The sequence below is a fragment of the Lemur catta genome, chromosome 9 (assembly GCF_020740605.2).
Source record: "Lemur catta isolate mLemCat1 chromosome 9, mLemCat1.pri, whole genome shotgun sequence".
Classification (NCBI taxonomy): Eukaryota; Metazoa; Chordata; class Mammalia; order Primates; family Lemuridae; genus Lemur; species Lemur catta.
This window is the reverse complement of record NC_059136.1, coordinates 95,117,074-95,693,789: the sequence shown is the minus strand read 5'-3', so window position 1 is coordinate 95,693,789 and position 576,716 is coordinate 95,117,074. Positions and strand designations below refer to the sequence as shown.

Below are 576,716 nucleotides of genomic sequence, written 5' to 3'. Positions count from 1 at the left end.
TATTGTATATATGATTATATTTATATTAGTATTTAGTAGGTCATTACAAATTACTTCTACCTCAGGAGGCACACTGGCTATTTTGCTATCTCAGATATCTCTCCAGTCTTTTTACTGAAATGGGTATACATGTGGATTATAGGTCATTTATTTTTCTGATTCTTTGTGTGTCCCATAATTTTCCATTGTGTGCTAGGCATTAAGCATGAGGGGTGTTGAGGGGTGTTTGCATTACATTGTGTTCTTTTAAAGAATGTCGAGTTTTGTCCTTGTAAGCAAATTACTGGTGGGTTTTCTTGATCCTATCAGGTGGCTGCTTCTGTTTTGTCCTTAGTCCTAGGGTGTGGTCCTTATTCTAGGGGATGTTCTTTACCCAAAAGGCATGGTTTTCCTTGGGTCTGAGTTGAACATCTGCTGTTCTCAGCAGCCTGTCCACTCTGACTGGGCAGGAATCCACCATTTCCAGCCCTGATTGGCCCTGGGCCCTGGGCCCTCTGTGGAGCTCTAAGCCTGCAACAGTTTGTCTCTGCTGGGCCTCCCAGAACTTGCTTTTTACTTGTACAGTCCAGTCCTTCATCCATGGGGCTGCCCACATGGACTCCTGCCGCCTTCTCCTCCTTGATACCTTTCCCCACAGATTCCAGCTGCCTCAGCTGCCCCAAACTCCACTCTTGGCTTCCTCAAGTCAAAAAGATCAGAGCTCTCAGCTTGGGCTCACCTCCCTGTATCCCCAGGCAGGAAGTCAAGGTGAATTGGGCCCTTTCTGAGTATTTCCCTCTCTCCCAGGACTACCATCCTTCGCTTTCTGTTGCCCAAAGCCTGACAATAGTTGCTTTAGACATTGAGTACAGTTTTATAGTTGTTTACAGTGGGAGGCTGAGGCAGGTAAAAGTTACTGCGTCAGGGTTGGAAGCTGAAGTTTGAATATTTCTAAATCATAGCAATTGACCTTTGGGAGAAGTAGCGAAGATTTCAGAGTGGGGCCATTCAAGTTTAATTCAATTGCTCTGTCAGTCGAGACCCAGCCATGGAAACAGAAGCCGTGTCAGGTATGTCAGCTAGAGGGATACAATTCAGGAAGTTACAGGGGTGTTGGAAGGTTGAAAGAACAAACTGGCGATACTGAGGTGAACCAGACATTAGAAGCCGTAACAATAAGCCCTAGAACTCAGGGAAACAGAAGGGAATAGGTGTTGTTGCCAGAACTTTGGAACTCAGAGAAAGGATCCTTTATGGCTGGCCTTGTACCTTTGAGGCAGGCACTGTAGGGTGCTAGTGCTCGGCCGCTGGGGGCTGACTCTGGGGACATGCAGAAGCTGCTGCTGGGAGTGCCTGGAGAATCAGAGTTAGAGTTTTCCCTGCTACTAGGCATCCAGTGAGAGCTAGAAACAGAAAGTCTCTTCAGCATTCTTCTTATGTTCTGTTTTCTTGTCTTCAACTTCTATTGGTAGAAAGTAATGAAATCCAGCTGATGAGGGAGTTCGGGGTATATGGTTTGCAGAGTCCCAGCCAGCCTGAGAGTCACAGAGCATTGTGGTAGTTTCTCAGAAACTGAAACGTAGAACCACCATACGCTATAGACTGAAAGTGTGTGTCCCCCGCACCCCCAATTCATGTGTTGAAGCCTAAATCCCCAATGTGATGGCATTTGGAGATGGGGCCTCTGGGAGGTAATGAGAGTGGAGCCCACCTGAATGGGGTTAGTGCCCCTACAAGAAGAGGCACAAAAAGACACAAGATTAATGATATCTCTGTCTCTTCACCCCGCATGGGAGAATACAACAAAAAGGCAACAGTCTGAAAAACAGGAAGTGTCCTCACCAGACACTGGATCTGCTGGCACCAGATTTCTGTCCTTTAAGCCACCCAGTCTATGGTATTGTGTTATGGCAGCCCAAATGGGCTAATGCACTATACGATCCAGCAATTCCACTTCTGAGTATATACCCCAAAGAATTGAAAGCAAGGACTCAACAGATATTTGTATACCCATGTTTATAGCAGCATTTTCACAATAGTCAAAAGGTGGAAACAACCCAGTGTCCACTGAAGGATAAATGAATAAACAAAATATGGCATATATATACAATGGAATCTTATTCAGCCTTAAAAAGGAAGGAAATTCTGACACAAGCTTCACCATGGATGAACCCTAAGGACATTATGGTAAGTGAAATAATCCAGTCATAAAAGGACAGATGTTGAATGATTTCACTTATATGAGGTACCTAGAGTAGTCAAATTCATAGAGACAGAAAGGATAATGGTGGTTACCAGGGGCTGGTGGTGAAGGAAAGTGGGGAATAGTTTAATGGGTATGGAGTTTCAGTTTGGGGTCATGAATGTTCTGGGAATGGACAGTGGTAATGGTTGTACAACATTGTGAATGTGCCTCATACTATTGAACTGTACACTTACAAATGGTTAGAAAGACAAATTTTACATGATATGTCTTGACCACAATTAAAATAAAAAAATTAGAGCTTAGACTTGGAAGTGGAGGAACTTAGAGCTGAGAGAAATTGGTCAATGACAAACACAGTTGCTAATAACTATAACTCTTAATTAAGCCCACTGTAGTGTAGGATGTAATCACATCCTGCAACTGTAGTTATGTTGATTTGCTGTAGTTTCCTTGTTCTAAGGCCTTTGCATTTGAGACACTGTATTACACTACAGGGTATAGAGCAGGGGTCCCCAACCTTTTTGGCACCAAGGATCAGTTTCATGAAAGACAATTGTTCTACCGAGGGGTGTAGGGAGGGGAGGGGCATGGTTTGGGGATGATTCAAGCTCGTTACATTTATTGTGCAGTCAAATCTCTCTGCTAATGATAATCTGTATTTGCAGCCGCTCCCCAGCACTAGCATCACCGCCTCAGCTCCACCTCAGATCATCAGGCATTAGATTCTCATAAGGAGCCTGCTACCTAGATCCCTGGCATGCGCAGGTTATAGCAGGGTTCTCGCTCCTATGAGACTCTAACACCAGCGCTGATCTGACAGGAGGCAGAGCTCAGGCCGTGATGGCAGCGATGGGGAGCGGCTTTAAGTACAGATGAAGCCTCTCTCACTGGCCTGCTTCTCACCTCTGCTGTGCAGCCTGGTCACTAATAGGTCATGGCCAGGGAGTTGGGGACCTCAGGTATAGAGAGTCTGGACACGTTTGCATGTACCAGGTAGTGTGCCCAAGCCATAAAGGATAAAGCACCCAGTCCTTCACATGTCACTGTATATAAAAACATACAGGCCCTAGGCACAGTCTACAGAAATGGCCCCGTCTAGTAGATTTATAACAGCAAACTGCATTTAAACATACAGGGTTAGGATTATGCAAACATATTCATCCTTTTGCTCAAAAAATATTTATGGAATGCTTGCCATGTACCAGAAGCCCTTCCAGGGAAGCAGTGAACTAGAGAGCAGCCCAGTAAACAATCTCTCTGCCTCCTGATCACTCCGCTTCGTGCGCGCGCGCATGGCGGCAGTCGAACAAACTAGCAGGGCAGATACCAAGTATCTCACTCCGGACGAAGTAGGGACATAGAGCTGGAAAGGGGCGCAGAGTGCGTGCGAGGGGAGATGGGATTTTAGAGCAGGCAGGTGGGGAGACCTCACGGGGCCACCTTCCAGCAGAGCCCCAGGGAAGCGAGGGTGCATCTGGTGAAGAGCTTGGGGGCCGAGGGCTGAGAGGGGGCAAAGTCCCTGGAGGAGCTGCGGGAGGACCGTGAGGCTAGAGCCTGGGCGTGGGGTTGGAAGGGAGGACCCAGGGTGGGTGTGGGGCAGCTTCCAGAGCCACCCCTGCTGTCACCGAGATGGGCGCGGGCGGAGGCAGCGGGAGGCTGTGCGCTGAGAACAGACCAGGGCGCGAGCGGCCAGGACGCGCCGGCAGAGCAGGGCAGGGGTGAAGTGGTTGGACTCCGGATACATCGTGAAGGTGGATCCAACAATATTTTTTCCCTTGGATCGGAGGCGGGGAGTGAGGTAAAGAGGACTGAAGGTCCCCGGCCTGGTCACTAGAAGAATGGCGCTGCTGTTCCGAGAGCGGACGCCTTTTGGGAGGGTTTGGTTTGTCCAAGCGACTTAGCGGGCACACCAGACACCTCGGTGGAGGGGGCTGGGCGGAGAAGATAGCAGTTTGAGTTGGGAGCTTAGCACGTAGGTGGGCTGAAGGCTGGGACAGGGTGGCATCCTGGAGGGAGGAGGACAGCTAGAGGAAAGATGAGGTCGAAGGTCGAGCCCTCCTTGTTGGCTCCAAGGGCTACAGCCAGAGGAGCGCAGGGGCCCCTGGGCAGCGGGGCTTCAGGATCTGGGCCCAGGCGGAGCCCCTCTGAAGCTCTGCGAGCACAGCAGCACCCGCCCCACCTCCAGGGCTGTTATTAGGATTCACGAGGTGGTTAATGGCCCGAAGCTGCTGAGTTTAGGGCCCAATCCTGTCTGTCCTTTCCTAGCATGGGGGAGGCAGTAGGGCCCACAGAACTATTTCAAAACCATCTGATTGCAAACGACCTCTGTAGGAAGCCTGGGGAAATTACAGGGGAGATGTTTTTGATCAGTGCGTGTTACCACTCTCCAGAGGCCCGTCCTCTGTATCATCTTTCAGGGACCCTTCTCTTCTCTGGTTTTCTACAACCCGCACTCCCTCTTTTTCAAAACTTAGCTGGGTTTCTGTTCCAGTTTTGCAAACACCATTCTCACCCAGATGCCAAGATAAACTGACCAGAGGGCTCTGTTAATGGTGTAGTGGGTATTTATTTAGCCTTCCCAGTGGACCCAGTCAGCAGCCACGGGTCCCCCACCCCCCACCTCCCCAAAGTAGCTGCTGCCTAAAAACCTGCTGTTTTCCACCAGGGGGTGGGAGGCAGGGCGGAGTGGGGGTGGGGGTGAGAAACCTGGAAGCAGAGATTTCTGAGAGGATCTAGAAAAAGAGATCAGCTATGCGCCGTGAAGTGGTTTTCACATATAACTGATAAAACCATACTGTTCTTGAAATTAAGATATTGGCATTGAACAAGAACAAATGTAGACTAATTATGTGACTGACTCATCCTGATTAACAGCCTAATGGACCTCACAATGGGTCCCACATAAGAGAAGCACTGATAGCCCAGAATATGGTAAGAAAAAGTTAACTAGTACAAGAAAAATAACTTGAAGGTGAAGTGCTTTCTAACAGTACTTCCAAAATACACAGATTTAATGAAAAGAGGAAAAATTTCGTGAAGATAACACCATCATTGAAAAGGAAAGCCCTTTTCTAGGGAAGCAGCGATATTTTTCTTTTTAATAGAAGCAGAATGTAACAGTGAACTTTGAGAATTCCAATCCTTGAACTCAATTTAAGAGTTAGGAGTTGAGTAAATTCCATTATTTTTGTAGATTTAACAAATTAATTTGGAAGTCTGTTCTTGGCAAAGTTTATGCCTTCTGAAATAATAGATTTCTGCAACTCAAAATCTTGAACTTCCTAAATTATTTTTCTATAAAAGCCTTTGGTTCTTTTATGATTATTAAAGCAAAGGAGAAAGCTCCTCCTCCCCCCCCCCTGCAATTTTAGAAAACACAGATAAAAACAAAACCAAGAAAAGACTGATAACCGCACCCCATTACTAAGCAGATTTTCTGGCTGGGCGGTGGGTCCCAAGGGAGTTTCCAAGCCAGCCTTCCGCAGTGTCTGTCTTCTAAGCCTAGAGCTGTGCTGCTGGGCTGGTTTGTCAATATTAGTGAGATCGACTGAGCTCTGCCATGATGAAGCTTATCATTTGGAGAGGAATAAAGGAGCAGGACACTGAAACACACCAAGCAATGAACAGGTGTATGATAGACGCGTAGCTTTTGAAGGTGAGACTTGAAAGATAAGTCAGATTTAGTCAGACCGAGAGCCGAGGCGGGATGTTCCGGGCAGAGAGGAAGCTCTGGGAGGGACACAGCTCTGGGGGTGAGGGACCGAGTGGCATGGGTGTGGGCATGGCCAGTGATGGAGTGGGCGGCCGGCGATCACGAGGGCTGTCGAGGCCAGATGAGCAATCAGGGCTGTAAAATATGTTCGAGGTTCAGACTTTATCCCAAGTGCGTTGAGAAGCTACCAAAGGTTTTTGAGCAGAGGAGCAACATCAGATTTGGAGTTTGGAACGATTACTCTGATTGGAATGTGGAGAGGAGCTTGGGGGGTGCCAGAGTGGGACAGTGACACCAGGCAGGAGGCCTCTGCAGGGTTTTGGAAAGTGGGAAGAGAGCAGGAGAGTGATTGATGCAAGATACGTTTAGGAGGTAGGAAGGAAAAGAGCTCACGTTTGCTGTGGCGTGGAGATATGTGCACACATGTCCCCTCTGAGGAAGGCCCCATTTCCCTGCTGAGGGCTGTCAGCCACTTCAGACCACCTCCCGAGGCCCTGGGACTGGCTAAGGGGGAGCCCAAAAGACCAACTCAAGCGGACGACATTCACAGAGCAGGCAGCTCCCGCTCCCTGTGGGCTTGGTGAGGCTGTCACCGGGCCTGTGTTGCAGCTTGACCTAGCTCTGCCCAGTTCTGCCTCGACCTCCCCCCCACGCCCCCCCCTCCCGGAGCCTACCCGAAGGCACAACCGAGTAAAGCTCCTGCGCGCTAACCTCCATCTTGAAGGCTGCTTCCGGGGAGCTCACCTGTGCAGGGGCTGTGACAGGTAGGAGAAGGAGCCTGCGAGCCCACACGAGGTGTTAGTCATTGTGATCGAGACCCTCTACCAGAGGACCCAGTCTGCAGCGAGGGGTGCAGATGGCGGGCTTAGCGTGGGGCCTGTAGCCTTGGCGGTTTGTAGCCTATTCCGGTGGAGACACCCAGGAGAGTCCATTAGGTGCTTCGTGCTGAGGTTGAGTCTGATTTGAAGCTGCCGGGTAGCAGCAGCTGTCGTCCTTGCTTTGCACGCGCCATTATCTCTTCCTGGAACAGTCTTCTCTCCTTACTTGCTTCTCCTGCTTGATTTCTGCTCATCCTAAACAAGTGACTTCCTCCAGGAAGGCGTCCTGGGTGCGCCCAGTCTAGTTTAGGGCCTGACAGCCATCCTCCCAGCGCACCCTGTCGCTCTCACACCGCGGCACTCCACATGTGATGTTTTAATTGCCTATTTTCTCGGCCTTCTCCACAAAGTTTATAAACGTTATGAGAAAAGGGACTCTGCCTGAGTTGTTGAAAGCTTTATCCTCAGCTCCGGTGTAGTTCCTGACACAGAGGGGGTGTCAGTAAATACTCGTTGAGTGACCCGCCGGGAATCACAAGAAACGCTCGGGAAGAGGCAGAGGAATGCCCAGATTCACGTCAAGTCAGGGGAAGAAGAGTAAACAGAGACACCGGGGAGGAGTGACAGGGAGGTGAGGGTAATTTATTTACTAAATTTAACTAGAATTTATGATCCTAACGTTGTTGGACATTAGGTCCTCCCAGCATTTTCTTCACAATTTGCTACAACAAGCAATGTTATCAAATGCACTCTCCTATGTACAGATTTTGTGCACATTTTGACATAATGTCCATGGGAAAAATTGATAGAAGCGGAATTTCTGTGTCAAAGGATTTCATGTTCTTAGATTTTTGATATCTATTAGTGCCAGTTTATTCTCCAGAAACATACCATTTTGTGCTTATTTCCCAGCACTGACTTTTGAAAACATTTTTAATATGAAGTTCTTGTTTATTTATTAATTTTTTATTGTGGTGAAATATGCATAACATAAAATTTACTACTTTAACTATTTTTAAGTGTGCAAGTCAGAGGCCTTGAGTACATTGCCAATGTCGTACAGGCATCACCACTGTTCATTTCCAAACTTTTTTTCATCATCCCAAACAGAATCTCTGTACCCATTATACAGTAACTCCCATGCCCTCCTCTCCTTTATTTTTAAGAATTTGTTGCATTATTTTAGGAAGAAAGTTTGGGTTTATTGTATTTTCATCCAATAAGGGGAATATTAAGTGATTCTTATAAACTTCTGATTCTGCCGTAGGCCAGCTGCCTTGAACAGGGGCAAGTTTTGTGTTTCTGCCAAGGAATGGGGCTGTGGGAAAATAATATGCAGATCCACAGTGCCGTAGAATAAATAGCCTGCACAGCTGTGTAGACCCAGAAGAGCATCCTTTTGTCATACTCAAGAGCTCTTCTGTTGATCCAAGGGATTTTTTGTCTGATTATTTCTAAAAAGCAAAGATCAACATGTTTGGGATTTTGGAAGCCTATCTTAAACTAAAAATAAGATGCCGAGGGCTTCTCTCTCTGCAGGTGAAATGCTGAATCCTAACTTGCAGTGAGGTGTAGCTTACCTCAGTGGTAAGCACTGAGTGCTTAAATTTTTTTCAGAAGATTGTAAAGAAAAATGTAGTTTTTGCTTCAAAATGATTTCCCAGAGAAGAGAGATTTATGTTGAAGATTGCGTTTAACTTTTACATTTCCTTCTGCAACACCTTCCAGGGCTGTTCTCACGGAAAGTCAGAGGAGATGAGACTCTGTTAGGGACTTGAGAGGGATCCTGAGGTTATGTTGTCTGGAGACCCCTTCAAACCATAGCAGTTTGCAGCTCTGCTAATCACTGGCTCTTGCCTATCTCGTACTGTTAGAATTGACAAGCAAAAAGGTATTGTATTGAAACTCTGGCTGTAACAAGAGGGAGAATTTATGGGGGATTAACTTTCTTTCATCTTTTTAACTTTTAAACAGGGGAACAGTCTAACAAACTGAATTAAAGAGAGGTGCTTTCTTAAAGGCTTTGAAGTTTTTCTTTGCAAACAGAGTTGAGTTCTTTTGAACCCTTTCCCCTCAAGGTAAAATCCCTGAAAGCAAATGATTTCCTCTATGCATTTCTTGCCCTTTCTGAATTCACAGAAGTAATACCGTAAGAGAGGATCTGACAGGTAGTCGGGGCAAGCCAACTTGTCTAGAATATAAATAAATGCGTATGGGCTCATATAAATGACAGAACAATTTTTGTAAGGATTAAAAGGTTTTCCTCTGTCCCCTGGAAACATTAAACCCTAAGAAGGGAATAAGGTTAACAGAGAAAAATCCAAATAATTATGTGTCCCTAAGATGTTTGCATCTTGGTGCTATTTATTTTTAAAATAAATTTTATTGTGTATATTTGGTGCTATTTAAATTCAGCCAAATACTGTCTGATGGAGGGCCTATGTTTCAGTCTCTGAAAAAATAAGCAACAAAATCACGTGAAAAATGTTTCAAGATAACCAGAATTGATGTCTTATGTATGTCACCAGTTTTCACCACCACTCTGCCTTCAGAATAATTTCCGATTAAGAGTGTACCCTGTGGCAGCTTAGAGCAGCCTCGGTTCTACCGCCAGCCCCGCCCCTTCGCAGCTTTCCAACCGCACCACGTCTCTGGGACTCAGTTTCTTCATTTGAGCAATGGGGGTAATTCAGGAAGCTACCTCTGGCGGTGGTGGCATGGGATTCTAGATGTTCACTTTATGAAATGCTTTGCAGCAATTCTATTTTACTAAGAAGAAAAAAAGACTACTCGGGTGAGATGAAGCCACGCGTGTAAGCAGTCTGGCTCGCTTTCGTAGGTGACCTTGGAAGTGCTCTGGCTGGGTCTGCTCGCATGACTCCCTGCGAGTGCGGAGCCCCGCCTGGGCACACCTTCCCCGACGATAAATGAGGGGTGTTGGGGCCCGGACATCTCTACGGACTCCGGTATTGGAATCTTGAAAAGCAGGCAGCTGCTTCCCTTGGAGTTAGGCTCTGGAGAGCAGGAAAGGAGTGAGAATGTTTTTTGCTGGCTGAGGTCAGAAAAGGGAATCCGTGTCACCCCAGGCAGTGAGCATTCCCCTCCCCTCTCCCCACCCCGGGAGACTGCCGGCAGCCACGGTCTCCCTGTGCGCTCCGGGCCGGGCGCCCCGCGCACACGGTCTCTCCGGGGCCGGGCGCCCCGCGCACACGGTCTCTCCGGGGTCGGGCGCCCCGCGCACACGGTCTCGCGCAGGCTGGGGGAGCCAAGTGCGGGCGCACCTGCTGCTCCGCCCTTCAGCAGGTGGCACCTTCATTCTCCAGATTTTCTCCCTTTCTTCCCCTTCCCCATCTGTGTGTGTGTGTGTGTGTGTGTGTGTGTGTGTATATATATGTATATGTGTGTGTGTATATATACTTGTAAAATTTTAGTGCTCTTAACTTTTTCCCCAGTGTCTAACTTTTTAAAAAATAAATTTTTATATTTTAGAATAATTTTAGATTTACAGATGAGTTGCAAAGATAGTACAAAAATGTCCCCTGTACACCTCAACCCGTTTTCCCCATTGTTGAGCTCTCTCTATACACATTATGTCTATATACAGATTATGTGTATATTTTCCTTTCAACTTAGTTTTTTAAGTATTCCAACCCTAGACTCTTAACTATGTGAATCTCAGCTCTAGATGTTCAGACAAACCCAGTGATCCCTGGATCTAACATCCCCGAGGAAGTCCTGCTCTAGTCTCAGCTGTCTGCCTTTCTTGCCTAAGGATTCCCCTCCCTCCGCTTCTGTGCTGGATTTCCTGTTCCTATAACTCATATCTCTGTCTTCCTATAACCCATATCTCTGTCTTCCTTGGTTTACTCATACATAAGCTTTTAAAATAGCTTTCTGAGAAAAAATACATGGGAAATAAAATTGTGAATGTCTAAAAATATCTTTACTGTAGCTTCACACTTGGCTGATAAGTGGGTCGCACATGGGCTTTTCCTTCCAATTCCAACGCTGCTGTTGGGACATCCGAGGCCATTCTGATCGTGAGCTTGTGTCAGGGATCTGTTTGTTTTGTTTATTTTTCCTTTTTGGAAGCACACTGCATCTTTTCTTTGTCCCCAGTCTTTTTTATTTCCCCCTGTATATTCATTTGTTTATACTACCTTCATGTTTCATGGTTGTAGTATCTTCTCTTAGTTAATATTAGATTTGGGGGAAAAATTTCTTCCCCTGCAAAGTCTCTTGTTTATTCCAAGTTACTTTTTTCCATTTGTTTTTGCTCTCTCTCTCTCTCTCTCATTCTTTAACGATAGATCATTTCCTCATATGTTGGTAATCCTGGTTATATGCTTACACAGGGGAGACTAAAAAGTGAATTGGAAAAAAACCCCAGTGGATTAGAAGCTCTGATGCATGAAGTTGTTGCTGCTAGATGAGGGATCGGATTTATGAGTTGAGTAACCTCTAATATAAATTGTTTTAGGTGTTTCCTCCTGAGAAGATCATATGCTCTAGAAAAGACTGTTCTTATCTCCTGCCTGAAGAGGAAGTCTGCCAGTGTTTTGGAAGCTGGGTGGAGGGAGAGGAACTGGCCCCTCGGTAACCAGTTCCCTTGCTTCACTGTTGCAAACCCACCTTTATGCCTGGGATGGCCCAGCCCAGAGACTTGGTGTTAGCTCTCTTCAAGGAATACACCTCTGGTTTTTTGCTTTGGTGGAGAAGGGCAATTGGGGATCTGATGGCTGTTTATGTGGACTTTCAATCAGTTGTTTATATTTAGTTTACACATTTACCTCTACTTTCAGGGGTAGTTACTGTGGCATTTCCAGAGGCTTTGATGGATTCATATTAATCCGTTTGATTCTGAACTCTGTCTATGGGATTATGTTGACTTGGATCTACTGATTCATTTGAGACTCTCTGTCTACTTTCCAGCATCCAGAATTATTGCTGTGAGCTCCTCTGTTCTCCTGTTTTGTGGATTTCTGCCTTAGCATAACTGTTTCTGTCATCTTAGTGGGATTTCAACAGAAACCAAAGTAGATGCATGTATTCTACCTGCTATCTTTGTTATTAGTGTTCTCTGTTATTATTGCTGTTGTAATTATTATTATTTTCTCTTCTTGATATCTTCACCTTTCATCCTATTATTTGTCTATTCCATGATTAAGCACTTATGAGAGAGTTTCCAAATAATTTTAGGTAAACTGTCTGTGAATTACAGATTTCAAAGCATCCATTTGACAAATATTTTTCTGATTTCTTCATTTTAATGACACAGAGACCAAGGAAAAGAAGGATTAATTGATTTAGAGCAGAGCTGAGAAGGTGGCAAGTCAAATGTCTTAATTATGCTATTCAATGAATTTCCAGTCCAACAGCAAATTTCCGGCCATATTTATGCTCTAAAGGAATAGTGCTTGCTGTCAATAGGGTCAAAAGTTCTTATCAGAAAACAGTTCCACAGCAGAAATGTTTTTAGTCAATTGTTTGCCTGGTGAAATAGTATGGGATAAAGTCTATAAAGGCAAAAGTCTGCTAGAATTCGTTAACTTGTATTTTCAACAATACCCTAACTCTGAAAGTAGTGGTGAAGTGCTAATAAAAACAGTATTTAAAGCACATTCTAAAAGATGAGATCACTTCATAGTCTTAAGTATCACACTATGATTTTAATCTTATTAATGCTTCTCTAGAAAGCAAATTTAAATCTATAAACATTTTTGTATTCTTTGACACTCAAAACTATTTTTTGTCCTTAAAAAAACCACTCAATATGTAAATTTTATGATTTTCTTTTATTTCATCGTGAAGCTTAAAAACTGAGGAAAACTAAAAAAAAAATAGCATCACAAATACAGGGTGGTGTATCTTGAGTGATGTTATATCAGCATTCTATATTGAAACTGAAGTTCTTGCCTCTGCATTTATTCATAGCTGGATAATTTAAGCTGCTAAAATGCAAGCAAATAAGAAACATAGGGAAGAACAAGAAACAGGAAATAAAGAAAAGTATTTAACATTTATTGAGTGCCTGTTGTAGGGTAGGCATTTTCATGTTACCTCAGTGTAGGCTCTGGAGTTACCATTTTGAAGTCTTTGCCTGTAATTTTCTTTGTCAAACAGAAACCTTACAGGGCTTATAACTGAGAATTTTGTATGGGCAATGCGCTCTGCTGGGAGTTTGCTGTGAAGAATGCAATTAATATATTAGGTAGCAACTATCTTTATAATATCTTTAAAATAAATCTTTAATTTCTATTTATCATGGCAATATACTGTTAGGAGCTTGCTGTGAAGAAATACATATAGTTGACCCTCATTATTCACAGATTCTGTGTTTTCAAACTCATATACTTGCTAAAATTTATTTGTAACCCCAAGACCAAGAGTCATTGCCCCTGAAAACCTTCCAGTGGGACCAGATGTGGAGGTGGATGACAGTGATATCAATAATCCTGACCTGTGTAGACCTAGGCTAATGTGTGTGTGTGTGTCTGTGTCTCAGTTTTTAGCAAAAAAGTTTAAAAAGTAAAAAATAAAAATTTTTAAAAATAGAAAAATGCTTATAAGATAAAGATGTAAAGAAAGAAAATATTTTTGTACAGCTGTACAATGTGTGTTTCAAGCTGTTACTACAAAAGAGTCAAAAAGTTTAAAATAAATAAAAAGTTTATAAAGTAAAAACTACAGTAAGCTAAGGTAAACTTATTATTGGAGAAGGAACACTTTTTAAATAAATGTAGTGTAGCCTAAGTGCCCAGTGTTTATGAAGTCTACAGTAGTGCACAGTGACGTCCCAGGCCTTCACATTCACTCACCACTCGCTCACTGACTCACCCAGAGCACCTTGCAATCCTGCAAGCTCCATTCATGGTTAAATGCCTATACACATGTACCATTTTTTATGTTTTATACTGTATTTTTACCTTTTCTGTGTTTAGATATAGTTAGATACATAAATACTTACACCATTGTTTTACAATCACCTGCAGCGTTGGTACAGTAACATGCAGTGCAGGTTTGTAACCCAGGAGCAACAGGCTCTACTGTACAGCCTAGGTGTGCAGTAGGCCGCCCCATCTAGGTTTATGGAAGTACACTCTATGACGTTCGCATAAGGATGAAATCACCTAACAATGCATTTCTCAGAATGTATGACTGCATATTAAATGAGAACTCTTTAAATTGAAACACCCATAACACAAGGTAATGTATTGATCAATTGACAAAAATGTTGTGACCAGAGGATCACAGGAACCTAATCCTATATTTTCCCCTTGGAGCAATGCTTCAGTATTTCCTAATTCAGTGTTTCAAACAACTTTGTGTGTGTGTGTGTGTGTGTGTGTTTACAACACACTCTTCAAGCAAAAAAAATCTAAATGGGAAGATACAAATATAGAAATAGATAAAGGCAATACAAATGGAAGTGTTTGAGTGACAAGCTAAAGAGGCCATCAGATTGGCAGCTGAATGGAGAATGAGTTAATCTATTGAATTAATTCTTGGTATTGAAGTAAAACAACTTTCCTGCCATAAAGTGGAGCAGTGACACCCACTGCTTGGCTGCTTTCTGCTTATTTTTTACTACAAATAAAGCTGTATTCAAAATATGAATAAAGATATTCATGCTAGTTTTATACAAGACTCTTCTTCTTAGAATAATTTCCATCATTTTCCTCACGTAGCAAAGAGAATGTTCCTTTGATCTCTTCCTGCCATCTAGGCAATGCAATTAAAACTGCTGCTTAATGTGCTTTGTGCTGGTTTATGTTCCCTGAAAGTGACAGATTGTTCTGTTTGTAATCTACATCTAATCTGTATTTCTGCCAAGTTTCAACTCTTGTTTTTCCTATTTAGCAGTGGACCAAAGTTTCAAGTGAAACGTTTAACAGTTTGCAATTCACAGATTTTAAAAAAAGTTAAACTGTCTGTTCTTGGAGGAAAGAGGCTTGAATTAATGTGACTTTTTCTATCATTTAACATGTTGTCAAATGCTTGAAGGAACTTCAAAAATTCTGGCAGAATTTCAGCCAAGAACTAGTTTTCATGTGGTGTCTCTCTCCTCTTTCCTCCTCCTCTGCTCACCGTGGCGACCCATAGAAGAGAGAGTTCATAGCACAGATATAATGATACCTTGAGTCCATTAATTCACAGTTTCTAGAACTTAATCAGTGCCCCATGGGCTTTGTGCCTGGGGGAAATGAAATTGTTTTTGTCTCTCCTTTCTTCTTTCCTCTCTGGGGCTCTTACGCTGTCCCTGCAGAAGCGCAGCTCAGCTGCCTTTGGCTGGCTCTCTCCTCTCCAGTGCACTCATTCATCCAGGACCTTCACACCGGAACAATTAATCCCGGGTGTTCTTCAGGTTTCACTGTGCCTCAAATTTCTCTGCTCAGGCCCCTCACTTTTTCCAGTCAATTTCCAAAGCCATTTTTCCAGATGAGAGCCTGTCTCCCATCTAGGGTCACCTGCGCTTAGCTTTTGTACAGACCATTTTTCCTACCAGACCCACGGGCAATTTAAAGAGAATTTAGAGCAGCTTATCTAAGTTTGGCTATTGTTAAACACCCTTGGCGTCAGCAGGCACGCCCAAGGAGCAGAAGCCCATGGCTGGAGGACAATGGGCAGGTGGCCTTGGGCATGAGCGACCTGCACAATGTGTATGTTCTTTGAGGTTGGCTGCCATTGTGGTTTCAATGTTATAACAGTAGACACCCAGTTACTTTAAAAAGCACCAAAATATGTTAAAAAATAGTTTACGGAAGTAAAAAAGAAGGATCCCTAAAGGTATAGGACTGAAAGCACAGAGTCCAACTATCACATTTTTTAAATTAGTTATTTACAACCAGTTTTACTAGCACTAGGGCTGTAATTCAGGCCTACAGACTTCTAGCTCAGCCCTTTTCTATTTTTAAGTAATTAACCAATGATTGGCGGCAAATGTATACTTGGGTTTATTTCATTATTAAATCTAATCCTTTTCCTTCATTAATCAGTATTGTGATTAGTATACTCATTACTTTTTATGATTATTTTCAGTTTCCTTGCAAATAGATGCTTTTAACAACTTTATGGAGGTGTAATTGACTTTCAGCCAAATGTGTATATTTAAAGTATACAACTTGGTAAATGTTGACAAATGTATACATTCCTGAAACCATCACTGTGAAGTAGGAAGAATGTATCCACCATCACGTGTTCTTTGAGTCCTTTTGTAATCCCTCCGCACCTCTGTTCCCTCTATCTCCCATACTTGGCAACTACTGATTTATCTTCTGTCACCGTGTATTAGTCTGTATTCCCTAGAATCTTATCTTACAGTGTGTACTTACTTTTGTCTTTCTTTTTTCACTCAGTGTAGTGATTTTGAGATTCATCCATTCTGTTGCCTGAATCAGTAGTTTGTTTCACTTCATTGCTGAGTAGTACTCCATTGTATGGATATACCACAATTATCTTCATCCACTTGCCATTGATGGACATTTGCATTGCTCCTTTTTGGGGATATACACATAGTTTTCCAACCTTGGCAGGATTAACATTTTGGGCTGCATGATTTTTTTCCTGTGAGAGGCAGGGGAGCTGTTCTGTGCACTGTAGGATGTTTAGCAGAATTCCTGGTCTCTACCCACTATATGCCAATTGCACCACCCACTTGTGACAACCAAAAATGTCTCCTGACATTGCCAAATATCCTCTGAGAAGCAAAAGCAACTCAAGTTGAGAACCACTGGGCAACAAATGGTGCTGCTATGAATATTCAGGTAAAAGACTTTGTCTTGAATGTATGCTTTCATTTCTCTTGGGTGAATACAGGCATGGAATGGCTAGGTCATACAGGGACATGTTTAACTTTTTTTGAAAAAATGCCACATAATTTTCAAAAGTGATTGAAAGTTCCCACCAGCAGTGTAGGAGAGAGGTCAAGTTCCTCAACATCCTTGCCAATACTTGGTATGGTCGGTCTTTTCAATTTTAGCCATTCTAATAGGAGTGAAGTTGTATCTCATTGTGGGTTTAGTTTACATTTACCTGATGCCTAACAATGTTAATCATATTCATGTGCTTAACTTCTTTGATGGAGGCTCTCAGGGACCATTGTTCTTCATTGCTTGATGACCAATGTCTGGAAAACCATTGTTTCAAATATTTTGTCCAGTTTTTTAGTTGTTTCAGGTTGGAGGGTAGATCTGATCCTTGTGATCTTGGCTGGAAGCAGGACTCTCAACACATGCCCATACACATTTTTCTAGCAGTTACTCACAATCATGTAGCTCCTTGCTATTAAGTTCTCTCTTTCTTCAATTTCCAATCCTTAGACTTTTGCTTTTCTTGCTTTTGGCTTTTAACATTAGTTTTCTTGGTGAAGAGTTTATATCATGTGTTTACTTTTCTTATCCTGGTTTGCTGACTTCTGCTACTGCATCTTTTAAACTTGTCATAGTACCTAAACGATGTTCACAAATTTTAGTTTAGGAATCAGGATACCCAAAAGGATTAAGAGGATAAATGTAAGGGATAGATAGAGATTGAGAATATAACTTCATCCAGGTAGAGATTTACTTCTGGTGTCCTTAGAAGTGAACTGGTATAAAAGAAAACAAGTGATAAAGTGGATCTTATCAAAATGTAAAACTTTAAGATAAAAGTTAAGAAAATAACAAATCAAGCCACAGATTAGAAGAAAATATTTGCAACACATTTAACTTTATACAGCTTAAAGATAACAATGGTCAAAAGATGTTAACACACACTCTACAAAAGTGTTACCATTCTCCAAGTAGAAGGGCTTTCAGGTTCTTACTGGTCGTGGGGAAAATAATTTCAGGACGTACCATGTAAGCCAAAGCAAGCAGCTTTTCATTGAAAGTGAAAGTATGCTCTCCCATGAGAGAGAGAGAGAGAGAGAAAGAGAGAGAGAGAGAGAGAGAGAGCAGTCTCAAAAAGAGTAGGTGCACTGGGAGGATGCGGTTTTTGGTCATCTGAAGTCTTACTAATTGAGGGGAGGAATACTCAAGGCTAAGGTTTGGCTTTTACTAAGAATTTGGGTAGTAACTCCTAGAATTGAGTTCCTTCCCGTTTTCATACTTTATATGGTTGCTTCAGAACTGTCATGGCAATTTCAAGGGTGGAGAAATTTTTAAACAGCAATGTAAATTATATTAGCCAGAGTTCACGTTAGGTGACAGAGATAGCTGATAAGCTGGGTGAAGCTTATTCTTGCCTGCAGTCATCAGCCCCTCTAGTTAGCCTCTGCTTTGGGTTGTTTACTTTAACACCTGCACCCAATCTCAAGCCTCTGCGTCAGTCCCGGACTTGTCTTCTAGTCTCCTACTCCAACAGAAGGAGTTACATGGATGGCCAACAATAAGCGCATACAAGGATGGCCATCATTTCTAGTCATCACGGAAATGAGATTTAAAACTACAGTGATACCACTACCCATCTACTAGGATGACTGTTACTAAAAGGACTGATAGTGCCAAATGTTGGATAAGATACAGAGGAACTAGAACTCTCATACCTTGCTGATGGGAATGCAATATTGTAAAGCCACTTTGGAAAGCAGTATGACGATATTTTATAATGTTAAATATTCACTCATCCTATAACCCACCAGTTTTAGATAGTTTCTCTTTGGAAATGAAAACATATGAGGTCTGTCAGGAAAGTATCCATCCATTGTGAACATAACAAGAACGATTTGTGCAACATTGATGTAACCTGGCAGCCAAGGAGAGTGGACTGGGATGCACATACGGGAACAACGATGACTTGGGCACTAGATGCCATTGAGTGAGTATGTGTACTGTGTGGTCATTGCATTCAAAATGACTGAGTAGAGCAACGAATCTGCATCAAATTTTGCATTAAACTTGAACATTACTCCACAGAAACTATTCGGATAATTCAGAAGGCTCTCGGGGATGATGCAACTAGTGCAGCACAAATAAAAGTGTGACACAAATGCTTCCAAGATGGTCAAGAATCTGTTGAAAGTGATCCATGTTCTGGAAGGCCTGCAACAAGCAGAACACCTGAGAGTGTTGAGCACATATGGGTTAGGTTAAGAGATGCTGGGAGGGCCGGCCGCAGTGGCTCACGCCTGTAATCCTAGCACTCTGGGAGGCCAAGGCAGGTGAATTGTTTGAGCTCAGGAGTTCGAGACCAGCCTGAGCAAGAGCGAGACCCTGTCTCTACTAAAAATAGAAAGAAATTATCTGGACAGCTAAAAATATATATAGAAAAAATTAGCCGGGCATGGTGGCACATGCCTGTAGTCCCAGCTACTCGGGAGGCTGAGGCAGAAGGATTGCTTGAGTCCAGGAGTTTGAGGTTGCTGTGAGCTAGGCTGATGCCACGGCACTCACTCTAGCCCGGGCAACAGAGTGAGACTCTGTCTCAAAAAAAAAAAAAAAAAAAAAAGAGATGCTAGGAGAACTGTGTGAGGTCCCAAGGTGCCTACTTTGAAGAGAACTGAGGTATCACTGTCCTATGTACAATGTTTCTTGTATCTTCTTCAATAAATGTCCAGCTGGATACTTTCCAGACAGACTTCGTATTATTCACACAAAAACTTCTATGTAAATGTTTGTAGAAGAAATATTCATAATAGCTCAGAACTGGAAAACCCAAATGTCCGTCAATAAGTGAATGGATAAATTGTGGTATGACCTTACTATGGAATACTACTCAGCAATAAAAAAGAACTAAATGTTGATACATGCAACAACCTGGAAGAATGTAAAAAATATCATGCTAAGTGAGAAGAAAAAGACTACATGTATGTGGTTTAATTTACATGAAATCATAGAAATGGCAAAAACTATAGTGACGTGAGGCACAGCAGTCAATATTGGGGTCAAGGGAGAGAACTGATTGCAAAAGGACAGAAAGGAAACTTTTAGGGTGATAGAAATGTTCTATATCACTTTGGTAATTACACAACTGCACACAATTCTCAAATTTCATCAAACTGTACACAATAAATCTTGAAGGAGGGGTAAACCGGTGATATTCACATTGCAAAGACAAATGGGGAATAACTATTTTCTATAGTATTAATAAATGGTCCTAGCAGTGTGGTTTCTAACCTGCCATCTAACACAATTTTTAGGCTTTTCTGCAACTTGTTGATATACTTTCATCAGGGATGTTTTGAAGAAGATAATATGAAACTTTGAAGTGTCTTTAATTTTTAATAAAAACCTTAATATAAATATTACATAAATCACTAGGAACCTGCTATAAAACCAAACTTGCAAACATGTGGCTAACAATTTGGGCTAGGAAGTGAAGACAGATTACTGACTCCATATATTTTACTATCTTTGCTTTAAAAATGAGTGCTGTTGGACTGTGATTAAGGGTGTTGGGTAAACTATTAATGACAGAAAGAAACATAGAGAAAGAAAGAACACTACTAAAAATGTGTATTTTCCTCATGGAGAAATATTAAAGTCAAAGCCTAATTTGACAGCTTAAATGTAGGTTCAATAATAAATAGTGACGTGTTCAATACTGACCCTTTTATCCCTTGAGTCTTTGGAACCTGAGATCCACTGTGATTTTCTGAGCCAAAATATCCATGAATGGAAATGTTACCAGCATTATGCTTTAAAAACACAGCCAGTAAGACTTTGGGAATGTATAGAGGAAGAGGGCCCTCAAGCTGTCAATCCTAGTGGGCAGAGGGTTTTTCAAAATGCAATTTCTGGACAATCTCTTGTATTTCTAATCTACAGCGTGGTGCATTAATAGGGCTTGGAGATATGATATCCAGTGGCGACATCTGTGGAAACAGAAGGGCATGTGCTGCTGTTGAGCACCAAACCGTCTCCGCCTTTTCTCTTGCTTTCTCCTTTGATGCTTCACTGGGCTTCAGGGTCTCCTGTCTCCTGATCTGAATTTAGAACACATTTCTCTCTCTCTCTCTCTTTCTCTCTCTCTCTCTCTCTCTTGTTAGGAGATATTTCAACTTCCTCCCAAACCAGATATTTTATTATTTATGTATTCCCATAAGTGATAACACAAATTTTTGTAAAAACTAGTTTTTTGACAAACATAAGTCATACTAGTGCCCTGAAACATTCGTGTGTTATAGATAAAAGGGGCCCATGGAAAATGGGTTGTTGAGAACACTGGGCTTGGAAGTCAGATGCAGTTTGGATATTGGCTCTGCTATTGCTTCTGTTCTTGCTAGTTGCATGACTTTGAGTCAGAGTCTTAACCTTTCTAGGCCTTAGTTTCCTCGTCCATAACATGAGATTAATACCTTGCAAGATTGTTGAGAGAATTAGAGGAGATATTGTATTAATATCTCAAGTCCAAATATCCCTTGAGTTTGCCACTAAGTCCATGCCATCCCATCTGCCAAGTAGAAAGGCCACCTCCCTGTCTTCTCTAGGCTCCCTGGGAGCACTGTTTCAAATATAAGCTGAGGAGCAGATTGCATTTCTGCAGTCAGCTTGGCCCAGCTGTCCTTGGCCATGCTGCTTGCGCAGGTTGAGGCTGAGCTGGGCTAGATGCCCATGAAGTGGTGTCTCAGCCTGCAGTGGTCTCTGCCTGGTGCCAGGAGCTTCCACTCCATGTGCCTCTACTTCTCTACTGCTCTTCTTCATCTCTGGAAGAGGGAGGTATCATCTTCTGTCTGTGCCTCCTCCACCCTGCAATCCAGGGACCCTTGTTGCCTGATACTGAATCTGCAGGCCTGGAGTGCTCATCCTCCCTCCTCTGCAGCAGTTAGACTGCCAGGACTCTGCAGTTCCCATCTCTAGCTCCCCTGGTTCATGAGACAGACCTGTACGTGCACCGACCCAAAGTGCGGACAGTGTCTGTGCATGTACTTTCCTCAGAGGCTCCTGGGTCCTGTAAAATCAGGTGATGAATTAGGCATGTTCATTCATTCATTGATCAACATATGCTGATCACTACCCCAAGAAAGGGAGAATCAATTGTGGCCAAAATGGATTTGACAAACATCCTTATAGAACCTACAGTCTAGCAACAATGAATGCAGTTGGCAGGCAACAATCGGGCAATTAAGACAATGGGCAGTCTAAATGTGGTGGGCATATGGTGTGTGAGGCGAGTTCCTGCAGGAAGAGATGTCAGCCCTGAGATTGGAACAATCGGTGGGTGCTGCCCTGACGAGGTGGGGTTGGAGAAATCCAGGCAGAGGGAACAGCACTCGTGGAGGCTGAGGAATGAGAGAAATTGGTGCGTTTGACGAACTGGGAGAGTCCTGGAGCAGGGGCGAGGGAGGCAGGGCCATCTTCCCAGACTCTGCAAAAGAGAGTATCCGCTAAAAGGGAGAGTAGGGTGTCAGAAAAAGGGTGAAGGTTGGGTGCCAGAGAGCCCTGGAAAGTGGGTGATGGAGCAAGTGACAGTCCAATCCCCAGCAGAGTGGTGGCCAGAGTTGGGGTCCCAGATGGCTCCTGATGGCTCAGCCTGTTCCTGGGCAGCTGCTTCCTGCCAGAGCAGAGGCTGCCCCCAAAGGCAGCCGCCCAACCAGAATGGCACAAGCCTCGGCCATTAGAGGGACCCACATGAAACGTAACTCAGACTTCCTGTCACTTGTTTGGCAAAGCTAGCATTTCTATCCAAACCCAAGGAGCCTGGTGTTCTCTTCAAAATATTCCGGTTAGGTTCACCAAAACAACCACAGAGCCCACACGACTGATCAAGTGAAGATTTCAGTGATTGCTGGAACTCCGCAGTCTTTCCTTTCCCTCTCTGAAAACGTGGTAGGCAGAGATGTTTTTCTACCTTGAACGGCTCTTCTGCTACACTTTCTCTCTCCTTCAATGTCTTTGCTGTGAAGTTATAAGAGAAGCATATGCAAAAGAGAAATCATTCTGACAACATTTTGCATCTCCTGTGGCAGACCAACAGGATGATTTTGGATGGGGAAACTCTGACTTCAAAATATAGAAAGAAAATAAGCTGCTCTAAATGAAGAGATGGCAGAGGCTGACCACCCAGGCCCTCATTTCTGCAAGGACAGAGGACACAGACATGTCTGGAAAGATTCCCAGTGACATCCTTTTTTTGTTTGTTTTTGACTTTAGGGCAATTACTTTTCATTTTGAATCCTATATTTTTAAAAAACCTACTGAAGTTCTATTTTTTAAAACATTTCAATTATAAAATAGAACATAAATATTAGAAGCACATAAAACATGTATGTGCTGCTTAACACATCACCCGTAGAAATACCAGCCAGGCCAAGATACAGACTATTGTTGGCTCTGCAGAACCCGCATGCATTTCCTCTTCCTGCTGGAGGCAAAGGCTGGATTCTACAATCATTATGTCCTTGGTTTTTGCTTGTTTGTTTATAATTTTTACCACTTACTGATATACCCCTATTACAGTTTAGTTTAGCCTTTTTAAAATTTAAATGATACAATGATTTGGTATGTACTCACTTATGTCTTTGCTCTTTTGCTTACTCTGTGTTAGCAATGCGCAGTGACAGACAGAAATCACGTCAGTGTATTCATCCATGCTGTAAGCACCCAAGGGGTTTGTTTTCATTGCTCTTATATATGGTTCTGTGCACATGTGTGCAAGAGTTTCTCCAAGCTATGTCTGTAGGAGTGTCATAGAAGGGTCATCCTGTATGCATGTCTCCTACCTCACGGGAATGCCAAACTTTATTCCAAAGAGGTTTTACCAACTTACACTCCCACCAAGTAAATCAATATTCATTGATCACCTACTGTGTGATTTAGGTCTTAGGAGAAAAAGCAATGAACACAACAGACATAATCATTATGTTTCCATTCAGGTGGATGGTGATGAATAATAAATAATGGTCTAATATACAAATGGTAAATGTAATGGAATAATAACGTATAGTAGGGGGCAAAGAGTAGAGTGGGGTGCTCTTTTATACAAAAGTAATTGGAGTGAACTTTGTGCCTCTCCAAGGAGCTCAAGGTCAGACTTACAGAATTATGCCCTTGGACTTCTTGTTTCCAGTTCTGTAATGTAAGGAGTTTGGAAGTTGCCACTCTGTCCTAACAAGTAAAAAGCTGCACGGACTGAATCAGTGACAATTCTTCTTGGATCTGTAAGGGAAGGGAGCACACAGAGCAAACTCCTGACCCCGATATTGGAGAAACAAACCGGAGAACACAAGGAGTCGGGATTTACTGGAGCAGAGACACATGTGCAGAAACCTCCCTGGGAGTTAGTACCAGGGTAGGAAAACCTGAGCTGTAATTGACAAATTGCTGGAGCCTCAGTGGGGACCAGCCTGGGAGTTAAAGCTCCAGGGGGAGCCAACTTTAAGAGGGACTCCACGATATTGTGAGATTTACCTCTGGCGCTCATGCAAGTTCCCACACTAAATATAGGAGGGAAATCCCTTCAGTCTTCTGACACGGGGAGGGGAAAGTGAACCATTTGGAATATGCCAGAGTATTCTGTCCTTTTTTTAAATAAGACCTGCCCTCAAGAGAAGCTGGTTAACCAGAACCTAAACTCCTGGGATATTATCAGAGCCTCACCGACCCAGGGAAGGGAAATGCCAACTCCAGTCAGCTTTAGCTTGCCACGTGAGAGAAGGGAAATAAGTACCCAACTGCAGCCTACTCTAGCCTTTCTGTCCCACCGAAAGGGGTGAAAAAAACTGAGAAATACTTGTGACATTCACAATCCAGAGTCATAGGCTCACCAAAAGACTGAGATCTAATCACAGGGATGCAGAAGTCTTTCTCTCCCTGCACACCTCACCGCCGCGTTACTAATGGTGTATTTACACAATTCCTTTTATGTGGTACCTCATGTTTAGCTGTCAGTAAAAAATGACAAGGCATGGCAAAAGGCAAAAACACAATTTGAAGACACAGAGCAGGTATTAGAACCAGACTCAGATATGGCAGCAGTGTTGGAATTATCAGACCAGGAATTTACAATAGTTATGCTAAATATGCTAAGGACTCTGATGGGTAAACTAGACAGCATAAAGGAACAGACAAGCAATGTAAGTAGAGAGATAGAAATCCCAAGAAAGAACCAAAAAGAAATGCTAGAGATAAAAAAAAAAAACTGTAACAGAAATGAAGAATGTTTTTAATGGGCTTATTAGTAGACTGGACATTGCCAAAGAAAGAATCTCTGAGCTTGAGGATATATGAACAGAAACTTCAAAAAGTGAAAAGCAAAGAAACAAAGACTGAAAAAAACCCAACAAAACTCCAGGACATCCAAGGACCATGAGATAAGTATGAAAGGAGTAACGTACATGCAATGGGAATACCACAGGAGAAGAAAGAGAAAAAGGAAGCGAAGAAATATTTGAAATAATAATGACTGAGAATTTCCCCCAGATTAATGTCAGACACAAAACCACAGATCCAGGAAGCTCAGATAATACCAAACAGGATAAATGCCAACAAAACTATGCCTCAGCATATCATCTTCAAACTACAGAAAATCAAAGATAAAGAAAAAAGTTCTGAAAGAAGCTAGAGGGGAACAACACCTTACCCATAGAGGACCAAAAATAAGAAATATATTTGACTTCTCTTCAGAAACCATGCAAGAAAAGGAGAGTGGAGTGAAATATTTAAAGTGTTGAGAGAAAAATACCACCAACCTAGAATTCCATACCCTGAGAAATTATCCTTCAAAAGTGAAAGAGAAATATTTTCTCATACCAACAAAAATTGAGGGAATTTGTTGCCAGTAAATCTGTCTTGCAAGAAATGTTAAAGGAAGTTCTTTAGAGAGAAGAAAAGTTATATACGTCAGAAACTCAGATCTACATTATAAAAGGAAGATTATCAAAGAAGGATTAAGTGAAAGTAAAATAAAAACTTTTATTTTTCCTATTAGTTGATATAACAGATGACAGTTTATTCAAAATAACAATAATAACAACAATGTATTTGACTATGTGTGCTTATGTATGCTAATATATAAGTGAAATGAATGACAGCAATGACACAAGAGACAGGAAGGAGGAATTAGGATTATTTTGTTGTTATAAACTCACACTACTGTGAAATGATATAGTGTTATTGAAAGTGGACTTAAATTAGTTGTAAGTGTATATTGCAAACTCTAGGGTAACCACTAAAAAAAGTAAAAGAAAGAAGTATAATTGACATGTTAAGGAAGGAGAGAAAATGAAATATAAAATGCATGCTCAATTAAAACCACGAAAGGCAGAAAAAGTGTGGAACACAAAAATAGGAACAAAGAAAAAGGCTGACAAATAGAAAACAGTAACAAATGTGGTAGATATTAATCCAACTATATCGATAATCACTTTGAATGTTCATGCTCTAAATCTACCAATTTAAAGACAGAAACTGTCAGAGGGAATCAAGACATAAGACCTAACTATATGTTGTCCATGGGAAACCCACTTTAAATATAAACACACATATAGATTAAAAGTAAAGGGATGGAGAAAAATATACCATGCTAACACTAATAAAAAGAAAGTGGGAATAGCTGTATTAATTTCAGACAAAGCAGACTTTAAAGCAAGGAGAGTTATCAAGGATAAAGAGGGGCATTACATAATGACAAAGGGGTCAGCCCTCCCTGAAGACATAACAATCCTTAATGCTTATGCACCTAATAACAAAGCCTCAAACTATGTGAGGCAAAAACTGATAGAACTGCAAGGAGAAACAGATAAATCCATTATCATAGTTGGAGACTTCAACACACTCTATCAGAAATGGACAGATACAGAGGCAGAAAATCAATAAAGATTTAGTTGAAGTCAACAGTACCATTAATCAACTGGATAGACGCAACATCTATAAACTACTTTATCTAACACTAGCAGAATACACATTCTTCTCAAGCTCACATGGAATATTCCAAGAAAGACCACATTCTTGGCTATAAAACATACCTTAACATATTTAAAAGAATAGAAATTATACAATATCTGCTCTTAGGCCATAATGGAATTAAACCAGAAATCAATAAGAAAAAGATAACTGGAAAATCCCAAAGTACATAGAGATTAAACAACATAGTTCTAAATAACACATGTGTCAAACAAGAAATCTCCAGAGAAATTTTAAAATATTTTGAACTAAAAGAAAATGAAAACACAACTGATCAAAATTTATGGGATGCAGAGAAGGCAGTGCTTAGAGGGAAATTTATAGCATTGAATACATATATTAGAAAAGAAGAAAAATCTAAAATCAATAATTTAAGTTTCCATCTTAGAAAGCTAGAAAAAGATGAACAAATTAAATGCAAAGTAAGCAGAAGAAAAAATAGTAAGAATTAGAGCAGAAATCAATGAAATTGGAAACAGGAAGTCAACAGAAAAATCAAAAGCAGTTCTTTGAAAAGTTCGATAAAATTGATAAGCTTCTAGATAGGGTAACTAAAAAAGGAAAAGGAGAAACAAAGAAAGAAGAGAGAACGGGGTGGGGGGAGAGAGAGAGGGAGGGAGAGGGAACACACATTATGAATAGCAGAAACAAAAGAGGGGCATGTCAATATAGATCCTATGAACATTAAAAGGATAATCAAGGAATACTGTGAACAACTCTATGCCCATATTTGATAAAATGGGCCAATTCCTTGAAAGATATAATTTGCCAAAACTCACACAAGAAGAAATAAACAATGTGAATAGGCCTATATTTATTAAAGAAATGAAATCAATAATTAATTACCTTCCAAAACAGAAAGCACCAAGCCCAGATATGTTCACTGGTGAATTCTACCAAACACTTCAGGATATTCTACCAATTCTCTACATTCTCTTTCACAGCATGGAAGCAGAGTACATACTTCCTAATTCATTCTATGAGGCCAAAATTACCCTAATACCAAAACCGGACAAAGACATTACAAGAAGAGAAAACTACAAACCAATATCGCTCATGAATATAGATGCAAAAGTTCTTAAAAAAATATTAGTAAATTGAATCCAACATTAATATAAAAGAATTATACACCATAACCAGGTGGGATTTATTCCAGGTATGCAAGGCTAGTTGAACACGCTAAAATCAATTAATGTAATCCATCACATCATCAGTCCAAACAATCACATAGTCATATCAATAGATGCAGAAAAAAGCATATGACAAAATCTAACACCCATTCATGATAAAAATGCCCAGTAAACTAGGAATAAAGGGGGAACTTTCTTAACTTGAGGAAGACTATCTACAAAAAGCCTACAGCTAACACAATAATTAATGGTGAGAAACTTGAAGCTTTCTTGCTAAGGTCAGGAACAAGGCAAGGATGTCCCCTCTCATCACTTCTTTGCAGCATCACACTGGAAGTTCCAGCTAATGCAATAAGACAAGATTGGGAAGAAACAAATAAAATTATCTTTGTTCACAGATGACATGATTATCTGTGTAGAAAATCCAAAAGCGTCAATAAAAGACTCCTGGAACTAATAAGTGATTATTGCAGGGTTGCAGGATACAAGGTTATACACAAAAGTCAATAGCTTCTTATACACTAGCAATAAACCAATGGAATTTAAATTAAAAACACAATACCATTTACATTAGCACCAAAAAAATGAAATATTTAGGTATAGATCTAAGAAAATATGTACAGGAGCTGCATGAAGAAAACTATAAAATTCTGATGAACAAAAGCTTCTATACAGCAAAAGAAATAATCAACAGAGTAAACAGACAATCTACAGAATGGGAAAAAGTATTGGCAAACTATACATCTGACAAAAGACTAATATCCAGAATCTAAATGAAACTCAAACAAATCAGCAAGAAAAAAACAAATAATCCCATTAAAAAGTGGGCAAACAACATGAACAGACATTTTTATTTTTTGTTTAATTATTTAATTAATTAATATTTTAAGAGATAGGGTCTCACTCTGTCACCCAGGCTGGAGTGCAGTGGCACGATCATAGCTCACTGCAGCCTCAAACTACTGGGCTCAAGTGATCCTCCTGCCTCAGCCTCCTGAGTAGCTGAGACTACAGGTGCATGCCACTGCACCTGGCTAATTTTTAAAAATATTTTTTGTAGAGACAATGGTTTTGCTATGTTGTCCAGGCTAGTCTTGAACTCCTGGCCTCAAGGGATCTTCCTACCTCTGCCTGTCAAAGTGCCAGAATTACAGGTGTGAGCCACCGTGCTCAGCCAAACAGACATTTTTCAAAAGATACACAAATGGCCAAGAAACATTAAAAAATACTCAACTTCAGGCCGGGCGCGGTGGCTCATGCCTGTAATCCTAGCAGTCTGGGAGGCCGAGGCGGGTGGATTGCTCGAGGTCAGGAGTTCAAGACCAGCCTCAGCAAGAGCGAGACCCTGTCTCTACTAAAAATAGAAAGAAATTATCTGGCCAACTAAAATATATATATAGAAAAAAATTAGCCGGGCATGGTGGCTCATGCCTGTAGTCCCAGCTACTCGGGAGGCTGAGGCAGGAGGATCGCTTAAGCCCACGAGTTTGAGGTTGCTGTGAGCTAGGCTGACGCCACGGCACTCACTCTAGCCCGGGCAACACAGCAAGACTCTGTCTCAAAAAAAAACAAAAAAAAAAACTCAACTTCACTAATCATTAGGGAAATGCAAATTAAAACCACAATGAAATACCACATTACCCCAGACAGAATGGCCATTATTAAAAAGTCAAAAAACTATAGATGTTGGCACAGACGCAGTGAAAAGGGACTGTTCATACACCATTGGTGGGAATGTAAATTAGTACAACCTCTATAGAAAACAGTATGGAGATTTCTCAAAGAACTAATAGTAGACCTACCATTTGACCCAGCAATCCTACCACTGGGTATTTACCAAAAGGAAAAAAAATCTTTATATCAAAAAGACACCTGCACTCTTACGTTTATCACAGCACAATTCACAATCACAAAGATATGGAATCAACCTAAGTGCCAGTCAACGAAGAATCATACCAAGAAAATGTGGCACTCATACACCATCAGCCATAAGAAAGGAAGAAATGATATCTTTTGTAGTAACTTGCTTGGAACTCGAGGCCGTTATCCTAAGTGAATGCAGGTAATGCAGGAATGGAAAAACCTATGTCGGGCCTCGTGGTGGATGTTCCGATTCCATCCAGTAGATGGTACCGCCTCAAGATGTCAGATGAGCTCCAGGGGTGGGTCTGGGTCCCCAAGCCTATGCTCTTGTTTCTTCCCCATTTTCCCACCCCCAGGGGGCTGTTCACCCTTCACAGCAGTGGGAAAATGCCTGATGGCCCACTGTTACTTTTTGAGGCTTTGTGTGATCAGGCAGTGGCTGTGTGTCTCTGGCCTCTGTACCTTGGAGGATGCTGCTGGTCTGGCTGGGAGCACACTTCTCCTGCTTTGCTTTTCTTTCCACCTCTTTCAGGCAATGCCCACTCACCCTCAAGTCCCTCTTGGTCCCCACTCTCACCCTGAGCTTGGATTAGGACCTCCTTGTCCATCTTCCTGTTGTGTCCATTCCAAACCATTATTACTGCCCTGACTGCATGCATGCCAAGTATTTATTCATATATGAGAAAAAGGGTAAACATCTTAACCCTCGAGGCTGTGTGCTCCATGAGGGCCAGGGCAGCCAACGGGTCTCCCTGAGCCCAGGGCCCGGCACAGTGCTTAGCATATGACGGGCACCCAGTAACTGCTCGTTAGTCTGGACATGAACTCTGAGAAGCATCATCAAAGTCTTCAGCCTAATGAGTTCTGTTGGCTGACTGCATCTCAGATGTCATTGGCTCATTAATAAGGTAAGAACTTTCTCTTCTTACCAATAACTCATATTAGGATTTTTTCCCCAGCAAGTGGTGACGGTTGTGGGTTGAGGGAGGATGAGGGAAATGGGGCATTTGGAAATCTGCTCGGACAACAAGAGGTCCTTAAAGCCAGCTGTGGATACCAGATGAGAGGCTGTAGCCAAATCATCCTGAGCGATCTCTGCCCCATGCATGTTTTGGGGAGACTCGTGAAGCCTGGCAAAAACTAAGAGTGAGCTCCTGTGTGGTGTAGAGGAATTTGAAGCTGCCCCAGTGCCGATCTGTGCTATTCATGCTGTTTATCTTTTAAAAATAGGGCAGTGGTTACACAGCTGAATCCCTGAGCCTGCCCAGCTCCCTGGGCGACCCTGCCTGCTCCAGGCTTGATAGCGCTTCCTTCCTGGCCTCGCGTGGCTTCCTGCTCTGGCCTTATCACCGCACAGAACCGACACTGTACTGGAATGCGCTTGCAGTCCATAAATGGAAATCTCTCGCTTTCTACATTTACAAACAACTGTCATCTATAAAATGCTTTCTTGATTTCAGGACTTACGCTTTCTTTACTGAAGTAGGGTAGGATTAATATGAGAGCACTTTCCCTCTTTATCCCTTGTTTTCACCTGAAGTTTTAATTTTTTGTTTTGTGAGCCAAGAAGATAAATAATAAACATGCCATCTGTGCACGTATTAGTCAGAGATAGGGGCCCGAGCTGCAGTGCTTCCAGCAGCTGTGGGGACAGCTTTGCACACTTAGTCAACGATACTTTATGCCATTTCCTTCGTGTTATCATGTGCCTGCTTTAAAGAAGCAAAGTCGGGAGGAGTGTAAATAACCTGATGTGAAGAAATACACTGTTAGTGCTGACACCTTTGGCTTCCCTTGCAAATTTTAAGTGTTTTAGTATTAAGAAGGCTTTTTTCTCATCATCTGAGATCTGCTATCTTACTTTCTCTCATAAAATTTCAAGGTGGACATTAGATAATACTCACACTGAAAATTGAAATTTGGAATGCCAAACCCATTGACGATAAGCTGGTGATCACAAAATTTTTAAAGCTTACTTCTCTGAGCTCTTTAACATTCTCGAAGATGGGGTGACAGGAAGAGTTTCAGGGAAACGGAGCATGAGGTGCTCTCTGCTTTGCGATGCAGTAAATAAAAGCTATTTGGAAAATAATTTAAATTTGGTATGGTAGTGATCTGGAAAATTCAAGGGGTTGAGGAAAGGGAAAAGTAGCTTTTAAAGAGGTTTCTGGGAGTGTCTTGGCTTTCTGAATTCAATTGCCTTTCATGAGCTCATCAACCTTCTTAAGACATGATGATCTTTTACCCAGGCCGGGGAATTTCCTCCGATATGATTAAAGAGTGGGCGGGCCGTGTCCTCAGAAGTCAGAGAGTTAATATTGGAAACATGAACTCTCTTGGAGCCATTCCCAATTTTATTTCAGAGGAATTCCCCCTTGCAGAACAACTCCCACGATGGAAGGCAGGGGGTGGAGGAAGCCTTTTGAAATGTATTTGTTTTTTAATCTGAAAGTTGAGAAGTCTTTTTTTTTTTCCCCTGTGAAAACTACTGAAGTAAGAGTCCCGGTAAACAGTTTGAAGTCTCCTTTTTAGGATGAGTTAAAATTAAACAAGTTAAGAGTTCTCAGACATTCTCGTTAAAGGTACACGACCAATCTGAGGTATTATGTCCAAGTGAACGTTTCTTGGGTCATGTGAGGAAGCCCCTGGGCCCCAGGGTGACGAGAGATGACGGCTTTCACTCATTCTTAACGACTGGGGCAGCTTTAAGTGAGCCACAAAGTGTGACTAGGAACTCTCCGTGCTGTCTTATGAAGGAGGAGAAAGTGACAGGAAAGAACGTGGAGCCGTGAGGGAAGGCTTCTCGGAGGAGATGTCACTTCTGAGGCTGGTGGGGAGGCGCCCACCCGGGTGGAGCGAGGGCGCGGCCGAGGCCGGCAGGAAAGAGCCGGAGGGTTGTGCGCCAGGGTGCGAGTTAATGAGAGGGGAGTCGGGAGGCAGGCAAGGGCTGGATCGTGCATGACCTGGGGCGTGGTAAGAGTTTTGGGTATTATTTTTGTTGTGCTGAATATACATAAAATATAATTTGCCATTTTAACCATTTTTAAGTGTCTAGTTCAGTGGAATTAAGCACATTCCCATTGTGTGCAACCATTACTACCGTCCATCTCCAGAATTCTTCCATCTTCTCAAACTGACTCTCTGTACCCATTAAACACTAACTCCCACTTCCCCTCCTCCCAGCCCTTGGCAACCATCACTCTACTGTCAGTCTCTTTGAATCTGAGTCCTCTAACTACCTCATCTAGGTGGAATGACACAGTGTCTTTTTGTGACCGGCCTGTTTCACTCAGCACTATGTCCTCAGTATTCACCCATGTTGTAGAATGTGTCGGAATCTCATTCCTTTTTACGGTTGAATAATTTTCCATTACATGTATATGCCAGGTTTGGTTTATCCATTCATCTGCAGATGAACTTCCGAGTTACCCCCCCCTTTTGGCTGTTGTGAATAATGCTGTTATGAACATAATATATAAATATCTGATGGAGTTGCTGCTTTCAATTCTTTTGGGTATAAACTCAGAAATGCAATTGCTGGATCACATGGTAATTTTATGTTTAATTTTTCAAGGAACTGCCATACTGTTTTCCACAGTGGCTGCACCTTTTACACTCCCACCAACAATCCACGAGGGTTCCAATTGCTCCACATCCTTGTCAGCACTTGTGATATTTCTGATTGCTTTTTTTTATATAATAACCATCCTAGTAAACAAGAAGAAGAGTTTAAAATTATTAAGTTAGGCACCATTGCATAATTTTAACAAGGCAGTGACATAATTCCTTTTCCTTTTGAAATGATCACTCTGGCTGCTTGATGGAGAATGGATCGAGGAAGAAAGCAACTGGGCAGATTAATTACCAGAATGTTTTGGCCTCTGGGAAAAGGGTGATGGTGGCATGGGCTGGAGTGATAGTTTTGAAAAAGAGAGACACATGGATTCAAGACATATTTTATAGGTAAAATGTGTTGGTCTTGGAGATGGATTGGACATGGGGTGGCTAGGAGACAGGAAAATCAATAATGGTTTGAAGTTTCCAGCATAAACAACTGGGTGGGTGGTGGGACTGTTTTCAGAGATGAAGACTTGAGGTGGTGCAGGTACCAAGTTTGTAAATCAAATGCCCATAAAATATTCAAGAGAAACATCATTTGACAGAAAACTGGATTGGTAACATATAGACTGGGGAAACCAACTCAGAAAGCTTAAGTAATTAACTTAAGGTCACATAGCACAAAATGCAAGTGGTGGAGTCAAGATGCAAATGTAGGATTGTCTTATTGTAAAGCCTGGTCTTACCCATTTTGTGCCACTGCCTTCCAGTCACAGTAGATCAGTCTCTAGGAATTTGGATCGATGACTATATGTACCTGCTTTGAAAAATCTCTAGTAATAAAAGGGAGACACTGAGTAGTAAGTATGAAGTTTAGGATGCAAACCTTGAAGAGCTTTTGAGAATAAATAAAGCAACATACCTGGAATGTGATTGACAACCATGGAACAGAGAGTCTCTCTTAGAAATCATGGCTAGGCAGCAGTGAACATATTTCATCTCCAAAAGCCTCTGGAGTCAAGGATGGTGTTGAGACCAGGCTGTGCAAAAGCACTAGTCTCTCGTACTGTATCAGGTACTTGATACAGAGATGTTGGTGCAAGAGAGGGATGCTATCATGACAGTAAGGATGAACTGCAAGGGAAGAGTGATTGAAGCATAAAAGTTAAGAACAGAGATTATGAAATTAGACAGAAATGAGTCTCAACCCATTGACTAGTTGTGTGTCCTTGGCCAGTTATTATCTTCTCCAACATTGAGTTTCATCCTCTGTAAAAAGAAAAACAGGTTGCCTGTATCTGAGGGGGCGTTGTGAGGGGTAGATTACATTTATTAATACAGCTGTTTTAAACATTTTTATTGCAGTGACTGTTGAGTGTATCTTTACCTCTGAGCACCCAGGAGAAAGGACAGTTTGGTAAGGTAGCATGGGGAGCCAGGGAGTGCAGGGGGATGGCTAAACCACCACAGCGGAACTTAGGGAATGCAATGATGTCTTCTTCCTAAATGTCCAGTTTTCTTGACATTTTAGCAACTTTTTATCCATTGCTGTTTTAAAGGATTAAATATGTAACATGATTCAAACAAATTAGAAACACACTCTAAGTCATTTTCTACATATATTACCCACATAATTAATGACTTCAAAAACATCAGCTAATGACTTTATGGTTTTAAAGGCCTAGAATTCTTTGTAAGGACAGATGACATGTTTTCTAGAATCCTCCTTCTGTGGATAGTAGAGGAGAAAGAAAGTAGAGGGCAAAAAGTACTGGATTTAGCCCTGGGTAGACATTGGTTTGAATCCTAGCTCTGCTTCTTAGTTATCTGTGTGACCCTAGAAAAATTACCTAACCTCTCTGAACTACTTTTCATTTGTAAAATGGGCCGATATCTCTCTTATGGGATTTTGTGAGGCACGTGAAGTGCTTACTTACAGCTGGGTTCATCTTAGGACATCAGTAAATGATAGCTTTTAGGAATTGTAGCTATCTTGAATTTTTTCCTTTTCTCTTTTCCTTTCCTACGATACAATGCGCTTTTCTCGGGTGAAAGGATACAGGAAAAAAAAATTGAACACAGGCCATCAAGGTCCCATGGAATCTTTGAGAAATCAGGGATGTCCCTACTATCGAGACCACTTCCTAAAACAACTCTTTGACCAGCTAGCCGCCTTGACAGAAGTTTCAGATGGAAGCGACTGTTCAGCTTGTGAACTACCACCACTCGTTAGGGTTCCACTTTGTCACTGGTTCGCTTTTGGACTAGCACAACCATGCGGCTTCTTTCCCCCTGTTCCTCAGAGCTCACTCCACATTTTCACGAGACTTTCCAGATTAAAAGCACAGACAGATGTTCTTTTGCTCAGCCGGCAGCAGCGCGCCCTGTCCTGACACTCTTCCCTGCGCCCCAGCAGAGCCGCTGCCGGCCGGAGGGGCAGGAGGTGTAAACGGCGGGTTTGAGGATCAGGGGCTTAGAACTACAGACTGGGGCCTATGGAAGGTTCTGGAATTGGAATACACGGCGGGGTTGCGGGCACTTGCACAGAGGTGGGACGCAGGGCAGGGACGGGCAGGTCACCCACCGGGCGACCGCGGATTGGGGAACGCTGTGCAGGAAGAACGTGAGACTGCCCGCGCTGCGGAGTCGTGGAGAGCTCCGGCGACACTAGCAGAAGGAGCTCTTAGGATGCAGACGACCAGCAGGAAAAGTGCCCAGGGCTGCGACCTCCAGGACAGGCCCCAGCTCCGGCCAGGGAGTCAGCGCTGGCGAGTACCGGGAGCTTGGGGACCCAGCAAAGGGTGGCGCGGGGTAGCGGTGGGATTTCCGGTGACTCTTCAAGTACCAGTTTCAGAGAGGGGTGGGGAAATGTCACCCTCCAATGAAAGGGAGATGGGACGTTAACCTGGGGTACTGGCGGCATGGAGGAAGTCTTTAGTCTTCAGTTTTAGTTTTTAGAATAGAGAAGGATCCGCAGCATGTTAGATTTATCAAATAATTATCTTTCTGACAAGTGCCTCGCATTTAGGTACTCTCTTCAGTAGATTGTGTAAATACAGAGTTTTAGATATACCGAATATACTGCATACACCAAAAAGGCTGCAAAACTACTAAAATGTTAAAAAGACAACATTAAAATTTCTCGTTTTAACTTGTGACAACAGGCCCTAACTAAAATGCAACAGTTTACAATCAGCTTTTTGTTTTGTTTCCACTGTTTTAAAACACATTTTAGCATTCCTATTCACTGTTTTAAAGTTTATCTTAGCATTTATTTTAAAACAAAATTTAAAATGTATTTACTGGAGTTTGTAATGCCTCTTAACTTTGGTGCATCGGATGAGCATTAGCTTTCCCGAGTACTAATTAACAACTGACCTTTCTCACAGCTGGGTACAGAGCTCATGGAGACACCCCATGGAACCACCTGGAAAACATGGAGTCAAATTCTGTTAGGATCAGTTTATTCTTTGATAGAAATCTCACCTTTTGGGGGAGCATATTAATACTTAAAAATATACATATTTTATAAGTTAAAGGTTAAAAGTTAATATAATGGCAATTATGAGAAATTTAATATGATATAAACATTATTTTATTATTAACCTTTGTTTTCTGGTTCCTTGGCTCTCAAATCCTCTTTTCTGTCACTAAAGAACCCACTGGTTCTTAGATTTTTAGATTTCATGAACTAGTTGAATTTAGAAAAGTAACATGCCGAGAAGTCAAGTGGGTTTGGGGAGGGAGATGTATTGTGGGCATGCAGAAACAGGGTGGCTAACTTTTAATTTTTGTCAAGTAAGAATTTTTTTTCTCAAAAGACTTATTATTATAAGCAACACTCAATCAAAGCAATGGCATGATAATATATTAATAGAACCATGTGAATACATTTAGCTTTATGGATGAGGTAGCCCTATGTTTACTAATAAAGATCCCTAGGGTAAATTAAGTTAAAAAAAAAAAAAAAGCAAGGTGCAGAACAGTATGTAGAATACATAGGAAAAAGAAACCTGCTCATAAGTCACACATGAATGGATTGAGAAACCAGGAGTAACCTCTGCGTGCCCAGTGGATTGGGAGAGAGGGAAACTTACTTTTCACTGAATACCCTTCACACTTTTCAAAGTTTGTATCACGTACATTCAAAAATAAATAAATACAATTTTTTAAAATTAGCTTTGTGAAAAATTCATTCCACTGTCCTCTTTTTCATTTTGTCTTGGATCAGTACAAACTTTGTCCTGAGACTGGAAGTCAGCTGTAAATTGGCTTTTGAGAAACTCCCTCCTAACCCCCTTCCCCGTCATCTTTAAATGAGTAAGCTCCCAGGCAGGGGGGAGAATCTAGCTGTACCTTAGTCCCCTCCCCCAGAGAAAATGACACATTACAGCTGTGGTCCCCAGCTACCTGGGCCGTGGAACTGTACCCTCCATGGCCTGTTAGGAACTGGGTGCACAAGCAGGAGGTGAGCGGGAGGCGAGCAACTAAAGCTTCATCTGTATTTGCAGCTGCTCCTCATTGATCATTGCAGGAGCTCTGCCACCTGTCAGATCATTGGCAGCATTAGATTCTCATAGGAGCTCAAACCCTGCTGTAAACTGCGCATGTGAGGGATCTAGGTTGCATACTCTTCATGAGAATCTAATGCCTGATGATCTGAGGTGGAGCTGAGGCGGTGATGCTAGTGCTGGGGAGCGGCTGCAAATACAGATTATCATTAGCAGAGAGGTTTGACTGCACAGAGACCATAATAAATTGATTGCTTGCAGACTCATATCAAAACCCTGTCAGTGAGTGGAAAGTGACAATGTAATAATAGAAATAAAGTGTACAATATATGTAATGTGTTTGAATCATCCCGAACCCCCCCACGCTGTCTGTGGAAAAGTCATCTTCCGTGAAACGGGTCTCTGGTGCCAAAAAGGTTGGGAACTGCTGTCTCACGGAAAGTATTAGTTCTTAAGAGGGGAGTTGCTATTTCCAAGATTGAAGAGGAGATACACTATTTCCAAAGATTCACCTCTCTCCCTCTTCCCTACTCTTGTTTACATAGATGGAAAGGTTCATATAAGGAAAGCTAGCCTCATAGCACTTTCCTTTCGAGGGTGTTTGTAATGTTATTGTGTGCCAGAATGCCTGCGTTTATTAATATGCACTACACATTGTGTTTATTTCTGTTTCATCAAGGTTTTGCCAGATTATGGCCTGTCTGTGCCTGATAGTGGCTGTGTTTGTGTACGAGCACAGGGTCATCTGATAACGAATTGTCGCATCATGCGATTAAGCGATGTTTGAAATGGGTGTAAGCCAGAAAGTGGTCTGACTCCCAGACTGCTTTTAGAAGGTCTGATCAACAAAAGAAAGTTCAAGGTATCTTGGAAGAGGTCATTGATTACAACCGTCTTGATCACTCTGGACTTGTTCCTTCCTGCAGAGACACAATTAAAATAATGTTATACAGTAGAAATTTTTCATTGTTAGAGGAAGGACACTTTTTTCAGAGGTAAATCAATGTAAAATCTATCTCCTCTTCAGCTAGATAGAAACTAATATTTTTAGAAGCTCACTCAATGAATTGTATGAGAGTTGAGCTCTATTACACACATCAGTTCCCTGTTGCTGTTGATCACGACTTTCACTGCCGTATATGCAGGGCCACGTGGGCAGACTGTGAGCATCCCGGGGCAGGGACACTGTGTCATTCACTGTCCCATGCCTGGTACAGTCTTGTGGCACACTGTAGATGCCTAGTAAAATTCTGTTGACTGACTGCATGCTTTAAATAAACAGTTACAAGACAAAAATCTTAACAAAAACTTAAACTTTGGCTTGTAATACTTGTACTATATTTTTTGTATTGCTATCTAATCTCTCTGACTTATCGGTGCTATAATCAACTATAAAACTGAATTAGTCTGGAAGATATTGGAAGAAAGTTTTGTCTGATAGCTGAAGCTCAGGAAAAATATTCCTTATCACTATTGGTTTTGTGCTCAAGGGAAAATTCCTCAAATTAAAGGTTGTTATTACTATTATCATTATTTGGCTCAATATTAGGGACATATAAATCACCTTATTTTAACTCCTTTGAAACTTAAGAAAATATGCAGAAGCAATGAATTTTCTGCTCTCTTCCGTGAAGTCTGGTAATTTTAGTAATCCACTGCCCTGTGAGATACAAGGCAACTCTGCTTCCTCTGTAGTCTGTTTTTTCTTCCTTTCTTTCAAAATAACTTGCCATCTTTCTAAAATAAACATGAAGGGGAAATACATGAGTGGGTATGTAATCACCCAGATATTTGGAGCAGCATGCCTCTAAAAAAATAGTAAAAATAAAGTAGTCATCAGAAATTTCTTCTGGTTTTACAGAACTTTTTAGTGTTCTTTTCTTGTCTCTATAAGATTTTTAAAAAGAAACATTTACATTCATGTAAAAAGTTTGCCCAAGTGAAAATTAAATAGTTATGTAACCAAAACTTGTTTTCTCATATAAGGATAATCTTAAATTTCTAAGATTATAATTTTGAGCAAACTTTGTGAAAATAATTATTTTACAGATTTTTAGCATTCTAGAATTACAATATCATATTCTATTGCTATCCAATATTTATGAAGTCTCATTCTGATGATCTTATCTAATAACTGTGTTAAGTGTATAATTATGTCTTAATCATAATATGTGTATTTCACATTTATTTTTAGATACCTTGAATGTAACGATATTTTTAGGATTTCTTATAATCCTGAAGGGTCTATGCTATTTAAGAAACATTTAGAAAACTGGTTTGCTTAAGAGACTTCCTCTGATCCAATGAGTCTGGTGAATAATCTTATGACTTTTAGCTTATGGTTCAGAAAATACGATAATCACTTTCTTCTCTCTCCTCCTTTCCCCTGACCTCATTCTCTTCTTCATCTGCATCCACTTCATCTTCAGCAAATATTTATTTAGCATCTACTCTATATGCAACAAGAGTTAAGGGTGTTCAACTACTGCCCTTAGATCTCAGGGCGAGAGGCTGACCTAAAAGTCAAATCCTGCACTCATTCTAGATCATTACCATAGCCAGAAACAGACTGTTTGAAGTATAGTAAAGATCCTACCCTTTTGGAGTCTGTGATAATTTGTTAGGGGCTAAGCAAAACTTTATCTGTGTACAACCTACCAATCTAAGTAGAGACAGTTTGCCAAACAATTTAACAGCATTCATAACATAACAATATTTTCTCTTCTTAAGCAAGTCAACTGCTTTTGCCCAGATACATGTTTTTTTTCCACCTGTGATCTAATTTTATTTTTTTCTAATCAAATGTATATATTTTAAATACATTAAACCATGTATATGATGCAACCTCACACTAGTCCTTTGAACAGCCAACATATTCCCCTTTATGTAGAAATAGTTTGTCTTACAAATCACTTGTATTACTATAACCTGTAACATGTATTTTATTTTATTTATTTTATTTTTATTTATATATTTTTTTATTTCAAAATATTACAGGGTACAAATGTTTAGGTTACATATATTGCCTTTGCCCCATCCGAGTCAGAGCTACAAGTGTGTCCATCCCCCAGACGGTGTGCACCACACCCATTAGGTGTGAATATACCCACCCCTCCCTCCCTGCTCCCACCCACCCAATACTTGATGAAAGTTACTACCATATGTGCACATAAGTGTTAATCAGTTAATATCAATTTGATGGTGAGTACATGTGGTGCTTGTTTTTCCATTCTTGTGATACTTCATTTAGTAGAATGGGCTCCGGCTCTGTCCAGGATAATACAAGAGGTGCTAGCTCACCATTGTTTTTTGTGGCTGAGTAGTACTCCGTGGTATACATATACCACATTTTATTAATCCACTCATGTATTGATGGGCACTTGGGTTGTTTCCACATCTTTGCAACTGTGAATTGTGCTGCTATAAACATTTGAATGCAAATTTTTTTTATAGAATGTCTTTTTTTCTTTTGGGTAGATGCCCAGTAATGGGATTGCTGGATCAAATGGTGTATAAGGCCTGAAGATGCTAATTACAAATCATTCTTACCTTGTCTCTAAAGTCACAAGGAGCTGACTTGCAGGCAGATCTTTGTAACTTCAGGAAGACATAGTTTTGAAGGTCTACAGGTAAAGCTAAAACAACAAATCACAAAAAATTCTTCAGTTTAGACTGCTTGTGCTCCAAATTTCAAATTACCCTGACAGTAACACATGGTGTGTATGGACCTTGTCTTCCCTTTGAGTGCTGATTTGTTACAGTCCTGCCTGCTTAAAAGAGCCCATCGTTTGCTGTCCTGTAAGTGAGCCCTCCAGCACCGGTTCTGGAGGGAGAGCCCATGAGATCACAGCCAAGCCCCTGCTGAGTGAGCAGGGCCAGTTCTGAGGCTGGGGACCTTGACCTTGTGGGGGCGTTAGATTCCTAGTGGCGCTCTATTTGGGATAGAGGGCCCTTCTCACCGTGGGTCTGGGGCTTGGCTGGGTCTGGAAAAGGCCAGGACCCAGGAATTTCTCCTCATGGTCCTTTCTCTGAAGAGTTTCCGGGGCTCGTCTGGCTCAGCCAGTGGAGGAGGCACAGAGGCTGCCCACGTTATGAACAAGAAGAGAGAAGGCAGAAGTATGACAACCTCGCAACTGCACGGTGTGCTTCTGTACATGTGCCACTCCCGGCTAGGGCTGGGTGGTCTCCTGGGGATGTATGACGGACTGGCCTCCCACTCGCCGTGCAGGGCTTCCTCGCCTGCTCCTTGGGCCACCACCAGACTCCATCCCCAGGAAACAAGCTCGTCCTGTCATCAGAACTGTAGCCCATAGATTATGACTAAAGCTCTTGCAGATAAGAAGGAAAAGTTAAAACGTGGAGCCACACTTCCTCTGGGCAGAGGTGGGGAGTGTTTCTGACTGTACCTTGGAACAGGCTAAGCCAAACTGCCTAACTTTAATTAGAGAGAGAGAGAGAGAGAGAGAGAGAGAGAGAGAGAGAGAGAGAGAGAGAGAGAGAGAGAGAGAGGCTGGCATCAATGAGCTCATTCTTTCTCCCCAAATGGCCACATAAGGAAAGTTCAGTGTTGGAACTGAAATCCCAGGCTAAGGAGCAGCCTGCCTGAATTCACACCAGTAATTCTGGGCAGGTTAACTAAATGTATCACCTTGGTTTTGACATACTTACGAAAATGGGAATAAGAAGAGTGATACTGCAAAAGGTTCTTAGAAGCTTCCTTGGCAGGATTAGCGAGTTATTATCTGCAAAGTACTTACAACAGAGGATCCCAGAGTCAGCAATAAACATAGGTCTATTTCTGTAATATAAACACAGGCAGTTATCACTGGTTCATGTTTGAAGGCAAGAACCAAGAGACTAAAATAATGGAGAGAGGAAAGAAGAGAAAAGGAAACTTGGTGAAGAATGAAGATAACTTCATATATTTTGCCTCACATAGTGTTTCCTTTAATTCTCACAGTAACTTTGTAAAATAAGTAACCATAGGATGGATGAGTCTAAGGATGCAATGTACAGCATGGGGACTACAGTTAATATATTATACAGTCGTCCCTCCATATTTCTGGGGGATTGGTTTAGGACCCCTGAAGATGCCCAAATTTGAGGATGCTCAAGTCCCTTTTGTGAATGATGTAGCCGTTGCGTATAAGCTACACACATCCTCCTGTATACTTTAAATCATCTCTCTAGATTGCTTATCATACCTAACACAATGTAAATGTTATGTAAATAGTTGTTATACTGTATTGTTTATTTGTACTATTTTTTATTGTTGTATTGTTCTTTTTTATTGTTTTTTTTTTTTTTTTGGGAGGGAGGGGTTTGAGACTGTCTCACTCTCTTGCCCAGGCTAGAATGCAGTGGCATCATCATAGCTCACTGCAACCTCAAAATCCTGGGCTCAAGCCATTCTCCTGCCTCAGTTTCCTGAGTAGCTGGGACTACAGGCATGTGCCACTACTCCCAGCTAATTTTTCTATTTTCTAGAGATGATGTCTTACTCTCGCTCAGGCTTGTCTCAAACTCCTGGCCTAAAGCAATCCTCCAGCCTCAGACTCCCAAAGTGCTAGGATTACTGGTGTGAGCCACTGAGCCTAGCCTTATTGTTTTTTTAAAAAAATATTTTTGATCTGAAATTGGTTGAAGCCACAGATGTGAAACCTGAGAATACAGAGGGCCAATTGTATATGGAAAATTTGCTGAAAGGGTAAATTTTAGATATTCTTACCACACAAAATAAAGGTGATGGATATGTTAACTTGTTTGATTGTAGTAATTATTTCACTATGTATATGTATATCAAAACATCATGTTGTATATCTTAAATAAATAGCATAAAAAATAAAAAGTTGGAAAATAAGAAACAGCTGTTATATGAGAGGTGAGAAGAGAACTAACATTGAGAGTGAACTGACATTTGCCCAGCACTGTGCTAAACCCAATGCAAATATAGCTAATTAAATCCTTGTAACTCTTAAAAACTCATTTTTTTCTATTTATTATTTCAGTAAAAAAGTATTTGAGTGGCTTACTTAAATTCATAATATAAAATAATACAAAAATAATTAAAAATAAAGCCAAGGGGAAAAATCTCAGAGTAGTAAGATAAACATAGCAAGGGCGCTGTTCGGCGTCTCCGTAGGAGAGGAGCCGAGCAGTTCGGCGTATTCTCCAGGGTGTCCTGCAGGGAGGAGGAGCTGGGATGGAATCCTGTGTCCGAGTTCTGGTGCAGTTTAGAGTGGCTTCACTAGTTTAAATGGGGTGGAGAAAAGGGGCGAAAGAAAGCACAGACAAAGTGGAAGTAAGGCAGGCAGAAAAGGCGGAAAGAACAGGGAAAGCAAGCGGTGGAAGAGATGGGAGACAGCAGGTGAAGCTCAGCCTTCTTGGCTGTCGGCGTGTCACAGCGGGGGTGTCTACGGTGAGGGTGAGAGGGTGGCCGCTCACGGGCCTTGGGCAGACACGGGCAGGGTCCTGAAGTTACCCCCGGGCACGCACAGAATAACAGGCAACTCCCTGCAACGGCGCAGGATGCGGCAGTTGAGATCCTGGGCCTCATTGAAAATAGCATTTTGAAATACAGGGGTGACAAGATTGTACTATTCAGTTCCAAAAGCACAGACATATCCCATAGGCAGCCGTTTATTCTGCTCCTGGAGAAGCTGGCTTCTGGGTTTCCGATATTCCTGCTGATGTTAAGTCGACAAGTTTACCCTTTGCTTTCTCCGCGCCTAGTGATGTCGGCCCTTTCCCTCGGTTCCGCATCCGCGGGTTCAACCCATCGCGGATCAGAAATATTTTTAAAAATCAATAAAAAACAACACAACAATAAAACATAACACAAATAAAAAAAAAGCAGTACAGTATAGCAACTATTTCCATAGCACTGACATTGTATTAGCTACTGTAAGTAAGCTAGAGATGATTTAAAGCAGCGGTCCCCAACCTTTTCCGCACCACGGACCGTTTTCAGGAAGACAAGTTTTCCATGGATGGGGTTGGCAGTTGGGGGGGAGAGGGTTTCGGGAAGATTCAAGCGCATTACATTTATGGTGCACTTTATTTCTATTACTATTACATCGTAATATATAATGAAATAATTCTATAACTCACCATAGGTTGAGGAGCCCTGATTTAAAGTAGAGGGGAGGATTTGTGTAGGTTATATGTAAATACTACGTCATTTTATATCAGGGACTTGAGCTCGCGGGGATTTTGGCATGAGGCTCCTGGAACCAATCCCCCGTGCATACTGAGGAGCTACCCTACAGACAGTTGGAATGTGGGAGTAAAAGGTTAATAAGGCAAAATTTGGTGGAGAAACGCACAATTTGGTGGGGAAGATGAAACTTACAATTAAAGTACAATGTAGTGAATGCTCTTTTGGGGACGTGCTTCTTCTGTCCCTGCACTTCTGGTCTGGAACGGTTCATCCCACCCTGCTGGGGGCATGAGGCGAGGCTTCAGTAGAGGAAAGCCCGTCCTTAGCTGGTTTGAAGGACAAGACCAGCAGGCACTGAAGGGAGGGGCAGGGGTGCTGGCAGAGAGCCATGTGGGCAAACATAGCCCCAAATGGGATGGGAGAAAGATCAGTTTGCCAGGTCCTGGGTCAGCAGATGGGGAGGAGGAGACAAGTGAGGAGGAAGAAAGGTGGGAACTGAGGCTAGAAGGTGGGTTCCAGCCAAATTGTTAAGGATCTTCTATGTTAATTTCTTAAACTCTGCTTGCTCCAACCATGACCTTGGCCTGCTCACAGAGTATGTTGATCTCCTGCAAGTTGAGGGTTGAGAGCAGCCTGGCCTGACCACTGGCCCGCAGCCCCTTCGGTGGTCATGTGGAGGACGGCTGCAGGGTCGGGGAGGCCCTGGGAGGGCCTGGGCGACCATCCCCAGAGAGGAGGGGAAGGAGGGTGAGGCGATGGAGAGATGCATGGGTTTGATTGTCAGGATTTGGAGCTGGGCCGACACCCCAGTGTGACAACTTGGGAGACCAACAGATAGTGACTACACACATTTCTGTTAGATTGAGGGGGAATTTAAGCTTAGTGTAGGATGAAAACCATTTCCCAAGGACTCTGATTCTGTTTTTAAATGATCTAACTTGGCTCATTTTCTACAGTATTGTACTGCACCAACACACTAACACCACGAGCTGCTGTCACGCACTGGCTGTGTCGTCTTGGGCAAATCATCCACTTCCTGAACCTCTAGTTCCTTGTCTATAAAATGTGGGCGATATCTAGTCCCATGGAGTTGGGAATTCAATTTATAATTTATGTGAGTGACCCAGTCGTGGTCCAAGGTTGGGGGGCTCATGACATGTTAGTGCCCCCGAGGGTGGTGGGGGGAGAGACTGTCCAGGGGTGGCCCAGGTGCCTTTCCCTCCTCCCCCACCCTCTCCTCCTCCTTCCTCTCCTCCCCCTTCCTCTCCTCCCCCTTTCTCCCTTTCCTCCCCATTCCTCCTCCTCCTCCTCTTCTTCCTCTCCCTCTCCCCCTTCATCTTCCTCTACTTTTACTTTTCCGTAGCTAGATTCTGCAATTCAGGGAAACTGGAAATTTATTTTCTTGTAAATAAGAAGACAAGTAAGCCATTTCTGGACTTTGGTCTGTGGATCCAGAATTTAGCTAACTGAACAAATAGATATTTAAGTTTTAAGATTTAGAATCACTTTTAAACTGTCCTTTTGTCTCACTTGGTCTAAGTGTTTCGAGTTGCCATCTCCTCCTTAATTTCAGGTCATCAAGATTGGCTATTTGGGAAGTGAAGATGGCCCACGTGGCAGAGAGGGCTCCCCAGTGAGCACACGTGGAGGGACACTCCGCTGCCCTCTCAGCCGAGCTACCGGCTGAGGCAGGGCTCTGCCCATCCCCCCACCTTTCCGGCCCCCCTGGCCCCAGCACCCCAGGCTTGCGTCCTACAGGAGCTGGCACCCAGGCTCTCGTAAGCCTCGCTCCACACGCTGAGCTTGGAGCGGGCGCGCCGGCTCTCCCTGGGCTCTTTGGGCCTCTGTGCGCGTCTGGATCACAGCACCCAAAACCTCCTCATCATTTCAGTATCTCTTTGCTTGTGTCTCTTCTCGACTAGGTCTCAAAGGCAGGGCCCCCGTTCTAGCCATGGCTTTATCCTCTCCCTAACACAAGACCTGGCACAGAGCAACCATTGAGCAATGGAAGGAAAAGTGTGCATGTGTGTGTGTGTGTGTGTGTGTGTAGTTGAGACTACTGCTAACGCTGTCTTCCAGAAGATACTTTGGACCACGTGGAACCAGGGTCACTTAGCAGACATGTATATAGACAGGACTGAGCCTTGCGGGGAGTTTGTCACACTATCAGGCACAGGAGGGGGAGGATAAGCTATAGGGTCTCTGGTCTTTCCAGGCTCCTCTCCCAAGTTCATCCTAGTAGAACGTCTGTGAGCTATTCCATCACGGGAACGGAGCTCTTTTAAGGCCAGAGGGCAGTGAGCTCCGCGGCGGTCTGCCGCTGCCAGCCTGCACCAGCAGCATCGTGCCTTTGCGTGCTTGGTGGAGTCTAAGCTGTTGGCCCCGAGACTGCCGGGACTGTAACAGGTGCACACTGAAGACATGCGTGGGGTTGGCTGGGGTGGGGACATGGACCCGTGCCTGACTTTCTGTGGTATCCATCCAGGGGGCCACAGTGTGACCACCCCCTGCCCTGCGACCTGGGCTGAATGCGCCTTCCCCCTTTTGTTGGCTTCTCTCAGAAACAGGCGAAAGGGGCGCATCACATGGCCAGCTGGTGCCGATGTCACTCCTCCTGGGAACAGCTTTATCTCTGTCACTTCTAGCACGTAGGCTTTGTAAATAAACCGAGGTCTCAACTTCCCTGCTTTGTTAGTGTGCGCTATCGTCGCGGCCTGGAGCCACTTGGCCTTTCTGTCAAAGACACTTGTTTATGTGTCGTCTAGAAGCGCCCAGCCGCCTGGGAGGGAGGTCAGCCTGCCTTGGACGGTGCTGCAAGGTAGTCCACAGTTTATCTTGTCTCCCTTTTTCATTTTTTGTCCTGATGGGATTTCAATGTTTTAAAACTAAGTTAATATTACAAGCCACATTCCCACAAACAGAGATGCTAAATTGCTCCCAGTCTTCCGGTAAATTACTGTTTCCCATTCCTCTTGGAAGGATCTTCTAAACTAAGTTCTAAAAATAGAATTGAAATGAGGTGTTTTCCACCTCAGACTAGATACCACTACCAGACAAAAACAGGGACTGCCAGGCCGATCAGAGTGCTCAGCAAGCAGAAAAGAATAAAATACCCCCTCTGTTTTTTTTATTGCGGTGAAATGCACGTAACACAGAAATTCATCATTTCAAAGCATGCTACTCAGTGGTGCTTAGTAAATTCACAGTGCTGGGCAACCATCCCCACTGTCTGGTTCCAGAACATTTTCCTCACTCCACATACTCTCTCCTTTTTAAAAGCTAAGATTCTGTCTGTCTAGTAAGGATACCAGACAATTTCAATCAACCAGTGATAGCGGCAATCAGTTCATAAAACGTTTACATTACATCTTGATCATACACAAGGAACTATAATTTGATTGAATTCTTTGCTATGGACCATGAAGAAGAGATTTTGGGAAATACACATCTATACAAGCTACAGATATGAACAGATAGATAAATTTTTAAGAAAGTTATTAGAGAGATGCTTATGTGGATAAAATATATTTGAAATAATATTAGTGCAAAGATGGGCAGATTTTAATGACTGTATTAAAGTATCAAAAATATTCCTTAATGGGGGGAGAAAGTAAAAAGTTTGATATGTATAACATTTGAAGAAATACAATTTTATGGCTTTTATATTCATAGAGTAACTCCACCAATAGAAAAAATGAAGGTCAGAACACGTTTTATTATTTTACTTAATAAACATAAAGGTATAGATAGGTAGACATAAAGTAATATTCTGTATCATTATTACCTGATAACAAGAAGATAAAAATCACTAATGATTATGGTGGTTTCACAGCAATATTTATATGTGATGATTTTCTAGGAGCTCGTCGCCATGGTTATTGATGCCACTTTTAAGCAGGGTACACTTTTCTTGGATTACTTTTTAAAATTTCACTAGCAAATACTCTCACAGGAAATGCAGAGTTAAATTTCCTCAATCATGACAAATTCCAAGTTATTAGCACCCTTAAGTGTCTCTATATCAACACGCACTCTTCAGCCACTCTCTTCAGCCAGAAGCTTTGCTGCAAGATCATCTCACTCAATAGAGGTTGCAGTTCTTTCTTTCTTTATAGGCTAGTCACAGAGTTCTAACTGTAATGTGTGCAATGTTTCTAACAAAGTGACATGTTAAAGGGAGGTGTGTAAAGTAAAATCTGTTTTCTACAGAGTACTAAAAATCTAGTATTGGGTATGCCTTTGCAAAGTAACCTTGCCTCCCTTAGATATCATCTTTTCATAATTCATGGATCACCGCTTCATCTTTTCCTTCCATATTCTTTATTTTTAAGTGGTAAGTTTTTTCTTCAAATTCCCATTATCTTATTTTTGGAACTCTAAATTCACTTTTTCTGTTTGTCTGTTCCAGGTGTGATGCAATTGTACTGCAGCATTGTATTTTGTCAGTGGGGATTGTCTAGAACATTCTAAATTAGGTATATATGTATCTGAAGCAAATGAAAGAATTGGCCAAAATGGGTAATGGATGCAAGAATTTTTCTTATGTTATTCTTTGTATATTTCTATTTGTTTATTTCATTATTTCACAAATATGGAAAAATGTAACTAATCTAATTCCATGAGTCAGAGGCTTTAGATTTTTAGAAAAAGTTAGAATTAGGACTCAACTTTCATTATTCCTGAAGTTGAAATTATATCTTCTTTCATGTTCCTGGTTCATGGCAGTGTTCTAAAAGATGATCTTCCAAGTGTTCATAAATAGGTGTGGTTTTTGCTTTAAATACAGCAGGTTAAACATACACATTTTTTTGTTTCCTCTAATTTGGAAATTATACCCACCCTTCAAACTTCATCCCTCTGTAGAAAGACATTACCCACAACCTGAACCTCACCTGACCTTTTCTTCTCAGTTCTCTTTCAGTCTCAACAATTACTCTTTCTGTGAATTTAGGCCACTTCCTTAAACTTCCTTGAACTCCTGACCTCAAGCAATCCTCCCACCTCGACCTCCCAGAGTGCTAGGATTACAGGCATGAGCCACTGTGCCCAGCGGACTTTCTTAAACTTCCTAAGATGTACCTTGAGTGTGAAATGGAGGTAATAATAGAAGCTATTAATAGCTCCTAAAATTATGATGAAGATTAAAGGAACTGAGGTATGTAAAGTGCTTAGCACAGTTCTGCCCTGTGGCCGGCTCTCCACAAAGTTAGCTCTTATCACCTGTTACCTGCCTAGCATGAGGCCATTTGTGAACTCATAGCTATTTAACTCCCACTCAAGGGTGGGAGCATTACATACTTTATCAATAAGCTTTGAAAGGGAGATTAGTTAATTTAACTGGTACAGAAGTTCACAAGGCAGATCTTGATAAAAAGGAGAGTTAGGGTGATTAGAAGATAAAATCTATGATTATCAACTCTTCATAGTGAAATAGCCCAGAAAGGACAAAAGTGAGACTTCAGTGAGAGGTGACAAGTTGCTGGGATTTGAGCATGTCTTCTTTTTTTAAAATTATGATAAAACAAAATTTACCATTTTTACTCTTTTTAAGTTTGCAGTTCAGTAGCATTGAGTACATTCATGTCACATGCAGCCCTCACCACCATCCATCTCCACAGATGTTTCAGCTGATCACACTGAAACTCTGTACCCACTAAACAACAGGGACCCATTAAACACAAGTCCCCGTTCATCTTCCACCCAGCCCCTGGCAGCCACCATTCTATTTTTTATCTCTATGAATCTGACTATTCTAGGTACCTCATACAAGTGGAATGGTACAGTATTTGTCATTTTGTGACCGATATATTTCATTTAGCATAATATCTCCAAGGTTCATGCATGTTGTAGCATGTTTTAGAATTTCCTTCCTTTTCAAGGCTGAATAATATTCCATTGCTTGTGCATTCCACATTTTGCTTATTCATTTATCTGTCAATGGACACTTGGGTCACTTGCACCTTTTGGCTACTGTGAATAATGCTTCTATGAACATGGGTGTACAAATACATGTTTGAGCTCCTATTTTCAATTCTTTGGGGTATATACCCAGAAGTGGAATTATTAGATCACATTTTTAAGAGAGTTTTCTCTTCTTAATAAGATGATTATTTAAGAATGCCATCTTTTGTTAGTTTAGTTAGTACATGTTTGAAATGTTCCTTCATTCTACAAACGTATGCATACACAGAAACTTCAGACATTTAATTTTGATCTGATCTGGAAGATGAGAATCTGATGTAAGATTACAGTGGTTCCTGGACACAAGGAGTTAAGATGGTCTAAAGACAGGAAAGGTGACACTTTAGGGAAGTTAGACAGATGGGATATTGCTCGACAATAATGGCTCGGAAGCCCACAAGAGAACCTATGATGCTCCTGGGGAAGGATCTGGAATTAGATGGAGAAAGAGTTCATGCAGCCAAGACAGGAGGCAACGTGATCCAAGGAGAAACACTCAATGCTAGACTCCAATGGAAAGGAAACTCAAAATTCTTCAACAGCAAGAGCAGAACATTAATTCTCCCTTTCTTAGGACCATTCTTAGTTTTCTGTATATTAGAATTAAGTAGAGAACAGACTTCTCCAGATTGAAAAATAGAGATAATAATTACCTGAGTTATATTTATAAGTAGTAAACTACAGACCTGACAAAAGAAATAAAATTTTCAACTTCCAGTGTAAATTTGGTTTCATTGTTCCTATTTTCCTTTGGTTTGTGACAAGCATGTGATGTTTTCCTTTAATGTAGGACTTGATTATATATTTTCTATAATGCATATGAATTTTGCACATAAGTAAAACAAGATTCTATTTTCTAAATTAGGTCATATTGTGGAACATGGCTATGGTACACTAATAGGAATTTTCTCAAAAACCTCTTCAAGTTAAGCACGTTATTTACACACTCAAACACATCTGTGCAGTGGTGCACCTACCTGTGCATGCATATACACAACTGCTCTTTCCATAGCCTTTAGGAAAGAAGCACATATAGCAACAAAAATAACAGAATCTCTAGGATGTCTATTTTTCATTTTGAATTTTGGAAGTATGTGGTTTTTTTTTTTAATTTTTTTTTTTTCTTTTAGAGAGCGGTCTAGCTATGTTGCCCAGGTAGAGGGCAGTGGCTATTCACAGGCTCAGTCCCACCACTGATCAGCACAGGAGTTTTGACCTGCTCCATTTACAACCTGGGCCAGTTCACCCCTCCGTAGGCAACCTGGTAGTCCCCTGCTCCAGGGAGGTGAGCATACTGATGCCAAGCTTAGTACGGACACCCAGTCGCCATACTGCACACAGCCCAGCACTCCCGGGCTCAAGCAGTCCTCCTGCCTTGGCCTCCCATGTAGCTGGCATACAGGTGTGTGCCACCACACCTGGCGGAAATATGTTTAAACAAAACTCTTGTTTTCTCTATTTGATACAATGAAAGTACAAATATTTTTTAAAACATCTTTTAAAAAAGCTGGCAGGGGATGTTGTTCTGAAAAGTATAGAAGTAGAGATTGAAATTGGTTTACTAGACCCACAGGAATTTGTTTGTTTGTTTTTGTCTTCAAAGGAGGGTTTCTAGCTCTAAAAGTTACCTGGACTTTGTTGATACAGAATCTTCACGAACGTAAGCAAACTCAGCGCCCAACTTTTGAAGACATGAAGCACACCTGCTGATAAGTTAAGGTCTCATTGACCCAATGGAAAACTACAGATTGATACTTCTTTTGTTGAACAGCCTGTGATTTCATTAATTTCATTGACAGTAATTCTGAGTAAAATTTATGAAGGCCACAAAGTAGAGTCAGTGAACCGCATGAAATGTCAGCATGCCCACTTCGGACTCTGCCATCTCTGTTTCTCTCCTTCCACTCCCACCCATACTGTTTGCTTTGGCAAGTGACTTTCTTTCTAATCTAATTTGTAATGCATCAACATTAAACCATGACCTTGCTTGAGCTGCATTTCTGAGAGTCCTAGAAGGACTCTCTAATTCCACTGACCACCAGGGTGTTTTACTGCGAACATTTTGTTTCCCATGTAGGCACCACACCAAAAACACACACACACAAAAAGATCTCAGAGGCAGCACACACAAAACCACTTTACCAAGTTTGATGTCAGATGGACTTGGATGGCTTGTGACCATACTGGGCAATTGCTATTTCTGCCCATTGTCTATTTCCTTTTCTCTCTTCTAATAAACCAGCCTCTGGTCTGAGCCTGCGCATGGCAGGGTGTGTCTTTCTGGCCCCAGCCCTTTATTGGGGCAGGTTCATCAAAACTCAGGAGACCCAGCCCAGGGCTTCTACTGGAGTGGTTGAAAGGCACACTCACTCTTTCACCTGGGTTTGGAGTTGTGAGTCCTGATCTTGGAGTTGCTGGAAGTGGTCCTGCCACCCGAGGAAGCACCTGTTTGAGAATGGAACAGACACAGAGGAGAGCAGGCTGTGCCCCGGAGTCTAGACCCCAGGGACCTGGGTGACCTGTTAGGTCCCCCACCCCACACTTCCCACTGGATAAGCATGAAGCTTTGTCTTCCCTCGAGTCAGTTTCAGTTGGACTTTATGTCATTTGTGATCTGAAAAGTCCTAGTAAATGATTTTTAGAGAAAATTAGTTTGTTGCCTTTCTAAGATACTTTGAGTACACAGTGTTCCTACAGGGCTGACATCTGAATTTGTGTGTTTACTAAATACCTTTTCTACCAGTAAAATTGCATCTATGAGGCAAGTGGCATAAACTGAAGAATTACAACTGAAACTGTATTATGATGCTCTGGTATTAATAATAAATAAGTATTTTTGTTTTGATGAATTGAATTTCAAGGTTAGGTGTTTTAGATATTATGTCCAGAGACAAAGGTCAGCATATAACCATTAATTTAAAATATTGAAGTAAATATTTAATTAGAAAGATGATTTATCAAAGACAAAAAGAGGCAAATGCTATCTAAATTGTAAACTAACAAATCAGATCGTTTAACATAACAATAAGATAGCCAAAATGTGGGAAAAAATAAAAAATTTAATAATGTATTAGATCTCTGAGAATTTCAAAAAAGTGTAATAATAATAATAATAAAGCACTGGTAAGTATTTCAATCAATACCTAATTTTATTGCATGTGTGCTTTCAGTGTGTCAGTGCTCTGTGGGGATTGTTACGTACAAATGTTTATTTTGAATGAGAAAGAAGTCACTACAAATTGCAAATTTAAAAAAGTTAACAATTCATCACAAAAAGATCACCAAATCCAAAAAAATTACATACTTTATTAACTAATTGTTTGACATATCTCTGTAACATTTTTTCCTGCATATGCTGGTGGCAGGAATGCCACTCTATATAATACTAATTTTGTAATAGAGTTTTCAATAGAGAAGATGAACCAGTCTTTCTTTTAGCATGGTTGTGTTTTTTTTAAGTTTTGATAATATATTAATAGAAAAGCTTCTTTCAGTTTACAGCTTTTTGTTAATAATATTGTGCAAAACTTTACAATTATCATCAAATGTGGGAAAACCTCTATCTAAGTTTCCTTCATATGTAAGTGTAGGATTTTAGAGCATTTCAAGTTTGCTTATAAAGTAACTAGTTTTAAATGCTTTCAGAATTGACAGCATGTAGTCAATCAGTCATGGATGCCGTCCATGTAGTGGTGTTTTAGGAATTATATAGTAGATCGTCTTCACTGATGTCAGCATTTTGTGTAACTCCCCTGTAGCCAGGTATAAAATGCCTGTGACAGTCCAACACTATCTGAAGGAGTGTGATGGAGGAGAGGTAGGTAGGAGGAGACAGAGGACTTAACGGATGGTTCTAAAACATCTTTTTTAAAAAAATTTTCTAAAAACTTAAGAGCAATTGAGCACAACACTAAGACCCTTCCCAGCACCTGTGAAGGGGCCTATGCAAGTGGGCATCCTAAGCCTCATTAACTTGAGATATAATCACCTCTGGACAACACTGAAAGTTAGAATGAGTTGGGCTAAATCTCAGTCTAGTCTGTTAGTTAGAAAATGAAACATACTTCTTAGCTAAGGCATCATTCTAGAATCCCTAGGGGAAATATCAGTGTCTAGTTTGCATAAATACAGTAAGAAATTGCTGGCCATTTGACATAAAATTTGGCCACTACTTGAGGCTGAAACTGTACTGATACCATGTTGGTGCCATTGGTTCCATGAGTTGAAACTGGCAGATTAGCTTTCTCTTCCGCTGTTGTGAAAGCTGAACCCAATACCTCAAATATTCCTGGGAGTGTGTGGCTTTGTAAAGCCTTCTTGAATAGTCTAGGGATGGATCAGATTCTGTCTCTTTACTCTTCACCTGTCAATCTTTTGGAAGCCACCAATATTTTGAAAGTATAGCTAAGCGATTTGGAGTATACCAGACTGACCTCTACGTAGTCTTGTAATTTCTGTCATTTATTTGATTTGGAATGGTAAAGTGTCTCCCTTTTGGGTCTCTTGCTTAGGGGGAGGCCAGACTCCATGTCGTAAGGATACTCAAGCAACCTGCAGAGAGAGGCCCACGTGGGAAGGAACTGAGGCCATCCGGCCAACAACCAGAACCTACCAGTCATGTGCTGGACAGCATCATTAGTGAGCCCCCAGCCCCAGTCAAGTCCTCAGCTGCCCTGGCTGACTCCTGGACTATGACCTCAGGGAGCTGCCCAGCCGGAAAACCAGCCTTTCTTGAATTCTGATCCACAGAAATTGTGAAAGTAAATAATGTTTTTAATTATGGATTTAAAAACGTTTTCAACAGCTTTATTGAGATATAATTCACATCATACAATTGACCTATTTAAAGTGCATGAGTCAATGGTTTTTAGTATATCCTCAGAGTTAATTTAAACGGCAGAGCATTAAAAATTGTGGTAAAAAGCACATAATATAAAATCTATCATCTTAACCATTTTTAAGTGTACAGTTCAATAATATTAAGTACATTCACATTGTTGCACAATTGATCTCCAGAACTCTTTATCTTGGAAAAAGTGATACTCTGTATCCATTAAACACTAACTCCCCATCCTCCCTCCCCTAGAACTTGGCAACCACCATTCTACTCTCTGTCTCTGTAAATTTGACTACTCTAGGTACTTCACATCAGTGGAACCATATATTATTTGTCCTTTTGTGACTGGCTTATTTAACTTAGCATAATGTCCTCAAGGTCCATCCATGTTGTCACATATGGCATGATGTCCTTCTTTTTTAAGGCTGGATACCATTTCCTTGTATGTATATACCACATTTTATCTGTCTACTCATTCATCAATGGACACTTGTATTGCTTTCATCTTTTATCGACTGTGAATAATACTTCTATTAACATGGGTGTACAAGTATCAGTTCAAATCTTTGCTTTCAATTCTGGTGAGTATATACCCAGAAGTGGAATTGCTGGATCATACAGTAATTCTGCGTTTAGTTTTTTCAGGACTTACTACATTGTTTTCCGTAGAAGCTGCACCATTTTACATTCTGACCATAATTATAAATTGTTAAACAGTAGTTGGTCTTAGGTAAAGCATACATGAATGTAACATAAGTGAACTTGTAAGCAGTTTCATGTTGTGCCATCAGCTTCTACTGTGGGCAATTACAGGACAAATCCTATGAAAAGTTCTGATGAAATCCATCATAAAAGAGTTATCAATAGCTGACTGCCGAGGCTACTGCTGATATGGCTCAGTTTATCAGAATCCATACGTCTTACTACTTGCCAAACCTTCTGGAAACAGCTCTTGACCATCCTTCTCTTTATGATGACTGTGTACTGAGGAGCTGTCGGCCAGCATGGAACTCTCAGTCTGCAATCCAGATCTTCAGGGAGAGAATACCGAATTCAGAAAAACATGAAACAAAACTATTTTATTTCAGTATATATGAACGAGACTTGAGACTGAGGTTTACGTTCTTTTTATTATTAAACCATTAAAAACAAATGCAAGAAAATTGAGGCTGTTTTAAAACAGGCTCCAGGCACCCAAAATGATGTGTTACGAGGGGCTCATTTGTCAGAGGGGAAGTGCAGCTCCGAAGCAGCCTTAGTTCCCTAGAGCTGGATAATCCCGCTGAGAACAGAAGGAAATGTTCTGCCTTAGCTGGTCTTTGCCAGATCGTCCCACACAAGACAGCAGTTTATACACGAGCTGGTAGAGGGAGTGCCTTGTGCGTTGATGCCATGTTGAGATTCAAGAACTGTTCTTCAAGTTATCTGGATGAATCGAACCTGCCGCTGCTGGCCTTGCCAAAATGGTGACATGGCCTTTCCAGAGGGAACCCCGTGTCTGTGGCCCCGTGGCCTGTCCACACTTGATGTGACGTGTGAGTGAGGTTCTTGCAAAGAATTGAGGAGGAGTTGTTGGGCCCCGTGGAAATGATGAGCTGGAGGGGAATCCTGGATTAGAGAGCCGTCGGAGACAGGCAGGGCAAAGTGAGGGCCAGAGCATGTTGGAAGATTTTTGTTTTCTTTTGTCTCTAATTCCAGACACTTGCTCATGAGCGTCTGCCTTAAAAGATGGATTTGTTCAAGATGAGGTCCGTGTTTCCTGTTAGGAAAAGCACAGTCTACACTTAAATGAAGAATAGTTTCTTATTAGAACCCCCTTTGCCAGATACGAAGAATATGTGAGGTGGCTTTAGGATATTTTTCCAGAAAATAGCCTGGGTTCTGCCTGCATCAGTGGGCAGCAAGCAGAGTGGTCTCCACAAAGCTCTCTGCACTGCTGCTGAGTGGTGACCTTTCGTCTGTGGACTTCAGGTCTCTGGAAGGTCCTTCCGTGCTCCTCTGTGGCTAAGCGCATTCTGAGCTGAAGAGTGTGCAGTATGTGCAGAAAGAAGTCCCTCAGGTGTCTGCAGAGCCTGAATGTCAGCTCTGGGAGGGACTACCTCAGGATTTATCTGTAAAATAAGAGGATCCAGTTAGACAAACTCTACTGTTTTATCAGCTGTCTGACTTTCTCACTTGGTTGATCTAGGCCAGGGCCAGCTTCATGCCAAGGGCCAGGTCTGGCATAAGCGCTGAACCCAAACCTGCTCTTGGGGGATTTTCCCTTCTCTTACCTATCTGCTGCATCCACTAGCCTATGGGCTTTTGAGACCACAGGTCATGCCTCTTCATCTTTGAAGCCCCCAAAACTTACACAGTATGTGGCATAAAACACACATTCAGTGAGTGTTCTTTGTACTTCAGTTTTTTAAAAAGATCATGAACCATGATTGGTTTTATCCTCTGATTACACCCCCGCCCCACGGAGCCAGTTGAATCTACCTGTAACGCCCCCAGGAATCCCTGTGTTGTAGACCAGAGACCAAACCCACCACCATCTCCCTCCAACCTAGCCTCTTTTCTGACTTCCCTTCAGGTGCCCCAAGCAGAACTGTGGGGATCCTCTCAGACCCTCTGTCTCTTTCATCCTTCATTATCCCATTTTCCCTCCATCCCACGTCCTACTGACTCAGTCCCCAAGTCTGTCTTGTTCAGTGGATTCCCAGTGCCCAAGTGGTACAGTGCCCAGCACAGTAGGTGCTCAATGACTACTAGTCAAATAAAAGAATGACACTATTTAGGGTGTTTGCAGAATCTCATATGCTGAGCATCCTCAGTAGTGCAGTCAATTGTTACTTGTTTGAAATGGCCTAAGTCTACAGTCAGAAATGGGAAGAATGCGCTATGTGATTCTGCACATTTCTTTCCTGGGCTCTGACTTGACTTTCTAGAATAGTCTTCACATTGGGGTACATGCTCCCCCCACGGTATATGAGGCCCGTCTAGGAGGTGGTTGGCTTGGATGGTTCCCTGGTGTCAGTTTCCTACCCCGCATTGCACACATGCTCGCCTGGCTTTGTCAGCAGCCACCTAAAGGTGCTCAGCATCATTTTCCACCTCTACTTTCTCACCACCCCCGACCCCAGTTGACAAGAGAAGGGCGTTCCACGGCCATGCGTTGCCTCCAGGTGTAGAGGTGTAAAACTCCCTTAGGCACCAAAAAAAGAAGGCATTCGAAATATTGCCTTCTGAACCAAATTAACATCTCTACCTTTACATTTCATACTCCCCACAAAATTTTACCTTCATATTTAATAATCATTTATCAAAATTGGGAAATATGTTGTTTTGCTCAATACTATACTAGCAAAAATTGTATTGATTATTCCATCCAGAATAAATTTTTTAACATTTAGAGCCATTTGGTCACAAGAATTATTTTAAATAAGTTTGGATTTATGTATATTTTTTCCAGGAATACACAACGGGTGATCATAAAATAAACACCCCAAAATCTAAATATATTACATTAGAATAAAATTCTGAAAAGGGGCATAGAGTAGAATATAGCTCTTGAGGAGAAAATGGATTGATATAAAATTTCTGACCATTACTGAAAATCTGGTTATAGTATTTTAAATAGATAATGGCCAGTAACAAATCACTGAGGTGCTTATTCTATTGAATATATTTGAAAGTGAGATAAACAGTTTTATTTACAAATTTAAATATTTAAACATTTCTAATACATTGGAGATCACATTCTTTGCAGCAGTTTAAATTTAAGATGAAAATTTTTAGATGACAATGCATTCATGTGCAAGGTAGGAAGGTAGTTTTTCAAAATTCTTGAAGGGGACATGTGTTTTAGTCACTCTGCAGATGAAGCCATAAAATTAAGCAAAGAAAATATCCCTTGTCATCCAGTTTAACATAAAACAGTAGAAGCTTAGCACCGAATAACTGAAAACGGAAGCGATGCTGCACGTCTTGTCGTCGTAGCATAGGTGCTATTTAGAGCCAGGAAAAGTGGAGCTCAGTGGCCACACAAACGTCCTCCCCAATTGTGTGTTGCCTATTTCCTCGCATTGTGGGCCTCCGGGATCTGCTGCGAGTGTGGGCGAGTCATGCCTGAGCTGCTGATTCCAGGGCCGAGATAAGGCATCTGGAAATCTCTGTGAGCCCTAAGTGGTGAGGTGGCCACCCGTTTTGCCAAGGTTGTTTAGGATGGTGCCAAGGGCATGGTCCTGCCGGCGCCCTGTGGCACTTAAGTGAGGGGGAGGTGACTGCACAATCTGGAGGCCCAGCCCGTGCACTTTAGGCTGAAAGAACTCAGCTGTCACCAAGTCTGTCCACAGAGGAAAAATTCTTCCAGGGCAGTGCCTGTAACTGTTCTTCTGTGTGTGAGTTCCATCAAAGTAGCCTTAAAGGTACATCCCCAAAGGTTATAGCCCAGACAACCTTTCAATAGCCTATTACTTCCCCTAGACTCAGCATTAGTAAATAAACGCACTAAGTCCATCCACCGTGCAGCTGAGTACATTACCCAATCCCCGAAGCCTGACCTCTCTGAGCAGTCCTCCCTCTCAGGTATGTTCCCCACCTGAGGGCCAGGTCAGCCTGCGGGTGATTCACTTGGAATGTTCACAGGCACCTCCAAATCCCCGTGTCCCCAGAGACTCCTTAATGCCCTGTCCTGATTCCTGGTCCCCGTGTCAGCCACCCTCCCAACTTCTCTACTGGGCCTTCCTCCACCGATTCAAATCTAAAATGCAGAACCACCTCCCATCTCTTACTTTTCTCTGTCCCATGTCTAATAGTGTATTTATTTATGTATCTATTACTTCTTACTGGAGTAAAATATACATAACATAAAATTTACCATTTTAACCATTTTTAAGTGTATGGTTCAATGTCATTAAGTACATTCACACTGTTATGCTACCATCACCACCATCCATCTCCAGAACTTTTTCATCTTGCAAAACTGAAACTCTGTACCCATTAAGCAATTCCCCATGCCCTTCTCCCTGAAGTAGCTGGAAACCACTGTCCTGCTTTCTGTCTCTGTGGGTTTGACTGCTCCAGGAACCTGCTACAAATGGAATCATGCAGTATTTGTCCTTTAGTGTCTGGCTTATTTCATTCAGCGTAATATCCTCAAAGCTCATCACTGATGTAGCATGTATCAGAATGTCCTTCCTTTTCAAGGCTAATAGTTCATTGTTTGTATACCCCACGTTTTGTTTATCCATTCACCCATTGATGGACATGTCTAATAGTTTATCAATATCATTGATTACTATTTTATAATTATTTCATTACTCTAGTTGGCATAGCAATCCCTTCATTTTATAGTCTGACCCTTTGTCTTAAGATTTATCTCTTTCAAATCCATCTTGCATACCACTTGAATCATTTATCTAAATTTTCTAATAATTGCTCTGTCCTACTATGCTTCCCAAATCCTTGCCTCTCAATAGCCTGGCCCAGCCAACCCTCCAACTAGTGAAAGTGCCGACAGCACTTACCATTCAGCACTTCCACCAGTCCCCATATCTACCCACTCCTCAGGTCAATGCATGAGTGCTGTGTTTCTGGCACACAGAAAACAGAAAGGTCAGGAAAGGCTGCATTGGACACGTCCACCCTAGAGAGCTGGGACTTGGTGTGAGAGTCCCCCCTGCCTTTCCTGAACCCTCCCCGTGGCTGCACTGCCCACCACTTGCTCTGCACACTCACTCTCACGCCCCACTTCTTCTATGAGCCCAGTGCATGTGGCATGCCCACCGGGTTGTGATGGTGATGACGTGGATATGAGCTTAGATTCTGGAGCTAGGAGGCCTCTCTTCAGATCCCAGCTCTGCCACTCACTAGCTTGTGACCTGGGACAGAAGATTCCTACGTGGATTGTGTTTTCCCTCCACACCGTAGAGTGGGAGTAACAGTACAGCACTCCACATGGGCTTGCCATGACAATTAGTACTGCACTGTATTTGCAAAGAACTATCACAGGACCCTGCTGAAGGGTGATGATTGCACTATTACGTTTTTTGTGACTATCCTTAACTGGATCATAAACTTTAGCTCATTTATTAAGTTACTGCTCTCAAATATTTTTGAATGAATGATTATGCGCTAGACACAAGAAGTACTAGTAACAAAAAGACTGTGCTCTTGAGAAGCTTGGAGTATGTATTGTTGGCTCTCTCTAGAGCTCCGTGGAACAGGCATAGTGCATTGTTCTTTCTTCCTCCTTCCCTCCTCCCCTCATTTCTCCTTCCCTCCCTCCCTTCACTCTCACCTGCCTTCCCTCCTTTCTTACTTCTCCCTCCCTTCCTCCCCTCCAGGCTTCCTTCCAATGAACACCAGCTACCTGCGCTGACACTGCCCCAGGCACTCAGGGCTCTGCAGTGGACAGGACGGCCGCTCTCCCGTGGAGGGCACTAGTTAACGGGGAACACAACCATAAATGCACAAGTGCATAAATAATGTGATTCAAGAGACTGCTAAATATTCTGAAAAGATCAAGAAGCGTGGCAGAGGTGGTGTGTGCTGCCCTCTTAGAAGGCAACACCTGAGCGACGTCGGGGGCCCTCATGGCAGCAAGAGCCATCCAGGCGCAGGGAACAGCCGCCCAGGAGCAGGCCCAGGCTCCGTGTGTGCGGGTGAGCGAGCGGCCGGGAGGTGGAAGGGGCGCAGTAGGAGGTGAAGTCAGGCAGCGGGGTGGAGCAGATCGCAGATCTCGTGGTGCCCGCAAGAAGCCTGGGTTTTATCCCAAGTACAACGGGAAGCCCCTTAGGGACGAAGGGACATGGTCAAGTGGGCAAGGGACATGATCCGATGTGCACGTAAAAAAGCCACCTCTGCCCATGAAGCACACGAGGAAGGGCAGGAGGCGAAGCTGCGGAGGAGCACACCTGGCCGCCGCTCGGGAGTCCCTGCGGCCGGCGCCGAGGCGATGGGCTCCCCGGCCTCTGCTTGCTTCCCAACCGTTAAAAAACGTAACCTGGAGGCTGAGGCAGGAGTGTCCCTGGAGCCCAGGAGTTCAAGACTGCAGTGAGCTAAGACCCCGCCACTGCACTCCAGCCTGGGTGACAGAGTGACATCCTGTCTCTGCAAACAACAACAACAACAACAAACCCCACAAATAAGAGCTAAGTAGACATTGTGTTGTTTGATGTTTGAATCAGACAACAAATAAATTATTTTTTTTTAATTTACCAGAAACAAATCTTAATTTAATCTTGTACAAATTAGAAGACTGAATTTATTACATTTTGAAGTTCAATAACGAGATAGGTTTAAAAGTTTTTAAAACCTATTTTTAAAACTTCTATTTAAATACAAGAAATAATATTTTATATGCCAGAGATGGAAGAGACAAATTCAGCTGTTACATATCTCTCTTATACAACATATGTGCTAATGTAATTTTAAATATTTCGTGGAGTAAGTTTTTATTGTTTCTTAAAGGCAACTCTAATATTTCAAACATCTTTTCATTAAGAAGTTAAATTGTAATTGCTTTTTATTTTAAACTAACAAAGAGCCTGTGAGTGTATATTCAATATGAGAAGCAATGAAGAGTGGACCGAAGGACAAAGGCCAAGAAGCAAGTGCTTTTTGAATTAATTTCTTAGATCTATTCAACTCTGTTGGCCAATTTGCAAGGAATTCCTCTCTTTCCTGTAAAATTATTTATTTCAAGCATTTGTATGTTACTCATCTTAATCCTTTACTCATCTCCTGTCCCCTAATCCATGTCAAAAAGGACAAAAGAATCATTGATAAGCCCAGCTAAACATCAAAGGAGCGATCTTCTCCATAAATCAATCCCGCCAGTCTCTGAATTGCTTTGTTGATTTCTCCCAAACTTACTCATTTATCTATTGAACTGCTTGTTCCTAAAGCCTCGGGTTTGCTGTCAGAAATTCTTCCCTTTTGTGTTTTTCTACTACAAGTTATTGTCCAACTAGTGATGCTTGGAAGTAAATCAGGGAATGCTGCCCTGGGGAACAGCACGGAGGATGTCAAAACTTGGAAATGCAGCAGCTCATCGTGGGCATGAAGTTGACCAAATCCACTCTCAGCCTTCGCTTCCTTAGAAAGCACATTCATTTCTCTAGGAACACAAAGGTAATCAGTTTACCTTTGTTGTTGTCTCCCTTTTGAGAAATGAAATTAATGTAATGATAACCTCTTTCTCACCAGACCTGAGTATCGATTTTGGCTTCATTTTCTGGCCCCTCTTCTAAGTTCTGAAGACATTACCAAAGGGGCTATTGATCAGCAGGCGGCCTGTCACTTCCTTGGGCACAAAGGACAGCAGCCCTGTCACCTCCCTGCCCCAGAATAGACCTAAAGGTAAAGGGTCAGAGATGAAAGGCTTCTGATTAGTTCTTCTTTGTAATCAGCCTCCCAGGAAGTGCTGAGCTTCTGTTTACACCTGTCCTTGGAGTTTAAGATGGAAAACTTTTACTCCCAGCTCCATGCATGGGTGTAGGTGAAGCAGAACTCTTATCTTTCCCAGCTTCGCACTGGGAGAGATGGAGTGTTTGTTGTCAAGCCGGGTTGGCTTTTTAGGTAAAAAGCTCGTGCTTCCTGGGCCTTTCGTTTGTTGCCCACACTGCAGGGGCTTCATCTGTTACAGGAGCCTCAGTGCTTTTAGGCATTGACTAAAGAGCACCCAAATCAATTTCCTCTGAGAAAAGAAACATGGAGAGCCCATGGGACTCCTTTTTATTCCCCTTAAGTTGTAATGATGCCATTGATTTCATTGTTGAACTAGAGCAGAGAGGGTCAAGGGAGTTTCATGAAACTAAGAAAAAGAATGCCAGAAAAAAGCCATTGCTTATCCATGGACACGGAATGGCCTAAAGAAATTCAGAAGGTCAAGCGGCCCTGGCTTAGCCCATCCCCCTTATGGCTAACTCAGTAACTAACCTCTGAAAACAAGGTCATGTCATGAAATTCTGACAACGCTTTGCTAATATTTCATGTATATTCTCTCCTTTCCAGTACCAGGTGATTGCCTCAAAACCGGCGTGGATTTCTCACCTAATTTATGACACTATTCTCCTCCTCAACTCTCCTTGTGCCTTGTGCATAGTAATACCCCTACACAAATTCTTTCACTAGCCCCTGGTGACTTATAGGGATACCCCAAAATCCACGCTAGCTTAGATAGACACCAGCCTTCACTTTCGGCCCCAGGCAAATAGCAGCTGCTTCTCTATAGCAAATTCCTGGTCTCTGTCCTCCCCCAGTTAGGGACAGATTTGTTGTGAAGCTCCTGCAACTTAAGTTTTAAGGCCCTAAAGTCTAGCACATAAGAGAAGATTCAACGTTTTGGATCCTTTTAAAAAAGAGGGCCTCCCAAGTTTCACAAGCTTCAGGCCGTACCACACCGGAAGCTGCACTGCCCCAAGCCTGACTCATTTGTACTGACCTTGTGGCTTCTTGGACGCGGCACTCACACTGTTGAAATCTTGCTTGTGCCTGTTCCTTGTCCATTCCCCACCCTAAGGTCCCTGAGAACAGAGATGGCTTCTATGGTTTCTGTATCCTCAGTGCATGTATGAGGTACAGGCTGGATGTCTGCAGAATGAATAAATGAATAAAAACTAGAATGTTGTCATCTAATTACATCATCTAATTTATCTACCAATAATAGTGGCTAACAAACCGAATGGATGTTATATACAAGGTACTGTTATGGATAATATTTCATTTAATCATCTCAAAAATCCTAAGAAGCCCAGTTTGTAGACAAGGAAACTGAGGCACAAAGAAATCAAATTACTTGCACAAGTCACTCAGCTAGTGTGTGGTAGTGCCAGAATTTAGATTGGGTAGACTGACTCTTGCACACTGAATTATACTGCTTCAAAGAAGAAGGGTAGTTCACTCAAACTCTGAGTTCTCATTTTTCCAGGCATTCGACGGGAACTGATACCTGAGTAAAGAATCCTTAGTGCAAATGGTAATCCCAGGCAAAGACAGAAAGAAACCATCTGTTGGGATGAATTAGGATAATTGACAATATAGCTCAGATTCCTGGGTGCCCACAGATAAAGAGGAAAGGGCTTTATATTCTCACTGATCAAATAAGGGAGGTATTTTCATGCATATCTCCTATGTTCTCTCTAGTTTTTAGAGCTGTGAACATATGACTAGGCAACATACCCAATAAGCTGCAGAAAAGACAAAATTGTGCAGAGTTTAGTTTCGTGATAGAAGTGAGTCTTCATGCCTTGTGTAATCGCAGTGGTGCTGCGTGGTAAGTGGGTATAATGTGCTTGCGATCTGGGCCAAGCCCCTTCCCTCCAGGTGCTCCCCTTCCGTGCTCTCTGCTCTCACCTGTCCCTTTTCCTGTGAGGGAGGAGAAAGCCAAGCACCCAGGTTAGTAAGGGAACGTTCATGCCCTGCTTCCTCCCTAGTTAAAACCCCTGCATGCAGGAAATATAATCTGAAATTGTCTCCATGAACAGCTGAGTATAACTAAATCAAATGCAAGGCACCCCTGTGGTTAAGGCTCAGACGTCACTACCTCAATGGACTAAGGTGGCCATCACGTGACCCTGGTAGGAAATGAGAATCACATAGATTTGCTGAGAAGCAAATGCACATTTGCTCGATTTCCCTTAAAACATTTTTCATTTGTACATCTGACTGTCCTGCATATTTCAATCATTCATGCAGTATAACCCATTTTAGGCGAAAAGTTGATATAAAAAGAATGACCTGGAAGCTCTGTCTGTCCACATTTTAGATTGTGACAAACTAACCTACCCTAACATAGGAGCAATGAAAGTTCCCTTTTCTTTACTCCCCCAGTGTCAACTTAACTGTGTCATGAAAGAAACAGGGTGGTTTTCAGGGGTCTATCTGCAAATGCTAATCTTTATTGTGATAAGCGAGAAATCTAAGTGCTATTTATTTTAGAGTATTTTTCCACCAACATCAAGCCCGGTTGGTAACTCAACTTGTGTTGTAAAACAATTCGCATAGATACAAGGATTAGTAGACCTTTGAAGACAGTGTCAGTCAAGAAATGGTCACTTTGTGCCCTACTGATCTCAAATCCTGCTGAAGGTTGGCTCCTCCTAATTGTCCGGCAATTCTAGATCACTAATTAACAACGCTTGGCCATGTGAGTCCTGTCTGCCTGAAGAGCGTGTGATGAAATTTAAACTCACTCCTTTAGACCACGTCACCAGCCGGTAGAAGGTGCTCTTTAGAATTAACCTGATGTGGGTAGGTTAAGTCAATACGGTGTTTATCACTTGCTTGTTTAATTCTTGTTTGATCTTCACTACAGATGGGATTTGGGCGGTTCCTTGCTGTTGTGTGTCCAAGAACTGGAAGCCGGCCAAGGAAGATGTCCTTGAAGAACCGACTCAAGAAATAAGGAGGGAAATAGGTTCTGGAACATACTGAAGGAAGATCACGTCCCACCCCCCAAAATAATTTAGAGCTAGTTCTACTTCTCTCATTAACTACTTATGGGACATGGACCAGTAACCTAGACACACTGGGCGTGTTTGCACTCTCACTTAATGATGAGATCAAACTAGATATTTTCTTTGGGTCTTTTCCATTAATTAATCAGTACGTTAATTAATCAATTGGCCTTCTGGTTGTTCTTCCAGTCCTCAGGCTGGTCCTGTGCAGCAACACTGCACTTGCCACCCCTTGTCACCCCCCAGGCTGGGGGCTCACCCCGACCTTCCCTGTGCTAGTTCTTCTCCTCAGCAGGACCGCTCAGATGGCAGCACTTCCCCAGGCCGTCCCGAAGCCTGGGCCCGGCAGAGCGCCCCGGGCCTTCTCTCTGCTTCGTTTTGGACAGCACACACGCCATCTGTGCTCTGTGCCTCACGTTTGGGACCTTGCCGACTTGTGCTTGTCTTTCCTGCTAGCTGTCAGGCTGGGGCTTGGGGGGACAGGGCCTGTATCCTTCTTCACGGCCATGTCCCCATTAGTCCCTGGTTTCCAGTGGGACTCAGCTGTTATCAGTACAGTGAATGTTTCAAGAATAAAAGTTTCACTTCTGTGTCACATGATTATCTGTGCTCTGATTACCTAGCAATTAAGTCATTTCAGTGGCACTCTCTGAGAATAATTTGACTTGGTTTCTTTTGAGAATCTGTGGGTGTGTTTTTTGGAAGTAAAATTTTGTTTTTTAAACTTTTTCTATTGCAAAATGATGTCGAACTTACAGAAAATTTTTAAGTATAGTACAAAGAACTCTTACATGCCCTTTACTCAAACTTACCACTGTTTAACATTTTGACACATTTACTTTATCATTTTCTTTCTCTCTGTGTGTGTGTGTGTGTGTGTGTGTGTGTGTGTGTGTATAAAAGGGCTATACGAAAAGTATGCAGCCATGTAACTGTTCTCATTATATTAACAATATATTTTTGAAGCATTTGAGTGTAGGTTGTCTATATCATGTTCATTTGTGTGTGTTTCCTAAAAGTAGGAATATTATCTTACATATCCACCTCTTACATATCCACAGCCTAGTTATCAAATTAAGGACATTTAAAATTGATACAATACTCCTATATAATATGTATTCCATATTCCGATTTTCAATTACCCCAATGATGTCATTTGTAGCAATTCTGTTTCTGGTATAGAATCCAGTCCACGATCATTTGTTACATTTAGTTGTTGTATCATAACTCTTCTAAAATTTGGAACAGTTCCTCAGTCTTTGTCTTTTACCATCAGTATTTATGAAGAATATAGGCCAGTTATTTTACAGTGTGTTTTTCAATATTGGTTTCTCTGATATTTTTTAATGATTAGTTTCCAGTTGTGTATTTTTGGCTGGAAGCCCAAATAATACCACGTTTCTCAGGACATCGACATCCCATCTGGGGCAGATGTTGTCCATTCATTTGCCCCTTAGTGGTTGATTTTGATCACTTAAGGTGTTTTTTTTCCCACTGTGTAGTTAACTATAATATTTTTCTTTCTTAATTACTAATCCTTTATTGAAGATACTTTGAGACTGTTTTGTTCTTCACTAAACTCCTGACTTCAGATTTAGATTTATTAATGATTCTTGCCTGAATCAGTGTTTACTACAATAGTTGCAAAATGATGTTTTTTTAAATCCTTCTTTTCTTCTATATTTAGGTTTTCAGGGGTCTATCTGCAAATGCTAATCTTTATTGTGATAAGCAAGAAATATAAGTGCTATTTATCTATATTTGTTAACTTTCTACCAAAGGAAGAGCTTTCTCTTCTCCCTTTTCTACCTTCTTTTTTCCTTCCATCTTTCCTCCTTCCCTGCCTGCCCTCCTGACTATGACCCATATGGACTCATAGATTCTCATCCTACTGAATGGGTTATAATCTATTACTTTCTTCCTTTATTTTGACACTAAAATTGTTGACTATTTGGCCAGTAGGAGTCTTAAAATGTGTTTGTGTATCAAATAGTACAGTAGATTTTCAATCAAAAACCCATTTGCTTTTCCTGAGACAGATTTTTCAAGGAGAATAAATTTATATAGTTTAAATAAAGCCTAAAACACATTCTTTTAATTTCTACAGCTTGCTTGGAAAATGGTTACTATTCCTGATATGATTTTTATTACAATTATATTCCTCCTACTATAACCTTCTGAGGTAGTCCACACCATTTTTGTACAGTCATTATTTAATACATTTATTCAAAATTTTACTGAGTGCCTATAATGATAAAATAGACATAACAGAAAGGCAAACGATGGCACAAGGCTACAAGGATTGTCTCTGAAGTCTAAGCAAACCACAGACTCTCAGCTGTGGTTTTATATGCCTATAAAATTTTATTTATTTTGAGGCTTGCGATTTAATTGTTTGCTCCTATACACACTTATATATTGTAAATTTTTCTCTTAGAATCAAGATATTGTTAAAATCACTTTAGGGAAAAGAATAAAGAATTTGACATCTAAGACATTTGGGTCACATTATGACTATGTCTTGCTTGTTCATTTCTACTGTGGGGAACTTATCATTCTGACATGTTTAAGTTCCTCTAAACCATGCCTAGCTGAAGCTCTTCTTAGGAAAAGGGTGTATTATACTTTTATTAATCTAGACTGTATCCTATTGTCTTCTTATGCCAGGGTCAGGCCACTTCTGAAGTCCTGAAATGTACAAAATTTAAGCTCTGGAGAGTTTTAAGAAGGAACAGATCAATGACAAAGGTTTTAGATTGAGTGCCTAGAAAGTGAGGGGATGGGAACTTTGTTATAGCAAGAACTGGTGATGGTTAGGACAGAGCAGGGAAGATAGGAGGAACAAGGGAGGGGCCTATTTGTACCATCATGTGTCTCCTAACGATAGGGATACATTCAGAGAAGTGTGCTGTTAGGAGATTTTGTTATCGCGCAAACATCATAGAATGTATTTACACAAACGGGTGGTATAGCGCTACACACCTAGGCTGTATAGTACAGCCTATTGTTCCCAGGCTACAAACCTGCACAGCGCATTACTGTACTGAATACTGCAGGCAGGGGCAACACAATGGTAAGTACATGTGTATCTAAACATAGAAAAGATACAGCAAAAATATGGTATTATCACCTGATGGGACCACAGTTGTATACGCTGTCTGCCATTGATCTAAACCTTATGCTTCACATGACTTTTTGAAGGGCTAGCTTATACGAAAGAGAGTAATGGAATCAAGTTTTTTCTTTATTGCTTCAAAAGAAAAAGGGGGAAAATTAGCTCTCATGGATATAATTATAGAAAATCAGATTTTGACTCCAGAGAGAATGAACTTTCTAACAATTCCAGTGGCTAGCCCCAGGCCAGCCATCACTCAAGACTGCACATTCTTCAGCCTTGGATTTTGTCTTCCCCTTGGAGACCCGTGCACCAGCTTCTGGGAGTCCAACACTGCTGACTTCTCTAAGCGTCTGTGCTTCGCACACGCTCTTTTTCCTCCTCCGCCTCCAGACCCTCCCCCTCACTGGGTTCCTGCACATCACCCCACCTGCTCATCCACCAACGCATCACCTAGGAATGTGTCCCAACTCACCTCCCAACCAAGCTGGGCCACCGGCCACTGCCTGCCTCATGACCTGCCCACTGTGCCCTTGAAAAAGGTGACAGCTGCAAAATTTTTATCCCATTTGTTGACCTGTGTAAATCTGTCTCCTGTGGCAGACAGTGGATGAGGGCTGTCTGAGAAGGAGACTGGCTCGGGCTAGGATCAAAACTGCTCTGGGGTGTTTGCCCACAAGCGGCCAGCTCTGTCCTTTACCAGATGCTCTGTCTTGGCAGATTCCTTAACTTCTCGAGGCCCTGGTTTCTTTGGCTGCAAAAAGAGAATAGTAACTTCTTAGGGTAGCTTTAAAGATTCAACAAATTAATATAGGCAGTGTTCATTATCTTATCAGCTATTTTTATGTTTAAAAATATTATTCTAAACAAAATGTGATGTGACATACAATGGAATATTATTCAGCCTTAAAAAGGAAGGAAATTTTGTCACATGCTACAACATGGATGAAACTTGAGGACATTATCCTAAGTGAAATAAGTCAGTTACAAAAGCAAATACTGTGTGATTCTACTTATATGAGGTGTCTAGAGTAGTTGTATTCATAGAGACAGAAAGTAGAATGGTGGCTTCCAAGGGCTGTGGGGGAGGGAGCATGGGGAGTGTTTAATAGGTACAGAGTTTCAGTTTGGGAAGACGAAAAAGTTCTCTGACAATCATTTATTATACATTTCAAAATAGCTAAAAGAGAATTATACTGTTCCCAACACAAAGAAAAGATATATGTTCGGGGTGATGGATATCCCAATTACCCAGATTTGATCAATACACATTGTATGCTTGTATCAAGGTATCACATGTATCCCATGGATACGTACTATTATATATTTATAAAAGCTTTTTTAAGTTTTTAAAATAGTTCTGGAGATGGATGGTGGTGATGGTTGCACAACAATGTGAACGTGCTAAATGCTACTGAACTGTATACTTAAAAATAGTTAAGGTAGGCAATTTTATGGTATGTATATTTTACCACAATAAAAAAATTAAACAAATAAATGAAAACAGACTGTGACTCCTGTGTGGAGAATGGGGCCTGGGGCTGGGTGGATGCAGATCGAGCAGTTAGGGTCTCTCCGTTGTCCAGGCGGGAGAAGGTGGCAGTTGGTGGCGAAGGTGCAGAATGTTTTTGGGGTGTTTGGAAGCAGATAGAACTTAAAGATGGGAACTTGCTGGTGGACTGCATAGGGGACCAAGGAAAAGAGAGGGAACAAGGAGAGCTGTCTTGTTTCTGGCTGTAAATGTGGGTGATTTGGAGCCACTGTTATCTGGAGCAGAGACGATCTGGATAGGAGAGGTTTTGGGGGTTTGCAAGGCTGCTGGTCCTTCTAATGGAGATGCCATTACTAAAGTGCGAAAATCCCTACTGAGTATGATACTGAAAGCTCTTCAAATGAATTAACTTTGTTTGGTATTATGAAGTTTTAGTTTCCCTTTGCTTCTTCCAGAGTTTTACTTCCTGAATGTTAACATCCTCCCACCACAACCCCCATCTGATGTGTTTGCTCAACACAACAGGCTTTCAGAAGGGAGGGCAGGAACCTCATTTAGATTGTGGTATTAATGAATAGTGGCCTCTCTCTTTGGTTTTGAAATTGGGACTTAGCCCTTTATTTTTGCAGGTGAAAATCAAACAACTGTTAATATTTATTGGGTATGTACTCCAAGCCAATTGTTTTACACTCTATGTTTTTAGATTCACTATCTCATTTAATTCTCACCACTAATTTATGAAGTAAACATTCTTATTTGCACCTTACGGTTGATGAATTGAACCAGGTAAAGCTGAAGCAACTTTCTCAAGGGCTCAGCACTCATACGCAGCAAACCCAAGGTACTGTCAAGGGGAAAAGGAGTTTTGAGGTGACTTTTCTGTTTCAGATTTTATCTAATGAGCCAAACTTTTATGTATATATCTATAATTTATCTATCTATTCATTGCTGTAATATGCGTAACGTGAAATTTAGCATTTTTACCATTTTTCAGTGTACAATTCAGTGGCATTTAGTAATTCACATTGTTGTGCAGCTGCCACTACTAGTCATCTCCAAAACTCTTTTTATCATCCCAAACTGAATTCTATACCTTTTAAAAAATAACTCCCCATTCCCCCCTCCTCCCAGGTGCTGGCAACCACCATTCTCCTTCTGTCTCTGTGAATTTGACTACTCTAGAGACCTCATGTAAGCGGAACTGTACAGTATTTGTCTTATAGTGACCATCGTAGTTCACCTAGCATAAGTCTTTGGAGTTTATCCACGTTTATCCAGTAAAGAATTCCATTACTTTCTAGGGCTAAATAATATTCCATTCTACGTACAAATCTTATTTTGTTTATCCTTTCATCTGTCAATGTCCAGCCACTTGGGTCTATCTTTCGGTTATTTTGAATAATGCTGCTATAAATGTGAGTGTACAAATATCTCTTGGAGTTTCTGCTTTTATTTCTTTTGGGTATATACCCACATCATATGGTAATTCTATGTTTAGTTTTTTGAAGAACCACCATACTGTTTTCATTTGTTTGTTTCTTTTTACTTATCTCTCAACTTCTTTGTAACCCTGTACCTTGGACATTGCCTTGCATGTGTTAAGTGCTCAATAATTATTATTAATAATGTTTATAAGTGTAGCTGACATGCATACAGAATTATAGATAAGTTGTCACTTAAATAACTTCTGTAGTAATATGATATTATTATTCAGCTTTACTCTCCTTATGTAACAAGCACTATGCTCAATGACTGCTTTGAATTATTGCCCTTCATTCTCATAGCTACTCTAATAAAGAGATGCTGTTACTCCATCTTGCATATAGAGAAACCAAGGCCCAGAGAGGTTAAGTAACTTGCCCGGAGTCACACAGATAGTAAGTGGCAGGGTGGCAGAGCAGTATTCTAACCCAGGCAGTCAGACCCTACAGCCCACAGGCCTCTTCTCTACTTCCTCCACACTGAACTATCTTCCAAAAAGACCTGCTAAGTCGAGGACAAGTAATGCAAAAATGCTAGTGATACTGCCGTGTAAATAATAATTAAAATCAACCGACCTGAGCTTACGATGAGCTCTTTATTAGAGTAGACCCAATATTTGGCATTTGAAAGCTATTTTGTTTACCCCTTTCCTTACCCGCTTCCTCAAGCTAAAATTTCAAAAGGAGATCACCTTCACATATGATTAGTTATGAAACAAACGTATCTCTATAATATTGTACCATTTTGATTCGGACAAAACATTATTATTGATTTTATATTTGAATCGTTAGAATGTATGTTTACTAGCAATGCCTAGTAGTACTGACTTATGGGCTTTTTCCATCGGAAGTCATTTTATGGTAAACTAACTTTGTGGTATTCTGGGAAACTTCATATGCCTGAAAGAGGTGAGTGATTTGCTCAGATGTGCTGAGAATTCCACCTGTCAGCTCCGCTTACATTTTGTGACTCTATTTACCCAAACTGAAAGGGATAGTGGGACAAAAGTCTGGAGAGCTAATCAAGGAAACCATAGTTTATGAGAAACTATGGTTTATCAGAAACCACACTGATTTTCCTTTCCTTCAGCAGCAAAGTCGTCCCTCCATCTCAGACCTACAATCAGGGCAGTTTCCTACGCCCTGCGTTGCACGCGTCTGGCCTTCAGCAGCCCAGGCCTGCTGCGACTCAGGCACGTCTGCTTCTCTGTCTGTTCATCTGACCACGCCTTCTCCCCGTGGCCTTTCTTCTCTTTTAGCAGAGAGTTCCCAGTTGGAGTACAGGTTGGAGGTAATAAGCAGACTGAATAATGAGAAAGCATTCTTCTTTTTTCTTAAGAGCAAATATTTAATAGTTATTTAAACTGATATCATGTTCTAGCATATAAAACAAACACATCTGTAAATTACGATCCTCCCTCAGTTGAGAAAGCTTCATTCTTAAACCCTTTGGGGAAAATCGGCCTCTGCAGCTCGAGGGGGTAGAGGGCAGTAGAATCAAGTACAGAGCTGACACGCAGGGCAGACGGTGACCCGTGCTCTGAGAGGTGCAGAGATGGAGTCTGGCGGTCACGGCCATCCACAGCCCCCTTGTCCGAACCTGGCAGATAGCCTGCCATCATCGCTCACTGCTGCTGTTTGTTCATGCTGTTGACACAGAGAGATGCGCGGTGTCATCACCCGGCCTGCGCAGAAACCTCCAGTTCCTCCTCCCAGCTCAGGCAAATATTTACCAGCTCTGTGGACATCCAGGTGTCGTGGTCAAGGAGGCAAGCGATGACGTGCTGCCAAGTCGGCGGGTCAGACGCCAAGGGGCGAACAGGAGCGGAGAGAGAGAGAGGGCTTACCTCTTTGAGACTTCAATTTTATTCAAATAGGCATTGCAATGCTGTCAGTTCGTCCCCCAGATAACTCAGTCTTGACAATTTGGACTCAGGTGTAAATTTATAGCCTCTGTGAGTTTCCTGATTGTCAACGTGAGGCCCCAGGAATGAGAAAAGAGGAAAGACCAAAAAACGAAGAAAAGTGATGAAGAATGTAGAAAGAAAGGGACGAGGGCTCCTTCCTCCCATGGCCATTCGCAGGCCCCAGGACGGGCAGGGCTGACCCAGACCACAGTCTGGGAGTGGCAGGGATCCATGGGAGAATCAACAACCTGACAAATCAAATTATTAGGTCACTTTTGGAAGCATGAATGTACCTCTCAATAAAAATCTAGGACCCAGGGAAAGCCCAGAGCTGAAGAAGAAAGATGTGGGATCTAAAGTTGGGAATAAATGCACTGCAGCAGTCTTGGATTTTGAATTCTCATAGTCATGAAAGGGTGGTATTTTGATCCTCATTTGATAAGAGAGGATAATTAAGTCAGAAAGGGTCAGCGACTTGCCCAAGTCCACAGGATAAGTGAATGACGGAGCCGGGCATCCTTTATCATGCTGCCTCCGAATCCCACCCGCATTTCCCTGCAGACTCTGGACTGTCCCAAACCAGAAAACCACAGACGTGGCTCTGGAAACAGATCGGAACGCAAATAGCACCAGGTGAGCGAGCCTGGGGCAGAAGCAGCCCCGGTGGCAGGAGCGCAGGGAGAGGGGCCGCGGCTCCCGCCAGCGCAGCCCTGGGAGCAGGTGGGGCCACACGCTTCCTACCCCCTCGCATGCATTGTTCTGCTGGGGTCCACACTCTCACCGTCCATCACAGACGGAAATGAAATTGGTCCGGAATGGTTTCCTCTTCCCACAGTCTTCTTGGCTGTGTTTGATAGATGACTTTTAAATGTAATATCCTTACAGATATGAAAACTCAGCTGCTCTATTCATTTAATGTCCAGAACTGTCATTTTTTTCCTATTTTAACATGAGAGACAATGTATTCGCCTTTTTCTGTCCTCTAAGACTTCCTTATCATACTATAGTCTAAAAAAAAAGCGACTTAGCTTCCCTGGGTCATCTGATCGTGTTAGTTGGAGTCATGTGGTGTCAATACTCTCCATGCTGTTGAAGCTCAACTTCCCTTCATCCCGGTCTCCGGCCTCGGGCTGAGTGGTCCCAGCTCACCGTCTCTTACAGCTGGTGAAGAGGAAGGAGATCCAGCCTCGTCCCGGGCGCTTGCTGCCCTCTTCCCCGGCCTGCTGGTCTCCCTGGTCTCCTATCACTTACAGCTCTCTCCTGCCACTGCCTGCAACTCCTACAAGATCCATCTGTTTTTGTGGTTTGGTTTTTTGATTATGACTTGGAAACCTTCACATGCCATTGCTTTTTGTTTTCATTATTTATCGAAAGCCCAATGGGTTTTTTGGGCCTGAATAGAGCAGGCTGATTTTTTTTTCTTTGCTTTTGTCACTTTCTCTGTCAGTGTAGTTTCTGTGGCCTTAGGTATGTCTATTAAAAGTACATTCCATTTTCCTTGTCAAACGTGAGCCCTAAGCTTTTCTTTTCATCGGGTCCTTTCTGTTCATATCTAAAGCGTGTTGAAATATGTGTTTCTGAGGCTCATGCTGACTATGCTTATTTTCCTTAACACCATGGATGCTACTATCTAGATGACTGTTTTCACTGTTCACAGAGGAATTTTCAGAAGCACTTTATGATAACACGCATCATCTCTTTTCATCTCCAATCGCATAAGAGGGAGACACTAACATCATCCCCCGTGTCAGAGATGGGGAAACGGGGTCTTAGACATGTCTGATTATTTGCGGCCATCGAACATCTGGCAGCTCATCCCCACCCAGCACTGTGTCACCACATTTTCATTCGTTTCCACCTATAAATAGAATTCTTTTCCATTTGTAAAAATTAAATTAAGAAGCCAGCCTACCTGAAATAATTATTTCACCTCTCTATGAAGAAATCACTTAGAAAAATTATCAGCTGAAAAATTAGATTTCCTTTTTAAAAGATTATTCTTTCTCGCCCTGAAGCACCTTCTCACTGGGAGAAACTGGCACCCCGTGTGGCACTGGGGATAGTTGAATAGAAACAGAATTTTTACACTGTTTATCATCTGGTGAGGGTTTCAAGGGGAAAGTGTCAACATAAATTTGGAATTTCCTGACTTCTGCAGATTTGAGTTATAATCTTGACATGACTAGAAAGGAAATCTTAAAAAAATATTTTAGAGTGTTTTATTGTGGAAATGTCCCCAAACATTTTCATCCCGTTTTTCCCAGAGAAACCTGACAGCCTGGGGAGGGGGGGAGGGTGGTACAGAGAAGAACAAAACCCAACGCCACATCCTTGAACTCTTTTGTGTGTTTAGAACAATGTCCAGTTAAAATCAAACAATATTGCTGCTAAATACGTCCCAAATAGTCCTTGGTAAGTGCCTGGCTGGTGGAAGGGCTCCTGAGCCGCAGCCGCAGGGCGATGAGAGCGCTGCTCCGCGGGCAGGCCCAGCGCTGGGCCCGCAGCCGGCACGGAGAGATACCGTATCTTTCCAATAACCCTGTCATCAACTCCTTCGCTGCCTGGGACTTTAAATCCCAATCTGAGCGCCGCGGGAATACCACCACTGCACCCAAGTGGAAAACAAAAGCCGGGCAAGGGCCGGGGGTGGGGAAAACTCATAAAGGAGAAGTCATGAAGTCTGGCTCTCCGGCCAGATTTCCTCTGGAAGGTGAGGTGTGGCCGGCGCTGTGTGTGTGCACCGCCTGGGAGGGGACGCACACCCTGCCTTCAGACGGCAGGACCTCAGCCTGGCGCGCGGCCAAGGAGCCAGACGCCAGGCCCGGCTCTCAGCGGTGGGAGCGGTCGCTGGGCTGGGTATACAATGGTATTATCTCAAGCCAACCACGGCTGCAGAAACGCGCAATGCTTCCTGTCCTTGCATTGCAGCACAAACTGTCCGATTTCCAACTGCTCTCGGACACACTCACCCACACTCGGCCGCCAGGCTTGGTGTATAAATGTCTAAAGCCACCTCTTCCTTGGGAATTGCAGACGCTGCAATGCCGTAATCCATTGTATTTTTATCCATCCCCTCTGGAAGGACCTGCGCGGATCATGGGCCACATGGGGAAAGGGATTAACTCTTAAATCAGTTTATGTACTGTAGGCAAATGCCTGGAGCTTCTTACACAGTAGGGGAAAGCAGAAAGGTCTTTTAATGTCATAGTGACATCATACACAATTTATTCCTGTTGGTCTATAGCCTTACTCTCTTTTCCACTTTTCAATCCCTGGGAAAACAAGGAGACTTGACTTTTCTTTTCTTTTCTCTTTTCTTTCCTTTTCTTCTTTCTTTCTTTCTTTCTCTTTCTTTTGTGCAAGGAAAGCAAGGAGAGTACAATAGAAGAGGGAAATCCGGGTGAATGTGATGGAGAAAGCTTGCTTTTAATTCCCAGTGACTACTTTCAATATATTTTGACTGAATTTGGTTTAAACTGCTATGGCACTCTCAAACGCAGCCATTGGAGTAAATTACAAAACTTTTTAAAAAGCCGTTAAACCCTGGTACTACCAATGTGTAGAGAAGGACAGGAAAGACTGAGAAGGTGGTTATTTTTTTTTTTTTAAATTTGTTTGATATTCTTGGCTTTGAAATTTCAATTAGGTTATTAAACATCTGACTGAGTCTTTCAAACTACATGTCCATGCCAAAAAATTTAAAACTTTTAGCAACCTGCTCCCAGAAGTCAGGGGTTTAATCCAACAGTTACCAGAAATGCTCTTAAACCTTCTGCTTCCAGGTCAGGAAGTTTTTGGCAGGCCACTGTTTGGCGGGAACTTGGCCTTCGCTTCGGTACATGCGACTTCAGGAGAGTTCGAAGAGGCTGGCTTCGGGGAGGAAGCCAGGGCTCGCTAGGCCAAAATCCTCTGCTTTGTACTTGGGAATTCCTGCTGTCACAGTGCAAACCCAATTTTCAGTGGAATCGGATGACAACTGCTCCAAATAACGTGGCTCTTGGTTTACCTTGAATGTGCCCAAGTAGATTTACTCCCTTCTAATTAAGCATGAACCCCTGGGAAATGGATGAATTGTATGGTGTGTAAATTGGACCTCATCAGACTTTTCAGAAAAGGTATGCACATTATGATTTATACTCTGGTCCTTGCTTTTATGGAAATGGGCCGGCGTTTCTGGCCTGGACTCAGTAGCGTGCTGGCAAATGTTTTTAATGACCAGCTCTCTGCAATAAAGAGCCCTGATCAAAGGCACTTGCTATGGCCTTTAAGAGACTGGGACCCACAAATGTAGACTATTTTTAAACTATGAAATTATCTCAAGCATACAGAAAAATAGAAAGGATAATACAAGAAATGTTCATGTACTCACCAACCAACTTTTATTAAATCTGAACACTTTATGATATTTACTTGTCTTTTAAAGAAATAGTTGAAGCCCGCTGGAGCCCCTCTCTGGCCTCCTCCCCTCCCTGCAGAGAGGTGATCACTGTGTGAATGTTGTCTTCCCCCTGCCTGTAGGGCAGATGGTTTTCAAGCTCTCAGTGCTGTGCAAAGGCCAGTGTCAGTACAAGGTCTTCAATATTTCAAATACCACCCTTGCCTGCATGTTTCCAAATGTATTTTTATATGCAATATGTAATATTGTTTTGCATGTTTAAAAATTTGCATATTAATCATAATGTACGTACCTCTTTGATAAGTTTAATGAGGTATAGTTTACACACCACACAATTCATCTATTTAAAGTGTATAATTCAATGATTTTTAATATATTCACAGTGTTGCACAACCATCACCACAATCAATTTTAGAACATTTTCATCACTACCGTGACCTTCCCCCTAAGCCAAAAATACCCTACCTGTACCAATGAACAGTCTCTACCCTTTCCCACTCCTCCACCCCACTCCCAGACCTAGACAACCACTAATCTGCTTTCTTAGAGAATTGCCTAGTCTGGTCATTTCATATAAATGGAAACATACAATATGTGAGCTTTTGTGTCTGGCTTCTTTCACTTAACATAGTATGTTTTATAGTTGATTCATGTTGTAGCATGTATTGATATTCATTCATTTTATTGCCAAATAATATTCTATAATATGGAGCTATCACATTTTATTTATTTATTCATCCATTGATGGCTATTTTGGTTGTTTCTACTTTTTGGCTATCATGAATAATGCTGCTATTAATATTTCTGTACAGGTTTTTTGTGTGAACTTGTTTCATTTCTTTTGGGTATGAACCTAGGAGAGGAATTGCTGGATCACATTGGAACTCTATGTTTAATGTTTTGAGAAGCTGCTAGACTGTTTTCCAAAGCAGCTCTATCACTTTATATTTTCACTAGCAGTGTATGAGAATTCTGATTTGTCCATGCCCTTGCTGACGCTTGTTACCATCTTTTGTTTTTTATTACAACCATCCTATTAGGTATGAAGAGTTATCTCATGATGACTTTGATTTGTATTTCTATAATGACTAATGATAACTGAGCATCTTTTCTTGTTGGCTATTTGTTTATCTTTTTGGAGAAATGTCTATTCAGATCCTTTGTCTATTTTTTAAATAGAATTACTTATCTTTTTATTATTGAGGCATAAGAATTTTTTATATGTTCTAGCTATATCTCCCTTATCAGATATATGATTTGCAAATATTTTCTCCCATGCTGTAGACTATTTTTTCACTTTTTTGATGGTGTTCTTTGCTGTACATAACCTTCTGAGATATTTCTTAAATTAATAAGCTTTTATAATTATCCAAGTAGAAATATGGAACATGAGTACATTAATTTTAACCAATTTCAACCTCTATAGAGCACTCAAACTATGACTATTGTCAATTAATTTAGTGATCCATTCTCTTGTCAGTAGAAATTTGGTCTGTTGCCAGTATTTGGCTACAACAAACAATGCCACCATTAACATTCTAATCCATGTCTTTAGGGGCACATTTTCAAGTGTTTTTTGGTTAAACACAAGGCATATCTTGGAGACATTCATTTCCAGACCACCGCAACAAAGCCAAGAGCACAACATAGTGAGTCACACAATTTTTTTTTGTTTCCCAGTGCTTATAAAAGTTATGTTTACACTCTTTGTGTAGTCTATTAAATGTGCAATAGCATTATATCTAAAAAACAATGTATTAAAATATACCTTAATTAAAAAATACTTTATTGCTAAAAAATGCTGACGATTATCTGAGCCTTCAGCAAGTTCATAATCTTTTTGTTGTTGGACGGTCTTGCCGCCATATTGATGGCTACTGACTCATCTGCGTGATGATTGCTGAGGGATGGAGTGGCTGTGGCAACTTCTTAAAAAAAAGACAATAATGTAGTTTGCCACATGAATTGACTCTTCCTTTCATGAAAAGTTTCTCTATAGCTTGCAAATGCTGTCTGGTAGCATTTTACCCACAGTAGAACTTTCAAAATTGGAATCAATCCTCTAAAACCCTGCCACTGCTCTATCAATAAACTTTATGTAATCTAAATGCTTTGTTGACTTTTCGACAATGTTCACATGATCTTCACCAGGAGTAGTTTCCATGTTGATAAATTACTTTCTTTGCTCTCCATGAGAGGCAACTCCTCATCCATTCCAGTGTGATCATGAGATTGTACCGTCTTAGTCACATCCTCAGGCTCCACTTCTAATTCTGTAGTAGTTCTCTTGCTATTTCCACCACATCTGCAGTGACTTCCTCCACTGAAATCTTGAACCCCTCAAAGTCATCCATGAGGGTTGGAATCAGCTTCTTCCAAACTCCTATTCATGTAGATATTTTGATCTTCTCCCATGAATCATGAATGTTCTTAATGGAATCTAGGATGGTGAATTTTTTCCAGAAGATTTTCAATTTACTTTGCCCAGGTACAGCAGAGTAATTACTACCTATGGCAGTTATAGCCTTATGAAATGTATTTCTTAAATAATAAGGCTTGAAAGCCAAAATGACTCCTTGATCCATGGGCCGCAGAATGGATATTGTGCTAGCAGGCATGAAAACAACATTCATCTCCTTGTACATCTCTATCAGAGGTCTTGGGTGACCAGGTGCATTGTCAATGAGTAGTAAATCTTTTTAAAGAAATCTTTTTTTCTGAGCAGTAGGTCTCAATAGTGGGTTTAAAATATTCAGTAAACCATGCTGTAAATATTAATAGATGTGCTGCCCCCCAGGCTTTGTTGTTCTATTTATAGAGCTCAGCAGAGGAGATTTAGCATAATTCTTAAGGCCTCTAAGATTTTTTGAAAGATAAATCAGCATTGGCTTCAACTTAAAGTCACCAGCTGCCTTAAACCCTAATAAGAGTCAGCCTGTTCTTTGAAAGTTTGAGGCCAGGCATTGACTTCCCCTCCCTAGCTATGAAAGTCCTAGTTGGCAACTTCTTCCCAAATAAGGCTGTTTAGTCTACGTGGAAAATCTGTTGTTCAGTATAGATAGCCACCTTCATTAATTTTCTTAACTATTCTCCATATAATTGGCTGCAGCTTCTCCAACAGCACTTGCTACTTCACCTTGCACTTTTATATTATGGGATGGCTTCTTTCCTTAAACCTCATGAGCATTTCTTTTGCAGCTTCCTCACCTTGATCAGTCTTCATAGAATTGAAGAGAGTTGGGGCCTTGCTCTGGATTAGGCTTTGTCTTAAGGGAATGTTGCAGCTGGTTTGATCTTCTATTCAGACCACTAAAACTTTCTCCGTGTCAGCAGTAAGGCTGTTTCACTTTCTTATCATTCATGTAGTCATTAAAGTAGCATGTTTAATTTCCTTCAAGAAATTTTCCTTTGTATCTACAACTTGGCTAACTGTCTGGAGCAACTCATAGCTTTCAGCCTATCTCAGCTTTCAACATGCCTTCCTCACTGAGCTTACACATTTCGAGCTTTTGACTTGAAGTGAGAGACATGCAACCATTTCTTTGGCTTGAATACTTAAGAGGCCATTGTAGGGTTATTAATTGGCCTAATTCCAATATTGTTGTGTCTCAGGGAATAGGGAGACCTGAGGAGAGGGCAAGAGATAGAGGAAAGGTCAGTGGAACAGTCAGAACATACGCAACATGAATATCAATTAAGATCACCGTCTTATATGTGGTTTGTGGTGCTCCGAAACAATTACAATAGTAACAGCAGAGATTTCTGATCACAGATCACCATAATAGATATTATAATAATGAAAAAGCTTGAGATATTGTGAGAATTATAAAAATGTGACACATATATGAAATGAGCACATGCTGTCAAAAAAAATGGTGCCAATAGACTTGCTCGACGCAGGGTTGCCACAAACCTTCAATTTATAAAAAGATGCAGTATCTGCAAAGTGCAATAATGTGAAGCACAATAAAACCCACCAGCTTGTACCTAGGAGTGGAATACCTGGACCTTAGAGAATGCATATCTTAAAGTTTATTATATATGGTCAAATTATTTTTCTTTTTCACCAGCAGTGTATTAGAGATCTCAGTGTGGGACATCTTTGCCAAATACTTGTTATCATTTGACAGTTAAATCATAGCTACTCAGATGGGCATGAAATCAGAACTCACTGCTGTTTTTAAGATGTGGCCTTTTTTTTTAAATTTCAGCTTATTATGGGGTTACAAAAGCTCAGGTTATATACATTGCCCATGGACCCCCGTCCCCCCAAGCTACAGCAGCCTGAGGAGGACAGGTAAGCTGCTGGGGCCGTCTCGTTATCTGTGACTCAGAGTCAAGAATTGTGGCAATGATATGCTCTTCTGTATCAAGAGTTCTGGGGACCCTCATACAAATAGGACAATCTGAAGAACTTTGTGGAATATTTGTATGGTTCCTCTGTACAGTCTTTTGGCTGTGTTACATCATTGATGATTTGGACTATATTTGGTATGGAGCATATTTTAAATATGCAATATGAACTTTTTGCTATTGATTACCATAAATTCCCAGAATTTATTAGTATAAGCCGTTTGCAAATTCTTTAGCCCCTGAAAGTCCTGCAGAAGCAGGTAGTTCCCATTTCCAGTTTTGGTCCCCAGCCTTTACTTTGTCATGTTGCTGATAATGCCAATTCTCTCAGCATTTTCGCATATGGTTCCATTCAACTTTTTAATCTTTCAAAAGTTAATGCTTTTGTCCTATATAAATAATACATGCATAACTTTGCAAAGCTTTCAAAATTAACTTTGCTTTCAAGGCAAGGATTAAAAAACTGAGACCACCATGATGTTTCTGTTTGACATTTTTAGCAGAGTAAAATTTACCAGAAAATCTGTATTCTAGATATCTCATCAAAGTTATACTTAAACCAATACATCATATTATATTAATAGTATTTAGGTGAGAAAGAAACTTTTATGCCAAATAAAGGGTTTCTTTTCTTTTCCCCAGATTAGAGTTTTATTCAAAAGGAGACTAAGGAGAAGCTTCAATTTTAATGTGAGATCTTTAAAATTTGAATAGACCATGATTTTTAAAGCTGAATTTCTCATATAACTGTTGATCTGTTATTTTAACATGTGTAGGTAGAACCTGCAAGGTAAAACAAGCAAACAAAAATCAAATAATAAAGTGAGGAGCTTTCTAGTGGGGAAAACTTTATAAATGTTGTATTCCATAATTTACATGAGATGCTTTTTTAGGTGCGTTTTAACAGACAGCTTGTCTTATAGACTGTGTACTGTAGCGCTGCGCTCAGCTTCTCACATATTCATTATTTCGCTGGCCGAAACCTGGGAGGCAGACACTGCCTCGCTCATCCTGGCTTCAGCTATTTTCCTGACTTCCACAGAGGTAGGTAGTGATATCAGCTTAGGCTCTGAAAATAAAAAAATGTTAGAGTTTTTGAATATTTCCCTCCAGTAAGTTTTCAAAAGCCAAGAAAGTTCAAGAGTTGAATTAAAGAGAGTTGGTCCTTTTAGCTGTCCCACGGAGCGTTCCCCTTCAGACTAAAAGGTGAAGTCAGGAAATCCTGAGATGTTCTGTCTCAATTCTATTCCATTGAAGTGGTGAAAGATTAAAGTTCAGCCTCGAAGTTATTTTTTATCGAAAATTGGGCAGGCTCCAGTCTGCACCAGACTTTTCTTGGCCCGACTCTCATCTCTCTGGGCAGAGCTCGGGGCTGTCTGTGCAGCTGGTGGCATCCTGGCCAAGGAAGCGCCCCACAGGGAGAGACACCGGGCGTGGCGAGGAGAGGCTCTGACCCCGTTCCCAAGCCTGCGATTGTCCGGTGGTTTCACAGGCTTCGTATCAACACGACTGCGGATGTGGTGTTGGTCCAGTGTGGAACCGGCTCACCAGGCAGGCAGATTCAGAGCTAAGCAGGAATCAAAGTGTCCTACTTTGCGGGCACTGCAGGTGTTGGACTTCTGCCTCTTACGTGGTCATGAAATTAAGGGTTAGGACTGCTTAGCATTTTAGCTCTGCCACATATTTGCACTGTGCTTCAGTTCCTCATCTGCAAATCAGGGATGATAACAGTACCAGCCCACAGGGCTACCGGGAGAATTAAACGACAGTAAACATGTAAAGTGCCAGAACAGTGCCTGGAAAATAGAAGATGCCCACTCAATGTTAGCTAGGACTATTGTTGTATTAGTAGTAATACATCCAATAAAAGCAGGGGAAAATAAAGTAATCCTTCATGTAGCCAAAAAGTTTGAGTAAACTTTATACATTTTTAGAGATCATTTAGGTGCATTCAGTTAGATGCAGAATCAGTGTACTTCTTCTCAGTTCGTCAAATTGAAATTTAAAATGAGGGAGAAGAGTGAGTCTACATGCAATGTAAAAATGTAGCTTTCTTTAGTAGACGGTCTTATAAGTCTAAATAGTTTTCTGTCTAAACAGTCTGTGGGCTCATTTTAATATCAAAAATTAGAAAGCACACATGCTACTATTTCAACACTGCAAATATTTAAAAAATGTCATAAAAATTAAGTTTAAAATACAAATCCATAAAAATATTATTTTACCCAATACAGGGAGTTCATCTTTAAATAGTCTCAATTTTTAACTTATTGGCTATTTTTCAATATACACAGTTAAGAAACAGCCAAGTCCATATTTAAGTAAATAGAATTTTAGATAACTTATTTTTTTATTGTACATCATCAAAGAGTATTAGGAGTACACACACAATCCCCCAAAATTGAAATGTTTGGATAGTGCCATTTCAGATTATAATTGTACCAAATCTAAGTTTTATCTAAACAAATAATTCTCTATAATTACTGTACTTGTTGCATAATATGAACATTCACCAAAACTCACATTGTTCAAGAGCAAGTGACTTTTCTTTTCAAATAGAAGTGGCTCATTAATGTTTTCTTAAATAAATTAGGATGATAAATCAGCAGTAATATCTTAAATAAATATCTTCTAACATTTTCCCTTGATTTTCGTGCCCAAAGTGAATAATTTATTTCAGGAAGGCTATTTCTGTTGCCAAAGAAGTTTAAAAAACTCATTCAGCCAAAGAAGGTTTCCTGATAATCATGGACTCTGTGAAAGCTTGGCCTGGACATCATGGGTCACGGTGTGACTCCGGGGATCCCGCACAGACAGGGGAGGAAGTGGGGTGAGCCCCGAGTCACCTCCTCCTGGAGGGAATGGGGCCTGCACAGGCCGTGTGGGAAGGGGCAGGCCACAGAGAAGCACAACTAGCCACAGACCAATTTCAGGAAATAGCAGTAAGGGGAGTCACCAAAGTTGTCGAACTTCAGTTAGTTGGATTTTGGAGGCGAGATGAAAAAGCAGGGACTGTCCTTTTGTCCTTCACGGCATAGACGGGTGGAAAAACACCAGCTTCAAAAGTTTCCAGAGAGTGATCATTAAAACTAGGATTTGGTTAGGTTTTTTTTTTTCCCCCTTAACTTTTACATACAGAAAAATATACAAATCATAAATATGCAGCTTGATTAATTTTTTTGACAAATTGGGGTAAACTATACATAACATAAAATTTGCTATTTTAACCATTTTTGGGTGCACAGTTCAGTGGCATTAAGCACATTCACACTGCTGTGCAGCCATCACAGGATGTCAGCTCTTTTTTATCTTCCCAAACAGATGCTCCATTCCCATCAAACACGAACTCCCACCCTCTTGCCTCCAGCCCTTGGCAACCACCATTCTACCTTCTGTCTCTATGAATTTGACTACTTACTCTGGGTGCCTCATGTAAGTGGAATCATACAGATTTTGTCCTTTTGTTGCTCACTTATTTCGCTTAGCATAATGTCTTCAAGATGCAGCTGGATGAATTTGATGGAATGAACACACCTGCGTAACCAGAGCCCCAACCAAGAAACACGGCACTGCCAGCACCACGCGGAAGCCCCCGTGTGCCCACTTCCCATCAGTACCCACTGCCCTAGTAGCACCACAAGGATAACCTTGCCCTTGGTGAAGGATGGGAGAGAGGCAGCAGAGGGAAGACCAAGGTTTCTGCCTCTCTCCTCCCTAACAGGAGAAGCTGCACATTTTATCTGTTTTATACGTGACACTTGGGTCTCTCTGCCAAAGGAAAGTTTGGAAACTTTGACTTAGGAAATGTTCGTATGTCACTGCCAGATTATCTGGATAAATGCCTTATTCTAGTGTGCCTTTAGTCATCTAACTCCCATTTTTTGCAATTCTGTTTAGGCAGCCTCTCCTGCAGGAAGCCTTCCCTAAGTGCTCTTGGTGCTTTTGTACCTGTGCATTCCATATTCTGGAGATGTTATTGGCTGACTGTGACTCACCACCAGACAACTGTCCTCCCCCCCAGGACAGTCTCTTGACATCTGTATAATCTCAAAGCCCAGCACAGTATCGGGCACCTGATGGCTTCTATAAATGTTTGTTGAACTGAGCAGAGCTGAATTCATGGTCTCAGGGTACTGACTGGAATGGAAACCTGTTTTAAAAGTTAAGCTTTCTAATTCTGGAGCTGGTTGCCATTGGAGAAATCACTTAACTTCTATGTCTGGGACTCTGGCAAAAAGAGGGAAGTGCCACAATATTAACCTGCCAGAAAGGGTTTCTATACACAAGTGCCTTGGCAACTCTTTTTTGAACAGAAGTGTCACACTGTCATCATAAGAGTTAGTGTGCACACTTCACTCTCTTATTTACCTGAGACAAATTATTTAAAAAATCTTTCCCTTTAATCAAGTCACATTTCCTGATGTAGATACAAAAGATCTCACAGTTTAATTAGAAAAAATATACAATATTGCACGAAGATATACAAAGAAACAAACCAAGATTTTTTTTAAAGCACGACTAGGTAATAATAGGTAAAAGTATATTTTTCTTATTCCTAATACATGCGAGTTTTACTTGGATGCCATACTCTGATTTTTGAAGATTTAGGACACATTCCTTTGGTACTGGTTGTAAGGAAACTTTGGAACCCAGGTGCCAGCAGTGTATGGAGCCAGAAGACCCTCTGTGCTAATTTCTAAAATATCTGTCAGTAAGCTATGATCTAATAGTGTCCTCACATCTAACGAGGAGAGTATCCCACAACTGCCTATGTAAGGAGCTAGCCACCCAACCAACGAAAGTATTTCAAGACCCCAAATCTATCTGTTCTTTAACTTTAGATTGAGAATCAACAGAAAAGATATAAACTCAGATAAACAGGCAAAAGTAATGAACAAATTATTCATAACTATACTGATAGCCACAATAAAAATTAAAGAAATTCAAATTTGAATAAAATAATTAGATATCTATTTGAGTCTGTGAATCACAAAATATTTTAAACATTTCATTAGAATTATGGGTGATTTTTGTTTTCTCATTTGTATTTGTCAGATTTTTAAAAATACTTAATATGTGCTCTTTTTCTAACCATCCAACACTATTTGTGAGTATGCTATAACACAGATGAGCCCGATTCACTTTACTCATGTTCAGGAAGCTAAGTTAGCCGGCGGGAACAGCACAGAGGGCTGGCTGTGCACGGTTTTATGTGCACCTGCCACTGGCCTCGCAGCTACCAGGGGGTTGGCAAGCAGAGCTCTTAGGTTATCACATGCAGGAGAAATGGGAAATGACACAGGATTCCCACAAACGTGGAAGGGGGGCATTCACTATTGAGCTGTGACTGTGTCCTATATGTTGTGCTCAGGACTTCACACCTATTATCTCGTGCCGTCCTGACAGTAGTCCGGAGTGGAACTTCCCCATCGGAAAGAATGCCGGAGGCTGATGGCTGATGAATAGAAATCAACATGCAACAGAACTTGGCATTACAACTATTTTCAGAGGCTATCCTAAGATTGCTTTTTTTTGTCTCAGATTGTTAGTAGGGCCTCGAAGTTTAATAGCTGAGACCCGGCTGGCTAATGTGTCCCCATCAGTCCTGTGACTGACTCACTGGATGGTCTTAGTGAAGTCATGTTCCGTCTGTGAGTGTGTTTCCTTGCTGTGAAGATGAAACTAAAAATACACGCTGTCTTCACAGGTTATGGTAAGGACTAGCTGAGTAATCTTTACCCAGAAATTGCAACTTTTTCAAGTAAAAAGGAGAGAAAAATGCCTATTTCATCATCATATAGGAAATCTGTTTGGGAGCTGTCTGACTTTTAAGTGATATAAAGTAACATGGAACACTTCTCTTCAACCTCCTTTGTTAGGCCACAAGAAAAAAAACTGGCTTCATTCCGGTGTTCTTTGGTGCTGGCTAAGGACAGGGAAGTTGCCAAGGAGCAGCTCAGTCACCCAGGGCGGCCCCCTGCGGCAGGGCGTGCTCGGGAGAGAGCAGCCGCCATCCGTCCTTGCTGCGCTTCCCGCTGAGTCACCCGGGCAGGAGGCCTCTCCTCTCCCTACACTTGGTGCTGAATCCACCATCAACTTTTCTTTGACAAATCTAGTTTCATAAGTGGTGGGTTTTCTGATTTTAAACAGAAAATTTCTGGCTCACTTGCCTCATTTTAAAAAATAATTTTATTCCTCTCTTTGATGTGAGGACCAGTTCCCATAGCTCAGAACAGGGGTTGAATCTTGGTTTTTCCACCAGTGAACTTATGGCCTTGGATACTTTGAGCTTCAGTTTCTTTGTACACTGGGGAGGCTAATGACAACTTTGTAGGGTTGTTGTAAGGATTAGAGATCCTTCCTTCCTACCTTCCCTCCCTCCCTCCCCCCTTCCCTTCCTCCCTTCCTTCTTTCTTTTGAGACAGGGTCTTGCTATGTTGCCCAGCCTGGCTTCAAGCTCCTGGGCTCAAGTGATCCTTCCACCACAGCCTCCAGAGCCTCTGGGACTACAGGTGTGTGCCATCACACCTGGCAAGATCTTTTATTTATTTATTCATTTCAGGAAACAAACTTATATTGAGTACCACGTTCCTTACCTAGTAATACGGCTGCAAATGAGGCACAACCCCGCCCTGAGGGAGCTTGTGCCCCAGTGGGGAGCTATGTCCCTCGTGTAGGGTCTGGAAGTTGGGTTATGACAGGTCAACAATCCACAGGTACAGTGGGCACCTCTATATTGGGTGCTGATGAGCTCTCAGTTTATCCTCCAAATACAGGACAAAGAACACTTTGAGGAGTCATTTGCTCTCACAATACCCCCAGTTTTCACTTCTTATTCAAGCAACAGTCACTGAACACCTGGTTCCCACTGGCAGGGAGTTTGTGGGGCTCTAGGAACACTGAGCTCAATAGGATGTTGCCTGGTCCCCGAGGGGCTGACAGTCGCAGAGGAGACAGACACCTCATGGGGTTACACTCAGTGCACCGGGCGCTGAGGGGGTCACAGGGACTGCTCCGGGCTGGGGCTGGGAAATGGGCCCTGAGGACAGAGAGACATCTGTAACACAAGGCAGGGGGTGGTGCGGTGGGGCAAACGAGACAGGTGGTCACAGGGAGGGCAGAGGCAAAGGCTGGGAGGGGACAGAGTGCTGGCTGCCTTCGTGCTGTTATAAAATAACTGGTTCACTATGAAGGCAGGAGCTTGGAGGGCGGGGAGGAGGCAGGTGGAAGGTGGGAACGAAAGCCGGGTAAGTGTGGAGGGGTTGGCCTCGTGTCCACTGACAAGGGAGGACAGTTGGAGACTGGGACTGAGAGGGGCTGGGAGCCAGGAGCAGTCGGGGGCAACGTCCCAGGGAGGGAGGACAAGACTGCGGAGAGTGGCCTTTGACAGCAAACCCCACTTCCAGCTTTGCCTGCCCGGTGGCCCTGGGAAAATTACTTAACTCTGAGTCTCCGATTCTTCCTCAAAAAGTAAGGATAATAACATAATAACAGAAGCTCACAGAGGGTCACTTCATTGTGTGGATTAAGTAAAATAACACACCAGAGACACCGGAACAGTGACTGGCACACCAAGTCCTCCATAAGCGCCCGCTGTTACCCTCGGGGGACACAGGAGTCTCATAGGAGAGAGGCTTGGTGTGGTCTGATACCACCTCAGTGACAAAAAGCTGCCTCTAGCCTCTAAGAACACGTCAAAAGAAGGCGAATGCACTAAAGGAGCGTGGCCTTGGGGGTCCTCCAGCTGCAGAAACCCAGGGCGACTTTCTGAGCAGATTTCCTACAAGACCTGGGACGGCTGGGGCTGGGGCAAGAGAAGTGTGATGAGAAAGGCGACCCTTGGCCTCCCCAGTGGCTGGGCCTGCGGTGCTGGAGACCCCGCTGGCTCGCGGCGGGCCTGTGCAGTGGGTTCAGTTCGTTTTGGCCTAACTGCTTACCAATTTCTCTGATGTTTTTCTACAGATTTGTTCCTCCTAAATCTTTTTTTTTTAAAAGACGATTTTTCCAGAGCAACTTTAGGTTCACAGCAAAATGGAGCAGAAAGTCCAGAGATGTCCCACGTCCCCCCTGCCCCGTGTCCCCCCGTGCACAGCCCTCCCCACCCCCTTCGTCCACAGCTCCCACCACGTGGTCCACGGACACAGCGGATGAGCCTCCACGGGCTCATCCCTGTCGCCCAGATTCCACGGTTATGTTAGGATTCGCTACCTCTTCAGGGTAGCAATGAATAAAAAATTTTTAAAGTCTGTGCACCCCAATTGGGAGACTGACAAGCAAGGCACTTCAGGGCCGGCCGCTCCATCTCGGGTCACTCGCCCAACAGTACCGCTCTGGGAGTGGAGCTCCGCCAGCCGCCGAGCGCCCGCACGCTCGCCGCGTCTGTGAGACCCTGGAGCCTGTCTTCCCTTCGTCCTCAGTTCGCTTTCCTTCTGGACGCATCCCGCTCGGCGACCTCGTAGCTCTTTGACCCAACGCCTCGCTCTCCGCTCCGCCACGGCTTCCCGGCCTCGTGGGGCAGAGTGTGAAGTCTGAACCACGCTCTCTCTTGAAACTGCTCCACCTTCAAAATCACGGACCCAAACATACTCCCCGCTGACCACAAAGCCAGCCTGTCCTGCAGCTTCTGCCCTCCACGGCCATCGCTCTCCCTGTGGGGGACTTCCACTCCCCCCACTCTCTCCCTGTCCAGGCCCGCTCCTCTAGTAACTTTCCCCATGTTCAGGTTGGACTCTGTGGCCCATGATGTCGATCACTGTCTTGCAAACACCGTAAGCTCCCGTGTCCTCTTTCTCTTGTAGGAGCCTGGAAAACCTGAAATTGGATGGACCCACCTGTACTATCTGGTCTTGTTCAGGCAGCTGGGGACTGCGGCAGAGCAGCCCAGCCAAGCAGGTTGGGGTCACTGTAAATGCTTGGTCTCCAGCCACACACGGTGCTCTATCTGCCATCTCACTGAGCCTCTGTGACTCGCTTACTCTCCTGCCCTCCGAAAACACTTTTCAGACATTGTCTGTCTCCTTCAGCCTCAGGTGTCTCAGCTCGCTCTCGCTGACTTTGCTTCACATGTCACAAAAAAATAGGAATACCAGCCAAGACCTCCCTCACTTTGGGCCACCTTCAGACAAACCTTCGTCTGTCCTAGTTTTCCTCTCTTCTCCGCTTGTCACCATGGAGTGGCCATTCCTCTGCTAAGAAAAAGACTTATCTCTCATCCAGCTCTGGACTTAAGATACTGAGAAGTGGTTTTGTGGTTCCAGCAATAAGGAAGTCATTGGTGACTTCAGTAAGCCAAGTTCAAGTGAGATGAGAAGAGCTAGAAGGTGAAGAAACTGGACAGTTACAGACAACCCATGTAGGAAATCTGATTATGAAGGGCACGATTGCTCACTACTATCTCTAAAACCCTAAGCTATCAGTCATTCCCTGCATCTTTCTCATCTTCCTCTCTACCCATTCCCTTCCGCCCCAAATACGCAAAGGTCTCTGTCATCCTGACAGCAGCAGCCAGATAAACCATAAACAAAAAGCCGTCCTTCAACCCAGTGTCTGTCAGCTATTGGCCTATTTGTTGCTGTCCTTCATGATCAAATTTCTGAAGCGAGTTGTCTTGTCACTTGTTCACCTTCTAGTCCCTTCACATCTCATTTCAACATGGTTTTCTTAAGGTTACCAGTGACTTCCAGATTGCTAGAGCCAAAAGAAAAAACAGAACAGAACAAAACACAATACCACTTTTCAGCCCCCTCGGGTGTTCTCCCTGAGGTAGTCCTTGATGGCAGAGTCTCGCAGGTCTGGGGAAGTGACTTCCAGTTCAAGAAGGCCGTGGTGTATTTGCGGACTGCACACTCTGTGCCAGGCTCTGGGTTGAGCGATGGGAACTCACAGCAGGGCAAGACACAGCCCTGTCCCCAGGGCCTGGGGGCCGGCCTGTGGAAGGCAATGAGGATGACTGCGCCACTCAGTGACTGCGGGAGACGGGCCCGGGGAGCTCAGGGAAGGAAGAAGAGTCACTTTCTCCCGGGTGGTGGGGAAAGGCCCAGGCTGGAGTCTGAGAGGTGAACTGGTGTCAGAGCTTAGAGCTGGCAGAGCACGTTCCAGACAATGAAATCAACAGGTGTGACATGCAGGGAGTCTCATGCCACACGGTGCTGGGAAAGCCTGGGGTGGAAGTGGGGTGTGGGCGGTTGGGGGGTGTGGACGGTGGAGTCTGGTCAGGAATGCCTGGGAGTGTGAAGCCTGGCCTCGGGCCACACTCCCAGGCCAAGGACACCCAAATCACTGTAATTAACCTATATACGGTCCTAGGTGTTAGCAGGTGCTGAGTAAATGAAGAAAGGTGGAATGACTGTTTTAGTTCATGAAACACTACCACATTATTTGTGATGTTTAAATCGACGTTGCTAATGCATTTGAAGTGCTTGGAACGCAGGCACAGAGTATAAGCGGCCGTGAAGCAACTGGTTAGGGCATCAGTGGACAGGGCTGCAGGCACAGGGCTTGTACCCCAGCTTCACTACTTGCTATGACTTTGGACAAGTTACTTAAGCTCTTTGTGTCATCTGTACTTTGGGAATTTTGACAGTACCTAACTCACAAAATTATCTTGAGGGTTAAATGGGTTTATATATGCAAAGCACTTAACCCAGTCCTTTGTAACAACTCATAATAATTGTTCATAATGACCATTAACAATAAGTGATGAAAAATTATGACTAATATTTAAATTATGATTAAATAGTTATTGAACATTATGATTAAATCCCCCAAGGACTCTGATTCTTAAAGGCGTCTCTCCCACCCCAGGTGCATTCCTGTCCTGGTGTGTCTTTTGCTCATCTGGATTCAGAGCACTCACCAGCTGTGTCTGTTAGCTGATGGAACCAAATTCACAGGACAGACACCAGCGTGGAAGACGGGAAGCAGCCATCCATCGACCTAAGCATCATGGTACTCCAAAGTCTAGATTGCCCTTCTTCTTCACGTAAAGTGCAGCTAGCTTATTCATGTATAAACCAGTATATCTGTCTGGAATTATGTTCGAGAAGACTAAAGAAACAATTATCTGACCTAGGTGTGCACTCTGGAGGGTACCCATGACATTTTCTCTGTATTTTTTGTTTATTGGCATGTCAGCACTCAGAGGTACTGCTCAGCTAGTCCAAAGGGCATGTCTTTTATGTTCTGAAAAGCTGTATCAACCAACTGTGTGAAACAACAGAAACCAGTTAGGAAGCTTTCACTTTTAAAGAGTTTCCAAGCACCCTGCCCTTTTCCTAAAGGACTCTTTTCCCTTTTATGGATGAGCACCAGGCTCCAAGACAGTGTAAATAGAGCTTCCTGTTCCAGGGACTTGCTGGCTCCTGCAGGAGCCCAGGGGTCCTTTGGGAAAAGTTGATAGGAACTCTGAGCTGTGTGTGCCCCGAGGCTAAGGAGCCAGCAGGGCCAGAAGGGAGGGAAACACATTTAACAGCCCCTTTGTGCAGACTTTGGTCCCAGGAGCACTTCTGGGAAAGTAAGTCCAGTGCCATACACACAGTCCTGGCAAAGAATGGCAGGGAAGCTGGCCGGGCTGGAGTGAGCCCTTCCCAGATTAGACACCTCAATCTTGGACCCGGCCTCTTTGAGGAACCTAGAGATGCCTGGAATTCCCACAGTTCAGGGATCCTGTGCTTCAGATGAGTGGAGTTTTAACAAACAGAAGAAAACCAAATTGATGCCGCATGACTTATCCCCAGTCCAACAACAAATACTTTTCAGTATTTTACACACTAAGAACATGAAAATTAAAATCTATTCTTTTCTCTTGGACCTTAATATTTTAAATGATAATAATAAAAAGCATTATTTTGTGGTTGAGTTGATGTGCCAATCACTCTGATAATTTTGATGATGACATCAAGACAGTAATGATTTTGGTGATAGCTAACATTTACTGAGCACTTGCTATGTGGTCAGCGGTGAGTTAAGCCAGTCTCCATCAATAAAAAAACTGAGCATGAACTGACAAATTGTGTTTGCTAATTTAGTATAAAGTATGTAAGTATGCACCATAATATTATATTATATTATAAAGCATACACAAAACTAAAAACTAAAGGAATGAAATAAACATAAATAGAAGTTCTTATATTTTTTTCTTGCATGAGAGTGGATTGTCTGGTACTGAAGTATGGGCACTCCAGTGTGAAGACCACTCTGTAAACACTGTGCAAACTGTTATTATTTACATGCAAACTGAGGCACGCAGAGATGAAGCCCTTGCCAAAGGCCAGTGTGTTACCTTTGTGGGGCAGGCTGTTGGCTGCTGTGCTCACCCTGTGATTTTTGTAGCTCCTCCATCGGCTCACCCTGTGATTTTTGTAGCTCCTCCATCAGCACTTCCAGGAAGGCGCGATAGTTCTTTTTTATGGCACCAAATGCACAGGCAACCAATAAATAAATAAACTGGATTTCATCAAAATTAAAATATTTAGTATTTCAAAGGACACTATCAAGAGAGTAAAAAGGCAAATCACAGAATGGAAGAAAATTTTTGCAAATCAAATATCTGATAAGGGATTTGTATAGAATGTATAAAAAACTATTACAATTAAATAATAAAAAGACAACTCAAAAACAAAAGCCTCAAACAACCTAATTAAAAAATGGGAAAAGGACTAGAATTAGTGTATTCCTATTTCTGCTCCTTCTTAATTTAAATATTAGATGCATGTACTTAAACAGTGTGTCCAGATGTGTCCTAGACTTATCTGAGATCTCTAAAACAGTTTGAATCAAATTTACAGATTTATCCTCTCATCAGACATAAGAATCTTAGAATGAATTGAGATTTCTTCATCTGAAGCTTTCTTTCTTAATCTAGAAGTGAAGCCCAGATATCAGACTTGCTGTAGTTAACAGTAAACATAGAACCACAAATGAAATTAAGAAAATACTGTCATTTAGAATATCATTTAAAAAAGAATAAAATTCTTAGGAATAATGAAAGAAGTGCAAAACATGTGCTTTGGAAACTACAGAACACTGTTGAAAGAAATTTTAAAAGTTCTAAATGAATGAAAAGACATCCCATGTTCATGGAATGGAAGATTTAGTAATGTTAACATGAGAATATTCTTCAAATTGATCTACAGATTTAACTCAGTTCCTATGCAAATCCCAGCTGGCTTATTTGCAGAAATTGACAAGCTGATCCTAAAATTTGTGTGGAAATTCAAGCAGTTGAGAACAGCCAGAACAATCTTGGAAAGAAGAAAAATGTTGGAGGACTTACAGTTCCCAATTTCCAAACTTATCATAAAGCAATAGTAATCAGGACACTGTAGTAATGGCATAAGATCAGACATTTAGACCAATGAATAGAATTGACAGTTCAGAAATAAGCCCTCATGTTTAAAGTCCATTGATTTTTCACAAGTGTACCAGAACAATTCAATGGGAAAATATAGTATTTTCAACAAATGGTGCTGAGAGAACTGGATATCCACATGCCAAAGAATGATGTTGGACCCTTCTCTCATTAAAAAAATTAGTTCAAAATTGATCAAAGATCTAAATGTAAGAGCTAAAATTATAAAACACTTGGAATTAAACATAGGTATAAATCTTTGTAACCTTGGATTAGGCAATAGTTCTTTTTATGGCATCAAAAGCACAGGCAATTAATGAAAAAAACAGATAAATTGGATTTCATCAAAATTAAAACCTTTTGTGCTTCAAAGGACACTACCAAGAGGGTCAAAAGATAACTCATAGAATGGAAGGAAAGCTTTCAGGTCAAATATCTAATGTGGGATTTGTATCTAGAATATATAAAGAGCTATTATAATTAAATAATAATAAGATAACTCAACAACAAAAAACTCCAAACAATCTAATTAAAAAATGGGGAAAGGACTAGAACAGACATTTCTCCAGAGAAAATATGCAAATGGTCAATAAGCACATGAAAAGATGCTTAACATCAAGAATAATTAGGGAAATTCAAATCAAAACCACAATGAGGTACCAATTCACATCCATTAGGATGGCTATTGAAAAAAACAAAAACAAAAACCAGAAAGTAAATATTGGTGAAGATGTGGAGAAATTGGAACCCTTGTGCGTTGCTGGTGGAAATGTAAAATGGTACAGCCACTGTTAAAATCGGCATGGTGATTATTAAAAAAATTAAACATGGAATTACCACATGATTCAGCAATTCCACTGCTGAGAATATACCTAGAAGAAGTGAAAGCAGGGATTAAAACAGATATTTGTACACTCATGTTCATAGAACCACTATTCACAATAGCCAAAATGTGGAAGCAACCCAAGTATCTGTCCATTGATGGATGAATGGATAAAAAAATGTTGTGTGTACATATAATGGAATATTATTCATCCTTAAAAAGGAATGAAATTCTGACACATTCTGCAACATGGATGAACCTTGAAAACATTAGGCTAAGGGAAATCATGCAGTCACGAAAGGGAAAATATCACATGATTCCACTTATAGAAAAAGAAAAATAAATACATCCATCCAGACAAAATTTGTACATGAATGTTCATAGCAGCATCATAACATTCATAGCAGCCCAAAAGTGGGAACAACTCAAATGTTTACCAACTGATGAATAAATATATAAGATGTGGTATACATATGATGGGAAATTATTCTGGAATAAAGAGAAATAAAGTACTGATACATGCTAAAGATGAAACTTTGAAAGCATCATGGTAAGGGAAAGAAGCCAATCACAAAGGACCACATATCGCATGATTCCATTCATAGGAAATGTCTAGAATAAGCAAATCTACAGAGACAGAAAGCAACCAGTGGTTGCCTAGGGCTGGGAGGGTTGGGGGAACTGGTGTGACATCAGGTTTTCTTTTTGAGTTGATGAAAAGTTTCTAAAATGGATTGTGGTGATGGATACACATCTCTGTGAAAATACTAGAGACCATTGAATTGTATACTTTAAATGGTAAATTATGTATGTGAAATATAGCTCAATAAAATGGTTTAAAAAAGAGTAAGCATAGGGTGCTTAATATATATTTATGGGGTGATTAAAGTACCAAGTGGTATGCTTATCGACTAATTTTAGAAAAATTAGTTACTCTCCTTCCCCTCGCATATTTGTGAATACAAGCAAAACAATCAGGGTTATTCTCCTTGGGGTTAAGAGTGGGCCATTGGCAGAAGAGAGATCATCTATATCTCTCTGTGGAAAAAAATGACAGTATAGGATTTTATTATCCTTTTCCTTCTCTTTTTTAAAAACAAGTTTATTGAGTTATGATTTACATACCATAAAATCCATCCATTTTAAGTGTATGATTCAATGATTTTTTTGTAAATGTATACAGTTGTCCAAATAGCACTACAATTCATTTATAGAACATTTCATCTCCCAAAAATGTTCCTGAGTGCCCATTTGCAGTCAATTCCTGCCCTTACCCCAAGCCTACTTACCTGCTTTCTGTCTCTGTACTTCTGCATTTTTTTCTTTTTTCTTTTTTCTTTTTTTAGTTCATATAAATGTTATCATACAATATGTAGTATTTCACGTCCAGCTTTTTTCACTTAGCATGATGTTTTTGAGATTCATCCATGCTGGTGCATATATTAATAGTTCTTTCATCTTTATTGCTGAGTAATATTTCATTGAATGAATATACACCTTTCATTGATTGATTCTAGCAGATGGACATTTGTTGTGTTTCTAGTTTTTGGCTATTACAACTAAAGCTGCTATGAACATTTGTGTACAAGTTTGGGTGGACATATGTTTCTCATTTATCTTGGGCTAAATTTCTGGGTTGTATAGGTATGTGAATTTAACTTTCAAGGAAACTATCAACTGTTACCCAAAGTCACCAGACCACTTTGCATTTCCACTAGGCATGTATGAGGATTCCAGTTTCTCCACATCCTTGCCAACACTTGGCACTGTCAGTGTATTTGATTTTAGCTATTCTAATAGGTGAATGGTGATCTACCCTTTTAAGTCTGGAAATAAATTACTTCTGGGTTTTGGCATCCATGGGAAATGCTGAGTCTCAGAGAGGGACCGCAGGACGTGTTGGGTGTTACAACATTCCTGGAGCACACGTACTGGAATGATTTGGGTGGGGGAAGGGAGGGAGCACTGAGGACTCTCTGAAGTCTCTTCTAGTTTCAGGGAAGAAAAAGGAAAGTAGAAGGTTAGTAAAACACTCCATGATGAGTTCAAGGAGAAACACTATAACATTTTTTTTTTCATTTAAAGCACTGGAAATAGTTTAAAGCCTTAAATTCTAGTTCCAGCTAAGTTTCTAAATAGCTGGATAAGTCTTTTTATCATTTTTGGGCTTCAGGTATCTTGCATGCAAATACAGAACTTCAAATACTATACTTAAGCACTCTTCCAACTCTACCTAGAAAGTTCAAGAATGTACCTGATGTTTCTAAGATGGGATGCAACATATGCAGTGATATAGTTATGGTGTCAAACATGAAAATGTTTAACTTTTGTCTTAGTAATAATACTGTGGTCAGAAGATGCAAACTGATATCCCACTGATAAGGTTAGTAAAAAGGGCATTTACACGAATTTCCTAAATTCTCTCACTTGGTGACACATGTTTTTTAGTAGCCTTTGCTCACTCACTGGGCATATGCTATAAACTATAACCTGTGAAATTATATTTTACTATGAAAATAATAAAAATGATTATTTCAGATATTTTCTTATCAGTGAGAAAAAGATGGATTGAGATGCCTAAGTGGGCTGTTTAGGTTTTGTACCAAGAGAAAGGCTGGTGCACAATTACCTAGAGGTTAGCAGTATGCTTTATAAATTGGGCATATAGCCTTTCAAATTTGTTCTAGAAAATATAGCTATTTTTTCACACACAAAAAAACCCATGTTACTTATGTTGGCTATAATGTATTTACTTTAAATGAGTGAATAAATATTTCTTAAAGTTCTCAGTTTGATTTCTAATGTGGTTACTATCGATAGATGTGACCCACATAAACAAAAGCTTTTGGGGTTGTCAGTAATTTTTAGGGTGCAAAGAGTTCTCAAGTCCAAGAGGCTTGAGACCTGCTGGTTTATGTCCCCATCATCTTGACATCTGCAAGTCCCACACATTTCTTAGCCTTCTGGGAATAATGCTTTCTACTTCTACTACTTTTCTGAAGCTCTTTGTGATAAGCTTACCTATAAATTCCAAATTCCAAAATCCAATTCACATTGTCTTTTCTTATCTTATGTGACCACCTGAAAGCCTCTAATGTTGCTGTCCACTCCCTTCTTAAAAATCTTTCTCCCCTTGATGTTGTGACATCAGCCCTTTCAATACCTCTTCCTACCTTCTCGTCTTTCCAATGCTCTTCCAACGTTTGGTCCCTGTCCTTACATGTTGGTTACTTCTCAGGGTTCCAACCTAGGTTTTCTTCTCTTACTGCTCTACATATTTTCCCTGTGGTATCTCATTCACATGTTTGGCTTCAGTTTCTGCCAACAGGCCAGTGATTTCCATATCTGCATTTCTTTCCTGGGTTTGATATCTTATTTCCAAATGCATATTAATGCCCAACAAGCATCCCAAAGGGGACACGTCCAACTGCAACTCATGAACTTCTCCTTCCCAAACTCACTCATTTACTTGCATGCATATTTTGATTAACAATATTATCCATTTATTTGAAAACAACAAAAAAGAAAACACTAAACAATAGCTTGAAAAAAACTGGTAGTTATCTTTGACTCCTTCTCTTTCTAGCTCCCCCACATGCAGTAGATCTCCAAATCCAATTCCAGCTCCAAAACATCTCCCATTCCTTGTTTTTCCTCCTTTTACTCCTACTCACACCATCTTTTTCCAGAACTCCTGCAATGTCCTATTGATCAGCCTGCCTGCAGACTTTCTTCCAACTGCTTGCCAATGTTACCTTTCAAGCATGCACACGTGTCCTTTGTCACTTTTGGTATTTAAAGTTCTTTCATGATTTCTCCTCACCTACAGGATAATATTCATGCTCCTTAAGCGGGCAAAGGCACATGGGATCCTTCATTATTTGGCCCTACTGAGTTTTCCAGCTGTCTCTCGCCATGCCCAATTCATACCCTATTTCCCAGCCATGCTTTGCTTTGCTCTGTGGTTTTCTCTCTCTAGTGTCCATTCTCTCTGTGTGAGCAGAACCATTCTTTGGGTCTCTTCTTAGAGGTCAACTCCTCTCTGATATCTTCCTTTTCTCTCAGGCCAAGATGCACTTGCCTGCTTTATCTGGCAAACTCCCAGATCAATTGGAATCAGCCTCATCATATCTCACCATACTGTAGAGATTTGTTTATATCTCCACTTCCCTACTAGGCTGCGAGTGTGGGGCCATGTCTGCTCTGGGCCTAACACACCGTCCGAGCCCACTCACGGGTGTGCAGATGGACTGGCTGGGGTAGGGGTGTCACACAGGGATCCTTTGCTTTCTCTCTGAGCCAGCTGCAGAGATATTAATTTCTCTTCACAGTTATATCAAGATATAAATATTGCACTGCTTCATGATCGAGAAAAATGGATGCAAAATAAGTGGTGACACAGATGAAACAAAGTCCTCCCTCTCTCAGAGGGGTCGAGGATGGCTGCCTGTGGTCTCACTGTTTGCTTCCCCTCCTAGATCAGCAATGTGGAGAAAGATTTAGAGGAAAAAAGAGATTCCAGAATGAAAGAACTCACAGGGAAAAAAAGGAAAACCAGGTGAGTTCCTGGGGAAAAAAAGGTCCCAAAGGAGATGCAGGAGATAGAAAAGAAAAAGAAAAAAGATTGTGGGAAAGAATGCACAGCAGCAGTACCAAAGAATAGTCAGCTCGCTGCCAATAAGGAGCTACAGGGAAAAAGAAATACAGGAATGAGAGGAAACTGTGACAGGATGCAGCTTCACAATTCTTTTCAGAGCCTGAGCTCAGGCAGGCTTCTTGACATTGTCTCCGAAGTGTGCGTTCACCCTGGCTCTCACATCCTTGCAAGTTTGCTCTGAAAGGCACTTTTGGGTCAAAAGGCCAGAGCCCCCAGTTAGAATAGAAAACTGTCTTTTCTGGATCTAGGTGCCGTCCTGGGAACCACACCAGCTGACACCTCAATCCTTTGAGGAAATAGCCCCAATAATCAGGAGTTTGGTTTAAGATACTGATGAGATGCCTACTGGCCCCAATTGTTACATGTAATCTCTTTCTTCTCATACATTTATATAAGATTTTAAAACGATCCTATGCCAAATCTTAATACTCTTTGCTGTCAAACTCGTATTGAAAGAACATACGAGAGATCTAAGCTACAGTTGTCAATTGCTTCAGGTGAAGAATGGTAGAGCCATACATTTAATCATAATTTTAAAATTACAGCAGAAATTAAGAACTGAACTTACAAATCCCTCATTGTTTAATGAAAGATTTCTCCAGAATTAGAATGTTTATTTGTTTTATAATAAGCTACATATTGAATGAAATCGATCAAAAAGTTGAGAAGAGTGTTATGTGATAACACTTTAAAAGTAAAATATGCTTTCTTGTTGACCTACTAGTAATATTTGCCTGGTATTGAAAGGCACCAGCACATCTAATGATTTCAAAGTCAGCAGAATATACATAACTAAACATTTTGCAAAGACATAAATTACAATAACGTTCATTTTCAAAGTATTCTTCCATATGTTATTAAGGCCTACAGGAAAATCTCCTCAAGTCAGAATTTTCTCCTTTTCTTCCTTTCCTTCTTTCTTTCTTTTCTTTCTTTCTTTCTTTCTTTCTTTCTTTCTTTCTTTCTTTCTTTCTTTCTTTCTTTCTTTCTTTCTTTCTTTTCTTATCTTTTCTTTTCTTTTCTTTTCTCTCTCTCTCTCTCTCTCTCTCACTTTCTTTCTTTCTTTTTCTTTGTTTTTTTGACAAGATCTCCCTCTGTTGCCCAGGCTAGAGTGCAGTGGCATGATCATACTTCACAGCAACCTCAAACTCCTGGGCTCAAGTGATCCTCCTGCCTCAGCCTCTTGAGTATCTGGGACTACAGGCACCACCATGCCAGGCTAATTTTTTAATATTTTGTAGAGTCGGGGGTCTTGTTGTTCAAGCTGATCTTGAACTCCTGGCCTCAAGCGATCCTTCCACCGTGACCTCTCAGAGGGCTGAGAACACAGGCATGAGCGGCCGTACCTGGCCTCGCCCTCTTTCTTTTTATTCTTCTTAAAATACCAAACTATTCACTAAGCATTTAGAAACAAGTAGTTTCACAAGTTATAGCACTCAAATAAGGTTTAATCAGTTGTGCCCAGTGATTGTCCATCGGAGGGGAGACAGATCGGTGGGCAGGAAGTAGAGGCAGAAATATAGCACTTGTGTCACATTCAGTGTTCAGGTTAACATTCCTCCTTATCCCCACCTTCTTTCTTTAACGCTTTGTCCAGAGCGCTCTGACCTTGCCCGGGGACCCGGCGCCTTGGAGCCTGAAGGGGAAAGAGCAATGGGGCCACTCCTCATCCAACGCGTCCTGAAAGTGAGGACCAGAGAGAGGCCGGCGCTCGCCCTGACCACCCCGCTCACCCGGGGAACAGCCACGGTTGGAACCCAGGGTCCCCAGCACAAGCCCTCTCCGTCACGGCCATCGGTCACATCAGCTCTTCCTGTGCTTCGCTGCGGTGAAAAGAGCGTGCGGCTGGCATTCCCCAGAGTAGAGCTCAGTTCAGATTCGTGAGCCAATGCGGTTTAAACGAACGGGCGCTGGCTCCCCGTGTTAGAACAGACTATGCAACAGTCTCGTATTTGTTTCCAAATGATGGAAGAGAGGGAAGAAGAGAGATGGACGTGGAGCGGGACAGCCTAACACAGGGGCGATCTAGCTGAGCGGTTGCGTGCGAGGGCCTGGCCTCACACTGCCCGGCTCCTTCCTCCAGCTGCGCCATCTGCCAACCAGCGTGGGGCCCGGGCCGGCTGCTCGGTCTCTCTGGTCTCTGTTGCAGGGCTTCTGTGATGATTAAACAAGTAGGCCTGGCACGCGGTGAGCACACAGGTGTTAGCTTTTGCAGAAAGAGTTCCTTTTTATTTAGAGAAGCCCAACACGATTCCGGGGCACCTGCAGTTGTCGTATATAGTTACTCATCTGTAACAACATGTGGTCTTCTCAGCACTTCTGCCCCTGATGGGATCCTGCCCAGCTGCCCACATTTAAGATCCCAGCCAGGTGGCTCAGGTGCTGCAAGTTGTGTCTTTCGGTGTGACTCTAAGAAACCCATATAGGAATAGGACCATGATCTTTTCAGGGCCAACACGGGCCAGTTCCTCTAACCCACAAAGACTCTCTCGGGAGGAAGACACCTCTGCTCCCTAAGAGGCGAGGGGTAGGAGGATCTCGTTCCAATCGGTATCCCACACATCCATTAGTTGAACCCGAGAAGGAGACTCCAACCTTCAATTCAGGTTGAGACAGAAGGACCCCAAGGTCAAGAAGAAAAACTACCTAAATTGCCCAAACATCTTCCCTTTCACTCCATCCCCAGGGACAACATTTCAGGTTTATGAGACAGTTTGTCTGTTAACATTATTCATTTGAAACAAAACCCTGGGTGTGTGCCTTCTGGAGAGCCGTGCAAGTCAACAAAGCTATACATAGAACAGGGGGACTTGCTCAGGAGTGTCCCCATAGAGAGCAGGCACACAGGCCTTGCCAGAGAGAGGAAGCCCTGCACTTCCTTACTTTTCTCTCGTCCTGGGCTCACCAGTCAGTATGCATCCTCTATACCGCTGGCTGGCGATTCAAATAAATATTAACAGACCTTAACTGGTCAGTACAAGGACTTATTTATATGATTACACTATTAGTAATGGTGGGGCTCGTTTCTGATATGTCGGTATGACATGTATGTATTGTTTTAGTCTTAATTCGAGAGGTAATTTAGAAATGGAATATTTAAGACTAATTGCATATTTAAATTCATAATGAGTTAGAATAATCAAAATATCATTTTTGTACAATTTGAAAAACTATACATGCCACTGTGGTTTAATTCAATTCAGCAACGTTCAGAAACAGACAGATGAGCGGGCATTTGTGCAGCGCTAACGGCTTTCTCGCACTTCCTTCACGCTGTCGTGATCGCCTCTGGAAACACAGAACCCTGCTTCCCCTGCCCAGCACGCACGTCGCCGCCCGCTTTTCATTTCCTTGCAGTGACATCCAGCTCTTCTCCGGTCTTCTGGACACTTTTCAGTTCTGAAGTAAAAGTTATTTTTTTATTTCTTCCTAGATTGTGTTAAGGAGTAACTCTCGCAGAAATCCTAGGCTGATGCCTTTTTGGAGATTGAAACAGAAAATCATCTGTGCTGTGGGGCCTGGGGGGAGAGTAGGCTGCCGCGTGCCAGCCAGTGCGCCCCGTCTCCTACCTCCTGCCCCGACCCCTCCCTCCAAGGTGCGCCATGCAGAGTTCTGAGCAGACTCACTGCCTGTGGCATTTGCCTTGGTGGTCTTCCCCCAGCCCTGACGTGGAAACCTGAAAGGCGAAGGCAGGGCCTGCTTTTAGGCGAGCTTCAGTGCTGACCCGCCCCTCAGGGCCTTGGGTCAGGGGAGCCCCTTCGCCCAGTGATGCTCAGGGACCCGTTCCTTGAAGGGAGCAGTCAGAGCGTTTTCCGGCTCTTTGTGCGGAACCGGTAAGGACGCAGCGTTCCTGAAGCCCAGGCCTTCAGAGGTTGCTGCTGCGAGCTGCGTCCCGGCAGATGCACGGTCCTGCTGGCCGGGCCTGCCTTGCCCCGCAGCTGGCTGTGCTTGTGTTTACAGATAGGCCAGTTTCACAGGGAAAACACAGATCTTCCAGATAATATTATGATTTAACAAGTTAATTTATTCTCATTCTCATCAGCTCCTGAGGACTTCTGCCTCTGACACATCCTGCAAGACTTTGTCTCAAGGTTTCTTCGTGAGAAAGGCCATTCCCGGCTGCCGAGGGAGCTCTAGCACGGGGTGAGGCAGGGGCCTCTCACGGGCATCCACACGCCGGCACCATCGCTGCCTGTCATTTGTGGACATAGCCTTTGTCCCTCACGACTTATGAGCTCTTGAGAGTTGGAAACAGGCCTTCTTTACCATTCCATCACCTTGCTTAGCAGGGCTCCATCTGAAATGAACGTGTGCCCAGCAATCAGGGTCACCTCCAGTCTTTCCCAAGCTTCCGACTAAGAACTCCAGCTCCCTACCAATCAGCTGCACTGGGACATCACACAGGTGATGCTAAAACCACTGCCCCCGCCCCCAGCTGCTCCTGCAACGTCCTTACCAGTTCTGCATAAAGAGCCAGAAAATGCTCTGACTACTCCTTTCAAGGAACGGGTCCCTGAGCATCGCTGGGCAAAAGGGCTCCCCTGACCCAAGGCCCTGAGAAGCGGGTCAGCACTGAAGCCGGAATCACACTCAGCTCCCAGGCTCTCTAGCCCTCCCACCCACACAGCTTCCACCCTTAATCAGTTACCTAGGTCCTGCCATGTTCTTATTGTGCAGATTTTTCACGTATTCTTTATTTGCATTGACACTACCTTCATTTCAGCAATGATAATGTTACCTGAATTAATACAATGACTTCCAGATCAGTTTCCTCATCCTCAGTGCTACTGCCTTCCCTCATTGTCACACTAAGAACCGTCTCTTGCCAGTACGGTGGTGGCCCCACTTCTCAATGCAAGGAGCCCAGCAGCCTCAGTTTGCTTCCCGGGCCGAGGCTGCTTCATGCTGTCCATCACCCATTCCTTCCACCTCTGGCCACGGGGCCTAGTTGTCCATGGGGCACCCCCTTCCCTCCCTCCTTTAGCCTTGATACCCATCCATTCACTTCCACCTCCTCCGATGAGCTGGCTCCAGGGCTGGGGGACGAGGGAATGCTGTCCCTCTGGCACTGCGACTGATTCAGGCTTGTCCATCCGTCTCCATCAGCTCAGTGAAAAAGCAGCCTCGGGAACTACGGGTCAGGAAGAGATCCTCTGCTGGGTTTGCAGGCCGGTGGAATCCGGGCCTGGCGCTGCTGTGGCCATCTGGACGTGGTGGGCTCCAGGCTGCCGGAGGCCCCAGCAGAGTGGAGGCTCAGCCACACAGACTTCTGACAGGTCAGAGCACTTGGGTCCAGGCTTGCTCAAACCACTTCACCCCTAGTCTTACTTGTTATGCAGGCCTCTTTTTGTTTAGATCCATATTGTTTAATTGGCAAACAAAAGAGACTTTGCTACACAGATATAAGACCGTTGGGGTCAGGCCTCTCCTTATCTTTTGAAGACTCTGTGCTTTCTTGTACCTTCCGACTTTGTGCAAGGTACCTCTTTTTCTGGAACTTCCATCTCTTTTCTTTGCTGGAATACCTCCTATTTAATTCTTCAAGAATCAGCTAAGACTTCCTCACCTCTGAGAATCCCCCTCCCCACTACCCCAGGCTCCTTAACCATTAACCTCTCATAGCGCTTGTATCACATCCTAATCGCCTGTTTTTTGTGGGGACTCCAGACTACAGGCTCCCTGAGGCTGGGTTCATGTCTTTTCATTGTTTTATCTACAGAACCATTTATAATATATTCACTCACATGTATGAAAGGAAAAAAGCCTCAAAGAGAGATAGAAGAGAAATGATTACCTTGGTTTAAGATGGATTTGTATACAATTGGCCCTCTGCATCTGCAGATTCAGCTAACTTTGAATCAAAACTACTTGGAAATAAATGCAAATTTTAAAAAATACAGTATGGCAATGATATAGCATTTACATTGTATTAGGTATTATAAGTAATCTAGAGATGTTTTAGAGTATTTGGGAGGGTGTGCATAGGTGATAACGAAAATACTGCACCATTTTATGTCAGGGACTTGAGCAACCTCGGATTTTGGTATCTGAGGGGTGTACTGGAACCAATTTCCTGAGAATACCAAGGGAGGGCTGTGTTTATAAAGATCACTCCCTTTGGCTAAATCCTAGAGAACGGCCTGGGGTGTGGACAAGTGGGAAGCAGGGGGACCGTTGCAGTAATTTAGGTGAGAAATGATGGTGTCACAAACCACAATGGTGGGGATGGACAGGAAGCGACAGATTCAAGATATTTCGAAGATATAAAGGTCAAATATCAAGGAAATGTAGGGTTAAGAGAACAAAGAAGTCCAGATGACTCAAAGTTTCTTGAGATAGGGAAACACACAAGGAGGAAAACTTTTAGAGTTTTGGAAAGTTAGTTCTATTTTTATATTTTTTTGAAAAATTTAAAATTGAGATATGATCCACATACCATAATATTCACCCTTTTAAAATATATAATTCAGTGCCTTTTAGTATATTCACAAGGTTTTCCAGCCATCATCTTTATCTAATTCCATAACATATTCATGACTTCTCAACAAAAACCCCAAACCCATTAGCAGTCGTTTCCCGCTGCCCCATCCCATCCACCTAGCCTCTGGCAATGACTCACCTACCTTCTGTCTCACAGACTCCTACTGTAGATGTTTCATGTAAATAGAACCATAAAATATGTGGCTGTTGTGTCTGGCTTCTTTCACTCAGCATATTTTCAAGGTTTATTCATGTTGCGGCATGTGCCAGTATTTTGTGACTTACTATGGCTGAGTAATATCCCATTGTATGGATACACCAAAACTTGTTTATGCATTCATTAGTTGATAGACACTTGGGTTCTTTCAATTTTATGGTTATTGTGAATAGTGCTTCCATGAACACTGGTGTACAAGCTTTTGTGTAGACATATACTTTCAATTCTCTTGGGTATATACTTCAGAGTAGAATTGCTGGGTTATATGGTTACTCTACATCTAATTTTTTGAGGAATTGCCAGACTTTTCCAAAGTGGCAGCATCATTTTACATTCCTGCCAGCAACTTATGAAGGTTTCAATTTCTCGACAAATTCATCAACACTTGTTATTTTCTGTTGTTTTGACTACAGCAATCCTAGAGAATGTGAACCAGCATCTCATTGTGCTATCATTGGTATTTCCCTAATAACTAATGATGCTGAACACATTTTCATGTGCTCTTTGGCCATTTGTGTATTTTCTTTGGAGAAATGTCTATTTAGGTCATATGCCCTTTTTTTCTTTTAGATGGATGACAAATTCTATTCTAAAAATAGAACTCGGTAACAATGAAACACCAAAAGATGATCCTTATAATAAAAGGCCCTGGAAATAGGAATTTGCTTTAAATTCTTTTTCTGAAAAGTACAAAATACTGCCAACTCTCATTTAGCTGTATTTGAATTATTCACCTTATGGATTATCCAAAAGAATTTTAAGTCACAGGTTGGCTTCTGCCTAATATTTAGATTGCTTTTAGATTCAAGTATAAAACATCTTTTATATCTGGGTTGATTTCATCTTTAAGTAAATACAATCTCAAAGAATACAAGAAAATGTGAACATTTGTATCCTTACATTTTTTGGTTTTTCTTTCTTTCTTTTTTTTTTTTTTTTTAAGAGACAGGGCTTGCTATGTTGCCTAGGCTGGAGGGCAGTGGCTATTCATAGGAGCGATTCCACTATTGATCATTAAGGGAGTTTTGACCTGCTCCATTTCCAACCTGGCTGGTTCCCCCTCCTGAGGCAACCTAGTGGTCCCCCAGCTCTTGGGAGGCCACCATATTGATGCTGAACTTAGTGTGGGCACCCAATTGGCATAGGAAACTGCAACCCAGAACTGGGCTTAAGTGAGCCTCCTGCCTCAGCCTCTTGAGCAGCGGGGACGACAGGCTCACGCCACAGCAGCGGGCCATATGTCCATTTTTAAATGAGATTATTTGTCTTTTGTTATTGAGTTCCAAGAGTTCTTTATATATTCTGGATACTAGACCCTTATAAGATATATGATTTGCAAATATTTTTTCCCATCCTGTGGGTTCTCTTTTTACTTTCTTTATAGAGTCCTCCAAAGCAAAAAAAGTTTTAAAAACCGTTTTGATGAAGTCCCGTGTATCTGTCTCTTTTGTTGCTTGTGCTTATGGTGTCACATCTAAAAACTATTGCCTAATCCAAGAACATGAAGATTTAAGACTATGCTTTGCCTAAGATTTTTAGAGATTTGACTCTTACCTTTAGGTTTGATTCATTTTAGGTTAATTTTCATATATGGTGTGAGGACGAGGTCCAACTTCAATCCTTGGCATGTGGATATTCAGTACCATTTGTTGAAAAAACTTTCTTTCATTGAATTGTCTTGGCATCCATGTCCAAAATCAATTGACCATTAATGTAGAGTTTATTTCTGGACTCTCCATCTTATTCCATTTAACTATATGTCCATATTCATGCCAGCACCACACAGGCTTGATGAGTGCAGCTTTTTAGTATGTTTTGAAACTGGGGAGTGTTCTCCAACTCTGTTCATCTTTTTCAAGACTGTTTTGGCTAGTCTGGGTCCTTGGAATTTTCATATGAATTTTAGGATCAGCTTGTTAATTTGTGCAGATAAGTCAGCTGGGATGTTGAGAGGAATTGTGTTAAAATTGTAGATCAACGGTGGGAGTATTGTCATCTATACACGAACCCAGGGTGTCATGTCTTTTATTTAATTAATTTGTTTCAATAATGTTTTGTAGTTTTAATTGTACTTGCACTTCTTTTGTTAAATTTATTCCTAAGTGTCTTATTATTATTGATGATATTGTAAATGGAATTGTTTTCTTAATTTCCTTTCAGGATTATTCATTGATGGAAACACAACTGACTTTTAAAAAATCAATTTCATATCCTGCAATCTTGCTAGACTCATTTATTAGTATTAGCTCTGAAAGGTTTTTTTTGTGCATTAGTTCTGATTTTGAAACATTAAATTTAAGTACCAGCATGCTGTTGAATACAAAGGTCTAGGGCTCAGGAGAGAGTCTGGGGTGGGTTTGGGAGTTCTCAGCACTGGTGGGACTATGTCATGGGAGCAGAAGAGATGAGCACAGTGGGAGGAGAAGCCCGAGACCGGCCCCCAGGAACACCAGCAACAAGCAGAGAAAGAGCACAGTAAAAAGCAATACACTCATTTTATCTTCATCTAACAATTATGGTTATGGTTATGTATGGTAATTATGTATGGTAATTATGGTTAAAAATTTAAGGTTTTTTTCCCCAGAAGTTTTCTTTTGTCTTTCTCCTAATTCCAGTGAATTTAGATGAAGAGCCCTTTTAAGAACTTTCATCTCAACACTTCCTTTCTCTAAAAATATTCAGATAAATATTGCTAAACATTTTGAAAATGAAAGTAACTTCCTCATAATATCATTCATTTTTGGCGGTTACTATGATCATTTCAGGCCAAGCTTAGGGATTAGGGTCTCATAGCTACTGATCCTTTTAAATATCTAAAATCCAACTTTTGTTTAAGGGAATGGAAAACTGAAGATGCCATCCTAGAATTGTTTTGAAGCCAAATTAAAAAAAAAAAAAAAAGCCCAATGAATGGCATGTAGACAAAGAGTTAGAAGAATTTGGAAGTCTCTATCTCCATTTCCTCTTGATTTTGTTCATAGCTGACATTCCTTTTGCCCCACGGAGCAGGCCCCTGTCAGCACATCTGCCCCGGGTTTTGCCATCATTGATATGGATGCTCCAAAGTCAACAGGTGTTTTCTCACGTCAGAAATCTCTCGTGTTTCCTTTGGCTGCATTCCAAGCCTGGGTAAAGACATGTTTGCCTGAAATGGTGTATCTCTCTCATATGACCGGCTGGCTGGAAGATGCCGAGGCCCTGCTGCCAGGGAAGTCTCCATCAGAGTAAGCCCTTACAACTCATTAGACTAGCAGGTCCGGGTTCCAAGCAGTGTGTGTGGTATGGTAGACACTGGGTCAGTGTCTACATGGAAACCAGCTAAAATGTTTTAATTCAAAACTTTGTCTTCAGCAATATCCAAAAATAGGAACTGTTTTTTATAGGAAATAGGTATAGCACATGGTGGCCTTTCTTCCTTGATTTCTAACTAGATTTTTGGTCATGCATCCGCCAAGAGTTTTAAATTTGAATGCATATTGCTACTTTGAAGCATATAGTATAAAGCAAGATATTTAGAAAGAGCCATCTTTATGGTCAGCCACCTTAGTATGCCTACCATTATTAGTTGGCCACCCTCTCTAGCTCAGAGCCTAATAAATTCCCCTCTTCCACAGCAGGGATTATTTTATGGAATTGCTCAATGCAGTCAGCTTAGTTTTCCTTTCATAAATATAACTAAGTTCTTACACTGTTACAACAAATATCAAAATTAGAATGTATTTAAAGGCCTGATTTCATAGGCTCTGGCCAGGAGTTCTATTGAGAGAAGAGAGAGAACTTGTCCCTGTGCCCTGGATATCTGTGCTGAACTGAGGCAAGTCCCCCCACACATGAATTGTGGAGAATAAAATCTGTCAGGACAGGACATTAACATGTTTACAGTGTGCACGGCTCAAATCAAAGGGCGTTTATCAAGGATAAGAGGTGACATAATGTATGGAATAATTGGCAGAAAAGGAAATGTTCTGGAGGTTTTTAGATTACATTTTATGAGAGAGTTTTAGCAGTTTGGGCCATGTTTGAGCAAGAGGCAGACCCAGATTTCTGATTTACTTGGGGTGCATTCAATATCCTTGTCCAGGACTGTCCCTGTCCCAGCTGCACTCAGAACACGTCAACAGAGCAGAGAAGCTCTGCTCAGTGCCCTTCTTCTCCTCCTGGCCTTCGCCTTCTTGTCCTGGTGGGCTCTTCCAAAATCACAACCCCACCCCAATGGTTCTCCAGCTTTCTCCTGCCCTCACCCCAAGACAGGGCCGGGTGAAGACCTAGCTTTGCCCCTGCCCCCAGGCGTGCTCACGCGGGCCAGGCCAGCCCAGCCCTCGATGGGTGCCCCACCCCGGGGACTCTGTCCAGGGCCCCCACGCCCACCGCTGGTGGCACCTACCACTCTTCTGTGGATTCAAGACGAATCCCAAGCCCTGGCAGTCACCACCTGTGCCACAGTATGACAGTTTATGCCTCTGACACTTAGACATTCCTCAGTCCTACTCTGAAGACAGACAAGGTCTGCCCTCGCTCATCTCTTATCGTCCCGCAGGCTGAATGCTGCAAGTGGGTGGGAGAGGTTTTCGGCATTATCTCCGACGGCTTCTTTCAGAGCAAGCAGATCACACAGCAGCAGGGAAACCGCGCCTCTCCTTGTGGAGTGGAGGTGGAGACACTCGGATTCCGCAGCTATCCCCAGGCGGGGCTTCTCCATGATGAACACCAGAGCCCTGAGCCCTGACGAGAGCCAATGCCGCCATGAGGCCGCAGGCGTTCCCTCCCTGCAATCCAGCTCCCCGGGACGTTCCTCCTCCGGTCTGTTTCCACCTCGGCTCTCCACTCCGATTTTCAGTTCAGAGAGGCGGCCCGGGAGGCATCGTCCCGTTGTCACTTCCGCTCTGCTCCACCAGGGTGGCAGCCAGCACCCCACTCCCCTTCCCGCCAAACCTCCTGCCCTGAGAGCAGCGCTATTCTCCTCCCCGCAGTTCAGGCAAGGCGAAGGCCGCGAGAACAAAACAGTCCCCGGCTCATCTGTTCGTCCTCCAGGCCTGGCAGGCAACAGGGGACGCTTGGAAAGGGAAGGAATTGCTGTCCTTTGAGAAGAACTCAGCATTTGGTGGCCACATTTTCTTCCTTTCTTCTTCCAAACTCCTTTATCCCTCAAACTTATCAGGTTGGTCCTCTGCCCCTCCTGACTCGTATTGTCTTGAGATACAAGGAAAGGCTGCGGGAGTCTACGAGGAGCGGAGGGGCTGAGTTTCCTTATCGGTAAATCTTATCAGCTCAAATAGACCGCTGCTCTCCTGACATAGTTGCGTGCTTTCAGAACAGGCCCTTTCTTTTTTGTCTTGTGGTGGAGTTTTTTTTTTTTTTTAAATATATTGGAGCAGCTATTTAAATATGTCTTCTTTCTAGATTATTTTAATTTCATGAAATAACTAAATAATACTCAAAGGAGGGTTTCAATCAGCATTATCTTAAAATATAACAGAAATATATTGCTAAGCCTCAAGAATTCCAGCATTGGTTCAGCCCTTGGGGGTGGTATGGATGGAAGAAGGAAGGAAGGAAGGAAGGAAGGAAGGAGGGAAGGAAGGAAGGAAGGAAGGAAGGAAGGAAGGAAGGAAGGAGGGAAGGAAGGAGGGAAGGAAGGAAGGAAGGAAGGAAGGAAAGTGAGAAGTGCCCTTGGCAAGCCTCTTCCTGAACTTTAACCAGTACCTGTCGTGGGCCACTGTCCTGGGCGTGGCTTCGGTGTGGTGTGGTTATTCATTCTCCTGGTTACTGTTTTTACTTCTGTGAACTACATGCCCTCTGAAGAATAGCTAAGGATACAACAGAATGACCTGAAGATGCACCTCGTTCAGTTACATGTTTGGTTTGAAATCTGCAGGGCATGGAGGAATACCGGGGTCAGCCTGAGTGCACAGGGGAGACCAGTGCCGATGAGCGACGAGCGTTACAGGCGCCTTAGGTGGTTCCAATTGCTTTGCATCCACCACCTCGCTGAGTCTCGCTGCAACCCTAGGACGTGAGCAGCACGATTCTCTGCTTTAAAGAGAAGAGGCTCAGAGTGATTTGTCCAACGTCACATACGATGACCACATAACGAGTGGCAGGGTCAAGATGTGAAACTAGGCTTTTAAACGCTTGTTACATAAATGATGCTTATTCCTCTCTCCTGGTTCTTCTCCTCGTGAGTGTGTAATGCATTATTTAGTGAGAGCAGAAAGCACAGGGCATGAGCTGGTTCTTATGGGACATGGCCTTGGTGCTGGAGTTACTGGTAGAGAGACGGAAACTATCCCGGTCTCCCCTGCAGAGCTGGCACCCTCCTTGGGGCAAGTGGCTGAAATCTGATTTAGCTTTGCAAGCCCAGCTCCCTCAGATCCCCAGCTGTAACTGCAGTGGTGCACCAAGGGGACACAGGAACCAATTCTCCCATGTTTACCCACCTCCTCTGCTCCCCTGGGTATGCCCTTCCTCACAGTTCAGCTTGTCCTTCGGGTTTTTTCAGTCACACACATTCCTCCAATCCATCCCCCTTTTGCCTAAATTAGCCAGATTTTATTGCCATAGCGAGCATTCAAAGAACTGCAGATTTGGGATCCTTGTATAATTCCCAGCACTGTGTGTGACAGCAACTACTCTAATCCTTGAGATAAATCATTCCTTAATTTATAAAAGACCATATCCTCAGGCACTGAGAAGTAACTTCTTCAAAATCAAGTAACTAACAAGAGGTAGAACCTATAAAGTCCACCACTCCTTCTCTGCTATTCTAAAATCCACGCAGCTCTAAAAACTTCGGGCAAAACCTGGTCTGAACTGATATGTGGTTCTCAGAGTCTTCATATTGCTTAATGTAAAATCCAAGATGATGTGACTCAGAAAACCTGAGCTCCTCCCACATTAATGGACTCGAAGGCTTCCCATCTGGGATGAGCCTACTGACCTACGCCCCCAGGGTCAGCCCTCATTTGGTGGCTCCCAGTGATTGTCGTAGTTGGGGGCTATACAGTCTCTCAGGCAAATTTACAAATCCTGCCAAGTGCATAAACATCTAGCAAGTAAATTTAAAAATTCATAGTTTCTGATCTTTTATGCTCGGGGAAGTCCTCCCTCTACGTTCTCCAAGAGCACAGCACGCACATGACAGCTCCCTCTGCGGCGGGTGCCGCTGTGTTCTGCTGTGAGGACCACCCCAGCTGGATGGATCCCTTTGCAGGTCCACAGTCACTCATCTGAAATTCTAAAAACAAACAAAATAAAGAAAAAAAGACACTGAAAATCAAAGTTATTTTTATAACTTATTTAGCAGAAAAAAATCTGATGTTAAATGTTCTTTATGATTTCATGTATACAGTAACTGTGAATACTCATATGTTTTGTGCTGAAGTTTTAATATATTTGCTTACAGGGTGTTGTTCCAGGAACCTGCGGCCTCCCGGCCACACGTGGCCCTTCAGACCCTCAAGTGCGGCCCCTCGACCGAATGCCCAAACTTCACAGAACAAATCCCTTTATTAAAAGAGGTGGAGCAGAGAAAGATGAAGCTTTTCTTGACTCCTTTGGTGCTTCAAAAAGAACAATATTGAAATCAGAAGGCGGCAGTTTCCCCACCCCTGAATGCATTATATTCTCTTTATACTTGGCCCAAAGGCTTTAAAGAAGGAATTAAGATGCTGTAAATTGTTCATTCAAGAGCAAAAGGCCCATGTAATCTTTTAGTCACCGCTTATCTTGAGCACCACAACTTTCACCAACAAAAAAGTTATTTGGCATACTTTATTCTAATTAGTGAATACATTTTTTTGGTGCAGATATTAGTAAGCTACTACCCACTAGCCATTGCTACAGTAAATTTTTGATACTTGAAATGCTACCTAACCACTTTTGCTATGTAGATGAAATATAATTTGCACACAAATAATCATCACATAGACACTATAATATTGCAAGCACTGACATTTTACAAATGTCAACTATTTGGTATGGAGTTATTTTAAAATTTCTTATAAACCTGCCCATATTTTAAAATGAAAAGGCTTAAATAGCTTTCAGAAAAATCCTAAACATCATCAAATCTTATTTGAAAACCTACAGGAGTATAATTTCAACAAGCAAAAAAGCATTAGGAACACTTCACCCCCCAGTTTCTTTTTCATTATCTCCTGACTATTAGCATGGTATCGCTCGGTGCCACTGTGTGCAAACACAAGTCCAAGTGGGAGACTGAAATTTTTAGTCGTTGCTTAGGAGATGGTTATCCACGTGACTTAAAATATATCTACATTGACTTTTTAACCAACCCAAAAACCAAAGACCGTAAAATTGCATAGAAAATCCACAGGGTCCCAAGAATTTGTTTGAAGTTTCCTAAGACCCATGAATCCTACTTTGAAAAACATGAAACGTGCTTGCTTCGGTAGCACATATACTAAAATTGGAACGATACAGAGAAGATTAGAATGGCCCCTGCGCAAGGATGACACGCAAATTCGTGAAGCGTTCCATATTTTTTCTGGAGAATGGTCATGCTTGAAGGTGCTGACTTGGGGAGGTGGGGGGTGAGGGGAGGGGATGGAGGTATGACTACATGGTGAGTGCCAGGCGCACTGTCTGGAGAATCGACATGCTTGAGGCTCTGACTCAGGGCGATGGGCGGGACATGGACAATGTATATAACCTGAGCTTTTGTACCCCCATGAAGAGCTGAAATAAAAAAAAAAGAAAAGAAAGAAAAACATGAAACAATTCCTCTGCCAGCATATGTGAAATCCAAAAGGAGAACTGAAGACTCGGGCTGATCCTAGAAAACCATATCATCTCAAAGCTATCCAAGCATATGAACTTATTCAATCTGCCTATAGTTCTTCTGCCTTCAAGTAGTTCCCTGGAGTGCAATGAAAATATAAGTATACTTTGCATCCAGTGGAATCTGGCCAAGAAGGGCGACTATTTCTTATAAATGCTAAATAAAATGCCAAACCTAAATTGCTAAGATTGAAAGTGAATTCAAATGAACCAAAAAAAAATTTAAGTGAACCAGTAAGTGTCCTTGATTGGAAATGAGTTCATTTGAAATTTTAAGTGGATTGCTAGAGGAAAAAAATTTTGTGAAGAAACTTCATTCACTGCATTATCTGAATCTATTGAAAAATATTTTGCTCATCCTATCCATATATTTCCACTTAGTGAGAGTAAACATAGTGAATACTTCCTATTGTAGACTAGGACTGATACTATTACAAAGAGGAGGATATCTAACTTGATAATAAACTGTACTTCCAGGAAGACATAAAATAAAAAGAATGCAGGAATTTTTACCCTCACCAACGGTGCTGAAAAATCGATGAAGAAAGTTTGCTCTATTTCAGAGAAGCCTGGAAAAGTTTAACATTGTACTAGGTCATCCACAAAACTGGATGAGGTTTCAGAGGATCTTTAGATTCAGTATTTGGTTCAGGACTCTGGGACAATTTCCATATTACCCCAAATTTATCCAAAGCCAAGAAATCTATATAAAGAATTGAACATACTCCAGGGTTATGTCGGAGAGCACAAAGTCATTTGTTTTGTAGCTTTAACTTCTATATTAGACTTTTGTTTCCTAGGGTATATTAAGTGATTGCATGAGATTTACTTGTTTAAATCAATTGCTCAATGGTATAAGATATCATAAATAAAAATCAAGTTGCTCCAAAACACTACACTCAATATATAACAATGTTGTAATGTATAGATTTTTAATGTAAAAGATCAGTTTTAAAACTGTTCTAGTTTTTCAGTATTAATGTAACAACAATCAATAGTATATACATGAGTGTGTATATAAAAATATGTATATAATTTTTGATCTACCAGTGATCAAGACTGATAACTGTTGTAATTACACAGGAAATACATACAAATGATCGAATTCTGTCCTATGAGTCATTTGTTTGTTTGGTTCTGTAACAATCTACCTAGAGTCAGGTGTAGATCTTTCTCTGCTATAATTGCATTTTTTCTCTCGAGACTTACAGAAATAAAGAAAAAACCTCTAGTTTTCCCGAATACTTCTTGGTGATCCAAGAAGTTCTGATTGTGTCCTTGATCTTAAGAGCTACCCGAAGAGTATTAAGATGGCTTTTTCTTATGAGATATTGGGGCAACTCAAATCTGTAAATATGTCTCTGTCGGTGTCAGTTTAATTGAAAGCTGCCTTCACCTATGGCCAGTTTGAATGTGACTGCATTGGGATGAGAAAAGAGACCATTTTCTCCCAATCACTCTGTATCTTCTCTAGAGGTTGCTTCTCTGTTCCATGAGAGACTTAATAGTTATGTATGTTATGGGCAATGTAAAAATGAGTGAAATCCTGACTAAATGTCTACCGCCACCTATTGGTAATGAAGTATATATACATTCTTGGTGATCGACATTACTGCTAACGAGGGAGCAGAAGTGATTTTGATGAGTCTTCTAATTTATATGTCCATATGCATGCTTTATGATGACTATTATATTTAAATATTGGTAATAATAAATATGGAATTCTTGTAAGTTGTGTTTTGTATAATTTAGTGTCACAATACCCCTAAAGCAGTACATGCAGTGACAATGTATTTTCAATAGTAAAAAGAAAAAGAAAAATTCTAGAGTACAAGGAAGAAAAACATGACATTGTCACATGTTCCTTTTTATATTGTCTTGAAATACATATTGTCACCTACACACAAAGTATCCTGAATGTACTCTGTATCTTTTGGAACGGTTTTTGGATTATTTTCCCCTGACATTTAAGAATTTGAAATAATAAAGTTATTTAAATTCAATTACTTATCTGTGCTAAGAATGAACAGGCAACAAACGGTGCTGAGATAACTAGATTTCCACATGTAAAAGAATAAAGGTAGACTCTTACCTCATACCATAAAGGACACTTAACTCAAAATGGATCAAACACCTAAACAAAATGTGGTATATACATACAATAGAATATTATTCAGCCTTAAAAAGGAAGGAAATTCTGACACATGCTATAATATGAATGGACATTGGGGGCATTATGCTAAGTGAAATTAGCCAATCACAAAAAGACAAATTCTGTATGATTCCACATATATGAGGCAGTCAAACTCACAGAGACACAAAATGGAATGCTGGTTGCCAGTGGCTGGGGGTGAGAGGAATTGGGAGTTTTTCAACACGTATAGAGTTTCATTTGGGGAAGATGAAATAGTTCTGGAGATGGATGGTGGTGATGGTTGCACAACAGTGTGAATATAATTAACACTGTTGAACTGTATGCTTAAAAATGGTCAAGATAGTAAATTTTATTTTATGTATATTTTACCACAATTAAAAAATGAATAGAAATTTTTTAAAATGGATGAAATACTGAAATGTAAGCTAAAACTATAAAATTCATCTAAAAAACAGGCATAAATCTTCATGATCTTAGATTAGACAATAGGTTCTTAGATCTGACACCAAAGCACAAACCTTCAAAGATAAAACAGACTTCATAAAAATTAATGATTTTTGTGCTTCCAAGGACATCATTAAGAGAGTGAAAACACAACTGGGGGAAAACATTTGCAAATTATACATCTATCTCATAAGGAACTCGTATCTAGAACATAAAAAGAACTCTTACAGCTCAATAAAAAGACTAATAACCCAAGTTAAAGCAGAAGAAGAATCTGAACAGACATGTCTCCAAAGAAGATATACAAATAGCCAATAAGCACATGAAAAGCTGCTTGGTATCATCAGTCATTAGGAAAATGCAAATCAAAACCACAATGAGATACTGGTTCACACCCACTAGCAGGATGGCCATAATCAAAAAGGTAGATAGTAATAAGTACTGATAAGGTTATGAGGAAACTAGAACCCTCCATACACTGCTGGTAGGATTTTAAAATAGTGCAGTCACTTTGGAAAACAGTCTGGCAGTTCCTCACGTGGTTAAACATAAGAGTTACCACCTGACCTATCAATTCTATCCAAGAGAATTAGAAAGATAAGTCTACACAAAAACTTGTACACAAATGTTCATAGCAACATTATTTATAATAGCCAAAAAGTAACAACAAGCTAAATGTCTATCAACTGATGAATGGATAAATAAAACGTGGCATAGCCATACAATGGAGTGTTATTCAGCCACAGAAAGTTACGAAGTACTGATAAATGCTACAGCAAAAATGAGCGTTGAAAACACTGTACTCAGTAAGAGAAGTTGGTCAGGAAAGACCTCATATCGTATAATTCCATTTCTGTGAAATGGCCAAAATAGGCAAAACTATAGAGATAGAAAATAGGTAGTACTTTCTTAGGGCCAGGTTTTCGGGTAAATGAGAGGTGACTCGTACAAGTTTCTTTCGGGGGTGATGAAAACATTTTAAAATTAATGGTTGCAGATATCTGTGAATCTACTAAAAACCATTGAACTGTGCACTTTAAAAGAATGAATTGTATCATATGTGAACTGCATATCAGGAAACAGTGAATGGGCCAACACTAGATCTGCCATCAACTTGAGATGTTGGTTAAAAAGCAGCTTTAGAATGGGCAAGACTAGAAAAAGTGAAAAGTTATACACCCTTTATGGTATTAAGGCATATAAAAAATTATTAGTATTTAGATTTAATGAATGGGAGGTTATTGCAGTGCTTTATTTACAGTAAATAATCTCTGCTAAAATTAAAAACATACATTGTTCTTGTCATTCTTTATCTCCTATACTCATTCTTTTCAGCAAACAGCATGAACAAACATCTTAGATCTAGAAATTGTCCCCCAGCTATGACTCTGGCTCCTCTTCCTGCTACTGCTTTTTGTATATGTTAATTTCCTAAATGCAAAAGCTGTTATTTTCATTCATAATGTTAAAGATACCCTTAGGTAAACTCATTTAAAGAGTCTTGATTTTCACATCCTTCTTCTTCAGGCAAAGCTTAAGAAAATCCCTAGGGCTAGTCTTTCCCACCTGATCTTCACCTGGTCTTAGGAGCACCTGGGTGAGAATCCCTCCTGGATACCAGGTAAAAATGCACATTCATGGAAGTTACCACCAACCTGCAGTGCCCCCAGGTGATTTTTATACACACTAGAATGTGATGGGTTTAAAAATATTCTTCTTTCCTGCCTCATCAGAAGTGGGAGTTTTGAAATCTCATTGCCATATAGAGAATTAGAGCCTAGAATGTGAAAACTGAAAGGCACCTAAGAGTTATCTAGTGCAACCCCCTTATTCTGTGGAGGAAGAAACAGGGTGATTAGCCCAAAGCCTTACAGATAGTTAGTGGCACAGCACAAAACATGGAGCTGGGGTGTTTTGATACACAGAGCAGTGCCCTCAGCTTAGTTTGGGCAGAATTAGATTGGTTGGGCACCACTGAAGTACATACTACATCCATCCACTATTAGACAGAACCTCCAATTTTATTCATAGTTTTAAATACAAACAGGGTAATCCAGAGAAAAGAGGAGGGAGCTAGCCTGAGAAAGGGTTACCACAGAGGTGAATTTTAAAATGCTCTCTGCCACGGCTCTTCCACATTTACCCAAATAAATTAGCAGTATACTATTTAGTCTCTAGAAAGCTCTGCATCCTGTGTTTTTAAATATTATTTATGTATGTATGTATGTAAGAAAGCTTGTTTCTATATTTGTAGAGTTGACTATTCCCATTTTCATTTTGGGCACTTATGTCTCCCTATTAATATTAAGACTTTTCTCAATGTTAGGATTCCTCAACAAAATGATTTCAGAAGATAGCTTCTTTTCCTTCCTTCTCCTTCCCCTGCCCCCTCTCCCTTTTTCTCTCTCTGTCTTTTTCTACTTCTTCTGGTCCTGGAAATTGGCCAGCAGGATTATTTATGGCTGTTAGTTCCCATCACACCTTAATAATAAACAGAAGCAGTTTTCCTTTGTTTTAAAATTTCAACAGTACAGTAGTTAAAAATTGGCTCCCATCAGAAAACTCTTTCTCCAAGTCTAATGTGCTCTGCCATGTATATACATGATTAACCAGTACAACACGTACAGCAAAGAACCCAGGTGAGAGATTTATTGATTCTGGCTAAAACAAATTGAAATGTAACCTTGAACACTTTGAGACGTCCATAATTGAGTTCCACAAATCAACTTTGGAGCCAGTTTAGCATGTCCACTTAGTTGAGGCAGAGAGCCTGTGTTTGATCTAACTTAAAGTAACCCTGGTGTAAAAAGTAGGTCAAAATGACTACATTCTAAAATTCTTCTTTTTTTTTTTTTAAACAGAGAGAAATTACATTTATTTCAAATAGAATTAATGATAACCTATTTGGTAAAATATGGTATTTTCTTAGATATCTTGGGGGGATCTTCTACTAATACTTTGGGATAGATTTGTGGGATGAATGAGTGTCCCTAAGTTCAGAGCTGATTTTAAGTAAAACTCAATGTCTTGGCCCTTCTAGAAAATTCTCTTGCCTCAGATGAATCAAAATTTAAATTGAGCCTATAAACTAGAACACAGAAATATTTAGTGAATTTGGTATTACAGAACAGATATCTGGTCTACTGTAGTCCCTCCATTTGAGTTAAATATATCATCTGACAGTATTAAGAGGCTATGTCTTCTGAAATTAAGTACTAAGCTTGAATATATATATATGAATAATCAGAACAGTACAGAGAACAATAATTATTAGACCCTCCTGCACCAATGAGCTTTCTGAAATCAGAAATAGAGAGATTGTGCATATAGAAACACATGTGAATAATCATAATAGCAGACACAATGCAAACTGAAACATTTTGTTGTTCTTTGTAGGTTTGTTTGGGAAGCATTAAAAAACTTGTCTTTCTTTGGATCTTAAATTTTATTTACAATGTTTTCCTGTTTTATATTAGGAAATATCTGGTTCTACTGAAGTAGAAAATTCCATTTTTATGGGAATATCAGAAATAGGTTAAAGTGGACAAAAATAAATCATCCATTTGGCTGTCAAGAAGTCTGATTCTTTTATAAGGCCACAATGCTTTTATTTCCTGGCCCAAATAAAAGTGACTAAGTTCTCCCAAAACATAGGGTAATAAAGAACAAAAAATGAACAAAAGTTCTTCATTCTGACTACAATATACTACTTGTTCTGGTAGAAAAAAATCATCACAGATTTCAAAACTGAATAGTAAGCTCTTGGTTTATCACTTAACATTAGAAGAACTCTTATTCTCTCTTCTAACAAATGTTTTCTAACCGAGAAAGTACTACAATCAATTTTAGAAAAATATGTCCCTTTCAGGCAGGAAGGACATATAAGATGTTTAAGCAGTAGTCGGTAAAAATCATTTGCTAACACTCTTGTGGTAATTATGCTAACATCACCTGCACCTATACTGCCTCCATTTACAATGAAGCAACGGTGTTCTTGCACGCAAGTAGAACGCTCTAGCGATTTCTCGTCTTGGCATATTATCACAGACATTCATACTTAAATGAAAACAATCCGGTTAGCAGAGAGCTCAATTTGCAGAGAAATAACTGCTCTCTTTGTCATGAGCCTGCAGGCACCTAAAGAAAGTATTTTCACACAGAACACAGTTGTGTGCCTTTTAAATCCATTTATAAAACAGTTTCATTCCTTATGTAAAAAGATGAAATATTGACTACTGATGAAAATTTTCTCCCACACAAAATATTTTTCAGGTTCTTCCAACCCCTACCTTTACTTAATGAACATTAAACTAAATTCTTCTGAAATATTTCAATAAGTCCCAAAATGAACGAGGGAAAGAATGCCTGATAAAAAAAACATGCTAACTCATATATTAGGGAAACAAAGGGCTGTGTATTAAGTAGATTTTCTTCCATCCATGCAATTACCGAGTGTCATTTTTAACTTGATTAACTTAATGTTAACTTATCTCTCTTAAGTTCCTTAGTATTTCTGTACAAAATTGAATTGCCATTTAATCTTAATAAGACTGAGAAAGACAGAGTGAAAACTCATTTTACCCATTCCAGGCAGGAAGATAGGAAGAGAGGAAGCATCTCATTTAGGATTCTGAAATAAATTTGCTTTAAGCAAAATCTCTTTCAGAAGTCTATCTATGAATTCAGGTTGAGCATAAGACATGAAACAGTAGATAAAGTTTAAAACCAAACTTGTCAGATGTTAACATTATCCCACAAACGAATTAATTTCTGTGCTAAAACATTTTTCTATTAACTACCCTGGGGGAGAAGAGTGTCCCTTTACTGCTAATGTGGAATGTGCTGAGTGGGGGAGGGAGAGGGAAAAGATAATATCCTGATTAGTATTATCTAAAGCAGCTGCACTTTTCAAACAGTTTCCAATTTCAAACAAGCCTTTTAATATCTCTATCTTTTCGATTGTCTCTGATTTTTAATTTTTAAAATATCTGTTTTATTGAGATATAATTCACATACCATACAATTTTCCCATCTAAAATGTATAGTTCAGTGGATTTTTGTATATTCAGAGTTGTGCAACCATCACCATAACCAAGTTTATCACATTTTTATCTCCCTCGAAAGAAACCATATACCTTTTAGCCATCACCACCACCACCACCTCCCTCCCCATCCCCCCCAATCCATTTTTATCCTTTTGCCCCAAGCAATTTATAATCTATTTTCAGTCTGTAGATTTGCTTATTCTGGATATTTCATATAAATGATATCATGCAAATTGTGCTCCTTTATGATGGGCTTATTTCACTTAGCACAATGTTTGCAAGGTTTAATGTTTTTTTTTTTAATTTACTTGGGAATAATTTCAAACTTATGGAAAAATTGCTTTAAAAAAGTACAAAAACTCCCCCCCATATATCCCTTATCCAGATTAATCTATTTTTAATGAAATGACTAAAGGTTTCAAATGTCTTTATTATTGTGGCAATAAAACATTAAAAATGGTTTTATTTACATAGTGAATGGTTTGCAAATGCTTATAAAGAATTTGGATTGCCATTTTGAACCTTTCTGAAAATGACTTGAAACCCAGGGGCTATGGAAATTCAGTGGTAGATGTGTACTTGATAGAGGCAGATTGAATTTGCATTATGCGCCCAGCAATATCTGCGATAATCATGTGCCTCATAAAGACTTTTCAGTTAACAAGTGATTGCATGTATGATGGTGGTACCATAAGACTATAATATTGTGTTTTTACAGTACCTTTTCCAGGTTTAGATACACAATACTTACCACGGTGTTAGAATTGCCTACAGTGGCATGCTGTACAGGTTTGGGGCCTAGGAGCAACAGGCTATGCGATGTGGCCTGGGTGTGTAGAGGGTTCGCACAGCAATGGAGTTGCCTAACTACGCATTTCTTTTTTTTTTTTTTTTTTTGAGACAGTGTGTCGCTTTGTTGCCCTGGCTAGAGTGAGTGCCGTGGCGTCAGCCTAGCTCACAGCAATCTCAAACTCCTGGGCTCAAGCGATCCTACTGCCTCAGCCTCCCGAGTAGCTGGGACTACAGGCGTGCGCCACCATGCCCAGCTAATTTTTTCTATGTATATTTTAGTTGGCCAGATAATTTCTTTCTATTTTTAGTAGAGACGGGGTCTCACTCTTGCTCAGGCTGGTCTCGAACTCCTGACCTCGAGTGATCCACCTGTCTCGCCTCCCAGAGCGCTAGGGATTACAGGCGTGAGCCACTGCGCCCGGCCTTTAACTACGCATTTCTCAGAATGGATCCCTGATGCCTGACTATACACAAAGGCTTAAGACTCTCGCAACTGATATGAACAAACAGATGGGAAACAGGGTTTAAGAAGGTCAAAGGGATGTGATGTCCTTTTGCATCATTCTTAATAAATTGGAATTATAATCAACTAGTATTTACTAAACACCTATTTTCTGTTGAAAAGTGGTATAAATAGGAATGAGACAAGGTGGTAAATTTTAACAAAAATAACCAACTGCACTAAATGGGGACCTGAACTCTGTTAGCAAAATCATGACAAATAGCTATGGAAGACATAAATAATGAATTCTTTCTGTCAGGAAGACACTGCTAGGATCACAAAAGGGAATGTAGCTCAAGAAAACTTTGAGTCATGATTTTTTTTTCTCTTTGGGGAAAGGCATTAAAGATAGTCCAGGTAATATCTGTTTTATGGGAAAAGATTGGTTAAGATGAAGTTAAGAAGACCCTTTCTTCAGAAGTTTTATTATTTTACAAATTATCAGGGGACTAAGAAGCTAAGGTAGCATTTTTGTTTAGGCTTTTTAGGAATAATAGTACTCAGGGCATGCTGAATTTAAACTTAGTATGCGTTACAGTTTTCATCTATGTTGCAATAATTCTATGAAACAGCATTGGCTATACTACTTTAAAGCAATGTGTCCCAGCCTTGGCTAGGGAACAGGACCACTAGGGTGCTTGACTGCAGATTCCCAGGGCCCTCTGCTGATCCACTGAGGGGAATCTCTGTTGGGAGGAGTTTGGAAAACCACAGCATGCTACCCTAGGAGTTTACAAGCTATTTAGGAAGCTATGTGTTACCATATTCATTATTGACACTTAGTCTATGGACATAGAAAGTATCATCACAAATTATTTAATAAGAAGCATACTGTACTGTTGTCAAACCAAGCCAGAGTGCTCACAGTGATCTAAAGTAAACTGGCGTCCTTAGAGCACTGGAGAAATACTACAATGCCTATAGGAAGATGGTAAAATTGTCCTTTTTGCACGTGTAAAACCATGTTAACAGTGTGGAACACGGCATAAATTGTGGGATAAGAAGATCCAATCCTTCCCAGTTTGTCACTCTAGGTGTGTCACTTCATTTCCCTGAACTTCATTTCCTCTCGTGACAAAAATGGAAGCAGTAAGAATATCTAACTGGTAGGGTTATTTTCATGATTAAATTGAAGTATGTACAAAAATACTCTGCAAAGTACTGTATAAATATTATATTTTTCAAAACAATAACTTTTCCACATTCATGTCTTTCAAAAAGTAATACCAACTATCGTAACAACTTTTTTCTTTCCAAAGCTACATACCATTTTAAATATGTTGTGGAAGCCATTATATCTGAAAATTAATCTACAAAAGAAATCATTTTTCTCCCTGTGTACTACTCCACGCAATTTTGATAGTGTCACAGTTTTAGACCTCCTCCGTACAGGAAGTTCTCGCTCCAGAGACTTCATAGTTGCCTGGCTTAGAGAAAATGTACAGACATGTAAAATAGTAAAATAAGATAATCTGAATGAAAGAAAGCTATTTATAAAGAAACTTGAAATGCAGGGAGTATGGCTACACCATTTAAGCACCTTTGAGAGTACAGCTAGCTGCAATTTAGAAGGAATGGAGTTGGGGATAAATAGCTCAAGCACCGGCCTGGAAGACACAATGCCCCAACCAACAACTTTCAGGCCGCTGTTTGAACCAAGACCTTAGTATAGTAACAAGTGGAACGAAGCAGTCAATATTTTATATATTATAATTTTCCACATATGGAAACTTGCAACTGTGGTTCTTTGATGTCCATGGTGGGAACAAAACATGGGAATTCAAGGGATTCTAAGCGTGCTTAGAAAGTTAGAAGATCCGGTGAGTTGGAGGATAGGGTGAAGGCATGACTTGAAAGTTCTAGGTGAGGACAGTTTGGCCAAAGAGCCTGATCCCATTAGAAAGCCAAAGGGCGCCCTGCAGGCACGGGCAGCCTGCCCACGTCACAGGCAGGGCGTGCCAGGCAAGGAGCCATCAGCCCCAAACGCTGCAGATAAAGGACCAAACCCTTCAGCTTTGGCTTCTGCCACCAGGTCCCCCAAATTGACTATTGGGAATTTCACTTCAGTTTCTTCATCAGTAAAACAGAAAAAGAAATATCTGATGTGTAGGAGTAGCTATGGTTAATAAAACAGGTTTAAATATTTGGCAGCAGAAGAAAGAACTCAAATCTGTGATTGAGAAGCGGGTCACTGGAAGGTTACGTTAGCCTGAAAGCTCCAAGTCCCCCTTTCCTCTTCACCACAGAATTTGCCTTGCAGTCCTTTCACTCCAGCCACCCCTAAACCAATCCCAGCAGAGGTGCTGACGGCAGCCCCATCTCCAGGGGCCAAGGCCCACCGGCCCCGACTGTCCCGGCAAATAACCTGGTTGTACGACGGCGAATACTGTCAATGTACGGCATGTTGTGCAGTCAGTGCCTATGAGTGACAGAAGTTTTCCTCTAATATCACCTTTATAATCCCTTTGAGGTCTCCTTTTTTTTTCTTTTTGAAAGTAAGGACTTTGTGACTTAAAATTGCAAAACGAACAAAGGCTGCCGCTCTCAGGCCTCCCGCGCACTGTCTATACTCCGCCTGCAAGGGCAGGACTTTGGGAGCAATTTGAGAGTCATCTGATGTCTGCTGAAACTTACAATAAAAAACATAAGCTTGTATTTCGCATGCCTTTATTTTTCTAGTGGTTTATTTTTAAAAGTATCACTGTGTGACAGATTGGAAATACAGGGAAATTCTGACCCTTCTGCACAGAAAGTCTCTGAGAACATTTAGTTTTGATCAGCATTTCTATGACTGAGTTATTTTCTCCCTAGAAATAGTGATGTGGGCACAGGGTGAGGGGGCGGGGAGGGAGCTCCTGTCCTCAGATGTCCTGTGTTTGCCATGGGCGGAGGGATCTTTCTTAGCCTGCAGGTGGCTGGGCAGGGATTCCTTCTTCCCAGCTCCAGGCTCCGGGGATAGCTGTGTTCTCATCCCCTCAGCAAACACCTTCAAAGAGCTCGCAGCAGATAGGCGGTGAGCAGGGAGATTGGCTTTCTCCAAACACAGGGAGATTATGGAGGGGGAGCAGGTGAAAATCATATTCTTAATCACAAACAAACACAATTAACTGGCAACTGGATTAAGATACCTAATCAGTCAAAATTATTTAGACGCTCTTATAACTATCACCCTTCTTTTGAAAGTTCTTAGTTACTCTGTGAGATAATACTGTTAATGAAATACATGTCCGTAGGGGTCCCCTGAAGGAGACATTCCTCCTCTTAAAGTGACATAATGAGGTTTCAATAAAAGCAATAAAAGCCCTAAGGGGGAAGAGTGTTTTAAAGAACAAGAGGGGACATGAAAACACCTACTAAACGACTAACCAACAGGCAAAGCTTCCCCAGTTTTGTTCTATCTGAGGGCCTTAGAGAAATCCCTGAATAATGCTCCGTCTCAAGTGCTCTTTCATTCATTCAGCAAATCTTGCCAAGTTCCCATGACTGGCCAATCTTAACGGTTCTGGGCATGGGGACAGGGTACAGCAATGAACAGCACAGGTGACAGCTCAGGGAGCTGGCATTCTAACGGGCAGAAGTAGAGAACACACAAATAAACATAAATATAATGACTTCTAGTAATAAGTGCCTTAAAAAGTTATAAAGTAGGTGAGAGAAAAAAGTGTCACCAGTTTGTGGAGGAGGTGAGGCACATGGACTCTTCCAGGTAGGATGGTCTCCCAAAGTAGGTGTCACTGAACGAGGGAGCTAACCATACGAAAATACGGGGACCTTAGTTCCAGGCAGAGGAAAGAGAACATCGGCTTTGCGCAAGAAAGAGCTTGGCATGTTTTAGGTACAGCCAGAGGCCAGTTGGCTAGAACTGAATGAGGGAGGCAGAGAGTTGCGAGAGACAAGAGTAGAGAGATAAGAAAGAGCCAGTTCATGTGGGGTCCTGCAGGCCACTAGAATGGACAGGATATTGACATAGGACTGAACTGGAATTGGCCAGTGTGGTGTTATGCATGTGCTTTGGAAAGTGTAAGGAATGTTCACTATTAAAATGTACCTAAATCAAATGCTAGGCAAAAGATAAAAAAGCATTTATATTAATCATCTTCATAAATATGCTATAATAATTCATTTGTTAAATAGAATAAAATAAGTACTGGCAAAATCAAATTAGCTTAGCCCTCCAACTATTGAAGACAAACTTCTCAAGAATAAAAGTTTCAACAATCACCCTATAACTGAGTTGATATGTTAGAAATATTTTGTGAGTCTTGCTACACAAAATGACCAAACCAGTTAGTACATACACATATGACTGATATTATTTAATCATTCATGCTTAGAGGCTTTGCTTAAACAGAGGCTGCCCTTCTGGCTCTGGGATATTTTATCATCACCTTTTCTGTAGACATGACCCAGTCAGATTTTTTCCTTTAGCTCTAGAAAGGGAGAAAAGATTTGCCAATGAGAGAAGAGCCTGTCTAGGTGCCCTGGCTGGCCCATTGCAGCTAAACTTGTACCTGTGGCTGTCAGGCTTTCTCAGCTGCCAGCAGGGCCACTCCCGAGCCCGGCCCAGAGAAGGTGCCACACAGGGGATGCAGAGTTCAGAGCCACTGAGCCTGCCTGGGAGACACAGTGGTTGGTCTTCATTTTAATGTAGCTCCACCGAACTCTCTCTCACACTGAAGATGGAAATGACTCATGGAAATTCAATCATGCATAGGAGCGGTATAAATTAGATTGGCCAACCTCTGCACTTGGGGCAAGGCATGAAATCTGACTTGTTATGTATTATTTTCTTCATCTAAGATCACGAAGAGTAATGTGTGTGTGGGTGTGGCTGGCAGTGGGGAGAGGCAATATATTTATGAAGTTTTTCCTCAAAGTTGCCACAAATTCTATCAACACTTCTGGAAAATATTATTTAATGCTTATCCCTCTGTCTTCCTTAAGGTTTTTTTTTTTTAAAAAAAAAAAAAGAAGAATCTGGCCGGGCGCGGTGGCTCACGCCTGTAATCCTAGCACTTGGGAGGCCTCGGCAGGCGGATTGTTTGAACTCAGGAGTTCGAGACCAGCCTGAGCAAGAGCAAGACCCTGTCTCTACTAAAAAAATAGAAATAAATTAGCTGCACAACTAAAAATATACAGCAAAAATGGGCCGGGCATGGTGGCGCATGCCTGTAGTCCCAGCTACTTGGGAGGCTGAGACAGTAGGATTGCCTGAGCCCAGGAGTTTGAGGTTGCTGTGAGCTAGGCTGATGCCACAGCACTGTAGCCCGGGCAACAACAACAAAAAAGGAATCCTGCAAGGTCAAGACAATCTCTAGTTTTGCTTTAGCCATGACTGAAAGCCCAAGGAATATTTTTTGGTTCTTAAAAACCAAAAATTGTACTATTAGATGGGTACAGTCTTATAGTTTCAAAACTATGAGTGACTCTATCTAAGACACAAATAATGCCTTGTGACTTTGTTTTTAATTTATTCCCAAGGAATATGCCAGCAGGGAAAGACAGTGAAGAAGATAACTTTGATATTACAGTTTATGGTCACATTTGATACTTAACATAATTTTAAAATAAATCTTAATTATTTTAAAGTAATTCTTTCCCTGGCTTTGAAGGAAGCAGGGTGCTGGGGAAAGTCTGCACAGGGGTGCTGCCATGCCTGGAAGCCAAGGAAAGGGGGCCAAGAGTAGGCAGGTGGAGGGTTGGAGACTGATTACAATGAACACATACGCGCACAAATTGAGAGAAATAGAAGCCAGGTTCCTCATTGCCGGAAAAGGGATTTTCAAATATGCCAAGGTAGCAGCCTAGAAAGAATCCTATAGAATTGGAGGTATCCTCAATTAACACAAGGTACATACACACACACACAAACAGGTATATATAGAAATTTGTAGATACATGTGTATGTGGACATGCACACATATACACATACGTGTACATATATTTCCTAGCTCTGTGTGTTCAGGGTTCCTAGAAGCAGTGATACCACAGTATTGATGAGAACCCAGACTTCTATTTCTGAAAGCCATTCTCCACCAAAAGTGTTCCTGCCTCCTCGGAGAGATGATGACTGGATCCAGGGCTGAAGCAGGGAAAACATAAAATGAGCCTGGAATATTGTGTTCTGCCAAAAACTATCGAAATGGTCAAAGGATGATAAGAGCATATCGAAAGGATATAGGAGCTAGCTTGAAAGGCACCCCGCTGGCCAACTGCAGCAACTGGAGCACCCAGACAAATAGTATCAGTTAAGGAAGACAAGCCGTTGAATAAATCGGGAATCCACCAGTCCATACTGATACAAATAAACAAACAAGTAAATAAAGGAAGTGAGAATACCCTTACAGCAGAAGGAATATGTGAAGATAGAAGGCATGAGGGGAATAGTAGGCCACCACTTGTCACCTGCTGAGTGGACACTAAGGAAGGTGGGTGGAGCTTTGATGAGGAGCAGGGTACTAGTATAACAGCAGAGTCCTCATTACAAAAGGTATTTCTCAATTACAAAGGGAAAAATGACTTGAAGGTAGAGAAAATGGGCAGACACCAACTTGACCAAGTGACCAAGGTTAACATCACCCGTCCTCTCTTGTGGTGCCCTGACAGGAGCACACCACCACTGCTGTGGTTTTCCTGCAAAGAACGCATGAGCCAACATCAGATGGACCTGGCTGTGGGACAACCTCGGAATGAAAGGCCTGCACTCTTAAAACTATAAAGGTCATAAGAGAGATAGGCAAAGATTAAAGAGACTTGATAACTTTTAATAAATAACATGATCCTGGATGGGATGTTGGACAAGGAGGAGAAAACGGGACATTGTTGAAACAGTTTGCAAAATTTGGATTGAGTATGTGGCTTAGATGGCAGTGATGTACGATAGTCATGTTAATTTCCTGATTTGTATGGTTTTTTGATGGTCATTGGAGAGTGTCCTCATTTTAGGGTAACACACACTGGAGTATTCAGGGTTAGTAAAGAGACATCATGTTACAGCTTGCCCTCAAATGGTTCAGAGAAAGACTAATGACCTACCTTCATATGTATGATTTAATATATAACAATATATCCATATTATATATTTATGTAGTATCTGTAATCTACTGGTATGTGTTAATGTATGTATTATACACTAATGTACCACATTTATATTGTTCTATACATTTACATATATTTAAAAAGGAAGAGTGAGATGGAACAAATGTGGGGAAATGTTTGTGTTTATTTAGATAGAAATGGGGCAAAAGATAAAATATTAACATACTGGAGAGTCTCAGTGAAGGTGTTACAGTTCTTTGCACTATTCTTACAACTTCTCTGCAAGTTTGAAATTATTTCAAAATGAATGATTTTAAAAGAATATCTGTGTATTTATACAGCTGTATAAGTAACAAACACTTTCAGTTTTAGTGTAACATGGAATATTTCATATAGAAGGCATTTCCATGTTTCAACACTCTCACTGGAATTCTAGAACTTGGAAAGCAGAAGGGGGGTTATGTAGTCCTTTTCAGCTCTCATATTTCATAATTGCCAGGAAAATGCTACATAATCAGCAAATGTAACATGGAAACGTCACATGAAAGAAAGAGCTGTCTATCTTGTCTCCAAACTCTACTTTTAAAGTAACCCCTGAAATAACCTGTTAGCTTTACCAACATAATGGTAATCCAGTAAATCCAGTCTTAGTTCATATAAAACAGAATCTGTTTTCCTCTGGATCAAAGGTGGGACCCTATGTGTAATAATTAATTTAAAATGATGCTTAAAAAGCTTTTGCTCTCACATACAACAGCACTCCATTGTGATCCAAAGTGGTACAGTCTTGTTCACAATCCTTGACTGCCATTTATCCCAATTTGTATTTTTTTCTGTACAAAGAATTTTCTCTAAATCCACATATCCCTAGACATCCCCAGACACACATACTTGCACCCACACTAGCACAGTTTTACTCATGCTTTTACTTTGCAAAAAGTCTTTATGATTATTTGTTCACTTTCTTTATCTGAAAAAGTTGGGAAGAGATCAGATATTCCCCCCACCCACTTTTTTTTGAGAAAATCAAGGATAAAGCAGTTTAAGTGATTTGTTGTTTATCTAGGAGTAAGTTATTGAACAACAAAGACTAGAATTTAGAATTTTTTCACTATACAACACAGAAAGATCTAGGACAAGTTAGTGCATTTGTGATTATTCTCCCTTTGGAATACATGTATATTAAGCACAGTTACTGAAATTGAACTTTGCCTCTATGTCTTTAGAAGAAGAATCTAGGCCTACCCAGGTAAGTGATAATTTACAAGGTACCTCTTTTTATTTCAAAGATTTTCTAATAGAATCTTGAACGTTTTACCATTCTATGGTATTTTTCCTTTCTATTTGTAACAGAGTTTTAGAAGGCTGACATTCACAAAACAGATAATCTTTTTAACACCAGAGTAAAAATGTTCATATTCAAATGTAATTAGAAAATGCACAGTAGTTTATAGAGACCTCTCTGAAAGCTTTGCTAGTATAACAATTTTGATTAATGTGTTACAATGTTAGTTATTACTAGCTATCATAAATGTTAACACATTATAAAAGTTAACACATTATTTGTTTAGTTGTTATAATGCATGCACCCTCAATACTATAGTAGCTTTATTTTATTTCTGCTTCCCAACATATTTTCATATGGTAACATGTATAAACTTAAATTTAATGTCATTTATTAAATATCTGTGTAGCACTCACTATGTGCCTGGCCCTATTCTAAGCAGTTTATGAACAATTAACTCATTTCATCCTCATAAAACTTTCTGAGGTCATTATAATCATTACCTTCCATTTTACAGATGAGGTATAAAGCAGTTTAAGTAACATGTCCAAGGATACACAACTGCTAAGCTGTAGAACTGGAATTCTGTCCCAAGCAGTTCAATTCCCAAATGTGTGCTCATAACCAATGTGTCATGCTGTACTAACCCTCAGATTTACAGGTGCTGGATAATTATTTGTTGATTAAATGAACAGATTACTCTCTTGTCTCTCAGGCTGATTTAGAAACAGTAAGCAAATTTCCCAACTGCTCTGTGCCTTATTTTTCCACTTTGTAAAATAGAATTGATAATATTTGCCATCCATTTCTCTCCCAAACAGTAAGAATGGAGAGCATTTAATTTACTTGCTGTGTGCTTTTATGTCTTTAAGATTGGTTCGGTAGTAAGTGGGTCTAGAGGAGGCCAATAGCTTATACCTTAAACAGGTGATGGATGAGACCACAATTCGGTATAATTAAGTAAGCCTCTTTCAGTCTCAGTGTGACATAGAAGGGCAGAACTTCCAAGACCTCAACTTCCTTACATTTGAATTTCATCCCCGTTTAACTTTGAACTGTTCTCATTTTTTTCAGCTGAATTAGAATTTGTTTGTAATTCTAGTAATAGTCAAAATAAATGAGATGTCATCTAGGGCTTAAATTCTCTCATCTAATAAAAATATTTAGTTACAGACCTTCTCAATGAAAATACTTTCTTTTTATACCACTGCATCTCTGATATTTAAAAATTATCATGACCCAGTTAGGAACAACACTGCAAGCTTCTGTGTCAAGGGTCCTTAATCCATCTTTACCTATCTGCTGTCTTTATTTAGTCCCTCCAAATTCCATTAAGTCCCTCATTGGCTGTAGACATGGCATGGAAATAAATTTAAAACAAGACCCACTACTGTTAACAGGAAGGGCAGATAGGTGGCCCAAACCCCCTTGCTATGTCATCTTGAGCAAGTCATCTATTCTTTCTCAGTTTCAATCTCCTCTGAAAAATGGAGCTAGCAACAAAGGCCACACTGCCTGCTACCAACAGGGCTGTGGGAGGGTCAGAGGGGTTAGTGACACTGCTTTATAGGCTGTAATCTAGGATTATGAAGCAGTTAATAGTAAAGATTGGTTTTGAAAAATCCCCCAAAGATAGACAATTGTTTTTGCATTATATTTCTACTCAAAATTATCCACGTACATTCTTGGCCTGCAATTCCAAGTAGAATGGTTTCAGAAAAGAAACAGAATTCGGCTTAATCCTCAGAAAAGGTGGGATTTCAGATGCTGGAGACTGAACTCCTGGTGAATGAGGAGAGAGAACGATTACAGACCTGAGGTCAGATGACTATAAGTCTATACAGAAGTGTCTGAGATGAGAACAGGGTCTTTGCTGAGGTCTACAGAGATCATTCTTAGAGCCTCGCCTTCAAGGAAGATGACCACATGACTCAAACCAGGGCAGCTGTGATAGTTCACTGAAGAATCTGTTAAAGACAGATGGATTGTGTATGCTCTAGGAATATAACAATGAAATGTACCAAAAACCCTTTGTTGCTATTAAAAGGTATTGATAAAATTGTTAGCAAGTTCCAAGAAATGGATAGGGAAGAAAATTTAGGTAACAGAGGTCAACCGAATACTGACTGCAAAGAAGTCCAGCAAGGGTCCCTAATATTTTCTGTTTAGAAACTTTAGAAGCCAACTCTGGTACCCTTTCAAAATCTGATATGGTTGTGGCCAAAGTTGCACAGAAGAGCGGGTAGTGAACACTGGCAGGAGTGGCCTGTCCTATGACCTATTTAACTTTGATCACTTCCATGATAACAGAATGCACACCTTGCCTTAACCAACCATCTGGCACGAACCAGCCCTGCTTACTAGGGAAACTTGGCAAGCCAGAGTTTCCAGGGTAGAAAGGCAACCTATTACCTCTCCTAGAAAAAAATATCTCAAAGCGCTTGACCTACTGATGTCAGCATCACCTTTACATGCCAGGAACAAATTATTTCAGGAGAACAGGCCTAGAACACCCAGCTGGAAGTTAATAAATCAGGGAGGAAGACTAATGATACTGCATTGTACATTCCTCGGGGGCAGGGACCGTGTCTGCTCCCCCCGGTGGGAGTGGAAGTGTTCTGCTCACAGTGGGCAGGCTGCTGATAAGACTGTCTGGTCAGTTGAGGATACAACTCAACTCTCTGAGGAAAGGCCTGGCCTCTTCTAGGGTATGGGCGGGGACGGGGGCAGGAGGTCAGCAGCAGCAGTGGATGTATAGAAACCGTGCCGCTACTGAAATTCCCTTTCAAGTTTCGAGGCAGATATGAGACAGATGGGCAGGAATGTGTATGTAACTTGTCCTGGGTTGGGAGCTGCACTGTCTCTACCTCACTCCCAACGCTACCTGCCCCCAAGGAGTCTGAGGTTCCATATGCCAGGCAATAAAGAGAAGTAGCCCACACACCTCAACCCGGGACCACGGTTGGAGGTGTAGGGGATCTAAGAAACACCCCCGCGTAAGAGTTTCTGGGCAGGGAAGTGGGCCGGGAACAGCGCATTTCCTGCTTCGCCTGTGCAACCCCAGGCGGGGCCAAGCGGGAACCGGGATATGGTCGAGGAGTCGCCGCTGCCAGGGAGGGGTTCGGGGCGGCCGCGCGGAGGGACAGCGGACTGGGGAGGGATGTGGGCGGAAGGAGTGGGAGAGGCCGTCGAAGCAGAATGTACACTCGCTCCCATCCTCGTCGGGAACAAACGTTCCCAAGGGCCCCACTCCCCGTCACCCTCACCAGCCCCACGCGGGAGAGGCTGGCGCAGCCCAGGAGCAGGGCAGGGCCCGGGCTGGGTCCGGCGCGCGCTGCCGCATCCGCGGGTTCGGACCCCGCTATCTTGCGGGCCATTCCTCCCTCCCCACCTTTACCCTCCGCCCGCGACCTTCGACCTGCATCCCGGGCCCACGGGGGACTGGCCCGGGGACAGGGAGGGGACGCAAAAGGTATCAAGGGGCGCGGCGCCGCCGCCCAGACGGCGCCGGGGCGCGAGGTGCGAATCGGCGGCGTCCGGCTGCGCGGCCCTACCTGGAGGTGCGGAGCCCTCGGCCGCGCTCCGCCGCCGCACGCCACCTCGTGCTCGGCTCTCGGAGGCGGCCGCCCGCGCACAATTTATAAATGCAAAGGCCTTATTGTTGTTCTTTGTTCCAGGGATACTATTGTCTATTCATCGGCGGGCCGCCCCGGAGTTTTCCCAGGGTTTGCGGCGCGCACTACCCGCCCCCCGCCCCCACGGCCTTGCTCTCCAGAGCCAACCCGGATCTGCCTGGGTGCCCACGGCCCTTCCCGATAGACTTGAGCGTCCTTCGTCCGGCTCCCGCCTTCCCGGCATGGAAAACACAAAAGCCTGCCGGAAACCACCCAGCCTTCGCCCGGTCACGCCGGGGCCCACGGATAAGCGTGGCTCTGACTCCTTCAGGTCTGAACTGCAGTTCGCCACCTACCCGGGTTAACTTATGCGCTCGCCGACCAGAGGCCCCAAGTGGAAAGGGGCACAGCTTCTTGCTACGCTAGTGGCTTCCTTTCTCAGCGTTCCGAGCCTCGGGGCCGGCCCAGGGACCCGGGGAAGCGAGCGCAATCGGTAGCCGGGAGCCCGGACAGCCCGGGCCGTGCAAGGCGAATGCACCGGCCGGCTGCACGAGCGAACGTGCACGGCTCTTACTCGTGAAACTTGTCCTCCCCCCCCCCGCCCCGCGTAAATCTCTCGTGTTGAGAAAAGCAAGGCTTGCAGGAAGCTGCTCCGGATGTTTGCTGCTTTACATGTGGCATTTGTGGCCGGCTCTGATAACGTCCCGAGCTGGGCTTCCAACACCGTGTTTAGTAAAGAGACTGAAAAAGAAGAGTCCACACACCGCGGACGGGTCAGCGCCGCCGCCACCCTCAACACTCTCCCCCCAAAATATAAGACAAGAGAATGCTCAGAAGAAATTAGATCTAGGTAACTATGTAAAAGGGACTAGTCTTGGAAAGGCACCACAATTCCCTCCTGGTAAATTTGTTAAGTAAACTGCTACCTTATGACTCCGAGGGAGGGTGTTACATGAAATAGGGGGAGGGGCGCCAAAATCCGAAGCTCCTGCTGCATCTGATGGATGTGTACTCTCACCTGATTTCGCAGCAGGCTTACCTGAGAAAGATCAGTAGCTAGTCTCCGGGAACAAGGGCAAATAACAATGGGGAACCCCTCGGTTTTCTTCCCCAGCAGTTTCTCGACCTTCTTGGCTCCCAAGTGCTGTTCTCCCTGTAATGGGTTGGGTTTGGGCGAGGAAGAGCATGAGGATGAAGAGAGTGTACAAGGGTAAATCCGTGCAAGTAAATCTTTTTAGACCCACATCTGGATTGTATTTCCTGCACTCTATTATTTTTTTAAGGAATTAGTCAAACAGATTAATCTAGACAGGTAAAATAGATTGTGGAACGGGCATTGTTTTTGTCTAGTTTTCAATGTTTATTTTAAGAAACCTTAGTTCATAAAAGATTTTCCATTAAGAGAAAATTCTGCTTTGAGATCTTTGAAAAGATATTTATTACTATCCAGAAAAGTTAGAAAAGATCACCAACAGCAAAAAGCAAAGCACCACGGGATTAATTTGTAATATTGCTCTGTCTACTCCTAGTTTCCTCACTTATACGATCATTTGCCGTGCATTTTTGCTTTGTTTTCAAGCCCATTTTTTCAGAAAAAAATAAACCTTTAAAGGAAAAGTACATCATCAGTTAAATTTGTTTAAGATCAACTGTTTCAAAACTACCGATTAAAAATAACACCCTTCTGTGATTTTGTTTAAGCAGATTTAAAGTTTTCTTCTTGTCTGAACTGCAAAGACCTGGGAACTAGAACTACTTTCTTACCGTGTCCTCAGTACAGAGACTTGCTACTAAGGTAAGGGAGGGCAGCCAGCAGAGTTAGAGAAGAGTTGGCTCTCCTCTTGTGTAAGAGTTCTTTGGAGAAAGAGCAAGGACAGAGAAACTGAAGGCCAGGAGTTTGGAAAAGCTCTGTGTTTTTATGGATGCCACTAATAAGCCAGACTTGATAGATGACTTTGTCCTGGTAATATCACACAAAAAGTGGTAGCATTTTACCTCTCATATCACGGATACAAGCTCTACTTTTTCATCACCTCTTGATAGTGAACGAAGAAAATCTATTCTGGAGATTGATGTATTCATTTCTTTGGCAAAGTTATCTCATTATGCAGGAATGGCTGTGTTAGTTGCCTTTGAAAACTCCATAAATACACTAACAAATACACAAACAGAGCAGCCCATCTTAATGATTAAGAGCTCCAAGTTTGAGGGCAGACTGCTGAGTGTGAATTCCATCCTCCCAAATCTGTGGTCTAGGGCAAGTTCTTTAACCTCTCTATGCCTCAGTTTCCTCTTCTGGAAGATATAGTGTCAACCTCATTAACTGGTTTGCTAATGTTTGGAGGGCTCTAGGAAGAATGAGCGGCATACTGTGTCATTTATAAGTGCTGTATAAGGTGTATAAGGGGTTGTTTAAAAATCCCACTGAAAAGATTTTTTTTTCAGATCTAAACACAAGTTTAGTCATTCAGATTTTCACTCTCATCTAAACAAATGTGTAGAAATCTCCTAATTGTCTGCCAGGATAACTACCTTTAACTGACGCTAAGAGATACAGTTACTTGCTGCTCAAAAGGATTCCTCTCGTCCCGGACTTGGGCATTTAGACAAATATTGCTGTTGTATTTACATTTTAGAAATAAAAATTGTCTTGCCTCTTTTTATTAAACACATGTAAGAAACAGTTTTGTTATGTTTATCTTACATACATTTCATGTACAAATGTTCAAGAGTTTGTGTATCATGCTTTAAAATCTTCAGAGTGATGGAATATTGCATACAGAACGTCATTCCGTATTTAATCTTGTTTTACAAAATTAGAATATACCTTGGACATAGCATTTTGAATATAATACAAGCAAGGTCAGTGCGTGGGGAGAGATTATATTTTTCAATTTATTATCAACCGTGACTTCCGCATTTGAGAAATCACATCTGAAGACACCCGAGAAGTTCCCTGGAAATAAGCTAAGTCACTACTGAAACAAACTTGGCTCCTATAATAAAGATGAGTTTAAAGAGTAGACTGGATGCTTAATACGTCAATCTGAACTACCTTGGACAAGTACCTCTCTCCCCTGGCACAATCAGCACCCCCAGAAGGTTTTTTAGTAGTCTCCCTTTCCGGGCCGGAGAGGACGAGGCGCCAGAGCCCGGCAGCTCCAGCCAGTTTTCCCGAGGGCAGGTGTAGTCGGGGGAGGGGAAAGGGGCGGGCGTGGGGTTGAACTGGGACTTGGGACTCGGACCACGGGCTGGGCGTGGGCCTAACGACTCGGGCCGGCCCGCCCCTGCCGCTCCATTGGCCACATCTGTGCAGAAAAGGCCCCGCAGCTCGGGGGCGTCCGCAGTGTCTCTGGGTCAGCCGGGGTACTTGATTACGCTGTTAGCTGGGACAGTCGGGGATAGCAGTCTGCGGGTTCGGGCCGGGGGACCCGCGCAGCCCTCGGGGCATCTCCCCGCTTCGCTCCCTACCCCGTCCCCCAGGGTCGGGGGAGGCGGCGTGTCCGGCGGAGGGTTGCGGGGCAGGGCTGGAGAGCCATGAGCAGCCCGGATGCGGGATACGCCAGTGACGACCAGAGCCAGACCCGGAGCGCGCTGCCCGCCGTAATGGCCGGGCTGGGCCCCTGCCCCTGGGCCGAGTCGCTGAGCCCCCTCGGGGAGATGAAGGTGAAGGGCGAGGCGTCGGCGAGCAGCGGAGCGCCGACTGGGGCCGCGGGGCGAGCCAAGGGCGAGTCTCGCATCCGGCGGCCGATGAATGCCTTCATGGTGTGGGCTAAAGACGAGCGCAAGCGGCTGGCGCAGCAGAACCCCGACCTGCACAACGCCGAGCTGAGCAAGATGCTGGGTGAGTCCGAGCCGGGGACCCTGGCGGCCGCGCGCGCTAGTGCGAATCGCTGAGCCTCTTCCTTGACCCTAAAAGTGTGTTTTTTTTGCGGGCCTTCCTCCCGAGACCGGGGGTGTGCTGCGGCCAATTCCTTCCTTGAGGCCCTCCGTTCCCTTCCCGCTTCCCGCTCTACACTGTCCAAACCGGCTTTCGGCCTTGGTCATCAGTGCCTAGATTCCCCGGGTGGCCAGGGGCGCGGGTACGGTGGCTCTGGGAAGGCGGCTTCCAGGCACCCCTGGCCCTGAGTTGAGTCGGTCGTGCCCGGCCCCCGGCCCTTCCCAGGCTAGATGTCATTTTCAGTTTTTCGAACGACCGGGGGATGAGTGAGCTGGGAAGCCGCTTCCCGGAGACTGAAAGAAGGGACGGGTACTCTTAGAGGACGTGTCTTCCTCAAGTGTTCAGGCTTGACCTCCCAGACCTCCACTCGTTAACTTGACCCTATTCTGTTCCTCCTGTTGCAAATTCAAGGTCTGACGGGAGAAGTGGGGCCAGGTGGGGCCAGGTGGGGCCTGGAGCGGGAGCGCAGCCGGTAAGTCCCGCGCCCCTCTCCGCCTTCCCACGCCCCTGCAGGCAAGTCGTGGAAGGCGCTGACCCTGGCGGAGAAGCGGCCCTTCGTGGAGGAGGCCGAGCGGCTGCGCGTGCAGCATATGCAGGACCACCCCAACTACAAGTACCGGCCGCGGCGGCGCAAGCAGGTGAAGCGGCTGAAGCGGGTGGAGGGCGGCTTCCTGCACGGCCTCGCCGAGCCGCAGGCGGCTGCGCTGGGCCCCGAGGGCGGCCGCGTGGCCATGGACGGCCTGGGCCTGCCCTTCCCCGAGCAGGGCTTCCCCGCGGGCCCGCCGCTGCTGCCCCCGCACATGGGCGGCCACTACCGCGACTGTCAGGGCCTGGGCGCGCCCCAGCTCGACGGCTACCCGCTGCCCACGCCCGACACGTCCCCGCTGGACGGCGTGGAGCCCGACCCGGCCTTCTTTGCCCCGCTGCCCGGGGACTGCCCGGCGGCCGGCACCTACAGCTACGCGCAGGTCTCGGACTACGCGGGCCCCCCGGAGCCGCCCTCCGGCCCCATGCACCCCCGGCTCGGCCCGGAGCCCGCGGGCTCCGCAATGTCGGGCCTCTTGGCGCCCCCCAGCGCCCTGCACATGTACTACGGCGCGATGGGCTCGCCTGGGGCGGGCGGCGGGCGCGGCTTCCAGATGCAGCCGCAACACCAGCACCCGCACCAGCACCACCCACACCCGCCGGGTCCGGGGCAGCCGTCACCCCCTCCCGAGGCACTACCCTGCCGGGACGGCGCGGACCCCAGCCAGCACACGGAGCTCCTCGGGGAGGTGGACCGCACGGAATTCGAACAGTACCTGCACTTTGTGTGCAAGCCCGAGATGGGTCTCCCCTACCAGGGACATGACTCTAGTGTGAATCTCTCAGACAGCCACGGGGCCATTTCCTCGGTGGTGTCAGATGCCAGCTCTGCAGTATATTACTGCAACTACCCTGACGTTTGACAGGTCCCCATCTGCCCCAGCCCGCAGGCCAGAAGCAGTGTTACACACTTCCTGGAGGAGCTAAGGAAATCCTCAGCCTCATGTTTTGTTTTGTTTTTTTAAGTTGCCTTGGCGTATAATTTATGGTAATTTATTTTGTGTGCCACTTGAACAGTTGAGGGGGGGGTTGTGGGGTTTTGTTTAAAATTACTTCAGAGACTTGTTCCCCATAGTTGCATCGTCAAAACCCCATTTCCAAGTTCAAGTTAACCAGTTTCGGATGTGTCCCAAAACAACTTGCTCCATTTCCTGAAAATTCATTGATCATAGAAATTTTATTGTGGGTGTGTTTTTTTCGATCTTTTTAAAAATAAAATCTGGAATCTTGCTTTTTCATTCTATTAGTGAATCCTGCTTTTTCACTTTGTCACGCTAATCTTATCAAAACCAATTTTTAAGATCAATGTTAAGTATTAATACAATTAGAAGTATATAGTTAATTGTAAATTTCTCAGCTTACAACAGTAGGCATAAATGCCTTCTAGGTGAAGCCCTAAAAATGAACATTAGGATACTTAAGATTGATGCAATTGTTTCTGCCAGGGGAAAAAAGCCTCCTGGAATGAGCTTACTTTAAACATTTCAAGTAATCTTGAGTTTCTAAAATTTAATGGTTAATCTTATTTTCAATTCCAGTATATCACTTTAGCCAGAGGGTGGTGCCCAAGTAATTTCGGTTTTCTAGTTGAATCATAACTTCCTTGAGACCTGCCTAAAAAGCCTTTTGGATTTTTTTTTTTGGGGGGGGGTGCCTATCTGTATGACACTGAATCTTTACAGGCTCTCTTAATCTTTCAACACTGAACTTGCCTTTAATCCTCACATTTTTCCACCTTGGGAAGTGGTGTTGCTGGTTAAAAATAATTTGAAGGAGTCACAGGAACTGATCAAATTTAAATTTGCAATGTGAATTATTAATGAACCTTAGTATCTAATTTGAATAGTAATTTTTGTTTTTATATTTACATACATGGATGACTGCATTTCCTGACACCTATATTTTTAAATTTTAAGGAGGATACACGGATGATTTGTGTGTAGTGTGCTTTACAAATATGGCTAAAGCTGCAGCTTCAGTGACAGCCCGTCACTATCATTCCCTCACCAGGAAGAAACCGAGTTACCCACAGGGTTGCAAGCAGAGGATGGGGATTGGCCGCCACAATCTGCAGTGCTAATTGCTGTGGTGCTTCTCACCTTTGACAGATTGAGACATAAATGGGAAACAGATGACTTATAATGGGTGTTTCCTGTGCCAGATGCTTTTTCAATGCCATTCTGAACAGTTTAAGGCTGGATAAGCCTACAAGCTTAGGTTCACTTATCCCCATTTTGCAAGTGAGCAAAGCCCTCTCCTGCCACATCTATGATGTGGGCTACCTGTTAACAACATCTGTTCACTATTTTCCTTTGTGCCAGGGTGTGCTCATGGGCACTGGGAGAATTTCCATTCTGGTGGTGAGAAACTTTATTATTCTCCATACTGGTAGAGAAAAGGGATTGGAAGTTAGTTTCAAACATTTATATAGGAGAGATACCTGAGCTGAAAAGTTTGGCTGGCTTCTTTTGAAAAATGGCAGGGTGTTTGTTTTTTAGAAGAGATTCCTAGATTCTAGGAATGTGAGAGATAAAAGGTTTCAGTGAGGAAAGTTAAGTCTATTTTCTTAGGTATAACAGAGGCTGACTTTAAAAATGTAAAATTATTACAGTTCCCCCCAGGATTGTCATCTAATACAATTTATTTCTAGTGCCCTAGTATTTTCCACATTCTTTCTTCCTCTGACCCCAGATGGGTCTTTTCTCCTTCCAGCCTGAATTCCTTACCCAGGATGTCCCAAGAGTTCCCAGTAGAAAAAGTGAGCAGAGGGGCCTCACCTGCCCAGGTTCAAGGCCATGTTGCCCATTCAGATTACACTAGACTCAGCTGTACCCTTGACTGCTACTTTTCAACAATATTAAGATAAACAGGAAGAAGAGGAAGGGAGAAAAGAAAGAGAACTTCAGGGGGAAGGATCCAAAGTCCTGTTAAGTTACATTCATAACTATTCACCAGGTACAGGTGGGAAAGTAATAAAAGCTGAAATTGTTACAGTAATTTTAATGCTTTTACACAGATGGAGGGGTATTAGTCTTCACAAATAATTCTTGGGGGTAGGAGCATAAGGCCATTTCCTTCTCTTTCCTCAAGCACTCAGGTGAAGTGACCATAGGTACTAGCTAGTGATTGTTCTGTTTTGTTTTTAAATATTCATCTCAGTTTTTCACTGTTTTACTTTGGAAACAAATACATGAAGGATGCATTGCTCTTCCCGTCTCTATTTCTGATATACTTTAGAAATATGTGAGGAGGGCTGGGCGAGGTGGCTCATGCCTGTAGTCCCAGCCACTTGGGAGGTTGAGGCAGGAGAATCGCTTGCGCCCAGATTGTTGCAGTGAGCTATGATGATGCAACTGCACTCTAGTCCAGGTGACACAGTGAGACTGTATCAAAAGAAAAAAAAGGGAAAAAAAGAAAGAAATATGTTAGGAGGTAAGAATCCAGGCTGCTCTTATTGAGTTCTAAGCACCTAGATGTCTTGTTTATTTAAATTCAATTTAAGATGATAGTCTGAGGAAATCAAGAAATCCCTTCCTCAGGAACATGCACCCATGCACATATACCTAATATTTTAGGTATGATTTCAGGCAATTTGTGACCACTATTGGTCATAAATAAAGGGTTGTAGGAATCGAAACTCCTCAGAGTTAGAAGCCCTGATGAAAAAGGTTTGCTGGGAAGGATGGAACCCAAGCATCAAAGGAAAAAGGCAGTTTCCCTATATTTGAAAACACAAAGGAACATTTCAAGAGCCCTCCCATATTATTGGGTTCTCCCTTCCTGTGATATATGAATCAAGGAACATGGCGAGTAGTATATCCCTCTCAAAGTGTAAAAGAAACTCATAATGCCCTGCCAAGATGAAAAACGATCTTTTCCTTTGTATAGTGGTGGTGGTGGGAGCTAGTCTCCAACATGGGCCCCAGTAACTATACTTCGGTGTTCCTATGCTTGCATAATTCCCTCCCACACTTCACCTGGGCTGGATTTGCTACTCTAACCCGGTAGACTGTAATAGAAGTGATGCTGTGCAGCTCTCATAACAACTCTCAAGAAGGTTGGGCAGATTCTGTTTCTTGTGCTCTTGGGAGACCTGTGCTACTGCATAAAAAGTCCAGTTACCCTTAACCAAGGTGGGGAGGCCATGCGCAGACACCACAAGGCGGGGAGACTCCCTGCAAGGGGAGGGGGCTCAGCCTTCACTCCAGCTGTCTCCTGCCTGCCCCAAACTCAGAGTGCCAGAAGAATAAATACCCAGAAGGGCCCAGAGGCAATCCACAAGTTGTAGAGATTAAAAAAAAGTCATTGTTATAAGTCACTAAATTTTGGGGTACTTTGTTGTGTAGCAACAAATTAGTGAAACAGTTGTTATCCTTAAACCCTTTCTGATTTTTAAGTATAGGAATGTGGGCACTGGTGACAAAATCAGGAAAAGAGCTCTGGGGCCTGTCAGGGACACCATTATAGGCTATTAATAAAGTGAAAGTGAAGGGCAGAATGTAAAACTTGGACCCAGGTTTTGGACCCTCCATGACATCACCAAGTGCATAGACTCCTGTTTCTTCAAGCAGACTCAGATTAAGTGACCACAGGTACCAGCTAGTGATGTTTTTACAAATATATCAAATTTGTCTGAATTTTTTCTACTGTTTTATTTTAGAAGCAAATACATAAAAGATACATTGCTTTTCCCTCCATTTCTACTTTTGATGCATTAGAATTAAGTCAGAAGGTAAGAATCTAACCCTTTTATGGGCTAAGATATCCAGACTTCATGCCAGTATAGAATATACACACCTTTGAGGGATCCAGAAAAATGAGGAAAAAAGTATTTTTTTCCTCATGAGAACACTCTATTAAAGCCACCAGGTGGGTCTGATAAATTACAGATAAATTTATATAAGCGGCTAAGAGATGATATCACAATGAAACTGTTTTACTTATTCTTATCTTGGAAGATTATTGTACATTTAGTTTGTATCACACTGCAAAAGACATCACTTGAATTTGTGCTGATATTAGAAAAAGCTCAAATAAACAAAAGGAATTCAGAGAACATGGAAGGGGGTACAATGAACTCAAACCTATCACAGTCTAACATTTTTAAATGTCCCATTTCATTGTGTTTTTAATACTTAGAACTGTGCCTGCAACACGATATATGTTCAACATTCACTCCTCAGTTCCCCCACCCCAATTCCTCTTTGATTTGTTTGACAATAGTGGACAGGGAGAGGTATTTTATATCCATTATTTTGGCACAAATTTATTTTTGCTGCTTATGAGGTGCTTCCTTCTGGGTCCATGATATTCATCTCAAGAAAAATGGTGCAGATGCCCTTACCCTATCCCCCTCTGGAGTAGACTCAAATTCCTCTACATTATGAGCCAGTGGTGGACACTATTTCTTTAGGCCCTCTGGCCTGGGATCCAGCTGCATTTCCTCCTTCATTTTTCACTGTAGCACCTATCCCTACCCTCCTCCTAATGAGAAGGTTTCTGTGTGCTTTTTTTCTAAATTATCAAGCAGCTTTATGGAAATAAACAATTCAATTTGCACCGTCTCCCATATACGAACACTGATTAAACACTACTGGCATCTCTCCCAGCTTTGTTCAAGATATTAGAAAGTAAAATCTGTTAGTGAAGAGCCTCCCTAGTACATAACAAGTGCTAAATAAATTTACGTGATAATAATGATGGTCTCTAATGTAAAAGTTTCTCTGTAACTCAGGCACAAACAGCAGTTTGTCTGCAGAAAAAATTTTAAAATCTAACTATTCTTGCTGAAGAAATTTTAATTTTAAGAATCCTATTTCCACTTTAATCAAAGCCTTAAACTTTGCCAAATTTGGCTTCATAATAAGTATTCTCAAAATTGATGTTGCTCAAAAAGTTGATCTTGTGAGGTCATAGTCTGCGTGGAGATTCAGATAAGAATAAGCAGACATCAGTGGATGTGCTGTGGATCCCACTTCGCTGTGAGTCAGCGCCTTCCCATAAGCCTGACACCTGGTTAGACAAGGAAAAGAACTGTGGCAGGCACACACTAAGGCAGCCGCTTCCTGCTCTGTCTGATTCCTCTGGCTAAGGGAGAGCTCCCAGGGGCAGGGACTGTGTCACTTTCACTTTGTATCACCTGACCTGGCACTCGGTAAGTGCTCAGAAAACTGACGCAGTAACTTGCGTGGTAGTTGGTACCACAGTTTTCCACTGGGGCTTTTCAAGGGAACTCAGGAGTTCTTGCTTTGTCTCTCGCTTTTCTGTTTGAGATGTCACTCAAGTGGTTGTTATTCCTTTCTTTTGAATAATGTATCCAAACATAAAAATGTAACAATGCAAGACAATAAACTACTGGAGCAAGGAGTGGAGAATGACTGAATAATGCCAGGAGTGGCAATGCTCAAAAAGAAGAAAAATCTCTGCCAGAGGTTCACCTGGCTGGGCATCTTAGCTTTGTGAGTTAGGAGATGTCACCAACCTTTTCTGAACTCCAGTCTGCTCCTCTGTAAAAAGTGGGCATAATGATAAAAGCCTCGCTGGATTATTGAAGGGATTAGATGAGATTCTGCTGAAGGGGATGCTTTAGTGCCACAGAAAGTGATTGCCCCCACTCCATCTTTTGATTTCATTTATCTCTACTTCAGCTGACTTGGGGGGTGTTAATTACATTCTTCCACTGGGAAAGAGAAGACAACAGTAAACTCACCTCCTTGGGTGCTTTGCTTAGTGGAATGACAATTTTACAGCTTTGTAAGACTGTCTCTGTTCACTGGAGACACAGATCATCTGTGTTTTACTCTCCACTGTGGACAAGTCGGTCTCTTTGATTATAAAATGAGAATGGAAATAATTGTCGCTTGAAGAACTTTGTATAGAATGTCTCAGTACATATGAACTCCCATTTTGCATGGACGTCTCAAGGTCTTTATAAAAGGGACAGCTATTTGGAACACACTGAATACGAGATTGTTTCTGACAACGTTCACTTCTCCACCTTTCTGTCCATCCCCTCCTCCCACTAGTATGGTTTCTAAAGTCCTGCATCATATTTCCATACTATTTGCTTTTTTTTTTTTGAGGACTGAAGAGAGTCTGAATTCTTGAGGGTGAATCAGTAGAGTGTAATGGGGAGGACAGCAAATAAAGAAATAGATTCTGGCTTCCAGAAGTTCCAAGTAATGCTGAAATGTGATCCTCAGGCTTTTAAATCACTCAGTCCTCAGAAGTTATTTCTACAGGGCAATAGCCGATGGATTGATAAGAAGAAAATTCAGAGACACAGGGAAAAGGAAGGAACAATTTTATAGCTGCCCACTCTACAGTGGATTCTTCTGCTTTTTTAAAATAAATATTGGCTTGGACATTTGAACACAGGAGCAGGGATCGCAGGTATTCATACACATACCAAGAATATTAAACTGAAAAAGCTTACTGAGATTATAGGAGGGAGAAATAGAAAATAATTCAAGCTTTTAGTTTTGATAGAGAGACTGTGGCTATAGAAAATGTATAGTTTTTATTTATTCATTTAAAAAACAATTAAAAAAATTTAAATGATGCACATGCTTACAGAAAATTCAAAAACATTACAAATGGGCTTGTAATTTAAATAAACTGAGTTGTCAGAAGTTTCATCTCTCCCCAGCCCCAGTTCCACGGGTCAGAATCAATCTTTTTTTTTTTTTTCCTTTCCACTGGGCATTGCCTACATTAATACTTCTGCTTGTCTGGCAGTAATTAATATGCTATGCCTGCATGGCTAATTTTGAGTTTATAAAATGTAGACATTTACTTTCTGCTATGATAGCTAGAAATTTCCTGCTCTCCTCTGTCCTCCGATTGTGGTTTCATCCTTATTCCATTACCCCGTCCCCCCACCCTTCCCTGAAGCACTGCTCCCTTCTTCCGCAGAGATGGACATTTTTTGAGCGATAGGGGCGGGGGAGCACACGGAATATTGATGCATATGTCATATGAAAGGTATCTTTTCTTAAAAAAAAATAGGATTTCTATGGATCCCAGACAATCGGGACCGCTACCCGCCGTGGCTGTGACTGCACTTATTTCTTACACCGACTACGAAAGAGAAGTAGTTTTCCTAAAGCTTCACATAAAGGAAAAATGAAATCACGTAAAAAGGGCAACCCCCGCATCCCCACCCTCCTGCTCTCCGTGTCTCGGGCAGGCTGCGGCGGGTCCCTCCCGCGCGGGCACAGCCGAGCAGCCCGGGCGCGGGGGCCACGGGCGCCGCCCTCCCCTCGCCAGGAACCCGCACTCCTGCTGCTATTAACGCAGGGAAACATTTAAACAAGACTCTGGACCCACTTTAACTTGGAAGGTAAAAGAGCATAGGTTTAAAAGAGGAAAAAAGGCAGGAGTGTGGACAGAGGAGAGCACTGCCCGCGCCACCGTGGCCACCTCCGTAGCTAGGACGGAAAGACCGCGACGTCGTGCGTCGGCTCTGAGGCTTTTGAGCCCTTAGCTGTGTGTCTCGGAGCCGGGCGCCAGAGCAGCGCTCCAGAGCTCGGCCTGAGCCCGACTCGGAGGTTACGGCTTGGCTTGCGTACGCTTCAGGAGCCGGCCTGCCGCGCCACGGCTTCAGAAAGTCCCAGCGTGACATCCGGACCGACTTTCCTCCTAGGAGGGGAGAGAATTCGGGTCTCGGCGTGTTTTCTGTTGAGGGGAAAATAAAACTATAACCCGCGGCTGCGCTTTAGAGAACGGGTGGCTGCCCGTTGCGATGCTCGGCGCGGGAGTTCTCGGCCGCACAGGTGCAGCCTGGAGGCGGGGGCCCCGGATCTCTGTGGGCCACATCTTTGAAGAAAAGGCCCCGCGACCCGGAGGCGTCCGCAGTGTCGCTAGGCCAGGACTGGCCTGGAACGTGGGCAACAGGTTCGGACCGGGAGACCCGCGCGGCCCTGGGGACATCTCCCTGCCTCCCTCCCCACCCCCTCCCCCCGGGTCGGGGGAGGCGGCGGGTCCGCGGAGGGCTGCGCAGCAGGGCTGGAGAGCCACGAGCAGCCAGGATGCGGGATACGCCAGTGACGACCCGAACTGGACCCAAAGCGTGCTGCCAGCGGTGATGGCCGGGCTGGGCCCCAGTTCCTAGGCCGAGTCGGGAACCCTCTTGAGGGACATGAAGGTGAAAGGCGAGGCGTCGGCGAGCGAGCAGAGAGAGCTGGCCTGGGCCGAGGGCTGAGCCAAGCGCGAGTCTCGTGTCCCGCGTCTTCCAGGTGTGTCTAAGGTGGAGCTCCAGCGGCTGGCAAGCGACCCCCGCCCCGCTAGACGCCCAGCTGCGCCCGACGCCGGGGGAGGCGGAGCGCGGGGGACAGAGGCGCCGAGAGCGGAGGACGTGGGAGGGGTGGGCTTCTGCGGCGGAAGACGCCGGGCTCCGGCAAAGTCGCACTGGTGGGTCCGTGGCTCTACCTCTGAGAACTCTCCGTATGTAGTGAGTTTTTGCCTTTAGAGAAACGATTGACTGGCAAGTGCAAAATCGTCTTGGGGAGTGGGAGATGAAATAAAACAAAAAGGTTCAAAACCAAATTGTTAATCATCTCCGGGTATAAATGATAACAAATTTTGAGGTCTTGGGAAAGATTTTAAGGTGCCCTCTAATCAGGCCAGATTCACTAAAAAAGAAAACTCGAATAACCATTTTCCAAGTTACGGAAAGAGAGAGCGAGAGAGAGCGAGCGCGCACTGTATTCCCTTTTCCTTTCTCAGGTAAGGAATTGAGAGATGGAGGTACTGACTTACTACAGATAAAACTGTTGTCCATCCACGGAGCTGGAAATGCATTCAACAGCACCTTTCATAAAGAAAACGATTAAGCTTTAGAATTTCATGCTAGCCAGATTGTAGTCTTGAACTCTTTTTTGTTGCTAACACTTGAATTAGAAAAGCCGGGAGAGAGTGGCCTCTACTTGTGAACAGTTCAGCTTCAGTCTTGTGAAGTTAAACGGGAGAGGTTTTCTAAAAAATTTTTTCTAAGAGAAGGAATAAAATGGCAGACTTTATTTTCATAAAATCAATGTAAAGTCCGTGTCTTCTGCATAAAATAGCTTTATTTAAAATTATTTACTTTTTAAATAAAACTTTAAACAGTTTATGAAGAGAAAACAAAGTCATTCCTGCCCCAGTCCCAATTTCAGAGGTAGACTGCTCTCAGCATCCTGTGTTCCCTGGCACCCATTTTCTCTCCATCCGCATGGTAGACACAGGAATCCACCTCCCCCATGGGATCACATTTTCCTACTATTCTGAAACTTGCTTTTTCAGTTAACAGTATATATTTGGCGGCCTTTATTCCTAGAAGATGGCCTTCCATTTACTCCTGATGGCCTTCTCCCCTCTTCCGTGGGTTCAGCCCCACTCGTCCAGTCTCCAGTCCAATTAAGTTTACATCTGTGACTTAATCCTTTCATGTACAGTTTGAACCCTAGGACGGCACACTCAATCAAAAACTGAGTTTGTGCCTAAGAATGGACAGTACTTGTACTTAAATATAGAGGACTCAGTGTTCTTTTTTGGGAGCACATTTCACTCAACAAGAAAAGGGGTAGAAATTGTGCACGCCCTAAGTACAATCTTTTACAAGACCGGTTCTTTCTGTATCTCAGCGGTGCTGGTAGCGAGAGGTGCAGAGAAAATTTCCGGAGTGTTACTCTTTCCCGGAGAACTGTCCCTCAGTTGCCTGCTTACAGAGGGGCAGGAGTTGACCTGTCACAATGCCTTGTTGGTATTTCCAGGACCCCAATATTAAGGCTGAGACGCGCCACAAAAAGCTGATTCTGTCCAGGAGGTGAGATCTGTCCCAATAATCGTAGGCTGATAAAGTCCTTGCGGTCCCTGTTCCGCATCGCTTCCCAGTTTGGCGTAACGTCCACTACCACTCTGTCTTCGTTTGGATTGTGAAGTGTGGGGGGCACCGCTTTGCAGGCTTCCCGCCGGCTTGGGAGATTTGGGAGGCGCCTGCGCTTTGTGACTTAGGAAGCGACCGGGTCCCCAGCAAGGCGAGTGCGGGCGGAGGAGCTGCCTTCCCCGGGGAGGCACCGCTGAGCTGGGGTCCTGAGGGAACAGACCAGCCAACAGGACCGGCCTCCCAGCCGCAGGTGGCCTCGTGGCCTAGGCCTGCCCTTCCCCAAGCAGGGCTTCCCCGAGGGCCCGCCGCTGCCACCCCCGCACATGGGCGGCCACTGCCAGGGCCTGGGCGTCCCCCGCTTGACTGCTACCCGCTGCCCGCTCCCGACACGTCCCCGCCGAACTGCGTGGGGCCCGACCCGGCCTTCGCGGCGGAGCTGCGCGGGGACTGCCCGGAGGCCCGCACCTGCAGCTCCGCGCGGGTCTCGGACTACGAGCCCGCGGCCCCTCAATGCCAGGCCTGCTGGCGCCCCCCAGCGCCCTGCGCGTGTACTACGGGGCGAAGGGCTTGCTGGCAGCCGGCGGCCGGCGTGGCTTTCAAACGCTGTCGCAGTAGCAGGAGCGGCACCCGCCAGCCAGCTGTCACCTTCTTCCGAGGTGCTGCCTTCCGGGGACGCGCGCACCCCAGCCAGCTCCCCGAACTCCCTAGGGACAGCTGAGTTGCCGGTGCCGACCTTAACCTCCTGTTCTGTCCTCTGAGTTGCGTCGCCAGTTTACCGTGTATTTTTAAAACTGTCAGAATATAGGAAATATTCTTTCTCAGAATGAATTCTCCAATAAGAGCAACGTTTAACATTGCTGACATCTCAGAGGAGGCAATGCAAAAAAATGCACTCTGCTTAAGCATATACAAACTCAATCTATTACCATTTTCTATTTATGCACATTATTTTTTGCATTAAAGTTTGATTATTTGTAAAAAGTGTAAAATTAATGGACTATGGTGGAAAGAACATTTTTCCTTCAAAAGTTATCTCATTCCAACTAGTTTTAAGCATTTTACTAACATTATTATAGAGTATTGTCTACATTTCAAGTCTTCTCTAAATTTCTTGGTTATTGATGTCTTTGTAAATTTGAAAATAAAGCCTTTTTAAAAAATTCTGTGCTTATGTAGATTTTATATTCTGCAAAATTAAATGAAGTGTGTCAGGATCTCAAAGGAAAAAGATGACATACTTAAAATGGATGATTGAAGAAAAAGCAATGAATAGTTAGTCTATATACTTAAAGTCCCCAGGGCACCGGCAGCTCAAAGCAACACTCCCCAGCCCTGATGGCGAAGCAGCCCTTTGAACCCCGGTGACCATACCTTGAGGAGTTTTGCCAGCCAGGAGCTGTGACTTTGGGAAGAGCAATGAAGCTAACTGTGGCCCAGAAGAATGGGTTTAAGAAATAAATCCTAGGGAAAATCCTGCTGCTCTCCTGGTTTCCCGGCCAAACCTGACCCCCAAATCAGAGGACAGGAAGCCTGTGGATGCAGCCACCCAGAGAAGAGGGGAGAGTGTATCTACTGGGGACACCCAGTTGAATGGGCCAGGCTTTCCCATAAGCAATTCTACAGGAGGGGAGTTTAGCTTAGCACCTGAGAATGAATTGAGTAAAACCAACTGCCATCCCATGTGTGTGAAGTGTAACGGATGGTAGGAGGGAATCTTCTCATTCTCAGGAAGTTTATGGTACAGGTGGGGGCCCAGGAAAAAATGAGTAAGAACACATTGTCAGGCAGAAGGTTCCTCTCTTACTTTTTCTGGCTGACATCACTTCCTAGAAAACTTGGGTGACACCCTCTTAGGAGCTTGTGCTTTGCCCCTTAAGATGTTAGGAGTTTGAAATACTAGTCTCCAATGAGGCTTTTTCAAAGTTTCAAAGTTTAGAGTACTTGGGGATGAGCCACATTAAAATAGAATTGATTAATAAATTCCATTCTCCATGATAAATATAGAGCTCATGTCTTGTTATCTATCATACTGCTATTTAAGATTTTGAACAAGCCTGGATATTTCCAGACCAGAAATCAGTTTTGGTTTTCAGAAGAGCTTTGTACCATTTGGGTGCTTTCCCCAAGAATCAGTGATGTGGGTGTTGGGCGAATGATTTTCATAGAAGAGCTCTAAAATGAGCTTTTCAGGAAGCATGTTTGTGGTCAAAAGTGCAGCTACCTGGATTCTAGTTAAATAAATTTCAAAATGAAATACTTTAACACCTACATGAGGAGAACTGGGGACAGAGATCCCCGTTTGTCCCTGTAGATGGGATGTGCTGGTGGCATTTGTTAGTATCTTCCCAGCAGAACTTTGGTTTTCCTTCTGGAAAGTTGCCTTTCCAGGACCCTCAACCATGAGGTCTGCTTGCAGGTCACTCTTCTCAGGTGAGCCTGCATGTCTCCAGCCTGTCAGCATAGCCCAACCCACCGTTATCAAGTTAAAGGATGAGCAGGTGACCCAATTCAGAGCCAAAAGAAGGGGAGTGACTAGAAGAGCCCTCCTAGGACACACTGGGGTGATGGTAACTGTCATGCCATTTTGCTCACAAAGAGGAGGGTGGGGATGCCACTGAGTGGAGTGTGGACATGAAGCCATGGTAGTGAGAGAGCAGGGACATGAGAGAACCTGGATCCCAAGTGACAGTCTCTGAACCTCCTAGTCAAGGCTCATGGGAGGTGAGCTGTACCTCTGACTGCTTCAGTTATATGAGCAAATACAGTTCATTTGCTGTTTAAACTCCTTGTGTTGGTTTTTCTCTCACTTGAAACAAAGTTATTCATAACAGATAACCAAGGGATAAGGTAGGCTAGAGACATGATTTCTAATTGCTCTGACTAGAAGAAAATACCAAATATGGGGACTTCTTGAACCAGAGGCATTTGCTGGGGAGACCATTTAGATATGCTGAATCTCAGACTGTCTCTTACTTCTGCATTAGATTGGTCTATGCATGCAGATCTCCTGGAGATTTTGCTGAAATGCAAAAATAGAATAGAGCCCAGATTCTGTGCTTCTAACAAGTTCCCAGGGGAGGTTGATGAACCACACTCTGAGTGCAAGGCCTTGATCCACACTGAGTTTTTAGGGACCATTCTTAACCTAAAACATGCCAAGTTCAGAAGAGACACCCAAGAGCCATTTCAGAAAGGTCACTAGAGTGGAGGGTTAAGGTCATTTCTTTCTTGCCAGCCATCTCTGCTCTGCTCCTCACCTCTCCACAGCCTGCCCTCCTGACTCCACCAGGGGCATGTTTCCTTTCTCACAGTCTTATCAACAGTCAAGGTAGAACTGGGCCGATCTGAGTTGCCAACACATGCACCATGTTGGTGGGCAGTGAGCAGCTCATCACCCTATGCGTTTCCACTGACCTCATGCCAACTTTGTTATTGTTTAATGTTACATGAATATGTTTCTGGTTGGCTTGTCTCTCTTACTAGATTAGAATCAGACTCTTCCAGTAATACAACATAGTAGAATATTAGATACTGAGTCTCACTACCTTCCCTAAGCCAGTGATTCTCAAAGTAGGCTGCAGGCTGGAACCAGCAATAGCTTTAAGAAAAGACTGAGGCCCAGTCTGGTCCCCCGAGATTCTGACTTAATTGGTTTGGCCTGCTGTTAGGGAGATTGAATTTGAAAAACTCTTGAGGTGATGCTAATTTTGGCCATTAAATAGATAAATATATGGATATCATGGAGCTACCCAAGAAGTCAGTTCTTTATTTAGACATTGATTTCATCAAATGTTTGTTGAGCATCTATTATATCCCAGACATTGTGTACTGTCACCAAAGATAAACAAGGCACATGCATCCCTGTCCTGAAGGAGCTTGTGGTCGGGTAGGAGGGAAAGATATGTAGACAAATCATTTTAATGGTGTGTTCAGTGTAATAACATAAAGTGTAAAAATTATCCTTCTGGCAGAGGCAGAGTGATGGATTCTGTGTGAAGGGGCATGGGATAAAAGTAACAATGGCTGACATTTATCGAGCACTTACTTATTTAGGGAGCATGAAGGCCTGTAGACAGTACTGATGTTTGTGTGAGGCCTTGAGGGAAGAGAGAACCCAGTGGGGAAGATGGGTGGCCTACAAAGTGGCGAAGATGTTTCTGGGTTGCATTTGGGGGAGATGGGGGTTGGGGGGAAGCTGAGAAGGGTCACTTCTGTTTTTCCTGTAAAATCAGAGTGGAGTCAAGACCTGAGAGGGAAAGGTGGGGGGGCGGTGTCCGGGGGCTGGGGTGGACCTGAGAAGAGAGTGAGCCCCGTGCTCTGCACTGCAAAGACCCTGCTGAAGGTGGGTCTCATGGATTGGCTTCCACCTTCAGCCATGTGATGCATGATCAGACACTCCCATGCAGAGAGAGAGAAGAGATTGTAGGATTTGTTCAAAGCTGGGCTTTCAGCAGCAGCAGTGAAGGCAAGCGAGACAAGAAGCAGGAGTGAAGCAGGGAGTGCAGGTGAGGTCCTGGCTAAAGAGTTCCATGGAGATGAGGAGGGAGGAAATGAAATCTGGAGAGAGCTGTTAGGCTTGGGAATAAGGGAGGGAGAAGCTAGGACCAAAGGAGAATGGATCAGAGGAGATTTCAAAGACAAGGTGACCACAGTGTACAAGGCGTGGCCATGGCCGGGTGGGGCTGCTGAGGGGGCTGCTGAAGGTCAGTGGAGTTGGGTACCTTGGAGGTGGAATGGATCCCCCATGTGCAACCTCAAGTCCCCCCTGGTGGGAGGAGGAGGGGAAGGAAGGCCATGAGCCCCTGTCTACACAATTCATGAGACACCCCACCAGTGGGTTCACCATAGGGGGGAAAATGTGTCCAGTGGGAGTGGATTTGAACAAATCATTTAGGATAGAGAGGGAGGTACAAGAGAACACAAGGGACATGCCACTGAAATGCAAAACAGAGCGATGGTGAAACAGGAAGATCCACTCAGCTTGGAAAATATTGAAGAAATAGGGGCAGAGGTTCCCAGTGATTAAACGAAGGCTCACACATGCTTCTGGGAAGCCTGGAGATGGATTTTCTTTGTTTGTTTGTTTAGAGGTAAAAGATCTAGAGTTCAGAAACTTTGCTCGAGGAAACAGCTGAACAGTAGCAGTAGCAGCCCAAGGCCAAGCAAGAGCAGATCTCTTATCCCGAGTTTGTGATTGAAGGTAGGCTTTACAGATAAGTGTGATTAGCAATGCACTGCTTCTGAGAACTTCCTGTTACAATTAATTGTTCTGCATCAGTAGGTGCTAAACTTTAAAAATCATTATTTAAAAAGCATTTTTCTCAGTCAGCTCAACCTTGGTGGCTTGAGGCAAAGCCCCATTGGCAGGCATTAGTTAAGGTTCGCTCAGCCTGGAAGGTGCTGACGTCCCTCCCAAGCCGAGCCTTCCTTTATCCTATTATTGAGCAAAATGGCCCGGCTCTTTATCCGCAGGCACAAGGACAACACCCTATGTCAAGAGGGGCACTATCCGACCGGAGATAGAATGGAACTTCAGAAGGTGCTGGTTTCCCAGAAGTTCCCAGGCGGAGGGGGGCTGCGCGCGGGCTGGGGACGTGCACTCTGGGGCCCTCCTCCTCCTCCTCCTGAGAAGTCCAAATACACGGCACAGAGACCCTGCAAGATGTCTCCTACTCGGAGACACGCAGAGCCACCCAAAGACCTTCAAGGACAGAAGCTGCGCCCCCAGAGCAGGGGCCCGAGCATCCTCCGACCTCTGCTCTGCGGCCGGCGGCGCCGGAGCGAAGGCGGGGTCGGTCCCCGCGGGGAGCGCGCTGCCCGGGCTGGGGCGTCGGTGTTCGCAGCGGAAGGAGACCTTCCTCCTCCCGAGTGGGCCCCGCATCCTGTTCGCTGGAGGACTCACAAAAGGGCCAGAGCGGGCTCTCGGCCTTTCTCTCCCCAGCTTTTCTCTCTGGGCCGTATCACCGGGGCCTTTTCGGAACTGTAGGCCCTGAGACCATCTAAGGGCTCAAGGACTCCGCGGTGTGAGCGAGTCCCCCTGCGCTATATATAGTGAGGGCCCGCACACCCTCTCCCGTCGCTCGCATTGTTTGGCCCTGCTTGAAAGCATGAACAATCTCTCCCAGGCACTCCCTGTTTTCACTTCCCCCTGGCCACAGGGCCCCTCCTCTGTCTGACCCGTGGGGGTCAACATCCTTTCTAGCTGATCCACCCCACTTCCTCCCTCAGGCCCGGCTGAAGGCTGTTTTTTAACTTCAGGGGTTCCTGGAGAAGTGTTTCCTCTGCCCCTCCATTATCACATCACACATACTGGATTCAGGGTCTTGGGCTATTGGAGATTTGGAAGCAGAAAGATCGGTGTGAGTCCAAACCTTGGGAAAGAACATTATGGAGGAGGCGGGACCCGAAAAATCCATTGGTGGAGGTGGGCAAAGGGCCACCAAAAATAGGGAAAGAGACAGGAGTTCTTGGTGTTCTGGGCGCAGTGGAGACAGCAGCCCCAGCGCCTTTCCAAGGCTTCTGAGGGGCTCAGAAGACAGTTAAGGCAAGTAGCAAACTTGGGCAGGGCATGGGCTGCACAGGCAGACAGACCCGGGGTCCCATTATGAGCCAGGCTAGCTGGCTATGTGACCCAGGTCTGTTTTCTCACGTGTAAACTGTGGGTAATAATAACTACCTACAGGGTCACTACAAGGATTGGAAATATTTCCATAGCGCCTGAGTGACGATGTTAGGAGATCTGTGTATCTGTGTTCCTCCGACGGGCGTTTCCAGGGGGCAGGGGCAGCTCAGGGGGAGAGGGAGGGCAGGCTTCTGCCCTGCCAGCCTGGCTGTCTACCTGATGCAGCCTGAGCCTCCTGAGTAACCAGTTTATTGAGAGTCTTAATTCACTGCGACATACACACAAAAAGGTTTTATTTTTCTCCAAGTGCAGTTTTAACTATGTTCTCTTAAATCTCCCCGTCTTGCCCTTTAATGATCTCTGGGGAATGTTTTATTACTTTCTAGTTACTTTTAGTTGTTAAAATCTAACTTCATTTATTTATTTTGAAAACTAGGAATGCAAAAAGTCAATCCTCTGTAAAGCCTCAATCTTGTTTTAAATCTTATCCTTCTCTTCCCCTCCCTGAAGGCTTATGCTGGGACCCTATCTATTGGTCACAGAGGAGGAGGAGGGACTCCCCTCTCTCTTTAAGGTGGCCCCTGCTGGGTGTGTGCTGAGAGGGTGGAAGGGGGGAGGAAGGAGAGGGAGAGTAACTAGTGTCACAGTTACTTATGTGGTGGTCACTGCTATAGTTCTCTTGGGTGCTTTTCCGCAAATCATTTCCTGGATTGAAATTCCCCATGTGGCAGGATCTGATGCTCTCATGGGCCACAGGTGAATGCTTTAGGGGGTGCCACATGGCCCAGTGTGGGAGACGGGCTGTGGCTTTCCTCTTCCCCATCCACCTCTCCTCTCTACTCACTACACTGGGCAGTAAACCCACAGCCTCTGTGCTGGGGCCCTCACCTAGAAGGCAGTTTTCTTTGTGGTGCACCAGCAAGATGGCTAGCGCATGGCCCCTTTCCATGGTGTCTACTTAACACTCCCGGAGGTAGGGAGAGTGCGCCCGCTACCCTCTCCTGGCCCTGCCACTCCCCTGAATTCTCCTTCCCTCCTTTAGGTAAGATCATCAAGTCTGATTCTTAGACATCAAACCAGAGACCAGAGTTCAATTATCTTTTATTGCATCCTTTCGACCTCTGTCTTCCTTTTAAAAATGTATTTAACTTAAAATTACTTATTATGTAATATGTAAGACATTCAAAATTACACAATATAACAGCATATATCAGATATCAGATACTTGTTCACCACCACTCATCATAAGAAACAAAACATCTTCTACAGTTAAATCCTCTGGACACCTTTATATAATACTATGTGTGGACTGTGTTCATCACGACTCTTTGTTTGCACATGAAAGAAACCCAACTCTGACTGGCCTAATAAAAAGAGGGGAAGTATTGGCTATGTAACTAAGCCATGGAAGGGGCAAGTAGACATCTTCCACTCTTCTCATCTGAGCTTCTGTTGGCATGTTGGCTGCATTCCTATAGGCTATGGATCTCCACAAGACTGGATCCATTGTGACAGCTCTTTCTAGCTCATCACCAGACAGGATATGTCCTCTCTGCCAGCTCCAGCCAGAAAAATTCAGGGAAAGTCATATGCCTATTCTTCAACCAATTATTGTGCCTCAGGGGACTGGGTATCAGGGATAGGTATTTTATATCCAGAAAAATTGGAGACAGGATGCTCAATACTAATTAATACCCACTATACAGATCCACTTCATTCTTTAAAATGCTTCATTGTATTCCATTTCAGGGTTGTGCCATTCCTTATTTGGCCAATTTCTATTAGTGGATACTCAAGTTGTCTTCAGTTTTTTTCCTGTTATGAAAAATGCTTCCAACAAAATTCTTTTATTATCATGAGCATGTGTAAATTTTTTTTATAAGATAAATTCCTAGAGGTGGAATTGCTGCCAAATGGTATGTATGTTTAAAAAAATTGATAGATATTGTCAAATTGCCTTTTAACTACACTTCTACCAGTAGTATAAGAAAATGTTTGCTTTCCCACACTCCCATCAGCATCAATGTGTGGGTTAACTTGTGCTGCATAAAAAGCTATCCTAAAATTTAGGAGCTTAAAACAACAACCATTTATTTGCCCACCATTCCATGTGTCAGCAATTTAGTCAGGGCTCAGATGGGATGGCTCATCTGTGTTGAACATGGTGCTCCACTTTTACAGTCAGCTGGAGATCAATGACCTCCCTAACATGTCTGACAGTTGGCTGACAGATGCAGATAACTGGGCTATTTGGTATTTAGCATGCAATTTGTAATTATCAGCTAGCATGCTGTTGGTGGACACTGGATTCCCAAGAATTGCAAAATAGTAAGTCTCATTGCATGAGTACTTTTCAAGCCTGTGTTTGAGTAACATTTGCTAATGTTCCGTTAGCCAAAGCTAATGATCAAGACCTGATCAAAGGAGTGGAAAAATAAACTACATCTCTTCATGAGAGAAACTGCAAAATATTGTGGTCATTTTTGCAGTCATCGTAGCCAGATTATATCATCCTGTTAATCTTGGTCAATATGACTGGTAAAAAATGAAATCTCCTTCTCTTAAATTTTACTATTATGATTGATTATTTTTATATTTGTGCTCATTATTTTTGTTTATTATGTAACTTGACTGTCCATATTTTTTCTTTTTTTTTTTGAGACAGAGTCTCACTTTGTTGCCTGGGCTAGAGTGAGTGCCGTGGTGTCAGCCTAGCTCACAGCAATCTCAAACTCCTGGGCTTAAGCAATCCTTCTGCCTCAGCCTCCCGAGTAGCTGGGACTACAGGCATGTGCCACCATGCCTGGCAAATTTTTTCTGTATATATTTTTAGTTGTCCAGATAATTTATTTCTATTTTTTTTAGTAGAAACGGGGTCTCGCTCAGGCTGGTCTCGAACTCCTGACCTCAAGCTATCCACCCGCCTCGGCCTCCCAGAGTGCTAGGATTACAGGCATGAGCCAGTGCTAGGATTACAGGCATGAGCCACCGCGCCCGGCCTGACTGTCCATATTTTTGTATAGGGTGGAAATTAATCAATTATGTCACAACACTTAACGTGTAATCTATTCTTTTCCCATTGAATTGAAATATCATTTTTGTCATATATTAGTTCTCTCATATAAATACTTGGATTTGATTTGTTCTGGGTTCTATATTTTTTCTCTACTTTATTTCTATTTGTTAATTCCTGCCAATATCTTCAGTCTGTCTTTTTAATTTTTTAATTTTTTAAGACACAGAGTCTTGCTAAGGTGCCCAACCTTGAACTTACAGGCTGAAGTGATCCTCTCACATCATCCTCCTAAGTAGCTGGGATTACAGGTGTATACCACTGTGCCTAGCTAATATCTTCAGTCTTGATCACTTTATAGTATGCTTTAGAATATGGTAAGGCAAACCATTCATTATTATTTTTTTATTTTTTTGAAACAAAGTCTGGCAATTTTGCCCAGGGTTGTCTCAAACTCCTGGGCTCAAGAGATCCTCCCACCTCAGCCTCTGGATAGCTGGAATTACACACATAAGCCATCGTTCCTGGCTAGTATTATATCTACTCTTCTTATTTTAAAATTTCTTTTCTATTAATGAACATTTATTCTTCTATTTAAAGTTAAAAATCATATTTGTCCAGTTTAAACAGAATTGGAATTCAAATTGGCATCATAATACATTTGTATGCTACTTTTGGAAAGATTTATATTTTTGTGATGCATTCCCATCTAATATTCCCCAAACTGATCTAAAGATTCAATGAAATCCCTATTCCAATTCCATTTGCCTTTTTTGCATAAATGAAAAACTTGATCATAAAATTCTTATGAAAATACAAGAGTCCCCAAATAGGTAACACAATCTTGGAAAAAAAATGTTGGAGGATTTACATTTCCTGAGTTCAAAACTTAACACAAAGTTACAGTCTGGTATTTACAATTTAACAATAAAAGGACAAATAACACAGCTTAAAAATGGGCAAAGGGTTTGAATAGACTATTTTTTTTTTGTACTGTCTCTGTCTGGTTTTGGGATCAGGATAATACTAGTTTCATAAAATGAATTCAGAAGACTTCTCTTTTCTGTTTTTTGGAGAGATTGTGTAGAATTGGTGTTACTTCCTTTTGGATTGTTTGAGAGAATTTTCATGTGAAACCATCTGGGTCTGGAGATTTCCTTTCTGGGAGATTCTTAAATTATAAATTCAATGTCTACAACAGTTACAGTATTATTCAAATAATCTGTTTCATATTGTATGGTAGTTTGTGTTTTTCAAGGAAATGGTCTATTTCATCTAAGTTTGCAAACATATTAATATCTTTATAGAATTATTCATAGTATTTGCTTGTTATCCTTTTGATATCTGCAGGGTCTGTAGTGATAGTCCCTGTTTCATTCCTGATATTATAGTTTGTATTTGCTCTCTTTTTTGTCAGTCTTGCTAGAAGTTTGTAAGTTTTATTGATCTTTTCAATAAAAGTTTTTGCTTCATTGATTTTCTTGATTGTTTTTCTGTTTTTAGTTTTGTTGATTTCTTACTTTTCCCCTGTAGTTAAGATGTCATTTTTCTCTAACTGGTTTTAATAGTTTTCCTTTTTCTTAGTTCTTAGTTTAATTATGTTGTGTCTTGGCCTGAATTTCTTTGAGATTATCTTGTTTGGAGTTTGCTCAGCTTCTTGAATCTGTAGATTTGTGTCTCTTGACAAATGTAGGAAGTTTTCAGTTACTAATCTTTCCATTAATTTTTCAGCCTTGTCTTCTTGCTCTTCTCCTTCTGGGACTCTGACTATATGAATATTAGCTCATCATTTATAATCCCTTAGGTCCCTGAGACTGGAGACTATTCATTTTATTATTACTTTTTTGGTCTATTTTCTCTTTGTTGTTTACATTTGGTAATTTCTATCATTCTATTTTCTAGTTCACTGATTTTTTTCCTCTTTCTTCTCTGTTCTGCTGATGAGTCCATCCACTGGGCTTTTTGTTGTTGTTACTGTATTTTTCAGTTCAAGATTCCCCTTTGGTTCTTCTTTTTATCTTCTATTTCTTTGCTGAAACCTTTGACTTATTTTCTGAGGCTTTATGTAATTTCATTTGTTTCAAGCATGTTTGTATATATTCATTAAAATATTTTTATCATGACTGCTTTAAAATCTTGGTCAGATAATTTTAACATCTCCGTCCTCTTGGTGTTGGCTTCTATTGATTGTCTTTATTTATTAAAATTGAGATCTTACTAGCTCTTGGTGTGAGAAAAGAGTTTCATTTGAAATTTGGACATTTTCATGTTATATTATTATATGAGACTCTGGATTTTATTTAAACCTTCTGTTTCAGCTAGCTTTCTTTGATACAGCTCTGGCAGGATAAAAGAGGGTGTCCTCCTCAGTAGTGCCAGGTGAAGGTGTAAGTCCTAATTATCTTCCTTTATAGAAGTTCTTGATATCTGGTGAGCAATTTCGTCCAACTTGTTCTTTTTCAAAATTATTTTGTTTAGTTTGGCCCCTCCATATTCCATCTGAATTTTAGGATTGGTTTGTCAAATTCAAAAAAATACTTGTGATTAAATTTTTTCAACTTTATTGAGACATTAATTCATATAAAACAAATGCAGTCACTTTTAGTTTACAGTTTGATGAGTTGGCAAGCATATATTATATATCCACATTACTATCAACTGTCAATGTATTTAATACTCCAAAAGATTCCTTATGCCCCTTTTCTATGCCCAGGCAACCATTGATATGGCGTCCTGTCATGTAGATTAGATCTGGGTTTTTACTAGAATTTTATACATATGTAATAATATTAAATTTACTATTTTATGTTTGGCTTCTTTTATTCAACATAATGTTCTTGAGATTCGACCATGTTAATGAGTATATCAGTTGTTCTTTTCATTTTATTGCTGAGCAGTATTGTTTATCTATTCATCAGCTGATAGGCATTGGGGCTTCACTATTATAAAGAAACCTGTTATAAACATTTATGAAAAAATAATTATGTGGACATACGCTTTTGTTTCTCTTAGGTAAATACTAACAGTGAAGTTGTATGAATTGCATGGTAAGTATATGTTTAACACTTTAAGAAACTGTCAAACTATTCTCTAAAGTATTTGTATTATTGTACATTCCCATCACTAATGAATAGCAGTTATAGTTGCTTTAAGTCCTTGTCAACAATTGGTATGGTGTTTTAAAATTTTAGGCTTTCTAATGGGTGTGTAGTGATAACTTCTTATGATATAATTTGTATTTCTCTGATGACTAAAGATGAACATTTTTCTTATGCTTATTTGCCATCCATGGAGCTTCTTTGTTTTATGTGTCTATTTAAATCTCTTGCTCTTTTATGTGGGTTGTTTTCTTCTTATTATTGAGTTGAGAGTATTTTTTTCATATTCTGGATACAAGTCGTTTGTTATTAATAGATATTTGTATTGCAAATGTTTTCTCCCAGTCTATGGTTTGCCTTTTTATTTCTTTTCTTCTTTTTCTTTCTTTTTTTTTTTTTTGAGACAAAGTCTCGATCTGTCACCCAGGCTATAGTGCAGTGGCACAATCATAGATCACTGTAACCTTGGACTCCTGGGCTCAAGCAATCCTCCCACCTCAGCTTCCTATGTGAGCCATCGTGCCTGGCCCCATTTTATTTCTTAATGGTATCTTTTGGAGAATGTAAGTTTTAAGTTTTGATGATGTCCTATTTATTAATTTTTTTATAGTTTGGATTTTTGTGCCCTAAGAAATCTTTGCCTAATCAAAGCTTACAAAATATTTTTTCCTGTCTTTTCTTCTAGAAATTTTATAAATTTAGGTTTTACATTTGGTCTGTAGTCTAATTTGAGTTAACTTTTTGTATATTGGTTGAGGTTTACTGTTTTTACATACGGTTGTTTAATCTTTCCAGCACTATTTGTTGACAGGACTCTTCTCCATTTAATTATATTGGCATGTTTGTCAAAAAATCAATTGATGATAATATGTGGCTCTATTTCTGGATTTTACATTTTGTTCAAGTATAAGTTGCCTCTAATGAACCAATAACCCACTGTCTTAAATACTACAGAATTATAATAAGTTTTGTTCTTCTTTACCAAATCTTACATTGGCTACTGTAGGTCTTTTGCTTTTTCCATATAAATTGTATCATCAGTTGGTCAATTTCTTCAAGAAAGCCTGTGGACATGACCAATGAGATTGAGTTAAGTCTATAAATCAACTTGGGAGAATGGACACCTTTAACAATATTAAGCCTTCTGATCCATGATCATCTCTCTCCATTTATTTAGGTCTCATTTGATTTCTCTTATCAGTATTTTGTATTTTTCAATATTTAAATCTTGCATATACTTTGTTAGATTTATCCCCAAATATTTTATGCTTTCTTTTATTTTTATTTATTTATTTATTTATTTTCAGAATATTATGGGGGTACAAATGTTTAGGTTACATATGTTGCTTTTGCCCTGCCCAAGTCAGAGCTACAAGTGTGTCCATCCCCCAGACAGTGGGCACTGCACCCATTAGGTATGAAAATACCCATCCACTCCTCCCCCTCCCATCTGCCTGACACCTGATGAATGTTATACTACCATATGTGCACACAAGTGTTGATCAGTTAATACTAATTTGATGGTGAGTACATGTGGTGAATATTTCATGTTTTCTTATGCTACTGCAAATGGCATTATATTTTAAATTTCAACTTCTGGCTGGGTGCAATGGCTCATGCCTGTAATCCTAGCACTCTGGGAAGCCCAGTTGCAAGGATTTCTTGAGCTCAGGAGTTTGAGACCAGCCTGAGCAAAAGTGAGACCCCATCTCTACTAAAAATAGAAAAATTAGCCGGGTGTTGTGGTAGTTGCCTGTAGTCCCAGCTGCTCGGGAGGCTGAGGCAGGAGGATCACTTGAGCCCAGGAGTTTGAGGTTGCTGTGAGCTGTAATGGCACCACTGCACTCTACCCTGGGTGACAGAGTGAGACTTTGTCTCAAAAACTAAAAAAAAGCCAAGAAAACCTTTAAATTTCAACTTCTAATTGTTTCTTGCTAGTATATGGAAATACATTTTTTTTTCAACAGGGTCTCACTCTGTCTCCCAGGTTTTGGGGCAGTGGTGTGATCATAGTTCACTGCAACCTCTGACTCCAGGGTTCAGGTGGTCTTCCCGCCTCAGGCTCCCCAGTAGCTGGGACTACAGGTACATGCCACCACACCAAGCCAATTTTTAAAATTTTTTGTAGAGATGGGGTCTCGCCATGCCAGGGTTCAAGCGATCTTCCCACCTCAGCCTCCTAAAGTGCTGGGATTGCAGGCATGAGTCAGAGTGCAAGGCCAGCACAATTGCTTTTTTAAAATCAGCTTGTGAATTTGCTAGCTCCCTTATTAGTTCTAGCAGCTTTTTTGTAGATTATTTGAGATTGTCTCTGTAGACAATTATGTCATCTGTGAATAAAGACAGTTTTTATTCATCTTTTTCAAATTTGTATGCCCTTTGTTTCTTTTTCTTGTCTTATGGCACTGGTCAAGCTTTTCTGTAGAGTGTTAAAAAAGAGAAACACACAGGAGTCTTGCTTCTTTTTCTTGGAAAGTGACTCATTGACAAGTCACCTCCTAAGAGAGTAAATGTACACTTTTAATTTCTAGAATCTGCCTTCATTACACTCACCTTTAGAGGCAATCAGACCACCTTAATTGAGAAGGGGGCAGAATGAGTTTTGTTGATTTGGGGATCAAAAAGGTAAGTGACTCAACACCTATGGTGGTGCTTCTGAAATGGGACCTCAGTGATTAGGAGTCCCTGATGGGTAGACTCCAAACATGTCTTTGGGGCAGCTGGGCTCGGAGAAGAATGGACATTCATTTAATGGTGAGGATGGGTAACTTTTGAAGCACGTGTGACTTTGAGGAAAGGGAGGCATACAGGAGTGGCATTTAACTTCAAAAGTCCCTGCCAACCTGTGCTAGGAGTTGGGGTAAGTCAGCCTTTGCTTTGGACAGAGGGAGGACAGCATTCCATGGCAGTGCTGGGTGGCAGAGACATGACAATATCAGCAGCGATGGTTTAAGAGACACCAGGGCTGTTGGAGTCTTCGATCCACTTGGGAGTGATTGTTAGAGGGATCTTTTTTTTGGACTGTGTAAGACCCTGAAGTTCTTGGATGACCTATAAGAGGATAAGAGAGAGCCTCTAGGAGGACAAATATATAGTTCCTGCTAATCACACATTTGGGAATACAAATCAGTTTTAATTTAATTGTAGAAAATAAAATAAATGAAAAGCACTTTAACTTCGTGTTGATATTGATTACAGTGAATTGAGGTCAGATTGTAGAGACTCTTGAAAATCAGGCTGAAGTGTTTGAACTCTAATTCTGTGGACAAAGCAGAACTATTAAATGTTTTGAAAAAGAAACAGTGGACATGCAAAGTACACCATGAGCGGCTGTATACTAATGTTGTATTATTCTCACAGGTAAAGGACATAAAATGTGTGCAGAAGCACGGAGGTTGGGGCAGGTAAACCCTATGCTGGGATGACAAGGCAATTGGTCTGCTTGGAGCGCAGTAGGACCTAACGCACTGGGACTAGAACTTGAACAATGCTTCTTAAAAAGAACTTTCCTACAGTGAGTTAAAAACAATTCAAAGATCTGAACATATTTCCACTTTTTTTCTTATCGGACTAAAATCAATTTTTGTGGGTATTTCTTGAACTTATTAAGGGAATAGACTCATTGTTCCATGAGAGGGTGGCAGCTCCATTTACCAGGGAGAACCTATTTAAGAACCCACAGTCTTGGGCTCTTTCCAAGGCATTGTAAAATTACTTTACAGTGTCTGATTTACTTTAAAGCTTCTTGTTATTGCAGTTTAAAAACAAAATTTATCCTGCACACATCCTGTTTAAAACAGAATTTTCTCCTCTGTTAAGCAGAGATAAAGAATGCAAGAACGTGCATTTTATAGCATTGGTTGCACCTTGATATTAGGTAAAAATGGGCCCTGATGCTTTTATTAATAATTATCAGGTTGATGGCCGAAGGGGGACCAAGCCAAAGATACATTTGAAAACATAATTTTGTTATGTCTTAAATAATTTAATGAGGGTAGCAGTTCTAACAAATATAAATGGAAGAAAAATCCATTTCTTTTCTCCTCCTCCTCCTTCTCTTCCTCCTCCTCCTCCTCGTCCATTTTCTTCACCTTCTCATTGTTCTTCTTTAGAAGGGATTCATGTACACATTTTATGTATGGCATCATGATCCTACTTCAACATTTAGATGCCGTCTGCTTTCGGCCCACAGCAGCACGCTCCCAGGCTGCGCACGGGAGGCACCTGCCCGCCTGCGCAGAGTCACTGGCGGGCGGAGCAGCGTCGTCCTGCGGAGCAGCCCAGGCTGATTTCCTCTTGTGCAGCACGTTCTTTTGCCAACTTGTAGCAGATTTCCCTCTTTCCGAAGGAAAAAGAAGCACATACTGACCAAGGCCCTCACGAGTGCTGTCCGCGTCCCCCCAGGTCGCGGGAAGGCGGAGGCGCAAGGCTCCCGGTGGTCGCCCTGTGACAGGGCCCTGCGCGTGGCCCCACCCGCGCGGCTTCCGGGACCGCCTGCGGAACGGAACGGGAGTCAGGCTTCCCGCACGCGGTCTCTGAAAGAGACACGCTTTGTGGACACTCACTCTGGAGATGGAGCTGGTTGACAATGGTTGACATTGACAAAAACCATCAAAAACCCAAGGCGATAATGTTTCCCCGGACTCTCACGGAGATTTAACACTGACAGGCCTTGACTGCGGCCCACTGAAACATAACCAGAACTGGGTTTGCTGGCTTTGGGGGTCATTCCCTGTCGTTTCTTCAATCATCCTGAGAAAATCCAATCTTGCTGAGGATCAGCGTGCTTCTTGGTCTGAAGATGGGGCTTCTGCCCGAGAGGGATTCCTTCCCTTCCCTCGCCGACTCGCTGGCGCTTTGCGCTGCCCCCGGGACTCGCTGCCGTCCTGGGACGGTCTTTCCTCTGCCCGCGCATCCGCCTTCGCTGGTCACGTCGTCGTGCCCGCTGGTCAGTTGCTACGAACATTGTGGTTTTCACTAAACCTTGGAACTGGTCTTGTTTTGTGTTAAATCTAAGGGTGGTTTCAGGGTAGACACTACCTGCCCCTCACCTGTTCCCTTTAAAACGATTAACCAAAATTGTGTGACTTGCTATTTCGAAGCTTGTGTTTCTTGTAGGACCTATGCCGAGGTTTTGGTTTGAATGCGTCTGTACTGGCATCCCAGTGGGCATCTCTGTGGGCTTCCATCCTGCTGCATCTTCTGCTGGAGCGTTTGCCCCCTCTCTGCTCTCTAGTGAATGTCTGCTCTTTTTGTCCCAGCTTCAAGGTGGCCTCACTCAGCTACTTCCATCTTCCTCTCTGTGACACAAGAACTTTTGGTCACTCTGCTGTACCCTCTGGAGACTGTCTGAGCCTTTCTTTTTTTTTAAACCCTAAACACACTTGCTGTCATTTCTAGCCTAATGTTTCCAATGTGAATTGGTCTCAAGTTCATTTTCCTCATCTATCTCCAGCCCTGCATTGGTGTTTCTAACTCCTCCTCACAAGAGTTTGACCACGTCGTGGGCAGGGGGCAAGATGTAATGTCTAGACATACATATTTTAAACCTCCTTCTGCTATGCTAGCTGGTTAGATTTTTTTTTTTAAATCACCTGTTGCTTGGGAAAAAAGCTGCATTCCTTCCTGCACCCTTTCTAACTCTATAGAGCACATTCTGTGTTTCAGTTCTCTGGGCTTTGCTCTTGCTAGTCACGGGCAAGTTTTTGGAATTCCAATAAAAACACACAACAAACAACAACAACAACAACAACAGTTACAAAACATTTTTCTCTCTTAAGTCTCTCGGAATCTATGGCTTTCAAGACCATTGTCTATGTTATAGATTTGAAAGAGTCCACATAGAAGTGGAGAAGCCAAGAATTGGACTTTTCGTTGACTCGGAAGCCCCTGTGGGGAAGGAAGAGAGAATACACACTGGGACACGGGGTGCGGCAGGGGACACGTCTTTGTTTCACTTGGTCCAAATGCTGTCCTATTTCTATGACACTTAACGGCTATTGTGGCCTGAAATCAAATATAATGAAGTGCTGTAATGACCATCACAGGATGATCTCTTTTTTCTTTTTTTTTAATTTCAAATAATTAAGTGGGTAGAAATGTTTTTGATACATGGAAACCTTGTATAATGCTTAAGTCGGGGCTTTCAGTGTGAAGATGATCTCTTTCTTACAAAGGCTATAACTTGTAGAGTTGAGGTGCTGGCATTGGTGGGGAGAGGAAGGAAACACACATTTTCTCCTGACATCTCAGGGCAGATTGGGGGTACTGAGTGCTCTGCTTGGGAAGTGATATGTTGGGATGACCATGAGGGTGTTTGAGGAGTTCAAGCTGAATGGCGTCACTTCTGCGTGTGAAGAAGGAAGGAGGCACTAATGCAGTGGCCCAAAACCCTGGAGGTCAGCTGGGATACTGAACAAAACTGCACTGGGCCTCCTGAGCCAGAATCTCTGAGGTGTGTGGGGAGCTTCCAGGGGGTTTATTGTCACCAGCCTGTAGCAGTCCAGTGTGTTTGGGAAGCGTGCGTCAGATCAGGAAAGAGTTAACAAAATATAAAATGGCAGCAGTGAGGACTCCATGCAAGGCTGGTTTTTAAGAAACTTTATTGTTACAGGTGCTCTGACATGAGTGGTGCTGGACAAGAGAGGACACTGAGCTGAAAAGAATTTGAATGATTTTTACATGTGGAGGAGCAGATGTTTTCTTTGTAAAGTTGTCAGAGTGACCTACCATATTTGGGACCCTCTCTAGAAACAGTTGGGTCATAAGATGCTCTGATGGTCATCACACCCACTGGTCAGTTTTGCAGTTTTGTTCAGTACCCCAGGTAACCTACCCAGGGTTTGGGGCCACTGCCTTAGTGCCTCCTTCCTTCCTCACAGGCAAAACAAATCGTTGAGGAAAGATGCTAAGTTGGTTTTCTCCCTTTAGTGAATCCAATTAAAAGAATGTTAAGATTTATTCCACTAGACAAACTATGAACTATTTTATCTGCCTTGCTCCCTTCTAACCAGGCTAAGATTTAGAGAGACCAGCATTTAAGGTTGTTCTTTATTAAAAATCCTATCCAGGTAGGGGAGGGCACTGGAGCAAGCCCTGTTATCACAGACTGTGCTCCATTTCTGTGTGCTAGGACAGAAGAGAAGCCCCTGGTCTTCATCATTTCCCATGGATTTTAGGACTCCCTTGGCAGCTGCATTCAAATACAGAGTAAGCCTTTGATTAGGAAGGCAGAGAAACAGAGATGCTTCAGTGGAATTGGGCAAGCTATAGTATGCACATAGCTTAGCTTGTATTCCCTTTCTTTTTGTTCTTTTGGATAATACTTTTACTCTTTTGTTTTTTATCTAAAAGCATTTTATAGTCTCCTTTTTTGATCTCAGGCATAGATTTATAGAGCTTGGATTTTAGGATTTATGTAATCTCTGACTTGCTGGACATGGAGGTGCATTGAACCTGGAGTCTGGGATTGGCCCTCTGAGAGCGACCGAAGTCCCTCAAGTTACATGCCAAGTTTCTGTGCAAGTAAGGCGTTCTGGGGGAGAAGGATTCAGGTAATTCCTTAGATTTTCAAAGGAGTCTTTGCCCTTAAATTGATAAAGAACTAAGCACACATCTTGGTTTTGAGTCGACAATTCTCTGTGGGAATGGGACGGTGCTAATCGGCAGTCTCTGGATCGTCAGGTGCCCCACACCTGAACAATAGGAGAAATCTAAGGTCATCAGATGGGACCCTTGCAGGCAGTGCTCTGTGCACCTGGTCTGAGGGCTGTGTGGACTGGATTCCTTTCCCTTGATAATGCTTGTTGTTTATTTTGAAATGTGGGCTGCTTAGAGGGATTGAGAGGATACTGAACTGGGAGGGTTTCTCACAGATGCTGCAGTGCAGAGAGGGGCTCTTGACTCAGATAACCGGTCAGCAAATCTGTTGCTTTGGGCCAAGCCTGGGCATCGCCTGGTCTGGTCTCGTGAGGGAGGCATATACACTGGGATCCGACAAGCAGTGATCCGCAAGACTACATTCTCCTTGCATTGGGTCACCTTGCAACCCCAGGGAGGCTGCCCAGAGGGGTTGTCATGGTAGTGACATAATAGATTTTAAACCAGGCATGCTGGCGGATGCCTATACTCCCAGCTACTCAGGAGGCTGAGGCAGGAGGATCACTTGAGCCTAGGAGTTTGAGTCTAGCCTGGGCAGCATAGTGAGACCCCATTTCTAAAAAAAAAAAATCTTATAAGAGACTATAAACTTTTTCTTTGGTGTCTACAAATTACTTTAGAATACTCCCCTGTCTCATTCCTTAATATACTCAAGTGTGAATAGTTTCAATGGGAAGAGAAGGGCAAAAGTAAATCACTCCTGAGCATCTAGAATATTTGAAGGATTGTGTTAGAAGGTTTCCTGTAGTAACGTGTTGCATCCACAAACAGCTCTGTGAGGTCGTGCAGTTTGGTAGATGAGAAACTGAGTTCTCTGTCAATTTCCCTCTGCTACTGTTCCTTTAATACTTTTCACTTGACTCGTCCTGCTTCTTGCTTTCACATACCTCAAGTCTTCCTTGATCTAAAACAAACGCTTTCCTTGAAGCTGACCTCCTTCCTTCTTCAGTAAGTGGACTATTTCTCGCCCTTTTCTGCCAGCTCCACAGAGTTGCCCTGGCTTTCTGTCTTCCCCTCCTCATGTGCATTCTCTCCTCATTCTGGCTACTCAGACACCCCAGACACTCATACTTGTCAACTCATCCTAAAAACCCGAGGACCGATGTGAGCTGGAATGGAACAGTGGGTTTGAGAAGATAGTAGAAGGCAGGGAATTATTTAAAAAACAATTCCAGAAGTGGCAGCCAGGGTCCAGACTGGGTCAAACCAAGAGGGACTTGTCTCTGTGGGCAGGTGAAGCTTTTGCAGAAGTGCAGGTGAGTATGGAGGTGTAAGCCGTGAGTTGCTGCAGAGAAGCAAAAGTGCAGGTATGGAATTCCAGTGTGCTAGAAACACCAGACAGTGAGGGCGCTGTGGTCACAGACAGCCTCCACCTGCCCTGCGAGTGCTGCAGCAGCTCCCCGATGGCTCCCTGCTAGTTTTTCCTCTTCAAATTGCTCACCAAATTGTTCTTGACTGGGTCTCATGGATTTTATTCCTACATGTATGCAGAACAATATTCAGCCGCAGACTTAAAGGGACACTCTGTGCAATTTCTGGAGCTTTTTCTCTCATATCCTCCCCTCTGCTACTCTGCTGTGCAAATTCCAGTCACCTCAGCCTCCCAGACTCCGGTCTCTGTCTTGCTAACTCAGCCGAACTGCTGCGCTCTGCTTAGCGCTCTGCTTGCAATCTCCTTTTATACATTTTTGGAGTACTGTACACCTGCTGACGTATCATGTATTAATTGTTTATTTTCTGATAGCGTGGCACCCAGAAGGACCTCAAGCTGTGTTTGTTAAGTGAATACGTGAATGCACCAACGGTGTGTGGGGGGTGGTTGGTGATTTTTCTGCTCCTCCAGCGGGTTTTGACTCAGGAGGTGTGGAGGAGGCTGAGTGTGGCGCACCCTCAGAGAGATGACTCCAAAGTCTCACCCTCCTTGCTGGGACCCACAGTGCCACTATAGATCGTCTCCTGAATGCCAAACCAGCCTAATTATCTTCCTCCTTTCTGCCCCCAAGTCTGTCTTCCTTACATATTCCTTGTCTGGAAAAATAATAGCATATACGTGTTTTACTTCATACTAAATTACCTGCTGTCCTGAACTTATTCTTTCCACCGTAACATTAATTGAAAATTTTTTTTCACATCTCCTATGTGCCAGACACTGTCGTAGGAGCTGGGATCATAAAAGCATGGGCCCTCAGAAGCATAGATTTCAGACAGGGAGACACAGGTAAGCAGCTGTTACTACACTGCAATAAATGCACAAGAGAGGCAAAGGGAAACAAGATGCTTTGAGACCTTCTAGAAAGGTCAGGTCTCCTGGTGCACTCACTTCTCTAACTCTCCTCATCTGCTTTCCCTAGGCTTCGAGAACTCCTGTTAATCTCTGTTATTCAGCACAGATGTCTCCTGGGCACTGTTAATGGCCTGTGCCTTTATGATGTTCCAGTAGGTTGTGTGTTTAGCTACCGCAACACTGCTTATGCAGCTAGGGTCGGGGGCTACTTAATCTCTTTAGTGGTATCACAAGCACAGTGCCTAGCACATAATAGATACTGAAAGAATTATTCATCAGTGGCCAACTTGACGTGCCTTTTTTTTCATGCAGGACCCAAATCTCAGGCCCTTGTGTAGATATTTTATGTGGTGGTGACAGGCTACCAGTGGCGGATATATTCTGTATGATATCACCAGAGCATGAGACTATTTTGGAAATGTCACTTAAAAGCACCTTACATATTCCTGAAAAAATATGAGCTGGCCTGAAGTTTGGTATGGACGTGTCAAGTGGCTTTGATAGGCGCAGCCTGAGCAGTGCTAGCAGCCCTTCGCACGGACGAGGCCGGCAGGGAAGTTCCACATCGAGACCCGTGCTTTGCCTATTGACAGCTGAGTTGCTGTACTTATTCCTTCATTCTTCACGGATTTTTTAGAGTCATTTCCTTGTCTATAAGAATCTTTTCCTTATGCTAATTTTTTCTAATGAATACATTAGTATGAATACATGTTCAGTATTTGAACATTCTGAGTAAAATAAACCATAAGGGGAAAACAGGTATCAAATAGTGCCAAATAAAAAATATTTCATTGCTATTAATTCTAATTATTATAAAAATCAAAATTTTTAAATTTTTTATTTCAAAATATTAAGAGGATACAAGTGTTTTTGTTACATGGATACCTCGTGCCATGCTTAAGTCAGCTTTTGGTGTGCCTGTCACCACAATAGTGTTCATTGTGCCCAATGGGAAAGTATTTATCCTTCCCCTCCCACTCTCCCCTCCTCTTTCTCATGTCTTTTATGTCACTTTGTGCCCATATGTACCTATCATTTAGCTCCCACTTATCAGTGAGAACATATGGTGTGTGGTTTTCCATTCCTGAAATACTTCACTTAGGATAATCGTCTCCAGTTTCATCCAAGTTGCTGCAAACAACATTATTTCATTCCTCTTTATGGCTGAGTAGTACTCTGTGGTGTGTTTGTGTATGTGTGTATATATATATATCACATTTTCTTTATTGATGGGCACTTAGGTTGATTACATATCTTTGCAATTATGAATTGTGCTGTGATAAACATTTGAGTGCAGGTGTCTTTTTGATAAGATGACTTCATTTCCACTGGGTAGATACCCAGCAGTGGGATTGCTAGATTGAATAGTAGGTCTACATTTATTTCTTTGAGGAATCTCCATACTGTTTTCCATAGAGGTTGTACAAATTTGCAGTCCCACCAACAATGCAGTCCTTTCTCTCTGCATCCACCCCAGCATCTATTGTTTTTTGACTTTTTAATAATGGCCATTCTGATAGGAGTAAAGTGGTAGGTATTTCATTGTAGTTTTAATTTGCATTTCCCTGACGATTAGTGATGTCGAGCATTTTTTGCATATTTCTGTTGGCCGTTTGTCTATCGTCCTTCGAAAAACTTCTGCTCATATCTTTTGCCTACTTTTTGATGGGGTTGTTGTTTTGTTCTTGCTGATTTGTTTGAGTTCTTTAGAGATTCTGGATATTCATTTTTTGTGAGATGTATAGTTTGCAAATATTTTCTCTCATTCTGTAGGTTGTCTATTAGTTCTGTTTATTTCCTTTGCTGTGCAAAAGGTTTTAAATTTTATCAAGTCCCATTTATTTGTTTATTTTTGTTGTTGTATTTGCCTTTGGGGTCTTAGTCATAAATTCTTTTCCTAGGCCAATATCTAGAAGAGTTTTTCCTAAATTTTCTTTCAGAATTTTTATGATTTCATGCCTTGCATTTAAGTATTTTATTTATCTTCAATTAATTTTTGTATATGGTGAGAGATAGGGATCCTGTTTCTTTCTTCTGCATATGGCTATCCAATTTTCCCAGCACCACTTATTGAATAGGGCTTCCTTTCCCCAGTATATGTTGTTGTCTGCTTTGTTGAAAATCAGTTGGTTATATAAGTATATGATTTTATTTCTGGATTCTGCATTCTGTTCCATTGGTCTGTGTCTCTACTTTTATACCAGTATCTTGCTGTTTTGATTACTATAGCCTTGTAGTATGGTTTGAAGTCAGGTAATGTGATGCCTCCAGATTTGTTCTTTTTGTTTAAGATTGCTTTGGCTATTTGGACTCTTTTTTGGTTCCAAATGAAGCTTGGTATTATGTTTTATAGATCTGTGAAATATGATGTTGGTATTTTGAGAGGGATTGCATTGAATCTGTAAATCACTTTGGGGAATATAGACATGTTAACCATGTCTACCAATCCACAAGCAAGGGATGTTTTTCCATATGTTTGTGTCATCTGCAATTTCTTTCACCAGTGTTTTTAAATTCTCCTTGTAGAGATCTTTAACCTCCTTGGTTAAGTATATTCCTAGGTATTTTATTCTCTTTGTAGCTATTGTGAATGGTATTAAGTCCTTGATTTGATTCTCAGCTTGAGTGTTATTAGTATTTAGAAATTTCACTGATTTGTGTACATTGATTTTGTAAACTGAGACTTTGGTGAATTTATTTATCAATTCCAGAAGTTGTCTGGTGAAGTCTGAGTAATAGTGATTCTCATGGATATGTAGTGGTAGATCATATGGTTTTAATTTTTTTTAGTTTTAATTTTTCTAATTTTTAAATTGACAAATTATAGTTGTATATATTTATGGGGGTACTATGTGATGTTATGATTTATAAATACTCTGTGGAATAATTACACCAGGCTACTTAACCATTTATCATATCAAATACTTATTTTTCTGTGGTGAGATTACTTGAAATTTACTCTCTTAGCAGTTTTGAAATATATAATACATTATTATTTACTATATTCACCACATTGTTCAATATATCTCAAAGAAAGAAACAATTTTCCTTCTGTCTAATTGAGGTTTTTTTTTTTTTTTTTTTTTGAGACAGAGTCTCACTCTGTTGCCAGGGCTAGAGTGAGTGCCGTGGCGTCAGCCTAGCTCACAGCAACCTCAAACTCCTGGGCTTAAGCAATCCTACTGCCTCAGCCTCCCGAGTAGCTGGGACTACAGGCATGCACCACCATGCCTGGCTAATTTTTTCTATATACATATTTTAGTTGTCCAGATAATTTCTTTCTATTTTTAGTACAGATGGGGTCTCGCTCTTGCTCAGGCTGGTCTTGAACTCCTGAGCTCAAAGGATCCACCCGCCTCGGCCTCCCAGAGTGCTAGGATTACAGGTGTGAGCCACCGCACCTGGCCCTAATTGAGGTTTTATACCTTTTGACCACCATCTCCCCATTCCTCCTGCCCTCTAGCTTCTGTAACCACCATTCTGCTCTCAGCTTCTTTGAGTTCAATTGTTTTAGATTCTACATATAAGTGAGAACATATAGTATAGTATTTGTCTTTCTGTGTCTGGCTTATTTCACTTAGTATAATGTTCTCCAATTTCCATCCATGTTGTCACAAAAAGAATTTCTTCCTCATTTAAAGCTGTATAATAACCCATTTTGCATATATACCACATTTTCTTCATCCATCTGTTGATGGACACTTAGGTTGATTTCATAACTTAGCTATTCTGAATAATACTGCAATGAACATGGGAGTGCAGATATCTCTTTGAAATACTAGTTTTAAATCATTTGAGGGAATACCCAGAATTGGGGTTTCTGGATCAGGTGATAATTCTATTTTTAGTTTTTTTGAGGAACCTCCACTGTTTTCCATAATGGCTGTGCTAATTTACATTCCCGTCAATCATCATGGCTTTAATTTGTATTTCCCTAACAACTAATGATGTTATGCATCTTTTCATGTGCTGTGTGCCATCTCTATACCTTCTTTTGTGAAGTGTTTTTTCAAATCTTTGCCCATTTAAAAAAATTGTTTGCTTTCTCTTTGTTGAGTTATGAGAGTTCTTTATATATTCTGTATATAAGTCCTTTATTAGTTATTTGCCTTGGAAAGATGTTCTAGTCTGTGAATTATCTTCTCATTCTCTTGACAGTGTCTCTTAAAGAGCAGAAGTGTTATATTTTGAAGGAATATAATTTATCAATTTGTTTTTTAATGGGTTGTACTTTTGTTGTTGTCTAATAAGCCTTTAATCCAAGTTATGCAGATTTCGTCCTATGTCTTCTGGAAGTTTTATAGTTTTATGTGTTACAGTTAGGTGTATAATCCATTTGCATTAATTTTTTGTATATGCTATGTGAATTAAAATCAAGGTTTATTTCTTTGCATATGAACATCAAATTGTTCCAGCACCATTAGTTGAAAATACTCCTGTTTCTCCACTGCATTATCTTTGTGCATTTACAAAAAATCAGTTTTCTATACATGTGTGAGTTTATTCCTGGTTCTTATTCTTCATTGATTTATATGTCTATATTTACAACAATGTAAAGCTGTTTTGATTAATGAAGGTTTGTAATAAGTCTTGAAACCAGATCGTGTTAGCCTTTCAACTTTGCTCTTCTTTTTTAGAGATATTTTAGCTATTCTAGGTCCTTCATGTTTCCATATGAATTTTAGAATGAGCTTGTAAATTTCTACAAAAAGGCCATCAGGGTTTTGATTATGATTGCATTAAATCTACAAATTGATTTGAGAGGATTGACACTTTAACAATATTCCCCTCCATGAACAAGATGTATCTCCCCATTTATTTAAGTCTTCTTTAATTTCTCTAAGAAAAATTTTGTACTGTTCAGAGTAAAGGTCTTTCACATCTTTTATCACATTTATTTTCAAGTATTTCATATTTTTCGATGCTATTATAAATAGTATCTTTTAAAATTTAAATTTCTGATTTTTCATGTACAGTATATAGAAATGTAATTGATTTTTGTATATTGATTTTGTAACCTGAAATTTTGCCAAAATCATTTATTAATTCTCTCAGCTTTTCTGTACATTCTGTCAGATTTTCTACATAGATGATTATGTCATGTGCAAATAAAGAAAGTTGTAATTCTTTTTTTCTAATCTGTATACCTTTTATTTATTTTTCTTGGCTAATAGCACTGGTTAGAACTATAGGTATAATGTTGAATGGAAATAGTGAGAGCAAAATTCCTTGTCTTGTTTCTGATCTTAGGGGAAAAGCATTCAGACTTTCAGCACTTAAGTATGATGGCAATTGTAGGTTTTTTCTAAATACCCTTTACAAAGGTTAACGATGTTCCATTGTAACTCTAGTTTACTGAGAGTTTATATCAGGAATGGATGACAAATATTGTCCCTTTTTAAAATTTTCTGTATCTGTTGAAATGATCAGTTTCTTTTAAGTTTCATGATGTTATGAATTACATTAATTGATTTTCAAATGTTAAGCCAGCTTTGTCTACCTGGAATAAACCTCACTTGGTCATGATGCCATTTAATATATTGTTGGATTCAATTTGCTAAACTTTTATTTAGAATGTTTGCATGTATGTTTATGAGGAATATTGGTGTGTAGTTTTACTTTCTTATAATGTCTTTCAGATTGTGGTATCAGGATAATACTGCCTTCATAGAATAAGTTGAGAATTCCTTCTTTTATTTTTGGAGGAGCTTGTGTGGAATTTGCATTATTTCTCTTTAATTTTTTTTTGGTAGAATTTACCAGTGAAGCCATTTAGTTCTGTAGTTTTTGTAGGAAGATTTTTAAACTATAATTTCAATGTCTATTAAGCATTTAGCACTTTTAATTAATTAATTTCCTTGTAAGTTTTGGTAATTTTTTTTTTTTTTTTAAGACAGAGTTTCACTCTGTCGCCTGGGCTAGAGTGCTGTGGCGTCAGCCTAGCTCACAACAACCTCAAACTCCTGGGCTCAAGCAATCCTTCTGCCTCAGCCTCCCGAGTATCTGGGACTACAGGCATGCGCCACCATGCCCGGCTAATTTTTTCTATATATTTTTAGTTGTTCAGCTAATTTCTTTCTAGTTTTAGTAGAGATGAGGTCTTGCTCTTGCTCAGGCTGGTCTGGAACTCCTGAGCTCAAAGGATCCACCCGCCTCGGCCTCCCAGAGTGCTAGGATTACAGGCGCGAGCCACTGCGCCCGGCCCGGCCCAGCAGGTAATTTTTATCTTTTAAGAAATTTATCAGGCCGGGCGCGGTGGCTCACGCCTGTAATCCTAGCACTCTGGGAGGCCGAGGCGGGTGGATCCTTTGAGCTCAGGAGTTCGAGACCAGCCTGAGCAAGAGCGAGACGTCGTCTCTACTAAAACTAGAAAGAAATTATTATATGGACAGCTAAAAATATATATAGAAAAAGTTAGCCAGGCATGGTGGCGCATGCCTGTAGTCCCAGCTACTGGGGAGGCTGAGGCAGAAGGATCACTTGAGTCCAGGAGTTTGAGGTTGCTGTGAGCTAGGATGATGCCACGGCACTCTAGCCCCGGGCGACAGAGCGAGACTCTGTCTCATAAAAAAAAAAAAAAAAAGAAATTTATCAATTTTATCTAAATTGTCAAATGCATTGGCATATAGTTGTTTTCTAATATTTTCTTATTATCTTTTTAGTAGAATCTGTAGTAATATCACACCCTTCATTTGAGATACTGGTAAGTTGTGTCTTCTTTTTTTTTCTCATTAGTTTGGCTAGAGGTTTATCAATTTTATTGATCTCAAAGAACCAGCTTTTGGTTTCATTGTTTTTTAAAATTGTTTTTCTAGTTTTATTTTGTTGACATTCACTTTTTTATTATTATTTCCTTTCTTTTGTTTAGTTTAGGTTTGATTTGCTCTTCTCTTTCTAGTCTCTTAAGGTGGATGCTGAAATTGAGTGGAGAAATTTCTTTTCTAGTATAGTATTTAGTGCTATAAATTTTCTTCTAAATATTGATTTAATGATATTTTGATAAATCCTGATGTAATGTATTTTTATTTTTATTCAGTTAAAATACTTTAAAAAATGTTTTTTAATTTTTTTATTGATACATAATAATTGTACATATTCATGGAGTACATGTTACATCTTGATACAAACACACAACATGTAATGATCAAATCAGGGTAACTGGGACATGATTCACCTGAAACATTCATCTTTGCTTTATGTTGGGAGCATTTGAAAACTTCTAGCTATTCTGAAATACAATAAACTATTGTCAACTATAGTTGCCCCATTGTACCACTGAACATTAGAACTTCTTCCTTCTATTAAACAGAATTACCCCTTCACCAACATCTCTTCATTACCCCTTCCCACCACCCTTACCAATCTCTAGTAGCCACCATTCTATTCATTACTTCCTTGAGATCAATTTTTTTTAGGTCCCATATATGAGTGTGAAAATGAAATATTTGTCTTTCTGCGCCTGGTTTATTTCACTTAAAACAATGTCCTTCAGATCTATCCATGTTTCTGCAAGTGACAAAATTTCCTTCTTTTTCATGGCTAAATAATATTCTATTGTGTACATACATCACATCTTTTTTTTTGTTTTGACTCTTTGATCCTTGGATTATTTAGAAATGTGTTATGTAGTTTCCAAATATTTGGAGGATTTTCTAAGATCTTTCTGTTATTGAGAAAGGGGTATTCAAATCTTTAACTACAATTGTAGATTTATCTATTTCTTTCTGTTGTTACAGTAGTACCCCCTTATCTATGATTTCATTTTGCATGGTTTTAGTTACCCACTGTACAGTATAAGATATTTTGAGAGAGAGAATATTTATATAGCTTTTATTATGGTATATTGTAATTCTGTTTTATTTTTATTTAGCATGATATATTTTTTTCTTTCCTTTTATTTTTAACTTATTTGTGACTTTATATTTAAACTGTGTTTCCTATGGGCAGCATATAATTGGGTCTTGCTTTCATATTCAATCTGACAACCTTTGCCTTTTAATTAGTGTGTTTAGACATTTACATTTAATGTGATTATCAGTAAGGTGGAATGAGTCTATCATCTTGTTATTTGTTTTCAATTTGCTTTATTTATTCTTTTCCCCCCTTTCTTTTCTTTTTTGGTTTAATTGATTTGTTTTTATGATTCAGTTTTTTCTCCTTGTGTGTTCTTAGCTATAACTCTTTGTTCTATTATGTAGTGGTTGCTTTATGGTTTATGGTATACATCTTATCACAGTCTACCTTCAAGTGATATATCACTTTATGTAGTGTAAGTATAGTATAGTTTCATTTCTCTTGGTCTTATTCTACTGTCATTGTGTACTTTATTTTTATAAATATTATAAACTCCACATCTCAGTGTTATTATTTTTGTTTAAATGTTAAAGTATCTTTTAAGGAGATTTAAGTAATAAGAAAAAAATTCTTGTATATTTACCCATGTGGACACATTTTGCTGGTCTACTTTCCTTTGTGTAGGTCCAGATTTCCATCTGGTATCATTTTTCTTCTGCCTGAGGATGTCATTTGACATTTCTTGTAGTGTAATTCTGATGGTAATAAGTTATTTTGGCTTTTGTATGTCTAAAAATGTCTTTACTTCACCTTCATATTGAAAAATATTCTGCTGGATAGTGAATATTTATTAACAGTCCTCCCCAAAGTACTCCTCCCCTACCTTGATGATATTGCTCCAATGTCTCTTCTTGCTTTTGCAATCTTTTTGATGAAAAATCTGATGTTATCCTTATCTTTGTTTCTCTGTATGTAATGTGTATAGTTTCTAGCTGCTTTTCACATTTTTCCCTTTATCTTTTTTTTTTTTCAGAAATTTGATTATGGTGGACTTTGGTGTAGTTTTCTTTATTTTGCTTGGAGTTCGTTGAGCTTTTTAGATCTGTTGGTGTACAGTTTTCATTAAGTTTAGAAGTTTTCAGCCATTATTTCCTCAAATATTTATTTTCAGCCCTTTTTTCTTCAGGGACTCCAAATACTCATATATTAGGCCACTGAAATTGTCCCACAGATCATTTATGTTTTTCTTTTTTGGATTTTTTTCTGTGTGTTTCATTCTGGGTAATTTTCATTGCCTCACCTTCAAGTTCAATCTTTAAAATTTGCTCACTGAGTAGGTCTTTCTTCTCTGGTATTCTGTCCTAGGAATTTTAGCTGCCTTGGTTTCTCTGGACTGCATGACTTGGCACAGGAAGGGGTTGGACTCCCTGAGTACTCTATATTGTCATTTTTAGCCATTAATAGTACATTCTTATAAGAGTTCTTTTTTGCATTGTTTGTGATAACAAAAAAAACCTTGAAATAATTTAAACAAATCATTAGAATACACTACAGTAGACTATTGTATAGCTATTAAAAATAAGGTGATGATATGAAAAATATATTAAGTGGAAAACACAAGTATTTTATATTTATTTTATATTATTTTGTTGTTAATTAAAAATCATCTATAGATGTATGTGTATGTGTGTGTGTATGTGTGTGTGTATGTGTGTGTGTGTGTGTGTATATATATATTTGCATAGGCACAAGAAATTTAACACTGGTTATCTTTAGCAGATATCTATTGTTTTGTCTGTGCAGCATGTATTCCTATTCTGTGGATTATCTTTTGAATTTTTTTTGTACCATGATCATATTATCTGTCAATAAGGATAGTTTTATATCTTCCTCTCTAATCCTTATACCTCTTGCTTCTTTCACGTTCTGTTATTAATAGTTTCTTATTCTTAATCTCAAAGGGAAAGCCTTCAACATTTGACCTAGAAGTACAGTGCTTTCTGTAGAGTTGTTGTTTATAGGTTTCCTTCTATTTATAGTTTTTATTTTAATTTTAAAATTATTTAAAATTTTAAATCATTATAAATTTATAAATATTAAATATTTTAAATTTTAAATTATGTGATTATGGATTAGAAATTGATTCTGAATTTTATAAAACTCTTTTTCTACATCTTTTGAGTTGCTCATGTGATTTTTTTTCTCCTTTTTTCTTTTAATGTGGTGAATTATATCGATTGATCTTCAAATGTTAAACCAACCTTGCATTCCTGGGATAAAACTAATTGGTTTGTAATGTATATATTGCTAGATTCAATTTACTAATATCTTGCTGAAGATATCTCATATGTGCTCATGCATAAATTGGCCTGTAGGTTTCCTTTTTCATAATGTCCTTGTCAGATGTGGCATCAAGGTTGTTAGCCTCATAAAACAAGTTTGGTTCCTTCTCTTTCTATTATTTGGAAAAGATTGTGTGAAATTGTTATTTTTATTTTTAGCTGCTTTAATATATTGTTAATCTATATAATGAGTTTTAATTTCAGTTATTAGATTTTTCAGTTCTAAAATTTTTGTTTGGTACTTTTTTATAATTCCCAATTCTCTAATAAAATTTTCTATCTTGTTTTTTATTTCCAAATAATTAGCAAAGTGATTTTAAGGTCTATAATGTAGAGACTTTTTTGAGTAGTTTTTGTTACATTTTCTTTTCTATTTGATAGGATCTTGCTATGTTGCCCAGCCAATCTTGAATTCCTCGGCTCAACGAATCGTGCCTCAGCCTCTCAAGTAGCTGGGATTATAGGCTCTTTTTGTTACTTTCCTTGCCAGATTATTTTTTGCTGTGTGTACAACATTGTGCCATATTTGCAAAATAGTTTGTAGAAATAACTTGAAGCTTAAATAACTTTTTCTCTTTGAAGCAGTTTCTGTTAATTCTTCAAGTGCCCCCTTGGGAAACCAGTGTTTTGAGACCATCTTAATCCAACTTCAGGCATTAAGGTGATTTGAACCTAAGCCCCTTTAGTGCCTACAGGCTTTTCAGTTTACTCTCTTTCCAGAGTGTGACTCCTGGAAGTTCAAACCCAACACACAGGAGGGGTCTGAACTAGACTCTAAGACTTTTCTCTTTAGATGCATGAGCCCTTCAAAACTACAGCTCAGGTGCTCTTCAACTTCAAAGCCTCTCTCTGGAATTGGCAGCTTTCCCCAGGGCAGAAGTGTCCCCACATGGGACCCAATTCCCTGGCCCACCAAGCTTTCTTGGTTTCTGACTTGGAAATTCTTTACCATCCATCTTAGCACTCTGTTGCCTTCAAGTGTTGCTTCCATCTTAACTACTCTGTAATTATTAGAAATGGACATGCTAACTGCTCTCTTTCCACACTTCGGACTTCAAATAGACAGTTCTATTGTTGATGACCAGAGGCTCGGCAGCCCTGCCTCTGCTGCCCAGGAAGGAGCAGGTGGAGAGAAGGGCCCTTCCCCACATTCCTGGCTGGAGCCAGGCCTCTTCCAGGTGAACGTCCCCACCTTCACTCAGCTGTTAGTGGGTATTTCTTTAAATGGGCTGCTTGGATATAGGTAAGAATTAGAGTGAAAAAATACTCTGAAAGCTGCTGCTTGCCAAATTTTATTGATAATAAGTGCAGCTTATAGAAAATTTCCACTATATGTTCATTTTTCAAGTCACCTGCCTTTCTGATTCTGAATCTTTGAACTCGCATTTGAGCAGCAGTCCCCCAAGCCTGAGGCCTGACTGGCAGGGGGCAGATGGGATAAGAGGGTGGGCACAGAGGTCAGCAGTTCTGAAATTCGTTCCTGCCCTTGGATTTTATGCTTCTGGGTACCAGGAACCACCCTGGGGATCACAGCTGCTGGGATCTAACAGTGCTCTGCTGCTGACTGGCTATGAGACCAGAAGAGGGAAAAAGCAGCCAATCTCATTTAAAAAACAAGGGACTAAGAGATTATTAGTTGTTTCCAGATATGGCTGCTTCTTCAAAGTACCCAAAGATGTGAAAAATACAGATACTTGAGTCAGAACCTCTTCCTACTGTCTCCACGTAAGTCCCTGGCTGCTGAATGAAACCAGGGATACATATGCATGTGTGTGCACGCGCCTGCATCTATTTATATTAGTGGCATAATATAATCATTTATTATTATTAATTATAAGCATTCACAATTCTGGGGGTTGAGCAGGCCCTGCGAGGCAGTTCCTGCTCTGGGTCTCTTATGAGGGGTGAGAACAGATGGCTGAGGCTGGATTCATTCTGCAGTTTTCCTCTTTTGAACGGCTGAGCTCTTGGTCAGAACGCCCATGCCCAGCCTCTCCAGGTGGCAGGGGAGGAATTTACATATTTAGCAAGCCCCCCAGGATAATTCTTAGTCAGCTAGGCAACAGTCCCATGGTCCAGTGGTCCTTTTAGAAATTACTAGACAACGTGGAAATTTTAGTTCCTTAAAGTTGTAAAATTCTAGAATTCAGGCCATTACTTTTCTTTTGAAATAAAAAAATAGCTTCTAAGTTAAGAGAATACAGATGTTTCTCAAAGCAAAATGTCATGTTAAGACAAACTTTCCAAAAATAGGATTATCAGAAATTCAGACAAAAAGCTAATAGAATGCTGCCCAATATAATTCTATTTATTCAACTGGATACGCCTTTATTGAGTCATTACCATATACAAGATCCTGTTCTAGGAGAGGGTATAGGCTTTATTATTTTCATAGCTGCTAACAAAGATTACCCATTATCCAGAGTAGTAATACATTTAAGCTGGGTCTACATTTCCTTGAGACTCAAACTCTTACTGCTGCCCGTGGGAATTGGGTGTCTGGGGCAAAAGAGGAAGCAAGAGGCCTTACAGACAGCAGAGCTTCCTGCGAGGCCGCCTGCTGCGTTTGGCTCTTGGATGGCCTGGCGTACTGGGCCAAGACCAGGGGTAGCTATAATGTCATAAGGTCCATGTAATGTTTACCTCCAACATTGTAGGGTTGAGTGCGTGAGACCCCTGAATTGGCTATGCGCAGTCCACATAGCCACAGCGAGATCTGTTTCACTGCAAGGATCCTAACTAACTGCTTTTAGCATTTGGGTCCACTGGGAATTATCACTGGTTTGCACCATTCTCGAAAACATTTTCAACTAGTTCCTATTTAACATATCATAAGAAAACATGTGGTTCTGTATTGGTTCTTCTGTATGTTTCAGGCATTATAAAGAACATATACTTAAGGGAGGCATAGTAGTCAGTTAATTACTTCTCATCTCATTATAGTTTCCATAAGTGCACATGTTGCACTGTTTTTTTTTTTTTTAAATGGACAGGGCCCAAATTGATTCTTACTTAAATGAGTCTTTAAAAAGAGAAACCAGAAGTTTCCTTATGTTAAACAGAAATAAGCCAACTTAGGTTTTAGGCCAAGTGATGAATAACAATATTATGGTATTAATATTTTGTGTAAACAAACTACTCTGTTGTTTAATGCTCCTTATTTCCTAATTTAGAATTGCAACAATATCCAGGAATTCACATTTGCTGGTGTAGAATGAGAAATCTTTATGGGTTCTCATGATTCAGTTTAAAGCAAAAGGAAATGTGTTTCAGACATTTTCCTTGAACATTCTCCCTCTGGTCAGGAAGTGGGCAGTGTCAACTGAAAGCGTGGCCATCAGATAGCAGGAAAAGCTGACGGCGTGACAAATGTCTACCTCCTCCACTTGGTGTGCTTTCTTCTTCTCTGGTGTTTCTAACTTAGAAACTAAACCAAATCTGGTGTTTCTAACTTAGAAACTAAACCTGATACTGACACTTCAGCATCAGGAAGAAAGCGGGTCAGACTACCACTGAATGTGCTTAAGAAGCAGATTGTGTGCACAGAGCTAACCTAAGCCCTTCTGACTGGGATCCGAGCTTCAGGAGCTGCCTTCCTTTGCAAAAATGGGAGGCGGTCTCCTCTATAGGAGCAAAGGTTAGAGCACAGTCAAGCTTCGGTGCTTACTCATTAGGTGCCTTTAGATAAATCTCATCTCAATTTCTCCATCTTTATAATGGAGATAACAGAAATTTCTCAGACACTAAAATGAGGTAATTTATTGGAAAATTTTTTAAGTTCTCAACAAAACTGTACAAATCAAAGAAAGTAGCACTGAAACAGTTCTACTAAAAACATACTTCTATTTTATTTGGTGGGAATGCCCATATTTGCAAATAATTTCATATAAGTTCAAGTCTCTGAAAGCAATGAAGTCTCTGAGGGGTTCAGTTTGACTGTTATATTTGCATTTCTTTTGCATTCTTAATTGTGTGTTTTTTATAATTTTCTTTTTCTCTTATTAAAAATATAACCACCCATTAAATGCATAATTATTGATTGCTTACTATGTGCAAGTGCTGTACAGTTCTTTGTGGGGCACATAAAAAATGATAAAACACTGTTCTGGTCCTCACATTATCTTGAAAATATGCATTTTGGTATCATTAGACTGATTTGTGGATTTTATAGGTGGGCTTCCTGGAATCATTCATTGTGTGATGAACAAAATTGATCATAGTTTGAGTGTCAACAGAGATTTTCAATGTAACAGCTTTCATCAGATAACATAATGTGTTTCTTAGAAAGGAAGTTCAAAAGGACCAATTCTGTTAGATTGCTGACCTTGACCTCCTGTGGCCAAAAATCCTGTTTCCCTATGTTTTGAAAGGAAACACGTTTGAGCAAAGCTCCCGATCCCAGATTTGGTGGTTTTCCTTAAAGCCTGTTTGGAGAGACAACAATGGAATTCTGGGAGAGATCTGACATCAGCAGGTTCATCTGATCTCTCAGAAGAGAGAAGTGTTTGTTTACTCTGCTCAGAGTGCTATATTCCTATGTATGTGCTATTATTAGAGTCCTTTGAAGTAGAAAAGTCATATGTCATGGACCTCTTTGTGATGAAAAACTTTAAGGTTGTTTTTCTAATATGTATGTAGAGTAGATGGAAAGGGAGAAACACCTGTTTGTTGGAAATGAATTCTGAGGAATTAGGGAGCAGAGCTTTGCAAGTTTGCATTCTCTGTACAGTGTCACATTTATTTATTTTACACTCAAGTCTGCTCTGCAAGTGTTTTTGGATAAATGGCATGAAAGAGGAAAACAGTTGCCTCTGGAACTCAAGAAATTTATAGAAAATTGTGTGGTCTCTAGAAACTATGATGGACTAGAAGTTAATTGGGAATAAAGCCTGCACTGGGTTTTTATATCATGAACATCAAATGCGATAAGTCATATGAAATAGCTTCTAGACCATGGCTACTGAAAAATTAAAACATTTCTTATTTCTTTGGCTCAAGCATCACTCGTTTGTTTTTAAAAATCTTTTTAAAACTCAAAACGAAATCATGAAACATTTAAAAAATGATTTGCAATTTGTTTTTACCCTATAACAATATATCCTAGACTTTTTAATACATAAATTTATATCTCATTTTTAGTGGGTACATAGTATTCCCTTGTGAAAGTAAAATACATGTTGTGTGTTGATAGATATTTAAACAATTTTCTGTCTGCTTGTTAAAAAAGCAACCATGAGCATCCGTGTTACACATACTTTTGTACACTCTCAAGCATCTCTTATTGAAGGTAAAGTGGGTGAAAAGAGGAGAAAGACACAAAAGATGATATGCTGTCAAAGAGGTGGGCTAAGTACTTATTCAAGAATGAAGTTTTACATGAGGTAATTAGAGAATAGACCATTAGGGTAAAGTTATTTAAAACCTGTAAAAGATGACCTGTGTTGACCCCTGCCTCCAGGAAGATGAAGTAGACATACTTTTTCTCACTTCTCACTAACTACAGCCAAAAGCACTGGATATTATGTGTAAAATAAATATTAGAAGACTCTAAAAGAATGAAAAAGAGAAGAGACTGGCTAGGGACCTAGAGACCTGGGTTTTTGTATTGTCGTGGGTGTCCCTGTTTGGATATTAGAGAAACTGGCAACCTGGAAATACCAATGGATGTAGACTAAAAAAGCTCTAAGAAAAGTCTGTGTTCTCTAGCCAAAGGACCAAAAAAACGTTTCTTGCTATGGTGTAAATGATGATGTCCCATCAAAAATTTATGTTGAAACTTAATGCCCAAGGCAACAGTATTAAGAAGTGTGGCCTTTGGAAGGTGATTAAGTCATAAGGGAAAGCCTTTTAGGGGATTAGCACCCTTATAGAAGGGCTGGAGGTTGAAAGCAGCACCCTCTTGCCCTTTCTACCCCTTCTGCCATGTGAGAACACAGTGTTCCTCTCCCCCAGCGAACGCAGCAGTAAGGTGCCATCTGGGAAGCAGAGAGCAGCCCTCACCAGACACAGAATACCAGCACCTTGATCTTGGACTTCCCAGCCACCAGAACCATGAGAAATAAATTTCTATTGCCTATAAATCTCAGAAAAGAAATAGACTATAAAGAAGACCCAAATAGAAATTTTGGAACTGAGAAATACAATAAACAAAACAAAAAACTCAATGGATGGGCTGAGTAGCAGATAAAACGAAGGTGTGATCTTGAAGACAGAACAATAGAAATTATTCAATCTGAATAACAAAGAGAAAATATACTTAAAAAAATAAACAGAGCTGGGTGTGGTGGCTTACACCTGTAATCCTAGCACTTTGGGAGGCTGAGGTGGGAGGATTACTTGAGGTCAGGAGTTCAAGACCAGCCTGGCCAACATAGCAAGACCTCGTTTCTACAACAAATAAAAAAATTAGCTGAGCATGGTGGTGCTCACCTGTAGTCTCAGCTACTTGGGAGGTTGAGACAGGAGGATTGCTTGAGCCCAAGAGTTTGAGGTTGTAGTGAGCTATGATGATGCAGTGAGCAATGATGATGCCACTGCACTGTAGCCCAGGTGACAGAATGAGACCACAAACAAACAAACAAACAAACAAACAGAACAGGGAGTCAGGGGCATATGGGACTATAACAAAGACTGAACATTTATAGCATCAAAGTCCCAAAAGGACAGGAGAAACCTAGTGAGGTTGAAAAATTTTTGAAAAAATAAAGGCTGGAAATTCCCTAAATTTGGCAAGAGACGTAAACCTATAGATTGAAGAGCTGAGCAAACCACAAAGAGGACAAACTCAAATATTTCCGTGCTGAGACACTTCACAGCCAAACTTCTGAAAACTAAAGACAAACAATAAAAAACTTGAAAGCAGCCAGAGAGAAATGCTGCATTTCCTGTAACAATTCAAATGACTGTGGGTTTTTCATCAGAAACAATGGAGGCCGAAATGGAAGTGGCACATTTTTCCAGTGCTTAAAGAAAAGAACTGTTAACCCAGAATTCTATATTTAGAAAAAATATCACCCAGGAATGAAGGGAAAGTTAAGACATTCTCAGTGTGGCAGGCTGAATGGTCCTTTCCCTCTCCCCACTGCCAAATGCTCATGCCCTAATCCCTTGAATCTGCGAACATGTCATCTTACACGGCGAAAAGGACTTTTCAGATGTGATTAAGTTCAGGATGCTGATATGGAGAGATTATTATGAACTATCTGGATGGGCCCAATGTAATTGGAAGTTCATCAAAAGAGGGAGGCAGGAAGGTCACAGTCAGAGAAGGGAATATGATGATGGGAACAGGGAGAGAGAGAGAGAAAGGGAGAGAGAGATTGTGAAGATGCTACCTGTTGGCTTTGAAGAGACAGAACCACAAGTCAAAGAATGTAGAAAAGGCAAGGAAACAGATTCTCCTTAGAACCTCCGGAAGGAACTAGAACTCCTTGACTTTAGTTCAGTGAGAGTAATTTTGGTCTTCTGACCTCCATAATTGTAAGATAATAAATTTGTGTTGTTTTAAGCCACTAAGATTGTGGTAAATTCTTATAGTAACAACATGAAACTAATATACTCAGATAAATGAAAACTGCACTGCACCTTAAAGGAATGGCTAAAGAAAGTTCCCTAAATAGAAAAGAAATGATATAAAAAAAGAATCTTGGGACATTGGATTATAAGAAAGAACATAATAATCAAAAACATAGGTATACACAATAGGTTTTCCTTCTCTTGAGTTCTCTAAATTATGTTTGATAGTCAAAACAAAAATTATAATACCATCTAATTGGTTCTTAATGTATATATGGTAAACATTTAAGACAATTATATTATAAATGGGAGCAAGTAAAAAGATGTAAGGGGAGATAAAGTTTGTATACTTTATCTGAACTGCTAAATTGTCAACACCAATACATTGTGTTGTACACATACATAATATGTATACACACATAATATGCATAATTATGTATTACCTAGAATAACCATTAAAAAGGCTATACAAAGCAACATATCCAAAAACACATAGATAAATCAAGCTAGAATTCTAAAAATTGTTCAAATACACAAGAAGGTGAGAAAAAGATAACGGAGAAGTGAAAAATAGGGAGCAAACAGGAAATGAAAAACAAAATGACACATTTAAGCCCTAACATATCAATATTTACATTAAATGTAAATGGTCTAAATATACAAACGAAAAGATAGATTGGCAGAGTGGATAAAATACATGGTCCAATTATATGCTGTCTATAAGAAATTGAGTTCAAATATAATGACAAAAGGAGGTTGAAAGTAAAAGGATGAAATGACAGTTAATTTTAATGTGTCAGCTTGACTGGGTCAGGGGTCATCTAGATATTTGGCCAAAAAATATTTTGCGTGTGTCTATGAGGGTATTTCTGGAGGAGATTAACACTGGAATTAGTAGACAGAGTAAAGAAGATGGCCCTCCCTAATACGGGTCAGTCTTTTCTAATCAATTGAAGATCTGAACAGAACCAAACAACTGAGTAGGAGGAAATATCTCCTACCTGATTGTTTGAGCTGGATCATTGGTCTTTTCTGGCCTTCAGACTCAGAATGAAACACTGGCTTTCAGACTAGAATTTACACCATCAGCTCTCCTGGTTTTTAGGCCTTTAGACTTGAACTGGAAGTACACAGAGCTCTTCTGGATCTCCAGCTTGCAGACTTCTCAGCCTCTGTGATTACATCTATATCTACGTCTGTATCTATATCTATATTTAAATAGAAAGATCTGTATCCTGGATATGTAGACGTATCTCCTATTGGTTCTATTTCTCTGAAAAACTCTAATTCAGAAAAGACATACTATGTAAACATTAATCAAAAGAAAGCAAATAATTGATAGAACACTTGATAGAAAATCGGCAAGGATATAGAAGAGTTCAATAACATCATCATCCAACAGAATTTAATTGATTTTTCTAGGTTACTCCACCCAATAATAGCAAAATACATCTTTTTTTTTTTTTTTTAAGTGCTCCTGGGATATTTTCCAGTGTAGACCATACCCTGGGGATAAAATATTCTTTAACAAATTTAAAAGAATTTAAATCATGCAGAGTGTTTTTGCTGACTACAAAGGTTTCAAACTAGAAATCAATATTGGAAATATTAGTATAACAGGAAAATCTCCCAAAACTTGAAAACTGAACAGCACATTTGTAAATAATCCATAGGTCAAAGAGAAAGGCTCAAGGAAAATTTAAAAAATACATTAAAATGAATTAAAATGAGAACTCGACATATCGAAATTTGTGGGACACAAATAAAGTCGTACTGGGCAGTAAATTTATGTCATACTAAATGTTTATGTTAGAAAAGAATAAAAATCTTAAATCAGTAATCTAAGCTCCCATCTCAAGAACCTAGAAAAAGATCAGAAAAGAAGAAATAAAACATTTCTGTTTGTGTATGATTATAGAGAAAGCCCTAAGAAATCACCAAAAAGATACCCTCCTACAACGGATAAAAGGGAGTTTATTTAGGCAGCTCTCGCATACACCGAGCTCCAGTTTCCAATCACCTCTAGCTTTTACCTGAGCTTTTATAGCCAAGCTTCTACTTTGATTCTGAGAGTCAGTCCTTTTTCTTGCCTTTGAAAAATTTTGAATTTTAGTAAGATCTACATAATGTAAAATTTACCATCTTAACCATTTTTAAACATAAAGTTCAGTAACATTAAATATATTTACCTTGTTGTGCAGCCTATCTCCAGAACGTTTTCACCTTGCTACTCCAGTTACTGCATACAAGTGGAATCATACAGTGTTTCTTATGACTGGCCTATTTCAGTTAGCGTAGTGTCCTTAAGGTTCATTCATGTTGCAGCATGTGACCAAATTCCTCTCGTTTTAAATGCTGAATAACATTTTGTTTACCTATTCATCCTTCGTGGATACTTGGGTGGTTTCTACCCAGTCTTTACCTTTTACTTGCTTCTGGCAACACAATTCCTGCTGTGTTTCCTCCCATGAGTCCTTGTTGGGGTAACCTGCTCAGAATCCTTAGGGGTGTCCTTCTTAATCCCACAGGGCCCAAGAAGGCACTGGCTGTCAGTGAAGGCCTCGTGGGGACGGTCTGACTAGAACAGAGCAGGCCTTTCCAAACGGGCCCTTACTCCTTAGCTACAACTGATTGTTGGTATGACCAAGGCTGGCCCACTGCTATCAGACTTTTCTAACTTATGATGAGATACTGGAAATCTCTATCTGAAATCTCCTGAGTTTTGAATGGTGGCTCAGTTTGTTAAAGTCCCAACTAAATAAAATGAGTCTGTAAACCCCATTTGGCTCTTAGGCCTCCAGTTTGTACCTTCTGCTCTAAGGTTAAGGGTCCTGTCTTGCTCTCACAGGATCAGTTACAGTGATGCTTTTGAAATCTAGTTCAGATGTGGGTGTGGACAGATCTGGGTGGGGTTCAGAAGCTGAGTCTGGCCCTTGCTGCTCTGACCATGGCAGAGAGGCCCTGTGTGGGAGAAAGGTGGACATGGAGTTACCTCTCAGCTCCAGTATTAGCATCTAGGAGTCCTTAGTGGGCAATATGGAAAATGGAACTGGTGTTGGACTTCGAAATCACATGGAGGAAGAATCTTATGAAGGTGATGCTCACAAGAGTCTTTGTGAAAGTGCTTTAGTGCAGTGCCAGGCGTCTGGGAAGCACCACTTTTAGAGGGGCCAGGCAGCCATGTTTAAGGCTGGGATGAGGATTACCTGAGGTTACTCAGCGAAGAGCCTCACACACCAGGCAGGCAACATGACGGACAAGCTCCAGAGGAAGAGCAATTGTTGAGTGTCCCCTTGCTATTAATTACCTACCCCATGTTCCCACTGGCATGTGAGCCTGAACAAGTACATCCTAGCAATCTGACATGCTTCTGAAACTTCTGAGTAGAAAATAAATATAATAATAATAATAAATAGTCAACAGGAATTTTTTTTAGAACTTGTTATTAGAAAAGAGAGATAACTTCAAAAAATTCTTAGATATTTATTGAATGCCTACTATTAATATAAGCTCACAACTATAATTGTGTGAGAAAGAATAAGACAGTAAAATATAGCTGAAAGTTTAGTTGGGGAGAAAGGAGTACTGTATAACAAACAACTCGAGGAAATATATAGTGAACCCCCCTATCGTATACTACTTTATGGATTTTGCATGTCTTATAAGTGTTTACAAAATTGTTCATAACAATGACAACAACCTTCTTTAACATAAAAGTGGAATCAGTCTTCTAAATGATGTACTGTGTTATGATGTAATACTCAGGAAGTAGCGATGTTCAATATGATCAGCAGTACCATTTCTATTTTAGAGAAGGAAATGTTCCTTCTTATTGTTCAGGTCTAAGGTAACATAGAACATTAAATTCTAATAAAATATTTTAAAATTTCAACTCAGAATTAGAAATTGCTATAGGATTAATATTTGTGTCCCCCAAAATTCATATGTTGAGACTTAACTCCCAAGGTGATGGTATTTGGAGGTGGGGCCTTAGGAGGTGATTAGGTTATGAGGGTGGAGTCCTCAGGAGTGGGATTAGTGTCCTTATAACAGAGGCCCCAGAGAAATCCCTTCCCCATTTATGTGAGGACACAGCAAAAAAGTGGCAGTGTGTGAAGCAGGCCCTCACCAGACACTGAACTTGCTGGTGCTTTGACCTTGGACTTCCCTTCCTCCAGAACGGTGGGAAATAAATTTCTGTTGTTTATAAGCTGCCCAGTGTATGGTATTTTGACATAGCAACCCACATTGACTAAGACAAGGATGTACCTTATTTTTAGTGGTCATTAAATGTTTTATAATGTTGTCGTCCCATTAATTTATTAAACCATTCTTCAATTCCTGACTTACAGGTTTGTTTCCTATTGTTCAGAATTTAGTTTTTATATCATTCCAGGTAAGATTAAAATATAGAATAATTAGGTAGGGTTTATGGAAGAAATATATAGTGGCTCATCCATAGAAAATCTACTAACCTTATTTACTATATTAAAACTTTAAGGGGAAAAATCACGATTATATAAATGGATGACACAAAAAACAAACAATTAAATTTAGGAGCCAATTCTAATTCACATTTTTAAAAAAAGCTTTAAGTAAAATAAGAATAAAAGAAAACTACCTTGGAAGAAAGAAACACAGTTATTGGCTGTAAATGATGTGACAATATACCTAAAAGTCCAATAAATTCAGCAGACTGTTGGACTATTAAGAAAATTCATAAGGTGGCTATAAGGTAAGACAAAATACAAAACTAAGTATTACTTTCCTTTTTATTAGCATTGAACAATTAGAAACTGAAATGAGAAAAATCGTGTTCAAGATATTGTTAAATTAGTCTGTAAAACATTTAAGAATAACTTAAAAAGAGAATGATTTATTTGTATTAAAGGACATAAAATAGGATTAAAATAAATAAGAGAGACATAATCATAACTCATGGGAAGATGAAATAACATACAGATGCTATTTCTTCTCAAATTAATAACTATAACAGAAATCCAGTGAAGTGTTTTGGGAAGCAGACAAATTGATTCTAAAATTTATTTTGGAAGAGTAAAGTTAGAGTTTGAAAAGGAAGAATCATGAGAGGGAATTTGCTAAGATATTAAAATATATAATTATTTAGATAAAAATTGATGGGTAATGGTATAGTGATAGATGAATAGATCAGCGATACAGAGAATGCAGAAACAGACACTTCAACATATGTGGCTTTATGTAGTGAATTCTTATGTTGGCCTCGGCATCCATTTTCAATATGTTGACCTTTCTCATACGGGGAGCAAATCTCAGTCACTCTGGACAGGGTTTCCAGTGCTATATACTCCCCCACCCTCGCCCAGTTCCTCAATGTGGTTGGTCCAGATATCTGCCTTATACAACTGTCTCCACCTGCAATGGGACAGCTGGATGCAACCTACTTCAGTGGCCCCTCTGACCCCCACACTCTGCATAGACTGTACAGATACAGCACAGTGACCACCTTTCAGTCTCAGTGTGACCTCCTGGAACTCGTGCCTGCTGGCTTCGAATGTACCAATTAAAACACCCCTCTAGAAATCTGTTTGAGTAACATCATGAACCCCAATAAAGGTGTTGGCCCATGGGTCTCTCTATTTGTCTCTCCACACACTCCCTAACCTTCACGTGTGTGTGTGCGTGGCCTCTACACATGCCGCTTACCCCCAGGACCTGTAAGTAGTAAAATCTTTATTTCCATTTGTGTCTTGCCTAATCATTGTGGTCTCCATCCTAAAGTTGCTAAATTAAAACATTTAATATTATAATACTGAAGGTATTTGGGAAAACAACCAAAGTTGCTCCCATGTTGCACACTCTGTATAAAAATCATAGATGACTTGAGCATCTACATATAAGGAAAAACATTGTTAGGTTAACTATACTGCAATAGCAAAAATGTCTTAGGATCACAGTGGCTTATCATAGGAAAGCTTTGTAATTATGTGAAGTCTGAAGTAAGTCTGGGTCTCCCCAGGGAAGCTCCCTTCCAAGTGGTGATGCAGGGATCAAGGCTGCTTCCATCTTGTTCCTATGAAGTTCAAAACATTTGGTTTCAAGGTGTACTGCTGAATGAGAAGAGAAAGCTGGAGGGTCACACAGGGGTCTTCCTGGTCAGAGATAGACATGACATAGAAATATGTATGTCACCTCTGCTCATATCTCATAGTCTAGAATGAGTCACATACTTGCAACTTAATTCCAAAAGAGGCTGGAAAATGTGGGAGAGTACCTGGATATTTTGTCAGGATTAAATATCTCAATCATAAAAAACATTATCATCAAATATAGATACACATTTTTACAAACTTGGGGTTGCGGGAGATTCCTTAGGATCATTTAGAAAAGAAAAAAAAATAAAGGGAAAAATAAATTTAGCAACAGAAAAGTTTAAAAGCATTAAACAATGAAAGATGCCAAACACAAATTTAAAAGGCAAGTGATGGATTGAGAGAAGATATTTGCCGCACATATGAATGACAAAGGTTAAAATTCCTAACGTGCAGAGTTTCTATAAAGAAAAAAAAGACAAACCAATAGAGAAAGTAGCAAAGGATATTAATACAATTCAAAAATACAGATGATCAGTAACATATGTACAAGGAAGTACATTCCAGTATTGTGGTAATGGCATAAAATTGAACATGATTTTATTTTCAGTAGGAGTCTGACTGAATCACTTATGGTGTAGCTATACAACAGATACCATACATTCATTCAAAGAGCACAAGGTAGATCTCTATACACTGAGCAAGGTGGAAAAAAAGAGATGTAAGTCACTATAGACAAAGTGATTGTAATTTGGGAAAAAAATTAATGATTGATAGATATATAGATAAATAGATAATATAATAACTAAAATATAAAAATGTGACAAAACAGTGAAAGAGATGAACAAAACTTAGCATTGTTTAGCTCTGAAAAATATTCATTTTGTAATTCATAAAGTTTTCCAAGTGATACCTTTTGTCTTTTTGTGTTTTCCAGATGATTTAATAAAAACCAGTCAATAATATTCATTCATTTGTTGACTTATGGACCCACTCATCCATCCATTCATCCATCCATTCATCCTATCATATCTAAGAAATACTGATCAAGTATCTGTCAGGCACTGTGTTTGCAGTGCATACTACAATTAGCATTTAGCTTTAGCACGGCTTGGAATAAGAAGAAGATTGCCCATGTGTTTTTTCCTTCTGCTAGTCAACTATTTTAAAACCAACCAACAAAACATAAGAATCTGGTCCTGGGCCTCTCGCACACACCATCTGTCTTGGCTTCCCTAGCCTCTGGCCTTTGTCTGCCCTGCAGATGACAGATTAGTAGGGGACATCCTTTATAGTAGGAAATGGAGGTCAATAAAATTTGCACTAGGCTTTCCAATTTAGTATCATCCCAGCCAGGACATCCCAAAATAAAATTTGCTTCAAAAATAGAGCTAGAAGGAGAAAAAGGATTGAAAACAAACAATTAATCCTCTTATGTCACTGATTCTATGAGAAACCTGATTTAAAAACAAATCAGTTTCTTGTTCAGGTGCAATGATTTGCTTGTTGAAAAAAGCAGAACAAAAATAGTGCTGGGTCCAGTGCGATAAAGGATACTATACAGCAAAACAGGAAGTTGTTTAATGGAAGGGAATAACTTACCTCAGAGGCTGAGACATGAATAGATCCCTGGATGCAAAAGTTTTTGCATTTGTGATGTGTTATATCGACGCTTTATTGACCAATTTGAATTGTAACGCTATGGATTCTTTTGTGACAACCCACTGGTTTACTCATCAGGTGAAGAGACGGAGTGTCCACAATATTGAATGACAACGCATTTGAAGGGTCATTATATAGGAAAGATAAACACATTAATTTTTATTCTAATAAGTGTACTGTCATACACACCTATTTGTGTGTGTGTACATGTGTGCATGCAATTTTTTACTATAGGGATTTTAATTGATTTTATTTTGCAATTGGACAGATATCTCAAACCAAACTGAATTTTTTCCTCCTATTATCTTAACAAAATAATAGCTTCACCATAGAAATATATTTTTTTTTCTTATTTTTTCCCAAAATGTTGGGGAATGTACAAGGGCCCTCCGGAAAGCATCCAACCATAATTTTCATGATTTTTCATATTACATGGCTGGATACTTTCCGGACAGCCCTTGTATGTTGAAAGGGTGTAGGCTCCGAAGGGAGGACAATATTTCTTTCTGATATTCCACGTGATTGGTTCTTCTTACTTATAATCATCACTTGGGAAAATATCAATCTAGACTAGTTTCCTCTCAGAGAACTTGTCTCAGGGCCGTAAGTTGGTTTCTGTTAAAAATTCTCTTCGTATAGCAAAGAGAATTGGATATTTAAAATTTTTATTCTGATAAGCAAAACTTTTCCTTAAGCGAAGTAAACGGAAGCATGCGGGAGGCTGCTGTGAGACAGGTTGCATTTTTGTCTGCATTCCCGTCTTCCAGGGGAGGAAATGAATGCTCCGGGAGACGCTGTGCCTTGCTCCAGACAGAGCCAGTAGGTGAGGAGTCGCTCTCAAACCAGATGAGCAGCCCCCAGCCGCGGGCACAGTGCTCTTTGTGTAAGGTCCCCAAAGCCGCTTTGTTCGTGTCATTGACCGGCTCTCCTTCGTGATGGCGCGGGTCTGCGGTGATGCGGTCAGCGCCGCTCAACTCCTGCGCACAGTGAGGGAATGAGTCCAGGGTTGAGGACTTCAGGGACGTTGGAAGAGAAGAGGTTGTTTTGTTTTGTTTTGTTAGCTGCTGTTGTTTTCCCCATAGGACCTTGTCAACACTTTCAAATGCCTAAGCTGTTTCCTTTATATTGGTCTCTGAGAAGCACCTGCCCTTCTTCCCTGCTTCCTGGGGGCGGGGACTGTGGACGGAGCCTGTGTCTGGGGAAAGGGAGTGGGCATCCCCAGGACCTGCCCTGCCCAAGGAGGGAAGGCCCAACAGACGCCCAGCGGCGCACAGGCGCGCTCCCGAGCCGTGCAGAGGCGCGCTCTTGAGCCTCGCAGAGGGCGCGCTCCCGACCTGTGCAGAGGGCGCGCTCCCGAGCCGAGGCAACGCAGACCGGCTGAGGACTTGGCCCGGGGCCTCGGGCTTGTAGCCAAAGGGCACTAAATCAGAGTGAAAAAGAGGTGACATTTTAAAAGCAAACGACATTTCTTGTTTGTTTGTTTTGGAAGGCAGAAAGAAATAATGGCATTGTAATGGCAAAAGGGTAGAAAATATGAAACAACACTGCCGTAGGATATTTAAAAGTTATTTGTTTGTAAAAGCCCTTTCTTTAATGAGCATGCTCTGTTCTTAAGTGACTTTCCCAATATTGCTCCGGATGAGGATGGCGATTGTGTAAATTCTGGTTTTACCTGAAAATTGGTGACTCAGTGTTAGTAGGGCTCTTATCCCTTTAAAGTAAACAGAATACTCTAGTTCGTAATCTCCACAGCGACATTAAAATGTTTTCTGTGATAACATTTCTGGCTCCATGATCCTTCTCTCTTATCCTAATTCAAGATCCGTTTCTTACATCCTTAATGAGCTTTTTCGCCTGGACATTCAAACATAGAAACATGTTTCTACTTTCTCATCTCCCGCAATCGGGGCACGGCTCTGCATGGGGAAGTCGGGGCTGGGCCTCCATTATGGGAGCATAGATCCGGGGTGCGTTTCCACGGCACCCAGGGGACACCTGGGCATTCACTTGTTTATCGTGATCATACCTTTAATGTTTTATACTTACACATGTATACTGTTTCAGGAATATTAAGAAATATATAAAAATAACATCACGAACACCTATACACTTGACACCCTTATTAAGAAAGGCATTACACCTCTATCCGTAAGAGAAAAATACCAAGGCACCAAAGCATAGATTGGAGGGCAATGTAACAGAGTGAAAAGCATGCTAGCTTTGTAGTTCCTTTGAATTTATTAGCAATATTTAACGAGCCTCTGCTGTGCCAGGCACTGAGGTTGCAGAGATGATACTCTTCCTGATTCTGATGTGATGGTAAGAAACACACACCCCATAATATACTCCAGGAAGTGCTATGGCAGATGGAAACCCTGGGAACTAGGGGATCATGAAGAAAAAGAATCTAACCCACAGTGGGCGGTGGGGATGGGGCTGAGTGATCAGTAAAGGTTTCTCAGGGAAAGTGAATCTTGAGCGGAGTGTAGGAGGAGCAGGGCTAAGCCAGGCACGAAGAAGGTGCCGAACAGTGTCTGCTGCAGTCTGGTGGGCAGAGCACTTGCACACAGGCACCTGCCATGAGCTGGCTGGCGGGTGCACGCTGTGCCACTGGGGGCGGGGAGGAAGTGTGGGGGCTGCATACCTACACCAAAGAGCTGGGGCTTTCAGCAGGGGAGTCAAATGATCAGAGTTTAAAGTGGGGGTTCTTGACTGGAAGGATCTGTGCAGTGCTTCTTTGCAAACCCCTTGAAATTGTATGCAATATGTCAGGAGTGAGTTTGTGTGTGTGTGTGTGTGTGTGTGTGTGTGTGTGTGTGTGTGTGTGTGTATTTTCCCCTGGGAATATCCAGTTACGGTCTTCTCTCTTAAAATGTTTCGTAACTCTCAGAAAGGTAAAGAGGTCTACGAGGACAGAAGAGGGTGGTCAGATTGGAAGATTATTGCAATAACGAATAATAAGACTACAACTAACGAAGTTCTGGATTGGGAAAGTTGCCCTAGGGGTGGAAGGGCCAGGACAATTTCAGAGAGGAATAGATATGCCGTGTACAGGATCTGTCATCTGATTGCATTTGCGGGGGCAGGGGGTGGACGGAGCAGTCCAGTGCAAGGCCTCTCAAACTTTCACGTGCACATGATTTAGCTGGGGCGCCTGTTCCATGTAGACTCTGACTAGGGGGCCTGGGGAAGACCCAGAGGTTCCGCATGGCTGACAAGTTCCCTGGTGATGGCGGTGCTGCTGGCGCCCGGCGGCTTGTTGAGTAGCAAGAGTGGAGGGAGGAAGCACACTCTAGGTTCATGTTTTCCTACCTTGGCTGTTAACACTTTCTTTCTTTAATACTTCTGTATTATTGGGGCGCATCCTGTGCATGCTTAGCAGCGTCTCTGGCCTCTGGCAATCACACATTTCTCTAGGCATTACCATATAGGTGGGGTGGTGGGTGGGGAGGCACTGAGCTTGTGGTTGATAGCCCTGGCTTTGTGTTAAAATCATCGGGGGTGTTTTGGGAGGTAGAATTACCTGGCCTTACCTAGACTGATGATATTCTACTCTCTGGGTGGGGTGGGGGAGGGCTCCCAGGCCGCTTTCGGGAATCCCGATGTGCAAGCAGCCCTGGGGTTGGACGTTGCAGCCTGTCTGATAAAACCGATGACCACACCTGAACTCAGAGAGAGAAGTGTGGGCGGGAAGGTGCAGTGAGGGTAAGATAAGATTTCAGATTTAAATGTGGTTGCCTGGGGGTCATTTAGATGGATATGCTCACTTTGATTTTCTTGGTCACTGACAAGCTATGTGGCCTTGGGCCCATCACATATATTTTCAGGGTTTTATTTTATCTGTCACTTCTGATATTATCTACTCTATCTTAAGGGTTGATGCAAAAGTAAAATGAATGAATGGATGTGGAGGAAAGTAATAGTCATCTCACACTATCACACACGTGCTCAAGAGTTCTTCAGAATTTTATTTGAAAAACCATATTTTGAAAGTTTTGGAAAAAATAGGACATTTTACATCAGAGGTAGAAGTGATTTCTAGAAAAAATAACCATAAATAAGAAGCACAAATAATAATTGATAAATTCAAGTAAATTAAAAAATTAGAAGGTGTCATCAAAATGCACTGTCAGCAAAGTTAAAAGACGAAGACTGGAAGAAGGTATTCGCATTGAGTACAGTTAGCAAAACTTTGGCGTAATGAATATGCAGTAAACTCCTGAAAATCAGGTAAAGAAAGATGAGCAGCCCAAGAGAAAATAGGCAAATGATGTAGGTAGGCAAGCTACAGGAGAGAAACTGAATGGCCAATCAACATAATACTGCAGATGCCTCCCCGTTTAGGCAAATGTGGCTGGAGTTGCATGGGTTCTATTTTTTACCCATCAGATAGGCAAAAATTTACAAGTGTGATACTGTGAAGTGTTGCTGAAATTGTAAGGAAGAAAAAACTCATGCTGCTGGTGGGGGTATAGACTAGTACTACTACTTTATGACCAATTTGGCAATATTTAATGAACTTAAAAGTGCCCAGTAACCTAAGACACCGAGGCATATATTTATTATACATGCAAAGGTGACTGTTGCAGCATTATTTCTGAAAGTGAAAAATTGAAAATGTCCAGAAGATCAATCAATAGGAGAATAGATAAATAGTGTTCCTTTTCACACAATAGAATATTGTACACTTTTATGAAGATAAATAAATTAGAGCTCTAAGTACTAGATAAATATCAAAGGTGATATTGAACAAAATAGTAAGTTACAGAAGCATGAAGAGTATCCTGTATTTAAAGTGTAAAAAATACAAAACAATATTATATTTTAATTACATCTACAAATATTCTTACTTTTAAAAAGAAAAAACAAATGCATGCACAGGAATATGGAAAACCAAATTCAGGATATTGGTTCTTTCTGGGGGAGGGAGAGAAATGAGCTTGGGGAGGAAACACGGGGTGGAGCAGTTGCATTGTGGGCCCTGGCATCAATAGCTAGAGAACAGGAGAGCCTGGTCTCTCCCCCAGCCTCCCGCCCCTGTGCCTGGGCTTTTAAGCTCTGTGTCTCTTTGCTCTGTGGTTCATCCTGAACTTTAACTATGTCTTCATATTTGAAAGAAGAAGTTTTCTGGATGAACTGTTGTGCTCAATCCATTTAATTGAAGGAATTCTTGGTTACTGATAAATAATTTTTAAATTTTGTGATTTAACCTTAAACTATTTCTAGCACAGCATATCAATACTAGAAAATATCATAGTATAATTGTGTGACTACTTGTACTATATTTGTAAACCTATATTTGATGTATATGACATTGATAAAGATATAATTCCTCATCATTAAAGGTCAAAGAGTTGGTGCAATTATGCTTAATCTTTGAGAAATAAGCTTTCTATTCTTTAAAAAGAATCAGTTTTCTACTCAAAAATTCTAATTTAATGAGATTTTCTTATCAAAAAAATTATAGTTTATTGAGATTTTGTGAACTTCATTAAAAATCTGTTTATTCTAGGGGAAAGGAAGGGTCCATAATTTTTGAGTTTGAGCCCACGGTACAGTTGTTCGACTCCTAGAAGTTTCTGAAATAGGAACCAGCATGTACATGGAGCTTCACTAATTTGAAAGTTCTGTCACATACATTCTTGACCTTTGTCTTGGCTCTGGCTGTTATAACAAAGTCGCATAGAAAGAGTGGCTCAGGAACAGCAGACGTATTTCTCACAGTTCTGGGGGCTGGAAATCCCAGACCAGGAGCCAGCATGGTTGGCTCCTGGGGAGGGCGCTCCTACAGGCTGCAGACTGCTGACTTCTCACTGTATCCTCCTGTGGCAGAAATAGCTCCAGGGAGCTCTCTGGCCTCTTCTCCTCAGGGAACTAATGCCATTCATGAGGTCCCACCCCTATGAATTAATCACTTCCCAAAAGTCCCACTTCCAAACACCATCACATCATCACATTGGGATTAGGGTTTCAGCATATGGATTTGGGGGGGACACAAACATTTATTCCATTGTACCCTTGAACCCAAGGACTCTGTGGGGTAGGTAGGCACATATTGTTACATGCATCAATTTGCAATTGAGGCTAAAACACAGTGATTAAGTGATTTGCTCTGAGACCCAGTGACCCTGTGGGGACTGCAGCCAGGATTCCAGTGTAAAGCTCTTGGCATGAACACTTGTGCTGGGTCTAGTTGGCCCTGTTTATTGTGCACAGAACCATCGTTCACCGATTTGGCCCCCTCTTCTTCACTGGAGCAGCTCTTCCCTGCACACCCTCCTCTGTCCAGAGCAGCAGCAGCTCTTGCTCAGTTGATTGCTTCCCCTTGGAATACTCTCCGGCTTCTGGGAGCTCCTCTCTTGCTCTTTCTCAGTCACTTTTCCGTCTCCGCACTTCCAAATATTGGACATCAGAGGGCTTTGCTTTTGAAGTTCTCCTATATCTACATGCATTTATTATTTTCTGAGTTTAAAATATCATAAATAAATAATCAACAGAGAAGTGAACTCTAGGAAAGATCTTCTTGGCTTTTGGTCTGTGTACCTCACTACTACCATTATGTTGAGAGATAAATTTTCAGAGAATGACTAATGGCTGTTTTTTATTGTGCTATGGAGGATATTAGTACAGAACTGTCAGTAGAAGAGCTATGCTTACACAGCAAAGGCTTCAGAAAACCATTCCCCCTCCCCCAACTGATCCCATCTTCAAGTTATGACGTAGATTAGGAGCCAGAAGGATAATGGGCCATGTTCAAAGCACTGAGAATTCAGCAGTTTTACCTGCCAACTAAGGTGAGAGGAGAAAGGCAAGTATTAAATGAAGCCTTTTCCAAATCCTTGGGATGCAGTGTTAACCCTCAAGACAGGCAGCAGATAAGGAGCCTAAAATACATTTAACACCATTCTAGATGCTGGGGATACATAGCCAATAAAGCAGATCAAAAGACAAATGATAAAGTAGTGAAATAAATTGAGAGTATATCAGTTGATGATGTATGCTAAGAAAAAGAAAGAATTTGTGGGATAGAGAGTGACAGCGTGAAAATGCTATTTTTTTTAATATAATTCTCAGGGACGATGATATTTGAGAAAAGACTTGAATGAAAAGAGCTCAGCTAGGTTTTAAATACCCATTTGACATCCTTCTGGAGAGTCCAGTAGGCAGTTTGACATGCACACTGGTTGGCAGGGACGGGCCTGAGCTGGAGATCCGGGTTTAGGAGTTGTTGGCACGTAGCAGGTATTGAAAGCCGTGCGGCAAGATGAGGTCACCTCTTGAGTGTTCAGAGGCTGAGAAAACAACAAAGCCCCCAAAAGGAATGTGGGACATCTGAAAGGAGTGCCCCAAAGCTGACTGTGATAGTGCGGCTAAGCGGGGAGGTGGGGAGTGCAAGCGGGGTGTCAAGGAAAGCAAAAGAAAAAAGACTTTCAAGAAAGAGGACTAGGTTGCTATGTCTTTTGCTGCTGTGAAGTCAAGTGAGAATCGTGAAGCAGCCGTTATGGTAGACAGTCTTCAGAGATGGTCCCTGTCAGCCCCTCCCTCCCCACGTGCACATGCGTAGGGATGACAGCTGACGTTGGATACACAGGGAAAAGGAGGACTTTTTTTCTTTTGTTTTTTAAAGATACGAAATTCTAGAGCATGTTTGAAACAAAAGAGAAGGGGAAATATGTGATAGAAGTTGTAAATGGAATTCAGAAGTGAAAAAGCACAAGGCTGTTGATAGCAATAGAACAGGGTGCCCAGTATGGGTGCAGAAGCAAGTGGATTGCTCTTTGGTAGATGGAAGATAAAGATCCTCCTATGTGACGGTTCCTGGTTTCTCAAGGAGGCAATGTTAGCACCTGTTGAGGCTGGGGGTTGTTATTTTTATGAGAGGTTTGAGCCAAAAAGAACAAATAAAAGGCAGGAAAAAACCTCTTTCCCTTCCTTCCCATTTTGTTTTCATTATATGAGCTTCTCAGGCTCATAAAATGTTAGTGAACGTTTTTTTTTTTTTTTTTGTGAGACAGAGTCTCACTTTGTCGCTCCAGTTAGAGTGCGGTGGTGTCATCATAGCTTACTGCAGCCTCAAACTCCTGGGCTCAAGCGATCCTCCTGCCTCAGCCTGCCGAGTAGCTGGGACTACCAGCATGTGCCACCACACCCAGCTAATTTTCTTCTATTTGTAGTAGAGCCGGGGTCTTACTCTTGCTCAGGCTGGTATCGAACTCCTGAGCTCAAGTGATCCTCCTGCCTCGGCCTCCCAGAGTGCTAGGATTACAGGTGTGAGCCAGTGTGCCTGGCTGAAAATATTTTCATATGCTTATTTGTCATTGATATAGTTTGGAAATTTGTCCCCTCCAAATCTTCATGTTGAAATTTGATCCCCGATGTTGGAAGTGGTGCGTGGTGGGAGGTGTTTGGGGGCGGATCTGTCATGAACTGCACAGTGCCCTCTCCATGGTAATGAGTGAGCTCTGGTTCTATTCTCATGAGATCCCATTGTTAAAAAGAGCCTGGCACCACCCCCTTGCTCTCCTGCTCCCTCCCTCACCATGTGACATGCAGACTCCCGTTTGCCTTCCACCTTGACTAGAAGCTTCCTGAAGCCCTGGCCCGAAGCAGATGATGGCGCCATGCTTCCTGTACAGCCTGCAGAACCGTGAGCCAAATAAATCTCTTTTCTTTATAAATTACCCAGCCTTGGGTATTCTTTTATGGCAATGCAAAATGGATTAATACAGCCATCTGTATATCTTCTTTGGAGAAGTATCTTTTCAGATATTTTGCTCATTTTTTAAGGGTGATTGTTTCTTATTGCTGAGCTTTGAAAGTTCCTTATATATGTCAGTTAGAAGTCCTTTATCAGATATGGGATATACAAATATATTTTCCTCCAATTCTGTGGCTTGTCTTTTCATTCTCTCAACGTTGTATTTTACAGAGCAAAAGTTTTTTAGTTTTTTAAAAATCCAACTTATCAATTTTTCTTTTATGGGTCATTCTTTTAGTTTCACATCTAAAAACTCACCACTAAACCCAAGATCACACAGATTTTCTGCTACATTTTTTTCTAGAAGTTTTAAGGTTTTAGATTTAGAATTAGGTCAATGATCTATTTTGAGTTAATTTTTGTATAAAGTATGAGTTTTTTTGCACATGGATGCCCAATTGTTCTAGCTACATTTGTTGAGAAGATAAAACTTTCTCCATTGAATTGCCTTTGTACCTTTGACAAAATCAATTGACTATATTTGTATGCATCTATTTCTGGGATCTTTATTCTGTTTCATTTTTTTATGTATCTACTTTTTCACCAGTATCATATGCTGTGAACTCTAGATAACTGTAGCTTTATAATAAATTTTGAAATCAGGTAGAGTGATTCCTCCAACTTTGTTCTTCTTTTTTGGAATTGTTTTGGGTTTTGTAGTTACTTTGCCTTTCCATATACATTTTACAATTAGTTTGTCTCTATCTACAAAAAATCTTGTTGGAATTTTGATTTGGATTGCACTGCATCTATACATGAATTGGAGAGAATGGATACCTTAACATTGTTGAGTTTTCCAATCTATGAACATAGTATATCTCTTTACTTAAATCTTATTTAATTCTTTCATTAATGGTTTTTACTTTTCAGCACACAGACCCTATATATATTTTGTCAGATTTTTGGTGCTATCGTTTTTTTAAATTTCAAATTCCAATTGTTCATTGCTGTATATTAGAAGACAATTGACTCATATGTTGGCCATGTATTCTGTGACCTTGTTAAATTTACTTTTTAGTTCTGAGAGATGTTTTGGGGATTTTTTTAGGATTTTATTCATAGACAATCATGTCATCTGGGAATAGGAGTTGTTTTATTTTTTCCTTTTCTATTTATATAACTTTTCTTTATTGCTTTATTGAAAAGGCCGGGACTTGCAGTATGATATCAAACAAGAGTGGTGAGAGAAGAGATTCTGTCCTTGTTCCCATCTTATGGTGAAAGCATTCAGTCTCTCACCATTGAGGGTAGTTGCAGGTTTTATGTAGATATGCAGATGCCCTTTATAAGATTAATGAAATTCCTTTCTATTCTTAGTTTGCTAAGAGTTTTTTTTTTTTTTTTAACATGAATGGATGTTAAATTTTGTCAAATATTGTTTTGGAATTTATTGAGCTGATCATAAATTATATTAATTGATTTTCAAATGTTGAGCCAGCCTTGGATTCTTGGTATGAATCCTGCTTGATTGCGATGTATAATCCTTATTATATATTGCTGGACCCAATTTGCTGATATTTTATTGAAGAAATTTATGTCTATGTTCACAAAGGATATTCGTTTGCAATTTTATTTTCTTCAATGTCTTTTGCTTTTTTTATTAGATTAATTATGGCCTCATATTAATAAAGTGACTTGAATAGTATTTCCTATTCTTTTATTTTCTGGAGAAGATTGTGTAGATTTGGTCTTATTTCTTCCTTAAACATTGGTAGAGTTCATCAAGGAAACCTAGGCTTGGCGTATTCTGTGTGGGAAGGTTTTCAGTTACACATTCAATTTCTTTAGTAAATATAATACTATTAAGGTTCCCTATTTCTTCTTCACTGAATTTTGATAGTTTATGTCTTTCAGAAAATTGACCTATTTCATCTAAGTTGTTGAATTTAGGAGAGGTATACAGCTATCTATTGTATTCTCATATTATCCTTCTGACGTCAGTAAGGCCAAAAGTGAAGTTCCCCCATTTTTATCCCTACTATTGTTATTTACACTCTCTCCTCTTTTTGCTTGGTCAGACTCACTAAAGGTTTAACAACTTTATTGACTTTTTCAAAGAAGCAGCTATTGGTTTCATTGGTTTTCTCTATTGTTTTCCTGTTTTCAATTTCATTGATTTCTGTTCTCATCACTACTATTTTATTCCTCTACTTGTTTCAGGTTTAAGTCACTATTTTTTTTCTAATTACCTAGGGTAGAAACTTAGGTTACTAATTTTAGATCTTTGTTCTTTTTCAATATAAACATTTAATGCTGTAAATTTTCTCTGAGCACTATTTTAGCTGCATCTCACAAATTTCATTTTTATTTTCATTCATTTCAAAATACTTTCCAATTTTGTTTGAGATGTCCTCTTAGATCCATGTGTTATTTAGAAGTGTGTTTAATTTCCAAATATTTGGGGATTCCCCCAATTTAATTCTGTTGGTTTGAGAATATACTTTATATGATTTCTATTTTTTAAAATGTATTAGGGTTTATTTTATGGCCCAGAATATAGTCCGTATTGGTGAATGTTCCATCGAAGAATGTGTATTCTGTTGTTGTGTTGAATTTTTGCTAAATGTCAATTAGGTCAGGTTGGTTGATAGGTTGTTCAGGTCACCTATACTCTTAGTGATCTTCTGTCCATTTGTTTTATCAATTACTAAGAGAAAAGTCTTGATTTCTCCAACTATAATTATAGATTTCTCTATTTCTCTTTTCAAATCTATCAGGTTTGCATCTTTTATTTTGAAGCTCTGTTTTTAGGTACATACACATTTAGGATTATTTCTCTTCTTGGAAAATTTTCTTGGAAAATTGATAGCTTTATCATTAGTTGATTTCCCATTTATCTTTGATAATATTATTTGTGATGCAATCTACTTTGCCTGAAATCAATATAGCTACTCCAGTTTTCTTTTGGTTAGTGTTTGCAAGATATATATTTCTCTGTATTTTTACTTCTAAACCTATTATCTTAATTTTAAAGTAGGTTGCCTGTAGATAACATATAGTTGGGTCTTGATTATTTTTTGCCCAATATCTTTTTCTTTAAACTGGTTTGTATAGATTAGTCACATTTATCGTAATTATTAATAAGGTAGGGATAAAATTTATCATGCTCCATCTTGCTATCTTTTTTTTATTTGTTTTATTTATTCTCTATTTTTTCCCCTTTTAATGCCTTCTCTGGGTTTATTGGAATGTCTTTCATTATTTCATTTTAACTTTTTTAACATTATTTCATTTAACTTTTTTATTGCTGTTATTTATACTTCTTAAAATCTTTAAAAATTGTGGCCTTAGGATCCACATATAATTTTAAATAATGATTTACATTTTAAAATAACCTAGGTCTGCCCCCAATAGTATACCATTCACATGTTGTATAAGGAACTCAGAACAGCATAGTCTCATTTCCTTTTTACCATTCTTTGTGCTATTGTTGTCATGTATTTTACTTTTACACAAGCTATCAATAGAGACTATTTTCTTTAAACATTCAATTATCTTTTTGAGCAACTAAACTAAGAAAACATAAATTTTATTTTAACTCTGTATTTTTCCATTTAGAGGGCTCTTCATTTCTTTGTGTAGATTCAAGTTTCTGACCTATATTGTATTCTCTGAATGAAGAACTTCTTTTAGCATTTGTTGTAGAGTTGGACTGTTGCCACCTGCCTCTGTCTGCAGCCCCAGGGGCTTCCACCTCTCATTCTGCTCCCCACACTGGGCCTTCAGCAATTCATTAAAAATATCTAGCTGAATCTTCTTATTGGTTTATATGGTTTCTGATGACATCTGCCCCAGGTAAGCAAAAGTTTGGGTCCTGTTTCTCCCTGCAGACATCTGTCTCTGAAGATTTCTGGTTAGTTGTTTGATCTTGTGACCTCAGTTCTCTAATGGGCTCAAGAAAAGTCATTCGTCTGCCATTGTCCACCATTTTTCTTGTCATAAGAGTAGGTGTGACACTCTTTCTAGTTCTCTACACCTCCATGCTGACTCTGGAAATCCAATGAATCTATTTTTTAATTTCTACATTTCATATTCATTTCCCCCAAATATATTTGATTTTTAAAAATACTGTCCTGCCTTATTACTGTTTATATTCTTTTATCTGTATGGTAAGTTTAAACATATCATTTTAATGGTGCCTTTCAGATTTTTCTATTTCCTCTCATTCTTGAGTGCTAAGTCTACCTACATTGATTCTTGCCCACCTCTGTTTCATAGTGGCTCCTCATGTAGTTTTGATGGTGCTTGCAGGTATAGTTTTGATTATGTCACTTTGAATTTTGGTTTGTTTTCAGCAAGGGCCATCCTTTCTGTGGGCGATCTGTATGCCTGGGTTGTGCAAGTGTTCCTATAGGGCAGTTTTATGTTTGCTTCTGCCAGGACTTCAGGATTCAGCTGTCCTGGGTCAATCTTCATGTTTAATTCTTGGGTAGTTGGTTCCTGCTCCCTGTAGGTGGTATAACTCACATCAACAAATGGCATAGAATGAGGTTTTGATTTCTTACAAGTAATTTTTTTTTTTTTTTAAAATAAAAAGCATCTGTAGACTGGAAGTTTTTTTGCTGCTTCCTAGGACAAGTGCAGAGAATTTTCTTGTCTGCTTTTCAGTCTGGCCAGGCCTTTAACACATCCAGGCATTACGCAGTGACTCGGTCCCAGCTCCCCCCTTTACTCACCTCCTGTTCCCCCTGGACATTAATATCCCAGTTTTCAGGCCAGCTCTGAAATCCCAGGGGATCCCTGTGGGAACAGCTCCTGTATGCTGTTGTAAGTCTTATCTTCAGTTCTGGAGATGAGAGATTGCCATCACCCAAATACTTTGTTAATAAAAAGTGACCACAATTCTATTAGTTTGTTTCTGGAGGGTCTTCCCCCATGCTCTGATCCACTCCTTCTGATGTTAGCTCAGCCTGCCATGGGAGTGGACTGAATGCGACATTCATGTGATTAGAATTCTGGTCGCAGCCAAAATGCCGAGTGTCTCCCCCAGTTTCTTTAAGAAAGAGAATTCTAGTTGCTTGAATTAAAAATTCAGAATTTCATGATATTTTATTTATCTTCTTTCCCACTTTAGGGTTTGTAAACACAATGGTTATTCCTGACTTTTGTTGTCCACATGACAATGAAGGCAAGACATTTTGCTGCATATCCAGGGAGAATTGATACTGCAGCCTTATTTTACTTGAATGTGACATTTAAGTACTACCCATGCTTATTTGAAGTCAAGTAGCTTGGTACTCACATTAGGAGAAAATGAAAAAATGCCACTTTCCCAAGATCACCAACAATCATTCTGAGTTGAGGATCTCAAACTCCTACACTTTGTCCGGGTTTCATGAAGAAGTGACTTTCCAGCCCTCAATGACATCCTCATTATGGAAGTGGTCAATGGAAGATGAAATGGGGGAGAGAGACTTAAGAAGTTCTTCAATCATTAATCCTTATGTTATCTAAGTGAAATAAACAAAAGTTAAATGAAGACATCCTCCTTGGTAAGGGATTGAATTTTTTGACATTTCACTAATTGCTAACATGCTGATTTTTTTATTTTAACTACTTTCCTCTAGTAAAGAGTAGATTCAACTGGAGAATGCAGCCTGTCTTTAATCTGCAAGACTGTGGCTTATTAGAAATTCATACTGTGTTTCTTTGGTCCTCAAAGCAGTCTCACCAGAAATAAGCTTGGAGATGAGTGTCATAGCCGGCAGTGTACGAAGCAGAAGGCTTTGCATGAAGACACTCTGTTTTATCAGCCAGGTTTTTTCTGATCTGTAAGATTAAAGTGCCCTATTAAATCAGCACTAAGGTTGTTTCAAAGTTAAGAAAGAACTATAATCATAAGTCAAAATTTCAGAGACATTATAGGGTTGAAGTGCTACAATTTTTGAATTTATAAATTGCTACTAAAGAGGATTGCCAGAGAAATGGCCTCTGTTTGGGTCCTGAGGGGAAGTGACCCCGGGGAAGTCTTGCCAGACCTCACCTCTGCCTGCTCTTCTTTCAGGGTGCACAGCAAGAGTGTTAGGGACACCTCTTTCCATATTGGTCTCCCTCCCAGACAGCACTGCCGGGCAGGATTCAGGTCTCACTGTTTTTTGATTCTCAGAACCTACAGCCAATGCATGTGTGTTGACCAAATAAGTGACAAGACCGTTTTCCTTACACTTGCCCTTTCAGATCACAAGTTCTGAGTTTGGTTTGGGAAACATAGCTGTACTTTTGATATTGGTATCCCAGGTGACTACTGCTCCTCACTTTCCTTGTTTCAATCTTCCAGCTCTCTCTCCCCTTCCTCAACACAGATGGGCCCTACATCTGCACATCTGACGGATCCCTGCCCTCCAACTCGGATTATTAAGTCATGACTATTTAAACTGCTATTGAAGACTTGTGTCTGGTTGTGTGTTAGAAATGTCTCCTTGGTCCTAGCTGTCTTGCACCCCAGAAGAAATAGACATCTATGTAGCTGAGGAAGGCAGTGTAGCCCCGCCTGAAAAGGGTGGGATCCAGCTGTGGGAGAAGCAGACCAGAGCGACCCGGGCATCAGTGCCAATATCCATCCTTGGAGACCACGAGGCAGCCTCTTGGCCAGCCTAGCGTTGCCTCCCTTTTGATAGCTGCTCATTTAAAATGAAGGATTTCTTAAAGACAGTTTCCAAATCAGAAGTGGAAGAAAAGGGAATTTTCATTTCAAATTTAGAATTATGAATGGTGAAGAAAATATTATAAAAATTTCTCTTTACCTATGTAGCTCAGTAAAAACTTTTTCCCCCTCTGGGCCATTAATAAAGCAGGTGTAGCCTTAGACTTATTTATTCACAGTGGTGAACAAAAGGGATAAGGCCAGTCTGGCCTTAGTTGGAAACATTATGAGAAAAAAAGGATTTGCCATGCAGCTCAAGAGAGCTATGCAAATACTGTCTGCCCCTGTGTGTGATGGAGAAGGTGCCTTTCCTCCCCGCGTCGAGGTGCACCGAGGCTCGTGCGCCACAAGATGGAGCCTGCAAAGCAGTTTATTTCCTAAGGCTTCGTCTCCATTTCCCCCTTTGGAAAAAGGGAAGGTCTGGGTTTGGGAGGGTTTGGGAGAAGGAAGCCAACGCGGCGACGCAGTCCACAGCGCTGTGCTGGTCACTGTCGTAACGAAGGCAGACCTGACCCTGGCGCTCTCCTGGTTGACACTATCAGCGTCTTCCCGCAGACACAAAAGACACGCTCAGCAGGTGTGAGGATGACACAAAGCCAGCGAGGACCACGGTGCATTGCGGGGACAGCCTGAAGATCCCGAAAGCTTGCAGGAGGCTGAGATTGACCAGGTGAAAGTGAACAGGAGCAAATGCACAGGTTTATCTTCCATGGAGCAGTGAGAAGAGCTGTGGACGGTGAAAGTGGAGACCTGAATACGTGTCCCAGACCTTACTAACAACGATCACGGCGGCTGATATTTATTACAATGTCGTCTCGCGCAGCGCTACTCCAGAGTGCGGCTCACGGACTGCCACCCAGCTGACCGCCTGTTGTCCGGCCACAGCGAGCTAGGGCGCTCTGGCCAGGGGGTCAACGAGCTTCATCACCAAGCGCATCGTTCAGAGCAGCTGAACAAGCAAACTTTCCCGAAGGAAGCAGAGCATCGATCTACGTTCCAGCTTGAACTTTTCATCTCGTGAAGGGCCTGCCCTTCGGGTGGGCTAAATTTTAAAGGCTTCTCATGTTAGTACTATTTAGTACTGATTGTGTTAAGTACTTCAAATACATCATTGCATTTGTAGAGACATAGCACTGCAGAGCCAGTGTTGTGGAATGGTTAAGTGCATATGTCTCAACCAGACTGCCTCAGTTTCCTGGTCTGACGGATGCCAACATGCAGGGCTGTGTGGGCAAAGGTCAGAAGTGCAGTGCATGTGAAGGACACATCATGTTTCCTGGCAAATGGTATGTGCGCAGTAAAAGGAAGTGAGTATTGGTGTGTTTCTCTTTAATGTCTCTTTGAGGAAAGTGCTGTTGCTCTCTTATTTATTGCTGAGATAATGAGCTGAGTCTCAACAAATCTAAATAACTTTCTGGGGTCATGTAATTGTTAAGTGCTAGAGACAAGAACTGGAAACCAGGGATTTTCTGACTCTAAATTTCAAATAAATGCTTATCTATTATAGCACACTGCTATGTCCTGGTTGAACTAGACCGGTAGCTTTTAAATTTTTTGACCAAAACTCAGTTATGGTCATAATCTATACACATATACACAAATACTACTACATACACACATACTTATGCATGTAAATCTGAAGCAAAAGTTTCATAAAATAATACTTGCCCTTATGTGCAATGCACTCTGATACTTTCTACTCTATTTTATTCCATTTTTTTAAGGAGAGAGCTGGGGGTGATTGTCTTAGACCCTTCATGCTGTTAGAACAGAAATACCACAGACTAGGTGGCTTAAAGAACATTTAGTCCTCACAGTTCTGGAGGCTGGAAAGTCCAAGATTAAGGGACCAACAAATTTGGTGTCTCGTGAGGGCTACTTCCTGGTTCAAAGACTGCACCTTCTGACCACTAAGTCCTCACATGGTAGAAGGGACAAAGGAGCTCTCTGGGGCACTAATCCCATTCACAGGGCTTCACTCTCATGATTTAATCACCTTCCAAAGGCCCCACCTCGTAATACCATCATATTGGGGATTAGGACCTCAACCCATGAATTTGGGGTGGGGTGGGGGCACAGACATTCAGTCTATACCAGTGACCTGTGACCTACTGAATCGATTTCGTGGCCCATGAATGAGCTGTAACCCACAACTTGAAAACATGTGCCAGCAATTTCTATGTGTTCTTTAGTCCTAATGTTCTCTGATTCTCCTAGAAAACAAAAAGACAAACAAAAGCCTTCAAACCCAATTCCATTAGTACAGAACAGAAGACCTTGACTTGAGAAAAAAGTAAAGATTTTGGCCTAGGGCAATATGCGGAAACACTGCAATGTGGGGACAGAAAGCTCCAGCAAAAATCCTGCATTGTGTCTTCGGTGCTGTATTTTAAGAAAAATTAACAACCTGGACCATGTTCAGGGAAGGACAGTGAAGGTGGGGAAGGGTCTGAAATTATTTAAGGAGCTAAGAATGTTTAATAGGACTTTAAAGGAGAAGAGTTTCTAAACAGTTTTTTTAAAAATAAGTATATTATGATAATAGGTCTCCAAGTTAGTAAAATAATCTCTTAGGATTTAATAGGTTTTGGCCCGTCTGATGTGTTACATGTAAAAAGCTTAATTCTACTGGGTGTGTAGAGTTTGGTGTCTAAAACGAGAATCCTGCAAGATGGTTGTGACTGCACCTCCCTGGTGTGAGAGGCTGTGAAAGGCAGGCAGGAAACAGCCTCTTCCAGGATAAGCAGAGGAGCTCTCAAGCTTGGCGTTGGCAGGACTTTTGCCCAGCTTCAAAGGGGTTTGAAGGGTGGTGACAGGCTCCAACCCAGGCTGTGCCCTGGAGGAACGGAGACACTTCTCTGTCTCCAGCCTGGCCCGGCCCTGTGGGAAAGCGCCCAGTTCCTGACCCTCTGAACTCGTAGGAAGCACTTGTCTGTGGGTTCCCTCCCTCCCTGGCCATGGGAGTCAGGAAAGGAGGCAGTGAAAGGCTTGACCAGTCCCTCTCCGGTTTTCGCTGGGGCCCCAAGGAATGCTGCAGCTGGAATTCCCCCGGGAGAGGTGCCTGTAACAATAGAGGTCTGCACTATTGTTGCTGGTGGAGGGCATTTTGTTGGAGTGAGCAGTAGCAGATTTGTTGGTAGCTTATTAAATTCAGGAAGGAAAGGGAAAGAGGAGTCAAATTGTGACTCAAAAGTTACTTGGTTAGTAAATCTGGGAGCAAAATAGGGCCACTAAAACAAAGTGGAAAAATTGATGTCGTGTAAATTGTAGGGAGAAAGAATGAATACTTTTGATGGTGCTGTTTGTGGCTTAGAGATGGAGCTGTGTCCCCGAAAGTCTGAAATGAAGACGAAGTGGTTAAAGTATATTAATCTTGCTGCTCAACCATATACTACCCAATGTTGAATCCAGACACTTGGGCAAAATTTGATCATCCGTGAGACCGAAGTGGTTCTTAGGGACGTTGAAACCGCGCTGTAGTTCTGGGTAGCACATTTGTTTATTCTTTACCCGTTGGCATCTCATATTGAGGTTAACTTTTAGAATAGAATTAACATATTATTTTTGGTGGTTCTTTCAGTAGATTTAAACAAGTTAGTGAGGGTTTTTTTTTTTTTAACACCTAAAGCAGTATCTGGCACATAGTAGGTACACAGTAATACTATTGAGTGAAAGAAAGATATGTAGATGTAGGAGAGTCTGTCTTTGGACTTCTTACTTTGCAGGGAGTTAACCACAGCCTGGGGGAGGTGAAGAGACTTCCAGCAGGAATAGGACCCGACCCACCCAGGTTTCTGGCTGGTCAGCCATGTATTTTCCCACTGTACCATCCTGCCCCCTGCTGTTTAACTTACCAAGAAACAGTACATGTTTCAAAAGGCCCAGGTTCTTCCAGATAGAATTTCTTATTCTCTGTAATTGACACTCTAAGGTCACATTTGAAGGAACTTTACATCTTGTGTGTTCCACCTCACAAAATAGATATTTTCTGCATTAAGGGGAAAACCAGATTGCACCTTTGCTCTAAACATTAAAGCCAGTATGAGATCACAGTTAAAAAGCTAAAACCCAAATAACCTGACTTAAAAATGGGCCTAGGACTTGAACACATATTTCTCAAAAGAAGACATACAGATAGTCAGCAGGTATATTGAAGGATGTTTAACATCATTAATCCTCGGAGAAATGCAAATCAAAACCACAATGAGATGTCATCTCACACCTGTTAGAATGGCTACTAAAAAAATAAAAGACTGGGGAGGATGTGGGGAGATTGGAACCCTTGTACACTGTTGATGGGAATGTAACATGGTGTAGCAGCCATAGAAAACAGTGTAGAGATTCCTCAAAAAATTAAAAATAGCACTACCATATGATCCAACAATCCCATTACTGGGCATGTATCCAAAAGAATTGAAATTAGGGTCTTAAAGAGATGTTAGCACTCCCATGTTCATTGCAGTGTTATTCACAATAGCCAAGAAGTGAAAACAACACAAGTGTCCACTGATGGATGAATGGATAAAGAAAATGTGATCTATTCATACATTATATATGAGTATGTACAGCCTTTAGAAGGAAGGAAATCATGCCATTGGTACAACATGGATGAACTTGGAGGACATTATGCTGAGTGAAATAAACCAGACAGAAGGACAAATACTGCATGATACCATGAATGTGTGGGATCTAAAGTAGAGAGCAAAATGGTGGTTGCCAGGGCATGGGGGTAGCGGAAATGGGAGGATGTTGCTCAAAGGATATAAAGTTTCAGTTATGCAAGATGAATAAGTTCTAGAGATCTGCTGTGCAACATAGTGTCCATAGTTAACAATGTGGTATTGTGTACTTCAAAATTTAAGAGAGTAGATATCATCTGAATTGTTCTTATCACAAAAAACAAACAAACAAAAAACAATGGGGCACGAGGAAACTTTCGTAGGTGTTGGATGTGTCTGTTGCCTTGACTGTGGTCATGGTTTCATGGGTGTATGCATATGAACTTCATCAAATTGTATATATTAAATATTTGCAGTTCCTTGTACGGCAGGTCATCAAATAACATTGTTTCATTATAACATTGATGGGAAAAAACCTGATGCCCAGCCAGGGCCACTGTCTGTGTGGAGTTTGCACATTCTCCCCACGCCTGTGTGGGTTTCTCTGGGTCCTCTGGTTTCCTCCCACACCCCAGCGACACGCACATGAGTGAATGCGTGTGTCTGCACGGTTCCAGCGTGTGTGTGGACATGTCCTGTGACGGGACGGTGTCCTGTCCAGGGGTGGGTCTCACCTTGTGCCTTGAGCTGCTGGGATAGGCTCCAGCCAGCTGGGTGCCTGAGCTGGAATAAGGCAGTTGAAAAATGAGTATAAGTTACGGTAAGATAAAAATGTGTAAAGTCTGTGATAATCATGCAAATGAGCAAACAGTGCGGAGAGAAAGGCCTCAGTGAGCCAGCTGCATCTGTGGTTGTGTTGGAACTGTGTGGCGGTGGGAGGTGCTCCTGATGATGGAGGTGCTCACTTTGCAAACCTTTATTCCTTGATGTAGCCCACCACCGCTACGCCCTCCAACACTCACTGGTTCACCAAGAATTGGGTAAATCACTGCCTTGTTTTTATTAATCTTTCTTAAATACTTAGAGAGCTCACATTTATTTCAATGTTTAATATTAGAAGTGTTTTAGGTCTTTATTTAGAAGTTCGGTGATGCCTTTGTAGCTAGAAATATGTCATAGGAACTTAACTCTTGTTTATATTAATATCAATTAGCCTGTGGGAAAACTGGTTTTGTTATACATCGTTTCCCTTAAAGTTGCAGTTTCCAAAAACCTATTGATGCTGTTAAATGAGGACTTACTATATATAAATTATATGTCAATAAAACTGTTTACAAAAATCCATATGAGGCCTTTACCCAGGGGTCCTGGTGACCAAAATCAAGGCAATGAGGAGAGCGAGTGGTCTGACACATTATCACCCCCCAAGGGCCGCCTGCACTGCGCAGTGCCTGGCTCGGCCTGGCCTGAGTAGGCGTCTACTGGTTGCTGAGAGAACAAATGAAGAGCAGAGAGAATACAAGCATGTTGACAGTTGGCTCTGCACAAGAGATAACTGGCCTGTGAACTCTTAGAGGTCAGAAGTTTTCTTTTCTTTGTTTCGGGCCCATCTTTTAAACGGAGCAGGCATTGGACAAGGCCTGTAGGACTGAACCGATCTGCTCGTTATGGGGATGTGACCTACACGTCATGGTGTCCAGCTAAACCAAAACGTGCTTTCCAAGACAAAGAGTGAAAACATCAACTGCAAATAAGGTAAAGAGCTCCTATGTTCGTATGCCTCATTGTATTAATATTTATATGCCACAAAAGATCTCCTGATTAGAAAAAGAATAGCATAGGTTATTTTGTTTGCCATTTAGCTTGTGCTGTGGTCTGTGCAGTCTTACTCGGAATGAGAGGATCCCCTCTGGTATATAGTAACAGTCACGAATTCCCGACTGGTTCTGTTCTTTGCCCGGGTGTGGTTTGAGAGTTACGTGAAGTGTTTGCAGTTGCTATAGGTAATCCAGGTGACAATGCACACATCACTGCTCCCTTTGACCACACAAACAGAACACTGCAACAGACTCACTGTGGCCTCAGCCCTTCACTCCGATTCTTCCAGACTCTGGCTGTCTTGATTAAAGACACTCAGGAAGCAATTGAGGAATTTCTACATGTGTTTTGGAAGTTACAGGTAAAATACTTTTTGTCTCTCCTTGCCTTTTTTTGTAGGGAACAATAACTAAAATTTTAAGTTTTATAGTTAGGTTTTTAAAAGGGAAGTTATCTTTAACTTTTATTTAAATATGGAAGATTGCTTACTGGTGTGAAAAATATGCCAAAGATGGTAGGAAAAGAAGGAAAGGCCTGGGCTGAATAACTTTTGGTCTTGGTTGCTATGGGGAAGGTGAGAGAACTGTTTTCCCTGTGAGGCATTTTTGCAGGTACTTCTAAGATATTACAGCTTGGAGAGCGAGTTTGGACAAATGTCCTCACGTTCAAGAGCTGGTGGGCCATGTTGCTTGGCCCTGGGGAACCACTGGAGGGTGATAAACAGAGGAATAATATGACCAGTCTTAGGTTTCGAGGTAATCACTGGCATTTGTTACCTACGGAGGCAGACAGGACTGCGGCTCATGCCAGGGCAGGGCCTGATGCAGGTGTGAAGCCCAGCGGGGAGGTGACGGGACAGGCTGGTGTGGGACGCCCACCAGACACCGGGAAGGGCCACCTCAAACCACATGAAAAGAATATGAAGAGGATGCCCCAGAGCGGGGTGTGTTTAGGGACCTAATCCCCAACTGGGGGAAGGAGGAGTTTAATATCTAACCTGGATGATATTAATTTCTCATATTGTTGAGATTGCAGTTTTCATGTTTAATTAGTAACTGTCAGGCCACAAGTGTATTTGCGGCCTGCAGAATGTGCTTGAGAGGAGAAGCTTGAGGGCGTCGTGGCAGGAGCACAGGCTGTGCAGTCGGGGCTGTGGGTCTGTGTTTGAGCCCTGCTCCTCGGTGCTGGCTGCCACCACGCGCCTCAGAGGTCCTCGGGGTGAGAAGGTCGGAGCCTCCACCTCCCAGGATTGTTGGGGATGGGGGAGCTGGGTGACACCTTCTAAATGAACACCCTCTGAGTGGTAGTTATTGGTTTAGATTATTTTTCTTACCAGGTCAAGGGGAAGTTTTTCATTCAGTTCAGTCACTAGCTGTTCTGCTTTGCAGGCGTCCACACACCTGCTCCTCGAATGCTCGAGCTGGGGGGTGCATCAGGGATCCACCGCCTTCACCCATCGCATTTACGGGTGTGGAGACAGGTCTGAAGTCTTAGAGCAGGCGCTGGAAGGGTGCAGGAGGGAAGCAGCCCCTTCCCGTAACTCGCTCAGTGCTGTGCTCACTGTTCTGTGCTCCCGACAGGCTCCCAGCGTCATTGGTTTGCAGGGAGAAGCCTGTCGCTGGTCCCTGAGGTTTCCCTGAGGGAGGCAGCACTGCACAGTCGTCCGGAAGGCTGGCTGCAAGTGGTTCACCCGTGCAGCTTGTTTCACCTCCTGAGTTTGTTTCCAAATCTGTAAATTGGGAATGATAACGCTATGGCTGTGTAAGGCTACCACACACAGCACTTAGCACATTGTGAGCACTCAATGAAGAAACAAATCTTATTTGCTATAAGGCCTGACACGCTGATGTCGTCCAAGCAGGACGACCCACATGGCCTGCCGCACAGTTAGCGGCTGTGTCGAAGCCTTCAGTGGTCTTAGGGAGGGCTGGACTGGAGCCTCCTCGAGGGGCCGCAGGTGGGAGAAGCCCCCCCACCCTGGGAGACCTGGCTGCTCCGGAGGGGGCTCTGCCAGTCTGGCCCCACAGGCCGCTAGAGCTTCTTAATATTAATAAATCCCCCTTATCTCATTTTGTAAATTCAAAATTAGTGGAATAATACTTTCACAAGAATATACCATGAAATAATTTTCATTCTTTTTGGCCAGCCAGAGTTTATATATTTAAAATTTTTAATCCAGATTCTGAGTAAACAAAATGATTGTTTAAATTACTTGCCATCAACACCATGGCAATAGGCATTTAGTTTCTGTTTATATTTACTTTACTTAGTATCTTAGAGTCATTTAATAGCAACATAACATAAAAGTGAAACAGCACCCTTAGAAACTTGTAAACACAGTACAGATCTGGGCACCACCACCGTTGGTGGGTTCCTTCAGAACAGGATAATGCCAAGCAGTTTGGCAGGCGTGACCCACCTGGTCACAGCATACAGAAAGTGGACACTGCAGGTGGTCAGCTCACAAAAATGTTACGGTTTTTCAGGTGATTAATTGGCAGAGTGTGCAAACTTTTGCCATTGGATTCTTTTATTCCAGGTTGACGTCATTAGTCAAAGGAGAATTTTAGTAACTATCAAATAGAAGAAAGATCAGTAACAAATATCACTGCTGGAACATTCTATGAGTAAACTGCTTTCTATGCATGGTTGGTGCATATCATGTTTCAATTAATTATATAGCCTGATAATATATGAATCGATACCATGATATCACATATACAATAACTATACTGAATGGAAATACAGTAGGATGGAAAGGAAAGAATTTTGTTTTTCCTTGGGAAGGTATTTCAGATTTTTATGGCATTTCAGGGACATTGACATAAATATCACTTATCATAATGAGGTACCATAGCTACAGAAGGTATATGAAATTGGCTGTCGGATGAACGGATGGTCCCCTAACTTGTCTAGAGAAAGGTGAGACCCTGACAGTCAATAGTAATTTAAAACGAATCTGCCTTAAAAAACTCAGCAGCTTTGCTGTTACAAAATTGACCCAAACTCAGGATTTCAAATTTCTTGTGATAGTTATGTTCATATGTGAAACTGGTGAGTATGGGTGTAACATTTCTCACTGAGAAATGAAGGCTGAGGGCGGGTGAGGGGGACCCCTCAGAGCTCCGTGGTTGGAAGGGCCCCAGGGTGAGGCTGGGGGCACAGAGCTGCCAACTCACCCCCAAGTCTGGGCTGCGGTTCTGGGCCCCCCCCCAGCCCTGGGTGTTCCTCAAGTTCTTACAGTTGATTTGAATACTCAAGTCCCTGTAGCTCAAAAGGCAATTTGATTTTTGTTTCTCCAAAGAAAACTTTTAAAGAAAAACTCTTTAATATAGGCAACCATTTTGTCTCTTTTGATTCAAGTGCCTATTTACATATTTGTTAGTCTGTCCTTTGGTCCGAGAGTGCACGTGGTTATCCTTCAGTTAAGGTCTTTAGACTTACCGATGCCTACATTTGGTGAAATGGGTAGAGGACTTTCATTATATTCTGGTATCTAGGTTTTTTTTTACAGTCTCAGATCCAAATACCTTTCAGGAAACTACAAAAGGCTTTACTTTTACAGCCTAATTCAAAGCTTATCAAGGTCACAGGAATTTCACTTATTATCATGAGAATTCCTGAGGAAAGATAAAGTAAAAATATAGGCATGCAGACTTCCAGAACTTTACTTTTTAACAGGTGAGAAGAAAAAATACTCCTACTGGTCTTGAGGTAATTATTTTTTAAGTGTAATAAACTTTGAGTTCAGTGAGCAATGGGAAGCTGGATCTCACTTTGTAGATTCAGGGGCAAAAATCATTCTTTCTTTGTGTAGGAGAGAATCTATTACACATTAATAATATAAAACACGGATTTGAGACTGTTTAGCAGAATTTTGTGGTCCTCAGAAGCATTTCTGTGACATTTATGGAAGAAATGATTGTGGTTGGTGTGATTATGATTACTTCATTAGATCAGGCTTTGTCAAATATCCAAACTATTTATTTTCTTGTTTATGTGTGTGGTGTGGTTTAGGGAGATGGAGGGAGGTTTATTTCCAGCTTAATGCCTAGCTCATAATAGGAGCTTTTCTCAGATAATTTTGGCTTCAAATAACAAAAGCATAAAAAATTGACTTAAATATATTTCTTTCTCACTAAAATATACGGTCCAGGGCTGGTATGGTAAATCCATAATGCTGAGACCCAGGCTGCTCTTACTTTTTCATCCTGCTCTAACTGGCTACCATTCCCAAGGTCACCTCATGATCCACAATGGCTGCTGGAGCTCCAGCCATTCAACCACATTCTAGGACAGGAAGGAGGAATAAAGAAGAAAAAGGGTACCCCTCCTATTCAAGAGTCTTCCTGAAAGTACCACATAACACTACTGCTTTCAGCCCAGCATAACTACTGATATATTGATAACAGTGACATGATCATGGTGGCTGCAACAGAGACTGGAAAATGTACCTGCTTAAAAAAAAAAGTCAGAATCCTTTTGTTAAAAGGAAGGGAAGAATTTACTTTGAGACACTGCTAGCCAGCCCTGCTGTACTGCTCAGAATATGTTTGTTGAATTGAGTTGGCCAGACCTGGTGATGGCGTACTTGAGGTATGTTGTTGATCTTTCCCAGTGAAAGACTGGGTAGGAATTTTCTGTACCTTGAGAGTGACAAGTGTGGGACTTGGAAGATAGAATGCTGGTCAGGAACACGTCTTGGGCCGACCCTGACCTACTCTGGGCAAGGACATTAAAACTGCTGTGCTCTTTTATCCTTAAGGAAGTGGGGTGTGAGCATGAATGGCATGAGGCAAAGGCTTCCGACTTCCGTAAGAAGAAAATTAAGTGCTCTGATGATGGATGAGAACAACCTGAGGGTCTCCCCAGGTTCCTGTGCAGTCAACACACGGGACAAAATCTGGGGAGTCTCCAGTTTCCGAATCAGTCTGGAAATCACTGGTATTGTAAGTGGCTCCACCACTTAGCTTTTGTGTGACTGAGGATACGTTATTAAACCTTGCTAAGCCTCAGCTTCCTCATCATTAAAATGGGAATAATAAAAATCCCTACTTTCCTGAGTTGTTGTGAGGAATAAAAAAAAAAAAAATGCCAGTGCCTGGAATTTACTAAATGCTCAATAAATATTAGTTGTTATTAATAATGAAAAAAAAAGGCAGAACAAAATGCTCACATGTGTGCTCCTAGGCCAGGGCAAGTCCTGGCTGGATGATTAATGTAATTACAGGAAGAAGGTAACAACCAGAAGGGGAAAGCGGTCAAGGCAGGGCCTGGGGAAGGGCACAGCACCAAGGCCCAGCTGCCTGCCTCCCTGCTCTCCCCACCAAGGTTGTTGGGGTTGTTGGGGTCCCAGTGATTGTGGATAGGAGTGCACGTGGTTACCTTAGCATGATGCCATTTTGCATTTGATTTTGATTCCTCATGCACTATATAAGTGCACTGTATTTTGTGATTGTAATTTGCTTTGCCTTAGATCTACATACAGGGAGAGAATGCACAGCCCATATTGGCTTGAGTATTCAGCTGCAATTCTCACTGTAAGATAAACGAAGTGGCTTCTAATATTATACATTATTCCCTGTGAGGTTACTTAATGCGAATCTGCCACCAAAATGAGAAAACATTAACTGCCTCGGCTTACCATGTGCTTCATGGCCTTCCACTTTTGGAACTTTTTCACAGAAGCTTTTACACCAAGTAACTACTGCAGGAAGCCGTTGCCACAGATTTACTGAGAGCCTGGTGGTTGCCAGGCAGTGCGCTAAGCCAGCACAGTGGTGAACAGGAGGGACACGATCCCCACCTGGCGGAGGTTACATTCCTGCAGATCAGAGGGTCCGTAGACCAGATCCCCACAAACAACGCACGGCATGACGTCCAGGGCTGAGCTGCGGTAAGACAGGGAGGTGGACTCAGACACAGGGCTGGTGTGAGAGGCCCCTTCTCAGTCTTCAGCTGAGACCCAGAAGGCGAGTGAGAGGACGGAGACAGCGCCTGCCCCGCACTGGAGTCTGGGTGCTCCTCCACCTTCCTTGTCCTGGGTGGGGGGCAGAGGGCAGGGGGAAGCCACATCATGAGCCTGTCCCCTCGGATCTGGACCTGTGCACTCACAACGTCTCTATTCTTGGACCCAGTGTGGCTGACCTCCCCTAGTATGTGGGAAACCCAACGACCCCAAAGCCTTTATTCCTGGATGGCCACGAGGGAGGGAAGAGGGAAGACAGCATTTCAGTATTAATCCTGGCAGGATGTTATCATCAGTTTCTAGAAACCAATTTAATAAGTATTTAGTGTTCTGTGAATCTTTTCTTTTGTGTAGTTTGGAGTATTTATCAAACTGTTCTTTGATGTTTTCAAACAAACAAGCAAACACATGCAACATGCTCTCTCACAGAAACCTAACCACCAAAAAGTTTTGGAGAGAAAACTGGCTTTGGGGTCTAGATTACATAACACATGCTTATTCATAATTTCTGTTTTCAGCCTGCTAGACTCCATTTTTAAGTAGAAAACAGAAAGAATGCCATCAGGCCCAACAGAAGTCTAAATATATCTTTGAAGTATGGAGGTGACTCATGCCGTGAGTCTGGAAGCTCAGGATTCTTTGAGACACGTGCTGCTGCTGCTCTGCGTCCTCAGGGCCCTGTGGCCTCCTCTGCTGTGACTGGAGCCCTCAGCTCATCCTGCAGGGCATGCACTCGCCCCTCCTGCCCATCTGGAGGGTCCCTCCCCTCAGGAAAGGGCAGACCATGCCGTGTCTCCCCTCACCTCCATCCCTAGTCTCTGTGTCAACCTGTTGGCTTATGGAAGCCCCTCCTGGCCCACAGACTAGTCTGAGTTTCCCAGGGCGGCCTCTGTTCCACAGCAGCCTCACAGTCATAATTGTTTGTTTACAGCTGACCTGCCAGGGAAACTCGGATTGCTCCTGAGTGGGGACTGTGTCTTCCTGCGCATGGCCTTGTCCCACGTCCAGCCCAGGGCCTGACACATAATAGGTGCTTAATGAGTATCTGTTTGTTGTCTGAGAGATGCGCACCCCCCTCCGTTACCATGGTCGGGTTTCCAGGCCAGGTGTGTCCACTCTTCCACGGCACCACCGACGGCTCCACGTGGCCAGGCTGGAAGGGCTGGTAAGCTCAACGCGTTCACTGCCTCCTTTTCAGAGGAGGGAAAGGTATTAGTTTGCCAGGACTGACAACCAAAGTACTCTAAACTGGGTGGTTTAGACAACAGAAGTTTATTGTCCCACAGTCTGGAAGCTAGAAGCCCAAAATCGAGGTGCCAGCAGGGTTGGTTCCTTCTGGGGGGTGTGAGGGAGAATCTGCTCCAGGCCTCTCCCCCAGCTTCTGGTGGTTTGTTGGCATCTTGGTTTCCTCGGCTTGTGGCAACATAACCCCACGCTTCACATGGTGAGGAGTGTGTGTCTGCGTCTGTGTCCACACTCCCCTTTCTTGTAAAGACACCAGTGATTGCATTAGGGCCCACTTATTGCATTATGACCTCATCTTAACTTGATCATGTTCAAAGACCCTATTTCCAGATAAGTTCACATTCACAAGCTCGGGGGCTTAGGACTTCAACATACTTTGGGGGGCCCAATTCAGCCCCTAACCATGACTAAGTTCACAATACTGACATCATTCTCGCTGTTGAAAGACGATGCTACTTACCCACCATTTGTACAACAAAGGGGTTATGTTACTTTCCCAGGTACAGATTTAGTTGTTGCCCTTTGGGAGCAAGAACTAGAAGACAGAGGAAAACCATGGTTACAGATTAACAGGCTGTCTGCTCGGGTGCTGGGGCCTGTTGCTATGTTTGGAACAGTGTCTTCACAGGGTGTTTCCGCCTGACCGTTAGACCGGCCTGGCTGCATATCTGCTAAAAAGCCGAGTCACAGAAATTCAGTTATTCTCATGGATCAATAAACAATTATTTAGAGAAAGTGACTTTGTCAACAATTTAATTAAAGCCACCGACCTCTGAAATTAGAAATAATGCAAGTTTGGCCACATATTAGCTGTGTGGCCCTAGGCAAGTCATTTAATTATCGGGATATCGAGGTGCTCTCTGTAAAGTTCTGGCACTGGATTAGGTAACCTCTGAAGACCCTTTTGGCTGGAACCTTCTTTGAATTATGTAGTTCTTTTTGCACTGAGAGCAGAAAAGTCTTCTAAAAAATTAGGCTATCCAAGTATAAAAAGAAATTATTTGTTGAAATGCTTTTCCTCTTCATTATCATCAGTAGACACAGAAGAAAGACACTTGTCCCCTGTCTTCATTTACTTTTATGTACTTGGTGTCTACTCCGTGCAAGAGACGGACCAGCACGCTCTGCTGACCGGGCACCATTCCTCAGCTCGCCTGGCCGGTCATGCCCTGTTGGGCTGGGGGTGTCAGAATTCCAAAGGGTTGGAGGCATTGTTTTCATCTTCACAATAACCAATTCTCCAAAGACTTATTTCTGTAAGTGTCTGATAACATATTTAAGAATCAAATTGGAATGTTAGTTACTTGTTACTTGAACAACTGAGTCTTTGGGATGTACACAGTCACTTTTTATAATCTTGGCATAAAAAAATCCTGCTAATAATAGCATCTTGACTATAAATAGAGATTTTTAGAAGTCCTCTCCTTCTATTGTGTCGTCTATTACAATGCTCAATGTGTCATCATCTCTAATTTATTTTTTTGCCATAAAACCGTGACCCTTGATTGTGGGAAGGATATAAAATAGACCAGATGTCTTAACCAGTCTGGATAAATCAGTCATCACCTTCTTTTTTCCAAGAAGAATGAAGTATAGCAGCTTGAGTGAGGCATAGACTTTCCTTTCCATTCGGTCCTTCCAAAGCAAACAGAACCAAGAGGTAAAAGTCTGCTAACTGTACTCTGTCAGCTTGTAGTATTTAGCTTTAAGGATGCAACCATCATTATTTTGAAAAGAGAAGGAGGTCAAACTGTTAGTGTTTTGTCGCATCTGAGACCAAAAATAACAACCTCAGGAGAAAGGCAAAGAGAACTGACTAATGAACTCAGTTCCAGTTTCATGTTTGAGAGGAGTGTAGACTTCAATATGAAACTAGCGAGATGAGCTCTTAATACAGTAGCCTTTCTCTCAAACATGAGAATGCTTAGATTTACATTTATATTAATAAATACTAAGTGATACTAGAATTTTCCTTTTTGCCAAAAAAATAAATGAAAGAAATCCCATTCAACAAGGTCATAATGATGCAAAGAGTGGATTTGCAGTAACATAACAATAGTCAGACATCAAAGTATTTTATCCCAACATTTTATAGTGTTACATATCAATCACCAGGTTAAGTATTGAATATACATGACATCGTTTAAAGCACAAAGCAAGCTTGTGAGAATCTAGCAACTCTGATGTACAGGTAAAAAAAATGTAACATAGAGGGGGTAGGGGGATAAATGGTCTGCTCAGGTTCATCCAATTAGGAAATAGTAAACTCAGGTATCAAGCTGGGAACAGGACCATTTGACTCAAGCCCTGAGCTTTTCCCAAAAACTCTGGTTTTCCTATTAAAGGGAGCATGTACTTGTGCAAATGCTGCTGTTATGCCACTTCCCAGGTGTGGAAATCAGGTAAGTACCAAGGCCTTGTTGTGACACTGATTCTTAGGGCATCACTAATCGAAACCAGGCAGTACTGGTAGAGCTGGAGGAGAAGGATTAGAAATAGGCATGACAGGGTGCACAGAGACAAGGGGAACACAGGTCCTCAGAGCATTCTTAGGAAGGAAGTACTCACATCCTGGTAAAAGGGAGACTATCAGTGCCATAAAACAACTGTGAAATAATGCCACTGGGAGCGTAAGTGGGGCAAGATCCTGGTAGCAAAGGCCTTTCTGAACCCGATTCTGCATACAGTCATTGCTGGTGGCGGCTGCAGCACTGGGTGGGAGGAGAGGAGAGGCCTGTTAGAGGAAGGGGCATGTGGGGTGAGCCTGAAGACTGGTTAGGTTTTCGGTAAGAAAAAAGGGGATGGGAGATGACATTTTGAGCAGAAGGAATAATAAGAGAGAGGCACAAAGGTGGGAACCCTTTCTGTAGAGAAGCATCACTCAAGACAGACGCTGGGATATGTAGCCCTAAGTTGGTAAGCCCGGGGCCTGGGGGCATTCCATTCCAGGGATTTCAAACTTGGTCTCATGGCTTTCTAAGAAGCCTAGGAATGGGCTTCAGTTAGTCTATGAAGTTTTATTTGAAGCCCTAACTATATGTGCATGTTTTAGTAATCTATTGTGCATAAAAGACTACTCCAGAGATAACTTAAAAATTAACTGGCTTAAAACAACAACCCTTTTTCTCACAATTCTGCAATCTGGGCTGGCTCATCCAGGGACTAGGAATTTGCCCCAGAACTCCAGCCTGGTGTTTGGGGCCCTACCACCTCTTGTCAGGCCTCTATCATGGTTAGTGCCTGCCCTCCTGCTGAGAGTCTAAAGTAACAGCCACCCCTATGTAGGGGTTTCCCCTCACAGACCATCTTTATGGGCATTTCCACATTTCATATGGAAACTCTCATTAGTGTCAAGCACAGAAATTATATAAAAGAGTGAGCATCTCAAAGGCCAGTTTTAACTCAACATAAGTAAATAACTTGCTTTTATCTAGAGCTGTTCAACTATGAACTTTGTCCTAAGTCCATGAATCTTCTACTATTAGAAGAATTGAGGTAGACGATGGATAACTGTGACTCAGGGATTCTGCAAGAGTAAATCCTTCACTCCAAGACTCCATTGCACTAGAAGATGGTCTTATGATGACTGAGAAGCAAAGGGTCCTGACTTAGTCATTTCCTGAAGTAATGAAGCTATTGAGATGGAGAAAAACCAGTGAAGCATCAGGAAAGAGCAGTGTGCTGACAACTGGAAGCACAGAAGATGTTTACTTCTACAGCCCCATGATCACCTGATGAGAGAGGAGGTTTTTCTCACTTGAGGGAGCGTGTAAGCAGAGAGAAGAAAGGTACCACTTTCTCAATCACTCTTTAGTTGCTGCTCCAGAAAGTTTCCCAGCCTATGTGCTATTTACATATACTAAGAAGAAAAAGAAGAAATGAAGATGTCAGGCTCTCACCACTGACTAATGCTGGTAATTAGCCTGGCAACAGCTGCTCCCTTAACAACTTCATGAGCAACCACGGAGTGGGGAGTGGGTGCTTCCACTTCTCCTGCATTACTGAATGGCAAGCTAATTTACAATGGGCCTTTTCTCATGCTTTAAAGATGTTCTTCAAAGAGACGTTAGATGTCAGAAAAGTCATCTCCAGTCATGTAAAAAAGTGCCATAGGGGTCACAATGAAGAGATTCTAACCTACAGGTTCCCATTTTAATTCGGGATGATAGTATAATAAATTATCCTTGGTACAGACATGTAACAGATCTGTTCACAGCCAAAACAGCAGGGAAAATGTTAGATGTCTGGAAGTGGAAACACTGGAAAGTGATTTATCTTCAGGGCAAGAGTTAATCTCTTTCCACTCTGGGTCTGGAAATTCATGGGTTTTGTTTTCTAGATAAGACTTCCTACAGCACTGGCCAACAGGAATGTGGTGGCAGGCAGTTCTAGGTGTGGATGGTGTTATCAACAGCGCCAGGTTAAATTTGATAGACATTTCCGAAAACCTGGCTTGATTAAATTGATCAGGATATGTTTTAGGTTTCTTTGTAATGAATGTTGTTACTTGTAGTCACTCTATCTATTATTCTAAAATTGTAAATATGAAATGAAAACTTCTTTAAATAAGAGAAAGCTATCTGAATAGATGGGAAGTCAGTGGCTGCCTATTTCTGGTGCAAAAAAAGTCAGTCATTTTTATGTGATTTACATGTAAGAGAGACAATTTTACTGTCATATTAACTGAAAGATAAATGCCTAAAAATGAATCTGCATTCAAAGTTAATAGTCTGTGGTTTTTTATATGAATATATACTTTTTCATGCGTGAAATTTTGAGAATAGTGTATTCTCACATTAACATTCCCTTCTCAAATAGTATGTTATGAAGCAGTCACACGTTATGAATTGTTTATTGATAATGATGGCTAACATGATTCTTACTAAGTGCTATGCTACTTTATCTCATTTAATCCTCAAAACAATATTATAAGATGTATATTATGATAACCTCCCATATTGTAGTTGAGAAAATGGAGGCTTAGACTGTGTGATACCCAGGCCACAGAGCTGGAGAGTGTGCAGGAGAGGCTCAGATCCAGCTGTGTGCATTGTCAAACCATGCTTTCTAATCAGCGTGCTTCGTCGGCTTTTCCCATGCGCCTTGATAACCTAGACTTGGGTAAGTTCCAGCGATAAGCTTGGTAGACATTTTCAGAGAAGAGGAGATGGAAACATTACAAATATGTTAGAATTATAGAGTGAGAAAGGGGGCTCAGAGGAATCAACTAATTTTTTAAGAATATTAGTTGACAAAAAATAGTCAAAATTTTCCAAAAGAAGTCTTATATCTCATGCTATGTTTCATTTCTTTTGCTTCTGAATTGTATTCTGGAGGTGAAATATTTCAAAATTTCTAATGAGGTTCTGAGGATCATGTGGTACCTTTCAAATAAAAATATCTTATGACTTCACAAAACCAGCTGCTGTGTCCTTTTGTCCAGTAAATCACAGGAGGGCTTTCAGCATTTGTTAAGCACAAGACACCACACTAAGCAGGTTACTTCATTTAAGCCTCACAAGCACGCAGCAGCCATTGCTTCAGCTGAGGAGACATTCTCAAGGGAGGTAAGTGCCTTAACAAAAGTCCTACATATTGCAAGCCTCATGGCTGGGACTCTAACCTGTGTCTGCCTCATCTCCTTCTTAGAAATAGAAATACTGCCCCCTGAAAAGGGAGGGAAATGAAACCATTTCCCAGAATAAGCAGATTCTTTCATTTAAACTTCCAACACTCTTTGTTCCAATGCTTTATTCCTAAGGTTGGATGCATAGTCAATATGAGTTCTAATTCAAAATCTGCCGCAAAGTTTGAAAAGCTGCACTGGTGTGTTGTTTCAAGAACTGCCAATCTAATCACGATAGCCTTTGTCTAGGAAACAGAAATCAGCAGCCTGAAGTGTCCAGATTTCCACTTTGTGTTATCTCAGTAGACACACAGCTGCAAATCAGTAGCTTCAGACAGCCTTGTTTAATGATTCTTAACATTTTCCTCCAAATGAGAAACTAAGCAAACTGTTGATGAGACTAGTCACCACATTTTATTCATACTGATTCAAGAAGCTGAAATGTAGGATCAATTTGGAAAGCTGAATAGCTGGGAGGTATAAATGACTCACCTTCCTAGGCAGATCTACTCCTCTCTTGTTTTTGATTAATGAAAGTTTTCGTGTCTTGTGACATTTTTCCACCCTGTGGCTAGTCTGGAGCATTTGGGATTGTTGAGTTGACTATAGGAATGAGTCCTAATATCCTCTTCGGGCTTGTATTAGGGAGAAGTTCTGAGCCAGCTTCTTTGTAACATCTGGTTCCCTAAGTCTGTTCTGATCCTGACTCAAAGCTTTGGATGGGTCTAGAATCCTTGAAGTCACCGTGGAATGGTCACCAATCTAAATGCAGTCACTGGGTTATCAGGAGCTGCTGTTCTTTTGTCCTGCTCGTAGTTAGGGAGGCAGGGGCTTTTCTATCCCACTCCACACACTGGTGTTCCCCTGGCCTCTGAGCCTAGGTTCCTTATTCCTTTGAGTTAACGCCAACCACCAATCCTGCAGAGTCAGACTGCACACGTGCAGCTGCAATGCTCACCTACTTCTCTCCGTGCTCATCTCCAGGACTCCTAGAGGCAGCTGTCTCCTGGGAAGTGCAGTGCTCTGCTTCATCCTCACCCTCACATTCTTCCTGGATCAGGGAAGGACCTTCTGTTTGGACTTGGGGAGCCCTGGCCCAGGTACCAACACTCCCTGATAAAGGTGCTGTAGTGATGGACCAGAGCAGCAGAGAAAACAAGGCTTTTTTTTTAGACTGACTTGACTGAAATATTGGCTCCAACATGCATTCAGCTGGCTTGGGGAGCCTGGGCAAGTCTCAGTTTCCTCATCTGAAGAATGAAGTGAATAACTGCTGTGCAGAGTTGTTACAAGGTCAGAGTCAATGTATATAAAGCACTTGGTGTAGTGCCTGGCATGTAACAGCTATTTAATAACCGGTAGCGTTTATAATGTCTTTCAATGAACTTTTTGGGCAGTGGGAAGCAAAAGTTAACTGACATCCTTTGGCCTTCGGGACAGTTTGTAATCTTGGAAGCAATGAAATCAAGACTTGAATTGTCATGTACTAGCCCCAGTGATCTTTAGAGAATGCCTACCTTGGCTTTGATGAGGTCTTACCTTTCTTAGGTATTTTAAAGGTAGATGTGACAAGGAAGTGAAAATTCTCCAGGGGAGAATGTAGCTGGAGATGCAGCTAGGGGAGGCCAAGTAAACCGTTGGAACCTACTGGCAAGCTGAAAATTTAGGTTGAAGAGCTGCAAGGGTTCATTAGACAGCAGAACAGTTTTACAAATGAAGTGCCTGAAGTCAAGACCCTTGGGTCATCCAAAATTAGACTGGACAAACACTTGAGAATGAGCTATGCTGGCAGGGAAATGAGCAAGGTGACCTAATGACTTTTTCCATTTCTAATTTCTGTGAGTCTATAGAAAGGTCTATTTCTTTTCCATATTTTCTAATGTATATTTTCTCTTTAGCCTTCTTGACATTTTTTTCCCCTCAGATATATTTATAGATTCTACTTACAAAGCTTAAAATTACAACAAAAATGCCATGTCATACACTGTTTAGTCCATTTTAAATCCTGTCTCATAAATTTCTCCTCCTACAAAGCACAGCTGTCCCATCATGCTGCCTTGTGTATGTTGCTATTACATTTACAGTGGAGTTAATCCATCTTTGATAAGGAATTTCATATCAATTGGCAGGTCAACTTGTGACTTTATGCTGTGAATATATCTGCAAATTATGGTACATCTTTTAGTTTAAGTTATTCCCTGGGATAGAAAGCTGGTCCTAATGTAGAAGATAAGCTTTGTGCTATAAAGATCAAAGAAACAATGTTATAGAAACAATACTTCCGTGGTGGACAATGCTTGCAGGATGGGATGTCAGAGAAGACTGCAATTGGTTGGGAACACAGGGAAGGGATTTGGGAGCAAAAGAGCAAAAGCAAGATTGGGAGAAACATGAGAGTGATCAGCACGGAATGAGAGGGACTCAGAGAAGGTTAATCACAGCACTAAGGCTCAGAGAGGGGCTCAGGGCCTGACCGGTGCAGGAAGCAAGGCCTGAGCATTCAGCACATTTTAAAGAGTAGAACAAACAGCTGGGCTGGAGTTTAGGAAAGTAGCTGCAGTGTCGGGAGCTGCAGTGTCAGGGGGAAGCAGGGCCCAAGAAGGAGCTGGCTAGCCGGCTATGGCTTTGGCAGCAGGAAAGGCTCTGGACACGAAACTGACATGTCAGCTTAGCTCTGAAGTTCTACAATCATCATGTTAGGCTATAAGATAGTGTTGGTAGCCTGAAGGTATAGGTGTAGGTAAGTGGGACTGTCAGGGAGTGAGATTTATAGGAAGAGAGATAGTTACTGGCTTTATAACATCTCCAGACATAGGTCTACCTTGATTTCAATACACTTTGATTTTCAGTTTTTATTCAGATACAGGATCTTCTATCTGGGAAGTAAAGTGAAAGGGAATTAAATAAACATTTCTAGAATATCTACCATTTAAAAGGTACTTGGCTAGGCATTTTACACATGTGCTCACTGACCCGTTACGGCAGGCTGTGTGATCTCTATTTCAAAGAAGACACGTAGGGTCAGACAGGTTAAGCAACTCACCCTAGTGCACACAATGAATAAGTGGTGGCCTTTAGATTCACTTCCAGGTGTGTGTGATTCCAAAGTCCTTGCTCTTGTCACTCTACCATACCACTTCCTACAGATGCCCAGGATCAGACTGCAGTGACGGGACCTTGCACACAACAGGCCCGCAGTAAATTAAGTGCCTCTGACTTCCTCCCTCCCTCACAGGCTCCCTTGATCACCACCAATCTATCTCTGACCTGCCCCCAATAACCTCTTAAAAAAATCCATTTTTTCATTTTTGGAAGTTTTCAGTAGACTCTATACAGTTACTGCATTAGGTTATAAAATTACCTGCATATTCTCTTTCTTTCCATGGAGGAGGATGATACTTTGAATCTGGAAATTTTGGGTTATTTTCTTTTTGGCTTATTTTTAGAAGCCAGACTCTCAAGATATAATGGCTTTTAAGGAATTAATGAAATAATTTTCCAATTTTTCTGAGAATGTGGCAAAAAAAAGGGGAGTTCAAAGTATATGAGTTAGCTCCTTGGGCCCAATTTCAGCACATGTGCACATGTCTGAAGCTCACTCCCCTGCATCAGGGCGGTCTCTTCTGTGCCATCCAGCTCTTCCTGTGCTTATTCCTAGTCATGCAAATGTGAAATCGGCACGTCGCTGGCCCTCTAACTTTTTTTCCAACCTTGTACTTTGACATGGAGATAGTTACAAGACATCTCTAATTGGAGCTCAATTCTATCATTTTTCTTTCATTCTTTCCCCACCAAGTATGTATCTTTTCTCAATTCTGGCATTCTAATGCTCTTCTGGTCCATATTGGAATACTTGTTGACCACTTCCTGTAATTTCCACCACCCCTGGAACGGACTTACTTGAACTGAGTGATCATAAGTCTCAAATGGGCACCCACATGGCCCTAAAATCCTAACACAGTTCCCTAGTAAATTCACTTTTTTCTGTCTGAGATGATTTTGTTTCTCTCCTCAGATCTCCTAAGCTTTATCTTCCCAATGATTCAGCTGAACTGACTTCAACCATCAGGCTCCACAGCCTCTGCCTCCCTTCTGCTACTGTGAGGCAAAGGCCCTGCTCCTGTCTCAGGCCAGTCCCTCCACTGTGCCAAGGGTCCCATCCTCTCTCACCTTCTTAATGACTTCCACTCAGTACTGTGCCTTCCCTATCCTCCATAATCTATTTCTTTCTTTCTATCGGATCATTCTGCTAAACAGACAAGTACAACTTAGTATCACCCATCTTAGAGAAAATCCTCCTTTGATCCCACACCCCTGCTCTGGTATTACATCGCTCCTCTGCCCCACTTCACAGAAACATTCCATGAAAGAGTTGTCTGCCTCTCTCATTCCCTGTTTTCCTCTGATCCCTCCCTGACTGGTTTGCCTTCCCATCACTCCCCTACAATGGCCATTGTCAAGGTCACCAATGATCTCCCTCTTGCACAAGCAATGATATACACTCAGAGGTGCTCATCTAGCTCAACCATTCCCTTTCCTTAGAGTGCTGCTCCTCAAGCCTTCCAGGACTCTTGCCCACCTGGTTTTCTTCCTACTTTGTTGGCCACACATGCTCAGTTTCTTTTGGAAGCCCTTCTCTGTAAGACCTTGAAAAGCCCAAGGGCTGTATTATAGGCTCTCTTCTTTCATCTTTAAATTCTCTTCCTAGGAAATTCTCTTCAATTCTGTAGTCCCTTCCTACCACAATTATACGGTTTTAAGCACCATCTGTAAGCATATTACTCTCAAAGTTATTATACATCTTCATCTGTGACCTCTAGCCTGAGCTTCAGACTCAGACAACCAACTGCCTACTTGACACCAACTGGTATCTCAAATATGATGAAAATATAATTATAGATGCCAGCCTCCATGCACTCTCCCCTCCTTAAGCCTTCCCCATATCAGTACATGGTCCTACCATCCACTCAGGCCCAAACCTAGAGGTCAAACTCGATCCTTTATTTTATGATCCACAATAGTAAATCTCAACAGCTCCATACCCCAAATATCTCCCAATGCAACTCACTTCTCATCATTTCCCTGGCTACAAACCTAATGTAAGCCACCATAATTTTTTGCTCCATCTATGACAGTAACAAGGCTTCTGCCTCTACTCATGCTGTTCTAACATCTATCCTGCTCATAGCAACAGAAGGATCTCCCTAAAATGTAAATCAAAATGCCTCAATAAAATAGAATCTACACTTCTAATCATGGCCCATCTTCACTCTCTACCTTGTTCATGTTTTTCAGCCACACTGGCCTTCTTTTAGTCCTTCACATATCTCCATTCCTGACTCAGGGCCTTTGCACATGCTATTCCTTCTGTTTGGAATACATTTCTTCTATATGTTTGAATAGTCTGAATAGTTTTCTCTCCTTCAGATTTAAGTTTCACCTTAATGCCCCCTTCTCAGAGAGGAGTTCCCTGACAAGTTAAGTGGCCCTCATCACTTTCCACAAAATTACCCTACTTGATCTTTTTTAAATCACTTCTGTATCTGAAATGATATTATTTACTAATTTGCTTGTTTTTGCTGTCTGTAGTTGTATCAGTCAGATTTTATGGCATAAAAACACCCCAAACTTCTTAGTTAAAACAAACATTTATTGAGTTCACAATCATTTGGGTAGGCCAATCGGACTGGGCCCAAATGGGTAACCTTCTGGGTTAGGCTGGGCTTGTTCATGTGTCAGTGGTCTGGTTGGTGGCTCTGCTTCTGGGGGTTGGCTGGCTGCTGGTTGGGGTAACTGGACACCAGGGCTAGGTTTCTTCTATCATGCAACAGGCCAGCCCAAGCTTATTCATATGGTGGATACCAGGATACTTTTTTTTTTTTTTTATTTCAGCTCATCATGGGGGTACGTAAGTTCAGGTTATATACATTGTCCATGTCCTGCCCATCCCCCTGAGTCAGAGTCTCAAGCATGTCCATTCTCCAGACAGTGCGCCTGGCACTCACCATGTAGTCATACCTCCATCCACTCCCCCCCCACCTCCCCAAGTCAGCACCTTCAAGCATGACCATTCCCCAGACGGTGCGCAACGCACTCATCATGTAGGCATACACCCATCCCCTCCCCCCAACCCCCGTCTCAGTCTGATACAGGACACTTTTTTAATACATTTTTTTAGAGATGGGGTCTCACTGTATTGCCCAGGCTGGATTTGAACTTCTGGGCTCAAGCAATCCTCCCATGTCAGCCTCCTAAGTAGCTGGTATTATAGGTGCACACCACCATGCCCTGCTGGATAACAGCTTTCTTGAAAGACCAAAAGTGTACCAGTTCTCTTGAGGTTTGGTTTTGGCACGACATAAGGTCTCTTCTGCCTTGTGCTATTGGTCAAAGCATCCCAAACACTAGGAGTAGGGAAAGAGACTTTACCTTTTAATGGGAGGAGCTACAGATTACATTATAAAGGGGTGTGGATATAGGGAGAGAATTGTAATCATTTTTGCAAACAATCTACCACGATGATGTATATATATCCAATTCATTTTGTATTCTTAGCAACTGAATCCCTTTTTGAGTTTGGTAAATTACCCACATTATGAATCTTTGTAGGACAAAGAATATGTCTTCTTATAGGAGCTGAACAAGCTACATATTTTCTTTCCATTAAGGGAACAGGAAATGGTGCAGTTTGGAAGTGAGCAAGTTAAATAGCATGCTCCCTGTGGAATTCATTTTTTGGTTAGGGTGACAGCAAAGATGACTGTGTCAGGTCAGTCTTCTTTGCAGTACAATTATGTTCCTGGTGGAACAGTGGCAAGGGTTTAAGCTGTAGCACCTCAGGCCCTGTTGCAACGTGCTGCTGGTTTTCTCATCAGGCCAGTTCTATGAAAGGTATGTTGTTCCTGGAATCTTAAGTTTGAGCCGTATTCTTTAGTCCTCCTGAAGATTCTGTGAGCCGCTCAATATTCTTTTAAGACTCCTTTTCTGTGTAATTCCCTAGGGGTAAGATTTGGTTGCTTGCAATGAAGGGCTCTGTTTCAGCCACTGGCACTACGGATGTGGTTAATTTTTCTCACCTAACAAGAAGAACGAGGTGGTTGTCAGATTAGCCCAGCTGCTCACATAGCTGCCAAGGACTCTCCTTCTCTCTTCCTTCTTGGCCTTCCTTAGTGTGTTAATGTTTTCTTTTCATGCTTGCTGCTCCTTGGTAGCTCCAGGTATTACTTCCATGTTCCAGGCAGGAAGGGAGAAAATGGGGTGGTACCAGCAGGGTCTGTTCCTTTTATCAAGAAAAGGGGCTTAAATGGATCAGCTGGTTCCCTTACTGACTCCAGCGTTTGGGAGGTGAGTGACTGGCTTTCTGACCTCTGTGAGGAAGGCACAAAGGGAGCTTGAGAACGTGTGTCAAATGTGACGAATAGCGCCTCTCACATCAGTAGTTTCCCCCTTTAGAATGATGGCTCCTGGCGGGCAGGGCTGTGCTTTATTCATCACCGTCTCTTCTGGGCCTAGAATACTGACTGGGAAATATGTGGTCTCAAAATTCATTGACTGATCTTTCATCCACTATCAACGCCTGGAGATTCTTTCTTGAAAATACGTCTTAACTCTTCCTTTCATTACAGAACCACCATTTTATTCCAGGCCCATAGTACATTATTAAAGATTTGTTTTCATGCTACATTTCTCTCTCCAGTCTTTTCCATCTCCGGTCTGCATTACATTCTGCTACTAGTATATCATCTTGAATATCATTTTCATCTTTTCCTTCTTTTTCTCACAAGTCTCTGTTAGTCTTGTTGGAGTAAATCTCAGTCTCTCAGTCTAGCACCCAGCTCGTTGCGTTGGCTGTTCTGTTACCTTCCCCACATCAGCAGTTTGTTTGGTAATCGCTCATAAGCCCAGCTGATCTCATGGCCATCTGGCATGCTTGTATCAGTGTGTGCAGAGGGACAGGCTTGCTGGGACAATGACAGCAGGGTGCACTGTGAAGGGAGTAAGTGAAACCAGTATAGGGAAGACCCTCAACACAGGTGATAGGCCAGCTGCTCTGTTGAAGAGTAGGGCCAGTGACCATTCACTCTGAACTCGTGTTTAGTTTGCAGCCTCATCAGCAGAACTCATAGTAGGCAGAGTCTGACTGGGTTAAAGTAGGACTGGGCTAGCTCAGTCTAATCCGTGGGGCACTCACAGCAGTCTTGTCATCCCAGAGGAGAAATGGAGCATAAACTAGGATGGAGAACAGCAGATTGTCACAGAGACTGGCCCATAGGGCAGAGGTTACAGGGAAAGGCTGAAGGTCAGTGGCATGGAGGTGGCCAGGGGCTTGCTGTCCAGCCCAGCAGGAACCAAGCCATCCCTAGTTAGACTCCCAGACAGCGTGGGACTGGGGACGGCCAGACGTGGCTCTCGCTGGCCTGAGGCTGGTGAGGCAGACACTTTGTAGGACCTCAGTGTTGGCAGCCACACTGTGCTGATCAGGCAAGGATCGGTCCATCTTCTGCTTGCCTTTATTTTTCTACCTTGATGAGTATCCTACTTTTTGTTAGAAACACATTCCTTGCTGGTGTGCCATGAGGGAGATTTTGAAAAGCAAAGGGGACAATTATGATATATCTCAATTTGTTTGATGAAAAATAATTTAAACCATTTGTACAATAAAACAGTATAGACATGGATAATATTGGCATGCCATTTTTTAGACACAATTAAGACTTAAATTTCAAGCTCTGATTAAAACTCCAGTCTATGATTATGAATTCATTTTCCTCTTTCATTAGGGGTACTTGATGGAAAAATTTGAGAACGCAGAATTCTAAGGCAAATAAAGGGCCACTAGAAGCATTGTAATTATTATGGAAGTTGATCATTAGAAATACACGTACTAGGAATTTAAATGAGAATTCAGAAATTTCCATTTTTAGAATGAATTAAAAAGGCCATGTTTGAGACTTTAAAAAGTATTCTTTAATAGGAAAGGAGAATTCTTAATGATAGCCTTTAGTAGGAAGAATTAGAATAAAACTGCTATTTGGAGAGAATACGAAAATCTCTTCTTTTTAAGGTAAAAATGTCGAGGTAGCCTAAAAGAATTTCAAGGTGTTTTTTCTCACTTTAAAAAATAACCTATAATAAATATTAAAGAAATAATTCTTAAAATACATGATTCCTTCTGTACGGTGCACTTTTGTTCTAGAATGTCTATTTCCTCCAAGTGAGAAGAATCTTTTAAACATTTTAAGCTAACAACTTAATCTAATTGCTTGGCTAGATGAGACTTTCCAGTGTCATCTTTATAGCAAGTTGAAATCTATCATCTAAATATTTTCCTGTGGCAGGGTGGTAGGGACAGACCAGGGAAGATTTATCCAAAATCACTCTTTCCACTGGCTACTTACAAAGATTTATTTGAAATTCCAATGAATGCTTATTAATTTAAAGAGAAAAGTATAAACTTAGGGTCAACTTACCTGATTATTTTAAGCAGAAACTTTGCTATATTGTTCTGCCAAGATATTTAGGAATCATTTTGTGGATGGAGTTGTCTCTTAAACTTAACTTGGTTATATCTTTTTAAAATAGCTGTATTTCTTTTATTAAGAGTGAAGATATTTATTTCTATGGTAAAATTAAATATACTCTTTTATAACATTTGAAACACTCTGGAACACTCATTATGGAAGAGGTGATTTATCCCTGACAGTCAAATTCTTGGGATCAACCCCTTTTTTCATTCTTTCACTTAGCAAATCCTTATTGAATTCTGACCAAGTGATTATAACTTAATAATTTGGTCTGAATTAAAAATAAGTATTAGTCAAACATCAGGAATGATAAATTGTAATTTAGTATTGCTTAAGAAATTCTTGGGATATACAGAACTCTATTTTAATAATTCTGTTTTTCGATAAGACTATAATAGGCTTCTTCATTCTTGTCCTATGCATTAATCAGAAATCATTTTGAATTTTAATTTAGAGTACATTTAGATCAATTTCATCTGTTCAGCTATTGATGGAAATGTAAAATTTCACTGTGATTTTGGGGTATATTTGTTATTTCAACATGACTATCTTGTCCATTATAGGCCTTATCCATATCATAACTATAAATCTGATTTCTAGAGTTTGTTTCATTGCACAAACAATAATATTCACTTCATTCACAATTCTTTCTCTCTTAGCTATGCGATGATACAACTTGCCTCTTCTCCTTGAATATCTTTCAAATCTTCTGCTAGTCTGACCTCTCTCCCAATCTCTAGTATCATATTAATAACTGTTTTTTGACATTGCTGCCTGAATTTCTTTCTATGACCTCAAAGTAAGTATGTTAAAAATGGAATGGATTTACCCAGCTCCTGATTTAACATTCTCTTCCGCTTATGTTGTCTATTTTTGTTAGTGGCACCACAGGCTTGTAATACTTGAGTTTCCCATTTAAACATGGGACATAGCAAGTACTCAGTAAAAGCCAACTATGTTGCTGTCATCTGTAACCCTCCTGCTCCATGCAACTTGCTGAGTTATGTTCTGTGCTGGATTCTTTACTTACAACACATTATTCATTTAAAAGATTAAATAAATTACCTACTTCCTTGCCTTCCACAATCAATCTATTGTTACGTTATTTTGGATCCACTTCTGAAATTTTGGGGAAATAATTTCCTTCCTTTCTATCTCATTACTCTAAGCCAAGCCCTCATGGACTCTGGATTTCTCTAAAATTTTAGAGCCACCTCACCAGTTTCTGTCACCACGGTCTCCTCCCTCCAAATCGTCTGACATAGCAATGCAGGAAAGTGTTCAGTTCTGATGACTCCATTTCCCTGCTTAGAAAACCTTGAGTGCATTTCCACGTTCTATAGAATAGAAACAAAACTCCTTAGCCTGGCATTTTCCACCCCCACAATATGGTCTCCACACATAAGTACACAGGCTTCAATGTTAGATACAGAATATTACTGCAAAGTGGCTAAAGAGGCCTCACTGTGTACTGATTATTTACTAATGTGTCTTTTGGTAAATTACTATTCCCTCCTCAACCCCAGTTTTTCTACTTTGAAATGTGGTAATAATAGTACATACCTCCTAGAGTTGTTGTGAGGGTTATATGAAATAATTAATTTAAATATTAAGCATGGTTCCTGGCACAAAGTAGGCAATCAATACATTTTATCCTCCTTCTCCTCTTCCTCATCATGATCGCCATGACAGCACTGCTGGATGAGTAGATAAATAAATGTTGCATATTTATTAACTCAGAACCAGTGCAGTTCTACTTTCTATAAGTTTTAGAAATGGAAACATGAGTCTGCTATAGGACTGGGAATTATGGCTCCCTCACCATTCAGTTCCTATGTATTGATATTTCTTACTAGCAATTATTTCTAGATGATGGGCTATGCCTGTTGTGCTGTGTGGAGCACATTGAAATTGTCATGCTCACTTGTCTAACAGGATTATTCATAAACCCAAATGTCCACTAAAGAAAGAATGATGTACTGATATATGCTAAAACATAGCTGAACCTCAAAAACATTATGCTAAATAAACAAAGCTAGACACAAAAGACTCCATGTTGTGTGATTCCATTTATATAGGATGTCCAGAAGAGTGAAGTCTATAAAGACAGAAAGTAGATTAGTGGCTGCTTTGGGCTGTAAGTGGAAATGAGAAGTGACTGAAAGTGGGGGCAGAGTGTCTTTTTGGGTTGATGGAAATATGTGTGCACAGTTCTATGCCATTTTATCACATGTGTAACCACCACAATAAAGACGCAGGACTGTTCATCCCTCACAAAGATCCTGCTCAGGCTACCCCTTTATGGTCACAGCCACTCTCCTCCCTGACACCATCCCTAGCCCCCAATCTATTCTCCACTTCTGTAATTATGTTATTTTGGGACTGTTATATAAATAAAATCATACAGTATGTGAGTTCACTCATCTTTACTGTAATTATTGATATCTTAGTTTAAGTCTGCCATGTTATTTTTTGTTGTTTCTGTTTTTTCATTTGTTTTTTCTTTCATGTCTTCCTGTAGAACACTTGAACAAATTTTAGAATTCAATTTTGATTTTATATATATGAAATATGTAATATATAATGTATATGTAAATACATACATAAAGATATATATATATATATATATATATGTAGGGGGCGGGGAGAGAGAGAGAGAGAGAGAGAGAGAGAGAGACAGGGTCTCACTCTATTGCCCAGACTAGAGTACAGTGGCATTATCATAGCTCACTGTAGCCTCAAACTCCTAGGCTCAAGTGATCCTCCTGCTTCAGCCTCCCCAGTGGCTAGGCTCACAGGTACACATTACCATGCCAGGCTAAATTTTCTGTTTTTTGTAAAGATGGGGTCTTGCTATGTTGCTTAGGCAGGTCTTGAACTCCTGGGCTCCAGCAATCCTCCTGCCTTGTCCTCCCAAAAAGTTAGGATTACAGGCATGAGCTACCATGCCCAGCCTCCATATTGTTTTTGAGCATATCTTTTTGCATATGTTTTTAGTGGTTGCTCTAGTTCTTACATTATACATACATAACTATCAGTCTACTGATCTAGACATTTTACCAGTTTAAGTGTAGAAATCTTAGCTCCCTTTAAGTCTCTTTACTCACCCTCATTTATAATTGTTTTAATTATTTCTTCTACATTCATTGAAAACCAGATAAGACTTTATATTTTTTGCTTTAACTGTCAAACACAATTTAGAAAATTCAAGAGAAGGAAAGTCTATTGTATTTATTCACATTTTTGCTCTTTTTGTTGTTCTTCTCCTTCCTTATATTCCAAGATTCCTTCTTTTATCATGTCTTTCTGTTAGATAACTTCTTTTAGCCATTCTTTTCAAGTAAGTCTGCTGATGACTAATTCTCTGAGTTTCCCTTCATCTGAGCATGTCTTGTTTACCTTTCATTCCTCAATGATATTTTTGCTGGATGTAGAACTCTGGTTGACAGTTCTTTTATTTCAGCACTTGAAAAATGGTTGCAGTATCCTTCTGGTCTCCTTGGTTTCTGATGAGAAATCTGCTGTTATTCAAATTGTTTTCTCCCCTTTCACTTGTAGGTAATGTGTCTTCTCTCTGGCTGCTTCCAAATTTTTTCTTTGCCTTTAGTTTTCTGAAGTTTGATTATGATGTGTCTTAGTGTGAATTTCTTTGGATTTATTGCCTTTGGGGTTTGACTGGCTTCTTAAATTTATAGTTTATGGATTTTTCTTTTTTGCAAAATTTGGGAAGTTTTCAGCTATTATTTCTGGGAATATTTTTTCATGCACAACTGATTCCTCCTTTCCTTCTAGCTTCTGTTATAGTTCCACAGGTCCCTGAAGTTATGTTCGGTTTTTTAAAAATCTATATCATTTTCTCTCTGTTGTTCAGATTGGGTAATCTCTATTGTTCTATCTTCAAGTTCAGTAATTATTTCCTGTCTTCTCCATTATGCTGTTGAACCTATCTGATGATTTTTAAAGATTTTGGTTATTATATTTTTCATTTCTAAGATTTCCATTTGGTTTTTCTTTATATCTTCTGTTTATGAGGTTTTCTATTTTTTCATTTGTTTCAAATTGTTTTTTTTTTTTCTTTTTCTTTTTTTGAGACATTGTCTTGCTCTGTTGCCTGGGCTAGAGTGCCGTGGCATCAGCCTAGCTCACCACAACCTCAAACTCCTAGGCTTAAGCAATCCTTCTGCCTCAGCCTCCTGAGTAGCTGGGACTGCAGGCATGTGCCACCATGCCCAGCTAATTTTTTCTATATATATTTTTGGCTGTCCAGATAATTTCTTTCTATTTTTAGTAGAGATGGGGTCTCGCTCTTGCTCAGGCTGGTCTCAAACTCCTGACCTCGAGCCATCCTCCTGCCTCGGCCTCCCAGAGTGCTAGGATTACAGGCATGAGCCACCACACCCAGCCCCTGTAATTGCTTGTTGAAGTAGTTTTATGATGGCTGCTTTAAAATCCTTGTCAGATAATTCCAACCTCTGTGCCATGTGTTTTTGGCATTTATTGAGTGTCTTTTGTCATTCAAGTTGAGATTTTCCTGATGAGTGATTTTTTTTATTGTATCCTAGACATTTGGGATACTGTTATTGAGACTGTAGGTCCTATATAAATAATGCGTTTTAGCAGACCTCCTCCGACACTGCTGGCAGGGGAAAGGGAGCCTGCTACTTTGCTGCCAGGTGTGGATGGAAGCCCAGGCTACCCACACTGCCTCATCTGACACCCCGAAGAAGGCTATACCTCATTACTGTTGGGTAGAGGTGGCATTTCAGGCTTCCTATGAGGTCTCACTTACCCTGGGAGGGTGGCCTCATTACTGCTGAATGGTGGTGAAAGTTCTGGCTTCCTTTTGGGTTTCCTCTGACACCAATGGGGAGGAGGAAATGGTTACTACCAGGTGGGGATAAAGTCCTAGTTCCCCACTTTGTCTTCACGAATATCAGCCCAGGGTGGAGAAGGGAGAGATGCCACATTATAGCTGGGCAAGGGTAGAAGTGAAGGCTTCCCAAGGCAGATGAAAGTGGGGTGGGGGATGGAGTTTTTTTTCCATGATGTTTAGATGGGGTAAGGCAGTTATTGCATAAGTGTTTTCTGTCTTGCTGGGTTGCTCTTTTCCTGGACCTTTGGTTAGAGAGAGCTGATTTTTGTTGGGACATTTTAAATCACCTTCTGTTGGTGTTTCTGGGTCATTGACTTCCTGGGTACCTAGTCTGGGATACATGGGGCAAAAAGAAAATCCAGAGAATGCACTGCTGTGTCATTCCTTGGATCCTATGATCCATAGCCCTTCTGCTTCCCTGCCTGTATCTTTTGGTGTATTTGTTTCATACATAATCTCCAGGGTTTTTAATAGTACTACTGATCAGAATAGGGAGAAATCACCTCCATCTTGGCCTCTAGACCATTAAATTCTTTGCAACTAATCTGACCATTTCATTTTGCCATTCTGCCTTATAATGTAGTAGTATTGATTTTCATGGCCTACAAATAACCTGTATAATGACATACAAAGGGCAAGTAATGGAGTTTATCCAGGATACTCCTTTACTATAAAAAAATTTAAGCTTTGAAATCCTAGGAAAGCAAGATAAATAGAAAGAAAACCTAAAGTATTTTCAACACGTGGATGTATTTTTTTTCTTTTAAAAAGAGATAATATTAACCAAAGACTTGTACATGAACATTCACGGAAGTATTATTTGTAAGATTCCCAAACTGGAAACAACATATGTGTCATTCAACTAGAAATCAATAAACAAAATAAAAAAATAATTCATACAATAAAATCTTATTTGAAAATAATGAAAATAATGAAATAATGATATATGCTACAACATGGGTGAACTTCAAAAACATTATGCTAAGTGAAAGAAGCCAGTGGTTGCCTAGGGTTGGTGTAGGAGTGGTGAGAAGGGTGCAGAAAGTTTCTTCCTTGGGTATTCTAAAGTTAGAATCCTCCAAATCTAATAAAATTAGATTATTGTGATCTTGGAAGAATTATGAATATACTAAAAACCACTGAATCATCAACTTTAAATGAGTTAATTTTATGGCATGTAAATTATGTGTCAATATAGCTATTTACAAACTGGGATGATCATGGTGGGATGTTCAATGTAAGGAAGCATGTAGGAGTCTTCTTGGCCCTCTACTTTCAGTCTAGGCAGTTATTTGTGCCTCACTAACCAGAAATTGAATGACGTGGTTGAAAGAATAGCATGAGATGGTTCTGCATATACACTGACCATGAAAAATAAAGTTGGCTTACACAAATTTACTCAACACAGTAACAAAAAGGGGGGGAATCTAATGAAACTTCAGCAATAAACCTTAAATATATTTACTATCAATGACAACAACAGCTGTCAAAAGTACTCAAATCTTCACCAGTTCTCTCTTCCTTTCAAATAACACATTCCATACTACAACCTTCTGGTTAGTAAAGTGTATTTGGGCTGGGTTTGCCTTCCCTCTAGTTCTAAGCACCATGTAGATAGGGCCTGCACTGGTTGTCACATGGGCAGGATCTGGTAGATGGTAGTGATCAGGCTCTTTTGTTTGGTTTTGCAGGACTCTAGGTTGTAAACAGGCATGCTGGGGGCATGGGGAAAGCCTTGTAGTTGGGACTGAGGACACCCAGGTTCAGAAGGGCTGGGTACAGGCAGTAAGCTATGATGGATAGATGTCAGGGGAAATCAGGGTATTTACCAGGAAATGGTGCCACCCTATCCGATCACAGATCAGTACTGTGTAGCAAGAGCTGGAGAAGAGCAGTTGTGTGGCTAGTCTGTTTTGGGTGCTGCTTGGTGTGATTTCACATTGGTGGCTGCTAACCTGCAGCCGTTCTCAGTGCTGCCTGCAAGCCTGCTACACCTCCTTTTCCAGTCCCTCTTCTATTCCACTGGGTGACTATTTCATGGCTTCTCCTCTCCCATCAGATTCACAACACCTTCTCTTCCTCACTTGCACCCTCAGTGGCCCTGCATCCTAGGTTGCTGAGATGGAGAAGCACTCAGAGGGGAAGGTCACCTTCATCTGCCTCTCTGCATTCCTTCCTGCTACTGGGGATGACCTTCTCTGTAATCCTTGCAAAGACTTATACCTCTGTTGTGCATCAGACCCCATCTCCCACTCAAGGACATGGCTCCAGCAATTCTCCCCTTTGTTACCTGCAGCATTATCTTCCCTTCTAACTGGATCGTTCCTATCAGTGCACATACACATACCAAACTGTTTGGTGATATCCGATATTAAACAGGAAAAAAACAAAGAAAACTAGCAAAAAATTTGTCTTTACATGCTGACTCTAATCCCTCTCCTTCCTGTTTTCTTTTGCCCCTACCCCAGTGAGGCTTTTATCTCACTGTCCTACCCAAAACATTTTGTTGATGTTATAGATAAATCCATGTTGCTGATGCTCATGCTTAATTCTCAGTTCTCCTCTTATGGAACTTATGAGTACATTTACCATGGCTCACTGCTACCTCCTTTTTGAAACATTTGTTTCCCTTGGCTTCCAGGACACCACCACTCTGTTGATGCACCTTTTCTTCACCAGCTCCTTGGCTGGTTCCTTTTTATCTCTGTGGAGTGTCCTGGTCTCTGATCTTGGAAAAATTCTCTTCTCTACCCTCACTTCTCAGAAATTCTCATTCAGACTCATCCAAGCTTTAAATACCTTTAGTGTATCAATGAATTACACATTTATATCTTTAGCTTGCAACTCTAATATATGTATATTCAACTGCCTACTTGATATTTCTATTTTTGAGGTCTATTATGATTTTTCAAGATGATGTTTACCATCACCTCCCACTCTCGAAATGCTACTTCTGAGGTATTCTTCAGCTTAATAATTAGCATTCCATTCTTCCAGTTACACTGGACAAAAATCTTACTCTTCCTTAACAATTATTTTGTTTCCATTCCTCACAACCAATCCATATCCAATCCATATCTAAGCCACCTGCAAATGCTGTCAGCTCTACAGTGAAAATGTGCAGAATCTGACCATTCCCGCCACCTCCACAGCAGCCATTACTATCTTGGTCTGAGTCATCCACATCTCTTGCTTGGATCATCACAATACGCTCCTAATTGGTCTATTTGTATTTCTTTTTAACAGCCTAATCTAATCTAGTGTCTTTTCATTTCAACTTGAAGCATTCCCTTTAGGATTTCTTGCAGGGCAGGTCTAGTGGTAACAAATTCCCTGAGCTTTTGTTTATCTGGGAATCTCTTAATTTCTCCCCCATTTTTGAAGGACAGTTTTGCCAGAAGTCTTGGGTGGCAATTGTTTTCTTTCAGCACTTTGAATATATCATCCCATGCCTTCCAAGGTTTCTGATGAGAAATTTTCTAATAATCATACTGAGGATCCCTTGTATCTGACAAATTGCTTCCCTTTTGATGCTGTAATGTGTCTCAGTGTGGGTGTCTTTTAGTTCATCCTTCTTGTACTTCATTGAATTTGTACATGCATGTCTTTCATCAAATTTGGAAAAATTTCAGCCACTGTTTCTTCAAAGGAGTTCTCTTTCCCTTCTCCTTCTGAAAGTCCCATAATGTATATTTTGGTCCAATTGACAGTATCACCCAGTCCTTTACGCTCCCTTCACTTTTCCTCAATCTTTTTCTTTCTGGTCACCAAACTCAGAAATTTCAATTGACCTATTTTCAAGTTCTGCTGGTTCTTTCTTTTGCCTGCTCAAATCTATCTTTGAACTCCTCTAGTGAATTTTTCATGTTATTGTACTTTTCAGCTACAGAATTTCTTTCTGGGTCTTTTTTATATTTTCTGTCTGTATTGATAGTCTCATTTTGTTCATACATTGTTTTCCTGTCTTTGTCTATGTTTTCTTTTAGTTCTTTGAGCATCTTTAAGATAGTTGTTTTATAGTCCTTGTCAAGTAAGTCTGTCATCTGGGCTTCCTTAGGGATATTTCTGTTAATTTATTTGTTCCTTTTAATGGGATACACTTTCCTGTTTTTTTGAAAGTCTTGTGACTTTTTTTTGTGTTAAACTGTACATTTGAATCTTATAATTTGTAGCTCTGGAAATCAAATTCTCCCCCTTCTCCAGGGTTTGTTGTTTTTTTCCTTTTTGATTTATAGGGTATCTCTTTGCCAAGGATAAGCATAAAGTGAAAGCTTAAGGTCTTCAAGTATTTTCTGAGTCTGTATTTTTCCCCTGGGCATATGAGATGACTTTCTAAATTCCCTTATATATACAGTCTTTAAAAGCCTAGCTCCCCAAAGGGGAAAAAGGGTTCACAAAGAAGGAAAAACACCCCAAGTGGTACCCCTTTAAATACCCCGGAAGCCACATCAGCTAGTCAGGGTTGCAACAACGGCTGCCCACTTCCGTATGCATCTCTGTAAACAGAAGCAGCAGTCAGTAATCAGAACACAGAACCCCAATATTTGGAGGACAAGGTCCTTATTTCCCACCTTATCTCCTGTAAGCTGTTCCAGGAAATTTGGGCTGCTGTCCCCACAGAGGCCTGCCATGGGGCTGGGAGATGAGGGATTGGTAGCCACTATAGCACTAATGGCTTAAATCAATAGAAATTAATTAAAATTTACCAGCTAAGCCCTCCTTTGGAAGCTGCAAGTATGCAAAATGACTTCAGAGTTTCAAAAATTGTAGCTTCAGACAGTTTCTGCTAGAACAGTTGTTGTCCAGATGGAGAGATGAATTCCTGGCACTTCCTACTCTGCCATCTTCCCTCTGGTCTACCTGTATTTTTAACTTCAAATTTTAACACAAGAGCCAAAGTAATCCTTTGAGTTGTAAATCAGATCATTACTTCTCAAACGCTTTCTCTTTGGTTTCTCATTCCACTCAAAGTTAAAGCCTAAGTTTTAACCAAGGGCTGCAGGCCCTATATAATTTGGTGCCTTGCCATTTTAGTCACAATGGTCTTATTATTTCTTGAATATCTCCCACAAACTCTTGACTTAGGAACTTTACAGTTACTTTCTCTGCCAGGAACACTCTTCTCTCAAATAGCTCTATGTCATTTCCCCCTGACTACTTTTTGATCTCTTCTCACATGCCCCCTTCTCAGTGAGGTCTTCCCTGACCTGTACTACTACCACTCCTACTATATTTCGTTTTTCCCTATACTAAGATACCACTTAGTAAGATCTAACATACTGCAGAGTTGTTCATTTATAGCTCGTCTCTGCTGGATAATGTGACCCCATGAAGGCAAGGATTTTTCCTGTTGTGTTTGTTGCTATGTGTGCGCCTGATACACAGTGCGAATGCATTAAATGTCTGTTGAGTGAATGAAAAAAATGATTGAATAAGGAAGGTTGCATAAAAAACCCCAAGTCTAAAGTGAGATGCCAATTTCAGAGTCCAGGAGATCCTGTAATATGGGGAATGGTTTCTAAGGTAAAGGCTATCCAGGTTCAACATCCAGTAGCTTATCTTCATCAGAAGGGACTATATGCTGAATTCCATGTGGGTTGGATGGAAAATGACAAAGGGCATGTTCCATACTAACTATACAAACTGATTATGCTTCTTGATATAATCTGATCTCTGCCTTGGGTTCCTTGGACCTTCCTGGAAAAGTAAATTCTAGCCGTTATAATGAGGAAGGGTTCTTCAGGCATATACATCTCTATAATATCTCTATATTAAATACAGGCAGAGGATCATTCCTTTAATAGATGTTTATTGGGTGTCTGCTACGTACAAGGCACTGAGCTGTTTCTGGAAATTCAGAGATGATAAATAACTTACACTTCGGGGGCTGAATGAGTTTATTGACTAAGAAGCCACCAATTATGGTGCAGTATGGAAGGTACTAGAGAGAATATTTATACAACTAGATAAGAGAGCACAGTGAAGGGTACCTACTTCATTCAGCAGGGAATGTTGATATAGTAAGAAGGCAAGAATGGTTTCTGAGATGAACTGAGTATGGAGGGAACGCATGGAAAGGTGGGTAGTGATGGAAGGCTATGGCGAGGCATTCCAAGAAAAGGAAATAATATATATACAAAACTGCAGAGCCACATTTAAGAGATGGCAAGTAATTCAGACTTCAGAGTAAGATACATGAGTTGCAATAAAATTGGAAAAGTAAGCTGAAGTCAGATCTCGATTTGTGTGCCAAGCTAGGGTGTGGGGTCATTTTATGGCAAAACATATTTATGGCAAAACCAGTAATTTCTATTTATCGAAAATTATTATGACATATAGGCACTTGCCAAACACATAATATATATTATTTTATTTAACCCTCACAACAAGCCTATAAGGTAGATATTTTTCCTCATTTAATGGCCAGGGAAGTAGAAACAGAGGAATTAAGTAAATGGCCTGAGATAACACAGCTAAGTGGGAGAGGCAGGATTTGAACTGAGGTCTCACCAAATTCAAAGAATGTATGCTTAACCACTGTCCACTGGCTCCCTGTCATCTGGCCACTCTGTTAGCAGTGACCAGAACAGAATTTAACAGAGTTCAGACATGATGAACAGGTAGTCTCAGAGGTTAGGGCTATTGAAGGCATGAGCAGGGAAGAAGCCTAATATGAACCTTGTCATAGAGACCTCTAGCATTTCTTAGACTCATTAATCAAAGTGTGGGCCAGGGTTTGCAGCATTGGCAGCATCAGCTTATTGTAAATGCAGACTCTCATACCTCACCCCAGACCTACTGAGTCAGACTGCAGTTTAACAAGAACCCCAGGAAATTCATGTACACCTCCAAGCTTGAAAAGCAGTGGTTTAGATACACAATGGCATCTGCCAGAGACAAGTAATGCCAGGGAGACAGTATGGCGGCACGACTGGGCAACAGGTGCACCTGCTCCCTGTTCCTAGCTGGGGTTGTGGGAGTGGAGTGTATATTATGGGAGATGCTTAGAAAAGGAGAGTTCCTTTTCTGTTGTCTTACATGAAAAAATTTTACTTTTCCTAAAAGTGCCCCAAAAGAATCACTTTAGTTAAAATTCCTTCAGTGTCAAAATAGAACCAATCAATGTGAATTGTTTATCAGACATGGATTATAGAACTCAAGATAAAATCAAGAGAAATGTCTCATCAATCCTTCGCTATTTAAAGGAAGATCATATTTAACCCCAAACCTTTTAAATTTGTACTTCAATCTGGAGCTGCTAATGATGCCATGCATGCCTACTGCTACCCTGTGAACACAAATTTCCTTATTGATTCAATAGCCATCCGTGTCTTTGTGTAGATAGTGATAATTATAAACAGCATGTATCAAAGTTAAACACTATTGTTTCAATCATCTATACCTCTCTCTCTTTCTCTCTCTCCCTCCTGCCCTTCCTCTCTCTTCATTTCTTTCTCTTTTACTTTTTAATAGGTGGTTTGTGACAAAGTCTGTATTTATGAGGCAAAGTATACAGTTTCATGGTCTTTTTCCTTTTGTGATCTGTTTGGAGACAATATTCTGGAGCACATGCTTGAACCTGGTCCTTCTTGCCCAGAGGAACCCTTAACTTGTTGTTTTTGTTGTTAAGAGCTGAGGTAGGAAGCCTGGTAGGAAACCCAATTAGATGACGTATCTTCAAATCAGATTAGAACACAGATAGTCCCTGGAAGGATCAGGTGCCATCTCGGGACTTTGTGTGTGACAAAGTCCTGAAACATGTTCAGATCCCAGCACAAGTAAGCAAAGCAGCAGGAGAGTGCTGGGTATGGAGAAGCATAAAATTACTTTACTTCATCATGTGGTACTCCTCTTATTTGTCCTGTGTTATTCTGAGTAGCCAAATTGTTTACATGCACAGCCATTTTCATTAGAATTACACTGATGAGGTAGGTAATAGGCAGGAGATCCTAAATAAAACAAAAGGCTTAGGTTCTTTTCTTTTTCTCATGACTACCAGGAACCAATACTTACTTAGAATTACTTATCAGAAGGTAAAATGTCAAACAATTTCATTTTTAGCAGCAGGATAACACTTGTTTCCCTTTAACATAAATAAATGAGGATTTAAGGTTGTCTGGGAGAAAAACACTTGTGAATTTGTTAAGTATTTTTTCCTAGAGAATGACACTTAGGCAAGCAAGATAATGCAAGGGAAACTCTCATGAGGACGATTTCAGAACTGCAGAGCATGCTAGGAACTGGTTTGTTTTTGGCTGCGGTCCCCTTAACATGAGTTCTGTCTGGTGATTAGCATCACCTTGGATTAAACTAATTGGCTGTACTCAATCCCTGGGTAGACACACTGAGAATAAATCCAAGACATTTGTTTCTTTGCACAAAGTGAGGTAACATAGCCAGTGACATTTATTTGAACTATTCAAACAACTTAAACATCCTTTTCTTTCCTTTTCAAGTTTTGGTAAGTACAGAGCTTTTTGAGATCTTTCTTTTGAAAATAATCTGTTTTGCTAGTTGTATTTTGTTCTCCATTTTATAGCTATGTCACGTAAATGTGTTGTATCTTTAACTATTAGAAAAAGAATAAATGTTGCTAATAATTATTGCCTTTTACCCAAATATGCTAGCAACCTTCATGATATGCTGATACTGAAGCAAGAGGGAACTTCAGTATCAGGAAATCAAGCAATTCCAGTTTATTCAAATGATTAAAGTTTATTTTGTTTCTGACTATAAAAGCACTATATACTTATATATATATACTTATTATAGAAATCTGTGCAATACATCAAAGAAGGAAGCAGCTTATAATTCAACAATGCTGTGACTACCACAGTGATTAATTAGTGTCTTTCCTTTCTGAATCCCCTTTCCCCAGATTCTACCCCATAGAGTTATAGAAATCTGAAATGCACTAATTCTTGTAACATTGAGTCTTTGAATTGCCATAAGAATGAACATTCTATATTTATCAATTTTCCATTTTTTCTATTTCATTATTTATGAATTGCCTGAATTCCTACTATGTGGCAGAAAATTAAATTTAAAATATAATTAGTGAAATGACACATGTATCTTGTAAATCTGTCACGTTTTGTCAAGTAAGTGGGGGAGTGAAGGCACAATCCTCTTGGTAGAGGCAACTGTTTAGCTCTACGCAGCACAGCCTTAAATGCACTGTTGATTGAGTTGAGTGATGGCACAGATGAGCCTAACCATGGTTGAGCCTAAGAAACAAAAGGGTGTTAAAAACATCTGCTTAATCTTAAAAAGCAATGAAAGTATTTATGACAGCTCCATGGTCTAACTTTAGGCAATGAAGAGGCTCTGCCGAGAAGAGGGGAAGATATTGGTGGCAAGCTGTCAAGTCATCAAAAGCAGACTTTAATGTAAGTTGGGCAGAGGCAAAGCAACTTTGTAAGCCAGCTTCCTTGCTGCCCCTAGGGAAGTCAGTGGTGAAGAAAGTGGAAGACCTTAAGGTTCTTCGGTTTCCTCTGGTTACCTCTGTCCACCTCCACTTCTCCTTCCGGCTAAACTTCTGGGAGAAGAACTAAACCATTTTAGGCTGCTTAGTTTGTTTATTCCCTAGGTAGCCCCTAAGTATATTATTGCCTTATCACAACTTTAGAGGGCATAGAATAAACCTTATTATTAAAAATGTATGTAAAAAATTGTATAATTTCTATCCAAATCCTAATTAGTTTTTAAAACTGATTAAGAAAGCAGCACAATTAACACAGGATGACTTAAAGTTATGGAGGGCTGTTAGCTCTGTTTCACAAAAGGGGACACTATACTGTCAAGACTTAATGATCACGTTGCTAGTCTCGCTCATGTGCACTGGCAACATGCACACTATCTCTGCTTTCTTCCTGGAGGGCATCTCCACTGCTCTTTGCCTCTGGCATCTTAGCTATACAGGCTTTCCTCTGAAATCACTGTCAATTCCTATCCCCACCTCCAATCCTTCAGGCTGCATTAGCCATCTGTCCTTGATATTCTCTTGGTACCCTACTCTTCTTCAATCGTTATTGAATTACTCTGTGAATTTCCCACAGACTCGGTAGGAAATGCACATGATTAGGACAGGGCAAAGGCTGATCCACCTCCTTCAGAAAAAATCTGGTTTGTACCCTCTTCCCTAATGACACTGTGCACTGAATGAACATGAATCTTCACCATGTTCTGTGTTTTACACATAACACCCACCTTACCATGGGCTCTTAAGCCTCACCCCGCAGAATCTCAACACTTTCCCTAAAACTTCCCCCAGTGACTTCTAGGAGTTCCCAGAGATTCTCTTATATGCAATAAGGATCATGTGAACTCGTATTTTTGTTTTGTTTTTGTTACAAGTTCCTTGTCAACAGGTTGCTACCTGGCAACCACCTGTTATAGGTACCTGCTTTGAAAATGGTTTACCACTGTTGGACATCTGGCATCTTCTGCAGACATGGTACCTTCAGCTTCTGCTCTCTTCATGCATCAGGCTTAAAACCAGTGCTCAGGGCTGGACAGCAGTGGGTTAGGAAAATGAGGGCCGCTTCTTTCCTCCTGTTGTCTTTACCTTCCATGTTCTCCCTCCTGGCCCCAGGATAAAATCTGTTTTATTTTAGCCAAAAATGAACAAACAAAACCATCCACAAATATCTTAGCATATCAGCTCACACAAATGTGTTCCCAAAGTGTTACCAGGTTAACAGTTCTCCAAGTAGTGAGATCCAGGCAGAAAACTAGTGATTTTAAAAGCCTCATGATGTAATTATCATGATAAATAAATATTATTTTCTAAAGTTAGGTGAAAAATGTGTCTCAAATATTATTCATGTAAAATAATTTCAAAAAAAAACATGTAAATAAACCAACCTAAAAAGTAATTGGAGGCAAAGAGTTCTGAAGTCTTATTCAAATACTGAAGGGACTCATCCGTCTTATTGTTGATGAGGGCATGGAGATTAAGCAGCCTGCCCAAGGTCAGACCACAGATTATCAGATGAGGACAAGAAGAGGTTGCAGTTTTGCTGACACCATTGCAAAGCCGGATTCCCCAGCTCCTGATGCACACGCCTGCTACAGTTCCCTTTTTGTCTTAAGCATTATAATTACTTTAAACCTCTGTGGAAGAGAGAAGGGGAGATATCTAATTTCTAGGCTGATCTTCAAATGCTTTCTCCTAAGTTACATATAAACAAGATTTGCAAATTATATTGGAGATATATGAAGACACTTAGAAAACAGCTTGCAAACCTTTATGTAGGTGATTTGGGCAAGACTCATAGCTGATCTATAAACATGTGTTTTTCCATCTCTATAATACCAATTACATCTATTTTGTTTGTTCCATTTGTCTTCAAGGCTTGAGGGCTTTCTTACTCTGTCAAAAGACACTTAAATCAATTAAATTTGATTTAAAATAACAGAAAATAGCCACAAATGCCACAAATGCAAAACAAGCCCAGAACCAGATAAATCCTTCCACAAGCTGCTCATTTGTCAATCAGACTACGGTTTCACTGAGAAGTGAAAAGGAAAACCTCAGTGGTTTGCTGAAAATGGCTCTTCTTGAATTCCCTCTTGAAGTTTTTATTTTAGAACTACTAGTGGAAGCAGTAAACAGATTGCACCATTGTTAGCAGCCCATAGCAATGCTATCTTTCATTCAAAGAACATTTGTTTAGTGAAGTGTTTCCCAAAGTAGGGTAAGTGGTATGTCAGATGATTTGCCTGCATTTTCTCCCATCTGCAGTGGAAACGTCTGACGCTTTCTTAATATGGCCCTTATTTAAGTATCTATGCGATACATTCCTCCTAGAACTTAATGCCAGGTACATTTTCCTCAAGATGAACTCATTTGGTTCTATCCAACAGACAATTTGAACTTTAAAAACTTTTCCTATCCCCCGTCTTTTCCTTTACTGCCAGGACCTGAAGGACTAAATTGATGAACAGAAAACCCTCTTACTTTTCTCATTGGATGGTTTCTGATTTGTGTCTTTTTTGTTATTTTTTTAAATTGTGCAATAATACTTGTTAATTTTAAAGATTCACAACATTTAGCAATGTATTAAAAACACAAATATTATCTATAGCTCTGCCATCCAGAGATAACCACCATCAACACCAGGCTGTTTATATTTCTGGACTTTTTCCATCCCCATGATACAGTCATGTGCCACATAATGACGTTTTGGTCCACAACATAATACATTTATGATGGTGGTCCCAGAAGATTATAATATTGTATTTTTACTGTACTTTTTCTATGTTTAGATATGTTTAGATACATAAATACTTACCATTGTGTTATAATTGCCTATAGTATTCAGTAGAGGAATATACTGTACAGGAATATGCTGTAGTCTAGGAGCAACAAGCTATATCATATGGCTTAGGTAGGTAGTAGACTATACCACCTAGGTTTGTGTAAGGTCAAACTGAGATGTGTGATGCTCACACAAGGATGAAATCTTCTAATGACATATTTCTCAGAATGTATCCCCATTGTTAAGCCATACATGACTATATCCATATAAAGCAGTGGCATAGCATATGTTTTACAAGCTGCTTTTTCACTTAGCAGTATGTCACAATCATATTTCTATGCCAAAAATACAGATTTATAAAGCTGTGTTTAATGGTTGCATAGTTTTCCATTGCATGGGTGTATATGTCATAATTTATTTACCTATGTATCATAACATGTGTAGGTTGTTTTTAATTTTTAAATTATAAATATCCTTATTTAACTGTTTCATTTATGTCTTTTTATCGTAAGTCCCTTAAAATTATCTTTCAAAATCAACGGGTACAACGAATATACATCAATGAAGGAATAAACTCCTAGAAATATCTGAATGTGTACAACTATATTTAGCATGCATTTGCATTACCATGTACCCTCTGTGGTGCTGTTATTCAGGAGATGAACAATTTTCTTTCCTCTCTAGGTCACAGCCAAAATGAGTGAAACCCCTTCTACTAGTTTTTCTACGATTCATCCTACTTCTTCCGAAGGTCAAGTTCCCTCCTCTCGCCATTTGAGCTTAACTCACCCCGTTGTGGCCAAACGGATCAGCTTCTACAAGAGCGGAGACCCCCAATTCGGCGGGGTTAGGGTGGTGGTCAACCCTCGTTCCTTTAAGACCTTTGATGCTTTGCTGGATAACTTGTCCAGAAAGGTACCCCTACCTTTCGGAGTGAGGAACATCAGCACCCCTCGGGGAAGACACAGCATCACGCGCCTGGAGGACCTGGAGGACGGCGAGTCTTACCTGTGCTCCCACGGAAGGAAGGTGCAGCCCGTCGACCTGGACAAGGCCCGTCAGCGCCCGCGGCCCTGGCGTAGCAGCCGGGCCGTCAGTGCGCACGCGCACGCGCACGCGCACGCGCCCCGCCCCCCTGCCGCCGCCGCTCCCGGGGTGCCCCGCGGCCCGCGGAGGCTCGTGGTCTTCAGGAATGGCGACCCTAAGACGAGGCGCGCGGTTCTTCTGAGAAAGAGGGTCACCCAGAGCTTCGAGGCCTTTCTGCAGCACCTGACGGTGGTCATGCAGTCCCCGGTGGCCAAGCTGTACACCACAGACGGAAGGAGGGTGAGCGGTCCGGAGTCTCCTCACGCCTGAGCTCCTTTTGGGCACCCTGTGGGTTTGTGCGCGGTGTGAATGGTGGCCCTGGGGAAGCCTCGTTCCTGTGTGCGTGTGTGTGTGTGTGTGTGTGTGTATTTCCCGGGGAAGTCCTGGTGTGTGTGTGTGTGTGTGTGTGTGTGTATTTCCCGGGGAAGTCCTGGTGTGTGTGTGTGTATTTCCCGGGGAAGTCCTGGTGTGTGTGTGTGTGTGTGTGTGTGTGTGTATTTACCGGGGAAGTCCTGGGGTGTGTGTGTTTGTGTGTATTTACCGGGGAAGTCCTGGTGTGTGTGTGTGTGTGTGTGTGTATTTCCCGGGGAAGTCCTGGTGTGTGTGTGTGTGTGTGTGTGTGTGTGTGTGTGTATTTCCCGGGGAAGTCCTGGTGTGTGTGTGTGCGTAAGTGTGTGTGTGTGTGTGTGTATTTCCCGGGGGAAGTCCTGGTGTGTGTGTGTGTGCGTGTGCATATGTGTGTGTGTGTATTTCCCGGGGAAGTCCTGGTGTGTGTGTGTGTGTGTGTGTGTGCGCGCGTGCGTGTGTGTGTGTGTGTGTGTGTGTGCGCGCGCGTGTGTGTATTTCCCTGGGAAGTCCTGGTGTGTGGGTGTGTGTGTGTGCCTGTGTGTTCTGTGAGCCCGCGAACGGTATCTGTTTCCTGGTCAGAATTGGACGGGGATCTCTTCCTTCTCCCACACTCCCTCCCCCATTCTGTTTCCTGAGCATCGAGTATATAAGGTTTTGGCACCGAATCAATACCAAGAACATTTTTTGAAAAGGAGTGGCCAATAGTAGTATTTTCCTAGATAGAGAAAGCATTTTCCTGGGATCTCTGCTAGAGAAGTATGAAGCTGAGGTTCCCCTCACCGCCCCCCGACCACATTAGGTATTTCCACTTACTTTGTATGCATCGTTGATGCCTAAGAAAATGCTTGGTGATTATCTCTTTAAAGCCTGGGAGGTTGTGGAATTGATTCAAAGTTATAAAATTATTCTGTGGAAAAAACAAAACTGGCCCAAGTAAGGATCATGACTCTTTGGTTTCTTTTAGGTTTCCAGTCTCCAGGCGGGAATCCTGAGCTCTGGAGCTGTGGTAGCAGCAGGAAGGGAGCCATTTAAACCGGGAAATTATGACATCCAAAAGTACTTGCTTCCTGCTAGATTACCCGGGATCTCTCATCGTGTGCACCGCAAGGGAAATGCGAGGTCAGAAAGCAGAAAGAGTAAGTCACTTGCAAATATATAGCCCATATTTTTAGCCTTGAGATTTTTTTTTTTTTTGCCTCAACAACAAAGACCAATTTCCTTCATCACAGAAGAGAAAATACGAGAGGATTAAAAGCATTCTCAACTGATACTGGTTGTGTTTATAGTTGAAAGGAGTCATACAGATTATCTGATAATTTTTAAGACTTTTCCAGATCAATCAATGATATATCTGTTTAAATTGATGAGGCCTGCTTTTTTCCGTAAAATACATAGTTAAATAAAAATCTCAGCATTTCTTGCTTGGGAGAGGAATTCTGTAGAATCTGTGTAAGCGACACCCATGGTAGTTACAAAGTTATCTCTAAATAATACCACTCAGCATTCATAGCTGAGCTCAACAGGTTAGCAGAGTGACTGTGTTTTTTCAAACTTATGCTATATACTCTACCTTCTGAAGTTATTCCTGTAAAACTCACAGGTCCCTAGATCCACTTTTTATTTATTAAGAAAAGTTTTCTGCAGCCAATTCATGCTGTTTAACCAATAATTTAGGTTGATAATTGCTTAGGTTCTGCTGCAGTGATGTGGCATTATCCTTTGGATAGGGGAGGAAGAGCACCTCTTAAGGCCCAAGGCTATAAATTCCCTATGCAGGCATGGCTGATGTCATTATTGATTGTGTACAGTATTTCCAGAGAAACTTTGGCATCATCATAGCTCACTGTGACCTCAAACTCCTGGGCTCAAGCAATCCTCCTGCGTCAGCCTCCTGAGTAGCTGGCACTACAGGCGCATACCACCATGCCTGGCTAATTTTGTGTCTTTTTTGGTAGAGGTGGATCTTGCTTTTGCTCAGGCTGGTATCAAATTCCTGACCTCAGGGGGTCCTCTCTCACCTCAGCCTCCCAGATTGCTAGGATTATAGGCATGAGCCACTGTGCCAGGCATATACTTGAGTTTTAACTTTTTTACTCTTCAGACATGGGGTAATTTGTATTTTAAGTAGTGTTAATCCCTTATTGCTACTATGAACTCATCTATTATTTATTGTTGTCATTTAATTACTTCGTGGATATATGCAATAGATAATTATTAATGCTCCTGTTTTGTGGGCATTAGGCTGCCAAGTATATGTTATGCATGTGGTAGTACTATTTCACCTTGGTCATTTTACTAAAATGATTTTATTATTTTATGTCTGATACAGGTTGTTAAGTATGATTTTTGATAACTTCAGGGAATCTGAGGGCTTTGTTATATTTTACTTCAAAAAATTAGAAGTGAGACATTTTTATTTACAATTTCAGTGAAAGTATAACAGAAATAAGAAGAAATGTTTCTATGTTTTTACTCTGAAATGTTAAAGTTGTTTACCTGATGGCGACTGTGTGCAAATCTGTGCAGACTGGTAATAGGAATTTGATTGAATTTAAGAAGCAAGAGTGCCTCAGTTAATGCTAAAGATTTACATTAAAAAGATAACTAATATCTGGACTTATGTTTAACTCTGTTCTGTTTTGTGCCCTATAATAAATCAGCTGAACGGATCATACAAAGTGAATAGTAAATTAATAGTTATCCCTTTATTAATCCAGTCTTAAATTCTAAAAATGTTTCTGATTTCATAAAGCTATAGATATCTCTCTTGGATATGGGGAGATAGGAAAATAAATACCACCATAAATTGTTACTTGCCTTGTTTGAATAGGTAAGCAGTACCTGGTTAGACTCCAGTTTCAGTATTAGTAAACAAAATGGCAGAACAAAAACCTACAAAACAAAACTTTATTTTTGATAGAATTCTTAGAAATTTCTACTTTACATTTTTTTAATTAAAATTACCTTATTAAACTTGTTAAAATGAAAATTCTGTGAATCTCCTCATTGAAGTAGAATTATAGGTCTTAAGAGTGGTTTGAAGAAGTATACCAGTATTACAGTAAGTTTTCTCAAATAACCATTAAATATGTAGAGCTCAGAAATATATCAATAATATTTTACCATGAAGTACAGAAAATATGTTTCATACTAATTATTTCCTTTTTCTCTTTTTTCTTTGCTGCCTTTTCCATTGGATGTTTATAACTTCTCTGCCTTCCATATTATATTTTGATGTGGCTATCTTTTATTCTTAAAATCTCATAAGTGAGCATACATATGCCTTCAAGCCCAAAGTCCCAGATTTATTCTGTTTCTTCTGACAAAACACATAATAATGATTGCTGCTCAGACTGTTCTTTTGCTCCTGAACATTACTTGACCTTAGAAAAAAATGATTCTCAGAATTTATCAATATATCCTTCTGAAGATGATATTGAGAAATCAATTATTTTTAATCAGGATGGCACTATGACCGTTGAGATGAAAGTTCGATTCAAGATAAAAGAGGAGGAAACCATAAAATGGACAACCACCCTCAGTAAAGCTGATCTTTCTAATAATGATGAAAAGAGTGAGATAAGGAGTTTTCCAAGAAGCATAGATAGTCAATCATCTGGCTTAAAGCTTGCAGCATGTTCATTGTCTGCAGATGTCTCACCTCTGGAGAAAGGCTATAATCAAGAGGGAAGCTTGGCAGAAGAGTTAAACACTCAAATGACAGATCAAGAGGCTGAAACTTGCAGTTCTGCTAGTTGGGAGAATGCTGCTATGGACACAGATACTATCCAGGAAAGCCAGGATCAAGTGAAGCATCATTTCTATAGGCCCCCTACACCTGGACCAAGGAGGCTGAGACAAAAGAAATCTGTGATAGGGAGTATGACCTTAGTATCTGAAACTGAGGTTCAGGAGAAAATGATTGGACAATTTTCTTATGGCGAAGAAAGGGAGGGTGGGGAAAACAAATCTGAGTATCACATGTTCACACATTCTTGCAGTAAAATGTCATCAGTATCTAACAAACCGGTACTTCTTCAGATCAGTAACAATGAGCAGATGGAGTCATCTTTAGAAAGAAAAAAGGAAAGCAGACTGCTCAAGTCAAGTGCAGTAAGTGCTGGCGTTATAGAAATTACAAGTCAGAAAGTGTTAGAGATGTCCCATAATAATGGCTTGTCATCAGCTATATCACAGAATTCAATTGTGGAGGAAGGTGTAGTTGATAGTGTAATATCAGACAACAAAACTGGTATTAAGAACTTCAGAACTTATGATAACACCAATGGTAGGTTCAGTCCTATTTCAGCAGATGCAACTCATTCTTCAAGTAACAACTCTGGAACTGACAAAAGTATTTCTGAGGCTCCAGCGTCAGCAGCATCCTCTACTGTCACCACAAGAATTGACAGACTAATTAATGAATTTGCTCAGTGTGGTTTAACAAAACTTCCAAAAAATGAAAAGAAGCTTTTGTCTTCTGTTGCCGGCAAAAAGAAAAAGAAGTCTCAACAGCAAGTAATAAGCTCCAGGTATCAGGAAGGACAGGTTACAACCAAAGGAATCCCCAATAAGAAAGAGAGAATAAACACAGGACGTAGAATTGCACAAGAAACCATATGGCAAGATGCACACAGTCTCCTTAAAGGAGGGATACTTTGTGAGGAAGACCTCCAGGCAAATGATATAGTCATTGAATCAAATCATCTTTGTTCCAAAAGTAATATCAATACCATGATTTCCAAGAATTTCCATAGAAATAAATTAAATACTACTCAAAATCCTAAGGTTCAAGGACTTCCAGCCAAAAGAAAATCCAGACCACGAAAGAAAGTAAGCTTAGGAGGACCTAAAAAAAGAGAGATTGGTCAAGGAGATAAAGTGTTTCCCCACAATGAATCTAAATATTGTAAAAGTACTTTTGAAAATCAGAGTTCATTTCATGTGTTTAACCTCCTTGAGCAAAAGCCCAAAGCTTCTCAAGCAGAAATGACATCTGGGTATTTGAGAGGAATGACAACGCAGAGTTTAATTTCAAAAGTTAATGATTCACACATAACTTTAAAAGGCCAGAAAAAACAAAAAGGGGATAAATTAAAATCAGGTGCTATTGTCAGTAAACAACATGCTACAACCAGGAAAAATTCCTTAGCTTCTTTGAAAAAAGCTGATTTTCCTGAGGATATTGCCCATCATTCAATTCAAAAGTATATACAGAGTTGGTTGCAGAACATAAATTTGTATCCAACTTTAAAACCTAGAAAGTCAACTCGAGTATGCAAAAATGAAAGAAGTGTGGTAAGTTCTAACAGTAATGATTTTCCAGGGAATAATCCCCTTGCAAGTTCTGGAAAAAGAAATAAGTTTGGTATGGAAAGTAATAAGTACATAACTAAAAATGCCAGTTTGGTGGTAGATAATCTATGTAGAGAGGGAAGTAAATATCTTATTGCCAAAGACAATGGTGAAGAACTTACCAGTGATCTCTGTGAGAGCCAGGTTGGATCTCTGAATGATGCTTGCTTGATTTCCCTGCATGAATGTCATACTTTGTCACAGTCAGCTATTAAGGATCATAATACTAAAAGTCACATATCTGCTGAACAATCAGGACCAGAGATAAACCTTGTTTACCAAGAAACAAACCTAGCTAGAAAGGGGCAAAGCGTAGAAGCTGCCATTCAAGTAGATCCTGTGGAAGAGGACACTCCAAAAGACCTCTTACCAGTCTTGTTGCTTCGCCAACTGCAAGCCTCAGTTTCTGGTATTCACAAGACTCAGAATGGACTTGTTCAAATGCCAGGTTCTCTTGCAGATGTTACCTTTCCTTCTGCAATATGTAATTCCTCCACTAATCTCCTTCTAGCTTGGCTCCTGGTGCTAAACCTAAAGGGAAGTATGAATAGCTTCTGTCACAGTGATGCTCACAAGACTACCAACAGATCTTCAGAAATACTTGCATTGTTGGAGGTTCTAAAGCACACTGCCATCACAGAGGAAGCTGATGACTTGAAGGCTGCTGTTGCCAATTTAGTGGAGTCAACCACAGATCACTTTGGACTAAGTGAGAAAGAACAAGATATGGTTCCAGTAGGTCTTTCTGCAAATCATTCCACAGCCAGTATTCAGAGAGTTCCTAAATGCAGTGAAAACAAAAGAGTAGAGAAAATCTCCTCTTTGGATGGAGGCAACTCTGCCAGTGAGGGCTGTGCCACTGAAGTCTGTGTTTTGGAGACGACTTGCTCTCTATGTGGGATGTGCTCTGTAAATAAGACTTACCCTCCAAAAGAGACTTGTAACCCCAGTGACATTTTTTTCCCTAGTGATGGTTATGCCATGGATCAGACCTCCATGAATAAGATTTGTTTCCTAGAAGAGGTCTGTTCACTTGCTGATACTGTGTCTTCTCGTAAGGCTTGTGCTCAAAAGGAGAACCATATCTATGAGGCATCTTGCCCAATTGAAGAAGCCTACATTCCCGTCCAAGTCTGCAATACCACTGACTGTTTAAATTCTGAAGAAAACACATATACTGATAACTTGGAATTAACTGAAGGGTTAGAAAGAAGTTACAAAGTTCAGAAAGACCTAAATATTTTGTCAGACTCTGGGTGTAAAAATGACTTTAATACATTGGTGTCACATCAAAATGTCATCAATTTAAGCCCCTGTGGCGTTTTGCTAAATGAAACTGAACCGGAATTTGATAAGAAACATAGTTCTCTAGATGAATTTAAAAATTGTTCACTAAAGAAATTTCAGGGCAAAAATGCATGTACATCCTTTGATAAGGAAGAATCAAGGACTTCTGAAGAACCAGGCTCAATAACCAACAGCATGACTTCAAGTGAAAGAAACATTTCAGAATTGGAATCTTTTGAAGAATTAGAAAACCAGGACACTAATATCTTTAACACAGAGGAGGTAAATGCAGGAGAGCAGGCTACTGAAGAATTAATCCAAAAAGAATTAGAGGCTGGTAAAAATTTGGAATTGATAAACATCTCTAGTAGGAACATTATGAAAGAAGAAAGAAAGAATGGTGTAACTTGTGAGACAATCAATGAGAGGCTGGCAACACCACCATCTTTAGTTTTTTGCTATGATTCTAAACTAAATAGTGAAAAGGAGACCAATGAAGGAGAAACTAAGATGAGGGTAAAAATGGTGGTGAAAAGCATGGAAACTGGAAGTTATTCAGAGTCCTCTCTTGATTGTAAAAGATGCTTCAAAACTCCAGTGACTTCTGATTTGTCAGACTATAGACCAGACAGTGACAGTGAGCAGCCATATAAAATATCCAGTGATGACCTCAGCGACAGTGGTGAGCCTGCCCAAGATAAAGAATACAATATAGGATTTGTTAAAAGGGCAATAGAAAAACTTTATGGTAAAGCAGAGATTATTAAACCATCTTTTTTTCCTGGTTCTACACACAAATCTCAGGTTTACCCTTATAATTCTGTGGAATTTCAGAGTGCCAGGAAAGCAGGTCTTTATGATTCTGAAGGTCAGTCATTTGGCTCTTCTGAACAGGTATCTAGTAGTTCACGTATGTTGCTGGAATTCCAGGAGGAAAGACAGGATAAACATAATATTAATGATGTGAGGAATAATTATTATAGGGGTGACATTGAAGAATCTGGTACAAAACAAAATGATCATAACAGAATCCTGAGAGACGTAGAGGATGGAGTACTGATTGACAAAGGGAAATGGCTCCTAAAAGAAAATCATTTGCTAAGGGTGTCATCTGAAAATCCTGGCATGTATGGCAATGGAGACACCACATCAGTGGATACCCTGCTGGATAATAACAGCAATGAGGTACCATATTCACATTTTGGAAATTTGGCCCCAGGCCCAACCATGGTTGAACTATCCTCTTCAGAACTGGAGGAACTGACTCAACCCCTTGAACTAAAATGCAATTACTTTAACATGCCTCATACTAGTGACTCTGAGCCTTTTCATGAGGATTTGCCAGATGTTCACGACAGAACCTGTGCCAAGGAGAAAATACCAAATCACCATATAGAGGAGAAAGGTAATCTTCAGTCAGAAAAAGTATACACTTCTGTCACTCATGCTTTTACACCTACTGGTAACAAAGTATACCCTGTCTCTGATGATGCTATTAAAAACCAGCCATTGCCTGGCAGTAATGCAATTCATGGTGCACTTCAAGAAGGTGACTCTTTGGATAAACTCTATGCTCTTTGTGGTCAACATTGCCCAATATTAACTGTTACTGTCCAACCTGTAAATGAGGAAGACCGAGGATTTGCGTATCGCAAAGAATCTGATATTGAAAATTCCTTGGGTTTTCATTTGTGGATGAAAACACATCCATATTTACTGCAGTCAAACAAAAACATGTTCAGGAATGAGAACAATGAAGTTTATATGAGAAAAGAATTTATTGATAATGCCATTGGGGATATATTTGATCAACTTTATTTCAATTACATGTTTGACTTGATGGATAAAAGAAGAAAACAAAAAAGAATTAATTTCTTAGAGTTATTGAAAGAAGGTGATTTAAAGAAATTTCAATCATTTTTAAAGAAAAGGTTTCGTATGAATTTCTTGCACACATCATTGTTAGCTGTGGGTGATGTAAATTCAAATACACAAGACCCCAGCAGATGGACAAATGAAATCTTTAAAGCAGTTGATGAGAATAACAACTTATTAGATAATAGATTTCAGAGTTCAAGAACAAATCTCAACCAAGTAGTAAGAGAAAATATCAACTATCGTTTCTCTTTTGAAATGCTCGGTCAAGCCTGCCTGTTAGATATTTGCCAAGTTGAGATATCTTTAAATGTCAGCAACAGAAATATGTTAGAAATGGTTTATATTTTTGAGGGTGAAAATATTTGCATTTGGGAAGAGGAAAACCAATTAAATTTAACTGATCTTGAAAGCAGTAATGAACAAGAAAATTTATAATTTCAATATCAGCACAGCCTTTCTCTGTCAATATTTTTCCCCATAATAAGATGAAGCACATGGAATGGATATGGTCTGGAAAACCTCTAAGAATTTCCTACTTTTTCAAAATAAGCTTACCCTAAGAAAACTTACCCTTGAATAAAATCAATTTGGCTTTCATCATTTCTCTGTTTTTCATTTTTCCAACAATTACAGCCTCAGTTTCTACTTTGTTATTTTGGAAGTTTCTGTGTGATTTTGTTCTGAATTTATATGACTTTTTTGCCTAGGGAATCAAAATATGCTAAGGACAAGAATTTTATCTTTTTATGTTGCTTGGTGTAAAATGTATAATGTATTGAACATATTGCTGAATAAATGGAATAGACATAATCTCAAAGTACTTCATTTATTAATTTTAACTACTGATTTGATAAAAGGTCTGATTGTAAGATCTCCACAACAATCTCATAGTTTATTATGCCAAATGTGTGGAGTTAAGTTCCCTCAGAACATCTGTCTAATGAAGTTACAGGCACTTCCATGGGACAGGATTTACCATTGTCTCATGATTAGAAAAAGGTGGTCCACCACTTAGCTGCCGCTCCAATATTTTTCTAGAAATTATAATCTTTTAAACATTAGTAAAAAGTCAAGAAATCCGAAGAGGTCGGAAAAAAAATTGGGAAAAAATTTAAGGATGCTCTGTGAAGAAAAATTAAAGAAGCTGGAATGATTTAACCTGGAAAAGAAAAAAGAATGGTGAGTTTAAAATTCTCTTCAGGTTGAAAAAGAATTACTGTGAAGAATTTGACAGATTTCCTTCTGTATATACCTGCATTAATAAAACATTTTATTAGATATAACTAACATGTTTTTTGCCTAGAAGTATAAATAAATTTGACTGGACTATCCACCATAAATTGTTTTGAGTAATTGTGATATATTGCCTGGGAGTTAACCAGGAAACCTTTTAAGATTCCTTCCACTCCATGACTATATGATGGTATAGAAACAAGTCTTAGAAAACTTGGAAATCTATGTCTGTTGTTTACAACTGACTCAGAGTAGAATGATTAACATTCTTGGAGTCAGCCACACATGGAGTTGCTAAAATAACATAAATTTGGCATTAAGGAACAAAAGGTAATTAATTACAGTTCAGCATGAATCATAAATTCATAAAAGATTATGCATTGCTGCTTTATCAGCTGAAGAATACCTCTACATAGAGTATGCTTTTTCTACATTGTGATGCTATCTTCTGATTGAAATATGGGAGTTAGAGTGTTATGTAAGTTTCTGTACTGAGCAATGAGAAATTGTACTGAAATAAAAGGGCATAAAATTTTGGAGAAGTACTAGAAAAGGGAAAAAGGATTCACATTAATTTTGTGCCTTTTGTGTACTAGGGACTATGGTTTACAGGTTTTTTATATGTAATCATTCCTCATAGGGTACTGTGAGTTTGGCTTTATTACTACTACCCCCTTTTTGATAGATAAGAGAACTTAGGAGCAGGGAGGTAAAGTACTTTCATCACTAGTTTACAATAGGTATCATGTCAGGATTTGAACCCAATCCTTCATGCTTGAAAGTCAGTGCTCTTTTTACTATATCTTTATTCTTTTTTTCATGTGAGGAAGAAGGGATAAAGTATTTTATAAAATTAGCACTCATTTCCTAGTGCAGAGAGATAAGGAAATTATTACTTTTTTAAGTTTTGAAAGTGTGATAATTTGATATACCAAGGAGATTGAGAAAATTACTCATAAAAACCAGGAGGTTTAGAAAAACTTGGCATGCAGCATTTGGTTTTTGTCAATAATACTAGATCAAACAATATCCTTGGTGGTCAACAGAATAATTCGGTAAAAGAATCTGGAGTGACAATCATGAATTAGTAATGCATGACTGTATAACATACTTTTATTTAAAATGAACATGTTCATATGCATTAAATTCTGAGATCTCAGGCCACATATTATTCATGTTTATATCCTAGAACTAGCATATTACTTGGGACATGGTAAGTACCTAGTAAATGTGTGCTGAATGGATAAGATGTGCTTTTGAAGGCATTTATTCTATCTTTACCTCGTATTAATTTCAGATCCATATATGTAGAAAGATATGCAAGTATGCTGAGGGATAGAACTAAGTTTTTTGTATTTTATGAAAGCAAAGTAGTATTTCAGTCTTTAAAATGTCTATGGAGATTATTTTTTCTTACAGACATTCAAAGGATGTTTTTATAAGACTTGTATTAAAAAATCTTGTACACTGTGAAATTTAGAAGAGTAAGTGAAACAATAGAGGAAATTTCTGAATGTTTTATAGGCCTAGCTTTTGTTTTAGAGATAAAGTGCCTGATGGGGTCAGGAAGGGAAGCTAGGCTCTTGTACTCAGGGGACTATGTACCAGAATTCAGGGTCTCTGGTCTCAAGGTGGAGTGGTGAAATTATTGTGTATGCCCACCAGATGGCAGCTGTGCTATGTGTTGTCAGAAGCTCAGGCACCCTCAGAAAGAAGCTTGCATGGATAAAGGGCGTGCCCTTAAGCATTAGGGCAGTTTCTGGGCTGTCAGCTTCTGCTTCAAAGAAAGCCCAGCTGTGCAGGGACTTCAGAAGTATTAAACCCAGAAGGTGTAGCAGTGTTCAGAATTAAAAGAAATATATTATTAGAAGCAAGGAGCTGAAGTTCAAAAGTAGAGGGATACAAAGAAAAAGGCCAACTATTGAGATCATCAGAGTTGATCCCAAAGAAAGCCTAACTTGGCGATGAAGGGAGCCACCCAAAATCCTAACTCAAGTTGAAACTAAGGTAATGAGTTATTGGCTCAGTGGATAGGGGTAATTTTTACATGACACTTCCCGATATTTTACCTCTTTTCAGTGACACAAAACATGTGCCCCATTTTCAAGACTTAAACTGAAGTATTGAAGCCACATTTCATGTTTGTGGCACTCATTTTGTGAGCTTCCTTATCTAATGGGGCCACCACTTTAATATACCTGTGAGGAGCTACCTTATAAGGTGGTTGTGACAAGATCACTAGAGAGAATACATGTAAAGCTCTTAGCACAGAGCTTGGCACACAGTATCACATTTTAGCTACTTATAAAAAATAAAGCCATTTGTGTTAATGCCTTTGATAAGCTTCTCAAAAGTTGGTGTTCTTCCAGTCAAGAAGTAGTTAGCTCTATTGGGTGCTTATATATATATATATATACACACACACACACACACAAACACACACACACACATATATATATACACACACGTGTACATATTTGTAAAAGAAATGTAATATTTTCAGCATTTAGTCATATGACTCTTTACAAAGATAAAAGTGACTAATAGTTTGAGTAGTACTTGATTACAGATATTATGTTGTGTTCTTTATATATATTATCTCAGTCAGTCCTCACAATAATCCCCTCAGATGGGTAATAGTATCTTCAATGTAGCAGCACATTGACTAAGACTCACAGGGGCCAGTAAAGAAGCACTTTGACTTTCATGTCTATATTTAATCTTCATAAATAGTCCTGAGTTTTGTGGTTTGATACTATATATACATATCTACCCTGAAAACATAAAGTGACTTTTTATTCCCTGTTAATCAAGGCTAAGAGGGATTCCATAACTAGCCAGGATAGCATAGTAAGTCAAAGTTATTTTAATCCAAAGTGCTTAGTACTTTCTCCACTGTTTTGCTCTCTTGTCCATTAAGTTATTAAAGGATAATTTTTTTAAAAGCACAATCATGAATTTCATATAGATATAACATGAACATGTACCAGAGATTTTTTTAACTTATAAATTAACTAGGAAACCATTAACATATTACAATGAGTTCAAAGGAGAATTTAAAGTATCAACAAAAATATGTAGATAAGCAATGCTGAAATGAATTTGAGTCTGTCCAGGACAATAATTAATTACATTCCACTAGACAAATAACTAATTTATATTTCTATGGATAAGAATAGTTTATTCAATTTTTTTTTTACAATTTACAGGATTGTAAGATAATTTAAAGATAATGAAAACACAGATAACCCCTAAGAATGTGCCTGATAAGACATTAAGTAAATATTTTTTTTTTTTATCCATTTCAAGGTGTTTTACAATGTTTCCCTTAAAGAGTTTATCCCCCAAAGACTTAAGGGCTAAATTATTAAGGGAATATTCCCAAGTCATAGAAAACAGTGTATGACTGAAAAAGCTTTCTAAAATTAAACGAAAAAACAGCAGACCTTCAAACAGGGACAAGTCTTAGTACATTTGATGGTTTAAAGCAGATCTGTTAATCTTGTTCTGGATAGAAAATAGTAAACAATACTCAGCATGGACTTTAGACATAATATACAGTAAGTGATTTTTAGCAATTGGAATTCTTCCTAAAGGATATGCACATCAGCCCTTTCTCTCTGCACAGACATTTCAATACTTTATCAATGTTTACTTTCTGATTCATGCAGAGCTTATCATGATAACAGCAAGAACAAAAACAACAAAAGGCAATGGAGTAAAAATCATTTAAATGCTTTTCCTCTTGAGAATAGTTCTTATCTTTTGTAACACTAATGTTGATGAATGGCTGGAGTCTATAGACTACTACCTGAGTAAGACTGCTTAAATCTCAGGTGAATCAATAAAATCAAGTAAATTAAGATAGGATGTTAGGTTCATGGAAAAACATGACTTACACATCACAGGAATTCATTTTATTAGCACTAAACATGGTTAGAAGTGAATGACACTAAATACTATATGTTTATATTCATATATGGATATTCACATATATATATACACACACACATACATATATATACTTAGTGCCATAAATTTGATACAGTTGCCGCCTCAGCATCCATTTTTAGGCCTTACATAAGTTATTTGAAACCCAGTCCTACCCTGTCACCTTTGGCCTAGTTAAAACCTTACTTTCCCGCATAGTTGTTTGCCATAGAGCCCACTTGTTCCTTATCTCTGTGACCCAAAACCCAATACACTCCACAGCTACTGACCATGATAAATTGTAATGAAGAGGGGGACTTACTTAAACCAGTCTATCTCCAACCCCCATGGGAAAGCCTAAGGAATAATGCCATTGACCTTAATAAAGGCATAATCTCAAAGATTCCCCACATCTCTGTCTCTTTCTCTCTCTCCCCCTGCCTTTCTCTCTCCCTCCCTCCCTCTGTCTCTCTTGCCAGTTGAGCTCCCTGCTTCCCCCAGAATTCCTGTTGGCACCCCGACCTCTCTGGGAACTGTGAATAATAAATTTCTTTTGTTTCATATATTTTGCTTTCACTTAATTATGTATCACTTGGCACACTAATCTAGCCTTCTTCCTGATCCAGGCTCTCTTATAGAGTGCCTATCTTGACAGAAGTAAACTGGACACAGGTCAGACAAGAGCCACAAAGGCATCTGCCTATAAAAACAGTTTTGTGTGAGGGCTACACCTGGTCATGGGCAGACACTTGGGCAGTAGGCGGTACACCAGGATAAAGAAGCATCCTGTGAAAGGTACACTGTAAACATCCATGACCAAATCCCTTGGATTCCTGGTCAGTGCAAGGCTAGAGGATATGGCCACTCTTAAAAGAAAGACCTTAAGACAAAATTAAAAAGAAAGCATAACAAAAATCACAACACTTGTGTAGATGTATGTCCCATTTATTGTCATGATTGTTGGTGTAGAGGATCCAAAAGAATAATTACACATCATTTAAATGACATTGGAATTTGTTCTAGGCTCACATAGAAATATAGTACTATTAGTGGGAATTCTCAGTCAAAATAAAAAGTTGTTATATGAAGAATGACTTGGACCAACAGAAACCTCTCTAGATTTGTTATTTTATGCTTTTGCTTACTTTCTCCCTGTTTACCCATTAGCATACACCAACCTGCACAATGGCCTCTGTCCTCTCACCCTTGCAGGAGGCATGGTAGAGAATAGCATTATGGGGATTCAGTCTGGCTCTCTATTCCTTCAGGAGGTTGAAGTTATCCTGGTAGATCCTGTTTGGCAGTCCACTAAGCATAGTTGTAATGTAGACCTTCATCTGGATCAACAAACTGAGTTAACATGAAATGTTTGACTGATACGAAGTATGTGGAGTGATAGAGGATGTCTTGATAGGACTGACTTAACTCCTGGGTGGTCATTAGTGGAATAGGAATGGGGTCCAGAGTGAATGCCTACCTGGATAAGACTATGTAGCTATGCATGCAGCTGATCTCCTAGTTTCTACAGGACTAGGAGACCCAAAACCACATAGTGAACCTACACCTGTAGGTTATCCAACTCAGAAGTTTTACTTCTTTCAATTCCATTTGCATTTTTATTTCTTATCAAAGTTATACATTTATAACTAGTTTTAATCAGGTAGAAGTGCAAGGCTCAAAATAAAAAAAATATACCACTTTCTGATCCTTTATATACTTAATTCCCACTCCACAGAGGCATCTTCCTTTAAAACTCTTAGCTTTTTCTTCTGCTATTTATTTCTGTATTTGGAAAAATATTGCTTTTTTTAGTTTTATATTTTATGTATTGATATTTCCCCTCTCTAACCTCCCACTTCCTGTACCTGTTCCTCCTAATATAGTTTTCTGTTAAATCATCTACAGGGTTTTAATTTTAATAACTATGTAAATATTTTCCCCAGATGAACCTCTTAGTATATTCTGACTACATTTTCTTTCTTGAACTACTTTTTGTTTTCCTTGGAGTTAAAAATTGACTATCACTCATTCATTACTAAACGCTTACCCAGGGGTATAAATTTCTGTCAGCATAGAAGTGCATGTCAGTTCTATTTTCCTTTTCCTTGGGGACGTTATTTTTCTTTGGGGCATTCCTCTGAAAGTTCCTTCCCAACAGCCTACCCTACTCCCTCCTCATCCAACATGAACTATTTTCAGTAGAGGCCTGCTGTGCTACTGTTTTCCTGGAGCTTTCCTTCAGCACCATCTTAGGAATCTCCTCTCCCTTTCTATGGTGGATGTCCCGTTTCTTGAAATCCATATCTTATTCTTAGTTTAGGCCTTAGTTTTTAGATGGAGCAAATCTCTGATAGCTTATAAGAAAGGGTGCCTGGGAAATATGTTTTTTGAAATCTTGAATATATGAAAATACCTTTATTCTACTCTCATGCTTAACTAATAAAAATGATATCACATTATAGATTAGAAATAATTCAATAACTGAAAGCTTTTGTCTTTTATCTTCCAATCCCAATGTCAAAAGTACTAAGCCATTCTCATTTCTTCTCCTATAAATGTGACCTGCCTCCCCTTCTCAAAAGCTTTTAGGACCTTCTGTTTATTCTGGTATTCTGAAATTTCATAATAATATACATTTGTATAGGTATTTTTAAAATTTGTTATATGAAGCATTCAGTACCCATATCCTTCAGTTCTGGGAATTTGTTTTATGTTATTTGTTTGATTTTCTTTCCCTTCTGTTTTTTTGTTCTTTTGTTTTAGAATTTCTACTATTACTATTACCTGAGGATGACAAACTGATGATTCCATACTTTTCTATTTCCTTCTCTCTCTCTCTCAGAAACTTTAGGCATAATTTACATTTGATAACATTTGTCAATTTCAAATGTATGATTTAATGGGTTTTGAAGAATATATGTATCCATGTAACCACCACAGCAATCAAGATAATTGAACATATCCATCATCCTAAACATTACTTTTCGTTTTTCTTTATAGCCAATCCCTTCCCCACTTTGCCCAGCCCTTGGAAACCACTAATTCACGTTCTTGGCTATAGTGTTTTTTCTAGAGTTTCATGTAAATGGAATCATATGATATGTAGTCTTTGATATCTGCTTTTATTTAGCAAACAATTTTTAGATTTATTATTGCTGCCTGAATCAGTTTGTCCTTCATTGCTGAGTAGTATTTCATTGTATGTATATACTGCAATTTGTTTATACATTTACCAGTTAACAGATATTTATTTTCAGTTTTTGGCTATTATGAATATAAGTTATATAAACATTCATGTATAAGTCTTTTTGCAGAACATACATTTTTTACTTTTCCTATTTAAATATTTAGGAATGAAATTGCTAGCTTATATGGTAATCTTATGTTTAACTTTTTAACACATTGCTAACTGCTTTCAAAAGTAGCTGTACCATTTACATCCCCATCAGAAATGTATGAGAGTTCTAGTTGCAGTGTATTCTTGCTTGCACTTGTTATTATCATCAGTCTTAAATTTTAGCCATTCTAGTGTGTGTTTACTAGTATTTCTTTGTGGTTTTAATTTGTATTTCTGTAATGATTATTGATGTTGAACATCTTTTCATGTGCTCAATTGCCATTTTTATGTCTCTTGTGGTATAGTGTCTTTTTGAAATCTTATTTTTTATTGAGTATTTGAAGTCTAGAGTTGCAAGAGTTCTTTATATATTCTGGCTACAGTATATTCAGATGTATGTTTTGCATGGGCTTCTTGTAGTGAATATAGTCTAATAGCTTGTCTTTTCCTTTTGTTAATGGTGGGACTTTTAGTAAGCAAATTTTCAATTTTGGTAAAGTCCAGTTTATTAATTTTCTTTTTATGGTTCATGCTTTTCAAGTCCTATCTATGAAATCTTTTCCTGTCTGAATGGCAAGATTTTCTCCCATGTTTTCTTTTAGGAATTTCATAGTTTTAATTCTTACATTGGGTCCACTTGTCCCATTTTAGGTTTTTTTTTAACATATGGTAGGAGGTGGGGGTTGAGGTTAATTTTATTTTACATGGATATCCAATTATTCCAGCATTCTTTGTTGAAAAGACTGTCTTTTCTCCCTTGAATACTTTGAATTAAAAAAGATAGTCTTTTGTCAAAAATTAATCTACCATATGTGTGGAGGTATATTTTTGCATTCTCTATCATATTTCATTGATTTGTGCATATATTTGTATGCCAAAAACATACTGTCTTGATTACTGTAGCTTCATAGTAAGTCTTGACACCAAGGAGTGTACATTTTTCCAACTTGTTCTCTTTCAAAATTTCTTTGGCTATTCCAGGTTCTTTCATTTCCCTCTTCAAACTCTGAATCAGCAGTTGGAGACTAAAGAAAGCCTTGAGAGGTAGGGATCCAGTTTCAATCTTCTGCATGTAGTTATCTATTTTTCCCAGCACCATTTATTGAAAAGAGATTCTTTTCCCCAGTGTATATTTTTGTCTGCTTTGTCAAAGATTAGATGACAATATGCGGATGGTTTCATTTCTGGGTTCTCAGTCCTGTTCCAATGGTTTATAGTTCTGTTCTTGTGCCAGTACCATGCTGTTTTGGTTACTATAGCCTTGCAGTAAAGCTTGAAGTCTGTTAGACCGATACCTCCCAGTTTGTTCATTTTGCTTAGGATTGCTTTAGCTATACAGGTCTTCTCTGGTTCCCTACAAAGCATAGAATTATTTTTTCCAGATCTGTAAAGAATGATGATGGTACTTTGATAGGGATTGCATTAATTCTGTAGATCACTTTAGGTAGTATGGACATTTTAACAATATTGATTCTGCCAATCCATGAGCAAGGTATATTTTTCCATGTGTTTATATCTTCTATAATTTCTTTTCTTAGCATTTAGTAGTTCTCCCTATATGTGTCTCTCACCTTTTCATTAAATATATTCCTAGATATTTAATTTTCTTTGAAGCTATTGTAAAAGGTGCTGTGTTTTTTATTTGATTTTCATCTTGCAGAAGATTGAAACTGGATCCCCACCTCTCACCTCTTACAAAAATCAACTCACAGTGGATAACAAATGTAAACCTAAGGCATGAAACCTTAAGCATCCTAGAAGAAAATGTAGGGAAGACTCTTTTAGACATTGGCCTAGGCAAAGAATTTATGGAGAAGACCCTCAAAGTAATCACAGCAGCAACAAAAATAAATAAATGGGACCTGATCAAATTAATAAGCTTCTGCACAGCCAAGGAAACTATCACGAGAGCAAACAGACAACCTACAGAATGGCAAAAAATATTTACTTTCTATACATCCGATAAAAGGCTGATAACAAGAATCTACATAGAACTCAAAAAAATCAACAAGAAAAAAATCAACCCCATCAATAAATGGGCAAAGGACACGAACAGAAACTTTTCAAAAGAAGACAGAATAATAGCCAGCAAACATATAAAAAAATTCTCAACATCTCTAATCATTAGTGAAATGCAAATCAAAACCACAGTGAGATATCACCTAACTCCAGTAAGAATGGCCTTTATCAAAAATTCCCAAAACAACAAATGCTGACGAGGATGTGGAGAGATAGGAACACTCTTACACTGCTGGTGGGACTGCAAATTAGTATAACCCCTGTGGAAAATAATTTGGAAATACTTCAAAGAGCTAAAAATAGAAACACCATTTGATCCAGCATCACACTACCAAAGGAACAAAAGACATTGTATAATAAAGACATCTGCACCCGAATGTTTATGGCAGCACAATTCACTATTGCAAGATGTGGAAACAACCCCAGTGCCCTTCAATCCATGAGTGGATTAATAAAATATGGTATATGTATACTGTGAAATACTACTAAATTACAAAAAAGAATGGTGATCTAGCACCGTGTATATATATTATCCTGGGTAAAGCTTGAGCCCATTCTCCGAAGTGAGGTATCACAAGAATGGAAAAATAAGCACCACATGTACTCGCCATCAAATTGGTACTCACTGGTCAACACTAAGGTGCTCATATGGTAGTAATATTCATTGGGTGTTGGGGGGGTGGGATGGTTAAACTCACAACTAGTGGATGCAGTGAACATTGTATGGGGGAAGGTCACGCCTGTAATCCTGGCTTGGGTGAGGCAAAGTCAGAACTTACAACCAAAATGTTTGTACCCTCATAATATCCTGAAAAAAAAAAAAAAGAAAAAAAAAAGAAACCCTTGAGTGCCTAGCTTGGAATTTTGCCGCACTGTGGATGAATTTTTATCCACAGCCAGAAAAGTAGCCGTGGACCTTATATTCTTAGGTGAAAATAGAAATACCATAGAAAGATGATGGAGTCAAATTAGCTTGGTGCCTAGAGGCGGTGTGCAGAAGCAAACTAGAGAGAACTGCACCTAATGACCCTGCCCATTTGTAAAGCAGTCTGTTATTATCTTGGATGCTCAAATTGGTATTTTCTTGCTTTAGGAGGCAAAGAGCAGAAAAGAGAAAGTTATCTAACAGTAGTTTTATATCTTGTGCTACTCAGAAATGATTTAGTTTATTTTATGGCTACTTCTGATTTTACACAGTCTTCTTCAAACAACAATGGCTGAGATTAAACACTTTGCTTGTTGTTGCATTGCTTGCAGTTTGATTTCCAATGGTTTAATCCCAAGTATTTGTGATTTATTTTTGGCTAATGCCAACTAATATAAATTTCCTTATAGACATAATCTATTGGCTATATAGTTATTGCTCTGGAAGCTGATTCTCTTTCTTTTCTGTTTCATTTTATTGCTGTGTATATGAATTGCAATCATTCAGGTATGTAGACAGACACAGGCATTATTTCTCTAATTTTGTACTTCAGGAGATTAATTTTCATTTATACAATAAACTTGTTCATTGAAATTTACAACATTGATAACAGTCTTTATATGTCATTCTTAAATAGCCTAATTAATGAGTTTCTCAACTTTTTTTCCCCATTATTGCCATCTGCTAATGAGAGAAACAAAATACTAAGGAAGAATGTTTTGTTGGATAGTACTGAGTTTTGGAGGGCCGCAAAGCATTGTATATTTAAAATTTTTTGCCTCCAAGAACCAGTTTTTGTCCTATGAGAGTGATACTGCCCTCTTGAGGATAGGATGCATGACCCAACTGATGCAAAATTGGTAATTCTATGGCAATTACAATGATAATGACTTTTCTTTATTGATTAGCCATTATGTAACAGGCATTGTACTATATGCTTAACAAATGTCTGATTTAGCTCTCATAAAAATCATATGAGGAATGTATTATTCCTATTCTCTGAACAAAGAAACTGAGACAAAGTTTAACTTGTCTAAAACATGTTTCAGAGTCTAGATCTCAAGATGACATGTGTGTCCTTGGAGAACTTCTACAACTCTTTCCTCACAAAGATACTATTCAAATTAATAGAAAAATCAAGCCATTTTGTGACTAGAGATACAGAGTTTATTGTGGCACTAGAAGTCCCAACATATTGATCTCCAGGAATGGCTCTGTCCTTCCTGTTTGGCATCACTTATAGGTCATCAAAGATTTTCTTGTCTGTGAATAGCTTACACTCTACTGAGAAGAACAGTTGACATGATTATAAGGAACTCTAAATATATTAATAATATAATAATTCTAGAGAGGATTTTTACAATCACCAGATAAAAACATTCTTTTGTTTTGGAAGAATTCAGGCACAGTTTTCTTACATCCTGATACTCCTAAAGAGCTTTTCATCAATTCGTCAATTAAATTATATATATTTTTCTTCTTTTATACTTAACCTATTTAAGAAGATAAAAGTAGGTCCTCCAAATCCTGCTGCAGCTGTTGCTACAGGCATGATGCCGAAACAAAAGAATCAGAATCAGCACCAGCCACTGCTGCTGCAGCCCCCGCTGCCTGAGTGGGAAGAGACTGGAGATGAGGAGGATGGGAGTCCCATCAGACCACCCATCCTTCTCCCCCAATGGCCAGTGGAAAGTCTGGTGATCCCAAGTTAGGAAGCCAGAGAGTAGGAGAAGATATTTGCAACAAATACAACCAATAAAGAGCTCATATCTAGAACATATAAAGAACTCTTCCAGACAAGCCATTAGGAAAGTTGACAAAAGACCAGAGCAGACACCTTATAAAAATGGAGATCTAAATGAACAAGAAACATGTGAACAAGTATTCAACATCATTAATCATCAAATAAATGCAAGATAAAAACATACCACTTTGAAATTGGAACTCTTATTCACTGTTGGTGGGGTTGTAAAATGGTGTAATCACTATGGAAAACAGTATGGAGGTTCCTCAAAAAATTAAAGATAGAACTATCATGTGACAGTCCCACTTCTGGGTATATATCCCAAAAATGGAAAGCAGGATCTTGAAGACATATTTGCACATTCATGTTCATAGCAGCACTATTCACAGTAGCCAAGAAGTGGAAGCAATTCAAATGCCCATTGACAGAAGAATTGATAAAATATGGTATATACATACAGTAGAATATTATTCAGCCTTATGAAAGAAGAAAAGCCATCACATACTGCAACATGGATGAACCTTGAGGACATTATGCTAAGTGAAATAAAGGACAAATTATGTGGGCCAGGTGTGGTGGCTCATGCCTGTAATCCTAGCACTTTGGCAGGTTGAGGCAGGAAGATGCCTTGAGGCCAGGAATTTGAGATCAGTCTGGGCAACATTGTAAGACACTCAGACACCTCTACAAAAAAATAAAAAATTAGCCAGGCACAGTGGCATGCCTTTAGTCCCAGCTACTAGGGAGGCTGAGGCAGGAGGACTATGTGAGCCCAGGAGTTCGAGGCTTCAGTGAGCTATGATCACACCGTTGCACTATAGCCTGGGTAAGAGAATGAGACTCTGTTTCTAAAAATAAAAATAAGTAAACATTTTTTAAACAGGAAAATATCAGTCTGGGTGGTGGCTCACACCTGCAATCCTAGCACTTTGGGAGGCTGAGGTGGAGGATTGCTTGAGCTCAGGAGTTTGAGATCAGCTTGAGCAAGAGCGAGACCCCATCTCTACTAAAAATATTAATAGCAAAATTCACTGGGCGTGGTAGCACACACCTGTCATCCCAGCTACTTGGGAGGTTAGGGCAGGAGGATCGCTTGAGCCCAGGAGTTTGAGGTTGCAGTGAGCTATGATGATGCCACTATACTCTACCTGGAGTGATGGAGTGAGACTCTGTCTCAAATAAATAAATAAATAAATACATAAATAAATAAATAAATAAAAAGCAAATACTGTATGATTCCACTTATCTCAGGTGTCTAAAGTCAAATTCATAGAAACAGTAACATGGTGGTTACTAGGGGCTGGGGGAAAAGGGACTAAGGAAAGGGAGTTGTTAAATGGGTATAGAGTTTCACTTTTGTAAGATAAAGTTCTGAAGATCTTTTTCACAACAATATGAATATACTTAACACTACTGAACTGTACACTTAAAAATAGTTAAGATTGTAAATTTTGTTATGTTTTTTACCACAACAAAAAGCAAACTCTATACCACTATTCACATTCACCAGAATGGCAAAATAAAAAAGACTAACAATACTAAGTGTGGTCAAAGCAATGGAACGACTGCTGGTCAGAGTGTAAACTGGTATGAACACTTTGAAAAAAAAATCTGGCATTATCTATTAAACTGGATCATGCATATACTCTGTGACCCAGCAGTACCTCTACTACATGTATACTTGACAGAAATGCATATGTATATGTAACAAGGACATGTATAAAATGTTCATAGAATTTTTTGTTACAGCCCTAAACTGGATACCACCCACATGTCCATCATGAGTAGAATGGATAAATAAGTTGTGTATGCATGCAGTGGGTATACACTGCAATGAAAATGAACAAACTACTGCTAGAGGCAAATGGATGAATCTCACAAACATGATGTTGAACAAAAGGAGCCAGACACAAAAGAATAGAGACTGTATGATTCCATTTATGCAAAGTTTAAATATAGGCAAAAACTAACCTATGGTGTTAGAAATCAGGACAGCAGTTACCTTTGTGGAGGAGGGAGAGGCTGAAGACTCTAGGGGAAGATCCTTCTGCTTCTCTAGCTTCTGGTGGTTGCCTGTAGTCCTTGGCATTCTTTGGCTTGCAGCCAGATAGCTCAAATCTCTGCCTCCATCTTTATGTGGCATACTTCCCTCTGTCTCTGTCTCTGTATCTTCTCCTTTTCTTACAAGAGCGCTAGTCATATTTCACTAAGTTCAACCCACAAGAGTTTGCTTTCTAGATTCTGAAAATTCATGTCCTTCTTGTGTGCAAAATGCATCCCCATCCCAGCATTCCCAACAGTCTTAGTCATTCCAGCATCAACTTTAAATTCAAAGTCCTGTCTAAATATTATAATTTCACAAAGTCCCAAATCTCATTTTATATATTATCTAAATCAGGTATGAGTGAGACTCTGGGTATAATCCATGTTGGGCCAAAATTCCTCTCTATTCATAGACCTGTGAAACTAGAAAAAAGATTATCTGCTTCCAAAATACAATGGTGGGGCAGACATAGGATAGGTACTCTCATTCCAAAAGGAAGAAGTAGTAAGGAAAAAAGGCATCATATGTTCCAAGCAAGTTAGAAACCTAGCAAGGCAACTCCATTAGATTTCAAGGCCTTAGAATAACATTCTATGACTTAATGCTTTGTTCTCTGGACCTTGCTAGGGCAGCAGTCCCACCTCAGCACACCAGGGAAGTGGCTCTACTTTCTTTGGCCCTCAGAGGCATTCTTTGTCACATCTCTGTTTCTTTTATCTGATGAAATAAAATTCTCCGAAACCTTATTGGTCTTCTTTGGATGTTAAGGTGATCCACATTGTTAGACAAAAGGATTCTCTACAGATCATTCCTGGATAACTCCATCTCTATTCCTGGCTTCTGCTGAGGTGGCTGATTGGATCAATAAATCATATACTGCATCTCTTTAGCAGGAGGTTGGCCAGGCAGACCCTTGGCCCTATTTCCAGAGCATATCTAGGGAGGTTGAGAATTTTCCAAGTCATCAAGTACTGCTTCCTTTTTGCTCAACAATTTCTTCCTCAATTTATCTCTTTCCTCTTGAATTTTTCAGTGAGGAGCAAGAAAAAACCAGGCCATACTTTCCACACTTTGATTGGAAATCTACTCAGGTAAATATCCAAGTTCATCACTTACATTTCTACTTTCCATCCTGTGAACCACACAGCACAATTCAGCCAAGTTCTCTGTAACTTTATGGCAAGAATCACTTTCTTCCAGTTTCCCATAACATCTTTCTAATTTCCATCTGAGACCTCACTAGAAGCACCTTAAAATTCATATTTCTAGCAATAATCTCTTCAAGGCAATTTAGGGTTTTTCCAGCACGTGCCTTAAACATTTTCCAGTCTCTACTTATTTCCTAATTCCAAAGCCACTTCTACATTTTAAGTTGTTACAGAAGCATCCCATTTCCTATTACCAAAATTTTTTTAGTTTCCTCGGTCTATTGTAACAAAATACTATAAATTGGTGCCTTAAAACAATAGAATTTATACATGCATAGTTCTGTTGGTTAGAAATCTGAAATCAAGATATCAGCAGGTTGGTTCCTTCTGAGTTCTCTGAGGAGCAGTCTGTTCTGTGTGTCTCTCCTAGCTTCTGGTGGTTTCTAGCAGTTCTTGGCATTCCTTGGTTTGTAGATGTATCCCCCTAATCTGCCTCCATCTTCACATGGCATTTTCCTTGTGTGTCTCTTTTCTAAGTCATATTATATTAAGAACCCACACTACTCCTGTATGACCTCTTCTAAATTTATATCTTAATTATATCTGTAGTGACTGTGTCAGGGTTGATTTCTGAGGGGTGTCATTCTGGTTCTTTGGCTCCTTGCTTGGAAGAATTACAAGCAGGGCTGGTGCAAGAGAGTGATGACAGATACTTAGCACTTCCACGCAAGCAGCTTTTATTGCAGGCTTTCAGTATACAAAGTGAAAGTACATTTTCTGAGGGGAAACAGGTCTGTTTCCATGAGTGGAGAAGATCCTGGGGTTTTACCACACTTTTACTTTTATGTTTACACCTTATTACATGCTAAATGGTAGGTGGAATAGTCATTATTTTTCTGGTAAAAAGGTGGATATTCTTAGAGCTAAGGGCTCCAATTTTATCCTTATATGGTAACTTCCAGGGGTTGCCATGGAATTTGTAAACTGTAATAGTGCTGGTGGGTGTGATTTTTACTATGCTACTGTATGTTAATGGGGAAAAGGTTACTTTTGGACATGAACTCCTAGTTTTTGCATGGGCTCTTGGTAGGGAAAAGTCCCTAACTTTAATTTCCTGCTGTTGCAGGCTTGGTTCTAGATCCTCATTGGCCTCCTCAATTTTGCCCCCCTCCTCTTTTCTTGTGGTTATGGCTGCCAACCTCCACCTGTTCCTAACAACCCCATTTCAAAATAAAGCCACATTTATAGGTACCAGAGGTTAAGACTTGAATATATCTTTTTTAGAGACGGAATTTAACTCATAACACCTATTGATGGACATTTGGATTATTCCAATTTTTGGCTGTTGTGAATAAACCTGCTATGAATATTCCTGTACAAGTCTTTTGTGTGTATGTTTTTATTTCTTTGGGTAAATTGCTATAATGGAATTTAATGGATATATGTTAAGTTTGTTTAATTTTACAAGAAACTACCAAACTGTTTCCAAGTATTATTATACCATTTCACATTTCCTCTGGTTATGCATGAGAGTCCCATTGCTCTACATTCTTACCAAGCTTGGTATTTTCATTGTTTTTAATTTTAGTTATTCTATTGTATATAGTACTCTATCTCACTGTGGTTTTAATTTATTCACATTTCTCTAATGAGTAATGATACTGAGTGTCATTTCAGGTTCTCCTGTATTCTGCTAATATGGTGAATCGATTTCAAATGTTAAAAAGCTTTGCATTCCTGGAATAAATGTAAAGATTGTGGTTCACTTGATTTCCTGATATTTTGTTGAGAATATTTTCATTTACATTCATGAGGGTTATTGCTCTGTGGTTTTCTTATGTTTTTGTATTTTGGTATCAGAGTTATGCTCTTCTCATACATGGAGTTGGGAGCTATTCCAAAGGGTTTATGTAAGATTGATAATGTTTTTTTTTTAAATGTTTGATAGAAAATTCATTAGTGAAGCCATTTGGGCCTGAAGTTCTTTGTGAAAAAATGCTAAACTATAAATTTATTATTATATTTTAGAAGATCTAGAACTATTCAATTTTTCTATTTATTTTGTGCGTTATTGTAATTTCAGTCTTTCATCAAGCTATGTGCCCACTACCGGCATTCTGCTTTTCTCGAGTTCATTTACTCACCCCTTCAACACACTCTTTTTGAAATTGGGGATTAATAGGGATATGAGTATTAAGAAGATTTTTAGAATTTTGTCTACTCACCTTCTTTCTTCCATAGTATTTCTGAGAAAGCTAGGTTAGATGCTCTACAAATTTCTGAAATCTGTCTCACTTGCCTTTTGACTTCTACTTAACAAAGATTATAGCATAAGGTTTTGTACCTTCTTTGTTTAATTTCTACTGATATATCTTTTTTCCTTTTTTTTTGGCCTGTTGTTGTCTTTGTCCTCCCCTTCCTCCCGTGACCATCATCCCTTCCCCCCCCTCCTCTTCATTGTTAGTTTTTCTGTGATCTGGCATTATCTCACTAAAATATTACATTAAGAATGTTCTGATTTTTAAATTTTTTGGTATGTTGGAATATTACCTCTCATAGATTATAAACTATTGGTGGACAAAGACATTATCTTACGGTTTTTATCTACTCCTCCCTAGGCTCTGGACACCTAGTAATGACTCAATGACTTGTTGGCTTTCACTTGATTACAGTGTAAGTTATAAACTGAAAGATGAATCTTGGTTCATGATCTCTAGATTTTGTTCCAGTTTTTATAGTATTCACTTATAGGGCTAAGGTTTTAATGAGTTTAATGATTGAGGGAAGTGCAAAAACCTATAGTAAATAGCCATCGTATTTCATTATTTTCATTCTTATTTCCATTCCTACACTTTTTATCCTTTTCCATCCTAGTTGTTGGAAAATGCAATTTCTTTCCCTATTGATTTGGTCCTTCTACATTTAGCAAGAATTGATTCTCCCCTGAACTTTTTTGCTGCATTTCTAAGAGAGCAGAAGCTGAAGAGCTTTATTTTATTTTATTCAAACAAACACTAACATACTATTTTATAGAAAATATCTAGAATTTTCCCAGCTGTATAGTTTATAATTGCAATTTAACTGCTTCTGCTGTTGCTAAAGATAGGTTATCATCCTGTACTAATTTTTTAAAATTATGTTTTTATTTACTAACTGATTGTCTACCAAGATGATTTGGTAGACTAATATGGCTTTTTACTATGTCTAGAACAAATAAGAGAATTTTCTGTTTTAAAATAGATTTTTACAAACACACATTAACACATATTTATTATACCATATAAATAAAATTTAATTCTAGACTTCGGTTACTTATTTGAATGATTGAAATGGCAAATATACTTTAGTTCAAACTTGGGAGAGAGGAAATCACAATCTAATGAGTAGGATGTCATTTTATGTCTGTAGTCTGAATTTTGTTGCCTTGTATTCTTCTTTTAGATAAACTTCAGTGTGTTCCCTAAGTTTTCATTGCTTCACTTTCCTTATAGATCAGCTGATGTTTGCTCTAAGGAAATCAGGCAAAATTAAATTGAAATTGTAAGAAGTTATATCATACCTCTATATTAATGTGCTATAATGGTAGTCTCAGTTATATTCACAATGAACCACATATTTTCTAGCATTGTTTTCATTTGTTTCTGGGTGATATAAAAATTTGCTTAGTGCTTGTGGAACTCAGTTACTTCATCTGTTAATTGGGGATACTTAAAATGAAGAAATTATAACAGATGACTTCTCAAATTCTAACTCATCTGATTCTCATTTCTATTCTTATATAAATTATTGCACAATTTTTTTATTTTGGAAAATAAATAACTAAATTCAAAAAAATCTTAAGTATAATTCTGAACGCACATACTACATGTTAGAGCTAAGAATATTGGAGATATTTGGTAAAACCCTGGGAGCTTCAGAGAAATTATTAATATATAGTTATTCTTGGAATCCAGGCATGACCAACTGTAATAGTGTAATGGTATCTCTGGCCACCTTATTAAAGATTTTCTAGGAAATATACTCATAGTCACATTGTGAGACATAGTAATTTCACTGAGTACCAAGCCTAAATCCTCTGCTACGGCACTTTTTCAGAGGAGATAAATAAGAGTAAGTTATACCTATCCTGAATTCTCCTAGCTTTATGACGACCTCTTGTTCTGAGTGTTCTGTATCTGTAAGTTGCCATAGTGCTGTGTATTATTTGTGTTTTTATAGATAGTAAATGGAACGTTTCCATAATCACCAGTGACTTGCCAAATGCAGGGACCAGCTCACAGATTTATATTATACTATATGGACAACATAGAAGTTCAGCCCCCATATATCTTTATGGAACAGATGGAGCTCAATTTCAGGATGGCCATGAAGACATATTTACTGTAAGTAATAAAACTGAATAAAACCTGTTAATATAAGTGACACAGCTGGTAGGTACTTTGGAATGAATCCATTCTATGAAACTGGGCTCTTGCTATTGTAACACCATGTGCCCTGTAGATCAATCAAAAGTAATTTATGGAAGTTTTTGCTCAAGAAGATTTAATACAAGTAAATCTACAATATGGGAAGAGACAATAGCTAGAGAGAAGTATTGGAGAGTCAACATTTACTGTTTTTATATGGGTAGCTGTCAGGAGCAAGGACTTATGCCTTTCTGGTTCTGTAGATAAGGCTCAAAGTCAAGTCAAAAAGGGCAAAATAAAATTATCAAATAAGGACAGTCATCAAGTTATTAGTTATTTTTATTAGTTATTAGTTGTTGTCAAGTTATTAGACCATGCCTAGACACACTAACATCAGGATCAAGAGAGAAACAGAGGTAACAACTACAAAGCAGGGGAGACCAGTGCAATGTTCTTAAACTGAAACCAGAAATAGCATCAATCAAGGGAAAGTCTTGAAATTGGTCAAGCAGCTAGTACTTTATAGGGGCCTAATAATATCTGTTGAATGAATGACTGGATACATAGAAGGATTGGTTTGAACCAGGTGGAGACAGAGAATAAAATCACGATAAGGAAAGGTGTCCTTAAGTACCTTAAGTCTTCACAGGACAGCCACCTCAATGTGATCCTGGATGTTTGGTTTACTACAACCTGTGTACTTGGCCCACACATGCCACAGGAGAGGCTGAACCACTTGGAACCATTGTTCCCATTAGATTAGTTTAAACTATCCTTTCCATACTTTCTATATGAGTCAATATTTAAAGAAACTCTTTCTCGTGTTGATGGTCATTATAAGTAAAAGTAAACAATTGACTTCTTTTGCATGAGTAAGAAATAATTTGAGAAATGACTATAGCAAAAGGAGTCTGAGCTGTTTTTGTTGTTTTGCTATTTTAGTGTTTCATGTTTACTTTTAAATTGAATTATACATTTATATAGTTTATAGGGCTAAGTCATGTTCAATTCTGCAATATGAAAGGAGCACCTTTAACCCCTCATTCCCATTTCCCTCTCCCACAGGAAACTATTTTCATAATTTGATGCTTCTTTTTTCTGAGTGCTGCTACCTACATTTAAACTCTTTCTGTTGCCTTGCCCTCTTTGAGTACAGTGTTGAATAAAAGTGGCAAAAACTTGTATCCTTGTCTTGTTCCTGATTTGAGGTAAAGCTTTCAGTCTTCCACCACTGAGCATGATATTATCTATGGGTTTTTCATGTCCTTTATCGTATCCAGGAAATTCTTTTCTATTCCTAGTTTGTTGAACGTTTTTATCATGAAAGGGTGTTGGATTTTGTCACAGGTGGTTTTTTTGTATCAATTGAGATGATTATGTGTCCCCCCATTCATTCTATTTATATAGTATATTACAGTGGTATTTTATGTTGAACCAATCTCCATTCCTGGGATGAATCCCAGATGATTATAGTGTATAATCCTTTTATTATGCTTCTGGATTTAATTTGCTAGTTTTATTGAAGATTTTTGCATCTGCATTTATGAGGGGTTTTGGTTTGTAGTTTTTTCTATTTACGTCTTTGGCTTTGTTATCAGCATAATGCTGACCATGCAGAATGAGTTAAGAAGGGTTTCCACCTCTTCTATTTTTGGGGAAGAGTTTGGGATGAATTGGTGTTAATTATTCTTTAAATATTTGGTAGATTTCACCAGTGAAGACTTCAGTCCTAGGCTTCATTTCATTTGGGAGGTTTTTGATACTGATTCAATCTGTTTATTTGAGATAGGCCTATTCATATTTTCTATTTCTTCTTGAGTCAGTTTTGGTGGTTTTTTTGTTTCTAGGGATTTTTTTCCATTTAATCTAGGTTATCTAATTTGTTGGTATACAGGTGTTATAGCATTCTTTACAATCCTTTTTATTTTTGTAAAGTCAGTAGCAATATCCCTGCTTTATTTCTGATTTTAGCAATTCTCTCTTTTTTTCCTTACTTAGGCTAGCTAAAAGTCTGTTAATTTTGTTGACCTTTTTTTAAGAACCAACTTTTGGTTTCATTAATTTTATTATTTTTATAGTCTCTATTTTGTTTATCATCACTCTAATGTTTATTATTTCCTTCCTTATGCTAGCTTAGGATTTAGTTTGCTCTTTCTTTTCTATTTCCTTAAGATGTAAAGTTAGGTTATTTACTTTAGATTTTTCTTCTTTTTTAGTGAAGGTGTTTACAGCTATAAGTTTCCTTCTGAGCTCTGCTTTCATTGTATTCCATATGTTTTTGTATGTTGTGTTTTTGTTTACATTCATCTCAAAGTATTTAATTTTGCTATAATTTCTTTTTTTGACCTATTTGTTGCTTAAGAGTGTGTTGTTTAATTTATACATATTTGAATTTTTCACTTTTCCTTCTAGTATTGATTTCTAGCTTCATTCCATTGTGTTTGGACAAGAGACTCTGGATGACTTGTCTTTTTAAATTTTCAAGATTTGTTTTGTTACATAATGTGATTTATCCTGGCAAATGTTCATGTGCATCTGAAAAGAATTTTCTGTTGTTGGATGGAATGTTATATAGATGTTAGGTTCAGTTGGTATGTAATATTCAAGTCCTTTGTTTCCTTATATTTTTTCTCTGTTTGTGTGGTGTTGAAGTCTCCAACTATTATCATAGACTGTCTATTTCTCCATTCAGTTTTGTTAAATTTTGCTTATTACATTTCAGTGCTTTTGTGTTAGGTGTGCACCTGTTTATAATTCTTTACATCTTTTTGATGAACTGACCCCTTTATCAGTATATAATGTCTTGATCTAAGCTGTTTTTAAGTGGATTTTGTGAAATTACATTGAAAATTTTTTCCTTGGCTCTCTATAGATCACAGTTGGAGACATTGGAACACTCTTTAAGATTCGTATTGGTCATACCAACTGTGGATGCTCCCCTTCCTGGCACTGTAAGGAGGTAAGGATATATCAACACCTTCCCATCCTTTGCAAAATCCTCTACAAATTCATCTCAGGAATCAGCTCTGTAGGAGGCATTTCATGCCTATTGTGAACTGATGGAATCAAACCTGGACCTTTTTAGTCAGGGCATTCTTCAAGGCAGCAGTATCATATGCCCTTATTAATTAATTAATCCATAATTGATTGAGGGAAACACTTCAACCAAATAATCCTTTCACCTTTCCACAAAGAAAACAAAATTATTGGGACTCTGGATAAACTCATATAGCTTCTTGATAGAGTTGCACTACTGATGAAAAGATGACTAGCTGTGTGTCATTTGCTTCAGAAAGATTGTAAAGATAGACCATTGTGTTGTAAAAATCTACTAGACTTGAATACCGGCCCTGAAATTTAGTCTATTCATGCTAAGCAAGATAATGCCCCTTGAGTATTTTTAAGAGAAAAAAGAAAAAGAAAAGGCCTAAATTTTCTACATTGTTGAGAATAAAAATTCTACTTATTGCCATGATTGCCAGAAAATGCAGATCTCCAGCATTGGAAATCATCTCCAGCTTGTCATCCATTTTTGTGTATGGTGTATTTACATCTTCTGTCACTTCAAAATAAATGATCTTTAACTAAACAAGTTTTCAAAATGCAAAGAACAGCTAGCCATATTCCTAATATTCTTGGCAAACTTGCTCTTCTGTGGTTTTATGATATATGAAAAAATTAATTAGAAATTCATGGAAGATGAATAATTCCTTAAAAACAGATTTATAAAATTCCATTAGCAGGAATATATAGTTGTTAATAATGCCATTTTTACATTAAAGTTATGAAGGAGTCTGAAGCAGAATGACAAAATAAAACTCACTTTATGAAAATACAGAATGAAGAGGTCAGATTTCAAAATTCACAGTTACTGCCTGGCTTCTATGTGAAATAATGCTCTCTTTTGTGCTATATAGAACTTTTGAAGTATGATATTCAAATTAATTCTTAAGTGATCATATATAATATTAATAATATCTTGTTTCACTCTCAGTAAGCTAAACTAATCAAAATTATCATTAATCCTCCTGCCATCTCATTTGATTGATAACCATTAAGCAAGATTACATTCATTATGAAGCTGGGATACTGAGACAACTGTTAGGTGATCTGAAAAGATTATATTGTATTGTAAACAAATGATATAAAAATCAGGCTAAGAATGGCTTTGAAAACCAATAGTTATTCTCTGTGGTTCTTAGGAACCTTTTCTAAAAGTAACACTGCATCAGAATCACAGTTGATGTGCATTTATAAATGTGAATTTCCACTTCAGCAGGCCAAGGCAGGAAGATCACTTGAGGCCAGGAGTTTGAGACCAGCCTAGGCAACATAGTGAAACCCCATCTCTAGCAAAAAAATAAAAAATTAGCCAGGCATAGTGACACACACCTGTAGTCCTAGCTACTCAAGACTAAGGAGGATTTCTTGAGCCCAGGAGTTTGAGGCTGCAGTGAACTACAGTTGTGCCACTGCACTCCAGCCTGGGCAACACAGTGAGACCCTGTTTCTAAAAAAGAAAAAAAGTGAATTGCTGGACCTGTCCAAGACCCACAAAGCTTAGTAGGATTGGGTGCTGAAAATCTACCTTTTTAACAAGGTGATTTTTAAAACACAGTAAAGTTGAAAATCTCTGATTTAAGGCATTTTAAAGGGAGTAAGATTAATTTATCAGATAAAATAACACCTCACTGAAGCTTTTAAAAGAATAATGGTACCCTACTCATGAAGGGCGAGGTTTTAGAATCAGAAAACATAATTTCTGCTTTTTGATGATTTTTTACTTTTTCCAGTTTCTACCAGAATTTATTAACATTCTTGCTTAACTTCAGGACAAATAGATATAATATGTTATATAATAGGTACCCAAATAAATAATTATTATTTGATTTTTATTCATTGCTAAGGATCCAAGGAGGGAACAGTTTGAATCTGTTTGAATCTGTATCAGTTTGAATCTGTAGTATATAAAATTTAACCTCATGCTAATCTTTTATAAAATCATTTTAAAGGACAAAATTTCTGAGAGGTGGAAACTGTCTCTTTTTAAATAGGAAAATATTAATGACATAAAATTTGGGAGGAAATTGGCATGTTTAATATAAACATTTCAAAATAGAGAAATTAGAAATAGAAAAATTTAGGTGCAGCTGCTCAAGAGGATTACTTGAGCCCAGGAGTTCAAGACCAGCCTGGGCAACATAATGAGACCTGTCTCTAAAAAAAAAAAAAAATAAATGAATAAATAGATATAGACAAATTTTGAGATAGAGAAAAGAAATGTCATTGTACTTGAGATGGTAGTAAAAGAAGAAATTATCCCTTTTCCTGTCAAGTAATGAATTTCTCATATAAAAAATAGATTTTTGAGCTAAGTGGCAGACTTGGAGAAAAAACTTTTATTTGTCTCTGTGATAAAACATTCCTACATTTTTTGCAAGTAATATTATTGTTATTGTAGGTACAATTGCAGAACATGAATTCTGGAACTCAGTTTTATATACCTGTTCAACGATGGTTGGCACGGGATCAAGAAGATGGGGAAATCTGTCGAGAATTTCCTATTTTAAATAAAGGACACCCTGTCCTTCCAGGTGGGGAAGATCGAACTCTAGGACACACAAATAAAACCTGTTTGCCTAAATGCTGAAGGACAGGGAACTCAATAAGTATATGATGAGTAAATGTATAAGTGAGTAAATGAATGAATAAGGACTGCTAGTTTCCTATCAGCTACCTCTCTGGTGTGGCAGCTGCGTCTAAATGCTTTTTAGTTGTTTCACATGCTGGCATTCAGGAATATGTTCTGGTCAACAGTTAGTCCTGTTAGAAGGTCAGCTGAAATGCCTCTTAATCAAAATAAGGAAATTAATTCTTAGAAAATCATGAGAAAATTGACTGTCAAATGAAATTAATCCAGGGCTAAGAATTGCAAGTCAATGTGTATTTTGCCCACCAGATGCTGCCTTATTTTTGAAAATTTATCTATTTGATCAGGAAATGAAGACATAACTGCTCAATGACTTTCTAAATGTTTGGCCAAAAGTGGAGATGTGTTCAAGCCTTGTATAAATATGACTGAGAGTAGGCTCTTGATCTACTCAGGGTTAGGGAGTCACTGCTCCCCACCACAAGAATTCAGGGTGACTGTCCATAAGAACCGTCTGCTCTTGGGTCTGTTGGCCCCAGCTTTGGAAGAGAATGGGATAAGGGTATATGAGAATTATTAAATGGACAATTGGTAAAAATAGATTTTTCTCCAGTCCAAGTTAAGTTCTATCAAAAATGTGATAGCTTAGTTTTCTAAAGAAATAAGTAATAATAAGTATTATCACACATTAGTCTTAGGTACCTACAACCTGTGTAGCTTTTTGAGAGAACATAAACTGCTAAAAGATTTGCACAGACTCCTAATTCATTTGTGGTTTTTAAATAAGGTGTGATAAATTCTTCTTAAGTTTCTAAAGTTAAGATATTTTTGAAAAGACATGAATAGACCTAGTTAGGCTTGCATGAACATTGTTTTTACCACTTATAAGCATTTCTCTCACCATTTATAAGCATTGTTCTCACCATTCTTCCTTTCACCCGAGGAGATATTCACCTGGTGCCGTGTTCTTAGCCACTGTTAATAATGATGCAGAGGTCACTTTTTGCTTTTTCCTCTCTCTGTTTTAACTATAAAATTCTGCTCAAAGAAGGCATACTCAGCAAATACATACTGATTTTACTTGCCTTCTCTGTAGTGCTTGGTACTTTTGGTTTATTAATAAACATTTTTCTTTTCAGTTTTTGCACATGGCTTGGTATTCTAACCATACCCTGTCATGTGCTGTCTTTAAACTTGGCAAGCCTTTAGTTATCTAGGTCAGCAGTACATACAGTAAATGATAACTGACCATAGCCATATTGTTACCTAGTATTCTAGCAAAGATTAATGCTGTGTCTGAAGTGATATCATTACAGACAAGCAACACCTTCACTAGAGATAGACATACCAGTTATAGGTGGTACAAATAAGGAAAGCTGGATTAATATTTTTTTTTTGCCATATTTTGTTCCTTTAAGCTTATAAAGAGTTACAGTAATATTTGTCATTTAAGGCAAAAGGAACTATAAAAGAGTCTACCTGGTTTATGAGTTTACTATCATATGTACCTGAAAAAATATGTTTTGTAATTATGGAATTATTTCCTATATAGCATAAGGGTTGCTAAGAAAACTGACCAAAAGTGGGCTCTCAGGCTGTGTGAGCTATTTTTTAAAATTTTTACTTTTAATTGTGATAACTAACACAGACATTAAATTTACCATCTTAAACATTTTTAAATGTGCAGTTCAGGAATGTTAGTGTATTTATATTCTTGTGCAGCAGGTCTCTAGAACTTTTGCATCTTACAAAGCTGGAACTCTATACCCATTAAATACTAATTCTCCTTTCTCCCCTCCTAGCCCTTGGCAACCACCTTTCTACTTTCTGTTTCTTTGATTTTAACTACTTTAGATACATCATGAGTGTAATCATACAATATTTGTCCTTTCGTGACTGGATTATTTTACTAAAAGTAATGTTCCCAAGATTTATCCATGGCCTAGCATGCAACAGGATTCCCTTCCTTTTTAAGACTGCATAATACTTCATTGTATATATATACCACAATTTCTTTATCCATTCATCTGGCAATGGATGTTTGGATTGCTTCCACCTCTTAGCTATCGTGAATAGTGTTGTGATGAACATAGGTGTACAAATATAAATATCTCTGAAATTCTACTTTGAATTCTTTTGGATATATACCCAGAAATAGGATTGTTGGATCATATGGTAATCCTATTTTTAATTTTTGAGGAATTTCCATGCTGTTTTCATATTAGTTGCACCATTTTACATTCCCACCAACAGCACACAAGGGTTCCAATTTCTCTGCATTCTCCCCAACACTTGTTTTTTCTTTTATTGATATTGTCTATCCTAATGGGTGTGAGGTGGTTTTCCACTGTATTTCTGTAATAATTAGTGATGTTGAATTTTTATAGGCTTTTTGGCTATCTGTATATATTCTTTGAAGAATTGTCTACTTGAGCCCTTTTTCTATTTTTTAATTGGGTTGTCTGTTGTTGAGCTGTAGGAGTTTCTTATATTTTCTGGATATTAATCCCTTATTGGATACATGATTTGAAAACATTTTCTGCAATGCTGTAGGTTGCCTGTTCACACTGTTGATTGTTTCCTTTGCTGTGCAGAAGTTTTTACGTTTGATGTAGCCCCACTTGTCTCCTTTTGTTTTTGTTGCCTGTGATTTGGGTGTCATATGTAAGAAATCATTGCCAAATTTGATATCCTGAAGTTTTCCCCTGTTTTCACCTAGGAATTTAATGGATTTAGGTATTATATTTAGGTCTTTAATCCATTTTTAGTTAATATCTGCATATGATGTAAGATAAGGGTTCAACTTCATTCTTTTGCAAGTGAATATCTGTTTACTCAACACCAGTTGTTGAAGAGGCTGTCTTTGCCTCATTGTGTGGTCTTGGCACCCTTGTTGAACTAATTGGAGCATGTACTTCAGAGTTTATCTCTGAGATCTCTATTCTATTCTATTGATCTGTCTGTCATTATGCCAGTACTGCACTGCCTTTATTATTATTATTGTTTGGTAGTGTGTTGTCAAATTAAGAAGCGTGAAGCCTCTAACTTTGTTCTTTGTCAAAATTGTTTTGACTATTTGGGGGTCTCTTGACAGTCCATATGAATTTTGGAATTGTTTTTTTCTATTTATGTGAAAATTGCTGTTGGGATTTTGGTAGGGATTGCACTGAATCTGTAGATTGCTTTGGATAAAATGGACATTTTAACAATATTAAGTCTGAGGTTGCTAAGATCTACAGTAAGAACACATCTTCTATCTATGAAATTGTGCACAGTTTATTGTTGCAATTGTTCTGTTTTACTATTAGTTATTGTTGTTAATCTCTTACTGTGCCTAATTTATAAATTAAACTTTATCATAGGTATGTATGTATATAGGAAAAAATAGTGTATATAGGATTTGGTAGCACCTGCAGTTTCAGGCATCCTCTGGGGATCTTGGGCCAGATCCACTGTGGATAAGGGGAGACTACTATACTTAATTTTTTATTATGAGTAGTGCTTGGTACCTAAAGCTTATTTTTCTTTTGTTGCCAGTGACAATATATGAAGTATATGTGGCAACAGGTGAACTATGGAATGCTGGAACAGTAGCCAATGTCTACATTTCTATCCATGGGGAAAAAGGAGATACAGGATCCAGACAACTATTTAGATCAAAGAGCTCCTTCAATTTTTTAAGAGGACAAGTAAGCAAAAAGTTCTTTGTTTTATTTTAAAAAGATTAATAGTAGCAAAAAATACATAAAATTTACCATCTTAATAATTTTAAGTGCATTTTAAGTGCACAGTTTAGTAGTGTTAAGTATATTCACATTGTTGTAAAATAAATACTCAGAGCTTTTTCACCTTTCAAAAATGGAGATCTATTACAATTAAATAACAACTCCATATTCTCTTCAGTCCCTGGTAACCGCCATTCTACTTTCTGTTTCTATATGTTTAACTACTTTAGATACTTCATATAAGTGAAATCATATAGTAATTGTCTTTTTGTGAATGGCTTATTTCACTGAGCATAATGTTCTCATCCATATGACAGGATTTTCTTTCATTTTAAGGCTGAATAATTTCTATTTTTTGTGTGTATATGCCCATGTACATGCTACATTTTGTTTATCAGTTCATCCATTAATGGACATTTGGTATGCCTTTACTTCTTGGTGATTGCGGATAATTCCACTATTCACGTGAGTGTGCAGATATCGTTTTGGGACTATCCTTTCAATTATTTTGCATATGTATCCCAGAAGTGGGATTGCTGGATCATAAGGTAGTTTGTTTTTAATTTTTTGAGAAACTGCCACACTGCTGAGTCTTGGAAGATAGCTACCATAAGTGTTCCTGCACCCATTTAAAATTGCCTGTTCTCTATAGCCCCAGGGAACTCTCAGATGCTGAACCCCTACGTTCCTAGAGCTAGGTGATTTAGGAACCAGTCCTTCGGGTGGAAGATGTAAAGTAGGGCTGCTGTATGAGTGGACAAACTCTTTCCAGGGAGAAGCTGGAGACTTGGATTTGTTGTTGGAGTGAGCTAGGGTGAAAAGGCATGGGAAGTGCCCACATGCACCATTCAGGCTCTGGGAAGCTTACTAATTACCTGCCTTATAGACTCCCAGATGCAGGTAATTAGAATCCCGATCCTTCCCAACCCAGGCAGCAGCTGGGATTGTATGCAGTCATAACCCCTTCTAGGGAGAAACTGGGAGTCAAATGTTTCACTGTGCTCACTCTGCTAGTCCAGGGAGATAGCTGCCTGTTTAAAACCATCTCCTTGTTTCCTGTGGTTCCAGGGGATTTCAAATGCTGAGCCCCATCTGCTTCCAGAAGTAGTTGACTTAGGAGGTAGTACTTTGGGTGGCAGCCATGGAAGTTGGGGTGCTATATGTGTGGTCTAAACACTTCACTCCTCAGAGAGAAGCTCCTGACTATGCAGTGCTATTTCTGGGGTGTGGTGTGTGGCATGAGCTTGTCTCAGCTCTTCCTACCTGTTTCAATGTGTATATTTTCTCAGTTGCCTGGTGTGTAGGAGTCTCTCAGTAAGTTTCTGGATCTCTCTCCAAGGGAATTGATCTATTTGTAGGAGTTTATTCAGTGTATCCATGGAAGGATTGAAAGTCAGGAGCCTCTTATTCTGCCATCTTGCTGACATCACCCAACCCAATGATTGTTTATAGAATGCATTCTTTAATTCCTACATATTTATGAATATTCAGTCTCCTACTGAATATTTTTTGGTTTTGTTTCACCATGGTTGGAAAAGATACCTTGTATGATTTTAATTTTCTTAAGTTTTTAAGACTTTCATGTGACCTAACTTGTGATCTGTCCTGAATAATGTTCCTGTGTATTTCTATTGAAGAGTGTGTATTCTGTTGTTTGGTGGTTCTGTATGTGTGTTAGGTCCAGTTGGTCTAATGGTGTTGTTCAAGTCCACTGTTTTCCTTTTTGATCTTTTGTTTTATTCTCCCACCCATTATTGAAAATGGGATGTTGAAGTCTCCTATTATTATTCTGTTGATATTTCTCCCTTCAATTCTGTAAATGTTTGCTTCATATATGTATGTGAACTCTGATGTTAGGTGTGTATTTATTTATAAATGTTATATCTTCCTAGTGAATTGACCCTATTATCATTATATGATATTTTTCTTGGTCTCTTGTGACAGTTTTTAACTTAAAGTCTGTTTTGTATAAGTATGGCCATTCCCTCCCTGTTTAGGTTCCTATTTGCAGAGAATATCTTTTTCCATCTTCTCACTTTTAACCAATGTATGTCCTTAGCTCTAAAATGAGTCTTCTGTAGGCAGCGTATAGGTAGATATTATTTTTTTAATCCATTCAGCTCATCCGTGTTTTTTGATTGTGAAATTAATACATTTACACCTAAAGAAAGTACTGATAGGGAAGAACTTACTATTGTCATTTAATTGTTTTCTGTATGTCTAGTAGCTCCCCCCCATCTTTCTTATAGCCTTCATTTTTGTCTCATTGATTTTTTGCAGCAACCTGCTTTGATTCTCTTCTCCTTTGCATTTGTGTGTATTCTATAGATATTTTCTTTATGGTTACCATTGTGATTATATAACACATTTTAAAGTATAATATTCTGTCTTAGACTGATAACAGCTTAACTTCAATTGCATACAAAAATTAAACTCAACAGCTCCACCCTCCACTTTGTTATTGATGTCAGAAATTACATCTTTATGTATTGTATACTTGCCTTTGTCCTTTAAATTTTATATAAGAATTAAAAGTGGATTTATGTACCAAAATTACAATAATACTAGTTTCTATGTTTGTCCAATGTAGTTCCTTTACTGTAGAACTTTATATTTTTATATGGCTTCATGTTGCTATCTAGTGTCCTTTTGTTTCAACTTGAACAACTCCTTTAGCACTTCTTGTATTGTGGGTTCAGTGGTAGTGCTTTTTTTCTTTTTCTTTTTCTTTCTTTGTTTTTTTTTTTTTTTTTTTGAGATGGAATCTCACTCTGTCATCAGGCTGGAGTTTAGTGTCCCGATCGTCGCTCACTGCAGCCTTGAACTCCTAGGCTACAAAGCAATCATCTTGCCTCAGCCTACCCCTCCCGAGTAGCTAGGACTATAGGCGTGTGCTGCTATACCTGGATATTATTTTAAAAACTTTCATAGAGACAGGATCTCTATGTTGTATAGGATGGTCTCGAACTCCTGGCCTCAAATGATCCTCCCGCTTCAGTCTCCCGATGTGCTGGGATTACAGGCTTGAGCCTCTGGACCTGGACTTTTTTTTTTTTGAGAAAGTTTTAATTTCTCCTTCATTTTTGACAGTTTTTCCTTATATAGAATTCTTGCTTGATGTGTTTTTTTTCTTTCAGTACCTTGAATATATCATTCTGCTGCCTTCTAGCCTGCATGATGGCTACCTAAATCCACTCATAATTTTATAGAATCTCCCTCATATATGATGAATTGCTTTTCTCTTGCTTCTTTCAAGATTGTCTCCTTAACTTTGAGAGTTGATAGTTTTGTTATAATGTGTCTCAGTGTGGGTTTCCCATGGTTTATTTTAGTTGGAGTTTGTTAAACTTCTTGCATTTATATGTGCATTTTACTCCTCAGATTTTGGAAGTTTGGGACCATTATTTTTTCAGAAAAACTCTCTGTCCCTTTCTCTCTCTCTTTTCTCCTTTTTAAATTCACATAATGCGTATATTGGCCTGCTTGATGGTATCTCATGAGTTCTAATGCTCTCTTCACTTTTCTTCATTATTTTTCCTTGTTGCTCCCCTATCTCAATAATTTCAAATGACTTGCCTTGAAGTTAGCTGATTCTTCTGCCTTGTCAAATCTGATGGTGAAACCCTCTAGTGAATTTCTCAATTCAGTTATTGTATTTATCAGCTCTAGAATTTCTGTTTGGTTCTTTCTTAGTCTCTTTCTGTTGATATTCTCATTTTGTAAATGCTTTATTTTCCTGATTTCATTTAGTTGTCTCCCTGTGTTCTTTTTAGCTCATTTAGCATCTGTAGCAGTTATTTTAAATTTTTGTCAGGAAGTTTAGACATCTGTATTTCCTTAGGGCTGTTTCATGGAGCTATTTGTTTCTTTGATTGGGCCATGTTTTCCTGTTTCTTTGTTGGCTTTGCGATCTTTTGTTGAGATTTGAGTGTTTAAAGAAAATAACCACACTTCACAGTCACTATGGACTGGCTTTGTACAGGAGAAAACTTGTACTAATCAGCCCAGGAGGAGGTTTAGGACCTCTCGGATCTTTTCTGACAATCTGTCTTCTCTGGGCTTATGTGTATGTTTTTAACTATCTTAATTTCCTTAAGTGTTTGCCCTTGTTTCTTATCTGGAGCCCACAATCTCTGGCTCCCTTGTCATCTGTCTGCCATACTAGAATCTGTGTAGCTCTGACATGTTACAGAGTTGGCTTCTGTTTTTCAGGCATCCAAACTATGTTGTCATTCTTGTCATAACTCCAAGTCAGAGGAGACATAAACCAGTCTTTCAGGCAGCCTTCAGACAAGATAGAATTTTGGATGTGTGGTCCAGTCTTTTTTTCTGTCCTGAGGGAGGATCTTGGATATCGGGGATTTCCTTCCTATTACACTACACTATGCCAGGTAGGGGTAGGGCATGGCATGTAAAATCCCTTGAACTTTCCTACCCTTTTTGGATGGAGTCCCTTCTTGGTTATGCTTTGGCCTGGGTGCTGCATCTTTCAAGGGGTCTCTAGAATTCTCAAGAAAAGTATTCTAGACCTTATGTTATTGTTAACTTAGTAATTCCTGGGATGAACTGGGGCCTGGAGTTTTCTAGTCTGCCATTTTGTTGACATCTCTCCCTCCTTCGTGGTTTTTAAACTGATCCTTATATTGTTAAATGTGGATAATTATATACAACAACCTTTGTTATGGAATGTAGAAACTGAATGCATTATATTATTTTACTATTATTAATATTTATATGCATATTATATTTAAATTTTCTTTCTCTCTTTTTTTAAACTGAGTAAAGCATGGAGGGTTTATCATATTTTATTTATCTCAGCCTTCTTTGATGACCCAACTTAGTTCTTAGTGAGTATGCCAGGATATTTTCATTGTTTATTTCCCCTCTTTTTCTTATAGTTCTCTAAGTCAGTTATCATAAATATTATAACTCATAATTTTCTTTGCTAATATTTTCTGTTATTATATAGAGAGTCCTCCTGTTATACCAGACTTGTTTGGTAGACAAAGGGATAACAATGTTACCCATTAACCTGTACCAGGCATGGAGAGTATTTTTTTGTTAATGAATGCTAATGGTTTTGTTTCCCATTATTTGTACACTTGCTAGTGCACTCAAGTAGAGACAAAGTGGTTCAGAAGGAAAATAGTCTTACTACATGTCAGAGTAGCTGAGCTCTGATCCTGGATCTGTGCCTCATCTTTCTTGTCCGTAGAAAGGATTTTTCCCTCACTTAGCAATTTTTAAGGATAAAATAGCAGTATGTAAAAATATTTTGAAATGTATGTTACACTATATAAATACAAAGTTATTTTTTATTTTTATATTTTTAATGGATATGCTACATCATGTATTTTTCTTACATTGAAACCTATAGTGTTATCTTAGATTTTATCAAAAGTATTCTGTGCCCCTCACTTTTAGTCCATATTCTGAATATATAAACCACTAGAGCACAACTATGGCTCCTTTTTATTGTAGCAGTAAATCTGGGACTCCAGATAAATGTTATGACTTTCAAATACTTTTTGTATCAGCAGCCTAAACTTACTTCAGAGGTGTTATATATGCATATGGCCCATAAACATGGCTGAAATTTTTTTTTTTTTTGAGACAGAGTCCCGCTCTGTTGCCCGGGCTAGAGTGAGTGCCGTGGCGTTAGCCTAGCTCACAGCAACCTCAAACTCCTGGGCTTAAGTGATCCTCCTGCCTCAGCCTCCTGAGTAGCTGGGACTACAGGCATGCACCACTATGCCTGGCTAATTTTTTCTATATATATTTTTAGTTGGCCAGATAATTTCTTTTTATTTTTAGTAGAGATGGGGTCTCGCTCTTGCTCAGGCTGGTCTTGAACTCCTGAGCTCCAGCGATCCAGCCGCCTCGGCCTCCCAGAGTGCTAGGATTACAGGCGTGAGCCACCGCGCCCAGCCATGAAAAAATTTTTATCCTAGGGAAGACAAGAGTTGTTTGCATTGATATGAATGTAAACTTTTAGTATATTTTATATGTATTATATTTATGCTATGATTATTTGAAAAACATACTTACAAGGAGCCCTCAAATATATTCTTTTATAACTAAAAATTGGCAACAAAGAAGAAGGGGGTATATTTGGAAACATTATTTTCTAGAAATTAATATTATCATTTTGCCTGTGCTTTCTTAATATAGACAGATTTGTATATTTGTTTAGTCAATCTACTTATTTTTATACTCAGTCTTTACTGCATTTTAACTTATACTTTTGGTAGAAATCAGAGATATTGTCTAGATCTAAATATACTTTTTTGATTGGTTATAGACTGACACCTTTTTCCTTGAGGCTGTGCACCTTGGAGATTTGTACAAGATTGTGATAGGCCATGATGGACTTGGCCCAGGTAAGGCTTTTCCATGGAGAATTAATGAAGGTCTGATTTTACTCTGTTTATGTGAAACCCTGTTCAAATCTAGAAAATACTGTGGAAAACTTATAGAAAACTGATCTCTATTGACAATCTAAAATCAAAACATTGTCCCTAACGACCTTTAAAATTTAACTAGATGTATTTTTCTTCAAAATGACATAGGCTTGGCCAACCAGATAATCTAGGATAGACCTAGAATGTTAGACAGAGTGATTAAAAAAATAGAGGGAATTTTATATTTATATATTGTGGCACGTGGTAGCATTCCTTGGACCAGTAGTAGAGGCAGCAGTAGTTTCTCCTGGTGGTGATATTCTGTGAAGGCTAGTGGTTGTCCAGCAGTGGCATGGTAAGGAGACTGACCTGGCAGTGGGGTCTCAGCTGTGTTTTCTGCTGCCACTTTGTTCATGCTTCTTCCCCAGTTTTCCCATCAGCCCTGTGACATGACTCATATCTTCCCAATAAATTCATTTTCTGCTACTGTATAAAAAAGCCATAAGATAAGCAAAATCCATTTAACAGCAGACAGAATACTAAAGGGCACGTATCAAAAAAGGATAAAAAACCAAAAAGTGTGAAACAAGATGATAAACTTTCTTGCTAAGTAGTGTCAAAGTATAATTTTCAAAATGTTAAGAATGAGATTCTCATATAAATACAGAGTGAACGTGTATTTAAATAATTAATGAGGGAATTAGCAGGTTGACAAAGCTGTTTCAAAGGTTATAATGAACTAAAAATATCTACATATAATCAGTGAAAACAAAAAGAATAATGAATAGGATTGATAAGGTAAATAAAAAATAGGAACAATGTTGTACAGATAATAAAAATATACCTTTGAGATTGTCTTCTGCCTTGAACAAAACTCATTTGTATTTTGACCAGACATATACCATTTCCAGCTTATTTTTTGTCAGTTGATAGCTAATTTTATAGAGTTTGGACCTGAATTCATAGTAAGCATTAAGTCAAATAATGTTACACTCCCACAGTGAGTCAGATGACTCTCAGGCAAGCTTGTCAGTGTTCTACTATAATACTGAAAGGACATGTAGTCATCTTTTGGCCTTATTTCTGGGTTTTTGTTAATTTTTCTAAACAAAGGCAAAAATTCTCAGCCTGAAAAATCCTCATGTCCAATTATATGTTCTATGCAAGAGACACACTTAAAATAAATGGCCCAGTAATAATAGAAAGAAAAGTTCAGGTAGTGATATGTCAGAAATATGTAAATAAAACAAATGATTTTAATTATAATATTAATATTACAAGATAAAGTAAAATTCAAGACAATAAGCACTGAAAAGTCCAAGGAGGGTAATTTTTTAAATAAAGTTTATGATTCACAAGGAACTTATAACATTTATGAGCTTTTATTCAGTAGATAACATTGCTAGTAAAAACATAAAGTAAAATCCTCTTAGATACTCAAAAAGAAATGAAAAGAAGATAGGATGGAATTTTATCATATGTCTCAGATTTTGGCAGGTTAGTCAGGTACTTCAGTTACTTTCCTCAAGTATTTAGTGTGTAGGCAGAGAAATACTTTCATTTCAAAGATCCATGAAACATTTTTACAATTTGACTCTTATATTAGGCCAAAAAGAAAATCTCAATAAACTTCCCCAAATTGAGCTATATTCTCTGACCACAATTTAATGAAACCAAAATTTAATAAAAAAAGATGAAAGTAAAAAAAAAAATTCAATCACTTAGGTATTTCAGTCCTCTCCATAATTTGGAGCCAAAGTAGAAATCAAAATTATAATTACAGTCTAACAGAATGTTAAAATGGTATTTTTTCTGTCTCATTTTGGGCTTAGGTCTCAAAGGACCAGAATAAAATAATAGAAATCAGGGTCTAACTATCTCTCTTAGTTTGTTCCAGGCTGGCATAACAAAATATCTTAGACTGGGTAATTTATAAAGAACAGAAATTATTTCTTACAATTTTGGAGGCTGGGAAGTCCAAGATCAAAGTCCTGGCATTTGCAGTCTGGTAAAGGCCTTATTGCATTGTCCTCCCTTGGCAGAAGGGCAAAAAGGGCCTAGCTAATGCCCTTCAGCCCTTTTATAAGGGTACTAACCCCATTCATGAGGGCAGAACCCTCGTGACTTAATCACCTCCTAAAGGCCCCGCCTCTTAATAGCATCACATTGGGTCTTAGGTTCCAACAGATCAATTTTGAGAGGGACACATACATTTAAACCCATCCCAAATGTAGGCACAAGGCCACATATATAGGACTTATGAAGGAAGAGGCAGACAACAAATTAGGGGTTCACTATTGAGTGTAAAGGGTGCAAGTTTTTGTTATAGTAGATCAGCAGTTGCTGTGATATCTGTATAATGCCCAGCAATAGAAGAGGGTGGAATGTGTTTTTCCTATATGAAGAAACCACTTGAGGAACCTGTGCTGTCTAGAATTTGTTACATGACTCCTACCTGAGTAACAGTCTACAGGCTGCCTCAGTGGCCTTTGGCCATGAAGGAAGGGAAGCGTGGAGAATAGTCAGTGTAGAATGTTAGGCAGATAATCAGAGCAGATATGAAGGTTAATGATCCCTAGAGTTAGAGGGTCTTCCAAGAACCCACCAAACTCTCCGTAGTCTGCTTTTAAATGTCTGTTAACAAATACATTATGTATGTAAACAGTGCCAGTTAATAAGACTTTCCTAGATTATTACCTCTCCTCTTTCCCTATCATTTTTATCCTATTTCTAACTTGGAAGGGTCAAAAATCATGATCTGAGTGCTTGGGGCTGAGGAGGCAGTAGTATTAGGTTGAGCATCCCAAACCTGAAAATCCAAAATTTGAAATGCTTCAAAATTTGAAACTTTTTGAGTGCTTTCATGATGCTCAAAAAATATGCTTATTGGAGCACTTCAGATTTCGGATTTTCAGATTTGTCATGTTTAACCAGTGAGTATAAACACAAGTGTCCTCAAATATGAAAAAATCTGAAAACTGAAACACTACTGGTCCCAAGCATTTCAGATGAGGGATATTCAACCTGTGGAAGGCAGGAAGAAGTAGTCAACCTGGAGCTTGCGCACCTCCCAAGGTTTCAGAATTGAAGATGGGGGAGGGGAGACATTTTATCTTTAAATGAAATTTGGAGTTTTGATTATTACATGGGATTGGTCATTATAATTGTTGACATGCACCCAATTTTGCTATTAAAAAAACCCCAATGGACGTTTTATCTGAGAGTGACCAGAAAAATCAAAGTACATGTTTCAAATTTCATTCAAGGAGGGGAAGAAAAGGAAAAGTTCTGTGAATAGATTTAAATGGATAGAGGTGTGAAAATAAATTTTCTTTTTGTTCCCTGTGGAATTCTGGTCTTTCAACATAAGGAGTGTATCATTGACTATTTAGAAAATAGTAGTACAATTTATAATAATTCAAAGTCATATTCAAAGTCTCAGTTTCAGTATTGTGTAGTAGGAAAAACAAACTCTTTTCTCTATGCTCTCAACATTCAACACTCCTGTGACCAAATGTATAGGATTCCTCCTCCAATACCCTACAACAAGCTGGGTGCCCTACAATTTAATTCAATTCTGACAGTATATACTGGAGTTAGCATCAGATCCCACAGGTTAAGGGATCAGTCCTACAAGACTGGCCTCTACTTCAGATGTCAGTCACAAGTCTAGCCCTCCAGAACATCTGACCAACTGGTTATAAATTGGTGGTTCCCACAACCCACTCTCAACTTCAGTCATTTGCTAGAGCAACTCACAGAACTCAAGGAAACGCTAACACTTATTGGTTTATTATAAAAGGTATTATAAAAGATACAGATGAACAGCTAGATGAAGAGGTACACAGGGCAAGGTGTGTGGGATGGTGTATGGAGCTTCCATGTCCTCTCCAGGTGCATCACCTTCCCAGCACCTCTAGGTCTTCAGCAACTGGAAGTTCCCTGAACTTTGTCCTTTATGGTTTGATGGAGGCTTTATTACATAGTCAGGATTGATTAAATCATTGGTCATTGGTGATCCAGTCAACTTTCAGGCCCTCTTCCCTCCCCTTTCCCCCTAGGTCTGGAGGTGGAACTGAAAGTTCCAACCCTCACATCAGTGTGGTTGTTTCCTCTGGCCAGCCAGTCTCCTCCCTGAGGCTGAGGCTAATCAGGAGCAGCAGCGGCTACTAGTGATCTCATTAGCATACAAAAAGACACTTAATCACTTTGGCAGTTCCAAAGATTTTAGGAGCTATATGCCAGAAAACCAAAGAAGAAGGGAAGAAGACCAAAAACTATATTTCTTACTGTAAATCACAATGAGAAGTATTAATAAAGAGAAAATAAAAAATAAGTGAATTAAACTATTCAGAAAGGGATGTAAGGTATAAGGAAATATTGAGAAAATTATGAGGAAGAAAATAAAGATAAAAATAGAAATCAAAGACAAAAAATAGAAAAACAAAAGAATTGACATCACTTATAAGAACTGGTTCTTAGGGGAAAAAAAAAAAGCTGATACATACAAACCAGACACTGAAAAGTCTGATAAAAAAGGGAGTCACTGAGCATGGTGGTATGCACATGTAGTCCCAGCTAGTCAGGAGGTGGAGGTGGGAGGATTGCTTGAGCCTAGGAGTTTGAGACCACCTGGGCAGCATAGTGAGATCCTGTCTCTAAAAAAATTTAAAAAATAAAATAAATTAAATAGAGAAAGACAATAAATCCCCAAATTAGATAGAGTAAGTGAATATACATGGGTTATAAAAACTTTGAGAATACTATATTCAGTTTTGGGCTAATAAACTTTATGAAAAGGATGACTAAGAAAAATTAACCCAAGAAATTTGTCCTGAGAAATTATGAATGACCCAAGAAAGTAAATTTGACTTAGTATTGACCCAAGAAAAAGTATAAAATAAGAATGGTCAATAAAAATAAATTTTTTAGAAGGCTTAATTACCTCCAAAAAGCTCTGGCTGTGTTTGAATTTATGAGTACTTTTTCTAAAATGTTCAAGAAACAGACAGTTCCAGTGCTGAATAGAATGTTCCAGATGGCTTCTAAATAGATTTAATGGTACCAGAACTTGAATATGTACAAAATATAGAAATGTGATTCCATAATTCTTACATTTATCTTCTAATATGTTCAAAATGTGAACAGGAACACCTATGGACCTCAGAGGACATATTCTAAAGGAGCTATTAAATATTTTTCTCATTATATTCATATTTTATATTAAAAATTAAAGTAAATAATTTTGATAATTTTTCCATATTAGTTTTAAAATATTTTAAACTGAGGTTAAATTTCTCATTTTCCCCACCCTAAATATTGAAATAAAATTGATGATGTGTGACTTCCGAGAATTTGCACAGGGTGCAGAAACCAATGCCATTAGTTTCACAGGGTTTTCATTTTCTAGAAGAACAATTATAGGTCAGTCTCACTGATAAATATATGTGTAGGTATTCTAAGTGAAATGTGCAAAAGTAAATCGAGAAGTATAATATATAACAAGATTAATACATAACAATAAGTAGGGTTTATGCCAAGAAATGGAAGGATAGTTCCATAAAAGGAAATCTATTAATAAAACACATCACCGCAAAAGGTTGAAGCAGAAAAATTAATTGTTAACAATTAATATCTTTTTCTGTTTAAAATTCTTTAAAAATTTGGAATAGAAAAATTATTTATATAAAATTATTTAAAAATTTAACTTAGGCCAACCTCTTAATAAACAATGGGTTTTTCTCATTATGAATATATACTAGTTATTCTTTGGAAAGCATCATAATAAGGATTATAATAAGATTTTTAAAGTAGTTATATTTTAGAAAGAAGTTAACATTATTGCTTACAGGAGATAAAAGTGTCTATTAAGATTCAAGGAGGATCAACTGAAAAATGAACAAAAGAAATGAGAATTTATAAGGTGAATAAATATTAAATCAATATATAATAAATGGTGGCTGTTTTATATACTAGCAATATTTGAAAATATAAGATAAAAATATCTTTTTCAGAGTAGCAGCCAAAATATGTGTCTAATAATTAATATCAACAATAAAAAATACAGTCCCATTTGTATTAGACTGGCCTTATCTGAAGGGCATATTAAGAAGTACTAGGGGCTCTAGCCAAGAAAGTTTGATTTACAGGTTTTGGAGTAAGTGATCCTATTCCTTAACCATTCACTTGCCAGTGATCATGGCTGGCTGTGTAATCCAGTCCTCATGATGCTCCAGAAGCGCTGTCGTCATTTGGTGAGAGAGGTGAAGGTTTTGTGCACCACATATTTAGGTTAGGCCCCAGGTGCCTGTTTCTGTGGTGTGTCAGCAGTAAAAGGACTCCAGAATTTTGGTAAGCCAAATTGCACCCAGGCCTGTCCTTTTGGTTTGGTGAAAGCAATCTGCTGCCAGATTCATTTTATATAATATCCCAGATTACAGAGGAAAGAGACAGCTGCAGTGGTTTCTTTGTAGAATGACTATTGGTTGCTCCAAAATCAAGTGGAGCATCACAAGTGGGGAAATGAGAGAATTAATAGAGGAGGGTAATAATATACAAATATACCTACTAATTTTGATCAAGAGACATCACAAACTCAGAGGAGAGAAAATCTGAAATTCAGAGCAACACAACTCACCCAAAGGTAAGTTCTGAGAGAGACAGCAGAGTTCCTTTTCTAGCCTTAAGTGAAATAAGCCAGTCACAAAAGACCACTTGTGTGATTCTGTTTGTCTGAAATGTCCAGAATAGAGAAATATATCAGTCAGGAAGTAGATTAGTGGTGGCCTAGGTCTGGGAGAGGGAAGAGAGGGGAGATCTGAGTAGGTACAATGTTTCTTTTGGGACTGATGAAAATGTACTGAATTTGGGTTATGGTGATGGTTGCACAACCCTGCAAATATGCTACAAACCATTGAACCTATTTAAAAAGGTAAACTTTATGGTCTGTAAATTATTTCCCAATAAAGCTCTTAAAATGATTCTACTATTTATCTGGAAAAATTAAAAGGATGTAATAGCTGAGAACATCTTGTAAAAAAAATTAACAAGGCAGATTTTCATATTAAAATGCATTAAAGGTGACAATTTTTAAATGTAGTTTGGTAAAAATTACAGTAATAGGCAGACAGCTAAATCAGTAATACAGAATAAACTCTGAACTAGGTTTTAAGTAGACTTAATAGAAAAATGAGCAATGGATATATATATATAAAAAAATCCAAAATGACCAAAAATAAATTTTTATTACTTGAAGAAATAAAAACTTAACAATTCTGCGCTACATTTTTAATTAAACTTTTTATTTTGAGATTATTGTAGATTCAAATGAAGTTATACGAAATAATACAGATTCTCTGTACCCCGTACCCAGTTTCCCCCAATGGTAACATCTTGCAAAGCTATTGTAAAATATCACTACCAGGATATTGATATTGATACAGTCAAGACACAGATGAATACCATCACTAGAATGATCCCTCATGTTGACCTTTTATGGCCACATACACCTTCTTTCCTCTCTACTCCTTTCCCCAGGGCCCTGTTCTTAATCTCTGGCAACCACTAATCTATACTATATTACTAAAATTTTTCATTTCAGGAGTAATACAAATGGAATCATATGTAATCTGTTGGGATTGATTTTTTTCCTCCTTGTATAATTTCCTAGAGATTCATTCAAGTTGTGCATGTCAATTGTTCATTCCTTTTTATTGCCTTTTGTATCCCATGCTATGGATTTCCCTCAGTTTAACCATTCACTCGTTGAAGGACATCTGGATTACTCCTAGTTCCGAGCTGTGTTGAATTCATCAAAGAAAATGGCCAAGACCAAAGTCAGTGGGGTAGAGTGGGGTGAGGAAGGATGAACTGTGGACAAATAATGTAGTGTTCCATTATTAGTGTTATTAAGTGTTATTTGGAAATACCACTTAATTTGACTCAGTAATTCCAGCTAGAAAGTTATCCAAAAAAATTGAGAGGAATAAATAAAATGTATGCTCAAAACTGCAGTTATATTATGCATAATAGTAAAATTCCCTATCTTAAAATAGAAAATGTATTTTGTATGGTATGTCCATACTGAAATACAACACAACTTTAAAAAAAATCATGTCTGAGAATATTTAGGAAAAATATGGAAATGCTAATGTATAATGTCAAGTGAACAAAGCAGATATGTATTTAGAGTAATTAATACTCACTAGTTGCTGTAACAAACTACCCCAAAATATGAGGGGCTTCCTACAGCAAGTGTTTATTTGTTGTTCACACAACAGTCCGATGTAAGTTGGAAAGTTTCCCAGGCAGCTATTCTTCAGTGAACTGGGTTAGGCCTTGGCCAGGTGTGGTTGCTCCAGGTGCTACATGGCTATCAAGGTCACCACAGGAGGTGGAATCAGCCAGAGAATCACAGGGGATGTATTAAATATTTAAAGGCAAAGCTTGCAAGTGACTTGTATCATTTTTGTTCTCATTCCATTGGCAAGAAATGAATCATATGGCCACTGCCTAATTTTAGGGTAGGCTGAGAAATGCAGCCATCTCGTGTAACCAGAAAGAGGGAACCATGTGATAAGCACATAGCTTGTATCCATTACCACAGGGCACCGAGCCTTTACACAGTAGGATTCAATTTGATTACATATGTGCATGCTATATATAGGCATAGAACAAAATTGAAAATGTATATACCAAATTAACTGATTTTTTTGTATGTGCATTGTATATGGTTTCAATACCTTTTTTTGTCCCTTTTCTTAAACCCAATCCAATAAAAAATAAATATTACATTAAGTAATTAATAATATAAAATTACTTATTCTATGTATTGTGCAAGAAAGTGGCACATTGAGTAGAATTTTATATAACTGTTTAACTCCTATTCTTTTGGCCTAATCCCTGCAGGAATAGCCTAGCTTTCTTCAGGAACTCATATTTTCTACTTCTAAATCCAGTCATGGGTCTTCTTACTTACATGAAAAACATACTAAAAATATAGACAATATATTTTTACATTAATAGTTTTAAACTAACATATTAATTTATAATTTTTTTAAAATCAATACCTAATTACCTCCAAGAATTTTCTCAGTAGCTCTTAAAACCCATTTCAGAATTCTGGTAACATTTTATTTTTCCTTAAAGGAGACAAGTAATTCTTTTTTTTTTTTTTGGTAGTATTTAAAATGAAATTAAATAATAACATTTTGAGGGATTTCATTTCAGACAGAAAGAATAGCATATGTAAAGGCATAGAATTGTGAATGTAAATAATCTATGGCAGTCATTTTCAAAGTGTGGTTCCTGGAGCATCAGCATTGCCTGGGAACTTGTTAAAAATCTGGTTCTTGAGGTCTTATTTAGGATAACTAACCCTCCTAGTTTGCCTATGGTTTTAGCACTGAAAGCCCCGCATCCTGGGAAACCCCTCTGCCTTGTGCCGATTGATCACCACAGGCTGCCTATGCCAGGCCTATTAATCAGAACCTGAATGTGGAGCCCAGCTGTCTGTGCTATTATAATCCCTCCTGGTGATTCAGATGCATGCTAAGTTTGAGAACCACTAACCTAGGGAACTGTGAAGAGTTTGGCACCACTAAGTGATGGCAATATGTGATGAGGGATGAAGCTGAAGAGTAAGCAAAAAGCTCTTGTTATGTTTTGTTAAAAAGTTTTCTCCTAGGGCTGATTTGTATAAACTTATCAACTCAAGATTTTAATTGGGGAGGATATATTTTGAGCTGGATCTTTACATAGATAAAACCACTATGACTAATTAAAATATTTTATCTATAAATAAAATTATATTTTAACCAACTCCAGTTTGCAAATTAATATGAAGTTAAACATTTAAAAAGAAATAACTACCTCGGTATACCAGCTCAGCCTATGTGTTTGGACAGGATTTCTGAATGACTGTTAATTTCTATCCAATCAAAAAATATATATTTTGTTCATATAGACTTGGTCCAAATTTGAACTTTAGTAACTTTCTAGAAATGGAAAGTATTGCTAACTCATCAAGTATATATTCTTTGGAAGATGTTAGGTCCAGGATTATGAATGCAGTTTGTGAAATCAAGAGCAGCTACACAATTGTACTATTTTCAATCATTTGGAAAAGCATGTTGAAATAGATATCACAAAACATGAAGCCCTAAAATAATGCTATGCTTTTGTTACATGTATAAGAAATATGTTTAAATGTTCTTTGCAGTTTACTTCTATTACATCTTTATTTGAAGTATTAAAGCATTATGTTGCACAAAGCCTTTACATATATTTGGAAGTTAGAACTTGTTTCTCAAAACTTGAAATAATGCTGGACCATACATATTTACATCACACTTTTCTTTCTTTAATTTGTGTAAAGGAAATGGCTGGTTTCTTGAAGATGTGGTCATCAAGGATCCTACTACAAACCACAAATATGCCTTCTTTTGTCACAGGTTTGTAGGTGTGCTTTTATATTGAACAAACTCATTTTAGTTTGAAGTTCATGTATTTTTGAGAACTGGGTAGATTATTCAGTTATTCCTAGTCATTGATGATTTGTTGGATAACTTTTGTCAACATTAATCTTAGGGGCTACTGCTTCTAGTGAAAAAGATGTCCATATGTTTATCATCATTTCTGATGATATAAATTTAGTATTTAATGGTAAATTAAGATATATTATTAAAATATTATATTTCTCTATGTATCAGGAAGGATAATAAAGTCTCTCATAAGAAAACATATTCCCTTTGGACTAGGTCCCAAATTAGGTTCAAAAATAATAAATGTACATAGTATTTCAAGTAGCTTTTTATGCAATGATGATATTACTGACCCACTGTCAATAGGCTTTGATTTTTGAGTTATTTCCCAGTAGTGATGATAGATTTGCTTTTTCTTTCAACACTCTCCTGCCTCTTTCCCCATGGAACCAATAATAGCCATTTATGAAATAACTGACCAGAGTTTGAACTGTAGTTGGTGGCCAAATAACAGGATAAAATAATTGATACAAAGGACATAAAACCTATGACTTTGGCAGTTAGCAGACTGATTGAGTGGATTAGGGAAAAACATATTTTATCCTTACCAGATACTAGCTGCTTTTTCCACTTCCCTTGTACTCTTATAGTCATTTTAGAATTTCCTTTTCCGTTATGCACTTCTCTGTTTTTAACAGCTAGATATGCATGTCTTTTCTCATTCCTGCTATCCATTATTTTTGACCCAGGTAGATAATTGCCAGGGGTGGTGTAAATATAAAGCCTAAAAATAATTGATACGCTTTTCTTTCCACAGATGGCTGGATCAAGGGGAAGATGACAGTAAAATTGTCAGAGAACTGTATGCCAGGGATAACAGTATCTTCTCTGCAAGTAAGTATCATGTACACACATTTCTTGGAAAATTATTTTTTATTATGACTGAAGAAAGCATGATGCTGCCAAAATTAATGGTCCTCTCTTTACTTTCTCAGGGCAGAAGGTAGAACTTAAGAGAAAACAAACAGTAAGATTTTGCTTTGGGCTTTAAATTATTTAATACAGTGTTCAAATGGCTATTTGATGTGTTAAAACAAAACAGTGTATAATGTTTAGTAATGGGTGTTTCTTAGTAATTTCTTCTCTTTGTTTCTTCTCATACTGATGTTTTGTCTGTTTTTCTTTTTAGTGGACTGCAGAAAGCTGGAAGTTCACAAAAGGAAATACTATTCAGTTCTACAACAGGCTGACTGGAGGGTTTGTCCGTCTGCATCCAGATGGCACCGTTGATGCCATTGGGGAGAAGAGAGACAAATATGGTAAAATCACTGGACAAAACGTGTGGTGCTGGGACAGGTCTTGGAACTAAAGGAAGGAGACTTCTAGACACAGTTTAATTTATAGTTTTGCTTCTTTTGTAGATGGCTTTACACCAGTATTAGGCCATTTAAATAATTCACTATCTGCATTAATATAAATGATCAATAGATGACAAGCTTTAAATCTGGCAAGACAATGTCATTATGCAGAATAGTATACTAGGAAAAATTTATATTTTGTATTTCTTAAATGAAGAATAAAATGTGGTAATGAATACTAACTTTATAAAAAGCAGCAGTTGTGGCTCTTGAATATGATAATTTAAGGAATTAAGTCACTTCTCCTATCAAGTGCCTATTCTGTTCAAAACACCATGTTAAATAATTTGAGAGCCAAAGAAATAGCTGAAATACCATCCTGAATTCCAGAGATTGATAATCTAATGAAGAAGACAAATACATACAACAATTTTAATAATGGTTGTTTGTAGGTAGTGTCATAATGAAAGTACAAAGGAAAAACTAGCAAAGCAAAGATGGATTTGATATTTAATATCTCATGTCATGGAGCCATAACCATAAAAATTAACAAGTAATAAATTTGTGATGTAGATCTTTGACTATAAACCCAAACCTCCAACTCTTTTTGAAATTTGAACTTTCACTATTTACACAAAATTTATCTGCTGTATCTACTAATTCAACTTTTCTATACTTTGTTAGAAACTATGCTGTTCAAACAGCTTCTAGGATGAGCTAGAAAATATTAACCTATAGCATTTTCTTAAGATGCAACTCCCTCTACCTCATATTTCAGTTCCTAGGGAATATTCCAGTTTTCTCCTCTGTGAAAATATGTGGCCATCTAAGAATACTTTCTAGTAGCTTCTCTTTCCAAAATTATTCTTTAGACATTTTCCATACCTATTGGTTCCCACTTGGGGTTACTTATCCACTTAGACCATTCAAAATGGTCCTTCATATCCTGTTCCCTGGGTTCCTTATTGCCAATGTTGATAATCTTTTATTTTATTAGTATGGTAGGTTGCATGTATCTGCAAATATGTCCACAAAAACATCTATTGTTAAATCAGAACCTATAAAGGATCTATCTCAGTTTTACCCTACTTGTAGGAAACATGAGACCACTGGGTCGGAGACCAAGACAGTTTATTTCTCACAGCAAATACAGCAGCTGGAGCAATATCTTGTGTCAGGTTTCCTAAAACCCAGTCCTGCAATGTCATGAAGTGAGGGCCTGGTGGTACCAGCACATGCAGTTGTGTACAGTTTGCAAATTAGGAAACTCTGATCTTGTATAGGGCTACCCACCCTTTCCTCCAGAGAATGAGACAAATATACTGAGTGAGAAACAGAGACAGACAGAACTTATCTGTATTCTGGAATGTAAGCAAATATCCGCCATGGAGGGGAAGGAAAGGTCTTTTTTTTTTCCTTTAATTTCAGAATATTATGCGAGAATAAACATTGAGGAAAGGTCTTTACCTTTACTCCCCTGGATCATTTCAAGAGACAGAGATATCTTTAAGCTTTCCTGTGCTGGAATGTCTCCTCATACAAACATTTTGTAAATGCTTTTTTTCAGAGGGATTGGACCATGCAGGAACATGAAACATCTAGGGAATAGAGAAAATTGTCTTCTTGTGCATTCCACAGGCAGTTTATAAATGGAACTTGCTATCCCACATCAAGAAGTGGAATTGATTTCCTCACCCCTTTCTGAGTCAGCTCTTTCTCCATGTTTTGACTAATTGAATGCAGCTGAATTAACACCTTAACTTGTGTGATCTGCATCTTCTACCTTCATTTCTTGAATTAATCCTTCTTGGAACCCAGCCCTCATGCAGTAAGGAAGTGCAGGTGGCCATGCAGAGAGGTCCTAAGGAATGAACTGGCTCTACAGCCAGCACTAGCTGCCAGCATGTGATCCTCTGTGTAGACCAAACTAACCAGTAGATAATGAAAATAGAGAAACTTTACCCTTCAGTGTTTCAAGCAGCTTAATATGGCTAGTCCTGCCATATAGAAAGCCAAATGAGCAGTCCTAGAAAAGGCAGGTGCAGGATGGTGTGAGTAATTTCCCTCAGTGTAACTGACATTTTTGCAACAGGAGGTCTTTTATGTGTGATAATTACTTGCAGGATTATTTTCTGATGTTCTGCTCAGTGTCCCATAAATTCACACTCATGAATCATTTTCACATGCCTAGAAAGTGTTGTGATGAACAATGCTGACCTGTAGACATCTTTTCAGGAAAATATTTTAAGAGCATGTTTCAGAGATATTTTCACTCTGCAAAACAATGTTTTTTGTCACCATAAGCCAATCTTTCTATTTAGTTATTAAGGTGGTTGTGAATTTAGTTATTTCCATACTCAGAGAGTTTGAATGTTGATTTCTTTGAGTGCTGCTGAATCATTTCTTTTTTTTTTTATTTCAGCTTATTGTGGGGGTACAAAAATTTAGGTTATGTATATTACCCATGCCCCCCATCCCCCCGAGTCAGAGCTTCAAGCGTGTCCATTCCCCAGACAGTGTACATCGCACTCATTATGTAGGTAAATACCCATCTCCTCCCCCCACCCCCCACATCTATCTGACCCCCAATTGGTGTAATTCCCAAATGTGCACTTAGGTGAAATGTGCACTCAGGGAAACCAATTTGCTGGTGAGTACATGTAGTGCTCATTTTTCCATTTTTGGGATACTTCACTTAGTAGAATGGGTTCCAACTCTCTCCAGGAGAACAAAAGAGATTCTATATCACTGTTATTTCTTATAGCTGAGTAGTACTCCATGGTATACATATACCACATTTTACTAATCAATCCATTCATGTATTGATGGACATTTGGGTTATTTCCACATCTTTGCAATTGTGAATTGTGCTGCTATAAACATTTGGGTGCAGGTGTCTTTTTTATAGAATGACTTTTGTTCTTTTGGGTAGATGCCCAATAATGGGATTGCTGGATCTAATGGTAGGTCTACTTGAATCTGTTTAAGGTATCTCCATATTGCTTTCCACAGGGGTTGCACTAGTTTGCAGTCCCACCAGCAGTGTATGAGTGTTCCTGTCTCTCCACATCCACGCCAACATGTATAGTTTTGGGACTTTTTGATAAAGGCCATTCTCACTGGAGTTAAGTGATATCTCATTGTGGTTTTGATTTGCATTTCCCTGATGATTAGAGATGTTGAGCATTTTTTCATATGTTTGTTAGCCATTCTTATATCTTCTTTTGAAAAATTTATATTCATGTCCTTTGCTCACTTTTTGATACGGTTGTTTGATTTTTTCTTACTGATTTTCCTGAGTTCTAAATAGATTCAGTCCTTTATCGGATGTGTAGTATGCAAAAATTTTTTCCCATTCTGTAGGTGGTCTGTTTACTCTCATGACTGTTTCTTTGGCTGTGCTGAAGCTTTTTAATTTAATCAGGTCCCATTTATTTTTGTTGTAGCTGTGATTGCCTTAGGGGTCTTCTTCATAAATTCTTTGCCTAGGCTAATGTCTATAAGAGACTTTCCTACATTTTCTTCTAGAATTCTAATAGTTTCACACCTAAGGTTTAAGTCTGTTATCCACCGTGATTTGATTTTTGTGAGAGGTGAAAGGTGTGGGTCCTGTTTCAGTCTTCTACATGTGGCTATCCAGTTTTCCCAGCACCATTTATTGAATAACGATTCTTTTCCTCAGAGTATGTTTTTGCCTGCTTTGTCAAAGATTAGATGGCTATGTGAGGATGGTTTTATATTTGGATTTTCAGTTATGTTCCGCTGGTCTGTGTCCCTGCACTTGTGCCAGTACCAAGTGGTTTTAATAACCACAGCCTTGTAGTATAGTTTGAAGTCTGGTAAATTAATACCTCCCATTTTGTTTTTATTGCCTAAAATTGCTTTTGCTAAATGGGGTATTCTCTGGTTCCATAGAAAGTGTAAAATTATTTTTTCTATATCTGTGAAAAATAAGGTTGGTGATTTAATAGGGATTGCATTGAATCTGTAGATCCCTTTGGGTAGTATATAGACATTTTAACAATGTTGATTCTTCTGATCCATGAACATGGTATGGATTTCTACCTATTTACATGCTCTGCGATTTCCTTCCTCAGTGTTTCATAGTTCTCCCTATAGAGATCCTTTACCTCCTTAGTTAAATATATTCCTAGGTATTTTATTTTCTTTGTTGCTATTTTGAAGGGTATTGAGTCCCTAATTTGGTTCTCCATTTGACTATTATTGGCATATATGAATGCCTCTGATTTGTGTGTATTGATTTTGTATCCTGAGACCTTACTGAATTCATTGATCAATTCAGGAGTCTCTTGGTTGAATCCTTGGGGTTTTCTAGATATAATATCATATCATCAGCAAAGAGTGAGAGTTTGATCTATTCTGTCCCTATTTGGACACCGTTGATTCTGCTCATTCCTACTCAAAGTCATGGAAGCTAAACAACCTTCTCCTGAATGCTTATTTTATAAATGAAGAAATCAAGACAGAAATCAAAAGATTCTTTGAATTAAATGACAAAGGAGACACAAGTTGTCAAAATCTGTGGGACACAGCTAAAGCAATCCTTAGAGGAAAATTTATTTCCATAAATGCCTATATCAAAAAGACAGAAAACTTACAAATAGATAACCTAATGAATAGACTCAAAGAGCTGGAGGAAGAAGAACAGACTGACCCCAAACCCAGCAGAAGGAGAGAAATTAATAAGATCAAATCAGAACTAAATGAAAAGGACAACAAAAAAACCATATAGGAGATTAATAAAACAAAAAGTTTGTTCTTTGAAAACATAAACAAAATAGACACACCTCTGGCTAGACCAACCAAGAACAGAAAAGAAAAATCTCTAATAACTTCCATCAGGAACATGAAAGGAGAAATCACAGCCGATGCCACAGAGATACAATATATCATTTATGAATTCTACAAAAATCTTTATACACACAAACTGGAAAATGTGGAGGAAATGGACAAATTTTTAGAAACACACAACCTTCCCAGGCTCAACCAGGAAGAAATAGAATTCCTGAATAGACCAATATCAAGAACTGAAATCAAAACAGCAATCAAAAACCTTCCCAAAAAGAAAAGCCCTGGACCAGATGGGTTCACACCTGTATTTTATGACACCTACAAAGAAGAACTGATGCCCATCCTACAGAAATTATTTTCCAACATCGAGAAGGATAGAATTCTCCCCAACACATTTTACCAAGCTAACATAACTTTGATACCAAAACCAGGAAAGGACGCGACAAAAAAAGAAAACTACAGACCAATATCCCTTATGAATATAGATGCAAAAATTCTCAATAAAATCCTAGCAAATCGAATCCAAGTGCTTATCAAAAAAAATAATCCATCACGATCAAGTGGGCTTCATCCCAGAGATGCAGGGATGGTTTAACACACGCAAATCTATAAATGTAATTCACCACTTAAATAGAAGCAAAAATAAAGACCATATGATCCTCTCAATAGATGCAGAAAAAGCATTTGACGAAATTCAACGCCCTTTTATGATAAGAACGCTTAACAAAATAGACATAGACGGGGCCTATCTAAAAATGGTACAAGCCACATATGACAAACCCACAGCCAACATCATACTGAATGGAGAAAAATTGAAAGCATTGCCACTTCGAACTGGAACCAGACAAGGCTGCCCACTGTCCCCACTGCTATTCAACATAGTGCTGGAAGTCCTTGTGAGAGCAATCAGGCAAGAGAGCAGAATCAAGGATGTCCAAATAGGGACAGAAGAGATGAATCATTTCTTGGCAGTACTGGTTCTAAAATCAGACACACAGCTTGAAAAGTTCTTTGAAATACCACAGGGAGGTTCATTTTATGATCATAAGCTCTCAGGTAACCAATATTGTAACAATATTGACAGTGGCAGTCACAAACAGGTCTTCTTTTGTCTATTTGTGGGATCCTATAACTAAAACAAAGGACCAGACAACCAAAGCTATTCAATTTTTTAAACACTGAACCCTTGATGGCTACTTTTATATCAGAGCCAGTTTCACAAATTTTACACCTTCTGAAATTTCAAAAGATTGATTATATGTTATGTAGTCATATAGTTTTCTCATTTTAATAGTGATAGTCTTTCAAGAGAAAAAAATTTATAATCTATATTCAAATATATTTGATTCATATTAGTGAAAGGATTTTAAATATTTATAATATATTCTGTAACTGGAAGTTTCTAATTGTGTCATTATCCTTTGTCCTCTGTTATCTATGTGTGGATCTATCGATGTAAATAGTTTTACCAGGTTCTGCTAGTGGATTTTTGTTTTCTGTTTTTGGAATATTTATTTGGTGCTGGGTCAGACTATTGCATATGGAAAAGGTGATTGCATTCTTCATTGTAGAGGTTTTAAAATATGTCCACAAATTACTTGACACTGCTCCCTTCAAAAGGTGGAAACTAATTCCTCTCTCCTTCAGTATGGGCTAGATTTAGTGACTTTCTTCTAACAAATAGAGTATGGTTTAAATGACTGTGTGTGAGTTTCCAGAGTAGGTCATAAAAGGCACTGCAGATTTCTCCTGGCACTCTCTCTTGGATCACTCACTCTGGAAGAAGCCAGCCGTCGTGTCATAAGGACGTTCAAGCAGCCCCATGGAGCCACTGACCTGGCAAGGAACAGAAGTCTCTTGCCAACGCTATGTGAGTGAGTTATCTTGCAAGAGGATTCTTCAGCTCTAGTTAAGCCTTCAGATAACTACAGCTCCAACTAACAACTTGATCACAACCTTATGAAGAGCCATGCAGACATGTTGCTCCTAAATTCCTGATCTACAGAAATTGTAAGAAATAAATGTTTTAAGCTGTGAAGTTTGGGAGTAATATCTTACACAGCAATAGATCACTAATATAACACTTAATACACTGTTCTGTAAAGTTACTGCTCACAATATTTTCCAACCCTGGGCACTAGGAAGGACTTCACCTTTCCTTCACACTATGTTATGACTAGGAATGGGAAGGGCAGTATTGTTCTGATCTGTACTTGGGATCCTCATCTTCTCTCTTCTTTCTTGTTTTACTTCTACATTTTGTAGTGGTGCAATGGAAAGTCCTGAATATTAAGTGTAATTTTTATACGATGTTACTATTGATGCCTTTTTAATGACTGTGGATGCATTTTACAAAATGTTCCTTGAAGAATGTAGTGCAAAAATTAGGGAAAATATATTTCTAATATGAAAATAATGAATCATAAACTTTTCATGATAAAAACATGTAACAAACTAGAAATGGAAAGAAATTTCTTCTACATGGTAAAGGGCATTTATGAAAAATCCACAGCTGGCAATATAGTCAGTGGTTAAAGACTGAAAGCTTTCCCTGTGTTGAGGCTCAGAAAATGATACCCCAAAATGTTGTGCTTTGACATGCTGAATTAAAGAAGCAGTGTCAGAGTCTCTCTGACCACCCCGCCTTAATCCTCTTTCTCTCCCAAAGCACAGGATGAAGCTGTTCTCTGAAGTTTGCTTATCTCCCTAGAAACTGGACTCCCCCAAAAGGAACAGAGATACCGTTGATGCTTTTCCTGAAATTTCATTGATGAGAGAAGATTAAAATTCATATCACAGAGGATTAGACTGAAAATTTAACACTATACCTAAAGCCCAGACGAACTTCAAACATTGTCCCAAACTGTTATTTGTTCTCCGCTCTCATTCAACTTCTAAAGAGAATCATTTACAAGATAATGTCTACCTCCTGAATCTATTCATTTCCTCCCTAAAAATCATTTACTCCTACATTGTCATGTACCCTTTCCCTATGAAGAAGGGTATAGAAGCATCTTTACCCCCCTGGGTTACCGGGTAATCATTTCTCCTGTGATTCCCCCATGCTATGCATGCTAAAATAAATTTATATGCCTTTTTCTTCTATTCTTTTTTTTGTCAGTTCATTTTCAGCAAATGTTCAGAGAGTGAAGGGGGAAGCGTTCCCTTTTTGTCCCTACACCGCTAAATCAAAAACAAGACAAGGATACCTGTTTTTGCCACTTCTATTGAAATTTTTTACTGGAAGTTCTAGGTAGAGCAGTTAAGCAAGAAAAAGAAATAAAAAGCATCCAAGTTGAAAAGGAAGAAACAAAACTATATTTATAGATGACACGATGTCATATATAGAAAATCCTAAAGGATCCACACAAAAAAACTATCACACCTAATAAATAAAGTCATCAAGGTTATAGGAGGCAAGAGCAACACAACAAATGTTTATATTTCTCTACAGTAGCAACAAACAAACCAAAAATAAATATAAGAGAACAGTTCTGCTTAAAATAGCATCAAATTCTTAGAAATAAATTCAACCAAAAAGAGCAAGACTTGAACACTGAAAACTATAAAACATTTTTGAAAGAAAGAAGACTTAAGTAGATGGAAAGACGTGTCATATTTGTGGATTGGAAGTCTTAATATGTTAATATAGCAATACTCCCCAAAGTGATCTACAGATTCAGTGCAATCCCTATCAAAATTTCAATACCCTTTTCTGCGGATATGGAAAAAATATTAATAAATTTCATAAGGAATTTCAAGGGACCTTGAATAGTCAAAACAATATTGAAAAAGAATAATAAACTTGGAAGACTCAACTTTCCTGATTTAAAAAATTACTGGAAAGCTAAAGTAATCAAAACAGTGGTATTGGCATAAGGATAGATATAGGTGATATAGGTCAGTGGAATAGGATTGAGAGTCCAGAAATAAACCTATGCATCTATGGTCAATTGATTGTCAATAAGGGTGCCAGGACTATCCAGTGTTGAAAGAATAGCCTCTTCAACAAATAGCACTGGGACAACTGTATATCCAAATGCAAAAGAATGAAGTTGGACCCTTATCTCACAGCATATACAAAATTTAACTCAAAGTGAACCAAAGACCTAAATGTAGGACCTAATACTATGAAATTCTTAGAAGGAAACAGGTGTAAATCTGCACATCCTTGGAATAGTCAATAGTTTCTTACATATGACATCAAAAGCACAAACAAAGAAACCATAAATTGGACATCATCAAATTAAAAATATTTGTACATCAAAAGATACTATCAAGATCTGTGCTGGTATCTCTGGTTTAAAAAAAGATGCTATCAAGAGAGGAAAAGACAACCCATGAAATGGAAGCAAATATTTGCAAATCATATATCTGATAAGAGTTTATTATCCAAAATATATAAAAAGGTACAACTCAGTAACAAAAGATAATCCAATTAAAACAAATGGACAAGGTACCTGAATAGACATTTATCTGAAGATACGCAAATAACCAACAAACACGTGAAACAATGTTCAATGTCATTAGGTAAATACAAATCAAAACCAAAATGATATGCCACTTCATGTCCATGAGGATGGCTATAATAAAAACAACAGATGATAACAAATGGTGACAAGGATGTGGAGAAACTAGAACCCTCATATATTGCTAACAGAATTGTTTTCTTTGGAAAACAATTTGGCATTTACCCAATGAGTTAACATAGAACTATCTTGGGACTTAGAAATTCAATTACTAGGTATATACCCAAGAAAATTGAAACCAAAACTTGTACACAAATGTCCATGGCAGCACTATTTACAATAGTCAAAAGGTAGAAACAACCCAAATGTCCATCAACTGATGAATGGATAAACAAATGTAGTATATCAATGTAATGAAATATGCAGCCATAAAAAGGAATGAAGTACTAATACATGCTACAACAGGGATGAAGCTTGAAAACATCGTGCTAAGTGAAAGAAGCAAGATGGAAAAGGCCACATATTCTATGATTCCATTTATATGAAATATCCAGAAGAGGCAAATTCATGGAGACAGAAAGTAGAATAGTGGATGCTAGGGGGCAGGGAATGGGATTGACTGCTTAATGGGTATGGGTTTCCTTTGGAGTGGTTAAAAATTTTGGAACTAGATAGTGGTGATGGTTGCACAACATGGTAATGAACTACATGCCACTTTGTTATACATGTTAGAATGGTAAAAATGGTGAATTTTATTTTATCACAATTTTTTTAAAAAGGGGTGAGCCATTGTGTACTGTACAATAGGAAGAGTACTGTACAAATTTGTAGTTGTTATGGATTTATATATTTTTTTAACAATTTTCCAAAGGCAGTATAGTGTTTTGAAGAAGGGACTTATATGTCCTATTTATTGATTCAGGAATATATGTGTGTGTGTCTGTGTGTGTATGTGTGTGTTGTTGATGTTTCTTCACGTAGGTACCTACATTTTCTTGTTAGTGTTATTCCTAGATTTTTGGTTGCTATAAATTGAACTATTTGGGTTGTAAATAGAACACTTTCTCATTATAAATCTAACATATTGAAAATATGTAGAAAAGTATAATTTTTATCTATTCAGTACTTATTAAGTGCCTACCATGTGTCAGGCACTGGTCTAGATATATATTTATCTTGAAACCTACTTTCTTAACTGACTATAATTAAAGACTTTTTTCAAGTCTTACAAACATAATACATTTATCTACTATTTCCTAATATTATAGTTACATCTATTATTCGGATTTCAAGCACTTTTCCACTGCCAAGAACATCCTAAAGAAAGTGAGATAGGATTCTGCAAGATGGCTGACCAGATGCAGCTGGTGTGTGCCTCTTCCTCATAGAAGAACCAAAATGTTGAGAAGATACCCACACTTCGAGTAAATCATCTTGGAAAGAACACTGGAATATAACAGATACACAGTGAGAGATGCTGAGGGTAAAGGAAGGGGAAGCAGGGCTGCCTGCTTTGGGTCACTGAGAGTCTTGAGTGGCCCCTGGAGCTAGACCCAGGGGAGGGGTAAGTGACAAACCCCTGGAGCTCGACAATCCTGCCATGAACCTTTACAGTTCTAGCTCCTCAAGAGCTCCTCAGTCCCCACTGGCCCCCAGACTGGCATAAGGAGCTGCCTGGAGATCACACAGAGGTACTGTTCAAAGTCAAGTGGAGTTCTACAGGCTTCTGAACATTGAGCAGCTGCAGTGTGGAACCATTCTGAAAGCCTGTACCCCAAGGCTATGATTTCTCCCGAGGCGACTACTGCTTCTACAAGCTGCTGGGCCAGCGAGGGAGAGGGGAGGCTGGATGCTTTCACATGTCCCAAAGACAAGTTCTGTCACTGCAGCTTCAGGCTACTGTGGGACCAAAGAGTGTTTGGACCATGTGCCCCACACCTGCTGGCCTCCCCCAGAGCTGCCCACCAGACTGATCCCCTAGAGAGAAGGATGCCCTTCCTGGTGGCAGGCCTGCAGCACAACTGCCTTTGAGCTACCTGAGAGTTCCACTGGCAGCCTAGGACCAGCTCTGCCCTTCGTATCACAGTCAATGCTTGAAATCAGGGTCCTGAGGACAGGTCCCCTGGCCTGGTCCCATCCCCCCAGGACTTAATCATGCCACTCAAAGGCATGGGGATGAGATTTACGAACTGATTTCGAGTGGGGAAGGAGCCCCTGCTGTCAGAACTGAGAGGAGAGTGTGGCATGGGTTCATGTGGTGTGTGATACAAACAAAAGTAGATTCAAAAATAAGAAGTAGCAACTTCTCCAGATGAGAAAAAATCAGCCTACGAACTCTGGCAGTATGAAAAAACAGAGTGTAATGACCCCTTGAAGGATCACACAAGCTCTCTAGCAATGGATCTTAACCAAAATGAAAATTCTGAAATGACAGATACAGAATTTAAAATACAGATGGTAAGGAAGCTTGATGAGATCCAAGAGAAAGCTGAAAACAAAAAGAAAAAAAAATAATGCAGGATATGAATGAAAAATTGACAAAAGAGATATTTTTAAAAACCCAGAATTTCTTAAAATGAAAGTTTCATTGAAGGAGTTACAATATGCAGTTGAGAGCTCAAAAAATAGAACAACTAGAAGAAAGAATTTCAGAGCTTTAAGGCAGGTTTTTCAAATTAACTTAGACAAAAATAAGTAAGAATTAAAAAAAAATGAACAAAGCCTTTGAGAAATATGGAATTATGTAATGTGTCCAAATATGCAAGTCATAGGTATTCCTGAAGAAGATAAAGAGAAAATAAAAACTGTGGAAAAACTATGTAAGGGAAGAATTGAGGAAAACTTACCTAGTCTTACAAGAGATTTAGACATCCAGATACAAGAGGCTCAGCGAACACCAGGGAGATATATTGCAAGATGGGCTTCACCAGCCATGTAGTCATCAGACTGTGTGAAGTCAACATGAAGGAAAAAAAATTTAAAAGCAACTAGAGAAAAACATCTGGTCACTTATAATAAAGGAAAACCCATCATACTGATAGCAGACTTCTTAGCAGAAACCTTATAAGCCAAAAGAGATTGGGGTCCTGTTTACAATGTTCTTAAAGGAAAGAACTTCCAGCAATGAATTTTGTTTTCCGCTAAACTAAGATTCATAAATGAAGGATAAATTAAGTCTTAGATAAGCAAATGCTAAGGTAATTCATCACCAATAGACCAGCCCTATAAGAAATGCTCAAGGGAATTCTAAATATGGAAACAAAAGGTTGGTACTTACCATTTTAAAATCACATGAAATCATAAAACTCCTAGGTTTTATTACACAATCAAGAATACAGGAAAGGGCTGGGCATGGTGGCTCACGTCTGTAATCCTAGCACTTTGGGAGGCCGAGGCGGGTGGATTGTTTGAGCTCAGGAGTTCAAGACCAGCCTGAGCAAGAGTGTCTCTACTAAAAATAGAAAGAAATTATATGGACAGCTAAATATATATATATATAGAAAAAATTAGCTGGGCATGGTGGTGCATGCCTGTAGTCCCAGCTACTTGGGAGGCTGAGGCAGGAGGATCACTTGAGCCCAGGAGTTTGAGGTTGCTGTGAGCTAGGCTGATGCCACAGCACTCTAGCCTGGGCAACAGAGTGAGACTCTGTCTCAAAAAAAAAAAAAAAAATAAGAATACAGGAAATTAGGTAACAACATTATGACAGGAACAAGACTTCAAATATTAATATTAAATTTGAATGTAAATGAATTAAATGCCCCACTTAAAAGATACAGACTGGTGGTATGGATAACAAAACAGAATCCAAATGTTTGTTGCCTACAAGAGACTCACTTAATGATAAGGTCTTACAGACTCAAAGTAAAGGAGTGGAAATGGATATTTCACACAAATGGAAACCAAAAACGAGCAGAAGTAGCTATACTTACATCAAATAAGACATACTTTAACTAAATAACAGTAAAAATGACAAAGAAGGTCATTATATAATGAAAAGGGATAAATTCAACAAGATATAACAGTCCTCTATATATACACACCCAACACCAGAGCACCCAGATTCAAAAACAGATACTACTAGACCTATGAAACGAGATAGACAACAATATCGTAAGAGTGGGGGACTTCAACACCCCCCTGACAGCACTAGATAGATCACTGTGGCAGAAAATCAATAAAGAAATACTGGAACTAAACTGGACTTGAACAAAGGGACTTAACAGACACTTACAGGACATTCTATCCCAAAACTACAGACTTCTCATTAGCACATGAAACATTTGCAAGGTAGACCATATATTGGTTTATAACACAATCTCAAAAATTAAAAAAAATCAAAATCTTATCAAGTATCTTCTCAGACCCCAGTGGAATAAAACTATAATAGAAATCAATTCCAAGAGGAACTCTAAAAATTATACAAATACCTGGAAATTAAACAGCCTGCTTCTGAATGTTTTTGGGAAAACGATGAAATCAAGATTGAAATTACAGTGTTTTTTGAAATGAATGAAACTAGTGACACAACATATGAAAACCTCTGGGGTTACTTGGTGTGTACAGTTTACAGTATTCAGGTGATGGGTACTCTATAAAAGCCCAGACTTTACCACTATGCAATGTATCCATGTAACGAAGCTGCCCTTGTACCCCCTAAATCTATTGAAATAAGTAAAAAGGGGAAATAACATTGGTCATAGTAGCATTCTTCTTTTGTAACAAATTTTAATGGAGTGTCTTTATTATTTATTGAGATTTTGGTATTTGGAGGGGAGTTGATAAATAATATTACTTCTTTCCCATCTTGTGTACAGAATAAATTAAGATACAAGACACAGAACACAGAAAAATGGAAATCAAAATCTCAGCTTTATTGCTGATGAGCTACGTGGAGATCTTGACTTTACATCTGAGCTCAAAGGACTTTCCCCAAGAATGAGACAGGATTTCCTACTCAAGCATAGGCAGTGTAGGGTAACCACAGGATTGCCTTCAGCAGCTGCCCTTTACCAGTGTCAGAGAGCATAACAAGAGGGCTCTCTGGGAAGATGCCATTTCTGGTGTTAGAAAGGGCTGTCAACCTAAAAGGAGAAGCCGAGGCAAAATTAGTACAGAGCGTTTATTTGGGCCAATGTTGAGGACTGCAGCCAGGGACACACTTCAAGGTTGCATTGGAGAGTTCTCTTAAGAAAAGAGAGGCTTAAGTTTTTAAAGAACAGAAAACAAATTAGGAGAGGGGGAAATGACAAAAGTTGTTCCTCAGGAATTCTCATTGGTTTACAGAAATAACATTGGTTAGTGATTGTCTATACACCTTTGGACTATAGGGTGTATGGCATTTTACAGCTACTTGTCATCAGTTTGTCTAAATCCCACATAGCAAGTGATTTCAAGAGGTAATTATTGGTTTCAAGGGGGAGTGAGACGTGATGGCTGTTACATTTTAAATGCTTATGTGGGCCTAATAATTTATAGGGGCTAGCATTATTCAGATAGAAAGTTATTTTTCTTTCTTAGGGCCTAAGCTGGCATAAGCAGCTCGTTCTTTCAAAGTCACCAATCAAAGGGTTGCTCCCTCTGCCCTGTAGTGCAGTCGAAGGGAGTGTGAGAGAGGAAGCCTGGGGAAAGCAGGTTTCCCTTATGTTATATATGATGTAATTACTGGTTTTTAAAATTTTTTTTATTTCAACATATTACGGGGGTACAAATGTTTAGGTTACATATATTGTCCTTTCCGCACCCGAGTCAGAGCTCCAAACATGTCCATCCCCCAGATGGTGTTCACCGCACCCATTATGTGTGTATATACCCATCCCCTCCTCCCCCCTCCCACCTGCCTGACACCTGATGAATGTCATTACTATATGTGCACTTAAGTGTTGATCAGTTAACACCAGTTTTATGGTGAGTACATGTAGTGCTTGTTTTTCCATTCTTGGGATACTTCACTTAGTAGAATGGGTTCCAGCTCTATCCAGGATAATACAAGAGGTGCTATATCACCATTGCTTTTTGTGGCTGAGTAAAACTCCATGGTATACATATACCACATTTTATTAATCCACTCATGTATTTATGGGCACATGGGTTGTTTCTACATCTTTGCAATTGTGAATTGTAGTGCTATAAACATTCTAGTGCAGATATCTTTTTTATAGACTGTCTTTTGTTCTTTTGGGTAGATGCCCAGTAATGGGATTGCTGGATCAAATGGTAGTTCTACTTGTATCTCTTTGAGGTATCTCCCTATTGCTTTCCACAGAGGTTTGTACTAGTTTGCAGTCCTACCAGCAGTGTATGAGTGTTCCTATCTTTCCGCATCCACGCCAACATTTATTGTTTTGGGACTTGTTGATAAAGGCCATCTCACTGGAGATAAGTGATATCTTATTGTGGTTTTGATTTGGATTTTCCTGATGATCAGAGATGTTGAGCATCTTTTCATATGTTTGTTAGCCATTATTTTATTTTAGTTTTGTCTTTTAAATGTTTTATTTTTAAAATAATTTTTCAAAATTATGTGTATTAAAGGTGTTTCTAAAATGACTTCTATCATTAGTTTGCCTTTTCAAATTGGAGGTCGATAGTCAAAATAATATTTTTTCTGAAGGTTAAATTATTATTAATTTTTATCTCAAAATACTAAAGGGATACAAATGTTTTTGCTACATGGACTGCTTTTGTAATTATTGAGTCACAGCTATAAGTGTGCCCATCATCCAAATAATGTTCATTGTACCTATTAGGTAGGTTTTTCTTCCTCTCTCTCTTTCCTCTCCCCCTGCTTGATTTTCAATGACTTTTACTTCACTCTGTGCACATGTGTGCCCTTCAGTTAGTTCTAATTTACTAAAGAGTATGTGTGGTGTTTGTTTTTTCATTCTTAAGATACTTCACTTAGAATAATCGTCTCCAGTTCCATCCAAATTGTTGCAAAAGGCATTAAATCATCCTTTTTTATGGCTGAGTAGTACTCCATGCTATACATATGCCATGTTTTGCTAGTCCACTCATGAATTCATGGGCACTTGGGTTGATTCCACATCTTTGTGATTGTGAATTGTGCTGCAATAAACATCCTAGTTCAGGTGTCTTTTTGATAAAAATTACTTCTTTTCCTTTGGGTAGATAACCCAGTAGTGGGATTGCTAAAACAAATTGTAGGTCTACTTCTAGTTGTTTAAGGAATCTCCATACTGTTTTCCATAGAGGCTGTACTAATTTGCAGTCACACCAATAGTATATAAGCATTCCTTTCTCTCTGCATTGGCACCAGCATCTATTGTTTTGGGACTTTTTAATAAAAGCCATTCTGACAGGGGGAAGGTGATATCTCATTTTGGTTTTAATTTGCATTTCCCTGGTGATTAGTGATGTTTAGCATTTTTTTCATATGCTAATTGGTCATTTATCTGTCTTCTTTTGAAAAGCTTCTGTTCATGTCTTATAAAGGGCTGATAACTAGAATCTATATAGAATTCAGGAAAATCAGCGAGAAAAATCAAACCACCCCATTAAAAAGGGGCCAAAGGACACAAGCAGAAACTTTCCAAAAGAAGATAGACTAATAGACCCCATTTAATAGATCCCATTAAAAAGTGGCCAAAAAACATGAAAAAATACTCAACATCTCTAATCATCAGGAAAATGCAAATCCAGACCACAGTCAGATAACGCTTAACTCCAGTGAGAATGGCTTTTATCAAAAAGTCCCAAAACAGCAAATGTTGGCATGGATGTGGAGAGATAGGAGCATTCAAACACTGCTGGTGGGACTGCAAACTGTACACCTTCTATGGAAAGTAGTATGGTGATACCTAAAGAACTAAAAGTAGAACTAGCATTCGATCCAGCAATCCCACTGCTGAATATCTACCCAAAGGAGAAAAAGACAGTCTATAAAAAAGACATCTGCACTGGAATGTCTTTTGATGACTTTTAAATGGGGTTGTTTGTTTGTTTCTTGCTGATTTGCTTGGGTTCTTTGTAGATTCTGGATATTAGCCCTTTATCAGATGTATAGTTTGCAAATATTTTCTCCCATTCTATAGGTTGTTTGTTTGTTGTTTATTTCCTTTGATGTGCAGATGCTTTTTAATTTAATCAAGTCCCATTTACTTGTTTTTGTTGTTGCTGTAATTGCCTTTGGGCTCTTAATCATAAATTCATTGCCTACGCAATGAATATCTTGAAGGGTTTTTCCTATATTTTCTTCAGAATTTTTATGGTTTCATGCCTTACATTTAAGTCTTTTATCCATCTTGAATTAATTTTCGTCAGTGATGAGAGATGGGGTTCTCTTTCATTCTTCTGCATGTGTTTATCCAGTTTTTTCCAGCATTATCTAATGACTATTGCTTCTTTTCCCCAGTGTATAGTGTTGTCTGCTTTGTTGAAGATCAGTTGGCTGTCAGCATATAGTTTTATATATTGGTTCTCTGTTCTGTTCCATTGGTCTATATTTCTATTTTTGTACCAATACCATGCTGTTTGGGTTACTGTAGCCTTGTAGTATAATTTGAAGTCTGGTAATGTGAAGCCTCCAGATTTGTTCTTTTAGCTTAAGATTGCATTAGCTCTTTGGTCTCATTTCTGGTTCCAAATGAAGAATAGAATTATTTTTTCTAGATCCGTGAAATATGATATTGGTATTTTGAGGGGTATTTTATTGAATCTGCAAATCACTTTGGACATTATGGACATTTTAACAATGTTGATTCTACTGGTCCCTGAGCATGATATGTTTTTGCATTTGTTTGTGTCATCTGCGATTTCTTTTCTCAGTGTTTCATAGTTCTCCTTGTAGAGATCTTTCACCTCCTTGGTTAAGTATATTCCTAAGTATTTTATTTTCTTTGTAGCTATTATGAATGACATTGAGTCTTTGATTTGACTCTCAGCTTGACTCTTATTGGTATATTGAAATGCTACTAATTTGTATATATTGATTTTATAAACAGAGACTTTGCTGAATTTATTTATCAGCTCCAGGAATCTCTTGGAGTCTTTGGAATTTTTTAGATACAAGATCGTATCATTAGTAAAAAGCAATAATTTGACCTCCTCTTTTCTGATTTCGATACCCTTTATTTATTTCTCTTGCCTGATTGCTCTGGCTAGGACTTCCAGTACTATATTGAACAGAAGTGGTAGACAGTGGGCACCCACCCCTGTCTTGTTCCAGTCCTTAGTGGGAATGCTTTCAACTTTTCCCCATTCAGTATGATATTGTGATTTGTCATATATGGCTTTTACAATTGTGAGACATGTTCCTTCTATGCCTAGTTTTTTAAGGGTTTTTAACCTGAAAGGGTGCTGGATTTTGTCAAATGTTTTTTTCTGTATCTATTGATATGATCGTATGGTCTTTGTTTTTGCTTCTACTTATGTGGTGAATCACATATATTCATTTATGTATGTTAAACCATCCTTGCATCCATGGGATGAAGCCCACTTGGTCATGATGGATTATTCTTTTGATGTGCTATTGGATTTGTTTAGCTAGTATTTTACTGAGGATTCTTGCATCTATATTCATAAAGGATATTTATCTGTAGTTTTCATTTTTTGTTGTGTCCTTTCCTGGATTTCCTGGTTATGTCCTTTCCTGGCTTCTTAGAATGTTTAAGAGAGGATTCCCTTCTTCTCAATGTTATGGTATACTTTCTGTTTTATGGGTACCAACTTTTCTTTGTATGTCTGACAGAATTTGGCTGTGAATTAATCTGGTTTGGGGCTTCTTATCATGGAAGATTTTTTATTACTGCTTTGATCTTGCTGCTGATTATTGGTCTGTTCAGGAGTTCTATTACATCCTGACTGAGTCTTGGGAGGTTGTGCTTTTCCAGGACTTTGTCCATTTCCTCTACGTCCACAGAGATTGTCATAGTATTCACAGATGATGTTTTGTATTTCTGTGGTATCAGTTGTAACATCTGCTTTTTCACTTCTCATTGAGATTATTTTGGTCCTTTTTCTTCTATTCCTGGTTAATCTAGCAAGAGGTCTATCGATTTTATCTTTTCCAAGAGCCAACTTTTTGTTTTATTGATCTTTTGTATTAATTTTTTGTTTTCCATTTCTTTAGTTCTGCTCCAAACAGTGTTATTTGTTTTCTTTTGCTGGCTTTCAGTTTGGATTGCTCTTCCTTTTCTAGTTCCTTGACATTTGACATTAGGTTTTTAATTTGTGATCTTTCTGTCTTCTTGACATGGGCATTCACGGCTGTGAATTTCCCCCTTAAATATACTTTTGCCAAATTCCATAGATTTTGATAGCTTGTGTCTCTTTTGTCATTCAGTTAAGGAATCTTTTGATATCCATCTTAATTTTATTATTGACCCAATAATTGTTCAGCAGAAGGTTGTTTAATTTCCATGGCTTTGTGTAAATTTCAGTGTTTCTCTTCAAATTGATTTTATTTTATTCCACTGTGGTCTGATATAATACATGGTATGATTTTGATTTTTTGAATTTTTTGAGATATATTTTGTGGCCTAAGATATGGAGATGTCCCATGAGCTGGTGAGAAGAATGTATATTCAGGAGTTTTTCGGTAGAATGTGTAAATGTCTGTTAGGTCCTTTTTTTTTTTTAAATTCCATTTAAGTCCAGTGTTTATTTATTTTCTGCTATCCAGATTTTTTCAGCTTTCACAGTGGGATGTGGAAGCCCCGGCAATTGAGATATTATTATTTATTTCCTTGCTTAACTCTGGTAGAATTTGCTTTATATATCTGGAGCTCCTGTGTTAGGTGCGTATGTGTCTAGGATTATTATGTTTTCTTGTTGAATTGGTCCCTTTATCTTTATATAATGACCATCTTTGTCTTTCTTTACTATTGTTGATTTAAAGTCAGTTTTATCTGATAGGAGAATGGCTACACCTGCTCTCTTTTGGTTTCTGTTTACATGGAATATTTTTTTCATCTTTTCACATTGAACCTGTGTGCATCCTTGTGGGTTAGAAGTGTTTCCTGGAGACAGTAGGTACTTGGCTTGTGTTTTTTCATCCATTCAGCCAGCCTGTGTCTTTTGAGTGGTACATTTAAACCATTAATGTTAAGAGAGAGAATTGATATGTGGGATGCTGTTCTGTTCATCATATTGGGTAGTAACTTATTGGTTTATTTTCTTACTTCTGCTGTTGTTTTATAGGGGTTGTGAGCTTTAGCTTTTTAGTGTGGTTTACACTAGTGGGTATCTATCATGCTGATTTGTATATAATGCAGTTCTGAGTATTTCCTGTAGGACGGGTCTGGTCATGACAAATTCCTTCAGTGTTTGCTTATCTGGAGAAGAATTAATTTCTCCATCAATTGTGAAAGTTAATGTTGCAGGATACAAAATTCTAGGCTGGCAGTTGTGCTGTTTAAGAAGACTCAAGGTGTGGCCCCACTTCCTTTTGGCTTGTAATGTTTCCACTGAGATGTCTGCAGTTAGCCTGATGGTTTTTTTTTTTTTTAATAGGTTAGTTGTTCCTTATGTCTTGCTGCTTTTAGAGTTTTCTCATTCATTTTGAGTTTATCCAGGTTAATTACTATGTGTCTTGGAGATGTCCTATTTGCTATGAATCTTCCCAGTATTTGATGACCATCTTGTATCAGGATGTCTGGATCTTTGACAATACCAGCGAAGTTTTCCTCAATAAATCCCTTAGTTAGATTTTCCATGCTTTAGCTCTTTATCCTTGTCCCTTGTGGTTACCTACAATTCGTGTGTTAGTTCGCTTTGCATAGTTCCATATCTAAGTGATTGCTCAGCTATTTTTATTCAGTTCTTTGCCTCTTTGAATAACTGGGTTAGCTCAAGAGCCTTGTCTTCAAGCTCTGAGATTCTTTCTTTTCCTTGGTTTAGTCTATTGCTGACGCTTTCTGCTGTATTTTAAAATTCCCTAAATGACTTTTTCTTTTCTTTAAGTTCTATTATATCCTTCCTTATGTTGTCTAGCTCTTTAGTGACTTTTTCATTCATTTCCTGAAATACTTTTTGGCTTCTTTTTTTTGTTTTTTGTTTTTTGTTTGTTTTTTTACTTTCCTTTCAAATCCATTCATCTTATTTGTCATCCATATTCTGAATTTAATTTTTGTCCTTTTGGAAATTTCCTTGTTGTTGGAGTACACTACTGTAGCCACATTGTGATCCCTTGGGGATGTTGAACTGTTTTATTTTTTCATGTTGCCAGGGTCATTTTGCTGAGTTCTCTTCTGAAACCTCTTTTCTTGTCTCAGGGCTAATAGGTTTTCAGGGCATGTATTCTTTGCTGGGAACTTTCTTGTTTAATTTAAAGAATGGGAGGTCCCTAGATGGTACTTTTTTTCTACTCTTAAGTGTTGCTGTGGTAAGGGAGGGGTGTGTACATTAAAAGCCTATAGTGCAGCTGTTGTGATTTGTCATGTTCACCTGATTGCCACAGTTCAAGCCTGTGCTAGATGATCTTTATGCTGGGTGTTGAGTTGTTTTCCAGGTCATTGTATGAAGTTCTAATTGGGGGCTGGGAGAGACCCTCTCCTTGGAGGCTGATATTGTGGGGATTGCTCTGCTTGGAGTCTCCTTGAAAAGGTGACAGTGTATCTGGGTAAAGCTATCTAGGCAGTGGTTGTTGGTTCCTGGGTTGTGGGCATTTGCTCAAACCAGGTCCAGGTGTTTTGTGGGCTTGAGGCTGGGAGGGTCCCTGGTAGTCTGTTCAACCTTGGGGCAGTTCCACTGGCCCTGCAGCAGTGGTGGAGATTCAGGGGTGGGGTCTTAGGGTCCAGATGCAGCGCTGGAATTGCAGGGGCAGTGTCTCCTGTCTGGCAGGAGCTGTGGGACTACAGGGGTGGAGCCTCAGACTCCAGTGCAAGCACTTCAGAGTTGGGACTGGGAAAGAGCCAGAAGCAGGGTCTCAGAGCTGGAAGCAGAGCCATACGGGCAGGGCCACACAGGCAGCTGGCTGTTTTTACTTGGGGCACCGGGACAGGGCCACAGAGGTGGTCGGCTGTTCTGACTTGGGCGATGGAGACAGGTCTATGCAGGTGGCAAGCTGTTTTGCTGGCTGAGGACTGTGGATGCCAAGTCACGTGGGTTGGGGTTGATTCCGGTGGGACTTCTCCCCACCTTCCCAGGTCCCGCTGCAGCTGTCACCCAAAGCTTAACAGTTCAGGGGACTGAAGCACCCAAGGCAATTCCTCTGCTGAGATCCTGCTGCACTGAAGGGGAGGGCTGCTTGGGTTCCAGTCAACAGCATATGGTTCAGAGGAGCCTCTGCTCAGTCTGCTCCCTCCCCTGCCCAGTGGGGGTGATGTGAAGGCTACTGCTGCAAAGCTGAGTCCAGTGCAGACTGGTGCCATTCACCTGAGAGCATAGGATGGTGTCAGCTGCAGAAACCCGGGATCTGTTGTCACTGGATCCTTACTGTGCCTGTGTTTTGGTGCAGTGGTTCTGCACAGGCTCTAGATAGTCCATCCAGACAGAGGCCTGTGGTGCCTGAGGGTGCCCTCTTACAACTGGGCCACAGTGCCTGCTGGGTGAGCATGGCACCCTGGCACTCTATCCTCATCATCCCCGCGTGTAGATGCCTCCTCACAGATCTCTTCGATCTTTTTGAATGTATCACCTGGTCACCTTCTTTGTCATTCTGAGTGTTCCACATTGCTTCTCTGTGATTTCACAGTGTTCTCTCTGAGAAGAGCTATCCATAGGTAGGCATCTGCTTGCAATTTACACTCGTTTCCTTGAGAGCGGAGTGCTCGCGGGCTGCTTCTACTCACTGTCTTCCACCAAAAAGCATGATTATTTATTTTTAAATATGAACAAGTATTTAGGGTGATAAGAAAGTAATATAATTTATGAATTTATAATTTATGAAGAAGGCTGTTAAAAATGACTTTAAAATGAGAAATGAATGTTAGATTTTTTTCCCTAAGAATATATTTTTTTATTCTTATTTCAGCATATTGTGGGGGTACAAAAGTTTAGGTTATGTATATTGCCCTTGCCCCCCCCAACCACCCCCAAGTCAGAGCTTCAAACGTGTCCATCCCCTAGACAGTGCGCATCGCACTCATTATGTATGTATGCACCCATCCCCTCCCCCATCCACATCTGCCCGACACCCGATCAATGTTATTCCTAAATGTGCTCTTAGGTGATGATCAGTGAAACCAATTTGATGGTGAGTACATGTGGTGCTTATTTTTCCATTCTTGGGATACTTCACTTAGTAGAATGGGTTCCAACTCTTTCCAGGAAAATACAAGAGGTGCTATATCACTGTTATTTCTTATAGCTGAGTAGTACTCCATGGTACACATATACCACATTTTATTAATCCACTCATGTATTGATGGGCACTTGGGTTGTTTCCACATCTTTGCAATTGTGAATTGTGCTGCTATAAACATTTGAGTGCAGATATCTTTGTTATAGAATGTCTTTTGTTTTTTAAAATTTTTTCTTTGGCATGTACTGGATTTATAATGCTGTTTCTCATATTAGATTTATAGTTAATTTATGTTGCTTGAATAAATATTTTCTTAAAACTAAATAATCTTTCCATTCCTGTAAAACCTACTTATTTATAATGGATATCTCTTCATAGTCTATATGAGGTTTTTAGTTGTTTTTTTTTTTTAAGAAATTATAAACCTGTTCACAGAAGAGATTTGTTAAATGCATATGTACACACACACACACATTTAAGTACTTAACATGTACCAGATAGTGTTCTAGGTGCAGGGGATATTATAGTAATTAAATAAAATTTCTGTCTGCTTGGAGTTTACATTCCAATGAGATTTATGTAGCTCTACCCATATTCTGGGGAGAGGAGGAGTCTTTTCAACTTATTTCAGCTTATTCTAATTTTAGGAAATGCATTGAGGCCTTTTGTACCATTGTCTGCTGTTCTTTCAGTTTATTGAGCACAAGAAGTATGTGGTTCTTCAAAGTTAGAACTTGTGCATAGAACAACCTGAGCCTGAAACTTTAATTGAAAGCAATTGAGGCAACAGGTGTCAGCTTTTTTTAAGACATCCAAATGCCTCTGAAGGATATACAAGAGTACTGCAATCATAGTTGCTCTTGATTGCAGTTATACTCAGTCATACCTCTAGGGTGATAAACATCAGTCCATGGGGGGAAGATATGTGGATATGTGTAATTTGAAAAAAAAAATCTGTCCTTTTATTCAGATATGCTCTTCTAGAGTACTCCTTTTAATTGAAAACCACTGATTTTAAACTATGCATTTACTTCTCATTGTAACTTTGGCTTCATTTTTATTTGGCTCAGAGTTATTTGGGAGAGTGTTTTTAATCTCTCTTTTTCTTATTTTCTCTGTTGTTTCTTTTAAATTTAGTTGAGTTGTTGCCTTATTTGCATTATATTCAGAGAATCTTGCCTATTCTGTAAAATTTGCTTTTTTTTGCTTTTAGTTAACTGGTATATTGTAAAGTATGTTTTTTTAAATGTTCCCTAAATTCTAAAGATATATGTTCTATTTATAGAGAATAAAATTATAAATGTGTGTATATGAAGTATATGTATATGTAATTTAAGTTATATGCTTTTATTTTGATATAGCAAACATATTAATATATACCATTTTGGATGTGCCAGGCATTATTCTTAGTTCTTTACTAATATTAATTAATTTAATCTTCACAATATTCTAATAGGTTATATACTAATATCGTTTTACATATGAGAAAACTGAGGCCCAAGGAGATTTAGATCCCTTTCCTATCAGGTTGTAGAACCAGTATTCAAACCCTGGTGGTCTATCACCAGAATCTATGACCTTAACCACTATGTTAGCTTAACCACTTTGTCCTCATTCATTTTTATTCTGCCTGAATAGAGTTTTGTGTTAAAATTTTTTATTACCATTCTTTATCTATTTCTAATGGTCTTGTTTTATATGTTTGATGCTATAATCTGATGTATAAATATTACTTCATTTATTTTCTCACTATTAAGACTTTCAGTGTCTCAATGTTGTGTGCCTTTAATTCTTCATAACTGATATTAATATTGCATATGTTTTCCTATTGTTGATGTGAGTCCAGTGCATATATATGCATTGTTAATTCTGAGTGTTCTTGTAAAAAAATTGTAATATGTATAAATTAAAAAAGTAAAAGCTAATTATGAATATCTTTTGCTTTGGTAGGGAGTTTATAGTCATTTATAGTCAAAGCGCATATGTTTGGATCTAACTTAGGACATTTTATGTTATGCTTTTGTTTCTTTTGCTTTCTCTCTTTTGTTATGAAGATCTATTCCCTTTCTTTTCCTATATAAGCCTTTATTTTTCTGTTCCATGGTTTTAAATTATTTATCTCTTTTAAAAGTCTGGAAAATTTTACTTGTAATTTGATATAACTTTTCTCCCTAATTATAAGAAATTAATAATACTCATAGTAAAACATTTGGAGAATACATTAAAACATAAATATGAAAACTTAAATTCCCTCTAAACCCTAGGTAATGGGTTTAGATGGAATCAGTAAATTTGTTGCATTTTTCTAATAGTCTTGCATGCATACAAATATGTAAACATATATAATATTGTATGAAATATACATATTGTATATACATATCATCTTTAAAATACAATTGACTAAGCAGAATATTCAACATAAAGTTTTAATTTTGCTACTTAATACTATTACATGAATATTTTTCCGTAGCATTACATATTCTCAAAGGCATTAAAATTATACAGCAGTCCCCCCTTATCCATGAGGGATACATTTCAAGACCCCTAGGAGATTCCTGAAACCGCAGATAGTACCAAACCCTATAATACTACGTTTTTTCCTGTATATACTTACCTATGATAAAGTTTAATTTAAAAATCAGACACAGCAAGAGATTAACAAAAATAATAATAAAATAGAACAAGTATAACAACATACTGTAATAAAAGTTTTGTGAATGTGGTCGCTCTCTCTCTCTCTCTCTCTCTCTCTCTCTCTATCAAAATAATTGTGTTTTCAGACTGCAGTTGACCAGAAAACTGAAACTGCTGAAGCCGAAACCACGGCTAAGCGGGGACTACTGTGTATACGCCATTGTGTAGAGTTGCCAAGGGATATGATGCTCTCTGTTTTGACAAACATACCTATATATCATCTCTGATGTTTTTATCACATTAATTTCTTAGCAAAAATTCCTGAAAAATAGAATTACTAGGTTTAAAATAAAGATTTTGAGTCTTTTTGTATATATTGCCACATCTCTTTCCAGAAGTTATATCAGTGGTGCATGAGTCTTAAACTCACTACATTCCTGTCTTTAAAGTAGAAATAATAATGAAAATACACTTTAAATGTTTATGTATACTTGGAACATATAAATGCACACATAGTCTTTAACTTTTAAAAGTAAGACTAAGGTCTTTTTCTTGCATAAAGCATAACTTTAGTTAAAGGGACCATACACCCTAGTTTTCCCACTTTTGTTGTGACTCAGTTTTCCATCTCCTTGGCATTCCCTTTCACTCTCAATAGTGTCCTGGTTATACTATCAATAATACCGGCACCGTACCTCTAATACATCCTTTAAATTTCAAGTTTCAGTTTCAATTAAAGTGAAGTGAGAATTTAAACAGAATTGTTTCATAGGGCATAAGCTTTGTAAATCTTCTTAGGGTTTTCCAGACAAACTCTTCTGATTTTTTTTTTTTTTTTGAGACAGGGTGTCACTGTGTTGGCCAGGCTGATCTTGAACTCCTGGTTTCAAGTGATTCTCCTGCCTTGGCCTCCCAAAGTGCTGGATTACAGGCATGAGCCACTGTGCCTGGCCTCTGAATTTTTCTTATTGCTTCTTTAGTAAATAATTTATATAGTATGCTGAAGAGGGTAATAATCTCTTTTCCCTTGTGCTGCATCTTAAAAAAATGTTCTTGTGCTGGCTATTCTCTAATTTCCTTTGAATACAGAAAAGTATAGCCAATTCCAAAACTTGCCACCTGTATGGATTTTCTTCAGTCTCCTTCTCTATTTACTTAGTACTAATGGAATTCAGATTCCTCTCTTAAATCATTGCTAGTGATTGATATATATATATATATATATATATATATATATATATATATATATATATATATAGTTTTTAGCCCTATTTCTGATGAATATCTGGTGATGATAAGCTGTAATTCTTTTCTTTGTCTGGTTCTTTGTCCAAGAATTCCTTTGAGAATTCTTGCCTTGATTTTATTGATGAGGAAATGTACATAGAGAGATGCAAAGTGCTTTGTCCAAGGATATCTAATGACTCACTGTCAGACTCAAAGTCAGAATTCCTGTTTGTTGGTTCTTTCCTTATTTCAAGAACACTGTAGCTCCCTGTGTATCTGAAGTCCTCATTGACACGGTATAATCTTATGAAGATCCTTATTTCTTAACCATTAAGATGCATCTTATTAGATAGAAAAAAATCGAGATTAAGCAGAAAGCTTTCCATTTGGAGTGGTCTATTGAACTAAGCCTTTCATTTTTAGAAATATGATTTTAAATGAATATAAGATCATTTAAATATATAGTGAAATCCTTTTAAAATTTGGAGTTCTGTAGTTAACCTCTGCATCAGACCTCGTTGTTAACTAAAAGTGTTTGCCCATGTGGTTAATTGGAATAAAAATACAAAGATAGAATTAATTAATTACATTCACTAATGCTAGGCAAATATACATATATAATAAAGAGGGTAATTCAACCAAATGTGTTCATAATTCCATGTTAAAATTGTGATTTGGAAATCTAAATTACCCAATAACTACTGTAATCCTTCTTCATTTGGTATATTGACTAGGCTCAAAGTTTTGAGTGAATACACAACGGGCTATGTTGACAATGGTAAGAAAGCAAGGATTGGTTCATTTTAGAAAATCTAACTTTGTTACCATGAAATCATTATAAAGACATTATATAATTTACATTACATATTTTATGTTGTATATTTTATACTATATAAATATTTGTGTATTACTAATGTGTGTATATATAGATGTGTATATACACATCACACACATACTCATATATATACAACATGTAGAGAAAAACTTCAGCAACTCATTAGGAAATAAGGTATAGCTCAAGGAATCACCTATTTTTTTTTTTTTATTTGAGCTCTTCATGGGGGTACAAAAGCTCAGGTTATATACATTGTCCATGTCCCGCCCATCCCCCTGAGTCAGAGCCTCAAGCGTGTCCATTCTCCAGACAGTGCGCCTGGCACTCACCATGTAGTCATACCTCCATCCCCTCCCCCCACTCCCTACCTCCCCCAGTCAGCACCTGTTTTTAAGATTATGTTATTCAAATATATTATACATAAGTGGAAAAAGAACACATATTCTGAATTTGCACAAACTGAACTTACTGTGGGAAGGAATTTTACTTTTGACTAAAAACATTTTATTGAGAGACATCATAAAATATAATTTCAGTACATAATTGAATAAGAAAAAAAGTTTTAAAAGCACAGATTACTTAAAAAATGTTTTCCAGGTCTCTTTGATGTTATTTTCAACAAAGGAAATATATGCATTTTCCAAAGTCATGAAATGAGGCATCTTTCTCTTGCTCTTGACAATGGCTTTGTCACTGGAATGGTATGTAAATTTTCTCTTTGCTACATATCAATAGTATTGTGTCCGTGTATAATATGTTTTTGCATAAAATATTTTGTAAGATTATCAAATTATATTTTCCTTTGGCTTGTGCTTATACTTTTTCCCATTATTCTGTTTTCTTTCACTAATTTTTGAGATTCTGATGCATAAATAGTCCTAAATTTCAGCAATTGGAATTTAGACAAGTAGACCAATTCTCTGATAATGTTCAAAATTTTAATGAGCTTTCAAGAGGAGACTGACTTCTCAATGGCCCCTATAGGAAGCATAGTGTTGGGGAAAAAAAACAGTAATTTTACCTAATTATGCTTTGTGTTGCTTAGTTTAGGTTTGAAAAAGCAGCTCTATTTATTTATTTATTTTTGAAGAAACCAAGTCTTGCTATATTGCTCACGCTGGTCTCAAACACCTGGCCTCAAGCAATCCTCCCACCTCAGCCTCCTGAGTAGCTGGGACTACAAGCATGAGCCACCATGCCCAGCTTGAAAAGTAGCTTTTAATATGTAAAACCGTCTGTAAAATGCATGCATGTTATTTATTTTGAAAAATGATATAGCATAGTGTAACTTTAACACACTGTTTTAAGTGTTTAATATGTATTATAATATTTAATCGTTAAATCTGTGGTATGAAAGAATTCATTATTATCCCTATTTAACAGAAGAAGAATGAAGTATAGAAGAATTAAGTGAGTTGCATGAAGTCAGAAGCTAGTGAGTGTGGAAGCAGAAATTAAACACAGTCAATTTGATACTAATGCTTATGCTACAGCTTACTTATGTAACATTATATAAGATTACACAATGATTTTAACTCATAGCATGTTATTTAACTTAAAAGAAAGTAAAAATTATCAGAAAAAAACTTGTGTAATTTATAGGCCTGAAATTCATACTAAGTGATTAGTTAGTCAGACTTTCTTCATGAAGCCTTTTCTCCTTGGCTCTGAACATTACAGTAAGGTATCCCGCACTCTACTTTTTGTAGCACATTCTGATCAGCATGGAGCCTGGTCATAGTAAACGCATAATAAACATGAATGTAGTGGGTATGGAATCTACTCAATTGAATTAAGAGTTGAAGAAATGTCTTATTACTACATTTTTCTAAAATCTTATTATTACTACATTTTTAGTACTTATTACTAAAAATAGTACTTATTACTACATTTTTCTAAAATCAAATTCTCTACTTTTAAGCTCCTAATCTATTAATACCAGGTTGGTGAGAGGTTCTATCTTAGTTACTATGAGACTCATCTTTCACAGAATATTTTACCTGCTATGGGGCCTCAGGATATCTGGTGATAGCGTTGGTAGCTTTGGTCCACATTGATCACTGTGCTATGCTCATCAAATGTCAGATGGTTTCTTGAAGAAGAATAGCTCTTTTGCTTCCCTGCTGCATTTGGGCAATGGAACTTTGCTGAGGTTGGTAGACTCAGTGTCTTGGACCCAGCTATTTAGGGTGCACCAGTGAGCCCTTCCTCTTCAGGCTCTACTGCCTTCCTGGGGCACTGAGGGGATATGGGATGGGGTAGAACCTCAAACACTACCTGAAACTATGAATGTCTCCCTGCAGCATAACCTCCTTATTTGTTTAGTCTTTTGAAAGCAAAACCTAAGAGCGAGTTAAGATTTTTGTTAATTTCAGTTTTTAGTCCCAAATTGTCTTAAGTTAGGAGGACACAAATGAAGAAATGAGAAATAAACAGTGATAAAATACATATTAACATCTCATTAAATTATCTTGCCACTGGACTTACTGTTACCCAACACTCTGCCATGAGTTCTGAGAAATCAAGAGAAGAAAGTCCTTGAAGCAAGTCACTGGAAATAAAGATGGGGAATAAAAACACTTGAATTATTAATACAAAATTGTGATATTTTTATAAATAGTACAAGGAGTCTATAAAGTGAAGTAGACCTGTGTGTGCGTGCGTGTGTGTGTGTGTGTGTGTGTATAAAATGTCAATTTTTTTTTATTTCAGCTTATGATGGGGGCACAAAAGTTCAGGTTATATATATTGCTCATGTCCCGCCCATCCCCTGTGTCAATTTTTAAATTTTTTTCTCTCGCTGATTTACAGTTTTTGTTTTTTTTTTTTCTTTTAGGCTAGTGGTGGAGCCACCACTGAGCTGCGGGTGCTTTATCAGCCCAACCGCTGTGCACTTCTTGAGTCAGCACTAGTTCCTGGTCACACAGTTGTTTTTGATCGTCATGGCAGAATAGCTGATGAATCATCAGCCGGCTATGCAAACCTTTCAAAAGAGTTTGTGATTTTTGTCAAGGTAAAGTGGAGGAAAGTCGTTAAAATTTATATTGCTAAATACCTACTTTCTTTTGCCCTGTTGAGGAAAACACTCGAATTGAGTCATACTGCAGTAATCCGATCACTTCCCACTAGGTGGCGCTGGTGCCTATTACCATTCTATTTGCCCAGACTTTGAAAGGCAACAGAGATCACAGCCTTAGCAAGGATGCTGTAATACGATTAACACCTGTATCTGATTGAAATTGGACGTTAAAACTATGAATTTAGGAATTCTTAATAAAAAGTTAGAGAATATTACATTTGAGAATCAAAGCTTTTAGCCTTTCTTGGCTTTCAACATGCCCTCCTCATTAAGCTTAATCATTTCTAGCTTTTGATCTGAAGTGAGAGACATGTGACTTCCTTTCACTTGAACACTTAGGGGCCATTGTAGGGTTATTAATTAGCCTAATTTCAATAATGTTGTGTCTTAGGGAATAGGGAGGCCTGATGGGAGAGAGAGAAAGAAAGAGAGGGAGGGAGGGAGGGAGAGAGAGAGAGAGAGATGAGGGCAAAGCTGGTTAGTGGAGCAGTTAGAACACACACGGGTTCATGGACCCCCAAAACAATTACAATACTTACATCAAAGATCACTGATCACAGATCACCATAATAGATACAATAATAATGAAAAACTTGAAATATTGTGATAATTATCAAAATGTGACACAGAGACACGAAGTGAATCCATGCTGTTGGAAAAATAGCACTGATAGACTTGTTCAATGCAGGGTTCCCACAAGACCTTCAATTTGTAAAAAACGCAATGTCTGCAAAGCACTATAAAGTGAAGCGCAATTAAACAAGGTATGCCTGTACTTACTGTATAATAAATATTTCCTCACATTATTATTTATTCCAAAAGAACATAATTTTAACTCATACCATATTATTTAGCTTGAGATGAAACTTAATGGTTTCATCATACTCAGATAAGGATTATGTGTGTGTATATGTATGTATATATACACACACATGTATATGTCTTTTTATGGTTGAACATTTAATCTATTTTACCACTTCTGCATATGATACTATAGTACATACTCTGACAAATACCTTTGACCACATCTTTTTTTATTTTCTTAGCCTAGAAAATTAGAAATTGAATTTAAGGGTCAGAATATGAAACTTTTAAGGCTCTGGAAGCATACTGCCAAATTTCATTCCCCAAACGTGCCAAATTTCATTCCCCAAATGTACCAATTTTCACTCCCATGAAAGTTAAGGCAACTGGGAAGTTAGAGGGAACATTCTATAATACTGCCCTCACTTCTAACGTCAACTATAGAGTTTGGGGGTCCCTGAGACCACTATCAAGGCTTAATAATTCACTGGAAGGACTCACAGAACTCACTGAAAGCTGAATAAACATAAGGAAAGGTAATCCATACTAGTAATATAAAAAATACAAGCTAAAATTAGATGTTTACTCATAGTTACTCAATTACAATTTATTATAGAGAAAGAATGCAGATTAAAAAAGATATACATAGGGCAGAGTCCAGGGAAAGCACCAAACATGGAACATCCAGTTGTTCTCTCCCAACCTGAAAGAGTCAGGACACTTTCTCCGCATTGATGTGTGACAGTGTGGGGAGAGTATTGCCAACCAGGGAAGCTTACCTAAGCCTTGATGTTCAGAGTCTTTCTTAGGGTTCCATCATGTAGGGAATCCATGTGGCTGATCTCAGTCTCTAGCATCTCAGGAGGTCACTTGATACCTTCTGACCCATAGTCCCCCCACCCTAAGACACATTGTTACTGTCTGGCTGGCCCGAGGTCCCCAAGCAAACAAAGACGCACCTATCATGCATGATGCTCCAAGGGTGTAGAGATTACCTCTCAGAAGCCGAGGCAAAGGCCACACTTCTCTGGGTAAAGTTAAATTCTTTACTATCCTTCAGTAATTTAGGAAAATGCCCATCTCACTGACCTCGGTGTTGAGCATAGCCCTTAAAGAGAATATCTTTGACAATTTTCTGGAGGAATAAATATCTAATTTTAGCTTGTATTTTTTTATTACTAGTATGAATTACCTTTGCTCATATTTATTCACCATTTGTATTTTGTCTTTTGTGATTTGTATATTTGTCTTTTATACATTTCTTTGCAATATTAGTACATTGCTTTTTTCTCCCTTCACCCACCCTTGCCAGCCATGTTAGTGTACTTCCAATTAACTTTCATGAGTCTTTTGTATCTTCCTCTTAAATTAACGATTACATATGATTTACTTAAATATACCTTAGTTGTGGTTGATGCCTTTTTCATTCATTCCTTCATATATACATTTAAATAATATCTATAGCATACATTCCATAATTCCGTTACTCTTATGTTATACTCTTTTTATTGTGCTTTATATTAATATTAAAATTATTTGGTTTTTATATTAAATTCCTTAAGAGAAATATTTGTATTTTGTAACTTTCTTAAATCTCTGTAGCATCTGATGCTGACCCCTTATACTCTCAATAAATAATGATTGAAGTAAATCAACCTCCTTTAGTTTTGCATAGCTTTGCATAGCTGTTAAATTATTTATTTCTTTTGCTCATTTTCAGCCACCAAGCTTCTGATAAGATCCTTATCACTACAACACTTGAATGAGAATTGACTCTATGGGCCTCCCTCTAGCAAAGTGTGAGCCTGTGTTTTTACTGCCTTTCTCTTCTGTCTGTTGCTCTGAAGGGAGTGTTCCTCAACAGTGCTGTGGTTCTACTTGCTACAAACCTGTGGCAGGCCCTGTGTCTCCAGCCTGATGGGAGCTGCACTGGAGTGGGAAACCAGTCTGAAAAATCCTACTGGAAAGTGCATAAAATCAGCTCTGGGATTTGCATGTTTGAAAGTGTGAAAAATGCAGAGATGTATCTAAGGATTAAGGATGGCCGGTGTGATGGAACAGTAAGCATCCGCTCCTATTTCTCTCAGCAAATGTTTAAGACCTTTGCCGATAATAAACCTGAGAACAGCACTTTCTGAGTGGTTTTAGGAAATTGGATGTTATCAGTGGTGGTCCCCGCTTGACTGGCATTTTTAATAAGTGAGGAGGGCAAGCCACATGCCTGGTATAAGAGAGGGTTTCTGACTCTACAGACAGTGCTTCTGAAACACAATGTGCATACGTATCACCTGAGAATTGTGTTAGAAAGCAGATTCTGATTCAGAAAGACTCGCGTGGGACCTGAGTGTCTACATTTCTAACAAGCTCTCGGCTGTTGCTGCTGATGCTGGTCTGCAAACAACACTTTGAGAACCAAGGTTCTATAAAGTCCCAGCTCAACAATGTTTCCTTACTGCTCCTTTTGGTGCCTAAATTTCCACCGTTGGAAACCTTGTACTTTGACTAAGGAAGTAATTTTAAATTCTAAATGTTAGGGGTTTTTCTTTAACATTGTGAGCCTTAGGAGGGGATTTGGAAGGCAGCTAACATGACAGCTTTTATATATTCATAATCCTATGGGGTGAAGAACATATAAGGTTGTGCATTTGACTTTCCTAGTAATGTTCTCTCCATCTACTCTGGTTTAGATAGTTTAATTTAAACCAAATTTTTTGGATAAATTCAGAGGTCCTCCCTCTCTCTTCTCTTTACCAGTATGACATGTAGCTATATGGGGGAACTTGCATGAGCTTGTGGGGGTCGGGAGAGGGAGGACTTAGACCTTTTGTCATCCTCTGGGCCCCTGTCTTTCCTGAAAACTGGTTAAGTTTGTGTCTGGTAAGCTGCACTAATATTCACAAAACAAAAGGGAAAAGCACATGCACACACACACATTTAATTAACATCCCTGATTGACTTACAAGTGTAAAACCTTTCTTTTCTGGGGCTTTTAGGAGTATTCAGAACCATGAGGTAAATTGTCACTATACGATACATGCTATGTTGTGTATCTTAATCCATTTGCATTGCTATAAAGAAGATACCTGAGGCTGGTTAATTTATAAAGAAAAGAGGTTTATTTGACTTATGGTTCTGCAGGCTGTATAAGAAGCATGCTGCCAGCATCTGCTTCTGGTGAGGGCTTCAGGGAGCTTCTAATCATGGCAGAAGATGAGGGGTGAGCTGGTGTGTCATGTGAGAATGGCACCAAGTTGTTCATGAGTGATCCACCCCCATGACCCAAATATCTCCCACTAGGCCCCACTTTCAACATTGGGGATCCCATTTTGACATGAGATTTGGAGGGGACAAATACCTAAACTATATCAGTGTGTATCTTTGGAAGTTGATGGGCAGTTTCTGGGGGCTTAGATAAGTGTCACTCCAAAGTGGGAGATGGGCTGGCATTGGAAATTTGTATCATCCCTGAACAGCAACCAAAGGGACAGCTCAGTGGTCAGTTACCTTCTGTTTAACAGCCTCATACTCAAGTTGGATGGCAGTTTTCATGGTTCTTCGGTTCCTCCCTTTCCAGTTTGTGTGCACCTCTCTGTGTCTTCCATGGTTTTCCTAGTGTGTTGGTTATCTTGTCCTTCCCAGCGAATATACTTCCTCTGCAAATGTATAATGAAATCTTTCTGTCTTACACTAAATACTTGTGGTTATTCTTCTTCTTCCTATTTGCACTATGGATGACTCAGCTGTATCTGAGTAGGCTGAGAGAATGGAAGAAGTCCTTGGTGTTCAGTTGAAAGAATCTGGTAAGCATAGGAAGATGCGTAGAAATGTACCGATTAAAACAGAAGTAGTATCCTGCCACAAAGGAACTGTTGCCATGCTCATTCTTCAGATGCAGAAGCTGAGTGTGAGCCTGGTTAAGTAATTCACCCAGAGTTCCCCAGGTAGTGTTAGAGCTGAGACTTCATCCAGGTTTGGGTCACTTACTAAGCCCCTGTTGTACAGTATTGAAGACAAAAGAATGGAGACACTGGGTTGACCCCCATGAGGAGACCAGGGTCAGGATTCATGGCAGGGAGGGTGGTGATTCCAAGTACCAAACCAAGATTTTCTTCTTCACCAATTTTCCAAGAATGAGCCTTTTTGACAGCTTGCTGGGGAGTGATTGGGTCTGAAATAAATAGGTGGGAGAACCTCTGTGCCATTCTAGCCTGTGTTGTGCTTTGTGTCAGTGCTGGGAACTCTTTCTCTTTCTCCTCACTGAAAGGCTTCTCAGGATGAAATGCTAGGTTCAGGATTTCCTGTGCACTTTGGAACTGAGGCAGGCAATCATGCATTCACATTTTAAACCCAAGTATTAATGTTCTTAAGAATATTTCACAATATGTAAAAAAGCAGAGGCATCTGCTGTTTGCTTTTGGACAGAGAGAGCCAAAAGAGAGAACCCAGTGAGATAAAGACAAAGGAGCATAAATCTTTTGGTTACACAGAATTTGATATAGAGAACCTTAAAATAAGAAGTACAGGGCATGAGGCAGAGATTCTCTGGGAATTTTGGAGATGAACATGCCACATCTTGGTTACATGTGATTTGTCCAGAAGGTTAAGGTCACTCCTCTGAGGCCTCTCAAGACAATAGATGTGTATGAAGCAAGAACGGAATAGAAAAGAGACTGGTAAGGGGAGCCGTATAAAAGGGCAAACCAGAAATAACAGGTCCATATATGTTGAGTTGATATTCAAAATACTGCATTTAACAACCAGTTCAGTACAATACAACTCCTAGAGTGCAACTCAAGGGAAACTCAAGGAGCAAAGAGCCTTGGGGTCTAAGACAGGGATGAGGCATTGCCTGGCTATGTTATCAGGGCCCCATTTTTCCTGCTGGGATCCAGCTTAACCCTGGAGTGGTCTGTGACCTTCAGGGGCTCTCCCATTCTGGGGCAGCCAGAACCTCAGAGAGACACAAAGGGCTCAGACCATGGTAATTCACCATCCGATATGAAAGTGTTTCAGTATTTAAAAAATGGGTATGGCTCTACCAATGTGTACCGGTTCAATATCAACCCCCAGCATAAGGTGAGGTGGGTATAATCCTCGAGGATTGCAGAAGAAATACTGTTACTATGTATTATTTTATACATTGGTAAAAAACTTTGTCTTAAGGTAAGGTTTGGGAGGTCTTCCTGGCCATTGTGTACTTACAGGTCAGTAACTTTTGCCCATCTACTTCTTGAACTCAGAGGTGCAAACATTCTGTAGAGGTTTCTAGCTTTCTGTTATTTCTGTTAAAAAATCCCAAACCTGTTCGTGAAAAAATTATTACATCCGGAAGTTATTGCAATAAAGATTTGAAATTTTAAGGAGCCTGTCCACAAAGCCAGATTTTCCTAAATACTCTGTAAATTGTAGGAAAGTGTGCCACCACTCTGGCCAGTGGTGGATTCCCTGATACCATAACCATATCAGCAAGGAAAGCAGAGAGAGGAGGCAGGCTGTGTTTTAGTGCTTAGCATGTGGCCAAGGCTGAGCAAGCTGTCTCACATTTGTAGTGACACTCCTTAACCCTAAGCTTACATAGCAGTCAGGCAAGCAAATAGCAGCAATAGGTCTTCACCTAAAACTGACCTATGTAAATGATCTTATGACTTCTTTTGTGTAATTACTAAAAGATTGAATGGGTTGAAGAGTTTCTATTCTAAATTTAATGCTTTTAATTGTAGGGGACAAAAAGTAATATCTTTTCCTCACCCATCACTACATTTGTGACTGAGACCTTTATAACAAAAACAGATTAACAAGAGAATAGCATATAAATTTATTTAATATAAATTTTATGTAGCACAGGAGCTTCCAGAAATGAAGACCCAAAACCCAAAGAAACTGTCATTTTAAGGACGGTCATGCAAAACTATGATTGGAGAACAAAAGGGTATCATCTAATGATAATAAACTGTGGGGCCTGTCTGTTCAGATTCTTCTTAGAGTCCTTGTGTGGCATTTCTTCCCTCCAGGTATAGAGGAGGACACTTGTGACATGAGGGTCTTTAGGGGAGAAAGAAGGGAGCAGGTCAGAGAGCGACCTTTCTAGGTTTTATGGCCTGGTTCAGGGAAGAAGAGGCAAGGGGAATTCTAGTTTCTGTGGCTCATTTCAGGGGAGGAAGAGGAGTGGGGAATTTCAGTTTGTATGGCCTGCTTCAAGAGAAAATGGGCAAGAGAAGTTCAGTGAGAACTTCCTTCTATGGTTTTCTCAATTTCCTTCAACTTAAAATACTTAGTATTTTAAGGTGCCATATTTCTGGGTAGTATTCCTATATCCCATCATCATTATCAGGCATGGTCCAGATCATGCCTATCCTAGATTTTCATTGGCCCCTTGGCTACAGCCTCTCACACACCCTGTCACTGCACACAGGGGTCAGCTAGAGCTTCTCTTCTGGGTCCCATGTGGCCAGTTGTTTTGTGCATACCAGACCTGTGTTATTAATATTAATATAGGCCTAAAGGAGCACTCTGAGGCTACCTCCTGATGGTGTCTGTCACTCAAACATTGATTTTTAACCTTTACTCTGGTACTTTTATAGAGAGAAGAGCCTGCATAGAAAACTCATCATTTATATCTTCTCCTTATATTGTATTTCCTTTATATTATGACTTGTTTAATGGCTCATTGATTTACTTGTCTGACTTTAAAATTCTTCATCTGAAATTTTTGTAGTGAGACATTTTAGTAAAAATGCATATGCTTCTTTGCTCTTAAGAACTAGTATTGATGCATAACAATGAAACATATTATTTTTCATTTTCATTGTATCTGACCAGAAATCACTAGACTGGGATGACATTATTCTTATAAACAGATTGGTAATAATCCTCTTAATTACTGTAGTTTTCACATGTTTAAAGGCTGTGGTAAGGCATGCTTATAATCTCCAAAGGGATTTAAGATGCATTCAAAGGTAAATAGTAATGCATACTCCAGTACCTTAATAATGCTTCAATCCTGGTAGCTGCTCAACAAATGTTTATTATAATAAATTGAATAAAAGTAGTACTGGCTCCACTGTGTCTGCCATTGTACATTTGAAAACATTTGTTATAGGCAAACACAGATTTAAATCAAGTGACTCTGATCCTATAACAAATATTTCTATTTGTTACCACAAAATTTTTATCCTGGAGGAGTAAATCACTTTAATAGATTTTGATGTGGTAGAGATTCAAGTAAGCAACAAACAGCATGCAGTTCACTAGTGACAATTGGAAAGCTGTTAATTTAAAGAAGAAAAATAAGCCTCAAAACAACATGGGTGGAACTTGCTAAGCAGAAGTACAAAAGAAGAGAGATGTAGGAGTTGTAGGAAAAACAAGCTCAAGAGTGACCGGCATATCAAAAGCACACACAGACATACCCCACACTAGCAGGGTACTTGTATACGGGCAAGAGTTTAGTCTGTAGAAACTTGGAAAGATTCTGTCATTACAGATTTATCTAAGTTTGCCTCTTCACTCAAAATATAATTCTACACATGCAAATAGTTTAAAAATTAAAGGTAATTCATATTAAGTTGAAATATGAAAGCATATAAATGGGTTAATGCTAGACAAGTGGGTTGAAAAATATAAAATTCAATGAAAGTCTTACTTAGTTTTATGTGACTAATTATAAATCATGTTTTACCTAATCAAAAATTTTTAAAGAAACTGATTTTAATAAAATGGCATTTGCATATGTAGCCACATGCAAGATAAATTATTTTGTTTGAATTTTCTACGAACTGGTCTGACATTTCACTATTATAGTAGACCACAGTCTATGCATTAGTTTTAATCTTTACAGAATGAAAGAGATTTGAAGACTATACAGAGCACCTTGATTATAGCAATGAAGATTTCCTTCTTGGAAGCAAATTGGCTTTAAGAAAGGAATAAGTTGTCAAGTGATTCACTTGGAAAAGAGAAGGCTGACAAGTACCATTAATAATACTCCAGTATACAGAATGTATTCTACTAGAATGCAAGCACCAGAGGGGGAAGAATATTATTTGCTCTCTTTGTTAAAATATCCCAAATTCTACAGCAAGACCTGGCATTTGGTAGGTGCTCAAAAAATAATGAATGTGAGAAGTTCAAAATACTACTTGGGTGATGGTAACTAGAAGTTACCCTTTCTGTAAAGGAGCCAAATAGAGGGAAATGGGCATTAGATATTATGTTAGCTTGCAGTGGTGTGAGCATGCATCAGATATTATAGCATGGCTTTGTCTAATCAGCATTTGTTGCTAATATGAAGGAAGGCACACAGAGAGGAAAACCCTTTTGCATCCAGAAACCACATATTTTCTTTTGTTTCTCATCTACATTCTTTTAATTGGGTTAGCAATGAAGCAGAGATTTTTTTTAAATTTCAAAATATTAAGAGGGTACAAATGTTTTTGATACATGGCCTGAGTCTGGACTATAAATGTGCCCATCCCCCTAATAGTGTTCATTGTACACATTAGGTGGATTTTTGCCCATCCCCTCCTCCTCCCTCCCCCCTGTTGATTTCCAATGCCTTTAACTTCCCTCTGTGCACTTGTGTGCCCATTGGTTAGTTCCAATTTATTAGAGTGTACATGTGGTGTTTGTTTTTCCATTCTTGAGATGCTTCACATAGGGTAATAGTCTCGAGTTCTTTCCATATTGCTGCAAAAGGCATTAATTTGTTTTTTTTTATGGATAAGTAGTACTCCATGGTATACATATACCACATTTTATTAATCCATTCATGAATTTATGGACACTTGGGTTGATACCACATCTTTGCAATTATGAATTGTGCTGCAATAACCATTCAAGTGAAGGTGTCTTTTTGATAAAATGACTTCTTTTCCTTTGGGTGGATACCCAGTAGTGGGATTGCTGGATTGAATTGTAGGTCTACTTTTAATTCTTTGAGAAATCTCTGTACTGTTTTCCATAGGGGTTGTACTAATTTGTAGTCCCACCAACAGTGTAAAAGCGTTCCTTTCTCTCTGCATCCATGCAGCATCTACTATTTTTGGACTTTTTAATAAAAGCCATTCTAACTGGTGTAAGCTGATATCTCGTTGTGGTTTTAATTTGCATTTCCCTTATGATTAGTGATATTGAGCATTTTTCATATGTTTGTTGGCCGTTTGTCTATCTTCTTTGGAAAAACTTCTGTTCATGTCTTTTGCCCACTTTTTAATGGGGTTGTTTGTTTTTTCCTGCTCATTTACTTCAATTCTTTATAGATTCTGGTTATTAGCCCTTTATCAGATGTATAGATTGAGAATATTTTCTCCCATTCTGTGGGTTGTCTATTTGCTCTGTTGATTATTTCCTTAGCTGTGCAGAAGCTTTTTAATTTAATCAAGTCTCATTTATTTATTCATTTTTGTTGTTGATGTAATTGTCACTGGGGACTTAGTCACAAATTTTTTGCCTAGACCAAGGCCTAGAAGAATTTTTCCTATAGTTTCTTCTATAATTCTTATGGTTTCATGTATTACATTTAAGTCTTTTATCCATATTGAATTACTTTTTGTGAGTAGTGAGAGACAGGGGTCCTGTTTCATTCTTCTGCATGTGGCTATTCAGTTTTCCTAGCACCATTTATTGAATAGGGTTTCTTTTTCCCAGTGTACATTATTGTGTGCTTTGTCAAAGATCAGTTGGCTGTAGGTAGATGGTTTTATGTTTGTGTTCTCTATTCTGTTCCATTGGTCTATGTCTCTATTTTTGTACCAGTACCATGCTGTTTTGGTTACTATAGCCATATAGTATAGTTTGAAGTCTGGTAATGTGATGCCTCCAGAATTTTTTTCTTTTACTTTTTACTTAGGGTTGCTTTGGCTATTTGGGCTCTTTTCTGTTTCTAAGTGAAGCACCGAAGTATTTTTTTTCTAGGTCTGTGAAATGTGCTATTGGTATTTTGATGGTGATTGCATTGAATCTGTAAATCACTTTGGGTAGTATGGACATTTAGCAATGTTAATTCTACTGATCCATGAGCAGGATATGTTTCTACATTTTTTTGTGTCATCTACAATTTCTTTCCTCAGTATTTCATAGTTCTCCTTGTGGAGATTTTTACCTCTTTAGTTAAGTATATTCCTAGGTATTTGATTTTTTTTGTACCTATTATGAATAGTATTGAGTCTTTGATTTGACTCTCAACTTGACTGTTATTGGTATATAGCAGTGCTACTGATTTGTGTACATTAATTTATATCCTGAGATGTTGCTGAATTTATTTATCAATTCCAGGAATCTCTTGGTGGAGTCTTTGGGGTTTTCTATAACAGATATAAGATCATATTGTCAATAAAAAGTGATAGTTTGACCTCCTCTTTCCTGATTTGGAAACCCTTTATTTTCTTCTCTTGCCTGATTGCTATGGCTAGGACTTCCAACACTGTTGAATAGGAGTGGTAACAGTGTCCATTCTTGTCTTGTCCCAGCTCTTAGTGGGAATGCTTTCACCTTTTCCCCATTAAGTATGATATCGGCTGTGTATTTGTCATATATGGCTTTTATAATTGTGAGATATGTTCCTTCTATGCCTAATCTGTTGAAGGGTTTTAACATGAAAAGATGCTGAATTTTGCTGAATGCTTTTTCTGCATCTATTGAGATGATAATATGGTCATTGGTTTTGCATCTGTTTATGTGCTGAGTCATATTTATTGATTTATATGTGTTGACCCATCCTTGCATCCCTAAAAGGAGAAGCCACTTGGTTATGGTGGATTATTATTTTGATATATTGTTGATTCAGTTTGGTAATATTTTCCTGAGGATTTTTGCATCTATATTCATAAGCGATGTTGGTCTATAGTTTTCTTTATTTGTTGTGTTCTTTCCTGGCTTTGGTTTCAAGGTGACACTGACTCTGAAGAATGAGTTGGGGAGGATTCCCTCCTTTTCAATGTTAATGGAATAATTTTTGCACTATGGATACCGGTTTTTCTTTGTAGGTATGGTAGAATTTGTAATTCAGTTCAAGGAATCTTTTGATTTCGTCTGTTGACCCAGTAATCATTCAGTAGCAGGTTATTTAATTTTCATGATTTTAGAATTGTCACTCTTGGAATTTATTTCTAGTTTTAATCCACTATGGTCTGAGAAGATACATGGTATAATTTTACTTTTCTTAAATTTGTTGAGACATGTTTTGTGGCCTAAGATATGATCAGTCTTGGAGAATGTCCTATGGCTGATGAGAGGAATGTATATTCAGTAGTTTTTTAGTAGAATGTTCTGTCAGTATCTGTTAGGTCCATTTGTTCTAGGGTCCCAATTAAGTCCAGCGTTTCATTATTTATTTTCTGCTTTGATGATCTTTCCAGTTCTGATAGTAGGGTGTTGAAGTCCCTGGCAATTATGATGCTATTATTAATTTCCTTACTTAGCTCTAGTAGAACTTGTTTTATGTATCTGGGAGTTCCTGTGTTAGGTGTATAAATACTTAGGATTGTTATGTCTTCTTGTTCAATTGCTACCTTTACCGTTATACAATAACCATCTTTCTCTTTCTCTACTGTTGTTGATTTAAAGTCAATTTTATTTGATATGAGAATGGCTACACCTGCTTTCTTTTGGCTTCTGTTTGCATTGAATATTTTCTTCCATCCTTTCACATTGAGACTGTGTGTGTCTTTGAGGTTAAGATGTGTATCCTGGAGACAGAAGATACTTGGGTTATATATTTTTCATCCACTCAGCCAGTCTATGCCTTTTGAGTGGTGCATTTAAGCCATTAATGTTAAGGGATAGAATTGATATGTAAGATGCTATTCTGTTCATCATGTTGGGTAATACTTTATTGCTTTGTTTTTCTACTATGGTATTGTTTTATAGGAGTTATAAGCTTTAGTTTTTTGGGTAGTTTTACACTGGTGGATATGTATTGTTCTCATTTGAATATAATGCAGTTCTGAGTATTTCCTGCAGGGCAGGTCTGGTAATGACAAATTCCCATAGTGTTTGTTTGTTTGTCCACATAAATCGTGAAACTCTAGCAGTTCTAGTCTAGCAGTTGTTCTGTTTGAGAAGATTGTAGATGGGGTCTCACTCCTTTTTGGCTTGTAACCTTTCCACTGAGAATTCTGCTATTAGCCTGATGGGTTTTCTCTTGTAGGTCAGTTGTTGCTTACGTCTTGCTGCTTGTAGAATTTTCTCCTTCATTTTGACTTTGACCAGGTTCATTACTGTATTGGAAATATCCTATTTGCTACGTATCTTCTTGGTGTTTAATGACTATCGTGTATCTAGATGCCTGTATCTCTGGCGATACCAAGGAAGTTTTCCACAGTAAGTCCCATGATTAGATTTTCCATGCTTTTAGCAATTTCTTCTTTTCCCCCAGGGATACATTTCTTTAATTCTTTTTTGCCATAAGTGTGCTTGTTTATGTTTTTTAATTTTTTTTTAATCAGCATACTACGGGGGTACAAATGTTTAGGTTACATATATTGCCCTTGCCCCACCCGAGTCAGAGCTTCAAGTGTGTCCATCCCTCAGATGATGTGCACCCCACCCATTATGTGTGTATAAATGCATCCCCTCCTCCCCCCTCCCATCTGCCTGACACCTGATGAATATTATTACTATATATGTGCTTAGGTATTGATCAGTTAATACCAATTTGATTGTGAGTGCATGCGGTGCTTGCTTTTCCATTCTTGGGATACTCACTTAGTAGAATGGGCTTCAGCTCTATCCAGGATAATACAAGAGGTGCTATATCACCATTGTTTTTTGTGGCTGAGTAGAACTCTATGGTATACATATACCACATTTATTAATCCACACATGTATTGATGGGCACTTGGGTTTTTCCACATCTTTGCAATTGTGAATTGTGCTGCTGTAAACATTCTAGTGCAGATGACTTTTTTATAGAATTTCTTTTGTTCTTTTGGGTAGATGCCTAGTAATGGGATTGCTGGATCAAATGATAGTTCTACCTGTATCTCTTTGAGGTATCTCCATATTGCTTTCCACAGAGGTTGTACTAGTTTACGGTCCCATCAGCAGTGTATGAGTGTTCCTATTTCTCTGCATCCATGCCAGCATTTACTGTTTGGGACTTTTTGATAAAGGCCATTCCCACTGGAGATAAGTGATATCTCATTGTGGTTTTGATTTGCATTTCTCTGATGATTAGAGATGTGGAGCATTTTTTAATAAGTTTGTTAGCCATTAGTCTATCTTCTTTTGAAAAGTTTCTGTTTATGTCTTTTGCCCACTTTTTGATAGGGTTGTTTGATTTTTTTCTTGTTGATTTTCCTGAGTTCTATGTAGATTCTAGTTATCAGCCCTTTATCGGATGTGTAATATGTGAATGTTTTTCTCCCATTCTGTAGGATGTCTATTTGCTCTTGTGATAGCTTCCGGGGCTGTGCAGAAGCTTTTTAATTTGATCAGGCCCCATTTATTTATTTTTGTTATTGCTGTGATTGCCTTTGTGGTCTTCTTCATCAATTCTTTCTCTAGGCTAATGCCTGTAAGAATTTTCCCAAAGTAAGGAGGGTTGCCCCTCAAGCATGCTGATCTGCCCTTGAAGGCATGCACACCTCAGTAGGCTCATTCACAAATATCCCTTCTGTGTCCTGGAACAATGCAATTGAGACCTGGGTGTATGGGATATGGTCTGCAGGCCTGTCTCCTGGGTCCTGGAGATCAATCCCTGACCCTGCCCGGGAGAGGAGTGCTGGTCTCAAGTCACCCACCGGGGGCCCAAGCTGGATCAATGTCTCTCCACCTTGGAATTTGCCCCACTCTCTGGTAGTCACCAGGCAAGCAGCACTTGGGAGGACCGATGGGTAGGGAGCTCACAGTCTGAGTACCCCTCAATCCTCTCTAGGGCCCCAAAGGGAAAGGTCCTGTTCCCTGCAGATCCCTCTGGGTGGTGACTAAATTGCCTCTCTTCGCAGCCAGGGGTGGGGAAGGGGAAGGGGAGAATGAAGCAATATGGTGCCTGCCAGTCGGCTCAGGTCTGCAGGCAAGAGGTGCCTTGAGGGAGCTGGGAGCCTCGTACCCTGTCTGCAAGAGGATCACTGCTCAATGGCAGTGGTCATCTCTGGGCTGGTGTTGGCAGGTCTCTCCAACGGCTCAGTAGTCCACCAGCAGTCCAAGATGGAAGGGAGGGGAAATTTAACCACTTCACTTACCCTTGTCGCTGGTCTCCAAGCCTCTTGCGGCCTTTCTCCTTCCAGTTCTCAACTTCTTACCGTGGAGTCTGCTGTAGTTTCAGGCACTCTTCCTTCTGACCTTCATCCGATCTGGGTTTGTCTGCCTGTTTATTTTTTTTCTTTCTTCTAAAATCTGTCTTTCTTGCAGACACACTCTGGCTGGCAGTTTTTCTCACTTGCCATCTTAGCTCCATCCCATTTCTTTAAGTTTTATTATATCCTTCCTTATGTTGTCCAGCTTTTTAGGGACTTTTTCATTAATTTCCTGAAATATATATATTTTTGGCTTCTTTTTGTTGGTTTTCAAGTTTATTTTCAATCCCATTTATCTTATTTGCCATCCATATTATGAATTCCATTTGTGTCATGTTGACAATTTCCTTGTTGGAGTTCACTCCTGTAGCTCCATTATGATCCCTTGAGGGTGTTGATCTGTTTTGATTTTTCATGTTGCTAGGGTTCTTTTGCTGGGCTCTTCTCATTTGAAATCTCTTTTCTTGACTCAGGGCTAATAAATACTTTAGGGCACATGTTCTTTGTTGGAAACTCTCCAGCTTAATTAGAAGAGGGGAGATCCCTAGATGGCTCTTCCCCTCCCAATTACAAAATGTTGACATGGTGGGAGAGGGGCACATGCACTAAAAGTCTGTAATGCAGCTGTGCTGATTTGTTCTCCTAGCTTGTGATTGCCTCTGTTCAACCCTGTATTGGATGCTGTTTGTGATGTGTGTTGGGTTGTTCACCAGATAGTTGTAGGATGCTTTAGTTGGTAGCTGGGCAAGATCCCCCTCACTGAGTTTGTTGTTGTGGGACTGCTCTGCTTGGCCTCTCTCTGCAGATGTGACAGTCATAGGTGGGTGATATCTAGTCACTATTTGTTCAGTTCCTGAGCTGTGGGCATTTTCTTGACCCAGGTCCCAGTGTACTGTCAGCTTGAGGCTGCGGTAGGTGGGGGGGGGTCCCGTCCCTGAGGGGGCATTGAACTTTGGAGCAGTTCTGCTGGCCCTGTGGCAATGGTGGGGGCTCTGTAGTGGGGTTTTGGTGTCCTAATGCAGTGCTGGAATCTCAGAGCAGTGTCCAGGGCTTAGTGGGAACTCTGGAGGCACAGAGATGGAGTCTTGGACTCCCACTTAAGAAATTCAGAGCCTGGACTGAGGAGGAGCCAGAAGCAGGATTTCTGATCATGGCCTCAGAACAAGAAGCGGGGCCATAAGAGTGGTAGGGTTGATCCTACCTAGAGGGTGGGGTCAGGGCCGAGCAGGTGGCAGGCAGATTGGACCTGGAGGGAGAGTTAGGGCCAAGGAGGTGGTGGACACAGCTGCCAAGGCACTTGGTCAGAGGTTTGTTCCCGTGGCCCAAGACTATGGAGTTCTCCCTGCACCCCCAAGGACTCACCAAAGCAGTTGCTTAAAGCCTCACAGGTTAGAGTCTGCAGTGTCCCAGTCAATTCCCTTGCTCAGATCCCATTGTATTGTAGTGGAGGGGTGACTGATTTACAGTCACAGGGTACATCTTAGTAGAGCTTCTGGTTAGTGTGCTTCTTCCCCAGCCTGATGAGGGTGATGTGAAGGCATAGTCAGTTGAGTCCTGTGGCAACCTGGAGCCGTGCACCTGAGAACTCAGGATGGCTTTAGCTGCAGCCTGGTCCCCACCCTGCATGCCTATTATCTGGTGCAGTGACTCTGCAGAAACTGTAGGCAGGTCCTGGTCCATCCAGGTAGAGGTCTGTGGCAGTGGAGGGGGCCCTCTTACAACTTGGCCACAGTGCCTGCAGGGTGAGTGTGGTCCCCCAGCGAAAAGCAGAGATTTTTAAATGAAGGAAGGAAAGAGGGAATAAAGGAAACTTTAAAAGTTTATTGTTTTCAAATTTACTATATTAAATTTTATTTCCATTTTAATACTGATTATACTTAATGGAAGGTTAAAAATATTCCTTCAGCTGCTATTGGAGGCAACAAATACACACACAACAGTGGTTTAGTGAACAACAGTGAATTTGTAATCCCATTCAAGTTATAGTTCAACTGTTTCTGTGAAGGCTCAGGAGAGGCAGATTGATTTGAGCAGAGTGAGTGAGTCAGGATAAGTTTCCTGGAATGGTGAGTTTTAGAGGGAACAATCCTACTTTTCATTATCAAAGAAGAGAGAGAAGGATATTACATGAACAAATTATAGGGTTAAAAATTATCAAAAAATACCCCACAACAATATTTTTTAGAGCTAACAAACAATTGTTGAGTTTCTTCTGAAAGGCAGAAACTTCTTGTTTCTAGGGCTACAGTACATATAGTAAGGCATGCTCCCTACCCTGAGGAAAGTTGCAATGTTAAAGGGGAAAAGAACAATGTAAACAGAAAATTACACCATAGTGTGTGAAGTACAATGCCAGAGGTAAGTGCCAAGTTCAGTGTTGGTATGGAAAGAGATGTGTCTGGGAAAGAGTTTCCAATTGTGTGAGTCAGGGCAGTTGCTTGAAAACTTTAATGTAGAAAATGACATTGGTTTTTCAGTAAGGTATCTGTTCTAAGTTTGGAGAAATAGTGGGTTGGAAATGATCTTATAGTTCATAAATCCAGTTTCCTTGTTGAAAATGGGCTAGTTTATGGAGAACCTAAAGTTTGGAAGAATAAATATGAGATTACCATAATGAAACGCAGTTTGACTCAAAAGCCCACAGTTTACCTAATAGTATGCTAGTAATTCTAGCATGTGTTAGTATTCTTAGTTTGATTGATAGCTTTTTTTCCCCAGTCAAAATAATGCTTGTATACCTTGGTTTCTATCCAGTTGAAAGATTAGTTCTTTACAGGTCAGTAATAAATAAAGATTTATTTTATTATTATTATTATCATTATTGATGTTTTCTCCTTTCTGTCATTCTTGATTGGCATATGTATGCAAAGTCATGGAAAAGGCCTCTGGATATATACTGTTCTTCAGACCCACACTGGTCTGTACTGGGGTGTCTCTGATTTTGTTTGTCCCTGGACATACCAGTTGTATATAATTTCAAATGAGGCTGATATTATAGTCTGAATATTTTAGGGAACATAAGGTTTGAGACTCCTGCATAGATTCTGCTCTCAAGGTTCCTAACTTTGTGGCCAACTTGTAAAAAATGCAGTCCTCTTCCAGATCTAAATAAATGGGCAGATATAGGAAGACTCAAGGTTGTCAGTTCTTAGCAGCTTGATCTGTATATTCGATATAATCCCAATCAAAATTTCAGTAAGCCGTTTTGTGGATATTAGTAAATTAGTCCTAAGTTTATATGGAAAGGGAAAAGACTCAGAATAGTCAACACAATACTGAAGAAGAACAAAGTTTGAGGACTGACATTACCCAACTTTAAGATTGGGTAAAGCTATAGAAATCAAGGCAATGTGGTATTGATGAAAGAAAAGACTCAGAGACCAATGGAGCAGAATAGAGAGCACAGAAATATAGTCAGCTGATCTTTGACAAAGGAGCAAAGGCAATGCAATGAAGAAAGGACAGACTTTTCAACAAATGGTGCTGGAACAATTAGATTTCCTTATGCAAAAACAATGAATGTAGAAACAGATATTATGATTTTCACAGAATTGAACCTTCCCACTGAATGTTTATAGCAGCTTTATTCATAATCATCACAAACTGTAAACAACCAAGATGTCCTTCAGTAGGTGAATGAATAAACTGTAGTACATCCATACAATTAAATATTATTCAGCAATAAAAGAAGTGAGATTTAAGCCATGAAAAAAACATTGAAAAAACTTAAATGATAAGTGTAAGAAGCCAGTGTGAAAAGGCACATACATATTATATAATTTCAATTATATGAATTCTGGAAAATGCAAAGTTGTAGAGACAGTAAAATGATCAGTGGCTGTTTGGGGTTTGAGGGAAGGGTGGATAGGATGAATAGGTGAACCATAGGGTATCTTTAGGGCAGTAAAATTATTCTGTAAGCTACTGTAATAGTGGATACAAGACATTATGCATTGGTGAAAACCTATAGAACTGTACAGCATGAATAATAAACCTTAATGTATGCAAATAAAAATATCATTTAGAAGGCCTGGAAGTCTCAGAAAAGAATGTAGATTATGATGAGACATCATACAAATGTATAAAAGATCTTCTATGAAGGGGATGGTGGAAAAAGGTGCTGACCTCATTATCCTTGGAAATGAATGGAATGGATAAGACTAAAGACAAAAGGGAATTGCATGTAAGAACTGCACTCTGGTTGATAAAGTCGTTTCCCATGGCAATAAGTGTTAACAATTCTGATGATACTCTACATATATATATATTGGAATGAAACAAGTAGGTGAATGGCAGATGGTGGGAGCCAGATTTCTCATTGTTGGAGTGAGAGTTTATGGATAAGCAAGGAAAAGAAGCCAGAATATTTAATAATTCATAGAATGATCTAATGGATCCATGGTAATCCATTAGAACTGGAGACATCGGTGTAAGTTCATGTTTAGCTTAATATCGATATGGATGGTTGCATATAGAAATATTTACAAATATGTATATATGTAGATTAGGATAAATACATATTTTTGCTTCATCAGATAAGAGGGCCTAGAAGTAACCACACCCTGTTAACAAGAAACAGACCTAGTACCCAGATCTTGGTTTCTAATACTATTCTTCAATAAAAGGAGGCAGGGCTCCTTGGAGAAATAGTTGATTCTGTGGCAGGAAATATACAAGATGAAGCTGGAGTATCTTGTAGTGCCAGAAAGTTAAGATAGCACCAAACAAACAGACAAAAAATGCAAACAAACGAAAAACCAAAATCTTCTCCCCCTCTTCCTGTTCTCCCTCTTGCCACCTTTCCCATTAATGGGAGTATGTCAGAGACACAGAAGCCAGGTGAAAGAGCTCCCAATGGCCAAAGCTGGAACAATTGGAGCAACAAAATAAAGAAGTATTATATTATAACTCAAAGTATAAAATAACTATTCACAAGTTCATACTGATATAAATAAATGATTGAATAAATAAATGAGAGAGAAGAAACAAATATTTTGTGTAGAATAATTCCAAATACACTATGTAAGATACTCGCCTTCAGGATGTTGCAGCATAACTTCTTACTCGTTAGGTGTGGGCTGAGCATAGTGACTTCCTTCCTGAGTGTACAGTGTGGAAAGGGGAAAAAGAGTAACTTTATAATGGAGAAATCTAACAAGCTCTACTTGTCCAGAGCTTGGCCAGATGATCAAGGCCAACATCAACAGTTATAAATTATATATGCTTGCTATGATGTGATGAATATGGAACTTTACCTTTGTGGTCTTTCTCCCAATATTCCATAACCCCTGCCTAATCATGAGGAAAACATAAGACAAATTCCAATAGTGGATCATTCTATAAAATTCTTTACCATTACTCATCAAAACTGTCAAGGTCACTAAAAATAAGGAGAATCTGTGAAAAACTGTTACAGCCAAGAGAAGCCTAAAGAGACATGACTACTAAATGTAACGTACAGCCCTGGATAGGATCTTGGGCAGGAAAGGGATATTAGGTAAAAATTAAGGAAATTTGAATAACATATTAGTTAATAATGTATTAAATATCATCATGGATTCATCAATTGTAACATATATCAAATTAATATAGGATATTAATAATAGGGGAAAATGAGTGTGGGTATATGGGAACTCTGTAGTCTTAATATCTTCTCAATTTTTTATAAATCTAAAACTGTTTGAAAAAGTAAAGTTTATTAAAAAGAAAGAGTAATAGGGAGCTCCAAGACTGTATACTTGAAGAACAGGAGGAAATTGAGGTTCTGTTGATAGGTGTTAGAAAACTACAAAGGAGTATATCACCAATTGAGCAAATAATGAGATTTTTCTTTTAGAGAGGTATTAGAAGGGCATCCAAGAAATGTCCTATAAACAGTTTGAGATCTGTCCATAAAATCCTTCAGTGGCTCCCGTCGTCTAAGATAAGGCTAAAACTCCCTGTGCTGCATGCAAACTTTTCTGCACTTATCTTCTTCTCTCTGTTGTTCAGCAACATTAAGATGCTTGTCCATTCACATACCATGCTGCCTGTTGCCTCCCTGCTTTTGTTCATGGTGTCCCTCTACCTGAAATGTCCTATCTCCCCTCCCCAGTCACCTTCCTCTACTTATTATTATCTATCTGTGTGGTTATCTTCTATACTTGGCCATGAACAAATCAAGACCACAATCTTACTGTATCCATAACAAGAATGGAAGATAGAAATTGCTTAATTTATATTTATAAAATGAAAGAGACAGACAGACAGACTTGGTTCTTACCAACAGGAAGCTCATATTTGAGCAGAGATCAGAATATAATTTTCTATTACAAATAAAATAATAGTTGCTATTGTAAATTTTAATTTATTCTCACAAAACTCATTTACTAGAACTCTGAAATTCTATTAATATAAGAGAGACTTTCAAAGCAGTGAAAGGTAAAATATTTTCTAATATTAGATTATAAATGCCTTAAAGAAGGGAAAGGTGTTAAAATGATTGAGGGGTATGTAGATTACTGCTAGGCATCCAATTCTTAAATGTTTTCCTATATCATCTTTGAGTAATTTATGTATATGCTATTTATGAAATCTGGAACATGCACAATAGCACAGAAAATTGGTTTATATTTAAATATAAGTGGACTTATGATAAGAACTGCCCACCTTTCCATCATTTTTAGAGTACTTTCTAAGAGGAAAATTTCACATTTTAATGTTCTTTGTTCACATGTAGAGGTGAGCAACTTTGAAATGAAATACAGCATACACACATTCTCCTTAGTTGAAGCTTCTCTGTAATTCAGATCACTTTGTCCAAAGTTGTGTGTCCTTGCCTCAGCCCATAATGTGGTCTCTCTCCCTGCATGTTACAGAACAGGATGAAGCACACAGAACAACTTATGCAAAAAAATTCTAGATTTATCATGATTACTTGAAAATTAAGCAAACTTAAATTCTTACAAGTAACAGGTTTTAAATTCTGTCCTTTTGTGTTTTCTCTCATTTATGAAATCATGTTGTATTGATTGTAGGGTACAGGAGATACTGACTGTTGTTTTAAAATTAAGAAGAACTTGGAAAATGCATCTATAAGCCTGGAATCTACGGAGAGCCCAGGGTTGTTTGTTGGACTTCAATCAGATGGACAGGCAAAACCAGTGATTTATACCAAGGATGAGAATGTTTGCTTCTATCCACAAGTCATCCAATGTATGTTTACTCTGAGATACTTTGATTTGGATTTGATTTATGTTGGTTTGTGTATAGTGTCTGATAATTTCATCACATTATTACTGAGCAAACCCTGCTGTTAGGCTCTTTTGTTTGTTATAATTCTAGAAGCAATGGAAGAAAAACATAATGAAGACCACTTGTCTGAAATTTTCAGATAATTAATGTTAGGTACAGAGTTTTTGCTACATCGAGCTCCTTTATAACTTTTTAAATTGTATGTGTATGCATTTGTGTGTGTGAATGTATATATTTGAGTCTTTTTGTTTTCTAAGTATATCTCCATATACACTGAGAGGGATGAGGCTGTTAGATATATTCTGAGCTTCATTGCTATTAATTCTTAATGCTCACAGTATAAAAAGAGATGGAATAAAGATCAACACAAATGGGATTTAGATTATAAATAGAATTTGGAAAAAAAGTCTCAGGGAAACCTTAAAACTGGTGTCTCTCATATCTAAGTTCAGGTACTTTAGCAAATTGAAGTGAAGATTTGAGGGGCTTATTTAAGCATTTTAATCTTAAAATGTATTTGCTTGAACTCAAAGGCTAATGAAGTAACTCTTGTGTTTTTAGGTTATCTTGAAGTTTAGTTTGCTATCTAATTTTTGCCTGATGTGGTTTCATGAATTTTGGCTTAACCAAAATCTAGGTGATTTTCTTAGTCTGACTTTTATTTAGCTTCTCTTTTCTTATTATAATCCACCTATGCTTTATGTGTGTGTGTGTATAATATCCTACAGAAGATAGCTTAAAATAAGAATGTTAATTGGCTCGATTTAACATGATGGTACATCTGGCTCTGTTCTTTGCTATATCCGCATCAATTCTGTTTCAGCCTTTAGTTGCTATTTTTAAAATTTTTCAAATTGTTGGGCTAGTATACCTTAATTTACTGACATGCTTACCACCACTCCCTCCACCCTCTGTTTTCCCACAAGCTGGCACAGAATGGCACTCCCACTCAACAAAATGGGTGTGCCATCTGCCGCTGGAGCTCTGTAGGGAAACAGATAACTTGAAATCAAGCAGAAGGATAAGGGGTGGAGTAGAAGAAGAAAAGTGAGAAATAGCAGTGCAGGAAGAAAGGAGAAATAGGAAAGAAGGGGGCAGAGAAGAAACCATGGAAAAAGAAGAGATTGCAATAATTAGAAAAGGAGATAAGAAGAAGAAAAGTAATTTGTGGCAAGACATAAGAGAGATAACAAAAGGCCATGTTTGTCAGCTTGGGTATTAGTACTAACAGATCCAATGGAAATGAAGTCATTCTTCTTTACAGTCCCTACAATTTAGTTCTGTTATTAGAGCATGGATTGTTTGTGTTTTCTTCTTTTTTCAACCTCCTATTTTAGCAAGGTCAAGAATACAGGAGACATTGCTCTAGAAATTTTATTGGAGCATTATGAATCCTAGGAATTCTGAGGAAGGGTATGAAAGCATCAACATTTCTTCAAAATATAGTTTCTAGTAGTATTTTCCCATTTTCACAAGAAGAGAATCCCAGTGGGATTTGAGTGTTAAAAACTCTCTCTTACAGGGTTTTGTGAAGAGTAACAGAATGTTTATTTAAAAGTTTGTAGTAATTCCCCAAGTCATTTTTATCACTTTAGAATCTTTGTAACTACACTATCTACATATGATAGATAGAATCTTCCCTATACCTAAATAAATAAATAAACAAATAAATTCCCTTGAAATGGTTGGGAGTTTTGAATTGTTTGTATTCCAGTACACAGATAGAGCAGCCCAACTCCATAGCTTTTTTTTTTTAATAGCATAAACTTTTCCTTATAGTTTTCTGAAAAGAAGAGTTAAAGTCCTGAGGTACATGGAGGAATAAGGGGACTTGGGAATGGGAAGAGATTGTGGTAGGAAGAGAACAGTAAGGTTGCATTTCAAGAGACTCCAGCGGAGACTGTCCCTTGGAGAAGGTACCAGTTGTGCCCTAGGATGCAACCTGAATGAGTGGCCTGGCTCCCGTGGAAGCACTAGTACCTCAAGTAAGTGTCTAAACACTGCTTGGTTGGACGTAGCACATGATTGCATGGCGGGAACAGCTCTGTCCAGCCTAGGATGAGGGCAGTCTCATTGACTGGGTCCACCCACTAAATAGTAAGAGTCTCAGAAGTAAAGCAGGATAGAGAGACAAGAAAGGTATTCGTACACAGGCTTTGAGAGCCAGACTGCCACTGTCTTGGTTTGGCCTTTTACCAGCAGTATGCTCACACAGCTTATGCACTGCATGCCTCTCTTCTGTAAAATGAGGACCAAGAGTGCCTAACTCAGTTGTCGTGTAAGAATTACCTGAGTTTTAACATAGATAAGGTGCTTAGACGAGTGTCTGATACTCAGTAAGTGCTACACAAGTATTTGCTGTTATGATTCTTAAAGAAAGGAAAAGCACCTATTGATATATCTTTTACAATTTAAATAGAGTTGATAGATTCTTGGAATGTAAGAGATACTATCTCATCACCTCTTTTAATCAGTTTGAATAAATCACCTCTCTATACCTTGATTTCTTTATAGTTTGATTAGGACTTGGTTTAATTTATTATATATTGAGAATTTATAATAAAAGTCATTTATCCTACTACTATTTAGCTATGCTAGCTAGCTTGTGCAGCAAAACCTCTTATATCTTTTATGAAATTATATTCACAGTACTATGAACTTTATATACAGGAGAAAGTGTGCAAAGATCTGACACCTTAGACTTACATGACTAGTTATTACACTGAGCCTGTGGTAAATGTTCTCCATTGATTATCTGGAAATGTGGATTATTTGGAAGTTTTGTTCATTCCCATTGCTCCAGATAATAAGCTTGCACTTATAATTCCATGTAATAAGACCCACTGCTAGGTATTGTTTAAAGAACTTTGGATCAATATAACATGTAACTTTTCATTAACTTCAGTGTACTGTTACTTTTGTAGAACACCTAGGAAAGAGTGAACATATCCAAGTTTTTATAAGTATTTTAACAGAGACTTATGCACAGAAATTTGCCTCCTCTTATTCTAATTCTGATTCTAATTCCAGCCCAATTTTATGGTTTGAGCCACACTCTGTATACAAATCAGGAGACTCTGGCTATTATTAACTTGAAAAAATGCGGGAGTGAATATATGGTTCAGATGTTACATTTTCATTACAATAGGAATTTCCTTCAGGTTCAAGTCTTATGGAAGTTCGTATTAAAATATGTTTGGAAAATTTATTTTTGCTTCATTCTAGTCTGCTGAGATCATTCAAGCATAAAAATCTAAATGAAATACTGTCACATATCCAATTCATCAAATCCTGGCTATGTATATAACAATATTATTTAGAAAAATATAACAAAATATGCCTCAGATAATAAAATATATAGATTTAAACTAGTCATGCACTAGTAACTTGACACTAGAATAATTGCTATTTGATAAGTTTTTGCTTATTTTACTTTTTAAATTGCTGACATTCAACTAAACAAAAGATTTTTGCTAATTAACTTTGTAGAATTATTGCCTTTATAGTCTGGTTGATCTTTATACAACTTAAATTTTTGGTATAATGAGATACTACCTGAAGTGATTAATTAATCATTCAAATCCAGCTATATGTGTAATATATACCTTTTGATAATATTTCCATTATCAAATTCTAGTTCTCACACCTTCATCACAGGTTTTATTTTACATTGCTATTGATAAATTTTCACATTCCTTTTATTTATTTATTTATTTATTTTTTATTTCAGCTTATTATGGGGGTACAGAAGTTCAGGTTATATATATTGCCCATACTCCCTCATCCCCCTGAGTCTGAGCTTCAAGCATGTCCATTCCCCAGACAGTGCACATCGCACTCATCATGTAGGTATACACCCATCCCCTCCCCCAACCCCCATCCCCCCGAGTCAGAACTTCAAGCGTGTCCATTCCCCAGACAGTGTGCATCGTACTCATCAAGTAGGTATACACCCATCTCCTCCCCCCACCCCCTACCTCTGTCTGATGCCCAGTTGGTGTTATTCCCAAATGTGCACTTAGGTGATGATCAGGGAAACCAATTTGCTGGTGAGTACATGTGGTGCTTATTTTTCCATTCTTGGGATATTTCACTTAATAGAATGGGTTCCAACTCTCCAGGAGAACAAAAGAGATGCCATATCACCGTTATTTCTTATAGCTGAGTAATACTCCATGGTATACATATACCACATTTTACTAATCAATTCATGAATTGGTGGGCATTTGGGTTGTTTCCACATCTTTGCAATTGTGAATTGTGCTGCTATAAACATTCGGGTATAGGTGTCTTTTTTATAGAATGACTTTTGTTCTTTTGGGTAGATGCCCAATAATGGGATTGCTGGATCGAATGATAGGTCTGCTTGAATCTGTTTAAGGTATCTCCATATTGCTTTCCACAAGGGTTGCACTAGTTTTCAGTCCCACCAGCAGTGTATGAGTGTTCCTGTGTCTCCACATCCATGCCAGCATGTATTGTTTTGGGACTTTTTGATAAAGGCCATTCTCACTCACATTCCTTTTAAATTGTGAAATCAGACAAAGAGAGCACACTGGGAGAGTTGCTCAGATTCAGAGTATTATTGGATGACAACTTTGATACTTGGATTTTTTTTTATTTCAGCATAATACAGGGGTACAAATGACAAATGTTTAGGTTACATATATTGCCTTTGCCCCACTGGAGTCAGAGCTTCAAGTGTGTCCATCCCCCAGATGGTGGATTTTGGACTCAGCTGGCCTAAAAGCAAATTCAGCAGCCTTCTTCTGTGCAGAAGGATAGGGACGTCCTGGATGACATTTCCAGAAAGTGACTTGCATGTTCTGAATCCCGTGCTATTGTGTTGTATAAAAATATGTTAATAAGTAGTTACTATTACTTTTTATTATACATTATAGAATCAGACATCTACATAATTTTTTGTTTGCTGACAAGATATCTAAAACCTAATATTTATAGTCTGAATTACCACCTTAAAAAGTAAATAGCCATCCTATGCCTGATCCTAAAGAATGAACACAAACAACTTGAACTTTGAAATCCTAAATATAAATAGCACTCCTGAGCATATACTATAAAATTGATGTCATTATTCAACTAAGTTGGAAATTTCTATTTCTGAACAAGACTCCAAACAACTTGCTTCTAAATAAAAGGCAGAAAAGTGGCTGATGTTTTTCTTTACTTCTAGATATGTGTATATTTCTTTGATTCTCATATTTCAGAAAGGCCACATGAGATTCTGCTTGAATGACATTTTAGTCAGTTTCCCCCTTTGAGAAAGGCAAAGTACCAGATTATTAAAGAAGTTCCCATGTAGAATCTATAAGAAAATAATATCTAAGAAAAACATCCTGAATAAGTCATTTGACTCATATTGTGATGTGAAAATATTATTTATATTTACAAAGCAGTGAATAGGTTTTATAGGGATACCATCCATGCACAGCCTGCTGGTGAGAATAAAAAGTCATTTTCTGTTAACCGTGTAATGCAGAGTAAAAAGATTTGACTAGGCATTGAAATGGAAACAATAACAAAACTTAAACTTGCATAGCTGAACATATGGTGAGTATTCTGAGAAGAAACAAGTGATTTTGAAAAGATGGCATCTTTTAAAATCTTAATTTCAGTTGGCAGAGAAAACCCAATGGGAATGTCTGCAATACCCAGTCGAGGGGAAGAAAAGATCCGTGAGTCAAAAAAACAGAAAAAATTACCACCGGAATCTGAGGCTAGGAGTGCCTTACTTTCTTCAACTCCAAGTAAGTAACAGCGTTTTTTTATTCTTCCCTACTTCTTTTGGTTTATTTGCCTGCATTGGTTCTCTCATGTGGCCAGCTCAGGAAGAACATCAAATTATTTTTAAAATATATGTTATGTTATTCCACATGAACTGCTTATAAGCTGTTATCTTGCTTTTCTATGCTTTAGTTTTTATATTCAAAGGATATATATATTTAAAAACATGTTTATTTCTTTGTCTTAAACTTAATGTTCACTCCAGAAAAATGACTTCAAAAGAAGATAGTATTATACATTGATTGGACTACCACCTATAAAATATTTTATGAGTATATTTTATGAAAAAGAGTAAGTTTTCACCAAAGTATAAATGACAACAAAAATAATCTCAATTTCTCTGATATAGAAATTGAAGTATGAAAAAAGTGCTCTAGGTTCTAGAGGCTTGAATTTCTGGTTTCTATCTTGGTTTCTTTGATCATTTTCTTGCTCTTAAATGTATTACCTTTCTTCTGACTGTTAAGAATAATATATGATATCTGACAAGTTCTGTGCATCAGAATCTAGTCATCTTTGGGTAAAATGAAACAGTGACCAATTATCTCTGAACATATTTTTTAAAAAGCCCATCTTGGGAGAACAATAAATTATAATGTTACCTTTAAAAAAGTGATTTTTAAAAATTAGTTATTGGGTATGCTAGCTTTTCTTTCAGACAGTAAGATAATGTATGTCTCTTGTTGACAATCCTGTGGTATTATCACATCAACCATAGGGAAGAGAAATTAACCCTTTGATTTTTACTGCATTAGACTAGTCCCAGTTCTTTATCTCCATGTCATGTCATGAATTCATGGAGCAGTGTAAAGAATCACACTGCATGAGTGCTTAGTTAAAATTTCTCACAGAAGAATTCAATCTTGTGTAAGGAAGTAATGGCACCTAAGTCAGGGATGGCCACGCCAAGTAAAATTTGACTTGCTTGAAAATAGCTTGGTAGCTAAAATCTCCAAGAATAGACACTTTTTAAATAAGTGGCAAAATGCTTACGAAAAAACCTTATATATGTCTTATAAAAATTTTTCCATTCTGGTAAAAACATTTAACAAATGTTACCATTGTTAAAGTTTTAAGGATTGGAAGATGTAAATTTTTGATTAAAGCACACTAAGTTAATTTGCAAAAATGAGAAAATTAGCCCTCATGATAAATATAGACCTTTTCAATTCATTGTTTCATTTAATTGGTCACCACATATGCATTGTGTGCCTACTAAATGTCATATGTAAGGAAATACATTGATGGGTAAAACAGACTTGGGCTCTGCCCTCTTGCAGTTTATAGCTGAGCAGATCAGATAAACATTAAACAGACACACAAAAATAGAAGGCTAAAAACTGATAATTGAGATGAAGGAAACATCCAGGGAATATTAGACAGAAAATAAAATTTAAGTCATTAATTCATGTAAAAAGACTTTTAAGTTCTTCATTACGTGTAGTTAATGGCAATTCAGTAGATATGGAGAGGGGCAAAAGGAGACTGAGTTTAATTTATTCATGAGCTTTTAAAAACATTGACATACCACAGGCTTTGGACTTGGACCTGAAATTCTGGAAGTCCAGATGATGAAGCTCCCCTAAAACAAATGCCCCCTAAAAAATGCCCATGATTTGTTTAAATTTTACCTTCTCTGATTACATTAGGAATGGTTTTATAAACATCCATGACTTTAGGTGAGAAAAAAATGTCTTTATGTATGAATATTACCTAGAAGGTTCTCATCCATTTCTGAACAATTAGATCGTGGCTCCCTTTAGTTTTCTTGCTTATACTTCTGTCAAATGGCTGCAGTAGTTAAAAGTTGCTTCTTGTAAGAAATACCTTCTTCTTGGTTTTACAATTTAACTGTCATGTTAGATAGATTTGGGTTATATTAGCCATTTATATTAAAATATGTTAGTTGAAAAATATATTAGAAAATTTATTTTCTACTTTTAAAGACATCTAAAAACAACTACAGTTCCTGAAGAATGAAATTATGTTTGTCAGTCCACTTTGGGGATAGGGTAAGGTGTATATAGTTTTAGGGATTAGGAGTTATAGACAGAATAAACCTGTCCTCACTTCATTTAAAATGCTTATTTACCAAAAAGAAAGATGGAACATTTCTTATCTACATCCAAGGGGCAAGAGGATTTAGAACTTAAAATGGCACATGTACAATGAATAGTTCTTTTGTAGCAGTAAATAAAGATAAGGTGCCATTAAATTTGCAGGGTTTTCCTTTAGGGCAAAATTGAATTACAATATTAGTTTTGTTATGCTGGGGATGTTTGAGGAAGGAAACATTTTTTTTTAAAGAGAAACTTTTTTATTATATTATAGAAAATTTCAAACATATACTAAAGCAGAGAGAATGGATCAATGAATCCCCACGTACCCATGACCCAGCTTCAACAATTACCAGTATGTGCCTAGTCTTGTTTGAGTTATGGTCCTTCACACTACACCCTATACTGCCCTCTATTTGATTACTTTGAAGCAAATCTAAGATACTATATTACTTCATTCATAAGTACTTTGAAAGCTCATATTTTAAAAACTATTTGAAAATATAAATTACTTTTGCATAATTTGGGGTTTGGAAACAATGCATCTAAACATGTTCAAACCAAATATAAAAAGAGAAGAGACTTATGACTTGATGCTCTGAACTGAAACTGTCCTTAAAAATCTTTATGGTAATCTCTTATTTTTGTGAATGAGTAAATCAAAACCCAGGAAGACAAATGTGATTCAAGTCTCACCTCCAGTCACTGGTCTCTGTGCATGGGCGCTTGAACAGTGCCATGCAGCAGTCATACTCGTCCTTCCTCTGTCTGGGGTGGAGAGCTCAACAGTGTTGCTGAGCAAGCCCTAAGCTGTGCCAAAGTCTCAGCTGTAGCATAGTCTTTCTTTAAACCTATTTAGGTGCCAACTCTGTGAAAAACACAGAAACCTGGGCCAAAAAAGTTGCAGTAGTCAGTAAATTAAATTTATTTTGAAAAAATGTAGAACACACAAGCATAAAGGAAAATATTAAAATTGTATCATCTTACTACCTCCCCAAGGAACACTTTAAAATTTATTTATATTTGTATGTATATGTACATATACACACATATAGATTACATTGAGTATATAATTTTGTACTCTACTTTTCAGTTAATAGAAGATAATAAAAAAGTGCTTTTAATAATATTACATAGCTTTTTATAAAATAATAACTGCAATAATCCATTGTATAGATACACCATACTTATTTACCTGGTCCCTAACTATAACATGCAATGGATACTCATTGATATTTTATATTATTTCATTAGAGTGATTCCTATAAATGGAATTACCAGGTAATGGATTATATTAATTATTCTTCCTGCTGTGATTTTTGTGTCCTTCCTTTTACTATAAAAAAAATAGCACTCACCGTCTAGAGTGAAGTGTAGGTTTTTTTGTTTTATGCCTAAGTAAATTATGGTATGAAGGTAGTGTATGTTTTCATGTATCATAGAATGAGGATTTGAAAGGACCTTTCATATGACAAAAGCAATGTAGGAGTTCACATGAACAGTGCAGAAATAAACCATTCCATTTCACATAATCCTAATCACTTGAAAGTACCTGTCTATGTTGAGCAGAAAACCTACTCAAATTCTTTTGGCCCACAAGAAGTCAGTATTTACCATTATAAAATAACCTTTGTTGTTTTTTCTTCATATATTCTCATTTCTTTGTAGTATATTATTCATATATTAAATATATATGCACAAACACATAGACATACACAAAAGTGGATTCTTAGTATTTCTTTTTAGTATATTCTCTTATGTGTCAAATATATTGTTTTTATTTGTTTTTGTCTTTTGGGATAGGGTCTCACTCTGTCACCCAGGCTAGACTGCAATGGCAGTATCATAGTTTACTGCAGCCTCAAACTCCTGGGCTCAAGCAGTCGTCTGGCCTCAGCCTCCTAAGTAGCTGGGACTAGAGGCATGTGCCACAATGCCAGGCTACTTTTTCCATTGTTTTGTAGAAATGGGGTCTCACTGTGTTGCTCAGGCTGGTCTCGAACTCCTGGCCTCAAGTGATCCTCCTGCCTTGGCCTCTCAAAGTGCTAGAATTACAGGCATGAGCCACTGCTCCTGGCCCTGAAATATATTGTTTTAATAATTTCTTCCTATATATGGATTTTAGAATCTTTACCTTATGAATATTTCTCTTAAAATGTGAATCTCCAAGTAGAGACCTGTCTTCTTATTTAATCTTAAGAGTTCAGAATAATAGTATTCCTTTTATGTGGACCTTATACATCAGTTAATACAATCTAGGTTTAGAATACAGTTTTAGGCATTTTTATTGCATTCTTGGTTTATATTAAGATTACTCAAATATCCTTTTAGCATAAAATATATAACTGATGTTTTCAACCAAGATGTAGACTTTTACTTTGATACTATTTAATTTTTATCTGTGATTATTTGATCCTTTCTGTTGTAGTTATCCCTACCAGCTTTGTGCATCCTGTGCTTTGTATAAATGCCTACCATACCTTAAATTGAAAAACTGATAAGTTTATGAATAAAATAAGACTATTTATGTTAATTGTGTAGACATAGACATTTTTCCATTGCAAGATAACGAAGGGGGAGAATACTTCTTATTTTTCCAAATTATTTTATATTTTTTGAAATTATGGTCAATCACTGTTTTTCTGATATTGTACTATCAAATGTTAAGAGGCATTTTTTTTCAATTGCTTCATTACCTTTTAGTATAAATCAGCTTTCTCAATTGCTATCTTGGAATAGCATACAAAGGCTTATACAAGTTGCCTTTTTATGGCCACACTCTGATGGTGATTAATGCCTTAAGCTGACCATGATCAACTATGAACTATTAGAATCAGCTAATTTGTTGTTTATTTCTGTAAGTAACTAACTTTTCTTCCTCTAGAGCCTCAGAGGACCAGCAGCACAAAGGTAGCTTAGCATTTTTGTGTGTGTGTGAGTCAATCTGATTGGTGTTTAATTAAAGTGTTCAGTCACCCCAGGGAGAACAATTTTGAGTCATCTGACTACATTTTAAGTACCATAGATTTTATTCAGGGAGACCCTGAAGGAGTCCTTTGACTAATCCAGCATCCCCATCAAATATTCTCCTAGCTTAAAGTATTTTAAACTTCTAGTCAACTAAAAGCAACTGCTTTTATGGTTCTCAGATGAAGAAATTTATAGTGTGAGACTAATGGACTTTGGTTCATGTCCAAAAGATCATAGCAGTAGATGGTATTCATATTTAATTGATAACAGCACAGACTTTAATACCTCATTCTGTATTATAGATTATATCATATTAAGTCATCAATTTTTATAACATGAGTGCACCCTGACGACATGTTATGTTTGTGCAAATGACGTAAGAAAATGTTAGTGCAGGAAGAAAGGGCCTTAGAAACCATTAAGTTTTTTGCAGATTAAATCAAATAAACAAGCTAAATACACACAGACACACAGATGTGTGTGCACTCGTGTGTGGATACCTAAAAAACTAAAACCAATTAACCGTGATCTCATGACTCCATTCCAGAGTTTGTTTGTTTGTTTACTTGTTCACCTTTCAATGTTTCTTGTTTGTTCACTGGCCTTCCTGCCTCAAGTCTCTCCCTGCTATAGTTCAGCCTGTTTTAGACTGATCTTTCTAGCGCTCAGCTCATATCACCACTGCACTTGAAAATTGTGACTGGCTCTCTGTTGCCTGCGCAAGGATGTGCCAGCTCCCTTCCAGCTTGCCAGTGCCTTTCATGATCTCATGTTCCCCTCTTCCCTCTTCACACATAATGTCTGATGTTCTGTCCAGCTGTACATTGGCACCTGCAGTTCTTCCAGCATGTCCACTGCTTCCAGTTGTGTATATGCTAGGCACACTGTTCCCTCTGGAATGCCCTTCCTGTCTTTCTGCAAAATTCTGAGTTCCTATATCCAGCACTGAGGTTCCCTCTATGAAGCCTTCTCTGCCCCCTCCTTCACAGTTAATCACTCCCTGTTCTCTCCTACACCTGAACTTTGCAGTACTTCTTTTGTTTTCTATGGAGGTATTTGCATATTTGAAATCCAAATATTTATATGTCTGTCTTCTCCACTAGACAGCCTGTATCTCTAGAGTGAGACTAGCATTACCTATCTTTCAAACTTTTAATAATTTCCATTATTATAAAAGAGCAGTGAACCTAACACAGTACCCAGCAAATAATAGGGACTAAATAAAGTTTTTTTGAACTGAGTAAAGGTGATCCTTTTAGATGACTAAGATATTCATAACATATTAAGGAAGTATATTATTAGCATCTTAAAAAGTACTCTATGTACGTACGCTCTGGAACTTGTGAATGTTCTGTGGAGTTTTGTGTGTAGAGACCTGGTTACACTATTGTGTAGAGCCTGAGAAAATTCCAGGTATGTTTGAGTAGAAATAGCAGGCAAGGTGGTCAGGTATCCACGTGTAATATTTGAGATTTGAAAATTAGATTGTATCATAAAATTTTGTTAGACCAATTTTTGTGTTCTTTTCCAGGTCAGCTACCTTAGATATTACACCCAGAATGGCATGAGATTCACATTTGCTCTGCTTAGGTTTGAAGTTTAGTTCTTGTGACTGCCTGTGTAACTCTGGGCAAGTCACTTAACCTCTGAGTCCCAGTTTGTCCACCTTTTTAATAGGGGACAGTACCTTGTAGGAGTAGTGTGAGGTTTGAGTGAGAGTGACATGATGATGAATGTTAAGTGATAGGACAGTGCTTAGCACAAAAGAAAACCTCAACTGCTGGCAACGCTGCTGCTGCTGTGTCCTTTTGAATTGTGTTTAGGTGAACATCAAATACCCATCAAGCTGTTTAAGTATAGATGTTTTGGAGTTAAACATTCTATAGTTTACTTATTATGTGACTTGGGCATATTATTTAACTTCTCTGCCTCTTTTTCTCATCTTAACGTGGACGTCGTAATTTGCCTCACCTCGTGGGTTTATAATGAGGATTGAATGAGAAATTCATATGAAACATTCAACACAGAGCCCAGCATATAGTAGGAGCTTAATAAGTGGTAGTTATTATTATAATAGAAGGGAAAATGCCTGTTGTTATATTGACAGAAATTACCCAGGACAGTAAAGGGAAAGTAACTTTTATAAATGAAAGTTCTTTCATAGCATTTTTTTCATTTACAAGTTTTTGCATAGCTTTTATTTTAAAATTAGCTCATTATAACTCAGCAGGAATAACTACTTATTTGCTGGGTTTGTATAGGCGCTGCCTATGGCTGTTTATAGTTTCAAACCATGGAATCAAAGGAAGGAAATGAGTTCTGGCTACCTTTTAACCATTTGACATGAGGAAATTTACCTCATTATCTTAAGTGTGTAAGATTTGTACTTGGAAATATCAGTTAAGAATTAAGGTGCAGTTGTAGCAGTTTCAGAGAACTCATACAGAGTAGTTTGGGAGATGCTCTCAGCACTGCATGGGCCTGGTGATCTGCTTAGGTGAGGCAAGAGGCTAAAGAGAGTGTGAAGAAGGTGGCCATTCTAGTTTGGGACTTCACAGCATTCTTTACAAACAAGGAGTGGCTGTTTGGGCACTACTGGCTGCTAGAGGCTGCCTTTGGAAATACCAGTGCTGTGCATCTCTTGTTCTCCTGGAAAACTGCTCTGAGCACCTCAGGACCATTTGCCATTTGTATGTGTGAAAATTCTGTCTTTAGTTCCCAATCCTTTCTATTGCTCTCTCCAATAGGGTATTTTTTTTTTTCCAGAAAGTTTTTCTTTGCCCTCAATTTGCCATTTTGTATCTCATTTGAAAAGATGTTTCAATTCCACTTTTTTGGGGTTACTTTATGTTATAGAAGATATAAAATCTATAAGCCAGGCAGGCGGCTTTATTAAAACTCTGTGGACACAGAGCCGCAAACTCCAGTGTTCCCTTCTGTGTTGAAGCACTGAGGATAAGTGAAAGATTGGCAGGCACTTCAGATGTTTGTTGCTCTAATTCAGTTTACTTCAGTAATTGAGTTGCAGTTGCCCAGAACCTTGCTGTGAGTAGACAAGCACAAATCAGCTCCCTGGCTTCCGCACAGTTCAGTGACCCCTACCTCATGTCACCCCACCCCCACTCAGCTTTGATGTTCTTTGGTTCCAGTATGACAAAGGATTCTGTCAGCCTGATGTTGTATCTGACCTGCCACTAACGCCTTTTGTCCCCCATAGAAGAAATCAGACATTCCCAAAGTAGTGAGACTCTTCTGTCAGAAGATGAATGGAAGGTGGTAGTGCTGACGGGAAATACAGGGACTCAAGCCAATGTCACGCTCTGGGTGTATGGAGATGAAGGAGTCAGTGGACCAATAAGTCTTAGCAAGGACAGCCCCAAGCAGCTCTTCCTTCCAAAACAGGAGGATGAGTTTCAGGTAAATGAAATAGGTAGTAATATTTTTCTTTGAACATTTCAAAGCCATTTCTTTAATATAAAAGTGTGTGTGTGTGTGTGTGTCTGTCTGTCCTATATGAAATGAATTTCTGATCTATTACAATCCCCATAAGTTAGTTATCTTAATGCATGTTGTAATAATCAAAGGAAATATTTTTATTCACATATCGTACACAAGCAAGGAAAATTGTAGAAGAAAATTGCTTTCTTTAAAGACAGTTTGTTTAGGCCATTGGTTTGCAACTGGCCCTATAAACCATCAGCCTCAACTCAAATTATAACCAGATTATAAACCATATCTTTATATTCTTTTGGTAATGAAAACCCTTCTTTCATTTACTTGCATATACTTTTAGATGTTGCTCAGCTGAGCTGTATGGGTGTGAAATCATTTTCCTGGCATCTTCACAGGCTGTTTTGAAGCTCTGCCTATGCTCATTCTAATTTATCTCTCCTTTATTTCTTGTAGTCAGAGAATACTGGGCTGCTAGGCATGAGTATGGCTGGTTGCCTCTCCTAGTTCCTCAGAGCTTTGGCCAAATTTCAATTAGGACAATTACATTCCACTTCACTAATCCAGCCTTCCACTCCCTCCCCCACAACATGGTGACAGCTATACGGTTCTTTGGTGTACTGTTAAACAGCAGCCATAGAGTGTTCCTTTTGCATCGTAAGGCTGACTAGAAAATAGAGAATGAGGCCAACTCATGTCACCAGGAAGCCAAGGCTGTTTGGGGCTACAGTACCTGGCAATCACTAATACCCGAATGGTTTCTAGATCTTCAGACCTAGCCTGTCATTCTACTTTTGCAATCATAAAAATTAAGTTTTAGTAAAGAAAAGCAGTTATCTGCAGTCATGGAAGAGCACTTTGGTTCAATGCATAGGCAGTCATGCCTTATACACATATGTATTTCAAAAAATGATTTGAAGATTATTTAGAACTCTGAATGCATATGTATGGTTAGATCCTTATGTCAATCCACACAAGTCTATTATTTCCCAGAATATACCTTGTGGCATATGTATTTATGTGCTGATGAATCCTATCAGTGTTCTTCTGGAAAAATTTACCCAAAGTTAAATCTTGGAATGGATGGTATAGATTCTCAGTCTTGATTGCACATTGGAATTACCTGGGGAGCTTTAAAAACTACTGATGCCTCATTCTATCTCCAGAAATTCTAGTTTAATTTGTCTGGGATGCAGCCTGGCCATTGAGGTTTTTAGATGCTCCCCAAGTGATTCTAAAGTGTAACCAAGGTTGAGAATCCCAGTTATAGCACTAGACTGCAAATTGGGTGAGCTGGATTAAAGTCCTTGCTTCCCATATGTTAGGTATCATACTCCAAGTATGTATTTAATAGCTTAATTCCCTCAGGCCAGCATTATCTTTATGTATAGAATGGAAGCAGTAATATCCATTCTTTCTAAATTCAAAGGTGGTCTTAGGCAAAAAGAGAAAATGTGTATAACCTAAAAAGGAATCCTATTGGTGTATAGGAAATGTCGTAAGTTGGTTAAGAACAGAGGCTTTGGAGTTCAAATCAACCTGTCACTAGTTCTGTGACCTTAAATAGATTGCTTATCCTCACTAATCCTCAGTTTCCTCCTTAGTACAAAGTGTGTACTGATACTCACTTAAAAGCCTTGCTGTGAAGTTTAAAGAAAGTCTACGAATGTGTGTGCTGTACCCTGTACCTGGTAGATGGAAAGTGCTCTACGGATGGCATATCTTTACAGTCACCAAGTACTCTCCTTCTCCTAGTCAATGGCGTCAGGATATGTTTTCTACCAGCCCCTCTCGTTTACTGTGAAGTGTGAATGGTTACAAGATATTACCTCAGTGGTGGAGATCAGGGCCAGGTCTGGAAGCCCCCAGGAGTCTAGAGTCTTGGGGACCCCAGGCCAACAACATAGGCGTCACCTGAGAAGTTGTTAGACATGCAAAGTCTCAGTCTCCACCCCAGATCTACTGGTTGAGAATCTGCATTGTAACAAGATTGCCAGGTACTTTGTGTGTGCACTAAAGTTTGAGAAATACTGGCCTAAGGGTTAAGGAGTGGTGGGACTAGGCCTCTTGATAGTCTGAGAATCTTAGGTTAGGATTACTCAATTCATTCATACTCTCTTGCTGTCTTCTGTGGGCATTGATTCCTTTGTTCCTTTTTACTAGCATCATTTGCCACTTCTAAATTTGTCTTTTATTCTCTTTTTCTTCCTCCCAATCCTGAAGTTAGCATATAGCCATTTTTGAGGACAATGTGGTATTTCTGATTAAACAGAATTGGGTTCAGGTTTTACTTTTGGAACTCACTGTGTATCCAGCTGTGTATCCTTAGACAAATTACTTAACCTGTGAGTTTCTTCATCCTTTAAAGTAAACTCTTACAAAGGCCTTACTTTTCATCGGGCTGCTGTGCAGATTGGAAGAGACCGTGCACATCGGGTCCTTTCCCCTTGCTGACACTGAGCTGCATGGTATCTCTGTTCTGAAGTAACATGCAGATGGGCATGAAGTTACATATGCCTCAAAACCTGTCCAGATATCCCTTTATTGTTTTCACTTAGAATGTGGAGAAAGGGGAAGTGTAGGGCTAATAGATTCTTGAAACAATGAAAGACTATCTAAAGGTTGGCTTTCTTTTCAGACACAAACCAGGCCCAAACTGTGGGATAATTTCCTACTTCCTCTGGAAGGAAGAGCTAGCTTCTGAGTTCTGCCTGTGACACCGGCTCTAGGAATAAGGAAGTGGGGCAAAATTGGCTATGGGAGATTAACATCCTTCTGTTCCTTCCTTTCAGTCAATGCCAGTGCAATCCCTCTTGACCTGGTGTTGTAACAGGTCCAGGGCTGTTATAACTCTATAGTCCAGTGGGGAAAGTGGCGATAGGCACTTAAGTAAGAGAATTCTAAGCATGGAAAGTGGGTATGAAGGAGAGTTCTGACGGTTTCTGGGTCACCTAATCGTCCGAGCTCTTTCAGGGTCTAGTCCACGGGTAGGCAGTGATGCAAGTCAAACATAATACGCAAGTGCCTACCTCTATGCTAGAGGTAGATGGGTACCTGTAGTAGAAATAATGATATTGGCTATTATGTAAGCCATTAAATAATAAGGTGGTGTATTACATTTTTTAATCCTTACAGTTCAGTGTCCTGGATGTATTTTATTATAATGAAAATATCTGCATATAAATCCAGCTTCCTTGCTAGTTATACATTTCTTCTAGTTAGAGACTATGCCATCATTTTCATCTTTGTATACCTGTGATCTTGCACAATGCCTAGATAATTGTTTGAATAAAAATTTATTTAGTTGAGCTGAAAATTTTATGCCATATTACGACCATTCAAAAGATAAAGAAATTGAGGACCAGAGATTTGAAATAGCATGTTTTATGCAGTTTACAATAGCCTGCCTTCCAGCTGAGTCAAAGTTGATTCCAAAGTTGGTTCTTTACATTGATACCCAGATTAACAAATATTCTTGGGCCATGTCAAAAATTAACCAAGCACGCATACTCTGTGGTTTGTTTCTCTTCCTTGAACCTAGAACATCTGTATCTTAGCCTAGGAGTCAAAGATGAATGGATTTTCAGAGTAGAAGGGAGTTCTAGACTCATAGGTACCTTCCTTAAACTTGTAGAAATTACTATATTTAGCTTTTCTTTGATGAAAATAGCTTTTTTCCCCTTCTTAAAATAAGAACTCCTCTTTCTGTCGTTGGAACTCAAAGTGTTGGCTTCTAGTGAGAAATGTGTGGTAGTCAGAGAACTGAGCATATGTATGTTCTTTATCCTATTCTTTCATTTGACTCCATCTGCATATTTTTAGTTAAGTCTCATGATATTTCTTTCTCATATTCTGTTTCTATGAGATTCACTGATAGCTTCTTAAGAGCTATCATTTCTGGACTTTGAAAGGGTCCCTGAGAGGTTTTCAACTATCAGGAAGCAAAAAATGCATTTAGTATAAAGAAGAGAAAGAATTTTTTAATGTGCTTAATTTAAAACATTCTGATAATTTTTCTTCTTTGCATTTCATTAAGGTTGAATTAAGAAACACTGGAAAGATATATAAGATAAGGATAGGACATGATGGAACTAGTGAGCAACCTGAGTGGAACTTGCAGAAGGTAATCATGTTTTTTATTTTGTGTTTCATAGTTATTCTCTGATGAAAAGAAGCAAGCAGGTTATGTAAAGCAATGAGAATAATAACATATTTTTCTAATTACAGATGCTACTTGACTTACAGTGGGGTTATAGCCGAACGAACCTATAATTAATAAATTGTAAATATCCTCAGTTGAAAATGCATTTAATGCTAGCAACACAATACCAGGTCCCCTACTTATAGTGGTTTGACTTAAGATTTTTACAGCTTTATGATGGTGTGAAGTTGATATGCATGCAGTAGAAGCTGTAATCCCATTGTGGGTCATAAGGAGCTCCCCAGCTTACAGTGGGGTTACATCCCAATAAACCTATCATAAAGTTGAAAAATTGTAAGTTGAATCATGGTAAGTTGGGAAGCATCTATATTGTAAATAATATGAACAAAATTTTTGTGGACATAACACTCTACACAAATATGGTACATTCTTATGAAAGATATTTTTTTAAATAGCATATTTACAGTTATATTTGCAATTGTAATCTGTGTTCATAGGAGAAAATCTGAAGAATACAATGAAGTATAAGAACAAAAACAAGTTATTCACTGATCATTAGATGACCACTCTGGTGGCTCATTTTCTTCAAATCTTTTTCCTATGAATCTCCCACGTGCTCACACATGTCCTTGCACTCTCTCTCTCTCTCTCTGTATATATATGTATATACAATAATATGTATGTAAAATGTAAATATAAAATAAATCCCTGTACCAGATAATGATGTTTTTTGGTCAATGACAAACCACATATACCGCAGTGGTCCCATAAGATTAAAATGGAGGTGAAAAATTCCTATTGCTTAGTAGCCATCATGTTATTGCAGAACACATTACTCACGTATTTGTGGTGATGTTGGTGTAGGCAAACCTACTGAACTGCCAGTTGTATAAAAGTATAGCATATACAATTTTGTACAGTACATAATACTTGATAATGAACAGCTATGTTACTGGTTTATATAGTTACTATACTGTACACTTTTATGGTTACTTTAGAGTGTATTCCTTCTACTTTTTAAAAAGAAATTAACTTTAAAACAGCCTCAGATAGGTCCTTCAGGAGATATTCCAGAAAAAGGCAGTGCTATCATAGGAGATGACAGTTCTATGTGTGTCTTGCCCCTGAAGACCAGCCAGGAAGACAAGATGTGGAGGTGGAAGACAATGATGTTGATGATATTGACCTTGTGTAGGCCTAGGCTAATATGTGTGTTTGTGTCTTAGTTTTTAACAAAAAGGTTTAAAAAAAATATTTAATAGAAAAAAGCTTATAGAATAAGGATATAAAGAAAGTATTTTTGTACAGCTATACAGTGTACTTGTGTTTTAAACTGTTATAAAAGAGTCAAAAAGTTAAAAAATTTAAATTATAAAGTAAAAAGTTACAGTAAGCTAAGTTTAATTTTTTATTGAAGAAAAAATTGTTTATAAATTTAGCGTAGCCTAAGTGTACAGTGTTTATAAAGTCTACAGTAGTGTCCAGTAATGTCCTGGGCCTTCACATTCACTCACCACTCACTCACTGACTCACCCAGAGCAACTTCCAGTCCTGCAAGCTCCACCCACGGTAAGTGCTCTATACAGATATACCATTTTTTATCTTTTATATTTTTGCTGGACCTTTTTATTTAAATATGTTTAGATACTCAAATACCATTGTATTACAGTTGCCTATAGCATTCAGCACAGTAACATGCTGTACAGGTTTGTAGCCTACAAGCAATAAAGTCTTCCATATAGCCTAGGTGTGTAGTAGGCTAGAACATCTAGCCTTGCTTAAGTGTATGCTGATGTTTACACAATGGCAAAATTGCATAACAATGTATCCCTGTTGTTAAGCCATGCATGATGTATGATTGTACATATAAATATATGTATATGCATATTTATATGTATTTTGCCATTTTAATGAAATTGAATCATGCTGTGTATGAACTTTGGGATTCTGGTTTTTTTGTTGTTGTTTTTTGTTTTTACTTAATCATTGAAATAATGATAATAATGTTTGTTGAGTGGTGAACATATACTAGCTACCTTACAAATACTATTGTATTTCTCCCTAACAGTATCTCTCTGATGTAGATACTATTAATGTCCTGTTTTATAGAAGAGAAAAGTGGGGCTCGATAAAGTTAAATAATTTGCTTGAGATTACTTGGTAAATGGTCTTGTTGTATGTTGAACTCCAGAGACTGAGATCTTAAGGAGTATCATTGGGCCTTAAGTTTAGTTTCAAAAATAGATGGTAATTAAAATCTTAGAAGACTTGAGATTTCAATATAGAACTCAGATGACATAGTTTGAATCATAGAACATTTCTGCTCTCTAGCTTAACATACTATGTCTGTCACTGATTCCTTTACAGTACATGATATGTTATTCTAAAATGTTTGAGGTTTAAATTTTTAATATCAGTGATAGAATCTAGCAAAACATTATTTCATTTTAAATGTTACTTAATCTTATCTGTGGTTTTTGTTATTGTATCTTTGGTTGTGTAATGAAGAAAGTAAATGTAGAAAGTAAATGAAGAAAGAATATGTTAATTTTCCTGAAATGTTTATTATAGCCTTTCTTACTACCTGCCTAATATAGTGAAATATATTCTTATAGTACAGGAACCGGTAAATATGTTCCAGTCAGTAGTCAAGAAGTATCTGCTTAGCCCCTAATATATGCCCTGCATTGTGCTAGATGAGGAAAGAATGTGGTAGAATGGGAGGAAACCATATGTTGACTTTAAAGTTTTTATATTCAGAAGTATTGAAAGAGTTCAAAGGAGAGACAAACAATGACCTTTTAAGAAGATGCAAAAATCATGGAACCTGCAGAGTTTAGTAAAATTATAACCTATGTTTGTGAATTGCGAATTACTGAGAAAGACAACTCAGAACATTTTAGAAAAAACTTACATATGAGCATGGCTTGTGCTTTCTCTGGGGACTTTGAGTAACAATAGTGTTCCAGAGGTATAACAACATCACTGGGTAGTGATTCTCCAGTGGATGAAAACATCCCCAGCAGAAGCCATCCAAGGAGGGGGCACTCTGTCCTGGAACCAAGGGAAGCACCATCCATTCCTCTGATTGGTGGTAAAGGCTTCTGTGAAGAGCAAAGTGGGTAGAACATTAATTAATTGGTTTGGCAAATGAATTGAGCAACTAGAACTGTAGTTAAATCATCCAAGTGATGTGAAAGAAGGGGCTTTTCCTACAGCTTAATTTATTTTTTATTGTGAAGTGATTTTAAATTTCTAAAAAATTATACGAATGGAACAAAGAACTCCAATTTCACCCAGATTTCCCAGTTGTGAAGGATATACTCCATCTATTTTACTATTACCTGTTAAAATATGTGTGTCATTTGAGACTAACTGACATGATACCCAACGATACTTTGACTACATGAATATCTTATTCATCATAAAATTTTCACCCACTAATTTTACCACTGATGATTGTTGCTTGATTCAGTTATTACTATGATGGTTGCCAAGTGGTGATTTTTTTAATTCTATTGTCACTTCTCCATTTATTAACTGGCATCTTTACTATAAGGTAGAACTTTCCCTTCTTCCCACTTAAAAATTTGATTTATTTATTTATACCAGAATGGACTTGCAGATTCTTATTTTATTTGATGGGTTAATCTGTTTTTATCATAATTTATTTTGAAGCTGAGATCATCCTTACTTTGGCCCATTAAACTCCTATATCTTTTTGACATGTCACCATGCATTCTTGGAAGACTACTTTCTGACATCAAAAGATTTTTCAGGCTCATCTTGTAATTTCTTTTCTCCAGTCCTGGAATCAGCTATTTCTCAAGATGCCCTAGTTTAATTTAGTGGAGAATGGGATTTAGAAACCAGTATTTATGCGAGACATACAGAAAAGTATCTTTCCCCACTAATGCCCACTCACCTCATCCCAAAGGCCACTTTCCCTGGTGTGAGAAGCCAGCCATGCCCCTGCTTTCACAAGGTGCTCCCCAATAAATGTTTCCATGGTGAAATGAGTTTTTGAAACATTGAGTTTTTCATTGCTCTCTTGGAGAGTCACAAGGCAAATCAATATAGTAAAGGCTCTGAGATGCCGTGTGGTAAAGAAACCTGTTTAATGGCATTTCCAAAACTAAGTTCAGCAGGGGACCATATTTTTCGGGTAAAATCTATTACCATCCCATGAAATGAATATTGTGCATTACTGTAGGGGTTTTGTCCTGGTGGACAAAAAGGATCTTGAAGAGTGGAGGGGTATCCCTAAGAACATTTGGCGGCAGAAGGGAAAAGATATGACCATGAGGCAGAGGCGGCAACACACATGTATTATTGGGTGATGTCTTAACAAGTTTGAATGTGGACAAAGTCCCTTCCAGCAAGAGTCTGTCCAGAGGCTACAGTGTAGGTCTATACTCAGAAGGGTAGGAGGACAAGGAGGCTCCCTATGGAGTCTAGGTGATGTCCTCAAGCTCACAGCAGGGACATGTATCAGAGAACTCCAAAGTGCCCTTGCAGCTTGGGGCCTTATAAGTAAAGGCCCTATCCTACAAATGAGTAGAAGCTGCTGAATGAAGTTTTGTAGGTTTTGCAGAACAGGCAGTCTTTCAATGGTTAAAGATTTGCTTGTTGGCGCTAAGTTTTTATTGTGGTAAAAATTGTTTGGGCTATTTTTAAAGTTATCAGATTTTCAAAAATTTGAGTTTGAGGTATGACTACATGGTGAGTGCCAGGCGCACTGTCTGGGGAACGGACACGCTTGAGGCTCTGACTCAGGGGGATGGGCAGGACATGGGCAATGTATATAACCTGAGCTTTTGTACTCCCATAATAAGCTGAAATAAAAAAAATAATTGAGTTTGGTGCCCATGGGCTTTTGTCTTAATGAGTCTCAGCCTGCAAGAAGAAATAAACAATATGGGGGCCAATGTACAGGGGCTATCTTTGAGTCATTTATGTAACACTTATACACCAGAAAAAATGACTTAGGTTTGTATGAACCTAATCATGGTTAACAGTATACAGGGGTTTATAATTTATAGGATTTAGAAAATGACTAGATAATATATGAATTCACTCTTTTGAGCTCTGTAAGCCTGTGTATCGTTCTGGGAGAGGTGATCAACATGAGATGCCAAAGAGCCACTTTTAACCTAGGAACAGCTGGGTGGGTGAATTATTGAGTGATGATGCTATATCTAAGAGAAAATGATGTGTTGTCCATAGGTCTTGCCTTAACCGCTGCAGTGATACAAAATAAGAGTAAACATTGGTCTCTTCGTACAATCTGGGTGGAGAAACAAGATCAATTAACAAACATATGGTAATTAGAGGATGGTTAAATTCCCAACTCCATGTTGAAGCCCTAATAGCAGTAAGTTTCCAGTAAGAAAGATAAGTGTGTTCCCTGGAGGAACTCGGAAGGCTTGTGGACAAAAAGGATCTTGAAGAGTAGAGAGAGAGGTATGCTTAAGAGCAGAGCAGGGACAGATGGTGAGTAGAATGTTATTTGGAGATTCCATATTTCAGTTATCAGTGATGCTCACAGATTGTGACAAAATATTGCATACCTGCATATATAAAATGATTTGTTCCTCAGTAAGAGGGAAAGTGTTTACTTGCAGAGCTGAAATAGTTTCCTTGTATTTGAATGGTCTTTCAGTAGGCTGGAATTTTTCAGACACAAGTTGCTTGACCTTGTTTAGGTAGAGTCAGTTGGTGAATACATAGACTTCTAGATCTTTCCCATCTCTTGGATTCCTACGCAGGCATGGAGAAAGAATTCTGTATATATGACTACCATCTTCTGTCTGATAAACTCAAGTCATTATCTTTTCTCTCAGTACTTCACAGATGCACTGGAAGTTTATCGCTATGTAATACAAAGTTTATTTATCCATATTCATTTGTTCAGTGGCATAAGTCAGTAATATTTATGTCTTAGATATAGTCCTTTTAATCAGTATTTCCCTTTTCTTATACTGCATGGACTGTGCTAGTCAAATTATATTTCAGGACAGGTTAGGACCAAGGTAATTTTTTTTTTTAATACTTCGATGTGTCAGGAAGGCAGGAAGAGAGCATCAGGTTTCTCCTTCACTTTGGTGCTAAAATAAATAATAGCACAGATTCATAAAAGCATACAATTGTACTCATATTCAAAGTATTTTATCAAGTACTGCAACAGCAGCCACTATGTGGAAAGGATGCTGCTAGATATTTGAGTATGCTAGCATGACTAAGATATAGTTCTTGTCTTCCAAGAATTCATTTCACCATTAACCTGACTATAAACCAGATTGCGCGTTGGTTCTCTTTAGAGTTGTGATTTTAATTGTCTTATCCCAGTGAAAATGCCTCTTTCTCTCTTTACATCTGTCTTCCAAAAGATTTATGGAAGGAACTAAATTGATTTCTCCTTTACTCTCAGCTTCTGAGCAGAAAGGTTGGGTAATCTGACCTAGAAGTTATAACCTCAGTGTTGAATTCTAATATGCTAATTCAGGCATTGTAAGTACCACCATATGTCTGTTCCAGTCAGCTATTTTTAGGACATGTATTTAACTACTTGGCTGAAATTTTTAGAAGTAATCCAGGAATTTTAAGTTTCTGAGGAACTAAGAGTGAGTTTTAATGATAATGTTCTCTTGTGAAACAATTAATATTTCCTGTTGTAAATCAGCAGGGGGAGCTCAGCAAATGAACCTTAGTTTCTACTGAGGGCATTCCTAAAATTGTCTCTATTTATTTAGGAAATTAAAACAAATGCTGAATATTTTATGTGATAAAGACACTGCTGTTTCCTTAAACATTTTATTCGTTAGTTTAAAGGAAAAGTAGTATATGTTTCGATGAAAAAATGTTTTTAGAAATTCACCTTTTTTTCTATTCCTCATCTCTTCCAACATAAAGTTTGGCTTTGAAGCTTAATATCAGTGCATTTTTTTCTCAGCCATATTGAATTTTTCAGAGTATTCACATTTGACAGCTCTGTATCAGAGCTAAAGGAAAACTCAAGGCTTTGGATCTTTTTTAGTATAGATAGAATAATACTAGATGATGCTTTGACCTGAAAGCCAAAAGAAAATACCATTTTCAAAAAAGAGAATGGTTGGTTTTATAATGATCAAAAACTGCCCCTTGTGGACTGACAAAATGTGGAAGTCTGTCATTATTAGGACCTAGGGCCATGAAGGTTTCCCCCTTTGATGATGATGAACTGTTTATAACCAATAACCTTGTGGTGAGCAGTGAAAGCACTTATGGGATGTCGCTGTCTGGGGGAAGCCAGTGCTTCTAACAAGTGTTTGTTGAAGTTAGTCCTAGTGTCCCAAGTTATAATCGGTGAATCCTTTTTTGCACATCATTTAGATTTTGAACATGGACAGCTGCCCCCTTCATCATACTCTGGCAGTGTGGAGTTGTTAGTCTAGTGGTAGATCTGTGATATCATTCAGAGTTTAAACTTTTTTCCTTGATCATACTTTAGGGGCCTTTTCAGAGGTCTGACTTCCAATATCAGCCATATTAATAAACATTAACCAACCATGTTGTCTAGTGTCAAAAATACTGTTATAAAATATTAATCCAAGTCACCAAATTGATTCCAAGTAACAGGTAGCTTGGGCCCAAACTAAAATGCCTATAACTGAACATAGATAATAATTAACTTTGTATACTGAAAAAAAGAATGATAGAAATGTATTTTAGCAAATGCTGTTCCATAAAACTAATGATTTTTTTTGAATCTTAGGTTTCTTCTCTAGAGTTGACTTTGACTATTTCAAATTGAGGTAATAAACTTTAGAGTTGAAGTCAAAAGACTTGAAAGATGTTTAATTCCTAGAAAGTCATCCAATCACTTTTTCTTTAAGTTTTCCCTACTGTAAAATAGGGCTCAACAATACTTACCCTGATTATCTCAGAATTGTGGATAGCAAGTGAAAAAATTAAATAAAATTTAACCAGAACTCTTGATTTCCCCCACCCAACCTGCTTCTCCTTCAGTCTTACTCATCTGAGTAGGTGGTGTCACTATCCAACTAGTTATATAAACCAGAACCCTACAAGTTTTCCTACATTGTTTTATTTCCCTTGCCTTCAAAATCCAATCCCCCAGGAAATCCTCTATTGACTATATTGCTGAAACATGTCTCGATTTTGTCTATTTTTTTCTCCATCTTATTACCATCACTTTAGTCCCAGTTGCCATTTTATTCTCTCCTCTCAGCTGCAAAAGTCTCCTATAATAACCTTTCAGCTTCTGTTCTTTTCTCCCTGTATCCAGGCATCAAGGTGCAGCTCGAGTGATCTTTTATCAACATCAGTCAGATAATATCTCCCCCTGCTTAATCTCTCTCTGCCCGCCTCTGTGACTTTTTTTCTAACCACTCTGCCCTGGCTCACTCTGCTGGAGCTGTACTCGTCTTCTCCTGCCTCAGAGTGGCCATTGCCACACAACCTAAAGGGAGCCCCCAGTTGCTCTTGATCACATCAGCATGGCTTATTTTCCTTATAACACACCTCTTATCTGATATTTTATATTTGTTTATTGTTTGACCTCCACTAGAAAGTGAGAGGAGAATAGGAATTCTAAAGGAAAACAGGAAAAACTCTTCTAGACATAGGCCTAAGCAAAGAATTTATGACTAAGATCTCAAAGGCAAATACAGCAACAACAAAAATAAATAAATGGGACTTAATTAAACTAAAATGTGTCTGCACAGCAAATGAAATAATCAACAGTGTAAATAGACCATCTACAGAATGGGAGAAAATATTCACAAACTATACACCTGACAAGGACTCATATCCAGAATCTATAAAGAATGCAAATAAGTCAGCAAGAAAAACGCAAATAAACCCATCAAAAAGTGGGCAAAAGACATAAACAGATTTTCTTTCAAAAGATGATGGACAAATAGCCAAAAAACATATGAAAATATGGTCAACATCACTAATCATCAAGGAAATGCAAATTAAAACCACAATGAGATGCCACTTTACCTGTCAGAACAGCCATTTTTTAAAGGTCAAAAAACAATACATGTTGGTGTGGATGCAGTGAAAAAGGAACACTTATACACTGTTGGTGGGAATGTAAACTTTCACATCCTCTATGGAGAACAGCATGGAGACTCCTCAAAGAACTAAAAGTAGACCTACCATTTGATCCAGCAGTCCCACTACTGGGTATCTACCCAAAGCAAAAGAAGTCATTTTATTAAAAAGACACCTGCACCCAAATGTTTACCACAGCACAATTCATGATTGTAAAGATATGGAATCAACCTAAGTGCCCATCAGCTGATGTGTGGATAAAGAAAATGTGGTATGTATATACCACAGAGTATTACTCAGCCATAAAAAGGAATGAAAGAATGTCTTTGACATCAACTTCGATGGAACTGGAGACTATTATCCAAAATGGAGTATCTCAGGAATGGAATAACAAATACTACATGTTCTCTCTTATAAGTGAGAGCTACACAAGGGGTATATATGGTCATAAAGTGGTGTGATGGACATTGAGAACTAAGAAGGGGACAGGGTGGAAGGCAGGTGAAGGATAAAAATCTACCTATCAGATACAATGTATGCTATTCTGGTGACAGGTGCACTAAAAGCCCTGACTTCATTAAATAATTCACCCATGTGACAAAAAACACTTGTGCCCCCTAAATGTATTGAAATTTTTAAAAAGATAAGGATTTTAGAACACTTTCACCCTCTTCCTTTTACCCTCTTACTTTATATTACACCTACTTTTCAGTCTTTTTAGTGTTTCTTATATTTTATCTCAAGATGGTATATAATTGAAAAAATAATGCAGTATTCATCTTTTTAAAGTAATTTTATGTTTTATTTATTTTCATAACCAGACTTAAAACCATAATTAGTTTCCAAATATATGGGCTGGAATTTCTTTGACCAAAAGAAAAGAAGAAAATAAATAGCCCGGAGAGTTTCAGAGGCTTGGCCTCCTCACACACAGTCAGTAGTAAGATAAGGCCGGGGCCCCTTCTCCTTGCTCCTCACCTCGTGCTTTCTCCAGTGTCTAGGCTGCCTCTGCGGCACGTGCTATACATTAACTGGATACATTGAGTCACGTGGAATAGGAACTCTGAACTCTCTGGGCCTTCTTGATTCTGCTGAGCCTTTGAATTGAAGTGTGTTGTAGGTTTCGGTGAATTTGTTATTATTTTTAACCTACCACTACTTAAAATAACCTACTTGAAATGAGCTCCAGCCAGTCTTGAGATTAGCTAAACTAAGTAAGAAATGGCTTTTTGTTTTTTTTAAGTTTTAAAGTATCTTGTAAATATTTTCAGTTCCTTTTTTATTTTCAGTTACTTCTTCAGTTGAGGGTTCTAGAAAGAACCACAGAACGGAAAAAGCAAGTTCTGAAATGCAGTAAGAAAAATAGTTTGTTGTTGAGGATTTTCTAGTTCAATGAACAGCAGGAAGCACCAGCTTCTTCTTACAAAATCTCCAGTCAAATGTTTAATCTCAAAGGACTCCAGCAGTTTAGAGAAACATTCTAAAAGTTGTGCCAGCTTATTTGAACCAAAGATAAATTCATGCATTTGATAGTTCCTCAGTCAATTGTAAATACCATAATTGATCCCCCTGTACAGTCCTTGTAACAAATAGGGTATCATCACAAGGCACAGAATGAGAAATAAGGAGACTTAGAGTCAGGCTTTGACTTTGTATCTGATTTTCAAGAACACTTGAAGTGTTCTCTGAGAACACATTTAAAGCTTATTATATTTTCATATTTCTGTCTCCATAAAAAGAAATACTAATGACTGACATCAGAACTCACTCCTCCCCCCCCCAGATCTTGTAGAGTACTGTAAATGCTTTATGTTCAGCAAATGTTTTGGTGACTATTTGTGTTTACTTTTTAGAGAAATCTTTGTATAAATTGAATATATAATGAGAATAGCAGTATTACAAATTCCTTTGTTTTATAAAACAAAGGTTTATAACATTTCAGAGTAAGATCTCTAAAAGCATTTTTCTCAACCTTTCTCATCCTAATATATGCTTTTTCTTATTATCCAGTGTTTATCTTATATAGTGTCCAGCAGGCACTGGGCCACATGTGTAGCTCTCAGAAAATATTGACTTTGGTTGTATATAATTTCTACTCCAAAAAAAGATAAGATTAAATAAGGCTGGGCACAGTGGCTCACACCGGTAATTCCAGCAGTTTGGGAGGCCAAGGCAGGAGGATTGTTTGAGGCCAGGAGTTCAACACCAGCCTGGACAACATAGCGAGACCCTGTCTCTACAAAAAAAAAAAAAATTTAAACATTAAAAAATTTTAAGAAAAGTAAATTTAGGATTAAATACAAATATGGAGATTGTTTTGTAAAACAAAGTAAAATAGAAATATAGATGGTGGCAATTGTTGTTGGTTATTAATTACATTTAGTCTCAATCCTAACAGGCAGGAAAAATGTGGAGCCAGGCCAGGGCAGAGGGCAGCTGGCTCACTCTGTCCTCATGACCCTGAGTGTTCCGGCCACAGTCATGGCCCTCCTTCCAGCCCACCTGGACATGATCCTTGCTCCGTTGGTTGTGTTAGTTGACAGAAAAGTTAGGCACTGAGGACAGGAGAGGACTAAAGGAAGGACATAAAAGAAGAGGTAAAGTCTTGAAAAAGAGTTGGGATCGTGCCAGTTCCTACAGTTTAGAGAGGAATGGACACCATTTTACTTATATATTCTTGCCTGAGCCATAAAGGACCAGAATCGGAGCCATCTTAGGGAAAGCATGAAGGGATTATACAGGGATATAGGAGACCAGGAGACTAGAAGCACTGGAGATCTTTCTTGGGGTGATGGGATGATTAGGAGAGAGAGCTTAGAGTATAGCTTTGGGATTCAAAGACTTTGGAGGTTTCTTTCTTTTGCAATGAGAAGTTTTGTCTTTTGTTTATGAACTCCTTAACTGATGAGCTAGAGAATTCAAGGAGGGGCCCAGAAGAGAGGAAGCAGGAGAAGCTACCTCAGATTGGCTAAGGGAAAGAGAGGCAAAGGAGGCTGTTGTGTGTCTGCCCAGAGAGTCCTGGTCAGCTCACCCAAGTAGAGTAGGAGTCAGGGATTTGGAATAGAATTTCTCTTTCTGGTAGTAAATAACTGAGCATTTGGCTGAAGTTTCCCTTTTACAGTCTCTAGGAGGATGTTGGAGAGTGAGGAACTATAAACAATCCCAAATAATAGTTAAGAATTCTGTTCTCTAATCTCTGTGATTAATTTTGAGACTATTTTTACTAATAACAATAAACATTTATTGAGCACTCAGTGGTATACATTATCACTTTTAATGTTTACACTATAACAAGGTAGATAGTAGTATTATCCCAATTGAGAAAATTGAGTATTTGAGAATATAAGCAATTCCCAATACCACATAGCTAGCACGTGGATCTGAAAAGAAGTGGTCTGACTCCTAGTCACATGAACCACCCTCTTACTGCCAACTGGGAAAATCAGATGTTCTGAAATGAAGCTCTCTTAACAATATTCCTGGATATCACCACCCACTCTTTACAAAGTTCTGCATGGGGAAATAACTTCCTCTGTCTAATCATTTACAGTTTACAAACTGTTTTCCATAAGGTGTTTTGGTCTCATTTTATTACATAAAGTGCTCTTCAACCTGGCGAGACAGGTTACGAGCTAATTTTGCAAATGAGAGTCTGAAGATCACAAGTCATCTTGTGGAACTTTTACAAAACCAAGGCCATATACCTACCTAGTAAGTAGAAAGGCCAGAACATAAACCAAGGTCTTTTCATTAAAATCCAGGTTTGTTTCATTTGCCACATGTTTTTTACTGTGTCCCGCTACTAGCTACTATATGACTCTACTGCATCGTTTATTGTCATGTATTTGTGTTATTATCATGGACTTTACACATTTTTATTTGACAATAATTTCGTCATTCCTTCATTTTTCCAACTTGCTTATTCAGTGTCCCAGGTGGCCGGAACCTGTCCCAGCAGCTCGGTGTGCACAGCAGGAGCCACGCTGAGCGGACACCATCCCATCACAAGATGCACTCACACACACCCACGCTCGCTCGCGTTGGGGTCATGTAGACATGCCCATTCACCCAATGTGCGCATCTTTAGGTGGGAAGAAACTGGAAGGCCCAGAGAAAACACATGCAAACTCCACACAGATAGTGGCCCCAGCCAGAGCTGATATTTTTGGTCATCAGAACAACACTGAATGAAACAATGTTGTTTGAGGACCTGCTGTACTTCAAGGTGAAGGCTTCAAGCCCAGAATCTAAGAGATTCCCATTCACCTGTTTATAACCCTCATTTATCTGAAACATCTGTTTTATCTGAAATTATTCTTATTGTATCATGACCTTTGCGTTATTCTGAATTCCTGCAAAACTTCGTCTGTATTAATAAGTGTGTATTTATATGCTGCTTCAATGTAGCCTTGTAACCGAACTCAGGTCTGCTGCGTGCTGCTCGAAAGCCAAACTCGAGAGATCAGTTGGTGGAAGGAAAAGCAGGATTATTCAAAAGGCAGAAACCTGAGGAGATGGTGGACTAATGTCCCAAAGACCATCTCAAGTTCCTTAGGCTGACTGAAGGGTTATTAAAGGGGAAAGGGGCTGGCTGCATGCAGGTCAGCATGCCTTGTTCTGTTGGTTCTCTCCAGTAAAGGGCCATCTGACTGTGTGACTGGTGTCAGATAGACTACAACAGAACTGAAGATTAACTGCTCAGGATTTTCCTTGGAGAGAGTGGGTCCCACAATCTTGGTTCTGTAGTTAACTGCTCAAGGCTTGTTCCTGAAATTCTTAAGCAAACACACAATTAGGCATTGTAAAAGAAAGAGTGATCATTTGCTTCAAGATAGAGTGACTGCAACTGTTACAGTCTCATGTTATTTAAATATTTTGGGTCTATACCTCAGAGATAATCTATAAAATTTCTTTGATGGTAAAGACAGTTTCTTCTTGTCAAACTCCCAAACATGCCAGTGCAGTGCTGTGTGCATCCATCGTAAGAAATGTGGCTACGAAGAAGCTAAGGGTCTGTATGCCCTTCTCAGCGTCAGCCTCTTGCACACATATAGCAGGGGCTGGGAACTCCCCTGCACCCTTGGTTAGCTCTTTTTGTTTAGGAATTCTCTTTGCTGGTCCTTGAGAGGTATGTCCCTCTGCATATTAATAGCTCAGGGACTTATCACTTTTTTATCCCAAATAAAGCAAAGTAATAAATATAACAGGCTCTGGGAAGGAAGGGAAATAGAAAGTATTAAATACCCTCTCTCATTGCTGAGGATTTTTTAGATTTTAAACCATAGGTAGGACTGTTGAAAAAGTTGTGAGCAATGTGCAAAATGATCAAACTTCTGTTTTAGAATAATCTCTCGTTAAACAGCCTAAAGGAAGGGTTAGAGGGGAGCAAGAATGGCAGTGAGTTATGGCAGCAAGCTCTAAGAATAACCCACCTGAGAAGTGGTGGCACCTGCTCCTAAGGCCAGGAGGCAGAGGAAATTGAGAAGGGACAGTGACTTATTTAGAAGACTTAACTATTATCTTAAAAGGACAAGGATATTTCATCCATTGGTGATGGGAGGGAAGCAAACAATTGTGAAATTCCATCTGGAAGTCCTCTGCTAGTCCGTAAAAGGAAAAGGGGAAGAGAAAGGGAAGGGGGCCTTTGTGTGAGATACCCACCAAAGGGGCAGGGGCTAATGAGGGGTCTGTCGAGGATTCATTGAGCAGGAGGCAAAGGCAACTGGCCTCGTGCTGGGAAGTGCAGGCATTTTGGCTGCGGCAACTGAGGGCTTATTCAGAGCTCACAGATGTTATAAATATACTTAAAAGGCATTAGAGATTTTTGAAAAATTCTTCTTTATGACTTGCTTTGATGTATAATACAAACACAAAAATCTTTTTTGGAGTTCCTCCTATAGATTGCTTTTTTTGGTCACTACCACAGGCGAAATTGAGAACTTTGAATCAGGCCGTCTGTTTCAAATCTCCAAGCCTCCATTGTCATATCTATAAAATTGTAAGAATTTTACCAATCTAAGTGGTGATAGTTAAAGATAGTGAAAATAAATCATGAAACGTAATACTTGGTAAATAATAATTGCCTAAGAAGCAACAGCCGCTAGTAATACCACTATTACTAACAACAGTTGCCGCCACCCTCATCAGAATGTGCAATACATTTTAGCAATCCTTGGGGTACATTTTGAATTTGGGTTCTATGAGAAGTTGGAAATCACAACGTACCCATTTTTTCTTCTAATCCCAGGTGACCATGCAACATTTGAAAAGCAAGAAGATCTTCGATTTTGTAGCAAACATGAGGCTCTCTCGGATTCAAGCAGAAGGGGACATTGTCTGTGAGCTTCCTGTAGTAAAAAGAGGACAAGCTATTTTTCCATGTGTGTTATTAATCTTCAGTAGCATATATTCCATATACAAATTGGTTTATAGTTGCTTAAATTTCCTTCTGAACTATTTATAGAATATTTTTCCTACTTCTAAGAGAGTTATTTTATCCATTGAGAAGTGACTTTTTTAGTGTTACAGCATGAGTCACTGGTGGATCTGGGATTAAATGTAATCTCACAGTGGTTCTTGTGGCCCAGCTACAGTCACAGAGGCTGAGGCTGTGATAGATAAGAAATGTCATGGCTGCGCCTCACCTAACTTTGCCTGGGGCCAGCTGGCCTCCTCCTGCCAGCACCTCACTTTTGATTTATTTCCTCATCAAACCTTATATCATTTTAAACTTCAAGCATCATGTGCAATAACATTGTCTCCCTAGCCACTAAAATACTAAGCACTAAATGTCCTCCTAAGTCATATAGGGAAGAACAGCCTTTAAAAAAAAATCTTTTATTTTTCTTTCTGAAAAAGCTATAAACATTATGGGCATTGTTCATGGTGTAAAAATGCCCATTTATAATTAAAATTAATTATTAAAAGTCTTTCCATCGACACAGAAAGTCCAGATTAGAGGAATTATCATATAATGTTTTTTACTACAGCCTGAAAACCCATGGATCTGCTTTCAGTTTATATGAATTCTAAGGTAACAGATTTCTTCTTATTTTCTCTCCATGTTGCTTTGCCAGTGGTGAGATACCAGATTGATGTTTACACTGGGCAACTGAAGCAAGCAGAGACAGAATCTGAGGTTTTCCTTTGTCTCTATGGGGAGAGAGGAGACTCTGGCCTTAGACAACTGTACAAATCTAACATGCCAGTAAAATTTCAAAGAGGACAGGTATGTCTGTGTAAATAACTTCCCTAGGTTCTTAGCAGTCTCTCTGAAAATGGCCATATAAGATTTAAAATTTAAAAGGTGCTTTACACTCTCCAATTTTAGTTTTAAGACGTGTCTTTAACACAAGTTTTCCTGACTTGACTTCCTAATGGGCTCTGTTTTAGAAGTTGTTCTTGGCCGGGCGCGGTGGCTCACGCCTGTAATCCTAGCTCTGGGAGGCTGAGGCGGGTGGATCGCTCGAGGTCAGGAGTTCGAGACCAGCCTGAGCAAGAGTGAGACCCCGTCTCTACTAAAAATAGAAAGAAATTATCTGGCCAACTAAAAATATATATACAAAAAAATTAGCCGGGCATGGTGGCTCATGCCTGTAGTCCCAGCTACTCGGGAGGCTGAGGCAGTAGGATCGCTTAAGCCCAGGAGTCTGATGTTGCTGTGAGCTAGGCTGATGCCACGGCACTCACTCTAGCCCGGGCAACAAAGTGAGACTCTGTCTCAAAAAAAAAAAAAAAAAAAAAAAGAAGTTGTTCTTGAAAGAAAAGTGGGACACACTACTAATAATAAATAATAGAACACAGAAAAAGACATTAAAAATGAGTGAGAGTGTAAGAAAAGGAAAAAAACGAATTGAAAAGATAAGGAAAATATATGAACATGCTCTGTCAGGACTGAAAGGTACAAGGCATTATTCTAAAAGGTCGGAAAGTCCAGATTAGAGGAATTCTCATATAAAATATAATGTATATTTCATATACTAATCCAATGGCCTTTCTTTAAAACAGCTTGAATGAAAATAAAACATCATGAATGCGATGGGCACCGTCTGGGGATGGGCACACTTGAAACTCTGACTCGGGTGGGGCAAGGGCAGTACATGTAACCTAAACATTTGTACCTCCATAATATGCTGAAATAAAAAATAAAAAAAGAATAATAAAAAAACCCAAAAAAACCCCATCATGAATGGAGCCAACTATATTATCTTTATACCCAAGTCCCTCATTATTTCTTTTTGTCCTTTGTATACAAGCATGAATCTTTCTATATATTAGATATTTGAGAAGTGTGAGATATTTATCTGCCTAGCTAATTTTAATGTTATTTTGTCGTATTTGGAAAGAAGGTACTATGGGGGGCTCTGAAATTAAGATTAGAGATTATTAAACTAAAGGTATATTTTTAAAAAAGAAGGCTCTTTAAACCAATTTGAGATTGCTGTTTCTCAGACTTTGTTATAGTTCGTGAAATATTATGAAACATCAGAGATTTTAAAGTTCACCTATGCCTTTTATTTGCCACTGTAGATTACATCAGAATGAATACAAAACTAGTTCTGCTTTGAGTGAGTCAAAACAGAATTATGTTTTGCTATCATAAGTGAATTATTAATTTGGAACAGAAACAAAGCTTTACATACTATGATAATTATTATTATTGTACTAATGAGTGAAGTTAGCCCCTAGGGAGCCCTGCTAGCTTTGCAGCTGGCCCAGACTCTTCCACCATACCACTTGACGTAAATGGAGAGGCTCCACCTCCCCTGGCTGCCTGCTGTATCATTTTATAGCCAGCATGTATCATTTTATAGCAGTGCTGTTTCACATTATATGCTAAGATCGCACAAGTCATCTCATGATTGATCTTCTTCAGTCCATAGTTGTGTTTAGCATTTACCAGGGAGTGGGGAGGGTATATTATGGACTGAAATTAGACTTGGGAAGGAAGTATAGCTGCAATCAGTATGTAAAGAAGACTAAAGTGTGGGTTTAGTGGTATCAGTTTTGAAGTTTAGAATCAGAGATGTAAAAGTACTTTTCTTTCCTGGTTCATTTTAGGTTTCACATTTTCTGTTATTTTCCTCAATACATGGGATGTAATGGAAATGTCAGATAATTTCAAGAGTTTTGTAGTCAAGAAACTGGTAACAGTCTTGGAGTTTTGTTATCAGAATTATTTCATACCAGCCACAACTCACTCATAAACCCCTGATTGGGCTGGTTGTCATTTTCTCTACAAGGTGTTCAACAGTGTAATCAAAGGCAGGAACGTACATAACAGCTGCAGTTTGATTCTGTCTTCAAACCTAAAGTTATGGTAAAATAAAAGAAAACAACAGAAAGGTGATTCAGGCAATCTTTCCAGACCTCGAGGTATTGTAGTTTGGCTTTGCCCCAAAGCAGACCATGAGACAAAGACTTGGGTGCAGGTAATTTATCTGAGACATAATCCCAGTAGGCACCTGAGACAGGAAGGATTGGGGACAGTGAGGCAGGAGAGGAAAAAAGCCAACATAGGGACATCAGTGAGCTAGCTATTGCTGGGGTTCCTCCTTGTTAGGGGACGGTCAGAGAAGCCCCCGGGAACATCTTTCAGAATTGTCGCACCAGGGGCCGCCCTCAGGCAAAGAAGTAGGAGGCACAGATTTGAGAAAAAAAGCCATCATTATGCCTAGGCAGCAGATGAATCCAGAAAGGACCCACAGGACATGGGATAGGGCCTAAATGGCACCTGCTACAACAGGTGATGTACATCATAAACTGTCCCTTGTAGAAGGAACCCTGGCAACGCAGGGTAGTAACAATGAGATTATCTAGGCACACCCAGGAGAGTGCACACGCAGTCATCATATAGTTTATAGAAACATCATTATTTAACAGTAATGGTTTGGGTCTGGCCTAAACAAGGGATTTCCATCAACATTGTGGAACCAACAGTTGAGATATAGGTAGTATATCCTCAAATATCAAATTGAAATCTAACCTGGTAAAAGTGTAGGCAGCTGTTAAGACAGAACCCCATATAGGAAACACAAGCAATGATGGATTCATAGTTTTACCTTCAAGTAGAGTAACAAGGGCCAACAATCAGCTGTAATTTCTGGGAACTTCTCAGACTTACTGAAATTCATGACCCTTTTCTCAGATGATTCAGGATGGTTATTCTCAACAACAGTCTATGAAGAAGTGATGTGTGAAGAAGTTCTTTTTATTTCAATCAGTGTAGCATTTCCTTCAGGCCCTGCATCTCTCTGGAAATGGCAGTGCATTTTGATATGACAAACTGATTCTATTTAGGGATGAGGATTCAAGGATGCTTTTTCACAAGAAACTCAGCAATACATTCTATTTTTATTTACATAGGAAGGTGCAGGAGAGGGATTTATTAAATGAAGGGAATGAAGGAAGAAAGGAAGGAAGGAAGGAGAGAGAAAGAGAAAATTTGTCTCACATATCTCAGAGTCTATCAGCATTCATGGGAAGGAAATGTACTGCATGTTAGGCCACGTGGTTGTCAACCTGACCCTCTAATGAATTGCTCCTCAGGGGCAGAGGTCTAAGAGACAGAAAAGCTGTAGACTGGAAGCCTTTGTGTTGGAGTTTGTTTGTTACCCTGGATGCTACTACAAATGGAGAAAGTAAAACTGCAAGAGAGAAAAGAATAGCCAGAAATATATTTTTAATAGATAAAAATAATTTGCTTATTTTTCTTCCTCCATTGCCCCTTTTGATGCTACTGTGGTAACATTATCTCTTTTAAAGTCTTGTGCTGCTTCTGCAGTCCTAGGGCTATTATTATTGCCTACATTTGTCATGTGCTAGACTCTAGTTATTTCCGTGGGGTTTTGCTCTGTCTCCTGCACCAGATTGATAAATTTCAAATAGAAGCAGTGTCGCTTGGAAAACTGCAGAAGGTGCTGTTGCGCTGCGAGGCCAGTGACAAATCCCAGTACTGGTACTGTGAAAAGGTCATCGTCAGAGAACCCGGTACCTTATATGAGTCCATCTTCACCTGTGAAAGGTAATGCTGTTCTCTACGGTACTTCAAGAGTGTGTCACACTGTGGATGCTGCCGTGTGTGTGTGTGTGTGTGTGTGTGTGTGTGTGTGTGTGTGTATAAGTCATGAATTTGTGTCACTCAGGATTCCACATCACGTATCACTCATTGATTGCTTAAGTAAATAATCTATTGCTAAGCATTGTAAGGAAGTCTTGTCTTGTAATTTCTTATTATCACAATGTTCTATGTGTCACAAAAGCCTCAAAAGTTTAATACTGGAAATTATTTTATAAATAGTGAGAATATTTGTTTAAATTTTTGTTTGTTTACTAAAATTATGGTGTGATAACAATTTTATAAGGGAATTAAGTGTAGAAAACTCTATGGAGAATTTTCAGGACAGAACATAAGAAAAAGATTAAATTCTAGGTAAGTTGGGCTTTCCCTTGGGCCCCATAAAGGTAAGTCTTGGAAGCAACTCTCCATTCCTGACCTGGCCCAACTGCCTTTAAATTTGAGCCCCAGGACCCACACAGACTCCCTTCTTGAAATCTCTTTGTCAGAAACCCCACACCTCCTTGCTTAAGGAAGTGTCGCTTATTTTCCCAGGAAGAAGCCAGGCTCTCTGCTGAGCCTGCTATCTCAAGAAAACTCCCAACTTCGCTAGATGGGCACTTATGTGTGTTGCTGCTTGGCCTGTCAATCACAAGGAGGAGGATGGGCCCTGAACTCACAAATGGGCTTGAGTATGAGCAGCTTTCTACGTTAAAACCCCGTCTATTGTAGATGTGAGAGTGAGAAACTTGGGTCTCCATTTCGAAATTTTGAATATTCAGTGTACAGGGCTGCCCTGCAGCCCTCTTCTCAAATAGATAATCGATAGGAAATAAGACAAACTACAGGCAAAATAGGGCATTGGGAAATTCAAGGGTATGGATTTGGAGATGCCAAAGCAATTGCAACTTTCAGTACTAAGCAAAAAGTGGAGCAAAAAATAAGAGGAAATTCAATTAAAATTACTAAAGGCATCCCAGTAAAAATGCAGACACCAAAGATGACTGGAGACAACTGCAGATGAGCAGGATCAATGGGGACAACAGTAGGCTCTCCCCCTTTTTTGCCTTTTTAGTCATAAAACTCAGTCAATTCCTTGTTCAGAGTGTCTGTTTAATTCATTTCTTCTTTTCTGTTACTGCTACCTCTCTCCCATCAGTGCCCCTGTTTCATCAAGACTAGCTCATCACAACACTCTTCTGATTGTCTCCCGAGTCTGTCTTCTACAGCCTACCTGACCACTAGTCCAAAGCTAATTGTATGATACTAGCATAATCCTGACTTTATCTTTTCTTCTCTCATTTTTCCTTTTCTTTTTAATTTTATTCTTTAGTATTGTATAGTTTTGCCCTAAAATTTTTTTAAGAAAAAAATGTGATTAAAAGTATTGTTTTAAAAACTGTATTTTAATTATACTATCCCCATTTAAAAAATATTCAATAATCATCATTGCCTACCAAAAAAGCAAAACAAGACAAAACAAAAAAAGACGTCATGATCTTCTATTCAAGGTTTTATACCCTTTGACTCTATTTTTCCCCTCCAACTTATTTTTTGTTTGTTTGTTTATTTGTTTGTTTTGGAGATAGGGTCTCGATCTGTCGCCCCTGCTAGAGTGCAATGATGTCATCATAGCTCACTGCAACCTCAAACTTCTGGGCTCAAGTGATCTTCCCACCTCAGCTTCTCTAGTAGCTGGGATTACAGGCATGAGCCACCACACCTGGCTCATTTTTCTATTTTTTTGTGGTGACGGGTCTTGCTCTTGCTCAGGCTGGTACTGAACTCCTGACCTCAAGCAATCTTCCTGCCTCTGCCTCCCAGATCCTGCCCTGGTCTCCCAGAGTGCTAGGATTACAGGCATGAGCCACCACTCCCAGACCCAGTTAGTTTTCATAACTGTCCTCTTGCAAGATCTTTTTTAACTTTTTTTTTTATTTCAGCATATTATCAGGGATAAAAATGTTTAGGTTATATATATTGCCCTTGCCCCACCCAAGCCAGAGCTTCAAGCGGGTCCATCCCCCAGACAGTGTGTATCGCACCTATTAGTTGTGACTATACCCATCCCTCCTCCCCCTTCCACCTGCCCAACACTCAAAGAATGTTACTACTATATGTGCACGTAAGTGTTGATCAGTTAAAACCAATTTGATGGTGAGTGCATGTAGTGTTTGTTTTTCCATTCTTGGGATACTTCACTTAGTAGAATGGGTTCCAGCTCTATCCAGGATAATACAAGAGGTGCTATATCACCACTGTTTTTTTGTGGCTGAGTAAAACTCCATGGTATACATATACCACATTTTATTAATCCACTCATGTATTGATGGGCACTTGGGTTGTTTCCACATCTTTGCAATTGTGAATTGTGCTGCTATAAACGTTTGAGTGCAGATGTCTTTTTTATGGAATGTCTTTTGTTCTTTTGGGTAGGTGCCCAATAATGGGATTGCTGAATCAAATGGTAGTTCTACTTATAGCTCTTTGAGGTATCTCCATATTGCTTTCCACAGAGATTGTGCTAGTTTGTAGTCCCACCAGCAGTGTATGAATGTTCCTGTCTGTCCGTATCTATGCCAATATTTGTTGTTTTGGGACTTTTTGATAAAGGCCATTCTCACTGGAGATAAGTGATATCTTATTGTGGTTTTGATTTGCATTTCCCTGATGATTAGAGATGTTGAGCATTTTTTCATATGTTTGTTTGGTCATTAGCCTTCTTTTATAAAGTTTCTGTCTATGTCCTTTGCCCACTTTTTTAAAGGATAGTTTGATTTTTTTCTTGCTGATTTTCCTGAGTTCTATATAGAGTCTAGTTATCAGCCCTTTATTGGATGTGTAACATGTGAATATTTTCTCCTATTCTGTAGATTGTCTATTTGCTCTTGTTATAGTTTCCTTGGCTGCATAGAAGCTTTTTAATTTGATCACGTCCCATGTATTTATTTTTGTTGTTGCTGTGATTGCCTTTAGGGTCTTATTCACAAATTCTTTGCCTAGGCCAATGTCTATAAGAGTTTTTACAACATTTTCTTCTAGAATTCTTATAGTCTCATGCCTTAGGTTTAAGTTTGTTATCCACCCTGAGTTGATTTTTGTGAGAGGTGAGAGGTACAGATCCTGTTTCAGTTTTCTACATGTGGCTATCCAATTTTCCCAGCACCATTTATTGAATAAGGGTTCTTTTCTCCAGTGTATGTTTTTGCCTGCTTTGCCAAAGGTTAGATGGCTATATGAGGATGGTTTTATACCTGGGTTCTCAGTCCTGTTCCATTGGTTTATGTCTCTGTTCTTGTGCCAGTGCCATGCTGTTTTAGTTACTATAGCTTTGTAGTATAGCTTGAAGTCTGGTAAATTGATGCCTCCCAATTTTTTCTTTTTTCTTAAGATTGCTTTTGCTATATTGAGTCTTCATTGGTTCCATACAAAGCGCAAGATCTTAGTGAAGTTAGTCTACTTGTCATTACCTGAACAAGTTCTGTTCCATATTGCTTCCGTTTTGTTGAGTGTGCTGTTCCTTACAGAGGAATGAATGCCCTATCTCATTCAACTCTTCCCATCAATATCTTGCCCATTCTTCAAGTTTCCATTCAAATTTGGCCTGTAGCATGAGTTAATTGGCCCAGTTAGAGATAATGTATTTCTTCTCTCAATGCTTACTCAGAACTTAGGACAGCACAGGCACCTTCATCTGACTAGTGACACATAGCACAGGAGAGGACCTGGCATCACCTCCCTGCCTGCTCCCATCCACAGCACACAGGCATCTCAGGGGCCAGGTGATAACTGTGTTTTATTCCCCGTATCAGGAAAGCTAGGAAGTGCTTCATCCAGAGTTTTTTTCTTTATGTTCTGATATTTTGTCAAATTAATTTAGTTGATTCCTTTTAAATATGAAATCTCCTGGGGGATAGTTTAGATGTGTTCATTGCCACTGTTCATGCTGACATATGCATTCCATGCCACCAGGGCTGCCCACCACCCTTGCCCTGCTGCCTCCGCCCTCATCTCCTTATTCTTGTTTGTGTTGTGTCAGTATGACCTCCTCTGGAAGGAACAGACATATGTAATAGCTTAAGTAGTTTCAGTGGGTTGCATCTGAAAATTTTTTAGTTATAAACTATATTAAACAATGGAAAATAATATAACAGATGTGTACCATCCTAATGTATCAAATGCTAATATTTGGACCCTGCACATAGTAGGTCCTAAAGAAATGGTAGCCAGTGCTCATTCATATAATACCCTGATGAAGAAGTAAATTGCAACAATCATTCCTTCCTATTCTGTGGATACAAGAGATGGGGTAGGTCCCACTTCCTTAATTCTTAAAGAAGCAAAAGAGTGTGGCACTAGGAATAGAATATGGGCATAGCAGTTTCCTTTCTACAACAGAAAAAGACTACTCTGAAGCCACGTATAGTTGCTTCTCTGCTTCCAGAGCCTTTTCTCTGCATGTGAAAGGTCAAGGACAGTGTCCTCTGAAGCAGATGGAGTCTGGAAGTCTACTCTGAGGGGAAGGAGAGCTGTGGGTGCACACAGGAGCCAGACTAGACAGTCTTTCGAAGTCCTGGTGCTGGAGCTGGGTGGGGCATGATGCCGGGCATGCTTGTTGTATGTAGGTAATTAGTTTTGGGGTGCAGGAAACAGGTATGCTCAGGTAGACACCTCACAGAATGGAAAAGGAAAAAAAGTCTCGGTCATGCTCCTTGGAGCTTCCTCAAAGAGTGGGAATTTACAGCACAGCTGAATTAGGGTGGAGAGAAAGACCAGCAAGTGCTAGTTCCTTTTATGCGCTCAGGGGAATTGCTTAGGTGAAATACAAAACAGAGCTCTGGGGGAGGTGAGCACTTCCGCATCACAGAGGCTTCCTGCTGAGCGTGCACAGCCTCCTTTTCTTTTCCCCTCTTCAGTTGAACACCCACGTCCCTATGGCTTTATTTTATTTCTATGCCTGAAGATATTTTTCTGCCTTTTGTACATTTAGTATATCTGGAGGTTTACACCACTGAATTTCTACCGTTTACACTGAAGGTTTGGCTATTTGAGGTTTGTAGCATGAAACATTTGTATTTGAATAAGGCAGACATTCAACTGACTTTATGTGTTAGCATAAATATTCCTATATACTATTTGTATTAGTTTTCTGTAGTTGCTATGACAAATTACCACAAATCTTGTAGCATTAAACAACAGAAATGTATTCTCTCATAGTTCTGGAGGCCACATCCAGGTGTCAACAGGGCCACACTCCCTCTGAAGGCTCTGGGAAACAATCCTTCCTTGCCTCTTCCAGCTTCTGGGGGTTGCTAACCATCCTTGGCATTCCTTGGCTTGCAGATGCATCACTCCAGTCTCTGCCTTCATTGTCACATGGCTGTCTTCCCTTTCTGTGTCTTTGTCTCCATGTTTCTTTTCTTCTTATAAGAATACTAGTCATTGGATCAGGCCCACCCAACTCCGGTATGACTTCATCTTAACTAATTACATCTGTGAAGACCCTATTTCCAAATAAGGTCAAATTCTGAGGTTCTAGGTGGTCATGAATTTGGAAGAACACTATTTAATCCAGTAAACTATCTGAGTGGATCCCATAACGTACTATGCAATGCAAGGTTTGTTAACATTAAATTAGGGATCTCCAAACTTTACTGTGTTACCAAACTTATAGTATTGTATATGTGTGTATATGTGTGAGCCTTGACTTTAATGATGAGATCATTAAAATAAAGTAGAATTTCTCTTTTAATAGAAACAATGTCATTTGTGATACATATTTATTAACCCACTTGACCTAGGAGGGCCAAGCTCTTCAGCCTGGAACTAGGAAAGTGAGGAGTCTGTCAGTGTCACCTCCCATCACTCCTGACATGTTTGGAAAATGACATTGACATGAGCTTGCAGGAGCAAGTTATTTGAAATAAAGGCCCTACCTAGGGCAATTCTAAATAGAAGGAGAATTTATAGATGCAAAAATAACTGATATTTCAGAAAACTATCTAACTTGACTTGAAAGGGCAGAGAAGCATGACTAGCTTTGTCCTCTCAAGACCAAACTGGTCAGATAGGTAGAGTGACCCTGAGGCATGGTCACCTGAGGAAGAAGAACAAGATGCTGCACAGTGTTCCTGAGCGTTGATGTTGCAACTAGTGCCTGTGAGGTGTTCCTGCCTCGTTTCTATTCAGGATTCTTTCCCTTTTTTTTCTTGAGAAAGATTCAGATTATTTCCTTTGTCTACAGTGAAAAAAAGAAAACTTAAAAAGGCTTCTACTGTGGGTAGAAAAGACTCTCAGCAAATTCTGGGTATGTCTGGTAGGTAGAATGCTGCCTCCACTCCTGGCCCACTATTTCATAGTCCTCAGTGTCTTCTTACTGACTGTTGAAAAAAGGGTCTATTTTTCCACTAAAATAGACACAGGCCCCTGCAGGCAGGGGAGGCAGGCCTTACACCCCTGGGATTGCACTCTGTGGGAACGCTTGTAGCCGCAGCCGGCTTTGGCCACAGAGTAAGGCTGCAGCCAGGCTCTGCGGCAGACATGTTCCCTGCTCCTCATCGGCTGTTGGTGTGTTCTCAGCTGCTGCTGTCACTTCTGAGTGCACCTAACTCTTGGCCCTGCCCTGGTGCCTGCAGTCCTAGAGGCTCTCACAGGCATATTTACTGGTGAGTTGACAAAAGGCACGTCTCCCCTGCTAGAAAATCTTTCCTGAAGCCTCAGGTTGGGAAACTACTGCTTCTCTGTACACCTTTCACAAGGTGCATGATAGGCTGGGTGCAGTGGCTCACGCCTGTAATCCTAGCACTCTGGGAGGCCGAGGTGGGTGGATCACTTGAGGTCAGGAGTTCGAGACCAGCCTCAGCAAGAGCGAGACCTCGTCTCTAACTAAAAATAGAAAGAAATTATCTGGCCAACTAAAATATATATAGAAAAAATTAGCCGGGCGTGGTGGCGCATGCCTGTAGTCCCAGCTACTCGGGAGGCTGAGGCAGTAGGATCGCTTAAGCCCAGGAGTTTGAGGTTGCTGTGAGCTAGGCTGATGCCACGGCACTCACTCTAGCCCGGACAACAAAGCGAGACTCTGTCTAAAAATAAAAAAAGGTGCATGACATTAACTCAGTACTTCTACATTAAATTGTATTTGTGTGTTTATGTCTCTGTCTTACCTCTCTAACTCTCAGTAGACTTTTCCTCAAGGTTGGGCTGATGTCTTATATTTTTACTGTCACTCCCTGGCATGGTTTCTGGAATAGAATAGATTAAATTTACATGTGTAATAATTTGAACCAAAGAGCATATATAATCAAGACACTATAAACCCTAAGGGAAATCATGTTAAATGATGGATTTAGAATTAGAACATGAAATCTAAAGGTTTAAGTATATATAAACAAAATTGTCACTTAATACCCATTTTTAAGTGTTAAAGAGCCAAAAAATAATTCTTAGAATTAGCATGAAAGTTTTTTTTTTTTTTTTTTAAAAAGACAAGTGTCACACTGGTGTAGATTTTTAAGCAAAACATAGTTCACTTGTCTCAGGATCTCAGTCTTGAAAAACTAAAATTGCTGGTTGACTGACCACAACCACAACAGGGCTCTGCCTGGACTGCCTGGCAGGGAGGGGCATTTCCACTGTTCAGTCACTGTGGCCCACACTGGCAGGGCCAGTCTTCGTGTAAGAAATTCTTAGAAAGAAGCAAGACAGATAATCACCCTTGCATCATTCCATCATTATTATTCACAAAGCATTTTCCTTGCTTAATTGCCTTGTGCCAACTCTGGTGGTTATTCCAAGAAAATCACACATGAAGGCCTATGCACTTAGGAGGTTGTAATCAAGACCTTCAGTGTCCACAGGACAAACATAGGACAGAGTAGGTACTCAGGAAGTGTGTGCTAAATTAGTGAATTTTCAAATAAATCGTAAACTGAGTCCTTTACAGGGCAGGGCTGAGTGTACCATTTGTGGAGCAGGACAGGAAAAAGGCAGCCATATTTGAACAGCACTCTTCTTTAGCATAGGTACAGTTGCCAACGGAACTTTTGCATCTAGGCCAGCCCAGTCTGAAGGTGCTATCTTGTGGCAACAGGTTTAAAATGAATTAACTAGCCACCCACCCACCCCCACCCCCTGGTGGCCATTGACCTTTCTAGGCTTCACTTCCAGTTCTCCCAAATAATGTACTTTTTTGCCCCTTTCCCTAGACAGTCTCAAGGGACATTGGTACTCTCTTACCTCACATGTCTTAGCTCATTTTATTCTTTCCTCTGCTTATTGAAATTCTCATCCTTCAAGGTCCAGGATAAAATGCTATTCATGCCATGAAGTTTTCTCCGCTTGCCCAGCCAGAAGTGAGCTCATCTTTTTAAAATCTCCCAGGGTTTTATGTAGACCTCTATGCAATTCTTACCACATATTGTCATCCACAGTCATGGCTTGTGAACATGTTTTTCTCAGGTACCAGAAGATAAGCCACTTAAGGGTAGAGTCTCATACATTTCCTTTTATTCTCCAACATGTTTTTTGTTGTTGTTCTAAAGAGAAGTTTGGCCAATGTTTACAGAAAGAAATGGAGGAGGTAATGAAGAGAGGAGGGAAGGGAGGAAGGGAGGGAGGGAAAACATAATGCAATTTCAAGTTGGAAGAAACCTTAGAGGTCACCTAATCTTTACATGAGTTCCCTTTATAACATCCTCAGATGTCTTGTTAAAAATAATTTATGCATTTATTTATTTTCAAAGTAGTTCAGCCTATATACAAATGATTTTTTTCTCTTTTTGGGAAATTGGGGGAAATGATGAATGATATAGATAAAAAAGGATGTTGAAATTTTGATGAAGTACAGAAATGTAAAATACTATTTTTATAGGTAGAAGAGAATAATAAAAATTATCATGAGGCAGTGAGCAATCATTTAACTTTACTGATTTTTTTTCCTGAAAGAGGCCACTGTTAATCATTTCTTGCTATTCTGAGCATATATTTGTGCTGCTGCAAATTTCTGTGCTCTTCTTTGTCAGTTTGAGCCATTCCTTGGTGCGAAAGTGACAAGTAGTGATGGTGGGAAACTGACAGAATGAGGCGCAGGGATGAGTCTTGCTCATTTTTCAGGATGGGGTGGAGACATAGAAATTTCAAGTATTTCTTCCACCACTTCTAATGTGAAATGTGTGGTTGCCATATCTAAAACGTATCTTGGACAAAAATCTAATCTATAAGGAGTGATATCACTCCTTACCTTTTTATGCCTCTTCCCCAGCAAAAACACCCCACATGTTTTAGGGCAGAATCACCCAAACATCCATCATTATCTACTCTAATCTTAAAAGACTTGGAGAATTTTCCCCCCGTCTTTATGTTTCCTAGCCAGGCCAGTGAACGGGAACTCCCTGGTGATCTCTGGCTACTTGTGCATCCTTTTGCCAGTGGCTGTGTAGAATGTGCAGTGTTCCTGGGCGAGCAACCTTCTCCTGCTTGCTTTTTATTCCACTCCTTAGTATCATCACTGCACCTCTTAGTTTGTGCTGCTCCAATTCTCCCATCTTTTCGCTGGCTTTGGGGGTGATTTTCTTCTCCTAATGCAGAAATATGGTTCAGTATTTAAGGCCCACCTCTTTATGGCACATCTGACAAAAGGAGGATGATTGTTGGTTGACTGGCAATGACTCCAAATATATTTGCTTTAACAGTATGTACAAGGCACTGTGTTTGACACTGAGAAAATACAGTAGTAACTGTTTTACCATGGTAAATTTATATACACCTATTCCTGTATTGCTATCATGTAGGTACTGTTATTATTCATGGTTTACAAATGAGGAAATTGAAGCTCAGCGAGATCAAGAACATGGGTCAAGATTGTGCAACTCATGAGTACTGGAGCCAGGTTTTGAAACCAGGCAGTCTGACTCCACATCAAATCCAAGCCTGTATTCTTAAATATAAAGCTGGCTGCCTTTATTCTGGCATATAAAGTAAACTCTTTATGGAGATAACAGTTTAGTTGGAAAGATGGGATACATAAACCAAAACATATCTAATAAAGTAAGATTGCATATTTAGAGTCTAAATGTGTAAAATAAATTGCATGTGTTGTTAGATTCCAGAGGAGAAAGAGAAAGACCATTGTGAGCTGAAATGGTCAGAAGGAATTGGGATCTGTCATAGTTTTTGAAAAATGGAGAGATGAGTGACTGTGACAGCTGGGTAGGACTGTGTAGCTCACAGTTCACCTTTACACCCTGCATCTTGCCATCATCTGCTAGTTTCAAGGCTAGTGTCGTGGAGTCGACCCTACAGCGCAGCCTCTAAGTTCCTTGATATTCTCGAATCCTATGATCTCCCCTTAAAGTAACCCCCACACAAGCTCTTAACCCCGTCTTGCCTTGTCCAGCAGCCTCATGTGCTTCAGCCACCTGGAATCTCCTACCTCTGTACCTTTGCCAGTGCCATTCTCTTTCTCTGTGGTGCTCTTCCTGCCCTCTAGTTTGCCAACCTTCAGCTCAAATATCACCTCTCTGTTGAAATTTCTCTTTGTTCAAGCCTTTGCACTTCCCCATTCCTGCCATTGAGTTGCTCAGTCTCCTTTTCTGTTCCTGTAACATTTGTGTTTCTTACATCACTCACCACACTTCATAATATTCATGTGTTTACACGTCTGTTTCCTTCTTTTATGCTGGAAGCTCCTCAGGTCAGGTTCCTTATCTTTTCTTCTTCTTGTAGCCCCAGCACTTAGCAAAGTGCCTGGCACACAGAACGCACTTTCTGAATATTTATTGAATGGATGGATGGATGGATGGATGGATGGAAGGAAAAGAAGTATGTCTGGATGTGAGAAAGTAGTAACTGTGGTTTTGTAGGACGATAATAAAATTTATATACCACTTACTAGTACAAAAAATACTTGTATGTGACTTTTCATTTTGGCTTTCCAAAGTTCTATGAGGGAGGTAATTTAGTCAAGGAAACTAAGATTCAAGAGAGTAAGATCACAAAGCCAGTTAGTACTAAAGTTGGTTTTCTGAATCTAGTCCTGAATTTTTCTGCAAAAGGGAGCTTCTAACACAGAAATTTGGCTGGTTAATGGGGAATCTTCCCCAGAAGCCTATTATTTACCCTAAGCACATCTTTCAAAGTGGCAATATTTTTGCCAGATTTTAAGATAATATTCTTTTGCAGATAATGAGAACGATTTTAGAGGAAGCCGTGTGAAAGCAAGACAGACTCTCACAGAGGAAATGTTAAAATGGTGCAATTTATTTTTCTGTGCCAAGTTTCCCTCAAACTAATGAGCAGGCTACGCTTTCTAGGCTGGCCCAGGTATCATCCTGCTCAAAATCTTAAACCTGCTCTTGCCTTTGGTCCAGCTGTATGCTGTGAACGCTCTGCTGGAGCTCCAGCTGCATTTACAGGTGCTAGCGATGGAGACTGACAAGCTGGAGAGGTGGTTAGCAGGGTCAGCAACTTGTATCTTTTATTCTTTAAGCCACAGTTACAAGCACAGAGGTGAGTATGTAATGGGTTGGATTGTGTTTGACTGCATAAGAAGCTATTTTTATAAAGTTACCTTATAATGTGCAAAATTAATGCAGAATCAGGCTTATTATAGAAATTGAGAAAACAAGTAATTTTCTTTTTTCTTGTCTCTCTTTTCCTCTCTCTGTTTTTTTCCCTTTTCCTCAGATGGCTTCCTTTCATGTCTCAGGGAATAATTCATTCAGAAATTGAACTTTATCTTCAAGGTGAGAATTAGTGAAACCATCAGTAGAGGAAAGTACAAGATGATTTTGTCACATCTGGACATCATGGAACTTGATTCCCCAGTTGCCCCAGAATGTCCCCTTTGATAGTTCACCTTGTGTGTTGCATTTATAGTTATTCCTAACAGTGAAAATAAAAACATACATAAAGATGTGTCTTGGCAATGTTGTATGCCCTCCTCTAAGTTAAAAATCAGCCTAAGAATCTGGCACTGTTAAAGAGTTAAACTTGCATTTCTTTTTTTCCCCCACTTACAATGTCATCAGATCTATTATTAACCACACTTCACTTTTATTTTTGCAGAAATGCAAATAAATCATCATCCTAAAATACAGGAGGAAGCAAATGGTAAATGTTGTTGCCACATTTCATCTTTTAATCATCTGAAAATAATCTACTTCTGTTTCAAGATTACCTGCCTTGCACATTTTTATAGTCCATTCTTATTGAGTTTAAGCTATTGATTGAAAAATACTTAAAATGATTATAGGAATAAGCATTAAATTTTAGTTTGATTTATAAAGAAACTAACATTAGCAACTTTAGCCCCAAATCCATTTTTTTTCTTAATGCTTCCCATCTATAATTTTTTTTTTTTTTTTGAGACAGAGTTTCGCTCTGTTGCCCGGGCTAGAGTGCCATGGCGTCAGCCTAGCTCACAGCAACCTCAAACTCCTGGGCTCAAGTGATCCTCCTGCCTCAGCCTCCCGAGTAGCTGGGACTAGAGGCATGCACCACCATGCCTGGCTAATTTTTTTCTGTATATATTTTTAGCTGTCCAGCTAATTTTTTATTTTTAGTAGAGATGGGATCTCACTCTTTCTCAGGCTGGTCTCGAACTCCTGAGCTCAAACGACCCTCCCACCTCGGCCTCCCAGAGTGCTAGGATTACAGGCGTGAGCCACCATGCCCGGCCTAATAATTTAAATATATAGGGGAAATAGTCATTTTTCAAATGACTAAGTTCTATTAATTGTACTTTTTACTCATTTGCATGTTGGTTTCTCAGGTTTTTGTTTTTTTTTTTTTGCATCCTTTGTAGTTAACTTTTTGTATTAGATCATCTTCAAATCAACCTGCAATTGTGTTTTTAATATTAATATGCTACATTTTAAAGTTGATCTGAATGAAATGAATAAATACAGATTACTAGTATGCATACCACGTTCACAAACCTCTGTGTTTTCAAAAATTGATGTACTTTGTGCAGTAATTTGAAACTAGGTGGTTAATGGCAACATTATTATATTCATAAAGTCCATTAATACCAGAACATGGTGGGGCATATGTGGGTAATAAAGGCTAATGGTTTTAAACTGATAATTATAATTGAGGCTGAAAATGTTGAGAGTCCTTTTTCAATAATATAAGCCATGTATTCAACATTAGTGATACCGGACATAATGAAGTTGCATTATACAGGAGAGGGGTTTACCTAGGAATTTGTTAGATATATTTCATCAAGTGTAATTTTGATCAAAATAACCTATGTTAACATGCTTTCTCGTAATTAATTATTTCTACTGTCTTAGTTTATTTTATGGCCTCATTAAAATGTATATTTTTTATAGTACAAAAGTGGATTAGTCACAAACCTTAGTTCATGACAATAACGGTTGTTATTTGTAAATGGTCCTCTTTTATTTCATTTTAAAATTTGAAGAATATGATCTTTAATATTTCTTGGGATATGATTCTGGAAATATATTAGTCATCTCCTAGTTATGTGAATGAGCTAATTTATGGTGTGCAAAGAACCTTGAGGGGTTAAATGGTCTAATACGGTGAGGCAGTGTTACACTGTGGTTGATAATCTTAAAAACCAAACATGAGTCTTAGATTTTGAAAGTATATGAAGTATGGTTATGTAATTTATGCCATGAGAAGAAAGTAGACCAATACTGCAGTGGGAAGAAAGTAGACAAAAATGCTTTTTCAATTTAAGGGTGAAAAGGAAAAGGAAAGAATCAACTAAGATAATTTCAAGTTCATTTTGAGTTGATTAACACTAAGTATAATTATGTACCATTCCTAACTCCTAGTCATGTTTCATTCCCACAATTATCTAAGACATCTTTTCTAAACCTCAACATATTATAAGCCTAAATATTTACACTCACATAGATAAAATTATTCTTCATAGTAAAACTAAGAGCATCACTGAGTTAGAACTTGGTTCTGAGAGAATATGTTTAATATACATTGCTGAATTGAATTGCCTAATTATTATCAGTGTCTTTTTGCATATTGCTCTTATATCTAGCCACTATGCTAAACCCTCTCATTAATTGTACTAAATTTATATTCTATAATAACAAATTTAAATTGTAATTTTTTTAAGATACTTTTTGAATGATTTGTGAAGACAGCCATATCATATGTGAACAATGACACCTTCTCTTGTCTCAATATGCCATCTAGGTCACTGGTACAATGTGGAATAGAAGCAATAATGGTAACATTAATAGGGAATGCACATAGTGTTTACTGTGTAGCCTGAGTGTTTTTTAGATAAATCAATTTATTTAATCCTCACAGTAACCCTGTGAGGGAGGTACTGTCGTTCTTCCACTTTACAGGTGATGAAAATAAAGGACATAGAGGTTTTTTTAACCTGCCTAAAGTCACACAGGTAGCAAATAACATTTGAATGCAAGTGGTTTGACTCCAGAGTCTTTACTGTTCTTACTTTAAAGGAACTGCTTTTAGCTGCTCCCAGGCATTAACAATGTGTGTGTGAGAGAGTATTTATCATCAGTGTCTTTGGATTTATTTTGTTGTGTTATTTTTTTAACTCATTAGGCTAGATTTTTAGATTTTAAGCTTTCAGCCTTGTTTCAGACTCAAATGAAAGGATGTTTTTAATTGTCAGGGGAAATTGTTATTGTTATTTTTCATATTAATCTTTTTCTACCCAGAACCTTTGTGGGGACAGATTGGGTGTTGATAAGCTGCCTTTGCTGCTATTTATTTGGAGCCCAACCTTTCACTAAGGCTTACTGTGGCTTACTTCAAAAGTCTCAGGTCCGGCTTCCACTCTTTTGTGGGCCTGGCCCCTCTTCCTCTTGGCCTGGAGCACTGGCATTTGCCACAAGCACAATTCCAGCCTTCATGTTTGCTGAGTGCTTGCCACTCAGTTTCTGCTAATGGTCCCTGTTGTTGTTGTTGTTATTGTTATTATTAGGCAGTGGGGGAGTTTTTTACTTTTTGGGGAGTGGAATAATATACAAAAAAATCTTGAAAATTTTCTTTAATTTATCCAGAATCTACTTGGGTTATAGTGAGAGGGCTTTAAAAATACCATCCTAGGAAACTGTGGCTCACAAGTATAAAAACCTTGTCCTAAGTTAGTAAGTGAAAGAACTGATATTAGAATTTAGCACTTAACCATTATACAAAATTCCTTTATTTTAAATCACTCAGCTTTCTGCTTGCTCTCAAGGATTTCTGACTTGGAGGATTTAAAAATTCTTAGAGCACTTACCCATTTATTTATAGGGAATGCCAATTCTTTGTAGTTATTAGCAATTTGGTGGATTATCTGTGGTAAAGGTTATTAAAATATCTTCTCTCTTCTCTCGATTCTATTTGCCCATACATGCTTGGCTGGCCTCACTACCCAAATAGTGTCTACTGAAGGAAAGAAAATTAAATTTAACAATTAGACTCAGCTAAACATGGTTAAGAACATAGAGTATTCTGTAGCATCATCATGCATTCCAAATCAAATGTAGATTGAATTGTCCCCTGCTCTGATCACTTAGGGCACAATTTTCTGTAGTGGTATGGGTAATGACAAGAGGATGGTCTGACCTCTTGTGCCCGAGCCTTCTGCCTATTATGTCAGTCTCATTTCCTGCATAGGAAGACACACTGTGGCACCTAGGAGCCTGGGCAGGGCTGAGGGGTCAGTGTCTCCGATAAGTGTTCACCATGTGTGAAAGCTCAGGGGCCAGAGGAACCATCTTCACGATTGCCTCGTCAGCGTCAGCATGCAGAGCCTGAAACGAGGTTCACAAACTCCAGCAGGGCTAGCTGGGAAAAGAGAAGTCAACCTGTGAACACGTTTGGAATCAAAAGGGGAGAAGATGAGCCCGGGACAATATGAACCCAGAAGAACTATCAGCACAGGCCAGATGTTTGCTGTCACTTACCATTTGGTGCCTAAAACTGTTGACGTGAGTATGCCAGGAAGAGTTGAGTGAGCAACCAGGAAGACAGTGCAGGGCTTCCTGTGCCCTGGCTTGGTTTCAACTTCATTCGCTCCCAACATTAAATAGCTAGTGTTTGGGTATTCGTTTATACTACATTGATTCTAGAACATTGGTTCACACCTTTTTCTGTCTGAGGCAAAATACCCATAATTGAACATAGCACGCCAGTCATGTCAGAGAGCCTTATTGGAAGCAAGTCCTCCTGGCCACAGTTGAACTGCTCGAGTTGACTCTGTGTAGCAGAGATAATCCTCTGCCAAGCCTGGCCCAAATTACCAGTTCAATGACCAAAGAAAGTATTGTTGTTTTTAGTTATTAACTTTTAGGATGGTTTGTAATACAGCAACAGATGACAATAGCAATAGAATTGGCAGTGGATTGTTCATGTAGACCTGCATACAAAGGTCAAGACTTGGATTCTAAATATATTGAGGATCATGAGTTGTTATCCTTATTCACAGTGATGTGAATCTGAAAGTAGGTTTGAACCTAGTAGATTGCTTGGAGGTTGGGCACAAAGTATTTGAGAATTGTTATCAAATACAGTTGGACCTCCGTATCTGCAGGTCCTGCATCCCCAGATTCAAGCAACCATGGATCAGAAATATTTGGAAAAAAACAAAACAATAAAAAATAGCAGTACAATGACAAAAATAACACAAAAAACAACACAGTACAGCTATTTACATAGCATTAATATTGTATTATTATAAGTAATCTAGAGAAGATTTAAAGTATATGGGAGGGCTGGGCATGGTGGCTCATGCCTGTAATCCCAGGACTTTTCAAGGCCAGAAGTTGAAGATCAGCCTGGGAACATACTGAGACTGCATCTTTACCAAAAAAAAAAAAAAAAAAAATTAGCTAGGCATGGTGGTGCACACCTGTAGTCCCAGCTGCTTAGAAAGGTGAGATGGGAAGATCACCTGAGCCCAGGCATTCAAGATTATAGTGAGCTCTGAGTGTACTACTGCACTCCAGCCTGGAAAACAGAGCAAGACCCTGTCAAGAAGAGAGAGGTGAAGAGAAGGAAAGGGGAAGGGAAGGGAACGGAAGGGAAAAGGAAAGGAAAGAAAGTATATGGGAGGATGATTGTGTGCAAATATTATGCTTTTTTCTTTCTTTTCCCTTTTAATAGATTTAGGGGTACAAATTGAATTCTGTTAACTTGTATATATTGTATAGTGGTGAAGTCTTGGCTTTTAGTGTATCCATCACCCAAATAGTGTATAATACTTTGTACCCTGCAGGTAATTTTTCATCCATCACTTTTTCCCACTCTCCACGCTTTTGAGTCACCACTGTCCCTCATACCACTCTGTGTATACTTGCATAGCCATAGTTCAGCTCCCACTGTGAGAGCATGTGGCATTTATGTTTTTGTTCTTGAGTTACTTCACTTAGGATGATGACCTCTACTTCCACCCAAGTTGTTGCAAAAGATATTATTTCATTCCTTCTCATTGCTGAGTAGTACTCCATGACGTGTATACCGCATTTTCTTTATCCACTCATTGGTTTATGGGCACTTAGGTTGATTCCGTACCTTTGCTATTGTGAATTGTACTGTGATAAACATATGAGTGCAGGTGTCTTTTGATACAATTATTTCTTTTCCTCTGGGTACATACCCAGTATTGGGATTGCAGCACCAAATGGTAAATCTACTTTTAGTTCTTTGAGTAATCTCCATAATTATCACCGTAGAGGTTGTACTGACTTACATGACCACCAACAGTATGTAAGAGTTCTTTCTTCACTACATCCAAACAAACATCTATTTTTTTTTTTCAATACTGGCCATTCAAATTGGAGCAAGATGTTATCTCATTGTGGTTTTAATTTGTGTTTTTCTGATGACTAGTGATGCTGAGTACTTTTTCCTGATTTTTGGCCATTTGTATATCATTTGAAAAATGCCTGTTCATATCATTTACCCACTTTTTTTTTTTTTTTGAGACAGAGTCTCGCTCAGTTGCCTGGGCTAGAGTGCCGTGGCATCAGCCTAGCTCACAGCAACCTCAAACTCCTGGGCTCAAGCGATCCTTCTGCCTCAGCCTCCCAAGTAGCTGGGACTAGAGGCATGTGCCACCATGCCCAGCTAATTTTTTCTATATATATTTTTAGTTGTCTATATAATTTCTTTCTATTTTTTTTTTTTTAGTAGAGACGGGGTCTCGCTCTTGCTCAGGCTGGTCTCGAACTCCTGAGCTCAAACAATCTGCCCGCCTCGGCCTCCCAGAGTGCTAGGATTACAGGCGTGAGCCACCGCGCCCGGCCCATTTACCCACTTTTTAATGGGGTTGTTTTTTCTTGCTGAGTTGTTGAGTTCATTGTAGATTCTGGATATTAATCCTTTGTCAGATACTTAGTTTGCCTATTTACTCTTTTGATTATTTATTTTGCTGTGCAGAAGCTTTAGCTTCTTTGTTTAATTAAGTCCCACTTGTCTGTTTTTGTTTTTATTGCATTTGGTTTTGGGGTCTTAGTCAGAAATTTTTATGTATGCCAATGTCCAGAAGAGTTTTTCTTAGGATTTTTATTGTTTCAGATCTTACATTTAAGTCTTTAATCCACCTTGAGTTAATTATTGTATATGGTGAGAGATAGAGATTCAGTTTCATTCTTCTATATATGGCTATCCTTTTATCCATTATCATTTATTGAACAGGGCATCCTTTCCTAAGTGTATGTTTTCGTCTGCTTTGTCGAAGATCAGTTGGTTATAAGTATATGGTTTTATTTCTCGATTCCTTATTTTGTTTCATTTATCTATGTGTCTACTTTTATACTAGTGCCACACTGTTTTGGTTACTATAGCTTTGTAGTATAATTTGAAGTCAGGTAATATTATATCTTCAGTTTTGTTCTTTTTCTTTAGGATCACTTGGGTTATTTGGGCTCTTTGTTGCTTCCATATGAATTTTAGGATTGTTTTTTCTAATTCTATGAAAAATGATGTTGGTATTTGGATAGGAATTGCATTGAATTTCTAGATTACTTTGGGCAGTGTGGTCATTTTAATGATATTGATTATTCCAACCCATGAGCATGGGATGTTTATCCATTTGTGTGTGTTGTCTGTGATTTCTTTCATCAGTGTTTTGTAGTTCTCCTTGTAGGAATATTTCTCTTCCTTGGTTAAATGTATTCCTAGGTATTTTTTATTTTGCAGCTATTGTAAATAGGATTGAGTTCTTGATTTGCTCCTCAGCTTGGTTGTTTTTGGTGTGTAAAATGCTATTGATTTTTGTACATTGATTTTATAATCAGAGACATTGCTGAATTCATTTATCAAATCTAGGAGTTTTTTGGAGGAGTCTTTCTGTTTTTCTGGGTATAAGATAATGTCATAAGTAAGCAGATAATTTGACTTCCTCTTTCCCAGTTTGAATGTACTTTCTTTCTTTCTCTTGACTGATTGCTCTGGTTAGAACTTTCAGCACTATGTTGACTAGAAGTGGTGACAGTGGGCATCCTTGTCTTGTTCCATTTCTTAGGGGGAGTGCTTTCAACTTACCCCATTCAGTACAATGTTGGCTTTGGGGTTATCATATATGGCTTTCATTACTTTGAGGTATGTTCCTTCTATGCTGAATATTTTGAGGGTTTTTATCTGAAGTGGTGCTGGATATTGTTGAATGCTTTTTCTGGATCTATTGAGAAGATCATATGTTTTTTGTTTTTAATTCTGCTTATGTGGTGAATCACATTTATTGATTTTCACATATTGAACCATCATTGCACTCCTGGGATGAAATGCACTTGATCATGTTGAGTTATCCTTTTGATGTGCTGTTAGACTTGGTTTGCTAGTAGTTTGTTGCGGATTTTTGCATCTATGTTCATCAGAGATATTGGTCTGTAGTTTTCTTTTTTTGTTGCTTTCTTTCTTGGCTTTGGTGTCAGGGTGATACTGGTTTTGTAGAATGAGTTAGGGAGGATTCCCTCATTCTTGATCTTTTGGAACAGATTCAGTAGAATTTATATCAGTTCTTCCTTGTACATCTTATAGAGTTCACTTGTGAATCCATCTGGTCCTAGGCTATGTTTTTGTTTAGAGGTTCTTTATTACTGACTTAATCTCACTATCCATTATTTGTCTATTTAGGAGTTCTATTCCTCTTGGTGCAATCTTGGGAGTTGTATATTTTTGGGGATTCATCCATTTCCTCTAGGTTTTCTGGTTTGTGAGCATATAGTCATTCATAATAGTCTGATGATCTTTTGTATTTCTATGGTACAGTTGTAATGTCTGCTTTTTCATTTCTGATTGTGTTTATTTGGATCTTCTCTCTTCTTGGTTAGTCTATCTAGTGTTTTATCAACTTTGTTTATCTTTTCAAAGAACAAACTTTTCATTTCATTGATCCTTATATTGTTTTTAGGTCTTTTGTTCCATTTAGTTCTGCTCTGATTTTTGTTATTTCTATTGTTCTGGTAGCCGTAGGTTTGGTTTGTTCTTATTTTTCTAGTTACTTGAGGTGCATGATTAATGTTGTTAAATTTTTATCTTTTTACTTTTTTGACATAAGCATTTAATGCTCTAAACTTCTCTCATAGTACTGTTTTTACTGTATCCCACAGGTTTTAGTATGTTGCATTTTCATTAATTTCAAAACTTTTTAAATTTTCATTTTTATTTTTTCATTGACCCCATTAATCACTCAGGAGCATATTGTTTAATTTCCATGCATTTGTATAGTGTCTGACATTCCTCTTTGTATTGATTTCTAGCTTTATTCCACTGTAGTCTGAGAAGGTACTTGATATGATTTTAATTTTTCAAAATTTGTTAAAGCTTGTTTTGTGGCCCAAAATGTGGTCTGTTCTGGACAGCACTTCATGTGCTGATGAAATGAGTGCTTTGTAGTTGTTGTTTGGAATGTCTGTTAAGTCCATTTGGTCTAAACTCCAATTTAGTTTCTTTGTTGATTTTCTGTCTTAGTGATCTGTCTAGAGCTGTGAGTAGGATATTGAAGTCCTCCACTATTATTGTGTTGCTGTCTATCTCTTTCTTCAGGTCTGGTAATTTGTGTGTATGTGTGTGTGTGAATCTGGGTGCTCTGATATTGGGTGTCTATATATTTAGGATTTTTATATCCTCTTTCTGCATTGATCCCTTTGTCTTTTTTTTTTTACTGTTTTTGATTTAAAGTCTCTTTTATCTGATATAAATATAGCTACTCCTGCTTGCTTTTGGTTTTCATTTGCATAAAATATCTTTTTCCACCCCTTTACTGTCAGTCTATACATGTCTTTATGGATAAGGTGAGTTTCTTGTAAGCAAGATATAGTTGGATCATTTTTTAAATCTGGTCTGCCAATCTATATCTTTATCCATTTAAGTTAATATTGATATGTGAGGCTTTGTTCTTGTCATATTGTTAATTGATTTCTAGTTGTTTTATAAATTCTTTGTTTTTTCCTTTTTTTCTCTTTTTGTCTTTGTGGTTTTCTGAACTTTTGTCATGTTACCATTTAATTCCTTTCTCCTATTCCTTTGTGTGACTGTTTTATAAGACCTGTGCATTTTATTTTTTTATGTGTTTTCATGATGGTGAATATTGACCTTTTGTTTCCATGTTTAAGACCCCTTTGAGCATTTCCTATAGGAACAGTGTCATGGTGACAAATTCTCTCAGTGTTTGCTTTTCTGGGGAAGAGTATTTCTCCTTCATTTATGAAGTTTATTCTGACAAGTTATAAAATTCTCAGATGGCATTTTTTTCTTTCAGCATTTTGAAAATGCCATCCCATTCTCTTCTGGCCTGTGTGGTTTCTGCTGAGAGGTCCACTGTTAGTTTGATGGGGCTTCCTTTATAGGTAACTAGACACTTTTCTCTTGGTAATTTTAAAAATCTTTCTTTAACTTCAACTTTAGTCATCCTGATTAAAATATGCCGTGGTGAAGTCATTTTTACAATGTATTTTCCTAGGAACAATTGGGCCTCTTGTATCTGAATGACTAACTCTTGCTAGTTCTGGAAAATTTTTATTGATTATTAATATTTCCTTAAATAGATTTTCTAATCTTTTTGATCTCTCTTCCTCCGTGGGAATACTGATATTTCATAAGTTCAGTTGCTTTAGGTAGTTCCAGATGTCTTGTAGACTTTGCTTATTCTTTTTTTCTTTTTTCTCTCTTTTTTTTTTTTGTCTGACTGAATTATTTCAAAAAAACTGTCTTCAAGTTCTGAGATTCTTTCTTCCGCTTATTCTAGTCTATTCTCAAAGCTGTCAAATGTGTTTTGTATTTCCTTCAATGAATTTTTCAGCTACAGAATTTCTGTTTTGGGGGGATTTTTAAAAATATCTATCTCCTTGATAAATTTCTCATTCATATCCTGAGTTGATTTTCTTTGTACTGGTTTTCGAAGTTCTTTTGCATCTCATTGATCTTCTTTAGAATCAATATTTGGAATTCTTTTTCTGGCATTTTGGTATGTATGAGTGTTGGTTGAGTGGGATGCTTTTGCTTTGATTTTGGGTGCCTACAGTAGTGTGATCTTTATATGATTTCTTAGGCAGTACACAGGGTCAGTGATATCTACATTTCCTTGGTGGCTTATGGTATACTTACTAGTTAAGGCTGTAGTGAAATTTTGCTGGTGACTTAAATGCCAGCCAAGCTAGTCTTCAGGTCCAAGTGGCGGACGCATTGAGCTGAGCATGCCTGAGTTTAGGCCCCAGAGCAGCTTATGCTGGCACAGTGTAAGTGTGTTCTGGGGGCCCAGTTCTTGGCTTTTCAGGTATCTTGCTCAGAAGCTAGTAGTTGGAGCAGAGGGCTGGGTGTGTGGGTGTGTTCTCAGGCCCCTGAGTAGCTGGTGTGATGTGAGAGGTGGAAGTAGCAGTAGTGGAGCCACCCCTTAGGACCCAAATGGTCCTGGTAGCTGCAATGGATTGGACAGGCTAGTTCCCAGTCCCAGATCTGCCTATAACAGGGCAGTGGGTATTGTCCTAAGTGTGTTTAGGGGAGCTGTATTTCCCCTGTCCCTTACCAGGTGGTGGCTACAGCCATATCACCTTAAATTTGGTCTAAGTGCAGGGCAGGGCACAGCCCAGCATTAAACTCTCAAAATGGCACTGACTATGGGCTTAGAATCAAAGAAGGCAGGACTCTTTTTAGGTGAGTCACATGGGCAAGAAACTGTGCGGAGTGCAGTCCACTTGTGTCTCATTCTCCTAGGAGCCCATAGCAAGGCAGTGGGAATTGTCCTAGGTGTGTATAGGAGAGCTTGGGCTCCACTGTCCATCCCCAGCTGGATGTGACAGCAGCTGGGTCAACCTAAATTCAGCCCACAGATGAGATGCTTCCTAGATTTAAACTCCAAGTGTGGAGCCTTGGGCCTGCGACTAGAGAGGGTGGGGCCCTTTTCATGGAGTGCAGTTCGCTCAAGACTTGGTCTCACAGCAGCCCATTGCAGGGTGGTGGGTATTGTTGTAGATGTGTGTTAGAAAACCGAGTATCCCTGCCCCTCCCTAGCTGGGCAAGGACTACAGCTCAGTCAGCCCACACTCAGCCCAAGGGCAGGGTGCAGCCTATGGTCAAACTCTCAAAATGGCATCTTGGGCCTGTGACTAAAAAGGCTGAGGCCCCACCCAGGCAAGTATAGGCAAGAAACTGTGGAAAATGTCATCCACTGATATCTTAGTCTTAACAGCAGGGTGACAGAGACTTTCTGAGGCCTGTGTGGGAGTGTCTGGGCTCCTCTATCCCTCCTTGGAGCCGTGCAGTGGCTGCAAGTGCCCCCATAGTTTCCCAGTATTTAGGCTCAGAATGGCACCTGACTCAAGCTGCTCTAGGTTTGGATGCCTATGGGATTTTGCATGAGTCCTTTCCTGGAGCAATCTCTCTCTCTCTATGCAATCTGCAAGCAGCTTCCTATGTTGGCCCCTAGAACTACCTGGGTCAGGGAGTTATCTTGTAGCCAAGATTGTAAAAGCATGCCTCAGAATGTGGAACCTGGGGGCTTCTCTCTTATGTTTCCCCGCATCCAGAAGCTTCTCCCAGCTCTTAGCCAATCCCTAGCAGGGAAAAGCTGCCCATGAGGGTTGAGGAACTTGCACCCTTGGGGCCACATGTGGCCTTCTGGATCCTTGAGTGTGGCCTTTTGACTGAATCCAGATTTTACAGAACAAATTGTTTTAATAAAAGGATTTTTCTCTGTGAAGTTTGGATTTGGTCGAGGGTCTGCACTTGGGGATCTGGAGGGCCATATGTGGCCTTGAGGCTGCAGGTTTCCCACCCCTGCATCCACTCCTTACCCACTTTTGGTGCTTCTCATCACTCCCCTGGTGAATCCCAGTGTTCTCTCCTAGATGGTCTGTTCAAATTGTGAGACTCTGCTTACTATTCTGGTTCCTCTCCATGGACGAGGCACATACTACCTGTGACTATTTGGCCATTTTGACCTTATCTCCTGCCCAGGTTTTTCAGTGATCCTGCGGTGAGGTTCTAGCTGATATAACAATTGCTGTAAAAGGTATCTTGCCAACACCATTGTGAGCCCACAGACAGAGCCACCAACCTTCTACCATGCCATTTTATATAAGAGACTTGAGCAACCATGTATTTTGGTATGAGGGGCGAGCCCTGGAACCAGTCCCCATGCCCCATACTGAGGGACAGCAGCATGCAAAGGAAGGCAAGTCAAAGGTTTCATGTAAGCCAAGGTAAGGTCGGTGATCAAAGAGGCCAAGGGGCGTGGGGGAGATTTGGCAGCAAGTATCAAGGATACACTTAACGGGAATTTGGGATAAGGACAAGATTGAAATGCCATTGCTGAGAAGCTAGAAGACAAGCTGAGATGGTCACTAGGAACCTGGGGCACCCACCGGGAATTGGACGTTTAACTATCATGCTGTCCTCCCTGTTAAGGGTCAAGATACAAAGTGGAGTTGAATGTACTAAGCAGAGGAGCAGTGGATGCATGGTAAACTGCACTGGAGGATAGTCATCTTACCTGAATTGTGATATACAACAAGCTCTACCCTGCGAGAGGCTGCTGGGTGTCCCGGTTAGCAATGCGGATTCTGAATGTTGACTGCACCACTTCCCCACCACATGGCTCAGGGAAATCACTATATTTCTCTGTGCCTCAGTTTCTTTCCTATAAAACATAGGCAATAATAGAAACTATCTTTAAGGCTTGTTGTGAAGATTACATAAAATAATATCCACAAAGCACCTTGAATAAAGCCTGGTACATCTTATGTGCCCAATAAATGTTAGTTTTCAGACTTTATTTTTCACTTGTGGTAGAATATGTCCTGCAGCCCCACCATCCACATGTTCAGGCTGCAGTAGGCACACACTCTACCCCATGGGTTGTCTCTTCCCAGTCTTCTCTGTTCAGCCCTCTGAAGGGGGATGTCCTTTTCCATATCACACAGTAATAAATAATAAAGTCACAAGAATGACAAGAGATTCGCCCTAAACCAATTTCAAGGCAAAACATGTAGCAGATTCATTTCTGATAATGTCTTATTGTTTTCTGGATGAAAAGTGGAGAAAATTGAGCATCATTTGAAACCATTTTATTCTAGGAAGCATAACTGTTTCAAACTCTGTATCAAATTTATCCCCACTCCTGTGGTAGTCAGCACAGAATTTCTCTATTGCTTTACATGTGTAATAGGATTAATGATATTTGTCTCTTGAAAAAATAATAATGTTTGCAAAGTACTTAAAAATTCAAAAAAAAACTCATGATCCTCTTATGAGGTTATATTTTGAAGGACTTGTTAGAATTATTTGGAGATAAAATTATTAAAAATTAGGATAAACTAATCTGACTTATTTATAGTATCTTTGCTAAATCTCATTGAAATATATTTACATGACCCTGAAAATGTAGATGATACAAGGTCAATATTGTTTTCATTATCTTTGTGCTAATAATAAGACCAATTATGAGGCAAATAACAATGTCCTTGTACTTTGTATGAAAAATGACACTTATGACACACTATCAGAAGGACTTGTTCTTTGTTAATTGATAAGTAGTTATATATTGTGCTGAAACAATCTTAATACCTTTTTTTATTTTTTTATATAGAATTCTTTAAAATAATTTTTTTTTTTTTTTTTTGAGACAGAGTCTCACTCTGTTGCCCAGGCTAGAGTGCCATGGCATCAGCCTAGCTCACAGCAACCTCAAACTCTGGGACTCAAGCAATCCTTCTGCCTTAGCCTCCCGAGTAGCTGGGATTACAGGCATTTGCCACCATACCCGGCTAATTTTTTCTTTATATATTTTTAGTTGTCCATAAAATTTCTTTCTATTTTTAGGAGAGACAGGGGTCTCGTTCTTGCTCAGGCTGGTCTCAAACTCCTGACCTCGAGCGATCCTCCTGCCTCAGCCTCCCAGAGTGCTAGGATTACAGACATGAGCCACCGCACCCGGCCTTAATACCTTGAATATCCTTCCTCACACATGCAGCTTTTGCTTTTTAAAATACTTCCTAACATATCCCAAAACATTTTTGTAAATCATTTACTCGTTCACTTTTTGAAAGGTTATTCTGTGCCAAGTATTATACTAGACACCAAGAATTCAGAGACACTTAAGACCAAAACTTTTCTTTGAGACCTTATAGTCTGGGTGGGTAGAGAGGGATAGGGAGACACTCCTGATCTGTTACTTACATGTCTAAAGGTTGATGTGTGAAAGGGTCCAATAAAGGCATGAAAAAGAGAGTGCTTCATTCTAGTTATAGGGAGGGATGTTTGGAAATGCTTCTTAGAGGAGGAAACCTTTGAGTTGAGCCTGGAGATAGAAGGTGTTCACCAGATAGAGGAGGAGAAGAGAGAGGTGAAAGGACATTCCGGCTGAGATTTTAGGCAAAAGTCCTGGATGTAGAAAGGATCCCTTCAGGATAGCTGAAGGATGGGACAGGGAAGGTCACTGAGAAGAAGGGAGGCTGCAGAGAGGACCAGAGGCTGCTTTGGGGTGAGTGTTATACGTATCAGTATTTTAAGAAGAGCTAGATTAAACATTAGACAGACATGCCAATCTATAGGTAGTGTTAAAACATTGCCTTGCATGTAATAATGGAAAAAGTTTTATTTATCCTCACCTCTCTGTACCACCTAGGGTCAGTGGGACCTGCATAAGGCTTTGGGGGTGGAGAAGATCTGGCTAACATTGGGACCTTTTACCCCCAAGTCTCACCTGCATTCCTCCTCTGTCTTTCCCTGACACAACACTTAACTTTTCCACAAAGTAAGAGCCAAACAAACATTTCATGCCCGGTGATGTTGGTCATCTTAGGCTCTCTCCATCTACCCCTAATTGTAATCCAGGGAATGAGAGGCTGCAATCTGCTGAGGCCCACTGGGCTTTCTCACTTTCACTGCATCTTCCTGTGTCCTGCTGTGCTCAGGGAAGAGTCATGGAACCATGTCTGCTGTCTGATGTGCCATCAGGCAAAGCACGACCCCCATAGTTTTTACTATGGTGTTGTGGTGACTTAAGGCAGACAGATGTGAGGAGTTTTTCCCTTCAGTGTGGTGGACTAACAATTACATGGAAGAGCTTAATTCACATGCATTCTGTCTGCATTTCTTTGAGTATTCAATGGGTAGTTGCCAAGTAACTGAAAATGTATCTAGACACAGATGTTTCTATTTTCAACAACAGGGTTAATTTTCTGAGTTACAAAGAAAGATGCATGTAACCCCTATAATATAATGCACATAATAAGGTAAAGATTACGTGTTAAGATCTGAGGAAGGGCCACTGAACTTCACTAGCTGTAGGGACTTTGTTCCCCACAATAACTCACTAGTGCTTTCCTGAGAATAAACCTCCAATTGTTAAGAAAACATTGGGTAGGAAACAGTTAATGGCAGGCCTGCCATCTATTTTTTCCCTTTACCTGGGACACATGAATGAGGTGCTTCAGTCAAATCCCCTTGCATGCTAATAACTAGACCTCCTGATAAAAATGCTAATGGTATTTATGAGTAAAAAGATAATGGAGAGCCCTTATCTGTGAAATGCTTTCAGTAGCTGTTCCAGTTATCTATTGCTGTGTGGGAAACCACCTCAAAACTCAGTGGCTTAAAACAATAATTCATTATCTTTCACCTTTCCATGGGTTGATGTGGCTCAGTGAGGTGATTTTTTGCCTGGAACCTCTCATCCAATTTTAGTCAGATGGTGCTGCAGTTGCAGACATCTGAAGAGATGGCTGGGCTGGACTTCTGAGATGGCTCCCTCATGCTGCCAGGAGATGAAGCTGGGTGAGGTTTTGTGGGCCTTATGGTCTTCATTGCAGCTACTCAACTCTGCTGTTGTAGTGTGAGAACACACATGCATAATACATAAACAAATGAATATGGCTTTATTCCAATGAAATTTTAATTACAAAAGCAAGCGATAGGCCCATTTTGGCCCACAGGCCATAGTTTGCCAACCCCTGGCCTATGATTTCTCCAAAGAAAGAATGCTTATCCTGTGTCTTGGTAGCAAATCATTAGTAAACTTAGTATTAGGTAAAATCTGTAAGTTGTGTTGAATCTGATTTGATAATTGGACTTGTGTATCTTTTAGAGAGTGTCTTGAATGTTTAACACAATGCTTATGCATAATATAGGCACTTAATATTCATAAATAAACTGGTCAACAAATATTAATTGCATTCCAGTTGTTGGCATACATTATACAGCTGGCCTCCCATGTCTGTGGGTTGCACATTCATGGATTCAACTAACTATGGATTGAAAATATTATTTTATATAAGGGACTTAAACATCTATGGATGTTGTCCATGGGGAGTTCTTGAGCCAATCCCACATAGACACCAGGGATGACAGTATACTGATGTTCAGAATTTTCTAGTTCAATTGTATCTATGCTGATTGCTCTTAGCTACGTAAGAATGGAAATGGCAAAGCACATACTTTTCATTGTGAATGTGGAGGTTTCTGTTAAAATTTACTTCATTCTTGAGAAGAAATCTACATTTATTATAGGATATTTAGAGATCATAGAGCATATCTATACTACTTCTAAAGTATTTTTTTAACACAAAAGAAAAATAAGCCTCCTGGGATGTGGTTTCCAAGAAAAATTTCCTTTAATCTACAGCAGGATTTCTTCAAATGGAGGCCATTTGCTGTAGTATTTTCCCCAATTTAAGCTTAGAAAAGAGAATGAAAGGGCACAGTCTAAGGTAGATTGTCAGTAATGGCTTACTGCATAGTCAACAAAAATTTTTTAAACCTTTCAAAACTCTTGTAAGATAAATATTTAGACTTCAACTACATGGAAGTTTCTTTCTTCCTTTGAGAGCTTTAATAGAAGTAATTTTCCAAAGAGATTAAGAGATGACAGTTGGAACCCTCCCCCCGGGGGTTGGACAGACAGCAGCTATAAGGCAAGGGGGGAAAAGGAGAAACTTGTATAGAAAAAAATATCTGAACTCATGTTAGATGTTTTTTTTTTGGTAAAGAAAGTTTTACAATATAAAATTATTGAAAAATACTTATAATTTTGACACATATAAAAGCAATACAAAACCTGTGAGCACAGTTTTAGCCCTGTTACAAATAAACTATTTCATAGGACAGTAGAACTTTTAATTTAAAAATAGACTCAGAATGTTCCTCTGTTATTTTGTACAAATGTTGCTAACTATTTTTATTTTTATTTTATTTTATTTTTTTGAAATAGTGTCTTGGTCTGTTGCCCAGACTGGAGTGCAGTGACACAATCATAGCTCATTGTAACCTTGAACTCCTGGGCTCAAGCAATCCTCCAGCCTTAGTCTTCTGAGTAGCTAGGGCTACAGGTGTGGACCACTATGTCCAGCTGATTTTTTAAAATTTTTTGTAGAGATGGGTCTTGCTATGTTGCCCAGGCTAGTCCTGAACTCCTGGCCTCAAATGATCCTTCTCCTTCAGCCTCCCAAAGTGCTGAGATTACAGGCATGAGCCACCATGCTTGACCCTTTTTGTATTTTAGATAGTGAAACATTCTAAGAGAAGTTAAGTGATCATAAAGAATACCATAGAAAATATTGGAAAATACATTTTTCCAGTGGAAGAAAAGAAAAATATGCTTAGCAAAACTTGAAAATCAATAAAAATAACTGTAGAAGACATGTTTCCCCCCTTAAGGCTTATGTCATGGTCACATGCTAATTCCAAAAGGGAGAAACACAGAAGTATTATATGAGTCAATAGCTCCTTATTTGTTTCTATTTTAGTAAATAAGACATCCAAGCCTATATGCAAACTTATTCCTGTCCCTCTTCCCATGATAGCATGAGATGAAATCCCAGCTCAGGCCCAGATGACAGGAGAAGAAAATAAAGATGTGATAGGAAAGACCTAAAAAAAAAGGAAAGAAATTTTTTAACTTCTTCAGTTATGCATCAAAGGTGTGAGGTTTTCTGTAAGAATTAATATCAAAATAGGATTATTTATGGGATTATAGTGTGCAATTTGCCTGTTTCCTCCTTTCCCACATGAACTGAAGTTTCTCAAGACAAAGTGGCTGCAGGGTGGAAGTATTAGTAGTAGAGTGCACCTCTTTGAGTTCTGCTGCTCCTTCGGCATTTTGGTTCCAAGGCTTAAGTTTCAACTTTATTACCAAATATAGCTTTATGAAAAATTTACTTGATTCAAGTTTTATCAAACTGATTAGAGAACTTTAAATGAGGTGTATGGATATATGGGGGGTAGCATTAATGTTTTAGAAAGAAATATAACTTCTTAATGATGATGTTACTGAGCATTCAGTGGGCAGAATGGTGGTGGGTTTTAATCACATTTTGGAAATGTAAAAAATGCTCCCAAGGAAGTATGTGTTTACGGAGCCTTTGAAAATAACAATAAAGACATCTTCATATTGCCCCTGTACTCCAGGGCTAGCCAGGGATGGGTAGAGGTGCATGCTCTGCACAGACTTCTAGGGGCAGGAGTTTGTCCTTTGTTACGCTTGACAGTATGGGGAGGAATGTGAGAGAAGGGTTTACTACTGTAGGGTTGATGCTGTAGTTTTACAAAGAAGTACACAAAGTGATAAAATGAAGACTCATTTTGTCTTTCCAACAAAATCAATCATAAAACAACTGGTAGATCTTTTCGTAATAAAAGATGTTCTGTGTCACGCTCTGCTCGTCTCAACCTTTCTATGTTTTTAGCATCACAGTGACAGGAAGCTCAATGATCTCTTCTGCTTGTGTGAGGAATTGTCTTTTCCTATTTTGAATATATCTTTTCTTCATCCTCCCTCCCCAAGCCCCACTTCATTTGCTAAGCCTGATTTATTTTGTACAATGTTTTCCTCCTTACTTATTGGTTCATTCAAACTCTAAGAATACTCCAGCAACTTTTCATGAAAAAAAAAAATTTAGCTCCTTTTTTACTTCATTTTTAGGTCTTCTACTTCCCTACCACTATTCTGCTAGGATCACCAAACTGTGTTACTAACTCCAGCTTGACAAAGATATTCTGTAGTACAGATAATGCCTTAATGTCACATTATCAGTATATCTGTCATCCATTCCTACCCCTAAATTTGACAGTGATGCCTAAATAAACTCCTAAATCTTTCAGCCAAACACATAGGGCTTAATGCCTCCAACTCAGCATTTTGCCCAAAATATATATTGTTCTTAAAAGCCCATGGCTATTTGTTTTGTAATTAAAATGCTAAAATATTTCAACAACTTTTTCATATACTAGCATCCAAGAAGGAAGTCCATGATAAGCAATTATTTTAGTACTTCTTGATTTCACAACCTATTCATTTCATAAGTAGATTAAGTAGAAATCCTTACTTTTCTAGTATTAATATGGTTTTCTTCTGTAATTTCAGACTGATTTCCTTTTTCCTTTCCAGATGGAGACTGGAAAGTAATTGTGGTCACTGGGGACCTTGAAAATGCTGGCACCACAGCAACAGTGTCCCTTTATGTCTATGGAGAAACAAGATGTTCAGGTGCAATTATTTTGGGATCTGGGAAGCACCAGCTGTTTAGCCCCAACAGTGCAGATATATTCAAGGTAAAGATGATATGGTTATAACTTGTTTGCTAAGATATATTATGATATTTAATACTTTCCCTAAGATGAAATGGAGAATGATTTTTTGGTGGTTGTTTGGTATTGCATTTGCATTAAATTTTCTTGATATACATGAAATGTTTTATCCTAAGGGAGCTGGGAAACAGTAGTAATAACAGGAATGTAAGATTTTTGTTTCCTCTTTGTGTTTTATTTGTATAAAGAAAAAAAGGTATATGAATTTTAGAAAATTTAAAAATTTGAGTGGAAAATATCAAGTTGAGTATTTCCATTTTTGAATGTCTGTCCTAGTCCACATCCATGCATGTTTTACACAGGCATACGAGGCATGGCATGATAGTGTGATGGAAAGGTGGTACACCTGATGGCTAAGACATGGGCAAAAGTGTCAAAGGATCAAGATTCAGATGCTGACTTTGCCACTTATAAGCATGGTTGGGCATGTTACTTAAACTTCCTTTGCCTCAGTTTCCTCAATAACCCTTACTTTAAAGGGTTATTATGTGGATTAAATGGAGTAATCCTTAGAAAAGTATCTGAAATGCCCAATAAATGTTTGCTATTAATATTGTAGTACATGGGCAATTTTGTAGCATCCTTTTTTACATGTAATATTACCATTTATACAAGGAGCTACATAGTCTTCCTAATTATAATTTTTATTGGTTATATACTGAGCAATATACCATAGACAAATGAAACACTTTGGTATTATTGGACATTTAAATGGCTCCTAGGTTTTTACTATTATAAATAATGGTACAATAAGCACACTTTTAACCTTAGATTTCTTCTTCTTTTTTTTATAACCAAAGTTGTTTTATTTTCTTCTGATAAATTCTGAGAAATGAGATTACTCTTAATCCATTTTGACAAATTATATAATACATCATAAAAGTGTCTGATTTACATAGCACACTGCCTACAAGGACATAGTCAACAACTGGTCAATTTTATTATTATTAAATTATTACTATATCCCAAATAATGTTATCTATTTCTGCCATATAAAGTATTTAATATATTGTAATTAAAACTTCACAGTTCCTCTTTGCTAGTTGTAGTATGTGACTGTGGATCTAAGGGAGTTGTCGTTACCTTTTTGTTACAAGTGCTTTATTAGGATATAATTTACATACCATAGCATTCACCCATTTCTTATTTTTAAAAAATTTTTGCTAAGTTTTATTTTGCTTTTACTTGAAATTGTAATTATACATATTTATGGGGTACAGTGTGGTGTTTTAATACATACATACATTGTATAATGATCAAATCAAGGTAATTAACATTCACCTATTTAAAGTATATGATTCATGGTGTTTAGTATATTCACAGCTATACAACAAACACCACACTCTAATTTTGGAATATTTTTAATCACTACAAAAACAAAGCCCATCCTATTATCAACAACTCTCCAATTTCCTGTCCCTCAGCCTTGTAATCTACTTTCTGTCTCTATAAGTTTGCCTGTTGTGGACATTTCATATAAATGGAATCATGCAACATGGAGTCATATGTCTGACTTCTTTTACTTAGCATAAATAATATTTTAAATGTTAATCAGTGTTATAGCATATATCAGTGCTTTATTCTTTTTTATAGCTAAATATTCTAGTATATGAATGTACCATATTTAATTTATCCATTCTTTAGTTGATATACATTTGGCTTTTTTCCACTTTGGGCATTATAAATAATGCTTCTATGAACATCTATGTACAACTTTTTGTGTGGCATATATTATCATTTCACTTGGGTATATGCATATGAGTTGAACTGCTGGATCATATAGTAATGCTGTGTTTAACATTTTGAGGAACTGTCAAATGGGTTTCCAAAGTGGCTATACAACTTTTATATTCTCACCAGTAATGTACAAGTTTTCCTTTTTCTCCCCATCCTCACCAACACTCATTATTGTCTGTCTTTTTATTCTAACCAGCCTAGTGGATATGAAGTAGTATCTCATTGTAGTTTTGATATGTATTTGCCTAATGACAAATGATGTTGAGCATCCCTTCATGTGCTTATGGGCCATTTGCATATCTTTATTGGAGAAATGTATATTCAAATCATTTGCCCAATTTTAATTGGATTATTTATATTTTTTTCTTTATTTCAGAATTTAATAGGGCTACAAATGATTTGGTTGCATGGATTGCTTTTGTATTGCTTGAGTCAAAGTTATAAGTGTGCCCACCACCCAGATGGTGTACGTTGTACCTGTTAGATATGATTTCACCCATGCTCTCCTTACCCCTCCCACCTGCATGATTTCCATTGAGTTTTACTTCCATCTGTGTGCATGAGTGCTGATCGGTTAGTTCTAATTTAATAGGGAGTACATGTGGTGTTTGTTTATCCATTCTTGCAATATTTCACTTAGGAGAATGGTCTCCAATTTCATCCAGATTATTGCAAAAGGTATTAATTCATGTTTTTATGGCTGAGTAGTACTCCATGGTATACATATGCCACATTTTATTAATCCATTCATGAATTGATGGGCACTTGGGTTAATTCCACATCTTCATGATTGTGAATGCAAAGGAAAACCCATCAGGCTAACTGCAAACTTCTCAACTGAGACCTTACAAGCAAGAAAGGATTGGGGCCCCATCTTCAGTTTTCTTAAACAGACTAATGGCCAGCCTAAAATTTTGTATACTGCAAAACTAACTTTCTTATATGAGGGAAAAATAAAGGCTTTTTCAAATAAGCAAGCACTGAGGGAATTTGTCAAGACCAGACCTTCCCTGCAGGAAGTACTCAGATTTGCATTAAACACATGGAAACCCACCAGTGTAATATCACCCAAAAGTCTCAGAGCCCATATAAAATAATGCCTAGAGAGGTAAAACAAAGCAATAAGGTTCTACCCAAGGATGAAGAGAAATACATCCCACTTATCAATTCCTTCAATAAATGTAAATGGCTTAAATTCCCCACTCAAGAGACATAGGTTGGCTGAATGGATAAAAATACAAGCGAAGTATCTGCTATCTCCAGGAAACATATCTAATCCACAAGGACTCATGCAGACTCAAGATAAATGGATAGAAAAAAATTTCCTGCAAAAAGCAGGTATAGCCATTCTCATGTCAGATAACATAGACTGCAAATCAACAATAGTAAAGAAAGACAAAGACAGTCATTATATAATGGTAAAGGGAGCAATTAATCAAGGAGATATAACAACCCTAAATATTTATACACCCACCAAGGTGTGCCCAAATTCATAATGCAAACCCTACTAGATGTAAAGAAAGTGATGAACAGCAACATTGTAACTAATGAGAACTTAAACACCCCACTGATTGAACTGCACAGACCCTCCAAGCAGAAAATAATAAACACTGGGACTCTACAGCAAATGGGCCTAATGCACATTTACAGAATATTCTACCCCAACACTACTGATATATATACTTCTCATCAGAACATGGAACATTCTCTAAGATTGATCACATCTTAGGCCACAAAACATGTCTCAACAAATTCAAAAAAGTAGAAATTATACCATTTATCTTCTCAAACCATAGTGGAATAAAATTAGAAATCAACTCCAAAAGAAACACTCAATTCTACACAAAGTCATGGAAATTAAACAACCTACTGCTGAATGATTACGGGTCAAGGAGGAAATTAAGGTGGAAATCAAAAGATTCCTCAAACTAAATTACAAAGGGAACACAAGTTATCAAAACTCTGTGGGATTAGCAAAAGCAGTTCTAAGGGGAAAATTCATAGCCTTGAATACCTACATTCAAAAAGACAGAAAGTTCACAAATCAACAATCTAATGAATCATTTCAAGGAAATAGAAAAGGAAGAGAAAAACAAACTCAGACTCAGCAGAAGAAAATAAATAACTAAGGTCAGAGCAGAACTAAATGAAATCAAAAATGAAAAAGCAATACAGAAGATTAATGAAACAAAAAGTTGGTTCTTTGAGAAGATAAAAAAGAATTTGTTTTTTATATTGCTAGATTAACCAGGAATAGAAGAGAAAGGACCCAAATTAGCTCAACCAGAAATGAAAAAGGAGATACTACAACTTACACCACAGAAATACAGAATATCATCTGTGAATACTACAAACAGCTCTATGCACATCCACTTGAAAACATTGAGAAAATGGACAAATTCTCGGAAACACACAACCTCCCAAGGCTCAATCAGGAACAAATAGAACTAAACAGATGAATATCAAGCAATGAAATTGAAGAAGCAATAAAAAGTCTTCTAACAAAGAAAGTCCCATGCCAGGTGGTTTCACAGCTGAATTTTATCAGACCTGCAAAGAAGAATTTATACCCATACTACAGAAATATTTCATAACACCAAATAGGAAGGACTTCTCCCCAACTCATTCTATGAATCCAGTATCACCTTGATACCAAAGCCAGGAAAGGATACAACAAAAAAAGAAAACTATAGACTAATATCCTTATGAATATAAATGTAAAAATCCTCAATAAAATACTAGCAAACTGAATTCAGCTGCATAGCAAAAAAATAATACACTGCAACCAAGTGGGCTTCATCCCAGGGATGCAAGTATGGTCCAACAAACGTAAATCCACAAATGTGACTCACCATATAAACAGTGGCAAAAAGCAAGATCATATGATCACCTCAATAGATGCAGAAAAAGCATTTGACAAAATCCAACACTGTTTCATGATAAAAACCATCAACAAACTAGGCATAGAGGGAACATATCACAAAATTATAAAATCCATATATGACAAACTGATAGCCAGCATCATACTGAATGGGGAAAAGTTGAAAGCATTCCCACTCAGAACTGGAGTAAGACAAGGATCCCAGTGTCACCACTTCTATTCAACACAGTCCTGGAAATACTAGGTAGAGCTGTCAGGCAAGAGAAGGAAATTAAGAGTATCTACATGGGGAAAAAGGAGGTCAAGCTATCACTCTTTGCTAATGATATGATCTTATATCTAAAAAATACTCAAAGATTCTACCAAGAGAGTCCTGAATTTGATAAATAAATTCAGCAAAGTCTCAGGTTACAAAATCAATGCACAAAAATCCATAGCATTCCTATGCACCAACAACAGTCAAGCTGAGAATCAAATCAAAGACTCAATACCTTCACAGTACCTACAAAGAAAAATAAAATACCTAGGAACACATTTAACCAAGGATGTGAAAGCTTTCTACGAAGAGTGTTAGGAATCACTGAAGATAGAAATTGCAGATGATGTAAAAAAATGGAAAACCATACCATGCCCATACATTAGCAGAATCAACATTGTTAAAATGTCCATGGTACCCAAAATGATGTACAGATTTTAATGCACTCCCCATCAAAATATAAAGATCATTTTTTTAAGATGTAGAAAAAATAATTCCATGCTTCATTTAGAACCGGAAAGGAGCCTCAATAGCCAAAACAACCTTAAGGAAAAGGAACAAATTCAGAGGCATTATTGTACCAGACTTTAAGCTATACTACAAGGTTATAGTAACCAAAACATATGGTACTGGCACAAAAATAGAGACATCAACCAATGGAAAAGAGAATTCATATATTAAAACCATCCACATATTGCCATCTGATCTTTGACAAAGTAGACAGCAATATATAATGGGGAAAAGAATCCCTATTTAATAAGTGGTGCTAGGAAAATTGGAGAGCCAAATGTAGAAGATTGAAACAGGACCCATATCCCTCACCACTCCCCAAAATTAATTCAAGATGGATGACAGACCTAAATCCTAACAAATGAAACCCTAAGAATTCTAGAAGAAAATGTTGGAAAAATTCTTGTAGATATTGGTCGAGGCAAAGAATTTATGAAGAAGACTGCAAGGGCAATCACAGCAGCATCAAAAGTAAATAAATAGGACTTGATTAAATTAAAAAGCTTCTGCACAGCCAAGGAGCCAATCAACAGAGCAAATAGACAACCTACAGAATGGGAGAAAATATTCACATGCTATATATCTGATAAAGGGCTAATAACCAGACTCTACAAAGAACACAAGCAAATCAGCAGGAAAAAAATCAAACAACCCTATTAAAAAGTGGGCAAAGACATGAACAGAAGCTATTCAAAAGAAGATAGACTAATGACCAATAAACATATGGAAAATGCTAAGTACTACTAATCATCAGAAAAATTCAAATGAAAACCACAGTGAGATATGACTTAACCCCAGTGAGAATGGCTTTTATCAAAAAGTCCCAAAATGCTGGTGTGGATGCGGAGAGAAAGGAACACTTATACGCTGTTGGTGGGACTGCATAATAGTGCAACCTCTATGAAAAACAATATGGGAGGCCGGGCGCGGTGGCTCACGCCTGTAATCCTAGCACTCTGGGAGGCCGAGGCGGGTGGATTGCTCAAGGTCAGGAGTTCGAGACCAGCCTGAGCGAGACCCCGTCTCTACCAAAAATAGAAAGAAATTATCTGGCCAACTAAAAATATATATAGAAAAAATTAGCCGGGCATGGTGGCACATGCCTGTAGTCCCAGCTACTCGGGAGGCTGAGGCAGTAGGATCGCTTAAGCCCAGGAGTTTGAGGTTGCTGTGAGCTAGGCTGACGCCACGGCACTCACTCTAGCCCGGGCAACAAAGTGAGACTCTGACTCAAAAAAAAAAAAAAAAAAAAAAAAAAAAAAGAAAAACAATATGGAGATTCCTGAAAGAACTAAAAGAGACCTACCATTTGATCCAGCAATCCCACTACTGGGTATTTACCTAAAGGAAAAAAAGTCATTTTTTATCAAAAAGACACTCCGTTAGGATTTTTTAATCTTTTTATTAATGAGTTCAAGAGTTCTTTTTATATTCCAAATATGAATCTGTTATCATATTTATGATTTACAAATGTTTTCTCACATTTTTTGAGTTGCATTTTAACCTTTTTGATGCTATGGATTTCAGTTTCTTTCTAGTATCTTCAAATCAGCCTGAAGGATTCTCTTTAGTATTTCTTGTAGAGTGGGTCTGCTAGTGATGAATTCTCTATTTTTCTGTACCTAAGAATGTCTTAATTCTCATATACAATCCTTGGTTGACAATTGTTTTTATTTTAGCACTTTGAAGATGTCATCCCACTGCTTTCTGTCCTTTATAGTTTCTGATGAGAAGTCACCTGTTGTTAATCTTATTAAGGATCTCTTGTATATGCCAAGTTCTTTATCTTTTGCTGCTTTCAAGATTCTCTCCTTGCTTTTGGCTTTCAGCAGTTTGACTATGTTGTGTCTAGGTGTAGATACCTTACTGTTTGTTTTCACAGTTACAATGGTTGCAAGTTTGTAGGTTTTTAAGGATATTATGCAGTTGGGGGAAGGGATAGAGAATAGATCAAGTTAAAATGCACAAGCCCTTCTGTTTTTGCCAAGTTTCATAGTTTTCATAGAATAAATGCTCCATGAATTGCTACACAACTTCAGTTAATTTTCAGAGTTCTGGAAAATTTGATTTCAAAAAATTTTATCATTGCTTTTATGGCCTCAACCTGCCATTCCAGTAGTCCACCTTTCTCCCCTCTTATCTTTTTCATTTTGCTATTTTTAATTAAATTTCTATTCTTCTTGAAATCTTCCATTTTTGACTGTGATTTCTATAACCTACTTAAGATAAATAAAAAATGGCCTCATTATAAATTTGGCTTTGAGACTATTATACGTCATTTGACCAAATTCTTTTTGCTCTCAAGCTGCCAATGCTTTATTCATAAAACTTCATAAATAAAACAATTTTTTCTGGATTATATAAAAAAAGAAAAATTGGTGTAACAGGAACCTAAATATAAATATCTATGACCTACTCTTCATATATTCTTTGTTACGGATTTTTTTTTAATATCTCTCATGAGAAGGATAAGAGAAGTGGTTTCACTTTGACTGCAGCAGCACTACCTCAGTGCAATCCTGGCCCAGAGCTCCGTGGAGTTCAAGATGCTTCCTGCTATTGTCTCCTCTTCACAGAGCCTCATGTCTCCTGCCATGATTTTGCACTGACTTCAGGCAAGTCCCTGTCTGAGTGGGTGTGGAGGTCAGTGGGGAAGCAAGACGTTCTTCTGTTGGTCTGCTCCCACTTCACTCACTGGCCAGGCGGGTGTGACCATCCCATGCTCTATTCTCTATTGTTTGTCTCACACTCTCCAGATTTTGTGATCCTATCTCCCATTCACCTTTTTTTCCTGTTTTTTGTGTTCCACACTGATTCTCTGCCGATTCACAATGGTGTTCTTGTGGGGAAGCGATCCACTCCTGTGTAGCAGACCGAGATCTACACCTCTTTTTCTGGGAGCAGGAATCCAGGAGGTTACCTTTACTCCACCATTTTTGTCCCTCCCTACCAAATTCTTAAAATACAAGATTCACCAGCCAAGTGGTTGTTGATACATTGACTATCTTATTTTTGTCAGATCATGAAAATTTCACATTTATATAACTGGTTCATGTGGTACTTGACAATGTGGGACACCTCTGATGTCCTCCTGACCCAATCATTGTTGCTGGAGGAAAACTTGATTGTAGGACTGCATAGAGAGTAGAGGAGGATTCTAATTTCAAAAGGGACTTGCAAAATGGTATCAGTGATTTTGTAGTAATTTTGGTATCTACCCTCCGTAGACTATTGGGTCATTCCTATGAGTGTACCTCGTAGGGGAAGAGGAAAGCTGAAGGAAATGTGAGATCCTCAGGAAAAGAAGGCAAAAATAAGAGTGAAGAGTCCATTATGGCAGAAGGTAGGGAGAGCAGACAGAGAAGAGTTCCTAGAGAAAAAGGACTGGACCTCCTTCGCTTGTTAATCCTTAAATCTTTTATATTGCCTGACATAGACTAAACACTCATGAATATCTATTGAAAGCATGACAATTTAGTGAAAATGACTTTGCTAATTTTTTTTTTTATTTACTGCTTTAGGTTGGGGCACCTGTTATTGAATTTTCCTTGCGGATCATTCTCATCTTGAGGGCATTATAAAGGCATCCCATGTGTCTTATCTTGGTATTAATTACCTATAAACCTGCCCAGAGATTTAGCTGGATTTTGTAGCATTTTTACAAACTGAAACACTGAATAGTACTCTCTGTTCCTTGGAAAAAGTTAGTGCTGATGTCATCCACTCCTAGAAAAGAGTTTTCTACTTTTGGTTTACTATTGTGTGAAGCCAATTAATTTTGTAGATAAATAGGTTTATTATTTATTATGAGCTCTTAGGACCCTTGCACAATCATTGAATATCCCTTATGTTCTTTAGAATAGGATGCATAATACATTTTGCCTTTTTAAAAACAATTTACATCAGTAGTAATTAGAAAACCTATGTTTGAGCTTCAGCTCTGCCCTTTACTATCTAAGGAAACATGGATAAACCACTTAACATTTCTAAGCTTTAATTTCCTCCTTTGTAAAATGGGTACAGAAATAGCTTATAATGTTATTATACAGACTGAAAGTGTTAAAAATTAAAACACTTTATATAAAGTATAAAACATTCTTATCATTATACTCTTGAAGCTGACTCTTCTGATCCTGTCCCCAAATTAGGGTAGGCTTCCTAATGGGGTAGGAATTAACAAAATTTTTCATATGAATGAAGGCAAGAAGGCAGCTTGGCAGATGGTTAGTAGGTGGCTATTGCTGGCATGGGGGTATGTGTAAAAATGTCTGGAGGCTGGAGTAGAAGGAAGGAACAGAGAAAAACAAGACTACGTTGGCTGGGCTAGAGCAAATCAGTGAGTACATAAATTAGGAATGTTTATCTTGGGACTTTTCAATGTTTAAAGGTTTTTCAATGTTTAAAAGTTAGATGACCATGTGATTCTACACAGTATTAGCCATTAGCTAAATGGATGTCAGCATGTTACTTTAATTTTGCCACAATTCTATATCATTTTATTCTTTATATATTCTTTTCTTATCTCTTTTCTTTCTCTCTCTCTTTCTTCTTTGTCTTCCCTCCCTTTTTTTTTTTTCTTAAGTAGGCCTGAAACTTAGAGTTTGGTAGTATTTTACATTTACTCCACTCAGCAGTTTAGGAATTACAGCACTAACCAGTGCCCTGTTGACATAATTGACTTTCCTATGAATGACATATTCTACAGAATAAAGCTCAATTTAACTTGAACTTTTCCTTCCATCACAAAAGTTTAAGTATTTTAAAATAGCACCTACATTTGGATCACCAAGTTTTCACTTATGAATTCTTATCCAGAAAAATGAATAGAGCTGTTTCCCTTAAATATACAATAAACTGTGGAAATGAAAACCCCTATGCAGGTGACATGAGCAAGATGGCAGAATGAGATTTTCCCAGCTTTAGTACCCCATAGAAAGACCAACTAGCAACTATATACAGACAAGAATTCCTTTGTGGAATCCAATAACCCGGAGTAGGGAGTGAGGCTGAAGCACCCCCTTAGACCACAAAAACTGAGAAAATCTCATGAGAAGGGTAAGAGAAGTGGTTTCACTTTGACTGCAGCAGCCCTACCTCAGGCCAGCACATACCAAGAGGGTTCCTCTGGGCCTACAGTGTCCTCAAAGGCAGAAAGTGAGCCCAAGATCGGTATTCAGCTTCCCAGGTATTCTGGGGTGCTTCACAGAAGATTCACTGCTGCCTTGTCTCACAGGGCACGCTGAGGGAATTGGCAGGGCTAGACCACATGGGGTCAGCCAGGAACAAGGAAGAAAGGCAGGGCTCAAAACAACCAGTGCATGGATTTTGTGGTGTAATGGAACCTACCCAATGACCCTGCTAACTACAGGGCATAGCCTGGAGCTCCACCTAAATGTGGAAAGAGCATTGCTTGGCCAGAGAGCACAGATTAGGTCCCTCACCAGTGGAAATTGTGGGATCCATTCTATAGCCCCACCCAATTACTAGTCCAACCACAAGCACTGCTAGGCCAAGGAGCGAGCTTGTGATTCTGCACAACCAGAGGCAAATGTGGAACACAGCTAGTGGTCCTGCCAGACTGCAGAGCCCAGCCAATGGCCCCATCTGGCCAGGGAGCCCAATCAGCAGTCACATCTGACCACGGTTGCTGCCCAGCAGCCCACTGGTTTCATTGCATACCCCAGAAAGTGGCCGTACCCAACCTCAGAGCATGGGCAGAGGCTCTACCCAACTAGAGAACCTGACAGCAAGCTCACTTTGCCTGTGGATGCTACCAGCTGGCCCTTCTAGAACCCCAGGCTTGGCTGACTGGTGAAGTTCTTTTCCTGCCAAAGTGAACTTATAAAGGCCAGAAGAGGTGACTACTTTCTCAAATGCACAGACACCAATGGAAGAATGTGAAGATTGCAAGCAGTCATGTAAATATGACACCACCAAAGAAAACTAATAAAACTCTAATATTTGATCCTAAAGAAATGGAGATCTATGAAGTGACCAACAAAGAATTCAGAACAATCCTTTTAAATAAGTTCTGTGAACTTCAAAAAAACCACAGGTAGACAACTAAACTAGAAAAACAATGGATAAACAAAACTAGAAGGTCAATAAATGAATAGAAATCAGTTTTAAAAAATGAATAGAAATCCTGGAGCTGAAGAATTGTATTAATTGAACTGAAATATTTCATAGATGGCTTCAACAGCAGACTTGATCAAACAGAAGAAAGAATCAATGAACCTGAAGACAGGTCATTTGAAATTATCCAGTCAGAGGAACAAAAAGAAATAAGAATAAAAAAAAAGAGTTTTTAAAGCTTATGGGATTTATGGGATGCCGCCAATTGAAACAATGTATGTATTATGGGAATTTCAGAAGGAGAAGAGAGAAAGAAAGGGACAGAAAATCTATTCAAAGAAATAATGACTGAAAACTTCCCAACATTTGGAGAGAAATGGACATCTAGATTTATGAAGCCAAAGGGTCACCAGATGGGTAGAGACTGAAAAGTTATACACTGAACACATAATGATTATATTGTCAAAAGTCAAAGACAAAGAGAGAATTTTGAAAACAGCAAAAAAAAGATGACTCATTGCTTACAATGGGGGCTCCATAAGATTATCAGTAAATTTCTTAGCAGAACCCTTGCAGGTTAGGAGAGAATGAGATCACATATTTAAAATATTGAAAGAGAAAAAAATTTTCAACCAAGAATCCTATACTCACAAAATCTGTTCTTTAGAAATGAGAGATAAAGACTTCCCAAACAAACATAACCTGAAAGAGTTCATCACTGCTAGACCTTCCTTAAAAGAAATGTTAAAGGGAGTTCTTCAAGCTGAAATGAAAGGACACCAGCTAACAATATCAAAGCATATGAATGTCAAAAACTCACTGATAAAAGTAAATATAATCAAAATCAGAATTTTCTAATACAATAATGTTTGTACATAATTCATTTCACCTCTAGCAGAAAAGCTTAAAAAAGTATAAAAAATAACTACAACTACACTAATTTGCTATTGGATACACAATATATAAAAGATGTAAATTGTACATTAATAACATAAAATGTTAAGGGTGAGGTAAAAATATAGAGTTTTTTATACAATTGAAGCTAAGTGTTTGCAGTTTAAAATAGGATGTTAAAATGATAAGATATTTTATGTAAGTCTCATGGTATCCACAAAGAAAAAAACCTATAGCAGATACACAAAAGATTAAGAAAAAGGAATAAAAGCATACCAACATAAAACTAATCAAATCAAAAAGAAAAACAGTAAGAGAGTGAGAAAGGAAAAAAGAAACAAAACAGTGAGAGGCCAGGCGTGGTGGCTCACACCTATAATTCTAGCACTCTGGGAGGCCGAGGCGGGCAGATTGTTTGAGCTCAGGAGTTCGAGACCAGCCTGATCAAGAGAGAGACCCCATCTCTACTAAAAATAGAAAGAAATTATATGGACAGCTAAAAACATATATAGAAAAAATTAGCCAGGCATGGTGGCACATGCCTGTAGTCCCAGCTACTCGGGAGGCTGAGGCAGGGGGATTGCTTGAGCCCAGGAGTTTGAGGTTGCTGTGGTCTAGGCTGATGCCATGGCACTCTAGCCTGGGCAACAGAGTGAGACTCTGTCTCAAAAAAAGTAAAATAAAATAAAACAGTGAGAAAACAATTAACAAAATTGCATAGTAAGTCCTTAACTATCAATAATTACTTTAAATATAAGTGGATTAAATTCTCTGATCAAAATATATACAGAATCTAAATTGATTAACAAACAAGATCCAATAATGTGCTACCGACAAGAAACTCACTTTAGCTTTATCAACATGTAGGCTGAAGTGAAAGGATAGAAAAAAATATTCTGTGCAAATGATAATCAAATGTGAATGTGAGCAGGGGTGGCTATACTTATACCATACAAAATAGACTTTAAGTCAAAAACTGTCACAAGAGAAAAAGATCATTACCTAGTGATGAAAGGGGTAATTTATCAAGAAGACATAACAATTGGAAATATTTATGCAGCCAAATTAAAGCACCTAAATATATAAAATGAATACTAACAGAATTAGTTAGAATAACTGAAAGGGGAAATAAACAACAATACAATAATAGTAAGGAACTTTAATACCTAACTCTCAACAATGGATAGATCATTCAGACAGAAAATAAATAAGGAAACAATGGATTTGAACAACACTATAAACCCAATAAACCTAAGAGACATATACAGAACATTGTATCAAACAGCAGCAAAATATACATTCTTCCCAAGGGCACATAAAATATTCTCCAGTATAGATCATATGTTAGGCCACAAAACACATCTAAACAAATTCAAGAAGATGGAAATCATACCAAGTGTCTTTTCTTACCACAATGGTATGTAACTCAAAAATCAATAAGATAAAGAAAATTGGAAAATTTACAAATTCATGGAAATTAAACACAGTCCATCCTGTGCTCTCAAGTGCATGGTGCCAGGTTGGCATGGGACTCAGCTTTGTGGTGGTGGCCTTCACATAGCCGCCACCAGGCTGGGGAAGGAGTACACTAATCTGAGGCTCCTCTGAGCCATACTCTGTGACTGGAAGCCAGGTGTCCTTCCCCTTCAGCAAAACGGGATCTGAGCATGGGAGTTGAATGGGCAGCTTTGGGAGACTGTTTCAGCAGGCCTTCAGGGGTGTGGGGAGAACCCCACAGTCACTGGGCCACTAGAACTGACCTCCTCTCATGTGACTTGACATCCATGCTGTCCCCCAGCCTGTGGAACAGCCCACCACCTATTCAGCTCTGACTCTGCCCTCCAGGTCCAAATAGCTTGCTACCTGCTCGGCTCCGACTCAGCCCTCCAGGTCAGATCAGCCCTTCACCCACTCAGCCTTTTTTCTGTCTCTGAGGCCCTGCTTAGAAGCCCTACTTCTGGCTCTTCCCCAGTCCCACCTCTGAGGCTCTCATGACAGAGACCAAGGCTCCATCCCTGTGGTTCCAGAGCTCCCACCAGGCCCAGGACACTGCCTTTGAGATTCCAGCACTGCACCTAGACCCCAAGGCCCCCACCCCTGAGCCTCCATCACCACCACAGACCTGGCAGAACTGCTCTAAGGTCTATTGCCCTAATAGGTACCCTCCCCAGCCTCAAGCTGCCAGTACACTGGGACCTGGTTAGAGCAAAGGCCCACAGCCTGGGAACCCATGACCACTGCCTAGATAGCCTCACCCAGATGCCACTGTCACCTCTGTGGGGAGACCCCAGGCAGAGCAGTCCCCACAATGCCAGCCTCTGTGGTGAGGGTCTTACCCACGTCCCAACTCAAACTTCCTAGGACTATCTGGTGAGCAATCCAATGGCCAGCCCAAATATCATCCAGCACAGGCTTGAGCAATGGAAATCACAGGTGAACAGGACAAATCAGAATAGCTGCATTATAGGTTTCTAGTGCACGTGCCCCTCCCTTGCCATGCCAACATTCCAGAGTAGAATAAAAACACCATCTAGGGACCTCCCCTTCTAATTAAGCAGGAGAGCTCATGACTTATAGTTTTGCATGTGCCCTACAAATCTATAAGTCATGAGTCTAGAAAAGAGGTTTCAGATGGGGAGAAACCAGCAAAAGAACCACGGTAATATGAAAAAACAAAACAATTCGACACCCCCAAGGGATCACAGTGAAGCTACAGGAGTGAACTCCAACCATTAGGAAATTGCCAAAATGACAGAATTGGAATTCAGAATACGGATGGCAAATAAGATGAATGGAATTAAAGGGAAAGTTGAAAACCAACAGAAAGAAGCAAAAAAATATATATATATATTCTAAATCTCAAAGATGCACACAGGCTCAATGTGAAAGGATGAAAAAAATATTCCACACAAATGGAAACCAAAAGAAAGCAGGTATGGCCATTCTCATATAAGATAAAATCAACTTTAAATCAACACTGATAAAGAAAGACTAAGATGGTTCTTATGTAATGGTAAAGGGAACAATTCGACAAGAAGACATAACAATTTAGGAAAATATATATGCATCTAACACAGGAGCTCCCAGATACATAAAACAAATTCTACTAGAGCTAAGCAAGGAAATAAATAATAGCATCGTATTCAATACCCCACTGTCAGAGCTGGACAAATCATCAAAGCTGAAAATAAATAAAGAAGCACTGAACTTAAATGGGACCCTAGAACAAATGAACCTGACAGCCATTTACAGAACATTCTACACAGAAACTATTGAATTATTCTCCTTAGCACATGGGACATTCTCCAAGATTTATGTCTCAACAAATTAAAAAAATTCAAAATAATCCAATGTATCTTCTCAGATTCACACTGGATTAAAACTAGAAAACAATTCCAAGAGTAACACTCAATTGTACATAAAGTCATGGAAATTAAACAATCTGCTGCTGTAAAATTATTGGGTCAATAATGAAATTAAGATGGAAATATAAAATTCCCTGAGCTGAACAACAAGCTATCAAAATGTATGGGATTTGACAAAAGCATTCCTAAGGGGAAAATTCATACCCTTAAATGCCCACATCAAGAAAGATCACAAATTAATAACCTAATGACACATCTCAAGGAACTAGAAAAGGAAAAAGAAACGAAACCCAAAGCCAGCAGATGAAAACAAATAACAAAGGTTAGAGCAGAACTAAATGAAATGTAAAAAAATATACAAAATTTCAGCAAAACAAAAAGTTGGTTCTTTGAAGAGATAAACAAAATTGATAGACTTCTTGCTAGATTAATGAGGAATAGAAGAGAAGGAATAGAAGAGAAAGGACCCAAATAAGCTCAATCAGAAATAAAAAAGGAAATTTTACAACTGATACCACAGAAACACAAAACATCATCAGTGAGTACCGTGAAAATCTCTATGCAAACTAGAAAAATGTAAAGGAAATGGACAAACTCCTGGAGTAGAACTTTTGAACAGACAAAAAATGAGCAGTGAGATTGAAACAGTAATAAAAATCTTCCAGTAATAAAAAGACCTAGACCAGATGAATTCACAGCCAAATTCTATCAGACTTACAAGGAAGAACCGGTGCCCATACTGTAGAAATTATTCCATAACACTGAGAAAGAGGGAATCCTCCCTAACTCATTCTACAAAGCCAGGAAAGGACACAACAACAACAACAAAAATAAAACTACAGACCAATACCCCTTATGAATATAGACGCAACAATCCTCAATATAAATAGAAGCAAAAACAAAGACCATATGATCATCTCAATAGATGCAGAAAAAGCATTTGACAAAATCCACCACCCTATCATGATAAAAACCATCAACAAACGAGGCATAGAAGGAACATATCTCAAAGCCATATATGACAAACCAACCGTCAACATCATACTGAATGGGGAAAAGTTGAAAGTATTCCCCCTAGGAAGTAGAACAAGACAAGGATGCCCACTGTCTTCTATTCAACATAGTGCTAAAAGTCCTAGCAAGAGCAATCAGGCAAGAATAAGAAATAAAGCGTATCCCATTTGGGAAAAACAAGGTGAAACTATCACTTTTCACTGAGGATATAATCTTATAGGTAGAAAACCCCAAAGACTCCACCAAGAGACTCCTGGAATTAATAAACTGGTGGGAAAACTGGATATCTACATGTAAAAGAATTAAATTTGACCAATATTTTACACAATTCACAATAATTAATTACAAATGGATTAAAAACTGAAATGTAAGATCTGAAACTATAAAACTTCTAAAAGAAAAGAAATAGGGAAAAAAGTCCTTGACTTTGGTTTGGGCAATGACTTTTTTGGATATGACAACAGGACAGACAACAAAAGCAGAAATAAGCAAGCAGACACCTTAAACTTAAAAGGTTCTCCACAGCAATGTAAACAATCAACAAAATGAAAAGGCAACTTACAGTAAAGAGAAAATAATTGCAAACCATATATCTAAAGGGATTAATATCCAAAACGTATCAAAAACTCATCCAACTCAATAGCAGAAAAGCCCAAATAATCCAATTTGAGAATGGGCAAAGACCTGAATAGACATATTTCCAAAGAAAACATTTATGGCCAACACATACACTACAAGGTGCTCAACATTACTAATCATCAGGGAAATGCAAATTAAAAGTGCAACAAGATGCCACCTCAAATCTATTAGGATGGCTATCATCAAAACAAAACAAGACATATTAAGTGTTGATGAGGATGTGGAGGAAAGGGAACCTTTGTATACTGCTAGTGGGAACATATTGGTATAGCCATTATGGAAAACAGTATAGAAGGGCCTCAGAAAACTAAAAATAGAACTATCATATGATCCACTTCTGAGTATATATCTCAAGGAAACAAAATCAGTATTTTGAAGAGATACCTGCACCTACGTGTTCATTGCAGCATTATTCACAGTAGCCAAGACATGGAAACAACTTATGTTGCATTGACAGATGAATACATAAACAAATTGAGGTGTATGTGTGTATATATACACACACATACACATATATGTATATACATATATATATATAATATTATTTAGCCATAAAAAGGTGGAAATCCTGCCATTTGCAACAACGTGAGTGAAACTTGAAGGCATTATGCTTAGTGAAATAGACAAAAAAAGAAATACTATATGATCTCATATGTGGAATCTAAAAAACTTGAATGCATAGAAACAGAGTACTGTGGTGGTTACCAGGAGTCAAGGGGTGGGGGAAATGGGATTTTGGTCAAGGGTATTAACTTTTGGTCATAAGATGAATAAATCCTGGGGATCTAATGTACAGCACAGTAACTATAGTTAATAACACTATATTGTATTGTATACTTGCAATTTCCTAAGAGAGTAGATCTTAAATGTTCTCACAAAAAAAGTTAACTATGTGAGATGATGGATGTGTTAACCAACTTGATTGTGGAAATAATTTCACTATATATGTCAATGTGTCAAGTTGTACATCTTTAGGGTATACAATTTTGTCAATTATGCCTCAATAAAGCTGAAAAATAATAAAAAGCAATTTGAAAAATAAAGAATAAAACCCCCAAACCCAATGCAACATATACTATGAAAAACAAGTAATCATTTTCCAAAAGGACTATATTTTCTCAGAAGCATTAAATATTAAAACAAAAACATTATTGGCCTCAGATGTCAGCCATTTTTTATTTATTGGGGGACCACCGAAAGGCTGTAGTATAGCCTACTCCTTAAGCTGCCAAAAATCTTTGTTGGAGGAAAGATTAAAGGTGTTTGCTGATGTCTACTCTGAGCTAGATGCTAGATATTTAGTAAAGCAGAAACACGAAAGAAAAAACTACCCTTCTCTCTTGATATCTTTCCAAAGATCAACATCTTTATTTTGAAGTTTGATCACATCCTCTTCTGTCTCTCAAGATTGATTTCTATCAGCCATCCTTATTCCTTCTTGCATTTTCAGGATGATTCTATTTAACCCTTGCCTTCAATGTACAAACAGGCTTGTTTTTCTCATTCTAAAATGACCCTTACTCTATTCTTAAAGTACCAAACTTTTTCCTTCTCTTCCTTGCAAACCTTCAAAATACTAACCGACACTTGTTACTTTACTTCTTTCTCTTTCCATTCTCTCCTAAATCTTTTGCTGTTTGGAGATTTATTCAATCACTGTTTAAACCACATTTTCTAGGATCAGCAGTGAAATCCTGATTATTCTATCAGTTGTTTTCTGGGTTGGTAGCCAAGGAGTTATTCTGGGTAGTGCTGGGATCAGAGATCCTGGGTTCAGGTTTTAGCTTCTTGACCATCTGTGAGTTTGTGGACAGTTATTTATCATTTTATCCTATGTAAAATGGTCAAAAAAAATTGTACTTAAGAGAATTCTTGTGATTATTTGTATATCTAAAATCAATTTATACTGCTCAGGTCCATATAGACCTGAAAGTGAAAAAAAAACAGTCAGTGTAAAATTTTTAGCACATAGGAGGGCACATAGTAAACACTCAGAAAACTTTAAGTATTTTTATTGTGTTTGATAAGCAAAAGGACAAAGTGTTTTCAAGAAAATATAGGTGACTGTTATAAACCATGTTCTCCCAAAAGACATGGTGAAGTCCAAGCCCCTGGTACCTATGAATGTGACTTTATTTGGAAATAGGCTCTTTACAGATGCAATTAAGATGTAAAGTCACATGAAGTTATACTGGAATAGGACTGGCCCTTGATCCCATATGGCCTGCATCCTTTCAGGAGAGGAGAAGAGAAACTCACAGGCAGAACACCACCTGACTACAGGCAGAGGTTCCAGTGACACAACTGCCAGCCAAAGGATATGGGGATTGACAGCCACCACCAGCAGCTAGAAAGAGGCAAGGAAGGACTCTATCCAGAGGCTTAGAAGAAGCATTGCCTCACTGACCTTTCGATTTCAAATTTATTTCCAGCCTCAAGAATAGTGAGAGAATAAATTTCTCTTGTTTTAAGCCACCCAGTCTGTGGTGCTTTGTTATGGAAGGCCTAGGAAACAAATACAGAGATCAGCAGTCAGATGCTGCACAGAGATGGAGAATGAAAATGGAAAGAAAATGGATAAATTTGCCAACAAGGGGGACATTAGTGCTTTTCAAAAGAGCCATTTTTTCTGATCTTGTTAATAGAGATTATAGGGAATGAGTCTATTGTGTGAAGAGAAATGCCGGCTCTAGATACAGAGCCACTTGCTCCTTAAATGTATTAAAGAGAGACACAGGTGATTAGAGAGAGGGCACAACAGGATAAAGAGAAGGGCTCTTTCCAAGAAAAGAAAAGTTGTCCATGTTTGCACGGGAAGAAGGCGGCCGAGCGGAGACATTATTACGTGGGAGATTACTGAAGACAGATGGAGTGAGCGTCAGAGTCAGATCCCTCAAAGTCAGAGATCTGTTGATTTAACCACTACCACGGATATATTTGAAAGAAAAGGTTTTATAAAGGAGGAGGACACCTCTTTATCATCTTTGGGACTAAAAAAAGTTAGGATAAGAAATAGATGTAATAACGGATGTTAAGGCTGAAATGAGGTACAATCAGTTTGGCTAAAATACTTGTTTTGGAAACGTGAATTTGTTCTCACATGATATATTGAAGAACAGTTTGAGTGTAAGTGGAATTTCATATTTTCTTATGCACATGTTGTCCATAAGAAACACTAGGTGAACACAGAAAACTCTAGCTAGCTGAGCCGCGTCCTGCAGGACCACCGAAACTGCACCACGCAGACACCCTCAGACATCGATCAGCTAGCTACCTCGGCTCCCTGCGCGTGTCATGAACCATACTTACTCACATGTGGTGCTAAAATGTCGTCCAATTTCAGATTACCCTTCTACCATTTGAGAATAATTCACAAGCTTCAATTCTTTCCACACTTCACAAGCAGACTTCTTGTTTTTTCTAGGTAAAGTATCACATTTATTGTATTAAATACTATTTATGTATTTCTTAATCATTAATATGTGTAAAACTGTGCTACCATTTTTATTAGGTTCCTATATTTTTTATTCCTCCTACCAGTGAAGCTTTTGAATGTTGTTCCCCAACCACCTCATTTTTTCCCATAAGCCTGTGGTTTTTATTGTACAATTTTGCAGTATGGAGATTTTTGGGAACACATGCATCACATTATAGAACTGGCTACATAGATAGCAGGAGCTCCTCCCAGATGGTTGGATTTTGAAGGTATAGGAGAGGCCAGCAATATTTCTGTCAGTGGAATTTCATTTGCCCAAGATAATGAATAAAGAAAGTGATAGATTAGGAAGTATATGCAGATGCCAAGTATTCATTAAGAAAATAAAAGGCAATTGAAGTCCTCACATTGCTGAATCTTTTGAGTTCTATTATCTATTTCCTAGAACTTAATTATCAAAAATTCAAAAATTATATTATGCAGGTGAGACCAATTAATAAATTGCACTTATAGCTCAAGTGACTTTCAGGTATAAGAGAACAGAGAAAAAGATCATTATGCTCAGATGATGTATTTTGAGGGCATTCGTGGTTTTAGCACATGCTGAGCTACATGAATGTAAAATGATCTGTTCTCAGAATATTTTAATTATTATAATATATACAGGAAACAGTCTTCATCTTTTTGGTTGCCATTTAAAGAAGAAAAATAAATGATAAAGTTGTTCTTACCCTGGTTTGACAACATCATATATACTTGTATATTTATATCAATTTCTATTTTTATCCTCATCTTCTCTTAACATATATAATCTTAGCATATACAACATTTGGTACATGTCTTTTTCTATAGGCCTATGATAGCAAAAATTGCTGATATTTTACACATAATTATTGTATTCAGCCTTTTTGGGGTTTGTTTTTCCCTACAGCATAATATGTAAATAATAGGTTTGTCAAAATAAATGTCTTTACACATTTTGGGATTATATTAACTGATTAGAAAAGTATCTTCTTATAAAAATGGATCCCTGAAATCCCTTGGTGATGTTATTTGCTACTACAATATGAAAGTAAAAATGATAAAAAGCTATGTAGTAATTGATTTTAATGCTATATACATTTGGTAATAATTTTTAATTTTAATTAAAAAAGAAATCTCATACTATTCCAAATATATTTATTCAAAAAACATTTATTTAAACCTACTTTTTACAAATATCATGAGAAAAGTTTTTACTTTTTAAAAAAATGTATGAATATTTATAGTTCATCTATGTCTTAAAGTCAGTTTCTTGTAGATAGTGTAGAATTGGGTCTTGCTTTTTTATTCTACCTCGTATTCTGTTATTTCACTATGTTTAAACCACATTTAAAGTGATTATTATATAGTTGGAATAAAATCTACATCTTGCTAGTTGTTTTCTATTTGCTTCATTTGTTCTTTCTTTCTTTTTTCTGCCTTTTATGGGTTTAAATTGAATTTTTTTAATGAATCAGTCTTATCACCTTTATTGACATTATTTATACTTCTTTTTGTTTATTTATTTTTTTAACTTTTTGATGGGTTCCCTATGGCTTACAGTATGTATTTGAAAATAATCTGAATCTCTCTTCAAATAATATTATACTACCTCATGTCGAGTATAAGGGTCTTAGAATAATCCTAATTTCTACTTCCCATCTCCTGTACCATTGTTGTCATATATTGTGCTTCTACATATGTATAAATACACAACATATAATTACTGATTTTGCATTAAACAGTTATCTTTTAGAGAATTAAAAATGAGAAAAAAGAACATTTTATTTTGCTTTTATTCCATTTATGACAATCTTCATTTCTTTGTGTAGATAAGGGTTTCTGGCCTATACCATAATCCTTCTATATGAAGAACTACCTTCAACATTTTTTGTGGAATAGGTCTGTTTGAAATGAATTTCATCAATTTTTGTTTGTGTTAGAAAGTTTTTATTTATCCTTCGTTTTTTTTTTTTTTTTTTTGAGACAGAGTCTCACTCTGTTGCCCTGGCTAGAGTGAGTGCCGTGGCGTCAGCCTAGCTCACAGCAACCTCAAACTCCTGGGCTTAAGCGATCCTCCTGCCTCAGCCTCCCGGGTAGCTGGGACTACAGGCATGAGCCACCATGCCCGGCTAATTTTTTCTATATATATTTTTAGTTGGCCAGATAATTTATTTCTATTTTTAGTAGAGACGGGGTCTCACTCAGGCTGGTCTCGAACTCCTGACCTGGAGCGATCCACCCGCCTCGGCCTCCCAGAGGGCTAAGATTACAGGCGTGAGCCACCACTCCCGGCCTATCCTTCATTTTTAAATGATATTTTCACTGAGTATAAAATTCTGGACTGCCAGGGTTTTCTCCTTTAGCATTTTGAAGGTGTCACTCCATTGTCTTTTGCTTGCCTTTATTCTGAGAAGTCCAAGGTGATTCTTATTCTTGTCTGTTCATAATGTATCTTTTTCTCTGGCTGCCTTCAAAATTTTCTCTTTGTCTTTGATTTATAGAAGTTTAAATATTATGTGCTTAGGAGTGTGTGTTACAGCATTTACCTTGCTTGGTGAGCTTCTTCAATCTGGTTTGGTTTCTAAATCTAATTTTAAAAAGTTTTGGCCATTGTCTTTTTCAAATATTTCTCATGTCCTGTTCTCTTTCTTCTCTTTTCAAGATTCTAGCTGTGCATATTTAAGACTGATATTGTCCCACAGCTCTTGGATTCTCTGTTCTATTCTTTTTCATTGTTTTTTCTCCTTGTGTTTCTGTTAACCTATCTAAACATTCATTGATTCTTTCCTTGGCCATGTTGAATCTACCAATGACTCTGTCAAAGGAATTCTTCATCTTTACTGTATTTTTGCTTTCTAGAGTTTTCTTTGGTTCCTTCTTATAGTTTTCAATTGTTTTACTGAAATTACCTGTCTGACATTGTATATTGTCCACATCTTCCATTAGAGGCCTTAACATATTAATCATAGTTATGTTAAATTCCTTATCTGTTAGTTTAAACATCATGCCATACCTAAATTTGGCTTTGATTCTTCAGATCATAGTTTTCTTGCCTTTGTCCATGCCTTGCAACTTTTTTTGAAGTTAGGTATGTTGTACAGAACAGTAGATAGTGAGGCAAATATTGTTTATGCTTGAAGATAAGCACACCTTCCTTCTGGTTGGCATTTGGCATAGGAGTTTGTGTTAATGTAACCAGTAATTGGGCTGAGTTTAAAGGAGTATGCTGTTGTTATGGTTACCCTCAGTGTATCTTCCCATTCCTTCAGCAATATCTTATGTTTAGGGTGTAGTCTAGACAGTTTTTGCTCCGGTATTTGCTTCCCAATTAGCTTGGGTCTCTCTACGGGGCTTGGCCCTTCTGGTCTGTCTGTTGCAGCTATTCCAGCTGCATTCTACTGTTATGTTTACTCGACACTTGTTAATATCAAGGTGAGAGGGTAAGGAAGGGCTAGGTTCTCTGATATTCTGACTGAGTCTTAGACACACACTGTGAACCCGCGTCTGGGGGAATGTGGCCTTCACAAGTGCTCCTGACCCTCCTCCAGAAGTAGAGGACGTAGTGTGGATTCTTGCCACTCCCCTAGGATCACAGGCTTTTGTATTTTCATGTTTCCCTGGCCCTGTTGTAATGGATTTCCACCAGTGCCCTCAGATGACAGTTTTTTTTTTTGCTTTTCCCTCTGAAGATTAAATCTTTTGTTCAATAGGGGAGATAAAGGAGATAGGTTTCAGAGTTTCAGCATTGGTGGCTACTCCTACCCCTAGCCAGCACCAGGAAGGAATTTCTCTCAGTGGTCTCCCTAGTCTTCCCTGCAAGTGCCTGGTGGGGTTCCTGGGGAAAAGTCTGCAAGAGAGTGCAAACCCGTATACTAGCCCGCAGCCTTCAGCAATGTGTTCAGAACTTCTAGCTGAATTCTTTACTGGCTCGCAGGACATCTGTTTACATCCACTCCAGATGAGCGAATGCTTGGGTGCTGTTTCTCCCTGTAGAAACGTGTCTCTTTCCAGAGTTTGGGTTAGTTTTTTACCCTGGAATCTACTTCTCCAGGAAAAATTATTAATTTGCAGTTTGTCCAGAGTTTTCTTTGTTGTAAAAATGACATTGACATTCTTTCCAATTCTCTACATCTCTGAGCTCAATGAATATTTAGATATATAAGAAGGTTTATTTGTTTTTATTATATTTTATAGAAATGTAGTCACTAAAAAGCTTCAGATAATATATAAAATTTAAAAATATATAAAGTTTCAATAACCAGTCAGGAAAATAAGATATTTTGAAACGTAAGTGCACTGTTCTCCATTTTCTCTGAGAAAAGAATAAATGACATAGACTGTCACAAGAGAAATTAAAGTCACATTCAGGAAAGATTTTCTAAATAGTAAAATAGCCTTGGAATAATATTTATTATGGTTTCTTTTCCTCTGATAATATTAAACAACAATTGGAGTTTTTTTAGTATGTCCTGATTTAGATGAAACCAACCTATCTGTAAGAGAATGAATCTATAAAAGACTGTTTAATCATGGTGTTTGGTGAAAAATATTAAACATTTCAGAATATAGACTTTTTAATGAATGATAAACTAAAACAAAATGAATACCTTCAAATATCAATTTGGAGTGAAGAGACCACAAAATCTCTATCAAAATTCTTAGGAAAGATAAAATCTAAGCAAAATGTTTTATCCAGGTTCTCAAAAAGCAATTTGAGAAAACAAAATTGTTACTTCTTTCTAAACGGTAGGGTCTTCAAAGGGTGTGATTCATTTCAATGTAGTTCAGCAAGTGTTTCTGGAGTACACACAATAGTTTAACACTGCTCAGACCTCTGAAAGGTACAAAACTATAGGATGAGAAAAAATCACACTGAGGGGAAAGGACATACCCACATGATTAAGGCAAGATGCCAGAAATGTTATGAGTTAGTGCCCCATTAAGCAGTGTAGATGCAAAAAGCTTTGTGGGCTCAGAGAAAGAATCTACAGTTCTCTCCTGGGATTGGCTGAAGCAAAATCGTTTATAGCTGTTGACTAGTGGACCTTTCAGCAGGGATCAGGCTGTGCTAGAAGTGTGTTCTGTGGATGCAAGGTAGCTTACTAAGCTCAAGGGAGAAAGGAGCTTTGGCTTTCTGTGGGTTCATAGCTCATTTTTTCTCTATGCTTCTTTGTGCTTCCCACATAAAATTCTCAACCCCAAATGCAGCAACAAGTATACCTTTGCTGAATATTTCCTACATCTTCTTAAACTTGCCAGGCAACCAAGACTACAAAATATTATTTTTAAAAATCTCACCAAAGACTTTCTTACTTTTTAGTCTAATCAGAGTTCATTTCTCAAATTAGTTTTCATAGCTACTTTTGGGGTCTGTGTGATAAGTGGACTGGGATTCTATATGAATATAATCCTCATTGTCTCATGGAGAGGACAGGAGAGAGACACATAGACAGAATTTTGGAACTATTGATAAGACAATTGCATATCATAGATGAACATTAAAAAAAGAAATGAACATGACCTTATAACACCAGGAGTTATAAGGGATCTACTAAGAACCATGAAAATTATGCTAACTGTTAAAAGTTACCGTTAATAGTTAATGAATTTGAGATAACTGTGAGGACTCACCTGAAAAACTGAGGGTCTGGAAAAATGTGTGACAAAGGACGTCATTACACAGTATCAACTCCAAATGCTATCTGGGAACAATGTTGTTGAATGATTTCCTTAAAAGAATTATTTATTGTGTAAATGAGTGAGGCATATCTCTACTAACTATTACAAAATGATTTCCAGGGTATGTTACATAGTAAAAAACAAGTGGCAAAAAAACATGTATACTACCATTCACTTAAGAAAAAATGTGTCATATGAATATATAAATATCTGCATATACATATATACATGTTTTTAATAAAAAATAAACATTGGAAAGATAAACTATAAGATAAATGAATACATATGTGAGAGGGAGAGGCTAGGTTAAAAAGATCAGGAAGAGAAACTAAACTTCTCTGAATAAACCCTGTTTTGCAGCTTTGATTTGGAAACATATAAATATTTTATTTAATTAGCAAAAAGCAGCAGCCCCTACAAGAGAAATGAAAATGAAACAAATGAATCTGTAAATCCAGACGATGTAACCACACAGCTAGGAACTGTTCCAAACAACTTTAAGACCCAGTCATTTAACTATATAACCCTCGCAGGACAGACAGTAATCACTGAGTTGGTGGTAGTTTTGATGTGGAATCCGAGACTGCTGTATATGTAATGGGGGATAAAACACGTGAATAATTATGTTACTGTCATTAAGAATCACTTAAAAGTTTTGCAGTCATTTCAAAAAAGCCAACAAAAGAGTATATGGACAAAAATTTACCAGACAAAAAGAAGCAGTAAGAAAAGCAAGGGTTACAATTCTGACAACAAAAACCATTAAAATAAAAAAGTATTTGATGAGATAAAGGACAGTTCGTAATGTTATTATAAAAGCTACAATTGACATAATACCAATACATCAAATAACAGCACTCATATAAAACAAAAACTACAAAGAAGCAATGATTTAAATCGAAACCCAGTCATAATAGGAGACTTTAATACATAATAGGAGACTTTCAAGACAGGTCAAGTGTTCCAAAAGTAAGCAATTATATACAAAAAACTCTAAGCAATGTAATACGTAAGGTGATCTTTTATTTATATAATCAAATATTAGACACTGATAATAGGGAATATTTCCTCTTTTCAAATGTACATAGAATTATTAAAAATTTGGGTGCCAGTGGAAATATCTGTGGAGCTTTTAAATACAGATGCTTGGGTTTCACCTTAGGATCGTATGATTCCAGGGTCGAGAAAGCTGCTTACATTATTCTGATCTTCATCAACATCTGAAGATCACTGACAAAGCAGACAGAGTCAACAAGGTACATTGGCAGGGTCTGGATTTTGAGAGAAATCTGAACAAAACATTTGGTACTAAGATTGTTTCAGATTATCCTGGATAGAGAGTTTTTATAAGCATTTGTGATTTTTCTCTGCCAAGAACATTTAACTATCTTCTGAATATTGTTTCAATAAATGTGTTCATATAATAGTTATACATTATATTTTAGTTATGCCTGGCTGGTTATTTATTTCTATCTCTAAGCTATCTTTCAGGTGAAATATGTATCTTATGGCAGAATTATTAACATTCTTTGCTAGGTTTGAACATTAGTCTTTAGCATCACAGTAAATAAAATTTGTGCTTTCGACTTTTCCACAAAAGTAGAGGTAGAAAAATAAAATACTACAAAACCAACAATGTCACCTTTCACACCCATAACTTGAATCCCATTATTCCAAATGGTTTACCTATAGTATTTTATACCCTGTCAAACTGTGCCAAGTTGATTGGACTTTGTTCCAAAAAAGTGACTGAGTTTATACAACTGGAAAATGTAAGCAACCTGGTTGAACCCTGGGTGTTTTGTCACTACATTAGTTACAATATCCTGGCAATGATGCCAGCTGCATGCACTTGTAGTGGAAATTTTTTTCATTTATTTACATTTTTTCATTGTCTGCAGGTGCCATAGTAGGTAAATGAATGTTGTCAGTGATTTCCAGGCTGCTAGAGAATCCAGCCATTATATAAGGCATCTGAAACCTTGTGAATGATGGCCTCTTATGGGTAGCTCCTCAAGTGTGTGTTTCCCAGCAGCCTCCAGAACACATGATAGGTACTAAGAGATAAACACCAACTCTTCTGAATGGAGCCCATAATGTTTGTGTCTGATACAAAAAGAGAAGAAGATAATGAATGCAGTTTTCTTTAACATCTACATAGAGTCAATTGGAGAGCTTAAAGATGGACATCTTTTCAATGTGAAATCATAGACATTTATCTTAGACAGGGCTGATTTAAAAAAAAACAAACCCAAAGCCACCTCTCTTTACAAGGTTTCCCTGACTACCTCTTAGCAAAGAAGTGTAGCTGCTGTTTGGCAAGCAGTGTGGAGCTGGATTTAGGTTTGAAATTTCACAGAGTTGTCATTTTTTTTCACCTCCCATCCCCACATTTGTTTCATGAACACAATTCCTAAAGTTATATACCTTGCTATATGTGAACATATGTATTTAAGAGCTCATAACTTAGATAATCAGGCTTACAATATATTTGGTGATAGTTTTGAAGATAGAATTGGAATATTGACCATCATGGAAACTTAAAGAAGGGCTCATATATTTGCCTCCATTTCCTTCCTTGTATTTTTACAAAAAATATTCTTTGCTTTTCACAAATTGTTGCCAGTAATGGGTAAAGGAGAAACACTTAGTACCTCAAGCAGAGATGGATAATTCTCTTTATCCTGGGACAGTACTATTGTTAAGGTAACTGAATGCTAGCTATGTTGTCCCCCAAATGAGCTGGGAGTGCATCAATTTAAGTTGCCTTTGTCTTTAAAGTCTGATATGCTGGAGAATTAGGTTTCTAAGAGAAAACTGAATAAAACAGTTGCTTGGCAGGAGAAATGTCTCATTCTTGTTTGCATGATAGAGTGTCAAAATTAATATTTATTGACCACCTGCAAAGGGCAAGGTTGGTTTGAGGTATTCTACATGGGTCATCTAAATTAAATTTTCCCCGTCTGCCATGAGGTAGAATTCAACAGGACAGGTACTTTGTAAAGAGCAATAAATAGGCACACACCTTTGTGGGTCCAGATCTGTCAAGCTTCATTAGTCTTTCATTATATCATGTTGCCCTTTGGGGCTAGGCATTGAAGTACTCCAGCACATCTCAAAAACAGTTGGAAAGGTATCACCTGTCCTTAAAAGAGCAAACTCTTCTGAACTGGGAATGATATTTTCCTCCTTTTAGTCAGGAGAAATCCCGGAAGTCACACGTGCTAAAATATCCCATAACCTATGTCAACATTTCACTAAATCCATTCACTCCCTTAACCACGTGAGTGTAAATGTCTGATGTATAGGGTGGGTGTTTCTGATACTTGTCTATTTGTTTGAATTTAAGCTTATCCTTTAATTTAGGCACCTAGGTGTAGGGACCTGTGTTAATCATGGTTTGCCAACAAAACAGAACCAGCAGGATGTGTATGTGTGTGTGTGTGTGTGTGTGTACACACATATGTGTATATGGAGAGAAAGAGAGAGAGATTTATTTTAAGGAATTGGCTCAAAATCCCTTAAATTGTGATTGTGGGGAAGCAGGTCCAAATACTTCAGGGTGGGTTGGCAGGCAAGACCCAGGGAAGAGTTGCAGTCCAAGTCCAAAGGCAGTCTGCTGGTAGAATTCCTTGCTTGCTTGCATGAGGTCAGTCTTTGTTCTATAAGGCCTTCAAAAGGTTGGATGAGGCCTATTCACATTATGGATGGTAATCTGCCTTACTAAAAGTCCACAGATTTAAATCTAATCTCATCCAGAAAACACCTTCACAGAGAATAATGTTGGACCAAATATCTGCCAAGTTGACACATAAAATAACCATCATCTCCCTGAAACTTTTTTTTCCAACAACCAAATGAAAAAGGGTTTACAGGATATGGGGTTCATTGAGGTACAAGAAAGTCTCCTTTCAGAATCAGGGTAGGGAAATGGTGGTTACTTGATGATCCTTCGAGAAGCCCTTCACCTTCAGTAAACTGGAGTCTACTGCATGGAACTCCACTCCCCCTGTAGCTAGCCTGCCTCCCTACATCTCTGCACAAGGCTCTCTTAGGATGCCTGGGTGATGGAAGAAGACGCCATTCCTTTATCCTGCTGGCCAGGAGCCTCCAGCTGCCGAGAGTGAGGGTGGACATCTCTGCGTCCTCACCTCCTCCAGAGGTTTGCCATCAGCCTGAGTTTGAATGGCTGCGATTTAATTCTGTGGTTGCCAACTTGCGGGGGAGGGAAGAGTGGCACTGACTTATAACCCTAGTCTTTTAAGAACCCTTGGCTATTTCTTATGGATTAGGACACTGAGCTTGTTGTTACAGATTAGGATCCCATGATTAGAATTCTACAAGTGAGCAAAGCTCTTCTTCTTTTCATTTTTCACTCGACCATTCTTTTACCATTTCTTTCTTAAAAATGTTACTCCTGCATGAGTGTAACCCCATAGAATTCAGAAGGTTATGATGAACAGACATTGGTGATGGTTGCTTATCTATTTATTCTTCTTTTCTCCCTGGAAACTCTACTCATTGTGTTACTGGAAGAGCCCTTGATGGCCATACCTGGTTCCACCTAGATCAGTTTCACAGAGTTCACTGAAGTTTGTAAGTTCTTAATATCTGCCAATCTTATCTGTCCTACAGCATAAGCAATTGGTAAATATAATTTTATAATGCTAATGAAGAAGATGAGTGACCCACGAAGCCAAAAACTCGAGTAGCTGGGACTACAGGCATGTGCCACCGTGCCCGGCTAATTTTTCTACATATTTTTAGTTGTCCAGCTAATTTCTTTCTATGTTTTTAGTAGAGACAGGGTCTCACTCTTGCTCAGGCTGGTCTTGAACTCCTGAACTCAAACAATCTGCCCGCCTTGGCCTCCCAGAGTGTTAGGATTACAGGCGTGAGCCACTGCTTCCGGCCTTTTTCCTTTTTTTTTGAATTATTATTTTACTTTTATTTTTATTTTTTAGAGACAGTTCTCTCTCTGTCACCCAGGCTGGTGTGCAATGGCTTGATGATAGCTCACTGCAGCCTCAAACTTCTGGGCTTTCAAGTGATCTTCCCACCTCGGCCTCCCAGAGTGCTGGGGTTATAGGCATGAGCCTTGGCACCAAGCCTCCTGTCTTTATTTTTAAACTTTGGGCAATAACATTTGCTTCCTTCACTGCCTTTATCTAGAAAGGATTGTGAATCAATATAAGATTGAATTTACTTTTATTAACTTGGAGATCTTTCTAAAGTTTAGTTGTACATACAGCTTGCTAACACCTTATGCTATCATAAATAAAAGCTCATATTCTTACTCATACATTCTCTTTCTTCATTCTCTGATGCAAAACTTGGATTGGTATCAGTGGGAGTTATGTATATGCTTCCAAAAGAGGCCTAATTCTCACAGGGTATCAAAATAGCCTGGTGAGATAGTATCAGCAATAGGGGTTCACTGGCAGAGATGGAATCTACTGCTGGCATCTGAATTATGTATAAGTTAGATTCATGCAGTATGTTAGGAGTAGCGGGCTGTGTTCATAAAATCCTTAAATCCAAACATTTCTCTTTATTTATTTCAACTTTATGCCAGAAAGACATGGTGTACATAAAGATGACTGTTTTTTTCACAGTCATTGCACTGTAGAGGAAATAAAAATCTCTTTTATTTGGTGGTTTTGCTATATAAAAAAAAAATAACACTCTGTCCTAGAACAATTTGTGCAACATGGACACCTTGACACTGAGGACGGTATGCGTGCCATTTGCCATGGTTAGGTCAATGTTGAAAATTAGATAGTGACTTCGGCTACATTACTTAAGATGGGAATAGGAAAGTCATTTGTGATGCAGTGTGATATTGAGAGTATTTTGTTTGGAACTGCAGCGTGAAAGAGAGAGCTAAAAACATTTGACAGTATTTCAGTTGGCAAGCAATAGCATTTCAATAAGTCAATACAGCTGACAGTCCAATGTAAAAGCTCATCTGAAGGTGAAATAAATGATAAAAGCTCAGACCAATGAACACCTTCACTACTCTGAACGGAATGTGCATATGTGTTTGGAGCACAGAGATGAGTAACTTTTCAAAATGATGCACACACTAGACCATATGCTCCAGTGGATGCCATTAAAAATCCCTGCCGGATTTTCTAAAAAAAAGTAAATATAATTTACATTTGGCACCATCACGAACCTCTAATTATTTTTGGAATAAAAAAGATACCAAACAATATTTCAAAATGACTTGTATGCTGGAGTGCCCTGCTTCTCGTAATGCAATCAGGGAAAGAAGATGGGAACTCAGGTGACTGCTTTGATCCTAGCATAAAGATTTTAGAAAGGGTATTTCTGAACATTAATATAGTTAGTCCTATTCTTTGGGCAATTATTTTCTTACATATGGTAGGCGATTACTTTTTAAAATAGATTTTTAAAAGTTCTACCATTATATCTTTAGAATCTTGCTTTATTATTATTGACTCATTGTCAAAATGTTCCCAGAGACCATTCAAATCCCTTTCATAGGCATGATGCTTCTTGAAATTTACTATATATTGAATTCTTTTTTTCTCTTCTATTGGGAAGAAGCTGGAAATAAATCAACTGTTAACTATTGTTCCCAAGTAAGTTCCACCAAGGTCCATGTGTTCCTTTCTCAGAAAGATAAATTTCACATTATGGAGACAAATGAAACATGTAATGCTTGCACTGCTTCTTGGAAAATCCCTGCTCAAACACTGTGCCCACTTGCTGTTTAATGTTGTTCCCAGGGAGGAGGGGAGGATCTGTCCAGTGTGCTACAGAAGGCTCACACCGCAGACCTCCACTGCCGATCACAGACAGGGGCATAAAAGGCGACACTATCCCACCCCCCTTGGCTTTGAGGCAGAACCTATTAGCAGGCCAAATCTTTGTTTGTTTCTGCCACCCCAAATAGTAAGAGGTTCAAATCTGTGCAAATGTATGGGAAAAAATGAAACACACACACGCAGGAGGGCCAAACCCACGGTGGCAATCTTTGAATGCTGTGAAGCACAGTTTTGTATAGAGAATTAATAGATAGCAGACTAAACCCTTGTTTAATGGTCTCTAGGTCTTCTGCTATCCTGAAACATCCTCTTCTTTGCTTATTTAAAAGAACCAAAATAAAGCCTAGCTTAGAGAAGCAAGAAACCCCTGATGCTGAGCAGGCACGTAATGTGAAGTTCTATCCATTTTGCTTTGCTGTGATGTGCAAAGCAGTTTTCCTCGCAGTTGTTACTGCTGCCAACCCAAGCCTGCCTGTCTTCTCATGTCTGCCCCGGGCCAGCATCCTTACCACAGGGCCCTCCTACCAGGCTTTTTCCTGTAATCGATTATCCCCAAACTCACCTTCAGCAAATTATCATCAACACTATTTGTAATTTTAATAATAAAATGTAACCTTCGCTGACATCCTGACCTTTTCTAAACATACACAGCTGCCTCTTGCAGTGCTAATCACATGAATAACACACGTTTCAAGACCTGCATTCCCCTCTGAGCTGTATGCCCTGCGAGGGAAAGAGTTGTGTTTTATGCATGTTGCTGCTTCCCCAGTGCACAGCACCAGCCAGACACAGGCCCTCACATATCTGTGGAATGGGTAAACTTGAGTGTGATAGTGAGTTCTCAGTACGTATTTCAAAGTTTAGATATCACCAGCCATTTTTTTTTATTGGTATAATCCAGGAATTCAAAAGGTTGAGTGTGGAAAATACTAAAGTTTCCAGGTGCTAATCAATTAAAGTATAGCTTGATCTTGACATGTTGATGTGTTTCATTGAACTCAGGACTGCACAGATAAATTCAAACTGACAGCTCACTTCCAACATGTTTCTGTCTAACATGTTCTGTCCAACATGTTTCTTGCTCAATGTTTCAACACTATTGAGCAAGGCCGGGCTCTGATTATTCCTCCCAAAGACCTGAATTGGGGTCTTGTGGGGAGTAATGCAGGTATAATTAAATAAGAACATTTTATAAAGGAACAGTATTTGTGGATTCAGTTTCAAGAACAGTTTGTATCCTCTTCTCTAAGACCAGTCAATAAATTAGAGTGGGTGCACAACTATGATATATCAAGACGAAGAAAAAAACTTACAAAATGTCATTAATACAATAAGAAATGTATACATTTATTGGATTTTTTGCTTGCATTTATAATGCACGTATTTTCTGTCAGCTGTTTTGGTTCCAGTCATTTGATAATACATAGATTCATGTTCAAACATCTCATCCTCATGCATGGCTTCTCAATAATCAATCTTAGAATGATCTGTAATGGTTTTTAATTTTAAGTGTTCACCTCCAATTCTATTTTCCTTTGGCTCATAAGCACATGTTAATTTTACTTTCCTGAAATTCTACTGGGTCTCAAACATAAGAGTAGATTCTCATTCACATGACTCTAGGTACCTCTCTCTCTCTCTCTTTCTATCCTCATTTATCTATTGAATTTTAAAGTAAAGTAGGAATGATATTCTTAATAATCCTCCAAAGATGCAAGCAGCTCCCTGCTATAGTTATTTCAGTTTCTAAAACGCCTGTGGTAATTCATTCTTACTAATCCATCTGGCCAACAGATTTTTTTGGTATTAACACTTTTGTGCCACAAGTCAAAATTTAGCTTTTGCTCTTGTTTTCTGTGAGACTCTTATTGGAGGTAATGGTGAGGCAGTGTTAGGGGAACCCAGTCCAACTTGTACAGTTTGCAGGCCAGGTGAGTGGGCCACAGTTTAAGCATGAAAGTGAAGCCTTAGGCATTGAACTCTAATTACACCTAGATTGTCCTGAGCAGTTACCTAAGTCTAGTAACAGCAGGCAACCAAATCAATATCTACATGGTTCCCGTGGAATATTTTTCATTCTCCTTTAGCTGGACTCAGAGACTGAATTAATTGACAGCAACTTAGCACACTGGGAAAAGAATCCCAGTTTTCAGGTTTGTCACATCATCTTGGGGGACAGAGTTCTGTGGATAGCCTGACCAGACACCCGGGCACCTGCACGGTGGTTTGCTACGCCCTTTGCTTTATAGACCTCTGCTGCTTTCAGCTCCATGTCTAGCTCAGGACAGAATGGGTTTTATTTCACTCATGTGGTCTGTTTTTTGCATCGTCATACCTGTGCTTTTTTGTTTAAGTGTGCTGTAGTGTAGGTTCAGCATTTACAAAAATGGTTAACCTTTGCCTCTAATGCAAATAGAAATACATGCCATGGTAAAACCAGGCCACTGCCTGGAGAGCAAAGGAGTAGCTGAATGGATGCTGTTGGCCTAGTTAAACTTAGAACAGAATGAGAAAAACTTTCCCACTCCACAGGTATGAAGGACATTTAATTCAGTTTTAACATTGCTTCATCATTTGCTCTTATAAACAAAATATTACCTAATACCCTGGAAAACGCCATGGACTATTTGAGAGCTGGCCCTAATATGTTCAGTCACACACACATCCTCATGCACACAACATTCACACACATGCATTAGATAAGCTCAGGATGTGTCCACACCGGGGCTGGGGCGGATTATGTAGGAAGGGCAGGGACCGAAAGGATTAAGGAACTGTGTGATTTACACTTGACACACCTATTATGTTTGTTGTTTGTATTTTGTTTGTCTTCCTATGTGGACAAGGCTTATCTCTTAGGACAAAATTGTGCGAATGTTTTAGTGTGCCAGAGGGTGGAAAGGACATGCACTATGAAATCCAGTCATCTCGAGTTGAAAGTCCCTGCTCTGAATCTTAGAGGCTGTGGGGCTTTGAGGAAATGACTTAACCTCTCTGGAGCTCAGTTTCCTCTTTTGTAACACAGGGAGAATTACATGTATCTCACAGTCCCTGTAAGGGTTTAAAATAGCGTATGCAAGGTGTTTGGCAAAGGGTCTCCTTCCCTTGTCACACAGTAGTCCTGTTGTTCTTGTCTTCATTACTGGTATTAGACCAGATAAACATCTTGAATCTTGACTTGGTTTTAGTTGTAAGATTGGGTTAGTTTTAAGTGAAAAGCCAAAATTCTTAGATATGTTAGGCACATATTTAAGACATTTTCTTGGTATAATCCTGAAAATGAATATATGCATGAAAGTTTCCAAGAAGTTCATGGAATATTAAAAACGAGCCTTCCAGTGAAATCAGCACTCAAAATAACTCAGAAGTAAAAACAAACAAAACTCAAAATAACTCAGAGTGTACTGTCCCTTGAAAATATCTCAGACTGTAATACCATCCCGTGTGGAGTGGATGGGGGTTTCTCTGTCTGCAGAGAACAAGATGCCATAATGATGATCATTAGAACATATAAAATCTGGTTATTTTCTTAGAGTTTACTGTTTACCCTCTGTAGCAAATTGGTCCTGTAATGAGACCCTGAGTGTCTGTGGGAGGCATGGACATGGCATTTAGTCTCCCAATTTTTCCCGGGAAGGAAGGGCGCTGGCTACTGTGTTTTAAAGCTCTCTCTCAGGTGTGCTGGTTACTTACTGCTCTTTCATTTGGTAGGTCGTTAACTTTGTTAAGCTGACATTTGATGCTGCTCAAATTGCTCCAGCTATTTTGTTTCTCTCTTTGGAGAGGTTTGCTACTGATCACAGAATGACAGTGCCCCCGGGCCCATTAAAAGGAATGAAAATTTTGCCTTAAAAAAAGCCCCAGCAGATGGCCTTGCATTTCGTTGGTGGTCTGGGTGATCTAACGTGCACATCCTGCTCTCCCCCCGAACTCCACCACCCCAGCCCTGCCACAGAATTCTGTCTTTTGTCACTGAGCTGTTCTTTTATGAGTCAGGTGGTTTATGGAAGAACTATTTTCAAAATACTTTTATGACGTGCTTATAGAATGCCTCTTACAAATACTTGTTATCCAATTTTTAAGTTAAAATCAAGCCTTAAAACTCCCTTCTTCAAACGGGCATGGAGAAACTTTTGGGGATGACAAATATATTTATTGTCTTCATTGTGGTGGTGGTTTGACGGATGCATATATATGCCCAAGCCCATCAAGTTGTATGTATTAAATACGTACAATTCTTGTATACCAATTATACCTCAATAAAGCTATTAAAGTAAAAACTCTCTTCTTCTACTTTTATTAAATGAAATAGAGAAATAACCTATTAATCATTACCTAATATTTGCACTAACTCAAGGAGAGAGTGTACTTTTAATATTCTAGCCTATGAATTGGACCAATATTGATGTGTTGTACCCCGGGCCTGTAGTTTGGTATCAATATTCCTGTGAATATTAAGGTAGATGACAAAGGAAGTTTGGAATTTTCTTCATGATCTAGGATGGCCCATTTTTACTCCTCTTAATGGCAGACAGATGGATTGGATAGCATAACAGGCTCATTTCCAACCCTTTAATTCTTGGAGCATTTATTAAAAAAAACAAAAGTGTGTGTGTGTGCCTGTGTTTGGAGAGAGAGAGAATGAAAAATATCAGTTTAATATTTTAAGTTTTAAAAAATAGTTGTGTGCCTTAAGGTTCTGTGTGTTAATGTTAATATTTTTCAGAAAGATAATACTTGGCTCAGTTGTAGCTAATTTTTATAATGGGGATTAACTTATGTCTAGACATGAACATTTTTTCTTTGCTTCGAGTGGTATTATTGCTTCAGAAATTTTAATACACCATGAATATGATCCTGCAGCATACTGATGTATCCCAATTTGACTGTAACACTTTCTGAGTGTTACAAATCTCTTGTCTACTAGCTTTGTGATGACTGCTGAGTCCTAACTCTGTTCTTTCACAGGTGTAAATGTGAAACCTTGGGGGATTTGGCTTACAAGTAAGGTAGATTCTTAAAGATAAAACTCTTACTCTCCAATTATAAACAATCTCAATGAGAGAAAGGGAAGAAGTATTTAATAAAATCACTGTGACTACATAGAGATTTCTTTGATGAACTAAAATTTTCAAAGCTGCACTATAAAATGCATAAAGGGACAAAATTAAGACACAAAAAAGGTCTTTGCAAGGCTAAAGCCTTATACAACTGGAGACGTGGAAAATACTAATGGCCATTAAAAGCACAGAAGGGAGAGATGTAGAGATAAATTCCCTGCTTTGGTCAAATAAATAATGTGAACAAAAGCCAGGAAAAAGGTAGAACTGCTAAACTTTGGACCTTCAATGAATAATCTCTAACTTGAAAATATAAATGCACATAAGATGGAATTTCAGTCCAAGAAACTGAGGAAGTCATTAGATAAAGTAACTGGCATAGATGCACCCCAAATGTATTTGGGGTCCTCTCCTTCTTCCCTCCATTCCCATTTCCAACACCCAGGTCAGGGTCACCATCTTCTCTCACCCAGATTCATGCACTAGTCTCTTAGATGGTCTCCTTGCTTTCACATTTACTTCCTTACAATCCTTGTTTTGCAGAATAGACAGGGAAATCTTTTAAAAGCATAAGCAAGATCATGTTATCTCCTGCTTAAAATCCCCGTGTGGTTTCCCATCCCTGCCAGAGGACGCCTGTCCTCCTCTTTGTCCTTCATCCATTGTGTGCTTCTCCCAGGTCACAAGCCCAGGCAACTTCTCTCTGCTCCAAGCGTGACCCCTCCAAACTCATTCCCACTGTAGGGCCTTGGAAAGAGTATGGTTGCTGGTCGTCTGCTAGCAATGCTTTCTCCCCTAAGATCCACCGACTGAATATCTTTTTGTCACTCAGACCTCAGCCTAACTATCACCTTCTCAGAGAGACCTTTCTTGGCCATCCTGTCTAGAATGACCACCCATGCAGTCTCTCCAGAGGACGGAGCACATCATTGCTTTTTTTCACATTTGCGTTTATTATCTCTCTCACCCCATTGGAAAGTATGCTCCACAAAAGTAGGTACCCTATTTTATTCATTGCTATCTCTTCCCATTACGCAGAACAATGATTGGTATATAATAAGCTCTCAATAAATGTTTTTGAATGACTGGCTAAATAAATGGTTAAGAACTGAGAGAATTCAAAGACATGGGAGATCAATGCAGGTTAGAGCTGGTGCCTTTGAGGATGCTTCTGGGATCAAGCGGCAACTTTGCCTAAGGCTTGGAAAGGTGGAGGAGAGATCTGGGCACACACCGTAGGCCAAGAGAATGTCAGGAAGATGTTGATGGGGAAGGTCCAAACTGATGAGCTGGTGGCAGATAAGCCAGTCTAGAAGGCAGAGAGTGGTGTGGATGAGACTGAACGGGGTGGAGCCAGAGTATGGCAGGGAGCGTTTGAAAACTAGACAGAAAAGGAAAATTTTCCTCCGTGGAAAATAGGCTATATATATTTTGTGAGCAAAATAAAACTGAGGAAATTATGTCACAATTAATTTTCTAAAGAATTTCCTCACTTATATAGGAAGTTAAATGACTCTAGGATACCTCATTATTCCATCTGTTAATTCAACTGATGTTCACATATGTATGATGTACATAAAGTAAAACATGTTTCTCCAAATATAATATGCGCCTCACATTTTAATTTACTAGACTCTGGTTGTAGTATTACCAATTTTCACTGACAGAGAAAGTCATAATTAATATGCAGCCTACTTTATTTTGAAAAAAATTATGAAAATATCATTAGGAAATGTGTCAATCTCTTATAGAACTTGTATTTCCCATCCATTCCTGTCCTGTTCCCATAAAGCTTGACCAATCAAATGCCCACCAGAGTTTATCTATAAAATAAATGTAAAAAGCAGCAAAGAGCCAAAAAATCTTCAACCGTTTGTAACGTTGCAAAGATGCAATATGTTAACAACTGCTTAGGTCATTTTTCCACGCCAAGGGCATCTTAAGCTGCCTTGGTTAGGAATGAAGTTGACTGACAGTTTTGAGCCACACGTTCACCGGAGGCCCGCCTCCTTCATCTGCATGCTTCCCCTGTACCCTCCAACTAGCTACTTAAGCTCAAGTTCCTCAACTGTGAAACGGATTCAATAAACAGTGTCTTTGGAAAAATGCAAACTGTAGCTGAAATAAGCCTTATGCTAATGATGGCCTGTTCTGACAGATTTCCTGTCCTCTCACGTCCCCCAACCCTAAAGGATGAAATTAAAAACCCATCGGATTTATTTAGGTTGAGACTTTTTGTTCAAAACAGCATCTATCTCACAACCCACGAAGATTCAGTAACAGTGAAAAACCCCAACGTAGAAAACTCAGACTAATTACAGACCTCTTGACGCGGGAGCCCAGGCAGGACGGCAGGCCCAGCGCGAGCCCGTGTCCCTGCGCTGGTCCCCTGAACTTGGGCCTCGGGGTCTGCGCCCTTGGGAAAAAGGCAGTACCTACTTTTGCCCCTAAGGAGCTACTTTGAGAGGCGAATTACTGTTGGCTGAAACTCTTTACTGCCAGGACCTCAGAGCGAGGCAGGTACTGCGAATCCCGGGAGCCACAGAGCGAGCAGCAGCAGGACGGGGGCAGCGATGCGGCGTCCCCGGGCGAGTCTCCCAGAGCGCGGAGGGCGGCGCTCGCGGCCCGGCCACGCCCGAGGAGGACGGGCCCTGCCCGCACGTTCCCAGGGTGGCTGTCCTCGTGTCCTCGGAAGAGTAACGAGAGACACGGCCTCCGGGAACACACAGGACGTTCTGATGAAAGGAGAGAAATTTCTGAGACGAAGCGGCAAGACGAGGGAGAAAGCTGGAAGTGGCTTAGAAACAAAAACACAAAGCAGAATAGAATTCGTATTTAAATCAGGCAAGTGCACGATGGCACCGAGGAAGGTGGACTCGGTGATGACGGACTGGCCAGGAATGATCTCCCAGAATGGGGTGGGCTGGAATAGAAAACTAGAGAAAAGCAGGCGAGTATAGAAGATGGAGAACAAAAAGTAAGCCAAGGTGTTTTGGAGGAAGAAACAAGGGAATATATAGTAATAACCATCAAAATATAGTGCAACAGACTTTCTGTTTCTGTAGTTGTAGAAAGACTATCATATATAAATAAAAGGGTTTAAAGTAAGTGGAAGATAGCTGGGCGTGGTGGCTCACGCCTGTAATCCCAGCTATTTGGGAGTCGAGTCCAGCCTGGGCAACATAGTGAGACCTGTCTCTAAAAAACAAAAAAGAGGTAGATACTATTTTAAAAAATGAGTGAAAAGAAAGATGCACATCCAGATATACCTTGGTGGCTTTTTGAAATGCTCAGGATAATCCCACAAGTGTCCGTCCAAAAAAACATGCTGTCAAACATACTTTACATAAACACATTCACACTGATTTCAATAGGCTTGTGTTGTCTAAAATAAATTCTAGCAATTATGGATTGGGATTCCATATTGTGATTTACTGCATAATGGAGGCCAATTTAGGACTTTCCAAACCTTGGCACTCTGATCTGTAGAAAGGGGGTGCAGACATTTACATCTTACATTGGTTGTGAGGATGAAACTCTCAGCATAGGGAGCCTCAGTGGTTTATGAAATCTCATACTTAAGGAAAAGCAGGGAGAGCAACTTAATGTGTTACACTGGAAAAATTAGTATCAACTCATGACCCTAAGAAGATACCTACTTTCTAATCTGTCAGTGCTAATTGTCCCAACGGCAGAGGTGCGTTCACTCACCACCAACTCTAGTGTGTCCTGTGCGGCCCATGGCGAGACCCTGACAACGCAGACCACTGAGAAGAACCAGGGTCCCTGGGAGGAAAATTGATTACACTCTTTGAGCAGGATAAAGAGCAGAATTGGTCTGGAATAGACTTTTGTTGTCTTGAATCAATGATAGCTTTAAAAACATCAAGGGCAGTGCTAAAGGACACAGGAGATGCTTAGTGGGGCTTTTGTAGACTAAGCTGCAAGGATCTTCACAACAGTGACAATAATTGTAACAGTTAATTGAAACAAGTGAAAACCGTGAAAGGCCCTACATTGGAAATTATATTCAAAAGTGAAAAGTGAATATAAAATATACAAGATGTAGTTGTAATGCAAAGAAGAGTATACATAATAGTATATATTTAATTATGTATTAGTTTTAATAAATAAAGAAGTGTTAATAAATAGGATTCCTGTAAAGCCCTGTGCATTTGAAATTTTAATAAATTCAGTTCTATAAAAGATATAAACAATCTGAAAAATGCTACAGAGAAAATTTACCCAGAGAGTAGCATATTTGATTGCAGAGTCTTACTTTGCAATGTATCCACTATGATTTTGGGTAATGATACTGATGTTACTGATGTCATTCAGTATAGCATAGTTTTTATTACCTGGAATGTAAAAGAAAGAAATTAGAAAAAAAAACCATCAACAATTTAGTCTAAAGGAGTAAATTCCATCTCTTCTACATTTTGTAAATTGTTTATATCTTCTGTAGATACAAATGTATTAAAATTAAAACTGCACATTTATTTTATGGATATCTTGAATATATGAATATTTTCTGCTTATTTTAATTATGTATCTGTTTATAAGCACAAAAATGTACTTGTTTCTATCTCTGTGGGAAGGAAGAGAAAAATACAGAGAATTGTGAGTAATCTAGGCGGTCCAGGAAAAAGCAGGTGTTATACCAAAGTGAGAAGGGACTGCCTCACCCCACCCCACAGACATCCACAACAGCCAAATGAAGAGGGGTTCACTGTGTGCTCCAAATGGTGAATTAGCCAATGACTAGGGGAAGGCTCACTACACAGACACAATCTCTCATCTTCTAGGATGAGACCTCCAGATGTCTGTGCTAATTACCAACAAATACTAGTAAGTACATTTTTTAACTTCTGTTTTTAGATAACTATGTATTCACAGGAAATTGCAAAGATAGTGCAAAGAGGTCCATGCACCCTTCACCCAGTTTCCCCCAGTGGTTTCATCTTACATAGTAGTAGTTCAATAGCAAAACCAAAACTTTGAGCTTGGTACAAAGTGTGTCTAGTTCTCTGTTATTTTATCAGGTATATAGATTCATGTGACCGTCACTACCATAAGGTATAGAACTAAGTCCCCTCTTGGGCTATCCCTCTATAGTAGTCACCCCCCCCCCCCACTGCACTTACCACCGTCTCTGCCAAATGCTATTCTGTTTTTGATCTCAATATTTTTTAAAATGTTATATAACTGGAATCATACAACATGTGACCTTTTGAGGTTGGATTTTTTTCATTTCATATAATGCCCTTGAGATCTATCCAAGTTGTTGCATTTATCAATTGTTCATTTCTTCTTATTGCTGAGTAGTATTCCATGGTATGCATGTACCTCAGTTTGTCTAACCATTCACTCCTTGAGGGACATTTTGATTGTTTCTAGTTTGGGGCTGTTATAAATAAAGATGTTAGAACAAATGTGTACAGGATTTTGTGTGGACGTAATTTTCATTCCTCTGGGATAAATGCCCAGGAGTGTAATTGCTGGGTCATGTGGTGATGTATAGATAGTTTTTAAAGAACCTGAAAAGCTATTTTCCAGGGTGACTGTATTATTTTATCCCCATCAGCAATGTACAAAAGATCTGGTTTACCTATTTATTTTGCATCCCTGCAAGCATTTGATATTGTCACTAATTTTTAGTTTAGCTATTCTAATAGGTGTGCTGTGATATCTCATTGTGATCTTAATTTGTATTTTCCTAATACAAAACATCTTTTCATGTGCTTATTTGCCATCCATATATCCCCTTTGGTGAAATGTCTCTTTATATCATTGCCCATTTTTTAATTGGGCTGTTTGGTTTTTTTTTTTTTTATTGTTGAGTTTTTAACCTCTAGTAAAACTGACAAAGGAAAGAAAGGGAGAAGATAAATTACTGGTATTAGAAATGAGACAGGGAATATCACTATGGATCCTGTAGACATTGAAAAGAAAATAAGGATACACCACAAACAATTTTACATATAATTTGCCAACTTAGATGAAATGAATTACTTTCTCAAAAAACACAACCTAGTACAACTTACCCAATGTGAAATAGATAATTTGAATAGCAAGGAAATTGAATTTGTAATTTTAAAACTCCAAGATAAGAATCTCCAGCCTCAGAGGTGATTTCACTGGAGAATTCTACCAAATATTTAGAGAATTGTCAATTCTACACAATCTCTACTGGAAAACAGAACAGGTGGGGATACTTCCTGACTCATTCCATGAAGCCATTATTACCCTGATAACTTAAACAAGATAAAAGACAGCATGAAAAAAGGGAAACTACAGTGCAATGTCCCTCATGAATATAGATACAAAAATCCTTAACAAAATATTAGCAAATAGAATTCAGCAATACACAAAAAAGAATTATATACCATGACCAAGTAGGGTTTATGCAGGAATACAAGTCTAGTTAAACATCTAAAAAATAAATCAATGTAACCCCACATTGACAAGCTAAAAATCAAAATTGCATGATCATTTTAATTGAAGCATAAATAGCATGTAATAAAATTCAACACTTATTCATGATAAATACTCTCAGGAAAATAGGAATATCAACTCGATAAAGAGCATCTACAAAAAACTTGCAGCTAACACTATACTTAACTGTGAAAGGTGTAATGCTTTTCCCCTAAGATAAGAGCAAGGCAAAAATGTCTGCCTTCAGCATTTTTATTCAACACAGTGCTAGTTCTAACCCAGGGCAATAACTCAAGAAAAGGAAATAAAAATCATAGAGATCCAAGTTCTTATACATGTATTATTGTGCTGTTAAACACAAAAAGTATGATCCATAAAAGAAAAAAAAAGATAAATTGGACTTCATCAAAATAAAAAAAGAGTTGTTCTATGAAAGATCCCATTAAAAGGATGAAAAGAAAAGCTTCAGAGTGGGACAACATATCTGCAAACCACACATCTGATAGGTGACTCGTACCTATTGGGCGGAGTGTTCCATGCAGGTCAATGTGATCCTGTGGGTTGGTGGTGGTGCTGAGTTCTTCTGTATTCTTGATGATTTTCCATCTAGTTGTTCTATCAACTGTTGAGAGAGGGAAGTTCAAGTTTCCAACTATCCTTGTGAATGTGTTTATTTCTCTTTTCAGTTCCATCAAGTTTTCCTTTACATATTTGGCCATAGCTATGTAAAGATATAATAAGTGATGTTTGACTAGAAAAAGGCAGCTCAGCTGACAGTGACTGACTCAGGTTTGAAACACCTGGGATAAGTAACCACACTTGAGAAATTGGCATTTGAGCAGAATCTTAAAGAGTGAGAAAGATTTTGCAGGCAAAAAAGTGAAGGAAGGGCATCATGGATGGAGGGACAAGTCCTCACTGCAGTACAAGTCCTCACTGCAATAATGCAGATTGCTGTACATGCCATATCCGCATTCTCACTGCCTACTTCATGGAGGAATGCTGTTGATGTACAGCCCTGATTTGCTTTCTTTCTAGCCACAAAAGTTGGTGCATAACTGAGATTGTTACTTTTGTCCACTGTGGAATTCTTTTTTGTTCTGTGATGTTTCTTTGAAGATATAAGTTGTTTCCCTTGATTTTTAGAACATAACCATTACAAAGCATTTCTGTTTTCAATATACACATGAATTATTTAAGTATTATAACAAACAAAATTTAAACTATCAAAATTGCAGAAATATTTTATTACATTAAATAATTCAATTAAAAATTCACTCTCCAGTTTAATGCATTATTTTACAGATTTAGAGAGAACTGCCAAATCCCCATGATGTGTGTGACTCAATACAAACCCTACAAAATATTTACAAAAACATACTATTATTAAAAAGAATCTTTTCCTGCTCTGTGTTCAAACTCAAATACAGTTATGTGTTGCTTAATGATGGGGATATAGTCTGAGAAATGTATCGCTAGGGGATTTTGTTGTTGTGTGAACATCACAGGGTGCACTTACACAAACCTAGACAGTGCAGCCTACTACACACCTAGGCTGTATGGCACAGCCTGTTGCTCCTAGGCTACAAGCCTGTGCTTCATGCTATTGTACTGAATACTGTAGGCAACAGTAACATAATGGTAAGTATTTTTTTTTATCTAAACATAGAAAAGGTACAGTAAAAATACAGTATAAAAGATAAAAAATGGTACACCTGTATAGGACACTTATCAGAAGTGGAACTTGTAGGACTGGAAGTCGCTCTGGGTGAGTCAGTGAGTGAGTGGGGAGTGGATGCGAAGGCCTAGGACTATAGGCTTTATAAACACTGCACACTTAGGCTACACTAAATTAATAAAAGTATTTTTTTCTTCAATAATAAATTAACCTTAGCTTATCCTAATGTTTTTACTTTATAAACTTTTTCATTTTAAACTTTAACTTACTGACTTTTCTGTAATAACACTGAACTTAAAACAGCTTAAACATTGTACAGCTGTACAAAATGTTTTCTTTCCCTATATCTTCATTCTATAAGCTTTTTAATTTTTAAAATTATTTATTTTTTTACTTTTTAAATGTTTCTGTTAGAAGCTAAGACACAAGCACACACGTTAGCCTAGGCTTACACAGGGTCAGAATAATCAATATCACTGTCCTCCACCTCCACATCTTGTCCCACTGGAAGGTCTTCAGGGCAATAACACGCATGAAACTGGTATCTCCTATGACAACAATGCCTTCTTCTGGAATACCTCCCGGGGAACCTGTCTGAGGCTGTTTTACAGTTAACTTTTTTTTTTAATAGTAGGAGTACACTCTAAAATAACAATAAAAGTATAGTAAATACATAAACCAGCAACATTATCATTATCAAGTATTATATTCTGTACATAATTGTATGTGCTGGATTTTTATATGACTGGCAATGCAGTAGGTTTGTTTACACCAGAATCACCACAAACAAGTGAGTAAAGCATTGTGCCATGTCATAACAATGGCTACGACATCACTAGGTGATAGGAAGTTTTCAGTTCCGATACAACTTATGGGACCACTGTCATGTATGTAGTCCACCATTTGACCCCAACATTGTTATGCAGCACATGACTATAATCTTACTGTTTTGAAGTCCTGGTAGTAGGTACCTATACACGTAGGTTTGTTATGTCTACTTGTTGAATTGACCCTTCTGTCATTATAAAATGGTCTTCTTTGTTTCTAATAATACTCCTTTTCTTGAAGTCAGCATTATCTCATATTAATATAGACATGCAGATTTCTCATGCTTGGTGTTTTCTTGGTATCTCACTTTCCCATCCTTTTCTTTTCTAGCAGTCTATGTCTTTATACAGTACATTTTTGTATATAGCTTGCAATTGGGTGTTGCTCTTTTATCTAGTCTGATTATCTCTTTTTTAAAAAGTCAAGATGAAATGCACATAGCATACAATTAATAATTTTAAAATATACAATTCAGTGGCATGTAGTGTATTCACAATGCAACAACTACCCTATTTCCAAAATATTTTCATCACCCCAAAAGAAAACTTGGTACTCATTAAACAGTTCCTCCCCATTCTCTCCCTGCTAACAGCTGGCAACGAGTAACCTGCTTTCTGCTTCTTTGGATTGACTATTTCTGGATATTTTATATCAGTGGACTCATCCAATAGTCTTTTGTGTCTGACTTCTTTCACTTAGTGTCATGTTTTTGAGGTTCACACATGTTGAAGTATGTATCAGTACCTCATTTCTTTTTATGATTAAATAATATTCCATTGTTTGTGTATACAACAATTTGTTTATTCATTCAAAATTGTATGCACCATAATTTGTTTATCCATTCATCAATTGTTGAACATTTAGGTTGTTTCCATATTTTGGCTGCATGGACAATGCTGCTATGAATATTCATGTATAAGTATTTGTTTGGATACCTGTTTTCAATTCTTTTGAGTATGTACCTTGCTGTGGAATTGTTGGATAATATGGTAATACTATGTTTACCTTGATGAGGAACTGCCAAATTGTTTCCCATAGTGGCCATTCCTTATTGTTGTTTTAAGAATTCTTTAAATATTCTGGATATCTACCTCAATCTTGTTAGATATATGATTTGCAAGAATTATTCTGTCCCTCCTTTCTTTCCTTCTTTTGGGATACACAACTTTTTTTTTCTTTTTCATTCTTCAATAGTATCTTCACTTTTGCTTTTTACCTGTTCCTCTTTTTATTTTTTAGTGGTTTATGTATACATTACAATATGCATACTTAACTTGTATAATACATTTTAAAAAATACCATTTCAGTCATATCTCTTCCATTCTTTGTGCTATTATTGTCATGCATTTTATTTCTAGATATACTACAACCTCTGTAAAATATTGATATATTTGATTTAAATAGTCAATTGATTTGTGAAAATTAAAAAAAGAAGAAAACTTACCTGTTATATATACCCACATATTTACTATTTCCACGCTCTTCCTTTCTTGCTGTAAATTTACATGTCCATCTTATATTATTTCTCTTAAACATGAAGAACTTCTCTTTGTATTTTTTTGTAGTAAGAGTTGGCTAGTTATGGATTTTCTTAGTATTTTTTTGAATGAATATATTCACTTTTGCCTTCACTTTTGTAGAATATTTTTGCTATTAATAGATATAAAATTTTAGGTTGACAATTTTAAATTTTTCTTATACTGTGAAAGATGTTTCATTGTATTCTGGCCCTGAGAAGATAGCCATTACTCCTATTTCCAGTTCCCTAAATATAGTATGCATGTTTCTTTGGCTGCTTTTGAGAATTTTTCTGCTCATTTAATCAGTTACCATAATCTGTCTAGGTTTGGTTTTCTTTAAATATATTTTATTTGGAATTCACTCTGATTCCTGGCTCTGTAGATTACTGTTTTTGATCAAAACTGGAAAATTGTAATACATATTTAAGTATTTTTCCTGCTCCATTGAATCTCTTCTTTCCTTTGAGGACTCCAATTACATGTATATTGCTTTAATTGTTACCATCTCACAGGTCACTGAGGCTCTATAAAATTGTTTTACCAATTTATTTATTGTGTACTTCAATATGGATACTTTCTCTTAACCTGTCTTCAAGTTTACTGATCCTTTCTTTTTTGTATCTAATCTGTTGTTAATCTAATTAATTTTTATTTCACTTATTGTAATTTTTAGGTCTAGGATTTCCACTTGTTTCTTTTTATAATTTCTAGATATCTCTTGAAAATGCTGATCTCTCCAGTCTATTTACTATAACTATTTTAAGGTTTTTGTCTCCAATTAAAACATCTTTGTTGATTGTGAGTCTATTTTTATTAACTAATTTTTCTATTGACATTTTCCAGTTTCTCCATACGTCTAGTAATTTTTGATTGTATACTAGATCTTGTGGGTAACAGTGCAGAAAGTCTGGATTCTTTTATATTTTTCTGAAGAATGTTGAGTGCTGTAAGTTCCTTGTGGACCACTGTGAGCTTATGTAGGTTTGTCTTTATGCTTTTTTAGGAAAGGGATATTTCAGTTTTATCCTCAGCCTTGAGATACTCTAAAGCCCTGGGAATTTATCATGGTTTTATAACTTGGTGGAACTCAAACTCTAATGTCTCTCTCTAAAGTCACCTGTGGTAAACAGCAGCTGAAATTGCCACTCAGTTCTTTCAGCTTTCTGGCTTGTTTTTTCTCTGAGCTCCTTGCAGTTGTTCCTACATATGAATAGTGCAGTGTTTGGTCTAGGATTTAACTGATATTTACATGAAGATTTGGGGGTTCACCCACTCTAGTTCCCTCCTTTCAAGGACTTCCCATCTTGATTTGGGAAACTGCTCTAGTAGTTCCAAATTCAATCTGCCCACTCCTCAGCAGATGACACTGTGGCTTTCTGCTGGAGTTCTAGTCTCCTTGTGGCTTATAGACTCAGGAATGCCCTCAGGGGACAAGTCATACAAATATTCATGTTGCCATTTTTCAAGGGTAAACTCATCCCCACCCTCCTTATTTAAAGACAAATCCCCTACTTTCCTGCCTTCTTTGCTTATTTTACAGTGTCCTCAAGCAGTTATTTACATTTTATCCAGAGATTATTATTATTATTAGTGTTAGAGAGTTAGGTTAATATAAGTTACTTTTCCATAATGAAACTGGAGCCTTAATAAAGAATTGATCACAATCTGTTTATATTTTAACAAGATATATCAAGATTTATGTGAAAATCCAGAATAAACATTCCTATGTTGAAAAAGTCAAAGATCCATAACAAGGATCATTGGCCTTAGCCTTAATCATACAACTTTTTCATAAAGATATCAGAATTTATTTCTCAACAGAATTAATTCATTGTTGAAAATACAGACTGCATAATGAAGTAAAGCCATTATTTTCAGTCATTTAGACAGCATTAACTGGACTACAAACTGTTATCTTTAAGTTAAGGAAAAAAAAAAGAAACAAAAATGTCAAAGTGTTAGTAAGTTTTCCCTGGTTACTGGGTTTCAGATACCCACAAGGAAAATGTCATAACAAAGCATCAAAATTTTGCAAATTACTATCAGATTTGTGTGTCTACTAAAATTTTGAAGAAAATGAAGAAAGCACATGAAAATGAAAAAAAAGAAACCCCAACAGCTATATTGTTTGTTTAAGAAATGTTTATAACAATCCATTACCTGCCAAACGCTGTGTACATACTAAGGGTAGTGAAAAGAAAGACAGAGCTCAGGTCCTCAAAGAGTCAAGAGTCCAGCGGGGAACATGCTAAAGTGGAAGAAAGGACCAAAGACATAGTTAAGCTTTCTCAAGAAAGCAAGGCCAGGGTATTTAAGGTGCCCAGCATTAGTTTTGGAGCTAGTAGCTTTTAATAGTAGCTCCCAAATCTTCAAACGTATCATAACTCTGGATAATCAGGTTCACGAGAAGCTGTTCCCTCCACAAATTAGAGTCAGGCACTGGGGACTGGCAGAACATGTTATTCTGAGCAGCAATAATCTTACTAGAATCTGAGATCACTAGGCTCTTGAAACCTTTTAAGAGTGATGAGGAAAGGGCTTTTGAACTTAGCTTTGTGAATGGCACCGAGACTAAAGAATAAAGCATTCTTTAAATCAAGGATGCCTGTTTAATTTCACAAGGAAGCCTGAATATTCTAGGCCATAAAGCCCTTGCACCCTTTAAAACATATAAGTATCACTTACTCACAGGAAAGGTTTCTTTTCTAGTTCTTTCATGTACTAAGAATTTTTACCCAGGACATGTATAGGAGAAGAGTATCATATTTTTATGTATAATGTAGCAAATTGTCTATGCTTTGGGAGGTTTGTTGTTGGGTTTTTTCCCTGTTTTTTTTTTTTTTTTTTGTGATGTCACTTCCTCCTAAAATTTATGCTAACAATTTTAAGTGTTTCTAACTTACTAGAGCTCCAGTTTAATCTATACTTCCACATTCCTGCCCTGAGCTAAAAGCTACAATAGTTCCTTGAAGGCCAATAAATATGTAAAATGAGCTACCCTATATGAATTGAAACACTGTGTAAAGACAAAATGCCCCAGATGGGCTTTCAGTGATCACAAAGCTAATTTGTGTTCCAATGTGTTTTTCCAAATATGAAAACTTAAACAGAGAATACAGACTTTGCACAACATTAAATTTGCCACTGGAATTGAATTTAAGTTTTAAAAATAATTTATTTACCTAAAAATACTAAAGTTTCTCATGAAGAGATTTAGTGTATGCTAGTTAGAAAAATCCAACTGGGCAGTCATTACATGTGCAAAAATGTTTGGGTTAAGAGATACATCTGAAAGTATTAATAGATATCTAAAGAGGGAATATTTTTTCCCCCATAAACCATTTGTATGAATATTCACAGATCACATTGTTGCCTCGGAAATGCAGGTTATTCGTTTATACTTTTGTATCCGACTGTCCTCTGTTGTGCTATGAAATTTTTGTGTCAAAAAACTTCCATTTTTGAAAATCTGGAATATACATTGCACTGTAGAATTTGAAAAGGGAATGTATCTTACTGAAGTTCATTTTTCAACTTTGAGAATCTTTTCTAATATTTTTTGCATTAATAATTCCATTTTCATTATCAAATGAAAATGTCCTCTCTTGCAAAAATCTTCAAATTCTTTCTTGAGTGGCCCTCAAATTACTGGCTGATTTTCCAACTATTTTAATCAAATGGGCTCCAGAAGAAGGATCACGGTGGTCTGAACACCGGTAACAAGCATGAGTCCTCCCGACTGTTCGGTAGAGGCCTCTCCGCACCCCTCTACCCTGCTCTCTGTGCCGAGAACTATATGGGATGCCAGTCTGTGGATTGCAAAATATTTTCACAAGATTATCCATTTTGGTCCTTACAAAAGCCCTCTTTTTGCAAACAGGGACTTGAGGCTCAGAGATATGAAATGAGGTGAGAGGACTCAGACCTCTAGCCAGATTTTCCAGCAACAAACTCTTTGCTTTTCCTCGCTGCCCTGTTTCCCAGAGCTGACTGTCTGACCCAGATAGGCCTACCCCGTCATTGGAAACCCATGCTGGAAAGACACTACTAGCTCAGTGTCCCTAGCCGCGCTGCAGGTGCAGCGGGGGACACCACGGGTGGAGAGGGCTGGTCTCCTGAGAGTCTCCCCTCCTCCCATGCGAACCCCCAGCTCCATGCTGAGGGATCAAAGGTGGGGAAAAGCAAAATGCCCTTAGAATTAAAGGAGTTGGTCTTTGGTTTCTTCCTCCCCATTGTATTCATTCCTTCTTCCTTCTGATTTCCTTTAGTAATGACAACAGCAATTACTATGATTACTACCATTTACTGAGTACGTAATATGTGTGTATTTGTCCAATTCTGCTAATTGATATGCAGTAGTGCCCCCTTATCAGCAGTTTCATTTTCCATGGTTTCAGTTACCCGAGGTCAACTGTGGTCTAAAAATATTAAATGGAAAATTCCAGAAATAAACAATCCATAAATTTTAAATCGCATGTCATTCTGAGTATCATGATAAAATCTCACGGACCTGCTGGTCATTGCTGAGTCCAAGTCCCTTGTTACCTCTGCCACTTGTACTGAATCATCTCACCATGTTTTTCTTATAAATACCTCAGCTTTGCTTACTTCTCTCCTTGAACAGATCGCGTTAGTTTACATCTCTGTCCTCACACATGGATTGTGAGATCTGTTTATGTGCTTGCTTACAGCAGTGTTTGTAAGAACTGGATAAATATTTAAATGGCTTAATATACTTACTACACACTTAAGTGTTCTTGGAGCAGGGTTTATAAGAAGCAGAAGTATACCAAAAATGTGATGGATATTCAAAGTGCTTTATTTTCCTTTTTAAATTCAGTGTAGACTTAACCTTTTTTTTGCTAATAATTTCAACTACCGAAATCAGACAGTCTCAGATAACAATTTTTTTGTCTTTATATTCTGGTTATATAGTGGGGAGTTATTGGTACTATTTCTGACTTCAGTATGTGACATTAAAGCAATGGGAATGGACTATATTTAAACCTTTCTTCTGCTTGTCTCTGACTCTGTGTCTCTCAATCCGTATGCCCCCTTTGGTCCTCATATTGACAACAATTTTATTTTAACCTGTGGTTGTATGTGACTTTAAGCATAGTTCTGTTTGTGAAGAATAATTGAGCTGTGATGTGGTCCAGCTTTTTGATGAAAGCCATCCTACCTTTTGGAATCACATTTTTTTTTGTATTTTCAAATGTAGAAAGCTAAAGGCAGAAAACTAAAAACGGTTACGTGCAAGAATAATTGCTTGGCATATTACATTCTTATTTGATTGAAGCTGAAGTAATCCAGGTTGATTGCATTAAACCAGAACTAATAGTTCCAAACCAGTTTGGCTAATATGTTAGAAGCAATTTGGGAGCAATATAGTGCTAGCCAGCCTGTGGTACAGTCATTTCAGTTCTTGTTCTAACTGGATAACCCAGGCATGCATTCTGTACCATGGCATCATTCAGTTGTTATTTATAAGTATTTTTACCAGCAGAATTAGACATAGGGTTTATCAATTTAAATTTCACTTATGATGCCCAAACACTAGTTTTAATTTCCTTTTGTGAGTGCTGGATCCATCTTCTGTCCTGTCTTTAGATTAGGTAGATTTAGACATATTTTTTGTTGTTGTTGTTGTTAGCACGAAGTTCTGTTTGTAAAACAATAGTTGTTAATACTTAGTGCTATAGTACTTCATAACATTGGCACTATAATGGCACTCAGATGGGGACACTGAATCTTAGAAAGGTTGAGAAAGTTGCTACAGCTTACACAGCCAGCAAGGGCAGAAGAACTTTCAAATTCTGGTCTGTCTGAATTCAAAACCTGGGGTTGCAGTGACAGTGTTATTTTGCCTCAGGGTGCAGGTTGGAGTGTAGCTACTGCATTCTATCACACTGCCTACTCACCGGAACTTTGGAGAGGGTTTTGGGAGTCCTGTATTTACTTGTACTAAGCACCAATATTAAGATTTTCTATGTGGTGAGAATTTCTATAACGACATTGTTCCATAAATAGTAAGAGGGACCCAAATATTTAGCTCGACTTTGTTGAATTCTGTCTCTATGCACCCATACCAAAGAGCATTTTAGCTACAGGACAGAATTTATTCAGAAAAATTATCAGCAATATAGCAACCCAAGATTATATTACCAAGAAAAATATTTTAGTAGGAAAGGTGACAGGCCTTCATAAACTCTGGAGTAACTTCCTGTGGTGACGTGAAAGTTTATGGCAACACCAAAGGGGAGAAAAGCGTTGCAGGTTGTGGTGGTGGTGGGGTGACACAATGCCAGAAGGCAGGTTAAACTGTTTCTGATTGTAGTGTACGGCAGTCAGAACTTTGGTCTCATGATCTTTGGCTGTTTTTGCTCTTATGTATGTGCTATTCTCCAATGGCAAAAGGACCGTGCAGACGTAATTAAGGTCACTAACCAGCTGACCTGAAAATAGGGAGATTAGTCTGGTTTATCCAGGTGGGCCTATTCTAAGTCATCTGAACCTTTAAAAGCAAACATTTTTCTCCTGCTGGTAAGTAGGAGGGAAGCCAGAAATTCCAAGCATGAAAAAGGTTTGATGTGCCCTTGTTGACTCAGAGATGAAGAGGGCCACAGGTCAGGGAAAGAGGAATCTCAGTCCTACAACTGCCAGAAGCCAGATTCTGCCAACAACATGAATGAGCTTAGAGACAGAATCTTTCCCAGAGCCTCCTAAGAAGAATTCAGCCCAAACAATACCACGATCTCAGCTTGTGTGGTCTTAGGCAAAGGCTCGACCAAGCCATGTGGTGCCTGGACTTCTGACTCATGAAACTGGGAGACAGTAACTGGGTCTTGTTTTATTTAAGTCATTAAGTTTGTAGTAATTTGTTATGGCAGAAATAGAAAGCTAGTGGAATACATATTAGTTCAGTTTTTTTTTCACATGACCCCTGTAGGAATTTTCAAAAGAGAAATATTGCTTATTCTGAATAGTGAATAATTTATTACAATATTTGTTGTACTAGCTCCTTAATTCTTTTATGGGGTACAAATGGGTATAACACATTACCAACACTGTTACAAAGTCACAGTCTTTCCAATACAAATTCAGACTGCTTCAGGGCTGTCTGGTTAACTCTAGTTTAAATCTAGGAGCACCTAATATCTCTTTTCCTCAGGATCTCACTTTAATGGGAAAATTCAATCTATTATAAACACTAGATGATTAGATTATCTTTTCCTTCAGGTCTAATCACTGAATCAGTACTATATATTACTAATTGCAATAAAATATTTATTTTGCAAGATAGTAATGATGAGTTGCTAAAGAAAAAGATGTAAGAGAAACTAGCTGGATTTAATCTGTTGGTTTGCCCTCAGTTAGTGGATACATGCTTCACCATTTAGAACAGCATTTCATGGTGTTACAAATACTAGTTCTAAGGGAAATTGGTAAGGAGTGTTAGTGATAAAAAAGTATATACTGAGTTTAAAATTAAATATGAATTTGGAATTTGAAAAATCAAATTGGAGGTTTAGGGAGTCTTAATTTTCCTTTTCTCCTTTTTGTTGCAGATTAATCTTAAGGATATTGGTGAAATCTATAAAATACGCATTGGACATGACAATAGCGGAAAGGATCCCGGGTGGTATCTGGAAGAAGTTAGACTTGAAAATATAGCCACACATGAGCTATTTTGTTTAACCGTTGATTCCTGGATAGCTGAGAATGAAAACGATGGAGATTTATGGAAAGAAATGCCCATTGTGAGAACTAAGAAAGCACCTTTGCCAGGTATATAATTTTATTTTTTTCTGATATGTGTTAATAATTAAAATAATTAAGATAATTAAGGTGATTTAGAAGAAGGGCTGGCACCCTTTCCTGTAAAAGGCCAAACAGTGGGTACCTTATACTTACTTTGTGGGCTGTAGAGCCTCTGTCAAAACAGCTCAACTCTGCCAGTGTCGAGAGGCAGATGGCATGCTGTGTGCCAATAAAACTTGATTTGTGGACACTGAAACTAGAATTTCCTATGACTTTTACTTGTCAAGAAATAGTATTATGCTTTTGATTTTTTTAAATCATTAAGAAAAATAAAAAGCATTCTAACTCCAGGACTGTACAAAAACAGGTGGCCAGCAGATTTGGCCCACAGTCCATAAAGCTCCAGATCCTCATGGTTCTTCCTAGTTGTCCTGCGGTCATGTGAGGGTGGCAGTGGTGTCCAGGGATGTCCAGAAGATGCTGAAGTGGAGAAGACGAAAGGGTCCTAAGAGACTTAGAAGCCTGGTTCTCACCCTGCATATCCTAGGATCTATCCATCCTATTCATGCAGTTGCTAATCTGTTAAGAATCAATTCTACTTTTAAAAAATGATGTTTAGAAGAGTTTTGAAATCCATGGTACCAATAAGAAACAGAAGAAATCTTATTGGCCTATTATATTATTAATAGCTATTTCTCAATTTGTATCATTTTTAAAAGCTGTATTATTTTAAAATGAACTTTATTTAAACTCTGTTCGACAACCATTTTGTATTTCTTTCAATTGCCTCTTATGTGATGTATGCACAAGTTGTTACGTGCAAAAAAATGTGGAAGGCAGTTGTGTGAGTTAAAAAAAAAATCTGATACAAAAGAAACTGCACTGTATCTTAAATGAACTATTGATTTTGGGTTCATTTAACTTGAGCAGCAGTAAAGGCTCAGCATGTCTCCCCTGCATCTTTCTTGTTCATTCTTTCTCCAAACTAACTAATGAAACTTTAGCCATTAGCATTTCCCATTTAAAGGGGTAATTTCTTAACTGAAGCACATCAACCATTTCTTAAGGCATTTTCTCCAACAAAATAATATAATGTAATAATGGTATATAGAGCTAATATGGTCGAGTTTTCTCATTTTTCTCAGGCTCTGATAGGTCAATACAGCTGTCCCTTTCCCCCAGATTGAATATTTTCTCATTTGGGGGGAGATGACACTCCAATGTTCAGGAATTAATTAGAGACCAAAACTCACTGGTGAGCAAGGAGCAGTTGAAGCACGTTGAGTATCACCTTTTGGAAAATCATTCTTGGTGCCACCCAGAGGTTCCTATTCCTATAACATTATTTACTAATCCCATTGCAGATCAAAACCAATGAATTGATGTTTCTTTGGGTTGGGTTTGAGAGGAATAAGGCAGTATTGACCTTCAATATTTTGGGATTGTCCATCCATCTGTCGAAGCATTCTGAAGCCAACCCAGGAAAGAACACAAGAAGTGATGAAGAGGAAGTTTTTTATTATTATTAAGCTATTAATACTTATCTTGGAGTTGCCAGGCTGGATAGAGTCCTAAGGACACACTTGAGGGTTGTATAATTTTTAATTTAGTAGCACAAAAAGAGTGATTTTTCCATGCAGTTGGCACTTACATTCTGAGCTAATTAATTTTGTGACTTTGCCTCTTCCTTTCAAAAGATTACTAGAATATTTTCAAAAGAAAGGACTCCTTTCAAAGAAAGGAGTTTTTGAGACTATTAGTCTATAAGCCACCATTGTTTGGGGGCTGGGCTAGATTGCCAGTGGGATCAAAGTGATCTCCTCCCAGAGGCCAGCTCTGCTAAGTTGAGCTTGTTCTACCCCTTCCTCTGATTTATTCACTGACTGCCATGTTGGCAGGGAGAGGCTGAGCGCCCTTGGTTTGTTGTCCTTAAGAATCTTTAGTTAATGGCCTGGCAGGGATGCCCAGGGCTGGTAAGATGCCGACTCAGCTCCCGGTGGCCTCCTCACAAGTCCGGCCTCTCTCCAGGAGAGATGGATGATGATGGGAGGTGGGTTTGAGGCCACATGTATGGGTGAATAAATGTTTGATGCCAGACTTTGGCGAGTGGGCAGGAGGTTTGCTTAGTGGTTTACTTCACATCAAGAAATAACTATCTGAGAATGCATGAAAAAGTACCATCATAACTGAAAGGTGTCTACTTCAAAATAGTTGCATTTATCAAACTTTAAGTAGTGAGAAAATAAGCTTGCTGATTTTTGATTTTCTGTTTCTTCTAAATGTATGCTGATACAAGTTTTACAGCAAGTTTTAGATGATAACAACTAAGCTAAGTTAAAAAAAAAAAAACAAGCTTTTTTAATGTTTTAGCTTTTATCACAATACCTGTCCATGTTGGAGGGGAAATGTGGGCTTCAGAGGGAGAAAGGCCCTTTCATCCGTGAGAGGACTGCAGCTCAGACAAGCAGAGACTGGCTTCAAATCCAGGTCTCCATCACTGGTTTTCTGAATTGGGCAAGTGACATAGGTTTTCTGAGTCAGAGTTGCTTTGTTTATGAAATGGGGCATATAATATATATTATCAGAATTATCACTGTATAATTAACCATCCAAACTGGGAATTTTTTGAGAGAGGAGAAGGCTCTGTGAATAATTGTACTGGGACAGCGGGTGTCAGTGGGAACCATTCCAGGCAAACCAGAGCCACGACCATCCCATGAGGTTTTCATCAGGAGCATGAGAGCATGTGGAGAAGGTATTTGTCACACAGAAGGCACTCAGTTCACACTGAGTTGATTCCCTTGCCCTCCTTTCTTTATAGCATTTAGCTGCTATCACGAGAACATTGGTATCACAAAGAGTGCTGTAGGTTTAGTACAGGCTGTTCTCAAGCCTGCAGCCAGAGTGACCATCTTAAAATGTCAATCAGACTATGTCATTTCTTTGCTTACAACCCTAGAAAGATTTCCTAACTTACTAAGTATAAAAGCCAAGTCGTAGCAATGTCCTACAAGGCCCTACTTGGGTCCTTACCCGTCCCCCACTTCACCCTCAGCACTTCCTGGTGGCCCAGGTGTGCTGTCCCCACAGCCCCAGGCCCCTGCCCGTTGTCCCCTATCTGCTGCTATGGGCCTCCCCCAGGCCTCTGCATGGCCAGCTCCTTCACCTTCGGTCAGGTTTGTTCCAAGGGGCCTTTCCTGCGATGCCCTCCTGGCAACTTTCTATGAAATTGCAAGAAATCCCACTCCCTTCCCCACCGCGGCCAGCGCTCCTTTTCCCTCTGCAGCTCATAGGTACCTCTTTTCAGCAGTAAGGTAAATATTTTCAACCAAGAGGCACATGAGGATTCAGCCCAAACCGCCACTGTACACGGTCTCGGATCACAAACCTTCAGCACAGCCTGGAAATGAACTGTCTGCACGTTTGACGCCGAATCTCATTTGCCATCTGCTCCTGAGAGCTGATGTCTTTGGGCCGTTTGTATCGTGATCGCACCACAGTGAGTGCTGAGAAAGCTTAATTCTTGGTGACCTGAGAGAAAGTACTAAAACAGTCCATTAATTATATCAAAGGGAGGATTCAGCGCGGGGCTTTACGTCTGGGAAGCTCAGCCGGAGGCCCCAGGGGTCTGCGCCTGTCCACGCGGCGGCCCACGAGGCGTCCCCGGGCGAAGGCCTTCCTATTGTTTACTACCGACGGCTAAAGCTCAGGGACCACGGACGTCCCCCAAACACAATTACATTTTTTTTATTCTGATTAGGAACATGTCCAGAAAAAAATACCTATGTTCACTGAAAATACTGGATGCACTGTGACAAAGACGGAGCATAAATGAAGAGTTCATGGCCTTCTGGCCTCTGCTTGAACTCGGTGATAATTTGGTTATGTCACCCGAGGTAGACAGAACCTGCAGCATGTCCAGAGCTTGCTTCCCAGCCTGGCAGAAAGGCCGCTGAGCGAGCGTGGCCGGGCATGGCTTGCCCGCCCGAGAGAGGCGGGGGGCCGCTGGCCCAGGGGCCTTCCTTCCACCCCCCTTCTCCAAATCGGGGACCAAACATAACGTTGGAAAGGGCCTGAGTGGGGAACCTTCCAGTACAGGCCCTACCTAAGATTTAAGGTCCCATGAGTTTCACTGGAGTGTAAAGGTCTTTGCCCCTAACTCAGGCCTCGGAGTCCTGGGTGTGCTTGCGCAGGGGCACGTCCCTCTAGGTTAAGTCCCATGGGTAGTTTCCCAGGGAAATTTGAACTATGTACCTTGTCCGAAGAACAGAAGTCTGCAACGTTACGGGTATAGCTGGAAGAATGATATTTTTATTTGATAAATGGAGGATTTTTTTCAGAGAAGATTGAGAAATCTTGGACGGTTTGGACTGAAGGAGAACGAATGACACCCCTGGGTCACACCGGGAAACGAACATGGGAAGGCATTTAAATGGGCTCCGTCACGAGGAGCTTCTGGCACCGTGTCTGGCATGAAAGACTAACGACGCCGGGTCCCCGCCGGCGCCCCTCTTCGGTCACTCCATGGACTGGTGGACGGCGCCCCCACGAGAGGGTCAGAGCCTGGGAAGCTAAAGTGTATCGCCCATTTCACTGGCAAATGCGGACACAAGACGAGGGGACAGAGCCAAGGGCCAGAAGCTGGGTGGACCCTGACGTGAAATGGTGAACAGAAGCAGCATTAGGAACGAAGAGACGAGTTCCAGTGACCACCGTGGAGAAGCCCCTTCTGCGCTGGGTTGCGCAGTGCCGGGAAGGTAGGCCTGGTTGAAGGCACGGTTCCGGGCGAAGAGCTGCCACGGCACCGGTTCAGACTTGAGAAGCGCCTCCAGCCTCCAGCAGAGAGCAGTACACAGCACGTACTGCTGGGTGGAGGGGTGAGCATTCGTTTATTCAGCAGATATTACAGTGCTCGAGCTAAGGGTTCCGGCCTGAGAAAGATGTGAGCCCTGCCCTTAGGGAACGTGGGGTTTAGGACCAGGAGAGCGGGGAGCAGGCCCCGCGGGAGTGTGCTTTAAGATGGGGGGTGCAGCTTGGGCTACCACAATCCTGCAGACACAGCCGTTGCTTAACGGATCACTGGTAATTCCAGGTGACCTTAATAACAGAATTGCCAAATATTCTTTTATGCTTTATTCAAGATCACCCTAAATTAGGGAGATTGCTTCCTGAATTAAGGCATTTCTCCGGCAATGGCTGCCTGAATCTAGGAGGAAAATTGCCTGGCTACGCTCACATATTAGCAAGTCCTAATCTGGCAAACAGCAGACCGTGGGAAGGCAGCAGCCTGGTGCTGTGCACACTGACCTCTGGGGCCAGCAGTATTTGGTCCTCAGTACCGCTTTACTCATGTTCAATCTTGACGTCTTGTGCTGGGTTAGCAGTGGCCCTTTCCTCCCGAAACATACACTGGTCCTAATGCTCTGTGCACATCTACGCACTCATGGAAGTCTGAAGGGGAAGGACTCAATTCAGTTCTACAGATAAACTTCTGATTTCTACATATTTGAACCTCTCCATTCCAGCTAACTTTGCGAAGGGCTGCCCTCACCACCAAATGTCAGCAGCCTTCGTTCTACCTTGGGTGATCAGAAATGGGCCACCAAGGAAGGAAAATCTTCTTGACCTGAGTGGATATTGGGAGGTGATCCTTCAAATGGAATCCAGGTTAAAATCACAGAACTATCCTAGATATAATATATTATGTAAATAGTTAATTGGCCTTAGTTCCTTCATATATTCATTTAAAAAACAGACAAGCATCATGCATGTGACAATTTTCCTAGATATAATCCAGGTTATACTATATCTACATTGTTTTTGCTGTCATGTAGTAGACTTGAATCTTCACAATGGTAACTTTGAGGGGTGCAAAATTGTAACTTTTTTCATTCTCCATAACTGATTAAAATCCACATCCCTCCTTAGGAAACTTTTTGGCGTGATGGAAATAGTCTCTGTCTTGATTGTGGTGATAGTTCCAAGACTGTAAACATTTGGTAAAACTCATCGAACTCTATACTTTAAAAGAGTGAATTTTACTCCATGTAAATTATACTTCAGATGAACTGGACTTCAAAATAATCTAAGCCCTTATTTCCGCTGATGGTAGAAATCTTAATCATTTTCACTCAGAATAAGATAAGTTGCTTCCAGTATAAAGCTTGGTTTCTTTTGGTCTAAAACTGATGAATTCAGGATTCTTCTCATTGTGCCCCTTTTCCTTCTCCCTGTGGATGTCTTAGTTCCTGGATAGCATCTTCATATGCGGAGAGGGACACCTGCTGTGAGGGCCACCCTCTGTTCTCTTTGGCCTCCCCTGAAGTATCTCATTCTGTTTGTCTTTGGGTGTCACCTCCTCCCTTGTAATATCTGCTGAGGAAAACGCACGCCACACATGGCTTTGTTTCCAGGCCCACAGACTCTGCGCTAACCTTGTCAAAGCCCAAAATTTGGCCCTTTGGGGCTGTCACCCTGATCTGAGCCATTCCCACACTTCTCTTGGCAACGGGAGGTGAGAGTTGAGGAGGGAGCTCTGTCGTCTCCCCCACAGCCCTCCTGGCTGCTGGGACAGTAGGATGTGGCCTCAGGCTGCCCCCAAGACTCAGCCCTCAGCCATTGCTGGTCTATCATTCAGGCCTAAGTCAGCCAGCCACACGGAGAGGCAGGGAGGCAGGGAGATGGAAAGAAAAGAAAAGGAACTTCTTTTTCAAATGCTCTTTTTTTAAAAAAAAGACTTTTTCAAAAACTGTTACAATTAAAAGTCATGTTTTTCACAAGTGCGATTTCTCCAAAGATTCATTCAGTCTGTTTCAGAAATCAATGAACTTTTTGTTCTAGGCTTGCCCAGAACTGCCTTCCCCCAAGCAGTAAGTGTCACTCCCTGGAGGCCCCAGGGCCCTCAGGGCAAAAAGGAAAAATGTAGGCAATAAAAGTCTCAGTGACAATCTCATAATAGTATCCTGGTATGTTTGCCAGAATTGTGATGGATAATAATGATCTTTTGACAGATAGAATTCCAGTTCTGAATGGCAGAAGGCAGGGCTTTGCTCTGGCTGCCTTCTTCTTACATTGTATAATCCTTGCACTGGTCTGGGGGGTGGGGTGGGAGGACGTCAAGGCCATGGGAACGGGCTCAGCAGTTCCTCACTTGAGAGTTGTACGTGGTCACCTCCCGGCTGTTGGAGCCCCTGTACCCTCTCGTCTGATTCCTGGTGGCTCCCATGGGCCTATGGCCCTATCCAACCTGTTGCCATTCATTAGGCTGTAATGGTTCTTCACACTTTCCTGCTACCACTGCCCCTGTTTGCCGGCTCTGTCCCTAGGTGAGCATGTGAGGCCCAGTTCCTGGGGACAGCCGTGTTGCCCACACTGTTCTGGGCTCCACCACCAGCATCTGGCACAGTGCTGGGATCTCAGGACAGAGTTGCAGAACGAATCTAACAGCTGCTGCTTCTCCTCCCTGCTGATCTACTCTCGTTTCCACTACTTCTGTGTCTTTGGCCACTACTGTAAAATACAAAATAATTTTGATTTAATCTGCTCTTAATTTTAACAGTTTTTCCCACAACACAAAAGTACATGTGATTGCTCTCTCTCCTTCCCCTCCCTCATCTCTCTTCCCTTCTCCCTCCTGTTGTAGTTTTATCCTTATTTCTCTGTCCCACATATTTGAGGGCTTAGACATCTGGTGCAGGCATCCTTAGCATTAAATTTGGGATATCACAGGTGAGCAGCGAGTGAGGAGCTGAGGAAGCACATAGAACTGACCAGTCTCAAGCCGTTTCCACCTGCTCTTGTACCTTCTCCCTGAGCACAGAGGCTCAGGGGCCCCTTGGATTCTAAGGAGCACCTCCTCCTATCCACTTCCTCCCGGGCCTGGGGCCACGGTCCTGAAGCAGTGCTTGTAGGAGTGGCAAGGGGAGATGAACTGTGGTCTCTGGTTCTTGGTGTGTCCTGCCGCAGGTGCGTCCTTCTGCCCCACCTGGTGCTGACACAGCTGCGGGAGACACATACGGTGTCTGGTTGGGACTGTTCTCCCATAAACATTGCCAGACCTTCTATACTGTGAGGGAAATAAGAGTTCACAGCCAAAATAATGCAATCTCTGCTCAGTACAGTTGTTTCAAAAGAAAAATCTGGAAATTGGATCATGGATGCAGTTTGTATTATAGCAAAAAAACTAAAAATTTGAAGACTTAAAATGAATTTTCCAAAAGAGATAAAAAGAGATGTTACTGATGAAGAAAAGTTCTTTCCCAGAATATTTCAGAGAAGCTTTGTAATGACTGCTGAGCTCTCAGACCAAAGACTCTAAGCCAGGTTAACCATTCTTGGGTGTGCCAAGGCTGCCCATCAGGGAAGCAGAGAGTGGGAAATGCCAACATCTGGGATGCTGCAAGGAGGAGGCAATTCACCTGTGCATTATCATGTAAACAAGAAAATAAAAGTGTGTTGTGTTTTCTGTTTGTTGTTGTTGTTGTTACTGGTTCAATAACCAACCAGGAGACTAAGCAACTAAATTCATTCATTGCAATCAAACTTGACTGGAAGAAAAATTTCAAGTTGTTGTTCCTGGACAAATGCTTTGCACGTCCATCTCCTAAACTTCTAGTGAAAAATCCTACTAGGGGATTTGTTTCAGCCTCCTCATGCCAGCCATATGACATTTTTAATAAATCCTTGTGACTAAGGAATTATACGACCTTATGAAGAGCACATGTGTGTGTGTGTGTGTGTGTGTATTTTTAATTCTGTACTTACTGCAGTAAGCAGAGAGGCTGAAGAATCCAGGCATTAATGATACTATTTATGGAGATGTTAATGCTTGGAGTTGATGCTGTTAAGTCATCATTAACAAACACTTAGCAAAGATTCTGGCCTACAAAGATGTTTGAAAATAACCCTGCAGGTGAAGATTTTGAAAGATTTTTGTGCCACTAATAAGATGACGTTAAATCTTATTATGTAGTCACAAGTTTATAAGCCCAAAGAATACATAAGTTAAAGACATAAATTAAAGAAATCACACATCAAAAAAATGCTGGGCTTTGACAATGATAAATGTGCTATGCATTCCTTGACAGATGGGGAAATTGTTGAAATGACAATTAATAGGCAAATATAAGGATGAGAGTGTTGAAGATGATGACATTGCAAACAAGTGAAAAAACATGCTGAAAAAATGGTGAAACTATATACTACAACATCAATTGAATTGGATGACGATTGTGGCATAGGAAGGCAAGCGTTTTATTCTGTCCTTCTGTCAAACTTTGTGACAGTGAGCAAGGTTTCCATAAGCAGCTGAAGCTACTGACTAATTAATTGTCAGAAAGAAAAATTTAACATCAGCCATGGTAAAAATAACATTAAAAAATGTTGGCAGAAATGTCCAACATATATGGATAACCTAAACCAACAAATTGACTGTTTCAAATACTTTTAGGTAAATGATGGTGATAGATACATTAATAGCCACTTCTTAAAATTGTATTAAGAATGATTATTTGTAGTCAGAATGATTGATTAGTAATAACTATCAACTAAAACGACCTCCTCTATTCTGTAAAACATTGACATCTTGATTCCCATACTTGTATTTTTTCAAGCATTTGAGCTAATTTTAAGTTTTCTTCTAACTTAACATTTTGAACTTAACATTAAGCTCCTTCAGGAGTTATCTTTTTGTATGTGGGATGTCTCTCTCTTTGGGTGAAGATAATTTGTTAGCCTTGTACATTTTTACAGTAGAATGAATATTTGTTAGCTAGGGCATATGGCCCTGCCTTTAAATCAACAGCATTGAGCCCTGGCATTTCATGCCCAAGGGGAAGGACTGAAAAAAGGATTCAATGCAATCTTCACTTGCTAAGGTTTGTTTAAAACACATGATATTTTAGGGTGCATATCAGTTACATGTTAACTAAGCATTCTTTTAAATCCTCCATTTGGGTTAAGTTGGCTAAAGAAAATTTTTATATTGATCATGAAAAAGTCTGGAGTTAGAATTTATTGTTATGAATTTAGCATTTTTTAAAAAGAATTTACATGCTTTTGTTACAGAACCATAGCAAATGCTTAGTAAATTACGTTATCTAATACAATTAGAAGAGATTCAGTGTTACAGATTCTAGCAAAATGTCTGTTTCTTCAGGTGGTATTGTGTTTTCTTTATTTTCCAATTTAAAACTCTTTTATGTGGTTTGAAAATAACTCAGTGCTCAGCTATGATAGCCACCTTGTTCTAAATTTCTGGTACATTTACTTCTTTTTCTGTGAATTATTTCAATAGAATGTACTTTTTTGTTTTGTTTTATTTCTTGATATTTATGTATTTAATCAATTTAGAGCAGTTTCTGGGAACACTGTTGAGAAGTCTCTGAGGCCATGTGCAGGTTAACAGGAAGCCATGTGATTTTGTTAGGGGTGTGTACAGGGGTTGAGGAAGGGATGAGTGCTGTTGTTTGTGCTGTCAATGGGTAGTTTGTGTCCTACATATTTTTTTTATTTCGGGATATTGTGGGGGTACAAACATTTTGGTTACAAGTACTGACTTTGCCTCCCCCAAGCCAGGGCTAGAGGTGTGCCCTTCCCCGTACAGTGTGCCCTGCGTCCATTAGTTGTGAGTTTACCCACCCCCAGGCCTCCCACCTGACTGACACCCAATGAATGTTACTACCGTGTGAGCACCTTAGTGTTGATCAGTTAGTACCGATTTGATGGTGAGTACATGTGGTGCTTTTTTTTCCATTCTTGTGATACCTCACTTCAAAGGATGGGCTCAAACCCTATCCAGAATAATATAAGAGGTGCTAGATCACCGTTGTTTTTTGTACTTGAGTAGTATTCCATGGTATACATATGCCATATTTTATTAATCCACTCAAACCTTTAACTATTCATTTAATTGTCTTTATGTGTTTTAATATTTTAAATGTACCTCTTTAAAAAAAGTTGCAAACAAGTTTACTCTTCATGAAATAAAGAAAAAATTCTCAGTAAACAGAAACCTGGTTTCTCTACAAAGATATCAAATCATGTTTGTCCTGACAAGCATCCTGCTTGTTTTCATGAGGGATTCCAGCAGAAGTTTTGACTTAATTCAATTTAGGCAGTTCCACAGGTTGTAAGATGAGCTCTTCTTCATAGATAGTTTTAGAGATTTCTTTGGTTGTCCTAAATTCGTGAGAAGTGTTCTAATTTTCTGCTTAAACTCAGCTGGGTTTCACTCTAGGGTGTTTTAGAATATGTAAGACTACACAAAGAAAATGATTTATCTTCTCTGCTCATGCCATTTCCCAATATACCACATTTGTCTTTTTAAAGGTCAGGCATGATAGAAACAGGCAATGTTTCTCACTCGCCTTGTTTTCTTACTTGTTGGATTTTCATGTCAGAGTTCTTTGGAAAATGTTAATGTGAATTTCTATAAATGCAGCTGCTCAATTGCACAGAGTATGATTTATAAAGAGTTCTAGGATCTTGGAATAAAAAGTGCTCATTGTGTCCAAGATATTATTCTTATTAGTAGTATCAGCAAGAGATGTCTCTTTTCTAATTAGTGACTTCTACCAGAGTCTCAGAAATTGCCTTAATTCTAAGGTCAAATATAGTGGATTATAATTTGCTGGTACCTTACTGAGTTCTTTTTAAAAATTATATTTAAATTTGCATCTCCCTAGGATCTTTGTATTTTTTTCTCTCTCAAGAGAGTTATTAAAAATCTCCATTATTAGAATAATCTCCAAGAAGTAGCAGCATGAGTGACCAGCTGTGATTAGAACAGCCAAACTTCAGGCGGGAAAATTGCCACTTTCATCTAATTAAGAGAGAGGAGAGTTTTTTTGTTTTTGTTTTTGTTTTTTTTTTTAAATACAACGTCTCATAATAACTGTGAAAGTGCAATGGTTAATGAAAGTACATAATTGCTAACAATAATTATTTTGAAACAGTAGTTCTGGGAATAGCTGAGAGTCCGTATGACTGAGGTAAACATTAACTAGCTGAGAGTATATTCAAATGAGGGTACACATAAGTAAAAGAGTGGGGCCAAGTACCAGAGAGAAACTCATATCGACTGGATTAAAGAACATTCTGATTTCTTTATAGAGTTTCCAACTACATTCAAAGAGATAAATAAAAATGAGAAATATAATATTAGATTTCTGACGTTTCAGTGGTGGTGTATGAGATTCACGTACACACTGGCACAAAGCCAGGCGCAGAAACAGAGTCCAACGTATTTATCAACCTCATTGGCTCCAGAGGAGATTCTGGGAAACGAAGGCTTCATCAAGCCCAAAACAACAAAGTCAGGTTTCAGCGAGGACAGGTAATAGAAAGATCTTCATCAATTCTTATCTATCATCCTTCCTCTAATTTCTTTAAAAAGACACACATGCAGAACGGTGCTGAGATGCCCATTTGGTACCTACTGGGAAGTACAGGGTGATGTGGTCATTCCTTGGTGCACATGTTGTCTTCCTGGATTGGGTAGAGGTAAGACTTAACCAGGAACAATGCAGCCGTAAGTCAGTCGCAGTTACTTCTATTAAACAACAACAAAATCCAAGATTCTACTTCCAGATAGGGCAGACTAGATTGGAACAAAATGAGCGTCTTGCTGAGAACAACTAGAACTGTTTGATAAGACATCATTTAAATTGGTCTTAGAGGCATTGGAGAGCTACCCAGGCAGTTAGGACTTGAGGGCTCAAGGTCCTGGAGAGAAAGGAGTGCGGAGGAGGACCTGGTATCCATGCAGCTTCTTGCCATTTGCAGTGGAAACATAGAATCAAGAAGCCAATCAGCAAGTGGCAGTGGGGAGGCTGAGATGCTGTGCAGAGATTTAGGAGGTCTTATGGAGCTGGGATTCCAGCCCAGCAGTAAAGAGAGGCTCTCATAAACCTGTACGTGAAAAGTGGGACTTTAGTGTGAGCCCTCCCAAAGCAGAGCTAAACAGGTCCTGCAGGTTGTTTTGGGGGAGGTGATCCCGGGAAGCAACAGTGAAGGAATGTAGAGAGTGAGAGAAGGAAAGAAGAGCCAATAGAAGTGTGCATTCTAGAGGTCACTGCTATTGGCAGCAGGGACTGGATCCCTCTAGGACCAAGGCCAAGAACGGGGGTACCAAGAGCAGCAGTGGCTGAAGCAGCCTTGGGGGACAGAGCCATGTCCTAGGACTGTGCACATAGCCTCCATCCCTGCCATCATGGTGGCTTCACCATGGGTCTGTTGCACAACGGTCACTGGGATGGCCAAGGAAAGACCTCTATCTGGAAAATTATAAAATATTATCGGAAAAATTTAAAAAGACATAAATTAGTCAGGCACAGTGGTGTGCACCTATAGTCCCAGCCACTCAGGAGGTTGAGTAGAGAGGATTGCTTGAGCCCAGCCTAGGCAACATAGCTGCCTATGTTTTTAAGAGACCCCATCTCTTAAAAAAAAAAAAGATATAAATTGATAAAGAAATACACTATGTTCCTGAATTGGAAGACTCAATACTATAAAGTTCTCACTTCTGTCTAATTAATCTGCAGTTTTAATGCAATGCCAATCAAAATTGCAGGAAAATTTTTTACATGGCAATTAGTAACCTAATTCTAAAATTTATGTGAAAACGCAAAGAGTCAAATACACCTAAAATATTCCTGAAGAAGAAAAACTAATTTGGAGGAATTACAGTACCAGTTATCAAGATTTGTTATAAATGTAAGGTAATGAAGACAGCATCAATTTGTATAAGGAAAGACAAACACAGCAAAGAAAGAGAAGAGGATCTGGAAACAGACCCACACATGCCACTGTGCAGATCAGGGAAAGGATAGTTTGTTCAGTAATTTTTTATAGTAAATTGGATGTCATTATAGACAAAAGGAAATCACAATCCCCATTTTACAGCAAATCCTCAAATCAGTTTCATGAAAATTTATAAATGTGAAGGGTAAGAAAATAAAATATCTAGAAGATACCATATAAGAAAATCTTCATGATCTTGGGGTAGACTAGAATTTAAAATTTTTCAATTGTGGTAAAATTTACATAACATAAAATTTATCATTTTATCCATTTTTAGGTGTAAGGTTCAGTGGTATTAAGTACATTTACATTATTGTGTAACTATCACCACCATTCATCTCTAGAACTCTTTCCATTTTACAAAACTGAAGCTCTGTACTCATTAAACAAGTTCTCATTCTGCCCTCCCCCAGTCCCTGGCAACTGCCATTTTCCTTTCTGTCTCTGAATTGACTACTCCAGGTACCTCATGTAAGTAGAATCATCCAGCATTTGTCTTTCTGTGACTAATTTCACTTAGCATAATGTCCTCAAGGTTCATGCATGTTGTAGCATGTGACGGGATTTCTTTCCTTTTTAAGGCTGACTAATATCCCGTTGTATGTATATACCACATTTTACTTCTCCATTCATTTCACCATGGATACTTGGGTTGCTTCCTGCTTTTGGTTGTTGTGAATACTGTTGCTATGAATATGGGTGGACAATTATAGACTAAGATTTTAAAGACAAAACAGAGAAAGCACTTAGCATAAAGGGAAAAAAGGTAAATTTTACTATTTTACTATTAAAGATTTCTCTTCCTCAAGACACTCTTAAGAAAGTAAAAATTCACATGGAAGAAGATAAATTATATACTAGAAAAAGACTCATTTGCAGACTGTATACAGAACACCCACAGATCAACAAGAAAAAGACAGATAACCCAATTTAAAACATGAGCGTGACACTTGAATATGTACTTTACAAAAGAAGGTATTCAAATCACCAATAAACATGAAAAACATATCTAATCTTGTTACTACTCAGAAAAATACAACGAAATCCATAATGAAGTGTTGCCATGCATAATCTCATGGTTAAACTTAAAAAGAATAATTAAAAACAAGTATTGATTAGCCCGTGGAGCACTTTGAACTCTCACGTACTGTGCACACAGAGTGTATATTGGTATAAGCATTTTGGAAAACTGAGATCAACTACTAAAGCCGAATATATAAATACCCCATAACCCAGCTGCTCCTCAACAGAAATGTATGCAAATATAGTGAAAAGATAAGAACATTCTGATCAACCTAATTCTAGGAACAGTGATTGGCCATAAATAGTAGAATGGATAAACAGCTTGGAATAATATTCAGTAATGAAAATGAAAAAAATGCTGTTGATCAAAACAGCATGGTAAATTTTACAAATGTTAAGTGAAACAAGCCAGGCAGAAAGAGAACACACTGCATGGTTCTGTTTATATATAATCCCAGGTGAGGCAAAATTAACTAAAAGTGTTAAAAATCAGTGGTATGGGTATCATTTGGGGAGACAGTGACCAGGATGGGCCTGCCAGGGTCTTGGGTGCTGCGAACGCTCTGTTACTGACATGAATGTGTTCACTGACTGTGCATTTGTAATTTGTATGTCTAATTTATGTCTGTTTTATAGTGTATTTTAAAACTTTATATGTATATATGCACACATATTAATATTTTAGTGCATAATTTATTTAAAAACAAAAGATACTGAGAGACAGAACAACCATGGTGGAAAGGATGCACATGGTAGCAGCCTCCCTGGGTCTGAGACCTGGCTCTGTCACCCCACAGGTGTTGACTTGGGACAAGTAACTTAACCCTATGTGCCTCAGTCTCTTCCACTGTAAAATGAGAAAGTGAGTAACACTTACCTCATAGGTTGTTCTGAGGATTAAATGAGCTGATATATGAAAGACTCTTAGAAGAGTTTGGCACATAGTAAGGACTGTATAAACTACTATTATCATTAGCAGTAGTAGGTTTAAAATGTGTCCCAAAGGCATGTTCTAAAATTTTTTTACTAGACTGTATTGTTGAGGAGAACAAGAATTATACACTACGTGTTTGCTTGTCTCCCACAAAGCATAGTGTAGAACTTTGCACATAAAATATTAAATGGTAACTTTTATAGTAATAGTAAGAATAATAGTATAGTAGTAATATATTAATAGTAATGTAGTATCAGTAGAAATACTATTTTTTTTTCTAGAGAAAGGAAATATCTAAATGGTCACTGTGTTTATTTATTTATTACACAGGTCGATATTTTTTCCATCAAAGCTGTGTCTCTTGGAAAATTGAAGAAAGTTCTGATTAGTCATGATGGGACAGGTCCAGGTAAGATTTAGTTTCATGGTAAGAAGATTGTTTTGAAAAAGTATGAAAAATAGCATGAATGGCAGGTGAAAGAAAAATGTATAGGTCATATAAAATTGAGATGAGAATATAATTTTCTTTTATAGTTAAATGAAGTTTTGTCAGGTTAGGTTTACTATATGACTGACAAAAGCACATGGTTATATTACTATGAAGGAAATTTCCTAGGAAGACAAAAGCTTTAGTGTGTGTGGTGTGTGTGTGTGTGTGTGTGTGTGTGTGTGTATGAGCTCCAGACCTCCAGGCAGTCTTCACAGTTGGATCTGACACATGTCCGTCCCTGCAGACGTGTTTGCCCTGGTCCTGTATCCCACACAGCACACTAGTGGCTCAGGCATCATCCTTGATCCTCCCTTTCCCTTGTTGTCTTCTATCTGCCATGACTGTCATCCAAGTCCTGTCAATTTCACTTCATTAGTATCTTTTTTTACTGTATCTCCTAGAGCTATTAAATTAAAACTTCAGTTTGTTTGGCTCTAGAACCTAGTATTCGTTGTGCTAAAATACAACTATATATTTTAACTATATCATAGTACTGAAGGCATTTTATTACATTATTACTATATTCCTTTTTTCTTTCTGCTAGATTTTGAGTTTTTTTGAAGCCAGAAATTATACATTATTCATCTTTATTCTCCCAGTGCCTCATATAGTGCTTGACAATATAGATAGTTTAATTAGTAGCCATTTATTGAATGAATGGATTTAAATCAGTGAAATGATTTTCACTGAGCTCTTTAAAAGGAATGGGAAGAGCTTAAAATGGCCATGGCAAGAAAGAAGACTGTGTGTTCAACAGAAACTGAAGGGAAAGGAAGCAGAAAACGGAAGGTGACCGTGAACAGGAAGAACATAGACACATAGTTAAATGAGTTCAGGATCATATAGAGGAGTTGATCACAAAGAGGCAGAAATAGGAGATTAAGAGGAAGGAATGACATATTGGACTGCCTTCTATACATGGTGTCCCTACCGAAGGGTGTCACTGTAGAGAACTGTCACTGTAGATGGAGGTCTCTGTAGAGGGGCCTCTTTGTAGAGGGCCATCGCTACAGAGGGTTGTCACTTGAGAGGGGTGTCACTGCAGAGAATTGTCACTATAGAGGTGTGCCACTGTGGAGGAGTGCTACCGTAGAGTGGTTTCACTGCAGAAAGGTGCCACGGTAGGGTGCTGTGCCTTTTAGATTATTCCATGACAGGTGGAGATTTCCTGCTTTTGCCCCAAGCCGCCTTTGCAAACAGTGCATGGATGTGCAGGATAGGTGATTACAGTCACAGCCTTAGACTTTGGCAGGGATCAGAGCAGGACAGTCAGCAGAAACCCCAGGCTTCACCAGGCTCTAGTGCTTAGAAATTATTCTGAGACACCTCTTGGTGATGGGGGTAGGAAACATTGTTAAAACACCCAACCCACATCCTAAAATGCCAAAGTTGAGGTGCTGTAGGGACAGCAGCAGCCACAACAAAAGGGCAGTCACTCTCATAGGTAAAGGAAGGAGAGTTAGGGCTTTGTCTGAAGGGGTTGACTGGTTGTTTGACACAAAGGATAAAAATGAAAGAAGGAAAAATTAAAGGGACATTGTAATTTTGAATATGTTTGTGGAGTTAATTTACTCATATAGAAAAGGCTTTAATGGAGAGAGCAACAAACTTCCAAGATATTGAATTTTTTCAATGAAATATTTATTAACAAAAACCTGTGCAGGTACGGGAAAGACTTCAGTGAAATTCTCAAGGATTGTTTTTCTTCCCATTTTTACAAAGAAGCCATGGACAACGTTATTCTTTTAACATGGATACAGTTCTGTATGTGGCTATCTAGCCACAAATGGAATAGAGAGCTTCAGTAAAGCTCCAAATCTGCAGCAAACTCTGTAAAATTTCAGAAAATTTAAGAATTATCTGAGTATCTTAAAACAAATAAAGTAGACACCTGGGCCCACCACCAGATATCCTGATCCAAGAGATACTGAGTGATTAGAAATATGTATGCTTGTTTGTTTTTTATTTCAGTATATTACACAGGTACAAATGTTTAGGTTACATATATTGCCTTTGCCCCACCAGAGTCAGAGCTACAAGAGTGTCCATCCCCTAGACAGTGTGCACCGCGCCCATTAGGTGTGAATATACCCATCCCCATCTCCCCCCCTCCACCTGCCCAACACCCGATAAATATTACTACTATATGTGCACATAAGTGTTGATCAATTAATACCAATTTGATAGTAAGTACATGTGATGCTTGTTTTTCAACTCTTGTGATACGTCGTCACTCAGTAGCATTGGCTCCAGCTCTATCCAGAATAATATAAGAGCTGCTATATCACCATTGTTTTTTTGTGGCTGAGTAGAACTCCATGGTATACATATACACATTTTATTAATCCACTCATGTATTGATGGGGACTTGGGTTGTTTCCACATCTTTGCAATTGTGAATTGTGCTGCTATAAACATTTGAGTGCAGATGTCTTTTTTATAAAATGTCTTTTGTTCTTTTGGGTAGATGCCCAGTAATGGCATTGCTGGATCAAATGATAGTTCTACTTTTAGCTCTTTGAGGTATCTCCATATTGCTTTCCACAGAGATTGGACTACTTTGCAGTCCCACCAGCAGTGTATGAGTGTTCCTATCTCTCTGCATCCATGCCAACATTTATTGTTTTGGGACTTTTTGATAAAGGCCATTCTCACTGGAGATAACTTATATCTCATTGTGGTTTTGATTTGCATTTCCCTGATGATTAGAGATGCTGAGCATTTTTCCATATGTTCATTGGCCATTAGTCTGTCTTCTTTTGAAAAATTTCTGTTCATGTCCTTTGCCCACTTTTTAATGTGATTGTTTGATATTATCTTGCTGATTTTTCTGAATTCTATATAGATTCTAGTTATCAGCCCTTTATCAGATGTGTAGCATGTGAATATTTTCTCCCATTCTGTAGGTTGTCTGTTTGTTCTAGTGATAGTTTCCTTGGCTGTGCAGAAGCTTTTTAATTTCATCAGGTCCCGTGTATTTATTTTTGTTGTTACTGTGATTGCCTTTGGTGTCTTCTTCAAAATTCTTTGCCTAGGCCAATGTTTATAAGAGTTTTTCCAACATTTTCTTCTAGAATTCTTATAGTTTCACACCTTAGGTTTAAATCTCTTATCCACCATGAGTTGATTTTTATGAGAGGTGAGAGCTGCGGATCCTGTTTCAGTCTTCTACATGTGGCTATCCAATTTTCCCAGCACCATTTATTGAGTAAGGATTCTTTTCCCCAGTGTACATTTTTGCCTGATTTGTCAAAGATTAGATAGCTATATGAGGATGGTTTTATACCTAGGTTCTCAGTTCTATTCCATTGGCCTATGTCTCTTTTCTTGTGTCAGTACCATGCTGTTTTAGGAACTTGAAGTATAGCTTGAAGTCTGGTAAACTGATGCCTCCCAATTTGTTCTTTTTGCTTAAGATTGCTTTTGCTATATGGGATCTTCTCTGGTTCCATATGAAATACAGAATTATTTTTTATAGACCTGCAAAAAGATGATGTTGGTATTTTAATAGGGATTGCATTGAATCTGTAGATCACTTTGGGTAGTATAGACATTTTAACAATGTTGATTCTGCCAACCCATGAGCATGCTATGGTTTTCCACCTGTTTATATCCTCTGCTATTTTCTTCCTCAGTGTTTAATAGTTCTACCTGTAGAAGTCTTTTACCTACTTAGTTAAATGTATTTCTAAGTATTTTCTTTGTTGCTATTGTAAAGGGTATTGAGTCTTTGATTTGTTTCTCAGTTTGACTGTTGTTGACATATAGGAATGCCACTGATTTCTGTACATTGATTTTGTAACTTGAGATTTTGCTGAATTTGTTTATCAATTCGAGTAGTCTCATGTCAGAATCTTTGGAGTTCTCTAGATATAAGATAATATCAGCAAAGAGAAATATTTTGCCCTCTTCTGCCCCTATTTGGATGCTCTTGATTTCTTTCTCTTGTCTGATTGCTCTGGCCAGGACTTCCAGCACTATGTTGAATAGAAGTGGTGATAGAGGGCAACCTTGTCTGGTTCCAGTTCTAAGTGGGAATGCTTTCAATTTTTCCCTGTTCAGTATGATGTTGGCTGTGGGTTTGTCATATATGGCTTGTATCATTTTTAGGTAAGTCCCATCTGTGCCTATTTTGTTATATGGTCTTATCATAAAATGGTATTGAATTTTGTCAAATGCTTTTTCTGAGTCTATTGAGAGGATCATATGGTCTTTATTTTTACTTCTATTTATGTGCTGAATTACATTTATAAATTTGAGTATGTTGAACCATCCCTGCATCTCTGGGATGAAGCCCACTTGGTTGTGATGGATTATTTTTTTGATAAGCAACTAAATTCGGTTTGCTAGGATTTTGTCAAGAATTTTTGCATCTAGATTCATAAGAGATATTGGCCTGCAGTTTTCTTTTTTTGTTGTGTCCTTTCCTGGTTTAGGTATGAGGGTGATGTTGGCTTCACAAAATGTGTTGGGAGGATTCCTTCCTTCTCAATGTTGTGGAATAATTTCTGCAGGATAGGCACCAGTTCTTCCTTGTAGGTCTGGTAAAATTCAAGTGTGAAACTATCTCGTCCGGGACTTTTCTTTCTAGGAAGGTTTTTTATTGCTGCTTTAATTTTGGCACTTGATATTGTTCTGTTAAGGAATTCTATTTCTTCCTGGTTGAGCATAGGGAGGCTGTGTGTTTCTAAGAATTTGCCCATTCCTACACGTTTTCAAGTTTATGTACATAGAGATTTTCATAGTATTCATAGATGATATTTTGTATTTCCATGGTATCAGTTGTAATTTCTCCTTTTGCATTCTTGATTGAGCAAAAGATTCTTTGAACTAAATGATAAAGGAGGCATAAGTTATCAAAATCTGTGGGACACAGCTAAAGCAGTCCTGAGAGGAAAATTTATTTTCATAAATGCCTACATCCAAAAAACAAAAAGATCACAAATCAACGATCTAATGAGTCTTCTCTAAGAACTGGAAAAAGATGAGTAAACCAACCCTAAACCCAGTAGAAGAAAAGAAATAATAAAGATCAGAGTAGAACTAAATGAAATTGAAAATAAAACAACTGCACAGAACATTAATAAAACAAAAAGTTGGTTCTTTTTTGTTTGTTTCAAGATGAGCACCTTCAGGGATCCTGATTGAATCAGCCTTCAGACTGCTCTCCAACATGAGAGGTTTTTGCTAAGGTCAGCTGGGTGCCAGCACTTGCACAAGGTGCAAGGAGTCATTGTGCTCACAGGCAGAGTCCATTGGTGACAGACACATGTGAAATAATTATATTAGATTAGAATAAAGTATGATAAATATTTGGAAGTGACCCTCAGAGTGGTATTGTGCCATTTGGCAAGGGGACTTGAGTCCAGAAGAACATGAAAAGATGAAAACATGGTAGGTAGGCTGGGAGCCAGGGCTAGATTTTGGCTGGATACTTGGGAATTTTGATGGGCTGCTTTGACTGATGGGATTAGGTTCTTTGAAACTTAGTTAAGGAAAGTAAAAAATAATTACTATAATATGATTTGAAAATTCTTTCACTAAACTATCCTTCCTACATTCTGAATACTCTTTCCACTAATACAAAAAATACCACAATGGTAAGAAAATGTAGGCTATGTTTTTTCCTTCTTTTCAATTTTGAAATGTGTATTATGTAAAGTCTGATAACCCTCTACCTAACTGAAGCCTAGAACATCACCAGGACCAGTGATTCTACCTGTATTTACCTCTACTATCCTCTACACCGAAGTATCCAATTCAACCCAACATGAGGAAGAGAAATCAGTCTCACTTATCAATTCTCTCATTAAATGTGAATGGACTGAATTCCCCACTCAAGAGACGTAGACTGGCCCAATGGTTAAAAAAATAAAGCCAAGTATCTGCTGTCTTCAGGAAACTCATCTAACCTGCAATGATCCATTTAGACTGAAAATAAAAGGGTGGAAATCGATATTTCAAGCAAATGGAAGCCAAAAGAAAGATGGCATGGCGGTTTTAATCTCCAATAACTTAGTTTTTAAATCAATAAAAGTAATGAAAGACAAAGATGGTTACTATATACTGATGAAGCGTACAATTCAACAAGAAGACATAACTATACTTAAAATATATGCACCCAACTTAGGTGCACCCAGATTCATAAAGCAAACCCTACTTGATTTGAACAAAATGATAGATAACAGCACGTTAATAGTTGGAGACTTAAACACGCTGCTGACAGTACAGGACAGATTCTCCAAACAGAACATAAGCAAAGAAATAATGGACTTAAATAGAATGCTAGAAGAAATGGGCCTGACTGACATCTACAGCACATTCTACCCGAAATCCAGTGAATATACATTCTTCTCATCAACTCACAGGACATTCTTTAAGATTGACCATATCCTAGGACATGAAGCATGTCTTAAAAAATTTAAAAAAATAGAACTCATACCATGCATCTTCTCAGGTCACAGTGGAATAAAAGTAGTAATGAACCCTAACAGAAACTCTCATTCCTACTCAAAGTCATGGAAGCTAAACAACCTTCTCCTGAATGATTATTTTATAAAGGAAGAAATCAAGTTGGAAATCAAAAGATTCTTTGAATTAAACGAAAAAGGAGACACAACTTATCAAAATCTATGGGACACAGCTAAAGCAGTCCTGAGAGGAAAATTCATTTCCATAAATGCCTATATCAAAAAGACAGAAAACTTACAAATAGACAACCTAATGAATAGACTCAAAGAGCTGGAGAAAGAAGAACAGACCGACCCCAAACCCAGCAGAAGGAGAGATATTATTAAGATCAAATCAGAACTGAATGAAAAGGACAACAAACAAACCATAAGGGAAATTAATAAAACAAAAAGTTGGTTCTTTGAAAGAATAAACAAAATTGACACACCTCTGGCTAGGCTAACCAAGAGCAGAAAAGAAAAAACTCTAATAACCTCCATCAGGAACATGAAAGGAGAAATCACGACCGATGCCACAGAGATACATGACATCATCTATGAATTTTACAAAAATCTTTATGCAGAGAAATTGGAAAATGAGGAGGAAATGGACAAATTTTTAGAAACACACAGCCTTCCCAGACTCAACCAGGAAGAAATAGAATTTCTGAATAGACCAATATCTAGATCTGAAATCGAAACAGCTATAAAAAACCTTCCCAAAAAGAAAAGCCCTGGACCAGATGGGTTCACACCTGAATTTTATCATACCTACAAAGAACTGGTGCCCATCCTACATAAACTATTCTCCAATATCGAGAAGGATGGAATTCTCCCCAACACATTTTACCAAGCCAACATAATTTTAATACCAAAACCAGGAAAGGATGCAACAAAAAAAGAAAACTACAGACCAATATCCCTTATGAATATAGATGCAAAAATTCTCAATAAAATCCTATCACACTGATAATCTTGTTTATTCTTGATTTTTAAAATCTTTGCTTTTTTAGAAAAAGGCTTTGCAAATCACTTAGACATACTTGAAAACACTCTGGTAGCTTGCGTTTTGTAAAAATTGCAATATGCCATATGACATCTTTTGTGACATGACTTTTTTGCACTCAAGATTCTTTCATATGTAGTGCAATAGATAATTTATTTTCAGCACTGTGAAATGTTCTATTGCATAATTACATATAATCAATCTATCCATCTCTTGTTAATGGATAATATTTTTTGTTCTAAGTTTGACTGTTACAAGCAAACTTAAACAAACATTCTTGTTATGTCTCCTAGTGCATAGAAGCAAGAGTTCTTCTAGGGTGGTGGTTCCCAACCAGGTGCAAATTTTCACCTCATCCCTTGCCCCAGGGGTGGAGCCCCAGGGGTGAAGACTTTTTTGGTTGTCACAACTGGCAGGGAGTGCTACCAGCAGCTAGTGGATAGAGGCCTGGGATGCTGCTAACCCTCCTACAACACACAGGACAGCCCCATAGCAAAGAATTATTGGGTCCAAATGTCAATAGTGCTGAGGCTGAGAAAACTCTGCTCTAAGGTAAATACAGAGAAGTAATTGCTAGGTCGATGGGTGTGATCATATCTAGCTTTTATAGGATAAACTACTTGTTTCAAAAGTGATTATACTAAGTTTTATTCTTACCTACAATGTGTAAGAATTTCTATTGTGTCATATTCTCACCAACATCTGGTACATGTAATTCTTGCCTTTATTAAGTGGGTATAAGCAGTATTCCACTGTGGCCTTAATTTGCATTACCCTGATTTTTAGGAAGAGTGAGCATTCCTTCATCTTTTTATTGTCCATTGAATTTCCCCTTCTGTGGAAATACGTGTTCTTGCCTATAATATTTAGATAAAGGCAAAAAAGTGGTCAAAAATAGTTTTAAAATGATAGAAGCTTATCTCACACTCAGGTAACAGCCACAAAAGTGAATGGTTGTAATAGCTCTGCCCAGCTGACTGCCAGAGACCCAGGGTCCAACCACCTTGTGATTGTCCCATCACCTAAATCTCATGCTCCTTTGTGTGGTCAGAGCTAATCACAGTACATGGAATAGAGGGAGAGTCTTTTAAGCAAGTGAGATGGAAATTGCACACAGGACTTCTGGCCACATTTCATTACTGAGAGATTAGTCACATCTATGACTGCAAAGACATCTGGGAAAAGTGGGCTCCAGCATTGTAGAAATTCCAGAATGAGAGAGCAACTAGCAGAGACGCCACAGCATCTTCTCCAGTTTGTGGTATATTTTAATGACTGAAATTCTTGATTTTAATGTATTTGAATTTAATGGTATGGTATTTTTTTTTGACAATCAGCACATTTTGTGTCTTGCTGAAGAAAGTCTTCTCTACCCCTAGCGTATTCCATACACATATATACATACACACACATACATATATATAAATATAAAATATATTGAGAGAAATATATATTTTATATATTAATATATATGTATAATCATGTGCAACATAACAATGTTTTAGTTATAATGGGAAACGTATGATGGTGGTTCCATAAGATTATGATGGAGATGAAAAATTTCTATCATCTAATGACATCATAGCCATTGTAATGTTGTAGCACAATACATTATCTTTTCTATGTTTAGATACACAGATATTTACCACTGTGTTACAGTTGCCTACAGTATTCAGTACAGTAACATGCTGCACACATTTGTAGCTAAGAGCAATAGGCCACACCATATAACCTGGGTGTGTAGCCTATGCCATCTTGATGTTCATAAAACTACCAAATTACCTAACAGCGCAATTCTCAGTATGTATCCTGTGTATTGTTAAGTGATATATGACTGTAAGTTTATACATACATATATTTTAAGTCTTGTTTTTAAAATTTAATTATTTTTTCCATCTGTAATTGCTTTTGTGTACAATATGAAGACGGAATCCACTTTCATTTTTTTCCTATGTGGATAACCAGTTATACCACCACATTTGTCACCTGCTCCATGTTTACCTGAGTATTCTACAAAGTCATCTTTATCATATACAGGCTGCCCTTGCTTTGCGAGGTTTCCATATGCACAAATTTCAGTTACAATGATTTGATTAAATAACACAAGTCCCCCAGGAACATGGTTCAATTTCAGTTGCCGTGCTACAGTGACTGTAACTGTCTGAAATACAAACTTCACCGACAGCTTTTTAGTCTACAAATCACAACATGGATAACTCTGATCACTGACCAGTCACATCACTTGTTCCAAAATCTGTCTGCTAGTGTTGGGTCACTGTGGGTCTGCTGTTAGTTCACACACAGACAGAAAAGTGTTTAGTTGTTACCTCCTTTTCTACCAGTGATGAATGCTATAATAGTTCATGACAATATATAAGTAAAAGATGAAAGTGCATCAAAGAAATGAAAAGTGATAATGCTGGAAGTGAAGTTCAAATCTAACATAAATGGAGTAAGAGAAGAAATTTACAACTGTGGGAATGTTGATACTGCCGCCATTTGAGAGACTTTAGATACACAGAAGAACTAGCAAAGGGAACTGATGCCGCAGATAAGGAAAAGTGGTCATGACAGAAAGGATGAAGGTGTTGGTAGACACTTCCCATTACAGGAACTCTCAGAAATATTTTATGCCATGGAAAACACAAGGGATAAAATATTGAAAACTGATTCACACTTAGAAAGGAATTTGATAATTTGCTAAGGCATAGAAAAGATTATAAATTATATGACGGGAAAAAGAAGGCAGGCACCCTTCAAACTATTCCTAAGCTTTTTATTTTTGCAAAGAAATAAAATCTTTTAATTTTTAATGTTTCTAGTGTTTTAAATTCAAAGTTTAGTGTTGCTATTTTTTCATGTTTATATACATTTTTAACAGTAAGACAGTTTTTGATGTTTCAAAAAAATGTTTAGGGGTCATCAAGTGATCATAATTTTTCCACATTGATTATCAAGATGGCTGGGCATGGTTTCGGCTCTCAAGCCTTTTTATGGTTCCACACTACTGTGCTGAACAAGGCTGCCTGTTTCAAGTGTGTATAAATGTGGTAGGTCAATTCTGAATTCTTTTTTGTGTTCCATAGTCAAATTATCTGTGCCAGCACCAATTCTGTATTGTCTTAATTAGTATAGATTTACGATAAGTTTTGCTAATGGGTAGGGTGTATCCCTTCCCTTACTCTAGGTCAGAAGTGCTTGTGGTATACTTGGGCTTTTATCATCCACATAAATTTTATCATCAGCCTGTTGATTTCCTTGTGAAACACTATGGTGAACTTGATTTAATTATACTGAAGTTTTAGATTGGTTTGTGAGAAACTGATATCTCTACAATGTCTTCTTACTCATGAATATGGGGTAGTTTTTCATTTGTTTATGCCTTCTTTGCTGTCACTCCTTAAGTTTGGATAATCTTTCGATAAATTATACTACATCTGTTTTTAGATTTACTTCTATATTCTTAAATTTTTGTGGTGATTCAATATTGTAATTTTTATTGAATTGTGTTTTTTAACTCTTCCTTTTTGGCCAATAGAAATGCACTGGATTTACATATATTTATTATACAACTCACCATTTTTCTCATGTCTCTTAATTTCACTATTTTTTGTAATTTATTTGGGTTTTAATTTAGTAAATCATATCATCTTTGAATAATGACAGTTGTTTCTTTTTTCTAACACTTATCACTTCTATTCTCCTTTCTTCCTTCTCCCCTTATTTCATTTCTTCCTTCTACCCTTCTTCTCTCTCTCCATTCTTTCCTTTCCTCTTTCCTGACTTTCTTCATTTTTTCTTTCTTTCATTGCACTGACCAGTGCATTAAACAGTGATAACTCCTAAATTTTCACTATTAAGAATGATGATTAATTGTGACTTTCCTTTCTTATTTAACTGTGTCAATCTTCTATAACTTAACATAACTGAAATACATTTATGTGAATTTGCTTCTTTCTTTGTTCTTGGTTCATGTGCTTTTAAATAATAATTTTTCAGAATTTTATAGAGAGTTTGTGTCCATAATAGGGAATCTTCTCTTTTCCTCTGCTTCTACTACTCTGAGTAATTAGGTTGCTCACTCATGCTTTCATTTCTCTGCTGGTATAATTTGGTGCATATTTTTGTACCCAAATTACCTGACAAACATACTTAAAAAGGAACATTTGGAGAGTGTATGAATAAAATCACGATGCTAATATATTTTATGCTGGAGAGTTAAAGTAATCTCCTTTGTCAATTTACACAGGTAATGGATGGTATCTTGAGAGTATTGTTGTTAAGTCTGAAGGGGAAGATAGCAGTCAAGAGGTGCTGTTTCCATGCAACAGGTATGCTGTTACTTTACACATCATTATGCAAAATTATTCACTCCTTTGTCCAATTCATTCCAGCTGTGTCATTCAGCATGCCTCCTCTCTGCCATTGGACAACATCATTCCCTCCCTTAAAACCAGAGCTGAAGGCTTCTCTCCACAGGAAGCTGTTCCTTATCAGCACTAGTAATTCTCTCTTTCTCTGTAATATCTAACATTTTTCTCTTCTGGAAAAAGCATGCTGAAATGAAATGAAAACTGGATTAGGACTTAGAAAACAGGCTCCCATTTCCATTTCTCAAATAATTGGTAAGATCCCTGCTAGTTCTGCAAGCTTGGGTGTACTCTCAACTTCTCTGAGGTTCAGTGTCCTCATATGAAAGACATGAACGATACCTGTTCCTCCCAGTTCATTTGAATCATTTAAACCCAAATGGAGTCATGTGTACGAACTATGAACTCTAATCCATTATACTAATGTGGTACAGATATAATATAATATAATCAAGTTGCAAGAGGAACTCATAAGTCCTTGGCTATGTGGTCATAGGTGAATCACTTCAACTCTCTGATTCTCAGTTTTCAAAATTTTCTGATGAGAATGATTAAATCTTCCCTATCTACTTTATAAAATTGTTATGAATAGAAAATACACCTTAAGACAAAGTACACTAAACATAGAAATTATAAAATTAATTTCCCTCCATTATTAATTAATCTATAGGATATATTGACTCATCCAGCCATCATACAAATGCTAATTGGCCACCTACCATATGAGGAAGTGGAGTAGACATTGGAGATCTAGCAATAAGGCAATCCGGCCTGTTCTCAAGAACCCATGGTCTCCCATGAGAGAACAAACATTAGCGTCCTACGATCTGTGATAGACACTTTTGTATGCTGTGAAGACCCAGAGGTTAAGGTGTCCCTGTGATTACACATTCCTTGAATCTAGACAACTCATGCAGTGTGTGTATTAATTTATTCATCCATTTATTTATGCAAAAACATTGCATACCTGCTAGGTGTCAAGCACTATACCAAGTCCTGGAGATTGAGAGGTAAAAAATAAAGAAACCCTGTCTTCAAAGAGCTCCTACTTGATGATCGACAAGGAAGGAGGGATGTAGTACTGAAGGAAGCTGGAGAGCTGGGTGTGCTCTGAGTGGTGCAGGTGGTTCGGCACCACAGTTCCTTCACGTGATGGACACTCTTTCAGGCATGCAGAGAATAACATTGGTTGACTCACTGGATTTTACCTTACTATAGTTTTGATTCTAGGAAATAGCCATTCTTTTGCAACTTAATAAGGAGTTATATTTTACAAGAACAAAATTTATAACTTCTCTGATCTTGTTTCTTTTCTCAATACACATTCATTTAAAATGCATGTGCGTCATAGTAGTTATTGTCATTTTATAAAATTCAAGCTCCGAGGAGAGACATTATATCTTTATTTTGTAAGAAATCTTATTAATTAATGAGGAGTTCAAGGAGCAAAGATTAAAGTTTTTTAGAACTACATTTGAATTACAACACCATTACTGACTAGCTCTGGGAGCCTCAGTTTGTTCTCATGTAAAATGGTAGTAATAACACCTATTTTGCAGGGTTGTTTGAGGGTTTCAGACAATGTACATAACTACCTACAAAAATGTCTTGTGATTATTGGAGGCTCCATGATGGTAAATGTTATTGTAATAGAAGCAATTTTAGATTAAAAAATCAATCTTCGGATACAATACCATACATGTAAATGAAGGGGGGAAACTTACCTTTATTTCTAGGACCTATGTCAAGTATTTAGAACTCTCCAAATAATTGACTAACTTTTATTTTTTTAAAAAATATGTATTTGCACAGTCCAATATGGTAGCCCCTAGCAACATATGGCTAATTAAATTTAAATTAATTAAAGTCAAATCAAATTTAAAAATTCAATTATTTGGTTGTACTAACTACTCTTCAAATGCTCAATAGACACAGATGGTTAGTGACTACTATATTGGCCAGCATATATACAACATTTGGTTCCATACCCTGTCTAGATATTTGGTATCATATGAAGCTATGTTTAATATTATACAATATAGTATTATTGCTCTGGATGTGGTAGCAACTATGAAATAAGGAAGGAATAAATAAAAGATTATTATTTTTCTAAATGCATCACATTTAACAAAATCAAAAGTCATCAAGAGCAGGTGATAATAGTCACATTCTCTTCAGAGCCAAAATTGATTTCACTGGCAATGCAAAAGAGTGGAAATCAAGATGGAGGTGACTTATTTCTACATTTTAGAATAATTACAAACCTTGGAAATTGGATTTATAGGAATAAAATTATGCAGGTGAAAATATTTAAGATTTTTTATTGTATTATACTATATTGTATTATTACAAACTGTGCAAGCACTGTTACCATTCGCTTTACTGCAGTGGTATTAACAGTTTTCTTTGCTCATTTTCCCTGAGGGCCCAAGGTCACCTAAGTAAGAAAAGAAAAAAGGCTTCTTGTTATTCCATCAGAGGTACAAGAAACCATAGATAACATTTAGTCTCAGGCTTTGAAAGATGAGAAAACTGACCTAGAGAGATTAATGACATGCACAACTCATAGACCAGTTAGTCAGAGGACAGGGTCTCCTGGTCCCTTGGCACTGTGGAAAATGTTAATTTAGTGTCTACCAATCTGTTGTTTCTGTTATACTGCTGTGATTTTGTGAATTATCTTCTATGGAAGAGGTACCTGCACAAGATACTGAGTTTGTTAAAAAATGTTTAATTTCAAATCCCCTTCTATTAATAACTATGAGAAAAGAAAGGGTCTCTGAGAAAGAAGTCATTTATAACTTTATAGTGGAGTTTAAAAATAATCAAAACCTAGAGGGGTCTATGCTGTAGTGGGGCCCTCAGAGGTTTCCATCCTGTCTTGTGTACGGCTGGAGAGAAAGTCAGAAGGACATGCATCATGAGCATTTCTCGAACTCTTACCAAGGAACAGGCTTCATGGTGCAACCAGAACTTCACACTTGAACGCATTTGATCCTCACAAAAACCTATAGGTAGACTCTGTGTTACTTCTGTTTTACATACAAGGAAGGATATGCCTCCTTAGGCACAAGGAGAGTAATTTTCTTATCCAAACATAATTGGTGGAGTGAGGACTCAGATTCAAGTATGTCTGACTCTAGAACTGTCCTGTCCCACAAGGGGGCCACAAGCCACTTGTGTCTGCTGTACTGGGGCAATTCTGAATTAAGATGTGCTGTAAGTGTAAGATACATACCAGTTTTCAAAAACGTAGAATAAAGAAATGTAACATAATTTTTATATTGATTACATGTTGAAATGATATTCTTTTGAATTTACTGAAATGAAAAATATTAAAATTAATTTTACCATTTTCTTTCTACTTCTTTACAATATGTGGTTTGTGTTCTATTTCTCTTGAAGGGTGCTGTTCTAGAGTCTAAGGGTTTAGCCACGTATACACTCCCAGTCACATGGCAGGAGAGAAATAACAGCCATCATCATGGAAACTCCAAATGAGAAATGTTTCCAATTTAAGATATATTATCAAGTTTGTGATGTTATCATAGGACTTTTCTAAAAGCCAAAATTTTAGGGTGAACCCATATGACCTTTCAACTTGACTATGGGACAAAGGTTTGCTGAGGTTGGACTCCTAAAGATAATTTGATGTGGCTTGCCTTTCAAAAATTTTTAGATGCTTTCTAAAAATTGTAAGCTTCTCTCTGAAGGCCTCTTTAAATCCTTTCCATATTTTGTTCTTTCTAAGTAATGTGCCTTCTTTCAATACTCTGTCATATTAATTATCTTCCCTCTTCCCATGGCAGATGGTTAGACGAGTACCGAGCTGATGGCAAGATCGAGTGCGAACTGCTAGCAGGAGGCAGCCACAGTGCAGGAAAGACTGGATCTGTCGCTTCCTGACAGGGCCTATTTGGGGCTGTTGCTCCACTATGCTTCAAAAGGCTGATCGTGATGGTGCGTCTGCCCTTTGCTTGGACTGGAGCAAACGCCCGGGGAGGGTCAGTTTGTGCTGGACACATTCATTGCTTTTGAGAACTTCCAAAGTTGGGAGAACGTATTGACAGCATCAGACAACAACTGGCCAAGGTCGTCCTACAATACCTGGGGTGCACGTACTGCTGCTCCCCCTCCTTGAACTCCTCCTCTTTCCGTTTTTCCTCTTCATCCTCCCCCTCCTGCTCCCTCTCTTCTACCTTCTCCTTCTTTTTCTTTCAGAAAATCTGACAACTGCTAAGTTTACTAAAACATTTAAATAGGTAGCCTTTATAGAAAGTAACTGAAGAGGTGGCCAATAACATTTGATTAATGTAAAATACTTTTATGCAACATATGTTAATTCTAAAGTAGAAGTCTTATTCTTAGAAAATGATATGTCTTTCTCAGTATGGTGGTGATAGCAATAAGGAAATGCAGAAAGCCCCTAACCAATTGGATTACCTTGTGTTCCCACCACACTTCCTGTAGGCCCTCCTGTGCCTGCCAGGGTCTGACAGGGGCCTACAGGTGGACAGCAACAGAGCATGAGGCAGGGAATGCACGCCCAGGCAGGCGTCTTACGTTCCTTAGTCACTTTTCCCCCACGAAGCCTCAGATACTTGTCAGCCCAGTGGCACAGGCAGCTTCTTCCAATCCTTCAAATTACACACGAGGTAAAACCTATTTGCGGCCCAGGAGAGCTCATGGCGTGGCCTGTGACAGCCAAGACACCTGTGTTTGACTCTCGATCCTGCCACTGTGAGGCAGATATGACCATCATCCACATTTTTCAGATGGGGAAATTGAGGCATGGAAAAGCCAAGTGACCAAGTGACTTGTCCAAGCTCAGAGAATGAGATAAACAGGAGAGCCGGGAGCTGAACCTGCGGTCTGACCCCAGAGCCCTACACACAGACACACACACACATGCACACACACTGTGCCCTCCTGCCTTCTTCCCCCCTTTTTAGTAATCCATGAAATCATGCAGAGGGACCCAAGTAGTCTATCTCACCCAGCACCTCCACGATAAGTTATATACTGAACACTTTTTTCTTTGAGCTATGTTTAAATTAGGTTATTTAAGGGAGTGAAGAGCTTAGCCTCATCCTGAACCATATTAATAATATCCATGAAATCACTGATTTAATATGTCATTACATTTTTTTTTTGTGAAACACATTCAAATAAATCTATATCTAAAAAATTTTTGTTAGTCCATATACTACCTAAAATTACCTTATAAATATCTAGTGGTGCACATTTCAAAATTTGGAAAAGCACTGAGAATATATACCTATGTAGTACTTAACTCTGGCCTGGCATGTAATTGTCAGTAAATAACGTCTCAATAAATAGAAGCTGTTGTTATCATGGTTTCCCTTTTACCAATCCGTAACTAAGAACTAATTCAGTCCGTAGAAATCACACATTTTCATCTGAGGATAAAAACACATGAAGAATAGAGCTTCAGTGATTTGTGGTTAAAAACAGCTTTTTTCTGAAGCGGCCAACAGACCAAGCTAGGGGTAAGAAAATAAGTACAATAGCCCCTTTTATCCTTGGCTGTGCTTTCCAAGGTTTCAGTCACCAGAGGTCAACGATGGTCTGAAAATACTAAATGGAAAATTCCGGAAATAAATAATTTCTAAGTTTTCAATTGCATGCCATTGTGGGTGGTGTGATGAAATCTCGTGCTGCCCCACTCTGTCCTCCGGGACGTGAACCCTCCCTTTGTCCGGCATTTCCGTGGTGTGGACGCTCCCCGCCTGCGAGTCGCTGAGCAGCCGTCTCGGTCGTCAGACCGACTGTCGCGGTACCGCAGCGCTGTGTCCAGCTCACCCTTATTTTACTTAGTGTGGCCCAAAGTGCAAGAGAAGTATCAATTCGGATATGCCACAGAGAGGTTGTAAAGTGCTTCCTTTAAGTGAAAAGGTGAAAGTTCTCAACTTCATGAGGAAAGAAAAAAAGAGTTGTATGCTGAGGTTGCTAAGATCTACAGCAAGAAGGAACATTCTACTTTCTACCCATGAAACCGTGAAGAAAAAAGAAATTTGTGCATAGTGTACGTCGGGTTCGGTACTACGCAGAGTTTCAAGTATCCACTGGGGTTCTTGCACCGTATCCCCCACAGATAAGGAGCTACTGTGTTTCATCCAGGCTGTGGGAAAGCTCGGAGAATCACCTCTAACCCTCAATGACACTTACTACCATGGTGCCCAGCACAGAGCAGAATAAACGCACTTATTTATTAAGCAGAAGTTTGTTAAGGATCTCCTGTGTGCCAGGCACAGAGTCAGGTACTGGGGACAAACTGGCAAACGGCAGAGTCATCTCCCCTTCCCGCAGAGGGACCGGTGTTCGGGCGGGGACCCGGGTGGACAGTGCACGCTGGGACACAGCGCGGCAGTGCTCTCCGCTACAGCACAAGCCCCGTGGAGGGAGAGATCGTTGTGCGCTCCGCTCTGCGCATTCAGTTCTTGCCACGCTGCCTGCTCATAGTAAGGGCTCCATGTCTATTAAGTACATGCATCATCCGTGCTTACGACACAATACACCTTTTTAGTGACTGGAATATTAAATGATACCCAATTCAGTTTATATTTGTGCAGGGTAAGTATTCACAAATAATTACACTCAAGGCTTCTAAGTTTTTTTTACAAACTTTCCTACAACAAAATATTTTAATTCTGAACATAACCTTGCCCCCACCCTCACTATTCAGAATACAGTGTCTGCTTCCTGGTTCTATCCAGCTGCACATTTACAATCCTTCTCTTGAGTGGAGAGGTGGTGTAAATACTGATTTGATCATTTTGTGTTGATTCTCATTTATTTCATTCTCACAGTGCTCATTTCTTAGATGTCATCCAGATTCTGGAACTGTCTCAGTCCAAACCCCTAACACAATGGCTATTCCCTGAAACCGGAAAAAGAGCAGAGAAGCCACATTTTTTTCTAGGTTTTCAGAGAAGGCAGAAAATTACTGACAGTACATAGCACAAAGGTGGAAAATAGGTTCTTAAAGGTTGGGATGAAAGAAGCAATTTTTTTTCTTGCGGAGAGAACAATGTAAAACTCTTATCCAGAAACCTGACATGTAGCTCCTTTGGAAATAGTGCAAAAACAAGGGTGAGAAAGCAGAATGCTCCCTTCATGGAGCACAGTTGTTACTCTAGCACAATCTCTCTGTCTTCACAGGTTTGCTTGGGGTAAGGGCAAGAAGGAGTGAACAGCACTTATACCTGGTGGGATAGATCCTTTATTTTAACCAGCAAGTTACAGTAATGTGCAATGATGATGTGGGTGGCCCAAGTTCCAATGTGTTTTTACACAAACCTCGCAAACAGATTTAAGTGATACATTTATTATAGCAAAGGATGATGTTACTTATTTGTGGCTACAGGTAATACAGTATCTTAGACAGCTAAGCAAATTGCTTTAATGGGGAGAGAGGCTTTCCAGAAAGCTCATCAGAGTTAGGTTCATCCTACAGTTATCTGGGCTGATAATCCTTTTGAATAGTTTCATTTTAAGTTGCTTTTAGAAGTAGAGACACACTGCAAAATAGGCCCTCCATATCCACGTAGTCTGATGTTTTTAAAATGCAAGTTCATTTTAGTTCGTTCAGCCAGTGGGATAGAGTATACCGAGCAAACACTCTCAAGTTCAGAAACCAATCTCCATTCTCTACCACAAAGAATGTGAAGTCCTACGGATGTAACATCAACTTCCTTGGACCTCTCTTTCCATGCCTCTATGATAACTGGACAGCACCAATTGAATTGTTTGCTAAGTTTATAAATATGGCAATAACATGATTACAGGGTCAACATTAATATTTACAAGCTCATCCCCATCAGTTGATTGAAACTTTGCAAGTACACCATTCTCTAGGCCTTTACCCATGTTGGTTTGCTTGGAAGATCCTTCCCTCTTAGTCTAGAAAACTATTCGTTTTCTAAGACCAAGCTTGAAGTTCTCAGCATCAGTCAGAGTTAAGGCTCCTCATCCTCCATGTTTTCATACAGCCAAGTCCTTCCTTTCTTATTGTAATCATCATTTTTATAGTGGGCATGAATCTTAGTTCACGAACTCAGAAGCATAACAAATATTACTTGTTTTGTTTTCCGTATGCCAACTTAATGTCTGGCTCCACATCTCCATCACACGGATCTGGTAATCTACTAATCACACAGTTTAGTAGAAAATTCCTTCTCAAACATACTTGAGGCATGTTCTCCTTTCCTAGGGGCAACAGAATCCTAGAGGCTTATGCTCTGTTGGGAAAGGGAGGAAAATGCTTCTCCTCTGAGTCTATCACTGTCCCTGGTTCAATATGTTCTCTCTCCACTTCTGGGTCACTCACAAAGTGCTAGAGTTTTCAATGAGGCTTAGAAGCTGAACGCCTCAGGTTCTTCCTTTCTGGGCTATTCAGAAGCCTTCTCCTTGGAAGTCTGCGTTTCTTCCAGATCTCTCCTTCCGTGAAGATGACAGAGCTCATGGAGAGCCCACTGCTCTGGGGCTCACAGCCCTCTTTTTTTCTGGTAGATGAAAATCTCTCTTCCTTACCCTGTTACTTCTCCAAAGCCCTCTCTCTTTCTCCTCCTTTATCAGTACAACCAGTATAAGTTCTTTTATGTGTTTTGACTTTTATAGAAGACTGGACTTCGTTTCCAGTATGAGCATAATCATGGCAGACAAAAGAACCTTTCCCCTTCTGTTCTTACCCAAATTAACAAAGAGAATGGGAAATGTCTAGTCTCCACTTTCAATGAAAGCATGAGGTAGTGAATATCTGCAATATTCCCAATACATGGTATAGCCTTCCAAAAGCCGCTGAAACAGAAGCTTGAGGGGCCAAGTTGTGGCAAATTGTATAAAGTGCCACCAGAAATCCACATCCAAAGGGTGAGGGGCCCAGCAGGAAGTACAAAAGCTATATTTTTTATTTATAATAGCTGTAGCAGGCACCTATGTAAAGCCTGACAGAAAGGAGGGGTGAGACTGGGCAGAAGCTGTGTGGAGAAAGGTTGAGTGGGAAATGTCTCTTTCGTTGCCTCAGAGCCTCCACAAATAATTTGCCAAGGAAAATGAACAGTATACAGTAAACAAACAAACAAACAAACAAACAAACCCCCAGCTAAGCCTTAAACAAAAATAAGGAAGCATCAGCAGAAATAAGATAGTAGACACAGAGCCTTTGGATATTGGAATTGTCAACATAGATTATTTTTTAAAAATCTATAGTACTGTGTTCAAAAAAATAAGCAACAGCTTAAAAATATCTGCTGGAATAGAAAACTGTAAAATTAATCTAGTGTATTGGAAAAAAACAACCAAAAAAGGACATACAGAAATTAAAAAGATTACTACAATGCTTAAACTTTAATTCTAGTTTTATGTGTTTAACAATAAATTAGGCTCAGTTGAAAAGAAAATTTGTTAACTGGAATATAGATCAGAGGGAATTTTCTAGGATGTAGCAGAGAAAAATAAAGAAATGATATGTATGAAAGAGAAGTTGAGACTTTGAGGATGAAATGCTAAGTTCAAATGTATCTGATTGAATTGCTAGAAAAAGAGAACACAAATAAGGGTATACAGACAGTATCTGAAGAGATAATGGTTGAGAAGTATCCAGAAGTGTTGAAAAATATCATATCATAGATTTTCAATTTCCAGCAGACCAATAAATCTCAAACTGGACCCATGAAAAAAACTCCACATCTTAGAGCCAACATAGTAAAATTGCTGAGTTCCAAAACCATACAAAACATTTAATAAACAGCCATAGAGAGAAGTTAGTTACCCTCAGAGAAGCAGAATGCACACTTGCAGAGAGTTTCTGAAGATCAACAAAGGAAACCAGGGAATGGAGTGATATCTTGAGAAAACTGAAAAGTTATAATAACCTAAAATACTCTAACCAGAGAAAACATATTTTCTCTGAAGCCAAGATGAAGATGTTTTCAAACACAAAAACCCACAGATACAAAAATCCTAAGAGAGTTTGCCACTAGTCCCTTACTAAAGGAAATGCTAGAGCAGGTACTTCAGGCAAAAAGAAAGTTATTCTGGAGAAAGAACTGAGAGGCAAGAAGGAAAGATGATCGTGGAGAGTGGAGAATATGTAGGAACATCTAAAATAACATCTACTGCATTGGAATAAGAATATTGGCTTAAAAATAAAATGGGATAAAGTTAAAATAGGATAAAACAAATAACATGTATGTCTGTTAGTTGGATGGGAGCAAGTGAAGCACTAAAGACCTTGTATGATCTAAAAGGAAGATGAAGGTATTAGATTAAGTATGTATGTTTGAATTGCTATTGTAGCCACTGAAATAATAGGAACAGGATAAAATTTCCAAACAAGTATAAGTTGGTGAAAAAAATTAATCCATCAGGAAGTTAATGGAATTTTAAATTAATACTACTAATAATACAGGCTGAAATGATATTGTAAGGTTGGGGGGGGTGTAGCCCCCTCCCCTGCTACAAATCCCTCTGCCCTAAGCTGTGAGTCAGCTCCACTTTTCTGCTTGAACAAGCACCTGGTCCCACCAAGCCCCAGCCACATCCTGTGACTGGCAGCACACCCAGCCCCCATGCCATCTACCCAACCCTGGAGACATCCTGTTGCAGCCCCAGGGACATCCTGCTTACCAAGAAGTTGATAATCCACTTAAACAAGCACCTAAAAAACAAGCCCCCTCCACTTACGGCCCTCACCGCATGTAAAAACCCTTGCCTCAGTCCTGGGCGGTGCGACTTCTCGAGTCCCTGGTTTGTCCCGGGACCCGGGCACCTCGCCTGGGTACCTCCCTTGGGACCCGTCACCCTCACCCAGGAGCGCTCAAATAAAGCCTTGTTGCTTAACCCTTTCAATCTGCTCATCTTTCTTTCTCTGTCACCGACCATTCAGAAACCTTACAGATATGAAGCAAAAAAAAAAAAAAAAAAAGTGCAAGTAAAAATAGACAGATATATAATAATATTGAGAGATTTTTAACACTTCTTTGGTAATTGGGAAAATAAATGGGAAAAAAAGTTAAGGATATAGATTTAAATGACACAGTTAACAAAGGACCTAATAGAGACATATAAAACACTGCATCCAACAAATGCCAAATGTGCATTCTTTTCAGATATGCATGGAACATCACGAAAATTGGCCATGTGTTGGGCCACAAAGCAGTAGGAAAATTTAATGAGCTCTAGATACCTCAATTTCATGTATAAATTCTATAAACATAATGTTGAGCAAAACAAGCCAGAAACACAAATATGTAAATGTATTTCTATTTATTTGAAAGTGAAATGCAGGCAAAAATTTCATATGTAATTTTTAATATATATCATATATAAAATATTATACCTTTCTTGAAGTTTTAGAAATTATTACCAAAAAGGTCAGGAAGATGATGACCCCAAGATAGGACCTCACCCAGGGGAAAGTCACAGGAGGACCTTTTAGGCAATTAATGGTGCTCTTTTGTTGGCTTTTTTTTATGGCTACGTGAATGTTGATTTTATAATTATTATTTGCACTGCTAATATTTATTTTTGTGGTGAAAAATACATAATATAAAAGTTAGCAGTTTATTGTGCAGTTGATCTTCATTATTCATGGATTCTATATTTGTAAATTTGCCTACTTGTTAGAATTTATTTGTAACCTCCCCTAAGAAAAGTTAATATTTTAACCATTTTTAGATGTACAATTTAGTGGCATTAAGTACATTCACAGTGTTGTGCAACCATCACCACCATCCACCTTCAGAACTTTATCATCATCTGAAACAAAAGCTCTGGGGCCATTCAACAGTATCTCCTCATTCGCCTCTTTCCTCTAGCCCCTGGTGACCTCTGGTCTACTTCCTGTTTTGCCTAATTCTGAACATTTTATGTAAATGGAATCATATGATATTTGTTATTTTGTGTCTGGCTTCTTTTGCTAAGCATAATGTATTTAAGGTTCAACCATGTTGTAGCATGTATCAGAATCTCATTCCTTTTTAAGGCTGAATACTATTTCATTGTATGGATAGACCACATTTGGTGCATCATCATGTGTGTTTTATGTACACTTTTGTCTTAATGTTATATTTCACAGTTAAACACAGAAATAAACTACAGAAGGGCATACAAGAAACTAGTAAAAAACAAAAAGGTTATCTGTGGCAGCAGAGGGATGGGAGTGGGGGGATGAAAGGCAAGAGTAGGAATGAGTCTTTTTATGCCATTCCATGGCTTTGAATCACCGTATTTATCACATATTGTAAAAATTAACAATAAATGAATAATTGAATGAATGATTGAAAATGAATGGAGAGTATGTTTAACTACCAAGGTGCATGAGGGATAGGTTTTCAGGGAGCGTCGATCTTCTTCCTTACCCAAATGACAGGGACAGAGATTTACCGTGATCTCCTGCCAGAAAGGAAGGGCAAATGAGAAAGGAAGCAGCAAATGACGGAAGTCAGGAATTAACAGCTCAGAATGTTCCTGTTGCATTAGTCTATTTCTCTCCTGAGAGCATGAATTTTTGTCTTTTTCATCTGTCTTCCCAGTGCCTGGGTCAGTATAGACACACAGGAAAACATTATTTTTTGCTGTTAGAAAGTAAACATATTTAGTAGTAATGGAAATTAATAGGAAAGCTGAGGAAACGGAAATATTTTAGGAAATTCATCTCTCTTTTTTTTTCCAACAGTATTTGTGATTCTGTGTTAGCTCAATGAGATATTCTCAGAACAGAGATTTGTGAAGTCTCTTGTTTAGTCCAGTGTCACTGTCAGCTAATAGAAAGGGACAGTTCCTCAGAAAGACTTAGGAGGTTAAAAATGTATCCTAAAGTGACAGTCCCAGCAGTCGTGAGCCGGAGTGCACCGAGATCGCTCGCGGGCTCCCTGAGTGCTCCGACGCTGGGCGGCGAAGCTCAGTGTATATATCTCATCAGTGTATATATCTCATCAGTGTATATATATCTCATCAGTGTATATATCTCATCAGAGACAGCTGGCTGCCAGAGAGTCCGCGCAAACGCAGTCTATGCCCTGACATTATGCAGCTCTTAGGAATATTACACTGATTAGCCTATTGAGGGAAGAAGACTCAGGGTGGGCTTATAAAGTGTCCAGTTTTGTAAACTTTCTGGCTCTCTTAGTTCTTTTGCCACCAATCTCCTCGCGACTTTTGTGATTCTCTATTTTACTGCTCATCTCTGTCAGAATTGGTGATTACTGGTTTCTTTAATTTTAACAATAGAACTGGTGATTGTTGGAGGGAGGTTGCATTTATGCATTCACTCATCTGAATGTTTTCATATGCATTTAAACTTTTAGCAGATTCCCTAACACTTAAAACATCCCCCCCCTTTTTTTTAAATTTCAGCAGTATAACTAGAGGGTAATGTGTTAAGTTAAATTCCAGGTGTGCTTCGTTGGCATTTACTGTGTTGCGGCTGCCTGGCCTCCATTTCCCTTTTCTAAGAGCGGCCCACTTTCATTTTGCAGAATCACTCTTCCTAACGCAGTGGACTGCCCTCTCTTGCGCCTGTCCTTATCTTGAGGGGTGGCAAGGCTTGCGACCCAAGCAAAGCTAATACTGGACTTTGAAACTTGAATAGTCAAGAGACCGCAAAATAGCATCCCCGCCCAACTCAGCCCAGGACCTCCAACCAGAGCGTTGGCTGTTGAGGCCTCCGCACCTGGGCCACGTGAGCGTCTCTCCCACCGTCCCAGGCAGGCTCCGCACCCACAAACTGGTCCCTCAAATAAATGCCTTCCTACAACTGCTTAAGAAATCTAGCATCAGTTACTCTTCCCTGCAATTAAAGTATTCTAATTCAAGCACTTTGCTCAGCCTACTTACAACCTCCCTCCTCTTCCTCTGCCCTGTGCCCTTCCTGGCCCCCTTCACAAACCTCAGCTGCTCACTCTCCTCCCAGCTCCTCCCACCTGCTTCCTTTCACCCCAACCTTTAGAGAAAGGCATGCGATGGTTTAGAATAGCAGTCCTTGAACAGCAGGGGGAATGGGTTTTTGCTGGTTTTTCTTTTATTACTTTGATGATTATGTGGAAATAAAAACTACTCAAATGAGAAAAGAAAAGGCTATTTATTCCGAGCTTGCTGTAGCAAGGGAGTCAGCCACCATCATTTGCATTTTGGCAGCGACTCCAAGTCCGGCGGAAGAATGGGAAGGCTTCATAGTGGAGAAATGCCCTGATGGGGTTGTTGGCCCGGGGAAGCTGGAGGCAGCTGGCTGGAAACAGGGCATCCTATGTGGTGGTTAGAGGTACATGTACGGATTTTTCTGGTTGAGCTTAAGGTATAAGCAGGAGCAAAACATAGGGAAGCTGACAGTACTGTTCCAGTTCTGGCTGTTTGGGGCCACTGCCACAGAGGCTGTGTCTTGTCTTCCTGGGCTGGTTGCCCCATGGCTTGTGGCTCAGAATTCTATTGTCAGGTATGGTCTGCCCATTGTCTGTTTATTAAGCCACTCAACTGGCATTTGAGTTTTGTGGTTTAGGTTCTATTTATGTTTAAGACACTCTCTCTTTACTTTTATTTCCATTCCAGTGCAAAGGAAAGGAAATGCTAAGAAATAAAATTCTTTGCCCAAAACCACCTGTTGAAACCAAGAGTTCTAGTTTGGCGTTTTTTGTTCTGTTTTAATAAATGAAGATTATCTTTTAGTTGCGCTTTGTAGTCTCTAAATGCAGGTGATCAGGGCCTGCATATGAAAGGATTTTAAAAATCCTTTTGAATCACGTCTTCTGGTCTGAATACATTTAAACATGAGTCTGCAAAAATGACTGAGTAAGTTTTCTCCCTATGCGACTCTGACCAAGATATTATTCCTAAACATGCTTATACGTAAGAATAACCTGGAAAAGTTACTTAAAATGCAGACCCCCAGGCCCCACCGTACACTTAATGCACCGGACTCTCTGGAGGTGGGGGCCAGAGTTCTTTGTGGTTTGCTTGTCTGTGTACTAGAAGTGCCCCCAGTGATGTTTATGCAGTTTGGCAGGAACTGGTTTTGGGGCTGACATTTGGGAACCTTGGAATTAGGAATTTCACTGCTACATGTTGGTGGGACTGACAATGTCACATCATTTACCCCTTTTGTAAATGTTGCCTTTGACAAGCACACTTACATATGTGTTTCCTGAGGTTTGGAAATTGTGCAGCCTGGGGGATTTCTGATTTACCACTATTTGACATATATATTATATATAGAGCTCTATAAATATTTTATATATATATTTCTTATTGCACCTGGGAGGGGAGGCAAGTTAAGGCAAATCATGTAGGTCAGACCATGTTATTTTTGTCCTTAAACACCTTGCCAGAGGTGCTTTCCTGAACCCAGAACAAGTGTGAAGAACAAAGCTTCACAGTTAGAAAGTCCAAGAAAGAGCAGAGCTGCAGAGCACCTAAGTACAAATATATTAATATGCAACATTTTACAGTTAATTTAATGAAAGGAGTCACTTTATCAATTTAACCATAAGGCCTAAAATAGCGTTTGCTCCAAATTCTTTTGAAGACTGGAAGTGCAAAGAGAGAGAAAACCTTCCATACTGTGTCAGACAATAAGTCACTCAGTTATTCCAGAGTCATTCTTGACTGAGTGTTAATTAGGGTTCCCTTTGAGACCCTTCTGAGCAGGACAAAACCCAGCGGGCAGAGGGCTCTGTCCCCGGTGCAGGGTTCCTGTCTCTGGGGTGCCCAGCGCTGACCGCTCCTGGGTGGTCTGAACCTTTCAAAGGGTTGCCCTCAACAAAGAAGTGCACTGCTGCCGCCGGTGTGCATGGGCTCTCCAGCAGCGGCCTGGCTCTCACAGGCCATGGCTTCTTGAAACACTGTGAGTCTTCAGCAGGTTGCCATGATGACCTCACAGCACCCTGACAGCTCAGACGCGAGGAGAGGTGTCAGCAAAGGACGCTTCTCAGCCAGCCCACGCTCCTTTGGTGTGGCTTCATGTATCCAACCAACTATCCATTCCTGCAGTAAGCACCACAAAGTGTGCCCCAGGGCCTTGCCCTCAGGGTGGCTCCTGACATGAGTGGGGTCCAGTCTCACCCCATCTCTCTTCAGTGATCTCGAACTGCTTTCCTATGGATTTTATCCTGAAGCCAAATGGAACTCTTAGCCCTTCTTGAATGTGTTGTGTCCTTCGATCCTTGTGCTAGGTAGTGTTCCTCCAATCTGCACGTGGCATTCCCACTTCTTTTCAATATCTATGTTTTAAAGTCGTACCTGTCTTTCAAAATCCAACTTTCTTTCTTACTGTTCCTTTGAGTGAACCATCCAACAGGTCTAGTGTTCCTGAATATGTCCTTAGCATTTAAAACAGTGGCCTTAGGTTTGCCCTGTGAATCTCTGGGTCAAGCATAAAGTAGAGCGATTGAAGAAACATAGACATGTTTTCTACAAATCTGACACAAAGAACTGTCACACAGAGTTAAAAAGAAAAATCTCAATCAAACTTTTAAGAAAAGTAACTTAAGCCATTTCAACTTGCATTGTACTGTGATGTCATCTTTAGCATACGGTGGTAAATGTCATCTTTTTAAGGTGTAGTGATCTGTAGCTGTCAGTGCATATTAACATAGGTCATTCAAAACTAATTTATTTTTTTAAACTATATAAAAATACCTTAGCCATTTCACAATGTATAGATATTTCAAACCATCATATTGTACATAATACATGTAAACAATTTTTGTCACATTTTTAAAAAGTACCTGAAACTCTCCGTGTAACAATATTAGGTGCTGCTGCAAGTAAAATTAATATTTGGGGGGATTTTCTTTTCAAATGTCCTTGAAAATCTTCATACTTTTTAAGGTTATAGTTCTTCTCCTGGGCCTTTTTAAATTTCTTTAATGTTTCAGCCTGGTTTTACAATTTGAATTCTTTCAGTGTTTTGAATGTGTTCATGGATTAAAGCAACTATATTCCTATTTCTGTTGCTTATATTTTATTTATTAGTCTCAACAAATTTGATTGGTTTTGATGAATTATTTTAAAGGTTACTCCTAAGATAGCATTATGTAGTCACCGTGAGATGACAGGGAATGGCATTTTGAATTGTTCTCCAGCTTAATTGAGGTATAACTGACAAATAAAAATTGTACATCTTTATAGCGTACAATGTGATGCTTTGATAAATATACATTTTGAGTTTTGTATGTCAAAAATGATGAGTTTAATAGGTCAAAAAATAATACCTAGTAATTAAGAGGTATCTTTTTACTCTTATGATTTACCCAAATGAATTAAATCATGACCAAGTTACCTATCACATTGTTGCTATACTTTAATAAACACATATACCTTTAAATACTCAAAATCCTAGGATCTGTCTAGTTGAGTGGCTTCTGTGGACAGTAAAGTGATGGTTAGGACTTGAATACCAGCTTGACCACTTACCATTGTGACTACTTGTCTCTCCCTCAGTTTCCCCATCTGCAGAATGGGGATAATAATCACACTGTTGTTTACAACAATGACTGCTGTGTTATAAGCATGCAATGAACGGTAGCTATTATGGTTATATCTACATGTTATGTGTGGGAGTCTTCTTCCTGATAGGATATTTTTCTCTATTATGATAAATTAGATAATTATCAGGGTGAAATTAACTGAATATATTTATTTTTCTAATAGTCTTTTAAACATTTACAGAGGTTCATTCTTCCATAAATCCTAAATCACTTCATTGACTTCTGCAAAAACACAGTGGATTCATATCGGGTCCCTTTGTTCTTTAAAGTGGCAGTAGCTATGTAGATTTATTTGTTTGTTTCACTCATTTGGAAGCACCTGGGGAAGGTGGGGAGGAGCATGCCCAGTCCCCCCTCTCGATGTGGGCTCTCTAGAGTGACAGACGGAGGCCCTCCTGACTGACAGAACATTCACATATGTAAAAAGAGCTTTGATGTCTACTGGTAGCTTCATTCATGGGGAAATAAATTCCAAACACCGTAAGTATAAAGAGTTTAGGGTTAGAAGCAGCCATCCAGGCTTGTTCCACTTGGATCATGCTGTTTTCTCTCACTCCACTTGTCCTCATCACTTGTTTCAGATGCTCCAAAATGTGCTCCCTAGTGTGCACAGGGAAGCCTAGTGGCCAGCTTGACCACACAATCAGAGAACCACAGCTGCAAACCCCTGGGTGCCGTTCACCCCAGAGGTGCAGCACTTCTGCAAAGTGCACCTTGCCAGGTGCTCTAAGTTATATTGCCATTAAAATAATAATGGTTAATGCAGGGGTTGGCTCACTGTGGCCCGTGGGCCAAATGTGGCCTGCAGCCTGTTCTATGTGGCCTTGGAGCTTTCACAGGGTGGTAAAACAAACACACACAAAGGAAGACATGTGACAGAGACTCTATGTTGCCTATAAAGTCTACAGTATTCCCTTTTTGTCCTTTTCCAGAAAAAGGTTGCCAACTGCTGACTTGAGGTTTCTAAAACAAGTTAAAAATAAATATGTTATTTTGAATTAAAATACTTTAAGTAATTTAACAATTAGTAAATTATACTGCAATACAGTAGAAGAGCTGGGGTTCCTGGGAGTGACCCCAACTCTGGTCCTGTCAGGAATTGGCTAGAGGTCTTAGGCCAAGCATGTCACCCATCTACGCTGCCACCAAAAAAATGTATGTTTCATTATTCTTTCTCCTTTATAGCACATAGAAAAACAATTATTTTCAAATGGAAACACATGCCCTGTTCCTAATTCCTTTTAAATTTCCCGAGCTGCATCTAAGCTTCCTTGCTCCAGGTTTCCTGAACTGCGTAACCACTCGCCTTGCCATGTTCACCTGAAAAGGGCACAGAGGAAGTTGTCCATTCGCAATGTTGACTCTGGCCCATTTGGGAACATTGTTCCAATGGGGAGAAAACTCTGTGGGTACTCTCTGACTTTTGAGAAGCAGCAAATGTTTTCTGTAAACCACCTATAAGATAGACCCACAACCAAATTGTAACCTTCTCTTCTTTAAGCATTTCAAATTACACAAAGTTTCCAAGTATATCTCTCTATTAAACAAATTTAATCGCAGTGACATTAAATTAATCAAATGACAAGAATATTGAAATGGGGAAATACCGTGTCTCTCCACATTCCTGAATTCATCTCTTTTCAAAGTTTGCCCTTTCATGCAAAGTATGTTTCTATCCTTTGCACTAAAAGTGAATTCTAGTGACAAGAACCTACATTCCATAACAAAGGACAGATTCATAAAACCTACAGACTATGTTGCTGCTGGCTGTTGCATATTTACAGAAGGACCAGGGAATTTTGAAATGGATATAGAAAGTCTGCAGAGAGAATGATAAATAAGGAATTAAACTGAAAATTAATGGGAAAAATCTATAGTAAGAATAACAGCAATTAAAATCAAGGATTATAAGATAGGAATACAATTTATTTTAAAAATGTTACATGAAAAGTCTACTGCAAAATTTCTCAATTCTAATCATATTACTATCTCTAGAATACAGACTATTTGCCCTAAATTTATCAAAAGAATTCCTCTGGTTTTATCTCACAGTTGGAATACAGATTGGTAATGTATATTTGCTTGTTTGTTTTTATAAATTCACCTTCCCACTTGAGAGCACCAACTATCTCTACTGTCCTCACAATGAACAAACTCTACTGTCTCATCCCATGAGGACAAGGTGGTCTTTTCAGTCAACCTGAAAAATTCCAGTTTATTTTTAAAATGACTTGGTTGCCTATGTTTTTTTCTAGGAGTTTAGTGGTTTCTAATTTTACATTTAAGTTTTAACACATTTTATGTTAATTTTTGTATATGGTATAAGACAAGGGTCCAATTCATTCTTTTGGATGTGGATATCTAGTTTTCCCACCATCATTTACTGAAGGGACTTTCCCTTCCCCATTTTGTACTCTTGGTGCCCTTAGCAAAGATTAGTTTACCATATGTGCATGGGTTTATCTATGGGCTCTCTCCTTTGTTCCATTGGTCTGTGTGTCTGTTTTTATGCCACATTGTTTTGACTACTATAGCTTCATAATATAGTTTGAAATCAGGGAGTGTGATGCCTTCAGCTTTGTTCTTCTTTCTCAGGATTGCTTTGGCTATTCAGGGTCTTTTGTGGTTTCATGAATTTTAGGATTATTTTTTCTATTTGTATGAAACCTGCCATTGGTATTTTGACAGGGATTGCATTGAATTTGTAGATTACTTTCAGTAGTATGGACATTTTAACAATTATTTTTGGGGGGATATGACTCCCAAAACACAGGAAACAAAAGCAAAAACAAGTAAGACTGCATTAAACTAAAAAGCTTTTGCACAGCAAAGGAAACAATCAACAGAATGAAAAGGAGGCCTATGGAATGGGAGAAAATACTTGCAAACCATATATCTGATAAGAGGTTAATATCCAAAATATATAAGAAAATAGTTCTGTTATATGGATGTCTTATAATTTATTTAAACACACTCCTATTGATGAAGCTTTAGATTGTTTCTAATTTTTCTTTTTTTAAATTTTTTTAATTTCCACATATTATGGGGGTACAAATGTTTAGGTTACATATATTGTCTTTGCCCCACCCAAGTCAGAGCTTCAAGCATGTCCATCCCCCAGACGGTGTGCACCGCACCCATTATGTGTGAATATACCCATCCCCGCCTCCCCACTCCCACCTGCCCAACACCTGATGAATGTTACTCCTATATGTGCACGTAAGTGTTGATCAGTTAATACCAATTTGATGGAGCTGGAGCCCATTCTGCTAAGTGAAATATTTATTTGTTTTTATTATTGAGTAGTGTTCCTTTGTATAGATGTACCACAATTTGTTTATCCATCAATTGATGAATAATTGGGTTGCTTTTGTTTTGGGCTATTATTAATAAAGCTGCTGTAAACATCTGTGCACAGGAGTTTGTGTAGACATCTCTTCTCATTTCTCTTAGGTATGTGTTTAGGGATGGGATTGCTTTGTCATACAGTAAGTGTATGTTTAACTTTACAAGAGACTGTTAAATGGTTTTCACATGTGGCAGTAGCGTTTTGCAGTCTCACCAACTGTGTATGAGAGTTTTACACTATCTTCTTGCCAACACTTCATACTGTCAGCTTTCAAATTTCAGCCATTCTAGTCTGTGTAGTAGTATCTCAAAGAGGTTTTAATTTGCATTTTTCTGATGACTAACAATACTAAACATCTTTTCAGGGGTTTATTTTTTATCAGTATCTCTTCTTTGTTGGTGTATCGGTGCAAATATTCACATTTATTTCATTAAGATAAGTGAAGTATCCCAAGAATGGAAAAGTAAGCACCACACATACTCACCATCAAATTGGTTTCACTGATCATCACCTAAGAGCACATTTAGGAATAACATTACTCAGGTGTCGGGCAGATGGTGGGGGAGGGGATGGGTGCATACATACATAATGAGGGCGATGCGCACCGTCTGGGGCATGGACATGCTTGAAGCTCTCATTCGGGGCGGGGGGAGGGGGGACAAGGGCAATATACGTAACCTAAACTTTTGTACCCCCATAATATGCTGAAATTAAAAAAGATTCATTTTAAAATAACCTTCCTTATTTTCTAAATGTTATTCACGAAAAAGATATATTTATCTCTCTACCTCCAAATTTCCTATGACCTTAAAAACAGAAATACTTTTCCCTCCCAGCCACCTCCCACCCTTTTTTTAAAAAAATCAAGATAAGAGCAAAAGGAATCTTTGGGAATGTAGTTGAAAATATGAGGAATCCTATCCCCAGACCCCATGTGTCCACAAGGCCACTTTTGCATTCTCCACTCTTTGCTCAGTCCTTCCCGCGTGGGTAGGGCTGCCACAGGCGGTCGGTGAGCAGCACGGGGGAGACCACCCTTCCCTGCTGCCTGCGCGGCGGGCCGGCGACCCGGCAGACAGTCTTTCTCCCTTTCGGGCCCGCTTCTGTCGGGCCCCGCTCTCGTGACCCAGCAGCGGGAGCCAGCCAGTGAGCGACTGTCCACACAGCTGGCCCAGGAGGGTCTGCACGGGGGACCCAGTGCCCCAGCGTGTTCCCCAGATGCACATCTCACTGTGGCGTCAGCGCTAAGGCATGTTCTCCGCTCAGTCTTCTGACGGAGCTCATAGTTCCAACCGCATCTGCTGGCCGTGCCTTCCCGATGTATTTGGAACCCACTAGGGTGACGGGGGTAGGTGGCGCCTGGAAATTTCAACACGCAGTTTGGAATGCATGCACTTTTATGGAATGTTGCCCTTGTTCCCTCCCTTCCATTCATTCTATAAATATTTACCAAGTACTTACCATGTGCCAGATACTGACTGAGGCATTAAAGCTTTCGAAGTTTAAGTGCCTGACTTTGAAAGATTAAATTATAATCACATGGGAAAAGAAAAGGAGACTTCTATAATATACATTTTCCTTAGAGCATCTTTCTTTATCTGTGTCATATTTGTTTCCTTTACTCTGCTTTTGGGTAAAAATAGAAGCTTATACTCAACCTTTCATTTCTTCAATGCTTAGTTTATGCTACTTCTCAAAATGTATCCTTCACACAAAGTAACCAAAAATATTGAATGTAGGGATAATTTTATCCAAAATATTTCACAGGTTCATGTTTGCAAACATTATCACCATTTGATTTTAAGGTCTTTTAGAAGCCATTAGTGCTTAGCTTATTGGAGCCACTGTAGTTATGCATGCTTTTTAAACAATCAAGTTTTAAATGATCTTCCACAATTAAAAATTAAAACCACTGTTTAAAAAACTTTGTAATTATATTTTTAACTTAAAAAGTTTACCTGGAGTCCATTTAAATTTTTGGTATGATATCTTTCACCTTCAATTATTTTCAACTTTGCAAGCTCTCTTAAATTAGAAGAATGATAGATTATGTCTGAAAGCCCTTCATGCTGACAAACATTCAACATTTATGCCGGTCAGAGAAGGGATAGTGCAAGTGGAGACAGTCGAAGACTCTGTAGAAGCTCAGCAATGTGAGAGGACACAGGTGTTTTCAGTTCAGAGGAAACTATCACCATCAGCATCCGTCAGCCCAAGGCAAGGGTTTCTTTTTGGACCTACCAGCAAATTCCTTGTAAGTCACTGGAGATGTTCTTTGTCTATTATATTGTGGAAATCCAACAGAAAGAAAGAGACAGTTTGTAAGAAGGAACTTGGTGCTCTTTGAATTCAGATGGTTTATGTGTCTCCTGTGGATTTTAAAGTAAAAACTTTCCAGGCTTCCGTGTGTGTTTTAACTTCCTGCCCACAGTCACTTCTAACCCTGTTACTCTGACATGTATTCTTTGTAGAACTCAATGTCCTCCAAGGCAGTACACATTTGCTGGTATGTTTGTTTTTTGCTTCTCTCCCCAGCTATTACATGGACTTTGTAAGAGCAGTGATTATGTCCTGTTCAGTGCAGAATCCCAGGGCCTAGATTAGTGTCTGGCAAGCAGTAGCTGCCTCTAAATATTTGATGAAGAACTGAATACTAGCTGATTGCCAATTAGAAATTAGAACTAATCATACCAGATAACTGCCTCTTCCAACTTTAAACTGTGGACATCTTTAAATTGAGCCTAATAGTTTGTCAAAAAAAAAAAAAAGGAGGCTAAAACTTCCCGTGGCTAAAAGTGTAGGCAGCAGGCTGGGAGGACCCTCATCCCCAAACCTCTGCCAGTCTGTGCCCACCACCCCTGACCACCAGTCTGTGCTGAAATTGCAAAGCCATGTCCAAAGGACAGAACCTTCCCTACCTGCAGAAATGGGTCTCTTCTATTGTGGCCAAGAAAGGCTGTCCTCTCTGGGTGACAGTGCAGGGCCCCTTCAGGACACTAGCCTCATCCCAGATTTATGTATCAAACAGAACTTTCTCTTGTTCAACTTCTACTGCAAAATGCACTTTCTCCAAGCACATCCCATTCCCATGCCCGTTCAGACCCTACAGAGTAATTGGGAGTAGGATTAGCCTCCCCCTATCCCTTCCCGTTACTCTCATAATGGCTGTGGATTATTTCATGGTCTGGTTGTCACATAAAAAGCCTGAGAATTTCATGAAACAGAATGGACAGAAATCATGATTAGATTTCCCCAGCCTCCTAGCTCTCTGGTCAGACGTGTCGGCTACAGTTTCATACCCTAGAATCATCCTTCACAGGGAGACAGCTCAGCAAACTGTTAACGTCTGTTTTACTTTAGGCCCTGTAGTGTTGACTTACTCCACATTTATACTTGGATCAGTAACTCACTGGCCACTTAGAAATAGAATGCCACCCTCTCACTGGTCAAGATCTATGAGGAAAAGAGACACATTTCATGCTTGTTTATACATGATCTTGCCAGAACATTAGTACTCTCAAAGTGATAATTTTTTTCTTCTTGAATGCTACTTTTTTGCTGTCTTTATCAATAAAAGTTTTATTGGAATTAGAATATTCATTTCTGAAGAAAACGGGAAGCACTTAGCATATTGTGCTTTTTAATTGTGGGGTGACGATGATGTCTTGATGAACAGAACAGAGCTAGTGCAGATGAGGAGAAATCACTGGCATGGTAAAGATAAAGCAGAATGTATCACTGAGAAAGTAAAGATGACAAGAAGGAGTAAATTGGATAAAATTTTTGGAAGCTCATTAAGAAATAAAAGTTTGATATGTTCTGAGTGGTAAAGACGAAAAATGTGGCAAGGAAATGAAGCAATTAACAAATTGCTAGGGACCAAAGCTCTGATGAATTTAACCAAAATAGTAAAGCTTTAAAAATCTGTTTATCTAAGAACGTCTTAAAATTAGTGAGTAGGAGGGACGCTGGGTTGCAAATGTATGTCTGTTATGTAGGCAGTGAAAAACAGCAAATGAAAGCCGTGACTTTGGCAAGCCAAGATTTACAAAAAAGAAAGAGCCATTATTGACAGCAATCCAAGTCATTGAGTACAACAAAATATTCCTTTACGTGGCTTCCAGGTAGCCATTTAAACGCACAATGCTGTACGCAGTGCGTGCGACCGGGCCCTGTTGTGAAAGGGGGGAGACCATATCTGTGAAGTCACTGCTGGCAAAATCCTAAGAACTAGAAAGCCAGGCGATGATTCTTAGGTTGCAAGACATTCCCTGCTATGAGTGGGCTGACTCGTGATGTTCATTATCTTCCTAAACCAAGAAATTTCAAATATAATTTTTTCTGAGAGATCCAGTGTGATCATGGAGACGTAAGTTGAGAAGTGAGTCTATTGCAGTGAAAGACAGGGATTTCCATGGTTCTGTGGAAGGCATGTGAATTAACCCCAGGGACGTATGTGTGGTCCCACTGTAGCCATGTGTTTGCCTTTAAATGAAAATCACACTCATGGGAGAAAATGCAGACCACCCACTTGTTGAAAGTTTTCTCGTCTGCATCACTCCCTTGGCACCTCAGTATGGCTTTACAAAGTCCCTTTTTCTATTTGCAGTCTATTTCATAAAAGCTACTTTGTTATTTTTTATAATTTTCTCTTAAATTTCCAAAACACTTCTCCTAAAACTAGTCAAGATAGTGGTAGGAAGAATGATGGTCTGATCTCAGCTCTATAACCTGTTGGCCACCTGGCCTTGGGTAAATCATTTTATCTCTCCAAGACTGACATTTTCTTTTATAAAATGTGAATAATATTGTTCACCTCTCTGGATTTATAGCAAGGATGAAATGAGATAATGTGGGTGAAATTGCCCTTGGATGTGAAAATAGTATTAATAATGATAATGATAGTAACCATAACATAGCTCATTTAAAAGTTCTTGATCTCATCATGAGAACAGGCACATCTCTCTCTGGGTACAGCTGACTACAGCCTTGGCCAATACTCAGAGGCTTCAAAAATTGTTACCCTTTGGAATGTAATCTGTTAACATTTGCTTTACTTTCAGCTTTGTCCTTGAAGCAAACCCTTTTGTAACACCAAAGAGTCTAAATTTAAGTGGTCTATTGGGGCCCAAGCTTGTCCTCTATTTTGTTTTTATTTTTATTTATTTTATTTTTTTATTTGAATTTTTATTTTTTGATCATAAGTGGCATTTAACACTTTCCAATATATTTGCTAGCTGTTTGCATTTCTCCTTTTGTGAATTATCTACTTATGTCATTTATAACTTGTTTACTGAAATTTTAGAATTTTTCTTTTCTTTTTTTTTTTTTTATTTCAGCTCATCATGGGGGTACAAAGCTCAGGTTATATACATTGTCCATGTCCCGCCCATCCCTCTGAGTCAGAGCCTCAAGCGTGTCCATTCCCCAGATAGTGTGCCTGGCATTCACCATGTAGTCATACCTCCATCCCCTCTCCCCACCCCCCACCTCTCCGAGTCAGCACCTTCAAGCATGACCAACCCCAGATGGTGAGCAACACACTCATCATGTAGGCATACACCTATCCCCTCCCCCCACCCCCCGCCTCAGTCTGATATCCAGTTGGTATCATTCCCCAATGTGCATTTAGGTAATGAACAGGAAAACCAATTTTCTGGTGAGTTCATGTGATGCTTGTTTTTCCATTCTTGGGATACTTCACTTAATATAATGGGTTCCAACTCTCTCCAGGAGAACCAAAGAGATGTCGTATCACCGTTATTTCTTATAGCTGAGTAACACTCCATGGTATACATATACCACAGTTTACTAATCCATTCGTGAATTGATGGGCATTTGGGTAGTTTCCACATCTTTGCAATTGTGAATTGTGCTGCTATAAACATTCGGGTACAGGTGTCTTTGTCATAGAATGACTGTTGTTTCTTTGGGTAGATGCCCAATAATGGGATTGCTGGATCCAATGGTAGGTCTACTTGAATCTGCTTAAGGTATCTCCATAATGCTTTCCACAGGGGTTACACTAGTTTGCATTCCCACCAGCAGTGTATGAGTGTTCCTGTCTCTCCACATCCACGCCAACATGTGTTGTTTGGGGACTTTTTGATAAAGGCCATTCTCACTGGAGTTAAGTGATATCTCATTGTGGTTTTGCTTTGCATTTCCCTGATGATTAGGGATGTTGAGCATTTTTTCATAGGTTTGTTAGCCATTCTTATATCTTTTGAAAAATTTCTATTCATGTCATTTGCCCACTTTTTGATAGGATTGTTTGATTTTTTTCTTGCTGATTTTCCTGAGTTCTAAAGAGATTTCTGTTATCAGTCCTTTATCTGATGTGTAGTATGCGAAAATTTTTTCCCTTTCTGTAGGTTATCTGTTTATTCTCGTGACTGTTTCTTTGGCTGTGCAGAAGCTTTTTAATTTAATCAGGTCCCATTCATTTATTTTTATTGTTTCTGTGATTGCCTTAGGGGTCTTCTTCATAAATTCTTTGCCTAGGCCAATGTCTGTAAGAGTCTTTCCTATATTTTCTTCTAGAATTCTAATCGTTTCCCATTTAAGGTTTAAATCTGTTATCCACCGTGATTTGATTTTTGTGAGGTGCAATCTGTGTGTCCTGTTTCAGTCTTCTACATGTGGCTATCCAGTTTTCCCAGCACCATTTATTGAATAGGGATTCTTGTCCCCAGAGTACGTTTTTGTCTGTTTTGTCAAAGATTAGATGGCTATATGAGGATGGTTTTATATTTGGATTTTGTGTGCTGTTCCACTGGTCTGTGTCCCTGCCCTTGTGCCAATACCAGGCAGTTTTAAGAACCACAGCCTTGCAGTATAGTTTGAAGTCTGGCAAATTAATACCTCCCATTTTGTTTTTATTGCTTAAAATTGCTTTTGCTATACGGGGTCTTCTCTGATTCCATACAAAGTGTGTAATTATTTTTTCTAAATCTGTGAAAAATGATGTTGGTAATTTAATAGGGATGGCATTGAATCTGTAGATTACTTTAGGTAGTATAGACATTTTAACAATGTTGATTCTTCCGATCCACGAGCATGGTATGCTTTTCCCCCTATTTACATGTTCTGAAATTTCCTTCCTCAGTGTTTCATAGTTCTCCCTATAGAGGTCTTTTACCTCTTTAGTTAAATATATTCCTAGATATTTTATTTTCTTTGTTGCTATTTTGAAGGGTATCGAGTCTTTAATTTGGTCTCCATTTGACTGTTATTGGAATACATGAATGCCTCTGATTTGTGTGTATTGATTTTGTAACCTGAGACTTTACTGAATTCATTAATCAATTCCGGGAGTCTCTTGGTTGAATCCTTGGGGTTTTCCAGATATAACATCATATCATCAGTGAAGAGTGAGAGTTTGATCTCTTCTTTCCCTATTTGGACTCCCTTGATTCTGCTCTCTTGCCTGATAGCTCTCAGAAGGACTTCCAATAATATGTTGAAAAGTAATGGGGACAGTGGGAAGCCTTGTCTGGTTCCAGTTCTGAGTGGGAATGCTTTCAATTTTTCTCCATTTAGTATGATGTTGGCTGTGGGTTTGTCATATATGGCTTGTATCATTTTTAGGTAGGTCCCATTTATGCCTATTTTGTTAAGCATGCTTATCATAAAAGGGTGTTGAATTTTGTCAAATGCTTTTTCTGCATCTATTGAGAGGATCATATGGTCTTTATTTTTGCTTCTATTTATGTGGTGAATTACATTTATAGATTTATGTATGTTGAACCACCCCTGCATCACTGGGATGAAGCCCACTTAGTCGTGATGGATTATTTTTTTGATAAGCACTTGGATATGATTTGATAGGATTTTATTGAGAATTTTTGCATCTATATTCATGAGAGAAATTGGTCTGTAGTTTTCTTTTTTTGTTGCATCCTTTCCTGGTTTTGGTATCAATGTTATGTTGGCTTGGTAAAATGTGTTGGGGAGAATTCCATCCTTCTCGATATTGGAGAATAGTTTATGTAGGATGGGCACCAGTTCATCTTTGTATGTGTGGTAAAATTCAGGTGTGAACCCATCTGGCCCAGGGCTTTTCTTTTTGGGAAGGTTTTTTATTGATGTTTTGATTTCAGTTCTTGATATTGGTCTATTCAGGAATTCTATTTCTTCCTGATTGAGATTGAGAAGGCTATGTGTTTCTAAGAAACTGTCCATTTCCTCCACATTTTCCAGTTTGTGTGCATAAAAATTTTTGTAGAATTCATAGATGATGTCATGTATCTCTGTGGCATCGACTGTGATTTCTCCTTTTATGTTCCTGATGGAGGTTATTAGAGATTTTTCTTTTCTGCTCTTGGTTAGTCTAGCAGAGGTGTGTCTATTTTGTTTATCTTTTCAAAGAATCAAATTTTTGTTTTATTATTTTCTCTTATGGTATTTTTGTTGTCCTTTTCATTTAATTCTGATTTGATCTTAATAATTTCTCGCCTTCTGCTGGGTTTGGGGTCGGTCTGTTCTTCTTTCTCCAGCTCTTTGAGTCTATTCATTAGGTTATCTATTTGTAAGTTTTCTGTCTTTTTGATATAGGCATTTATGGAAATGAATTTTCCTCTCAGGACTGCTTTAGCTGTGTCCCATAGATTTTGATAAGTTGTATCTCCTTTGTTGTTTAATTTAAAGAATCTTTTGATTTCCTACTTGATTTCTTCCTTTATAAAATAATCGTTCAGGAGAAGGTTGTTTGGCTTCCATGACTTTGAGTAGGAATGAGAGTTTCTGTTAGGGTTCATTATTACTTTTATTCCACTGTGATCTGAGAAGAAGCATGGTATTATTTATATTTTTTTTAAATTTTTTAAGACATGCTTTATGTCCTAGGATATGGTCAATCTTAAAGAATGTCCCGTGAGTTGATGAGAAGAATGTATATTCACTGGATTTCAGGTAGAATGTCCTGTAGATGTCAGTCAGGCCCATTTGTTCTAGCATTCTATTTAAGTCCATTATTTCTTTGCTTATTTTCTGTTTGAAGGATCTGTCCTGTACTGTCAGTGGGGTGTTAAAGTCTCCAGCTATTACAGTATTGTTGTCTATCATTTGGTTCAGATCAAGTAGGGTTTGCTTTATGAATCTGGGTGCGCCTAAGTTGGGTGAATATATATTAAGTATGGTTATGTCTTCTTGTTGAATTGTGCCTTTCACCAGTACATAGTAACCATCTTTGTCTTTTAGTACTTTTGTTGGTTTAAAAACTAAGTTATTGGAAATTAACACTGTCACACCAGCTTTCTTTTGGCTACCGTTTGCTTGAAATATCGATATTCATCCTTTTATTTTCAGTCTAAATGCATCTTTGCAGGTTAGGTGAGTTTCCTGAAGACACCAGATACTTGGTTTGTGGTTTTTTTTGTACATTGGGCCAGTCTATGTCTCTTGAGTGGGGAATTGAAGCCATTCACATTTATTTAGAGAACTGATAAGTGGGACAGATTTCTGTTCATCTTGTTGGGTAGAACTTCATTGCTATGTTTTCTCTTGAGCCATTGTGGTGGCTGGAATTTGATCTTTAGCTCTTGAGTAGTTTTACATTCGTGGGTCTTTCTTGTGCTAATCCGTGTGTAACTCTCTTTTGAATACTTCTCGGAGGGCTGGTCTTGTCTTGGTGAATTCCTTGGGTGCTTGTTTATCTGAGAATGTCTTAATTTCTCCTTCGTGTAGAAAACTTAGCTTAGCTGGGTACAAGATTCTAGGCTGGGCATTATTGTGTTTCAGAAGAGTGAAAATGGGGCCCCAACCTCTTCTTGCTTGTAAGGTTTCAGTTGAGAAATCTGGCGTAATTCTAATGGGCTTTCCTTTGTATGTTACTTGTTTCTCCTTACAGCTCGAAGAAGTGTCTCTTTAGTGGATATTTTGGTCAGTCTGATGACTACGTGGTGTGGTGTTTTTCTATTTGCTATGAATCTCCCAGGGGTTCTTTGAGCTTCTTGAACCTGTATATCTAGAGTTTTAGCAAGGCCTGGGAAATTTTCCTCGATTATGTCTTCAAATAGCTTATCCAGCCCTTGCTTATTGTCTTCTTCACCCTCAGGGATGCCAATAACTCTCACGTTAGGCTTCTTCACATAATCCCACATTTCTTGTAGACTCTGATCTTTTTTCTTATTTCTTTGCTCTATCTTTGTGACTGACTTATTTAATTGGAAAGAGTTATCTTCAATCTCTGAGATTCTTTCTTCTGCTTGATCTACCCTGCTCTTGAGACTTTCCACTGTGTTTTGTAGCTCCCTGAATAAATTCTTCATTTCTAGGAGTTCAGTTTGTTTTTTCTTCAATATTTCAATTTCCTTAGTGAATTTTTCTTCCAAATCCTGGATTTCTTTTGTGGTTTCTTTGTTTTGGTTATCCATTTTTTCTTGTATATTATTCAGCTTGTTTATAATCCATAATTGAAATTCTTCCTGTAACATGTTGGTATTTTGAATCTGGTTTGTGTCAATTGGTAGAGAGCTGGTATTTCACTTTGGGGGCAAGATTTCCGTTTGATTCTTTGTGCTCCCCGTATTTTTCTGCTGAGCCCTTCCCATCTGGCTCTATCATTAGATCTTTTCTTACAGCTTTAGTCTGGCTAGCAGCATGCCTTGTACTCTGTTCTTAGGCTGTGAAGCAATCTAGGTATGTTGCTTCCTTTGTCCAGAGGGGGAGACTGTTGTGTGTTGTTTAGAGTTTTTTCTATCACAGTCGGGGGGCTGCTTTTGATGTGTTCAGCCCCAGAGTATTGGTTTGACCTAAGACCGGTTTGGCAAGTTAAGTCACTGTGTTGTGGACTTTCAGTTAGCAAGCAGGATTCACACTATTTGCAAGTAGAAAGTCTCTCTCTCTTTCTTTTTTTTTTTTTCCTATTTTTTGGTTCTTCCTCTAGAGGGGTGGTTTCTGCCTCTTTCTGCAGGAAAGACACTGGCTAGGGGGAGGAGGCAGTGCCCTCGCTCGCTCATTACCCCAGCTGCTGCAGCTCCCATGGGCAAAGGTCTGCTCTGGTCCAATGTCCCCAAGGTCCAGGCCCCACACTCTTGTGTCTGGGGAAGCACTCAGTGTTCACACACAGGCGGGGGTCCTATAGAGGGTCCACAGACCAGGGAAGGGAGCTGCCCAGGGAGCCCCCGGGCACCCTATGGCTCTGCAGTGGCTAGGCCTTGGACCCCACAATGGCGACTGCCCGCCCGCAGATCGCCAGCACTGGGAGTGAATGTTCAGGGTCCGGCAGGCACCAGAGCTGGGGGCCTGGCGAGCTCAGGAGTACACAGTAGCTGCCCAGCTGTCCACAGAGCTCCACATCTCCTGCGGTGATTCTGTACCGACTTCAGGCAGATCCCTGATTGAGTGGGTGTGGATGTCAGTGGGGAGAACAAGCCGCTTTGCTGGGGGCTGAACCCGCCTCACTCGTTGGTGAGGCAGGTACAGCCATCCTGCACTCCACTCTCTATTGTCCGTCCTGCACTCTCCAAATTTTCTAGATCCTATTTCCTGTACACCTCTGTTTTTTCTTGTTCTCTGTGTCCCACGTTGATTCTCCATGGGTTCACACCGCTGATCTTGCAGGGGAGCGATCCTCTAGCATTGTGGCAGGCAGAGATCCATGCCTTCCTCTCCGGGAGCATGAATCCAGGAGTTCACCTCCACTCCGCCATCTTCAGCACCCCCTATTTTGTTTTTAAATAGTGGGCTAAAATTAAGAAATCCAGCAGCATGTGACACACATAAATGTTTAATTGATCATAATGATATGATTAACTGTAGCCTGTTAAATATTCAATATATGGCTTATTAGCAAAATTATAAAGCAGACTCCAAAGTGTTTAATAACTTTTTTTCCACAAAAATGAACAGTGTAACCCTAAAAACAGTCATTGAAACTTCAATGACACTACTAGAATTTCTGATCTTGAAATTGCTGGGGTCAGGGGAGGCATTAGAATATTAATATATTTAACTGGTGACTCCAAATTTACATCACCAATGATTTATTAAAGAGAGAACACTGTACTGGAGTTAATTGTTACTAAAAATTGTCAAGTCTTTGGCCACATTGTCAGACCTTTTAGGAGACATCTGAAATTAATGGATTCATCACCACTATCCTGGGGACCCTTTGTCTTCTTCGTGGACATGTTGACATTGAGCCACAGGCAGGGTGAATAATGATATTTCAGAGACATTTGGAGTCCTGTGCTCTAGTGACAGCAAAAGCAAATGAACCACTTTCAAAAATCTGTGAATTTTCTTGGAAATTGTGATGTCATATATGCTAACCAACTCTGTAATTTTTCAAAATCCACAATATATCAGACTGTTTCTGGACAGGTAGACAAGGTGGTCTGTGGTGGGCTTCTACCCAGTGCAGGTGTCCAGCTTGCGTCTGAGGACCTGGACTGCCTTTATTAGTCCAGCCTTGCCTTAGTTTATTTCCTGAAATTTAAGATTTAAAGTGTCCAGATGGTCTGTTACATTGTAAAAAAATCTTAAACCTTGTGAATCACTTGATATCTAACAAATTGGATTTCTCAGAGGTTTTAGTTAAAAAAAATCCTTAGTCGGATAAAACAGTTAAGTACATCTCTTCAACAAGTTTCTACAATCTGTCTGTAAACAACCACCACCACCACAAAGGGCAACCACTATACTTTGCTCAACTTTTTTAAAGTATCACATAAACCAAGTATGGTTAAAGGCACAGCACAAAGGAAAGGACTAAACATGGCTATTTTCTCTGCCTACATTTGGGGCTCAGAATATGATACCCCAAAGTGTGGCACCTTGGCATGTTGAGTACCTTGAAGGACACCAGAAGAGCCTCAGAAGCAAAGTCTGTCTCAGACCGTCTCCTGCCCTCCTGTCTCTGCTCCTCTTCTTTCTCCCTGAAGTGAATCATAGAAACTATAATTCTTCTTCTCTGAGGTGGGATATAAAAACTAGAACTCTTCTCCCCTAAGAGTAAGCCACAAAACCTGTAAATGTTACTCTCTCATCTCCTTTCTCCTTTGAAGATCCTCATTGCAGAATGGCCCTGCTCTATATGAGGGGTCTTCAAAAAGTTTATGGAAAATGCATGTAATAAAAAAACTACACATGGATTTCAAACACTTTTTTCACCAAAATAAACTCACACTAACATGTTATAATATGTTTGAACAGTATCTAGTTTGAGGCACTAAGAAGGATAAGATATCAGTTTGAAAAAAGCCCCTATCAGAGCAACATGATTTCTGCTAAAATTGAAGCAAGGACAAATAACTTTATGATGAAGCTTGGGTGGAAGAATGGTGAAATCATTGATGCCCTATGAAAAGTTTATGGGAACAATTTTCCAAAGAAATCAGAAGTTTGCAAAGGTATAACTCATTTTAAGAAGGGATGAGACAATGTTGAAGGTGAAACCTGCAACAGCAGACCATGCACATCAGTTTTGAAGGAAAAAATTCATAGTGTTTATGCCCTACTTGAAGAGGACTGATGATTAACAACAAAAACAATAGCCAACACCACAGATATCTCAATTGGTTCAGAGTACACAATTCTGACTAAAACATTAAGGTTGAATACACTTTCCAATCCATGGGTGCCAAGACAATTGCACCTGTATCAGCTGCAGACAAGAGCAAAGCTTTCAATGGAAATTTTAAACAAGTGGGATCAAGACCCCACAGCATTTCTTCTAAGAACTGTAACAAGAGATGAAACATGGCTTTACCAGTACAATCCTGAAGACAAAGCACAATCAAAGCAATGGCTACCAAGAGGTGAAAGCAGTCCAGTCAAAGCAAAAACAAACCAGTCAAAGGTCATGGCAACAGTTTTTTTGCAATCCTCAAGGCATTTTGGTTGTTGACTTTTTAGAGGACCAAAAAATAATATCTGCTTTTTATGAGTGTTTTGAGAAAGTTAGTCCAAGGTATAGCAGAAAATTTCCCAGGAAATCTTCACCAGAAAGTCCTTCTCAACCAATACAATGCTGCTGCTAATTTCTCTCTTCAAATAAGGGCAATTTTGTGAGAGTTTTGATGGAAAATCATTAGGCATTCACCTCACAGTCCTGATTGGTTCCCTCTGATTTTTGTTTTATTTTATAGCGTTAAAGTTCTGTATAGGGCACCGATTTTTGTTCAGTTAATAATGTTAAAAACACTGCATTGACATGGTTAAATTCCCAGGACCCTCAGTTCTTTAGGGATGGACTAAATAGCTGATGCCATTGCTTACAAAAGTGTCTCAACCTTGATGGAGCTTATGTTAAGAAGTAAAGCTTATTTATATATATATATATTTTATCTTTTAATTTCATTTTTCCATGACCTTTTTGAAGTCTCTTCATACTTGAGGGGAAGGAATGCTACACAGAGAGGCCAAGAAGAATATGAACAGATGGGCATTGCTGGGTTCCTTCATTAGTCTATTCCCATTAAAGCATATCCTTTTGTTTGGTCATATTTCTACAGTGCTATCCATTCTTAATTGAACATAATCATAAGAACGGAGACATAGACCAATGGAACAGAACTGGGAATGCAGATATAAAACCATCTTCATATAGGCATCTAATCTTTGACAAAGCAGACAAAAACATATACTGGGGAAAGGAATCCTTATTAAATAAATGGTGCTGGGACAACTAAATAGCCACATGTAGAAGATTGAAACAGGATCCACAACTCTCACCTCTCACAAAAATCAACTCATGGTAGATAAGAGATTTAAATGTAAAGTGTGAAACTATAAGAATTCTAGAAGAAAATGTTGGAAAAACTCTTATAGACATTGGCCTAGGGAAAGAATTTATGAAGAAGACCCCCAAAGCAATCACAGCAACAACAAAAATAAATAAATGGAACCTGATGAAATCAAAAATCTTCTGCACAGCCAAGGAAACTATCACTAGAACAAACAGACAACCTTCACAATGGGAGAAAATATTTGCATGTTACACATCCGATAAAGGGCTGATAACTAAAATCTATTTAGAACTCAGGAAAATCAGCAAGAAAAAAATCAAACAACCCTATCAAAAAGTGGGCAAAGGACAGGAACAGAAACTTTTCAAAAGAAGATAGACTAATGGCTAACAAACATATGAAAAAACGCTCAACATCTCTAATCATCAGGGAAATGCAAATCAAAACCACAATGAGATATCATTTATCCCCAGTGAGAATGGCCTTTATCAAAAAGTCCCATAATAATAAATGTTGGTGTGGATGTGGAGAGATAGGAATACTCATACACTGCTAGTGGGACTGCAAATTAGTACTATCTCTGTGGAAACCAATATGGAGATACCTCAAAGAGATACAAGTAGAACTACCATTTGATCCAGCAATCCCATTACTGGGCATCTACCCAAAAGAACAAAAGACATTTTATAAAAAAGACACCTGCACTCTGGGAGGCTGAGGCGGGAGGATCATTTGAGCTCAGGAGTTTGCAACCAGCCTGAGCAAGAGCGAGATCCCATCTTTACTAAACAAAACAAACAAACAAACAAAAAATAGAAAGAAATTATCTGGACAACTGAAAATATATAGAAAAAAAATTAGCCGGGCATGGTGGCGCATGCCTGTAGTTCCAGCTACTCAGGAGGCTGAGGCAGAAGGATTGCTTGAGCCCAGGAGTTTGAGGTTGCTGTGAGCTAGGCTTATGCCACGGCAATCTAGCCTGGGCAAAACAACAACAACAACAAAAAATGACATCTGTACTCAAATGTTTATAGCAGCACAATTCACAATTGCAAAGATGTGGAAACAACCCAAGTGCCCATCAATACATGAGTGGATTAATAAAATGTGTATATGTACACCATATACTATGGAGTTCTACTCAACCACAAAAAACAATGGTGATATAGCTGCTCTGGTATTATTCTGGATAGAACTGGAATCCATTCTACTAAGTAAAGTATCCCAAGAATGGAAAAATAAGCACCACATGTACTCACCATCAAATTAGTTTGAACTGATAAACACTTAAGTGCACATATAGCAATAACATTCATTGGGTGTCAGGCAAATAGGAGGAGGGAGAAGGGGATGAGCATATTCACACCTCATTGGTGTGGTGCACACCATCTGGGGGATGGACACACTTGACGCTCTGATTCGGGTGGGGCAAGGACAATATACATAACCTAAACATTTGTACCCCTGTAATATGCTGAAATAAAAAATAAAAATAAAAACATTTAACCTAAGCATAGAAATAGATAGCTTCCCCTATGTCTTTGGGTCTTCATTTCTGAAGACTGCTGTGTCACTTTGTAACAAAGTTTATGTAAACTTTGATTAAACAAATTTGTTATGCTTTTCTCTTATTAACTTGTCTCTTGTTATAGAAGTGTTGGCTGTGGCTCTAATGATGGATGAGGAAAGGGATATGGTATCACGCAGAAAGGCAAAGGCCTTGGACCAAACTCCTAGTGGGTAACTCCATGGAAACTGGACACAATGACCTTCTCTTTGACTTGAATGATTCACTGACTTTATCTCTTTTACTCTTTCATTGCTTGTGTCCTGGGGCAAATAAACATTTTTGAGGAGACACTTTTTATAATGCTCCATTTTATTAAAAAATTTAGTGAAACTTAAACATCTCAAAATAATATCATTTAGTTATATATAGCTTCACAAGTATTAAGCAAACTAGGTTCCAGAATGTGACAACTAGCATCAGTTACCTAATAGTATTATAGTTAATAGTAGTGTATTAGCTAATCAGTTTTCCCCACAAATGTTCCACACCATGCTCAACTGCAAGTTGTATGCCTGTGGAGCATTTTGTCCACAAAAATAAAAGTTATACTACAAACCTTCTTTGCTATCTTGTCCTGCTAGTCTAACACAGGTTTTCAAAGGATAGCTAATCTCTAAATCAATAAAGAAAGTAATTATGTTTGCTAACTATTTCTAATCAGGTGCAATCAACTGCTAATATGAATCAGTACTAATATACAGGCTGTAACAGACAAACAAGTTGACTTGTTGGTAGGCTTGGGGGTCAGAATGACCAGGGTATAAATATTAATTCTCCTACTTATGATTAAGCCCCAATTTCCTCATTTGTGAGATGGGCTCAATAGGGCCTAATTAGCAGAGCTATTGTGGGGATCAAATGAGTACTACTTGCATCACTGCCTGTTACATAGTATGGTGTCCAAAGTTATAACTGTTACATAGCTGTTAGCAACTATTAATATATACATTATTATATATAGCCCAGTTATATAGCCCGGCATCCAATTTCCTCCTGACTCTATTGTAGATGGCATTTGGTTGTGGAAAACATGTACAAGGTTCAGATCAGCTGTGAGGTCTCAGCAGCCTTTGAGGGTTGGCATTTAAAGTCTTTTCTCATAAAAAAAGGAACATATAAAACATGAGGTGAACTTTGACTGTAGCTGCTGGTTCTCTATTAACAGAGAAGACAGGGTACTGGTCAAACAATTCTCTGCAGACAGAAAGGATGAAAACATTTTATCAGGTAAAATCGATGGTGAACATAGAAACAGTGCCAACTAGGCTTTGAAAACAAGCCGATGGAACATTGTATTTTATTGTTTTGCTCTTCCCCTGATATTTGTTTATGCTTATGTGTTTTCATAATTACTTTGCACTTTTCAATGTTAATGAGTCAAAGTTCAATTTTCATATAACTCTGAGAATGTAAAATCCCACATATAATATTACTACTAAAAGACAGTATGTGCTATTCAAAAATATAAGCCATTGGTGTTAAAATTTTATATTTATTATTTTGTACCTTTGGTTGAAATATATGACAAGTAGTTATTATAATCCAGGAATGAGTTATTTTATTATCAAGTGTGTTTACATAATCTTTTACATGTTCTTGTTTCTAAAATACATCAAAAATGCTTAATTACAATATCTGACAAACCTGAGAAAAATTATAGAACAGAGTTAAAAGAAAAATAAAAGATATTGCCAGTTCTCTTAATCTCCTAGAGTATGAATAAAATTAATTGTTAAAATGTATTAAGAAAATATTAGTGATTTCTGGAAAAGGGGTAGGGATGACTAGGTGGAGCACAGAAGATTTTTAGGGCCGTAATGATGGGTACATGTCATTATAGATTTGTCCAAACCCATAGAATGTACAATACCAAGAGTGAAATCTAACGTAAACCATGGACTCTGGGTGATAGTGATGTGTCAGTGTAGGCTCATCAATTGCACAGGGAGGCTGTACATGTGGGAGTGCATGGGTGATATGCAGAAAATCTTTTTACCTCCCTGTAAATTATGCTAGGAACATAAAACTATTCTAAAAATAAAGTCTTCATACAAAAAATATTAAGAAATTAGAATATCTCAGGGCTTATGTGTTTTTATTTACCCCCCTAGCATAGAATTAAGCTATATATGAATTGACCTGGATGATGAACTAAACAGTAAAAAAAAGATTTTCATTTCCTAAATTAGAAAATATCACTTGACATCTGTTGTTTTTCAGTGTATACCTTTCATGATTACGCTCATTTTTCCAAGTGTTATTAAATCTTTGCATTTCTTTCAATCAAGGATGTCAACAAGTCTGTGTTCTTTTTTCTTGAAATTTCTTTCATTTTTTTTTATAATAAAATACCTTACTTTTGAGTATTTACAAGTGTACAAAACATTCTCACACAAATTACAACTTCTGGGTCTCAAAATAACACTGAGTGTTAAGAATTAGCATAACTTGCTAGAAGGGAAAACTCAATCTCAGAGAGGTTAAGATTTGTCAAAGATCATATAGTTAGTGAAAGTTAGGGCTGGAACCAAAATTATGAATTCTTAAGTATCAGTAGAGAAATTTATGTTTAGACATTTTTATCTTACATTGATTAGAAACTGAGAGCAAATATCCTTCTGATGATATTCAACTTTCCCCACCAAAATCTCCAACTCTTCTAATTAGCTTTTTCCAAGATATGAGGCAACAAACAGGACTTATCTGTGCTTCTATTTCCCGCTTGAGACTCGGTGCAGAATAATGGTTAAAAGTATGGATTCTGGAACAGAGCAAGACCACAAAGAGGTAAATCTGAATCCTGGCTCTAGCACTTATGAGCTGTGTGATCTTGGACAAGTGCTTAACTGGTCTGTGCCTCAATTTTCTCATCCAAAAAGTGGGAATGATAATGATGCTTATGAAGATAGATTAAATGACTTAATAAATACAAAACATTTAGAAGATTTCATGCCACAATACTAAGCATTATATGTCTGTTGCTAAATAAAATGATATTGCTTTACACTTACTATTAACCCCTTTTCTTCTAAAAAGCTATTATTTTGAAGTTCATTAATGAACATCAGTTGCCAAATTCCATTACGATTTTTCAGTCTCTATCTTCTTATTCCCTTCTGAACTGTTCCAACAATTGCTAAAGAAAATGTATTCTTTCATGGAACATTTTCTTTAGTTGGGAATACCTCACTTGATTTTTATATTCTCTTGCTTCTCCTAAATTTCTGACATGTTCTCAGACTTTCTCATTCTCTTCTTCAGATTTAAATGTTCTTCCTGGTTAACTTTCTGTAAACTGTATTGGATCTTCCAACTTTCACCTCTGGGGAAATTAAAACAAATCCATATATCTAACCCGGACTTGTTCCTCTTCATGTCTTCTTTACATTTATTAATTGAATCAACACTCATAGACATTTACACTGATTTTTTCTTCTATAAAAATGAGGAATTTGAACTTAGTACTCTTTAGCACCTCCTTTTTAATTTTTGCACTAAAAATTTTAATTCAGAAATAACAGTCAAATGACAAATATATATATATATATATATATATATATATATATATATATATATGTATATATATAAACCAGTATAGTATTAAAGTGAGTCAAGATCTCAGAAACTCTTGGTATAGAATTATAGCACTGCATATATTCTTATACCATAATACTAAAAAAAATCCCTAAATCTCAGGAGAAATGAGAGAAAAAAAGTAAAGATAAATAAAAGGGGCTGGAATATGAAACTTAAAAATCACTGTGATAAAGAAGAAATTGCATGGGCTTTGGAATTAGGGTTGAGTTGAAATCCTAGTTCTATAATCTTAAACAAGTTATTTATTTATTTGTTATTTCAGAATATTACAGGAGTACAAATGTTTTGGTTACATGGATTATTCTTGTACTGCTTGAGTCAAAGTGTGCCCATCACACAGAAAGTGTACATTATACCCGTTTAGTATGATTGCACCCATCTCCTCCTCCCCCATCCCACCTACATGATTTCTGTTGAGTTTTACTCCCATCTGTGAACATGAGTGCTAATCAATTAGTTCCAACTTAATAGTGAGTACATGTGGTGTTTCTTTTTCCATTCTTGTGATACTTTATTTAGGAGGATGGCCTCCAGTTCCATCCAGATTGTTGCAAAAGGTATTAATTCATTTCTTATGGCTGAGTATTACTCCATGGTGTATATATACACCACTTTTATTAATCCACTCAGGAATTGGTGGGCACTTGGGTTGATTCCACAGTTTTGCAATTGTGAATTATGCTGCAATAAACATTAGAGTGCAAGTGCCTTTTTGATAATATGACTTTTTTTCCTTTGGGTAAATACCCAGTAGTGAGATTGCTGGATCAAATGGTAGGTCTACTTTTAGTTCTTTCAGAAATCTCCATACTCTTTTCCAGAGAGTTTGTACTAGTTTGTAGTCCCACCAATAGTGTATAAGTGTCCCCTTCTTTCCACATCCATGTCAGCATCTATTGTTTTGGGATTTTTTTTTTAATTTCAGGATATTATGGGGGTACAAACATTTTAATTAAAAATTCTGATGTGATTTTTTGATGAAAGCCATTCTCACTAGGTTTAGGTGATATCTCATTGTGGCTTTGATTTGCATTTCTCTGATGATTAGGAATGTTGAATATTTTTTCATATATTTATTGGCCATTCATCTATCTTCTTTTGAATTACCTCCTGTTCATGTCTTTTGCCCCCTTTTTAATGGCATTGTTTGATGTTTTCTTGCTGATTTTCTTGAGTTCTTTGTAGATTCTGGTTATTATCCCTGTATCAGATGTATGCATGTGAATATTTTCTCCCATTCTGTAGGTTGTCTATTTGCTCTGTTAAATGTTTCCAGGCTGTGCAGAAGCTTCTTAATTTAATCAAGTCCCATTTATTTATTTTTATTGCTGTTGTGATTGCCCTTGGGGTCTTCATAAATTCTTTGCCTAGGCTGATATCCAAAATTTCCAAGATTTTCTTCTAAAATTCTTATGATTTCATGTCTTAAATTTAAGTCTGTTATCCATCTTGAATTAATGTTAGTGAGTGGTAAGAGATATAAATCCTGTTTCAATCTCCTACATGTGGCCATCCAATTTTCCCAGTACCATTTATTAAATAAATGGGATTCTTTGCCCCAGTGCTTATTGCTGTCTACTTTGTCAAAAATCAGATGGCAATATGTGGACAATTTTATATCTGGGTTCTCTGTTCTCCTCCATTGATCGATGTCTCTATTTTTGTGCCAGTACCATGCTGTTTTGGTTACTATAGCCTTGTAATATAGCTTAAAGTCTGGTAAAGTGATGCCTTCAGATTTTTTTCCTTTATCTTAAGGTTTCTTTGGCTATTTGGGCTCTTTTCTGGTTTGAAACAAAGCATAGAGTTTATTTTTTCTATATCTGCAAAAAATGATATTGGTATTTTGATGAGGAGTGCATGGAATCTGTAAATCACTTTAGGTAGTATTGACATTTTGACAATGTTGATTCTGCTAATGCATGAGCATGATATGTTTTTTCATTTGTTTACATCATCAATAATTTTCTTCCTCAGTGATTCATAGTTCTCTTTTTAGAGATCTTTCACCTCTTGGTTAAATATATTTCTAGGTATTTTATTTTCTTTTTAGCTACTTTGAAAGATAGTGAGTCTTTGATTTGATTATCAGCTTAACTGTTGGTGGTGTATAGGAATACTATTGATTTATGTACATTGATTTTGTAGCCTGAGACTTTGCTGAATTTATTTTTCAAATCCAGGAGACTGCTGGAAGAACTTTGGGGTTTTCTAGATATAAAATCATATCACCAGCAAAGAGCGATAGTTTGACTTCTTCTTTTTCCATTTGGATACCTTTAATTTTCTCCTCTTGCCTGATTGCTCTAGCTAGGACTTCCAGCACTATGTTGAATAGAAGTGGTGACAGTGGGACCCTTGTCTTGTTCCAGTTCTGAGTGGAAATGCTTTCAAATTTTCTTCATTCAGTATGTTGTTGGCTATGAGTTTGTCACATATGACTTTTATAATTTTGAGGTATGTTCCACCTGTGCGTATTTTGTTAAGACTTTTTATGATAAAAGGGTGCTGAATTTTGCTGAATGCTTTTTCTCCATCTATTGAGATGATCATATGATCTTTGTTTTTGCTTTTTTTTATGTGGTGAATCACATTTATAGATTTACATATATTGAACAATCCTTGCATCCCTGGCAGGAAGCCCACTCAGTCATGGTGAACTATTTTTTTGAGGTGCTGTTGAATTCAGTTTGCTAGAATTTTATTGAGGATTTTTGCATCTATATTCATAAGGGATATTGGTCTATAGTTTTTTTTTTTTTTTTTTGTAGTTTTGTCGTTTCCTGGCTTTGGTATCAAGGTGATACTGGCTTTGTAGAATGAGTTGGAGAGTGTTCCTACCTTCTTGATGTTATGAAATAATTTCTGCATAATAGGTACCAATTCTTCCTTATAGGTCTGATAAAATTTGAATGTGACACTATTTTGTCTGGGACTTCTTTTGTTGAAAGATTTTTTTTGCTGCTTCAATTTCAGTGTTTGATATTTGTCTGTTCAGGAGTTCTATTTCTTCTTGATTGAGCATTGGGAGGTGTGTGTTTCCAGAAATTTGTCCATTTCCTCAACATTTTTGAGTTTATATGCATAGAGATTTTTTATTCAAAGATGATATTTTGTATATCTATGGTATCAGTTGTAATATCTCTTTTTCCATTTCTAACTGCTTATTTTTATCCTTTCTTTTCTATTTCTGGTTAATCTAGTGAGAGGTCTATCAATTTTGTTTATCTTTTCAAAGAGCCAATTCTTTGTTTCATTAATCTTCTCCATTTTGTTTTTATTTTGTTTTTGATTTCATTTAGTTCTGCTCTAACCTTAGTTATTTCTTTTGTTCTGCTGGGTTTGAGATTGATTTGCTCTTCCTTTTCTAGCTCCTAGAGATGATTCATTAGATTGTTAAATGTGATCTTTCTGTCTTTTTGATGTAGGCATTTTAAGGCTGTGAATTTTCCCCTTAGGACTGCTTTTGCTGAATCCCACAAATTTTGATAACTTGTGTCCCCTTTGTGATTTAGTTTGAGGAATCTTTTAATTTCCACCTTAATTTCCTCCTTGACCTAATGATCATTCAGCAGTAGGTTGTTTAATTTCCATGACTTTGTGTAGAACTGAGTGTTTCTTTTGGAGGTGATTTCTAATTTTATTCTACTATGGTCTGAGAAGATACATGGCATAATTTCTATTTTTTGAATTTGTTGAGACATGTTTTGTGGCCTAAAATGTGATCAATCTTAAAGAATGTTCCATGTGCTGATGAGAAGAATGTATATTCAGTAGTTTTGGGGTAGAATGTTCTGGAAATGTGAGTTAGGCCCATTTGTTCTGCAGTCCTGTTTAAGTCCAGTGTTTGCTTATTTATTTTCTGTTGGAGGATATGTCCAGTTTTGTCAGTGGGGTGTCAAAGTTCCCAGCAATTACAATGTTGTTATTTATCACTTTGTTTTGATCTAGTAGGGTTTGTATTATGAATCTGGGTGCACCTGTGGTGGGTGCATAAATATTTAGGATTGTTAGGTATTCTTGATGAATTGCTACCTTTACATTATATAATGACCATCTTTGTCTTTCTTTACTATTGGTGATTTGAAGTCTGTTATCTGATATGAGAATGGCTATATTTGCTTTCTTTTGATTTCTATTTGCATGGACTATTGTTTGCCATCCCTTACCTTGAGTCTGAATCAGTCCTCATGGGTTAGGTATGTTTTTGGGAGCCAGCAAATACTTGGCTTGTATTTTTTTTTTTTTCCAATCAGCCAGGCTATATCTCTTGAATGGGGAACTCAAGCCATTCACATTTATTGAAAGAATTGATAAGTGGTATGTATTAACATTTCTGTTCATCCTGTTGTGTAGAATCTTATTGCTTTGTTTTACATCTTGAGCCATTGTTTTATATGGGCTCAGTACTTTAGCTTTTTGTGTGATTTGACACGCGTGGATTTCTATTGTGGTGGTGATCAATGTATAATGCAGATTTGAGTACTTCCTGCAGGGCAGGTCTGATCTTGACAAATTCCTTCAGTGTTTGCTTCTGTGAATAAGTCTTTATTTCTCCATCATATACAAAACTTAGTTTTACAAGATAAAAATTTCTAGGTTGGCCATTATTCTAGGGTCCCCAACCCCTTCTGGCTTGTTAGGTCTCAGTTGATAAGTCTGCAGTTAGCCTGTTGGGTTTTTCTTTGTAAGTTACCTGATGTTTTCATCTTATGTCTCAAAGGAGTTCCTTCTTCATGTTAACTTTGGCTAGTATAATGACTATGTTTCATGGTGATTGCCTCTTTGTGATGAATCTTCCAGGTGTTCACTGAGCTTCTTGTACCTGGAAATCTAAGTTTCTAGCAACACTAGGGAAGTTTTCCTCAATTATTCCCTCAGATAGATTTTCCAACCCTTGTGTGTTTTCTTCTTCATCCTCAAGGATAGCTATAATTCTTATGTTTCACCTCTTTACATAATCCCATATTTCTTGTAGGCTTTGTTCCTTCCTCTTAATTCTCTGTCTTTTATCTTTGACTGACTTGTTTAATTTGAAGGTGTTGTCCTCAAGCTCTGAAATTTTTTCTCCATCTGGTCTAGTCTATTTTTAAGACTTTCCACTGTGTTTTGTATTTCCTTGAATAAATTTTTCATTCCCAGAAGTTCTATTTGATTTTTTTTAAATAATTTGACTTCTTTAGTGAATTTTTCATTCAT

The 576,716-nt window shown here is 39.2% G+C and overlaps 2 protein-coding genes and 1 non-coding gene across 4 annotated transcripts; all 3 read left to right on the top strand.

Annotated features, from left to right (window-relative positions):
* The first annotated feature begins 117,665 nt into the window (after window positions 1–117,665).
* Window positions 117,666–117,772, top strand: LOC123645291. The gene has a single exon (XR_006737484.1). It is a non-coding gene; the product is annotated as a U6 spliceosomal RNA (small nuclear RNA).
* Window positions 117,773–142,244: 24,472 nt separating this feature from the next.
* SOX17 (SRY-box transcription factor 17) lies at window positions 142,245–144,709 on the top strand. The gene is made up of 2 exons (XM_045560995.1): window positions 142,245–142,785; window positions 143,395–144,709. The coding sequence occupies exons 1-2, from the start codon at window positions 142,479–142,481 to the stop codon at window positions 144,327–144,329; spliced, it is 1,242 nt and encodes a 413-aa protein (XP_045416951.1). The 5' UTR covers window positions 142,245–142,478; the 3' UTR covers window positions 144,330–144,709.
* A 79,747-nt stretch (window positions 144,710–224,456) lies between these two features.
* On the top strand, window positions 224,457–535,007 carry RP1 (RP1 axonemal microtubule associated). Of its 2 annotated transcripts, XM_045560987.1 has the most exons (30): window positions 224,457–224,529; window positions 264,352–264,993; window positions 266,066–266,237; window positions 294,220–294,383; window positions 297,280–297,366; window positions 299,869–300,001; window positions 303,595–303,746; window positions 310,084–310,162; window positions 320,559–320,634; window positions 321,482–321,558; window positions 321,660–321,691; window positions 321,854–321,983; window positions 350,800–350,903; window positions 353,039–353,215; window positions 355,933–356,145; window positions 375,336–375,513; window positions 381,189–381,320; window positions 389,602–389,801; window positions 393,871–393,957; window positions 409,304–409,436; window positions 410,133–410,284; window positions 413,925–414,079; window positions 425,798–425,856; window positions 426,179–426,223; window positions 445,947–446,110; window positions 502,540–502,759; window positions 514,912–515,066; window positions 518,820–518,898; window positions 530,684–530,765; window positions 534,614–535,007. In XM_045560987.1, the coding sequence occupies exons 2-30, from the start codon at window positions 264,364–264,366 to the stop codon at window positions 534,708–534,710; spliced, it is 4,164 nt and encodes a 1,387-aa protein (XP_045416943.1). In that variant the 5' UTR covers window positions 224,457–224,529; window positions 264,352–264,363; the 3' UTR covers window positions 534,711–535,007. The 2 variants fall into 2 exon arrangements, with proteins under 2 accessions (XP_045416943.1, XP_045416942.1); XM_045560986.1 differs by lacking the exons at window positions 224,457–224,529; window positions 294,220–294,383; window positions 297,280–297,366; ... (23 more) ...; window positions 530,684–530,765; window positions 534,614–535,007 and adding exons at window positions 259,798–259,865; window positions 268,370–274,431.
* The last annotated feature ends 41,709 nt before the right edge of the window (window positions 535,008–576,716 follow it).

Coding starts and splice junctions, on each gene's coding strand:
- SOX17 (XM_045560995.1), top strand. CDS start 142,479: ATGAGCAGCCCGGATGCGGGATACGCCAGTGACGACCAGAGCCAGACC. Junction 142,786..143,394: donor CGAGCTGAGCAAGATGCTGG/GTGAGTCCGAGC, acceptor ACGCCCCTGCAG/GCAAGTCGTGGAAGGCGCTG.
- RP1 (XM_045560986.1), top strand. CDS start 264,364: ATGAGTGAAACCCCTTCTACTAGTTTTTCTACGATTCATCCTACTTCT. Junction 264,994..266,065: donor ACACCACAGACGGAAGGAGG/GTGAGCGGTCCG, acceptor GGTTTCTTTTAG/GTTTCCAGTCTCCAGGCGGG. Junction 266,238..268,369: donor GAGGTCAGAAAGCAGAAAGA/GTAAGTCACTTG, acceptor AAATCTCATAAG/TGAGCATACATATGCCTTCA.